This window comes from Rattus rattus, chromosome 1 (assembly GCF_011064425.1).
Source record: "Rattus rattus isolate New Zealand chromosome 1, Rrattus_CSIRO_v1, whole genome shotgun sequence".
Classification (NCBI taxonomy): Eukaryota; Metazoa; Chordata; class Mammalia; order Rodentia; family Muridae; genus Rattus; species Rattus rattus.
In genome coordinates, this window is record NC_046154.1 from 255,358,514 (window position 1) to 255,858,115 (window position 499,602).

Genomic DNA, 499,602 nt, shown 5'->3' on the forward strand with positions numbered 1-499,602 from the left:
AGCTTTCGAATTAACGAGATCTCTGTGAGTTTCTAAACATAAACCACTATTCTACTCATCACTCTCCCCAAGAAAGCATCGCTGACAACTGTGGGCTCTGGGTGGCTCTGACAGACATCCAATACGGTGCCTCCGAGCATGCCCTGAACACTGAGACCATTCCCTTCTCCTCCCTGTCTTTGTTCCCTCCATTTTTCAGAGCCACTCCTTCAAACCCATCCTTGGACTACATTCAGCCTCATCCTTGGATCTTGGAACCATAACTGATACCACCGAGTGTCCCACCTACCGAGCCCCCGGGTCTCTCCTTTGGTGCCCTTTCCTAGCACCTCCAGGCATCTGTCACACCTCCCTAGCCATCTGCTGCTAATACCATCTCTGAAGAAGGACACTTCTAGAACATCCCACGTTAACTTCTGAAACAGTTTCAGGGCTCTGTTCCTCCAGAGAAGCGCAGTAGCTGAGACAAGCAGAAATGAGTTGCTGAAGGTCTCCAGGGAAGGTTAACTGTTGACAGACAAGAGGCTGCAGGATCAGCCCCAATGTACCTGGAAGCATTTTTTTTTTTTCCATTCTCTTAAGAACAATGGTGAGATACACTGTGACTAAGAGCTTAAAGGGAGCCGGCCGCAGAGGACACTGGGAAAGAGTCCCAGCCAAGCTTCCTTCATTGTCTGCTTAAGTTCATGGAGGCCACTACACTGCCCAGAAGGCCACGGTCACAAGCTCCCTGTCTGTGTGCAAAATCTGTCCTCTGGGAAGGCAAATGGAACCCCTAACACAGGAGCCCCACCCGACCCTGAGTAGTAGTGGGTTCTGGCCTCTCATTGGTTGCTGGGGTGTGCATGGTGTCCTTCACACATGGTATCCACCAGCTGCAAAGAGAGGCCATACGATTCACCACAGTTGTCCTAGGCATTCATGAGGCCCATAAAGTGACAGCCTGGTGTAGGCACGTGCAGGGTCTATGACCAGGTTCCAGCCTGGGTGCAGAATGCTCAGTTGTGTGAATCTAGAAATGTCTGTCTGGAAATGAGTCCGTCCAACGGTTTGTACGCAGCAGCATACCCACGGAAACTCAGCCACACCCCCGCAGGTGGTATAGTCTGATACGATGGCACGCCTATCTATCTGAAGATGGCAAGAGAACTGATCAATAAAAGGTGGACGAGCAGGCTGCTAGCTGTGTGAGACCTAGCAGTTCCCTCCGTCCCAGCCAGAGACTAACATGAATGGTGGCCTCTGCATTTTCAGGAGGCTCAAGAATAGGAGGGGTGCTCTCTACCAGGTCTAGAGTTTCTATAGTTCTGGCCGGGGTAGAAGCCTTCAGCAGCCCTGATGTATAAGATGCAAATGGCCTCTATCCTATTGCATACCTCTTGCCCCAGCTCTGGTCAAGCAACAGCATCCCAAAGCCCTGGTATAGGGGAAGGCCTGGGTAGACAAAGATACCCCACTGTCCTCCCTGGTCAAGTTCCAAATGGGAGTCCAAGCTGGCCACGGGGTAAGAATACAGACCTGCAGTGGGGCCTCCGATTGACTCTGTATGTCCACAGTACCTGCAAAGTGACCCTTTATCACATCCACATTCCTCTGCGGATGAAGACGTAACAGACGTTTCAAAGTACACAGTCAGGCGGAGCTGGACCAAACCAGTCTCCCTCTGCCCAGGAACTTCAAGTTACAACACAGCCTGGTGGCACCAACTGTGGAGGGCGATTCCCAGCCTCAACCCAACCCATTGACCAGACCTTCAATGGTCTCGGGACCCCCTGGAGGTTCCAGGGGCTCTACCAGGCATGAAGGCGTGAGCAGGCTCTATTTCAGATTGCCAGCTCAGCTCTGTGGTGACATCTCAATGAGAGGTGGGGAAGACGTGGGCCTTTGGGAACATAGGGAGATATTTTGGGTTGTAGTGGCCAAAGAGCAGGTGCTATCTACTATACAAAGGTCAAGGGAGGGACACTGTTCGGCATTCTGCAGTGCCCATGACACTTGCCCCAGAGAACAAGCTAGCATCAGAGTGCTGAGGAAGACATCCGCTATAGGATCAGACAGAGGAGTGGATAGGGGTATGAGGACCCCGTGAGCACTTGGGGAACTGCCCTCAGGGAACCTGGAAGAGAGGCCTGAGCAGAGAGTGCTGTGTGACAAGTCCCACCAGACAGAAATTAGACCAGTGACCTGTATGCAGTCAGTAGGCCATTTATTGAACACATCATGACTCATTTAGTAAGGGGCCAAGGATGCTCCTCCCGTTAGCCTAATAATCACTTGGGTACACAGATTATGAGTGTTCACACCTCCCAGAGCAGAACTACCTTCCCGTCTGGCAGCCGGTGCTGCTCTAATGGCCGTGGCAAATACTAAGGAGGAGAGAGCCTAAGGTGGGACATATCCTTTGCCATGGAAGGTGGGGACAGAAGATGACAGCCGTGCCCCGAAGGCTGGCTCTGTCCTTTGGACCTGGTGGATGAGGACCTGCAGGTAGCACCCTAGAGTCTTATTACAAACGCTAATGTCTTGAGGTCATGATTTGTGGAAGACCAGGGATCGAGAAGCTCGAACATTCCAAAACACCCACCAGGCTCATTCCAGAAAGGCAGAACACCCCTTTCTCCCGGCTGTCCCTTGGAGGTAATTAAAGTGAGCTTGATATACAAACGGCCCTTCAGGGCTCCACTGTTTCTGGACAAAGGACCAGCTCCTCAATGTGAGTCCCCCTGCCCCCCCATGTCGCCTGTGGGCTCAGAGAGGCCCATCACCATAGCAACCCCTGTTGCTGCCAGGGCCTGGAGGAGGCTGAGTTCCAGAGCAATTGCCAATGTTATATACACCCTTGGTCACCACCTGTGATGGTTTGCATTTGCTTGGCCCAGGGAGTGGCACTATTAGAAGGTGTGGCCTTGTTGGAGGAAGTGTGTCACTGTGGGGTGGGCTTGGAGACCCTCCTCCTAGCTGCCTGGGGATGCTCAGTCTGTTCCTGGCTTCCTTCGGGTGAAGATGTAGAACTCAGCTCCTCCTGCACCATGCCTTCCTGGATGCTGCCATGCTCCTGCCTTGATGATAATGGACTGAACCTCTGAAACTGTAAGCCAGCCCACAATTAAATGTTGTCCTTTATAGAACTTGCATTGGTCATGGTGTCTGTTCACAGCAATAAGACCCTGACTAAGACACCACCTACCCTAGAACTCGAAGCCAGGAAGGCCTCCTTTGTCCTGTGGGCACCCTACAAAGTTGGGACAGCTGATGCTTAAAACAAATCAACAGCCACAGGGCCAACTCTGGGCCTGGAGTCTGGTTAGGGAACTTTCTGTTTTCTGCTTTCGAGCACTGGTGGAGTTTTTGTAACGTGAGCAAGCTTATCTTTAAAACAGAGCAGACCAGAACTATTTTTATCACGAAGAGCAACTTTCGGGGTCATAATAAATCCCTAAAAAGTGACAAACAGGAAGTGCTAGGCCTCTCCACCTCATGCCTGCCTCCCTGCCACACCCCGCATCCCTGGTCAGGTTTCCACCTGGGGAGTGTGCAGGGCAGGAGAGGGCAATGGGCATCAGGAAAGGCCCAGCTGGAGGACGGGACAAAGCAGGGGCCAATGAACCTGTGCCCTGCAGCCCGCCCAGCAGAGTGGCACAGAGAGCATTTAGCCAACTTCCCAGCAGCCCACGATACCTGCCACGCCCCACTGACTCACCCCAAAGGCCTTTTTTTAAAAATAGATTTATTTATTATATATAAGTACACTGTAGCTGTCTTCATGTACACCAGAAGAGGGCACCAGATCCCATTACAGATGGTTGTGAGCCACCATGTGGTTGCTGGGAATTGAACTCAGGACCTCTGGAAGAGCAGTTAGTGCTCTTAACCACTGAGCCATCTCTCCAGCCCCCAGAAATGAGATTCTTGAGGGGAATAACAGCTATCCCTCTGCATAGCAGACACCCAAGGGGAGAAGCATCTGTGAGTCTACGTGGAGACTTAAAACCCAGGTTCAAATCCATCCTCACCTAGGGTCCTGAGTCTTATAGGTCCTTGTCCACACTAAGGTGCCCGATGAAACAGAAATCATGTCCAGCAAAGTCGGGTGAGCCAGCACCCCTCAAGCTACAACTGGAGAATGAGAACAGTGTCCTCCACCACAGAATCCCAGAGGCAAGGGCAACCTGAGACTGCCCATGGGCGGTTGTCTGCCCTGCTGAGGGGCCAGACCCACCGTACGCACGCCGCCCTGTGGGCATCCAAACTTCACCAGCACAAAAAGCTTCCCAATAAACCAAAGTTCACTGACGCCTGCTTGGAACAACAATGGCCGTGTAAGCTGTGAACTAAGATTATAGCTTGTAATTTGCTGACTCCTTCCCTCATTTGTTGACAGTCCTCCCACAGTGCTCCAGGTCCCTATGGGGAAAATGTCAAGACTGGGATCACCCCACAACCGAGACCATAGGTCTCTCTTTACCCAGTGGGCCCTGACCAGCTTGGCTTGGGGAGTGAATGGCTGCAGTGCCCACCCTCAGACCCAAAAGCTAGACAGATGGAGGTGTAGGCCGGCATCTGGTAGGAGTCCCCCAAGGGCTTAGGATAAGGGCACAGAAGGTTCCTGAGGCCAGGGCTCTTGAGTGCTCTTAGTGAACCCCACCTCTATCATTACCACTGCCACCAACATTGACGTAGTGATGCCCAAGGTCCACCCTCTGGGGAGGCCAAGGCTGTGCCTCTCTGGCTGCCAGGCAGTCTGATCTAGAGTGGTGGAGGTGGGAAGCGGTGATAAAGGACATGGCGTAATGTCACCGCAACAGTATCTGTATGTCATCATGCAGCACCTGCCCAAAGACAGAAACAATGGAGTTCCCAGTTCCTCCTCAGGGCAGACTGACTCCACGGTCCATCCTCCCTAGGTTAGAGGTCAGCCTAACCTCTGCCAGAGTCTCTACTCCAGACCAGCTGAATCCCAGGCCTCGGCCTTGCAACAAGAAGTGTTTCTGAATGAACTTCCCGCCTCACCCACCTCTTTGAGTCATTCCCACACATGTTACAGCAGGAAAGCCCTGAGGCTCCCCCTCACCCAGGGAGTGTTGCCTGCGTCCTATCAATCCCGCCCTCAGACTTGGGGGTGGGGGTTGGGGGTGGACACCCTAGACCTACTCTGAGCCTCTTGGCATCTACTCTAAACCCCACATCTGCCCAGGCCGCTGGCTCTGTCCTAAGCCCCGCTCTCCCCGGCTTTGGTAGCCCTTTGAGAGAGCACCCGCTTGGCTGTAGCTCTGGTTGATACTAGGAGGGCAGGTCCAAGAATGCGTTCCTGACACACAAGATGGACAGAGAATTGTTTCATTTGCCAGTCAATCCTCTAGCCAGACAGTGAAACCCCCCAGGCCTCTGCCCACCCACTGTCAGCCTTCACCTGACCCTGAGGAAGACGATGGGCAGCTAGGACCACACACTGCTGGTCCCCGAGTTTATATTGGCAGATAGTCCCAACTCTCATTGCCGTGGGTGAATTGTTGAGATAAGAAACAGGTTCATCTCAAGCACAAACTGCATTGTGTCTTTAGATGGAGCACAAGAAAGCTAGGCAGGTTGTGGTGCTAACAACTTGTCTGGAAGGACTAAACCCTGGGCCCAGGATGGTAGCTGAGGGGTGTACACCACCCAGAGCTGGAAGCCTAGTGGAGAAGACAATGAAGACAAGGGCTCCAACGACAGTGAGGACTCAAGGCAAAGGTGCTGGCCACGCCTTGTACATCGCGCCGGGGAGGCCTCTTCCACAAGGCAAACATTATCTAAGTAATTACTAGGCTCCCGGCAGCCAGTGTGGGCTGGCCAGCCCTTGCGACAGGACTGACTAGCACAGTCAGCCCACTCTAGAGGTCCCGGCATCAACTACCTTCTTCCACAGCATAGTCAATGGGTTAAGAAAGCAGGAATGGAGGGCTGGGTGTGTGGCTCGGTTGGCAGATAGTTTGCCTAGCATGCACAGGGCCCTGGGTTCAATCCCTGGCACCGCATGAAGCAGACATGATGGCACAGGCCTGCAACCCCAGCACTGCAGAGCTGGAGGCCGGAAGATCAGAAGGTCAAAGCCATCCTAGGCCACACGAGACCCCGTCTCGAAACGGGAGAGGGAAAGAAGGGAAAAGAAAACCAGAATGGAAAAACCATCAATATGCCAAGGACCTCCGTCCACTCCTGGGAAGCTACCTGAAGGGGAAAGACAGAAACCCCAGACCATTACGGAGGACATGGATCCTAGGCACAGTTAAAACACTAGCCCAGGGAGATGCCGTTCCATCATCTGAAATGGAACGGCAAAGACTTAGTCACTAGAACCTCACGGTAGACTTGTAGTGAAAGGAGACAGTCACAAAACAGTTTACATAGGGTGACTGTGTAAACACACACACCCTCGTATGAATACCTACCTAGAAAAAACTCTGTCAAGACTCAGTAGGTCCTTAATTATCATTCCTGGGTGGTAAGGAGCTCGTCCTTCCTAAGTCACTGTGTTATCTGCAGAGAAGTTGGTGTGTGATAACACGGTAATAACTGGTGCCAGCCTGGCCCGGGTGCTAGGCCTCTCTGTAGACCAGTAGCCTAAAAGTCTGTAAGCTGCCAGGCTGTAGACTTGAAGGCCTCACTGGGATGCTGCTACCCCTTAACAAAAAGGAAGCCATTTTGCTGTGGCTGCAGCTATAGTTCAGTGACTAGAACAGATTCCCGGGGTCTGTGGAGAGGTAGGTGGGGAGTCCACAGGCCTCCTGCAGGGCAGCTGCCCAGGGGTGAGGAAGGTCCTACGTGGGCCCTGGAGTGAAGGAGAGGCTCCCTTTTGTGCCTCTAGTTCCAGTTCCCTTCAGTGAACTCCTAACATCTTTAAATAAGGCCCCTGCAGTGGCTTGTTTCACATCCCTGGACCTTGGCTCATTCATCCGGTTTATAAAATCAGTTTTTCAAAAATAGGGGAGTACAGGAGACTCTGCAGAGAAGGGTTTTCTTCAGTCCAGCATTCAGCCCGAGGCTCTCTGAAAGCACACTGTTCACCTGTCTGGCCTGATCCCAGAACATCCCGAGAGCAAAGACAGAGTGAGAAACCGGCAGCCATGAGTGCCCAACTCCAGGGAGGGGATGGTCACCAAGAGGCCCAGACATGACACGCCCTTAGATGGATGGCTGAGGAAGGTTGGGTGGGTGGAAGAGGTGATGCCCACAAAACACACAGGGATATTATGTTGGTCCAGAAATCCACTCTATAACTTGGGAACCATGTATCCCAGAGACAAGTGAGGCCCGGAAGACATAGACGCCCTGAGTTCAGGGATCTACGACAAGAGAATGCAGTGCCCGGGTTGGGCCAGGCCTCCACATCAGTGTTCTACTGGAGCTGGGGCCATACAACTCGTGACTGTACTGAACACCACCCACTGTCCACTTTTGATGGCCCTGCAAGCTGTGAGCTGAGCCACCATTAAAAACAGAGAGGTGGGGAGGGCCAGAGAGATGGCTCAGCAGTTAAGTTATTGTTCTTTCAGAGGACCAGGGTTCGGTTCCCACCACCCATCTGATGGTTCATAACCATCTCTAACCCCAGTTCCAGGAGATCTGATACCCTCTTCTGACCTCCAGTGGAACACAGGCAGGCAAAACATCCATAGACAATAATAATAATAATAATAATAATAATAATAATAATAATAATAAATTTTAATTAAAATGATTACAGGTAGATTGCAATGCCTCAGAAATCAAAGATGTAAGGGGCATGCAAAGATGTAGAGAGACGACTCAGCAGTTAAGACTACTTGCTGCTCTTCCAGGGACCCAGGTTCCATTCCCAGCACCCACGTCAGGCTGTTTACAACTGCCTATAACTCTAGGTCTTGGGGGGCTCTGATGCCCTCTTCTGGACTCTGTAGGTACTGCATGCACATGGTGTACATATAAATGTGTACGTGAGCATACATACACATAAATAAGAATAAGTAAGTCGAGAGAGAGAGAGAAAGAGAGAGAGAGAGAGAGAGAGAGAGAGAGAGAGAGAGAGAGAGAGAAGAAAGCAGAGGTTGAGACAGTGACTGCAGTTGGTCCTTTAGTAACTGCTGGTGTCAACATCAGTCATTCCCCACCCCCGCCCCAGACCATGCTAACTCAAACAACAGACTTCTGGGCAAAAACACACAGCTCGACTCTTACCTCCTGGGCACTCCAGGCATTTGTTACTTTGCCCTCAGCAGGCCTACCATAGACCCCAAGTGGCCCAGTAGCTAGCCAAGGCAGTTCCTACCCAGACATCACTGCACAGATCACTGTGCGGAAGAACAAAGACACCCCTCCCAGCCCAAGTGCCTCAGTTCCCCGGCCACAGAGAACAGGAAAAGCTCTGTCTGATACAATCCTGACCATGGAAAAGTTCAACATGATTTTCACACTATCCTATGTTGTTCTGGTTGAAAAGATACCAAGCCCACAAGCTAATTAAAAAAAAAAAAAAACAGGAAGGGAAAAAGAATTCCTGCTACAAACACATAGATCTCCCAGACCAAACCCGGGACCGGGATGGTTATGTCAACCCCAAAGCCACCAGCTTCCTGTCTAAGAGGCCACTTTGGCTTGCTGTCCCCCAGAGCTCCATCCAACAGTCATTTCCCGTTTAGCATAAAGGTCGATTCCAGAAGGCAAAATCGGTCCCTGCCTGCCCTGCCCTGGCTCCTGGTTTCACCTGCTCATGCACATGTGTGTTCACGCTGGAGAGCTCATGCATGCATAACGTAAGCCCCCCCAGACTTCCTGCCCTGTACACATGCGTGCACCCCTGACCTCTCATGACCCCATGCCAGAGAGACAGGAAATTTCTCACAACAATAAACCTTCATAGTTTCCATTCTCCCACCTTTGAAGGTCCGAGGGACTTTCACTTGCACAGTAGAATTTTCCATGCCTAGGAGAGAGGGCTGACTTCTGCCATGTCACTTGGCTTCAGGACTCAGAGGGAGGGCACACTATTGTCCTAACTGCCCCAGAACCACTTCCATGCTCTCTGCCATGTGACCAGCATCGTCCCCTCCCTAAAGGACCCCTGGGAGCACACTCCCTCAGAACCCAGCCTACCATCCTTTCCTGAATTATTTAGGGAGTGGGGAGTCTGTGGGGATACTATCAATAGGGAACCCACACTGTGTGACACTCATCCTAATTAGGGGAGGATAAAGGAGACATCGAGCTTACAGGTCCCTCTGCCCACATTCCAAGAAGCCTCCTTGGTCTTCATGTACCAGGAGCACTGAGCCAAACTGATAAACGTTTTAAATGCCAATCAGAATGCGTTCCCAGGGGTTTGGAACTCAGGACTTGGTCTTAAGGTGGGCGATTGCTGACAACAGCAAACGTTTGCACAGCGGAGTCTTTGACCACTGGTACCCTTAGAGAAATGTCTATTACAACTTTCACCTACTTTCTTTTTTTTTTTTTGAAGATTTATTCATTTATTACATATAAGTACACTGTAGCTGTCTTCAGATTCAGAAGAGGACATTGGATCTCTTTACAGATGGTTGTGAGCCACCATGTGGTTGCTGGGAATTGAACTCAGGACCTCTGGAAGAGCAGTCAGTGCTCTTAACTGCTGAGCCATCTCTCCAGCCCCTCACCTACTTTCAAAATCACATTGCTTTCTTCTTGAGTTGGTGCTCCCTACGCACTCTAAACACGACTAGCCGTGCCAGCTACCAGCTTGCAAGTGTTATGCAGCAGTTCCTGAGATTTATTTTTGTCATTTGTAATTATAAATATGTGTGTCTACCGGGGAGTATTTGCACGCGAGCACAGGTGTCCTTGGGAGTCAGAGGCCTGGGATCCCCTGGTGCTGGAGTCACAGGCACTGTGAACTCCCAGTGGGGATGATTGGAATTGAACTGGGCCCCTCTAGAAGAGCTGGAAATACTCCTAACCACTGAGCCATCTCTCCAGCCCCTTTAATGGTTTTCAAGTGTGATATGTTCTGCACACTTATACACATGGCTAAGAAGACGGCCTCCCAAGCCACGGTTGGCCACCTGCAGGACTTCTGTTTGGGTAATTCTTACCCTAGAGAAAGGCAGGACGGGAAAGGGTGACTTGTCAACCCTCTAGAAGACCCAGGGGTATCGGCAGGGGGCCAGAGAGAAGAGTTCAGCCCAGGTGTCACCTCCACTTATGTCTCCTCCCAACAGGAGACACTGCCTCAAGGAGCCTGGAGGTTCTGGCTTCTGACTTCACACAGGGCATCACAGAGGAATACCCAGAGCATGACTGGTGCAGCCGTGTCCCTCGGAGGAACTGTGGGGCTGCCACCAGATCACTGCTCTCAATCACTGCTCTGTGAGAGCATTCTTATCTCCTAATGCTAACACCGTTTATGGTTTATTTGAATTAGCTGCTGTTAGTTTACCTTAACCAAGCATCATTTAGATTAGATATGAACCACATCCTCAAACCGTTTTTAAATAAAGACACAGAACTGGTAGAGGAAAGACTATTGGGGGGGTGGGGGAGCTGGTTATAATGGTTCTAGGTATAAACTATTTGGGCCGCTGAGGCAGGAGGATGGTTTGGAATTCGAGGTTGGCCTGGCTTATATAGTCAGTTCTTGATCAGCCAGGGCAAAGCAAAGAAAAAAAAGAGATGGAGGGAGGAAAGGAGAGAGAGGTTGGGGGAGTGGGGAGAAAGGTGAATACGTGGACAGAGGAAACTGAGAATGGGGTGGGCCAGTAAGGAAAGTCACTTGCAACCAAATCAGATGGTCTGACCCGCGTTTAGTTCCTGGGACCCACTGACTCCCACAGGTTATCCTCTGACTAACCTGCACATGCCATGGCACACGCATGCACCCCGCCCCAAGTAAACACCCCCCCCCCCGCTTCACGGTCCAGGGGGAGACAGCCTCAGAAGGTGGTTGCATAGCTCAGCATGAGATCCTTAGGAATGTTCCCTCAAACCTCGAAAGGAACTCCACGGGCCTAAACACCAACCCACACAGAGAAATCCACACCCTGCACGGGATGCCCGAAGTCGGCAGCTTCCGACTGCTCCTCTCAGTAAGAGCACACAGAGACCCTAACCCCGCCCCTACTGTTAGCCCCTCCCCCTCTCCATTGTTAGCCCCTCCCCCGTCTCCACCGTTATCCCTTCAGCTCTGTCACTTACACCACCACTACCGGGCTACTTCTGTGCATGCTACCCAGTCCTGCAGCCTCCCCGACTGTGATCCTTTCAAGATCACCCCCTCTACAAAAGAGGTGCATTGACCACATGACCACAACACCTCAGAGAAGGGAAGGAGAGTAAAGAGAGCAGGGAGCGGTCCCATAAGTGGGGGGGGAGGAGGGGGTGTGGGGGAGGAAAGTGGCACTGTGCCAAGGGCAAGTCTAACCCAAAGAAGTGCAGATCGGAGAAGGAGAGGCAGCCCCACTGGGCATCTGGGCAGAAGACGGCATCACCCAGTACCTGGGCCATACCTAAGAGTAAACGGAGATGTGATGTATCACAGTACCAATAGGATATCATCAGACAGACAGACAGACAGACAGACAGACACACACACACACACACACACACACACACACACACTCACACACTGTGTCGGCCTAGTGCAGGGCGAAGCTGGGGACTGAGACACAGATGTGACTCCATGCATTTTGGACCGCTGATAGCAGACAGCTCTGCAAAGCCACCCCAAGGCCACCCTCAGCTGGACTACACTCTTTGGTTCAATCGGCACGGGTGCACAAGGTTCCAGAACCAACCTTCCTTCAGAACTGTGCCAACCAATCAGATTTCCCCTAGCCCTGTGGCCCTCTGTTCACGTGACATCCTAGCGGCCCAGTTTCTCCACCGGCTGCCCGTGAGGCCTCTTATAAGTGGACAGACATCCCTGATAGCCTGCCATGCTGGAAGCAGAAAGAAGGACAGACAGACAGAAAGACCCAAGAGGGGGGCAGCAAGGGAGAACAGTCCCCACAGACTGCTCACCAGCCGGCAGAGGAAGGGGATATTTAGTCCCTCCCACGCAGGCTAGCCAGCGTGGCACCCACAGTCACGTTTGCCGTTGTGTCTCAGGCAGCACCGCTAGCGGGCCTCACCATACTCCTGCAGATGGTGCCTGCTGGTCCTGCTCCACGGAGGAAACTGAGAACAGACATCTAGCCACCTCAGGAAGATAGACCCTGTCTTCTCCATGCCACATGACCCAGGGGGCAAAGTGAATCCAAAGGCCCAAAGCTGAGGCCATACACCAATCTCAGTACCACCTCCTAGCCCCATGTCTGCCCACTTCCCCCAGGCTAACTGCTTCCTGTGCCCAGTTCTGGAAAATGCTACCCACCTCCCTCCATCGGCAGCATCCTCCCATCTCCAGAATGACGGGGGCTGCCCTCACCTCAGACCTCAGCAACCACTTACCCCTAAGCAGCATCCCCACCTGTCCTTTGGTGGGAACCAGCAACACCCAAACATCCTAAGAGAGAACGCCATGGCTCATAGGAAGCCAGGAAAACCCAATGCGGGGACAGAGGACAGAGGACAGGGGCTGGTATGGCCTAGGAGAGCCATACTTCATCTCCCCTCTGATGTTTGCTAGCTGCATCGTGACTAGGGGGACACAAGGCTGTCTCTGTGTCTGGAAAATAGGGAGTCGCCACTTTGAGGAAAAGGCCCCAGGCACTCAGAGCTCACCTGCTCACCGAAAGTTCACTTTCATGAGCAGCACCCCAGGAAAATACAAGCACAAAGCCCCCTAAGAAAACACACCTGTTCCAACAGCCCTGGGATGTGACACAACACACACTGTGTACATTTGACACCTGATCTCAGCTGAGCAGTCCAAGGAGTTAAGAGCCAGCATGGCTCCTCTCTCTCACACAGGGATCCTGAGGTACTGGGGAAACGTTCAAGGCCCGTCTCTCAGAAACCCTCTGTGCCCTGCAAGATGCCCCGGAAGGAGTTAAAATTGTGTTGGAAAGACTGACTGAAAAATGGACCCTGGTGTGTGTGTGTGTGTGTGTGTGTGTGTGTGCGTGCGTGCGTGCATGCGTGCCTGCCTGCCTGCCTGCCTGTCTGTCTGTCTGTCTGTCTGTCTGGGGGCATGCACAATGCGCATTTGAGCAGGGACACTTATGCACAAGGACCCCTGGCCTTTCTCTGGGTCTTCAAGAGATCAGTTCCTACTGCAGCTACAGAGACAAGGTGCTGATATGGGCTTCCTCACTTTTAGAACCCAAAGGTAAACACAGCCCCAAAGGTAAACGGATCTCCAAGGTGTCCCCAAGTTCTTACCAGAAGCACATGTGTGAGAGCTCAACCACAGTTCCCCAAAGGAAAAACAACTAACCCTGTCCTTTCCAGCCAAGTCCCCAGGCTCACAAAGAGGGACTGAAGATGATTTTGGGATATCCTTACCTTCAATCCCTCGTGTGGGGCTGCAGATCCTTGACCTGGCAAGAGCTCTGCCCTTGAACCCCTTCAGATTTACCACTAGCTCATTCCGGAAACAATCCACATAAGTTGCCTGAGTGGCTGGCCTCTCAGACACTTCCAGCGAAGGCCTGGGCCCTTCATGTCTCCTCAGGTGGCCTCTTCTTACCCTTCCAAGCACAGGTCACCATGTTGGGAGGCAGCAGGAAGCCAAGATCTTTCACTACAGCCTCTCCCCACACCACACCAAGAATTTAATTCTGGTCATTCATGCAAACCTGTATTCAGGTTACAGGACAAGAAAAAAAAAAAAAAAACTTAGTAAACTATTTCTCCCCCCAAGGCTACAAGCTGAAAGAGTGATGCCAAACTTATGAGTATTTTCCACACACACTGCCTCACAAGATAAGATCTACCTCTGTTCGAATCCTAGCGCTGGCAGGGACAGAGGCTGGTGGCACAGGGCCACACACCACACCCCAGGCACACACATTGCTGCCAGGGGCCCCCACCTTCCACCCATCTACTTCTCCAACAGGTTTCTAATGGCAGTGTGTCAGCCCAAACCCAAGTGGTCGTTTCAATGGTGACAGCAGATCCTGGATGAGTTCAGGTGTCACCAGGAACATAGGCCAGTTTTGAGCTACGTCCTCCATGTTGCTCTCTGACTGTAGTCAAAGGCCTTCAGTTACTCCCCTGAGTTACACCTGCCTGCCACTCTATGTGGGGCTGAGGTAGGTATCTAACTGTATCCTGGTACCCTGTGGCTGGTGTTGGGCCATGTCCCTGGCCCCTCCTCCTCAGGTAATGACCCACAGAGACACAGCACTAATGCCCAGCAATGATAGTCACCCCAACAACCAGCACCCCAAAGGTGCCAAGGCCCACACCAGGTGAACATCTGCACAGCTGATTGTATACAATGTCATCTTTTCTTGACCTCGCCTTGACATTTCGCACTCAAGTGCATGCACACACACACACACACACACACACACACACACACACACACACAGCTGAGCCTTAACCCTTTCTATACCTTACTTCCAACAATGGTGTCCCCTACTCAGGAGAGGGACCCCTGGACTCCAGCTCTTTTTTTTTTTTTTTTTTTTTTTGTTTTTTTTGGAGCTGGGGACCTAACCCAGGGCCTTGCGCTTCCTAGGCAAGCGCCTACCACTGAGCTAAATCCCCAACCCCTGGACTCCAGCTCTTATGGAGGCACAGGGACCTGTGCTGGGCTCACTTTAGTCATACCACTAACCTCAGATCCCTGACTCAAAGTGCCATCAGTCACCCCTCCATTCTTCTCTGTGTGTCCCTCCCTCCTCCAACTCACATAGCCCTTTCCAGCTACCGATCCACTCAGGCTGTGGTCCCCAAAGTGAGGCCTGGGCCCTGTCCTGATCATACACATCTTGTGTACCGTGCCCCGCTGCTGCCACAGGCTAAGCGCCCCATGCGTCTTGCCCTTGCTTATCACGGGGATGGGACGATGACAGTGTTGTCTGCATCCTGAAGCAGCACCGCAAGAATTGAATGTGCCCTGACAGGCCCAGGGAGAGTTCCTGACATAGAGTGCGCTAACAGCCACTGACGCTCTTGTCTTCTGGCATCTGATGTCCTAGCCTGGCACGTCTCTGCCCTGCCAGTCACACTCCACAGGCACACCCTCAAGGGGCCAAGACCGGCCTCCCGTGCGTCCTCTCTTTTCCTTCACCCATCCAGCAGCAGCAGGTGGGGCGCAGCCATTGCTCTAAACGCCCTTGACAAAGCTGACCCTGCGGCCCTCTCCGCATGCAAGGAAGCCTGTCGCTCCAGGTCTCCTACCAGGTACCAGCTTCCCAGTGTACACTTCACAGTCCCTCTCCTCCACATCCCTCAGATCCTCCCTACCCTCCTTGAACTTATCTCTGTGCCTGCCTATCTATCTATCTATCTATCTATCTATCTATCTATCTATCTATCTATCTATCTATCTATCTCCAGCCGTCACCAGAAGGCCTGGGGCTACACTGACTCATCAAGATTTTGTACACAGTAGGTATTCAATAATAAATATTAGCCCGGCATGGTGTTGCACACCTTTAATCCCAGCACTCAGGAGGCAGAGTCAGGAGGATCCCTGAGTTCCAGGTCTGCCTGGTCTGCAGAATGAGTTCCAGGGAAGTTCCGGTACATAGGCAGTTCCAGGGTTACGTAGAAAGACCCAGTGTCAAAATAAACAAATAATAAATAAATATTAAACTCCAAAATTAAACACCAGGCGTGGTGGCACATGCCTTTAACCCCAGCACTCAGGAGGCAGAGGCAGGGGGATCTCTAGGTTTGAGGCCAGCCTGGTCTACAAGAGTTCCAGGATAGCCAGGGCTATTGCACAGAGAAACCCTGTCCCAAAAAATCAAAATAGATAGATGATAGATAGATAGATAGATAGATAGATAGATAGATAAAATTTAAACATTCCAAGTTATCAAAGCTCTCAAACACTTAGCTAGTTGCCCAAAGTACCCTTGTGGGTGGTTTGTGTCACTGGGTAAGGCCAACTCTGCCAATGGGGTGGTTTAAGCACCTCTGAGTCTTTGCTAACTGTTGGGTTTTACGGGAAATACGGCACGGCATGCCCAGACCATGCCTGGTACGGCCATCTGCTCATTTCCTTGTTTGAAGAGTCACCGCGATATCCTGTATTTAACTGGGCAAACACATTCTAAAGTTGATCAAGCCGAGACGGTTCTGCGCCGTGCACTCCCGGCTGGGGCAAACAGCTTCACTATTTGGCTGAGTTCTGATATTTTCTGACATGTCCGAATGAGTCATCAGCCAGTCTTTCTGACCCTACAAATGACTCTTTTCCCACATCCACAAGTCTGTGACACATATTAACAATGGTGGCAGGAGCTGTGCCTTCCCGCCAACGGCCATGTTCTCTAAGGCGAGGAGACTGAGGCCCTAAACTACACCTACCTACATGTTCCAGGCGTGTTAAAAATGTCGATGCTGGGGGATTGTGGGAGGGATCAGCAGGGAAAGGCGCTTGCCACGCAGCCTGACAACTGGAGTTCAATTCCTGGGACCGACCTAGTGGATGGGAAGAACCAACTGCCTGGAGCTGTCCTCTGACCTCCATCCACATGAGCGCCATGGCATACCGCGTCTGTGCACGTTCACACACTAACTAACCAAATGATTAGATAACTCAATAAATAATGGAGTGTCAGTGTCGCTATAAACCACCATTGTGGGTGGGTGGGGGGGAGCCTTCGGCACTTGAGTTTCTCAGATGGTTGTTAGAGAAAGGCCAACACAACTAGCTTTTCCTGCGTCCGTGAGAAAAAGTCCCCAGCACAGAGTACAAAACGGCATCCAAGCACCCCACATAGAAAAAGAGCACCTAGAAAGACCAGCAGGCAAAAATGGCGGCTATTTGAATTATCACCTGCAGACTCACACGTGTTTTAAAAACAGTTTTGTCTCTGAGGAGTACAGAATCATCAACTATCTTTTTACAGTGAAAAGGACCATGCCCCTCTCCTGTCCCCAGCTACCCAGCTCCACCCCCATCCCCGCCTCCCAGTCCTTCGGCCCCTCCCCCCCACCAGCCCTGCCAGTACATCCCTCACATCCGCTGGTTCCCCATTCAGGTACACCTCCCCAATCCATCAGGCTCCTCTCGGGGCTGAGGGCTCACAGCCCTTCCAGGAAGCGCTCCAGCAAGACCCAATCACTGCCAGGCCGCACGGCTAGCACTTGAGGGCAGTAATAGCTTCAAAGGCTTTAGGGCATGGCTGTAAACATTGAAAAGCCAATTACTCGGCACTGAAAGTGATGCTGAGTGAGTCTGAATCAACAGCTTTCCCACACTGTTCCTTCATAAAATCTAAGAGTCGCCTCCGGCAGAACCCAGGCCTGGTCTGGTCTCTTGGCTGGCCTGCTGTTGAGACCTGCAGGCCTTGCAGTCACAGTGAGTCTCTTCTTTGAAGGATGAAGCAGCCAGAGGTCTAAGGGCCGCAGCATGGCGGCTGCATGCCCATCCCAACGATTACTTCACACCTCTGAGCCGTCCGTATCTTTATGTGGAAACCTCTAGTTGCCAGAGGAATCGTAAGAATGTGAGAGTTTAGAAAGCCGCTGGAAGCCGGAGTCGGAGGGAATGATCTCGGAGGGAATGATCATCACACTGACAAGTGCAGAAGCACATGAGGCCCCAGCTTCCCAGGAGAACGCCATCTCAGACAAGAGTTGCTGATGATTACCAAGCAATCAGAGCCCTGAACCACCATGGCTGTGATCGGACTGTGTGCCTACACAAGTACTACAAACCGGGGTTGGGGATTTAGCTCAGCGGTAGAGCGCTTGCCTAGCGAGCGCACGGCCCTAGGTTCAGTCCCCAGCTCCGGGGGGGGGGGAACAAGTACTACAAACCACCCTCCTGGGAATCGATTCATCACAGACACACAAATGCCCAGCATGGACCTGCTCCCCTTTAAACGCTATATTCTTCCCAGATCTAAGCCCAACCATTTTGTCATATTTTCTACTCTGTTTTGTCTAGAAGACATAGAGGCAAAGGAAACAGAACCTACTGGAAGCAGCCACAACCCTGGTTAATAACTTATGACTGCGTTCCAAGGTGGTCTCTCCACTTTCTCCCCAACAGATCATGACCAAAGCCATGTTGAGTCCACACTGCTTCAAAACACAGCCCTGAAGTCCCATATGATATTAAAAGACCGTTAGAAGGGAACCAAGTCACCCCCAGTCCCTTCTGCTTAAGAATCTCAGCCAATGAGACACGTGGAAACTGGACCTTCAGTTCTATCATATCCCATAACCCCTTGCCCACATGAAACATGGACTCAGGACCCCACACACCTGAGCCCTCCTCCCTGGTATATTGGCCAGTGGCCTGTTCCCAGCTGATGGAATCCACACTTATGAACCCCAAAAAGCCAGGGCCCCTCCTTGAGCCACGAGGGCCCTTTCATTGTCCCTTAGCCTCTGCTCAACACTCTCTCCTCTGGGTCTCCCAGCACCCAGGCCTTGTTACACAGCAGATTTGCTGCCAAGCCTGTGATGATTAAGATAGCACTTCCTCTCCTTTCTGCCCATCCTCCTGCCCCTCCCCAGCAGCCCTGAAGCAGGCTGCTGGTTCTCACACTGAGGCGGACAGCCTATGAACAAACTCCCAAATTATAAGCCCGAGTCCAGGGACAGGAGCCGAGATCAAACAGGGTTGTGCTTTTCAAAGAGTCACCCAGAGGCAGCACACATGAGCCCATTGTTATTATCTAGAGGAGACAGAAAAGCTAGACCAAGGGAACCCCAGCCATATTACAGGGTGACTCAGGGACCATCCAGCAATTTCCAACGGTCCCACCCGGGAACTAATTGGTACATGGAGCAGGGAGTGACCTTTGATCCTTCCAGACAGCCATGCACGCAGCAGGCATACTAAAGAACATCACTAGACGAACTGGAAAACTCAGGTAACCCCAAGGCCAGGTTTTTAACAGCATGATTTGGGAGAAGCATAGAAAAACCCTCCAGTGGAGCTCGAAGCAGCCCAGACTTGCTCCCCACAAACTTGCTGAAGGAAGCAGTGAGGGGCCTCCTCCTCCATGGAGCTAGGTTAAGGAGCACGCCCCCACCATGCAACCAATCACAGCAGCAAATGCCAAGATGGTGGCCCAGGCCCTGCCCAAATGTGTCTAAGCCTGCCCAGGCGGCTACTGGCGGGTCCCCGAGGCTCTCCGAGAGTCCCAAGGGAGCAGCAGCTCTTACCCACAGGCCACTCACCTGACACAGACACCTCCATGAGCGCCTCCAGTGGCCGGTTGTTGTCCAGGTCCCGACTGAGCTGCAGCTCTCCTGTGGCGGGATCCAGCAGCAGCAGGCTCAACTCATTGCCTTGCAGAAAGGTGTAATTGAGGCTGTCGGATAGGTCAGGGTCATGGGCTGGGATGCGGCCGATCACACCACTAGGGAAGCTATTGGATTTATTGGTGACATAGTTGTTGAAGAGGATCTGGAAGTCGGGCAGCTCCGGCGGGTTGTCATTCTGGTCCAGTAGACGGATGTGCACGGTGGCCCGGCTTACCAGAGGAGCGGATGTGGCCTGCACCACCAACATATAGTCCCTCCGGACCTCAAAATCCAGCTCGACCAGGGCACGGAGGTCCCCACTCAGTAGATCCAGCTGGAAGACCTCGGGCACATTGCCCTCCACGATCTGATACATGATCTGGGCGTTTGGACCCTCATCCGGGTCATTCGCTCTTATTCTTGCCACCACTGAACCCACAGGGCTGTTCTCCTCCACAAACAGCTCCAGCTCGTCCTTCTCAAACACTGGGGGGTTGTCGTTAATGTCCAAGACAGTCACCTGAACCTCCACTGACGCACTAAGGGGATTTGGGTTGCCCCGATCTACAGCCAGAGCCCAAAGGTTATACACGGCCACATTCTCCCTGTCCAGCCGGCGCTGGGTACGGATCACACCAGATGTGGGCTCAATGTAGAAATCTCCATCTCCGTCGTCCCCACCCTGAAAAGTATACAGGAGGCGGCCATTAGGGCCCGAGTCCCGGTCTGTAGCAGACACCTGGAGGACGCTGGTAGATGGGGGGGCATCCTCGAAAACAGAACCCTGGTAGAAGTCTCGCAGGAACCTGGGCGCATTGTCGTTGGCGTCGAGGATAAGAATCTCCAGAGAGGTTGTGTCTGACTTCTGAGGAATGCCATTGTCCTGAGCCGTGATGGCCAGCGTGTAGGCAGCCTGGTCCTCATAGTCAAGTTCCGTCATGGTATAGATGGTGCCAGTGTCCGGGTCAATGCGGAACTGTGGTACTGGGTCCTCTAGCACATAGGTGATGCGGGCGTTCTCACCCGTATCCTCATCTGTGGCACTGATGGTGGCAATGGAGGTGCCCACGGGCCGGTCTTCGCTAACACTGACCGTGTAGTGGGAGCTCTGGAAGACAGGCCTGTGGGTATTGGCATCGGTGACATTGATGAAGACCTGCGCTGTGTGTGAACGCGTGCCGTCGGACGCAGTCACGGCCAGCACATACTGCCGTTCCTGCTTGTAGTCCAGGGGCAGGGCCAAGGTGATGAGGCCACCGCCGCTCTGGCTGCTGAGGGCAAAGCGGTTGCGGGTGTTTCCGCCCGTCAGCTGGTAGGTGATCACACTGTTGGCATCTCGGTCTCGGGCCCGGAGGGTCAGCACGCTGCTCCCCACAGCTGCATCCTCGTTCAGACGCAGCTCGTACACGGGCTGCGTGAACACGGGGTCGTTATCGTTTACATCCAGCACCGTGATAGACACGCTGGCCGAGGAGCTCATGGGCGGCGAGCCGTGGTCCACCGCTTCTACTCCAAAGCTGTAGTGTTCTAGTAACTCTCGGTCCAGCTCTGCACACACAGTGATCCAACCGGAGCTGTTGTGGATCTGGAAGGGGAAGTCTGGAGCAGAGACGGGGTTCTCAGAGTCGACGCTGCTGCCCCCCAAAATAGTGGAGGCTGTGTCCACTAGACGATACTGCAGCCTGGCGTTCTCCCCTGCGTCCGCATCCACTGCCTGGATGTGCAGCACCGAGTGCCCGAGGGGCACATTCTCCAGCACGGCAGCCTGGAAGGGACTACTCACAAAGATGGGTGCATTGTCGTTCACATCTAACACCTGCACCGAGACCAGCCCTGAGGAATTAATGAGAGGAGGTCGCCCCCCGTCCTGTGCCTTGATGCGCAGGGTGTACTCCCGGATGGCCTCGAAGTCCAGCGGGTTGATAACATCCAGGCTCCCACTAAGTGAATGCAGGTAGAACTGACCCTTCAGGTTGCCGCTGACGATGCTGTAGTGTATGGCTGCATTCTGTCCCTGGTCCCGGTCAGTGGCCTGGACTCGAAGCACAGGAGTGTTGACAGCTACATCTTCTGGGACTTGAACCACATAGCGCTTCTCACTGAACTGGGGGTAGTTGTCATTCTCGTCTTCTACCACTATGTGGACGGTGGCTGAGGCACTGAGTGGGCCTGGATTGCGACCCTGGTCATTGGCCTCCACCAGCAGCTGGTACTCAGCCGCCTCCTCACGGTCCACCACAGCCCTTGTGCGCACGACCCCCGATCGTGCGTCTATCTCAAAGACACCACCTGCGCCCTCCAGCAGACGATAGCGCATGTTGGCGTTGGAAGGTGCATCCCCGTCGGTGGCACGGATGGTCAGAACCTCATAGCCCACCTCGAGGTTCTCTCGAATTCGCTCTCGATACTCAGACTGCTCAAAGACCGGGCTGTGGTCGTTAGTGTCACTGACAGTTACGGTGAGGTAAGTGGCAGCTGAGCGCCTCGGGGAGCCGTGGTCCACAGCACTAACTTTGAGTACATGAGTGTCCTTGGTCTCGCGGTCCAGGGCACGGGCCGTGGTCACTGCACCCGTGGTGGCATCGATGAGGAAGTAGCCATTAGAGCGCTCATCGAACAGCGCCTCCATCTGGTAACTAAGGCGTCCTGCTTCGCCTTCGTCTGGGTCGTGCGCGCGCAGTTCGATGACCGCAGTGCCCGCAGGCTCATTCTCAGGCACTGACACCTGGTAGCTGGGCAGCGGGAACTGCGGGCTCGTGCTGCTGCCCGCGCCCCGCCTAGATCGTCGCACCACCCCCGCCCGAGGTTGAGACTGGTTAAGCGACGATGGCGACACCGAGGGCGACTCTGAGGGCGTACCGGAGGTCGCCTCTACTACCAGCTCTACCCAAACGGCGCCTGCCGCGCGTCCCAGGGCGCACACCAGGCGCAGCCCAGCTGAACCTCCTGGCCGCAGGCAAATGGGTCCGCGCCTACAGCGGGTCCCAGCGACCGGCGGGCAGCTGCAGGCGGGGAAGTTGGTGATGGCCTCAAGCACCGAAGTCAGTGAGGCTGCGCCGCCGCCAGAAGCCGGGAAACAGAGCGCATCTCCGAGCCCAGGCACGGAGCGGACGGCCCGAGAGCGCAGCTCCGTACCGCGGGCCGAGCGGCTGAGCACCCGGACCCCACAGAGGGCACCATAGGCGCGTGCCCTCAGTACCAGGCTCGGGGCGGTCGGGGCGCCGCGGGCGACCAGCCGGACCTGCAGCGGCAGCAGCCTCCCGGCCAACCGTGCACAACCCCGAGTCCCCACGCCTAGCCCAAGCAGCTGATCGGCTGCTGGCCCCTCACGGCTCACGTCCAGCAGCTCCCGAGGCGTGCGCGTGGTGTCCAACCTGTAGATCCAGCCCGGTCCGAGGGCGAAGGCACGGGCCCCGCCGGGCACCCGCAGCTCCCAGGCGGCTGCTCCCAGCCCCAGAGCTGGCAGGGCGGCGGCGGCCAGCAACACCAGCGCGGACAGCACGCGCGGCGATGACGGCGCCATGGCCCGGAGCCGCAGCCCGAGCCGGGCGCCGGAGCACAATCCATGCACCCGGCGCACCTCCGCATCCACCCGGCGCGGCCGGGGGCGGCCCCGCGCCCAGCGCCGGGCCCTCGGGGCGGCCCGCGCTCTGCCTCCCCGGGGGCCCTGGCGAGGACACTGGGGGCCGCGCGCCCGGCCTCCCGCTCAGCTTCCACTTCGAGAGCACTTTGCGAAAGTTTGCCAAGTTGGTTTCAAGATGGCTCCTCCGCGCGTCCCGGGAGGGCGCCGCGCATCAACCTGCAGCAGCGCCGGCTCCAGGCGGCTCCAGGTGGCCCCAGCACCGACTCCGCTGGGCGGGCGTGGGAAGCTGGGCGGGCCCGGGGCGGGGCGGGGGCTGCGAACACCACAGTGCCCGCAAACCCCGGCGACCGATTGCTGGGTGAGCGGTTTGCTTTACCAGCGCCCCCGCCACTGGCTCTCTCCCCGCCCCCGCCCCCGGCCCCGCCCCGCCCCCTCCCAGTCGCTCATTGTTCAGCCCTAGGCGGGGTTGGGGGGGAAGATGAGGGGGAGGGAGCCAGCCGGGAGGTGCGCGCCCCGATGATCTCCATGGAGACGTGGGGGCGCGGCCCTGGCGGGGGCTGGGCTCCAACCCCCTCCCTTGCGGCCTGAGCACCCAGCCTCCGCGGGGGGCGGGGCCCTGGGGGCATGGCGCTCAACTACTGTTCTAGGGTCCCGGGCCGCTGCTGCCAAAGAATGGCTCAAAAAGTTCTTCCCTGGGCCGGGTGCAGTTCAAGCCTCACATTGCACCTGGTAGGGCTGATCTATGAGTTAGCCGCCCCTTGCATCGCGAGGGTTAGATCTAGGGTTCCAAGTCACAGAGGTGCTAGAAAACTTCGGTAGAGTTGTGGCGGTGGCAGAGAACTGGGGACTGTTAGATTCCAACCTCGAGATGGCTAAACTGCTTGACTCCAACAAGTTCCTTAGGCTTTGAAACCTAATCGGCAGCTGACTGGATTCGGGTCCCACTTTGTTTAAAGTGCAACATTTAAATGGAAAGAAAAATTATCTAGTTTGGAGGTGACAGTGGGAGGGACCTTGTTCCCCAGCGCTTGCTGTGGACCCTGAACATTGGTGGAGGAGGCCACCTGTAACCAAACTACTAGTTACTCCCCATCTGGGCACAAGCAAACACTGAAGGGGCAGGCAGGGGAGAACCAGGAGAAGGGAGCTGGAGAATCTGTGAAGTCGAGACGTTAGCTCACGCCCTGCGTGAAAGGTTGGGGCGTGGCTGAAGATCTGCGAGACGACGCCAAGACTGCTAAGGAGCACACCTTGAAGGCGGTGCTTCAGAAATAGAGAGGGGAGAGGAGGAGCTTTGCAACCTTTCCCCACCTCCTTGAATGGGGTCCAAGCCCACTGCAGCCCCAGTCACGCATGAACACACTGGGGCAGGCCTCTTGCCTTTGAAAGATTTCTCCTGGGATCAGTTGAAGGAGTGGGGCCCTGAAGGCAGCTTGGTCACCATCAGATTTGGGATTTCTAAGCAGTCAGGGCCCTGCAGGATGACAACAGGACAGGGTAGCTTTAAAAAACAGTCAAGGGATCTCCCTCAGCATTTAAAGCATATATAAGTACTAATATACATACATATAATGTTACAGCATATATATCATCATACATATAGCATATAATTTATGTCATAGATGAATCTCTGGTTTATCTCAGTAGCTGAAAATAATTTTCTCTTCTCACTGGGAACAAAGACATTACACTGACCGGGAAGTAGAGCTGGTTTTGGACCCTTGTAAATCTTGGGAGCCCTGCTTTAGAGCTATATGTGAGGAGAGGAGGGAAGGAGACAAAAATCGAACCCTTAAATGAGGCAAGACCAGGACCGCTTTATCCCAGGCTGCTCTTGGGTGGGGGTGCACTTACAGGAAATTCAAGGTTCTGGAGCCTCAGGAAAAAGAGCTCTGGACCCGAGAGGGAGAAAGCTGGAGAACCCCACCCCCCCCCCACAGTGCATGTTGCATTAGAACTTTAAATAGGGTGGGTTGGGTTTAAATAAACAGAATTCAAATGCAACGAGTAAGCTGGGTGTGGGTTCTTTCCTGGAATCAGACACCTGCAAGTTCCCAGTTAATATTTCCTGGTCCCAGCGATCAGGCCAGCCCACAAGGGCAAATCTGGCTGACAGGCTGTGAGCAGAGACCAACAAACGAGAGTTTTCTGTTCATAGGCAGGTCGGGAGCAAGCCCCAGTCCACCGGGCGGGGTCCAAGGGTGCCCCTCTCCAAACCTGGCCGAGTTTGTTTCTCAGTACTACTAAGTGCGTAAGCTACACCCTCTTTCCCAGTGCACATTCAGACTACGGTTTTAAAGGGAACGGATAAAAAGACAAGCTGCAGCTTGCGATGGGGCTTCGGGGTGGCCCAGTAGCATCCAAGGGACAGAGATGGGACGTGTAGCTCAGTGGTAGAGATAGAGTGCCTGTTGGGCATGCTCCAGACCCTGGCTTCCAGCCCTAGCCCTACAAAAAAATAATAATTAAAAAATATGCTTGGGGGAGGGATTTGAATGCACTGAGAGGAGAGAAGGGAGTGGAGCTGTGAGGGGGATGTAAAAATGAATAAATAAAAAGTATCGGAAAAGGTATTCAGGCTTCTTGTGAGAACAAATGTCATCTATTGGGGCCTGGTGTGTGTGTGTGTGTGTGTGTGTGTGTGTGTGTGTGTGTGTGTGTGTGTGTGTGTAATTCCATGTTAGAATACATGCTATGGTTTTTTTTTTTTTTTGGTTCTTTTTTTCGGAGCAGGGGACCGAACCCAGGGCCTTGCGCTTCCTAGGCAAGCGCTCTACCACTGAGCTAAATCCCCAACCCCCCATGCTATGTTTTTTTAAAGAACTGTTTATTTTATGGACACCATAGCTGTCTTCAGACACACCAGAAGAGGGCATCAGGTCTCACTACAGATGGTTGTGAGCCACCGTGTGGTTGCTGGGATTTGAACTCAGGACCTCTGGAAGAGCAGTCAGTGCTCTTAACCGCCAAGCATCTCTCAGCCCGAATACATACTTTGTTATGTGTTCATAGCCAAGGAGATTGAGGGATGTGGCATTTAGCTTTCATCCCATTTCCCGCCGAGTCTGTGGTCCAGTCCTTCAGGTACTTACGGAAAGGAAGACACACACCTGGGTCTTGGAGAGGGATGTGGAATGGGATGGGACGGAGGTAGCCTCATCCGGCACTGCCTGAAGAATGCGCTCTAGCCTGGGTTTCTAGCTGGTCTCCATCCGGCTCAAAGAAACAGTCCAAGTTGTTCTTGTGCTGATCCCTTGAGATTACTACCTGGGGCCATCCTGTTCAGGATGATTTAATGCGTATGGGATTGCTGCCACCACTCCCAGGGGCGCAGGGGGTTGTGACTGATATATCTGTTTTGTAAGCATTCCAAGGTATTTCACATCAACTTTAAAAATAGATAAAAAAATTTAAAAAAAAAAAAAAGCAAGCGGGAGCTACGAATTTCTAGAGTTGGGTTTGAGTTTAAAGTGCTTTTTGCCGGGGGCTCAAGTTGAGATCCACGTGAATTCTGGACTCTGTTCCTTACGTTGTGCGTTCCCGAGCTAGCTCTTCAACAGGCAGCTCCCCCACCCCGAAGAAGCCATCCCACAGAGGGAGTCCAGGTGCAGCGTGATCCGCTCCTCTGCTTTTAAAACTCACAGGAAAAGACTTCTGAAGAGCAGCACTGAAGCCCATCCACCCACTGGACCTGGCAACCTTGTGTTTGGGAGGGAGTTGATTCATGGAAAAATCATGAAATTTGAAACATGAAACAAAAACCGAGTCTTTGCATTAATGAGGATGCTAATAGAGGCAAGAGAACAGAACTAAGGGATTTAGATCGTAATCACCCATGTCTTCTAGCCTGGCTTTGCGGGAGACACCAGGCGTCTAACTTATGACAAAAAAGGAAAAATATTTTCCTGCCAGTGAGGTGCCAGAACCAACCCAAACACTGGCAGCGCCATTTCTACCTCAGCACAGGGTGTGGTTTCCCTGGGCCCATGCACAGGCACCTTCTGGGACTGGATCCCTCCGGTGTCCTCTGACATGCCAGTCCCTGATCCACCTGTGTAACTTTTAGGAAAGTCCAGGCTCCAAAAAAGATCTGGAAGGATCCAGGGTATCACAACTAGGTACCTAGGAGGAAATGGAAGTGACTGGAAATGAGGTGAAGACTGGACGACTAATCTCATGTTCAGAACCTCCTTGTAGTCCCTCTGGGTGGGGAGGGAAGGTTATGTGTTCTCACCCCTACAGCACCCTCCTTCCCCTACAGCTTGCCTCCTTGGGTCCCCAGTACTTACCGTAGTACACCCTGGATAGGTCCCATCTCCAGGCTGCACTGCCCCCTAGTGACTAAACTATGTCTCTACACTTCAGAACATCCCCAGTAGTCACCTCCCGCTCCATACAAGCTCCCTCCCATCTACTCAGTATGTGGAGATGTCTAGGACAGTAGCCTCTGGGCTCCAGGCTGCAGCACTGGGAGCCACACTCCAGATGGAGTGTGCACCCCAAGGGGCTCAGACCTGTACCTCAAGTATTCCCTGAACACGCGGCCACATACCTCTGGGATCCCTGAACCCCTCCTCAAGTTCTACAGCCCAAGGGTTCCCAGTTCCACTGTAGACGGTGGCAAACTAAGGTTCCGGGTGTACTCTCAGAGCTGGTTGCTAGACCCAGGGATGGAAGGGTCAAACCCTGTGCCGATGCACTGGAAGGGGTCAGCTGCTACAGCAGGGGGAAACCACAAAGAGAAGAGCCAGCCGGGATGGACTGGAAGCCGCAGAAAGAAGACAGCCATGAGCAATTGGAGCAGCACCCGCCCTCCTTATGTCACAGAACCAAATGTCCCTGTCCTTGTTACTAGTGTTACTGACCCCACCCCACCCCCAGCCCTCAACAAATGCACACTCTTGAGGTTGACATGGAGAAATAGCATTATCTTGCCTGACAACATTCCTTACGCACCTCCCGTTTGCGTGGAGAGAGATTTGTGTGAGACTTGCTATAGTGTGGTAGTGGTGATTGGTGAGGTGACCGTCTCTGGCTACCAGCTACACTGTGATCCTAACGGTTGTGCTTTCTGCACAAGAAGCTTTGTAAGCAAAATCTTAACATTATGAAAAGAAAACATAGACCTTCCTGTGATCATACATTTTCCTTTTCTGAAGTGTATGACTGGGTCAGTGGGCATATTCACCATCAATTCCACACTTTCACCACCCAGGGAAACCTCAGATCAAGTGCAATCTTCCACACCCTAACCCCCTCCACCCCCAGACCTGCTGGTAAACCTCTTGTCTGGAACTGTCTCTTCCAGAAGTTTCCTCGTAGTCTCTCCATGCTTGCCTGTGGCTGGCCTCTGTCCCTCAGCGCAGCCTCAGTTCTTATGCCCTTCCCTGAAGGTTTAGGGTCAGTGGTGTGGGTGTTTCACAGTCCAATTAGCCAGTTATCAGTGGACTGGGGCATGGACTCTACTTGTTAAAAGTAATTAATTATGATCATTACTAATTAATAAGTGTTGTTAATTATTAATTAATTAATGTTGATTGTTTGGAGTAATTTCCTCCCCCTTTCTTTTTGCTTCCTTGTTCCTTCCCCCTTTTCCTCCTTCCTTCCTTTCCTTTCCTTCCCTCCTTCCTTCCTTCCCCCCCTTTCCTCTCTCCTTCCTTCTCCTTTTTCTCTTTCCCTTCCTTCCTTCCTGCCTCCCTTCCTTTTTTTTTTTTTCCCCGGAGCTGGGGACCGAACCCAGGGCCTTGCGCTTGCTAGGCAAGCGCTCTCCCGCTGAGCTAAATCCCCAAACCCCCTGCCTCCCTTCCCAATTCTTCTCTTCTTTCTTCTTTTTTCCTTCCATGCTAGCTTCAAATTCACAATCCCCCTGCCGCAGGCTTTGAGTGCTAGGATTATACCACATCTGACTCTCTTATGGCAGAGAGAGAGAGAGAGAGAGAGAGAGAGAGAGAGAGAGAGAACAAGACGTTGTTCTCTGTGAAAAATTGCACATAAAAAAAACCTTTGAATTTATTCTTTATTTTCCCACTGTTTACTTTATGGCTATGACTCTATCGTCAATGTCTCACAGGGGACTTTCCTTGGGGACTTTCCTTTGTCCCTGGGCAGCACAGGGAGAGATGCTAAAGCTGACCCGAGGTATCTGGTGGGGTCTGAGGGAAGCCAGTTGCCTCTGCTTCATTTTCTTTCTGCCTGGTGTAGCTGGACTTAGGAGACCACGGAGAACATAAATGTGGTGACATTTGGGCTGGAGTTTGTGGGTAACTCAGTGGGTCTGACTTATGGGGAGAAGTGAGGATGTGAGAGAGACAAGGCAATCAGTGTCTAAGTAACTGACGCCCCTTGAGAGCCCTTCTCACTCTCCCTCCACCCCCACACTGGGCACAGACAGATGCTTCTTCAGTCAGGAAGCCTTCTCTGCCGAAACCCTGAGGGTGCCCAGTGACCTTCAGCCAGGAAGCTGGTTTGAGGGATTCAAACACCCGACCCAGGGATGCAGAAGATGCTCTGACCACCTACCTGCTTCCAGAGGGAAGACATGGCTGGGCACATGCACAGCTGTGGGGGCCCAACTTGTTGATTTCTTTGGCTCAATGGGTAAAACTTCTGGAAGACAGGTGATGTGGGCAAGAATAGTTTGCTCAGTGGTTCTACAGAGGAAAAGAAAAGTATGAAGAAGGTAGAAGATAGAGCTCTAGAGCTCGTGGCCAAACATGAGTTATAGTCCTCTGTGTGTGTGTGTGTGTGTGTGTGTGTGTGTGTGTGTGTGTGTGTGTGAAGGTCTCGTGCAGCTCAAGCTTGCTGCAACCCTTTACAGCTGAGGGTGACCTTGAACTTTTGATCCTCCTGCTCTGAAAGAATCCTGGGATTGCACCCATTTGCCACCCCACTTGGCTTATACTAGAGATATAAGCCAGGGCCTCACGCCTGCTAGGCAAGCATTCCACTGACTGAGTTATAGCATTAAAAAATAAAATGAGGGGCTGAAGAGATGGCTCAGTGGTTAAGAATGCTGACTGCTCTTCCAGAGGTCCTGAGTTCAAATCCCAGGATCCACATGGTGGCTCACAAAAAAATAATATGAGGGCTGCAGAGATAGCTTAGCAGTTAACAGAGATGGGTGCCTTTGTGAGAAGAGCCAGGTTCAGTTTCCTGCATCCAGGTCCAGTGGCTCACACCTGCCTGTCACACCTGCCTGTCACACCTGTCTGTCACACCTGCCTGTCACACCTGCCTGTCACACCTGCCTGTCACACCTGCCTGTCATATCCATCTATCACACCTGCCTGTCACACCTGCGTGTCACACCTGCCTGTCACACCTGCCTGTCACACCTGCCTGTCATATCCGTCTATCACACCTGCCTGTCACACCTGCCTGTCACACCTGCCTGTCACACCTGCCTGTCACACCTGCCTGTCACACCTGCCTGTCACACCTGCCTGTCATATCCCTCTATCACTGCCTGTCACACCTGCCTGTCACACCTGTCTGTCACACCTGCCTGTCACACCTGCCTGTCACACCTGTCTGTCACACCTGCCTGTCACTCCAGCTCCGTGGAATCCCAGGCTCTCTTCTAGACTCCTCAGACACTGCTCTGACACACATGCACTCACGAGTGGCCATGCATCTGGTCTTTGATCCTTGCTACCTAAGAGGCTGAGGCGGGAAATCACAGCGGAATGGCAGCTTACGCTGTAGTGAGACCCTGTCTCAAAAACAACAGCAAAAGTTAAGAGGACTGAGGCATGTAGCTCAGTAGTGTGGCACTTGCCTAGCGGGAGAGAGGCCTTCATGCTAAATAAAAGTTTGTGTGTGCGTATACACATATACACATACATAAATGTGTGTATGCCTCTGTGTGTGTGTGTGTGTACGTGTGTGTGTGTGTGTGTGTGTGTGTGTGTGTACGTGTGTAGATAGATGGATGGATGGGTGATGGATGGATGGATAGATAGATAGATAGATAGATAGATAGATAGATAGATAGATAGCCAGCCAGCCAGCCATAGTACTCTGGCCCCTAAGCTAGAAACCATTCCAGTTGATGCTGCCTCTGTGAGTTCCCTTCCTGGGACACTAATGGCCTTGTCCATGGAGGAGAGGACAAGCACTTGTGACAGGTTGTGTTTAGTGATCAGTGACTGGCAAGCCTCCCTGTTTGTGTCTCTGTTACAATGGAATGCCCTCCCCCTGCTCCCTGCTGCTATTTTCACAGCTCTTCGTGCCTGAGTCCAGCCACCTGACAGAGATGTGTCAGAGACAGAGTACAGGCCTCCTGGCTTTGGTCATAGGAAGACGGTAAAGCACACTTGCCAAGTACCGGGAAGGGCAAACCTCTCTAAGAGGCCGGGAGAGAATATGTGATGAAGCCCAACAGGCTGCCGGGCTCTTGGTATGAACAGAATACCTTGAAAAACAGAGTTCCAGTTTGAAAAGAACTGAGTGTGGGGTGGGCCATGGATGGCTTCCCAGCAAGAAATACCAGCCCCGAGGAGCCACCAGTGCTTAGGGGCTCCATGATGCAGGTCCCCACAGGTAAAAGAGGCAAGCTAGGAAGGCCCTCTTCCCAATGAAGGAAGACTCAGCCTCGCAGAGTCTGCAGAGCTCGCTGAAATTTGGGCAGGGGAGGATCCCAAGGGCCCCACCAGCATTGCTGGCAGAGGCCATGGTCCCACGGGGCACAAACAATGAGTCAGGCTGAGACGGAATGCCATTGAGCATGCTGAGATCTGCAGCTTGGAAGAGGAGCTCAGACCCTGCCCTGATCAAAAGTGAAGAAGATGGATGAGGGCAGTGCAAATAGCCTAGAGCCCCAGCCAGCCTCTGGGGGGCCAGGAGGTACATGTTTTCAGTGCTCACAAAGCCAGAACTGCACATCCAAGATGACGGACGGACAAGGCTGGCTACCACCTGCATGGTGAGGAAGAGGGGGACCCAGGAAGATAGTGGCAGAGCGATTGGTTCCTTCAAATTCTGACTGCTGTTGCAGTTGCCTGCTTGGCTTTTTTAAGTGACCGAGGGCCCATTGGCTTCTCCATCCACAGAATCCACTCAAAGTCCTCTGCTCTCCCAGAACCAGCAGCGAACATGTTTGCTGGGCCTATGTTGCTATCCCCTGGGAAGAATAGTGCTGGTAGCCATCAAAAGGCCTGGAGGTAGAGCCGTAGGGGGCTGGGCAGTTCAGAGCACCCATGGTAGAGGTCCTGGGTTTAGTTCCTGGCACCCACATTGGAGAGCTCACAACCATCTGTGACTCTGGTTCTAGGAGAGCTAACCCTGTCTTCTGGCCTCCTTGGCCACCTGCTTTCATGTAATGCACAGACAGATCTATGAGCACATACACATAAACATGCAAATAAAAAATACGTTTTTAAAGCAGTTCTCATGGTGGGTTCAGGCAAGTCTCTCTTCTCTCTGGGCCTCCGTCTCTGTCTCTTGTGTCCCATGTAACAAAATCTCACACTCCTAAGGGTTTAACACAGCCGATGTGATTTATTTTGTAGTCCTGGGATTGGGCAGTCCGCACTGGGTCTCAGCCAGTGCAGAAGTCAGATGATGGGAGTGTCACATGCCTTTCTGGAGCCTGAGAGAGGACACCTTTTCTTGTTTAATTTAATTTTTTTTTTTGAAGCCACTTGCATTCCTTGGCTCCCTGGCCCTTCCTCCATTTTCAAAGCCAGCAGTGGCCAGTTGAATCTTCCTTACACTTTTGTCTTCCTGAAGTTGCTGTCCGCCTCCCTCCTTTACCCGACAAGACTTTTCTGGACACTGGGCCCCGCTACAGCAGAAGGCACTGTCCTAGCTCAGTCAGCTAAACTCCCTCTGTGTGAGGGACTCTTGGCTGTATTCCAGGTCAGGTTTGGGACACCACCTAGAGGCGCTGAAGAGAAGGCTGTCTGTGCTCCCTAGAGTGAAGTCAGGGCCTGAAGCAGGGTATAGGGGAAGGAGGTGGGCCCCTGGCTGCATACGGGTCTGTCCCTGGGGTTGGAGCTCTTACAGTCTTTGTGAAACAAAACTCAGGCCAGGTCTGGAAGACAGAAAAGCTATCCTCCTGGCGGTGAAGCAACAACTATAAGATAGACAGGGCTGTGTCCCTTTGGAATCTTCTGGAAGCATGCCATCCGAACAGGGAGAATCAGGTAATCTGGTCAGTTAGCTGTAGGAGGCACGGGGACAAGATGTAGACAAGAAGTTCGGAGCACCACAGCTCGTGTGGCCTTCTTTGCTGCCATGGCTCAACCTGGAACCCAGAGCCTCCAGGCAGTGTGGGGAGTGGGTACATTTCTGAGACGCTGGGGCAAATGAGCGAGGAGAGCGTGTGCCTGAGATGGAAGGGCCGTAAGGGTGGATCTAGAGTGCTCTGGAGAAGCAGGGCCCCAAGGGGGGGGTGGCATTGCAACTGGCTCTGTCATAGGCACTTCTTCCAAGGAGCCCCATTTGGTCACAGGCAACATCCACTAAAATAGAGAAGGAATCTATTGGTTTTCAGGTACTCTCCAATCCAGAGGGAATGAATCTACAGCCCTTTCCCTTAGCATGACTTGTCTACTGATCCTTCTCCTGTGATTCCAGCTGTCCCTTGTCCCGGACATCCTCAGGAATGTCTACAAGGTGACCAGAAAGGGTACACATGCAGGTCAAAGCCTGGAGCAGAAGACACAGCAGGCACAGAGCAGCCCTATTCATAAGCTACCCACAAAACCTTGCATTCCCAGTTCCCTTTAGATACCTGCCCCAGGGCTGGCAAGTAAAGGCTTCCGTCACCCAGCCTGACAACCCGAGTTCAACTTCCAGCACACGCATGGCGAAGGAGAGAACTGACTCCAGCAAGTTGGCCTGTGACTTCAACACATGCACCATTGCGTGTGTGCACACACCCGTAGACAAACAAACAAATCGATGTAATTTTAAAAATCTGCTCCAAGGGGTTGGGGATTTAGCTCAGTGGTAGAGCGCTTGCCTAGCAAGCACAAGGCCCTGGGTTCAGTCCCCAGCTCTGAAAAATAGAAAAGAAAAAAAAAATCTGCTCCAAGCAAGGCGAGAGCTGCTTCGACAGCTGAGAACATCGAGACACGGCGCCCAGAGCGAGCCTTGAATTGATTGGCTCTTGACAGCATGGTGAGGAGAATCACCCATACTCCCTCTCCTGACACGGGCAAAATGTCTGCACAGGTAGCACTGTCAGACAAAAGCCTTCTGGAAAGGCACAGCTGTAGAAACAGCTGGAGACAGAGATAAGTGGCAAACAGCTCGTTTGGCAAAGCAGAGCGGTGAGCACTGGACGACTAGGGAGAGGACTTAAGATCCCAATGCTCCAGATTGTAAGCCCCAAAGCGAGGTCATATCTTAGGAAGCTAGTGGTTCCCAAACCAGCCTGTCAATAGAGAGAGCCGTCTGGGAAATGTGGGCCGCTGCCTCTAAACTCTGGGTAAAGATACTTCAAAATGGCAATGATTTCCCTCAGGAATGCGTAACCATAGGCTGGCTTTCTGCTCTCCCAGTACCGAGGTTAAACTCACACTCTGTTCAGAGACAGGGAAATCCCAGCTCAAGAAATTAAAGTTGGCCCGGATTAAAAGCTCCCTCTTTAAAACCGGCAGAAATACTTCCTGAGGGAGAAATGCCAGTGAGGCCTCAGGATTCCTCCTGAGGAAGCACTGCTAACAGGAATTCAAATACAAGGAAACCAGCTGGAAAGATGGCGTGGCCGGTAAGGGTGTCTGATGCTCTTACAGAGGACCTGGCTTGGTTTCCAGCCCCCACAGAGCAACACATAAACATCTGTAATTCCAGTTTCAGGAGATCCAATGTCTTCATCTGGCCTCTATAGGTACCTATGGTATATATACATACACACTCGAGCACATACATACAAATAAAATAAAATACAACACAATAAAATAAACCAGCTGTGGTTGATCTCAGAGCTGGATATGGTCTCAGCACAGTGAGACCCTGATACAAAAACAAATAAAGAAGTATGTGGATAGATACATAAATAATTTCATTTCAGTTGGAGCCAGTGTGAGTTGCCAAATCTATAAATTCTTTCTTTTTAAAAATTAATTTTATGGGGCTGGGGATTTAGCTCAGTGGTAGAGCGCTTACCTAGGAAGCGCAAGGCCCTGGGTTCGGTCCCCAGCTCCGAAAAAAAGAACAAAAAAAAAATTAATTTTATGTGTATGAGTGTGTTCGCCTGTAGGTATGTCCATATACCATGTGTGTGCCAGGTGCACATGGAGTCCAGAAAAGGATGTTGGATCTCCTCTGGCTGGAGTGGCAGATAATTGTGAGCCATGATGTGCATGCTAGGAAGTGAGTCCAGGTTCTCTGGAAGAACCATTGAGTGCTCTTTTATTAAAGGATTCATTTATTTTATGTGCCTTGGTGTTTTGCCTGCATGTGTGTCGGATCTTGGAGCTACGGACAGTTGTGAGCTACCACATAGGACTGGGAATGGAACCGGTGTCCTCTGGAAGAGCAGCCAGTGCTCTCAACTGCTGGGCGATCTCTTCAGCTCCCCCACTCCCCCCAGTCAGTGATCTTAACCACTGAGCCAACTCTCCAACCCCAACTCTACTTTCTTAATCCATCACAAGGACTAGAAAGTGCCAAGACCAGGGTTGGGGGGTAGGTGTCCCAGGAGGATCTAGGCTTCCCAGGGAAGGGAACAGAATGACTGCTCCTGCCCAATGTCAAGTGAGCTGGAGGTGGGGTATAGTTGGCAATCCCTTGCAGGTCCCAGATGTCTTCCAGAGAAGACACGACTCCAGGTCTAGTCTCTGCCTGGGCAGGTCGGAGGCTCCTAGCTCAGCTCTCAGCAGCAATTAGTTTCAGGGGGGCCTCAGGTCGTGTGGCAGGAGGTAGAGGCCAGAACAGAGTAACTCTAGCTACCAGGCAATCTGATGCTCTCCGTCTTCTGACCTCCATCTCACACACACACACACACACACACACACACACACACACACACACACAGAGCAAACACTCACACACACACATACATACACACACAGAGCAAACACACACACATACAGAGCAAACACTCACACACACACACACACACAGAGCAAACACACACACACACACAGAGCAAAAACACACACACACACATACATAGACACACACACACACACACACACACTCACACACACACTCACACACACGCACTCTCACACACGCACTCACACACACACAGAGCAAACACTCACACACACACACAGAGAGAAAACACTCACACACATACACACACAGAGCAAACTCACACACACAGAGCAAACACTCACACACACAGAGAGAAAACACACACACACACAGAGAAAACACTCACACACACATACACACACAGAGCAAACACACACACAGAGAAAACACTCACACACACACATACACAGAGAAAATACTCACACACACAGAGAAAACACACTCACACACATACACACACAGAGCAAACACTCACACACACACAGAGACAAACACACACACACACACACACAGAGAAACACTCACACACACACAGAGCAAATACTCACACACACACATACACAGAGAAAACACTCACACACACATACACACAGAGAGCAAACACTCACATCACACACACACACAGAGCAAACACTCACACACACATACACAGAGAAAACACTCACACACACACACAGAGCAAACACTCACACACACATACATACACACACAGAGCAAACACACACACACACACACACAGAGGTAGAAATAAGAAATCATCTAAAAGAATAAAAACAAATGTTTTAAAAACATAGGGAAATTTCATTCTTTATATATGTGTATATATAATATATAGTGCGTGCGTGCGTGCGTGCGTGCGTGCCTGCGTGTGTGTGTGTGTGTGTGTGTGTGTGTGTGTGTGTTAGAAAGCTTATACAGTAGGTTTCTATATATATTTTTGAAAGGTCTTTGCTGTCATTTATCCCTCCCCATACTCCCTCCTCTAACCTCCCCTCCACCTCTCTACCAGGTATAACACTTCCTGTTCCATTATTCTGATTTAACCCTTTATTCCAGTATATTCTTTTTTTTTAAGATTTTATTTATTTATTTTATTTATATGAGTACACTGTAGCTGCCTTCAGACACAACAGAAGAGGGCATTGGATCCCATTACAGATGGTTGTGAGCCACCATGAGGTTGCTGGGAATTGAACTCAGGACCTCTGCAACAGCAGTCAGTGCTCTTTTTTTTTTTTAAAGATTTATTCATTTATTATATATAAGTACACTGTAGCTGTCTTCAGACACACCAGAAGAAGGCATCGGATCTCTTTACAGATGGTTGTGAGCCACCATGTGGTTACTGGGAATTGAACTCAGGACCTCTGGAAGAGCAGTCGGTGCTCTTAACCACTGAGCCATCTCTCCAGCCCTAATTATGCCTTCTCTCTCTCTCTCTTTTTTTTTTCTTTTCTTTTTTTTCGGAGCTGGGGACCGAACCCAGGGCCTTGCGCTTGCTAGGCAAGCGCTGCAGTCAGTGCTCTTAACCACTGAGTCATCTCTCCCAGCCCTATTCTAGTATATTCTATTGCCCCTCCCTTACACATCTCTCGGCGTGGCTCCTTAGTGAGCCTCTGGCCTGGACAGATACTCTAAATGAGACACACAGGTCCATCTGAGGATTCAAAGCTAACATTCCTAGGTGAGAGAAAACATATGGTGTTTGTCTTTCTGGGCCTGGCTTACCTCACTCAGTGATTGCTTCCAACTCCATTAACCTGCAAATTACATCATTTTGTTTTTCTTCGTAGCTGAATAATATTCCATTGTGTAAATATACCACATTTTCAATATCCGTTTGTCATGACAGGCATCTAGGCTGTTGCTTTCCCTGGCTATTGTGAGTAGAGCAGCAATGACTGTGGATGAGCCAATATCTCTGAAGTAGGATGTGGGGTCCTTTGGATAGTGGAATCACCTAGGAGATCTGTTTTTAGGTTTTGGGGGGGCTCCACCCTGATTTCCATGGCAGCTACATTATTTTGCTTACTGATTAACCAGTTATCACTAGTTAATGAGGGTTCTCCTTTCCCCGCATCCCTGCTGGCATGGTCAGTCCCCCTTCCCCTCATCTATGCTAGTATTGTCATCATTGTCTTTAATCTCAGTATTTCAGACCTGGATCAGGCGAAACCTCGAAGAAGTTTTATGTGGATTTCCCTGATGGCTAAGGATGACGGACATTTTAAAAAGTAGCTCTTACCAATTCATAACTCACCTTTTGAGAACTGGGGTTTATTTTGTTTTCGTTTACTTCTTCAGACAGGGTCTCTCTATGTAGCCCTGGCTGTCCTGGAACTCACTACGTAGACCAGGCTACCCTCGAACTCACAGAGATTCACCTGCCTTTGCCTCCTGAGTGCCGGGATTAAAGGTATGTGCCACCACTGCCCATCAAGAGCTCTGTTTAACTCTATGCCCCATTTAAAATTATTTGTTTTCTTTTTTGAGATTTTGATCTTGTCTTTCTTTTTTTCCTGTTAATTTATTTATTCACTTTCCACCCTGTTCGCTGCCCTCTACCCTGATCTTTTCATATATTCTAGGTACTAACTCTCTATCAGACATCTAGCTGATAAAGTTTTCAGTTGGCTTGTTTCCAATCTGTCGTCTGCCACTTTCCTGGAGTGACAGTGTTCTTTTCTGTGCAGAATTCTTTTAGTTTTATGAGGTCCTGTTTGTTAATTGTTGGTCTCAATGACTGAAATACTGGGATCGTGTTCAGAAAGTCTTTTTACTCAGCCAGGGAGTTCAAACATATTCTCTACTTTCTCCTCTCTCAGAATTGGTTGTTTGAATATGTTTGGCCCAGGGAGTGGCACTATTAGGAGGTATAGCCTTGTTGGAGGAAGCGTGTCACTATGGGGGTGGGCAATGAGAACTTCCTTCTAACCCCATGGGAGCCAGTCTTCTAGAGGCCTTCAGATGAAGACGTAGAAGTCTCAGCTCTTCCTGTACCATGCTTCTCTGGAAACTGTGATGCCCCCACCTTGATGATAATGGACTGAACCTCTGAACCTGTAAGCCAGCCCCTTGTCTTTATAAGAGTTTGCATTGGCCACGGTGTCTGTTCACAACAGTAAAACCCAAACTGAGATGCAGAGGCAAAGTATCAGGTCTATGTTTAGTCCGGAGTGGTTTGAGTGCTTGCCCCAGGGAGTGGTACTATTGGGAGGTGTGGCCTTCTTGGAGGAGGTGTGTTGCCATGGAGGTGGGCCTTTGAGGTAATTAATATATATGCTCCAGCTCTGCCTTGTGTGAGACAGTCTTCTTCTGGTTGCCTTGGGATCAAGATTAGAACTCTCAGCTCCTTCTCCAGCACCATGTCTGCCTGGACACTGCCATGCTTCCTGCCACAATATGTGATGGACTGAACCTCTGAACCTGTAAGCCAGCCTCAATTAAATGTCATCCTTTATAAGAGTTGCCTTAACCATGATGTCTGTTCACAGCAATGGGAACCCTAACTAAGACAAGGTCCTTGATCCATTTCGAGTAGAGTTTTGTGCAGGGTGAGAGGTAAGGACCCAAGTTTCAGTCTTTTCCGTGAAGCTGGGAGTTTGACCAGCACCAGGGTTTCTCCTTGGAGAAGAAACAAGCTAGATGTAAGACCAACTACAGCACCAGGAAACTCGAGCTGATGGAAGAACTTCATACTTTATTCTAGACTCCCTATAAATAGAACCCCCAATTAGCATTTGCAGTGTCAGCTGGTAACTGAGAGAATAAGGATTTATGGAAAGCATTATATACACAGTGGCTTACGACTGTGAAAACAAGTGCAGTCCAGTTAGGAAAAAAAACCGACTGGACTCTAAATTACACAGAGTAGCAAGCGAAAGGGAGAGACAGGACTCCCCACCGCTTGCGAATGTAAAACATTTCACTTAAAATGTTGCCATTATGGTAGACAAAGTGGCTGGTATAAGTGCACAGGATACATTCTAGAGCTTCCAAGCTTGCGCTTTTGTGGTCAGGTTTAACAGGCCCAACCCTTACACATCAGAATTGAGCCATAACCAATTTTTAGTAAATGAGCCAGTGCGTATTGTATTGGTTGATCAATTCCGGTCCTTACTGGCTCCCCTACAGATCCCACAGAAACAGGCATCACCAGAAGCAAGAAACACTGCTGTCCCCTCTGTACAATGGTCATGCCACTCATCCAAAGTGACAAAGTGACTTAAGCACAAGACAGCCTATTATAAGCAGTTTCTTATAGAAAAAGACACAAATTAAAGAGCTTTACAGGAAGGGCAAATTACAAAACGCCATTAAAAACTACCTTCATGTCCACCCTCCATGTATCTAGCAAGGTAACTGGCTGCCTCTGGGCATCCTGGTGACTCCTGCCTAGTGTGATGGTATGTGGACACTACTTCAGGTGTACTTCGCCAGCTTCTCAAAACCCAACAATAGCCATGCTTTCCAGTCCCAGGCTGGTTCTGAAATCCTAGGTGAGTTCTCTACCCAACTTCTTTTTTTTTTTCTTTTATTTTTTTCGGAGCTGGGGATCGAACCCAGGGCCTTGCGCTTGCTAGGCAAGCGCTCTACCGCTGAGCTAAATCCCCAACCCCTCTAGCCAACTTTTGAAAAGCATTTTAGGGGGCAGGAACTGGGACAAAAACTATGGAGAGTGTGGGAGACCTGGAGTGAAGGCTCAGTGGGTAAAAGCACTTGTTTTTTGTTTGTTTGTTGTTTTTTAACTTTTTATTCTTTGTGAGTTTCACATCCTGCAACCCTAGTCCTGTTCATTTCCCTATCCCCTTATATCTGCCCTTCACCCTTGCAACCTCCTCTCCTAAAATAAAAAACACAACCAACCACCAACAACAAAACAAAGCATAGAAAACATTTCATCCCCAATGGAGGAGTTAGCGAAAGGACTGAAGGAGCTGAAGGGGTTTGCAACCCATAGGAAGAACAACAATATCAACAACCAGACCTCCCACAGCTCCCAGGGACTAAACCACCAACCAAAGAGTACACGTGGAGGGACCCATGGCTCCAGCCGCATATGTAGCAGAGGATGGCCTTGTTGAGCATCAATGGGAGGAGAGGCCCTTGGTCCTGTGAAGGCTCAATGCCCCAGTGGTGGGGAGGCAGGAGGGAGTGGGTAGGTAGGTGGGAAGCACTGGCATAGAAGCAGAGGGAGGGGGATGGGATAAAGGGTTTCCAGAGGGAAAACCGGGAAAGGGGATAACATTTGAAATATAAATAAAAAAATATCCAATTAAAAAAAAAAAAAGGGGGGCTGGGATTTAGCTCAGCGGTGGAGCGCCACCTAGGAAGCGCAAGGCCCTGGGTTGGTCCCCAGCTCCGAAAAAAAAAAAAAAAAAAAAAAAAAAAAAGGAAAACATCTCCTCGTGGAAGCTATGGGTCACAGTGTGCCCCACAGTAGATCCCTCGGTCCACACATCTTCCCTTGCAGATGTTCACACAAAGAGTCATTGGTCTGGTTTGAGATCTCCAGTCTCTGTGACACCAACTTTACTGGATCCTTACCAGGACTCCTCCCAGTTATCCTGTTGTTGCCTGTCTCAGGGAGACCCTGCAGCTTTGGATCAGCAAGACTGGCCCTTTCACGTGCCCCAAACATTCACAGATGATATAGATTTGGGGGTGGGCCAACTTGGTGCCCTGGATCTGGGCCTGGATGGTAGTCGAGCTGGTCAGTATGCTGGGTCTTCCTTATCCACACCACCACGTTGAGTTCTTGAGCACTACTCTGGCTAGGCCAGCCAGTGCTGCCATCAGGAGGCAGGCTCAGGGCTCAGCTCTTCTGGCTCTCTTGCCCCTGGGACATGCTCGCCACACTCACACCTCCAGAGCCAAATCCACTGTGCTACCCAGTCAAGGGCCCACTCTCCTAAGTGCTATAGCCAGGGAGAGGGCAGGGCTAGCACTCTCCCTAAGAGCACTCGTGGCTCTTGCAGAGGATCTGGGTTCAGTTCCCAGTACCCACATGGTGGCTCACAACCATTCATACCTCCAGGTTCAAGAGATCAGACGCCCTCTTCTGCCCTGTGTGAGCAATGCACATACACAAGAAGGGAAACACTCATATGCATAAGATTTAAACAAATCAAAAGACAATTTTTTTTTTTAAGATTTATTTTATGTACAGCATTCTGCCTGCATATGTGACTGCAGGCCAGAAGAGGGCACCAGATCTCATTACAGATGGTTGTGAGCCACCATGTGGTTGCTGGGAATTGAACTCATGACCTCTGGAAGAGCAGTCAGTGCTCTTAACCACTGAGCCATCTCTCCAGCCCCAAAAAGACAAAATTTTAAAAGCCTACAAATCCTGGGCCTGGAGGGATAGCACAGCTGTTAAGAGCACTTGTTGCTCTTACAAAGGATTCAAGTTTCGCTCCTAACACCCAAGTCAGTGCTTCACAGTTGCCTGAGGCTCCTGGTTCTGGCTTCCTCAGGTACTGCACTCGTGTGCACATACCCCCACACAGACATACACATAATTAAAAATAAAATCTCTTTAAAAAAAAAAAGTTCCCCTCTTTGGCTTTGTCCATCTCAAAATATGATGTGATGTGTTTATTCATCAGAACTGTTTTGATTGTATCCACTCTAAAATTATGTTCCCCTTTCTTTCGAATTATTTCCGGGCTCTCCCAATGTGCAGCCTTTCTCTAACAGGCTCATCTGTGTTCTAGCTCTAGTGAATCATGCTGTCCTTCCTTCACGAGCCCGTCATTTTCGTGGTTTCCCTGGCTCCAGTTCCACGGCGGGATGGCCCGCGTTTCCGCGCTAGACTCCAGTCAGCTTGCTGCCTCACTCTCCAGGCAGGCTGTTTGCAATCTGTTATGCCAAAACACAATTGTTAAGTTCCCTTTCCTGGAAGTAGCTACGTTTCAGTTGCTCAGGGGCCACGTGTGGTTTCATGGGGACACCGGATAGAACAGAGTAGCTGTAGAAAATGTCTAATTCTAGACAGTATACAGTGTTGGTCTACAGACTTCTAAAGGTTCCCCTACAAGAACTTTAGATGGGGCCTGGCTATCACTCTGTCTATAGTTCATTTTTACATAGAAAGCATCTTCTGCTCTCAGGGATCACGGGACCATGAAAGCTGTGCTGGCTGTGACTACCTGTCATGGGTGTCGTTGTCTTGGGCTGCACCCCCCCCAACTGTTCTTTGTCCTTTCCTTTACAGTTCTCCCACAGATCCTGGAGACCTGTCTTGTCTGCCGACCTCCACCTGCTTCTGGAGGGTCCCATTCCTTTGCCTGTTCTTCTTCAAGGAGACTGTTCTGGAGGATTGAACAAGGTTGTATCCCCAGGAAAGAACTCATGTCTGGGCTCCCCCATGCCTAGACTCTCCATATTGTCGGCTCTTCTTGCACCCTGCTCCCGAAACCACCAAGAACCACAGGCTCGAAGTCCCCTCCTCAACCAGGTCCAGGCCCCATGAAGGCTGCTTCTAACACCTGGCTTTCTGAGGTCCCTGCCATCTTACTATCTCATCTTCTCCCTGCACACCTTCTCCAGCATTCTCTGTACAAATTCTTACTTCTCCCACAGCTCACTGCCCCAGTTACCGAAGGCCCCTGCACTGGCTCACTGCCCCCAGCCCCTCACACCCCTGCACTGGCTCGATGATTCCCTCCCCCGTCCCCGCCTCTGCACTGGATCACTGCGCCCAGCCCTTCACTTCCTCCATCAGCTCCTCACCACCTGTTGGCATAGTTTCTGGGCTATTTTATTGGGTTCTCATGTCTACCACCATTCCAACCCTCATTTCACCCTAACACTAGGTAGGAGGGAAAGAAGGTTAGAGGGGAAAGGGGGCATAGACCTCTTTAGGCTACTTCCTGATGATTAGGGGCGTTGAGTTCCATGAGGCAAGTCCAACCTTCACTGTCAGCATATCTCCAACCAGCAATCCAGCAAACCAATCCAGCAATCCAGCAAACCAATCCAGCAAACCGATCCAGCCATAGCAGACACAGCAGCAGGGACCAGCAGGCTTTCTCAAGAGTCCCTAGAATTCCAAACAGACTAACTTCAGGTGGCAAAATCACACCCCTCCTAGAGCATGAGACAATCATAGTGGCTGTGGACAATCCCATATCCCACACCCACCTGGGATTAAAACAAAACATATTCACATAACTGGGTTTTTTAAAGAAACCAAAATGCTCACTCTATCACCTCACTTGTTCACTGTCTGCAACCCTTCAGCCCTGCATTTACTCATTGCCCCCACCCCCTCAGCCCTGCATTTACTCATTGCCCCCACCCCCTCAGCCCTGCATTTACTCATTGCCCCCACTCCCTCAGCCCTGCATTTACTCATTGCCCCCACCCCTCACCCCTGCATTTACTATTGCCCCCACCCCTTACCCCTGCATTTACTCATTGCCCCCACCCCCTTACCCCCCTGCATTTACTCATTGCCCCCACCCACTTACCCCTGCATTTACTCATTGCCCCCCCCCTCAGCCCTGCATTTACTCATTGCCCCCACCCCTTACCCCTGCATTTACTCATTGCCCCCACCCCTCAGCCCTGCATTTACTCATTGCCCCCACCCCCTCATCTCTCCAGCTGCTCATACCGTCTTATATATGCCCTGGCTTCCTGAACCCAGTGTTGACTTGCATTGGCCTCAGAACCTAAAGATCCTGAAGATTGTCACCCCTCCATGGTCTAACCTCCTTAGATGCCTTCCTAGGTTTTAAATTTTCCTCTCCTGGTAACTGAAAGGTCAGGACAGGCCTCCCCTCCAATCCCCTGGCACTAGTGAGCATGTCATAAATGGTTCACACATGGGTCTTTCATCCCCAGCAGGTCTTCATGGGCCAGATCTGCAGGTCATGGGCCTCTGAGAACGTCTGTGGAGAGAGCAAGGGGTAGGGAAAAAGTAAACCTTTGAAGTAAAGGCTTTGAGACCTTATAGGGACTGGCCAAGGTCACCAAGCAGGTGAAAATCAGAGCCAAACTAGATCAGGGCCAGCAGTCTCTCCCAAAGTGGACACAGACGGAGGTACAAAAAAAGAAATACTCTGCCTTGTGGTCCCAAGTGGTGTCTGAGCTTGGCAGGCTGCTGGAGAGGGGTGAGGGATGGTAGGACCCCAACAGGCCATCCAGGAGTGTGACTTCTGTTCTCTGTGCTGTGATACCACTCGCAGCCACAAGGTGGCGCACATGTCAGCGCTAAAGAAAAAACAAAAACAAAAAAAACCCTCAACTTGTTAAGAGAGGTTTGCAGTTTACCATCTCCAGTGCACTGGCTCACTACCCACAGCTCCCATGCCAGGCTGTCTCAGAGCCTGATTTCTACCACCCCACAAGGCCTGGCAAGGCTGTAGAGAAGACCCATATTCCAGGAGCAGACCCTCCAAGGGTCACAGCCACAGTTGGAGATCCTACAGCAGAACCTTCCCACGTGTCAAGTCTTATCACATCCAAGTTCCTTCCAAGATGCCCGTACCTTGCCCAGGCTGTCATGGGAACACCTAGAACAGAGTATAAGGTACCTTACACACCACGGTTGGGGGTTTTCCCTGAAAAACAGCTGCTATGTTGGTGGGGCCTCTCACTTCAGAGGGCATTAAGGCAAGAAAATATGTGATTTGGATTTCAGGAAATCGGGCCTCTACTCATGGAGCGCTTATAATGGGCAGAGGAACAGGCACTGTGCACAGACACACATCCGTCTGCCTGGCACCATGAGACTACACAGCCCTAGATGCTCAGGCTTCCCAACTCTTTCTTGGAGGCTCTGAGCCCTGATCTCCCACAGGCTGCTGCTGCTTACCTCCTTGGTGGGAAGAGAATAGGGGCTGAGACCCAGTCCCTTAATAGTGAGTTATTCTCCTGCTTCACATTCTGCTGTGGAAAGCAGAAGACGTTCGTTGGACATTCTTGTTCCTCAATGTTCCTCAGGGCTGTGGCAGGAGGCTTTGGGGAACAAGGGGGTGCAGCTGGCCTCAGAGTGTAAACAGGTTCTAACCACCTTCCTATAGATTCCAGGGAGGCTCAGGAGCTCGGAAGCACCTACCGGCGTGGCCCCCGCCTTTGCTGTCCCTCCATATCTAGCTCACTTTGGGCAGAGGAGGTGGGGTCAGTGGTGACATTATTGGATCTCAGTGTGAGTGTGGCTGTTCATATCAGGTGGCTTTTAGGACAGCGGGTGCAACAGAGATTCCTTACTGTCCAAGGTCAAGATGCAGCAGGGCCAGTTCCTTTGCACCAGGGTGTGGTGTCGACACCTTCTCTGTCTCCATATGGTCATCCCTTTGTGTGTGTCTTTGTCCTGCTTGTGAATCAGGCAGATAACTGGGCAGTGGTGACTGTTACATGCCTTTGATCCCAGCACTTGGGAGGCTGAGGCAGGTAGGTCTCTGAGTTTGATGTTGGTCTGGTCTACAGATTGAGTTCCAGGACAGACCGGGCTACACAGAGAAACCCTCCAAGAACCATGCAAACTAGACTGGAGCTAGCTCCTATGACCCCGCTGGCTTTTCTGGCCTCTGTAAAGACCCTGTCTTCCCGTGTAGTCCTGTTCCGAGGTTTGGTGGATTAGGACTTCAATGTTCAGACCTGTGAGACACAGTCCAGACCTCAATAACCTTTATCTGTTGTCGAGGGGCCATTGTTGTGAGGAGTCTCTGAGTAGACGGTGGGCATGGTAACCCCAAGTTCTCCCGGGGGTAGTGTCTGTCCAAATCCGTCTTCTAGAATGTACTTTATTAACCAGTTCCATTTCTCACCAGGCAGTGCCTGGAAGTGGCACCCAGTGGATGTTTGTGAGCAGAAGGGGAGGGTTGGGGGAAGGCCTTGGAAGTCTGGCTCCGTTGTTGGGCTCCTGCTGTCTATCTCCTCATCCTGGACACTCATGCAAAGAACGTTCCCTGGGAACCCTGGGTTATGCAAGAATCGGGCTGTTTCGTGCATCTGCTGGCTCCCTTCCTGATTGGGTAATGCTCTGGTCTCAGGTGGTTCGGCTTGACCAGAAGCTGCAACATCTCCCAGGCTCCCTTCCCCTTCCCATCACCCCCAATGCATGCAGGCTGAACCAGAAACAGCAGAGAGGAAAATGTGCTACAGGAATAGGGCTAGGAAGGATTCCCTGAGGGCAGGGCTTGTCTACAGAGGAACAGGAAGTCAGAGAGAGTGACTGGAAGTAAGGGGCGGGGCTTCCTGTAACACCCGGCATAGCGTGCGCTTCTGCAGTTGTACTGACTGGCTTCAGGATGGATGTCCTGTTTGGTAGTGAGGACCTGCCTGCCGTGCCATCCTCATGAGAGCTGTGTAGGAGAGCGTGTCAGGGACTTACTTTGCTCTCATCTATTGCTTTAATGAGACATCGTGACCAAGGCAACTTATAGACCAGTGTCTAATTTGGGGCATGGGTTAGTCCATAACTGCTATGGCAGACAGTACATGGTGCTGGAGCAGTCGCTGGGAGCTTACACCTTGAGACACAGCCACAAGGCAGAGAGAAAGTTAACTTTTGTGAAACCTCAAACCCAGAGAAATACTTCCTCTAGCAAGGCCACACCTTCTAATCCTTCCCAAACAGTGTCACCATCCGGGGACCAAGCATCCAAATGTATGAGCCTATGGGGGCCGTTCTTATCCAAACCAACACATCTTCCTTCAACAGCCTACTCTACAAAACCAGCTCCAATCATAAAGCCATCCTGAGGGCTGCGCCACATGAGTGTACTGGGGATTAAGCTTGCAATGAAGGGACTTTGGGGACCTATTTTAACTCCAGCAGGGAGGGACACCTACATGAAATGCACTGAGCCTTTCCTCGTAGAAGCTGCCCAGCTGAGTTCATGGAAGAGGGGTGCGGAGTGACTCCTGAGGACTCTGGCTTCATGGGAAGCTAGATCCATTTTCTAACCCAGCTGGTCAAGGCAGGCTTTGTGGAGCTGAAATCTTGGAGTTAGCTTGGAAGGTTGGACAGGGTCAGAGTGGAGAGGCTCCCCCTGGGAATCCTGGAGGCAGGAAAGTAGAACTTGTGTTTGTGGGGAAACCAGAGGCCTGTTTTGCTGGAGGGCAAAGAGGAAGCTGGAAAGGCCAGAGGTAGGAGGAACCAGCGAGATTGGCATGGCATTGGGCTGAGATGCCGCACAAAGGTGACTCAGACGAGGTTCTGGCCCAAAGTAGCTCTCATCTTGCCAAGACCAAGCCCTGCAGGCAGCTTAGTTTGACATCTCACACTGCCCGCCAAGAGCCATGGAACAGACCACATGCTGTGCTGCACGCCAGCATTGAGACCATTGCTTATTCTGCAGAGAGCTCACCCACTGGAGCCCCTCTGGATGTATCAGCCCTGACCCTGGTACAGAGGCCTGTCTGGAAGGTAGGCAATGCTGGAGGACAAAGGGGGCCCGAATCCTGTCCCCCAGAAAGCTCCAGAGTCCTTCAGCACCCCTCAAACCACCTTATGCTTGAGACATAAGGTGGAGACAGTTCTGGATTGAGAGAGTTGGAGGTGAGGTAGTCAAAGCCCGCGGAGCAAGCGTAGAGTCATGTGGGCACAAGTCTAATGTGCTGTCTCCTCTTGCTGATGCTTAGCTTGCTACAGTCACCTCCTACCCTATAGCTGGCCTCCTAGGTCAGACCAAGTATGGGGCTGCTGGTTGTTTCCTCCAACCAGATTAGGGCCTGGGGTTCTGGAGGGTGCGGTCTTTACCCGGGTCATTAGTTACCTTTCTGGGACCTTGTCAACCCTTGTTTTTGAAAGGTGAGTCAAAACGGGGAGGTGTCTACTAGAGGATCTCTTTTCCTTAAGGTAGTGCCAGGGCTGAAATAGACTTCCTATCGCTAAGGTGACATTTAAAGGTGTGTGGAGCCATTTCTGGCTAGGTACTGAGTGGGGGAGAAGGGAGGGGTTGCCCACTGCTCTCCAGGTGCAGATTCCATGTCCTTTTCCCAGTGTGCAGCTATGCTGAGTCCAGCTTGGCGACGCCAGGTCAAGTATTTCTACTCCAAGCACGGGTCCCCATTCGCAGAAACCGTCAAGCCAGTTCGCCGGAGAGAGGTGACAGTGGAGTGTATGCTGGTGCTTGGTTGTGCCCGTGGCTGCGACTGGCAGGCGGCCACGCGTGCGCGTGGGCACGCGCGGCGAGGACCCACGTGGGTCACCCAAACAAAGGCGGCGCCGCGTGATCGGGCTCGCGCGCGCGCGAACCCGGCAGAGAGGGCGGGAGGCGAGGGGCGGAGCAGGGCGGCGGCTGCGCAGGTCCGGCCGGGGCGCGCAGACTCCGCGCAGCAGGACGTGAGCGCGCGACGCGGCGCCGCCTCCGCGCTCGTGGCCGGCACCCGCGGGGCCGCGTAGTCCCCGCTCCCCGGCGCCGCTGGGCTCCCGGGAGGGCGGCAGGTGCAGCGCGGCCGGGTGGCCGGCCAAGGGGGCGCCGCGGCGGCGGGTGGATGAGAGTTGGCCCCGATCATCCCGCAGGGTAAGCGGCGCGCACGCGGACTCCCACACGGACCTGGGCGACGCTCGCCACGCTCTGTCCCGGCCGCCGGGCCGCGACCCCGTGCGCTGTGCCTCTCTCGGTGGCCAACAGCGGCGACCCTCCCTTCGGGGAGCAGCGCGGGAGCGTCTCGCACACACGCTCTCAGGGCGCGCGTCACGGCCGTCCCTCGTGCGTACCACGGGCGCTGTGTGGGTCAGGGTCCTGGTGAGCGAGAGGCAGACGTCGATGGGACGCAGGGCCCAAAGTATGATGTGGGGGAGTCATTAGATGGGTCACCATGCCTAGGCCGCTAGTGGGGGGGTCAGGGTGAGGGCGCAGTAAATGTCGTCCTACTGACCCACTCTTGGGGGTGGGGGAGGACTGAAAAGGAGGACTGTCCAAGCCGTTGTGGTCCAAGAGATGACCCTGGGAAAAGTTGTGGTCGCTTGCTTCCTTTCCACACCCTGCTTTCTGTGTGTCTTTTCCTTGCATTTGAACATTAGCCTATGGGATTCTGGGGACAGTTGTCACCTGGCTGGAGCTTAGGCCTATGTGTTTATACAACCGTTAAGGTGGGGTGCTGTGTGGCAGTCCCTAGCCTAAGACCTCATCTGTCCAGAGCGGGACGAGCACCTCTGAAGGGTGGAGAGGGGCAGGTCTGGATGTTGGTTCCCCTGTCCCTACCTGTGGCCAGGGTAAGGAGCAGGCTTCCGGGGCCAGAGGCAGAACCTTGTACTCCTTGAAACATCCCCATTTCCAGAGGTAAGAGAGATTCAGTTTCGGGGAGACCTTGTTCAGAGTGGGTTCCCTTCCTGCCTTGCCTTGTGTAGATTAGGGACAAAATTAAAGGTGCTGAGTCCTAGCCACCCCCACACCCCAATCTCACTGAAGCCCAGCCAGGCAAAGGGGCTTGCTTTAAGGCCAGGCCCAGGAGGAGGGTCAGGGTCCAGGCTCTGTAGGGTTTGAAATAAAGGACAGTTGGAAGTTAGTTTTTCTCGGGTACCTACCTGTTCTGTGACATTGGGCAAGGCAGTGGCCATCCCTGCCTCATTTTCCTTCTCAGTGAGTGAGAAAAGACAAGATAAGTGTTAAAGAGACAGGACGGGCTCCCTGCTGGCCAGACGCACCCTAGGTGAGGAGTCAGGCGAGGCTATCCTACCCTTTGCCTCTTAGGTGGCCTTGGTGGACCTGCAGAGACCTGAAGAATCTTCTCTCATTCTGTCCAACCTGGTCCCACGCCCATTTGGGGACATACAACCTGGTCCAGTGGGGGTGTTTTATCTATTATCCCTGCTCCATGCTGGATGAAGCCACAATCCACAGATGCTCTCTGGGACACCCCAACTGGAGGACTCGGTCAGTATGCCTTCTCCTCCCTCCTCCCCAAGCTGCTTCTGGACACTGGAGGCCCCTGGCTTTGCTGAACTCCCAGGGAGCATGGGCTAGGAGGTGGCTAGGAAGTTGGATGCCCAGGATCAGATTCCTTGTGGACTCTCATTTTCCTGCTCTGTTTGTTTTTTCCTTGGCCATTCTGGCTGATGGTGGGGAGCATGGCTGTCCCTGTTGGACCCAGAGATGTCTGTCTGAGTACATGGCTGGGACTTATTTCTTATAAACTCTGGGGACAGTCTCAGAGTTGAGGTGTGTTTCTACGCAGCCTGGCCACCTGTTTATCCTGTGCCTCCTACCCAGGCAGGCAGAGGGGGGTTTTTTGCAGAGGTGTCTTCCTTAAGGAAGAACCAGTGGTCTCTCTCCAAACCTCCTGGCGCCCTCTGTGATCCTGGCTCACCCGGAGTGGCGCCAGCAGACAGCACAGTTGCCAGTGCCAGCAGTCATGGCCTCTGCTGTCCTCATTGTCGCCGGGCTTCACCTTCACCACCTAGAAAGAGGAGAGTCAGACCTGTTTCCTGAATCAACATTTCTGCCTCACAATAGAGAGTGCTCTGCACAATGAGACAGTGTCACGGAGGCTCTGAGATACTCTTGGCTGTGCTCGTGTGGCCCCAGCATAGGAAGTCACAGCTGTTTAGAAATAGCAGCTCCAGCTGGGACAGAATTCATGTCTAGAGAACCAAAGGATCAGTATTCTGCTGTGGGATCCTTGTTGGCTAATGTGCTACGTGGTGTCCCCTCCTTCTCTGGGGACACACGGGCACCCTATCTAGTTCCCCATGCTCTGTTAGGGTTTCTCTCTAGAAGCCCGGTCTACTGAGCCTTTACAGGATTGGGGTGCTCATGGGGTGAGGATCATGTTTGGGGGCCATCTTCTTTGGAGAGCTGGACAGGTTCTCCTCCTGAGCACCCCCCTGGCCTCTCTACTCTGGTGTTTGGCTTTCCCGGTACAACATGATGGCAACATTTCGTGTGCAGTGGCAGGTACCTTTCAGTGGGAGATGCTGCGACTGGCTTGTGTGGTTGGGCCACCTTTGGAGGCTCTGCATTCTTCCCTGTGAGGTAGATTGAAAGGGCTCTGCTGGCCCTCTAGCAGTGCGGGGGCAAGGCTAAGGCCCACTTGCGAAGGTGGCTGTTGGGACAACCGCTGACCACTCTGCTGTGTGTCAAGAGTGGAGAGACAGCAATCCTGAATCTACAGAGATAGGATGGCAGCCGTGCAGAGTGAGTCACAGGTGAATGGAGACTTGCTGCGAAGCAGATCCTCTTTCCCTGGCCTCAGGTGGCCATTTCCAGAGAGGCGTCCACCCCAGGGCAGTTTAAGTATAAATAGGGGATCTGGAAGGTTTGGTATGTGAGCTCTTTAAGCGGGGCTGGGGACTTTTCAGTGCCATTCGTAGTGGCTTTGGGGCTGCTTTCTCCTCGGCTTTCCCCTGGTGGCTTCCTGCTTTTCTTCATTCTGTGTAGAACTAGAAAATGGTGCGTAGAAAGAGGGTGGAAGTCCTTAGCCAGGTGTGGGCAAGCTTCAGGGAGGAGGCCTAGCCTAGCCCAAGTGGGTGGGCCCAGGGCAGTTGTACCAGGTCAGAGCTGGGACTGATGGAGAAACATCTTATCAAGCCAAAAAAAAAAAAAAACCTGGTTGTGACAGATCGGGGATTTCCTAATTGTAGAAAACGTCAGTCTTGTCTCCTGGGGTGTCTGCGTGTGGCCAGTACAGAAGGCATGGGAGGGGACTATAAGTCACCACTAATAACGTTTGACATCTAAAGGCCATTGTTAAGACCGTTTGGTGTTTGAATTATAACCGAGGTTGCGATTATACTTAAGCCTGTGATTAAAGTCCCCTGTGGTTAGGCAGGAAGACAGGAAGTATTGGCCTATCTAAAAAAAAAAACCCCAAATAGTAGTAAGAGAAAGCAGTCTACACACTACATATTGTGCCGAGTGCCTCTCAGGAATCCTCTCACCCCACGCACTTTAGCTATGATCACCAGGTAAGGAAACCGAGGCACAGAGAGGGCCATAGCTTGTTCAAGTGCTTGTTAGTTCTGCACCAAAGCCAGGGTTTGAACTTGTGGCCACAGCAGCTCCAGGGCCCCATGGTAACCCTTCTGTAAAGCTGAGTTAAAGGGAGCCTGTAGTTTTTAAAGGCACGGCAGTATCTCTCACAGGGCCTGGTGACCGTCTTCTGAGATGTCCTTCTTCATGGTTTATTTTTGTGATTATTGAAGGTGGATTCTGTGGTGGGCTCCGTCCCACAGGAAGGCTACCTCTAACAAAGAGAAGTTTGGGTTTTGTTTTTTTCCAAGATAGAAGACTTTGTCTCCTTTTCTGTTTGTCTCTCCTCCCATGTAGAGGGTGCGTACTTCCCAAAGCCTGGGTCTCTCCCACTCCCAGTTAGCACCATGTCCCTTGGGTCTGGCAGCCTCTGGTGAGCCTCAGTGTCACCGAGTGGGCATCCTGCTCTGTCTTCTCTGGGCCATTTGGCAGTTCATACTGCACAGACCCTAGCTTTAGGGTTCATCTGTAGTCAGGCTGTGTGACCAGGAGGGGCCAGGCTCTCTGACAGCTGCTGCAGGGAGGGGATGAGCCTAGGAGAGAATTTGTTCTTTCTAAGCATCTTTGTTGAGGAATAATTCACATGCCACACTACCCACCCTTTGCAGAGATAATTTCCCGCTTTCAAACCCATTCATAATCTTGTCAACCATCACCGTAAGTATTAGATAGAGGAGGTTTCCAGAACAAGGCAAGGACCGGGTAGCTGGCCTGCCACTGCCTCTTTCCCCAGCTGAGGCCATCACCGTGATCGTTTATCTATGGATTTGCCTTTTCTGGACACTTAATGCTACCTGTAATCACACGGTGGGTGGCCTTTGCGTTAGCTGTCCTTGTTCATTGTGGTTGTGTCCTGGTGACAGTTGTGCCCGGTGTCCATCTGTCCCCCTTCCTGCCCTGCTCCACCCCACCCCCTATGTCAATGCTCTGTCGTACCGTTAACATTTGAAGCTGGCGTGGTTTGCTTCTTACCGTTTGTAGACCAGTGGTGCTCATGCGTTTAAAGAGTTGTAGATTACATTTACTTAATGTCTTTATTTCTGGGTGCGAAATGCCACATCCTTCATGTGGAGGCCGGAGGACGACTTTTGGGAGTCAGTTCTCTCCTACCGTGGGGTTCTCTGTCCTTAGGGATGAAACTCAGGCCATCGGGTTAGGATTCCATCCATGGTTATTAATGAAGTCCCCTGCCTCACAGGTTGCCTTCGTTTTTTGCCTCATGTCCTTGTTTCTGTCCCAGGACCCCATCCATGTCCACATATGTCTAGTTGCGTATTTCCTTAGGCTCCCCTTGGCTGTGACCCTGTCTCAGACTCTGGTTGACTCCTCGAGGAGTGTGGTGGTCCGTGGGGCCCTGTGTTGGAGCCTGTGTATCACTCCGGAATCCTCCCTTGAAATGTAGATGATCTTGTCGTGATGCGTCGGGGGTAATGGGTTTGGGAAGGGCTGGAGTATTCTTGATGTCTGGATTCTGTCTTTCCGTGTGACTCCAATGCTCCCTGTCGGTCAAGGAGCCTCTCTGTCAAGGCCCTCCCTGTGCCGCTATTCAGAGGGAACTCACGGTGTATCTTACAACTGAGACAAGGGAAGGGGCTCCGTGCTACCCCGAGAACCAGAATTATTCGGAATTCTGTGTGGATAGGGGAACTGTCTCTTCTTAGCCACTTATTAATCATTAGTGTCTATTATGTTGATTCACATTTTACACTATATTGTGCGATTCCACTTGGCTTCTTTCCTTACGTTGTTCTTTTGTTGTTACCCCTGGGTCCCCTAGACACCTCACCCCTGCAAGAACCTAAGCTCTTTTCACTGCTCTTTGCCCCATAGGACATTCCAGGTTCAGCCCCAGAGTCTCTGTCCATTCTATAGACAGCATCAGAAACCCAGATCTAGTGCTGGTTGCTACTGGGGTGTGGTTGCTTCTAGACACCCTCCTCCCCCCCAATGGAAGAAAAGAAAGTGCATGTGTGAACTCTGACCCCTACATGCTTGCATCTGTTCATGAACACATCCACGCGTGGAGATCTGTGTCTATAACAAGGGGACTGTGTTCACAGATGGCAGCTCTTGTCTGCTCACCCACGGATGGTTCTGGTCTCTTCTCCTTGTAGATCAATACCGCCTCACCTTAGCAGCACAGAGCTTAGGGTCTTTCTCCCTTAGCTACTGGTGCATTTAATCTTTCCGTGTCAGTGCTCACAAAGTGAGATCGGAACGGTTATCTTGCAGTGCACAGGGAGAGTTTGCCAACCCAAGGCCGTACCATGCAGCGGGTATGCACTTTGGGGCTGCAGAGTGTAGGGAGGGCCAGCCACCTCCCCAGAGATGCTTCTGGGACTGGTTCTGTGATGGAGAGAGAAACAAGGGGAAATTGTGGATGGAGGGGTTGTCTGCTATGCTCAACAGCTGACTTTTGAAGGAATCTTCATAGTCTGACCTCAAGAAGGGAGGAGAAAGGCTGTGGTCGGCTGGCAGCTTTGGAGTTCAGAGATCTTTGGCTTTGATCCTGCCCGGGTCTGTCTCCTCTCTCCTCTCTCCGCCACTGAACTTGCCACCTCAGCAGGGAGGAGTCTTTGAATGGGTCTCTGAGCATAGAAGGCACACGCCTACTTGCCTTTCTGGGCTGTGCCACAGTTGCCGCCCATGGTGGGAAAAGGGGACAAAGTGGACACTCCTTTGCTGACTTGGGTTTGGCCTGGTTCCCCTTCTCTATCGTGGGCTCGGTGGTAGCCATTGCCCTATCCCAGCTGTTCAGGTCATCGGCAGCTGGTGTCTGTGGCACGGTAGGGGGGCCTGCATGCACAGCGTTTATTTTAACAGGAATTGTGTAGGCTGGAGGTGTGATGCGTGTGGGCTGAATGGGTGACTAGATAAGGCCTGATAAGGACCTGAGAACAGGCAGGGGGACACTGATGTTTCGGAAGAATGTAGCCACCTGACCAGGCTCAGGAGACACCTAGACAGCTCTTCTATTTCCTGTTGCTCTCTGCTTGAGCCGAAGTGAGATAGGACACCAGGCGACTCTTGGGCTCAATGAGGCTGTTTCGTGGTTGGGATTCTATTTTCTGCGTGATGTAGGCTGAGCTCTGTGTGCCCTGGGATAGATGCCACCCCAATCCCTGATGGGCTTGGAAGTGAATAGAGGGGATGGGGGTGTGATCTGTGCTGTCTACACTCGCAGGGAGGGGCAAGCAGACTGCTGGCTGTGCATGGTGACTGCCGTCTCCTCTATAGATTTCTTTCTTTTTTTTTTTTTAGAACTTAGAAGCATTTTTTTCCCTCCCACTGTTGAATACTAATATGGGGGAGAGCTTCTGGTTGTAGTTTAAGAAGCCTCGGCTCGAAAGAGCTCAGCTGTACACCCGGCCTTGTTTCTGTTCTTGTTTATCAAAGATCTGCTCCATGCTTGACACTAGACAGTGTTGAGTGTCGTCACTGTCCTCTGGGGGCCTGTGGTGGAAGGGAGGCTAGAACGCCTGCCTATTGCCTGAGAAAGCAGCCTTGGGAAGCAGGTCTGTCGCCCTTCATGGTCACCTAGTTGTCCTACCCTGTAACCCAGACAGGTTGTTAAGGCCTGTAGCTTGGAGGAGACCTGTGATGTCAGGAAGGCATACCCCGGATGGTCCATCGAGTGAGCAGTTTGTCATTTAAAACTCAGGGGGGAGAGATGGCTCAGGACACTAGTTACTATTCTGGCAGGCCCAGGGTTCAGTTCCCAGCTCCCGTGTGTCTAGCTCCAGACCAAGTGGTTCTGATGTCCTCTTTTAGCACCCGTGGGTACCAGGCATGCACGCAGTGCACACACATGCTTGCGGGCAAAAACAGTCATACACTGAAAATAAAAATAAATAAATCTTTAAAAAAAAGGAAGGAAGGAAGGAAGGAAGAGAGAGAGAGAGAAAGAAAGAAAGAAAGAAAGGAAGGAAGAAAGAAAGAAAGAAACCAAGTTCTTAAAAAGGGGGGCTGGGAGTGCAGAGCAGGTGATGTGACTGAGCATGTGTCCTCAGGAGATAGGAAGACTGAGTTCAGGGTCAGCCTGGGCTACATAGGGAGACCCCCATCGAAAAACAAAAGAGCCACAAATGTACCTCAGTGCTATGGCAGTCACCTAGCATACATGAGGCTCTGGGGTTCAATAGTCAGTACAGACAGCAAACAAAAAACAAACAAACATCTATAACTTCCGTGTCATAGAACCCATTCTGTCTTTAGAAGAAGCCCGCTACAGCTAGCTAGCTGCCCAAGGAATGGGAAGGATTGGGAAGCCTGCTACAGCTGCCCAAGGAATGGGAAGGCCGCGTGTTGGTGGTGGTTTTATGATTAGCTCTGACCCCTCCATAGATTTCTAACGGGATGGGCAGCTCTCTCGGTCAGAGGAGTTTTCAGTCAAGCACAAGACCCTTCTGGTTCTGACGAGCCAGCAACCTGGGAGGGGACCCTGAGCTAGAGGAGATGATTTTTTTCTTCTTCTTCTGTCCCTAGCCACTGCTAGGTATCAAAGGAGGCGTATGAGTCATTTCACAAGTCTGAGAACTGGAACCTGAGGTTCGAGTGTGTGTGGGCAGGGCTGGAAGGCTGGCTGGTAGCCCAGCTGTCCAGAATGATACCCCGGGCCCAGCATAGGAGAAAGCTGTGCAGTCTGTACCCTAGAGAACCTCAGAATCTGCCTATCTGGGGTCCCATGCTAGCTTCGGAGGCCTACCCCTTCCCTACCCATTTTACCCATAGGGAATGGTCAGGGGTCTTACAAGAGGAGTGTGGGGGTGGGAGGGCCATGCATCATCTCCCAAGGCAGTGCCAGAGAGGTGGCTAGGGATGAGGAGGGGGTAGGGATGTGGCGTGGGGGATGGGACAAGGGTTGTGATGCAGGTCAGAGGTGGTGGGGCCTCGAAGAAAGTGGAACAGGCGTGCGCTTACTAGATCCCGGATCAAGAAGGAAGGTGACATTTTGTTCAACAGCTTGCTGAAGAGTGCAGGGGTGTGTGAATCACTTCGGAAGGCATTTCCGTCAGAAGGTTTAAAAACAGTGAAAATGAGGGGGGAGGGTGTGGAAGGAGAGAGGGAGAGGGAGGAGTGGAAGGGTGGGACTCAGGTGCTGGAGGTAGAGTTCAGAGAAGTGACTTCTGTGAGCACCCGGTAGTCGGTCTTCAGGGCCACTGCCCAACGGTGGGAGTGGCCCACGTGCGACTTTACCACACATTCAGTTGTCTTTGTAGAGAGGAAATGAGGCATGAGTCAGCCTCCTGCAGCACCAGGGCGGAGCCCCAGGAGGATGGCCTGGATGGCCTCCTACCCTCACACCCCCTCCGCCCTGCTGAGAGCCCCACTCCCCTCACTGGAGGCAAATGGCAAAAGGACAGGGCGCGGTCAGGAGGGGCACCAAGGGCAGAGAAGGGGCTGATGAGGGTGGTATCTAGTCCATTGGGGTTAGGGATGTCGGGCCATGTTGGGCTTGATCTGAGCTATCTGAGCATTGTTCTCTGAGCTGAACACCAGAAATTGACCCTGGGGGTTCCCTGGGAGGGACAGACCCTGCGATCCAGGTGATACTAGTTCTAAACCTACAGAGATCAACGAGTGCCACCAGATGCCAGGTTGCTCGTGCAGCTGTTACATATCCTCAGGGTTGAGGAGGCCCACAGGCCAGCTCCCTGAGAGGAAGGCAAGCATTCCAGCTCCTTGAGACTAGCAATACTGCATGGGTGAGGGGCAGGCTGGGCTGGCTCCCAAGACAGCAATGGGTGGATTCTCTGTTTGCATTGATGTATGTAGGGTGGGGCAGGGTGGGCTGCTTATAGGAAGGAAAAGGGGAGCTGGGCCCTGGCCAACTACTTTCTGGGCTTTTAAAAGCTCCATCTGACCTCCTACAGCAACATCAGGATTGCCCATCTATAGATGGGCCTGGGGGTTGGGGTCCTTAAAGCTGCAAGTTGCCTGTCATTACTTTGGCCTCCTGCCTAGGCCTGCTCTAGGCACTCCAGCCCTTGAACTCTCCCTTCTCCCACCCCAGAGTACCACAGGGATACTTCTAGCCCTACATCCCTGTCACTGGGCTAGGCCTTGGTGGTCCCACAAGGTGTGGGGAAAAGTATTGGATTGGATGAGTCTGGGTGATGACTGTCTCCCTGACTGACCTGTGCCAAAGCCCTCTGCCTTTGGTCATGCCATAATGGTGGGACCTGGGGCAAGCGGTTGAGCGAGTCTCTCTGAGTGTCTCTCATTTATCCTCCAGGGTGAGGTCCGTGCTACAGAACACTTCGTAGGTCCTGAGATGTCATGTGTGGAAAGTGCCCACCTAAGCAGCGTCAGCTGTCACTGAGTAAAGTCTGGGTCTGCAGTTGGTCGTCCGTAGCCATCCGGGGCAACTACTCGGTAGTGCATGATGTCTGCTACAGCGCTCTAGAGGGGACCTTTTCCAAAGTAAGGGACCTTCTTTGAGTGTTCTGGTTTCTTTAACTCCCAAAGCCATGGAATTTCCTCAAAGGAAGAGAGTCCTGGAAGCTATGGGAACCCTGGATGCTGGAGAGAACCCAGGACATTGGGGGAGGTTGGAGAGCAGTAAAATCTCTGTTCCAGGTAGCCCAAGGGCAGATGGCAGTTGGGGGCTGGGTTGATTGGACCCAGGGAGGGATGCCTGAGGCTGCCTAAGGCAGAGCGTGAGTGGGCGGGCCAGAGGGTACAGGAAGGAGGCTGCCATCCCTCTACAGTAGCCCCATGTGATCTCCACAGTGCAGATGAGGAAGTAGGCATTCGAGAGGTCCCACCTTGTTTTTTGGTGGGGTCCAGGCTCTTGACATCCTGCTACCCTCTATGGTCTATGTACTTCCAAAGGTCAGTGCTGGGTCTTCACTCGTATTCTTGGGCATGGGCCTTGAGGGGTAACCCTCAAGTCTTTTGTTGACCTCGGGCTTCTGGGTGACCCCCCTTCCCTCCAATCATGTGTACTCCTGAAAGTCCTCTTGTGTCTGTCTGAAGCTCTTTCCTCTTCCCTCCCTTGGGGAGCCTCCTGGCAGACAGTGTCTGAGGGGAGTCAGACTCTCACATAACCCCCAGTCCTGCCTAGGACCCTCCCAACATTTGCCTGCACGTGGCATGGTGTGTTCACTGATATGAGGCCCCGCCATCTAATGCATTCAGTGCTACAGGTTGGGTTCAGAGAGGTTAGGTGCCTGTCTGGTTAGATAGCCAGAAAACTGTGAGGCTGGTGGCTCCAAGGCCACAGTGTGTCCCCACTGCTGAACTAAGTGATTGAGGCAGAGGCTGGTGTAGACCCAAGGCTGTCACAGACCTCACTTTGGTGGAAAAGAGGGATTCTGAGAGAGAGATGTTCAGCCACCAGTTCTAGATGCCACCGCTGACATGACCTGGGGTTGAAAGTCTTTATTGATTTAAACCTAGATTCACCAGAACTTCCCAACAAATGTGGACTGTTGTGTCCGGTGGAAAGGCCATTCCCACCTCATCACAATGAGCTAGGCACAGTCAGGTGTCAGGTGACACTGATGGGCTTTCAGGGCTAGCACTGAACCCGAGGGCTGGCCAGTCAGCCATCCCTTTTCCTGTTGCAGCAGACTCTACAAAGGTAGGTGCCTCCTCCCCTCTATCCCCAACAATTGGCTGCGGGCCTGGGGACAGGCTTTGAGAACACTATAATGTCTGAGGAGAGCCCATTTGCCTGAGTACAAATCCTGTCCCCACGGCCTGGCTCAGTAGGCCACCAGGGCTTGTCTTGGCTGTGCAACAGGTACGGTTCAGTCTCTGCAGGATCCTGTTGCCAGGAGAGGGAGGCCAGCTTCCCCTGTCAACCCCCCTCTCCCCGACCACTAACTTAATTGACAAATAAGTATTGTTCCTTTAAGGTAGGCGAGGGTGTACTTTTTTTTTTTTTTTTTTTTTTTTTTTTTTTTTTTTTTTGTAATTGAGTATTTAATGGTAGGATTGAAAATAGTCCAGGGTGTTGCCGCAGTGATTCAGAAAGCTCAGCGGCTGTGTTGGAGCCTTGCTCATTCATTGCGGGATTGGCTAACTGCATAGGCCTGGGGGGTGGGGGTGGGAAGATGGGGGAGGGCTGTGGGAGGGAGATGTTGCTGGTGTGGGGGGGATGGCACAACTCCCTACACTTGTCAAAGCAGGCCTCCCACCACAAGGGACTTAGGGTCCAGTAGTTTACACGAATGGGAGTTAGCCCTGTAATCGGTTTTCACTTCCAGGATATGGCAGCCTGAAGGAGGGGCCGTGGCTTCCTGCCGGCCGCCCGGTCTTGCCACTTCTTCCTGATAGGGGAATTAGCCCTGCTGTTTTGAGTGTGAAGGATTTTAGCAGCAAATTGAACTCCGTTATGGCCTATTTATCAAGTATCTCAGAATCGCAATGATATTTTGTCCTAAATTCCGTATAATTAGAAGATAGAAACTCCTCTCGGCCATTATTTTGGTTCAGCAACATAACCTAAATTCGAGTCATCGCTGCACATGTTTTCAAAAAAGAAAGCTTTTGAGTAACGACACGAAGGGAATTGATTTTTATCTGCTGGGCTCCCAGATGCGGGAGAACGATGCAGTGGCTTAAGTAACACAGAAGCCGGTCGTCTCCCTTCGACTTGTTTTCTCCTTTACCAGTAACAGAAAGGAGAGCTAACTCTGTCATGTTATGAGCCCCGACTTCAGGGACCCCAGGTTTCTCCCTGGGTCCTCACTGGGGTGGTTTTTGTCCCCAGGCCTTGGGTGAGAACATCTCCCTGCCTGGAACGCTCCCACCGCAGGTAGTCTCCCATCTCCACGGGGCGTTGAGAGTGAGGTAATACAGTGGGGGATGCGGGATGCGTGGCTTTTTCTGCTGTTTTTCGGTTGCCTCATACCTGTGGGTCTGTGCCCATGTGAGAGCAGGTGACCCCCTCCCTGCCTTCTGAGGAGTGCGCATAGGACAGATGGAGGTGGATCCTGTTGCTTAGAGAGGTTGGGCAGGTCCTTAAGAAAGAGATTTGGGTTGGGTATGATGGCGCATGCCTTTAATCCCAGCGCTTAGGAGGCAGAAGCAGGTGGATATCTGTGAGTTTAGCCAGTCTGGTTTACAGAGTGAGTTCCAGAACAGCCAAGGCTGTAGCACAGAGAAACCCTGTCTCAGAAACAAACAAATAAAAGAGAACGATTTGGATCTAGGGAGATGCCCAGTGAGTAGGGTAAGGTACTTGCCGTCCAAGTGAGGATGGAGTTTGGACCTCAGCACCCACGTGAATGTGAGAGGGGACAGAGCTCACCTGTAATTCCAGTGTGCAGGAGACAGGACCTCAAGCAAGCTGGATGACCAGCCTAGCCAAATTGGTGAGCTCTGGGTTCAGTTGAGAGATCCTCCCTACCCATATAAGGCAGAGGGCGACCAAAGAAGACACCTAGAGTCAAACTCTGGCCTCCATATGCACAAGCCTACCACGGCTTGTCTGGAGAACCCGGTGCCTTCCTGGCCTGCTTTTCTCCCTCCTGGCTGTCTCCACTCTCTGGTCCTTTCTGCTGGAGGGAGGAAAGGGCGGCCTCATCAGACAGGGCTGGCTGGGTTAGGGGAGAGAGAAGCAGGTGCAGAAGCCTGCAGGTAGAGGAGTCAGACATGTGCAGATGTGCATGGAGTGAATAGCTTGGGGCATAAGGAGGCAGGCAAGAGTTCAGAAAGAAGCTTCCAGGTCTCTCGGAGCTCCAGACAGAGGATGAGACAGTCTCTGCGTCAGGAGAGACCTTGCAGGTAGCTCTAAGCAGAACAGGTTTCTCAGGAGGCAAAACAGAGTTAGGGACGGGACAGGAGGCAGTGGCTTTTCCGATGATAGAATCCCCTGGGGACTTTTTTCCCTTAGGGGAAAGTTGAGACCCCCAAAATGGAACGGTTTAAGGGAGCCAGCCTGGAGGGCGGGCTCCCAGGCTCTCCACTTTTGCCATCTTGTGGACTTCTGCTGACGTGTGCACACACCAGGGAGTAGGATCTTTTGGTGTGGCCCCAGCTCTCAGCTCCATTTTCCTGTGCCTACCTGCTACAGGTAACAGAGCCGTGTGGAGCTGAGAAGTAAGCGAACACAGCTGTCTGTATCCCCCAGCATCAGGCCCAGAAAAATGTTCCTTTCCCTGTGTTGAAGTGACCCAGGCTCATGGAAGAACCTCTCTGTATCTCCACCCGGAGCAGTCGAGGAGATTTGAGAGAGAGAGAGAGAGAGAGAGAGAGAGAGAGATGAGAGAGAATGAATATGAATGTGTGTATATATCCATTAACAGGGCAGGTTTTTGACCTAGCTGCTTTCCAAAGCAAACGTCGTCTTCCCACTCTGGCTTTCTGCTTACAGATTCTCCCTTTGAAGCCACATGAGACAGGAACACCCCCTGCAAACGTGCACACCTGCATGGGCCCCTCATGTGGATCGCCGTTCTCTGAGTGTAACGCCACCTTCTGCAGACAGTAGCTGGGACCACATGCAAGAAACCCCTGAGGCAGGCAAGCCCCATTGACCGTTGGCATTCTCGTATAGAAGAGTGGAAGGAGAACCACAGGGCTATGTGTGAGATTTCAGTCACTCTCTCCTATGCTCCCCAGTCAGCTCTGAGGATGATTTTGCCCTACCTGCATGTGGCCTTGGACTCCGAGAGGGAGCTATAGGTATAGAGACTTGGAGGTTAACTGTAGGGGGTCCACCTATGTAGCTGTGGAGAAGTCATTATCCATGCTGACTGATATTTAGGGATCTCCCACACTCTGTAAGTGAGTCCAGTAAACATGTTGGGACATCAAGTTGAACTCCGGTGGCGTGGTACTTTGGTCTGTCACTGGGACTCTATCTGAGGAGCAGACGTTTGTTTGGGTCTTCCCTAGAAAAGTTCATTCAAACCCGGTTTTTATCACCCATGGCTGTCTGTGAACCTGATATTCTGGGCCAGTGGCCCTCAGGGACACTGTGGTCTCAAGAGAAAAGGATTATGGATCCTGAGAGGAGTCCTGGGGAGACTTCTGATTGAGGCAGCTCAACCTCTGCCAGCCATGGGGGACCCCTCTTCCTGCCCCATACCCCTGGCTTCTCCCAGAGCCCCTTCCTAGCTGTGAGGGGAATGGCTGGGTCTTCTCAGGGCCAAGACAGAAGAATCACAAAGCCCACACCACATGGCACGTGGCTACCCTGTCTGCAAGGTAAAGGGTTGATGGACACGTGACTTGTTAGGGACCCGTGGCTAGTGCATTCTGGGTTCTTTAGGTTCCTGGCCTGAAATCCATGACTACTCCACTACCTTGACCACCTCACTGCTCATCCAGGGCTTGAAGAAGGTGCACGTTAGGAGCGGGCACGAGCTGACTGTGGTGTGCACAGGGGGGGTTCATTATGTCACCATCCTGATGATAGCTCTGGCAGCCTGCGAGTTGCTTTCACGGACACTCTCTAGACTTATTGTCATGGTCCCAGGCTGGTACCTCAAGGGGAAGTCAGAGGCCACTACACTGAAGTTTCTCTCTGTTGTCTCCGCCTAGATTGATGATGAGGAAGGATATGGCAGCCAGGCCCACCTCCATGGCTTCTGTGTGGAGGGGCTCCAGCTGTGTTTTGGAAGGTCCAGGAGTGGTTAGCTGGTTAGGTGGCATCTCTGAGTCAGGCGTCAGTTTCTGCAGGTGTGCATGTGGCACGGCGACAGCTGTCACTGGGTCCAGCCTGAAGTAGGACCAAGGACATAGGACCCTATGAAGCCTGACATAGCTTTGCACCCGTGCCCTCTGTGGGTGGAGGCCGGCGCGTCTCTGACTTCAGGGTATGTGTGCCCAGCCCAGCTTCTGGTCTTCCGTTTCAACTGACTGGCAGGCAGGGGTTTTTAGCCTTTGGAATTCGGAGGTGAGGTTCTACAAAGCCTGTTCTCTTTCATCCTGGGACCTTTCCCTCACAGTACCCAGCCACCCTTTTGTAAAGTTCCCTTGCTTCACAGTTGACTCAGCTTCTGTCTGTCTGTCTGTCTGGTAGAAAAAACCAGGAGCCTCCCTACTCCACATTTCTTGTGAACCTGTTCTTCCGGCCCAGCCAGGTCTTCACGCCTGCCTTCTTGAGTCCTGCCCACCCCTGGGACTTAGGGCCAGACCTTTGAGCTCTGGGTCGTTGGCCCTGAGGGCTGTGAAGTAGCTGTGCTGTGGAAGCTGTCGCCGTCCCATGAAGAGGGAAAGCCTCCACCAGGCGCCAGGTGTGGCCTTGGAGCGGTGGCGTGATTGTGGAAGGAGACATGCCAGGCGGCAAGGCTGTGTATCAGTTGGACTTCACGCTTCAGAGCTTGGATTCGCCCAGCGAGAAATCAGTCTTAGCCCCGAGGCCTGTGGGTGAGTTTGGGTGTTTGCTGAGATCTCCGCCTTTCTCCCGTTTTTTGAAAATCCTCTCAGGTGATTTTCTTCTTCTCATTAGGATAAAACAAGTACACTTTAAAAAATAAAATAAAGTCTGAAGTTACTGTTTGTAGCAACTGTACTTGTTCGTTGTCATCTTCAAAGCAGAGAGCGGTCTGTTTCGGTCAGATGCATTTACTGATTTTCAGTTTAGTTTACTAGGGTTTCCCTGTGGTGGCCTTTGTCTGGTGGGATTTGGTTGACTCCTGAGATGTTTGGGGTTCTCTTGCTGCCGTGATAGTGGAGCCGGGGCATAAGGTTGTTGGAGGGAGGGGACAGTGGGGCGAGTGGAGAGAAAGAAGAGTGTGGGGGAGTCGGTAAGGGAGGGAGACGTCAGCTCGCGTCTTGGTTTTTGCTGTCGTGCTCTAATTGTTAAAAGGTTCAGGACATGACCCATGATCTTCATCTTTCCTTTGGAGCTCTGCAACACTATATGACGTAGGATCTGTCAGCTGTCAGGGCCTGGCTCATGGATGTTCTGGGTGTGGGTTGAACTGTGTGGGGTCAGTTCTGGGCAAGGACCCGTTGCAAAAGCAGCGGTAGCCCTCGACTGTAGAACAGGGGACCTTGTGGTAACATGGCTTTGGTGCAGTTCTGAGCTCCTGGAGAGCAGGGACACCTGATACGGATACAGGAGCTGAAAGTCAAGTCCACAGCTGTGTAGACTCAGGAGATCTTGAGGAGATGCCCTTGCCAGCGCTGAGGCCTATTTCAGGCTGGGACTGGGGGAGGGGTGAATCAGCGAGGGGAGGCGTGCATGGAAAATGCTGGGGACAGACACGGGAAGGTCGGGATGTGGACTTGGCGTACACTGAGATGTTGTGATGTCAGGTCAGCGTGGTTCAAGACCTTACGAGAATCCAGAACATTCAAGCAGGAGACCCTTGGAGAACTGCACCCGTAGGGGGCCCAGGGCAGGTACTTCTGTGAAGCTGCATGGGTGTGGGCCTGGGTATATTGGGAGCTGTGCATTCTGGGATACTGATGCAGAGCTAGCTGTGGGCTTTCCCTTCTGGGTATCCTCGTTGTTAAAGAATTAACATCACCTGGAGTAGGACAACCTAAATTAGCCAATGAACTTTGTTCTTTTAAACAAGACTGTGCGCTTCGGGGAAGATGGGAATGTTCCACCCAACAGTCCCTTGCAGTGAAGCAGCCCTGCCCACTCTGGGTTATGCCATCTTGGCTTTGGCTGGAGAAAGGCATGGGTGGGCGTCTTCCTAGGCCTTGCTGGGTAAGGACTCTCCATTGCGGGCGGGGTGTGTCCTCTCGCCAGCAAGTTAGTGAGACTCCCAGCTGTGTCTGGCCACCAGCGACCTTTCTCTCCCTCCGTAGCCTGGACCACCTGGGAAGCTTGCTGCTTATGAATCAAGTGTCACTGATGCCCTGACAGGAGAGGAGAGACCATCCCATGGCCACCCTTCACCTTTGTTCATGTCTGTATGTGACAGGCATGTGGGAATGGGAGCTGAAGCTGATCTATGCAGAAGATGAAAAAGAAAGGAGAGGCCAAGGGACAAAGAACCAGGCTCTGGGCAGGTTGAGACCTTACACGCCATAATCCGCAATTTTGTAAAGCTGGGGCATCTTTTTTTTTAAAGATTTATTTATTTTATTTATATGAGTACATTGTAGCTGTCTTCAGACACCAGAAGAGGGCATCAGATCCCATTACAGATGGTTGTGAGCCACCATGTGGTTGCTGGGAATTGAACTCAGGACCTCTGGAAGAGCAGTCAGTGCTCTTAACCACTGAGCCATCTCTCCAGCCCCTAAAACTGGGGAATCTTTAATGCCCTCTTTCGTTTCATTTGGACACGAGTTAACAACCCAGAGTGCAGGCGCTTTTTCCCACAAGTCAGGGCCATTAACCTGTCTCTGCCAAGTATACATACATTCTGGCCTTCACCTCAAAAATGTCTATAAATGGGAAGTTAACACATAGGTGGATTAGACTTCTTTGTCCTGCTTGTTAAATAACTCCAAACAAACCCATTCCTCTTTACAGATTTCCATTTTTCTAACTTTATTGGGATATAGGGAAACTGAGGCAGGGGACTTATGGACCAAAGCACCCTGTAACAGGCAATGGGTGAGATGGGAGTCCTGTGGACGTGTCCTGCCCTTTAGTCATAAAATATTCTCCTCAAACTGTTTTGGAGATTGACTATTTCATGCCCAGTCACCTAAGGCTGACCATAACCAGGCCCTCCACCACTATGCCACTGGCATAGAAACGGCTGCCCAGAGCTCTCACCTGGGGGCTGCATCCTGAACCTGTCTAGCACATTCCTGACGGAAAGCCTTGGTCTTCACCAAAAGGGAGGGGTGCAGATGTACACCTGAGCAAGCCCTCGTGGCTAAGTGAGCTCGCACAGGTAACCCGTGTAGGTGCGCAGACCCACAAAGCTGTGCAGGTACCTCAGGACTGCTGTGTGGACTGTGGGAGTCAGGGAGGACTTCCTGGAAGAGGGCCAGGAAGAGGCAGCTGTGCACAGCAGGGGTTCCAGGAAGTACGTGCGTTGGGAAACAGGGCTTGTACGGGGCTGGCTGTCAGTGTAACATCAATCTGCTGTTGTGTGGGGGAAGTGTGACTGGAAGAAATCTGGAGGGGCCTCCTGCCTTACTGGGCCTCCACCCTTGATCTTAAGCCATGCTGCGGTTAAGAGGGCAGAGGCTCTCAAGTACTGGCATAAGGCCCACATGGCGGTGAGGCCTGGAATCCTGACTAGGAGCAGGGCACTGTCCCGCCCTGCTGAGGCTCTCTGTGCTCTGTAATGGGGTGGTGACTTCTATCCTTGATTTTAGCCAAAAGGCAGAGAATCGACGAGGTAGACCTCTGTCAGATACACAGCGATAAAGTTGGGTCACGGAGGACCCCGATGTCCCGGCGAGACTCTCCCTTCCCAGCAGCCCTTATGCACAGTGACCTCTGGTCAGGGCTGGGAGGAGCCCTGGCCCTGAGGTTCTCCACCCCCTCAGTTTCTGTGCCGGCATCATCTGGTTTTGCCCAAGCCACCTGCTGGCCTCTAGGCCAACAGACACCCACCTTTTCCTTGCCACACCCCTGGGTACCAGCTTCTCCCAGGTTCTGCCTAGTGGGTGTTGTGGACAGTGGCCACTTGCCGAGCCATCCTGGGCTGTGTCCTTCTTCACGGTGACATTTATACAAGGAGCCACCCAACAGCCTTGACTCTGACCTTCGGGTCCTCTGATAGGTTACTGAGGCAGACTAGAGATCTTGATGTCCTACTAACTTAGAGATGAATCAGGGCTGTTTCTGGCTGTGACCAGAAAGCAGATGGGGTGCCCTAGCTGGCCCTGTGACAAGAGTGGCATTCTGGCTCTCCTCAGGCCTTCTCTTTAAAGTGAGACTCTCTCAACCTGGCTCGCTTACATATTATGGCTCCCTAGAGGACCCGCCTCAGTCCTCCAGGACCCAGTGGCAGGTCAGAGGTCACAGGCGGTCTGTCCACTGCTTGCCCGGTGTCTATCTGTGAGGCCTCCGAGTCTGCTTTACGCCCCTCCCACCTCCCACTCCTTCCTGTTGGTCTCTACCTACACCTCGTTCCCTCACAGCCTTCAGGGGCTAAGGACATTCCAGGCTGTGTTTATGTGAGTTGTGTCTATGGCGACCTCTTGTACCAGAAGTTAAAGTAAAAAGACTTTAAAGATACTTATTAACTTACTGAAGAATGTCCGTGACAACCCCATAACATGTCAGCGTACACAGCACAAGCTTACTTACAAAAATTACAAGGAGGAGGACAGGGGAGAGGAACACCGGCACCACTGTAGCTCTCCATAGGGGCCGCTGGGGCAGGACAGCCCGAGGATGGCCGGGTTTGCTTCGGTAGGTGCTTTGAGCAGAGGCTTGTGAACACCTCAGCCCCGGCTGCTGAATCCATTCTCTTGTATGTGGATTCAGAGAACAGCTTGCTGGGTCACAGGGTCTTTTCGATTTTAGAGGAACTACCTCCCTATGGTCCCCTGTGGTTGTGACTGTGCACAGGCGTGCACACACACACACACACACACACACACACACACACACACACACACACAGCACCACTAAGAACAACAACAGCAGCAAAACCATCCCGACCGTTGGTTCTACAAGCCAGCCCAGCACAACTGTCTGGGAGCAGGCTCCTTAGTTTCTCCACTCACCCGGCTTCATTCTCCGGCTCGCATCTTGGGTTAGCATCTTGGCGGGGCACCCGAAGACGACTAGAGCAGCAAAGCCGGATTCCATCGTCTACCTCGTGATGGCCATATCTTTTCTCCCTGCTTCCTGTTTCTTCATCTCATAAGAAAGGCCTCTGTAATCACCATAGAAAGTTCCAGGGTTTTCTTAGTGAGTGTCATGCCTAGGGACAGAGGTGAGGAGCCAGGAACACAGCTCCTGTCAGCAGTCTTCACTGAGGTGAGGCCTGGGAAGCGCCAAGCAGGTCGCTTGTCCTCAGCGGAGCGTGGCTGGCGTTGAATTGTTGAAGGCTGGGTGGGCTGATTACCTGTGGCCAATTTCCACTACCTCTGCTGCCCTGTACACGCTGACCGAGCCTCCCAGATGAACCCTGAGCTGCCTGCTGGTTTCCACATCCCATAGCCTGTGCTCTTTTCCTGAGTCTTAACCACTGCCTTCTCCCCTCTGTGAGTCACAGGTCACTTGGAGCCCCATCCTGTGCTGGGGATGAGATGATCCTAATAAGACTGCCCTGCTGTTTCCTCTCTGGTTGGTTTTGGTAAGAGGACACTGGCCACACTGCCTTCCCTGCATATCCACCAGCTGGTTCTTTACCTCAGTGAATGGCCTTCCTGGGCTGTCACTGTCTGCCCCTCAGGCCAGGGACATTCTTCTCCCTCCTGACACCAGCACTCACAGCTCCAGTAATATCACCCTCACCTTGACTGCACCCCAGCACCCAAATCAGGTGTGCCTAAAACTCACGTCTATAGTCCTGGTGCTCTGGAAGCTGCTGCAGGAGGATTGCTGCTAGTTTGAAGCTAATCTGGGTACATAGTGAATTACAGGCCAGCCTTGGCTCCAGCATGAGATCTTGTCTCAAACAAGGACGATTTAAAAAAAAAAGAAAGAAAGAAAGAAAGAAAAGAAAAGCAGCAGCAGCATGCCTGGCACATAGTAGGTGCACCCAGAACACCTAATAGGTGTTTGTCTTCAATGTTCCTGAGCAGTGACACATTCACACACTTTGTCCTTACTGGATGGCTGGGAGCCTCCCATGAAATCCTCTCAGACTGCAGCACTCCCAGGAACACGGGCTTCCTACCACCTTGCCCTTGGGCTACCTGAAAACTGCCTCAAGACCATTTCTGATTGCAGCACTCAGCTTTCAGGTTACCTGGGTGGTAGGCTTCAGCTGTACCCAGAGGGCTCTGCAACTCGCTTTTTTCGATTTTTCTCCTATCCATGGGACTTGAGAGTTTTTTGTTTGTTTGTCTGTTTTTCTATTATTGTTTTGAGACAGGGTTTCTTTGTGTAACCCTTACTGTCCTGGAAGTCACTCTGTAGAGGAGGCTGGCCTTGAACTCAGAGATTCACCTGCCTCTGCCTCCTGAGTGTTGGGATTAAAAGTGTGAACCACCACCACCACCTGGCTGAGATTTGCTTTAAAGCAGTGGCTACAAGTCAGCGGTGCTGGGGGGTCCAGGGCTGCCAGCCAGCCAGGAACTGTCTCCCTGGTTTAGAAATAAAATGTTTGATAGTTGTGCTGGCAGTGTGGTCAGTACATATTCAGGGCTTGCCTGATCTGTGTGAGAATCTCAGGCATGGCCTCTGATAACAGCCGAGCCAAGCTAAGAAAACTAGAAGTGACTGGTTTAAGAAAACTAGAAGGAACGGTTTGGTGGCTCACAAGCTCTTAGCTGGGAAGCTATCTAAGGCCAGAGTAAGGGTCAATTAGGGACTCAGTGGACATTTTCTGAGCTCCCAGCAGGCCCATCACTCACCTGGTGCTAGCCCTGTGTCCAGTTGTATATGAAGAGTCATGAACAAACTTCTATCCACCCTGGATAGGCATGGACAGTAAACCAAAGAAATGATCGCACAAAGTCTAGGGTAGTGAACCAGTGAATTTATTGGGGTTACTTACAGAAACAGGGGTTACTCAAAGGCAATTCCATCATTAAATAGCCCACCCCAACATGGTAATGACTCAGAAAAAAAAAAGCTACCATGCCAGGAGTTCTCTGGGCAGCACAGATTGGCCAGGAGGGAAATCTCCACTCCTCAGAGAGTGTTGCTTTTCTAGGCCTTGTGAAGTCTTTTACCGTTTTGAACTGTGTGGGTTTGATTAGCTTCGGATCTCATGGACTTCCCTCCACCCTTCAGGAGGGGACGCTTCAAATCCTCAACGTAACACCCAGGGAGTCACATGCTGTGAAGGTGGCCAGGCCCACAAGTCACTGGGTTCAGTCTTCCAGTTAGTGTACCCTGGGGACATGGAAAAGCCTGTGTAGGGGTCTGGGAACATGGCCTGGAGTCCCCACGTGGTGGCATTTGATCCAGTATTCTTACAGGCCTCATTGATGATCAGGTGCCCAACATATGCTTGCCACTATGAGTAGAAGAGCCAGCTGGATCTCTGAGAAGGTGCTGATAATCCTGGGTAGTCCGGCCTCTGACTGAACCCTCAAGTGACTGTCCTGTTTTGGGCTGATCTGGATCTTATGACATCCTCTGTACTATGTGCTTGGTTGGGACAATAAGGGACAGCTCTGGCCACCGCCGGGCACTGTGACTGTTCACAGCTGGCTTTCCTGCCTGTTCCTATGGCTGGCGAGGGTCTTATAGCCTCTCTTCCGCTCAGTGCACAGCACAGGTGGGATGTGAGGGTGAGTGGCAGCGTGTATGCTCTTAACTGGATTCCTCTGTCTCCATGTGGCCTGGATTTATGTAGTTCACACCTGACCCTGCCCCTTTCCTCCAGGGTGTGTGTTCCTCAGGCCTCCGAAAGTGGAACCCTAGTGCCGGTCATGGGTCTGAGGTTCTTGCTGGCCCGTGCAACCTGCTAGTGGCCAGGACTCTTGTGGGAGTTCTTTCTCTTCATAGATGCATCGATCTGAGATGGAAGGTGTATATAGCTACCTGTTTCTGCCCGGTTTTGTAAACGCTGACTGGCGCACAACCATGCCTGTTGGCATTGTGACAGACTGTTGGGCAGGGACTAGATGGCCCCCATCCCACCTGGCCAACGGGCTTCCCGCAGCACCATCTGCGGAGCCCTGTTCCCGCAGCAGGTTCCATGCTTTTAGATCAAGGGGGGTGCCGCGTTCTGCTTTCTGGAGTGTGGGCCGGGGCCATGGCAGGGAGACAGGTTTGTATCCAGGAACTGCAGAGGGTGTCTCCTTGCAGATGTCTCATTGATTCCATCCTTCCTGGTTGCTCTGAGGACGGCTGGAGTTGGGGAAAGAAAGCTCTGCTAGTGAGGAATTCTCGCTCGGGTTTCCTGTCGCTGAGCATCATGACTTATATAATAAGAGATTTTTGCTCAATTACCTGCTGAAATGCAGGTTCCCCACCACAAGTTTTGTTTTCTTAAATGAAGTTGTGTGGCTACTCTGCTAGATTTCCACCCAGTCTCAAAGGCAGAGGGACCTGCAGGCTCCATTATACTGGGGAGGATGTCCGGGCTTGGAATTCTGGAGTGTGTTGGGATCAACGTATATTGCTGCTGTCTTACCTCGTACCCTGCTGCCTTTCCAAGCCTCATTTTCCCCAACCGTCAGTTGGATCAGCAAACCTCAATGTGGTGAAAGGAGATCTGGTGTATGTTGAGGGGTGGGGCAGCGATGGATAGTTGGGGAGCTTGTTCCATTTCTTGTCAATTAAGGAAGGGGCCAACAAGAGAGATGCTGGCCTTCAGGCTTGAGGATAGAGGTCCCAGAGTGACTGTGCTTGTCGACGACAACATTCCAACCATGACTGCTTTGCTTTGCCGGTGAGGGTTGTGTTCCCTGCAGGTTGGAGGAAGGAGGATCTCCGGGAGGTGCCGGGGTCTCTAAGTGTGCTGTAGTACCAGCTACCTGGAGCATCTGTCTGGGGTTCTGTGCAGGGAGCCTGGACAGAGCCCAGGCCACCTGGAGATGGGTCTTCATGTGGGTGGGGTTTGTATATAGTCCAGGCGGCCAGGACTGGTTGGCTCTAGGAACTCACTTCCCTCTTAGCCCTGCAGAGCTACCAAGGGACCTGGTCACAGAGGGCAGAGGGTTTTGTGAAGGCAGGGACAAAGAGCTTGGTGGCTAATGGCTGGCTGGAGAAGCTTTGCTTCATTAAAGTGACCCTGCCCCTGCCCCAAACACATTTGTATTTTGGCCGTCAGAGTCCTTCTGTCCTGATACCTGGTCCATGTGGTCCCCCGTCCCCCCAAGGCTGCTCAGAAGCTCCTGGAGACAGTCTTAGGGTCATCTCAGAACCATCTACTCTCTTCTATCCCCTGCTAGATGGGAGGGCCACCATAGTGCCCGGTGGCTATGTGACAGATTTACGGGGTTGCCTAACAATATTTGCTGGTCTGCTTCTGGAGAGTAGATCTTTGTCTTTGCTACTGTGCCAGACCTGGTGCTGGGTCCTTCTGGTGCCATTTCAGGTCATCCTCTATGGCCATGCAAGTTAGGGGCTCTCTATATCTGATAATAGAGGAACCCAGGACATGGAGAACTCGCGTGACTGAAATCACACAGCCAAGGTTGCAGGCTTCAGGCCGTCCCTGGCACCGCACCACATGGCCAAGGGCCAATCTAATGGCAGGTGATCGAACCTAGCTTCTGTTTCCCCACCGCTAGGGTATTTGCAGATGTGGCCCTGCCCCCAAATTGGTACTGGAAGCACAGGACGGTAAGATTCACCCCAAATCCTCAAGAGGCAGCATCACCTGTCTTAGCTACTTTTCAGTCTGTGACAAACACCATGATCAACGCAAGTTACAGGGGAAAACACTGAATTTGGGGCTCCTGGTTTTAGAGGGATCTATGACCATCATAGCCTCGGAATCCACTGTTGCTCCGCCCCCTCGCTTCCAGCTGCTGCATGGCATTTTCTCGGAGAGTCATAGACAAATATCTGCTCACCCCAGATAGGGCACCAACGACACATCGAAATGAAAATTCCACCAAAGTCCAATCTGGTGAAGCAATGAGTCTGTTGGCCTTACATGGAGAGCGTGGGGGAGGGGCACTGCCTGCAATGGGGTGTGGGTGACCAAAAAGTGTCTGTGAGCTGGAAGCTTAAACGCAAGCAGAGGTGTTATGTGCTTGGTCTCATCATTGCTTTCTTATTTTTATTTTTAAATTTTATGTGTATGAGTGTCAACCAGCGTTATGTCCAAGCACCCTGTCCATGCAGTGCCTCTAAAAGCCAGAAGAGGGTGTTGGATCCTCCCAGGCCTGGAGTTACAGATAGCTATGAGCCGCCATGTGGGTGTTAGGAATTGAACCCAGCATAGATGGATGACAGTTTCTCCATGGCTGTGTAAAAGGAGTCTTCCTTTCAGCCAAGCGTCCTTGCTTTGTATACGCTGTCACCTCCCTTGGGCGGAATTACTTACAGCTAGAGACGTAGAGGGAGGGAGTTGCTAGAATCCGAGAGGAGGCTCTAGTGACCCTCTCCACCCTCTTCTGTGAGGGAAGGTCAGCAAGGGGTCTCTTGCAAGTAGTCTCAGCCACCCTGCTGAGGATGGTAATGGCGGCTCGCCCAGAGGACAGCGTTTCACATCTTCTAATGTGGTTGTCTGACCATGGGAAGTCTAACCCCCTTCTTGCCCTCAAGGATTAGGGGCCACCTTCCCAAGAAGACAGATTTGGCCAAGGGCCAGGCGGCTCAGTTTTGCTTGGCAGCTGGGGACCCCTGGGATTGTTATGCAGGAGCAAGGGTTAGCGTCCAATGGGAAAGAGGATGTGGCTTATCTGGGGATCTGTGGGAGAGCTCCCCGATAAGGAGGGCTGAAGAGTGCAGCTGTGCTTGAGGTTGTGGGCTGCAGACTGGTGTCTCCTAAGTCCGACTTTGAATTCGGAGAGGAGTTTTCGGCTGCAGGAAGGTGAGCCAGTGCTGTTCCCGGGCCAAGTGCTAAGCTTGGCAGCCGCTTTTATTATTATTTTTTTTTTAAGTCTCGGGCTTGGAAAGGGAAATAAAGCCCTTTGTGGTTCCCAAGTCCAGGGTTCCCAGACACTGCCTCCTTTGTGTGTCTGGAAGCCATTCAGCGGCTTTCCAGCACGGTGTGCGACGGCACTCCAGGGCACATTTGCACAGAGGGGCTGGGAGACTGGCAGCTTGCCACTGGAGCCGGAGGAGCCTAGAGAGCAGAGAGCACCCACTGTTCTGCCCTGCCAGGGTCTGCAGATCCCGGATCATCAAAACCTGGGCAGCAGGCACCATCCACTCGGAGCCTTTGCTGCCATACCAGCTCTGAGGCTGGCAGTCACCGTGTCCTTGAACTATGCCCCTGACCAGTTGTAGCTGGGGGTGTGTTTAAGCTTGCCTCCTTCCAGACAGAGATACAGTGATGGTCCAGCCGACCGCACGGCTGACGGTTTGCTGGGGAAGTCAGAGGGGATCTATTTCTGGAAGCTTAGGTTTCGTCTCTGACGCTCAAAGAGTTCACCTTTTGAGGGTCCTAGGGGTGCCAAAGGAGAGCAGTAGGACCAGGAGGAGGCCCTCTGGTTCTCCTTGCTTGGGGGGAGTCTACACATCCTGGTCTTGCCTTCAGTGTCAGTACGAACAGCTCAGCAGGACCCCTGTGTGCGGAGCTCATCAGGAGGCGGGGAGCCTGAACTCCCGTGGCAGCCTCCAGTGCCTTCCATTCAGGTGGTGGCAGGCTGGATGCTGGGCTGCCTTTGTTCCGTCTTCTCGTTTGCTTGCTGAGGCTTAATGGAGAAGCTGGCCCTAGTTCCAGGAACTGCAGAATCTTAGACAGGGGAACCCTCTTAAGGGAACCCTCAGAGAGCCAAGAGCTCCCTCCATGTAAAAGCATACTTCCTTAGCCTGTGCCCACCCGGATGCTTGTGCTCCTGCCTCCGGGTGCCCATTGCCTCTGCGTCTTGACAGCCCCCCTCCCCTTTTTTTCTGCAGCCTCTAACAGCAAGAACAGGGCTGGCCATTCCTAGAACAAAAAGGAGGTCAGTGTCCGGTTGGGAGGGACCTTCTACCTGCTTTTTGTTATTTGTTTGTGTGTTTGTTTCCTTCCTTCCTTTCATCTTCTTTGTCTATTTCTGTGTGTGTGTGTGCGCGTGCGTGCGCGCGCACGCACACACACACGTGCACGCATGTGCTTGCTTGCATGTATACTCGTGTGTGCACCTGTCCAAATGCAGAAGCCAGCGGAGTATATCAGATGTCTTCCTCTGTCACACCAGCTATTCCCTCAAGACAGGTCTGTCACTAAAACCAGAGCTAGACTAGCAGTCAGCAAAGCCCCAGTGTTCCTCCTGTCTGCAGCCCCCACAGCATCATGGCTACAGGTGTGTGTGTGTGTGTGTGTGTGTGTGTGTGTGTGTGTGTGTGTGTGTGTGTGTGTGTGTCTGAGCTCATCTTTTTACACGGGTGCTAGGGATTTGAACTCAGGTCCTTGTGCTTGTAGCAAGCCCCCTTACCCACTGGGTCCTCTCCCCTGCCCCCTGGTCTTACTTTTCTACATTAAAGCCATAGGCACCGAAGTTCCCAGAGGCAGGATGAAGAGGGAAAGGGGCTGGTGTTCAGCAAGGGAAGGTGGTCGCAGTTTTACGAGACAGCATCCCAGGATGGACGAATATAGTTAACACCACCGAATGTACCCTGAAAAGTACTTCACTTAGTACACTCTATGGTGTGCGTGCGTCTTACCATAGTAAATAAATCGCTGGAACAAAGCCGTGGAAAGGCACCGACTGTGGAACATTTGGAGAGAGACCGGCTGGAGCTGCTCTAAGCCAGATAGGGTTGTATCTCCACTCATACCTTTTTGCACAGTGACCACAGGGCTGCGGTGGTTTGCAGCTGGTGTCCTGTATGAGGCCACCATAGACATACCGTTGCCCCCACCCTGCATGTGGCTGGTAGTGGGTAGGGGTGACACACAGTGAGGATTTCCCCATACAGAGTGTGCTCTCCCCCGTGTGTATTCGATGGTGGGGTCGGATCCCACAACGTGGACCACAGCCTCTACAGACATCCGTGTTCTAGCAGTGGTTTCCTGCTTGGCATCCTGGCCAGTTTTTGTGTGATCAGGAAGTGGTCTCCTCACTGCCCCCTGCCTTCCCCCACGCACCACCTCCCACTCTTGTTTATTTATGCCGCCTTGAGAAATGTGAACCAACCGTCAATGGCATTTTCGATTTCATCGTGCATGCTTTAGCTTTTCAACACTCCTGAGCTTTTTTATTATTATTATTGTTTACATTTGTCCAGTAGTTTCTACCCTTTTTTACTTTGTGAATTTATTTTTCGGTCTCTTTAAACATTTTTTTTTATATTTGTCTGTTTTATATTATCGTGCGTGCTTTTGTGTGTGCTTTGCCCACATAGATGTATGTGCACCACATGCATGCCTGATGCCCGCAGAGGTCAGAAGAGGGCACCCGATCCCTGAACCTGGAGTTTGGATGGTGGCGAGCCCCAGTGTGCACGCTGGGAACCGGTCCCCTCGAGGAGTAGCTGGTGCTCTCAACTACGCTGAGCTGCTGGCTGAGCCGTCTCTCCAGCCGATACTTTCTCAATTATCTCCCCGCTGGTGTTTACTGTGTATGCTTTTAAGTTTAATGTCCCTTTAGTTCTCCTGAAATTCATAGTTCCTGCATGTGGTAAGTCTCCTGGTGGCTGGCATTTGCTCCCCACCCTGAGTGACTGCTTGCCCCACCCACCACACTGCCCATGGCTGGGCATAGGTCAGGCTCCATTTCCCTTGGTGGTGTGCTCGCCCTTTGGCCCTTCCAATAGGCTGCATGCCTCCGTTGCTCTGCGGTTAGAACGAGCAAATTCTTTTTCTTTCCTTCCTTTTTTTTTTTTTTTTTTTTTAAATCCCCCCCCCCCCCCCCCCTACTTCTTTCCTTTTGCTTTCCTCCTTTTTTTCCTGACAGGATCTCACGTAGCCCAGGCTAGCTCAGAACTTGCTGTGTAGTGGAGGTTGACTTTGAACTTCTGACCCTTCCGCCTCCATCTTCCAAGTGCTAGGATGACGGTGCTGGGAATGGAACCCAAGCTTTTGTCCATGCTGGGCAAACATTCTAACAGCTGATCTATTCCCTCTTGATCCCCAGAACAATTTCGACAGAGGGCTTACGGGTTTCATTATTAGTTAGTCTTGCCGAGAGCCTTGATGCCAAGGAGGGCAGGAAGGAGCCTTGGGGGCAGGCAGGCTTGTCTGTTGCGAGACTCTGTCCAGGCTATGATTTATCTGTCCACTGAGGGCTTCCGTGCTCCTGCGCCATACAGGAAACTCTTCCCACCCTGCTGCACTGAGTCCAATCCAGTTCACTCCCCTGGTTTTCCTTGCGTGAAAACAATCCTGTGGCTGACTGGGCCTAAGCCCAGGCCTGGGGTCAGGCCCTCAGTATGTGTCATCTTGAATTCCCAGAATACTTCGGCCTGGTCGAGAATCATTTCTGTTTCAGAGACGAAAGTCTCGTCTCGGAGAGGCGGTGAGCGGCAGAGCAGGCTGGAACCCAGGCGTGTCATTGTGCTGTACCCTGGTGCTCCGGGGCTCTTAAGGATGTCAGGATCAGTGGAAGGGCAGCCTGTGGATGCTGATCTGTAGACCCAGGGCTGTAGGATAGGAGCTGGGGCCTTCCCTGCTTAGCCAGCCCAGCTATGGGCCTGGGAATAAGGCCAGCTGGACAGAGTGGGAAAACAGCCCTTCCCCCTGCAGGGGGTGGGGAGGTATTTTAAGGGTTGCCATGGCTCTCTCCTGGTCCAGTTAGGATAGCAGGGTGGAGAACAGGCCTCCAGGGGGTGCCCATGGTCTGGTACCTATTGTGTGTTAATTTACACGAGCCTTGCGTGCAGCACACGGCGTGTAGTGGGACATGGTACGAGGCCTTTTTCCCAACCTCTGAGTCCATTTCTGGCAGGACTCTGTTTTAGGAGCTGGGCCTCCAAGGCCAAGCCAGTGTTTGAAGGTGAAGGAGGAAAGTTGAGCAGACAAAAGAATGATGGAGTCAGTCCCTGGTCGGTTCCCCACAGATCGTAGTGGGCCTGCAGGGAATCTATGGAGGCAGAAGTGACGCTGAGATCCAGCCTTGGTGCTGTTGCAGGCAGTGTGCAGTACTGCAGTAAGACTGGTCTCCAGCCTTAACTCGGCGCATCCTAGAGAACGGTCAACCTTTTCTTTCCCAGCTCTAGTTATCCCAGACCCTTACATCTGTTACAGTGTGGTGACCTGGGCTAGACCATCTGTATGGCCAGGATCTCCCGCCCTTGAGAACTTGGGGCTTCCTTCTGCCCTTAGGACTTTGCACAGGAGGAACCTCAGGAGCTGGCCAGGTCGTCCATGATTGGGTGTTGTCTGGTCCGATCAGATCTGGTCGGTGCTAGGTGCTCACTGTCGGCCTCATTATAGAGCTGGAACCAAACATGGCAGGCGGTGGGCAGCAGCCAGCGGGCAGCCAGTGATGTGCTCCATTCTCTTACAGGGAACCCCCCTGTCATGTGCAGGTGAGGCCAAGGAGTGCCGTGCTGAACATGCTCAGAAGACTGGATAGGATCAGGTTCAGAGGCCACAAGAGAGAGGACTTCCTTGATCTCGCCGAGTCCCCAAATGCCTCGGACACCGAGTGTGGAGACGAGATCCCCCTGAAGACGTCACGGCCCTCGCCCCGGGACAGTGAGGAACTCAGGGACCCTGTGAGTATGCCAGTCCCTGAGTCCTTTACATCTTTCGATGTGGACAGTGGGGGCAAGGGGAGGGGTATTATGCCCAGTTTGTAAGCGGCCAAGCTGAGTATAGACGTGGGAAGATTCATGCCCGACTAGGCTGTTTTGACACACATGCTCAGAAGCCCAGCTCTCTGCCTCCTGTTGCCTTTCCACAACAACCCACAGAGCGAGCCCACCGGGACTGACCCTCGTCTAGGTGGTACTTCTGCATTGAGCTTTGTCTAGAAGCTGTAGTTCTTCTGGGCGTTTGGGAACCTTGTCATATAAATACAATGTTGTAGCCTGGCTGTCCCCTCCCAGCCCCCCTGCCTCCGGTGTTAGTGTAGTGACAGGGCAGGGCCTGGCCGGTCTAAAAGCTACCGGCACCCAGCTTGTCTGTCCACACCAGGATGTATGTATGTCACTAACCCAGCCAGTGACTGAGTCCTCATTAACCCTCACAGTGGCCAGTGGCATCAAATGTCACTGGAGAACCCTAGCCGGGCAAGGCTTTGGTGTGAACAAACCAAGGGCCCTGGCCTTCCAGAGCTTGTGTTTCATGGGCATGTCAGGCAGGGGGGTGCAGAATAGAGCCGGGTAAGTGAGTGCCTTACAGTCTTCCCTCTGGACAGGCCCTTGAGTCTCCGGCTGGCTGTGATGTGCACATCTGCTCCATCTCTGTCCCTAGCACCCCAGCATCCTTGAGTGCACTTGATGGCCATGGGTTTTGCTCTCTCGGCCCCTGAGCCTGGTAATCTTTCCAGATGTGACTGCGATCACTGGCCTTCTCTTAGCTCTTGTATTATTAATGCTTCATAATAGGATGGTGACTTTGTACTGCTCCTGGCAGATTAATAATTCACTAGCACCGCCTCCTAAGAGCCTGGCTGTGTGCCCTGTGCTGCCTAGCCTGGGGCCACTTGCCTTCCTAGCCAGCCTCCTGGTGTGTTTGACTGCTGCTGTTCCCACAGTTCAAAGTCAATGGGTAGTCCTTTAGCTTTTGGTCTAGGGGTGGGTCCTGTTTTACAGGGGACTGTACAGAGTACTACAGACTTGACAGAAAAACAGTATCTTGTCGAGTGCTGGGGTGGAGGTGTGCAAGCCATGGGTCTGAGTAAGATGAGAACTTTTGGATTGAGCACCTCAGGGGCAAGAGTTGCCCTTCACACACACACACACACACACACACACACACACACACACACACACACACACACACACAAACATGCATACATACATACATATATGCATATACATGCATCCATGCATGAACACACAAATATACACACATGCACATATACATATACACACATAGATACTCACACATGCATGCATACATATACACATATACATGAACATGTGTGTGCCTACCACACACACCCATAAGCATACATACATACATATATGCATATACATGCATCCATGCACGAACATACAAATATATATACATATACATATACACACATAGACACACATGCAGGCATACATATACACATATGCATGAACATGTGTGTGCCTACACACAGACACACACACACACATACACACACACACAGTATGAGATTCTGGGTTCAGGTTCAGTGGCCAAAAGGACCTACTCAGAGGTTGAAACATGGTTGTCCTGGCTGTCACTCTGTCTGCCCATCTCTGTGTCTAGCCAGGATTATGTGGTAGAATTGGACCAGACCTGGGCCTACCTACCTGTGTGCATGTCTGAGGTAACATGAGGCAGTGTATGCAGAAGAGGGTGGTATATGGGTGTGAAGTGACTTTCTATTCTCCTGTAGTAAAATTGTCTCTAAGGTTTACGGCCTCTGTCTGCTAACCTAGGCCTAGCCGTGGAAGCTTCTAGCTTCCGTAGAGTCTAATCTAGGCCTGGAATGTTTTCAGCCTCTGAGACTTACTGTTGAATAAGGTCACCCTTTCTAGCTCTTGATGAACTCAAGCAAGTTCAACTCAGCTGTTCTGGCTCAAAACTCCTCTCCACACTGACTGATTCAATATGGCTCCTCTCGGCCACTGACTGAATTGCTCTGCTTGGCCTCATGCTAACTCTGACCATCTGTTCTAATCTTCTGGCTCCTCCTCATTCTCTGGCTTGTTCTGTCTTCACCTCTGCCTACCTTGCTCTCTTTGCAGCCTGTCTCTGCACAACTTTCCTGGTAAAACTGCCCTCTCTCCGTTTGCCTCTCAGCGCTGCCCTCTTAGGTAGCCTCTCTTTTCTCTCCTTGTCAAGTCTTTCTCTGATTCATTCATTACTTTCTCTGTCACTCAGTTAAGCATCACTTTGGACATGGGTGTTTCCTTCTTTATACTAACTTTACCTTCATTGTTTGGGGTTCAAAGTGTGTACTGAGGGTGTATCTGCATTCCAGCCAGAGAGATTAAAGGTGTGTGTTAAGGTCCGAACCACACCACAACCAGAAATAGGGTTTTTCAGCAAATAGCACAATCTTGGGGTTCGCAGTGGGATCAACTATCCTACAGCATATGGCTCTCCAGGGATAGCCACCCCAAGCCATAGCCTCACTTGGTCGCTTAGTAGCTGCAGGGTCTAGCTATCTTGCTTGTCTTGATGTCACAGGGAGAAGGCCTGTCCCTGGTGTGTGTTGTCGTCACCAGGGTGCCATAGTGAGTGAGTTGGTCTTAGGCAGTAGGGAGTCAGCCCAGAGGGTGTGTGCAAGTGCTGGGCCAACGGAGAAATAGGAGAGGAGACCGCAGGGCGTGGAGCTCTTAGCTGGAGGCAGAACATCTGGATTTAGGGAATTCTAGGAGCCCTGGTGAGGGAGGGTCAGAACTGAAACTGGGTTGTTTTAGGGTGACTAGCTTGGAGGTATAGTTTGGAGAATGTAGAGCAAGAAGGGACATTCCAGGGCATGGCGCTAGTTGGATGGGCCATGTAAGAAACTCCCTGTGAGGCAGGAAGGTCCTGGGGGATGTGTTGATTTGAGATGTAGGCTTCACTTCCTGGGCTGCAGCTGAGAGCAGCTGAGAGCAGCTGCCGCAGAGGTCTCGGCAAGGTCAGACCTGGAATCCCAGCTCTCATACCTTCAGGCATTAGGTTCCTCATAGGGAAACTGCACCAGGGGAACCTGGGTACCAGGAGTCATGGGGAATCTCTGTCATGGGTTCAGCCTGGAAGAGAAAACAGGTCCTGGATCACCTCAGGTCACTGTGGTTGCACAGGGACTAGGCGATGCTGTTTGCCCTTAACCCACCCCCTCAGTACCCACAGTTTAAAAAAGGGACATGTTGGTGTTTGTCCTGGTTTGAGACTTCAGTGAGGTAATACTAGCTGGCCCACTGTTACCATGCAGGTCGGTCTCAGCACCCTAAACTAGTGACTCAGAGACTTCCTCCCAGGTCCTTTGCAGAGGCTTGGTTGTGTTTCGTGTAGACTCTGCTCTGGGGTCTCTCTCTGGGGACTCCAGGTCAGGCTGCACATTGGTAAATAATTTCCTCTTCCACACCTGGTCCTCCTTGGGGGTGAGGTGGCCTTTTCCCTTGTGCAGCCTCGTGGAGAGATTGGTTGCCCAGGCACCAGCATGGAAGCCTCAGTGGTTGGCTGATTTGATGCTAGGCTAATAGCAGCACCCTCACGGCATTACGGGGGCCATCGTGCCAGTCAGATTCAGTGGTCTCCAGGGTGTTTTATATTGTGCAGCCCGAGAAGGACTGTGCATACTATAGTGGTCATTGGTGAGTCCCCAGCTTCTGCCCTGCCCACTGCTGGCCTGCTGTGTCTCCGTGACATTGCATATTCTTTTTTTTTTTAACTTTTTTTAAGATTTATTTATTTATTTTATGTGTGTAAACACTGCAGCTTTTTTCAGACACACCAGGCATCAGATCCCATTACAGATGGTTGTGATGTGGTTGCTGGGAATTGAACTCAGGACCTCTGGGAGAGCAGTCAGTGCTCCTAACCTCTGAACCATCTCTCCAACCAGCATTGCATATTCTTAAAAACTTTTTCCAGGCGTGGTATTGCGTGCCTGTAATCTCAGCACAGGGGAGGCAGAGGCAGGTATCTCTCTGAGTTCAAGAACAGCCTCTATCTGTCTGTCTGTCTGTCTGTCTATCTATCTATCTATCTATCTATCTAGCAATCATCCATCCTCCTGTAATCATCATGACATGACAATAGAGGTCTGAGAACAACTTGTGGGAGTTGATTCTCTCCTTCCACCACCATACAGGTCCTAGAGTTCAAACTCAGGCTGTCTGGCTTGGCTGCAAGTGCCTTTACCTGACTTAACTGGCCTGGCATTGCCCATCCTGTACATTTTCCTGTAAAACAACTGGCACAGGGTATGGCCTCTGGTGTCTGGCGTTTTTCCTTTTCGTGACTTAATAGTGACCTGCGGTTTGGGCTGAGGGTATGGTTCAGCAAAGGAGAAGTTACCTAGCACGTGCAAGGCCCTGCAGCCTCCCAAGTGTGTATCTATGTGCCTGATTTTCTGAAGTGTCGGGATATGTCTAATCCCAGCACTCAGGAGTCTAAAAGCAAGATTACGACAAGGACGGCTTAGGCTATATAGCAAGTATTGGGCTAGCCATGGCTGTACAACAAGCCTGTCTCAAAATCAAAACAGCAGCAACCCCAAAATAAATAAAACAAACCCCATGGTTTGGATGGACCACGTCTGTTTATCCACGCACAAAACAGTAGACACTAGGTCTGTTTCTGCTTTGGGGCTCTGACAAACAACAGAACAACCAGGAATATCGTTTCTCACAAACATCTGTTTGCACCTGGAGTCACTGGGTCACGTGGAGGCCCTGTGCTTCCGAGGGAATTGCTGTGCTGTTTTTCCCAGGCGATGAGGCCTCCCACATGTGGAGCCTGTCGATTCCTGTGGTCTGGGTGGCACAGATGCCCTATCCACCAGTGCTCTGTGGAGCTCTCTGAGGGCCATTGAGCTGCTTCTCTCAGCTCCCACTGTGGAATACGTTTCTGTTTTCAGTGACCTCCCCCCGCTGAGGGACACTGGAGCCCTCCAGCTTGAGGCATTGCTGGGTCTCTGAGTCACAGGAGAGTGTTGGAGCCTCCGGAGGCTGCTGAGAGCTGCCCTCCTCCAGGCAATGTACTTCTTCCCCATGACTGGCCTAGAGGCCCATGCTCCTGTGCCTCTGCCTAGGGCTCCTTCCAACTCCTGTGTCAGCTAATTCAGGCAAAAATGGCATATGGAAATTTACAGTAGTTTTGTCCCGGCCCCAGTCTATGTCTAGGCCCCTGGCTCCCAAGTCACAGTTACTCATCCTGAGTCTGGAGAGGGCCAGCCAGGGAACTTGCAGAAGGATTTGGACCAGAACTTCAGCACAGTACCCTGGGGCCTTGTCACCCTCGTTAGAGACCTTGATCACTTGGCCAAGTCCCTCAGGCTGACCCTTCAGTGCTGCCTGGAGCCAGGGGCTCCCCAGAGCTTTGACCTCTTCTCCTCTGAGGTCTCTAGAATTGCCTTGCTGATTGCAAACCCCGAGGCCAGGTGTTAGGATACCCATTCAGGGATGTGAGTGAGTGCATTCAAGTGTCGCTGGCCCTCCAGGGATGAACTGGCTGCTTTTGGTAGGAGCTTGCTAAACCCAGCCTTTCTCCGGCCTTCTCTGCCTTTCTTGCCAGTCTCACCCTCCACTTGCCTGTTATGTGGCCACCCTGCTTCTCTTCAGGGAAGGTTGGCTTACAGACTGGGAGGTACTGGTTCCTCTCCAAGCTTCCTTGCCCCATCACTTGGGGTTCACCCTTCCTGGCCCAACTGGCCCAGAAGAGTGTCGTCATCATTGAATCTGGTTGGCCTCCCGGGCTGCTTTGAAAACTGGCATCACCTGTAGGCTCTGGGCTCCCATGGTCCCATTATAACCCCAGCCAGGGATCTGGAGCTTGACCTTGCTGCTAGAGGGACCAGCACATATACCCAGACGTAAGGAGTGTCGCGGTGACTGTACCGTGCCTGGCACTTGACAGGTGGCTATCTTTTGATTTGAAAAAAATAAAAATAAAAACCTTGGGTTCTCCCCCGCACCCCCATGGGAATGAATTCTTGTCTAGAGCAGTTTGTCTTAGAACCCTATTCCAAGGCATCCCCCAGTGGTCAAAGCAGGCGCTTAGGATGAAGGGACATGGGTACACATCCTCTATTCGTTCCCAATGACAACTGATGGTCCCTCACTTTCTTCTTCAACCTCCACAGCAGGGCTCTGTGGGGACTCTTTGGAGCCAAATGACAGCTCCAGCAGAGGAAGGTCACGCTCACCCCAGAGCTGGCTGCTTGGGGCTTTCAGCCCTCTACTGTCTTTTCCCAGGGTTAGTGTCCTTGCTCCTATCAGATCTCCCAGGCCAAGTCCACTGCCTTCTTAAGACTCCCAGGCTCCCTCTTCCCTCCATCATCCCATGAGGAAATCCTGGGAGGAACCGGTTGTAGGGAGGGCAAAACCTGAGTGGAATAGAGGAGGAGAGCCAGCAGCTCCGATACCGTGCAGGGTAGAGCTTGCCCTTAACACGGTACCGTGCAGGGTAGAGCTTGCCCTTAACATGGTACAGTGCAGGGTAGAGCTTGCTTCTTGCTGATGGGGTTTTCTTTGCTATGTAACTGACAGTTACCTCCAGGGTAACTCCTCCTCCTGTCATCTCCAGGGCAGGGCCTCAGTTTTCCTAGATGGACTGTACCCATTCCTATGGCCTGTCTCACCTAGGATTCCTGCTGTAGGATCAGTCCCTTGACAAAGGGGGCCTCGAACAGGCCTGCTAAGCCCAACATTATACTCCTGTAAGCCTGTGAGCAGAGCTAGTGAAATATTTAACACATCTCCTTGTTGGGTAGCCCAGACTGCAGTCAGAGTGTGGGGCATTTCTTGGAGATGAAACAGGGACAAGGCTGCAGAGCTCCTGGGCTTGCTGGATCCCATTTCAATTCAACATTGATGACCCCGTTCTTAAGATAGGCCTTGCCCTGGTATGCCGGGGGCAGGGAGGCTAGGTGTGACTCAGGCACACGGGGAATGAGTAGAACTTCTAGAAGGTGCTTAGACAAAAGGGCCAGAGAAGAGGAGTTGGAGACAAAGAAATCGGGGTGCACATGCTAGAACCTGTCTGATCAGAGCTGCCAAGGGAGGGTGTAGTATGCTTGCCTCTTTGGGTAGTGAAGCAATAGGAGGCCAAGACAGGGTAAAGTTAGGACTTAGGTGCTGACCAGGATGGTCGACATGCGGCCCAGAGCTGGCTTAGAGATGAGCCGGTCACATGTATCCTGAAGTTTGCATCTGAGATTGTGTGAGTCCCGTGGTCCCCTCACAAACAACCACTCCCTGCATCTGATGACCCAGCTACCTTCAACATTTCAGGGGTTAGTCGAAATGAGAAGGGATGGCTACAGGCAGCCATGTTGGAGTTTGCCTGCAGGTTCCATAGCCTTTATATGGAGTCCTGCACATGGGCCACTACAGACTCAGTGACTCTCTCCTGGCTTGATATGTTTAGTTTCGGGGCTGGCTGGATCTGAGCCACCGATGTATGGATGACTGCCTGGTGTTTCTGGGCTGGAGGTCATCTAGCTTCCCATCTGATGGTGAGCGGTAGCTATGTGACCTGGAACACAGGTGGGGATGCATATCCTCTTGGGGGGTTTTCTTGTCTGAGACAGGGTTTTTGGAGTGGTGGGATACTCGTGAGCCCCTAATTCTTTTAGAACAGGTGCCTCTTAGCTGGATTTCATCGTCAGCCTTGAGCTGGGGAGTGACACCCTAGGACCCCTTAGCCTTCAGCCAACCCAAGCTTTCACATGCCACTGTCTGTACCGGGGGACCTGGTCCATGTCCCTGTAAACCTGTGCCCTGGTAAACAGAACCGGAGGTGCAGACCAGGGGCACAGGCAGGGTACCCGTGGACTGGAGGACTCTGTGCAGAGCCTGTGGTCTTCCAGCCCCTTCATCCCAGACTGTGGCCCCTGAAAGGTACACATATCGTCGGGGCTAACTCAGTTAGCTTGTCTACACGCATGTCCTATTACCTAGGAGAGGTTGGGGACCCAGGCCAGGTGGCCAGGTCCCCTCTGTTGCTTGTAAGGCATCCGTGTGCCTTTTTTGCCACTTCAATGGCAGGGTGCAGCTGTAGGGATGACCCCGTGTGTTCCCGCTGGCCCGGGAGGCTATGCAGTGCTGGGTGGGGTTGGGTGGTCAGCAAGCTGCATAGCTGTATCCAGCACCTATATGGCCGTGGTTGTGGAGGCTGTGACTACAGCTAGTCCTTGGCCTCCGGGACAGGACAATTTACTCACTGGAGAACCAACAGGAAGGATCTGGTGTGGCATGTGCTCCTCATAGACCTCACTTAGAAGCTGTTTTTCCCTCTGATCTTCTCAGTATGAGGTAGACACCCTTGGGCTTCCATTAGGAGGGTAACTGCTCTGGTTGGGTCACTTGCTGGCTGGACAGCCCCGCAGTTTCTTCCATCTGTAGTGGGATAGTCAGTGTTGCTATCATCAAGAGGCTTAATGCCAGCTGGGCGTGACAATACACACGGTTTTTCCAGCACTGGAGAGGTTGAGGCAGGAGGATCATAAACTTGAGGCTGGTCTGGACTATATCATGAGATTGTCTCAAAAAAAAAAAAAAATAGAAACCAAGTTTAACACTTACTTAGTGTTTTAACCTCCTTTCAGTTCTTAAGTGGGTAAGTGTGGTGTGCGTGTGCATGTTTGCACGTGTGGGTGTATACGTGTGTGCACGTCCACATGTATGCGTATGGGAATCGTCCTCCACTAGTCTTCTGCTTTGTTCACTGAGGCAGGGTCTCTCAATCAAGCCCAGAGCTCAGTGAGTCCCGATAGCCCATCTGCTCTAGTGGCTCCCTGTCTCGGCTCTCTGAGGCTGGAATTGCAGGTATAGGCTACCATGCCCACTTTGGCGTTGGCAAAAGCTCTGGGGATCCGAAGTCTGGTCTTCATACTTGTGCGGCAAGGGCCTTAACCACCGAGCAGTCTCCCCGGCCCTCACACAGGGTTCTGATTTCTGTTATTTCTTAAGACCTCATGCCAGGTCTGAGAAGACCCACACTGTGTAGCATTCCGAGGTGAGTGGGTAGGCTGGTACACAATTGTAGAGCCCTTGTCTCGTATGTTCAGGAAAATGCCTGCAGGGATCCTCTGGCTGTTATTTTGGCCACAATATATACCTTCCCTTGCGATCTGGGGTTCTGGGGCCTCTAAAACCACCTGAGATCAGGCAAGGCTGTTCTGTATGGTCCTCTGAACTCTTGGTCTTCTCCTTCCAGGCTGGTCCAGGGACCCTCATCATGGCGGCAGGCGTGCAGGACTTCAGCAGGACCGAGTTCGATCGACTGAATGAGATCAAGGGTCACCTGGAAATCGCCTTACTGGAAAAGCACTTTCTTCGTGAGTGTGAGGAAGTACTTATCGGGGGATGGGTCACAGCTGAGTCAGGGTGAGCTGGAGACGCTATGGTATGGACATGGGACAGGCATTCGTGGGGGCAGGCACGTGTGAACATACGCATGCGTGGGGGTAGGTGCAAGGAAAGGCTTGGACCAAGGTGTGAACTTGGACTTTAGACTTTTGATGTTCCCTCTGAATGTGTAACCTGTCTGTCTGTTGCCTGTTGCTTCACAAAACCCAGCCCTGGCCTGTGCCTTGCAGATGGGGTGCGGAAGCAGTTGAAGTCTCGGAAAGGAGTGACCTATTCTGTAAAGATTGGGAAGACAGTCATGAGTCAAGCACAGTGAACTCAGAATTTTCAGAGCTCCTCAGAGGCATCTGAAAACCATTTGTACTGTTACACACAGAGGGCTAGTGGGAGGAGGACCCTGGGACCCCGCTGTTTGCTGGCCATCCCCTCCTGGCTCCCACTGGCCAGATCTTGACCTTTGGAGTAAGGAGGCGGTGTTATTTTTTTTTTTTTTTTTTTTTTTTTTTTGTCAAAAAAGGAGCTTTTGCAGTTTTAGCCTGATCCCACCTCATGTTTGGTCTTTCTCGTGACTCCCACATCCTCTTGGTCTTGCAGATGAGTAAACTGAGGCATGGGTGACCGAGTTATCCTACCATGTGGTCAGAGTAGTAATAAGGCCTTAAGCCAACCTGGCTAGCTCCGAAGCCCGTGCTTGTGGCCCCTGACGCATGTCGTTGGAGCTGAGGCTCCACAGGAGCCCAGGACACTGGGAAGCAACTAAGGGGAGAGAGCTTTAGTCCCGCTTGCCCAGAGCTGGTCACTGTGAATCCACGGAGCAAACCCTGGCCAGGGTCAGGGTATAGGAGGGCTGCGGGAGCACTGTCCCCACTGTGGAGCAGTTTGAAGGTGCACAGCATGGAGCCAGCCAGAGCTCATGGGGGCGACGGGGTGGGGGACTCTTAAGGCTGCTAGAACATGAAGGAAAATGTCTGAAGTGCATACTTGGCTATTCCGCTGTAGGACACACTGCCGGCATCCTAGGATCATGCCCACAGTTCTTTTCTCAGTGTTGTCCAAAGAGGTATCTCATCCTGCTCCTTGGTAACTCTCTTTTTTGGGGAAGTGGGTGGGGCTTCCCGAAACAGGGTTTCTCTATATAGTCCTGGTTGTCCTGGAGCTCATTTTATAGACCAGGCTAGCCTCCAACTTAGAGATCCGATCGCCTCTGCTCCCCGAGGGCTGGGATTAAAGGTGTGCGTTACCACCACCCTCCTTGGTGACTCCTAAAGTAGGTGTGGCACTTACCCTGACAGTGTGTGGGCTTTTCCATTAATTATGGAAGATTTTGAATATACATGGAAACAAAGCAGAAATCGCCAGAGGCTCTGGTCTCTCCAGGAGCGGATTCCAGGCCAGGCTGGCTTTCGCTCCTCCCCCTCTGGGTTGGGCGATGCTCAGCCCGCGCTCTACCACCTCATCTGTAAATATTTTAGTAGATCGTTCAATATGTTTTAATGACAAAAGCTGAGAGACCAAGATGGGAAGCAGAGCAGCACCACAGCTCCCCCCCCCCCCCCATTGCATCAGAGACTGGAGCTGGGATCTCCCCGATAGGTTTCTGACAACTCTGAATTGATTCTCGACAGGGTCCGTGGGCGGGAACGGCTGGCGTATCTCCTCTGTCTTTTGGCGTCTTCTCTCTCTCTATTACTGCCATAATCTTCGGTGGCTGGCTCGCCAAGGCGGGGCTCCCCCGATGGATATATGGATAGTGTCCTGTAGAGTCGCCATGTCTGCCATCCCGCCTCCCCAGTGATGGTTGTGTTTGGGCCAGCCCTTTCATGACGTCGATGTGCGTCGCCCCAGGCGACGTCACAAGGAGCAGGCCCCTCAGCAGAGTTTTCAGACCGGTCGATTTTGTTCTTGCTCCCCTGATTAGCCAACGAGTTTCTGAAAACGAGTTTCTCTTGGCTCTTTCTGCCTTGAGGTACAGTGATCACGGGAAAGGTGGGATACACAAACTTCCTCCCTTTGTGACATTTAAATATTCCACCCGAGACCAGAGAGGGTTCCTGCTCCGCTGTGTGGTTTAGGATCAGGGGAAGCTTCAGTAACAAGGAGCGATCATGGAGTTATGACCTGTGTGTGTGCTCATGTTTCTGCCTCTGGGATGTGCATGCGTCCCTTGGCTTCTTGACTTGTTCACAGTGGGACAAGGTAATCAACACCCCGCCCCCCCCATTAACACATCCTGTGCCAGTACTGGAGTTAGCCATTTTTCAAGGCAGCCCCGGTTCTCTTCCGTGGAAAGTGATCTATGGAGACCAACTGAGGATTACAGGACTGTCACTGTAGCCCAGAGTCATTGTGTCTTGAGCATTACAATGACCAGGGCTTGGGCAGTATGGGTTCAGACAGGTGACCGTAGGAAGAGACAGCCAGGACTCCTGAGTGTCTTTTGGTCCTCACTGGGGCTTTACCATGACCATGTTTTCAACTCATAGTGAATTTGGTTTCCACGAGCAGGAACAGCCTTACTTAATTGTCTTATCTCACAATCATATATTCGAGACTCAGGACCAGCTGGGCATGGTGGTAAACACCTATGATGCCAGCGCTGAGGAGGCCAGCCTGGGATACAGAAGGAAAGAAACGTTGTCAAAACCAAAACAAAACCCCACAAACACCATGGTGTGGCAGTGCACCCCTTTAATCCCAGCTCTTAGGAGGCAGAGGCAGGAGGCTGTGAGTCAGAGGCTAGCCAGAGCTGCACAGTGAGACCCTGTCTCAAAAATAGAACAAACAAACACACCAGGGCCACCACCAGCCTGGGGACCACTGAGCCCAGTCTGTGTGGGGTTCTGCCACTTCTGTCCCAAGGGATCATCTCACTACGGAAGGGTCAGTTTCTTCATTGGAATGCTACCTGCACAGTTGGTTCCTGTCACTGCCTCCTGGCCCTGCCGTTGAGGAGTGCAGGGCGGGCTTCAATGTTTCTCCCACTTCTGATGTTTATAGAGATTGCCTTTGTTTGGCTGAGTTTCTTCAGACTCAGAAGAAAGTTACAAAAATAGCACCGAGAATGTGTTCTCATGGACTTACTCCTCAAAGCGTAACAATGTTGCCACACTCACATGTCCGTGGGTTTTATCCACCCAGCCCCCTTCCCACCATATAAGCGGTCTATACGTTTACATATACATATATGCATCCATCCATTTATCTATCTCCCATCCACCTCTCATCGATCAAGCCGTCCACCCACACATCCACCCATCTTCCATCCATCCGTTTACACATCCATCCACATCCTGCTTACCCATTAATCCTCCCCCTGTGCATCTATGCATCTCTCACCCACTCACGCATCCATCTACCACATCCATCTCTTGCCTACCAGCCCACCCCTCCACCCACCCCTCCATCTCTCATCCACCTACCCATCCATCCATTCGTCCATCTGCCCATCTATTTATATATTTCTTCTGAGCCGCCTGATGGTCTGTTTCAGACATGGTGCTTCTGAGTTCCAAATACTCTTGCCATGTGTCTTAAAAGCAAGGCTATTCTCTAATCAAGCTGTGGTATGCAGTGTGTAGCTATCAAAACCAGGAAATAATGTTGCCGTGCCATTACCTGGTACAAAACCTTATTGCGGCCTCACTGTTGCCTCACATCCTTTTTGGCAAAAAGTAAGTTCTGGTCACACATTGTCTCTTTAAGCTCCTTTCCTTGGCTTGTTTCCTGAAGCAGGTGTGTTTCGAGGCCTGCGGTAGGTTGCTTATAGAATGGGCTCGGGTTTAGATGTTTTCTGTTGCTTTACGGAGACTCAGGTCATGTGGGTTTTGCCCTGCAAGTCAGAGCCATGATGGTGTGTCCTCAGTGCCGGTCACAAGGTATAGGATATCGCCTCATCTCATTCTGCATGATGCCAAGAGTTCCTTGTCAAATTCTTGTAGCTATCTAAAATTATTGCAACTGGGGGTGTAGCTCAGTGGCAGAAGCCCTGCCAAGCACGCTCAAGCGAGGGCCTGGGTCCCTTCCACAGTACTGGGGGGGAGAAAAAAGCACCCAGTCAAGAAAAACTGTTTGCAGTAGCAGAAGCACAGGGAGGCTAAGCCAGGACGTCACCCGAACCCTGGCATTCAACACCAGCCTGGGCAACACAGCGAGACCCCTTCTAAAAGCAGATTTTAAAAAGATAATACCGAATGGTCTATCTGGCCGCACTATCAAGTGATAGCCAGGGAACTTGAGTGTCCTCTAGAGTCTCAATTTTCTTGTAACTTAATAATCCTCGTTCTTGATTGCTCGATTTGGTTGTACCTTCCCCTCTAGATAAGTGTCAGCACACTCACACTCTGTGCACACTCGCGTTCTGGCACTCACACTAGGATGGTACCGGAGATACTCCGTGCTCTGTATGCTGTCTGTGTCCCCAGTCTGGGTGTGGCCCAATCTGCTGGTTGCCTGTTGGTGACTGATTGTACCATCTCCAGCCTTCTGCACTGGCTATTGGTTATAGGCAGCCCTTCCCGGGCCCTCTGCACCTTGAGGGTGGGGGAACCTATTTTTGTACCCGAGACTTGATGTCTCCGGTGTAGTGGGTGCTGAGTGACTGGAAGAAACTGCAGAAAAGCCTGACAGAGGTGGAGTGGCACAGAGGAGCCTGTGCCTCCTCCCAACATGGCATCCACCACAATCTCCTGGGTAATACAGTGTTAGAGCCTTGAGGCACATAGACATGCTCTGGCTGTCACTGAGTCTATGCAACATGTGCTGGCCTGGTGGTCCCTGTCCCTCCTGGTCAGCAGGGGAAATACCATGTGTAGGGTAGGGAGTGCCGTAGGCTGGTCTCGAGCTCTTGCTCCCTTCTATCACTAACAGCTCAGCATGAGCCCTTTTGGACCTTGGCTCCATCCACACTCACCTAAGTGATTAATTTTCAGATTCCATTCAACTGTCTCAGCTGTCCTTTCTCTGACAACAGCCTGTCATTCTTCACGGAGGAAGGAAATAGCCCCAAGTGCACAGTATTTTTCTTCAGTGATTAAATATTGGAGGGTACAGATGTTCCTGGGAGAAAACGGCACGGGATGAAGACGGTACAGTTGAAATGTGCCTTAATTCCAGCCAAAGGCAGGGGTCTAAGCTTGTTAAAGACCAATAACGAGTGAAAGGTGTTCGCGTCCAGCAAGTATGAGGCGCCTTTCACTGGATTATCGCTCGCAGGACCCAAACGCATTCAATTCCAAGGCGTCTATTACCAAGCGTGCATTTATTGATTGCTTGCTGCATACAGGCTCCGAAAAGTGAGGCCACCAGCACTGCAAAGCCTGCACACAGCCTCTACCCCGAAGCAGCTTGGTGAGCTTGGATTTTGGAGGGGAAAGTGTTTCAGGCCTCTCAGGAGCCTCCTGGTTGTTGGTTGCTGGGCTGTGTGTGGATTGAGGGCCCTTCTGAGGTGATACCTCCCCAAGGTAACTTCTGCCGCCACCTCCCTGGTCAGTGTAGAGGAGACTTCCCTAGGGATTGAGCCTTGTCTCCAGCAGCGGGGTAAGTGGATTCCCAGTAGGGGCAGCCAGCGGACAGCAGTGACTCCCAAAGCATGTGACTCACAGGGAGGAGGCCTGTGCCCCAGACCCCTGGCACTCCTAAAGGTCCCCTTCATGTTCTACAGGTGTGATGGGGAGGGAAGCTACAACGGCTGACCCTTGCTCTGTGGGAAGACTCCTGGAAGAAGGCAGGAATGGGCTTACTTCTGGATGTACAGATTCAGAAAAACACAGGACGTTGTAGCACAGGTTAGCCCCGGGGTGATTGACCTAAGTGATCAGAGCAAGACCGCCTCACTATCAGTCTATGGACAGCAGAAGGCTGGAGCCACCAACCGTGCCTCCAGGGTTCTGAACAGTTGAGGCCATCTAGAGACAGAGCTACCTGTCTGGGTTGACAATGTGCCTGGGCCCACTCCTCCAGGCCTAGTGCTGCAGAGTCTTGCTGAGCAGCCCGGCCCTCCTGACTCTGCCTCCTCCTATAAGCTGAGCACAGCAGAGCTCAAAGGTAAGCCCCAGGGACCGAGCCTGGGAAGGTCTGCTTCTGTCCCTAGTGTGAAGCCGGTGGGCGGAAGGGGTCAGTGACCAAATTAGGACTGAAAACTGAGATAAACCAGACATAGGTCCTATGGGAAATTTTCCAGGAAAAAGATGAAATTGGCCCCTAAAATGATTAAAGCTCTGGCCCTTAGGCCCAAGGTTTCATATTTCTGTGCCTGGGTGGTGTGGATTAGCGGTAGACTTCTTTTCTAGCATGTTTGAGACCCTAGGATCTGTGCCCTAAACCTTTTCTAAATCATTTCTGTTGCCCAGTAAAGTATACCCTTGAAGACGTCATCGAAGGTGAGATATTCGTCTCAAAGACTTGTCATTACCCGGGATATAAGTTCTTTGAGCACAAAGGCTGACCCCACTCACCAGACCCCTGGCCTGTCTGTAGCTCATAATTCAGAGGAGAAGCTCAGATACCCTGGTGCTGGCTCTGGTGCTGCTCCCAGGGCCAGGCCTTCTGCAGTTCTGGGGTGAGACGGTGAAGTCATAGGTTGACAAGCTCATCTGCTGCGTCATGCTGATGGCTCCACATTCCCCGCCTGGCAGGATGCCTTGGGCAATGATAATTGCTTGTCATGGGAGTCTTCCAATCAGGAGCCACCATCCATCTCTGTGACCTCTGTGGGGACTTATAACCAGCCCCATGGGCACAGTTTCAGCTCCCAGTTTCATCCCATTCCTGCTTCTGGGAGGCATGTTGGAGGTCCTGTGTTTGTAGCGGGGAGAGAAGACACCTAGGCCAGTGGGCAGCTGTCCCCCGCTGCTCCCAGTGGTCCCCCGTGGGAAGCCTCATGTAGCAGAGACATGTCCAGTGGCATGTGGGGTGTGTTGTATATCCCAGCACACTCGCCTGTCTACATTGGCACCCACCAGCTGGGTTTTATGGGAGGGAGAGAAGCCAGCTGCTGCCTCACCTGTCCAGTCCCAGAGCCTGGCAGCTGCAGGGCATTCAGCGTACATCTGGGTGGATGAATGACTTAGCAGATGGCTACCCCAGCCAGAGGTGAGCACACAGATAATGGGATGAGTGGATAGACGGTCAGAGCGCTGCCTCGCACCCAGGCAGGCCTTTCTGTACATCCTCTGGGGCCTTACTAGGCACCGCCCAAAGCCACTCTCCAGCCGTATCCTCCCTTGTTTTACATCAGGTATTCGGTCCCCGGGCACAGTGTCTCCTTACCGAGCTCCACTCCCTAGCATGTGTACTGAGAACAAACCTCTGGAGCTCACCTCACCTTCCCGGCGGTAGGTGCCTGCCCTCCTGCTCATATTAAGCAGGTACTGGGCATCTAGCAGTAAGCTTGATGCTTTGAGAAAGTTTGGCTGCTGGTGCATGATTGGAGAGACGTGGCTAGAAGATATGGAGTGGATAGAGCAGACCCCTAAGAAAGAATGTGTGCATGGCTTTTTGCCTACATGTGCAAGATATTTGTGCATGACAGGCGTGCCTGGTACACATGGAGGCCTGAAGAGGGCCCTGGGTCCCTGAAACTGGAGATACAGGCAGCCGTGAGCCACCACGTGCTTGTTGGGACTTGAACCTAGGTCCTCTGGAAGAACAGCCCAATGGTTTTAGCCATGGGGTCATCTCTCCAGCCCTTGACCTTCTTCTTCCAGACCCAAGGGTAGAGACTTTGGAATAACCGTATCTCTCAGCCCAGGGCTAGCCAGGGCCTCGGAGTCCAGCCTTGAACATCAGAGGCAGGGGCATGCCACCCCCCACTCTCATCTCATACTGAAGGACCATGTTGGGTCTGGAAAGCCAGCCTTTCTGGGCAGTAGTTCTGACTGGAACCTCATTTTTTTTTCTTTCTTGTTTGCTTGCTTACTTCCTTTCCTTTCTTCTTCCCTTCTTTCCTGTCTGTCTGTCTGTCTGTCTATCTATCTATCTATCTATCTATCTATCTATCTATCTATCTATCTATCTGCACACAAACCTCAGGACACCACCCTAGTCCCACAACTGACTTCCTAAACCCTGGATGCCGACCCAGGCAGCAGCCTGTCACGTTAGAATGCTAAACGTCCAGAACTTGGCCGCACACTACCTGATTTTGAAGGAACATTCAGCTCGGTGTTGACAGTTCGTCATGCCGTAAATTCCACTTCTGTGCAGAGCAATGAATAACACGGCGATAAGTGAGCTCCAGGAGAGCGCACAGGCTGTGGGGGGCATGCAGGGCGAGACACCCTCCAGAGCAAGCAAGCAAGCGGGAGTGGCCAGAGAAAAGGAGCATCACACAATGCCACTTCTCTAGGGCTGAAGGTGAAGGGGTACCCTGAACCCAGGAGGTGACTCGGACCTAGTCCATTGGGAGGGCAAGGCATTGTCTTTTAGAAAGGTCCTTAAGGATAACAGGAAGGGAAACTGGGCTGGGAAAACCCATTCAGGTACCCAGTTGGGCAGCCCAGCCTGGCTGGAGACAGCTTTCTTTTCCCCTCCGGGAGGGAGGTTTCCCGTGTATGTGCTCCAGCTGGGTGGGGAGAAATTTTATTTAAAGCTTATCATTTGATTCCCCCCACCCCACCCCCCTCTGACTAGGCCTGTTGCATCTTGTGCCGAAGGGATTCCTGCCTGAGAGATCTGCTCTTGCAAATTTAAAAATAGCTTTGAAGTTGTTTTCCTCCCCCTGTGGGCCGGGAGCCATGGAGGCTGCGCAGCCTGGGCAGGCCATGACTGTGGGCTGAGTTATCTCCTCTGTGTCCCCTTGAATCAGCACACTGAGAAGGGCGGAAGGGGTTTCTCGGGGGTCCGGGGTCCACCTGCCCTCCACCTTCCAGAGCCTGGAGAGGCTAAAGCCTGGAGCAGGTGTGGGGACAGGTAGCCCAGCTGTACTAGTCTCTCATAATTTCTGTCATGCGTGTTCTGTGAGGAATCCTTTGCTGTACCAGGTCCCTGTGGCTTCAGGGACTCCCGCTCTTGAGTTCGTTCTGCCTCTTTGCCTTGGAGATATCCGGCAGTCCCCGAATGGGGCTGGCTATGAGGATCAGAATCTCTTCCTCCTTAGGGTCCCCGGAGGTCACTATCATAGGTGAGCTGGCACTTTTAGACCTATGTAGATGTATACCTTGACACAGAAATAGCCCCCTGGCTTTCTCTCTCCTCCACATTCATTTTGCCGCCTCAACAGCTCCTATGCGGGTGGGGATGGGGTAGACCTTGCCGCTCAGCGTCTGTCTCAGTTCCCTCTGGTGCTGTACACCTAAGTCATCTTGTGTGTCTTCCTAGTAGTTGGTTTGCTGGTCTGCTTAAATGAATAACACGGTGACAGCATGGGTGTTGTGTGAGCAAAAGCCTAGAACGGAGCTTCCAAACTTCGATGTCGAACTCTTCTTTTGAAATACACCCCGAGGACTTAGAGGTTTCAGGGACCGACTCATCTTCAGCGGGCATTCCCACTCCCCTGGCCCATGCAGGCTCCATGGTCGTCATCCCTGCTTTGTAACCAGGCCAGCTGAGTGCCTGGAGTTGGCTACAGTCAGCACTGGGCCATAAAAAAGGCTAAACCCTGGTCTAGGGGCTGTGCCACACCGTTAGTGGCATGTGATACATAGTCTCATTGACTCTGTGGTCTAATGTGCTAGGCTATGGCTTTTGCCTAAATCCTCCCTTGTGACCTAGGCGCTGGCTCCGGATGTCTTCCTCACTTGACTGAGCCCGTGTGGAAACAGGACTCTGAGCTTGTATCTGTCTCTGTCCTCAGACAGAGGGCACAGGAGAGCAGGTGTCTTTCTTCTGTGCAGCTCAGGGTTATGTGAGCATATTATAGGATGGCACACCAATTGCCTCTGGCAATGTGCTGCTCATTGGTTCCTTTCTCAAGACTACTGGGTTATGAGAACGTCTATGTAAGCATTCACGCCTGGGTTGCCTCGGTGGGTTGCTGGGGAGTCCTGCTTCTGTGTAGGGGGATATAATCGGAGACGACAAGAGAGTGAGGTGGGAGGGGGGACCTTCTAGCTGGGGTGGGGGGGGGTGGGATCCCTAGACCCAGGAAGGCCACTGTGCCCATCAGAGGAAGGCTTCTTGTTTTGTGATGCTCAGGGGGCCATGGGGCTGGAAAGTCCTCTGTGGACCTCTATCTATTGGGGTCTCCTTTGCTCTGTCTGTCTGTTATTGTTTTAGCGGAGAACATGGTAGGTAGGATCTCGATTTCCCCAAGAGTGTTTACCTATGCACGTGATCATTCCTTAGCAGATGTGACAGAATTGTCAGCTTGAGGTGAGAAAGATCCATGATTATCTATGGGTGCAAAGCAATCTCAAGGAGGAGGCTGTTGAGAAGGATGGAGGTGGGTCAGCATGAAGTCATTGGTCTTTGGGAGTCACCAGCCAAGCAGAGCATGCTCCTCTGGATGCTGGAAAGGATGCGGTATGCCCAATTTTCCCACCAGCCTCCGAATAAAACCAGCCCATCCTATTCTATCAAAGCCCAGAACACCTGACCTTTAAAACCGTAAGGTAGTGACTAGTGTACTAAGTCAGAATATAATATTAGCAGCCATAAGAAGCTAATATGTAGATATCCAAGGGGCTCCGTCATCCTACCCTTCACCCCATGGGAAACTTTTGCCCCATGACTGAGGGGCCAGGGGGTACATATCCCAATGGTCTGTCCTGGGTAGGTCCAGCATCATCAGTGTCTGTGAACAGTGGACGTTAGAGACTGGGGTGACCCCATCCCCAAGTCATATTAGTGGCAGACAGTATGGGGGACCCAAAGTTCTGGGGCAGAAAGCCGGGGGCTGTTAACCAGCCACAATCAGATCTCAAGACAGAGACACTGGGGATAGAACGGGGCTGCCATGGACCTCATGACTCCACGCCATGAGGAGACTGGGTGAGGATGGCCTTACGGGTGGCCAACTCAGCGCTTTCTGCTTGGCAGGCAGTCAGCCTTTCCCTCCCTGAGAGGGAGGAGCAGGAGAAACCGATGACTGGGGCTTGTATTGCTTTTGTTCTGTGGACCGGCAGGACCCGGCACTGCACTGCATCTGACCTAAATGTGTCACCGTGGGATGGAAGCTGGCCCACATTACCGAGAGAAACCGGGGCTCATCATTTCAGTTGCAGAGAGAGGGCCTTGCAGGGAGCCATTAGCTGAGGGAGAAAGAGTTCAGGGAAAAGAAAGGCTCAGAAATCCCACTTGGTTTTTACACGCTTAGCTCTCCCCGCCACCAGAAAAAGGTGCAAAGCCTCGGGGGCTCTGCTGGGAACAGACAGGCTGACTCACTAAATTGGCAAGGGCTGCCATGGAGCTGCCCCTGCAGCTGAGCCCCTAATGGCTGGGGAGGGCAGGAAATAGAAGATGCAGTTGTACTATTGCTGGGCCGAGCTTCCCGACCTTGGGGGTCCTGCGAGGGGCTAGAGGTATTTGTCACGGAGACATACACTCCTCCTTCAAGGGGGCTGCACACACGCCCTACTGCCCCGTAGAGAACTTATGTACCCTGCTCACCTTGGGAAGGGATCTCTGTGCCCATCAGTAGTGCGACTACCCCCGCTCCCCCCCACCCCCCATGTTGGCTAATCATCGCTGTGAATGGAACGTGGTGATGAGCTTTCTGATACAGTGACACCAGGAAGACTCAGACATTCAAGGGAGGCCAATTAAAGAAAGTCTAACTTCCTGTTCCTGGCTGAGCAGCGTGTGCTGTAAAGATAGAGAAGAATTGCTTTGATCTTCAAGTGGGCTGGGATCCAAGAGGCCAAGGGGTGGTGGGGGTGGGAGTGGTCAGGTGATCAGGCAGGAAAGCATCCGGACCCCCCAGCCTCAGCCCTCCTCCTTCAGTCTCCCTCCAGCCATACCAACAATGTAACGTTTCTTAGCTCTGTTTATCCGTGGTATAAGCTTTGCCAGTAGAGAGACAGACGATGGAAAGTAGAGACCCTCCAGGCTGAGTCTGCTTATACACCTGGTTCTTTTATTTTTAAACTTTTAAAGATCGATGTATTTTTTTTTTATATGTACTTGTGCTGGATAGTTTTATGTCACCTTGATGCAAGCTAAAGTCATCTGAAGGAGGGAACCTTAATTGAGAAGATGCCTCTGTAAGATCCAGCTGTAGGGCATTTTCATAATTAGTTTGATGTGGGCAGGACCAGCTCATTGTGGGTGGGGCCATCCCCGGGCTGGTGGTCCTGGGTTCTATAAGAAAACAGGCTGAGCAAGCCTTGGGGTGCACGTCAGTAAGTGGCACCCCACCATGGCCTCTGCATCAGCTCCTGCCTCCGGGTTCCTGCCGTGCTTCAGTTTCTGTCCTGACTCCTTCAGTGATGGACTCTGATGTGGAAGCATAAGCCAAGTAAACCGTTTCCTCCCCAACTTGCTTTTGGTCATAGCGATTCATCTCAGCACCAGAAACTCTAACGATGACAGTACTTGTGTGCCCATGTGAGTTTCTTTTCTTTTCTTTTTTTTTTTTTTCGGAGCTGGGGACTGAACCCAGGGCCTCGAGCTTCCTAGGCAAGCGCTCTACCACTGAGCTAAATCCCCAACCCCCCCATGTGAGTTTCTGTGCACCACATGAGTGCAGGTGCCCACAGAGGCAGAGGAAAGGGTGTCATAGAACTAGAGTTAGTATGGGTGGCTGTGAGGTATCGGAGGTAGATGCTGAGAATAGAACCTAGGTCCTGTACAAGAGGACTCTTAACTGCTGAGTATCCCCATTCCCTTAAAAAAAAAAAAAATGTATTCCTAAACCTGGTCCTCGAGCTGGCCATGTGCAACTTACTGCCTTACACGCATACCTGAGTACGTGGCTGAGCCAGGTAGATGGGTCCCCTTGGCAGAAATCTCGCTGGTCATCTTAGTGGAGGATGTCAGGTGGTCAGTCTATCTACCTGCTCATTCACTGGACCCCGATACCCCGATAGCTCTTCTGCTATACCTACCCCAGGGGGCTGAGAGCCGGGTTCTGGGGAGGGAGGCTTCTGGCCTGTCTATCTCAAGTGATCATGTAGTCTCCATGTTGTTCAGAGGCCCGGGCTTTCTTAGCCATCCCATGACCCTCTCAGGGAAAGGCCTAGGGCAACACAGTATCCCCTAGCATTGTAGGACAGGCTGCAGCTCTGTGAGGTGAAATAGCTACTACCTGTGACCTAGGTGGTAGGACCCCGAGGAGGTTCTCTGCAGAGCTGACTTGGTCATTGCCCTTGGGTCTCAGAGGGATAGCCCAGCCAGAGGTGGAATGTAAGCCTGGCAGCACTGTGAGAGACCATCCATGGGGGCTCTCCCAGACCGCAGCCCACCATTGTGCTAGTTAGCAGCCAGGCCTGGATCCTGGGCGGCAGCTACAAGCAAGCCTTATTGCTCGAGCTGACTACCTGGGCTCACATCCCAGATGGTCTTGCTGGCATCATCTCCTACTTCCATCCTCATCTGTTCATACCCATTTCCAGTGGGCGAGCCCTCCCAGGCTCTTGTAGCCTGGATCACTTCTCTTCCGACCCTCAGCCCAAACCATCTGCCACCCTGTCCCCCTCTGCTGAGCCCTTACCCTCCTTCCCCCTAGAGGGCTGTTTCTGTTGCTGTCTACCTTCCTGTTGGGTTCACAACTCGCCAGGGCAGGGATGAGGGTTGTCATTTAGCTGTCTGTGGGGAAATTGAGCACAAAAAAAGCAGGGTGTTGAGGGTGGTGGCCCTTCCCCACCCGGATCCTGGCTGCGTTACGCTGCGTGATGTTGAGTGTGATGATGGAAGAAGGGAGAGAAAGGGGCACTAACTAGGACCCCTCTTCTCATATCAGTGTGGAGAAGGTGGAAGGGGACAAACCTCATGCTGTTGTGAGGCGTGACATGTGCGAACGAAGGACAATCTGCAGTGACTCTGACCTCACACTTTGGCATCTGCAGTTTTAGGTCAGCTCCTGGCCGCTTCGACCCTCCAAGCTGCCAGGTTTTCTACCTGACGCCCCTCCCCCGGCCATCTGCAGTCATCCTGGTCTCAATTCTGATCTGACTTTCATGAGGGTCTTTCCAGAGGTACCCCACCCGGTTCCCAGACTTCTTACTACCTCCAGGCTGCCCTGTATTGAGGTGACCTGAGGGCTGGCTTGCCTCTGTCCTGCTGCTGGCACCTCCTGGTGCCTTTGGCCTTTCTGGCCCAGTCCTGTTGACTGAATCACATGGTGGTGTGTGCCTCACGGTGTCCTGTGTGGTGGTGACTTGGCTAAAGGATTTTTGCACTGTTGTTGAAACCCATGGTTTGCCCCAGTCTTGTCTCCACTGTGTAAGAGTAGCCCCAGTGAAGAGCCTCCCTCCCCCAGTGTATACCTCAGAGGGCTCAGAGGAACTGCTCGCCCTCACCAATAGCAGACAGGAACCAGAATGCACTGTCAACCGAGCGCTCAGCAAACTGGAGAAAGTTCATGTGCTCTGATCCCTTACTTATCGGGAGCCTATCTGCTGTGCTCTCAAGTTGGCCAGTGTTGTCAGAGGGGGCAGTGGGTGTAAATGCTGATCACCTGATCTCCTCTCCACAGAGGAGGAGCTCCGGAAGCTTCGAGAAGAGACCAACTCAGAGATGCTGCGGCAGGAGCTGGATCGGGAGCGGCAACGTCGGATCGAACTGGAACAGAAAATGCAGGAGGTGCTAAAGGCCAGGTGACCCCACATTCCTCTTTTTTTACTACCGTAACGCCATCCCCGAAGCTGGTACTTACAAAGAAAAGAGGTTTATTTAGCTCACAGTTCTGGAGCTTGAAGAACTCGGAGCTGGCATTGATTCAGCCCTGGTCGGGGACTCATGGCTTATATAGCATTGTGGTAAGAGAATGTATAGGAGAGAGGTTACAGTCTGCCGGAGGCAAGGCAGGGTCAAACACATTTAATGACCCTTTGGTGAGAACTAATCGAGGCTCCCAGAGCTCCCTTCCCAAAGCTGCTCCCAGGACCTGAGACCCTTCTACCCGGCCCAGTCCTTTAAAGGTCCCCCAACCCCTCCACCGAGAACCGATCACCATGAGCCCTTAAAAAACAAGCCACCTTTAACCCACAGCATTTACTTCCTCCTCAATGGACAGGGTTTCCTAAGAGTGGTGCGAACTAGGCCATCAGAGAAGTCTTGCTTAGTCCCTCAAGGGGTACACAGTGAATCATATTGCCGGCCAGCTTGGACTCCTAGGTTCAAGTCTTGCCTGAGCCTGTCCAAGCCACAGCATGGAAAAGTATCTTTCTTTCCGGAGGTGAGGAGCCTCGTCTGGGTGAGCTGTCACCAGCCGGACCTACGTAGAGAGCCGTTGACTCAAGATGGCCTCAAGACAGCAGAACACTTTATACCCTTCAGTCTTGACTAGAAGTTGCTCCCTGACCCGTGGGCCCTGTCCTAAATCTGTTATTTATTTAGCCCCAGAGAGTTGGCTGGGTCTCTTGGGACCCTCTGGGGACACTGACCTCTCCCTACCCCGTCCCTTGCTTTGTATTTTCCTAAACTTGCCCTCTCCCAGTGGCTACTTCACTCCTGCTCAGGCCCTGTGGCCTATACAGAGGCTTGGCTGCTTCTGCCGCTTCAAGGCAGGGTCCTGAGCACCCCCACCCAGCACACACACTGTATACTACCTCCTAGAGTTACTCACCAAGATCATACCCTCACCATCACAGGCTTTCTCTGTGGGTGATGTTGCCACCCCAGCTTCTGCAGGGGATGTTCACAGGTGAGAGATTTTCCTTGGAGATGCATTCTAAACTCTCAGTCCCCAGGCACCGGCAGCCCCCTTATTCATCCATCCCCCTGACCACCCTCGGGAGCATGGCTTCCGCTTCTGCTGTCTCTGGTAGGAGGCACATCAGTAAAGAGCATCATACAAGCTCTAAGACCGAACTGTAGGTCGCTCTGCACAGCTGTCATGGTGCCACCTGGAAGAACAGGCTGGGAGCCCAGGATCCCAGCTTCCTCACCTCATCATCCACCACCCTCACCCCGCCATACTCTCAGCCTCTGTCCCTGGCGAATGACTCCCGGCAGTTTTTGGGACACCTACTTCTACCTCCGAGATGCCCCAACTGGACCTCGCTTGTGGGGACCAAGTCTCTTCCTTGTTAGGATCTTGCCCCTCAAGTGTGAGTCACACTGGTGGCCGTGCTCATGGTTCAGTCTTGAGTGACAGGTTCCTGTGCGGTCTCGTGCACTTCCTCCTGGGCCTTAGCGTATAGTGGCAGCTCTGAGAAGTTCCGATCTTGGGAAGAGAAGCTGCCTATTCCCTGTCCCGACATTCCTCGTGACAATTCATGTGGTCTATGGCACCTGTTAGTCTGATTACCCTACTTCCCTCCCCACGCCACTGTGACCGGTCTAGTCTTCTGGGGTAGGGGTCACCATGGAGCCTCTTTGGGGAGGAGGGACCCTGCCTTGCCTTTTTAGCCCTGGCTGCAGGCTTAGTGCTCTCCACACCAGGGTCCTCAGCTAGAATTCTCCTGGGCTGAAGTGGGAACTCAGAGACTCAGGAGTAAAATGTGTTCATTATGCATAAGATGCCTTCTTCCATGCTGCCCCCCCAGCTTCCCACCAAGGCCAGGCTCCCCCTGGTGGTCGTAGCAGGAGCATTCAGCCACAGGCTGATCCTGTCCCAGCAGCCTCCGCTTCTCTTGTCCATTATCTATCCCCTAGCCCCAGCCCCACGCTGAGACTCTAGCCCTCCTCCCTCTCCTGTCTTCCTTGGCGGGTGAGCTTGCTGGGCCCCGAGTCAGTTCTGAGGACATAGAGGGTCCAACTAGGATGTGGAAGGGAAGGAACATCCGGGTCGTGCCCCAGGAAGTAGAAAATGAAGTTCCCAGGAGAAGCAAGGGGCCTCTTGCTTTTATTCTGAGGATGGGGACGAGTTCAGGAGCCTTCTAGAAGCCTGAAAGTGGAGGGGGTTGGAGTGAATGACACTTTGAGGATCAGGGGGGAAGACTTCCTAGTTCCTGATCATGTTAGTGAACTGTGGGGAGAGAAGGGCCGTGTAGGGACACTTCAAACACTCGCAGTTGTTGTAAAATATAAAAAATAAAATGCTGTCTTTTATCCCCGACTAGGTCCGGCACTGCAGTGCCCTAAGATATCTGCTAGATATCTTAAGTGTCACTCAGCAAAGCCTCTCACCTGCTCTGCTCCATCCCATCTCACACTGCCAAAGGCCTCTCTCTGAGCCTGGCATCAGTCTCTCTACTATCTAGTTCCCAAGACAGGTTTCCATGCCAGAAACACACATCCCAACTCCATGGTGCCCCAGACCAGCCACCGCACACTCTCCCAACTCAATTCTCCACAAGAAAGAACACACAGCACAATAACCTTTGATCCAACTGATAAGATATAATTGCCCACCTAAACATACAAAGCCCTGTACACATCCATCCCTTAAGAACATTCATAACAACCTGTAAAGGTACAGCGTGGAATCTTAACGTCAGCTTCCATGTTGTCCCGCCACGGCTTCTCTCTCTCCTCCTCTTCCGTCCCTGTCTCCTCCTCTTCCTTCAAACTTTTCTCCCGCCCATCCTTCCTTCTCGTCCAATGACAGGCCTCCTATCTCGTTTCTGCCTCACCTGTGACATCATCCCACACGCAGTGCACACTTATACCACACAACACAGCACATGTATCAGGGTTTCCATTGCTGCAACAAAACACCATGACCAAGAAGCAAGTTGGAGAGGAAAGGGTTTATTCAGCTTACACTTCCACATTGCTGTTCATCACTGAAGGAAGTCAGGACAGGAACTCACACAGGGCAGGAACCTGGAGGCAGGAGCTGATGCAGAGGCCATGGAGGGGTGCTGCTTACTGGCTTGCCCACATGACTTTTCAACCTGCTTTCTTATAGAACGCAGGACCACCAGCCCAGGGATGGCCCCACCCACAATGGGCTGCGCCCTGTCCAAGTGATCGATCACTGATTTTTCTCTATGCCTCACAGCGGGGTCACACGGAGGCGTTTCCTCAACTGAGGCCTCCTTCCTCTCTGATGACTTTAGCTTGCGTCAAGTTAACACACAAAACCTACAGTGTATGTAGCCCACGTACCCCACAGGTACACCTCTGCCTGAAGCTGCAGGGACAGCTACTGTGTGCCCATGGCCCAAGGCAATGTGGGGTGAGATGGCTGGTGTCCCAACCCTCCAGAGGACGGCAGAGCTGGCCAGAGAGACAGAATAGGGTCGCCACCCAAGGGATGCAACCCAGGCTGCTGCTGGGGTATGTAGCTCCCGCAGGGTGTGCAGTTCAGGGTGTAATGGCGAGAGTCTGACAGGTATAGAGACAAGACTGCAGCTGAAGGCAGAGCCTGAGGGGCTGTTAGGCCCAGTGAAGACTGTGATGATCGTGAGCTGAGCTGGAGGCGGGAAGCCAGGGAGATGACTGGCATGGCCTAGCTGGAACCCAGCATAACCATTTTGGGGTATCATTCAGCTTTGGCCTAGTGTGGTGTTGGATAAAGAGGTGCGTGGTATTCTCGTTAGTAAGCTATTATTTTTCTTCTGAGCTTAAGGATGAAATAAGCAACTGTGTTAAAGTTAACAGGAATGGTGAGCCTCTTGCTTATGAGGCCTACTTGGCCACAGGGAAAGCACCTTAGCGAATGCTGGGCTCCGTCCTCTCTAGCCCTCCAGCCTTCAGGGCTTCAGGAGCTGGCAGAGCCCACCTGTCCCCAAAGCCCACTTCCGTGTGGGGCTGTGGCCTCTGCACTCACGCTCTTTGCCTTTGTCCTGTCTAAGGTCGGAGGAGCAGCCAGCTCAGCCTCAGCAGCCGGCAAAGGGACAGAGCCAGGCCAGCAACGGCACAGGCACAGGTGAGCTCCTGGGCAGAGATGGTTCTCTCCCTAACCAGGCCTCTCCCATGTGGAAATCTCCTGCCATCAAAACTGGGTCAGTGTCCCTCACCGTGGCTCAAGTCACCCCAAAGGTGATCTCGTTTCCGTGCACAGATATGACATGTTGTCTAGTTTGGCCAGGCCTCCCGAGAGGCACCAAAAGGCACACACCGGTTACGCTACGTTGGCTCGCTGACCTGTTCCCCGTGACTGGTCATCCATGTGGGTATTGAGTAGACTGTGGCAGGCCACAGCAGGGAATGCCCTAACCTCCCAGGTAAGGAGCAAGCCTTTTCTAGTCTTGCTAGGATGTTTCCTGCCCTAGCACCCACATCCATCTTGCCACATACTTTAGCTTCTGAAGTTGCCCTTCAGAGAAGGGAACTCCGTCCTCTGTACACTTCTTGCGGGCCCTGGCTGCACCCTCACAGACAGTGTCCGTTCAACATACTGGCCATTCACAAGTCTCTCCCTCCCCTATGCCAGTAAGCCTGGGACAAGCTCTGGCTTAGGTCATTGGCTCCAGGCTGCCAGCATCAGGAAGAGACCCAGAAGAGGAGGCCTCTCCTAAGGTTCTCCCAGGTCTAGCCTCACTCCACCCGCTGGCAGCCAGCCCCAGTGCAGGTCTGGCAGCTGCATCCCCTTGGGAGGCGGCCTCCTTGGGCCATCCGGAGGATCCCTGGCCCGTTCCCAGGCTTCAGAGAGCCCTTAGCTTGTGAATCTTGATTACCAGGCCAGGAGCAGCACAGAAGACTCCAAGACCCTTAGTGCTTGGTGATAGTGAGGGTTGAGAAGTGTGGGGTCACCCAGCTCCTTAATCCTTCACAGCCTGGGGACCCTTTGTCCTCTCATCAAAGTCAGGTCTAATTTTTTTTCTTTTTTTTTTTAAAAAAAGATTTACTTTTATTTTATGCGTACAAGTGTTTTGCCTTCTCGTATGTCTATACCATATGAGTATCTGGTGCCCACGAAGGCTAGAGGAAGGGGCGTAGAATCTCTTGGAACTGGAGTTACAGGTGATTGTAAGCTGCTATGTGGGTGCTGGGAATTGAACAAGTGTCTTCTGGAAGGTTAGCTGGTACTTTTAGCCACTGAGCCCCACAAACCTACTCTTGATTGCATGGTCTCCAGGTGTGGTGGGGCTGTGTGGGACTCCGTGCCTTCTCCACACTGTGGCCCTCGGGCACCCTCCAAGACAGAAAGGATGTGGTAGGGAAAGGGACCACACCCTGGCTCTGCCACATCCTAGATAAATGAAGGAAGCTAGCCATCAGGCTGTCCCTGGACCTCAGGTGTACACCTCGGAGCATGAAGCACTGCTTCAGGCCTTTCCCCTCCTAGAAGCTAGCTCTGAGTGTGGCAGAAAACACGCCCCCAACCCTGGAAGTCACGCAGGGCCTCAGGACTTCAGGACCAGCTGAAGACTGCCTCCTACAGGCAGATGACAGTGTTCCCTGGATCTGGGATCCAGAACGCACAGACCCTGTCTGGTTTTCTTTTTTTACATTTTTGATTTTATAAGGCAAGATTTCTTTATGTAGCCCAGGCTGACCCTCCTATATCAGGCTCCCTGCTCAGCCTGGCTTTACATTTTTAAATAGCTTTTTGTACATTTAAATGATTAGGGGGAAAAAAAAAAAGGAAGATTATTTCTCAGTAAGTGAACTTCTGTTTGTCCAGTGTCCATAAGTCATCCAAGGAAGCACAGGCTGGCCGTCTTTTGCCTGGCCTTTAAGCTGCCTTTGACTCCCATACAAGCTTCCGTGCCTACCTGGATCCACCTGCCAACCTTGGTGGATGGTAATAGAGCTGGGTAAGCCTGCAGGCCGTCTGGGTAGCCCCAAGAGACACACATCTCAGCCTACCCACCTTCCCTTCTACCCCTCATCGTCCACCCCCGTGACCTGCGTCCTTCAACTTTATTTGTGTTGACTGTTGTCCACTCTCCTTGGCTCCACCGTACACCTGGTGTGTTTTCTCTACGTTTCAATTGGCGCATGATATCTGTGTCTGGTGGCCACCTGGTGCCTGCCAGTCCCAGGCTTTTAAATTATGGTGGAACAGCGCCCCCTGTAGGCAACTCCGTATCTCATCTTCTCTAGGGTGCAGTCTGGGGCACTGCTGGGCAAACTCAGCCCTGGCGTCCTCTTGGGTGAGACACAGCCTATCACTGTGAGCACCTTGGCCAGTAGCTTAGTCTCTGGGCCCTGTACCCCAGTATGCCCTGCACACAATATGCTGGCTGGACTGCGGGACCTGGCATGGTGAACCCACTCAGCCTCTTCCCGTGGTCAGACATGGCCTGTACATAAGCCCGAGGCTGCCAGGAAGATTGAGGTCTGGAGATTGATGAGAGACGTCATGCTTTGGAGGGTCTCTGTGGCTAGGGTGGCTCTGGCCTGTGTTGGTTTGAACCTAGAATCTTCAGGGAACGAAGGCCTTCAAAGACTCCTCTGACTGGGCCCTTCACGTCATGCTCCACAGTGAAGCCTTCATTCCTCTAATCCTTTCCCATATCCCCACCCAGATTGACGTTTTCTGTGAGGCCCCATGCCTGCCCTACATCTCATCCCAACCTCAGGGGGGCGCTGTGTGGACCTGCAGTGGCCTTCTCTGATGTCTGCTCCTTCCCACAGAGCGCCGCAGCCAGGGGCTGTCCTCCCGTGTACAGAAGTGGTTCTACGAGAGGTTTGGGGAGTACGTGGAGGACTTCCGCTTCCAGCCAGAGGAGAACACAGTAGAGACGGAGGAGCCCCTCAGTGCCCGCAGGTAGGGGTGCCTCACCAAGACCAAGGAGCTCTGTGCTAGGACCACGGCCCTGCACCCTGCACTAAGCTTTGGTGGGCTGGTCAGTTTTGATATCCCATTCAAGTGGGTGACTCAAGCTCTTGGAGACCCCTTGTGCCCATGTTTCTGGGCCATCTCCTTGGGCTTGTGGAAAATCAGAATCATGCCACATCCACGTTGACTCACTTGTGGTTTGTGACAGAAGTCATGTGAGGGTTGTGTGTGCCCTGTGTCCATCATGGGGGTTGGGTAGCTTGATGGTTCGTGGACCTGGTCCATCCATAAACAGAGGCTCCCCTTATCAGACGTCCCCGTAGACCCCAGGGTCTTTAGAGAGTCAGGCCGTCAAGGTACCTCCTGAGCAGCAAGGGGCACTGAGCACTGTGTCTGTGTCACCGCGCACGGTCTCCAGGCTCCTGAGTGTCCTAGGCACTTGGAGGTCCTCCTTGCTGCCCTTGAACCAGTTAGTAGTGGTGTCTTCTCAGAGTGGCATGCTGGGCTGCTGGTGACTTCACACTGAGCCTGATCTCTCTCCCTCTCTCAGGTTAACTGAAAACATGAGAAGATTGAGTAAGTACTGTGGGGCTTGGTGTGGGGGAGGGGAGGAGGGGAATGGGAGGCAGGGAAGAGGGAGAGGGGGAGAGGGGAAGAGGAGGAGCCTGAGGGGGAGGGGGAGAGGAGAGGGGAAGAGGAAGAAGGAGGAGAGAGGAGGGGGAGAAAGAGGGGAGTAGAGGTGGAAGAGGAGGAGACTGAGGAGGAGGGGGGAAGAGGGGGGAGGGAAGGGAGGAGACTGAGGGGGATGGGGGAGGAGGGAGGGAGAGGCGGGGGAGGGAGCAGGGGGAGGGGAAGGGAGAAGGGAAAAGAAGGGGGAAGGAAGGAGAGGAAAGAGGGCAGCCTCTGTGATTGTGAGCTGAATAAAACTCCCCAGAAAAGCATTTAAGGGCAACTCCTCCCCCGTCCTCCTTGAGACAAAAGCTTGTGGTGGAAGTGTGTCTGGGACATACCGTAACCTTCAAGGCCAGTGGAGTGTTGAGCCTGCTCTGCTCAACTCAAAATTTAGAGCAACGATTCTCTTGTTTCCTGCTGCTGCGACCCTTTAATACAGTTCTCCTGTCGTGGCGACCCCCAACCATAAGATTATTTTTGTTGTTACCTCATAACTATAACTTTTGCTACTTTTATGAATCCTAATGTAACTGTCTGTGTTTTTGGATGGTCACAGGCGACCCCTATGAAAGGGTCATTTGACCCCATCCCTAAAGGGGTTTGGAGCACGGGTTGAGAACCACTGATTCAGGATGAAGTATGGCTCAGTCCTCCGATATCCCTTAAGCCCCACAGAGTGGAAATGGCGGCTGCCCTCACTGTTTCTTCCCTTTCCCCATCTCCTGCTACTTATGGGCTGTGCTGGGGCAGGTGGCATCTCCCTGTGGGGACCATGGTCAGTGGTCAGGAGGGACACTGGCAGCAGGGCCCTCAGTGGGTTCGGTCTTGCACTGCTGAGCTTGTTTTGCTTCTGCCTCGGGGCCCACGTGACCCTGTCCGTGTGCTACAGGGCAGGCTGGCGCTGTGCTGACTGCTGCAGTCTGTTCTGTCCCCAGAGCGCGGTGCCAAGCCTGTCACTAACTTCGTGAAGAACTTGTCTGCCTTATCTGACTGGTACTCTGTCTACACCTCTGCCATCGCCTTCACAGTGAGTGTTCTCCCAGGCTGGGCAGGGCCAGCAGGACGCCTAGACCAGTCTTCCCCGTGAGGCCCCTAGAGGGAGCCCCCAGGCAATTCTTCTTTGGACTGTGCTCAGCTTCAGTCCCTCTGTCAGATGGGTGTGTGCAGTGGTGAGCCCCCCCCCGACCCCCCATCGGCTGTCAGAATCCAGCATGGGAATCACACTGGGGACAAGCAGAACTTCTTCATGGGGCGCCCCCACCCTTTTCTGATCCCTGCTCACACAGAGCAGCCTCCCGGTCCACCACCTGCCGCCTTCCCGACTGCCCCAACCCACATGTCCCTGGATGTTTATTGAGCTGGGACTGGTCTCCCTTACTACTGGGAGGAAGCAGGCAGGACACAGCGCATACCAGAGCGCTCTGTTTGTATGTCCCTCACCTTCTGATATGTTCCTAACCACATCCCTCATATTTCACCCTCAGGTATACATGAATGCTGTATGGCATGGCTGGGCCATTCCCATGTTCCTGTTCCTAGCAATTTTGAGGTTGTCCCTCAATTACCTCATCGCCAGGTAGGTGACCTGGGCTCTTGTGTGGCTGCATTGCACATGGCTATGCTGGGTAGCCTGCTGCCCCGTACTGCTGTAACACAAGCTACAGAGTCACGTTCGTGGGTGGTCCTCCAAGAGGCTCTGGAGACTTTAGGGGACAGGCAATGGCTTCTGTATCACCCCAACAGCCTCCCTGGGGTGCTGAGTGTTTGGCGGGAAGTTCTCCCCAACCCTGGGGTGGGTGGGCAAAACTGCAGAATGCTGCACCCCCATGAACATCCTGATGGTTGTTGGTTATAAGGAAGCACTGAGCAGACAAGGTTAGAGTTCACAGTGTGAGCGTCACGCACACGCACACCTACATGGAGCCGCTTCACTCCACCAGGGCTGAGGCCATTCCCTCTGTCACTGTGTCCTCACTGAACATCCATGTCTGGACTTCTCCTGGGTTGGGGGCTTCACCTGTGTGTGGTTGCCCCTAGGAGTAAACATTAGCCTGTTGCTTTGACCCGTGACAGAGCCGTTGACTCCAGATTTCCTCTCAGCCCCTCAAAAGACTACAAGTCCACATTACCAGTCTTTGCCCTTCTCTTCTGTGCCTGTCATGGGAATTCACTTGAAAATGATTTTTGTAGGAAACACTAAAATGCCTCTGAGGGAGTCTTAAGTCCCCATTCGTCCACAACCCCTAGTCACAAAACCTAGTCACTAAGAGGCATTTCGATGTCAATAAAACTTTATTAACAGACCTGTCAGTGGGCATGATGAAATAAAACAGGCAGTGTGAGTTTCTCCACACCCACAATGGCTGCTGTCGAATATGCACCAGCAGAGGAGAACTAGCATGGGTGACCAGCGAGGTCTCAGCAGGGATCTCTCCTTTGTGGCAATCCCTGGAGGAGCAGACGGCCCATACTCTAGCTGTTCTCCTGAAGGTGACTCAGATGACGTTTTCATGGTTGTGGTGGCTTCTGTTTTTCAGGGGCTGGAGGATACAGTGGAGCATTGTGCCAGAAGTGTCTGAAGCTGTGGTGAGTCCTGGGGGGCAGTCTGTCCCGCTGTCTTAACCGGAACCCGTAACCATCAGGACTCATAACCTAGGGCCTCATCATGGGGAGTCCAGATGAGAATCCTGCCCTGACCAGGGGCCAGGCATGCTAGCCCTGAGCTCCAGGAGGCTACCCACTCAGACTCTCAACTGGATCAAGCTTCAGTGCCTAGAAGCAGATTGCTCTGTCCTTCTGTCCTGGTTGACTTTTTCTATCTGGGATTGATGTAGGGGCAAGAAGGGAATTATTACAGCCTCCATATAGCTTGTGGGTAGGGAGAACAGGATTCCAGACAAGTGGTCACGACCCTGTCCCGGACACCACAACCTCTGTCCAGCCAGCCACTACCTGGCTTGAACATAACCCCTGCAAAAGGAGGTCTTTCAACTCCCAAAGGGACCATGATGCACAGGCTGAGAACCTCTGCTCTAGAGTCTCAAGGGACTGTTGGGCCTGTTGGACAGAGGGAGGCCGAGACGCCTGTAGGTATACTTGATATTCTGTGGAGTACATAGGGTTGGGGCAGTCTCCAGTAAGGCAAGCCAGTATCTTACCCCGCCCTAGGACTCGGGGAGCCCTTAGGAGATTCTTACTGAAGCAGTAATCATGTGAACCTAAATGGGCCTGGCCTCGGTTACCCTGACTGTCAAGGAGTGAATGGGGGCAATTTTGACAAGATATACCATCGCAGTGAGCTGGGTGGGTGAGTCACTGTGTATGCTCACCCTGTGGGGCCCCGCAGCCTGCCTACCCACTCCTGCAGGGCAGCAAGCAGCAGGAGAGACTCCACCCTTAGTGCAGCAGATGCGTTTACAGCCCGTCCTCTGGCTCTATTGGACAGCAGTGACCCGCAGATCCCTAGGGCCGGGAGTCTTCAAGCTGTGTTGTCAGTAATTCATCTGAACTGTTAAATTCCAGTGGAAAATTCTCTCTTCCCTTTGACTGAAGGAACCTGCGAAGGAAGATCTGACCGTGTCCGAGAAGTTCCAGCTGGTGCTGGATGTTGCCCAGAAAGCACAGGTGCCACCTCTGAGCTTGCCCATTACCCTGGGAGGGAGGACCCCTGCTACAGAGGCTTTGCACGTCTGCTGTGGGTTGACCTGCCTCTTCTAGTCGATCTCTCTCACTCTGGTGAGGTGACAGGAGATACATGGCTTCCTGATGAATCTCTGACCTTATGTGGACAGAGCCCTTCACCACCAGGGCTGAGCACCCCAAGAATTCAGGGCTGAGCATCCCCAGAAAGTCAGAGCCCGACATCATCTGCCTTCTTCATTACATCCAGTGAGCTTAGTCCTAGCCCCGACAACCTCAGACTTGGGAGTGGCGGAGTAGGACCACAGGCCCTGGTGATAGTAGGCTGTGTATTTCCCCAGTGCCTTCTGGGGGTGTCTGCGTAATAGACAGGCCCTCGAGCTCGTGGTTACTTGAGTTTCTTCTCCACGCAGAATCTCTTCGGCAAGATGGCCGACATTCTGGAAAAGATCAAGAAGTAAGTGGCTGTCCCTGCAGCGAGGGTGGTGTGCACCACCCCACCTGACCTCCATCTTCCTTCCAGCTTGTTCATGTGGGTGCAACCTGAGATCACGCAGAAGCTGTATGTCGCCCTGTGGGCCGCCTTCCTGGCTTCTTGCTTCTTCCCCTACCGCCTGGTGGGGCTTGCTGTTGGTAAGGGGGGGAAAAAAAGGCCACCATCCTGGGAAACTGTTAGAGGAAGTGTCACACAAGGTGGGGGGATGGGCCAGAACTCCCGCCCTCTGTCTGCATGGATGTATCCCTGCTCTCTCCTCAGGCCTCTATGCTGGCATCAAGTTTTTCTTAATTGACTTCATCTTCAAGCGCTGCCCAAGACTTCGAGCCAAGTACGACACACCCTATATCATCTGGAGGAGCCTGCCCACTGACCCCCAGCTCAAGGAGCGTGCTGGTGCCACCGTGTCACGCAGGGTGAGTCCCCCAGTCCCCACCACCCTGAGGAGGGTGCAAGCAGAGACATGAAGCTGATGGACCCTGACCTCTGGCTCTACATCTGCTCACTTGGAGCCTGGTGTTTTCCAGGTCTTAGCCTTTGAGACAGACAGTGGAAAGCACCATAAGGATTTCCCCTGTGACCACCACTTAATATATCAGGGCCAGCCAGCCCTGGGAGGAGTGGGCCAGTATGTTCTCCTCACGGTCTTAGGCAGGTGGCGTGCTCAGGCCTAGCAGTGTTCTCAGGGATGTGTAAGAAGTTACATTAGCGTCTCCACGTGAACATTCTCTCAGGAGTGGCCAGTGACCTGCTGCTTTTTGTAAGAATGAAACGCTGAGTTGGTTTGGAATGGTCACACTCTGGGGTCCAGGACACGAGAATCTGTAGGGAAGCTGAGGTCAGCCATAGGTCAGAGCAGCCAGGCCTGGAGAAGCACCACTGACTCTTTTCCAACAAGTGGAGGGTCACCCAGGACACAGCTTGGCCTTTGGGGACAAACCGAGGGCCCATTTTAGCCCTGGACTGGCTGAGGACAGGGACTTCCTAGGGCTCAAGATCACATACCCCAAACTTCGGGCATGGCTGGTACATCCTGGTGGAGGCTAGCCCACTTTGTCCCCTGTGGCCCACAAGCCCCATGTGTGTGTTCTGAGTTATGTTCAATACTCTGTGCTCACGAGTTCTCACCACATGCACCCCCCTTTTTCTTTTGCAACGGTCACGTGTGTGCCTGTTGTTACCTTTCTGGCCAGCTGTCAGGGCATGACAAGGTACCGTGTCCGTGTGGAAACCCCCTTGGGCCTGCCGTGAGCTGATGCTATGACACTGCTGTGCTGTGATTGATTTCCTAGCCTCGTGTGGCCAGTTGACTTCTGAAATGTCAGCTTTAACTAACCCCAGCGCAGAACCCGAGCTAGGCAGCCATGTCCTGTGCTTGCTAAAGCCCAGGCTTGGTCTCAGCACTGTGTGCATCCCCGGGGGAAAGGGTCTCCTCTAGCCCAGGTAGCAGGCGGAACCTGTCCAGTGTAGGACCAGCACCGAAAGGGGCCTGCGGGCGCCCCACTCTACCTCTTCCAGAGGGCATAGAGTCTATCTGTCAGTTTGCAGCTGGTATCGGCAGGCAGGCCAGTGTGTCCCCGTACCAGCAGCGGGTCCAGCCGCCTCTCGCCACAGCCTGACCAGCACTGTGTACTGTTGGCAGCTGCAGACAGCATCCTCACGGAGCTACGTCTCCAGCGCTCCAGCCGGGCTGAGTAAGGATGAAGACGCCGGTCGATTTCACAGCACCAAGAAGGGAAACTTCCACGAAATCTTTAACTTGACCGAAAACGAGCGCCCACTAGCAGGTAAGCAAGGCGACGAGTCCATGACCCAGCCAGTCCTGGAGTAGAGGGAAGACTAGGGCAGGGTCTCAGCCCAGGCAGGAGGCATGGCCCCACCTCCAGGACAGGCTGAAGGAACCTGTGAGGAAAATGCCCAGACTTACTTCCCAGAGAGGTGACATAGGAGTCTTGGGTTTTCCCAGGAATCAGGAGGACCCGTGACATCCTAGTCCCTGAGCTATGTTTTCAGCATAGATTCAGGTGGGCCTTGTCGAAGCAGGAATCCCCAGAGAGTGAGGCTCAGCCCGACCCACTTGCTGGGGATCCTCATATCATAGCATCAGGGTACAAACCTGATGCTAGCCCAGGCGTGCCCTGGCACTTTGGCTTGAGTGTGCAACCCATCACAGATACCTCAAGACTGGGTTGTCCAGTCAGCCTTCTGGAAAGGTGTTCAGTAAGTGCCTGAGATGCAGAATCTTAAGGCTTGGCCTGTGCTGCAGGCTTGGTGTGTGGAAAGCCGCCCAAGTCAGTAAGGATTGGTTACTGACAGATGGCGGAAGCCCCAGACACTAGGTGACCTCACTCCTGACACATCTCCCTCCCCCGACTCTGTGTGAATTCACAGCGCTGGGATGGAACCCAGGGCTAGCTTGCTGGGTGAGCACTGTGCCCCCATCAGCCCACACTTGGACCTAATTCTGCCGGCCCCTCGTGGATGTGATTACATCTTTAACAAGTTGGTGCTGACAGGCAGCAACATAGGTCAAGGCCCAGGCATTTCCAGAGGAAGGAAATTCCAGGTCTGTTTTCTCCATCAGTGTGTGAGAATGGTTGGCGTTGCTGCCTCATTAACCGAGACCGGAAGATGCCCACGGACTACATCAGGAACGGGGTTCTGTATGTGACAGAGAAGTGAGTGATGCCAGAGGCCCAAGCGTGACTGTTGGGGAGGAAGTGGGAGGTCCCTAGGTCCCAGACACACGCCCAGGTCCAGCAGGCATGTGTTGCAGTGTTCCAGCCCAACCTCAGTTCCATACTTTGTCCATCTCTCTGGACTACCTGACTCCATCCCTGGGCCAGCCCTGCCCTCCCTTGGGCTGATGGATTCTCTCATTTGGGATGCTTGTGTGGGGTTCATGGCTGATAGGTAACGGGTGGAACCTCTCAGGAAGTAGACTATAGTGACCTTTGAGGGTCCACTCCATGACGCTCGCCGTCTGAGGCTAGGCTAAAGGTAGCTTTGTCCTTTCTCCACTATGTGGAGCTACAAAGCACCTTATCCATGCTATGCCTCAGTACCCCATGGGATTTGAGGGCTACAACAGTGGTAGGCTGTACAGACGGCCATCCTCATGGGCTGTCTCCCATACCTGCAGCAATAGCCATAGCCCCAGGTCCCTTCCTGCTCATCCTGTCAAAGGACTCTGCCCAGGACAGCCTGGTGGGGCCCCAGGACACCTCCCTGCCACTCCCGCTAGTAATCCTCTGGGAGAGAAAGGCCTAGATGTAGCACAGAGAAGCTCAGTTTCTTCCACATGCTGAGTGTGGTGGGTCCCTGACCATCCACGGGGCTGTGGAGGCAGTCGGAGGACCCTACTTAGCGGGAGCCCCCCCCTCCACCCCAGCCTCTTTGGCCTGGTGGCGGCTATCTCAGGCCTCTGCACCTCCTCCCCTTCTAGTTACCTGTGCTTCGAAAGCTCCAAGTCCGGGTCGTCAAAGAGGAACAAGGTGATCAAGCTGATGGACATCACCGATATCCAGAAGGTGGGCACCAACTCATCCCGCCACACTTATAACCTGGGCAGTCGGTAGGCCACAAAGATGGAGAAGTTTGTGGATATGAGCCCAGGGTTGGGGGTTGGGGGTTGGGGGTTGTGATCTAGAGACTTCTCCGGGTATCTGGAGGGGTTGGGGGAGTGGATCAGAGGAAGAATGAATCTGTTGAGCATTGGGGCCAACCAAGTAGCCTGGGTCCAAGCTGGCAGTAGTCATGAATAGTTCTAGTACAAGACAGGGCCTTCTCGCTCTGTTGCCTTGGTTCAGCCCATGGCTATCTAGTTACTCCCCCAGGTTCACAAGTCACCAGAAGGCACACAGCCAGGGCCAGGGCCAGGCCATGGTCGTCCTAGCCTTTCCCTAGGGACCAGCCATGTTAACAGGTGGCCTTACACAGACTATCTGCCACCCGGGAGTCATTTGGGGGAGGTGCCACAAAAATCAGAAGATACAGCCCTTTACCTCCTGTAGCTGGGATGTCCTAGTCCTCTACAGGTCTTGGTGTCTGTGTGTCTGACAGAAGGACAGTGTCCTAGACACGTGGGGGACTGGCTTCACCCCTGTCCTCGGGAGAAGCCTGTGGTAATGGCCGAACTCTTTCCTTTCAGTACAAAGTCTTGTCTGTCCTCCCCGGCTCGGGCATGGGAATTGCTGTATCTACACCATCAACTCAGAAAGTAAGTACCTGGCAAATGACACCCTACCCCTGGCCTGGGACCTAAGTGAGCCTCTCGGGGATAGGGATGTGGTTTCAGCTTGAGGGGAAGCTCCCTTCTCCCTCAGCACAGGAACCTACTCCATGGAGTCAAGGTCCAGAAAGCTTAGCTTGGTTGGGCACCATACACTTACAGGACAGACATGTTTATGAAGCCTAGAGGGAACGGATCCTGCTTGTATTCAAGGAGAACAGGCTGGGTCTGACCGGGGCCGTTGTAACCCTAGCCTGGCCATGAAGCTCTCATTCCCCAGCAATCCATTTCTTCTCCGCCAGCCCCTGGTATTCGGCGCCATGGTGCACAGAGACGAAGCCTTTGAGACCATTTTCAGCCAGTATGTGAAAATCACGTCTGCAGCAGCCTCTGGCGGTGACAGCTAGTATTGACACTGAGATGTTGCTGGAATCTTTTCCAACCATTGGCTAGAGGAGCAGGCGTCCTCACCATCCTCGGCAATAATTCTCCCGGACCTATTGGCCTCGATTCTGCAGACCAAAAGGGCTGGAACTCACACGGAGCGGTGCCGGGCTGGCCCGTGCTGAGCGCGTGAAGTACCTTCGTGACCACCTGTGGACACAGGTGGGCTGAGGCTCTTCGTCACCTGTTTGAAGGATGGCACACAAGACACTGGACCTCAGGCCCTGCTAAGCACAGCTCCTCACTCTCCTTTCCGGCCTGGGTACAGACCCAGCCGCTGCTGTCCCGAGAGGCCCCTTGGTCTTATAACCCCTGTTCTCCAGAGGCTTTTTCCACCAAAGCCATAGCTGGGAATGGTTGTGGCCTCTTCCTGCAGGGGTGGTAAGACAGAAACGGTGGGGAGGGCCCTCTCCAGTGACGAAATGGCTAGTCATCTCACCCAGCCCGCAGACCCTCCTTCCACATTGGACCTACTGTGGGCACTTCGAGGCTTTGGGTAGGGCCTCTCAGGGCTTGGTGTTTTTGGGGTACCTCCCCCTCCATTTTTCCAGTGTCACTCATCATGGCTTGACACTCCAGCCAAGAGGCCAGGCCAGTGGTTGGTGTCCGGTGAGGGTCCAGAATGGCGCGTCGGCAAAAGCACACCTTTTTAACACTTTGCTCTTTGGAAGATTTGGGGGGGGGCATTCTCCACTCTGCTATTAAGTGGTCATCTGGCTGGCGTTTGGCCTCCAGACTGCAACCACTCTGGGTAACAGGGTGGGTTCAAGGAACTGTCCTGAGGGACTGTCAGGGAGATTTGGCAAGGGCCCTGTGCCACAGGAGAAGGCTGTGGGCAGAGCCTAGAGGTTGGGGGCCCGAGTTGCCCTGCACCTCTAACATCTAACAGTGTTCTCTCTTACTGCACTCCCAGCAAGGGCAAGGCAGATCCCACCCTACCCATGCTTCCTGCCCAGACAAAGGTGGAAACTTCATGGGCGGGCGATCTTGCAGGCCTCGGCCGCTGAAGGGGACAACCACTATCCCCACCTGTGGATTTTCCAGGTGGACCACTCTGGCTCCTTCAGCTTGTCCCGAGTCCTTCAAATGTCACTGAGATTGCTTTTTTGAAGAAACAGAAGATTATATTTTTTACAGAGAGCAAGCTGTCTTTCTTATTTTTGTATCATTTTTCAAATGTAATTTTTACCTTTGCTCCAACGCTCATTTGCCCACGTGGGTGTGAGGCCCGGTGGCTTGGGCTCATGACACCTCATTCCCAGGGACTTCAGGCCACGCACTGGGGGTGGGAAGGGCTCGCCAGGCAACCAGATCAAGCACACACGCCACGCCAGACGTGCAGCAAAGGCCACACAGCTCCAGGTACATAGACGGAGGATTCTGAACAGGGAGGCGGGACCCTCCTCCACCCAGGGGCGTGGCTTGAGCCCCTGGATTATGCTCATGCTATGAAGAGCATGGAGCGAGACAAGGAACACCCCAACATGCCAGAGGGGAGGCGACATGGCCTCTGACCCGTCTGTGGGGATGGCTTCGCAGGTGATAGCCACACACGGTGGTTAACGCTTTATGGACCCCGGCAGTGCCTGGGTTAGTGAGCACTGCCACCTATCGTGCCACAGAGAGGCCTTAGGCTGTGGAGGCGTTCGGGGTGGAGTAAGTGGTTTAGTTTGAGTCTCTTTCTCTGGGAAAGAGAGATGAAGACTGACCATGGGCCAGGGCAGTGGGTCAGGGAGGTGACGGCGGCAGCCCCAAGTCCCACCGTTAGTTCCACCGTTGGCCACCGGCAGGTCTTTGGGTGGAGCTCAGGGGGACGGGGCTGGGCCAGGAGCCTAGGCAGCCTCTAGGCATAGTTACAGAGACACTGGGGTTTGTACTGAACTGTGTGATCTGGGCAGGTGTTTAATTGCTGACTAATCACTGACCTAGAATGTTCAACTCTGTGTGTGTAAAGCTTGAGTCTGTTTGGGATCTGTAAATAATTGTCACTGGTGTAACTTTTGTTCTACAAAAGGATCATATTCTATAAAGAACCGAAGATAGGAAAAAATTCCTCTGTCACTTTTTTTTAAAAAAAGAAACCCTTGTTTAGATACAAAGTCTTGTATAAATTATAATTTTTATTTAATAAACCTAAAATGCTCTGTGCTGAGTCTGGGGGATCCTCTCTCTTCTTAGCAGAGTGTGTAGATGTTGGTTGGTAGAGCAGCTGGGTAGGTCCCAGGCCTACACCACACCAGTGTCCTTGTGGTCACTAGTGCCATTTGGGTTCAGCACAAAATAGCAAGAATGAAGGCTTGGGTTATGAAGTGGGACGGGGAGTGGGTGCTGATTGCTCTACTGCGCCCCCTGGTGTGAGGGAGGCTGGGAGTAGGAGATGGTCCCTGGGCCCCAGAAGACTGAGGGGAGAAGCGGCTGGCCCTGTGTGGTGTGGGGGAAGGGGGAGTCTGGAGCAGGCAGTGCCTTGGGGTTGCAGTGTAGGCCTTGGCTCCACTGAGCTGTGGTCACTGCCAGCCCTGGGTCCTGAACAGAAGAGTCTGGCAAAGCTGTAACTTTGATTCAGATGCCGACATTGGATGCAGAAGGGTAGAAGAAAACCTGGGAGTCAACACCAGTATGGGCACGCTGTTAGTGCCTGGTCTCACCTCTGCCCCCAATGAACACCCAGTAAGCTGCCCAAACCTCTTTGGAAAGGGGTTACAGCCAGTGGGTACCCAGGAGTGTGGCCATAGGATGGACATTGCATGTTCTGTGCACTCACCTATACATTATCAATCTACTGACCCATCCATCATGTATGTGTATATCCATTCTTCATATATGTGTAACTTATCCACTTACCATCTTTTCTCCCTCTATCCATCCATAACAAGCACACACCATCCATCCATCCATCTACTCATCCATCCATCCATCCATCCATCCATCCATCCATCCATCCATCACACACTGGCTTTGGTGCTGTAACATAGTATAGTGAGAGTTCCCTAGGAACTTGGAAAGTAGATACTCTCAGCTCTCCCGAGAGCACACCCCACCATGACAACCTAATCACTCCTCACTCACCCTCTCTGTGCCTCTGCCGCCATGCTTCCTGAGCCCTTGGCTCGACCTCTCAGCTATTAATGCCACCATACCTAGTCCTGTTTGAGGCTCTCATCTGGTTCCCTTAGGCCAAGTGGAGTGTCTGAGGGCACAAGGCATGTAGACCCTGACATGTGCCACATGCAAGCACAGCTGTATCAGTAAGACAGGTCCTTCAGGCCAACGGTAGAGCCTACTAGCTAAATAATAATGCTATGTGAGATGCATCCCGAGTGACACAGGGAGGGACTACTCAATAGTTAAAATGGCAGCAGAGCTCGACCCCTGAGAGGAAGGTGGAGGAGGGGTAGGTTTGTCAGGGAGAGCACAATGAATATTTAGGGTGTCATTCAGTTTCTTAGCAAAGACTCATTAAACCATGTTTTCATCTTTTTTTTCTTTCTTTTCTTTTCTTTTTTTCAGAGCTGGGGACCAAACCCAGGGCCTTGTGCTTGCTAGGCAAGCACTCTACCACTGAGCTAAATCCCCAACCCCCTTTGTTTCTTTTTTTAAATCTGCTTTGAAAAGAACTTGTAAAAGAGGGAGAGGGGAAGCCATATTCTGCCCAAAGTAACTTTATTTTTTGTTTTCTCAAACATATCAGATTAAATATGCCACTTCCTAATCTTGAAGCCAGCAAGACCGGGAGGCATATTGGGCCATTCTCGTGTCAGTGCTCCCAGTCAGTGCTCCCGGCTCCAGGAGATTGCATGGAGGACTGAAACATCCTCTGGGAAACCACCTGCTCCTTGTTCTGCTGCTTAGTTTCCATAAACAAGAATAAGTTACCTCGTAGGACTGCTGCCTAACTGTTGTGCACCGGTGGGCTACAGAGGGAGTTAAAACATGGACCACACCCCCTACAGGATCCTATGTGGCCACTGTCTAAACTCCTGTTTTTTTGTTTTTTTGTTTTATCTCCTAAAATACCTAAGACCCGGGGAGGTTGGGGTATTGCATCTAAGAAGCATCATGGAGACTGTCTACTGCTTGGGAATGTCAGGGGCCCCCGCCCATCCTGCACACCCGTGTCAAAGGTCCTGAGTGTCGGACACTCATGATGCCCCGTGATAGCGCCAAGGTTTGAGATCCCGGATGCAGTGCAAAGCACCATCAAAGCACCCTCTGTCTGCCTCTCTCCTCCAGAACTGGCAGTGGCAGGGGGTGGACAGGGCATGGGTATCAGGTAGCAAGGCCAATGAAGATCTGAATCCTTGGAGGAGAGTGCAGTTCCTGAGATCCAGGGGCACCCACAGCTGCCTCGGGCCCTGAGCCCCCTCTCCAATGCCAGGGGTGAGTGGGCATGTCGAGGTGACCAACCGAGCAGCTTTTCTCACGATGCTTCAGAGCTGCCTACCTACTCACAGAGCTGCTAGTCTGACACATTTGGGTTCTGTCCATCCAGGGACAGATCTAGATAGAAATTGCTAGGTGCATTTATTCTTTCTAGCCAGCTTTCCACTCGACAAGCAATCATTGAATAGCACCGCCTTTAAAGGTTGCCTTTAAAGTGGTCCCTTAACATGGCCGCCTTTGCAGCTGCTCTTCTGTCTGGATGGGACTGAATACTAAGCAGAAGGATTTCCTGTATGCCTCAAAATATAAGTCAGTCCAAGAGCACCTAGAAAGAGGTGCAGCCTGCAGAACTCTGTGGAAGAATAACAGGACCCGCTGGGACGCACGCTTTCCCCAATGCAGAACCTAAAACCTACTCTTGTAACAGTCAGTGCCCTTCCCCCATTTGCAAGTCAAGATTAAGCTGCGTAGTCTTGAATTTCACATAAAACCCTTTTACACTCATTTCAGATTGCGTCCGTCTCGAGACACAGCAGAGGCCATAGCGTGTGGCTGAGAAGCCCCTGGGTCAGGAATGCCTTCAGAGGAAAACTGGTCATGAGCCCAGGGCTTCAGCCAGAGCAGCTCGCGCCCCCTTGTGGAGAGAGAGAGCAAATTGCCAAGTAGTGGATTGTGTTGGACATAGTTCTTGATGGACAGGGAGAAAGCGGTGAAATAAGTACATGGAGCAGAATCCACGGTGTGGGAAGAATGGACGTAGACCCAGGAATAGACATAAAGTTTGCACCAAAGTACTTGGGGGGAGGGGTGACCTGAGATCACCTACCATCCCGCTGGTGACAGTCGGGTTGAGGGTGGTATTGAACTCACAAAGTACTCTCTGTGTGTGCCAGTTGCACTGCCTTCCCCACAAACCCAGCTATGAAAGTGTTTTGATTCCAAATAGAGCCTCCTCTTAGCCAGTGCTTCGCGGACTGCCCTGGCCAGGGCGTGCAGGCTACTAAGGCTGACGGAATAAAGCTTCCAAGTGGGTGCTTTGCTGGATTGTCTCACAGGACGCAGCTATGAACGCAGCAGATGTGGGGATCCTGAGGATGAGACATCGCCCTGGGCGTCTCCTCGAAGTGACGTGGCCCTGTTCTGCAGGTGTGGCTGGGCAGACGACCTCGCTGAGTTACGGTTTGCGGTGCACGGCAAGGGCTGCATAGCGACTCATCCCGATCATAAATGAGGGTGGGCGTAAAGTGAAGGCAAAGACAGCCGTCTGCCTTCCCAAACCTGGTCATGGATGACTCCAGAGAAAGTCTCACCAGAGGGGTCAGAGTGACCGGGTCATTACCCGTGTGTCCAGATGGTGTAACCTGATTCCTGGGACGGAGTCATGTCATGATGTCCCTAAAATTATTGCAGTGTAACCACTAAAGGGCCGTCTTGAAATTCGCCTGGTCGGCATGGCTGAAATCTAGGAAGCCAGTGCCCCAAACCAGCGAGTGCGTTTGCAGAGAACGAGTGAAAAACGACGTGGATGCGCGCAGAGCCGAGGATGCCGGGTATGTATACAGAACTGTTGACAAAGCTGTCTTTTCTAAAAACCAAGATTTACCTATCAAAAATAAATTTCTAAATTCAAGTGGATATGTCAACATAATTGGTCAGTCGAAATTTTCTTAAGTAATATTCACACTTCCCAAAGCTCCTGGGCTTTGGGATTCTTCCTTAGGACTCTTCTTCGATCCCCCGAGCAAAGAGGCGCACCAGCTGGCAGTGGACCCTGCAGAGACAAATGGCGGCGTTTAAACTCCGTGTGTTCCACCACCCACAGCTGACCTGAGCCCCGCACCTCCCAGGATCTTAACAGTTCTCCCCCGGTCTCCAAATGTACACAACCACACTGACGGTCTGTTCTCAAAAGACAACTTGCTCTATTCTTCTTGTGGGGAAGGACTTTTCCTTCTTCTGTTCTGTTGGATTCTATTCCAATACCACGTGTTGGGGAGCAAATGCCCTCCAGCAGCAAGAGTGGGCCTTCCTCTGGCATACTTACTGCTTGGAGGCTGGGCACTTGGAGGCCTAGTTAGCAAGTCCCAGGGGTGACTCACTAAGGCTTAGTACCAACCCTGTAAGCTTGGTTAAGAGTGACTCTCTCTGAGCTGCCTTTGAGTACCTCGGTGACTGAGTGGGTGAAGTCGCCCAGAGCCAGCCACCTGGCCCCTGGTTCTTGCACATGTCCTTATGGGCCACCTGAAGCTTCTGGGGCCCCTCAGGCTGTGTGGCGTGGCCTCTTTGGGTTCCTCTGAGGCTCGTATGTCTTTCCTCTTCGCCTGACAGAATAAGTATGCCCTTCCCAGTCCCTCTGACTCCTGCCTGGGGTTCCACATCCCAACCCTGAGCACCTATCATTGACCTTAAACGCTTGACGCAGGGGAAGCGGGGAGTCCAGGACTTAGAAACCACCTAGGAAGCCGTCGCTTTTGCTTATTTTGACTAGAGGGGGGGCGGGGTGTGTGACTATGACCTACAGAAACCAAGGGCAGAATGGCAAAAATGGCAAAGAAAGAGAACAGAGCAGAGGAGCGTCAAAACCCCAGGAACCTGTCTGCAACAGACAGCGTCCCAAAGTCAGCACCTGCCCCATGCAAACTTCAGACCACACAGCTACCACAGCTGGTATAAGGATACGGTGAAACGATGCCTCTTGCTTTCTGCCACAAACCCCAGTGAGCTCTCCTGATGTCTGTGAAGCACCCTTTGGCGGGGACAGCTTTCCTGGACAGACATTTGAGGGGAGGTGGCAGGGGTCCCGTCCACTCACCTGACCTCAATGGCGGGGCTGTGCAGGACTTCCCCATCACAGTTCCAGGAGCTTCTGGAGGTTGGGTAGGTGCAAGGGGGGTTGTCCTTGCAGATCTGCCCAAACTTCTGCTTCTCTAGTTCCTTCAAGTCATTGTCATCATCTTCCACGTGCTTTGATATGAACTGGAATTTCTTGACTCGATAAACTTCAACAAAAGTGAAGTCAAACTGTCAAGGCAAACATCCCGGGAAGAGAGTGAGTGTATGAGACAAGACTTCCACCTCCGCTGCTTCAGCCAGGTCATACAACAGTGTCTCCAGGCCACCAGCCCTCCTCATCTGACAACTGAGAGACGAGATGTGCACTGCCCTCCCAGGAGCGTCACACAACTGCTGATACCTTTGAAATCTCAGGTCTGAGGCTAGAGGGATGGCTCAGTGGTTAAGAGCACTGACTGCTCTTCCAGTGGTTCTGAGTTCAAATCCGAGCAACCACATGGTGGCTCACAACCATCTGTAATGGGATCTGATGCCCTCTTCTGGTGTGTCTGAAGACAGCTACTGTGTACTTATATATAATAAATAAATAACTCTTTAAAAAAAAGAAAAGCGCTCATACCGCTTTTGCAAAGGACTCAAGTCTGGTTCCCAGAACCCACATCAGGCAGTCAACAACTACTTATAATTTCAGTTCCAGGGGAAAAATCCAACACACACACACACACACACACACACACACACACACACACACATCATTTTTAAAAAATCCTCTGCAGATATAAATACTTTAAAGATTCCTATGTTTCATTAAGGGTGATTTGTAGAATTCTCTATTTCTAAGAATTAATTATTTTTAAGTGTGTGTTGGGGGCTGAGGTTTGCCTGCATGTGTATCTGTACACCATATGCATGCCTGGTGCCCACGGTGCCCTGGATCCCCAGGAACTGGAGCTGTAGACAGTTGAGAGCCATTATGTGGGTGCTGGGAATTGAATGTTGTTCCTCTGCAAAGACAACCAATGCTCTTACTTGCTGAGCCATCTCTCTGGCACCTGGATTCATATGAAACTTTACGTGCAGGATTTTCCAAGGAGTTTAAGGAGTATGAAATAGACACATCCAGAGATTTCTCCTCCTCGGAGTTAACAACAGAACCTACAAACCGGTGTGGCGGGGACTGCCCAAGTGTAAATGACCTCGGGGCAAGAGTGCGCCTCACCTGATCCTCCTGGTTGGTGTGCCGGATGAGGAATCTCAGGAAGTTGAACCTGGAGCATTTCCGGATAAGGATGAGGTCAGAAGACCCATCTCCCAGATGGGCAAATGGGGACAGGCCTCCAGGGCTCCGGGGACAAGCACAGGACATGTTGGTGGAGTTGATAGCCAGGAACTTCCCACATACCACTTGCCACTCTTCCACTTCCTCTGCGGAGGACAGAAGGTGGGTGTTAGGGTCAGTGTAGCACAGTGGCTGCCGAGTAGCATGCAAAGGGTGCTGGCTGCTTCCCCTCCTGCTGCATGCTCTTGGCTTTCTTTTATTCTGGCCTGAACCACCCGCCCACCTCGGGACCCCAGCAGGTCTTACGGGGAGCAGGTTATTTCTCTTTTGGACAGCAGTTTGACAAGGACGAGCAGCCCCTCTGCAGGGGTCAAACTGACCTACCATTTCTCTTCCTATGGCTTATAGGCTAAAGAATGGTTGCCACAGATTTTGGGCAGTCTAAAAAGGTTTAAGAGAGGGGTTGGGGATTTGGCTCAGTGGTAGAGCGCTTGCCTAGGAAGCGCAAGGCCCTGGGTTCGGTCCCCAGCTCTGAAAAAAAGAATTAAAAAAAAAAAAAAAAGGTTTAAGAGAACAATAGCTTGTAAAAGAACACTACACAAAATTCCAATCTCAGGAGTCCGTAGACAGTGCTATAGGCACGTGACACGCCCACTTATCCACACACTATAGCTGTCATTCTTGCAGGGAAGGGGGTGTGACAAAGACCTTGTGGTGAGTGTGGCGGAAAGCATGCGTTCAGTTAAGCCCAAGAAGGGCATTTGCCAATCCGTATTTCATAGCAGCTGGAACAGCAGCCGTGGCTCTGGCCAGCCTTGTGACAGTGATGGAAGGCCTTCCTACAAATATCAAGGCTCCCTAGTGTCTGCTAAGCTGAAATGACTCCATGCTGCCTGGAGCTAGACAGAAACATTGACACAGTACAACCAGGAAAAGAGGGAGGTGGGGCGGACAGCCAGGAGAGGTCACGCGCTGCGGGGCGTGTGCAAGAGCACGCTCGCTCGAGGTGATTACCAGCGTTCTCCAGGCCATACAGGGCTTTCTTCTGTTCCTCTTCCAGCTGCCGCTTGCTCTGCCTGCACACGGAGCACCTGGAAGACAGTGGTGCTCTCCTGGCCTCTACTGCATGCGCTGAGTGCCTTTAAACAACCAAGCCCCTGGTCTCCACACACGGAGAAGCATTTAGACTCCTTTCAGGCAGTAAGAGGCTCACGTTTCAAAGGCTCCACCAGAAATCGTTCTCTAGGGTACTACTTTCCGACTCTCAAGATTAGACCTAAATTCATGCCTATTAGCCAGCAGCTTCCTTCTCCAGGGCTTGCAAACACCTCGAGGATAGGCTTGGCTGCCTAGTTCTGGATGCATCGGTGGTGGGTGAGAGTGCCTTTATCTCAAGGAACAGACGTGATGAGCCTATGCTCCGGCCAGTAACTCAGAGCTGAGCCACTGACTTGGCGCAGATTTCTCATCTGGGTGTGGGTGAGACTAGCCTAGTGTTGGACCCCCTGCCCCTTGGGTCTGCACCTTGGGGAGAACGTAGCTGCTGGGCACATCGCCAGGATGGAGTCGTCAGGCCAGCTCTCCTGGAAGCATCTACGAACTGGGAAGGTCTACACAAACCTATGAAGCTCGGGGTCTCCCTCTCCACGTTCGGAAAGTCCTTCTGCATCCATTGTCCCAACGGGAACAGGCTCCTAACCAGCCCTGCACACGCCAAGTAATTTACGATGAAAGCCCAAGCAGACATGCACCTGCTTACCCAGCCCGGCAGGGTTTCTGGTCTCGTGGAGATCCCACTGTGTGCTGGGCTGGGAGGAAAGACACTGTCCCTTCATAGTACTGATGGGAGAGAAAGGCCTTCAACCCTGGGAAAAGAGCAGATGAGAAAGAGCACCCATTTATTATTACCTGGTTATTAGTGCCCTTAGATGCACACCACTACCACCACCACCACCACCACCACCACCACCACCACCACCACCACCACCACCACCACCACCATTACCCAGAGAGCAGTGCTCTGGAGAGGTGGCTCAGCACTTATGAGCGCTGGCTGTCCTTCCATTGGACCCTGGTTCAATTCCCAACACCCACATAATGACTCGCAACCATAGGTAACTTCAGTTCCAGGGGATCTGATGCCCTCTTCTGCCCTTTCCAGACACTGGGCATGCATGTAGTCCTCGGACACACAAAATGATAAAAAATAATTTTTTTTTTCAGAAAAGAAAACTGGGAGCTAACCAGTCTGCAGGGGACAGGAAGGCCCTTGCAAGTGACATTGCTACTATACCAGAAAGAGGAGCAGATTCTGTCCTCCTCCCAATGGTCCGAGTACCACACCACCAAAAAAAACCCACAGTGAGAGGTGTGGTCAGGGCTTTGGCCACATATTCAGGCGGCCACATATTTGGCAGCAGTGACCTCGTGTGAACTCGACGGCGGGCGTGTCCTCTGTCCTGAAGGCTCAGGGTTTCCACCACCCCTCTTCGACATGGTCAGCAATGCCCCTGCCTCCTGCGTGCTTAATCCCCACCAGGGTCATTATCATCCACAACATTAGTGTCCCCTGGGTGAACTTAGGGCAAAGGTCAAGGTGACACTGCCTCCCAAAGCGTGTACTGAGACACAGTATCCATGTTGCCAGCTGCATGGTGCAGGCCAGCATAGCAAGGCCAGCAGACTCGGCTGCTGGGCCTCTGATAACACATGGGGAAAGCTGTGTGTAGGAGAGCAGGGGGTAGGCAGGAGGCACGGGACAGTCCAGGTGTGCCCTGCAAGTCTTAGGGTGACCACCTGCTCTGGGACTAGCTGGGCTTGCCCTGGTCCTGCGTGACCTCTTCGTCTAGTTTATGTACACTGTGGAGAAATGCTGGCCTTGAGAAGTCCGCCCCATCTGACCCCTAGTACACTGCCATGCCATTCCATCCAGGAGCCAGACCCCGCTTTATCATATCCTCATCTACAAAGCCACAGGCACCTGGCCCCCGGGGAGAGTCCCGGCTCCTCCCACCCTAGTCTGAGTGCCCCTCCAGGTGCTAATCCTCTATGCTGGGTGCTAGGTGTAGAAAGGATGCCAGGGGGAGCTTTGTGGAGAATGGCTGTGGATCATGGGGCTTCGGCCGCCTCTGCTGCATGTTGGCATTATAGTCTCTTTCCAGCTCCTAGGTTCTCACCTCTGGCTGCAGTTGGCTGGCCCTAGAATGTCCAAGAGTCCAGGACAGAAGGCTTCATCTCACACCTCGTTCTCCTTCATAAAACCCTCAGCTTACATAAATTACATAAAATTACAGTGGACACTTCCCATCCCACTGCAGCCAAACACCATCAACCAGTGTGTGCTAACACCCTTGAGTGGTTATATAAGGATTGTCATGCAGTGGGGACAAAGACTAGGAGAGCGGCTCTGCCTGAGAGGAAGGATGGGGCTTCTCAGATGTGTTCTGAGGGGACTGGGAAGGTTAGGAAGGAAGGCACTGGCCAGAGGCATGTACAGTGGGGGTTTCTCAGGCCTGCCCAGGTGGCTTCCTGGCAGATGGGGCAGGCATGGTACCTCAATATGGAAATGATCACGGTTTGCCCAGCACCCAGAGCCCCCTTTTTTTTTCCAGAATGGCTGGGTATGTGTTGTACCTCTGCCACACCACATAGTCGAAGCTGCCTAACACACTCTGGGTGGCCTTCCCCCATCTCACGAGGAAAAGGGTAGGTTCTTATGCTCGGAGTCATGAAACTTTACACAGTTGTGCCAATGGTGAACTACAGAGAACAGGGCTCAGACAAAGGGATACAGTAAACACAGGAAAGGGTTCATCTGGACCATAAGAACGCAGTACACCACATTTCAAATACTTCTCTAAGCTCCTCTCCTTGGCATTTCAAACCTGATGGGGGAGGGAGGGGCACCCACACGAGACCTGAAGCCAGCAGGTGGTAACTTTGTGTAGCCCAAAGCTGACCTGCCTTTCGTTCCTTCCAGCTTGGTGACTAGGTAAGGGGACATGGCTATCATTGAAGGCTCCTTCTGCATCCATAGAGCACTGGTGGACACACTGTTTGCAGGTCCCACTGTTTGCAGGTCCGAGGTAGGTCAGCAGCACTTTGGGAAGGTCCCAAGGTCTGGGTTCTAACAAGCCTCCCAGGGACACTGATATCCAGCCCCTCTGAGAGCCACTGACCCGCAGGAAGGGTGACACCAGGCCTTGGCAAGTCATCTGAGACTGCTTATTGTCTCAACTGTGAAATAGGGACTGAGCACAGTAGGAGGGCAGGGAGGAAGGAGAACACTTGTCTAGTCCTCCCCACTTTGCTGGAGTCCCATTCAAGCAGATGCAGACCTCAGAACGCACCTGTTCAGTAACGCATGCTCAGTTACGCAAGCTCAGTAACGCAAGCTCAGTAACGCAAGCTCGGTAACGCATGCTCGGTTACGCATGCTCAGTTACTCATGCTCGCAGACGTAGCCGAATGGATGATGGCCGCTAAGCGTAGAAGCTCAGATAGTGTGTTTGTGGAAGGGGAAGAAATGAACCTGAGCCCGAAGCGCAGATACCCAGGGCTGAGCTTCTTCACAGGGAAGGGTGCTTCTACTTCAGGTGCTGTAGGCTCAGGGTGATCACAAAAAGAATCTTTTTCTATGAATTCTGGCACCTTGGGTTAATACCGCTTACACGACGGATGATAAAACAAACCGTCCAATCCATAGACCCTCCCTCAGTGTGGTTCTGACACATGTTATGACTTTCGGGGAACAGGATCTGGGTCACACTAGCCAGATTCAAGGTCCCATCCCCATTCTGGAAAGCAAGACCTGATTGCCCTGTCAGCATCTGGGGATGTCTTTGTGTATGTCTGGGAACTCGGCGTACCTGAGAAATCATACCGGACGAGGCCCATCCACCGTTTCTTTTCACTGTCCTTGATTAAGTCCCCGTAGAAACCGTAGCCCAGCAGAGAGACCGAGTACCGCAGTAGCGTGCTATTGTGGTGCACGGAGGACACATCTATAGCCAGTGAGTCCCCTGTGGGAGAGGAGAGCTATAAGGGATCCCGTCCCCTCCTGTGCCCTGCCCCAGACAGCACTCTGAAGACACCAGAAACAGAGTGCACTCAACGTGGCCATCTGAGCGACAGAAGTAGGATATGATAGCTAGTTGGCTGCGACACCTGTTACGCCATTGCGCGTATCAGGTTAGGTGGGTGTCCCCTTGCTCCTTCATTTCTTAATCCCTCCCAAAGCTGTTCACTCTGTCAGAGAACAATATTCCTGGAGGAGGATCATTCTCGGGCCCAGGGTATGTATGTGGTGGAACCCCCCCCCCCAAAAAAAAAGAAAAAAGCTCTCCAGTGACAAAATGTGGCTCATATTTCTAAGCAAGGCTTGAGAATCATTCTGAACGAACAGAACAGTATGTGCCCTGGGGTTGGGGTTGGGGCATCCATGTTACTGAATGGAAGAAAAGTAGGCTCGAGGCTGAAAACAGGTACACACCACTTAAAACACAAACTCTGCCAGGTGTGGAGACACTCGCACCTGCACCCAGGAGACTCAGGCTAAAAGGATTGTCTCAAAAAAATAAAAATAAAAATTACACTTGGGAAACAGGTGTAGACAGACCCCTGTGAGTTCGAGACCAGCTTCGTCTACCTTAGTAAGTTCTAGGCCAGCTGGGGCTACATGAGAACCTGTCTCAAAAAACAAAACAAAAACAAAATATTTCCATGACTGCCAAGTAAGACAGGACACTGTAAAGAGAGATGGGGTGGGCAGGGACATCAGCCATTTCTCTTAAGCCTCAGGCTGCATCTCCCGTGGCTTTTCTCACTAGGTCTGGAAGAGGGGCGGGGCGTGTATGTCACTCAAAGGGTAACTCACCCTGGAGCAGGTGTTCCACAATGGGGATTAGCTCTGGTAGCCGGGTAAGGAGGAGGGCGGGGAGAAACAGGGCTACACAGGAGCTGGCAGGGGCCTGGGGCTCCTTGGGGGCATTCACGTGTATAAGACAGGACTCGGCCTGCAGATCCACAGCTGAGGAGTCTCCAAGACACGGGGCAACAATGGGATATCTGGGGAGGATCCAGTATGGATGGAGTAGCAGAAGCCTGAGGCCTCGAGCCAGACCAATGACTCAACTGTAATGAACGTTTGCAAGTGAAGCTGTGTGGGTGAAAAGGTGAACTGTGTGACACATGCAGCCTCCACAGCGAGATGGTTTTTTCCATTTTTGTTTTTCGCTTGTTTGTTTTGTTGTTGTTCTTGTTACTGTTGTTGGGGGGGGGTGTTTTGTTTTGTTTTCCTTTGCAGGAGACTTTGCAAAGGACAGATGAGTAGGACTGGGGTGCATGAGGTGAAATTCATAAAGAACCAATAAGAAGTTAAAAAAGAAAAAGACAAGACTAGGGGCTGGAGAGCTGGCTCAGTAGTTAAGGGCACTTGTTGCTGTTGAGAAAGAAGGACCTGCGTTCAATTCCCAGGCTCACCACCTCCTTGGGCACCCTGCATACAGGTGGTAGACAGACGTACACACAGGCAAAACACCCTTACACATAGAGCTAGAAACAGTGAAAGCTCGGGGGGAAGAAAAGGAGAGGACTCACCAATAATGATGTGTAAAGCTGACGTCTCTGCGTCGTTTGTGCCCACCGTTGAGTAGCACACACAATCTGTGGACCCTGCAAAGAGGACAAAAAAGCCCTTAGCGCTGACGTGACTGTCCCGAACTGTCTGTCAGGTGAGTGGCACCTTATCCTGTCCTTCTGTGACCTTGAAACGGCTGGAGAATAAGAGGAGTTTACCCACCAGATGAATGTTAAAGATGCTTAAAAATGCCCCATGACTGGCCAGGTGGCAGTGGCGCATGCCTTTAATACCAGCACTTGGGAGGCAGAGGCAGGTGGATCTCTGTGGGTCTGAGGCTAGCCTGGTCTACAGAGCGAGCTCCCGGATAGCCAAGGCTACACAAAGAAACCCTGTCATGAAAAAGGCCTTATGGTACTGTTACAGAGCTCCAGAAAGTGGCCTGCAGCAGACCCGGACACGGAGGCCACCCTGAACCCTCTTGGGGGCTTCTAAGAGATGTTGGTAATGCCAGTAGCCACTTCGCTCCCTTCTAAGGCTCTGGAAGGTATGTGGGCCCTGCTCACCTTTATATAGCTGGCACTACTGCCTCACAGCCCAGCCTAGACCTTAAGAAGAAAATGAACCTGCACAGAGCATCATGGGAAAGCAGACAAAACAAAGTTAACTATGAAGGTGTCTTTGGTATTTTTGTTAAGTATTTAGTCATTCATTCATTCATTTATTTATAGTGCACTGTAGCTGTCTTCAGACACACCAGAAGAGGGCATCGGATCCCATTACAGAGGGTTGTGAGCCACCATGTGGTTGCCAGGACTTGAACTAGGGACCTCTGGAAGAGCAGCCAGTGCTCTTAACTGCCGAGCCAGCTCTCCTCTCTAGCCCCTGGTGTCTTCGTTTTTTTGTTTTTTGTTTTTTGTTTTTTTTTTATTGCCAACTTGTCACAATCTAGACTCACCTGGGAAGAAGAAACCTCAATTGAAGAACTGTCTGGATCAGATTGACCTATGGCCATGTCTGTGAGAGGTTACCTTGATCGATGTGGGAGGACCCAGCCCACTGTGGGTGGCACTATGCCTAGGCAAAAACCAACTAAGCATGGGCCAGTGGGCAAGCTAGTTAGCAGCCTTCCTCTATGGTTTCTGCTTTGGTTCCTGCTGGAGTTCCTGCCATGACTTTCCTTAATGATGGATTATGACCTGGAGGTGTAAGCTGAAATAAACCCTTTCCTCCCTAAGTTGCTTTTCATCAGAATGCTTTGCTGTAGTAACACAGAAGTGGAAGCAGAGACTGAGAATGACCTTAAGCGTGACCTTAGCATGACTGAGCATGACCTTAGCATTCGAGGGTCAAGTTTGAAAGAGTGACCTGTGCCCGTGGTGACACTTGGCAGTTTCTACACACAGGACGTTGGGGGTGCTCGGCCTGCCTAACCCACAGGCCAGCAGCCAACTGGAGTACACAGTCCTGGTGACACAGAAGTTGGTCACCTACTGAGCAGAGGTCAGTTCCCCGAGGCTCTAAGAATAATAGGAACTGCTTGGTAAAGTTTAGAGAAGCCGGTGCGCTAAAGCACCACAAGTTATTCATGTAGCGACTTCCATAGAGTTGGGAGGCTCGGCAGTGGCCCCATTGGTCACTCTAATGGCCAAGGGATGACTCGAAAGGGACCTGCTAAGAGTAAAGCTCTACACCTTTAACTGGGAAACCATCTTGTCTTTCCTGGGGTCTCTCAGCCAGCCTGCTTTCACCAAGAAGGACTGGGTCCCTGGTGAGCATGCTCACTAAGCCTGCAGATGAAGCTCCTCCCTCAGACACAGCAAATGTCCCACCAAACCTTTCCCCCCAAACACCCTCACAGACACACTCAGGAGTGCTCTTTCCCAATCCGATTGGCTTTTCAACCCAGTGGTGGTAAAAATCAAGATCATCGCATGGGATTTTCTAAGAACTAGGAGCTTTCTCTCCTACCACCCCCTTCATTTTGCTTGGTTTGGTTTTTACAGACAGGGGTTCTCTGTGTAGCCCTGGTGTCCTGGAACTCACTCTGTAGACCAGGATGGCCTTGAACTCAGAGATCTGCCTGCCTCTGCCTCCTGCATGCCGGGATTAAAGGATTGTGCTACCACCACTTGTTGGCTCCTGGTTATCTAGCTTCTAAATACAGCCCAGACCCATCAGCATAGGGATGGTACCACCCACAGTGGGCTGGGTCCTCTCACATCAATCAAGGTAACCACTCAAAGACATGGCCGAAGGTCGGTCTACTTAAGACAAGTTCTTTATCTGCAGTGCCTTCTTCCCAGGTGAGTCTAGGTTGCGCCAAGTTGACAATAAAAATGAAGGCAGCTGTAAAGGTGCCTTAGGAACTTTCTATAAAGGCATTAGACACATCGAGCCAGGCAGACGGACACCCTCAGAACACAGCCTGGCCACCACACCTTCCTCCAAAAGTGGGTGAAGTCCTGCCCTGGGTTCTGCTGTAGCTTCTTCATCTGTGTCCCCTCCTATAGTCCCAGGACTCCTGGGCAGGTTCCTTCAGCTCACATCAGCCCAGATCCCAGCTCTCTCAGGTCAGTTAGCAGTCACTTCTTCTGGATAATCATCCCCAAGGGCCAGATACCTCCTGACTCCAGGACAGCAGCCCCACTGGTCCCCAGATGTCTGTTCTCAAAGAGCAGGGGCTGTCCCGTCTACTGCTCGGCTCTAAGGCACTGGGATAGGCAACTTCCCAGACACACAGTCATGTTCTTTCTGCTACCCATGCATCATCTCATAGAAAGGAGTGTAGTTGTGGAAATTACAAAGATCGCTTTTTACAAAAGATTTATCTATGTATGTGAGTACACTGTAACTGTCTTCAGACACACCAGAAGAGGGCATTGGATCGATCCTATAACAGATGGTTGTGAGCCACCATGTTGCTGAGAATTGAACTTAGGACCTCTGGGAGAATAGTCAGTGCTCTTAACTACTGAGCCATCTCTCCAGCCCCGCCCCATCACTTTTTAAAATTATTTATTTTTTTATTTCATATGCGTTGATGTTTTGCCTGCATGTACGTTTGTCTTGTGAGGGTGCCAGATCCTGGAATTACAGATAGTTGAGAGTTGCCATGGGGGTGCTGGGCTGGGAATTGAACCCAGGTTCCCTGGAAGAGCAGGCAGTGCTTTAACTGTGAGGCACCTCTCTAGTCCCCTGAGAAATCACTCTTTAAAAAAAAAAAAAAAAAAAAAAAAACAGAACAGAACAATAACAACAAGGTTTGATGTAGCCTAGGTTGAACTCACTATGTAGTTGAGGATGATCTAATACCCCCCCATGGGAGAGTCACAATTTACATAAAGTATGAACCAGGACCGATTACTCCCCCCACTTGAAACCCAAATCCCAGTTGGAAGCATTACTAATGAGGGTGGGGGTGGTGGGGGGCGTGACCATACGACTGAGCATGCCCTGTGGCTGTGAGTGCCCACCTCCTAACTTCAGCAGTGGAGAGAAAGCCTTAGGTGTACCCTACCTGCCGGGATGATGCCGATCCTTAGGGTACTGGGCACCAGCACGGCTCGGGGGTGATTGGGGTCAACACCAGCTCTCTGCTGCGTCTTCCCAATTACCCCGTGCAGCACCTCGCTGAACATGCCGTCCCCACCAACACACACGATGCTGCAGGAAGAGCATAGGTTTGGTGAGTCTGTTCGTACTCTACTTGCAGTAGCTGGGGGGTTGGGGGGGTAACTGGAGAGGGGTCGGGAGGGGACTGCTGGAAGCAGCTTGCAAGGTCGGCCTGCCAGACATCTGGAAACAGCTTCTGGACCCCACCCCTGTGTGATGAGGCCCCGCCAGCCTGTCTAATTTACTTTTCCAAATAGGATTCTTCACAAACCCTGGCTTTTCCTGCCCGGGATGTGGAATTTTGGTGGTTTCTAAGCAAAGGGTATGCAGTGCCAGGACCTGGGTCAGCCATCATCAAAAACCTATGGTTTGAGGACTGGACAGATGGCTCAGTGGTCAAGAGCACACACTGCTCCTCCAGAGCTCTATTCCTAGTACCCACATGGCAGCTCACAACTGCCTAGGTCTTCAATTCCAGGGAACCTGATGTCTCCTTCTGCCCGCTAGGCTTGCATATGGTACATACTTATATACATGCAAACAAACCAGCACATATGTAATATAAAAAAACAAACAAACCAACTATAGCTTGGGCTGGGGTAACTAACTTAGTGGCAAAGCGCCCGCCTAGCACACAAACACCCTGGGTTTCGTCCCCAACACTGCACAAATAGATATTAAAGGTAAAAGACGTTGCATATTAGCATTCAAGCTTGCCAGGCAGGAATAGCACCCCAGTGTGGTAGCTGCTGAGAGGCCCTCATGGGGCATCGGATCCCATTACAGATGGTTGTGAGCCACCATGTGGTTGCTGGGAATTGAACTCAGGACCTCTGGAAGAGCAGCCAGTTGTCTTAACTGCTGAGCCATCTGTCCTCTCTAGCTCCTTATGTCTTCATTTTTATTGTCAACTTGTCACAACCTAGACTCACCTGGGGAGAAGGAACCTCAATGAAAAACTGTCTGGATCAGACTAACCTATGGCCATCTGGGTCCTCGAGAGGGTTACCTTGATCGATGTGGGAGGAACCAGCTAGTTGGGTGGCCTTGCTGTACCCAGATAAGAGAGGAAGTCTGTTCCTGTTGTCAACCCCTCAGCCCCAGGGACAGTCTTGGGAACACAGGAAACAGGAGTAGAGGGGACCGGGTGAGAGCGAGGTCAAATAAGTGGGTAAGGAAAGCTAAGGGGAGATACTGGGTGGTTGGGACAGGGTTTACAGTGCGCTGTCCCGTGCTGGGGATGGTTGGAGAGAGGCATGGAGACGTGTGTACACGGATGTGGAGGACAAACGTGTCCTCCGACAAGGAGGGAATACCGAGGATAATGCCCACAGTCCAGGGTAATCCAAGAGCTCCCGCAGGGTACGTCTCGGACAGCGTTCACTGTCTGTGACCGAGAGGAAAGCAAGAGTAACTCACCCGTCATAGCTGTCTGTGTTGATCTCGTATAAAGTGTCCTTGGCTTGATTGGCATGCTCAGTAACTGTGGGGGAAATGTTGCAATGGGACCGTTTATCTCCACATCTTGGAGCCCATGTGTAACTAACTGCCAACCAATGCTATTTTATAAGAGGACCCAGGGAGCTTCCAGAAAGATTTCCTGCAAGTCCCACCCTGGACTTGCCTCACTGCCTTTTTACAAAAGAGTAAGGCGGCCTCTGTGAGAAACAGCCAGATCTCAGCATCCATTCTACCAGGACCTGACATTCTTGGTGTTGGCGTTCCTTCTAGGCTCTGCCCAGCAGTTACCTGGCAACAGCCAGGTAGGCCTGGCTCATTATAAAAGGGGCTGTTTGCCCCCTCCTCACTCTCTTACTCTCTCTGCCTTCCCTCTCTGACCCCTTTCTCTCTTTCTCCCCTTCCCCCTCCCTCCCTATCTATCTCTCCACTTGTTCCTGGCTCTCTCTCTCTCTCTCTCTCTCTCTCTCTCTCTCTCTCTCTCTCTCTCTCTCTCTCTCTCTCTCTCTCTCTCACATTGGAATGTAAGGAGATAAAGGCTAGCACGTGGTCTTTGGGGCCCCGATGTGAAAAGGCAGTGAAGTTTACTGCTCACACGAGTGTCTCTGTGCCTGCAGTTCCCCACATCCATCTCTCTCTCACGCTGGAGAATCCTTGGGAAAGGCCCCTTTAATGAAGCTGCTGTCTACTGTTCCTTTGGAGCCCCCCACGATTTCATGTTCACATCTCCTGTTGGGGACATCTGCAGTGTTACCAGTATGGTATTTTCCTGAAGCGAGACAGGGATTCCTGAGTGCCCAGTCTTGGTGTACCTGACTATGCTCAGATTTGGGAAGCAGAGGATATTGGGATGACCTCTTCATCTTTCTATTTTTGACTTGTATTGCTATTATTATTATTATTATTATTATTATTATTATTATTTTGGGTACAGGGTCTTTCTGGGTAACCAGGCTGGCTTTTAACCCCTGTCTTCCTGCTTCAGCCTCCTGAAAGCTAGGGTTACAGCCATGCCCAGCTGAACTAAGTGTCTTCTACCAGGGTTATATTAAACCCCTGAAACCAGCATCTCACTGATGACAGACTGCTGTGATGTAGGGTTACAAAAATGACCCATGCTGTGACATTCTGAGACATCCACTGCTTGTATCTTTTCCTGCAAGGACTTCCTGTTTAAGAGGGAACTGTTTCATGTTTTTGTTTTGTTTTTTAATTTTATCCCTGTGAGTACTTTATAAGCAAAGTACAATGAGTACATAGGTTTTTTTCCCCCATTATTTTATTTATTCACTTTACATCCTGATCTCAGCCCTCCTCCTGGGACCACCCTTACAAGCCCCTCCCCCTAGTGCATCATTTCTTTTGCCTTCTTCCAACCGAGTGTATAAAGACCCCAACCGAGCTCAAAATGACCAACTAGGGCATTGGTTCTCAACCTGGGGGTCATGACCCCCATTGGTGTCACATACCAGAGATTTTACATTACGGTTCATAGCAGTAACAAAATTACAGTTGAGAAGTAGCAACCAAGACTCTTTTTATGGTTTGGGGGGGGCAGGGTCACCACAGTTCCTCACCACAGTATGGAACTGTATTAAAGTGTCCTGTCATTAGGAAGGCTGAGAACCACTGCGCTAGGATAAAGCCTCTTCCAGGGGTGGCATGTGGGTCCCTCTCGAGCTGGCCCCTGCATACTTGCCCCGAAACACTTACTGATGATCTCAGTGGTGATGGAAGCCAAGGTGAACAAAGGTGCCACTTTTTTTTCATAGATGTGCTTGCCCTGGCCTTTCCCTCCGAAAGGGTTGATAAATACCAGCAAATGCTTCGGTCTTGAAGCTGCAAAACAGCATCCGCAGCGGTCAGTCACACACGATGGGTGCAATAAATTCCACCTCAGCCCGCCGCTGCCGGTGCAAAGAGCTGATCAGTCTTGACAAAGAGTTCTGGGTTATCAAAGGAGAAAAGGGACCATCTGTTGAGGTGAGGACAGGGCTTTGCACACGGGTGGGGGGCATCAGGAAGGTCCCCATCCTGGCTGGGTCTCGTGAGCCATGAGAGCATGGGTGGCTGTAGCTCCTTCTGCCCATGGGAAGGATGAGGCTTTTGTGAACAAGAACGAGATGGGAATACAGAAGGAGCACGAGGAGAGGAAGACAGGCACACGCAGAGACAGAATGAGTCGACTGGATGCACAGTGGGAAGAGAGGCTCCCACAGCACCACAGGCCTGGCTTCAGGCCTTCCCTCAGTTCCCACCAGTGGCTGAGTTTCCTGAGGCACGCCCCCTACCCCTTTGCTATGAAATTCCCTTACATCTATTTTGGCTGATGGAAGTACATAGCCTCTTAAGTCTATCAAATCACAGTAGCCTGAAAGAAGATGCCCAGGGAAACCCAAGATGAAAGTCTACACCCAAACTTGGACACGGTGTTCATCACTGAGCTGGTTAGGTTAGCCAGCAAGGGGCTGCCCCATACCAGTGGGGGTGGGTGGGAGGCTAACAGCTAAGCATGAAGCACTCACCCAATGGAGAGATGAGTGGCTAACCTCTAGTAGCAAGACACCTACCCAGAGGGTGGACCAGTGGCTAATTGTGGGGCACCACCAAGTAGACAGGTGTCAAAAGCACCATGGATGTATACCAGGGGTGACAAGACAGCTCACCCACGTGATTCCATTTGCACTACACTCAAGTGGTGAAAGAAGCAAGGCCATCTGGGAAGGCGCTCTTCTAACCAGAGAAAACAGTTGGGAGTGGAGCATGAAGCAGGCCTTTCAAAAAAGGTAAAAAACCGAGAGAGAGGGGTTGGGGATTTAGCTCAGTGGTAGAGCGCTTGCCTAGCAAGAGCAAGGCCCGGTTCGGTCCTCAGCTCGGAAAAAAAAAAAAAAAAAAAAAAAAAAAGAAAAAAAAAAAAAAAAAAGAAGGTCAAGAGTTCAAGGCCAGCCTTGGCTACATGGAAAATCTGGGGCCAGCCTGGGGTATATTAGAACTACTCTCAAAATAAACAAGTAAAAACAAACAAATACAAAATGAAGAGACTTACAACCTGTCTGGGTCATAATTTATCATTTCTAGTTGTATCAGAAAACCCAGGTGCAGGGTCAAGGAGATGGCGCGGTAAAGCGTTCGCTGTGCACACAGGAGGATCTGAGTTCAGATCCTCTGTTCCTACAGAGGAGCCAGGTAGATGCCGGGTAATAATGTGGCCCGCACCCTTAATCCCAGAACTTGGGAGGCAGAGGCAGGCAGAGTTCCAAGCTAGACTGGTCTTTGTAGTGAGTTCCAGGACAGCCAGGGCTACACAGAGAAACCCTGTCTCGAAACCTCGAAACAACAACAAAAAGAAAGAAAAAAAATGACAAAAAAGAAAGAAAGAAAGAAAGAAAGAAAGAAAGAAAGAAAGAAAGAAAGGAAAAGAAAAGAAAGAAGGACAGGATAAAAAGCATTTCTGAGGATTCATAAGAAGCCACTGTGACGTCCAACGTAAAAACCAGACCGGAATGTCATGGAAAGGAAGTCACAGGCCTACTTCTCCCTGAACCTGGGTGAGAAACTCCTACATGAGGTTTCAGGAAGTCAGATGCAGTGATAGAGAAAGGGGCGAAGGGCACAACGGGATGGCTGCTCTAGGAAGAGCATTAACAACCAGACCCGAGTAGGAACGACACCTGTGGCCACCCTGCCCCCCTGAAACCCCCTTCTGAGGTGATTATAATTTCTCAGAAGGGAATTACAGTATTGTGAGGAAGCTCTCCCTTGCCTTCTCTGTGGAGCATCCCCCAAGTCAGGACTGAGACACCAGTGTTGCTGTCACAACCTCACTGGAGGCCCAGTCTGGTCACAAAAAAAGGAGGTGACCCATGCAAGCCTTAGGAGCAATAAGCAGATCTAACAAGGAGAATCATGGACTTCAAGCAAGCAATCAAGCAAGCAAGGAAAACGTGGGTCAGGTGTGACGTTTCTTTCCTATAATCCTAGCACTTCAGAGGCCGAGGCAGGAGGATCATGAGTTTGAAGCCTTGAACTTGAAGTAGACAGTGAGACCTCTCACCAGAGAACACACGGCTGGCCTTTGAAAACACGTGAATTATGTCTCAAGCATCGGGGAAATCTAGATTAATAGTATGATATAAGGCCTGACCCTGACACCCAGGCTGCAGAGCCAGTGGAGGGGACTCAACGATGGGTGTGTGCACAGGGACCCTTGGAGTTCATCTGGTGGTGTCCACAGTCCAGTCCTCAGCACAGGCCCACGTGCACATGGAAGCCGTGGAGATGAGCCTCGGCGGGAGGGACTACTATGAGGCTAAGGATGCCGAGCGGCCGCAGGAACAACCACAGCCATACAGGAGATAACGAGACGACGTTCTTCTCAAGGCCAGGTATGAAAGAGCTGATGCTGATCCCTTTCAATCTACGAAGCATAAAAAATGGGTCTAGTTCTTTAGACCTTTCCAGGATCATGGTGACATCTGGGAAGGAGTCGGGGCCTAGGGGGCTCACTGAGTGACCTGCCAGGCTGTTACAGAATGCTCAGTGTGAAAACCCACTTCTCTGTTTCAGTGAGACTTTAAAACACTAAAGCAGGGCTGGGGAGGTGGATCACGGTTACGAGCTCTTGCTGTTCTTGCAGAGGACTCCCGTTCAGTTCCCAGCACCCATACAGGGGCTCACAGCCTTCTGCTGCGCCCTCTTCTGGCCACTGTGCATACTGCACACAAATGATGTGCACTCATATATGGGGTCAAAACACTCATACACATAAAATAAAATTAAAAAAAAGACTTTTTAAAAACCTCTGGGTTGGGGATTTAGCTCAGTGGTAGAGCGCTTGCCTAGGAAGCACAAGGCCCTGAGGTTCGGGTCCCCAGCTCTGAAAAAAAAAAAAAAGAAAAAAAAAAAAAAACAAACAAAAAAAACATTTTAAAAACCTCTCTAGGGTTAGAGATGGCTCAGTAGTTTAGAGCACTTTCTGTTTGCGCAGAGGACCTGGGCTTAATCCCCATATCCCATATGGTGGCTCACAAGCACCCTTAACTCCAATTCCAGGGCAGGGCTGATGCTTTCTCCTGACCTCCATGTATGTATGTATGTATGTGTACATGCATACCAGCAGAGGGGACATTCAGACACACAGAATAAAGTGAATACATGTAAAAAAAAAAAAGAATTTAAAACATGTTAAACGGGGCTGCGGAGACAGTGCATTCGATAACGTGCTGGACCAGTCCAGTCACCTGGATCTATGCTCATAATTTTCCAGGAGCTAGGTGTTGGTACACACACTTGTGTTCCCAGTGCTGATTCGGTAGAGATAAGTGGATCCCCTGAGGCCAGCCAGTCTAGGCTGTTTGGTGACTATCTGGCCAGTGAGAGACACTGTCTCGAGGGCTGGAGCGATGGCTCAGCGGTTAAGAGCACTGACTGCTCTTCCAGAGGTCCTGAGTTTAAATCCCAGCAACCACATGGTGGCTCACAGCCATCTGTAATGAGATCTGATGCCCTCTTCTGGTGTGTCTGAAGACAGTGTATATAATAATAAGTAAATCTTTAAAAAAAGAGAGACTGGAGAGACACTGGCATGTGCACATGCATACAGATAGAATGACAGACAGACAGACAGGCAGGCAGGCATACACACAGAGAAATAGAACTAGAAGCTAAAAGTAGAGCAGCTGGGAGTAGGCTCATGTGACGTTTTATGCCTGTGGGAGTTTTCTGTGAGCTACGGAGAAAGAATTAAACTTCCAGTGGGCCAGGTGGTGGTGGTACATGCCTTTAATCCCAGCACTTGGGAGGCAGAGGCAGGCGGGATCTCTTAAGAGTCTGAGGCCAGCATGATCTGCAGAGCAAGTTCCAGTACAGACAGGGATACACAGAGAAATCCTGTCTCGAAAACAAACAAAAACGCAAAACCAACCAGAACTCCAGTATTCCAGGGGAGTCAGAGTCTATAGGCTCGAACCTGACTGAGATTCATGGAAACAAGGCTGGAGGTGGGGGTGGGGGGCAAGCAGTGAGCGGGAGTGGGGAGGTAGAGAAAGAAGAGTCTGGTGACCAGAAAGCAGGAGAGACTGGGGCACCACAGAGAGTAGTAGCCAAGGGACCAAGCTAGCACCAGAAGGTCTAGAAACTCAGGGTGATCTTAGAAGGGGGCAGCGGGGAAGCCAGTCCCAGGGCAAAACGGAATTTAGAAAACCAGTTCTAACTACCCTAGAGTGATCAAGAGAAGTGTTTTATGAGGAGATCTGGTTCAGCGGTTTCAAATACCTTATAATCCTCTCTCTCTCTCTCTCTCTCTCTCTCTCTCTCTCTCTCTCTCTCTCCCTCCCCCTGTTCCCTCTGTCTCCCCTGCCCCTCCCATAGTATAGTATATAGTATAGTATAGTATAGTATAGTATAGTATATCATATCATATTGTGTGTGTGTAGGTGAGAAGACAGCTTGTCTCTTTTTTGGCATATGGGTTCTGGAGATGGAAGTGAACTTGTCAGTGACTGCCCCCCTTTTCTCTTGCTCTCTAGTTTAACTCCCCCAAAAGGAAAAAAAGCTAGTCCACAGGGCTGTTGCTATTGTCCAAATCTATAAGAATAGCTGTTGCCTTTGTACATAAAATTATAACATGACCCAGTGTTACGGGTGCAAAAAGAACAGGCTGCCATGTTTAAGGAGACAAGAAAAGAACTGGTCCCTTGGCACACATGAAAGGAGGCGCTGGGCTCTGCGGCACTCCTAGAAAGTAAGAGGCCGTTCTCCCACATTCTGTCCAGCCCTCATTTACACCTGGAAAATATTGGCACCCACCCCGCTTACAGAGAAAGATAACGAGGCTTTGGGGCCTGAGGGATTTGCTCCAGTCTCACTGCTCCTAAGCAGGGGCTGGGCCAGCACTGCAGCTGCAGAGTCCACACACTTCTGCTACTCCACTGTGACCCTCTAAGTAGGAAACACGGAAACAAAGCAAAGGGATCCATCACGTCCACCTGGGTCAGGCCACTGAGTCCCGCGTGCCACCACAGCTGTGCTGCCTGGCAACAAATCCGAAAGCTCGCCCACGTACTCAGGTTCTCCAGCAGCTCGCGGAGGGTCTGCAGCCACAGTTGACACAGCTGCTCGTCGGCGCTCCAGAAGGTCACCCGTGCCCACTTCCAGCGGTGGTGTCGAGCTCGCTTCACACAGTGGACTGCACAGAAAACCAACACTGGTTAGCAGCACCTACAGCTTCGGAAGGGAGCCCTCAGGGCTGTGCTAGCACGATAGGAGTCTCTTGTCTCCACCCCTTATCTCACGGCAGGAATTCCCGGATAGCCAAACCACCATCTTAAGGAGTTCAGCTGTGCTCCCTAGCAAAAGATCACCCCGGCGGGGCTGTTTGACAGTGTACACCCCCTTTGTAGAGGCTTAAATGAGGGCAAGAGATTATCACTTGAATATCCAGTTGCCCTCTACCACCTGGCAGTGCAGCGCGTAGTCAGGGAGCAGGGCCAGGGGGCGGGGCCAGGGTATATAGTGCTAAATTTGGTGCTAAATTGCCTGGGTTTGTCCTTGGGAGTAGGGAGAATTTTAGCAACACATGAAGGCATGGAGGGCACTTTACACTCACGTTTACCCAGCCCAAAGAGTAATTAATTGCGATCAGAGTTTAAGAAGATGAGCCAGTCACTGGCTTTGATAAGTACCCCATCTTCATGGAGGTTACTGGGGTGGGGTGTGGAGGGAAGGAGGAGGAGGGTTTGTGGGGTTGGCAAACACTGAGGCTCCCTCACCTGTGAATGCAAACGGATTTTCCATTCTATGCCATCGGCCATTGGAGGACTGTTTCTGGTGGACTTCTTTTTCCTCAACGGCGATGATCTCTGACACTGGTACCGAGTAGGCATCTGCAAGGACACCACACTGAGATCCAAGGATCCATCGGAGCTACACAGACAGAGGGCCGCAACGACTAAGACTGCGGATACTCATTCCTACCCTCGTCAGATACCCCAAACAGAAAGGAAGACTAGGGTTGACAAGATGGTTCCGCGGGTAAAAGGGCCTGCCACCAAGCTTGATAGCCTGCATGGAATCCTGGGATCTGCAGCGTGGAAGGAGAAAAACCAGCTTCTACCGGTTGTTCTCTAACTTCCCAAAGCACATCAAGGCGTGCAGCCTCTCCCAATAAATGAACTATGGTGTTTTCTTTTGTTTTTTGTTGTTTGTTTGTTTTTTGTTGTTTTGGAAGGAAGGAAGGAAAGAAGGAAGGAAGGAAGGAAGGAAGGAAGGAAGGAAGGAAGGAAGGAAGGAAGGAAGGAAGGAAGGCAGGCAGGCAGGCAGGCAGACCGGCCCGCCGGCCTGGAATGTTAGAGGTAACACCACTCAGAACAAGAGGAGCTTAGTGTCATTGGAGGGTAGACTCAAGTTATGAGCTTTTACATGGTCTATTCAACTGTTTAAGCCCCGAGTGCTGATTACCGACTGAGCTATTCTACTGTGTGAGACGTGCTCTGGACATGCTGTGTTCTGAGGCTGAAAGTGGCTCAGAAATCCAAGAGGGAGGTAAGACACAAAGTTCAGGATGCCAGGGCCACAGAGTGTGTGAGAATCAGGGTCCAGTCTGTGGAGAAGTGTTCCGGAGAGACTGGGCTCTGATTGGACGCAGGAAGATGGGAAGACTTAGGCCCAGAGTAGCCTGGGGATCAAGACTCCTTTGGGTTGCATCTCAGATATTGGATATTTACATCATGATTCCTAACAGTGGCAACATTACAGTTCTGAAGTTAGTAACGGAAGAATTTTATGGTTAGGGGGTCACCACAACATGAGCTGTATTGAAGGGCCATAGCATTAGGAAGGCTGAGAACCACTGGCCTAGAGGATTACAGCCCCGGGCAATCTTTTGGTTTGATTCTGTTGCTTTGAGTTAAGTAAGGTCTTTCTAGGTATCCCAGGTTAGCCATGGACTCTCAATCCTCCTGCCCCAGCCTCCCCGATTGCTAGGATTACGGGTGTGCTCCCTCCATCGTGCCTGGTGCCTAACAATCTCTAACCCGGTAGCCCAGAGAGAAGCCGACTGATCTAAACTTGTTTGAGGCAGGCTGCAATTACTTGACTTGGATCAAAAGGAAGTTCTAGGCTGGGCACACAGCCTTGGGAAATAACAGGTTCTGAGAGACACTGTGGGCTGAGGCTATGCGGTCGGGGTTGGGGGGGGGAGAGAAGATTACAGACAGCAGCATCCTCTTTGAACACAGGCTGGACTCCGAATGCTTCTTTATGAATCACTTTGTATTATTGTACAGATGAGCATTGCTACCTGCTGGCCTCCTAGGTTGGCTCTCAACCCTGCAGTCTAGCTAAAAAGTCTTGTGTCTCTGCCAGCAGCCAAATGAGTAGACCATGCTGTGGTGGCGCCTGTGGTCCCTTTGTGGTAGTTTTTCCCAGTTGTGGCTGTTGAAATTGGGTCATCAGAACCTGGGAAGGTTCAATATGAGCCGTGAAAGGAGTGTAGCCGTGCCCCCAGAATCCCCAGAGGCACACGCACTTGGGAGGGGCTGAACTAAGCAGAATCAAGCCCATTGCCGTGTGGACCCCGTGCCCACCCTGGGTCTGGGGCCACCCTCGGTATTCCTCAGGTGGTTGCCTCTTGAGATTCACATTTTTAGACCATTGTGCCTCCAAAATTCAGTCTTTAGCTGCTTCTAATTCTCCCCTTCCCGATCCTTCCCCTTGTCCCCCACTGTTCCTCATTGCTTCTACACTGATGCTACCTAGGACAGCCCCTGTGGCAGACATTTGGACACCTACCCAGCAAGTAGCTTTGCCACCAGCTGCCAGTTCTCTGACATGGCCTCTCCCCTTATTCTGCAGCTTACCCCTCTTCCCCATTTCTGGGGGGCGTTGACCTGGCCCTCACAGAACTCCCCCCAAATGCTGCACCATTTATGACCCTGCACTCAACTCCCTGGTACCCACCTGACCTCTGACGGCCTCCTTCCTGCAACATCGGGAGGTGACAGAGGCACATGTATCTATTGTTATGAGTCACCTGCCGGGCTGGCTCGCAACAGGTACCAAGTGGTGGGGGCAGGACAGACCTAAGGCAGCGACCCTTTGATAAAGTGACCCGTGAGTCTAGGACCCTTGAGAGCGGACTTCCAGCAACTCCCGGTGCCTCTATTCATAACTGTGACTGTCCCTAAGAATCAGGTGACAGAAGTCACAGCTGCTGAGCACAGTAGTGGAGTGAGATAAGTTGATATTCAGAGGACTAGGAGGCAACAACAGTCGTGTGCTATATCACAAAATAACTAAGGCGTATCAGTGACTGTTGGACAACTCTCTTAAAAGCATGCCCATGGGGTTGGGGATTTAGCTCAGTGGTAGAGCGCTTGCCTAGCAAGCACAAGGCCCTGGGTTCAGTCCCCAGCTCCGAAAAAAAGAAAAGAAAAAAAAAAAAAAGCGTGCCCACGACCCATGCTTCGTCTTACATACTCAGAGGGAGACTCGGCCCAAGGAAGAAGAGAACAGTGTCCTAGTGTGTCACATGCTCTGCTGGCCAGACCCCAAAGGCCATGCTGCACCAAGGACCCCACAAAGCCACGCAGCCCACGTACATTCCACAGCTGCTGCGGCACACAAGCCACGCCATAGCTCATGTGATGCTGGCACTGTCCCTTGGTAAGAACAAAGCTCTAAAACCAGCATTGCTCAGATCCCCACAAACATAACCCGAGCGTGGGCTGGGAGGCGGAAAACAGAGAACTAGAGTAAGTCACATGAGCTGTCAGGCGGGACTGGGGCCTGGCAGGGAGGGGCTGGGGAGATCTTGTGATCAGGGTAGTGATTCGGTAGGAAGAGGGCCAAGAAGCATCGAGGGACAAGGGGTCAGGGATGCAGGGAGGGAGGAACTCAAGAATGGGAATGTCATGTAGAGTGTGGGAGATAACAGCATCACTCTGAACCTGCTGGGGACTGGGCTGGGTGGAGCTAAGGGAGGGTAAGGAGTGAGGCTCTGCAGACACAGAAGGATGGTTTGATAAAAGTGACCTATCAGAAACCTGAGCTATCATTGGTGGGGCTGTGCTTCCTACAGGCCAGCAGCCCTGCACAGCAGACAAGGCTACCTCTGCATCCAATGCCATGTCCCGGGAAACAGACTGTCAATCACAGAGGTCAGTGGGGACAACTGCATGACACAGAGACACTGGAGGAGCCAGCGGCTGGTCCTCTTGGGGTGCAATGCCCCTCCAACAAGTTCTCTGCTGTGTAGTTTAGATCACACGGTGAGACATCCGCACACCGGGATGGCCGCGTGGACACTTGATGACATCCACCACAGCAACTGAAAACAGGTGGGGGACCCTGGCCAACAGCTGGCCAAGAGGCAGGAATTCTGGGCCCTTTCTGTTCCTGTGGAATGCTAATATTTCTCGGGTATACGTCCTCATACACTGCCAGCAAGGTTAGAAGGTTCACAGGGACCCGGGATGAGAAGTGCAGTTTTCCCAGGCCAGGTGGGCCCCAGGCCTGTGTGAGGGTGACTCTGGGAAAGGGCTGCCCTGCAGGGATCTTTCCGCTTTGAAGGGAAAGGAATGAGAAAGGGAGTGTTAAGCATAACTCATCTGGTCCAAGAATGGTGTCCTGTCTTGCTGTGTCCTGTGCAGTCTAGGGATGTGCCCAGAGCAGCCAATTTTCTCATGCCCCCCTGGACCACACTCAGAGCTTGCTAGGTAGCCTCTGCTGTGAGTGGTGGGTGCTACTCCAGGGTCTTGGGGATCTTGTTCCTGATCACAGAAAAGCAGGCTGGCAGTCATTAGTCGAGCCCCCTTTCTTTTAATAAAATAATGTCTGGCTATGACTCTGAGGCAAATGTCCTAGATCATTACAAAGGATATCAACCCCCTTTCCAGGACCCCACAGTCAGACTTTGAGCCAGCCAGAGCGGGAGCAGTGAGTGTCCAAGACACAAATTGGATGACAGATGCTGTGGCCCACAGCCCTCAGGGCCAAACCTACACCCCTCATTGTGCAGTTTCTACCTGTCCCCTCCCAGGGACCACAGTGCCCTGCCACTCAGTGTGCCAGTCACACACCTGACGTGGGGACACAGAGTGCTGCTCCTGGTGTCCCTGCCATTCTGAGAAGTGGTCCTGTTTATGGTGCTGCAGTCCTGAGTACATGAAAGTGGGGCCCAACCTGTTGTGGCTACAGGGCTGGCCATTTCACTCTAGCCCGGTGCCTAAGCACTGTAAAGGTGAGGTGAGAACTCACAAGTGTCCTTGCCTACTCCACTTGGAATTCTGGATGCATCCCCAACAGCCTGTCCCATGAGGAACTAGCCAATTGTGGGTCCAGCCTTGGACTCCTTATAACCAGCCATGGTTTTTAAACCATTCTACATACTTGACCAGAGGGCCTAGTCGGAGCAGTGAGGTCCACCTCACAGTGTCACCTCCTTGCCGGTGACATGAGCACTGAGAACTCACTATCTCCATCGAGCCAGAGCGAGTTTCTGCTCCCCAGAGAAATCTACCCTTTCCCTTCAGAATCCAGAGGTTAGTGCAACCCCCGCCCCTCCTACCTTCACTGCACAGGTCAAGTGAGCTTTCGCAGTGCCTCCCAGGGGCCCCTTCCAGACACCGTTGCCTCAAGAGTCCGCCCTGGCCCCCCTTACCCCACTCCCCGCCATTCCAGCTTCTTGACAGCCTACCATGGTAATGGTATGAATTCTTAATTAAATCACAAGCAGAGTGAAGACGACAATCTTCACCGGAGATGGGTTCAGTAGGTGAAACGCTTGTTGTACAAGCATAAGGACCCAAGTTCGATTCCCAGCACCTACTCAGAAAGCCAGTTAGTGTGTCGAACATTTGTGATCTCAGGGAGGCTTAGGGGTGGGTGAGTAGAGACTGGAAGACAGACCCTGGGGGTTCACTGGCCAGACAGTCTAATCCCAGGTCCCAGGAAGAGCGCCTTTCTCAAAAAACAAATGGGGGGCAGGGTGCAGAGATGGCTCAGTGGTTAAGAGCTCTGACGGCTCTTGCAGAGGACATGAGTCTAATTTCCAGCAACTGCATGGCAGCTCACAGCTATCTGTAACTCCAGTTCCAGGAGATCCGACGCCCTTTTCTGGTCTCTGTAGGCACCGGGAACACATGGTGTACACACATACACGCAGTCATAACACTCATGAACACAAAATAAAATAAACATAATTTTTTTTTTAAGGAAAGACATTCTTGTAAAGATTTATTTATTTTGTATATGAGTACACTGTAGCTGTCTTCTGACACACCAGAAGAGGGCATCGGATTCCATTACAGATGGTTGTGAGCCACCATGTGGTTGCTGGGATTTGAACTCAGGACCTCTGGAAGAGCAGTCGGTGCTCTTAACCTCTGAGCCATCTCTCCAGCCCCCAAAATTTTTAATTAAAGTAAAGGTGGCGCGTGAACCAGGAAGATGCTTGATGTTAACCTCTGACCTCTACACATACCCATGTGCCTTCATGCACACGCATTGCTCACATGCACACGGACACACACACACGCACCTGCACGCCCATGCACACGTGCTCAGGGCCTTTGTTTCCAAAAGCACTACTCCAGTTAGAACAGCCAATGGCTACGAGATCTGGTCTCCGTCGGCTTCTGCCTATGAGGGGACTCTTAGATAACACATCAGGGCAGGCTCAGCTTACCTGCTCTGGCACCTCTTACAAGACTGCATTTTAAATGGTTTTTACATTTTTGGAGTTCAGCTGAGAGAGATGTTAGAAGTGTCTGCCCCGGGGTTGGGGATTTAGCTCAGTGGTAGAGCGCTGCCCCCAATGGTTCAGTCCCCAGAAAAGGAAAAAAAAAAAAAAAAAAAAAAAAAAACAAAAGAAGTCTGCCCCAATCTCAATCTTCTGTCTCTTTCCTGCCGTGTCCTCACCGTGATGGAGCCGCTGCCTGTGACACGAGCTGGGGCCCTTACTCACTTCCAGCCAGCAGAGCTAAACCTGAACGTACGAGTCCATTCACTACTCATCTCCTGACATTAGAACAGTCCTCGCCAGCCAGCTTTGATCCAGCACTCAGGGTTAGGAGGGCAGAGGCAGACAGATCTGGGTTCGAGGCCAGCCTGATCTGCATAGCCAGTTCCAGGACAGCCAGGGCTATCCAGAGAAACCCAGTCTCGGAACAACAACGACAGCAACAAAAACAACAAAACCAATCCATGTTAATAAAAAGAAAAGAAAAAAAAAAGACCATTACTGATTCAAACAGGACAATGTCATACATTCAACACCGTTCCTGTTCCTTTCTAACCTTGGACGGAAAACCTGTAAGTGAATCTTGGCTAAAACTCTGAGCACTTTTGCTGACAACAGAAAAATTCTCCTGCCCTTCTGTTTACGACAAGGCAACTCATGTGAGTCCGCAGCTCGCCCTGCGACAAAAGGCCATCGCGTTCCAGAAAAGTCAGCTGCCCTTGGCAGGTGAGGCTGGCCTGCTGGTCCCTGTCATCAGGCTGAGTTTGCCAGCACCTTCTCTACAGCCTGCTGTGGTATTTGCAGTCATCCCATAGCCTCGTGGAGTAGACGGACATCAGCTTCTAGCACTTGCTGGTTCTGTTCTGTTTGTGTGTGTGAGCTGTGACCACAGCTCGCTGACAGGAAGCCAGTGTCTGCCTCTGCTCAACTGTGATGTCAGAGACTCCGGGATGCAATCAGTTTCCCACATGCCTCTAGGGCAGAAAGGCTCACCAGTGACCCAGGTGCATACACACATAAGCCCACACATGTCGGACAAGGGTCAAGATAGTGAGGATATGCCACTCAGTCGGGCCTCCTAAGATCAAGACGACAAACTGGGCACCATGGCCCACACTTAGAATCCCAGCCTGGAGGAACGGAGGCAATAGGGTGAGAAGTTTCTTATCAAGGTCACGACTGTTGCACATGGCTCTCCAAGACCTTGAGGTCTGATGTGACAGGAGAAGAGGGGTTAGGACAGGACAGCCACTCCCCCAGTGCCCACTATCGAGGTTCACAGGTCATGCAAAGGCGGAGGCAACACACCCATGGAAAATAGGTGTGAATTGGCTCTAAGCACCTTGGCTTGTGTGCACCCAGCGTGTACAGGAACCTGAGCAACAGAGGCACCCAGGAGAACCGGATGAGGAACACGTCTCGCTGCCCTGCAATTAAAAAGGAGTCAGACACACTTCCCTGGCATGGGGCCACTCGGCAGCATGTGCCAAGCGAACGCCTGGCCTTCGTTAAAGCTCTGTACGTGGACCCCTGGGAGTGCAGAAACACCACACATAAGTCGTGACTCTCTAGGCAATGATTCTTTCTTGAGAATGGTTAGTCGTTCTGTTCCCTTCTTTCTGGGCTCTTCTATGTGGATGCCAATTCCGCCTGGTGCATCGTCAAGGGCGCAGACAACAAAGCGAGTCAGACACAGGAGTCACGAAATGGGAGCTCTGAGGTGGCTGTGGGCTCCACACCTGCTGAGGCTCGCCTGAAGCCTTTGAGTAGGGACAAAGAGGGAGGGAGGCTCCCAGGAGAGAGTCAGGAACGGAGCTGAGAAGCTTTGTATCATGTTTAAAACTACAAGCTGTTCTCAGTGCTCAGTGACAGAAAGTATAGAATATAGGGCGATGAGGAGAGGCGGTGCCTAGTAGGAACAGTCTAGTCTGAAAACACAGACACCTTCGAGCCCTGGGATGGACTGGATGTGCCTTTGCTCGCTCTTCCTTCTTTAACTTCAGATATGAAACCCAACTATGGAGGCTGAGAGGCGGAGGCACAAGACAGGTACCTGAGTTTGAGGGCAGGCAAGGGACCCATGGGTTTCCTTTTACACCACAGAGCTCCGATCTGGGACAGAAGAAACCGCTATGGGAAACACCAGTGCGCACAGACAAGAGTGTCAACACAAGCCAGCTCCCTGCAGCCCTAGGCCAGGGCAGGGCCAGCCCCTCAGGACAGAGAGCCTTGAACAAGAACCACCACACCCCACTGAAAAGGCCAGCCCCACCCCCTTTCCAAGGGGCACCTGTACTGAGGAACTCACTGTGGTCTTCAAGATGTAAGCAGTTTATGGGCGAGGCTAGAAGATCGGGAATCATAACCACTTATGAGAAGAAAGCAGGGGTGGCCACGCTAATGCCCAAAACAAAAGGAAGTCTCCAGAGATGGAGGGCCCTTTGTATAAAGACAAAAGTGGGGGGGTGCGGCAAGCCTCCAAACAGCTGTAAGGTGGAGGCCGACAGAACTGAAGGGAGAAATAGGTGAATCACAACTGTGCCTGAACACCTCAAGAACAGACGGAACACAAGTCTGGAAAGCAGACAGCACGCAGAACTCAGCGCTGCCTTCGGGGGTGGATGTATCCTTCCTAGGAGCCCTCAAAACTGACACAGACTAGGGGCATTTATCAGGTTCATTTTCTCTGCTACGTAGAGAATTAAAAGGCGGGGGGGGGGCATCTGAAGCACGAGGGGCAGCAGCAGAGACATCCAGCTACCTGTATACAATGTTGCCTTAATGGCAACTGATGAGGTGGGGGTGTGGTCCTGAGGAGGGGCTAGAGTGTAGATAGGTTGGGGAAGGCAAGGGGAAGGAGGAGGGGGCTATCATCCACGCTGGGTGCAGGACTTCCAGGATGGCTTCTTTGGCGGGGGGTCGGGTGGTGGTGGGGAGTGTCACCCACACTCCTGCCTGTAACCTCTCACCTGTGCTTCCCAAGTAAGCCTACTATTTGTTCTCTGGTAGTGCGGACTTTGGTTTGTCATTAGGACCTTATGAAGGAGGTGTGTGTGTGTGGGGGTGGGGTGGGGTTTGATATCGCTTAGTGCCCCTTCGGGATGAAAATTCTTGCAACACTCCGGCACACCAGGGCAGACTCTTGGCTCTGGGTACGCTTATGCCATGATCGCCAACTTCAGTTGATCTACACACAGAACTGGTCAGAGAGGTGAGAATCCAAGTCACAGGGGCCCTGAGGCTCTGCAGCTGCAGATGCTGTTCCTCAGAGGGGCTGAATCAACCCTGAACCTATGGGTTTCTGCCTGGCAGATACCTGCTGCCTCCGCCAAGTGAGCACCTTCTTCAAACAGAAGCAGCAATTTTCCTTCAGGTGTTGGGCTTTTTAAGTTGTTTTGAGCCACCTGGATTCACTACCTTTACAAGACAACACCCTGTTAGTCCCTCTTTGCTAGAGAGAGAGGGGAGGGAGGGGGGGAAAGGGGAGGGGAGGGGAGGGAGGGAGGAAGGGAGGGAGGAGAGTAGAGGAGAGGAGAGACTTAGAGCAGGGAATTTCCCCAATTCAGGCTGCTGTCTTTCTTTGTAAATAAAGCTTTATTGGCACACAGCCATGACCCTTTGTTGACAGAGTGTCTGTGGTGGTTTATACCCCCAAGAAGCAGGCAGGGCTGAGTAACTAGATGGCCCATAGAGCCAAAAGGCCTGTCAGTCTCTTTTAGACAATGCCTGCCTTAAGGGACACACTATTTTTATTGGAGACAAGGTCTCACGGCTGGCCTAGGTTGCCTGCCACTTTGGAACCTCTTAGTCTCAGGGCTGGGATCACAGGCAGGGACAGCCACACCCACGTGCGGACCTGTTTTCGACTACCAAAAGTTAACCAGGAAGTCCAGTCAGAACGATTACGAGTTTATGACTATTGCAAGGACCTCTGAGACCTGTCACCTCTCGAGGGCCACTGAAACGCCAGCGGAGGCTGCTACCTGAACGAAGTCTTCCAGCCTCTGTCTTGGGAGGCTGCGAAGCGTCGTGACCACTGTACTGATCTGGAAGGACACGTCTGTGTCCGATGTAGGCTGACCTGACGGCCGTTTATTTCTTTCACAGACACTAGGAGGAAATGTGCACGTCGTCGGCTTTCTGTTGCTTCTGGCCTCATAAAGGCGCATGAGTGACACCTGCATGGCTGTTAGGTTGAGACCTCCCGGACAGCACTTTACACCAGCACCTTTTATACCAGGGCGACACAAGGGTTGTGCACAAACTCTTCACCTTCCTCACACCCTGATGGCTTCCAACTCACACTCCTTCAGAGGCAAGGAGAGGGGAGTGACGTCACCCAGCAAGAATTTACCAGGAAGCCCCTTCCTCCCTCCTGTGTCTCACACTCCGTGACCTCAGGAGACCCACCAACCAACCGCAACTTCTGATCCTGATGGGGGAGTAAAAGGGGGTCCTGAGCCAGGGACCCAAGTCCTCCTGATAGAGGGCCTGAAGTCTGACCCCACTGCTGAGCAAGGACAGTAAGCTGTCCTTGTCCTTGTCACGCCCTGTCCTGTAAGCATCTACTCGGGGGATGGGGGAGTCCTTGAAGAATCAGGAGGCTCACAGAAGAGGATTCTGGCAAGGATCCTGCCCCAGAGAAGGAGGCAGATAAGAAGAACACATGACAAGGGACAAAAAGAAATGGCCGGCAGAGGAAAAGCCCCGTGAAGGGCAAACCGCATTTTGAACCCTGAAGGATAGGCGTGAGACCAAGGCTTACGTGGGAAAGTAGAAGAAAAGCACCTTGGTTAGAGAGGCCCACGGTGAGAAGTGCCAGGGATGCTGGGCACCGCCAGTGGCTCAGCTCCTGATGGGGGGACGTGAGCAGGGTCAGGGTTGTGTCATGGGGGAAGGTGCAGGACACTCACCCTTGGAAGATGGGCAGCTGTGTTTGCACAGAGGCCCGTCAGACACCCACAGCGCTGACAAGTCAGTAGCACTGAACTGGGTGATTTAGTTTTTATTTTATTTTTTAATGTCGCATCCTGATGCCCGGGGTCCGTCCTCCACAAGATTGTTCCAAAGGTAGGAAACGGTGATCATAAAGGATCCAAGGCCAGGGTCAGAGGTAGGAGGACCATGAATGTGTAGGCGGTAGTTGTCTGAACGGGTCTGCGACCAAAAGAACAGAACTGGGTTCAGTCGAGAGCAGAGAGGGAGAATTAGGCTAGAGAAGAGAAAGCCGACAGGCAAAAGAGCAGCCGGCTCGTGGTCCTCTGTTGTGTGAGATGTTGGCTGTCTCCGGGCGGACAGTTAGAACCAACCCCTGAGAAAAAGCAGAGACAGCCCTTTCCCCTGGCGGGCAGCGTAGAGGCCACACAAAGGCTGGAGTCTCTGTAAGTTGAACCAACAGCTATGTGGGGTTCTGGCAGCCTTCCTCCGGTCCCCAGAGGGGCAGACACAGTCAAGTTGTGCAGACATAACGGGCTTTCTCCCTATGAGAGAGCTCCACACACAAGGCGCTTCCCCACCTCAAAACCTGTACCAGTAGGGCTGGAGTTGGCTCCATGGTCAAGACCTATGGGGGCCCACAGAGAGATAGTGGCAAGCCCACATCCTTCAAGCCATACGGGGGTTGAAAGTGGGGGGAAAGGGCCTGAAGCTAACACCTCGGGGGCAGATCTGGACAGGTGGCAGCTACCAGTGAAGAGCATCAAGACAAGGCAGAGGAATCTGTGTTAATAAACTGGCAGAGAGAAAGGGGAGGGCCGACAAACCTGACCACAGGTTGGAGAAGAAGTAAATACACTGGGCAAGCATATTGGCAAGGTCTTAACAAACACAGACATTAGATCTTCACAGTAAGAAGTGCCCCACATTCTACCTCCTGTGTCCCTCGAATTCAGGGTGTGAGCCGACACTTAGCATGTGTGAGGCCCTTGTTCCCCCTTCAGCACCAAGAAAGGAAAAAAAATTAAATGCTAAGACAAAGAAAACTACTTTCAAATTTCAAGATACTCAGATCATTTCCCTAGAGTAGTTACAGCTCTGACTGTTCCACTATGCCTCCCCCTGAGAGGAGTGGGGGGCGGTTCCCAAGGTACCTGAAGCATCTCCATCAGGGATGCTCTTTGGCTTAACCTCCCAGTCACAGGCTGAGGACAGCACATCTCTGTGGCCTCCACCTCAGGATCTATTTCTGTGAATGGCGTCTCTTGTCAATTATCCATCTATCTATGTATCTGCTACTTATCATCTACCGACCTATCAGTATTCTATCTTTTCCTGTCTAGCAATAATGTATCAACCATACAAGAATGTATCAACAATAATGTATCAGTCATCTTTTTAGAGATACGTCTATCAATCATCTACAATCCCATCTTTCTACCATCTACTTCTCTATCAATAATTTATCTATTGATCATCAAGCTATCTATTATTATCTACTCTTCTATTTCCTGTCACTGCTCTGATGGAGTGTCTATTTGGAGACAAGGTCTTACTAGGTAACCCAGGATGTCTTTGAACTCATGTCCTCCTGAGTCCATCTCTCTCAAGTGCTGGGGTTGTAGGTGTGCACTTCCGTGCCTGGTTCCACTTTCCTACCAATATTGTTTTGTTTGGAAACAGGGACTCACTGTAGAGTCCAAGATGGCCCTGGTGCTGATCCCCCTACCTTCCAAATCCTGGGATTATAGATATGTGCTATGAGACCTGTCTTTAATTTTCACAGATGCTTAAAAGTTATTGTTTTTTGTTTTTTGTTTTTTTTTTTCCAGAGCTAGGGACCGAACCCAGGGCCTTGTGCTTGCTAGGCAAGCGCTCTACCACTGAGCTAAATCCCCAACCCCTGTTTTTTTTGTTTATTTTTATTTTTATTTTTAAGCTTTGTTATCATGTCTGCCGCACACACACCCACCATCTTTTTTTTTTTTTCTTTTGGTTTTTAGAGACAGGGTTTCCTCTGTGTAGCCCTGGCTGTCCTAAAATTCACTCTGTAGACCAGGTTGGTCCTTGAACCACCTGTCTCCGCCTCCTGAGTGCTTGGAACTAAAGGACTAAGGGCATGTGCCACCACTGCGGGGCATCTTATGAAGGTTTTACAATTTTTGTATAGACATATAGTTTAGCCTTTCCTGTTTCCTCATAGGCTAAGAAGGCCTGTCCCCCATCCACAGCTTCTCGGGGTTTCTTGAACGAATTTGCTTTCGTATAAACATCTATAATCCCCCTGGCTCTGACTTTAAGAAACTTCCTCTCACTAATCATTCACAAAGGTATCCAAGAAAAGGTACGGTCCATGCCTCTAACTCTAGCATTTGGGAGGCTCAAGTAGGTGGACCTCTTCAAGTGTGAGGTTAACCCAGGCTACGTAGACCAGGCTGGGTTGTAGAGCAAGACTCAATCTCAAAACCTCAACAACAAAAGGGCAGTGGTGATTTTTCATGCAATAAATTGCAACAATAAGAAGCTTATCTTGAAATAATCCTTTTCCTTAATCTAACATGGTCTAGCTTTCTTCTTTAAAGTTGCACCCAAGGGACAGGAAAGTGGGTGTCCCCAAAAGGATTCCACAATTCTTACTCAAAGGTGGAAACAAGTCAATAAGCGCAACAATGTGTAAACTGTGTGTGTGAACAATGTGTGTGTATACACACACACACACACACACACACACACACACACACACACACACACACACACACTACTTAAGCCAAAAGAATTAACCACAGATCCACGGTTTTTAAAACCAGTAAGGAGGAGTTTTGGCTGTATTTCTGTGTGGCTGTGTTTCTGAGAACCACTGGTAGAGTAAACCCATCCTTTGGAGCTGGGCTTGGCAGAGCTTCCCCAGAACTGCAGGTGGGGGAAGGTTCTGGGCCGTGGCTCCTAGGCCCTATCTTGGCAATGCTTACACAGGTGCAGTTATCAAAACACATCGAACTGTGCCCTTAAAACATGAGCATTTTATTGCAGTTGAATCAGATCTCGGTGAAGCCGCTCTTCAGAAAGCAAAGTTTCACAGCAGCAAACTATAAGATGGGAAATCACTGTTTACTTCCTAATCTTTCCCCTCCCCCACCCCATGCATTTTACACACACGGAAACACAAACATCAAACCCTCTGTGTGTATGATAGTAAAGTATTTTTTTTCTGCTTCCTGGATTTTTTTTTTAAGATTTATTTTTATTTTTAAAGTGATGTCTATGTCAGTGAGAGTACGTGCAGGTACACTGAAGCTAGAGTTACACGTGTCTGTGAGCAGTCCGATGTGGGTGCTGTCAATCAAGCTCGGGTCCTCTGCAAGAGCGGTGTGCTCTTAACCAGTGAGACATGTCTCCAGCCCCTGCTTTCAGGATTTTATTAATTAATTAATTAATTAATTAATTTTTGCTGGGGACCCATCCTACGACCTGGGTGTGTGTGTGTGTGTGTGTGTGTGTGTGTGTGTGTGTGTGTGTGTGTGTGTGTGTGTGTGTGTCTGTCGATATACCCTCTGACGGCTGAGCTATACCCTCAGCCTCATGATTTATTTTCGTAAGCTTGCTTATTCATAGCCCACGGTGGGGAATGATGAGGGTGTAGGCAAAAGACAGCGGTGACTTGCCCATGAGCTCACTGCCAGCTTTGGGGCACCCACGTGGGGGCTGGTAGAAGACAAAGGAGGTTCTCCCCACAGAGGTGGAGCCTAGGCAGTGGCCCCAATGCCATCCTTGAGCCCTCAGCACACTCGGAAACACAGCCTGTACTCTGAAGACCAACAGACGCAGAATTGATACTGTGCCCTGCTGTAGCTGGGGGCGCGGGGGAAGGAGAAGCCAAACGCCACTCCAGACTGTCTCAAGTTCAACCAGTGATCCACTTAGAGAAGCCCCCCCCATTTCCTGTTTTTAGTCTGCCCCACTTCCGCCCAGGCTGTGGCCTGGAGAGAAGCACTTGCTGGCTCAGCTTCCTCCTGGGCCGATCTCCCCCTCCCAAGATTGAGTCCTTATCTCTGTTGCTGGGTACTTGGCAGCGAGCGTGGCAACCACCCCAGAAAGAATATGTGTCCTGGTTCAGAGCCTCCTTCTGCTGTGCACTAGGCACAGTGGCCCTAAGGGCTGTCTGGGAGTTCCAGGGCTGCCTGCCTCTCGAATGTCTTACAATCTCTTTCTGCACAATCTTCTGCCCATGGTTGCCAGCCCAGGCATTTCAGGTGTGTCCGGACACACCTGGGGAGCGGCAGATTGGAAGTACCACTGGCTAACTGAATTAAATGTGCCACGAACTGCTCAGAGCATGCTCTCTGACTTCACAGACTCGAATCTCACCTTATCCTCAAGTAGGCCTGCTTCTCTGGGGGTTGAAAACACGGGGCTAGCAGGAACCAAGATGGTTTGCCAACTTGTTTTTGCATTCACTCCAGGAGGTGGAGAGCGTTGGGAAAGGGGAAGTGAGCAGGGTGCTCTCTGAGGCAGCCTACCAACTGGTCCCTCACAGCCAGTCCTAGAGAAGATGCGTCTATTGGGGCTGCTACCCAAGTGGCTGTGGATAAGCCTACACAAAAGTGGCAGCACACTTCACAGAGGTGACGCAATACTCGCGCAGCCTGCCCAGCTGTGGAAGCCACCTGCCAGCAAAAACAAGCCGACGGAAAGCAGACGCTGCCAGCAAACCAAGCCCTAGAGTGTGGGCACCGGAAACCACGAGAGCAGCTGACCAACTGTGCCAACGACGACAATGGGCAACGGGCGATTTCCCATACCACATCTCACAAAGGAGGATGGGTCTTCGTGGCCTCCCTGACCAGAAGAGGCAGTGCTCTCCCGTGAAATTGGGTTTGCTCAGCTTCAGCTGAGTCTGTTGAGCGCCCCATCTCGGAGCCCCTGTCTGTATGACCCAGAGCAAAGGGCTGCCGCTCACACATACTGAGCACCCCTAAGCAACAGCATTCTTCGTCTAAGCCTAGATGCTAGGCCCTAGAGGCTTACCTGAAATTCAACCCACTCAGGCCTGGGCAGAACAGTGGTAATAAAGTCAGAGGACAAGAGAGACATGGCCCAGAGAGGGTGTGCCAGGGGCTTATGGGAAGAACTTCAGGGCAATCAAGTCCCAGGCACTGAGCCACAATGCTGCTTTGATCCCAAGGCCAGAAACGAGTCTGAGGCTACCTTAGCCCTACCTACCTTCAGCTCAGTCTGCAGAGCCCTACAGCACAATGCAGAAGCACCAAAAAGCCATTCTGGGTTGAATGACTGACTGACTGACTGACTGACTGACAACCGAAATGCAGAGTGTCCTACAGGGAGTCCCGACTCCCACGATGCCCACTCTCAAGTTTTAATAGGAAACCCCATGCTTCTTTCACAGGTGCCTTCTCAAGGTGACAGCCCCGCTTCACCCACCCTTGTCTGCCTCCATTGTCCCCACGTAGACTGAGTCAACTGCCTTTCTTCTACTCTGCTCTGTCTCTACACACCCATGTCTTGAGGTTTTTATCAGTTTGCCATTAGCACTCAGCCCCTCAAGGTTTCTCTGGGCAAGTGCCACCAAGGAAGTGAGGCCTGCTTAGCCCATCCTGTATTGGTCAGTGACGACCCCTTTGTGACTCAGGCTTGATGCCTACCCGTGGAGGTTCTTCTCAGGATCCAAGTCCATTAGATGCACTTATCCCCACGTATCCCTCTGTGCCTCCTTAAGTGGAAAAACCCCCATTCCATCAGCGGCTGAGCTAGACTCCCAAGGCTCTCAGGGGGAACTTGCGGGGGATGTTTGGTGTTTGGTGGTAAAGCCTGTGTTTAGCAAGCCACAAGCCCTGGATTCTATCATTCCCAGCAAAGAAAGAGGGAAAGAGGAAATAAAACGTTGGGCTTGGTGGCACACATCTGTAATCCAAGTTTGAGGCCTGAGCCACAAAGGAAAACTGTCTAAAAAAAAAATAAAAAAGAAAGAAAGAAAAGAGCAAGGAATGAATGAAACTGAATACATTTACAAGGCCAGCCCTGGGTGCCCCCACCCTGGGTGTCCACACACAATCCTCTGGTAATCCTTTTAAGAAGGACTGAATGACATCTTTCAAATCTCAGCCAATCCCTCAGCTACCAGACAACCTTCAGCAAAGCCCGGGAGAGTGGCTCCAGTGTCCTTGCACCATCTCAGTCACTGCGGGTGAGATGTGCCCATCTAAGCTACTCCTCTTTCAACCCTGAGCTCCACACACCCCATCGGAAAGTCAAAGCCCCTTGCTCAACCGCCTAATCGCAGGAAGTCCCTGCCAGGGCGCCTCTGGGCTTCTCCCCTAGAGAAGCATGTGTCTGTACTTTAGGTTCACTGTTTCGGAGGAAGGGGATGACCAGAAACCAGTCCTGTTCAGGTGTGCCAGCGCCAAGCCGACTGTAGCATCAGCAACAAACCTCCCCTGGGGTCCCGCGGATGCTGGGGGTGTAGGGGGCGGGGGGAGGGCAGTGGACGCCCGCTCTTCCCCTCCGCCTCCAGCACCTCCAGAGGCTTTGTCATGCCAGTTCCAGGAGTATCTGGGCTCTCAGAGCTCAGACGGTTCCCCGCCAGAGGCCGCGTAGTACTTAGACCGCCCGGCACCCGGGCTCCGAGTCTCGGATTCCCCGCGCCTCGGTGCCCCGGCCGCTTCTCCCCGTGCCCCGGGTCTCCTCCCTCCGAGTTCCGCCCCATCCCAGTCTGCCCCGAGCGTTTGGGCTACGCAGGCCGGGGATGGATGCAGCACCGGCCCCACCAACCCGGGATGGCCACACTTACCGGGATCGGGCGCCGAGGGCCCGGGCTCCGGGCTCCGCCACCAGCGTAGCAGAGCCCGCGCGGGCTCCAAGCTGACGGCACAGCGTTGCTGCTTCACCCACAGCACCGATTGCAGCGGCTCCGCCGCCCCCATTGCGCCCATCGCCGCCGGCGCGGCCTCGTCCGCCGGGCGCGGGGCGCGCGGACGCCGGGGGGCGCGGGACCGTTAGCGGCCCCTGCAGTCTGCCCGGCGGTGGCGCGGGGAGGCGGGAGCGGGAGGCGGTGCTGCGTCACCCGGTACGCAGAGAGGTGGCGGGATCCGGGAGGAGGCGACCAGGGTGACTGGAGAGGCTGGACTTGGGGACAGAGAAGAATCAGAAACAGGATCGAGTGCTGTAGCCCTAGGTTGAGGAGCAGAAGAGGCCTAGGAAGGAACGGGAGGGGTCAGAGGAGGGGACTGAGGGACCTAGCCGTGGGGAGGGCGGTCGGAGCGCCGGGTGCGCTGAACGACGCTAGTCTGTGGCCTCGCTACCCCTGGGCACTGCAGGGTCTGCATGCGGGACGGGGTGGGGAGGGCTGAAAAGACAGGCGGAGTCCCAGCAGCGTGGAAATGTTGCCCGGGCAGTCCTGTGCAGGCGATGGGAGGCCCTGGAACTGCCGGTGTGCGCCCACGAGCGATGTGACCTTGGGTATCCGTCTCTTTTTAGGTCTTAGTCTCCTGGCGGCTAGTAAGAGTCCTGCAGGTTGGCCCCAGTAGGCGAAGGAAGGCTAGGAGGGAGAGGACAGGGGTCACCTTCCAGGGGAATGAAAGCTGGATGTGTGGATAGCTGTGGGTCTACAGCCACCAACCAGAGAGACTGATGTCTTCGCATCAGTCACCGGACTGTTCCCTCCCAAACAGGCTCACGAAACGGGAGTTTCTGTTCCTGATGCAGCTTAATATGGGACAAGCTCAACATGTTCACTTCAGGGAGGTCTTCCTGGACTCCGTCTCTCACAGCTAAAGCATCCCAAGGCACAGCAAGGCAGAATTCAGTACTGCACTCAAAGCATATCTACCCATTTCTGTGAAAATTCCATGGGCATATGGGCTTGTCCCTGATTGGGTCTCCAGTGTCTAAAATGGTCCCTGTACATAAACATTGTTACTCAAATATTGGTTGCACTGATGGTATTTGTTTACATCTGACCAAGGAAGAGTCTCCTCAGAGATGCTAACTGGTCCAAGAGTGTAGAGTTGTGGTGTGTCAGAGCTAAGCCTCACAGCAGGGTGAGCTTTCAAGAAGACTGGAGAGCCTCCTGCCCTCCCCCTCAGCTCTCCTGCTGTTGCAGACCGAGGTGGAGCTGGCCAAGTCTACCTTGCCTGTGCCTGGTACCAGAGGGCTAAGGTACAGGTCTGATCCTGTCCGTCTCTGTGTCCATCTGCAGGGCAGGGACAGCCATGAATCACTTGCTTCCTGGAAGCCCAGCCCAGTTGTAGGCTCCCTGACAGCCCTGGAGTGTTGCTTAGGCCCAGGCAGAATCCTAGCCCCACCCTGAAGCAAGCTGGACCTGATCTAGCTCAATGGTTAGTTGAAGCAAGGGTTGCCCCAGCTCTTTCCTTCCATGGCTCTCGGGATGAGGCTTGGGGAATGTGAACATGAAACTTCTTCAGAAACATGGTGTCATGGTTGGCGATGCAGCCTCTGTTACAAGTGAGGGGTTGTGCCAGGCAAGGGCAGCAGAGCCTAGGGACTTTAGAACACCACCCTCTCTGATGGGGTCTCTTCTGGCCTTCCTGCCCCTTCACATTTAAACATGCATGGCTTGTTACGATGATGATGATGATGATGATGATGATGATGATGATGATGAGTTTTGTTTTGTTTTTTTGAGACCGTGTTTCTCCGGGTAGTCCTGGAGTGTCGCGCCCACCTCAACCGGCAAGGAAGACGCAACACCGTTGGATCCTTCTCAATCAGCCTTTATTGCAGGACACCTCATTGATAGTAAGGGGACCCCAGAGAACAAAGGCAGTTGCCTTAAGTACAAAACAGACAGCATGGCTGGACTTGTCCTCTAGGGATTAGATAAGGCATCCTATTAACATGCTTATCAACTATGGCCTAGTAAAGATGTCAGAAGAAAGCTAAAGGTGGTAAATAATACAAGCGACCACTAGATGTCAGTGCTATAGATAATTGCTCCCAACATCTCCCTCTTTTTGTTTTATTAAAAAATGAACCCATTAGGTGGGGGTAGTGGTCTGAGAGAGATCAGACATGCCTCACAGAGTGCCCAGCTCAGCCATGGCGAGCCACTCTTGCAGTTTGGACTGCACCCCAATGGCTAGAGATGACTGAGATGTACAACACACCGTTCTGGGCTACTGGTGTGCAAATAATAGGGGAGAGACAGAGCAGAGGGGCATGGGACCAGTCAAATGTTCAACAGGGCAGGCCACCTCTGTCCATGACTGGTCTAGATCTGGGTGTCACGTCAATACACGTCATTGTTCCTGTCTTAGGTCGTTCCTCTCAAAACTCCTTACCCGTCACTGAAATTAACCCTATCACCACGGGCTCCTGTCTTAGGTTGGTCCGAGCCTGAGAAAGTTGCCCCTCTGGATACAATGACTTCACATGACAGTGACAAAACATGATCTATTCTCAATCTCTCAGAGAAGCCATACACTGGGAGAAGCACCGCTTTCAATGGCCGCCATAGCCTGGTAAACAACAGCTTTATCTAGCATGTTCTCGTTGCAAGCAAAAAAAAGCCACAGGCATACCCACATCCCAAGAGGACAATGGCCACCCAGGCAAACATGCCAGCCCATTCTTTTGAAAATGAAAAGCATTGGTGATCCACGAGGTGAAATCCCCAATCGAGATACCATTTGGTGTTGTTAAGGACAGCAATCTGCATCAGCAATTGTCTTGATAATTGTTCCGCTTCCATGGACCAGTTTCCTTTCAAATAATTTGAGATTTCTTTGCTCTGTTGAGAATACTGAGAAAAATTAGCTTTCAATGGAGTAACACATAAGCCTCTAAAGGAGGAAACGCAGGACAGCTGTGTCATATGATATAATGCCTCAATTTGTTCTTGAAGCAGATCTATTCGTTGGTTAGCTAATAGAAAGCCAGATGCCAAGTGGGCATTAAATTCTTCTTGTATCTCCAATGCCACTGTGGTTCTTTCTACAATCTGATTGATAGTCTCAGCTGTCTGTACCTGATTAATCATAGGTTTTAGTAAAAGCGGCATGGCGATCCGCAGAGCGTTATCAAAATTAAGAAATTTAGAGTAAAAAGAGCTAAAGACAACTGTACTCTTGGTGTTTTGCCATAGGCAATTCCCCCTTTTTGTTTTTGTAAGAGCTCCTTTAAAGTACGATGTGTTCTTTTTACAATTTCTTGACCTTGGGGATTGTATGGCAATCCTGTAGCCCAAATCATCGAGGCCTTTTCTAGCCCATCTTACCCCAATACGTCCCTGTTTTATGGCTCCAGGAGATAGGGGACGCCAAAAGGTTTTATGGCCCCTGGTTCTTGGAACAGAGCTACTAAATCAGGAGAAGGATCGGATCTTCAGGTCTTCTTTATTTTTATCTCGTCCTGTCGGAGTAAAAGTTTGTCAGAGTTGATGAAGCATCTGTATTTGAAACACATCTGGTTGGCTTTGAGGCTGACCCAGGGCTTCTCTGTCCCCCAACCTGGGGCATTTTGACCATGGGGGCAGGAATTGGTTGCTGTGGGGATAGGACAAAAGGCACTCTCCATGTTAATGATGACTAACGAGAAAAATAACTTAATGTTGGAGATTGACTCCTCTCTTGGAATAAAGCCAACAGATAAGGTAGGCTCCCTTAAAGAGCTTCTCTTAATGAGCACTCTCTTTCTGTGAGCAAAAGTTGAAGGTCAGGCCTTCAACTGGCAGAAATTTTTTTTTCTTGTTCTTGTTTTCTTTAGAGTCCTCCCCCACCTCACTCTCAGCCTTTTCAGATCATTCCTCCTGTAGCATTTCTAATGTAGCCTGTCCCTTTAAGGTTCCTTGTTCCCAAGCAAAATGTAAATCTCTCCCAGCTTATCTCAGCTGTCTACCTGAGATTCCCAGAGACTGTGAACCAAGGTGCAATAGCATCGCATTCACTAAGAAATCTCTCTATAGTGTTTCTTTTTATCCTAAGCCTTTTTCTTTCAAACAGCTCCTGAAGAGCCAGAAAAATTGGATGAGACTGAGAAGTCTCCATGTTCGCTGTAGCAGCTCTGTAGCTAGTTTCGCTCTCCCTACTGTGTGGGCTGGGAGCACAAGCACAGATAAAACACTATGTTTCAAAAATTAACGTTGGCTATCAACCAACACACCGCCACTAGAGCGGGGTCTATAAAATTAAATTTCTTATTCACTACACCTGTTCCATAGCCAGAGAGAGGCAGGCTCTGGTTAAACTCCCCCAGTCTCCAGGGGTGAGACAATATCTGCCAAGAGCCTCAATTTGAGCGATAACAAAAGCTGAGTTGACTCCAAAGGTTTTGACTGACTCTGTTAATTGTTTTATTGTCTTAAAGTCAACAGGTTCATGATGTCGCTGTCCGTTTGCATCTAGAAAAACTGGAAAACTCAATCCTAACTCTTTCCATACTTCTGGGCAAAAAGAAGTACTTCCTGCAGACTTCACCATTGTTTTCCTTTGAAAGTTATACGGTGGTGCAGGAGGTGCTGTTGGGATAATTGCCTTCTTATCTAAGTCCTTGGCTTGTTTCTGCACAGCATAAGTGTTTGGCCTGTCAGAGTGATAAACCTCTTTCTCATAATGAGCTACCTCCTCCTCAAGGTCAGCTAAGTCACTATCACTAAACTCTGAATCACTAGACATCTCCAAGGTCAATTCCTTTAATGAGGGATAAATTTTCTTTGTTCCTTGATCCTGATTACTTTTCCGCCTTTGTCTGTCCTCTCTTTGATCTTTTTGCCTTTTCTTTTACCTCCTTTTCTCCTTTTCCTTTCTTTCCTTTCTTCAAAACTTTCTCTCCTTCTGACATACTCTCCTGTTGCTCTGTAAGGATTCTCTGACCTGCCCTAACAGCTTCTTCACATCGTTTATCTTCCAAGCAGGCACGGATCATACGCCAAAGTGGCCTTGTCCCTGGTTTAAGCTTGCCCACTGTAGTCTCCTTATCCAGATCTTTTCCTAGCTTCTCCCACGCTCTCAAAGTGAGCGACCCTGACACTATAAACCACGGGGCACAACGGTTACACTCATCAAGAAAACACAACAGGATTTTCTTTTCAATTTTAAGCTTACGCTGACCAAGAAGCTCCTGAAGAGCTGACAGGAGCGGGGTGGAGTGTGAGCTTCCCATGCTTTTACGACCTTATTTACGATCGATTTACGAGCAGGGGCGAGTTGGCGAGCTGGCGTGTTTGTTACACACGATCTTGTGGCAAATCATCAGTGGACTCTTCCCAACAAATGCATTCGTGCCCTGGACGATGGCAATTCAGACAAACAACACCACAACACAAAAAGAGTATAAGGCAAAAGTGCTAGTCCAACCACAAAGGATCAAATGGAAAAGACAACATTACCTTGCTCCCACAAACCCTTTTCAAACCAAGGCTATCATTGCCTCTGCTTTCAGAGAACTTTATTGTCCTACCAGGGAAGTTTTACAATCCCTTATCCCAGAGCTTTATCGTCCCAATTTCAGGAACTTTACGTTCCACTTCTAGAACTCTATTGTCCCAATTCGGCAATTAACTGCCACCCCTTGGGAACTTACCGACGCCGACCGTCCTGGCTGAAAAAGTTCTGGATCCAGACGAGAAAAGATTTTCTCAGGTCCCCATCAACCACCAGTTGTCGCGCCCACCTCGACCGGCAAGGAAGGCGCAACACCGTTGGATCCTTCTCAATCAGCCTTTATTGCAGGACACCTCATTGATGATACGGGGACCCCGAGGAACAAAGGCAGTTGCCTTATATACAAAACAGACTGCATGGCTAAGGACTTGTCCTCTAGGGATTGGTGGAGTAAAGGCATCCTATTAACATGCTTATCAACTATGGCCTAGTAAAGATGTCAGAAGAAAGCTAAAGGTGGTAAATAATACAAGCGACCACTAGATGTCAGTGCTATAGATAATTGCTCCCAACACTGGAGCTCACTCCATAGACTCTCGAACTTAAAGATCCACCTCCCTCTGCCTCCCAAGTGCTGAGATTAAAGGTATGAGCCACCATGCCTGGGAAATCGTGCAGTGTGTGTGTGTGTGTGTGTGTGTGTGTGTGTGTGTGTGTGTGTGTGTGTCAGACAGGTCCCCAAGAGGACTTGACGCCATTCCTAGTCCTAGAGAAGCTCCATCCAGGAAGACACAGCCACACGGACCACAGAATACTAAAGAACCCTGTGTGAATTATAGCCCACTAGTGGGAACCAGGATCCCCCAGTAGCTACTGCGGACTGAAGTGTATCCTTTCCCCTCCTCCATTCGAATTCTGAAGCTTCAAGTTCGAGTGCCGTAGATAGTGGCTTATTTGGAGACAGGGCCTTTAAAGAGGTGATTCAATGAGGGCTTTAGGGGGTTTGGGGAATAGCTTAGTTCAAGGACAGAAGTAGCCCCTTCTCCTCCAAACACACTCATCCACATATGGGTGCCCGCACACATAGGAACACATGTGTACAAACAAATTAGACCATGAAGGTAGTCTGAATTCACATCAACTGGTGTACTTAGTATAGGGGAGATTTGAACACAGATCCAGGGATGTGTACCTAGAACACAAACTGTGAGAAGCACCCGAGGAATGGCCATCAGGAGACAGCGGCCTGGTTGGACCCTTGGTCTTGGGCTTCCTGGGTGTTAAAAGTTCTGTGGTGACCCTGGCCAACTAGTGTATTAGCTTGCCAATCTGGATAGCTGGGTAGCTGCAGTGCCAGGACTCGCTGGGGAGCCTCTTGCCAAGGGGAGGGCAACCTAATGAGGGCTGTGTTCTGGGAAGCTGAGGTAGACAGCAGGGAAAGGCTGGGCTCCTCCAGGCGGGGAAACATAATGAGCACAGGGCTGGAGGTGGAAGGAAAGGAGGCTGCTCTTTCCAGAGCAGCTGCCAGGCCCTTGCTGCCTCTGAGTCCCCCCGGGGCTCATCAATTGTTGGCTGTGAAAGCATATGGCAGAGCAGCTGACAGGGCCTTGGAAACACCCACGCAGCCTGGATCAGTCCTGGGATGTGGGCCTCTACACTGGGACCACACCTAGTTCCCCCTGATGGCTTCCCAAGCTACCTGGTTCACCTCTTACCCTGCCCTTGCTGGGCCCTGATCCAAACACCCTCTTACATGTCTATTGGCAAAGTTGCTACCCACTCTCCTTACCCACAGTCACCTGCCGAGGCCCCTGGCTGTCACAGCACTTCAACCTGTGCCTGACTTCCTTACAGCCAATGATGTCCCAGCCTATCGCTGGCCTGGCATAAGCACAGCTAGCCCCAGGTTTAGAAGGGTCATATGAACGGGAAGACTAGGGCATAGGTTCAGCCCCAGCAGCCTGGAGCCCTCATGAGCTACACACTGTCTTGTCCGTGCCCCACTCCCCAGCATATGCCAAGCTGAGCCATTCAGTTTCTGACCTGATGCTCTGGGTCATCTACATCTAGGATTCTGACCAACTATGGCCAGCACACTCTCTCCTGGGAGCCCGGTTCTCTCACACACGGACTGCCTGACTCCTGAGGTCCTGTCTAGTCCCACACACTGCCATTAAATATGAGTGTCCCACCCCTTGGGTCACCCACCGGAGAGGTAGCACCTTCCAACTTAGTTCTTTCTGAGCTCCTCTCCTTCCAGGAGGTTTATGCTCTTGTTTACTCTTGGCCTGCCTGCTTATCTTCCCACGCTTCCTCCCTGATGAAGTCAGCAGGACTAATTGACATCAGAAACTGGAACACTGCTGGGCGGGGCCGGGGGATCTGGCAGGCCATACCCACAGGCTGCCAGGAATGCTGCCCTCTGCCCTCCACCCTTGAGGAAGAACCTTCCAAACACTAGCTATCAGAGCTGCCTGCCTGGAAGAAACGTCCTGGGCTCCAGAGCCTGGTTGGTGTTTGATAGACTCATGATTCACAAAATGCACACTACTCTACCCTGCCCTCAGGACCCTGACAGTGGCTGGAAACACTCATTATCTATTCCATTAAACAGATGGCAGACGGAGACTCAAGAAACCAAACTGATCTCCTCAAGTGACAGAGGAAGCAGTTAGATGGGAGGGTAGTCATGCTCTCCTGTCCTCCAACACCTCAGAGTTGAAACGAGAAGTTAGAAAGTAGCAAAAGCCGAGTTCAATGCTGTCAGTGGCCATGCTGGCTTCTCAGGCACCTCACTGGGACAGCCAGTCCACCTTCAAGAGGGCAGGTAGGAAAAGAATATAGTAGCAGAACTATCCTCTCTCATCCAAGAAATTTAGGCTTGGGCTGAAGAGCGGTTGGCCCTTAGTGTGGCGGAGCCTGGAAAGGCTTTAAGGTAGGTCTGGCCAGAATAATTCTGTATGGAAGCCAAAGACTGGGGTGCTTACTCCTCTGGAGAGCTGGGGGAGTGCCCTGTCTAGGATGGGGGAGGGCAGAGACCAGACTTTGGTTTGCTTTGAGTCTGCAAGTTCATCAGACCTGCAGGGGTGACCTATCCTGAGCAGGGACTGGGTACTCTGCTTCGCTGAAGCTTATGTTGTGCCCACAAGGCAAGGCAATAGCTTTGTGAGCGTAGGGGTTGAGCCCAGGGTTATGAAGCAAAACCTGTAGGAATACAACTACAAGATTCAGGACCTGGCCTCCCCTGCCCGTTAGCCTGGTGGCCACTGTCTGCATTCCTTCCCAGATGGGGAGTATCCCGTGAGTTGCCCAGAATATCAACCCGCAAGGAAGGAAGTTTGCTTTGTGGCAGCCTCTCGGAAAAAACACTACCTCTTAGGAAGTGAATGTGAACTGGACAGTGGTGGCAGAGGCCTTTAATCCCAGCACTCTGGAGGCAGAGCCAGGTGGGTCTCTGTGAGTCTGAGACCAGCTTTGTCTACAGAGTGAGTTACAGGACAGCCAGGGCTACAGAGAAACCCCTCCCTGGTTTCCCCTGCAGTTGGAGGAAAGATGGACAGCCTTGTGGACCCACAGCTCTTGACCATGTCAGGGGGAGGTAACTGACAATGGTGCTGGTGGGGAGGACTCACAGACGGAACAGAATGTGTGCCCAGCTCTCCCAGGCTTCAGTAAATGATACAATGTAACCTTGACTCGTTCTGGTGAGTAGAAGCTGCCACAATGTTTAACTTTAGGAATTGGATGAAACTCACCACCAAAAGTGCACTCTAGTGGTACCTGTGATCCTTCAAGACTCAACTGAGTGGCCTTTGCGCATTGATAGTTGCTTGGGTGGCCTTGAACCATTGGCGACCCTGATCTGGAGAAAGAGATGGGAGAATGTAGAAGCCATTACTGTCCCTTCATGGGTACTTGGAGGAGCAGGAGGCTTTCTTCAGTGTGTGCAGGTTCTACTTGTCTTTTTGTGTTCGAGTGAAGGAACAAAGAGAAAGCCACTTTCAGACAAACCCAGGGTCTTGGAAGCAACACCCTCTGGAGAAGACCATTTCAGAGAGAGAACATGAGCCCCACAGGCAACAGACTTTGTAACACTGGGGTTTGGGGTGGGGGTGGGGAGTTATTGGATCCAACCCAAAATCAAAACCAGAAGAGATTTAAAAAGTGTAAAAAGAAAAGAAAAAGATGAGTAGAAACGGAATACCACTAAACTCAGTGTTCATGGGTGGCAAGGAAGATACTGTAACCCCTAAAAAAGGCCACGCCAAAGGTACCGCTGGGCAGTGCTGGCAGAGAAGGGTGGGTGGCCACAAGGCTACCCAGGAAGAGGAGGGGCCAACTCTACCAGCCTCGACAGTCTGCCCGAAGCCTGGCATGGGAAGTGGGGAGCGGGGAAACCTGAATTGAAAGGGGGTGCTGCGCCTTGAGAATAATGCTGACCACGTGAGATCAGGAAGCCTCATGGCTGCTCACATCACCATTATCTACAGACTGGGGAACTGACGCTGTAATGCCTACGTGTGTGTGTGTGTGTGTGTGTGTGTGTGTGTGTGTGTGTGTGTGTGTGTGTGTAAGAGGTCAGAGGACGGGCTGGAGAGATGGCTCAGTGGTTAAGAGCACTGACTGCTCTTCCAGAGGTCCTGAGTTCAATTCCCAGCAACCACATGGTGGCTCACGACCATCTTCTGGTATGTCTGAAGACAGCTCCAGTGTACTCATATATAATAAATAAATAAACCTTAAAAAAAAAAAAAAAAGAGGTGAGAGGACAACTTGCAGGAGTCAATTTTCTTCTATCACGCGTATCATGGGGATCAAACACAGGTCATTAGGTTTGGCAGTTTTGCCTGCTGAACCGTTTTGCTGGCCCAGTAACTCCACACACACACCCCACTTCCCTATAACATCCTCCTCCCAGGGCTGTCACTTCTGACATTCTCTACCAGCCCTTGACACTCAGTTCTATGTAGGCCAGCCATTGACTTCTGCAGAGAGCAGGGCCATACTCTTCCCCTGCAGAGATCTGCCTGTCAAAAGGTTGTTGCCAGTTAGAGACAAGGACCCTTGTGGTTAGCTTGGCGGAGTTTTCAAGAGAAGACGGGAAATGACGCTTTTATAAGTGACCCTAAAATAGTAATGGATTTGGTTTTAAAGTGGGAAATGTTTTGCTGCATGATAGAGTCCGAGCACAGGCTGGGGCATCCAAGGGCCAGTCTGTGATGGCTGGAATAGCAGCACAGGGTGAAACTAGACTTAAAAGGTCACTATCGGACGGCAGAGACGGATGAACACATGATAGCATTGTATGTAAATGCTCAGACAGGAAGGATACAGACACCCGAGAGATGTTTCTGCTGGAAGCATGTGGAAGACGTGCTGGGTGCAGACACTCTGGATGAGAGTGGACTGAACAGGTTGCACTGGGGTCCTCCCATCCCTGGGAGGCAGCAGGGAAAACCTCTTATGGCAGGCCCCAAATCCAGCTTACCCTGGAGACCCAGGCCCCACAGGGGAGCTGCAACCCGGTGCTAATGGGGGAAGGGGTGTGGATAGTCATGGATTAGGAAAGTACCAGGGTCAGAAGGACAAACAGAAGAGCCCCATCCTGCAGCCCACTTCTGTTCCAGTTGCTGATTTGATGAGCTATGTGACTCATGTTCCTGGTAGTTCACTCAATTAAGGCTCACAATTATCAATACCTTCACCATGGAAGGAAAAGCTTCATTTCCTATAAAGGATCCCTGGAACCCCGAGACACCACTCTGTACCCTGCCCTGACCCTGCCCTGGGAACCACTAACCTCGTATCTGACTGGCTTCACCCGTTCTAGATTTCTCATGAAGTGGAACTACATGCTACCCCTCCCCCAGCTCTCTGAGGGGAAAAGAACAAGCCTTGCACATACTAGAGAAATGCCTTACCATGCAGTTCCACTTCCAGTCCCACTAAGTGGCCTTTCTGCCTGACTTCCACTTAGTGCCTTGTTTCTCAATCCATTGGGGTCAAATGACCCTTTCACATGGGTGGCCCAAAGCCATAGGAAAACACAGATATTTACATTATGATTCATAACAGTAGCAAAATTACAGTTGTGAAGTGGCAGTAATATCTTTATGGTCCAGCCACCCCATGAGGTACTGCATTAAAGGATGGCGGCACCAGGAAGGTTGAGAACTGCTGATTTGGTGTCTCAGTGCACTTCTGCTGCCACAAAACTGGAGACAGAATCATTCCACTCATTCACTCAGTCTCCCTTTATAACCCAGACTGACCTGAAATTCACCTATTCTAACAAGGCCACACCTCCTAAGAGTGCCACTTCCAATGGGCCAAGCATATTCAAACCAACACAAGGTCTATCTACGTTTTCTGTCTGTCTCCACTCTTCTTGTGGCTGACTAGTATTCCGTCATGGTGTGCCACATTCATTTTTATGGGCTGATGGGTGTTTGGTTGCTTGCGCTCTTTGGCTGTAGGAATAATGTGGCTCTGGACATTCAGGATCGAGTTCTTGTGGATACACAGAGGAGTGGTAATGTCGTTTCTTCTGCCCCTCTCCGTTTAACTGTTTGAGGAACCCTCAGACTGTTTCCCATTCAGCCTCACTGCCTGACAAGCCCAGGAGGGCACAGAAGTGTCCAGCCTTTTGCGTGTTTGCTCTGTTGCTTATGGTTCCCCGTTGGCTGTAGCCATCTGTAAACAAAAGTTCACATAAAGAAGCTGACCCTTCCATTGCACCTTCTGGAAAGCCAATTAACTGATCAGAACTTCAGCGACTGTGGCTAGCTTGGGATGTTACAGATTCAGGGACTAATTACAATTATCTCAGACTATCTTCAGGCCCCTAATAACCATTCCTTGCTCACCTGTGGGTCCGACCCAATGCTCTAAGACAAACAGATAAAACCCTGTTGGAATGTGTTGACTTGGCAGACTGCTAGCTTCCGCCAACCTCACAGTGAAGAGCTATCTGACAACATCTGAGGCCCATGGCTGAGATTTTTTTGCTGCCACCATCTCTCTGATGCCCCCACCAATGTACTTGAAAAGCACCCTGGTCATTTTTGACTATAAAAAAAGTTCATGAAACTACTTCATGTTTAAACACGGAGTTTGGAATAACTTAAATCTGTGTTCCTGAGCTACGGTCACTTAAAGTTAGATTTGGAATAATTTATCTCCTGTCCCCACTGAGGCGAGAGCTGCTTTGGCGTTGAAGTATCCTAGTTGGTGTAAATTGCTTCACTGGGTTTGGCCTAGCTTATCTGTGAGAAAACAGATCTGATGTGTACTGCAGACACACCTTTCCTCTCACTTGACTTTTCACTGTCAGGGCTTCTGTTTGTTTATCCTCCTCTCCAGTTCCAACTCTGTCTGCCTCTCTGTTGTCCTCAGTTTCATTCCCAGCACTGGAAATAAATCAGAAAAAACATGGGTAGTTTCTGTGCCAGATTGGGTTATTCAGTCAGAGCAGGTTGGATCAGGGTGATCCCAAAGCAGAACTGATGTCTATAGTGATTGACAGGGTGTGGGCAATAAGGGTCTGGGTCTCACATTTGCCTAGCTGGGTGGGTGGGTTCTTGTCATTATGTGACAAGTGTTCCAAGAAGCCAATGGGGTTGTGTGTTTGGGCCGGAGGTCACATCTGAGACTGTTGTTCATTGAGCATGTGACTGTTGATCTGCCCAGGGAGCCCCATGCCTCTGTTCACTGGGACAGTCCTGAGGTGTACCTACTGTGCCAACATCATTACAGCTGCTCCTCCAGGCTCTCTTCTCCATAGCAGCTCTGTAGGTGACTAGTGGCCTTGCTACCCACAACTTGTAAGGACAGTTGGCAGAAGGGAGGATCCCAAAAGGGCACTATGGCCCCGGCAAGACAGCAAGGAGGATGCCAGGGGTCTGGAGAGGGAGGGGTGGCTTTGGGGACCCAGCTTTGTGCCCTTATCCCTTGAAGCCTCAGTTTTTCTCCATGAGAGCTGAGAGTCAGATCATAGATCCAAGTAGGCAAAAACTAGAGTTCAAACCCAGGCTCACTCTGTCTACCAGTAGCCGAGTGCCCTCACTAGGGTCTCTCAGGAAAATATTACCTTCTTTGTGGCAGGGCTGTCCCCAGCACTGTGGGATGCTTCTACTCACTAGATGCTCACAATGACTCTCAGTATGCTAAGAATAAACCACCTCCAGACATTGCCAAATGCATCCTGAAGAAACACTGTCTCCATACATCGCTTCCATACTCTGTAAACAAAGAACCATGGGCTGGAGATATGGCTCAGTGGTTAAGAGCACTGACTGCTCTCCCAAAGGTTCTGAGTTCAATTCCCAGCAACCACATGGTGGCTCACAACTACCTGTAATGGAATTTGGCTCTCTCTTCTGGTGTTTCTGAAGATGGCTATAGTGTACTTGTATATATAAATAAATAATTCTTTAAAAAAAAAACCAAAAAACCATATGGGATGCCATGCTGGTGCCCAGTGTAGCCGGTGTACACACAGCATTTGATATAGCATAGACCTCCCTAAATGAATCCACAAAATGGGAGCCCGCAGTTTGGGGCACAGTGAAGACATCTGGGAGTCATGAAATCATGATTCCCTATGAACCTGGTGTTGGGGGTAGCAGAAAGGCCTCTGGAGTGACTGCCAGGTTGAGATGTCAGCTATGGACACCTGCAGATTCCGGTCCCACCTGGAAGAGGGCAGAACTTGCTAAAGCAGAGAGGAAGAGCAATCTAAGGACCCAGATGCTGGTCTTTTCGTGGGGGAGGGGCGTGAAAGATGAGTTCCTAAGACATGGTGGTGTGGTGTCGAATGCATTTGATCCCAGCACTCAGGAGGCAGAGGCAGGCGGATCTCTGAATCTGAGGCAAACCTGGTCTACACAGTGAGTTCCAGGACAGCCAAGGCTACACACCATGTCTTCAAAAACAAAGAAAGAAACAAAAAAACAAAGAAACAAACCAAGCAAGAAACAAAGAACGAAAAGAACAAAGAAAGAAAGAAAGAAACAAACAAACAACAAACCAGGGATAGCTACATGAAGACAATTTAGGGTGGCTGGAGTGACTACTCCTCTTATCCTGCTGGGACAACCCTGGCTTCATCACTTCAAATCCTACATCCAATATTCAGTCCTGAATCCAAAATTCCAGGTCCCACAGTCCTCCTCGGAGATGAAGCCTGCCTTCTGGCCCAGCTACCCTTAGTTTCCTCACCAGGCTCCTCACAGGCACACCAGGCTGGTGACCTCATTTAGGTATTGAGCAGAAATAGACCAGCAGCTCTAATTAGCTCATCAGCAAGGCTTGCAAATGGGCCACAGCCTCTGACAGTCTGGGATGTGGAAATTTCCATCCACTCTTCCTCCGGTGATGGGCAGGAGTGTGAGGTCCCTTCCCCCAGGGACACATCCAACTGTGCAGCTTGCACATGAGATGGGGGAGGCACAGCCCCCCCTCCTTTCTCCCCCCCCACACTGATGCTGATTCCATAGGTTTGGGGGCTGGATCAGGAGAGAACCTGCATATTTCACACAATCCCCAGTGACATGATCATCCCCAGCTGGTCCTTGCACTGGGCAGTACGGCATAGTCGGGGCCTTATTCTGTCCCGCCCAAAGACAGCGACCCAATGCACTTGTTTACAGCCCTTACCTCAAAAGACAGCCGAGAGAGTCAGTGTCTGAGTGGGGCTTGACCTAGAGCTGGCTACAGGGTTACCACTGCAGCCAGGCCCTGCTACTGTCTACTCAAAACAGTGGTCCCTGGCTGGAAGCCATTGAACCTTTGTGATCCAGCCAGGTGATGCTGGCCTATCCTTTTTCATGTTTGACTCTTTTTCTCCTGAAAGCAGACAAGGGGATAAAGGAATTCAGGGGGTCTTTCTGGGACCTATGTGCTGACTGTGGGGCCTGGACTGTGCTCTCAATTTTCAAACAGAAGCTTGGCTCTCAGGGAACAGAGCCCAGGCTGTTAGGCCGCCCTGTAGCTAGCAGCCAGTTACAGCCTCAGAAACCATTCGTGGGTTGAGAGGGGAGTCTCAGAAAGCAACTAGCCTGCCTGTACCTTCATATTTTCTCCTCCACCACTCTCTCTGCTGTTTGCCCATGGTCCTCTCTCTTTTGTTCTGCCTCCCTTGGAGAGAGGAGGGTGCTCACTCTGGCCAGAGTGGAGAGGAAGAGATAGGGTGTGGCTCAGCATTAATGCACTCACCAAGCTTTGGGCTTCATGTCCACCACTGTGAAAATAAATGAACGAATGAATGATTAACTCTTTGTTTAAAATAAAAACAAAGCTTAGTGCTGGGGAGTTGGCTCGAGCTGGTAACGTGCCAGCCACAGAAGCATGAGGGTTCAAGTTCAACTCCCAGAACCCACTCAAAAAAGGTTGGGTGAGGTGGCAGGCTCTTGTAATTCCAGAGCTGGGGAGGTGGAGACAGGGACATCGCTGGTGTTTGCTCAGGTTCAGGCACCAGGTTCAGTGAAAGACCAGAGCTTTCAGGTGGAAAGAAACTGAGGTAGGTACCTGACATCAACCTGTACCCTCTCCCCGTACCCTCTGCCACATGTGTACACACGTGTAAATGCACACGCACACATACACAGAATAGAGGGGCTCCAACTATAGCCTCGGCTAGCAATGGAGGGCTATTTCATGACTTTCTTGAATGATTCACTGGTCTTTAGGCCCTGGCTTGCCCACTTGCAAAGGGGGACAGTTCAAGATGGAACAATGGAATTCCCTACTGTCTGTGACTCTTTAAGGCTTTCTGGTCATATCCTTGGTCTCCAGTCACTTGACCAAGCACTTTTTGTTGTGTATGTTCTGTGACAGTCCTGGGAGCAACAAGTCCGAGTTTGAGAGGCAGGTTTTATGTGCACAGAGTTTGTTTTGCTTCCTGCCTAAACTGGTACAGAAAGAAATCTACCCTCTTCCTCTCTAGAAAAGGAAATAGCCTGAAGGAAGCATGACAGTGTGTCACTGTGACCATAGCCATAGGGAGACATGGGAAAGAGACCCCCTGCAGGTCCTGCAGATCCTGAAGATCCAAAGCTGCAGGCTCTCCATGACACAAGGCAGCAACAGGATATCCGAGAGGAGTCCTGGTGAGGATCCAGTGCAGATAGCGTAGCAGAAGCCAAACCAATGACTCATTGTAATGAACATTTGCAAGTGAAGTTGTGTGGACAAAAAAGGAATGCGCTGTGTGACACGCTGTGACACACTACAGCTTCCATGATGAGACTTTTGTTTGTGTGTGTGTGTGTGTGGGTTCTTTTCGCTTTGTTTTTGTTTTCTATTTTTATTTATTTTCTTTTGAGGGGAGGTTGCAAGGGTGGAGGGTGGATACAAAGGGATGGGGAGATGAGCGGGATTGGAACATATGATAAGGTAGTGGGGCTGAGCCTGGCACGGTGCCATCTGATCACTCACGGACTTGAGGAGGATCTGTTGGGTACTGGGGCTCTCACTCTTACCAATTCTTGGAAGAGCTGTCAGCTGAGTTGCCTTTGTGCTAACAAAATCCCAGTCCCAGGAGCTGGCAGGAGACTGCATCTCACCAGGGCAATCCCCCAGTTGTCGCTTCTTTGATCTTTACTTATGAGGTATGCGAGATGGAGCCGGCTCCCTCTTTTACAGATGGGCGTGGTTAGGCTCAGAGTGAGGCTGGCTAGGATATACTTGAGTCTCATGAACCTTGGGCCCCCTAAGAGACAGCTCTGGGATCTTGCAGATACTCCAGAAAGACATCGTCAAGTCAAGTGGTACTTGGGGCAGGAAAGCCTCTGGTGGAAGGCACAGATTAGAAAGGCAAGCCCTGGAAATGGAGATTGGCCACCTTGGGGCTGGAGGGCTCCAGGGGTCTCAGTAACAGGTTGAAAGGGTCCTAGAGTCAATACAGAGAGGACTGGGGAAAGGGACAAGAAGAGGAACCCTCTGAGAAGTCTGAACCCAGCACAGAGTTGTCCCATAGACACTGGAAGCCCCTGATGGTTCCTGGGCTAACCATTGTGTGATGGGCCACACTCCTCCGGAGGAGAATGGGTAGCCATTGTGGGGAGAGATTGCTGGGGAAGCTGGTGGGAGTCAGGTCTTCCTTGGCTTGCATAGTCCCCGCTGTGCCATGGGCAGGGCACTTGGCCATTGGAAAACCAGCTGAGGCTAGGACAGGCAATAACGGCATCTGGGGCCAGTGACTGACAGGAGTGAGAGAAATAAGGAAGTGGGCAGGGCATGCTCTTAAGCCCGACTTGTGTTCTGTCTGCCATGCCCTCCCTGGCATCTGCCTGGTGCTGGAAAGCCACATTCCAGCTCTGACCGCCCTTAGGAATGAGCCCTGAGCTGAGATTCTCACAGGGGGTAGCCTAGGGTTAAGGATCTTTCCAGTTGCTCAATTTAGGCTTTACACAAGAGGAGGCTCTGACTAAGCTTTCTGTCCCCTTTATCTTCTCCCCTCCTTTCTCCAGTTCTTCCCCCACTCCTCTGCCTCCCCTAGATCTTGACAGAAGGTCTGTGGGTTGGGCGGGGCAGAAATCATAATCCCTACTTTATGGGCAGGAAAGGTGAAGCCCCAGGCCACTCCCAACACTATCAAGTCTGAGGCCAGGAAGGACTAAGGTGGAAGCAGGTGACCCAGCCCTGAAGCTAAGCCCATTCTTCTCAAAGCTTACATCACTACAGAAGAATCTGAAGACTTGCTCCCCCCACCCCCCATCCCCCACAGCGGCTCCCCCAACCGTAAACTGGGTGGTAGGATCAGAAAGGACCAAGAGTGTCCTGCGATTTAGGACAAGGCTTCTGTGGCCCTATAGCCTTCTGGGGCAAGGGTCTAAATTCTAGTTTATTTGATGAGCGTGTTCTGAACATCCTGCCTGCCGATGACCAGAGGCAGTGTGAGGAAGGTTGTCACTTGCTGGGCTCTCTGCATAGCCAGAACCATGAGGGTAGAGCGAGGAGCTGGATCTCAGGCAGCTTGTCTGAGGACTTGCTAGATGCAGAGAGGATAACAGACAGTATGGCGGTGTCTAGTAAGGGGTCCAGCCTCCTGCTGGAGATGACTCTTTTGCCTGCCATAGTGGGCTATCTGCTGGTCAGTCCCTTCCTTTCAGGACTTGGCATCCAAAGTGGATATGCTTAGCAGTAAGTTCCCTAGCCCCCTTGCTGCCTTGTGAGGGTCGGGAGAGGGTATTGAAGCTGGCTAGGAACCCTTGTGGTGGTGGCACACACCTTTAATCCCAGCATTCAGGAGGCAGAGGCAGGCAGATCTCCGTGAGTTTGGGGCCAGCCTGGTCTACAATAAAACACTATTTCAAAAACCCAGAAAACTGGTTAGGGGGAGGACCTTGAGTTCCATGCAGCCCTAAGAAGTCTGCTTCCATGGGGTTCCTTGACACTGCCCAGGTCGTCCTCTCTAACACCATGTTTTCTTAATGAGCAGCTCCACCGCAAGCAGCCTGAGACATTTATTCTTTCTGAATAGGGCTCTTCTCCTGTGGTAGGCTGCCCTTAGCCCAATCCTTTCTCTCACAGCAAGAGAGGGGCTAGTTGTAGGGCTGACCCTGGCCTACCTTCACAATCCTGGGGTTACAGATGTGGTGGAGGCTGGGCGTTTCTCTCCTAGAAGCCTGTTCTCGTCTTTTTTTTTTTGTTTGTTTATTCTTTTGTTCGGAGCTGGGGACCGAACCCAGGGCCTTGCGCTTGCTAGGCAAGTGCTCTACCACTGAGCTAAATCCCCAACCCCTGTTCTCTTCTTTAGTACCTGGAGAAGTGAAGACCGCACGGTAGCTCAAAGGATGAAAGGGGGCAGGAAGTAGGAACCTGGAGAGCTGAGCATGGAGCCTGTTCAGGATTGGCCTCCAGTGCCTCCTCCCAGCTGCACTGTCATCAAGGTCACTGTAAAACTTTCCTGTAATTAAGAGCAAGGCGAGAGGGGCTTGGGAAGAGGTGAATCCAGGTTGCAAAACCTCCACTACTGTTTTCTTTTTTTCACCTGCTGCATGTGTAGGTTGGTTCTCCCTCTGTGTAGACATCCTCCTGCGCAAAGCAAGGAACCGCCCCCTGAACCTCCTCGTCCTGCCCCTGAGCCTCCCATTTGATAGTTACTGCCTTTGGGGACAACTCAGGGTGTCAGACACTCACTGCTTCTCCTGGCATCACTCCCCGGAAGCCTGGACCAGTGAGAATGAGAGGACACTAAGGAACACGGGGTTGGAGGGGCTGCTCACCAGAGCCGGGGTGTGTAGCTCCTGGGCATGCGCTCTCACCGGGCTTCTTTGCTGCCGGGAAGCTCTTTCTGATTTACCTGTCCATCCCGAAAGTCCCCTGGTAGTCCCAGCTTGTTCAATGTACCAGATACAGCCCTCCAGAATCCCTGCCCTGAACCCTCTTTGTTTCACAATTTAAATATCTTATGAATAGAACACAGACAAACTATCAGGCATCTCAAAGGATGGAACTCTTCAAACCCCACTTGCAGAAAACGCGGTGAATAAACCTCACCGGGAACAGGAGATGCTGAAGAAATTATAATGGGCTGGTGTGGTGGTTTGGATAGGTTTGGGCCCCATAGACTCATGTGTTTGAATGCTTGGCCCACTGGGAGCTGCACTAGTAGGAGGTGTGGCCTTGTGAGAGTAGGCGTGGCCTTGTTGGAGGAAGTACGTCACGTGGGGGTGGGCTTTGAGGTATCTATGCTCAGGTTTCGTTCCGTGTGGGAGATAGTCTCCTTCTGACCACCCGCAGAAGAGTGTCCTCCTGGCTGCCTTCAGATCAAGCTATAGAAATGGGTTTCACCAGCACCATGTCTGTCTGCACGCTGCCATGCTTCCTGCCATGATGATGATGGACTGAACCTCTGAAACTGTGAGTCAGCCCCAATTAAATATTGTCCCTTGTAAGAGTTGCCTTGGTCATGGTGTCTTTTCACAGTAATAAAGCCCTAATTAAGACAACTGAAGAGACTGCCTAGCAGTCAAGAGCACTGGCTGTTCTCGAAGTTGGTACTCCTGCATCCTCACAGCGGCTTACATGGTCTGTAACTCCACTTCCAGGGAATCCAATGCCCTCTTCTGGCCTCTGTGGGTACTGCAGGCACATGGTGCACAGACATGCATGTAGGCAAAACACCCATACACAAAATAAAAAATCTTAAAAAAAAAAAAGGGGGGGTTGATTTAGCTAAATCAAAGCCCTGGGTTCGGTCCCCAAAAAAAAAAAAAAAAAAAAAAAAAAAAAAAAGACACGGCTAGCCTCTGCTATGGGAAAGCTTCACCGTAATAAGATTGATGAATGATCTTGCAAGGCAAGCTTTGTAAGAGGTTTCTGAAACTGGCAATATATTACATGTATCCTGATAGATAACTTGCACCTAGCTTCAACCCAGGCAGGACTATCAACATTATGGTGCTTTGCTGAAGTGGATTCGAATGGCCACCCATCTGTCACAAAGTTCTGCATTTTAGTGGACTTGAAGGATAGAGAAGGGCTGCCCTTACTTCATGTCCAGGGGTGAGTGGTATAAGCCAGTCAGAGTATGGCCCTGCATTTTTGCAGGGTAAATGCTTTAGGGATGGCAAATTCAGCAAACCTTCAGCATCCTTGGAAAGTACACCCTCCCTCCCCAAATAATTATCAGATGTGTCAGTTCGTCCATTGTAGAAGAGTGCATGGTTAGGAAAATGGCTTACTCAGCAAAGTGTTTTGCCGCACATGTAAAAGCTGGGCATGGTGGCCGGCTTCTGTAACTCCGGGTCTGGGGAGGCAGTGATAGAGGGGTTCCTGGTGTTTGCTGGCTACTCTAGCCAAATCAGTGTGTCCCAAGTTCAGGAGAGATTCTGTCTCAAAAAGTGAGGTGAGAGGGAATGAACAAGATATTTGACTTGGGCTCTACATGTATGTGGACACATGTGGCATGAGCGCTCACACATACATGTGTGCATGCATACCCACATGTACACAGAGTACAGTATTTGCACAGAGCCTATGCATACCTTCCCATGGACTTTAGCCATAGATTACATAACCCCCAGTACAATGCAAGTCTATGAGGTAGTTGTTATACTGCTCTACTTAGGGAAAGGCAATAACAAGTCAAATATGGAACTTGTAGATACAGAGTGACAACTGGTATCTAAGCTGAAGTCAGGAATCCAACTAGGGCACCATGCCTGGTTTAGGACTGGATTTATCGCTACAAGGCGAACTCTTAGTGGCTCTAAACTAGAATGTCTTCAGCTCCGCTGGGTACTGGCAGCCATCCTATGATAATGAGGGAAGCCGGTTTGCAGCTTTTATTACCACAAGAAGGAGGGCAGAGGCAAGAGCCTCGTTCTAAGTGGACCTGCAGCCTGGGCTGGTTGTATCCAAAGTGTGACTTTGTCCTACTTTTTTTTTCCCTCATTGCTCAACCAGTAACTTCCTGCAATTGTTTAAGTCAGTGTATGTTTTGTTCATCTGGAAACATTTTAACTCATACAATGGACTTCTAGAATTTTCTCAGTCTACATGTATAACTTCTAACAAAAGATGGAAATGCCATCATGAATAGTAGCCTAAAAATGATTTCTAGTCTCCTAGTGCTAGGGCTTGAACCTAGGTCCTCATGAATACTGAACTCCTGCTCAGCCGCTGAACTATATCCCAGCCTTCTTTTTACTTTTTATTTTGAGACAGTGTCAAATTAGTTTTCTGAGACTGACCTTGAAGTCATTCTGCAGCTCCGGCAAGCCTTGTATTTAGGATCCTCCGGCCTCACCTTCCTAAATGTGAAGAACGTCTGAACTCCCAGGTCTGGCTTAAACATTTTCCTTTGTAAATAAATAAGTAAACAAAACCAGATATTGGGGCCATCATTTGACCATGGTTTCTCAGCCCCGCACTGGCAGCTGTGTCAAAGTTCATTTAACCCACTGCTTTTACAGTTGGACAGATGACTGTGATTTTTCAGTTTTCAGTAGACATAGAGGTGGCACTTAAGATGTGTGTCTCTTTGTCCAGTTCTTTAGGGTAAATTCCTAGATGCTGAAGTGCAAAAAGTTTGCACGTTTATGGAGTTCTGAACTCATCTATTTTGTCAAATGTCACTGAAGAAATATGGTCCTGGTTTACATTCTCAGTGACTGTGCTGCTTCTCAGCTATCATAATAGCCTTAATCTAGCGTGTGTGTGTGTGTGTGTGTGTGTGTGTGTGTGTGTGTGTGCGTGCATGCATTTTACTAAGGATTATTTGTTTGGAGAAAGGGTCTTGTTAGGTAGCCCTGGCTGTCCTGGAACTCTCTATGTAGAGTGAGCTGGCCTTGAACTCACAGATATCCATCTGCTTCCTCAAGTGCTATGATTAAAGGCAAGCGCCCCATACCTACTCTGTTTCTGGGGGCATTGAACCTAGGCTCTCAAGCCTGGTAGGTAATCATCGTATCTAGAGTCATATCCACTGTCCTATCCACAGTCCTTTTGTCCTTTTAATGTTTAAACTGTAAAATTTTGAGACAGGGTCTTGCTAAGTTTTACAGGCTGGCCCTTGAACCTGCAATTCTTTTGCCTCAGCCTGGGTACCTGGCTCTACATCATTCTTTTTCATCTTTGTCAATCTAGAGATGAATGAATGCTATTTCTATTTTCTAGTAAACGTGTTAAGTCTCATTTTCTTTTCGAGGGATGGTATCACTGTGTAGCCTAGGCACACCTTGAACTCTGGATCCTCCTGTCTCTGCTTCTTGGGTGCTGACATTTACAGGTTTGGGCCATGTGTCCTGTTTTTATATCTTTTCCATTTCAATTGTTAATTTTTTGACAAACATTGTAATACACTGAACTAGTCTTCATCACATACTTCCTGCTTTGTTGTTGTAGTGAGAAGAATATTTAAGTGAGGAAGGACTTATCTTGATTCGTGGTTTGAGAGGATACAGTCGGAGTGGTCCCAGTCTGACTGCATTGTATAGGCAGCTAGGAATCGGAAAGCTAGGGCCAGGCTACTTCCATAAAGTATACCCCTCAATGACAAGCTTCCCCTACTGAGGCCTCACTTCCAAAGGATTTGGGGTTTCCCTAAATCCACAAGCAGATGGGGACTAAGGATTTCCATACGGGAGCCTGTGGGGGACATCTCACTTCCAAACCATAACACCCTTCTTACTGGGCCGCTGCCACAGAAGGTTGCCAGCTCCTGTGGAACAAAGGCAGGTGGGTAGGTCTCCGAGGGGCTTTGGGTGCACCAGAGATTTTCATCTTGCTTGCAATTCTTGGGCAGAATGTGCAGAGAATACAACAGCCAGAGTTGAGGAGGACTTGCCCTGAACGTTCCAGGCTTTGCCACAGGTGGACCCTGAATGCTATGGTACCCGATCTGCCAGGCAAGTTTTGCAAGAGTGGTGTGACTGTCACGGTCTAATCAGCCACTTTTAAAACTAAACTTGAGGCGTGTTACACAGGAGGGAATTCATGGCGGGTACTGCACAAAATTCATGCCTGGTCAAGAGTCCATGCCTGGGGAAGTCATAGGCCCTAGGGAAAAACCAACTACGGCTGTTTTGCTGAATGGACATGTTCTCAAACTGCCTTTTAAATATTTCTGTTTCTCTCTTGGTTCGAAGAAGCGTCTCTTTGCAGTTGCAGCAGTCAATTCAGAGACTCAGAACAACTCAAAGAGAATATTGAGTACTTAGGCCTAAAGGAAACCTCTGTGTTGATCCATTGTCTTCAGGGCTCAAGGACCATCACAGGAAAGAGGGAAGAGCGTCAGAGCTGGGGAGTGGGAAGGAGGGCCAGCTGAGGCACGGCCATTCCAGTCAGACTCCCTGGCATTTGTGTTACCCACTGTTCATATTCTTCCCTTAAGCAATGACGTTCCTTGTATTTTGTCCTGTCTCACCTACCCAGCCTCAAGCAATGGTCACAAGAGACATTCTCCCGACCCCTCAAGCTTCCTGGTGAACTCTGCCTATGCTCTGTTGCATTATTTGAATTGGCCTCGCCCCTAAGTTCACAGCAGCTCAGTGCGTAGCAGAGTAGGAGCTCAAACACATGCTGATGTACAGTCAAAGATCATAGATGTGGGAAAAATCACAGACTGTCACAAGCACCTCGAAGTAGTTTGCTTTAAGATACAAGCACAACAGCGCAAGCAAACCTATGAATTTTCTGATTATCGTTCCAACACCCAGAGGCGAACACTCTTCTGAATTTGGCTTTCAGCATTCTTGTGCTTTTAAAAAAAATGGCATTAATAAAACAGAACACTACTAAATGGTGTTGTGCCATATGCGTCCATTAAAGCCTTCTCTCTCAACCGTGTGAAATTAATGTCGATGTCTGTAAAAGTGAATTTATTTTTTATTACCAGAGTATTTTAGCGGGAAACTCATTTGTCAGTTCCCCTGCAGATGACATTTTGATTGCTTTTCTTCCAACCCCCACCTCCACTAGGAGAGAAGATGAAATGAACACTCTTTTCCTTGCACAGCTGGGTGCTCTGCTCCAGGGTACATAACCTGAGGGAAATTGCTGAGTTGCACAATATCTTTATCTACTAGAAATTTCTAAATGGCCCAAGTTATTGAATGCGTTTGAACCCCCTCCTGCAGGCCATAAGAGCTTGTCTTTGTTTACAAACCCACGTTTTCATGCGTCTTGGCGTTCAGTTTTCTTCAGTCTGCTCCTTGTCAAACAGTACCCTGTTGCTTTTCATTTGCTTCTCTAAACCTCAGTGAATGGAGGCCTCTTGTGCTTGCTGCTCGACAACTGTTGGCTTCACCTACAGTCCTACAAGACACTTGAGAGGTGGAGTGGGAGGGTCAGACCAGCCTGAGTAACAGCCAGGGTCTGCCTTCCTCCCCAAACTGTTCCACTAGACATTTCTTACTTCAGGCATTTGGGACTCTGTCCTGTCCGGTTCTTGCACAGGTCCCAATCCCAACTCCATATTGCTGTAACTTTTAAACCTATCCTCCTATACTTTCCTTTTGAATCCATGCCTGCCCTTCCCACAGCCATTTTTATACATTCCCCACCTTGGCTTTGTCTTGGTGACGTCAGTCATGACAGTGCTGTCCCCAATCACTAGGGGTTTGTTTCCCCCTGGCCTCCCCACCAGCTTGTCTCATCATGAATCTGTGTTATCTAATATAGTGTCAGAGTGAGACATAACCTTATGCTGCAGCTCTTGGCTTCACTTCTTGACCCAAGATAGCACATAGGAAAGCCTACATGCTCTGGAGGGCTGAATTTAGGGCACCATTGTCACACCTAACCTGTCAGGGCAGCTGCTGATTCCCCTGTGCTCTTACACAGCATTTTCTTTCTTTCTGCTCCAGAGTTCCTCCTAGTCCTGCTGGCTCCTTGCCTTTTCAGTCTTTTCATAAAAACCAGACTGAGCTTGAGAGGACCGCCTTTGGTGTTGCCTGAAGGAGATTCCTGAGGCTACTGGGACCCTATCTCTGGTGAGCTCTCATAGCTGAGATTAGGAAGAGATCCCTGGAGCCTATTCTTTTTCTTTTTCTTTTTTTGAGTCAGGGTCTATATAGACCAGGATGGCTTTGAACTCACTGAGACCCTCCTGTCTCTGCCTCCCAAGTGCTGAGATTAAAGGCTCATGCCACCAGGCCTGGCCCCTGTGGCCTTCTTGAACTCTACTAGGGGAGGATTCTAAGTCCTCCCCCTAGGCATTACACATGCTAGGAAAGCACTGTTACCACTATGTCCTCAGCTTCTAATATATCTATATCTATATATATCTTAATTCTTTTCAGAGAGGGTATTTCTATATACCCTCTGACCTTAGACTTGAGGCATCTTTTATCTGCAGCCTTGGATGGCTGGAATTATACACCTATGCCACAATGCTCAGGGTTTATTTTAAAAACATGACATACTGGGGTGGTCAGATGGCTCATAGGAAGTGTCTGTGGCATAAACATATGGACCTAGTTTGGATCCTTAGCATTATGTAAAATCTTGGTGTGTCCTAGAACTTTAATGCTGGATGGGCAGAGAAAGGGAGGTTCCCTAGAACAGTCTAGGCAGTTGATGTGAGAAGGTACAGTAAAGGCTAAATTGTTGAGCAACAGTGGAAGACATCTGAGGTTGACTGCTGGCTTCTGCCCAACACACACGCATGCATGCATGCATGCATGCATGCACATGCGCGCAGACACACACACACACACACACACACACACGCACGCACAAACACATTTACCAGTTTATCATCCTTTTGTAATGACTGTATTATTCCAACTTTAGTATGTGTACCACTAAAGTGAGCACACACAATTTTTAATTTCCATTCTCCTGCCCCAGCCTTTTGAGAAGCAGGGTTACAGCTAGGCACCACAACTAAAATTTTCTTCCAAGAGCTCTCTAGGCAATAGTAAGAAATGGTTATTAATCTTAGTTCGGTCAGACCTCTCAGATTCCAAGGACTATTAGAAATGGGATTCCAGGGAGAAGCTGAAGCTATGCTCTCTAGGTTGTGTCTGAAGGGAATCACACGGGGCCGCTGACATCGTCCCTTGTATTTCCTTTTCTATGCTTGTGTCAAAAGGGATTCCTGGAGAGCCCTGGGGTTGTCATCCAGGCAGCAAATGTTTACAGTCTACTATTTCAGTTCCCCAGGCCACAGCTGTGCAGGGAATGAAGGGGAACAGGTGCCACCCTTTTCTGCAGAGTTAAAGTAGAGTTGGGTAACCACTGAAGTCTATAAGGAGCTGTGGAAGGCTTTATTCTTAAAGGATGGGAACAAAGTTGAGATAGAGCACTGGACCGTTCACCCTGCTCTGGGTACCGAGAAGTCTGGCATACAACTGGGCAGAGCCATTGAAGGTCCTTTAGTGTTCTTTTTCTTGCATCCAGCCTAAACCAACACCACTTGTCAATATGTCTAGAAGCTTGGGTTTTGAGAATATAATCAGGGTCTGGGTTAAACAGGGATACCATATCAAAAGCAGAAGAAGTGCAAGAGACAGCCGTGGTGAATGTTTCTCAGTAATAAAGGCAACTGGCAGTTGGCACTACTAGTGTTACACTAAAGCTCCCGGCTGATTTGTCAGCCTCTCAACCTTGAGTCCAAGACTATAGAAATTTTGCGCCAATCGCGTAATTAATTTCAAGTAGCTACGCCACACAGCAAAAAGTGAAAGTAAACTTAATATATTCTACAGAACCCAATATACATATAAAATATCATTTAATGTGAAATTATAATTAACATCTCCATATTAAGCTTTTGGATCTTGCCTGTATCTTACAATTAAAGCACACTTTACTGCGGACTTAGAAGCACGCGAGCGCCGGCAAGATGAATTCTTCATGCCTCTGTACCTATTCGTTCTTCAGGTGAAGTCCGGCCGGATCCGCACCATCGCCCCACATATGCTCCGGCGGTAGTTGCTTCCTTCACTTTACTGTGCTGTGTTTACTGGTCCGTGGTCAATGCCCTGGCGATGAGGCTTGGACCACATTACAGCGAGAGAGGTTTTCCACCTTCCCGTCCGCTTGCTCGCAGCTGGGTCCGAATCTGTATTTTGCTCCTTGTGGTTCTCCGCACTTGCTAGTGGGCTGCGAGCAAACTAAGGCCGACTTGGTCTTCAGAGGCACGCGGCTCCGGAATTCATAGCGGTCAACTCGCCCCGAGGGGCTCAGAGGCCGGGATCCAGCGGCCTCAGACGGTGCCTGTCGACCTGAGCGCTCCCAGTCCCGCCCGAACACACGCAACGCGAAGACTGCATTCTTTCCTGCGCAACAGCCACGCACACATCCCAGCGTCGCCTTTTCATGGCGTCAAGCACAGCCTGAAACGGAGGCGGGACTTCCGGGATCGCCGAGTCACAACTTCCGGACGGAGGCGGAAGCGCCTCTCGGGTCTACGCTCCGGAGTCCTGGTATCTCTGAGGGGCCAACCGGGCACGGGAGAGGGCCGCTGGAGGTTGGCTGGCCGCTCTCGGGTGTCAGGGTTGCGGATCTGAGGGATGAGGAGCGGCCATGGCCAGCGACGGGGCCAGGAAGCAGTTCTGGAAGCGCAGCAACAGCAAGGTCCCGGGCAGGTGGGTGTGACGGGAGGGCCAGGTCGGGGTCAGGGGTCAGAGGTCAGGTGGCCGTGCTGTCCTGTTGGAGTGTGGGTGGAGTAGGGAGTCTGGGGAAGGGAACCTGGGCTCCAAGGAGACTGCTGGGCGATGCGAGGGGCTAGGGGAGTGGGGGTCGGCAGTAGGAGTGTGGGGTCTGGAAGGTGACAGTGGCCGTACCTAAGAGTAAGGAGGATGAGGAGCTGCCCCAAGTGCCTCCAGAGCCTGTCATGTTTCTCCTGCGAAACTCCTTGGCTCCCTGGGGAAGCTGGAAGGAACTGACCCGGGTCATGCCCTGGAGAGTTTGGTGGAGTCAGGAAACTGGCCAGGGAGAGGCAGCGCCTTCAGGGGAGGTCGGTCTCAGCAGGGTGTGTGGTGGTTTGACCACTTGGATCTTCTCTAGTCCCTCCTGTGGACTGATGCTTTTGCTTTGAGCTTGGAAGCGCTTTGTGAATTTCTGTGGTTCCCACCTTCTGGCCTCTAGGCACCAGTCTTCTGACAGCAACAGGAAACAAAGAATAATAATAAGAACACTTGGGTGCTGTTGGAAGCTATGGAGCTCCAAAGTCCTTCTGTGATTGGTTATGGCCTGATGCCTCTCGAGGCCTTAGGGAATGAAGAGACAGCACCCGGAAAATACCTAAGAACAAGTCAGTTACTGACTAGGCTGTATTTCAGAAAAGTTCATCTCAAGGTTTCAAACATAGTTTATTCTGTTCCCAAACTAAAGTCTGAGATATGAAATTTAAGATTCTAACGTTAGCCACTTCTCTAGCTCTGAAGATTTTGACATTGAGGTAACTTAAAATAGAACCATTCATGAGCACAGAAAATGGTCCGTCTTCTTCGCTTTATAAGAGACACCATTGTGTGGGTGTGTGAGTGTTAAAGTTGTAAACTTTGACATCCACTGTACACAACCACAAAATGTGCTTTTCAGATTGGTTGGGGGTCAGCAGGTGTCACTGACTGCTGGACCACAGTGACTTGGAAGATGGAGGAAGTCCTCAGAGATGCCCAGACACTGTTTTGTTTTTTGTTTTTTTTTGTACAGTACCAGGACTAGGCTTGATTGAACAGTTAAGAACTTTTTTTTTTAAAAGATTTATTTATTTATGTATGAGTACACTGTTACTGTCTTTAGACACACCAGAAGAGGGCATCAGATCCCATTACAGATGGTTATGAGCCACCATGTGGTTGCTGGAATTGAACTCAGGACCTCTGGAAGAGCAGCCAGTGCTCTTAACCACTGAACCATCTCTCCAGCCCAGTTAAGTAAGACGAGTGGAAGATACTGGTCTAAGAGTGAGTTGCAGGTCCTACTATGACAGGAACAAACATGTAGAACTTAGTACCAGATAAACAGAAGCAGGTGACAGTGTGACTTCTGCTGTTGCCTTTACATCTTGAGACTCAGTTCCCCTTAAGTATGAACTGTAATTTATTGTTAAGAGTCAACTGAGATATAAAAATAATGGAGTTGCTGTATGGAGTTGTAGAATTCAATGACCCTGGTGGGGAAAGGATTGTGGGAAAGGATGCTGGGAGGGGGCAGTGAGCAGTATATAAAGGGAATAGTAAAATAAATAATAAATATATATAAAAGAAGAATTCAATGACCCTTTCCATCAAATACTGTCTCTTCATAGTGCTTTTTTTTTTTTTTTTTTGAGATAGGGTCTCATTTATAGTGCAGGCTGGCCTTGAGCTTCTGATCCTCTCACCTCATTCTCCCAAGTATACAAGTGGGTCACTACACCTGGTGTGGTAGTTTGTACTGGGCTAAACGGTGACATCCCCAACACTTGTACAGTGACTGTGACTGTGACCTTGCTTGAAAGCAGGGTCTTTGTAGATGTTATTGAGCAATGGGGAGGCCCTCATTCAGTCTCTGGTTCCCATAAGAACATGGAACCTTATATACAGAGGGAGGCAGAGGTAGGGGAGATGACCATGCATTGATGGAAGCAGAGATCAGAATGATGTGTTTACAAGTCAAAACTGGGATTGCCGGCAACCACCAGAAGCTAATCATGGCGGGAAATGGCCCTCACTGACAGCACAATCTGCTGACATCTTGGTTTCACGACCCAAGAGCGGAAACATTTCCACAGGAAAGTGACACAGTCCCAGACTTTTTGGTGTGACCCCACACTACCGAAGACAGACTTCTTTCTTCTCAGCCTTGTTGCCGTGTTATGTATCAGGTGCTTTTGAGAACAGCTCCCAAGTTACAGAGCTGATGAGGAGTCTTGTGACTTGCTGGAGGGTGCTGCTGAGGACTGGACAAGGGAGAGGCTGGACCCTGAAGAGAGCCTGTGCAGCCTCTGCTCTGCCCTTTTGCCCTGTAGCTCTCCCCTGTGGTAGTGTTTCTGATTTTGGTGACAGTCTGGAATTCTTCCAAAAGGAGAGTGTGCAAAGGTATGCCCCATTCCTTCCTGAGTTGTCCAGTGCCCACATTCTGGGTTTCCATCTGTACAGGAAAGTGCTAGCAGAGAACTAGGCCAGGCTCCCAGGGTCTTGTCCACTCTTCAAGTGGGCCTCATGATTGTTGTCTTTGACCAGGGAGTGTCAGGGCATGGGTGTCAGGGAGACCACAGAGTCTTACCTCTGAGTTCCAGACAGTGAGGGGAGTTTTGTATAGCAGAACCCTTCTCAGTTCCTTGATAGTGAAGGTGATAGACGGAGTTCCATCAAGGACCTAGTGTTTTCCATATTCTGTTCTTGGTGCTCCCATTGATATGTTGTCTACTAGGAGTTTGCTATTTACAAAACATGGCTTTGTCCCATAGACAACACTCAGCAAGGCAGGGTGGGTTGAAAGCCCTTGACCATTTCTCTAGAGATGCTTGTTACACACAGATGTTCCTTTGTGCTGTCTCACACCTTTGTAACCTGGCCACTGCTCAGCTTCTTAGCCCCTTCTCCTCGTTCTTTTGAACGAGTCCTTTGCAGTGCTGATGGCCTTCGCTTCTAGGGTCTTGCAAATCCCATGCTGTACTTTCCATTTATACAGAAAGCTGCATTTTCATGCTCTGTTTAGCGGAATGAATGTCCCTTCCCTCCTCGCTTACGTTTTCACTCTTCACACTTCATCTGCACCCTGCTTCCTTAATGCTCTGCCGGTTCAACCACAGCTCAAGTACTCTTTCACGGACCGGCTTCTTCAATTAGGACGCAAGCTCTGCCTGTTTAGGAAGCACCCTGCTCTCATCTTCCTGGTGAAGGTCGGAGAAATGGTGGCTGATCCCAGCCATCTCTCACATTAGCCTGGAGTGAGAAAAAGATCTGGTTTAGAGAGTGGTGCTAGAGATGGCCTTAAGACCCCTCTCTTATGTGCACTTCCTGATCTTTGTATGAGTATTTAATGGAGTCTTTTTTAGAATTTTCCTTTTCTGGATGAGCTAACATATAGAAAGACTATACCTTCTACCAGTAGGCTAGGAATGTGAGTGGGTTTTAGCTATCTCTTCCTGTGATCTGTGTGATACTTCCGATTTACGCCATTCCCGAAGCCATTGGTTGCTCTCTCTGTAATGGGATGGGACCAGTAGATCTGTGTGGCAGCCAAGAGAAGATTTGCTTGACCTATGTCTTAGTGAGGGTTTCTATTGCTGTGACACAATTCCATAACCAAAAATAAGTTGGGGAGGAAGGGTTTATTTGGCTTACACTTCATATCACTGTTCATTATCAAAGGAAGTCAGGACAGGAACTCAAACAGGGCAGGAACCTGGAGGCATAAGTTGATGCAGAAACCATGGAGGACTGCTTCCTACTGGCTTGTTCTCCATGGCTTGTTCCGCCTATTTTCTTGTAGACCCAGGACCACCAGCTCGGGGATGACACTGCCCACAATGGGCTGAGCTCTTCCCCAACCACTTAATCACTAATTAAGAAAATTCCCTACAGCCAGATCTTATGGAAACATTTTCTTGGCTGAGGTTCCTTCCTTTCAGATAAACTAGCTCGTGTTAAGTTGACACAGAACTATTTAACACAGCCTAGCTCCATTCTTCCAGACAGACAGACAGACAGACAGACAGGTAGAGATAGATAGATAGAGATAGATACCTCTTGGACTCCCTGAGAGCTTGATAAGTTATTTATTTTTATTTAACTCATGTTGTTTGCCAGGAACATAACTGACTTAAGATTTGTGCTCTGTCCTTGGAGTGCTGATTGTTGGAAGAAGGTGGTAACCACTATTAAGTCTTTGCAAGGAAGGAGGGTGGGTAGTGTAGAGTCAGATAGATGTAGCTGGAGGGTCTCATGGTGATACAGTGACCGGGCACCTCTCACTGAGAAAGTGCTTTCTGAGTACAGATCTGTAGGCAGTACCTATGGGTAGCCAGAGGAAGGGGGCTGTAGGCAAAGGGAGAGCAAGTACCAGAGGCTTTGCTCCTTAAACAGGGCTGGCATGTGAGGATAGGAATAAGGGACAAGGCTGCTGTAGCTGAGGTAGTGAACAGGTTATGTGGTCAAAGCAAGATATGGACTGTTACTCTTTGATTCTGAGTGGGTTAGAGCCTTCCGAGGACTTGAGTAGCTGTGTGGCAGCAGCAACCATCTGTGTAACAGGGTTGCTCTGGTTGCTTTAATGAAGAGAGAAAGGCAGAGAGGAGAAGGGCAGAAGCAGGGAGAGCATGCAGGAAGCTCTGGGAACACTTTCAGGTAGAGGACAGGAGTGGCGGTTATTGAAGTGGGGAAGGCAGTATGCAAGTAATAAAAATCAGAAGGCCTGATGGGTCTTATGGGCCCGTTCTTTCTGGAGCCATTGACTCTGTCAACTCCTGAGGAGGTGTTGCTTTCTGCCATCACCACGGCTGGAATTCCTGCCACACTTAACTTTAAATGCCAAGACAAACTCCCACACATTGGGTTTGTGAACACAGGCAGCCTTTCAGTGTGGAGCTGATGCTTAATATTTCAGCATGGCTCTGCTTGACTCTGCGTCCTGCTGACAGGAAGGAGTGCCTGCTGTCGGGGTAGGCGCCGGACGGTATTTGGAAGTGCAATGTTGGCAAGAAAGGCCAAGCTCAATTATGGTGAGGTCCTGCATTCTTGGGGTAAGGCTGGGGCAGAGGGGCAGCCTTAGTGCTGTGCCCTGGAGAGCTTTCAGCCCCTACTGTTGGAGCCATGAAGACTATGAGCAAATGAGACTGCTCAATAGGTCCGATTCAGTCTCAACTGAAGGGGGAGGAGTGCTGGGGATAATGGAGCCATTCACATGTGTATAAGCACCTTTGATGTGCCAGAGACTGAATGCTGGACAAGCAGATGAAGCCCACGGAGGCCAGCAGGGGTTAGGGTCAGTGCACATGTGAATATGCATGCTGATTGAAGGTCTGTGAAGGCCATAATTTGGCATGTTGGCTTAATACCAGGATCCTACAAGGGGAAATGATCACTTCCTTTCCAAGGACGTTCTGTTTAAGCTGGGACCTGGAAGTGCAGAAGGAGCCAGACTGGCCTCAGACATGTAGGGTGGGCTGCAGGGGACACTTGTGGCTGAGGAGGGATGAGAGCAGCCACAGCGTACCATGCTGCAAAGGGCTTTGGAGGCCTTTGAAGGCTGTGGAGAAGATCTGGGTCTGAATTCCAAGTCTTGAGAGTATTGAAGGTCTTTAAGCAGGGTATGGCGCTCAGCCTTGCAGAGTGGGAAAGAGGAAGCTGGCAGGCTAAGGGCAGAGGCTGTTGGAGAAGAGTAGACAGGGTCAAAGATCTGCCAAAAGAACTTGCACATTCATTGACAGCCTGGATGTCAGGGGAGGGCATGATTACCAGCCTGTGGCCTGGTTAGCAGAATCATGGTCCCAAAGGTCTGTGTCCCCATCCCTCAAAACGGAGTAAGACACGTTACATGACAGAGGGAAGTCAATGTGATTAACCAGTTGGCCTTGACTGAGGGTTAGCCCTGGCCTGTAGCAGGTCCAAGTGTAACCATGTGAACTTGCAAAATGGTTGGAGAAAATCAGTGTGACTGGAACTTGGTCCACAGCTATTGGCCTTGCATAGGGACGATGGAGCCGGATACCAAGGAATGTGCTGTCTTGAGAAGCTTGGAGCAGTGTTGTACTGAGAGCGGGAATGCTGTTCCTCTAACTGCAAGAATCTGTCTGCCCATAGCTAGAATGTGCAGAAATTATTTCACCTTTGAGCTCCCAGCATAGAATGGCCCGCGTCTAGACTCGTCTGCTGACACCCAGGTCCACCTTCTACCTTCTGTTCTCTGTATGGAGTGTGCTGAGGATATCTAGTGGGGAGGAACTGCATGCGGCCCCCGCACCTTCCTCAGCAGAGCCATGCTCCTGACCATGGGCTGGTTATTCAGGTTAGCAGCTTTCAAAGTTGCTGGGTAGTTGCTGCAAAGTGCCTTTATTCTGGGTGCTGGAAGTGAGCAGGACTCTTTTATCCTGTGTCCTGTGTCCCTGGAATCAAACAGGTCTGTCTGTCTTGTCCTTGTTGCCCCATGTTCTTAGAGATCTGTCTCCTGACTTGTGGCTTTGAAGTACTGTTTACCTGTGTGGTACCCACACTTCCATTTCTCAGCATCTTAGAAGCCCTGAAGTTTGCCTCCTTATAAAGACTGTGTTCAGAGGAGCAGGATTCTCTCACTGTGGAGGGACCCCGTGTGACTGGGGGTGTGTGGAGGCACTAGCAGGTGTTTCTGCTGTGTACGTAGTTCTCTTTCCTACCCCTCAGTGAGAACTTCTCGTTGCCACGTCAGATGTCTCATTTCATCAGCAACATTTGAAAATAAATGTGAGTCATATTTTCCCTTGCATATATAATATAGCAAATCGATACTGGAATTAATTTTAAATGAAGACAAAACTAAGAGAAAAGAAACCCATGTGCTTGGGTGTAGCTCACAGGGGGAGCATTTGCTTGGCTTGGCATATGTGAGGCTGGGCACCTCTCAGTGCCAGACCCAGCAACCAAAACCTCAGTGTTTTGATTTGGAGTTATTTCTTATGTAGTTGATACCTGAGGGCAGCAAGTGGACTCTCAGCTCCCTGCTGTGTCCAGGGAAAAAGAGGAGTGTGACAAAGGGAAGACAATGAGACCTGTTCTGCTCTCTTCCCTAGATCTCCAGGCTCCATCAGGACAAGGGCCATGGTAACATGCCAAGGTTCTGGGCAGGAGAATGACCTTTCTCTTCCTGCAGCTTAGCATGCCCCCTCCCCCCAGATCTGTTACTTCCCAGTACCTGCCATGTGGAGTCTTGCAGGCCATTCTGTGACAGGAGTCTAGCACCAGGAACCAAGCTTTCTGCCAGCAAGGGGACTGGCTGTAAGGACTTCACCCAGAAGTGGGTTGTGGGTAGCATCACTTGACCTCTGGAGCAGCCGTGGCTGACCATGTTCTCCTAGTATGGAATCTAGCATACTAGACTAGAATTCATTTCCAGCGCAGGGCATCTGTGCTGTGCCTGTGCTATGGAAGTGGGAGTCCCAGAGCTCCCAGTCCCAGGGGTGACAGGGCTGTGGGATTGTTTACTGAGTGGCCAGTCTTCATAGTGGTTGGTTGGGCATGGGACTGTGCTTTCCCCTTCACACACGAAGCTTGCTCAGAGCCCTGTGGCTTGTCAGCAGAGACTGGGTTTGAACTGGAGGAGTCTCTATCTACTGTGTGTCTGACTGTCATAGCACACAGCTTCTCATCTCTGTCCAGTCCTCTAGCTGTACATCTCTAAAAAGCTGACTCACACCAGCCCACTGGAACTGGGCCCTTCAGGGGTAGTTTAGACTCCCACCAGCTTCTCAGGGTGCTCAGGGTGTGCTGGGCTCCTCCCCACGGGGAGAACACTGAGCGCCAGAGCTGCCAGGCTGCATTTAGGCATGTCGTTAGGTCTGCTGAGGAGGCAAGCGTCTTCCAGGCTCGTGCTGGTGTTCAGATAGAGGCAGGGGTGTCCCAGGCTCCGAGAGAGTGTGACCACTGTTCTTCCCATTCCTGTGGCTTGTCTTAGGGACTGCTGCTGTGAGGACGCTGGCCTTTGTGTTCTCCTTTTCTGAAATGCTGTTTCCTCTTTTCTTGGAATAGTATGGGAGGTTCCACTTTCCCCTTTCCCTCCCAGGAAGCTGCCCTGACTGGAGAGACAGTGCGGGTGGAGCCTGGCCTTGCATTGAGTCCCTATGTGTGCTGTTTACTCTCCCTTCATGGGCTGCAGTGAGGAAGCTGCTGTTCCTCTGTGAGCTGACTGGACCGGTGTAGGCATGCGCACTCAACCTAGAGCCTTTCTCTACCTCATGTGAAGCATGGTCTGTCCCACATTTCATCCTGGGTGTACTTTCTCATGCTAGGATTTGCCCTCTGAGAATGCACCCGAGTCCTGATGTGTGCACAAGGCTTGTCCAGCATGCTGCTCTGCTCTCTTCCTCTCTATCAACAACCTTCCTGATGCTGCACCCCTTTACTACAGTTCCATATCTTGTGGTGACCCCTAACCATAATATTATTTCATCGCCACTTCCTAACTGTAAATTTACTACTATTATGAATCATAATATAAATATCCACTATGTGACCCTCATGGGGGTTGTGACCCACAGGTTGAGAACTGCTTCTCTATATGCACACTGTGCCTGCCTGAGCCAAGCCTCACACTAGCCAGATCTGAATGACAGAGGTCCAGAGCTGCTGTCTGCTTGTTCCCTTACAAATGTTTCTGTGCTGGTGTGAAAAAAGCATCTTCTCTGAACATTTCTACTCCAAGTCCAGATGGACGATGCTAATCCCTGTCATCTGAATAGAAATGAGCTCTTACTGGGTGACGAGGGATGCTGGCTGGGGACATATATGCAAGTAGAGAGGTAGGGCAAAGACCAGATACCGAAGAGGGGCAAGTCCATCCGTGTCACTATGGACCTTAGTGCCAGGGACAGCTGCCCTTCCCAGCCTGGGAGCCACCTTGTTGGAACCTGTGATCTTGTGACTGAGTTCTGGCCATTCTTCCTTGACTGTTCTTTGTGCCGTGTCCTAATGAATTGTCCACCTCATGAAGCAACCCAGCGGCACTTGTTTTTCCGGCCCCCTTTGGTGCTAGCATTGGCTGCTGCTGGTGTGTGGTATTTGATGAGACTTTATTGAGCCGTGTCCTGCAGAGCAGACAGTATTTTATGGTGCCCCTTAAGCAAAGACCAAGCTGGAGAACTTGATGTACTCTCCTGACTGGTAAAGACTGTTCTGGTCAAAGTCCTAATGTGGCACATACCTCAGAGCTTCTCTTTCTTTTTTGGGCAATTCCTCAGTGTCTTTAGCCTGTCCTGTCCATACCAGCTCTCTAGAGGTACCTCTGATTCCTGGGCTACGTCATCACTTCCTTACCCTTTCATTTCCCCTTCTTGAGCTGTCATTTTGGGGAGGGGCGGTTTCAAGACAGGGTCTTCCTGTGTATTCCTGGCTTTCATGGAACTCACTATGTAGACCAGGTTGGCCTTGAACTCAAGACATCCATTTGCTTCTGCCTCCTAAATTCTGGGATTAAAGGTGTGAGCCACTGATGCCTACCTGCCTGCCTGGCTGGCTTTCCTCCCTCCCTCCCTCCCTCCCTCTCTCCCCCCTCCCTCCCTCCCTTTCTTTTCTTCTTCCAAGCTGTCATTTTAATGGGGCTTCCTTGTCCTGAAAAAGGTAACTTTTTCTAGCCCCCTAGGGGCTGTGAGGTGTCTGCTCCCTGGTCGGCTCTCTGCTGCCCTTCCCCTGGCTCACTGAGTCCTGTGCTGCCCTCTGTGGAGATTGCCTTGCACTTGTGAGTGAGAGCCTGTGCTGTGTCCAGGGCTGCCACCTGTGGCCTCAATGCTGTACTTGGCTTGCTTTCCGTGGGTGAGCCCTTCCTACCTGCATTCTTCTGGGATCATCAAGCTCTGTGCAGGGTAGACAGTGGAACATAACTAACAGCCCCTCTCTGTACAATACACTCTGGTGACCAAGGAGTCCTTGTAAAGTTTTCTTTTTCTGCTTTGAGGGTATGTAAAGTTCCTGTTCTTTTCATGTGAAGCACCCTGATTTGTTTATTTGTTTATTTTTGGCCTGTCGCCACTCATTCTTCCTTCCTTCTGTATAGTGATATCACGTGCATACCATACAATTCACCCACTTAAAATGTTCACAAGTTAAACAGTGTGTGCATGTGTGTGTGTGTGTGTGTGTGTGTGTGTGTGTGTGTGTGTATGTGTGTGTGCACGCATGTAGGTAAAACCACAACCTATCTATGAAGAATAGAGGGCAATGTTTGGGAGTCTGATCTCCTTCCAAATTGTGGACTCTGGGACTCAAACTCAGGTCTGCTTGTGTCTGACTCAAGGAACCATCTTGCCAGCCAGACTTTTGGGATTTTAAAATGCACATTTAGAATTATGTAATTAGGACCACAGTTGACTTCAGAATACTTTCATTCCCAGAAAGAAAGAAAAACCATAGCTTACTAAGCCTTACTTTCTACCCTTTCCCTGGAAACCGGACTCTGTGGGTGAATCCTTAGACATTTCATATACTATAATCATACAGCATATCTTGGTAACTTTTTGTTTGAGATAGGACCTCATTGTGTATCCCAGGCTGGTTTTGACCTAGTACCCTCTTTTCTCAACCTCTTGAGTCCTGTTTGACCTCCCTTTTGCTTAGTGCACATATATTTGTAGACAAGAGTTTTTCTGTGTAGCCCTGGCTGTCCTACAACTTACTCTGTAGACCAGGCTGGCCTCAGACTCAGAGATCCGCCTGCCTCTGAATGCTGAGATTGAAGGTATGGCCACCACTGCCTAGCCTGTTTGGCATATTTTTAAGGCTTGTCTGTGCTACAGCTTGAGACATGAGGTGTTCCTTGGTTCCAGGAGGATTCCATCCTGGTGCCCTGTTGTAAGCTGCAAGTGCACATAGCTCTGTAGCCTGCCAGACCTCCCAGCCTTGTAGTGGTGTCCTGTGCTGTGCAGCACTGTGAGCTCTGCTCTTGCTGTAGGGCTGGCCAGTAGCTGGGGCTCACTGCTGCTGCCCAGTATTAAGAAAAGGTATTATATCACATGTTGCAAGCCTGAGAAAGATCACAGTTCAAATTGTTATGTGTGTTTTCTGCTTAGTATATATTGCTTTCACACCATTGTGAAATTTGGAAATTGTGCTGAGCCGTCATATGTTGGGGACCATTTGTAATTTCCTCACTCCCTGCTTGAGACAGGGTCTGGCTATGTAGCAAAGGATGACCTTGAACTCAGTTCCCCTGCCTTCACCTCGTGAGTGCTGGGGTTACAGGTAGGCAGCACATACCTGGCTTCATTCATTTTGTGAGTTAATATTCCAGTGTGGACACATCATCCTCATTCCTCTGTTCAACTGACAGACTTTAGGCCCTTTCTACTTGTTGACTGCTTGTCATGTTATTCTGTGGGGCTTTCTATTTGTCAGATCTGTATGGCCTGCCTCTCAGAACTGCCGTGCCTCGACTCTTCTGGCTAGTGAAGCAGTGCCTTACGAGAGTCTGTCTCTTAGGACCCTAGAGCAGTGGTTCTCAGCCTGTGGGTTGCACCCCTTTTGGGGGTCAAATGACTCTTTCATTTGTCTAAGACTATTGGAAAATACACATTTACATTATAATTCATAGCAATAGCAAAGTAACAGTTACGAAGTAGCAACAAAAATAATTTTATGTTTGGGGTCACCACAGCATGAGAACAGTCTGTGTTAAAGTGTCACAGCATTGGGAAGGTTGAGAACCTCTGTCCTAGAGCCTCGTTCCTTAGAATAGTTAGAGATAGAAACCAACTGTCGGGACTACTGTAGCACCTAGAGCGTGTGTGCACGTGTCTCCTTCAGCTCAGGAAGAAGTGTCTCACACAGTGGAGGTTACTGAGTCTTCTCCTTGATCTCAGGTCCTTTCCCTGCTTCTAAATAGTCACTGTTCTGACTCCACCTCCATTCTCATGCATGCTGTACGGAGCTCCTTCAAAAGCTCCAGTCTCCAGGTTCCTCCCCGGCTTAATATCCTGCCCTGACGTCCCTCAGTGATGAACAGGACCTGGAAGTGTAAGATGAGTCCCCCCCCCCCAACACCGACCCAGGTTGCTTTTGGTCGTGGTGCTTATCATAGCAATAGAAAGATACACGTGATAGGAATTATTTTTGCATTCAGGTACACGTGCAAAAAGGAAAAAGTTTTGCACCAACACTTACTAGTGACATGCATTGTACATTAAATATACATGGTTATTTTTAACTTGCTTTCAGTGTTCTGTTGGTCAGTTAATCTCATTTCTGCTCATCATGGTTAGTACCTGGTCTGTCTGGTGTGGCTGGTACCTGGTCTGTGTTTACCCTTACTTCTCTGCTTCTTTTGTGCTCATTCCTCAGTTTATAGGAGCATCTAGGAGAGAGAACCTTCTGCATGCTGGCCACGGCCTTATCACTCAGTGTCTTGGTCCTGTGTGTGCTGGGGGTGTGGCTCAGTGGTAGAGTTGGCACAGCACACGGGAGGCCCCAGCACTTATGCTCAGACTCTGAATCCCTGCGTGGTGCCACAGACTTTGCCGAGCCTCTTTCCTTATGTACTTACCCAAGAGTTTTTGTGTCTCTGTGTCAGGATGTGGCGGTATGTCACATGTCCTTGCTTTTCACAGAGTATCCCTAGGGTCCTATAGAACTGTAGAGTTTTAAAAGGTGTATAATTTATTCAAAAGCGTATTTATGGACTTATCGGGGGAGTGGGTCAGAGATCCTGCGCACATACTTCTGCAGCACGCCCCCAGCCATGAATATTCTTACTGAAATGCTTCCTTATCTGAGGTAAGTATGCGTGGCACTTGCCAGTGCTTTTCAGTGGCTCCACTGAACCCTGTTTTCCTTTTTTCCGCAATGCTAGACCAAATAAATGCAGTTTTAATAAGATAAAAGCGAGGCTCCCTTAAGTCTGAGCCTGAACTTTGTTGGAACATTTTCTACTCAATAAACACAAGTGGTTTGCCTATGAAGAATTAATGAGTTTCCCGCTCTGCTGGGAGGGAAAGGCCTGAAATCTTTGATAATGCTGCAGAGACTTTTATGAAAATGACATGCAAATAGTGCCCTGCAGGCCAAGCCGCCTACTGTTTTGAATATAAATATATTGGGAATAAGAAGCAGCACGTGAATGTTAGCGGCAAGAGAGATCGGCACTTGTGACAGGTGCTCTGTGTGGATCACTTTCTGTATCCACAGTGCTACCACTGTGGCTGTCTTGGCCACGTGTGTACTGGTTTCTGTTTGGATGCTAGGCTTCACACAGGCCAGCCCACTCTGCCACCCATCCACAAGTGCACCCTGTGCAAACCCTCATTTCCACTCCCAGGGTGAGGAGCTGAAGACCAGAGAGCTGACTTGCTTTGAGATTTCCCAGCCAGTGAGTGTCGGCACTGGAATTGGAGCCCAGGCCTTTCGACTCTTCATCCCGAGAGCTCTGTACCAGGGCCGGACACCTCTGTAAGATTTGGAGAAAGGACACTCTAGGTTGTGTACGAACTGAGTAACTAAATATCTTTTCTCTCCCTTGACAAATAGCACATACCTGATTCTCCTGGGTTCTGTAAAATTCAGCTAATGCACAGGGCCCTGGGGGCTCGTTTCTTGCCCTGGGATGTTCTGGAAGTTACTGGGAGGACTGGAAGGCTGGGGCTGAAGTGAGGCTCTTCACTTTTTTGTCTTACTGTGGCCAGTGGCTGCTACAGGATGTTAGTTATGATGCCTCAGTTGAGATGGGTACTCATGGGCACTTCATGGGACTAGTTAGGGTTTCCTCATGGAATATCAACTAGGTTGAGGAGAGAAAACCCAGACAGGTGTTAGTTAGGGTTCAGCAAGCATATTAGTTCTCCCATTTTATATCCCATGTCACTGCATCCACCCCTTATATCCCCTGTAACTGCACCCACCCTTCATGCCCCATATAACTGCACCCACCCCTCATATCCCCTGTAATTGCACCCACTCCTCATACCCCATGTAACTGCACCCACCCCTCATATTCCATGTAATTGCACCCACTCCTCATACCCCATGTAACTACACCCACCCATTTCCCCTGTAACTGCACCCACCCCTCATATCCCGTGTAACTGCACCCACCCACTTCACATCTATGTAGCTGTTCTTACCACCTTAAAGTGTGAGACTTCCTCCAATGCTCTTCACCTTTTCACTGAGGCAAGGTCTGCCAATCAACCCAGAACTGGCTGGTGTGGTACCATTGGTCCTGCTAACCAGCCTGCTCCAGGTTTCCTGTCTCCACCTCCCCGGGTTGGAATTCCAGATGAGCTACCATGCTCACTTACACATCTGGTATTTGCACGGGTCCTGGGATTCCAGACTCCTGTCCTTTTAACTACTGAGCCATCTCCTCAGCCCCATCTGTCTAGAATTTTCTGCCTGGCACTCTTTTCTTAGGTTCGGGTATAGTACTTTTTTGAGGGAAAACCAACACTGGATGTAATGTGAGCTCATGCTGCGTTCCCTTAGGAATGACAACAGCGTGTTTTAGCACTGGGCTACTGTTCTCTTTGGTAGGTGCACTGTTCTGATGTCAGTGCAGGAAAGGGTAGCACACTCACAGGTTCTGGATGTGGACATTTTTGGTGGACTGCTATTCGCCGGCTGTATAGCATGGATGACACGAAGGAATTCTCACTTTGCAAATTAGTAAGAAGCTGAATCCTTGTTAGCAGGTGGACACAGGGTACGAATAGTTTACACAAGAAGAGGCACCAGTGAGAAATATCGGAGGCACAGAGCCAGCGTGGAGATTGCTTCTGTCCAGTTAGTGGTGTCTGGCCGTCTGCCAGCCCTTGTTGCGGGAGAGGGAGCTACTTGACTGTCCTTTGGCAGCATGGCCCAACCTCCTTAAGTGTGTGCCTTATGCCCAGAGCATTCCCATCGCAGGAGTTTGTCCTTAGGAGGTTATCGAGTGCTGTGTAGCCATTCCTCTCCAGAGGTGTTATTGCTATCCTTGTAACCACAAACAATTTTAAATCAGTTCTGTGTTTCACAGTCAACCTTGGGTAAACTCATTATGTTGTAGCCATATGGCGGCACAGTGTGAAATTAGAAGTGATGCCGTCCAGGGAGGTGGCACAGGCCAGAGATGAGGCAACCAGAGCTCATTCTATTCCTGTGGGGTTTAAAGCGTTTAATGCTGAAATAATTGAGACTTACAAGGAGCTGCAGAGGTAGGTGTGCATAGGGAAGTCCCACCACTCTCCGCCTCAGAGTAGGCTTTACCTTTCCATGTGCTACTTGTAGGCTCCTTACCCGTCAGCCAACACATCTGAAGGTAAACGAATGACTTAGGTAAACTGAAGAAGAGGGAAGTAATGATACGGGGAAATACTTCACATCACAGAGTCAGCAAGGCAGGAAGTAATGATACGGGGAAATACTGCACATCACAGCGTCAGCAAGGCAGGAAGTAATGATACGGGGAAATACTGCACATCACAGCGTCAGCAAGGCAGGAAGTAATGATACGGGGAAATACTTCACATCACAGCGTCAGCAAGGCAGGGAGTAATGATACGGGGAAATACTTCACATCACAGCGTCAGCAAGGCAGAGTTTCATTTAAAAAATTTATTATTTAAAAATCTTATATTTTATATATATATTTGTGTGTGTATATGTGCCACACACAGCATGTAGGTGGAGGTCAGAGGTCAACTTGTAGGAGTTGTTTTCTCCTTCCACTGTATGGGTCAGTCCTGGAGATTGAATAAACTCAGTTTGTCAGGATTAGGGGAAACAGTTTTACCGACTGAGTTGTCATAGTGATCCTAAATTTTCTTTCTTCTTTTACTTTTTTTTTTTTTTTTTTTTTTTTATTAACTTGAGTATTTCTTATGTACATTTCGAGTGTTATTCCCTTTCCCGGTTTCCGGGCAAACATCCCCTTCCCTCCCCCTTCCTTATGGGTGTTCCCTCCCCACCCTCCCCTTCTTTTACTTTTAATTATGTGTATGTGTGTGGTGGTGGAGGGTTGTGTGTATGAATGCAAGTCCCCATGGAAGCCAGAAGAGGACATTTGATTATTTGAAGATGGAGTTATAGGTCGCTTTAAGGTGCCTGATGTGAGTGCTTGGAATTGAACTTGTGTCCTCTGCAAGAGCTGTATGTCCCTTAACTGGTGATCCCGCTCTCCAACCCCAGGGTTTAAGTAAACATGTCTTCTAAGCTTTTCCTTGCTGTGGATGGGAATCAGCCCAGAAACCAGAGACAGTGTGCAGAGAGTGGGAGTGGAGCAGCAGAGACAGTGTGCAGAGAGTGGGAGTGCAGCAGCCCTCAGTGGGACAGTGTGCAGAGAGTGGGAGTGCAGCAGCAGCCCTCAGTGGGACAGTGTGCAGAGAGTGGGAGTGCAGCAGCCCTCAGTGGGACAGCGTGCAGAGAGTGGGAGTGCAGCAGCCCTCAGTGGGACAGTGTGCAGAGAGTGGGAGTGCAGCAGCCCTCAGTGGGACAGTGTGCGTGCAGAGAGTGGGAGTGCAGCAGCAGCCCTCAGTGGGACAGTGTGCAGAGAGTGGGAGTGCAGCAGCAGCCCTCAGTGGGACAGTGTGCAGAGAGTGGGAGTGCAGCAGCCCTCAGTGGGACAGGGGGCAGAGAGCGGGAGTGCAGCAGCCCTCAGGGGGACAGGGTGCAGAGAGTGGGAGTGCAGCAGCCCTCAGTGGGACAGTGTGCAGAGAGTGGGAGTGCAGCAGCCCCTCAGTGGGACAGCGTGCAGAGAGTGGGAGTGCAGCAGCCCTCAGTGGGACAGTGCAGCAGCAGCCCTCAGTGGGACAGCGTGCAGAGAGTGGGAGTGCAGCAGCCCTCAGTGGGACAGTGTGCAGAGAGTGGGAGTGCAGCAGCCCCTCAGTGGGACAGTGTGCAGAGAGTGGGAGTGCAGCAGCCCTCAGTGGGACAGTGTGCAGAGAGTGGGAGTGCAGCAGCCCTCAGTGGGACAGTGTGCAGAGAGTGGGAGTGCAGCAGCAGCTCTCAGTGGGACAGTGTGCAGAGAGTGGGGGTGCAGCAGCAGCCCTCAGTGGGACAGGGTGCAGAGAGTGGGAGTGCAGCAGCCCTCAGTGGGACAGTGTGCAGAGAGTGGGAGTGCAGCAGCCCTCAGTGGACAGTGTGCAGAGAGTGGGAGTGCAGCAGCCCTCAGTGGACAGTGTGCAGAGAGTGGGAGTGCAGCAGCCCTCAGTGGACAGTGTGCAGAGAGTGGGAGTGCAGCAGCCCTCAGTGGGACAGCGTGCAGAGAGTGGGAGTGCAGCAGCAGCCCTCAGTGGGACAGCGTGCAGAGAGTGGGAGTGCAGCAGCCCTCAGTGGGACAGCGTGCAGAGAGGGGAGTGCAGAGAGTGGGAGTGCAGCAGCCCTCAGTGGACAGTGTGCAGAGAGTGGGAGTGCAGCAGCCCTCAGTGGGACAGCGTGCAGAGAGGGGAGTGCAGCAGCCCTCAGTGGGACAGTGTGCAGAGAGTGGGAGGCGTGCAGCAGCCCTCAGTGGGACAGTGTGCAGAGAGTGGGAGAGCGTGCAGCAGCCCTCAGTGGGACAGTGTGCAGAGAGTGGGAGTGCAGCAGCCCTCAGTGGGACAGCGTGCAGAGGGTGGGAGTGCAGCAGCCCTCAGTGGGACAGCGTGCAGAGAGTGGGAGGCAGCAGCCCCTCAGTGGGACAGCGTGCAGAGAGGGGAGGCAGCAGCAGCCCTCAGTGGGACAGCGTGCAGAGAGGGGAGTGCAGCAGCCCTCAGTGGACAGTGTGCAGAGAGTGGGGAGTGCAGCAGCCCTCAGTGGACAGTGTGCAGAGAGGGGAGTGCAGCAGCCCTCAGTGGGACAGCGTGCAGAGGTGGGGAGTGCAGCAGCCCTCAGTGGGACAGCCAGAGAGTGGGAGTGCAGCAGCCCTCAGTGGACAGCGTGCAGAGAGGGGAGTGCAGCAGCCCTCAGTGGGACAGTGTGCAGAGAGTGGGAGTGCAGCAGCCCTCAGTGGGACAGCGTGCAGAGAGGGGAGTGCAGCAGCCCTCAGTGGGACAGGGTGCAGAGAGTGGGAGTGCAGCAGCAGCCCTCAGTGGGACAGCGTGCAGAGAGTGGGAGTGCAGCAGCCCTCAGTGGGACAGCGTGCAGAGAGTGGGAGTGCAGCAGCCCTCAGTGGGACAGTGTGCAGAGAGTGGGAGTGCAGCAGCAGCCCTCAGTGGGACAGCGTGCAGAGAGTGGGAGTGCAGCAGCAGCCTCAGTGGGACAGTGTGCAGAGAGTGGGAGAGCGTGCAGCAGCCCTCAGTGGGACAGCGTGCAGAGAGTGGGAGTGCAGCAGCAGCCCAGTGGGACAGCGTGCAGAGAGAGTGCAGCAGCCCTCAGTGGGACAGCGTGCAGAGAGTGGGAGTGCAGCAGCCCTCAGTGGGACAGCGTGCAGAGAGTGGGGAGTGCAGCAGCCCTCAGTGGGACAGTGTGCAGAGAGTGGGAGTGCAGCAGCAGCCCTCAGTGGGACAGCGTGCAGAGAGAGGGAGTGCAGCAGCAGCCCCAGTGGGACAGTGTGCAGAGAGTGGGGAGTGCAGCAGCCCTCAGTGGGACAGCGTGCAGAGAGTGGGGAGTGCAGCAGCCCTCAGTGGACAGTGTGCAGAGAGTGGGAGTGCAGCAGCCCTCAGTGGGACAGTGTGCAGAGAGTGGGAGAGCGTGCAGCAGCAGCCCTCAGTGGGACAGTGTGCAGAGAGTGAGAGTGCAGCAGCCCTCAGTGGGACAGTGTGCAGAGAGTGGGAGAGCGTGCAGCTAGCCCTCAGTGGGAAGTCTTTATCAGACCTCTCTGTCCAAGGCTCAGGGATCTGTGCAGAAAAGGAGGCAAAAAGATTCTGAGCCAGAGGTGCTGGATGAGTCCAGGGAAACCCAACAGGATGATCCACATATTAGTTCACAGAGGCTGACAGCAGGCACAAAGGCTGCACAAGTTCAAGCCAGATCAAATCCTAGCACTGAGGAGGGGAAGTGGACACACAAAGTCCCACCCTTAATCAAGAGACTGGAAGATGATCTGTTTTCTCCTGTGCAGTCTGACTGGGTATATCAACCAGTATATCAACTCCAGAGTAGTTGGCCAACACGCACTCTGGGTTGCTTTGTGCACTTTTTGTTTTGTTTTATTTTTTTATCCTTCTGTTTTTGTCTTTTTTTTTTTGTTTTGTTTTGTTTTGATCTTTCTTTTTTTTTTCTTTCTGGGGAGAGGGATCAAAGTATAGTCTATGAAAAAAATTAAAAGTAAAAACATCTTTTAGTTCACTTAAAAATACTGCATATATTTGTGTGTGTGTGCATGTGCATATGCACACATCACAGTGCTTGGATGGAGATCAGAGAACAACTTTAGGGATCAGTTTTCTCCTTTTACCATGTAGATGATTGAACCCAGGGATTGAACTCAGGTTGTCAGGCTTGGCAGACAGCGCCCATACCGGCTGAGCTACCCGTGGTCCCAGGACTACTTCTTCTTCTTCTTTTTTTTTAAAAGCATGCATATGTTTACCTAAATTGCTCTTTATGTCTCTCTCTGCACACCTCTTTCTCTGTCAGAGTCTTGTGTCGGAACCCCAGAGTGGTATGCCAGTTAGGGTGTCTGATGGCAGTGGCTCTGAGGAGTAGGCATTCTGTTGTCTCCTGTGCCTGGAGAGGAAAGGAGGCCGTCGCCTGGACCCCTCCTCACGGAAGCCATCACAGGGCCACTCTTTATCTTCTGCTGTACCAGCCTCCAGAAGTGGTTTCTTTCTTGAGACTTCTCATGACGAGAGGTGACAGAGATATCCAGGCCTCACCTCACCTCTGTTCTAGGACATGCCTGACTCAGGAGCTGAGGTCCTGTTGGCTGAGCCTGTCTGTTTTTGGTGGAAGAGTTACACCCTCGTATATCTCTAAATTGATTAAATCTTTACAGAATTCTTTATATTTGGATAATCAGGGGGAGTGTCTGGTGGAAATTCCTAGTGAAGTTCCCTTGTGCGCTTGTGCTCTGCTAATGAAACACATTTGTGAGCAGTGCCTCAGGAATCCTAGTGTTCCCAGTGGTCTGAGAGGGCTCCTGAGGCTCCTTGAAGGAGAGAGCCAAGCTTCCTGCTCTCAGGGTGGGCCTGAAGGTCCAGACTGTTGTGGGGTATGTGAGCCTGTGTCGCCATTCCTTCATGGGATGGTTCTTAGCCCCGGGTGGCTGGGCATGTAACTGCTGGTAGGGTTGGCTCTTCCTGGGCATGTGGCCGAGGAGCTGGTGCTTTTCTTGACTCACTGTTGGGCTTTCAGCAGAGCTAAAAAAAAAAGCTAATCTTTTGTTTCCCTGTTTTCCTAGCATCCAGCATGTGTATGGAGCTCAGCACCCACCTTTTGATCCGCTGTTACACGGCACGTAAGTGGCAGTCAGTGACCTGCTTCTGCCAGCTCATTGGAGGTTCGGAGGGAGGGGAGATGTTCTCTCAGTCAGCAGATGGCTTAGCCACTTGCTTAGTGAGACACTGCTGCCTGTACATAGTCCCCCTGTAGCTGGGCGGTGGGATGTGGGGGCTGCTGGTCATAGTACCCTGTAGAGGGCAGAGAACTGGCACTCTTGGCTTGAGGGCAGTGTGGCTCCAAACTGTCCTTACGCCTCACTCGAGCCCTTCCTTGGTTGTGCACTCTCCCTGTCCTGGTGTTGGCTTTCCTAAGTACTAGGCCTAGCGCAGTGCTGGTGTGGCCCTCTGGGCTTTCCCCTTCTGTCCTATTTGCAGACTTATACTGGGGCCTATGGTGTGTGGTGAGGCTCCGCGGGATCTCCTATAGTCTGTTCTGTGTGTGTGCAAAGGCCCCGTTCCCTGCAAGGTCCTCTTGCTCTGTACCCCTTAGCTGCCGCCTTAGGAGCGTGGCTGAGGTGGAGGAGCTTGAGAACGTGCTTCCTAGCCTCAGCACCATCTCCGTGTAGGTTTGTGCTGCTCCGCGGCTCTTCACTGAAACGCTTCTCTATCACAGAGAGTGCGCAGTGCCAAGTCCTGTTTTGATGCCCACACTTTGCGTGTTCCTTGGCACCCTCATCTAGATGAAGTGTCCTCTCCCTTGGGATTCTTCTTTTGGCTGAGTGTGCACAGTAAAGACACCTTTGCTTTGTAGCTTGCTCAAGTCCACGCCCAAGGTGCCCACCACCCCAGTGAAGGCCAAGCGGGTCAGCACCTTCCAGGAGTTTGAGAGCAATACCAGTGACGCTTGGGATGCGGGAGAAGATGACGATGAGCTCTTGGCAATGGCGACAGAGAGCCTGAACTCTGAGGTGGTCATGGAGACAGCACATCGTGTCCTGCGCAATCACAGCCAGAGGCAGAACCAGCCCTCACAGAAGAAGCCAGAGCCAGAGCCTCAGCCCATAGCAGAGCCTCCTGTAGCTCCCAGTGGCGACCTTCGCCTGGTGAAGTCTGTCAGTGAGAGCCACACTCCTTGTCCTTCAGGTAGGAATGAAGGGACAGTAGAGCCCTGAAGGATTGGCCTGGAGCAGAGAGGGCCATGTGCCCATTTGCAGCAGGACTCTGGGCTATGAGAGCCTTCCCAGGCCCAGGAAACAGCTGCCTGTGGGCGTCAGGTGGTCTTTTATTTGTCAAGTTGAGGTCATCAAGGCTTATGACTTGTGTGGGGGCCCAAGAAGAGGGCCACTGGGGAGCACAGGAGATGGGAGCTCCCAGGCTTCTTCAGGAAGGAGTCGGGAGTGCCCAAGCATGCCTCCCCTGGTTCTCATCTCATTTCCAGATGAGAACAGATCCATAGTAGCCTACGGCCACCCTGCTAGATTCAGAAAGGGGTTTTTACCTAGCCCGCTTTTCAAAACTGCCTTCTGGGAATTGATGCACTAAAATGTTACAGTATCCTCAGGTGAGAAGCTGGCTTTATTTCATTTGGAACAAATTTGGACAGGGGAACTGTGGTGGCTTTTGAGTTCTCTGAATTCTGATGGGGATTGCACCCTTACTCCTCCTGTCCCTTTAGCCTAGGTAGGGAGCCCTCTAGTGGTGGCATCCAAGAGCAGCAGGAACCTTGGGTTCTGCTGCTCACCCCTGTGCTCATGGAGCAGTGGACACAGCTTCTTAAGCCCCCACAGCTGGCTGGACCATCGAGGGCATTGCTATTGCTGGTGATGGCCCTCAGCACACCAGATGGAGGGGCTGAGAACAGTGAATCACGTGCTGTCTGACTGGGGTCCTGACCAGAAGCACACTCATATCCAGGCAGAGGATGGAACTTGGCGATGTCACATTGTAGCAGCCTCACCAGTACAAGTAAAGTTAGCACTTAGGAAGTCTTGTTACTGGGGAAGTGGTTATGAGCTCTTTGCTGTGTCCTGCAAATCTTGAGCTGAGCATCCTGTATTTGCTCTCAGGGAGAGATTTTTTTTAACACTTAATAATAATAGTGTGTTGTTGTTGTTCATCGTATGACCAGTACCACAGCCAGCCCACAGGATGGTAAATTCTTCCAATTCCTCAGCTTCTAGGAGGGGGTTGTGTTGTTCTTCCTTTATAGATGTAGTACTAGAAAGAACCTGAGCTGCTTACGAGAGGTGGCCTGGGGCTGGGGGTGGGGTGGTTTGAGTGTAGGGTTTGTGGCTCCAGAGCTCCTCCTGTTAGTGCTGCTGCTGCAGAGACCAGGAGTGCTCATCTAGAGATCCCGCCCCACGGGTCAGATGGCAGTATGTTGGATAGTGTGTTAGAGCAGGGTCAGTGTGTGTGTGGTCGTGTGGCAGTATGTTGGATAGTGTGTGTTAGGGCTGGGTCAGGGTATGTGTGGTCGTGTGGCAGTATGTTGGATAGTGTGTTAGAGCTGGGTCAGGGTATGTGTGTGTTACATGGCAGTATGTTGTATAGTGTGTGTTAGAGCTGGATCAGTGTGTGTGTGGTCGTGTGGCAGTATGTTGGATAGTGTGTGTTAGAGCTGGGTCAGGGTATGTGTGGTGTGTGGCAGTATGTTGGATGGTGTGTGTGTGTGTTAGGGCTGGGTCCCAGGGGTATGTGTGGTGTGTGGCAGTGTCTGTTGGATGGTGTGTTAGAGCTGGGTCAGGGTATGTGTGGTCATGTGGCAGTATGTTAGAGTGTGTGTTAGAGCTGGGTTATTGTGTGTGTGGTCACGTGTCAGTATGTTGGATAGTGTGTGTTAGAGCTGGGTCAGTGTGTGTGTGGTCACGTGGCAGTATGTTGGATAGTGTGTGTTAGAGCTGGGTCAGGGTATGTGTGGTCGTGTGGCAGTATGTTGGATAGTGTGTGTTAGAGCTGGGTCAGGGTATGTGTGGTCACGTGACAGTATGTTGGATAGTGTGTGTTAGAGCTGGGTCAGTGTGTGTGTGGTCACGTGGCAGTATGTTGGATAGTGTGTGTTAGAGCTGGGTCAGTGTGTGTGTGGTCACGTGGCAGTATGTTGGATAGTGTGTGTTAGAGCTGGGTCAGGGTATGTGTGGTCGTGTGGCAGTATGTTGGATAGTGTGTGTTAGAGCTGGGTCAGGGTATGTGTGGTTGTGTGGCAGTATGTTGGATAGTGTGTGTTAGAGCTGGGTCAGGGTATGTGTGTCACTGAACATGGTGTGTGGGGCAGAGGTGCTGCTTAGATTTTGCAGTGCCCTAGCAGAGCATTACCCACACCCCCATTGGTGAGGACAGGGAGTCCTGCACTGGAGTTAGTGAGACTTCTGCCAGAATTAGTTACATTGGGAGCTGTGGGAATGTGTGGAGATGTTCTCTTTCTCTACTCAGGGCATGGTCCCTCTTGTCATAGAGTGCAATGTAACAGCTCACCTCTTCATCAGAACAGCTGGGACTGCTTGTAAGGGACTCCCAAGACTAGACCGTGGCTGTTGATTTTTCCTCATATTAGGAAGAAATGTGAGGGACACTGGATCCTTAGCCCAGATTCTAGTCACTCCCTCCTGTGCCTCCCAGATAGCTGTGCTCGACTCTGCCTCCATGGCATGTTTTCTTCTGGCCTCTGTCTTAGTCAGTGTTCTATTGCTGTGAGAGGCACCATGACCAGCAGTGTGTATACGAGAAAGCATTTAACTGGCGCTTGCTGCCATTCAGAGGTCTCCTCTGTTATTGCCATGGTGGGAAGCATGGTGGCATGCAGGCAGGTGTGGTGCTGGAGAGGTAGCTGAGAATTCTACATCTGGATCTGAGGCATCAGGAAGAGAGAGAGATAGGTCTGCCTTGTGCAGTTGAAACCCCAAAGCCCATCCCCAGTGACAAGGCCACACCTACTCCAACAAGGACACACCTCCTAATCCCTGTCAAGTAGCTCCACTCCCTAATGACAACCATTCAACTGTATGAGCTTGAGGGAGCCATTCTTATTCAAGCCACCGCAGCCGTGCATGCTCGAGTGTATGGATAACAGAGGATCTCTGGGGCTTGCTGGCCAGTCAGTCTAGCTAAATCAGTGCGCTTCATGTCCAGAGAAGGAACCTGCCTCCAAACACAGAGTATCGAGGGCTGGGGAAGACACCTGCTGTTGAACTCCAGATTCTACATGCAAGTGCACCTATGTGCATCACAGACACATGTGTACCGACTCCCCATACCATTCTGCTCTTGAACTCCAGGGCTGCTGTGTGGGCTACTCTGAGCGCTTGTCTGTAGGGCCTTAGGTAGACACCAGCATGTTGAATTCGATGTTTCCTGGAGCTCACTTTTGACTACAAACTGGTTTGTGGCTTCTGAGAGTAGAGGCTGCTGGGTGGAGTTAGACCTAGCAGTCAGGGACCATAGAGCCTCATGTCTTCGATTCCTGTGGCTCTGTGTTGAGTTCCTGGTTCCTCTCTGTGCTCTTCCTAGCCAGGTTCCAGAACGGATTGTGTCATCTCACTTCCCCCCTCAAGACTCCTTGAATCCGCAGGGTTTTGGAGGCAGCAGCTAAGGAGACCCTGAGAGAGGGAGGGGGTGCCTGTCTTGTCTGTGAAGGCTCCTGCCTGCTTTTCTTTGTCCCTGTATGCTAGGACTTGGGGTGGGTGGAGGGGCACTGAGTGAGATGTGCTCTGGTCATGGCCAGGTCCTCTTGAGCCTCCTGGTCACTTACCTGTTATCCTCAGTGCTTTTGTGGCATCGTCCTTTCCTTTCCTGGTAGAATAGTGGCTTGCCTGCTGAGTACACCTGGTGACCCATTAAACCGACTCCTGTGCTGGCCTGTTCTACCTTCCAGGCCTGTGGATATCTGGAGGCCACAGAGAAGTGCTTTAGACCTTGCTGGCTGTCACAGTGTGATCATGTGCAGGTGTATCTGTCTTTCTGGTGAATAGTACTTCCTCAGTGACTTAGTGTTGGTGCTGAATGATGATGAGGAGGGGCAAACTGACCAGATGGGCCAGGGAGTAACATAGTGAGCACATGGCACATGGGTAAAGGGAGAAAGGTGTGGTCAGGAGGCCAAGGGCCTATGCTAACCTTGCCTTCTGTTCTTCTATAATTTCTAGAGAGCACCAGTGATACAGTCCCTCTGCAACGGTCCCAGTCTCTTCCCCACTCGGCCACTGTGACACTGAGCGGGACATCTGACACTCATGCCCTTGGTGGCTCAGCCCTGAGTAAGAGAGAGACTTCTCGACTGGACAAGTTCAAACAGCTGCTTGCTGGCCCCAACACAGACCTTGGTGAGTCCCTGAGAGTGGCTTGTCTGTTTCTTACAAGACCAAAGGTGTCATAACTGGTTACACACATGCCACATTGTGTTTTCATGACATTGAGTCCCTAAGATGCTGTAGTTGGGCTGCTTAATTCCTTTAGACATGCTTGCTAACATATTCCGAACACAGTTTCCTGATATGTATGTGTGTGTGTGCAGATATATATTTTCCTTTTTTCTTAATGCTACAGTATGCTTTTCCTACTGGGTCCTCAGGGGAAGCCCTTAGAGGCCTGGCAAGTGGCTATCCTTGTTCTTCATAGACTGTGGGTGATTGTGACTGTGACATCTGGGGGATGAGGTGGGGGTGACTACTATCCTTAACCACTGAGTTTGTCCTTTGCAGACTTGAGACTAGGGATAGTGTGAGTGTGACAGGTAAGGCCCAGGTGGGCAGTGAGGAGAGAGAATGGTCATGGGGTGAATTCCTGTAAGTTGCTTGGTCGACTGCCGTACCTGTGTGGACACTGGCCAGTCTCCAGGACACTTGCTTTCATGATCGTGTGGTAGAATTGCCATCTGATAACTTGTTCTTTCATTTTCACAGCCTGCATTTCTGAATGAACTCAAGGATAGGTGTTTATTAGGGACTGAGTTTTCTGAGGGCCAGGAGTGGTCCTGGCCACGGGATCACTCATAGGAGAGAAACATTTTTTTGAACATAAAAGATATAGGCAGTGCCAGAGTAGCACGCTACGAGCTGAGGAGGTGCAATGCCCATGTTTGTCAGGAGGTGGCGAGTGGGGCCTGTGGATGGGCCGCAGGAAGCTGAGCTGTGAATTTGGGAAGCTTTAGGGAGGATGGCCAGGTTTTCTGTTCAAGGCTGGAGCAGGACATCTTAGGTCTTAGTCTGTTCAATGGAATTTTTCTCTTAGCTTAGTAACTTATTTTTCCTTCTTGAGTCAGGGTCTCCCTATGTAGTCCTGGCTGTCCTGGAACTCACTATGTAGATTGTGCTGACCTTGAACTCAGAGATCTGCTTGGCTCTTCTGAGTGCTGGGATTCACCATCATGCCTGACTTTTAATTATGTTTAAAAAAAATCAGTAGCACATGCCTGTGTCAGAATGTTACGAAGCACAAGAGGATCAAGAGTGAAAACCAGCCTCTGCTCTCCTGTTTCAGGAGCCTTGTGTCAGGGGTGGTCTGTGTGCATTGCTCCAAACATTATGTATGTAACTTTGTACTTAGGAACAGCCTCCAGGATAGAGCGAGCAGCTTCTACAGACACGTCAGTTTGCATTTTACCCATTCACCACTCTCGTCTGTGCTTGTGTGTGAACCGCTTGAGAGTATGGCGGAGACATCCTTCCACTTCCTCCCAAGAGCTTTGCTGTACACTTCCTAAGAGCACAGGAGTCAGTTTATTCAATGTAAAGAAATGTAGCCTTGACACAGTGCCGTTTACCTTGGGAGGATGCATGGTGCTCGTTCACCTTTTCTAGCTGTACCCCAGAGTGTTCATTATATCTCCTGGTTCCTTGTCCACAACCTGGAGCTCATCGGCACCCTCCCCACAGTCCTCTCTGCCCTGATATCTCTGTGAGCCTGGGATGTTAGTTTCCCCCGCGTGTGCACTTCGATCCTGACACAGTCAAGGTGGCAGGCAGTTGTTTGTCAGGGTCCCTCTGCTTGTGTGTGTCTGAGGCTTCCTTGTGATTAGGTCCAGGGGAATGGCTCTCTCTTAGCAGGAGCACCATGCTGGGATGTGTGTTCTCACCCTTTCCTCATGTCTCAGAACCTAAGCAGCAGTCTGTAGAGTGGTTCTTGGAGACTGTGCACTTATGCAGTGCTTTTTCTTCATCCACCCAGATGGACATCCCGGTCCACGCCTTACTTTTTGAATTTAGATGTATTTACACAGTAGGCATAGGGAGCCACATGCCACTCTATGGGTGCCCCACAGTTTATTTCATAATACTGTACTGAGGGGGATGGAGGCTAGCACTGACCTTTTGTTTCTATAGCCCAGGACCTTGTACAGATAAGGCAGGAGTTCCTGAACATCTGCCATGTTGATGATGGTGTCTGTGGAGCAGTTCTCACCTGGGGTGGGGAGGAGACTACAGACGGTGGCGTTTTTAGGCTTGGCATAGAGCTAGGTGGGTGGAAGTTAGTTCCCTTCACCAAGATAGGAAATTAGGGTTTTTCATACAAAAGGAGCAGAATCTCCTAGTTGAAATTGGAATCCTGTTTCTGCCTTTCTAGCACACCGCGCACCTGTGCTTGCTGGACAGGGGCTGTCAGCAGCAGGGTCCTAAGTGGATCTCATGGAATATGTAGGGAGGAGGCTGATCCCAATATGCTTGTGACAAGAGGCTCTGGAGTCGGCCATCTGGGTGGAGACCTTGAGCAGGCGTGGGAACTTGTGATCCTGGTTGTTCAGTGTCCTTGTCACCTGTAAGGTGTGCCTGGAGCTGGACTGAGACAGTGCATAGACCACTAGAGTGCTGGCCATAGTAAATGCCCATGGACACTGATTATCACAGTATGGGCCCTTGGTGTTCTGTGATGCGTGTGAGTTGTTTCCAGACATTTTCCTGGTTATGCCCTTTGTTTTATGCCATAGGCATATGGCCAGGTGGCCAGGAGATAAGTTGATGAAAATGGGTTTGCTGGATGGCAGGATCTGATTCAGCTCTGGGCAGTGGCTAGACTCTTCTTGTTGTCTTGCCACTATGGCAGCATTAGAAGTCAAATTGTACTTGCAATAAAGCTTCCAGGGCTTATGGGTCAGCATGTGTATGTAAGGGTGAAAGGTCAGATGTAAAAATCAGGCCCTTTGTCAGGTTGCTGTGATTATGGTTTTATTTTTTCTTTAAGAATTCTGTTTGAATGTTTAAAGCCAAAAAGTTAAAACCATTTGCTTTCAAAGATAAACAATTACTGGATTTGTATTTAGTGGCAAGAGAAACATAGCCTGTAAATTGCCTGTTTTCCTAAGGCCTTTAAGGTAGCTCTGAGGACAGTGGAATACATTATCCTCCCATTACATAAAAACCAAAGTGGTAAATATTTGCCGAAGCTGGAGAAGCAAATCGCTGATGTGCGAAGGACCAGCAGAAATGGCTCTACCTGCTGAAGGCCTGTGCCAGCATTCGCTGCTCTTTGTGTAGCTTATGCTCTGTGATGAGCCCAGGGATGAAAGTGGCAAACAGAACTTAACAGCTCACTCCCCTCTTAGCATCAACTCAATATTTACTCACACAAAGCCTGCCTGCTTTGAAGCCTGGGAAAATGACACTTGGAGGCATTCATGTTCATCACGTGTGTCTGCTGATCGGGAGTAGCATTTGGAATATGCAAAATGTGATGTTTCCTGAGGGCTGCTGAGGGACTGCTACACTGCACTGCGCCCCCTGTGGGCAGGCTCTGCAAAGCTCAACACTAGAGAGCTGTCTGCCAGCAGAACAGAAGATGTCCCCTTTGCTCTGAGGCCTGAGGCAGGCACAGAGCTATGGTCTTGGGTACCCAGGTTATCCACTCTGGGCTTGAGGATGGAAATGTGTGTAGAGAGGGAGGAAGGCATGAATGAAGTATGGAGTCATGTTTCCTGGAAGCATGGCTTTGAGTAGATGCCCCTGAACTCCTTTGACTTGAGGGCTACTTTGCAGGGTCTGTGACAATAGAGACCACCCCAGCATGGGTGCTGGCTGTGTCCTTACCTCTCTTTGTGACAAACTCACTGAGTATCTCACCTCAGAGGAGAGAGGGAGATCCAACCTCCCTTACAGAGTTCTTGTGAAGGCAGGAGGTAATTTACGCTTCCAGCCAGAGGGGAGAAATAGGGATCCAGACCAGCATAAGCCTTGCCCTCAAGGATCTGTCAGTCTAGTCTGGGGAAGATGGACAGACGCAAGCCCACACTGATACCCCAGGGATGCTGAGAAGGCGGTGAGCACTCCTGGAGAGGAAGCAGTGCTGAGGATAACTGAGGTGCTGCTGGCCAGCAGGTGGTCACCAGAGACCCTTTGAGATGAGCATGTTTCTGCTGGACCTTATGTGGAGAGAGGCTAAGTATGGAGGAAGACATGCCAGGGAGAGGAGCCAGGGTGCAAAGGTCCTGTGCCTCAGCTGTTTGAGGAGTAGGGAGGAGGTGCTGAGGTTGAGAGGGGTGGGGAGAGGGGCAAGTAGAGTAGGAAGGCACTCAGGGCTCATGGGTTCAGGAGGAGGCACACAGCTTTTGTTGAACTCAGTGTGAAGCTGCAGGATGCTCGGAACCCTGTAGAGTAAAGCTTGGAAGGAAGCACCTGAGGGCTTCCCGCAAGAGGTGGCAAGTAGTCTTGGCCTAGGTGAATTTCTGGGCTAATTGGCAAGGTGTGGAGGGGGAGGAGAGCAAAGATGGTTACTGGGGGGAGGAAGCCAAGCCAAGGGTCTTGGCCTTGGATGTGGTGGGTGATTTAAGTACTGCCTGGTGAACCTGATCGGCTGCACATGAAGCAGGGACCGGAAGGAGAGGGCCACACCGTAATAGCTTAGAGGCCAGAGGCAGCAAGAATGTGAGACCTGGTGGCCCAGACACAGCACTTCTCAAAAGATCATTTCACCAGAGGGAGCAAATATTGATCCTTTGATACACTGAGGAACTGCAGACCAGTGCCATGGCATCTCAGGATTCATATGTCTCTGTCCAAGCCCATAGCAGCCCGTGTCTGTCCCTTATTAGTGCTGACTGCTCAGGAGACAACCTTTCAGTGAGCAGAGCAGGGCAGGATAGGATGAGGTTGGCTTTGGGCTCTGTTCCCCGCCTCCAGCATTCTTAGTGCTCTTTGCAGGACAAAAGTTGTGTCCTCTCCTGTGGTCTTGCTGAAATAGTTAGCATCTGGTCTAGAAGAGGTTGGCCATGGCCGTCCTGGGATGGCTTGGAAAAGCCATTCCATATCACAGGCAGCTGGCCAGCCAGTGTCCAGTGTTCCCCTCTAGTAGCCAGAGACAGATAATAGCAAGATGCCCTTAGTTGGGTTTTGTTGGGTGTTAGAGAAGGATGTGTGTGTGTGTGTGTGTGTGTGTGTGTGTGTGTGTGTGTGTGTGTGTGTGAGAGAGAGAGAGAGAGAGAGAGAGAGAGAGAGAGAGAGAGAGAGAGAGAGAGACTGTCTGTGTTCAGCATGATGATGCTGTGAGAGGGACAAAGCAAGAAGTAGCAAATTCTTGCCCCAGATGTCATCAGGGAAAGTTGTTTTGAGCTACTAACACGCAGGGATCCGACGCATAGGAAGCACATTCTCCTGTCCTACCATGGCTCCTTGTCCACTGCACCTTCATATATCAAGGGCCCAAGCAGCACTCAGTTGCAGTAAATGGTTGTTGTGAACATATCAGTTCAGCTCAACCACAGTACAGTGATGCGTCCGTTAGGCAGGGGCAGGGCTCACTAGCCATAGGCTCCTGGCCACCTCTGCTGGCTGTCTTTGTTCCCCAGCCCCGTTGGCTTGTGTGCTCCCACCTGGGTCAGAAGCTCCGCCTCTTCTCTGCATGTCTTACCGTAGCGATTCTGTCACATCGCTAATGACAATGTGACTGAAAGCCGGGAGCACTGAAAAGATGGGAGATGCAGCAAAACCAAATGGCCACTGCGTGCTCCTGTTGTTCTGAGGCGGCATGCTCTTTCTTTCTTTTTTTTTCGGAGCTGGGGACCGAACCCAGGGCCTTGCGCTTGCTAGGCAAGCGCTCTACCACTGAGCTAAATCCCCAACCCCTCGGCATGCTCTTTCTTACCCTCTCGTTAATTCCCAGTCACTTCCTGCCTAGCCTTCGAATGCCAAGAAGGCCTCCCCCATCTACAGCTTCACCTACAGCCCCGGGAGGTGTCTGAGACCTAGATAATCATACCGGTTCCTGACTCAGCTGCAGTTCCACCTTTGTTTCCCTGTTAGTGACATTTCCATGGCTGGATGTGACATTTGACTGACATGCGATGTCACTATATTTAAAACCATCAAACTTAACAAATATGGCCTTGCACGAGGTAGTCGTTTCATTACTAACTACGGCTGGGTGTATCTTCTGTGCAGTAGGGTATTGTTCAAAGCTCTTTGAGGTAACTTGTTTCTGGGGATGGTGAGCTTTGGTATGTAATCTTCAGAGAAATATTAAACAGTGTTCACAGGCCACTGAGTAGTTTTAAACAGGCAGGCAGCCTTAATGTTTGGCCTTTTTTCTCAGTGTTTCTTTTGAAGCTTAGGATGCTAAATAATCATGCAATTAAGAGACTACAGGATCACGGAATCAATGTGAAATTGTCCTCTACTTGAGGACAGAAGAATGGAGGGGTGCTTAGGAACCGCAGGAGTCCCTTGTCCCCTGTTCTCGGCAGTGTGTGTGTGTACCTATCACTTGTGTGCCTTTAACAGTATTAGAGTTTGTGTCTCTGTGCACTCTACACACTGGGCCTCCTGCAGGCTGTGGCTGAGGCACATGTCCTTATATTCTAGGGACTGTACAGGCATGTGCAGAGAACAGTCTCGGGCAGTGCCAGTGAAGTTACTGGAGTCATGACACGTCAGCTTATCCCCTGCCCAGTGTTTTTAATGGTTACCAGTATGCCTGACTCACCAGTTGACATAGGCTGCTTTGCGTTAGGGGGTACCAAAGGAGAGGCTTTTCTGAAGATAACAGAAAACCAGACCCAGAGGCTTTATGTATATAGTGCTGTGTTTTTCTCTGGACTGTGTCTGGACGGGAGTTAATGAATCTAGTTCAGTCATGCCAAGGATCTTCCCTCCAAGTCACTTGTCCTCTCATTCATGGCCACAAGGTGGCGATCATTATCTTGTGTCTGTATCCTTGAGTCAGAAAGGCAGACTTGAATTGTTTAATGTATTTTGTTGACATAGATTCATGGTACAGTGGTGATGGTTTCATAAAGACGTTGTCACCGAAGTACCACTGCCCTTTCCCCCTATGGCATTCCTTTCCCAAACACTGCCACTTCTACTGTCACAACGCCATAGGTGTGTAAGGATGATGTCAGTATCTGTGTGAAATCTAGGGCCTGCTAATGAGAGCAGATGTGCGGCATTGGTTTTGCCCCTGAGTTGACTTATTTTACTTAACACAACCCTCAGTTGTACCTGTTTTACTGCAAGTGACATCACCTCACTCTCCCTTATGGCTAAGTAAAACTCCATGTATGTCTGACTGTGTATGACTCTGTGTGTGTTTGTGTGTGTGTGTGTGTGTGTGTGTGTGTGTGTGTGTGTGTGTGTGTGTGTCCCACTGTCTGGTCCACTCTCTTGTAGAAGGATTTCTGTTCAGATTCGGTAGTCTGACTGTCTTTAGCACTGCCATAGTAAATATAGATCTCCAGTTAGTTCTGTGCTGACTTAGAGCCCTGTAGGTATTCATACCAGAGTGATTGATTAGTGGGTCACAGTGTGGTTCCAGTTTCAGTTTTCTTTGAAGAATCTCCATATTGATTTCCATAGCGACTGAACTTGTTTACACTCCAGTGGCACCTGTGTGGATTCCCTTTTCCCTACATCATCTCCAGCATTTGTGGCCACCCGCATTGCCACTCTCTTAGTGACGGCCATTCTGACCAGGGAGAGAAAGAATGTCACTGTTGTTTAGTTTGTATTTCCCTGATGGCCAAGGCTTTTGGACTTTGGTTTTCATTGGCCAGAACTTAATCTTTTTGAGGTCTGTTTTGTTAGTCCATGGCTTGGCATTTTGGTATCTAATCTGTTGATGTTTTTAGACATTGTAGATATTCTCTCTCTGCCACGTGTGCAGCTGCAAAGATTTCACTCAGTCACTGCCTCTGCAGTGCAAGCTTCACAGTTGCCCGCACGCTGACTGTCGTGCCCTATTCTCTGAGCTGTTAAGAGTCCTGCTCAGAAAGTCCCTGATCACTGCCAATGTCTGTGTGTGTGTGTGTGTGTGTGTGTGTGTGTGTGTGTGTGTCCTTCATCTGGTTTTGGTAGCAGGGTAATGCTTGAGTTTGAGGCATTCCTCTTTTCTAGTTTGCAGAATAGTTTGAGAAAGATCGCTGTTATTTCTCTAAAGGCCCGATAGGATTCTACAGTGAGTCCGTCAGGGCCTGGACTTACTTTATTGTTGAATGGGAGGTTTTAAATGACTGCATCCCGTTTGTGGCTTGCTGCAGATCTGTTTCTATTCTTTATCCTACCTCACTGTGACTTTGGCAGGTGACAGTCCTTTACAAAGTTACCCTTTGCTTTAGATTTTCCTAGTTCAGTATTCTGTTTCTTATTTTTAAAAATCTGTTTCTTTTTTAAAGTACTTGATGTGTGTTTGTGTGTGCATGTGCGTGCTGCAAGATGCCAGGAGTTGGTACTCTTCCTCCTCTTTACCTCATCACCACTTCGTCTTCTTCCTCGACTTCCTCCTCTTCCTCCTCCCCTTCCTGTTCTCTCTTCTCTTCTACATGGATTCGGGACCCAACTCAGGTTGTTGGGCTTGGCTGCAGGCGCCTTTATCTTGTGAACCATCTCTTCGGCCTGGAATATGTGTTGAAGGTATGTTTTTTCTGAATTTTTGTGGGTATCATGTTTTCTTTTCATCTGTAATTTTATTAATTTGGGTCATTCTTTTGGTTTGCTTAGCTCTAAGGTTTGTCAACTTTGCTTATTTTTTTCAAAGAACCAATTCTTCATCCCGTTGATTTTTTTTAAAATTTCCATTTCATTAATTTTTGCCCTCATCTTAATTATTTCCTTACAGCTTCTGCTTTTGCATTTGGCCGCTTACTGGTGATCGGGTGGCTGTATATAGCTTTTATTTGTTGAGGCATGCTTCTTCTACTTCTGCTTCTCTGGGCTTGTATCATGGAGGCATGATGAATATTAATATTGTTGAAGGCCTTTTCTGCATCAGTTAGATGATTATGTGATTTCTGTCCTTGGGTCTACGTATGCGTTATTTTGCATGTATTGATTTGCTTATGTTGACCTGTCTTTACATCCCTGCAATGAGGTCAACTTGATCATGGCGAATGATCTTCTACGTGCATTGTCGAATTGTATTTGCTGTGTTTTATCCTCGTCAGTGTTCTTTATGTTATCTCAGTTAACACTGGTAGGTAATGTGCCTTAGAAAGTTACCCATCTCTTTTAAAAATGTCCAGTTTAGCATTTTTATTTTGTACTTTCGAAAATCTCTTTTAATGTTTTAATATGTGTGTTTGCTAAACAAGGAGAAATTCTGATTCCATGTTCATTCATGAAAGTAGGCTGTAAATTTTCTGTGCATGTGTTTCTGGTTTTGTGATCAGGGTGACACTGGTGACATTGGCATCACCGAGAAGTTTGGTACATTCCTTTCTTCCTGCTTTACTGAGTAGCTTGAGAAGCACGCACGATGGCTCTGTGGAGTCTGGTGGAGTTCAGTGTGAATCCGCCCGCATCCGGGCCTTATTGTTAGTTGGGAGACTTTACTCCTGCTTCAGTCTCACTGATGATTGTAGATTCATTTAAGCTGTTTATATCTGTGCTTTTGAGAGGTCACATCTGTCCATAGCTACAATTTCCAATTTATTGGAATAGAGGTTTTCAAAGTATGCCCTGGTGACCTAATGAAGTTCATTCGTGTCTAGTTTAATGTCTTCTTTGTCATCTCTCATTTTACTAATTTGTGCCTTCTTACTCTCTTGATTAGTTTATCTAATGGATCGTCAATCTTGTTTATCTTTTCCAAAAGCCAACCGTCACCGCTAGTAATACATTTGCTTCTCTTTCATTGCTTCTGGCCCTCATCTTTATTATTTCTTCCTGCCTACTGTGTTTGGATTTGGCTTGTTCTTGCTTTCCTAAGTTCTTTATTTTTATTTCATTTTATATCTGTGAGTTTTTTACCTGCATACATATCTGTGTGCCATGTTCATGCCTGGTGCCCATGGAGGCCAGAAGAAGGCATCAGATTTCTTGGACTGGAGTTACAGACATTTGGGAGCCACCATGTAGGTGCTGGGATTCAAACCTGGGTGCTCTTAACTGCGGAGCCATGTCTCCAGCCCTTTTTTCTGAGTTTTTAACAGGTGTCATTAAGTTATTTATTTGAAATCCATGCAATTATTTTTTTTTAAAAATCAGCTGTATTAAACTTTCCCCTTAGAACTTCTTTCACTGCACCCATAGTGCACCTATGAGTTTTTACAGCTTTACATTTTAGGAATGTAAATTTCCCTCCCTTAATTTACTGATTGTAGGATGTGTCAGTCTCATGGATGCCCCTGTCTGTTTGCAGTTTCTCTTGCTGTTGGTTTCTGCTCTGTAGTCTGTGGTGGTCAGATGGACTGCAAGGAATTATTTCAGTTTTCTTGTTCCAGCGTCTCCACACCCTGATAGTCTGTCTTCCACTTGATCTGTTTTATTGGTGAGGTCTCCCCTGATTTATTTTTGACTTACTTCAATTTGAGTTTTCCAGTATTTATATCTACTGAACTCATCTTTCATTTGCTCTATTGACATCTTTATTTCATCCAGCGGTTTGTATTGTCTTTGAATTCATTCAGGAGTTCGTGTCTCTTTGATTTTTGCCAACATTCTTCAAACCATTCCTTTGAATTCCCTGGCATTCGTCTGATTCATTCTCACTGAAGTCGGTTGTGTAGTTGGAGGATTCCCATCGCCCTGACTTTGTGATTCTGCACTGGACTTGTCCATCTGGGGTTTGGTTGTTGGTTGGGTCATTATTTGTTTGTTTTTTGTTTAATTTTTTTGTGGTGCTGGAGAGCAACCAAGGCCTCCCTGCTGAGCTATGTGCCCAACCCCAGGCCTTCTTCCTGTCACCTGCATGCTTTGGTTGAGGCTTGCCTGTCTAGGTGGAACGAACTTATAGTCCTCTGCATGCTGTCCAAGACTGTTACTAGACTGGTAGGCTTGTAGCGCCTCAGTGACAAACATGAGGTTGCCCATGGTGTTGGTTTCTGCCTTGAACAGCAGGGGTCAGCCTTCCCTTAGTCGTTGTTGTCCAGCCCTTAGCCAGGGATCACTTCTGAGTGTTCTTCCCAGCTTCTTTTTCCCTCAGGTTGCTGTGTGGTCCAGCTGTCCCAAGGCTCTGCTGTGGCTTTGCCTACACATGTAGTTACCTTATGCCGGGTATGTTCTTGTTATCAGTGCTGTCTCAGCTTGAGCAGGATTGCAGGTGCTCCATGGCGCTGTGCTTCTCTGGGTCTCACTTTCTAAGTGGGTGGAAGGGATCCCCACCGAGTTTCAGACAGGAAGCTCTTGTGAGGTGCTGTTTGACTGTTCTGGGGTGCATCTCCCAGTGGGTGCAGTGTGATTAGTTCTCAGATTCTTTCAGGATCTGCTGCCTTGACCCAGTGATGATGTAGCTTACAGTGTGTTTTCTGCTTCACTGGCTTGTTGGTCTCTCTGAGAAAACTTGGTTTTCAGTATTTTTGCTTACAGGGTTTTTGTTCCTTTTGTCTACTGGCCCTGGGCAGGAGCAGGGGGCTCTCCCCTTCCTGCTTCAGTCCACCATTCTAGATCATAGTCTGTTATATCTGTGTTCATCTAATCTCCGCAGTCCACTTCGTACTGTGTTGCTCTTCCTTACCTGACTATGAAGGCTCAGATTCCTAGGGACATCAGAGTGCTGCCTGTCCCTACTCTGCCACCCTCTGCCCTTGCCTAATAGAGGAAAGCAGACTTTTGAGCTAAGTATGGACGTCCCAGCTATCAGGAGTGACGTTGGTGATGGTCATACTGGTGAGGATGTGGTAATCAAGTGTCAATGGGGATGACAGAGAAGATGATGGCAGTGCTGTGGTGACGGTGCTGATGGTGACAGTGCTGATGCTGACAGTGCTGATGGTGACAGAGCTGCTGCTGACAGTGCTGATGGTGACAGTGCTGATGTGACAGTGCTGATGGTGACAGTGCTGATGGTGACAGTGCTGATGTGACAGTGCTGATGACAGTGCTGATGGTGACAGTGCTGATGTGACAGTGCTGATGGTGACAGTGCTGTGGTGACAGTGCTGATGGTGACAGTGCTGATGACAGGCTGATGATGACGGTGATGATGGACGGTGCTGATGTGACGGTGCTGATGGTGACGGTGCTGTGGTGACGGTGCTGATGGTGACGGTGCTGATGACAGAGCGGTGCTGATGACGGTGATGATGGACGGTGCTATGCTGACGGTGCTGATGGTGACGGTGCTGTGGTGACGGTGCTGATGTGACGGTGCTGATGCTGACGGTGCTGATGGTGACGGTGCTGATGGTGACAGTGCTGATGACAGAGTTGATGATGACAATGATGATGGACAGTGCTATGCTGACAGTGCTGATGGTGACGGTGCTGATGTGACAGTGCTGATGGTGACAGTGTGGATGGTGAGTGTGTGTCTGTGTGTCTGTATGCCTGTGTTGTATATTGTGTCTGCTGATTCTGTTGTGTGGGTGTGATGTCCGGGACAGGCTTTCTGATGCAGCCTCAGATGCTGTTGAAATGGTCTCGGAGGGAAACGTTCACAGTGCCCAGTGCTTGACAGCAGAATAACACTTTCTCCAGATGAGGAATTCCAAACAGGTGGCGAGTGTGAGGCTGCTGTCACAGAACACTGCCCTGGACGTGTGTGGGGGGCTCATAGGACCCACATGGCTGTCCAAGATCAGGGGTGGGCTAGGGGATTTTCTGGTGATGCCTGTCCTCTTCGTTGAAGATGGCACTTAAAATTTGTCCCCACATGGCTCTGCTTTTGTGTATGTACAAACAGATAGAGAAAGAGACCAAGGATGGAGAGAGGACAGTGCTAGAGTTAGAGAAAGAGAGAGGGAAGAGGGAAAGAGGGGGGAAAGGAAAGAGGGAGAGGAAGAGGAGGAAGAGAAGTGAGAGTGCCAGAGTTAGTGATAGAGACAGGTAGGACGGAGGGAGAAAGCTCGAGTTAGAGAAGGAGGAGAGAGAGGGAGAGTGGAAAGAGCTAGAATTAGAGAGAGAGAGAGAGAGAGAGAGAGAGAGAGAGAGAGGCAGAGAGAGAGGCAGAGAGAGACAGAGAGCGAGAGAGACAGAGAGACAGAGACAGAGAGAGAGAGAGGCCGAGACAGAGAGCCAGAGAGACAGAGACAGACAGAGAGACAGAGACAGAGAGACAGAGAGACAGAGACAGAGAGACAGAGAGAGAGACAGAGAGCGAGAGAGACAGAGACAGAGAGACAGAGACAGAGAGAGAGACATGGGGGGGAGGGGAGGGGGGAGGGGAAGGGAGGGGAGAGCAGGGGAGGAGAGGAGAAGAGAGAAGGAATCCAGTTAGTGAGAGATAGCTGGTACGAGTGAGTTATACTTGGAGGTGCCAGCACTGTCCCCTAGAGGCCCACCCTCATGACCTTGTTTGGCCCTAGCCCTGTGTCACAGTGGGAGTTGGGCTTTACTATGTGCCTTTTGAAGGACACACTTCAATCTACAACAACTAAGACCTTTTTTAACCCATGATGTTACCCACATATTTGTTTTAGTTTCTCAAGTTGGTATAAACGGCACAGGTCCTGCTGTACTATGCCTGATACCAACAGGGTTGCCTGGTCATTGTCCTGCTTCTTAGAGCCTCCTTAGAGCTCCCGTTCCATCCCCTGTAGAACAGGTGATGGTACGTAGTGCAAGCTCCTGGAGGTGCAATGAGACCCCTCAGGGAGTGGTTAGTGAGGAGCCACCCGACCTGTTTCCTATGCACCCCCTCCCCGTCCTGCTTTCCCGTGGAGGCTGTCGGGGAGGAATGCTGTGATTTGCGTTTCCCTTTTTAAACCTTCTTCTCTGCTTAATGCCATCATAAGCTTTTCCATGTTACCACTTCCTCTTCAACTACCACTTAGAACTTTAAAAACTTTATTTAATGTGTATGTTGTGTGAGTTCATATACACTGTGCGAATACAGAGGCCCAAAGAGACCAGAAGAGGGTGGGAGGTTTCCAGGAAAGTGGACCAGGTCTAGCACTGGACCCAGGACCCAGCCAGTGCTTTTAACTGCTGAGCATCTCTCCAGCCCCTCTCGCCGTCCTTTTTTAAATGGCTACACAATGTTTTGAAAACGATCTTTATGTAAAATCGGTATTAAAATTGCATATCCATCTGAAGCAGCATTTTATTTTTATGCTTGATCAAGACCTTGACATGTTTTGTGGTCTTCAGAATCATGACTTAAACTGCAATAACAGGAATGCTACTCACTGACATTCTGGACGAGGAGGGGGAGGCGAGGCCTGCCAGAGTCTAGGGAATGGGGATGCCTCCTTTTACTTTTGATTCACTAATTATTTTAATTGAAAAGCTGCATTGCAATACAGCGTTAGAGAATTGGAATGTTCCCGAAGGGCCCACACAGTGACTGCTCTCCCTCTGCCATGCAGCAGCCACCTTGGGTCTTGTCTCTTCTTAGGAGGAGGCGTGGCTAACACCCTGTCTCCCTCCTACTTGTTTAGAGATACAAATGGCAGCATGTAGGTGTTCTGTACTCACTCCTTACTTAGACGGTCCAGGAGCCTGGGGACAGGAGGCACCCAGCATGCAGCTCACTCAGCCTCCTGTCTGCTCACCAGTTTCAAAATGCCACAGGAGCCGATCAGTGCTTGAGAAAATACTTTTTTTTTTTTTCTTTTCTTTTTTTCAGAGCTGGGGACTGAACCCAGGGCCTTGCACTTGCTATGCAAGCGCTCTACCACTGAGCTAAATCCCCAACCCCGAGAAAATACTTTTTTATCAAAGTCCATGTAACATTAAAATAACACACAACAGGCTATCTGAGGGCAGACAGGTATACACCCCCACCTCCCAGTGGCCACCTCCTTGAATGGCTGTCCTGCAGAAGATTGACAACTGGTCCCTCATCTGAAAAGGTTTCTGTAATAGTTATGAACCTAAGCACTTCTCATTTTTACTATTGAATGAAGAGAGGGCCCTTCCTGTGTCTCTGGGGTAGCCTCTTCAGGTGCTCCCCATGATCACAGAGCTCTTTTTGTCAGGATCCAGGTACCCACTTGAAAGTGGTTTGTCAACTCTTTTCTTTGTCTTGTGGGGACTGTGGGATCATGAGGGCTACTCACTCACACTACTGACATCTAGGATGACAGGCTCAGGGTAGCCCATGAATATAGCACTGAGACTGAAGTGGTTACCAGGCACAGTCCACCCGCTCTTCCCTCTGGTCGGCAGATAATGTCTCCCTGGTGCTCGGTCTGGTACCCCTCTGCCTGCATTAGTTACTGTTCCTCCTGCTGGAATAGAACACTGGGGAAGCAAGGTCTGAAGGAAGGGTTTCTTGTGGCTCAGTCCGACAGCTCAGTCCATTATGGCCAGGGCACAGGGTGGCAGGAAGGTGAGGCAGCTGGTCCTTTTGCTTCTATTAGGAAACAAAGACCAGTGTTGGTGCTTAAACTGGCTTCTCCTTTCTTCCATTTCTATTCAGTCTGGGACCCCAGCCTGTGGGATGGGTCTTGATTAATCTTCTCTGGAACCACCCTCACAGACACACCCAGAGAAGTATCTCCTATATGATTCCACATCCAGCAGCACTGAAAATCAGTGAAAGCCACTGAAAACCATTGCACCATCAGGTTCTTGGGTAGAAATGGGCATTGAAGCCACAACTCTCTGACACACAGTCCCTGTGTGCTCTGCTCTGCTCTGTCAGGCCACCTCTTGCAGAGGACTTGGGGCTTAGTGGGAAGACGAAGCATCCTGGGTAAGTGTAGAATGTAGCTGTTCACTTGTTTTGTGTCGTTCGTGGGCACTGTAGCACTGCCTAGTATTCCCAAGTCCATTGTAACACCACCTAGTAATTCCACCTTTCAGCTATTAAGAAGCCGTAGTTGGGGGCAGGAGAGAGAGTTCAGAATTTAAGAACACTTGCGGGGTTCCCAGAGGAACCATGTTTGAATCCCAGCACTCACATGGTGACTCACTACCATCTGTATAACTCCAGTTCCAGGGAGTTTGACTTCCTCAGGCATTTTATATGTGGTACACAGACATACATGCAGACAAAATACCCATACACATTGTGGTAATTTGAATAAAAATGGCCTCTATAGACCCAAATGGGGCGTCACAGTTAGGAGGTGTGGATTTGTGGGAGTAGGTGTGGTCTTGCTGGAAGACGTGCGTTGTCTCAGTCTCTTCCTGCTGCTTGTAGAATTTTCAGCTACCTTTTCAGCACCACGTCTGCCTGCATGCAACCATGGTTGACGATAATGAACTAAGTCTCTAAACTGTAAGTCAGCCTCAATTGAATGTTTTTCTTTATAAGTGTTCATGGTGTTTCTTCACAGTAATAGAACCCTAACTAAGACACACTTAAACTAAAAATAAATAAATCTTAGGAAAAAAGCCATAGTTGAGAATGGTCTCACACACTTAGTGTGAGAGCAAGTTCAGGGCTTCCTGAGCATGCCTCATAGCAGGTATGTGCTAGGCATAGGGGTGTCTGGATACACAAATGAATGTGCTTTGCCAGATGCTAACACTGAGTGATAGCAGGCTTCTGTGACAAGGCTTTGGTATCTGGTTGTATGCTGCAAGGGTAGCTGGTTGGAGTGGGAGGAAGTGGCAGGCAGGGGTTGGGTGGTGCTACTGTTGGACGTGCCAAGAAGAGGGCACAGGCTCACTTTGCTCTGACTGCTCTTCACACGTAAGTAGCTGCTTGCCCAGGTCTGATCTATGCTGGGAGGTGATGCATGCACTTGAGTGTGTTACCCAAGACTGGTGTTCATGGGTGAGTTCATGGGTAAAACATCACACTCGTCTTACAAGTGTGATAGCAGTGACTGGAAGACAGGGCAAGGGTACCCCTAAGGTAAAGCTTAGGAAAAGGGGACAGGGAAGGTAGATATCCCAGGGAATGGGGGAGGAAGTAACCTGGTGATTCAGAGCCATGTGCAAGCACGGTGTGCATGGTACCAGTCATTCCCAGTCTCAGGGTCACCCACTGGTAGAGCAGCCCTTAAGCCAGGTGGCCCTGAGAGCTGGTCTCAGTTGGCCAGCCTGCACGAGTGTTGGTTCTGTGGCAGAGGCCATGGGCAATGCTTACAGTGCAGTGGCTGCTGGCCAAGCACTTGGTTCTGAGAGAGCTGGTGTGCCAAGAAGAGACCACTGGAGGTGGAGAGAAGATGGTGACATCTCCAGGTTTGCCTCAGCAGCCTCAGACCTTCTTGTGACTGACACCATGCTTTGCCTCAGTTTCTCTGACAGTAAATGAAGGAGCTGGTGAAGGTGGCTGTATAGGTCTGAAAGTCTTCCAGATTTGGACTTTGTTCTGGGATTAGCTGGGAGCCATGGGATATTTGTGGAGGGAAGGAGGTGATTGGAACTGTGCTTGGGGGAGGTTAATCAGCCTTCTGTTCCTTTGTGACAATCCCAATGGAAGGCAGGAGGTAGCAACATGTGGGTAACACTTTGAAATTCAGCAGCAAGTGAATTAGTTGGGCTCTGAACTGCAGCTGTTTGGAACTCCCTCTGTGCCATTTTTGGGTCTGGCAGAAGCTTCTGTCCCCTGCCGCTGCCTCCTCCTGCCTGCTCTCTCCCTGGCACCAGCCCTTTCTTCCCTGCACACCCTATGGTCACAGCAGGCTCAAGTATAATGAGGCTGTTTGGAGCTGGCTGGTGGCAGAGAGAGAACTTGGGGTTGTTCATGAATCAGGATCACAGGCCACAGACAGGACACTGGCACTCAAACTACATAGGCCCCGGGATCACACACGCTGTCTACTTAGCCCTGGGGTCTCCTTAGCTGCGGTTCCCAGCTGACTCAAGGGGCCCTGGTTGGAACAAGCTCCTGGCTGCCATTTTGGTGGCTGCCAGGCCTTTGTCTGGTTCTTTAGAATCATTTAGAAATGGGTTTCAGGGGCTGAGGAGGTGGGAATTTGTGGCAGGCTCACTGTATCTGAGGTGGATTTCAATTGGAGATGTGGGCAGGCTCAAACTATAGGTGACTTTCCTGAACTTAGTACCTTGTCAAGTTTTGGGACGGCTACTCCATTTCCTTAGAAAGCTCTCTGACCCCTCCAAAGCTTGTCCATTTGGAGGTAATCTTGTACCTGCTTTTACATTTTTTTCCTTTAGTTCCCTGCCAGTCATTTTCTGGTCACATAGTCTTGCACGTTACAGATTACATTACATGACAGATCTACTTACATTCAGGCTGTTTTGGTACTCAGGAGGTCTCCCCTGCCTCTTGTCCATCCCCTGCAGTCTTAGTGCAGGGGATTAGGCTGTCACTGCTTATGCCCTTGGTCTAAGCCCTTCCAGCACAGACCATTAACTGTACAGCAGAGCCCTGTCCTTCCTTTCTCCCGTTTGTTCATGGTTATTTTCTGAACAAATGTCTATGAATTAGTAAGATGCACACTTCATTCCTGTGCTAGTTCTCTCAGAAGCCATTAAAACTCTTCTGTCTTCTATGCTTGAAAATCATCTCCATTACCTAAAGCACGCAGTGAAGTATAGCACCTACTTAGCAAAGCCACTCTGATTCTCACTGTGTGTGTGGCATTTAATTTATGGTTACGTCATATGAGATTTTAAAGTTTCTTTGGCTAGTATGGCTGACTTTCTCTTTTTCTCTGAGAGAGAAATCTTATTTTTTTCTTAAAAGTTTCTTCTTCTTCTTGGGGTAGAAGGAAAATGCTTTTATTAAGAGTGGAAATTTACTTCATTCAGTTGCAGTATGCAGTGGGCTCCCGTGAGGCCTTAGGATGTAGAGCGTTTCCTGAGACAGGAGGACAGGGCTGTTGTGAGTGGCTGCTGCAGGGGCAGGAAGGAAAGGCACAGGCTACATGTGTCCAGTCCTGGGAAGGCAGTGAGTAGTGATGTGTTTGCTGGGTCCTGGTTGGGGTGCGTGTAGTGCCGGGATGGCTGCGTACGTGATGTCTTGCTGCTGGCTACTGTTGCCAGGTGAGCTTCTACCCTGACCTGAGTTGAATGAACTTTACCTCCAGCCAAGTTGAGGCCCATCATGACTCGGGTTGAGTTCCACCTTGATCAGGGACTGGAGCAGGTCAGGGCAGTGTAAGGAGGGGATACCTTCTGGGCCAGAATGAGATCTGACCATGTATGGAGTCCTGGGAAGGTGCTGGGTGTCTATGATTTAGAAGCAGGATGTGGCTTGAGGCCCGGGTGTCCCTTTAGAAGAGCCATGATGGGTTTTACGTCTGAGCAGCTTTTGCACACATTCTCTCCTCTTTCACCAGCTGCCGGTGCAGGAGTAGCTGTGTCTTCGGGAATATTTCTTTGTTACTCCTCCCACCTTGGCCTGCACCCTTGGTTCTCCTTTGCCTTGCACTCCCTCCCTTATCTTCGACAGCACTGAGGATGGAGCCCGGCAGGCACCCGCTGTTGAATTGCCTCTCCAGCCCCCCTTTTAATATTTTATCTGAGACAGCATCTCTTTTATTTCTTAGGTCAGCCTTAAACTTGAAATCCTTGGACTTCGACCTCCCAAATGGTTGGTTTATCTCAGATAACACACAACTAATCATGATTTAAAATGACCTAGCTTTGTCTTTAGAATTTAGCCAACATTGGGCACACTAAGAAAAACAATATTTAAAACTGATATTTTTAAATTCTTACTGTACCCCTGGGGTGGTGCGAAGTATTTGATATGTGTTTCTCCATTCTTCTTTCAGCACTCTATTTTAAGACGGTAGACTGAGCCAGATGGGCCAAGGTCACACTGTGAGAACTGGCGGACTTAGATGTAGCTGAGGCTTCTGGGTGTGATCTTACTTCAGGGATGTAACCTCCAGTTAGGAGGAAAGATACTCTGTAGCTTACTCTGCAGTGGCCTCTGGAGGCTCTGTTAGGTCCTGTGTGATTGACTGTGCCTTTGTAGCCTGTCTTCCCCCTGTGACCGTGTTTTTTTTTTTTTTTTTTCTTTTTTTTTTTTTTCCTTTTTTTTTTTTTCGGGGCTGGGGACCGAACCCAAGCCTTGTGCTTGCTAGGCAAGTGCTCTACCACTGAGCTAAATCCCCAACCCCTTTTTCCTTCTCTTAATAGTGCTTCCTGTGGCACTGATTTTTCTTGAAAATATGATTGTGGGTGCTTTTGCAACATGCTTTAAAATGGTCCTTTCTCTGTTCACAATAGACAGGACATTTCTTAAGCCAGTTTGCTTAGGTGGATACAAGTTGTTTCCAGTGTTGCTTCTGTTTTCTGTGGATTTTAGTTACTGCCCTGTCAGTCACAGAGCTGACACAGAGTCTGAGACCTTCTGTGCTTCCAAGTTTGAGTCCTCAAGAGGACTTGGTGTTAAATGGAGGCTTGTTGCTGGTAACTTGCTTTCTTTGTGGTGGTGCTTGACCCTGCGGCTCCCTGGCCTTCCTGGGTGTTGATAGCAGCTGACTCCTTGCCCTCTGCCTTTCCCCCTCGTCTGTATCGGGTGCTCTGAATTGACGGAGCACAGCAGTCTATCTGGACTCTGCTGCTGTCTCCCTCAGAGATCGTGAGCCTGCTTTTCCAGTGTGCCATTTGCCAAGGGTTTTCTGCACAGCATTTCTTGGACTCCTCAAAGGTCAGTAAGCAGTTTTAACAAGATTGCAGCCAATTCTCATTTGAATTAATTTATTCCCTCCTCACTAATTAATTCATCTGTTTGCATTGAGTTGTCCCCTCATTTATCTGTCAACATTTCTTAAGCTCCCTCTGGTTCAGGATGCTGAGGACACAAAGGTGTGCCTGATAGTTGTGAGCCTCCCTGGAGGAGCTGCTGTGCTGGGAACCACCGGGTAGTCACGGCAGTGTCCCGGTGGTGTGGATGGCAGCACAGGAAGGCTCAGCCTTCTGAGGCTTCAGGAGCCAAGGCTCGTGTAGGCAGGCGGATGAGAGAGAAAGTGCAGGGCCACAGGGATCGGTGCAGCCTGCAGAGTGCACACACCCCCGTGAGTTCTGGTGATAGATCTTGGGGAGGCCTTCGTGGATGGGAGACGAGCTTGGAATATCCTGTTTACAGTTCTTTAACACTGCCTTTCTTACCCGGGTGTCATTCCTTACCGTAGGCTTGGCATCTTAGCACTTAAAGCCCAGACAGAAGGGTCACAAGTTCTGGGCCAGCCTGGGCTATAATAGTGGAATCCTGTTTCAGAAAAAAACCAGAATACATTAAAAACAAAAGACCATCACTGCAGCCAGTCTCACTCAGCCCTGCAACAGGCCAGTCACTTGGCACTTAGAGTTGGGGTCCTTGTCTTGTTCTTTGGCCCTCATGTTCTGGCGGCACAGAAGCCATTGTCTTGCAGCCTGTCCTTCTTATCCTGCTTCCTTGCCCAGTGCTTTTCTTGGCAGCTGCTCCTACTTGTTTAGTCTTCTCTCCCTTAGAGTTGCCTCCTGTGCCCACCCTGCCTAGCTCTTTCTGGCTCCCCCTGTCCTCTCCCTGCTGTGTAGTCTGGGGGGATTGGGGTCAGGGCACCAGCTGGCCCCATTTTCCAAGTACTTGGTGACCTGGCAGATAAGCTCTGCTCTAGGTGGGACTTGGTCTCCCTTCATCTCAGTATAGATTGTGGTGTGAGAAATTCACAGCCTCCCTGACTGCGGAGGGAGGCCATTGCTTTCTATTGGGACCAGGAAGCCTCTAAGGAGGAACTGAAGGAGACAAGATGTTTGAGGACTGTGCCAAGTCAACAGTGCCAGGTTTTTGTGGGCCCAATGGTACATCAGGGCTTGCTGTGAACAGCACACCGAGGTGGGAGCAGTTGTGCCTGGGGAGTCAGAGAGCTCCTAGTGTCTCCAGAATGGCAGGCCAGCCCTGCCCATGGATGAGCTGAGGAAGAAGATGAGTTGGTTAGAGTGGGCTTGGCAGGAATGGGACCCTGGAGGGCGAGTGGAGCTCAAGTCAGCTGGTGAAGGGATGCTGGGCACATGTGAAAAGTGTCTCCTTTCACCTCAGAATCATGGGTGGAATCAGCATTCTACAGTGGTCAGCACCAGGGTCAGCGCCCCAGGGGACAGCCTAGTGGAGGGCCTGAGATGTACTACTCAGCATATAGACCACCTACGGCAGTGCAGGCTGATGTCCCGTGCCTCCAGGCTTGCTGCAGACTTGTGCTCAGGGCCTGATGGCCCAGGGAATAGTGCTTTGTGAGTGCTGACTTTGCCACCAAGTTTCTTCTAGTGGTCTCTTCTCTCCTGAGCTCAGCTAGCTCACTGGGTTCCTTTGCTGCCGAAGGTCCTGGTGCTGACGGTTAGGTGCACTTGGGGAGTTGGCAGAGGCCCTCCTCGACCTGATGGTAAAGCTGTCCGTGCTCAGGGAGGGTTGTACTAGGATGGGATGGCAGTGGAGCAGTCCTGCCCCGGGTAAGATGCTGCCTCCTGCATGTGTGCCATGTGGCATCGTCTATGTTAGGAAGAGCCAAGCAGCTAGGGGATTTATTTTTATTTTATTAATTATCCCAGTAAATAAAAATATTATCACAACATAATTTCATGTGCAACTGGTATAAGAACCATTCCATCTGACTGCGGTGACTCGTATGTGTTTCACACATAGGGGACATCTTATATGGGAATGTTTTAGGTGTCTGTAGACACTGTGACATCTGTAATGGAAAGCACAGGACTGGAGTTAGGCGGGCCAAGCATCTGCTTACCCAGGTGATTAGGTTGGGCTTCCTCCTCAAGTAATAGACGTACATATTATATGTAATATATATACAATATGCACACATATATATATATATTTAAAAAAGATTTATTTATTATGTATACAATGTTTTGTCTGCATATATGCCTGCACATCAGAAGAGGGCAACTGATCTCATTACAGATGGTTGTGAGCCACTATGTGATTGATGGAATTGAACTCAGGACCTCTGGAAGAGCAGTCTGTGCTCTTAACCTCTGAGCCATCTCTCCAGCCCCTGAAGACATATTTAAGCTTTGATCTGAGTCCTGGGTAGTTGGGCAGAGAGGACATGAGAAGAGCTCACTGTGCTGATGGGCTTTGTTAAGAAGGCTACTATGGCTTTGGTGCAGCGAGGGAAGTGGCATGGGGAAGCCGTGGAACAGTCAGAACTGAGCTGCTGGTGGGGGAGGCAGTGGGGAGGTTTGATACCAGGCTGACAGTGGCGGAGGACGGGGAGGTTTTAATCACTATCAGGAAGAGATTTAAGTTTCCTGAAAGTGCTGGTGGCTTGTCCACGAAGGTAGGAAGATGGCTTAGGAGGGTTGTGTGAGGCCAAGGGGAATGTGGGTAAGGAGTATGCCGTGGAAGGCATTGGGAAGCACGGTGGCCTGTGGGAGTCTCTCAGAGCTCTAGAGAAGGGACGTACCATGGGCTGAGTACGGGGAACTGGAGGGGCCCTTGAGAATGAGTGTCAGCCGTGGCTGAATGTCTGTAGCCATCTACCTACTGAGGCGCTCACTGAGGAGCAGGCTTTGGGAGAAAAGAACATTTGGTGGGGGCATATAAAGTTGGGATACAAGTGTGCCATCTGAGGAACAATGGGGTAGGGAGGGGCCGTGGTGGCATGTCTGCAGGCCAAGTGTCCCTGGAGTCACGTGGCCTTCTATACAATACACTTCTCACCCTCGTGCTGACCTCCTTGGCCATTACATATTTCTGTGCTATAAGAATGGGTGGTACTTATGTCTTCCTTTAAAATAAGGTTTCTGTGTGTTTTGGGGCTTCCTGAAGTCTGGGGTGTCTGGGATAGCTCCTTACAGAGGTCGAATAGCTTTGTGGTTCTCAGCCGTCCCTGATCCTCTGCTGTTGGATGGAGAGAGTGCCGGTCCCTCCATTGATGTGAATTATGTGAATCCTCTCCACAAAGATCACAGTGAATGGTTTTCAATAGAACGGGCCTCACATACATATTAAATACATAATATGAGAAAATATTTTTCAAGCAGAAGTTCATCTAGGCTGCGAGGCTGTCGCTGTTCTTTGTACAATTAATAATAACCCTCCACTCTCCGTATGATTAGACGTCCTTCTGCAAGCAAATATTTAATAACCACACAGAACCGTCATTTGGAGCTGCTGCAGTTTATAGAGACACCCCCTATTGTTATGCATTTGTTTTGTCCCCAAGTTTCCCTGCCAGACACTGCTCTCAGCATCCTGGAGCTGGCATCTTTGCTCTGTCTCTGGTTGCTCTCTTGGGATAATTATTATACAGAAACTCATCGATTTAAAGGCCACACGTATTTAAGACGTGAGCACATTGTCTTTTTGCTTACCTATCATGGACCTATCTATCTGTCATCAGTTTTCCTGATTGATTACTACTGTTCATCATTACTATTGTCATTATTGTTTTTGCAGTCAGGTTTCCAAGTAGCCCAGGCTGACCCCAACATACACTTTTCCTTTGTCTTAGGTTCTTTTCCAGTTGCTGCAGTAAAAGGCCCTGACAAAGAGGAGTTTCAGGGGAAGGCGTTTATTTCAGTGCACATTTTAAGCTGTAGTCTGTCAGGGAGGGGAAGTCAAGGCAATAGGAGCTTGAAGCATCTGGTCACATTGCATCCCAAATAGAAAACAGAAGGGTGAATGCAAGCTGGCACTCAGCTTGCTGTGTACATTTTATTTTATTTTTTTATTTATTTTTTTTTTCTTTTTTTTGGAGCTGGGTACCGAACCCAGGGCCTTGCGCTTGCTAGGCAAGCGCTCTACCACTGAGCTAAATCCCCAACCCTGCTGTGTACATTTTAGACAGTCTCGGATCCCCTGCCCAGGGAATGGTCTCACCTTCAGGTAGGGCTTTCCACATCAATTACTACAATGAAGATAATCTCCCTCAGGTGCCACTTAAGTCAACTTGATAGTTAACACCATCACATTCTGCTGCAGTCTCTTGGGTACTGAAATCCTAGTGCCTCGCTTGGGCTGACCACTGAGCAATACTGTCTCATCTCTTGTCTTGTAAGGGCATTTCCTAAGGAGCCCAGCCCACATTGTGCTGGAAAGTGGATGAATGCCTGTGCTCAGCTTACTATCAGTGCTTGGACCGCTGTGAGTGCTCTCTAGGACAAGTCCCTGGTGTGTGAGCGTGAATGTGTGTGTGTGTGTGTGTGTTTCTTAGAGCAGGCCTGTACTGGTGGGGTTCAAGGACACACTTGACATTTAGCTCTCACAGTGATCCCTGGGATGCTGTTATACCCATTTTACCTGAGAGAGCAGCAGGCCAGCTCAAGGGTCCTCCATCTTGGTCACCATACACATTTAAGGGAAGGGTGTCACATCTGTTTCACTAACTTCAGGCTCCTGTCTCTCTTCCTCCTGTTCCTCTGTGTTCCACCTCATATTAAGGTGAATATGACTGGAGTGTGGCTTCAGGAACCCCAAAGATTTGCTTGTCCTTAGCTTGGTCCATTTTAAAAAGAGGCAGCTTCCGACCACACATTTGCATAAGTACTTGGGTCGATTCCTGCTGCCTCTCAGCCACTCTTTCTGGAAAGCAAGGCTTGGCTCAAGTCCGACTCTGCCCTTTAGGAGCCGTGGCCTGTTGTAGGTGCTGTTTTCTGCAGGGAGGTTAATGAGCACCCTTCCACCTGGCAGAGTTGCTGGGAAGCTTAAGTGAGATCAATGCTGCTAGAACACAGAGTGCTGGCCTGGTAAATCTGCTCATTGATTGTGCAGTCTGTACATTTTGATTTTTGAAAAATTAAAATGGTAATCAATGCCATCTGAGCACCGAAGCCGCGTGGTAATAAAGCACCGATGCTTGTGGAGCTCCAGGAAGGCCCAGCCAGCCGAAGCCCCGCTGACTGCTTTCTCTAGCAGGCTGACTGCTCTGCTCTCTGCGTCGCCTCAGAACTCCAGAATAAGTGCAGTCGTTTCCGAGTGGAGCTCCCTCAAGTTAGAGGCGTGGTTCTGCCTTCCTGCGGTTTCTCTTGCATGGAAGTTAACACTTTGCATATGTCGCACAGGCTTCCCCGGGGCTTCTGCCATGTATGTGCAAGAGATGGCGTTATCTCAGTTGCCCTTGCCAGCTCTCCACGGTTGGCCTTCCCTGGAGGCTGGCTCTTCTGATGTCTCTGGGAGCAGCTGTAGCAAGAAACTGAAGCTTCTGGCTCTCACCCAATGTAGCTGGGCTGCTGGGAGCCCTGTCCCAGAGTTGTCACATGCTGCCATTGCCACCTGTCGGAGTGATGACCTGCTCCCATGGACAGGAGGCTGTGCAAACCAACTGTGGGAGCCCTGCAGCTGTGGAGATGGGGACCTGAGTGTCCCCCGTGTTCATCTGATTTCAGAGTGTAACTTAAGGCTACTGTGTTCAGGATGGCTCCTGGCTCCTGGTTAGCATCCAGTTGTCGAATGAATAAGTGAAAACATACATTCAGTTTCAGCCTTCATTTTTTATTTTTATTTTAAAGACAGATTAGCTCACTGTAAAATCTGTTTTTCTTCATTTGCCAGAAAGCCACCAGCAGAGACTCTTGCCTCTGTTGGGGTACTGAGTTGACTGACATGGTTCTTTGTGCCTGGAAAGCAAATTATGTTAAAATGTTCTTCACCGTCTATTAATAAGTCTCACAGTTTAGCAGCAGCGCTTGGTTATAATCCGTGTCCTGCAGTGTTCCTGGTGCATGGGTGGAGTGTGGCATGGGCGTGGTGAGCACAGTCTAGGGACAGAGGACTGGAGCTCACTTCCTCTGCAGAGCATGGCCTTTTCACTGTGAGTGAATGTTGTAAGTGTGGCTGCTTCACCCACCTTGCTCATCCTCAAAATGCTATGAATTCTCATTTCCATTCTCATGGGAAGACATTTCTTACTCCCCTGTGTGGAGGTCGGAGGTCAACCTCAGGTTTGTTTCTCAGGACACAGAGTCTCTGATCAATAGAGCTTTCCAAGTAGCTTAGACTGGCTGTGCAGAGCGTGTCAGGGATCAGTCTATCTCCAGCTTCCCAGGGCTGGAGGGACAAGTCAATGCCACTGCCCTGCTCTTTACATGGGCTTTGGGGGTCGAATTTGCAAGGTAAACTCTTTACTGATGAAGCTATTGCCACAGCTTTTTTTTTTTTTTTTTTTTTTGGACAGGATCTTACTATGTAGCCCAGGCTGTCCTGAAAGACACTTGGTAAGCCTATAACTTACCAGCCTTTTCCTCCTGGATATGAGATTCTAGGTATATGCCATAATGCCTAGTTTTAGACCTATTATTTCAGTATACACCTGATGATACTTGGTGAGTGATGGCCTTTGAGGCGTAGAGGCCTGGCTGCCAGCTAGCACACCTGCTCATTACGGGTGATGGCCTGCCCAGGTGGTGTGGGTGATCCTTCTACCTGGACGCACTCCTTGGCTTGGTCAGCGGGTGCCTCCTCTTCCCCCGTCAGTGAGTGGGTTTTTTTGCTCTCACAGGGCGGTCCCTAGAATGGCTGGTACTGTGCTGTCTGCCTTTCCACTTAAGGCAGCTGGAAGCCCTGAGGCTTTTGGTGGCTTTTTGTGTCTTGTAGCAGCAGAGGCTTTGTTTGCAGCCAGTTCTCTATTTGTTCAGCATGGGCTCTCCCTCAGACTCATAGCATCTGTTGGTGTGGCTGGAGAAAGGCAAGGAGTGGAAGCGAGGAAGGATGACGTTTCTTACTGTGTTGGTTGTATTCTCAGGTGATTTCGCTCTGACTGATGGCTCTGTGCTTTAAGTGCAGTGAAGACCCCAGCGGCTCCTGCGTTTTACTCTCTGCTCCATGGCTGTCCTTGAGTCCATAGTCCTTTGGCTCTGGGCCACTGTGGATGGTGGCCCACTCTTCCTGTCTCTTTCGCCCAGGGATTGTACCACATAAGTCTGCTGTCTTAGCTTTCGCCTTAGGAGCCTTTGATAGGCCCTGTCTCGGGTCAAAGTGAAGTTCAACTCCTTAGGCCAGGGCAGGTGGCCAAACCTCTCTTCCTTCTGGCCTTCACCTATCCTCTGGCTCCTTGTGGCTACTCTGCACCTCTTAGCTCCTCTCTAGCCATGGAGGTGGGGGCTTTTCTCTTTTAATGGGGCTACACACACACACACACACACACACACACACACACACACACACCCTCCCTCACTTTGTATGTGTTTGTGTGTAGTTTGTACGTGTCTAGGCTTATTCTGAGTGCCTCGTGTGTCTTTTTTTGAGACATTGACATTATAAGCAGACTCTCAGGTCACACGACCAGGGTTAGCACCTTATCTGGCTGTTGTAATCCCCAACTCCAAGCCTCCTTGTTTCTGCCTGTGCTTCCATTCCCTTCTACTGTGCTGGTTAGAAGCTGTCAGTCTGACCGATTGAGTATCATGAGGAGGAGACAAGCTTCCACACGCACCTGTGAGGGTCTATTTGGATTAGGACATATCTGTGGTAAATTTAAAAAAAAAATGTTTTATTAATGTTTTCAACATACAGTATAGCTTGATCACATCTTCCCCCTTTCCCAACCGCTCTTTAGGTAGTTGGGGTAGGAAGACTCTTCCTAAATGTGGGTGGCACCATTCCCTGGGCCACAGCCCTGGATTATGTAAGTGTAGACAGTGAGTTGAGCACAAACATTCATTGCTGTCTGCTTCCTGATTGTGGGTGCAGTGTGAGCAGCAGACTTAAGCTTCTGTCACCAAGCCTGCTACCATGCTGGGCTCTAACCTCAAACTGAGAGCCAACTAAACCCCCACCTCAAGTTCCTTTGTCCCAGTGTTTTCTCCCAAGAAGCGTAACTGAGATGTTGACATTGTTGCTCTCATGCCTCTTCTTGCTGGCATCTAATAATCAACTAATTAATTCACCTTGGCTTCCTCCTGTTCCTGCAAGTCACTTGTGCGGGCATATGGAGCACTCTCAATGGCTCGTGAGCTCCCAAGGGTAAGGCTGTCTCTCCTTTCACATCCCACTGTCCCTGGTGCAGGTTGCTGTGTGCAATCTCACCTTCCTGGTGTCTGAAGCTGGGGAGAACTTCTGCTGTAGCTCCAGAGGAAGGACTGCCCTACTGAGAACTGCTCTGCTGTAGCTCCAGAGGAAGGACTGCCCTGCTGTAGCTCCAGAGGAAGGACTGCCCTGCTGTAGCTCCAGAGGGAGGGACTGCCCTGCTGTGCAAGGAAGGACTCCCCTGTACCTTGCCTCCAGAGGGAGGACTCCCTGCTGTAAGCTTTGGGGCTCCAGAACTGCTCCAGAGGAAGGACTGCTGAGGAAGGACTGTAGCTCCAGGGAGGAGGACTGCCCTACTGTAAGAGGAAGGACTGCCCTGCTGTAGCTCCAGAGGAAGGACTGCCCTGCTGTAGCTCCAGAGGAAGGACTGCCCTGCTGTAGCTCCAGAGGAAGGACTGCCCTGCTGTAGCTCTGCTGTAGCTCCAGAGGAAGGACTGCCCTGCTGTAGCTCCAGAGGAAGGACTGCCCTGCTGTAGCTCCAGAGGAAGGACTGCCCTGCTGTAGCTCCAGAGGAAGGACTGCCCCTACTGAGGAAGGACTGCTCTGCTGTAGCTCCAGAGGAAGGACTGCCCTGCTGTAGCTCCAGAGGGAGGACTGCCCTGCTGTAGCTCTGCTGTTCTCTGTGTGCTGTGAAGTCAGTTCTGGTTTTGCTGTGGAGACCCAAACGTCCTAACAGACTTACCAGCATGGAGTGGATCCGTCTACTTAACATTGCTGCCAAATTAATACTGCATCTGGAAGGCCAGAGGAAGGCCACTTGAGAGAATCTCCCTGCATAATTTATGAAACTCTAGTCATAAAATAAGCATTTACAATGGCCTGTTTGCCCAAGGTAGAGAATGCTAATTTGGCCATTATTCATCGACCTGGGACAGGGGCATTTCTTTGTCTTCCAGTGGTCTCTTGGCTTGTAGTCTCCTCAGTAGGTTTCTGAGGTCACTTCTAGCCTCTCTTTCCAAAATGATCTCTTTTCTTGTTTGAAGGCCAGATCTTTGGAGTAGGGTTATGAAAAAAGGTTTTAGGAGAACTGAGTATGTCAGTATTTTTGAACAGTGGGAGTGTTATGGAAAAAGCAAACCAACAAAACAAACCCTAGAGCAGGCAGACTCAGACCACTGTTCTGTGAACAGAGCAGGAGGCACGGAGGAAAGTCAGGCAGACAGACTCTTGTCCCAGGTGCTGCCAGTTGGTTGGAGAGGCAGTCGGTTCACCTGCCAGTGAGAAAGCAGGCCTGGGGAGGGCCAGCAGGAAACAGGGCTGGGCATGGATTTCATATATCACGAGTGTTTGTGTTTGTCTATGCTGGGGAGGCACTTAGGGCTAGCCAGAGTCGTGGATGGCTTCTTTATGAGACCCTTGCCTGCCAGCTCCAAGAGTCAACCCCCAAGAGTCAACCCTAGCCACTCATTTCTAGTCACTTCCTGTTTGCACCCAGCTCCTTCCAATTGGCCATAGTCTTCCGAGGGCAAGGCCTTGTTATCCTTGGTTGACAGCAGTAGTTATATCTGGGAAGAGTAGGGCTCCTTGTAGTCTCTGAAGGGCTATGGACAGCTCCACTGTTCTCCCACTCTGGGCTCAACTTTGAAGCTACAAGTCCTGTCTCAGACTGTGTTCTCATGGCCGAGGGTAGAGGCAAGGAGCTGGTGGAGGCTCCCGGTGCCTCTTAAAGCCTTGCCAGGATTCCATGCTTGTCATTACCACTTTCTCTCTAGTACCTGGTGGCCCCCAGCCAAGACTGACAGCAGATGAGAATGCATAATCCTTTTATAGTGAGGCCCGACCTTTGCAACAGGGATGCAGGCTACCCGAGCTGTCTAAAAGACTAATCTCTAAGTGATAATTTCCAGAAAGTTCATTTTGGTGTCGTGGAAAATGTGAACCAGGCAGTCCATGTGGAGAGCCAAACAGTGGTGTGTGGTGTCAGAGGAAACTGAGTGGTCTCTGGTGAGAGTCAGTAGGATTTGGAAGCTGCCGCATGGGGAACTGCATGGTCAGCCCAGAGGCCAAAGTAGACGGCATGGAAAAGGCCGTGAGAGGTGGGACAGATTGGGCAGGCCCAAGGCATTTAGTGCTGGATACTTGGTCATAGTCCACGAGACCTGGGATGGCAATGGAAGAAGACAGCCCTTCCAACACTGACCTGCCTGGCACTGGCAGGACCCTGACCTGGAGGGACACTACTGGACATTGCTCTGGGATCTCATTCGATGGACAGTAACTCTCTAGAAGGGATTCTCCTTACCACTACTCTGTTTAATAGCTGTGAGAATTGAAGCTCACAGAAGTCAAGAACCTTGCCCAAGGTCATCCAGGAGTTGTATCTACAGTTAACTCCCGGTCTTGGAGTGTGCGCCCTCCACTAGGTGGCACCTCTTCTGGAGTAGGACCACTCAAGAACGCTCTTCAGGTCAGGATTCTGAGTGCTAGATAATGAAATTTTGTTTGGTGCAGTGTTTTTGTGTAGTATTTAAAAAGGGGAGTTCACACCTAAGGTCTGATTGAAAAAGTAATTAGTATTCAGATTAGGGCTTTCCAAACAATTCCCTGACATTTGAACATCAACATGGAACAAAGCACACTGTCTCTGGTCTCTGATTTACAGCTGCGTGCCCAACGCTCTGGGCAGAAGGCTATAAATAAAATTAAAATAAATGGAAACAATGCACCTATAAATTGTGTTGCAGGAACCTCCAATTGCCTTTTAGAGGAAATCCCCAATAAAATGCTGTTTGGCAATCCATTTGAGGGAGAAGGGGCTGTCCATCATCCTGGCAAAGTCAGTGAAGTGAAGGACAGGCTAACTTGCTGGAATATTTTAAGTATGAAAATTAGCTGATTCCGTGGAAATCTACTCTTTGGTGTTATAGCTGTACTGGAAGGTCCTCTTTTTCTCTTTTCTCTTGTTGTCAGTGCTATTTTTTCCCAGGTGGAATAAAGCTGTCAGTTGAAACTGCAGATTTCTTTTTTATTTCTGAGTCAAACCCAAGCTTTTGATTATAGAAAGTGGTGGTGGCCTAGAGGGGCTGGGTTTGGGCAGGAAGTACAGTCTAATGCAGCGTATGTAAAGGAGGGGCAGGCTGTGTCTCACAGTGGCCCTGGAGACCAGGACTAGAGGTGGGTGAAATGTAAGAGGACAGGGCAAGGTATGCTGGTAGAGGAGTCACCTTGTTAGCCTTGGTCTTGTGTACTTGAGGTTGGAGTGGTGGCTCGGTGGTTAAGAGCACTTGCTATTTCTTGCAGAGACCTGAGTTTGGTTCCCAACACCTTTACTGGGAGCCTCATAAGTGCCTATAACTACAGGCCAGGGGATCTGACTCCTTCTTTTGGTCTCTGTGGGCACTGCACGGACTCACATTTCACATACATGTACACATGACTTAAAAAATAACAATAAAGAAAGCTTGTGTCTTAATTCTTTCCTTCCTTTAGTTCCCAGTGAATTCTGTAATCTGTGATGCAGGAATGGATGGGGCAGGGTAAATGGTACGGACTGGTGGTTCAGTTGCCTGGAGAATGGCTGCGTGTGGCCTGGGGACCACAAAGCAAACATGCACTTTGAGATCTTGTCATACCAGGAGTGGGCCCTGCTGCTTGCTGGCCTGTGCTGGTTGGGAAGCCTAGCTTCCATGCAATTTGGAGCTGTCTGGTTAATGGAGGATAATCTGTTTTACAGACTGATTTATATGGGTGACGAGCAGGCTCTGGTCCCCATATTCTCCCGTTAAAGCATGATTGTGACCCTTGATTTGGCCATGCTCACGGGAAGTGTTGTTCCTGCTGATGGCCTCAGGGCAGGTTCCGTCTGTTGTAGTAGCCTCTCAGGAAGACCAGTCCTAGGACCACCTGAAGTTGAGTTAAGACAAATGCTCACTGGCTGTACAAGGCTGGAAATGAGACCGGCAGCTCCTTGCCTGCAGTGTCTTCCCACTGTGTCCCATGCTGAGCTGTGTTGTGTTACCTGTCCAGGCCCTCAAAGGCTATAGAGGTGAAGGGATGCATATTAGTGAGTGAGAAAGGCTTATGTTGAAAGGAGGAAAGAGCTAATCTAGCCAGACTGATGGAGGGAAGGTGACTCTTAGGCAAAAAATCTGGGCTTCAGTGGGTCCAAAGATTGGGGAGGAGTGTTGAAGTAGGGTGGAGGTGTCTGTTAAAGGAGCAGCTGCTTCTAGCCGATTGGCTCCTGACCTTTGCACTTCATAGTACTGAGGTGCAAGGATTTCCAGCAGGGGGCGTTTCATCCCTATACAGCCCAGGCCTCTGTCTGAGTAGGTTCAACCCCAGCAGAGGAGAGCAGGCACAAAGCTCATCTCTAGATTAAGGAGCACATTCACAGACGGCTGGGTTGGATAAAGCATCAGAGAGCCAGAGGGTATGAGGGACTGTCAGAGTAAGTAACACATGGATGTGACAGTGCAGGGTGGGGCTCAGGACTCATCCCACAGAAGAGAGCTTTATGCCAGTGTGGGAGTCTAGTGAGAGGTCTCAGTTCTTGAAGCAAAAACTTAAGAATGCACATAGAAGAAAGCAAGAACTTATGACACCGACCCCAAAGACAACACTGCCCAGTGCCAAAAGATTACTTAGTGTGCACATGCATGCATGTGGGTGTGCTCCATGATGTGTGTGTGTGTGTGTCTGTGTGCGTGTGTGCGTGCGTGCGTGCGTGCGTGTGTGTGTGTGTGTGTGTGTGTGTGTGTGTGTGTGTGTGTGTGTGTGTGTGTGTAGGTCAGAGTAGGTTCTTTCTTTCCACCATTTGGTTCTGGGGATGGAACTCAGGTTGTTGGACTCCTTTGCCCGCTGAGCCATCCAGCCAGTGTCAGCCTCTGATTTCTGCCGTCAGTGAACGTTGAGAAGCCAACATGGGCTGCTGACTCACAGCACTAAAGGGATCATGTGGCTGATCGAGGCAGGGAAGAGAGGCTTTAAGGCAATAAAAGGACAATACTAGGGGAAAGGAGCAGGGCTCCCTAGTGATTGGAATGCAGAGGACTGTGTTTGTAGTAATTGCCTTGCTGAGTTCACCAAGAGACCTGTCCTCGAGCCTTAGACTGTTACAGATACCCTCACCTAGACCATGTGACCTTCCAGCAGCCGCCCAAAGCAATTGCCCTTTGAGGTCATCTTTCTTTTCCCTGTATACAGTACGTGGCCTTCACAGATTGAGCATACAGACAGCCAACTCTGACTTCACTGGCTTGGGAGACAGAACCTGACTTTGAACACTTGCAAGCACTGCCTTAGGGGAATAAACAGGCACCTCTTGGACCTTTGCTGTGCATGCATTGGCGAGATCTTCTCTCAGATTGACTGGCGGAGGGGCTACAAGTGGAATGTTTTACTGTTCCTCTTGTACTACTTAGTCCTTGTCAACTACAGCCTCCATCAGTTTGTCCTGTGGCTAGTCTGTGGGACATCTCCTTGGTTTATGAGTGCTGTAGGAGGGCACAGGTCCTGGGTGGCATGAGAGAGGAGCCAAGCAAGCCTTGGGAGCAGCAGCGTTCCTTTGGGATTCTTGTCTCTGCTCCTACTGGGGTTCCTGTCCTGACGTCCTTGGTAGTGTGCTGTGACTGGGACATGTACACCAAATAAACCCTTTCCCCCAAGTTGTTTTTGATTATAGTGGTTTGTCACAGTAACAGAAGGCCAACTAGGAAACCCCGAGAAGAGCTTCTCTGAAGCTACTCAGCGAAAGTGTGTAAAAATAGCTACCTAAGACTGCAAAGAAAACAAAGAGACAATATTGAGGAGACATAGTATGAAGCACACAGAAGTTCCAGTCACATACCCCACAGACATGGAGGCCTACATGAAGGATTCAGTCATTGCTTTATGGAAGCTGAGGGAACAATGAATGAGACTTACAGTTGTCAGAAGACAGGATGAACAAAGCGAGCCATTTAACAGAAGCCACGGCCAAACTCAAGAGCTGAGGCTCAGCAGTGTGACTGAACTGGGAAGCGCACAGGAGCTTCCGCAGCCGAGCCTTCCAAGCAGAGGTAGAGCCAGAGAACTCAGAGACAGCTGCCTACAGTTACAGGAAATAGGAAGAGTGAAGCCCGCATGGGGGCTCCCCGGCCCAACAATGAACCAATAGGAGAAAAGCCACAGAGGCAGAGAGAGGAGTCAAGAAATGCTCACTGAAAACGCCCCAGCTGAGGGGAGACAGCAAGACTTAGGCCCCGCTGGGCCTCACCTCATTAAAATCCAGAGATTTTGAAAGCAGAAGCAAAAAGCAACTTGTCCTCTACAAGAGAACTTTATTAGACTTACCAGAAGGTTCTCAACAGAAACTGTGACCTGAGACAGTGGGATTATACATTCGAAATACCCCATGAAAAACAAACCTGCTAGCCCAGGATATCCCACGCTGGCCAAGCTGTCTTTCAGAGAGGAGGAGAGACTAGGGTTTCCCCGGAGACTGGACAGTGGAGGACACCCATTACTAGGCCTGCTTTTAAAGCAGGAGCTCAGGGAGTTCACCTTGAGTCCGTAATGTGTGTGAGCATAGAAGAAGGCTAGCTCACCATGAGGTTCTCCTTCAGATCCAGATGAACTCCCTTGTGGTGTAGGTTACCTTTATCCCTAGAGGGACTGGAGGGCCTAAAGGAGCCAGAAGGAACTATCGGACCCAGCCACTCCCTCTCTACCTTTGGATCTCTGGCCGTGAGGTGAATGGTTTAGTTCCATTTGTGCTGCTGCCATAACGTGCTGTTTGTCATAGGTCCTAAAGGAATGGCACTGATGGCTGGTAGATCGAGTCTCCAAACTGTGAGTCAAAAAGATTCTTCTTTTTCATTCCTGAGGTTGACCCAGGGCCACACATGCAGGCAAATGTTCTGCCACTGAGCTACATCCCTGCTTTTAAAACAACTGAGGCAAGTTCTCACTGAGCTGAAGCCCAGGCTGCTCTTGAACTTGCTCTGAAGCCCAGGCAGGCCTTGAGTGTGTGATGCTCTTGACTCTGCCTCCCCAGGCCTGGGCCTTTTCCTCAGAATGAATGTTTGTTACAGCAATGTCAGATGGATTATTGGGCTGTCATCAGCTTCAAAAGGCTGTTGTTCTTTCTGATATTCTTTAAGCCGTGTGATATTCTATGTAATCACAAAGAAAAACCTTTAGTTTACATAAAAAAAAAGAAAGAATCAAAGCTTACTAGTACTACCAGTCAATGACACCATTGTCTGACCCAACACCAAACAAAACAAAACAAGAAACCTACTGAAATGTCTCAGTAGGTAAACAGTCCAGAAGATACTTGCAGGGTAGAGCAGACACTAAGCCACAACAAATCTAACAAACTGAGTGGAATGAACTCTCTCTTCTGGCCATCGTGCTGTAAAACCGGGAGTCAGTAACAGGAGGAAAAGTCACAAATAACATGGTAATTAAACAGCACACTCTCAACCAGCCAGTCAGCTAAAGAAGAAATCGAAACAGAAGTTAGATCAAAATGGAAATACAACACACCAATGGTGTATACCAATGCAGCCAAGCCGACCTAAGAGTCCAATTTATAGTGGTAAATGCCAACAGGAACATGATCTCAAGTAAACAGATGAACTTTGTATTTTAAGGAAAGAGATAAAATAAACTAAGTTCAAAGAACAGGAAGAATAAGTAGCCAAACAGGGCGTGTTAGTATGTGTGTGCGTGCATGTGTGCATGCATGTGTGCGTGTCTGTGTGTGTAAAAGAAAACACATTTTTAGCTACTAATCAGGTTGAGGAGGGGAATGCAAATAAAATTAAAAGCAGGAGGCATCATTATAGACTGTAGCACACATACCAGGGGTGATGTGAGGCCACTGTATGCACTTAGATAATAAAAGGAGGGGTTGATTCCTAGAGTACACAGCTTCCATGCACCACGGGAGATTGATGCATACACAAACCAGCAACGAGATGAAGATTAAACCAGTGGTCACAGACTCCCAGCGAAGAGCCCAAAGCTAGGCAACTGCACAGCAACTTCCCCTCAGTTTTAAGGAGGAATTAAGTCCTTCCTCTAGTCTTCTAAAGTTTCAAGTGAGGGGAACAGTTCTACACTTGTGTTAGAAGATGCAACTTGATGAAAATTCAGAGAACACCGTGAGACAGGAGAGCTGCTGGCGGCATTCCCAGTGACCACCGAAGTGCGCATTCTCAACAGAGCCCTGAGAACCAGATTCAGCAGTTCAGCAGCAGGACCTAACACCCTGGTCCTTCAGCATACACAGACCATCAAATGTGATAAGGTTCAGTAGCAGGGTGAGGGAAAATTAGCACAGGACTCTCTTAGTAGGTGCTGAAAAAGCCCTCGATGGAAGTCAGTGTCTTTGCATAATAAAGTAATTCAATAAAATTAGGTATAAAGTACACATTAACACCCCCTCCCCCCCCAGGCAGTGGGCAAAGACACCTTGTTGGTGGAATTGTTCTTATATCAGTCGGGTGGAACAGATAGCAGTCCTTTATTCATCCTACCTAGCTTGATGCCTGGCTTGGTGGCCAATGCTGTTTTATGTCTAGGACACGTAAGAGACCTGTCCTCCTCCCCCACAGCTGGGGTGGGCCATAGACACAGAGAGCCCTGCCTGACACCACACAGTGCAGCACAGGAGGAGGAATACAGACTGTGGACCACCCTGGCACTCACAGGCCTGCCCCCTAGCCAGCCGTAAACACTCATTTACCAGAGGATGTTGCCCAGGGCCCTGCCAGCAGCAAGGCCAGCCTGCAGCAGGAGCCACCTCAGTGTGGGAGTATGTGGTAGAGAAAGATAAATAGAGCAGCCTGAGCATTATGAAGAGAGATGGAACTGGAGACTCCAGAGTGGAGTGGCCAGCCCTATCACTTGGGACCATGGCAAAGTCCCAGGCTGAGCTGCCACTGAGTGCCATGACTGAGTCCGTGGCTACACAGTGCATGGGTCATTGTCAATGATGTGGCTCATATTTCTATTAGAGAGCAAGGAGACTTTCCTGGTCAGAGCAGCGGCCAGGGACCAAGTGGATGTCCAGAGGCTGTGCACAACTAGCTCTGCTCCTCACTGGCTGCTGCATCTGGAGAACGGTGGAGCTAGCCCTGGGGTGGTGGGGTGGTGGGTGGGTGAGCTGCCCCTTAGACTGAGAGCACAGGAGAGCTGGCCCTACCACTCATCTGCCTTGAAGTGTGGGTATAGAGGTGATGCCCTCCTACCTCACCACCTGTGGCAGATGGGAGAGCTGGTCCTACCCACTTACTGCCTGTGTACTTGGGAGCGCTCACCTGAGCAACACAATGGAACTAGCTCTGATGGCCAAGGCATGGGTGAGCCAGTCCTGAGAGTGTGAGAGCAGGAGAGGTGGTCCAGCCTCTCACAGGCTGTGGCACGTGGGAGAGTGGCCCCTGTGTTGACTGGGCAGCATAGCAGAGCTGGCCCAGTGACATGGGTATGGGTGAGTGGGCCCTGAAGTCATGAGAGCAGGAGAGTTGACATTACCTCCTGTCAGTGGTGGCACTGGGTGGCCTAGCCAGAGCTGTGCTAGAGCTTTGGCTATGAGGATAAGAGAGAACCAGTGCACTGACCATCTCAGTTATTACCCAGGCCCAGATCCAGGGCTCTGTTAGCCCACCCCAAAATCTGTGAATGGCTTGGATGTGTGAAAAGCCCAGTCCTGTTTATCCAAAGCTGTAGGATCTCCATGACACAGGGCAACAACAGGATAACCAGGAGGGGTCCTGGTAAGGGTCCAGTATTGATGGTGTCACAGAAGCCAGAGTTCTCTAACCAGATCAGTGACTCATTGCAGTGAGCATTTGCAAGTGAAGATGTGTGGACAGGGGCATATGTTGTGGGGTACATTGTGACATACTGAGGCGCCCATTATGAGAGATGTTCTATGCGTTGTGTGTGTGTGTGTGTGTGTGTGTGTGTGTGTGTGTGTGTGTGTGTGTGGTTTATTTTGGGGGGTTGGTTGTAAGAGTGAAAGGAGATGAACAGGACTGGAGTGCATGATGTGAAACTCAAAAAGAACCAGTAAAAAGTTAAAAAGAAGAGAAAATGTACATTAATTTAGCAAGGGCTGTGCAGGACCAGACCATTGTTAGCCCATGCCTGATGGTGAGAAATTGAAAGCCTTTCCTCTAAGATCAAGAAGAGTACAAGGATTCACCACCACTGTTAGCATAGCAGTGGAAGCACTGGCCAGAACAGAGGGTAAAGGAGAAAAACAGTACCCCAGCCAACCCAGGGCCTCTAAGCAGAAAGGAAGAAGTAAAATCAAATGGTACACGTCTGTCCCATCTGCCCGTCTCTAGCTAGCCATCCCTCATTTTGGAGATGCATTTCAAAGTGAGATGCATATGTTAATTTACCCCTGATGGCAGTGTCCACGCTGTTGGTTAGATATGGATTTTCTGGAGAAAGTAAACATTACATATGAAATGCTCAAATCTCCAGCACAGTTCTCACTTGATGAGTTTGCATCACAAACGTGTTGCCCCTAGCCAGTATCCCTTCAGGAAGTGCTAGAGAACTCTTTTGCAGTGCACAGACCATACAAACAGAACCCAATAAGTATGTTTGATAGATTGGCATGGGAAGGAGGGGCGAGTGTCCTGACAGGCATGGCTGTGGGGAAGTGCACAGGGACTGTGCAGCATGGCTGAAGTCTGTGTGCTAACAGGAAGGCAGAGGAAAGAGTGGTGGGACTTGGATCCTGATTTGACTGGACCGTGACATGACTGTGGTTCCTAGGACATTCTGTGAACCAAGGCACTTGGCTGGGATGTACTTTGTCCTACACACTCGGGATTGATTATTTCCACACACTTCTCTCCACCCAGTTCTTCACCTCTGAGCCAGTTCTTAGGCTCTCTTCCTCGTTTAAGACATCTCTACTGTGGTGTGGTGACCATGGGGTCCAGCATGTTCTGTTACTTTTCACCAGGCTAAGCTAAAAACACTGGCTTCTCTGTGCCTCACCGTCCTCTCCTGTTAGATGGTAGCAGAGCTGGTTGGATAAGTTAGGAGTAGGGAGTGTGTTAGAGAGTGGCAATGCCTTTGGTTAGTCATGCTCTGAACAGTCAGTGTATGACATGCTGGCAAGGTACCTGACTGGTTGGGACACTAGCAGCCCTGGACTCCAGAAAATCCTCAGGGTCGTGCTTACACAGTGCTATGCTCAGTGTATGCAGTGGCTTAGCTCCTTTTATGGTTGTAGGCGTCATTATTTAAAATTTTAGTAGCAAGAATGGAGCCAGGCATGGTAGTGCCCACCTTTACACCTAACACATGGAAGGTAGTTAGAGGCTAGCCTGGTCTACAGAGTTGAGTAGGCACAATGCGACTGCCCCACTGGGTGTTGAGTGATGGGGACACTGTTGGTCTTCTTCCCCTCTTTCTGAAGCCTGGGGCTATAAGACATGGACTACGTACATATTAGGCAAATGTTCTGCCCGTGCACTATGCCACCAGCCGTGTTTTACGGCATCACTGAAGCTGCTTTATGAGCTCACCCTCTGCAGTTACTAAGCCTTTGTTTGTTATCTCCACACTGGAGTCCATTGTAGACCCAGGATGCCTTCGGTGAAACAAGCTGCTGTGGGAATCCCTTGCTCTGTGCTTAGCTCCTACGGATGTTTGGATGCTCTCAGAGGAGGGCTGTTGGATCCATTATCTGTTTTGAGGGTATCAGGCAAACAGAGCTGTGTCACCTCCTGCTTCTCTGGGATGACAAAGGTCAAGTTTCTTTCCTGTTAATGAAAGTGAGTTGCATCTGTGAAGCTGATTCACCTGCGAACAGACACTGACAGGCAGCAGCGAACAACACCCTGTGTTCTCACATGATCTGTAAGGGCAGCGCTTTCAGTTCATCACAGCTGACGGTTCCCTCCTGTGGTGGACTAGAAAGCCTTCGGGAGGGTGGTAAGAAAGCTCAGGCTGGGTGCAGGTGGTGTCAGCAAGACTTGATTCCACAGTCTCTCTTTGACCTGTCACTTGCAAAAGAGGACAGTCTTGGGCTAGGTGGACTGACCTCACTTGGGTGCAGATTTAAGAGCAGGGTATGGTGGGTGTGGGCACTGGGCTCTTATTCAGTCCTTCTGGGTCCGCTGGGGAAAGTCCACTGAGAATCATTTCCTTTCTTCCTCTCCCTGCTGTACTTACTGGGTACACGTAACTGCCTGCAAACCATGAGCAGTTTCTCACGTGCTCCTGCCTTCCCCCGTCTTCCTGATTTGGAGGTTACATGCACAGCCCTAGGTAACTGCTGAGAGTCTGCGTGGCCCCTTTAACTTTGTGTATTCACCGCAGGGCTTCATAAACAGCTCCTCTGTACCACATAACAGCCATGTGACTAAGGCTTGAGGTGGACAAATTTCAAATGTGGTTGGGTACGAGAACGGGGAGAGCTGATGGGTGGAATGGACAGCCCAGGAGTACAGCTCAGTTGGGATGCACAAGCCAAGGCCGCTAGATAATTCCTAAACAGGGCTGGCCTGAGTCAGATCATCCATTGGGCCCCTATAGGATCTGTTGCTGGACCCATGAGTATGACAGTGTCAGCATCCCTTTGGGCACTACAGCAGTTGATGGGCAGAATGCATGTTGAACTGTGGGCTGGAAAGCACTGTGAGCTTGTGGCCCTAAACTGACCCTTGAATGGACAGCAGCAGGAACATGTTGGGTCGGACATGGGCACAGCCTTGCCCAGGTGTTTGTTAACAGTGGCCAGGTCTTACGTTTTTGTTGTTTCTGCTCTAGAACTCTGGAGAAGAAAGCTCTGTCGAGCTGGCAGCCCAGGGGCCCTGGGGTCTAGGATTCTACAGTCTTTGGTTTCTGCGCGGTCTGCAGGCAGTGGTTACCTGTACAGGAGAGAGATACTGCTGAGAGGAGGACCGCCCTTAATTTTCTGATTAGTGAAGAAAAGCCCCAAACAGTGGGATATTGAGGTTTTTAATCAATTGTTTCCGGATAAATACCCAACTTTCTCTTATCTCAGCTGATTAGATCCCATCTTTGTGCTGCCGACTGACGGATGTCTGCGTTCAGGCGCAGGCTTGTGTCTGACTCAGGCTCAGTCGTGTACATGTATTCTGAATAAGCCTTTTGTTCCATTGAGAAGATTAAGGGCAGTATTTGGTTGGGAAAATTTTAATGAAGCACCTAACAGGGCTATTATTCATTTTTGAAACAAGTTGCTCTGGTTGCCATAGTGACATTAAACCTTTTATTAAATGTTTTCCTTTCAGCCTTGAGTAAGTTTTTGGGAAATGCTGGTGGGGGAGCTGCAGATCCGCGGACCTGGCATCTGGAAGGAATTTTCTAGCTCTGCCGAGTTAAATCATTCAGGGAATTTATGTTATAGGAACATAAAGCTTATAAATCTAGTTTATCATATCTATCATTTAATTGTTCATGCAAGCCAGCTCTTCATGTAGCGATTTACAGTAATCTCAGTGAAATAACAGTTTTGTGTCACAAATGAATAATGCATGCAAAGAAATTGTTGAGCTCCTTAAAATCATTATGCTCAAAATATTAGGCTCTTATTTGAAAGTGATAGAATGATGATCGCATAGAGGCTACAGGCTGGGGACCTCGGAGTGGGTCGCCATCATCATGTTGGGGCTCCAGCTCTCAGAAAGGAAGTGGTGCAAGGCGGCTCCGGAATGACCTGGTGTCTTGCCGCAGTTCCTGCTTGCAGCAGTCAGCGGGAACTGGCAATGCTGGACCTGTGGGTGGGCTGGGGTGTTGGCTCAGGGAACGCTCTGTGTTTAAAGGATGAGAGGCTTCTTAGACGTCCATCTGCCTGGGACAAGACACGAGTTATGTTGCCATTAGTGCTGTTGCCAGGCCAACCCTGGGAGTTTGCCACTGAGGTCTGCGGCCGAGCGCCTTGCTCCTCCCTTCCCCTTATGTGTTCCCAGCAGCACACACGTGCCACAGGTAAGCAGTGCTGTCAGAAGCTGAGGTGAGCAGCAGGCAGTCACTACTCTGACGTTCAGTGGGGAGGATGCATTGAATGTGGCTCCTTATTAGCAGCGTCCGTCTGTCCGTCCATCCATCCATCCGTTCCCACGTCTGCATGTCACCAGGCTGGCGACAGCTTCCTTGCCAGGACGTTGGCTCTTTGGATGGCCACAGTAAGAAATGTAGGTGATACTGGGTGCCTGGGTGTGAGAGGGAGGCAGCTCCTCACCACAAGGGGGAGGCCCTGCTTCTCGGGAAGCAGGAGTTTTCCAGAACGAGAGTGTCATCAGTCACTGTCAGAAGGCCTGTGCTTCCTTTACCTTCTCTCATGCCTTTAAAAAAGACCTGCGTTATGAAAAATTTCAACCACACACAAAGGTCAAGAGAACATGCAGTGAAGCCAGGACGCCAGTCCCCGACACTCAGCGACACTCAGCGACACTCAGCGACTGTCAGTTGCCGCCACGGTCGGCTCATCTGTCCCTCTTTTCCTTTCTCTTTGCTGGAGTATTTCAAAGAAAATCCCAGACATCATGTCATCCCACCTCCCTGTGCTTCAGTATGCATGAAAAAAAAATCTCTCCGTCTCCATCTATTTTCAGAACACGGTGCTGCCAGAGCCCCTCAGACAGGCCTCCCTGAGTGGAGACTTGGGGGATGCAGCAGGTCAGGCCTGGGCCTCCCAGGCTACCTGCCTTCCTCACTCATAGTCAGAAAGTCCCGTGGTCTTTTGCTGACTGGGACTTGGGCTGAGGTCTCAGGTTGACAAAAACCATTCAGAAGGAAGAATCTAATCAGTGGCTTGAGTGGCCTGATGGCCTAGGGACATGTGGTGTGTTCTGAAGATTTAGTTTTAGAAGAGATGTTGCTTAGGAGCCCAGGAGGCAGGGTGACTTGCACTGAGATGTCCTGTTCCATAGTCCCAGTGTCCCACAGCCCCGCTCCAGGTTCCCATGCTCATGATCGTCATGGGTCTTGGGTGTGGGACCAACTAGGTCCATCTTGTGTCTCGTTCCCTCAGGTTATCCTTGCCAGGTTTGCTGGTGAGGTCTGGGGTTCAGTGTCTCCTGAGTCAGGACTTGGGAGTTTCTTATGATAAGGTGCACACATTCACCTTGTCTTAGAGCCTACAAGGCACTGCGGTGCACTGGAGATAAGTATCCCCCTCATTCCCGAGAGAGAAAATAGGATTTTGAGTTTCAATTCCAAGTTGACATTTGTAAACAAAACATCTAAAAAGCATGTTAAAGGCCAGTCCTGAGTTACTTTGGGAAACAGTTTCCAGACAGAGCAAATGATGAGACGAGAAAGAGAGAGCGAGCATGTGTGCTCACAAGTATGGGTGTCTGTATAGAAAATACCGGATGAGAACGTCCCTGGGCACCTCCTCAGTGGCAGGCCTTCTTCCTGGGTGGCAGTCCTGTTTCAGAGTGGGGTGAGAGCTTATTTGTTGTTTGAAGGATGGCATTGTCATCGAGGGCTTTGCTCATTATGAGTGGCTTGATACATTTCCTCTGTCTGCAGGGCCTCTGGTATTTTCATTCCCTCAGACAGTGTGGAGGAGGGCTTGACAGGAGCTCTTGAAGATCCTCATGGAGATTAGGGTCTGCCTCAGCTCCTGCAAGTATAAATCTCAGGCTGGCATCAGGGACCCTGAGGACCGCAAGGGGTGCTGCTGTGGAGAGGCCCTTCTCGTGTAGCTAGCTGGGGTTGATTCTAGGCCCATAAATTGGCCCTTGATGAACTGCAGTGGTTTTAAAAGCAGGCTGCATGGGGATTTTAAGTAATGCCTCACTGAGACAGCTACTTCAGAGCAGGCCACGGGGTTCTCAGAGCCGAGGGTGACCGGGGCCGGGGTAGCTAACCACTGCTTTGCAGACTCTCTGCCAGCGCTGCAGACAGCAGTGCCAAGTTGGGCTCTTTGCTAGATATTTATCACCTCTTTCTCCATGACAGGGCCTTTTGGTTGCTGTAGCTAGAGCTGTAAGATGATGTTTATGCTGTTTCTCTATATCACTTTTTTATTGTGTACTATTTCTGTTGCAAATAGTCATAAATATGCTTACCGTTTTGACTGCATTATGACATGTTGCTGTAAGTAGGCACGTACACTTTGGGTTACAAGGCTGAGCAATTTTGTGTTCTTACAGCATTTCTCCAGTGTGTGTTAGTCTCTGGTAACAGTGTCTGGTCCCTTCCTTTCTGAACATGTCGGGGTCTGTGGCCTCTGATCCCATTACCTTCTGGAGTACCTCCCATACACTCTTGGCCTTCACCAATCTGGTGTTGACTAAGGTGCAGTTACTGACATCTTTATTAGGGAACAGCTAAGTCAACTCACATGTCCACCTTGCCCTTCTCACAGCCTGAAATGGCTGTTGAGAGCAGCTGGGCAGTGGGCATGAGCAGAGAAAACAGAAAAGCATCGCACATCTGATCCAGCTCACCTAACCTGTGCTCCTCCAGGACCACTGCGTTCTTAGACACATAGCAACTTTGATTATCTGCTTAAGACCCCTACACACATAGTGGCTGAATTGTCCATTTAAATTTTTGTGAATTATGTGGCAATAAAAATTTAAATTGATGTGTATTTTGGCACTTGTCATGGGCCATGTCTGAGGGATAGGGCAGAGGCCATCTCTTAGGGAGGTTTAGGTCTCTCGCATAGGAGGGATGGTATTAGATGGTGCACCCTGGGTAGGAAGACTGATGATACTTTCAGTGTGTTGCCACCTGATGTTACCTTACTGGTTCACACCTGGACTGGGTATCTCTTATGGTCTCTCCTTTGTCCCTGCGCTTGTCCTGAGTCCCTTCTCTTACCCCAGCTGTTTGCAGAGACCCCATCCAATGTGAAGGTAGCGACTTGGACTGAGTACCGAGCCAGCATGGGCTCTTCTGCTTTCGAGGGCTAAACTTAGCCTGGCCTCTTTGCTCACAAGGCAAAACAAGAGTCTGATGAGCTTTCCTCTGTGACCCCAGATATTGAATTAGAGCAGTGACCAGAAAGTCCACAGTTCGCCTCAGAGGGGACAAGATAGCCACTGGGGAGGAGTAGAAATGTAGATTCAGATGTCTGAGTTTGTTGCTATTGACTGGGGGGGAAGGGAAGCCAGGCAGGAGGAGGCCATTGCTCAGCACAGAGTAGCTGCTGGTTTCTGGTCTTTCTGATGAGCATACTTTTCCTGCCTGGATGTCAACTTATGGAAATGGGTATTTAAAAGAGAACAGTGTTAGCCAGCCGGCAGGGACTTCCCAGAGCCCTTCCTTTTGCGTATTCAGTGTTGGAAGTGCATGATTGGATGGGCTTCTTCCTAAAGGATGCCTTGTCTCACTGTGTGGGGCTCCAGGGATGCTGAAGTGCCCTCCCCACAAGCCAAGGGCAAAGTCAGGATCAGATGTGCTTCCTGTCCACTGTGTGCTTGGCTCTTTGCAGAGATGCTGTGGGTGTGTGTGGTCTGGCATCTCTTGCTGCCCAAGGAGAGGAGGGTGGTAGAGAGACAAGGGTGCAGAGGCTCTTTGGAGGCTCCATTTACTTGCAGGGCCCTCTAGGGAAGGAGGCATGGCTTCCCCTGGCCCAGGGCCCAGGGCTCAGGGCAGCTACTTCTGCATGTCTTTGGCTTGGCCCTTGCAAAGTGATGCTGAGCTCTTGCTACTCATTTTCTTGAGGCCTGCTGAGGCCACATGATGTCGGTGTTTGACCCCTGTGTACAGTTGGGATCTGCTCATGTTTGAGTTTCAGTCGTCCATGGCCCCCATTTCCTCGGATGCTGAGAAGCTGCTGCTGGAGATATCTTGTGTGGCTATGGGCTGAGAGGTACTCACTGCCCTCTCCTGACTCCTGTTGGCCTCTGGTCTCACTTGGCTCTAGCACCAGTGTTGGTCATCTTTTCTGAGCACAGCCTCCCGTCAGGCATCTGCACACTCCTGCTTGTGCCTTTGCTTACAGTGTTTCCTCCAGCGTCTGCCTGGCTCCCCACACTGCCCAACTGATTGAGGGAGAACTGGACTCATCTCCCACCCTCCAGCCTGCCTGTCCTGGAATGCTTGCTATGTCTGCCAACCAGGAGCCATTCTTGGTGCTGGGAGATGGCCTGATTTCCTGGTGCTGGAGCCTGTTGGAAATGGTTTGCAGCCCTTCCTCACTGAGGTGACTGTGAAGGGCTGTTTGAGACTCAGAAGGTAGTGGGTGACTGGCCAAGGCAGGGGAGTATTGACTGCCGAGCATGCTCCTGTCTCTCTTGTCCCTTCTTCAGCCTTGTCTTTGACTCTGACCCTGCCTTCTCAGACTTTCCTTCTGTTCCTGTCCTGTCCTTCTTCACGTGCTGGCAGGGTTGAGGAAGACATCTTCAGGGGCCCGTTAGAATTGTGCAGTCCTGAAAAGTCAGGGCTGGTGGCACACAGATCCCTGCCTCTAGAGAAATCGTGAGCACTCAGAGTACTCAGTGACATGGGATGGGAGTCTGTGAGCCCGTACTTGCTTGCGGCTTGCTCCACCTCCATGAGGCTTTCTAGATTAGAGCAGAACATCCATCTTTCCCCAACCTGAGTTCCTAGGGTTGGAGCTGTCTTGAGTGATACACCATGCCACATGCCGGGAATCTGACTTTTATTCTCACTTTGCAGAAACAGAAAATTTAAAGGTATTTCCTCTGCCCAGATGTTCTTGAGAGATGAGCTGGAGCCAAAAAGTCAGTTCAGTTTTCTGATTCAGAGAAAAAGAAACGACTCCTAAACAGGGTCGTGGATTCCAGTAAACATCAGTGAGTTCTCACTGAGAACTGGACACCCACTGTCTGCTCACTGGGTACCCAGTCTCTTTGTCTGCCTCTCTCTGGGTACTGGTGCTCACTGGGTACTGGTTCTCAGTCTCTTTGTCTGCCTCTGAGGCTCTCTCCGCTGGGTACTGGTTCTCAGTCTCTTTGTCTGCCTCTGAGGCTCTCTCCTCTGGGTACTGGTTCTCAGTCTCTTTGTCTGCCTCTCTCCGCTGGGTACTGGTGCTCAGTCTTTTTGGAAAAGCTTTCCTCTCTAGATGTCTGTGACGCATCTCTAGGTGCTCCACTCTTCTGCCCTCACACCTCATTTACTAAACTGAGTTTCATGACTTTTCTTTAAAATCCTCTCTTGTTTCTGAGTGGACATTTTTCAGCTCTTGAGCTTCGTGCATCGGTACCCTTCTGGAGAGGACCTCTGCCTCGCTGCTGACTTGTTCTGTCAGAAACAAGGCCAGTGCAGTATAGAGGGCTCAGGCTTAGGCTGAGAGTCAGCCTTGAGTCCTCTCCTCATCTGTCAAGTAGGGATGGGAACTGCCTTGCAGGGTGGCATGTCCTCACTGGGAAGTGACATGGCGTGGTCATCAGGTTAGACCCCCTACCACCTCTAGAAAACGACTTGAGGGAGATACTTATTTGTGTTCATTGTTGGCAGGCTCTGTTGCATTGAGTCTGAGAACAACATGGCAGTCGAAGCCAGAGGCAGAGGCTGCCGAACTTACAGCTGCTGGGAAGCAGAGTGGAGAGCCAGCCAGAGCAAGGCGTGCGTTTATGTTCTCCCGTGTGCATGTGATGGTATATCTTGTTGTGTTAGCAGGTGGCCCCAGGCCTTCCTTCTCTCCATCCTCCCTCTTTCTCCTCTCATTTAGGTTAGCTACCTTTCCTTCCTTCCTTCCTTCCTTCCTTCCTTCCTTCCTTCCTTCCTTCCTTCCTTTTCTTAGGTTCTTGCTATGTAGTAACCTAGGTTAAAAATCCTCCTGCCTCAGCCTCACAGATGCTGGGATTAAAGGTACGTGCCATCACACCCAGCACTAGCTGCCATCTTGACCTACTCTTTAGATGGTGGGTCTCACTGGTCTTTTAGGGAAATGCCTGATGGCCTTTGTTAACTCTCAAGATGCCTGATAAAGTGACAGCCAACCTGTCCCTATTCTTTCACATGTTGGCCTGGCCTTCTCTGTGCATGTGGGCCTGCCCTTGGTCAGAGTCTTCCCCCTGCCAGCTGAGGACCCGAACCAGGGCCTTCCACTTGCTGGCAAGTGCTCTACCACTGAGCTTCCCCAACTCCCTTTTTTTTTTTTTTTTTTTTAAAGATTTATTTATTGTACACTGTAGCTATCTTCAGATACACCAAAAGAGGGCATCAGATCCCATTACAGATGGTTGTGAACCAACATGTAGTTGCTGGGATTTGAACTTAGGACCTCTGGAAGAGCAGTCAGTGTTCTTAACCACTGAGCCATCTCTCTAGCCTCGGAGTTCATTTCTGTTGACCCAGGGTGACCTCCAATCAATTTCCTCACTTCTTCCTCCCCTTTGATTCATTCCCTGTCCTCTAAGGAGGGAAGTCACATGGAAACAGGACCTTCCCCTGCAACTCTCACAGTCTTCATTTGCTTCCAGAACAGAGCCTAACTTCCTGCTACTTAGTGCCCTCTGGAATTGGAGTCTTGTTTATACTTTTGTTCTCTACCACAGCAACCTGCTGGTCTGACTGGATTGTACCTGTTGCTCTCTTCAGACACTTGTGAATAGTAGCTGTTAAAGTTGTGTTAAGATAATAGAAGACATAAGGCAAAGGACACTGTTGATAGGACAAAACGACAACCAACATATTGGGAAAAGATCTTTACCAATCCTACAACTGATAGAGGGCTTATATCCAAAATATACAAAGAACTCAAGAAGTTAGACCACAGGGAGACAAATAACCCTATTAAAAGATGGGGTTCAGAACTAAACAAAGAATTCACAGCTGAGGAATGCTGAATGGCTGAGAAACACCTAAAGAAATGTTCAACATCTTTAGTCATAAGGGAAATGCAAATCAAAACAACCCTGAGATTTCACCTCACACCAGTGAGAATGGCTAAGATAAAAAACTCAGCTGACAGCAAATGCTGGCAAGGATGTGGAGAAAAGAGGAACATTCCTCTATTGTTGGTGGGATTGCAGACTGGTACAACCATTCTGGAAATCAGTCTGGAGGTTCCTCAGAAAATTGGACATTACACTACCTGAGGACCCAGCTATACCTCTCTTAGGCATATACCCAAAAGATGCCCCAACATATAACAAAGACACATGCTCCACTATGTTCATAGCAGCCTTATTTATAATAGCCAGAAGCTGGAAAGAACCCAGATGCCCTTCAACAGAGGAATGGATACAGAAAATGTGGTACATCTACACAATGGAATATTACTCATTATCAAAAACAATGACTTTATGAAATTCATAGGCAAATGGAGGGAACTGGAAAATATCATCCTGAGTGAGGTAACCCAATCACAGAAAAACACACATGGTATGCACTCATTGATAAGTGGCTATTAGCCCAAATGTTTGAATTACCCTAGATGCACAGAATACATGAAACTCAAGAAGGATGACCAAAATGAGAACACTTCACTCCTTCTTTAAAAGGGGAACAAGAATACCCTTGGGAGGGAATAGGGAGGCAAAGTTTAGAACAGAGACAGAAGGAACACCCATTCAGAGCCTGCCCCACATGTGGCCCATGCATATACAGCCACCCAATTAGACAAGATGGATGAAGCAAAGAAGTGCAGACCGACAGGAGCCGGATGTAGATCGATCCTGAGAGACACAGCCAGAATACAGCAAATACAGAGGTGAATGCCAGCAGCAAACCACTGAACTGAGAACGGGACCCCCGTTGAAGGAATCTTAGAAAGGACTGAAAGAGCTTGAAGGGGCTTCAGACTCCATATGAACAACAATGCCAATCAACCAGAGCTTCCAGGACTAAGCCACTACCCAAAGACTATACATGGACTGACCCTGGGCTCCAACTGCATAGGTAGCAATGAATAGCCTAGTGCTTAAGAGCACCAGTGGAAGGGGAAGCCCTTGGTCCTGCCAAGACTGAACCCCCAGTGAACGTGATTGTTAGGGGGGAGGGTGGTAATGGGGGGAGAATGGAGAGGGGAATACCCATAGAGAAGGGGAGGGGGAGAGATTAGGGGGATGATGGCTAGGAAACCGGGAAGGGTAATAACAATCGAAATGTAAATAAGAAATACCCAAGTTAATAAAGATGGGAAAAAAAAAAGATAATAGAAGACTCTGAGGATATAGCCACAAGGAGGACACAAGGGTGGGGCTTAGAACCCTGTGATGCTGTGAATGATGGCCCTCATAGGGCCATAGGGAGTGGCACTATTAGGAAGTGTGACCTTCTTGGAGGAAGTGTGTCTTTCTTGGAGGAAGTGTGTCACTGGATGTGGGCTATCAGGTTTCCAATGCTCAAACCAGACTCACTGTCACTTTCTTTTCCTGTTGCCTGCTGATCTGGATGTGGAAATCTTGGCTTCTTCCTCAGTACCATGTCTGCCTGCATGCCTCATGCCGTGACCATAATGGACTAAATCTCTGAACTGTAAGCAGCCCCAGTTGAATGTTTTATAAGAGTTGCTTTGGTCATGCTGTCTTTTCACGGCAATAGAAACATCAACTAAGACAAGCCCTTATTTCTTATTTGTCTCGTCAGCCCACATCCTCATGAAGCTTGGACCAGGGTACACACTAGCCTGGAAGCAGGTCAGACAATAGTTGTACAGTGGGGCAAAGGAGGCTCAAGGACTCTGAGAAGAGGGGGTGCTCACTTCAGCACTGCTTCCACCAGGAACATTGCGGTGCCCACAGGGTCACTCTTCTGGGGTCAGTGATGGACTTTGGTAAGAACCTGGGACAGACAGTGTTCTAAACAAAAGTAGTCTGGTTCCGCCCTAAGCCTGAGTCTGCTCAATGAGTTCTGGGCAGATGGATGGTGGCTCTGGCCAGGTCCTGGCAGCCCCAGCTTTCTCCTTGCCACCTAAGCTATCTCTCAGAGCATCACAGGTGGCATCATTTGTAGGGACTGGAGGAATATGTTTGCTTTGTCTTTATAATAGCATTGGGTACTTACCTGAAGTTAATTGGCTTATCATAGACATGATTGTCTCTGGCCTTCTAGCACATATATCTTCCTGCCAGCAGACCCTACGGTCACATGTGGCATCCTCTGGATAGCCACTTTTCCTTCTGGGTAGCAGAAGGAAAGCAGTCCGAGGGAGTCCCTCCGGAGTGCCTGGGTACACCACTGTCCTCCCATAGCTGTCCAGGGCTTTGGTCTGAGAGCTTCTGTGGATGGTGTCAGGACGGCACAGCAGCATGAGAGCTGGGGTGAGTATGCGTGGCTGGGCTGGTTTCCTAAACCTGTGCACAGATAGGACAGAAGCTGTCTTTAGGAGCCTGCACTCCTGCCTTTCAGTGTCGTGGGTAGTAGCATCAGTACAGGGAGTACCCAGCTGCTGGTGCTGTCGTCACAGTCTCACCGCTGTGGGGCAGGGCTAAGTGCAGCCTTCTCAGTTCTTCTCCCCCTTCCCGGTCTCGCCTACACATGTACAAATATTATAAATACACGGTATTGTATGCTGAAATTCTTAGGAGGCCCAGGGTCTGTCTTCAATGGCTCTTACCGGAAAGCACAAATGGGAGTCTCAAGCTTCTAATTTGTTTGCAAGGATTTAGATTTTTAACATGGAATAGCAGTAGCCTTTCCTTTAATTAAATGCCACGCAGCATTGGCTGTGAGATCAATGTATTGAAGGGAAAGCCAGTGTACTCAGTCCTTGTGAAGTGACTAACAGGTGATTAGGGCTCGTGCAGGCTGGGAAGAGGGGGCTGGTTCACGGGGCTCCGTCCTCCCGCTAGGTGTACTTTGCTTTCCCTGCCCCTTCCCCTGTCTTTGGAAGGCCAGAGTTTCTCCTTAACCATCTTGGGTGTGTTCTCAGCTATACCTTGGGTAGCGGACCTTTAGGTAAAGAACACCTCCAAACAAAAAGGTTTCACACTCATTTAGGACCTTTGAGGGGAGGGTGGGGGAAAGAACAACCCCTCCAAACAAAAGGTTTCATGATTTATAGGTCCAGGGGGGTGGGGAATATTTTTAGATGTGGTATGGGCCACATTCCACTGAGCTCAGGATCCACCTACCTCACAGGTATTTGTGTGGTGTGTAGGGATCCTGATTCAACCAAAATAAATTGCTTTACAAAGGGCCTTGTACCTGCTGTGTTTCTGGATCCCCTGTGGATATGGTGGAAACACTGTGAAAACATCTAAAGAAGTGTAGTTCAGAGGTCTTGTGTATGCACTTGCGTGGAATTGTGCAGCAGAAACCCTGATTGTATGTCCCACCTTTTGATCTAGGCAGCCACTGTTCTACTCTGCTGTGTGCTTTGAGCATTTTTTATGAGCAAAGATCCCTGTGTTTCACAGTGTTTCCACCTATCCACACTGCCACATGCAACCTTTGTTAATTTATTTTGGTTGAATAATTATTCCATTGTATGATGGTTTGAATGTGTCTGCCAAAGATCCCTGTGTTAATGTCTGGTCCTCTCAGCCTGTGGTACTTTTGAGGGAGGGTACACTGAACCTTAAAGACATGGTGCCTACCAGATCTCATGGTCCATGGAGTTTATGCCCTCCAAGAGAATGTGAAGATCCCAGCCTGTTCCTTGGGCACGGCTGTGAACAGTTCTGTCACAACCTGCAGCCAGGCCAACAAACAAACCATGGCCTGAAACCGTTAGCTGTGAGCCGCAGTGACCATTTTCTCTTAGGAGCTGGTTGTCTTAAGGGTTGCCACAGTGGAAAGCTGACAAGCATGGTGCGCAGGCTGCAGTCTGTGTGTCCGCTCATCCTCTCATGGATGTGGATGTTTCTGCTTCGAGTCCAGTGGACAGCACAGTGGAGACCGTAAGTCTTGTTTCCAGTGCTCTCGGATAGGTATTGAGGGTGTCTAATGTGCTGAGGACTGGCAGACCGTCTTCTGTTGGGCCATTTTTCACACTTAGAGTAGTGTGGGAGGGTTCCGGTTTACCTGAATTTTAAAACTTTAGCTTTTGCATGTGAAGTGGCTCCTCCTATCAGTGTGACTTTGAGTGTCTTTTCCATGTGCTTATTGGCTGTCTGTGTATTTCCATGGATAAATGCCTCTTCATGGTCTTTTCATTTTCCATTGGCTGCATGTATGCTTGTTATCACACCCATGGTATTTGCTTTATTTTTTTTTTCTCCCTTTTCCTTCTCAGTACTGGGGCGGGGTGGGGGAGGTCACACCCTAAGCTTTATGCATGCTGGGCACACATTCCATCTCTGAGCTCTTAGCCAGCCAGCTCTTATGAAAGCCTACTCCTGACATTTAGTAATACTCTTGTGTTCAGGTTGGCTGCTGTGAATGGGTCCTACAGGTTGGGGGCAGCAAGAAAGCTTCAGGTTGCAGGTCACGTTGTACCTGCTTCCTGGTCTGACCTCTGAGACCTATGTGTAGCTTGAGTAGTAACAAGCTGGGTCCAGTGTCACAGGCAGTCCCAAGCAGGTATGTCTGTGGTGTTCTTGTCTGGACACCTTCTAGAGGCTTCCTCCACTGATACAGAGAGCAGACAAAGAGGAGGCTCTTAACAGTGACAGTAGAGGGATGATTCTAGGTCTTAGAAAAGAAGGCTTTAGCGTCCTTGATGGTAGACTGAGGAGAGGCTGAGCACCTAGCAGAAGTGACACAGGAACTGTTCCTATGTGCCCTAAAGCAGCTTTATTTCAGGAGGATTTGTTCCCTACTGATTAAAGCATGCTCTCTGTGTGTACATTATTAAAAACAAAGTTCATGGTGCTGTTCAAAGTAGAAAAGCATCAATTAGAGAAATAGCATATGACAGGAAAGCTTCTGGAGCACCTGCCTGGTGGGTACCAGTAAGCAGGACAGGCTGGCATGCTGCTAGGGATTTGCATCTGAGTCACCGTCATTTGTGTCAGAAAGCAGTGTCCCTGTGATGTCTGCCCTCTTCAGAAGAGAAGCCTCTTTGTGGGCAGCCAGCACAGGGCACATGTGTTATTATTCTTCCATGAAGTTCTTGGGCACAGCCCTTACGTGGTCTTGCAAGTGATGTTAGAGGCTTCCTCAGGTAAAGCGGCTGTTCAAGTCGAAATTACCCCAGTCCATGCTCACAGCAGACTGCCTGAGAGCAGTTGTGTGCTCACCCTTTGGGTGTTACAGTTCATTTACAATTTAACCCAACCTTATTTTGGAGGATTTTGTATTTTAACGTGTAGTTCTTGATCACATCAAGAATTTTGGGCCTTGCTTTTGTGTAGCCTCTGCTGTTCTGGGAATCTTCATTTTTCCCCTCTGGGCTCTTTCGTCTTTTAACTTCTGTATGTGCCCTCTGTGTATAAGTACTGTGAACCTTCATATGCTACATGAAATTGTCAAACCTGCCACTTGCTGTTTTGATAATCTAGGTTCTTTCACTGTAAAGTTGCCTCCTAACTTGTATATTTAGTTTATTAATCTTTTTGTCGTTTTTGAGATTCATGTTATATTTTGGAAGACCTTTTCAAGACATAGCAGAAGATTCTGTCCCCTCTAGTCTTTAGCCTTCCCTTTACACACAGAGACAGCCGGGCTGCCCTCATGTAGGCTTGGTGTCATTCAGACCTCGCTTCTATGGTAAGATCCAGACTCTCTGTAGAAATAGGTGCCGTGTCGTGTGAATGCTGCATTATCACATCTCAGTGCTCATGTGTGCGCGCGTTTGATTTTGAACCATTATTCCCGTCTCCTGGGGCTCGTCCCTTAGGCTCTCACAGAGGGCTCCTGTCTTCATGCCCATAACTCTGCCATGGGTTTCTTAACTCTCCACTGAAAATCTGTTCGCTCTGTCCATCTGTCTGTCCATCTGTCCATCTGTCTGTCCATCTGTCTGTCTGTCTCTCTACCTGTCTACATATATAAGTATCTATCTATCTATCTATCTATCTATCTATCTATCTATCTATCTATCTATCTATCATCTGTCTGTCTGTCTACATATATGAGAGGGTGTGTGTGTGTGTGTCTGTCTGTCTATCTATCTATCTATCTATCTATCTATCTATCTATCTATCTATCTATCTATCTATCTATCTATCTACAAAGTTTCTTTCTAGTCTTGACTGTCTAGACCTCTTGACCTGAACTCACAGAGATCCATCTGCCTTTGCCTTCCAAGTGCTAGGGTTAAAGGTTTTGTGACCATGCCTTTATTTTTTGAAAACATTTTTAAAGACTTATTTTTATTATTTTAAGTAATGTAGGCATTTGTCTGCATGTGAATACGTGCCTGTGAGTGCTTGTGTCCGCAGGGGCCAGAGGGACCCAGTTCTCTGGAGCCGGAGTTCCAGATGCTTGTGAGCTATTGATGTGGGTGCTGGGAACTGAACTTGGGTCCGCTGGAAGAACAACAGTAATCACCGGACCATCTCTCCAGCTCCACCTTCTTTTATCTTAGTTACTGTGTGGTGTATTGTGTGCATGTCTGTTCATGTGTGTGCACATGAGTATAGAGGCCAGAGGTCAATGTCATACTTCTTCCTCAAAATTTTCCATTTATGTTTTGAGAAAGTTCCTTACCGAATTTGGAGTTCATGAATTTTTCTGGATTAGCTGGCCAGCAAGGCTCGGGCTCAACTCTGCCTGGCACGCTGGAATCCCAACATGTGCTGCTGTGTAGGTACATGGGCATCTAGGATTAGAATTCAGGCCCTGAGGCTTAGGTGGCAGTCACTCCCTAGGGAGATGGCCATCTCCTTAGGCCCGCCCCCCATTATTCATTTATTTATTTATTTAAAAATGCTTTGAAAAATTTATGTTAAGGTTTCTCCTCTCCCCTCCCCTCCCACATTATTCTTATTAAGAATTTTATTGGCTCTCTTAGGACCTTGCTTTCCAGATGAACTTGCCAAATTTTAGCGTACACCCAGAAGCCCATTGCAATTTTATTTCTCTTTATATTAAAATTACATTTTCTTCTGAGTGACAATTGACATAAATTTCCAGTCTGAAACCCACTATCTGTCTAACCTGGTTTGACTTGTCTTGTTTTTATTCAGCATCTGTCTGTCTGTCCATCTGCCCGTCTGCTTTCTCCCAGGTCTTTGTGTTTCTTTCTTGCTGCCCTCCCCTGCAGGCTAAGCTTTCTCAGTCTCCGTGAGTCCACCTTTGGTCGTCCAGTCTGCTGTCCACACCATGGACTTCATGAGCTGCTCCTGGGCTTCGATCACCCATTTCTTGACTTAGTTTTTCTGTCGTCATGTTCTCTAAGGAACCAGCCTGACCTTCGGAAGCAACATTCCCCACTCAGCTTCCCTAGTTCTTCTGACCCTTTCTCTTGAGTGGTTGATTTAGTTATGGCTTTGGTTTAGTTATTTTTGCTTTGGCTGGGAGGTGAGCCCTCCCTAGTGCTAGACATAGAGGCCGTATTTGTTGTTGCTCATGGACATGGCTTTCTTTACTTCTAGCTGTCAGCCCACCCCAGAGGAACTATACTTTAAACTTGTCGAGCCTGGTACCTGCCTGTCTCCATGCTCTTCCAAGGGAAACCTGTAAGTTAGTTTCCTCACATGGCCTGTACACTTTTTTGTTCGTTCTGTCTTTGTGACAGGGTTTCTCAGTGTAGCCCTGGCTGTCTTGGAATTCATATTATACAGCAGGTTGGACACGGACTCAGAGATCTGCCTGCCTCTGTCTCCCAAGTGCTGGGATTCAAAGCGTGTGCTACCATGCCTGGCTGGCCTGCACAGTTTTTAGGTTCATGCTTTTCATAATTTTCTCTTCTCAGTCACACAGGGAAAAGCTGTTGGTTTTGGCAAGTTTGTGCACTGCCTGCCCATCCTGCTTAGTGTGGAACTACATTTCCTGCCTCGTTCTTGCTTCTTCCTCTCTTCAGTAGGTTGTAGTTGATGGTTTTAACGTGTTTAGTCTCAGTCTAACTGGGACCCTGTCAGAGGGAGAGAGATGGTGGCTTCCAAGGGATTCCTTAGGAGTGAGGCCTTCCTTGGAGTCCTTAGCAGTTGTGCTATTCTCCCAATATCTATGATGGAACCCATCGACCATGCACATTGACCATGGGGAGGGGCTTAGCGGTGCACCAGCACCTCACAGGCCCTCGCTGGAGTGGAGTGGGATGTGCTTTGCCAACGCCTCATCACATCTCAGCTTTTCAACATTGGCCTCAGGACTTGTGGGCACTTTGCACAAGCAACATTCTTCTAGAGAGGGAACGCCTGTTTGGGCCATCTGTCGATGCTGAGAGTGGCTTTTCTCCAACAGTGGATTCAACACACCCATGCCTGCACCCTTGGAGTGAATCATGTGATGTGAGCTATCCTTCAGATAGACTACTGTGTTCGGATCTGTTAAGACTTTCTTTGCGATCTCTGTCTGTATTGATAAGTGGTATTTGACTGTGCTACAAAGTCTTTAAGAATAGGAGTTAATACAGTGAAGACAGCTTGGTATTAAAGGCCAAGTTACTTAACCTCTCTGAGACCAGTTCTCATTCATGGACAGGGCTCACAGCCCTGATTAATCCAAGCTGCTTTGAGATAATGTATGCAAAGCTCTTTTTAAACACTGCACCTCGGCAAGACGAGAACTTTATCTCATGCTGTACATTCAACATTCTTGACTCTGTGTGTGTGTGTGTGTGTGTGTGTGTGTGTGTGTGTGTGTGTGTGTGTGTGATGTGGACATGGGTTCAGGGAACATTATCCAGTGTGTGTTCTCAGTGCTTTCTTTAGAAACCACAGCCAGAAAACAGCGCTGTGCGGAGGGAGAGGCACAGCGAGGAGGAAGGCAGAGGTGCTGTCAGTAAACACTGCTAGCAGCATTTGGATATTAGGTCCCCATTCTCCATGGTGTCCTTGGGGAGCTGGGGGAGATCTGATGTTTTCTGAGGGTTCTGTGACTGCAGGTTATGGCTGGTGCTGTCGTCCAATTACTCTCTACTCATTTTACTTAGACTTTAGTAATTGGAAAAAGATTAGATGTCAGGACTTTGCATTTTGTTGATTATATTACCAAAGTCTTCTCTGTAATCACTTCTCTTATTCCCAGTATTAATCATGAGCTCTGAGCTGCTGGAAGAGTCTAATAGTAGATTTCTAGTGGAGGCAAAGGAAGCAGTTGCCTTTGTCTTGCTGGGGCTGGAGTGTGTGGACACCCTTGCACACCCACATGTGTGCCCCAGCCACCCAGGGAGATCAGAGTCAAGAAGAAACGGCCTACTGTCCTTCCCCATGTCACCATGTCATACAGTGACTTTCTTTACCCTCTAAGGCACTCACTGTTATGGCTGTAAGTCCCAGCCCTTCTTTCTCTGGCCAATCCTTGTCTGGTTCTCCTCATTAGTGGTATTTGTTAAGATATCCAGGCCTGTGTTCGTCCACTTTGAAGTTCTCTTATCCTATCTGTATATCATGTAGCACACCTTTGTCAGGTGTATGAAGACAAGCTCGCCTCCCAGAGACCAGTGCTGAGGGGACAACTCAGACAGGCATTAAGAGGTGGAGGATGAGAGCTGGAGAGACAGCTCAGTGGTTAAGAGCACCGGCTCCTCTTCTAAAGGACCTGGTTCAATTCCCAGCACCCACATGGCAGCTCACAACTGTCTGTAATTCTAGTTCCAGGGGGATCTGATAGCCTTATACACACATACAAACAGGAAGAGTGTCAATATACATAAAAACAAAAATAAATAAATCATTACGAAGCAGCAAGTGGTCCAGAGTGGGAGAGAGGAGAGCCAACTGGGCTGTCCAAACAGGCAGTGCTCTGGTTTGCTTTAATAAGGTGCTGTGACTCGTTATCTTTTGTGTATTGAGGTCATTCACTCTGAAATGTTTATCAATTAGGCTTACACTGGTTCCATTTGTGGGGCTTCCTGCCTACTGAGGAGTCTGATAGGATATGGTAAGGTGCTGTAGAACCTTTTGTAACCCTGCTTTTCTTTGTTCTTCCAACAGAGGAATTACGGAAGCTGAGCTGGTCCGGAATCCCAAAGCCAGTTCGTCCAATGACATGGAAACTTCTCTCAGTAAGTTTGCACACCAGTGCTCAGTCTAGTTACTTTATTCCTGTGAGTCCAGTGGCCTGACACCTGGGTGGAGGAGTATGGCTTGCTGGCCGTGGCCACACACTTGTCTATCTTGGTTGCATAATGACACAAGCCTTTGCTGTGTCCAAGAAGGCATTGTCTAGTTTTAGCTTAATTTCAAGGTTGGTTTGGCAAGTCTGGAAGAAAGCGAAGATGAGCACCAGCTTGTGACAGCTGTGTTCATTCCCACCGACTTCCACCATTAAAGAATGCTGTATGCAGGCTCGCGACTCAGGAGCTTACAGCACAGAAGCCCTCAGAGCCCAGAGGAAATGGGTACGGATCAGCCAAGAAGGGTCAGCAGTGCTGGTGGTGAACAAGAACAAGAAGAAGAGGAGGAGGAGGAAGAACAAGAGGAAGAGGGAGAAGAGGAGGAAGTAGAAGAGGGAGAAGAGGAGGAAGTAGAAGAGGGAGAAGAGGAGGAAGTAGAAGAGGAGAAAGAGGAGGAGGAGGAGGAAGAGGAGGAGGAGGAAGAAGAGGACAAGGAGGCGGGATAGGAGGCGTTGGACATAGCTTGTTAGTGTAGTGGAGAGTAGGGGCCAGTGCCCTGAACCCCAGCACTAAGCTGCCACCCCAGAAGCCCCCAGGGAATGTTCAGTGGTTGGTGGCTGTCTGTGTGCCCTCACTTACAGACCTGGCTTCAGGTTGGAAGTGAGAACAGTTCACTGGCAGTTTGCTTCTCTTTTCTCTTTGTTTTATTTTTGGAGCTCAGTCACAGGGAACTTCAGGTACCTACTCTAAATTGAGTCTGACTTTCAGTGTTTAAAAGACTTTTGTGCTAATGAGTCGTAATAAATTTTCAGTTCAGTACCTCGTAATCCTAAATGCAGATGCAGCTCTGAACAGCAAATATTTATTGATTAAATATCTCATGCAATTAAGGCTAGACCTGCTGTGATCACTAGCACTCTGTTTTGTGTTTTTTAAGTGTTTTCAGCCACATTTTCAAATGCCCTCTAAAAGAGATTACGACTTTCGATTGGCTTGTAGGAAGTTATGATGTAAATGTCTGGAAGCCCCTATGTCACAGTGTTGTGCTCATCAAGAACCAGCTGGTTTATGAGGAAAGGCTTATGAGAGGCGCTTGCTCTTTCCATCATTTCTGTGCCTGTGCATGTCATAGCTGCAGTGTCCTGAGCTGCTTAGCTGCACAGTGGTTACATCAGAGGAACAGCAGGGGTTGAGGTGGGGTGAGTAGTGGGTAACCCCACTGTGTTGGTATGGACCTGGGAGTCTATATACAGGAGTGCTGGCAGTGTAGACCAAAGAAAAACTATAGGGGGCTTCCCAGAAACACTGAAGGCTATCGACACCCAGCTGCTTCTAGGAAGAGGTTATAGGCTCAGGCATGCAGCAGGGTAAGTCCAGCCCAGTTTGGTACAGTGTACTTGTGAGGTGTTCAGGGCTTAAGTGTCAGCCAAGGAGAGGGGTTGGGATGGTACTATGGGGTGGCCAGTTCCTAGGGTCAGTTTTGCGAAGAGGAGGCTTTACACTGGTGTCTCCAAGGCCATTGCAAGTGCACAAGGAGATCAGGAAGGCTAGGGCAGTTCTCAATCTGAATAGACAGGTGAGAAGGTAAGTTTCAGGCTAGAGAGAAGATCTGCTCTTTGCCAAGGATGTAGTACAGACAAGTGAGGATGCTGGGCAAGGCTCCTTGGCACGGGTGCAAACTCAGGGCAGAGGGCCAGGGATCAGGAGGAGACCATGTGTATGTATGGTTGATCCCAGATACATGGCCCTCATTCTGAAGGACTTGAGCCAGGGGTGTGTAGCTGTTTCTGGAAGGAGAACAACTTGTAGAACCGTTGGTTAGTACTTTTAGTTATTTGCTGGGGACTACTTGAACTCTGCATGTTTCAGGCATTATGTTTGGTGCTGGAAAAGGACAGGGTATGCCTGAGACTACATTCCAGCCCTATTGGGTCATACACAACACAGAGAAAATGCCTACCCTTCCGTTACTACACAGTGCAGGTCAGGGCTTACTGCACAGAAAAGGAGCTGTTTCCCCAGGACCCTTTCTGTGCCCCAGGCACACTTTATGTCCCATTTGTTCCTTTATTGTATGTGTCCAAGACAAGGCATACTCAAACTTACTCAAAACTGAGTTGTGTCCTCCAGAGAAGGTGCAAGTGACTGTCACCAAGTTAACTATTTATGTTCAATGTCTAGCAGTGATGGGGTGCCTCCCCCAACCCCCAGGGGGATCAGGAAAACCAGAAGGGGTTTGAGTTGGGTCAGGGTCAGTTGGGATGGCTGGGAAGGAGTCAGTGACCACTAGAGCAGGCAGAGACTGGCTCCCCTGCAGGGCACAGGCACGGGCACAGGCCATTGAGCACTTAGCACTTGACTCTGTGATGCTTTTCCTGTAGTCTGCTGCCTGGAGGCTCAGGACCTACATAGGAGAGGAAGCCATTTAGCTGGGATGCTAGTCAGACATGGAGTGGTCATGTAGGAGTTGGTCAGAATTGGTGAGGTTCTTTCTCAGCTGGGACTAGCTGGACCCTGGAGCTTGCAGATGCTGCCAGCTTCAGCGTGTGTCTTAGTTGGAGTTACTGTTGCTATGATGAAACATCATGCCCAAAAGCAAGATGGGGAGGAAGAAGTTTACTTGGCTTATATTTCTATACCTGTAGTCTGTCACTGAAGGAAGTCAGGGTAGGAACTCAAACAGGGAAGACCCTGGAGCAGGAGCTGATGCAGAGGCCATGCAGAGGCCGTGGAGGGTGCTGCTTATCTGCTTGCCTCCTGTGTCTTGTTCAGCCTGCTTTCTTATAGGATCTAGGACCACCAGACGAGGGATGGACCCACCCACAGTGACCTCCTCTGGACTACTCCATGTCTGACTAGTGACATTTTAACTGTCACTCGGGAGTTTGGGCAATCTTGATACCTGGGCTTGCTAGTGGACCCAGGTTGAACCCTAGTGTTCTAGGGTTCCAGGCAGCATGGAAAACAGGACCAGGATGCGCGTGAAGCAGACAGGAAGCTAGTCTCTGAACAATGCATGACCCCACTGAAGGCAGTTGCTCACTGGGCCTGACACACCCAGACCAATAGGTTGGACTGGGTGGCTGTGGGTGAGTAGGGACTAGATTGTGAGCCTAGTTCAAGGTCTGGCCCACTAGTGGCTTTCCTCCAGCATGCCCACGGTTTCTCATTAGCATAGTTCTAGTGTTTGTGGACAAGTGTTACTTTTAATTAAAGAGAGGAAATTCTTCTGTAGAGGAGAAATCTAGCTGTGTGGCTCTTATTCTGAAGAGCTCTGTAGCCAGGGCACCCCCATTAAATACTAGCGCTAATATTTAACTTTTAAATTACATGCAAGCAGCATAGGACCTTTTTTCAAAATTAGTCCCAAAGAGAATCATACTTTTGATTCTTTTTTTTTAACTAACTGTTTCAGAAGGAGTGAACAAAAACTAATTAAACATTTAACATTTGTGCTAGTGAGGATATTGGCTAAACTGATAGCGAGGCTCCAGTATCAGTGTAGCGTCTTTCTGTGTGTTACAGTCGGTTTGCATATGAACGCAGTGGGAGGGAACACATTGATTTTTGTGTCACCAGGACAGTTTGGATTTAAGTATCTGCATGCATTGTTTTACATTTATGATTAGTGTTTTTATAGCATGCTAATACAGCAATTAAGTCTTCTGTAGTTCTGTCATTTAAAATTCATTGCATACTTGAATGTATTTCATTTGCATAATTTCTAGTCTTGCTTAATTATCAAGAGGCCTGCACTTGCACATGTGTTTTTTTCTTCTAGGAAGGGGATGGCAAGAGAATGGGTGGGCCTTTTGGATGGCATACTTGCCTTTTAGAATTTGCATTTCATTAAGTTCACATTCTGGGAGCAGGAAACCTGAGAGAGTTCTCATTCTGTCCCCTAAGGATGCTGGTCGCTGCGGCTATCTACACTGTCCCTGCTGACCACACGTGATCCTGCTGCCCTGAAGTGCAGACTGGGCCCGGGCCCTTCGCTCTGGCTGTTGAGTGAAGCAGCCAGCCTTTCATCTGCCAGGCTCTGTTTTGGTCTTTGCTCAGCCTGGCCCCACTTCCTGCATACTCCTAGGCTCTATGTAGTTTTGCCTTCTCTCTACTGTCTCAACCAAACCAAGCCAGGAAACTGCTGACTTGGTCTGTCCCTGAGACCCTAGTTCTATGTCATCTCTTTTCATGCTGACATCATCCATTCATCCCACAAGCCTTTGCCGAGTATCTCTTATGGGGGAACAGTGTTCTAAGCTCTCAGGTACAGTTCTGAGATGAAAGGGAGAGCTTCCATTGTGACCGGAAGAGATAAAAGTACATTGGGTAGGGGAAGTTGGCAGAGGTGACATGGGTGCTGGTCAGGATGTGAGCAAGATCAGAGAGCTTTGAGGGAGGGCTGTGCGGATATTTGGATATACAGTCTGGTCCTTACTAATTCAGTGCCACATTGAGTGCCATGCAGATCAGACCGTCCCTTTGATCCCCAGAAGAGATCGGCATGGATGGTGAACAGGAATGACCAATGAGTTGCAGAAGCAATGGCCCTGGGATCTGAGACAGCAGAGGGAGAGTCGAGACTGTAGAGGGTGTGGGATTGTGAAAGGGTTGCCACTGGACTAACAGGACTCATCAGACTTGATCCTAAGGTGCCAGCCCAGTCAGTGCTGTGGGCTTGCTTCAGCTGCGCAGCCCAGTTATTCTGCACCGAAGTAGCCAAGGAATTGGTGTGGGCTGCATACTGCCGTGTTCCCTGCACACTTTATTCACAGAAACTGGTTAGAGTTGCCTGGCCTGCGACTGGAGTCAGTGGGTCCCAGTGGAGGAAATAGTGAGTTCAGAGGGAGACCGTGAGGGGGAGGTGTAGTGTTTGAGGCATGTTTAGCCGATTAGAAGGTAGAGAATCTGCCACATAGAGAAGAAGGAGTGTGTGTGGTCCAGCCAGGTGGGAAAAGAGGTCAGCCAGGGCCCTGACAGCCTGGGATCACATCCTGAGTGTGACGAGAGGCCATTGAGAGTTTAAGGGGTGCTATGGCAAAGTGGTCTCCATTTTACCATATACTATGGCAAAATGTGGATCTCCAAAGCCATAATGCAGAGTTAAGTCTCACCAGGACAGAGAGTGGAGGGGGCGGGGCATATATATTTCACATGGACAGCTCTCTGCAATCTGGCTTCTCCCTAGAGCCACTTTGCTCCACACATTGAGCAGAGGACACAGATGTTGCTGTGTGTGACAAGGACTCAGTGTGAACTGTGCCTAAGCTCTCTGTGAGCTGGGAGTCGGCCGGCATCCCTGACATGTGTGGCATTATAGGTTAAGGGAAGGGACGACGATGTGGGGAGGCCTTGGCTTGAGTCTGACCTCACATATTTGTGGCTCTGATCATGTCACCATGGTTTGCCAAGTCTCTCCCTGTCTGAAAGTGGGAATGTTGACTACGTCTGAAAGGCTAGGACTAAGCCAGCCTGTGCCTGGTTGGGACTGCACCTTCCTTGGAGGCCCGTGGATGGGTGGTACCAGACAAAGAACAAGATGTATCTTAGGAAATTGTTATTCTTTAAGTTCATATGAACTGAAGCTGAGATAGCTCCAGGGAGAAAGGAGGTGAGGTGTGCACAAAGCCTCCTGCCTGGATGGGTTCTCCCTGGGGCAGCTTTGAACTGGATGGAGACTTACCTGTTGTTACGTCTGTCTGTACCCTACCCTTGTAATTTTGTGCTTCATCTTAGGGGCAGGGTTCCGTCCCTAGTGTCCCTAGCAGTAAGAGCTCTGTTGGGATGTTCCCAGGTGTGTTGCAGGTGGCTCTGATTACCAGGTGGGTGACATTTGGGCTGGTTCTGATCCTATTGGTGCTGTACCTGCTGTGTGCGGCAGAATGTGAAGTGGAGTCTTAGCAATCTCCTTTCTGCGGAGAAGAGAAGCATCTGAGGGTTGTGCTTTCCTGTAGATTACGCTGTGTCCTGAGCCTTTCTTTCCGCTGACAGCTATCGGGCGAGCATTTTGCAGTGTGTTGCTGTGAGTTGTATTTGACTCATTAGTTACAGGGCTGTGGGGGTGTGTCACTGGTCACCTCCTGTGTGCTCCTTGGGGGTAAGTAGCAGGATCTGTGGCGCTCACAGCTCACATGTAGGAGGAATTCATATCTGGAAATAATCAGATGTTGTTGGCCATTGTGGGATGGGGCAGTTTCTGTAAATATTTGTAGAACGTATGGTGTGGCTGTGCTGCCTTCAGGGAGCTATCTCTGCAGGGGCTGCCAGGTGTTCTTGTAAGGACTCCATAGTAAGCAAGCCCTTGCATCACATGCAACCATGCAGCTCTCAGCCTATGGATCACATGCAGCCATGCAGTACTCAGTCCATGGATCACATGCAGCCATGCAGCTCTCAGCTCATGAATCACATGCAACCATGCAGCTCTCAGCTCATGGATCACATGCAGCCATGCAGTGCTCAGCCCATGGATCACATGCAACCATGCAGCTCTCAGCCCATGGATCACATGTAGCCATGCAGTGCTCAGCCCATGGATCACATGTAGCCATGCAGTGCTCAGCTCATAGATCACATGTAGCCATGCAGTGCTCAGCCCATGGATCACATGCACCCGTGCTGTACTCAGCTCATGGATCACATGCAGCCATGCAGCTCTCAGCCCATGAATCACATGCAGCCATGTAGTGCTGTGGACACTGTGCAGGAGCAGTCACACTCTATTTAAGCAGGCCCAGCAAGATTTCATTTACAGAAGTAGGCATAGGTTCAGTTAGTGTCTCCTGGTGTCCAATGGCAGTTAATCACAGTAGGGGTATGGCTGTGATTTTATTTTTTTATCTTTTAGTTTTGAGTTTTGGGTGTTTAGAGACAGGATCTCATTGTAAAGCTCTGGAACTCTCTCTGTAGACCACATTGGCCTCAAACTCACAGAGATCCACTTGCCTCTGCCTCCTAAGTGCTTTAAGTCATAGGCCACTATGACTGGCTATGATTTTTTTTTTGGGGTGCAGCAAACTTTATTGATGGTATTCAAGAGAGAAGGGAGTGCTCCCTAGGCCCCTCCTGTTGTTATGTGAGGATGGAATTGTGAGGGAGATGCTCAGTGTTGGGGGCTGAGTTGGGATGGGGACTCCTCAGCAACTGAGGGTCTCTCTCTTGCTCTCAGTGTCCTTGCTGGGCTGGGGTGGGTGGTCCAGGGTTTCTTACTCCTTGGAGGCCATGGAGGCCATGAGGTCCACCACCCTGTTGCTGTAGCCATATTCATTGTCATACCAGGAAATGAGCTATACAAAGTTGTTATTGAGAGCAATGCCAGCCCGAGCATCAAAGGTGGAGGAGTGGGAGTTAGCTGTTGAAGTCGCAGGAGACAACCTGGTCCTCAGTGTAGCCCAGGATGCCCTTTAGTGGGCCCTCGGACACCTGCTTCACCACCTTCTTGATGTCATCATATTTGGCAGTTTCTCCAGGTGGCATGTCAGATCCACAGTGGATACATTGGGGGTAGGAACACAGAAGGCCATGCCAGTGAGCTTCCCGTTCAGCTCTGGGATGACCTTGCCCACAACCTTGGCAGCACCAGTGGATGCAGGGACGATGTTCTGGGCTGCCCCATGGCCATCACGCCACAGCTTTCCAGAGGGACCATCCACAGTCTTCTGAGTGGCAGTGATGGCATGGACTGTGGTCATGAGCCCTTCCATGATGCCAAAGTTGTCATGGATGACCTTGGCCAGGGGGTCTAAGAAGTTGGTGGTGCAGGATGCATTGCTCACTTGAGGGAGTTGTCATATTTCTCATGGTTCACACCCATCACAAACATGGGGGCATTGGTAGAAGGGGCAGAGATGATGACCCTTTTGGCCCCACCCTTCAAGTGAGCCCCAGCCTTCTCCATGGTGAAGACGCCAGTAGACTCCACGACACACTCAGCACCAGCGTCGCCCCATTTGATGTTAGCGGGATCTCGCTCCTGGAAGATGGTGATGGGCTTCCCGTTAATGACAAGCTTCCCATTCTCAGCCTTGACTGTGCCGTTGAACTTGCCATGGGTAGAGTCATACTGGAACATGTAGACCATGTAGCTGAGGTCAATGAAGGGGTCGTTGATGGCAACATTGTCCACTTTGCCAGACTCAGAGCAGAAGGCACCCCTGGTAACCAGTCGCCCAATATGGCCAAATCCATTCACACCGACCTTCACCATCTTGTCTATGAGACGAGACTGGCACTGCACGAGAAGATGTGGCTGTCTCTGGAACAGGGAGGAGCAGAGAGGCGACTGGCTATGATTTTAAAGTGCAGCGTATGAACCTGAATGTTGGGTAATGGGTGTTTTCCTCAAAAGACCAATTGTGCATCAGCTTTAGCCTCACCCTGTGCTCATGGTGGCTGCCACTGCTCAGACTGCCTGTATTCACCTGGATTCACGGAAAGAGCAAAGCAAAGCTCTCGGCTTTGGGTTGCTGAATGGTGTGCCCATCTAGTGTGTCCCAGTCAGTGCTGGCTGGAATGTGAAAGGGTGTCACCTCCTTGGAAAAGATCTGGCAGTTCCTTAAAAACTTCTGTCTACATTCTGATGCAGCCCCTCTACCCCTTGCTATTCATCCCTGAGAAGTCAGAGATGCAGACCTCCAAGGTCTGCAAGAATCCCCTTCAAGCTTCGTTCATTCAGAAGTGGCTTGCCAGAGTGGCCTGACACATGCCATGCAGACTCATATCCAAAGGTGGCCAAAGCTCAGAAGACAGAGTGCACAGAATCCTGGGTTCCGAGTTTGTGTTTGGAGAGTCCCGGACAGACACAGTCAGCTCTAGTGAGAAACTAGCACTTCCGGGGTCCAGGCGGGATGGTGGGAGTGGGCTGCAGAGAGCACCGTCACTTTGGGCAGTGCCAAGTACCTTCTGTCTTTCTGGGAACAGTAGTTACTGCCTGAAGCTTTCCTCATGGCCGTAGGCCTGCACTTAAACGTAACAAAGTTTAAAGTTATACCTGTATGTATCATATTAAACGATGAACTTAAAACGCAGACAAAGGAAACAAATGTGAAGCCACGTGGGGTGTCCATTTTATGTGTGGCACAGTGCCGGGCCCCTCAGAGGCTTTGGAGAATACAGGCCCACTTGCCCACAGGACAGCTCTGTGCACATAAAATCAATGTGTGTATATGTGTGCATGGTTTGAGTGTGAGACCAGACATTCTCCCCATTCCTTGTGGATGTAAGCTGTGTGGAGAAGGGCTTTAGTATCTCTATACCATGTGTTAAGAAAGCATTGGGTCTGGGTGTCATGAGCCGACTTTTGTTGGATGCGAGTGACTTAGAACTGGTTAGTGACACTGGTTGAGGTAGTGCTGGTGCTGTGTGCTGTCCCGCTGCTATGTTCTGTGTGGGCTGCTCTTTTGGTGTCCTTCCTCCTGTGTTAGGTGGGCCCCAGCACCCCTGAGCCATACTGGATGGGCGCTTGTTCTTCACTCTCGTGCACAGTAACCACAGACGCCTGCGTTTCTTTTGTTCCTCCAGGGTTACCTTCCTGCCAATGTTGACCGAAGACCAGCCACGCTGCAGAGGAAACAGAAGGAATACTTTGCTTTCATTGAGCACTATTACAACTCTAGGAATGACGAAGTTCACCAGGACACCTATCGCCAGGTGTGTGTGTGTTCGGGGGGGGGTGGTGGTGGTGGTGGGTCTCTCTCTTTCCCACTCATCACTCAATACTGGGATTTGGAGGTGGTTTGCAGGGCATGCGTTTCATCTGTCAGGAACCGGATAGGCTCGCAGATTTATGGTTCTAACAATAACCACGTGGAAGCAACTGATGTCGATCGGCTGCCTGCAGCTACCTGCGGCGGTTTGTGTTCCTTCTCAGGGGAAAGCATGAGACTTGAGTCAGGTTACAGAACACATGCTGAGATCTGGTAGTGACGACCGACTCTGCCTCGGGTGATGTTGGCATGTGGTGCCTTGGCCTGTGCCCAGCATTCTATATCCTGCTTCTGTAGGCAGTGCCTTGGCCTGGGCCCTGATCTCATGCCTTCCTGCACTGTATTATCATGTATGTACTGTCTCACTGAAGATTATGTCTTAGTCACATGGAGCTAGTTAGTGGCAATATTTGTCTGGCTTGGCTTCCTCTCTGTAGGTTAATCCTGCTGATTTTTGGCCTTTTCCCTATTTTCTCAGGCCTGTTATTGATGCCAGGCCAGGGTCAGGATCTGGGGTAGGATGCATATGCTGTTCTGGCTGCATAAGAAGCACATTGCTTGTGGATCCTTGCTGGTATTGGGTGTAGAGGCAGGTCAGGCTTGTTTTTCATCTTGTAGGAGGCCAGCACACCGTGCATCTGTTCACAGGACTGACCCTGAAGGGAGCAGTGCACTGGTGGTGGCTCCCAGGATGCCTTGCTAGTGGACCTGGGCAGCCTTGTTCCTTACCCATACCTGGACTCCTACACTTGGCTCTTCTGAGTCTGTGTAGGTGTCCCTTAGCAAGGGTGCCTGTGGAGTTACTTTCTGTGTGCCCTGTGTGCAGGTTTATCTCATCTTGTTCCCTTGTGCTGAGGACTCAGACACTGACTGTCACCAGCAGTCCTTTGAAAGGACACAGAGAGCAGGCTTTGTGTAGATAGAGAGGCTGAGCCTAAGTGACTTACTCTTGGCCACAGGCTATAGTGTCAGAGTGAAATGGTGACCCTGTTTATTAGATGTTAGCTGCCTCTCTACACATGGGCAAGGATGGAACTAAACTGTTGAGTCCCCTTTGGGTTAACATATGCTGTCTCCCTCAGTTTGTACAGGCTGTTTCCCTGGAGTCCCAGAGTGATGCTAGTGTTATTGGTGTGGGGTGTGCTCCTGGGGTTTGGAGCCAGCCTGTGGTGCCCACTGTGTTCTGAGCACTCCTGTTGGGTCACCCCTTAGACCCCACCCTCAGGCAGTCTGCACTCTAATGCTGGCAAACATTGTCCAAACTCCCATGTCAGATGGTGCTCACACAGGAATCTGCTGACACCAGCAGAGACTTTCAAATGCTTCCTTTAATGTGTCCTAGATTCCTCATGGACATTGTGAAATAGAGGAGAATGTGGCCTATGTTGCAGACAGCCCTGTCACTGCTGAAACAGGGCATTGTCAGTGTCTTGAATCCTACCCAGTGTCAGGCTGAAAATGAATGTGCACTGACCACATTGGCTCATGCTACTGAGGAGCCGAGGGCCCACTCTGTTCCTAACCGCGCAGTAAGCACTCCTGGACGGAGAAGGGTCAGGCATGCCTGTCACCTGAGGACAGTCGAGCCTCGCTCAGGTGGAGTGTGTTTCTGGGCACCTCCTATGGAGGAGCCTGGTGACAGTCCTCTCAGAGCAGCTTAAGGGCAAGTCACAGGTATCGTCAAGGACAGCTCTCATGCTATGAGATAAGCATATATCTCGGTTGCATTCACAGATCCATATTGACATCCCTCGGATGAGCCCAGAAGCACTGATTCTTCAGCCCAAGGTGACAGAGGTAAGAGGAGCGCTGGCCGGGGAGTCTCTGCTGATGCCTGTCTCTGCGTGTGACCATTGCTCACTGCACCCGAGGGGCCTGATCCAGGAGATTCCACAGTCCATAATTAGCGGACATGGAATCACTGATTGTTCTCAAATATTTTCTTTTGAGGTACATCAAAAAATACAGCAAAAAGAATATATGCAATATGTGTGAGAGCATTTATAGTAGAAACTTATGTCCTTGAATTTAGGAGTTAGAACTTCTCCAAGTGCTTACCTCTAGGTGTTTGAAACTGGTAGCATAGAAACTATTTCTCTGTGCTCATGATTCTGCTACTGCAGCTCCATTTCTGTCCCTCCCAAGTCCCCCAAAGAGGTGTACTGTTTGCTCCAAATTATATTTGCCATCCTTTGTGACTTCAGCACTAAGGAAGCAGTGTGGTAGAATTGTTGTGTCTTGAGCTGTGTGTTGCTTTCTTTGTGCAATTCAGCCTCTGCAGCTTATTCTTTCTTCTGCTTGTGTAGCAGTCAGGGGGAATGTTTGGGCTCGTCCTAGCCATATGCAGTTGGGACAGTGTGCTAGAACCGTCACATCTATTTATGCAGGTATACCCTGTGAGCGTTTCTCCACGGCTCTCAGGATAACATCAGTGTGCTTTCTGGAGGGTCTGCAGCCGGGGCTCACCTGAAGCGCTGGAAACCTGGATTTCCACTCCTTGGTAGTTCTTGGAACATGGCCGGGCTCCTGAGCTCTGTGTGTCTGGTGGATATTCCCATCATGCTCCTGGCTTCACTTCCCGTGGCTGTACCACTTCCTGTGGTACAGAGTCTCTCTGTATATACCCTGTTCTGGTAAACTCTTGTTACTGGCTGTCCCATCCCCTTCCTTGTTTTTACCCATTAAAAAAAATAAGTTTGTGATGTTTATACATCTGGGATTCTAATTCTTTGTCGGTCATTTGATGGGACAGGCTTAGCTTTGCTGAGTTGAATGTGGTGCCCTCTTAGGTTATCATGGGATGCTTTCTTTAAGAACTGTTTTCCCACAACATCTGCTTCGTAAATGTTCTCCCATCTCCTCATCTGAGATTTTTCTTTTCCCACCCTGTGTTTAATTTGTAGCCAATAGCAGCACCCAGGGGCAGCCAGCCACAGTGGGGGCTGTGCACCGACTTGTGCTTATCACTTCAGTTTTGGGTCTCTCTATCTGCCCCATGTTCCTAGGCATCCCCAGGGTCGTCAGTGCCGCCTCCTTCCTCTTAGAAGTTGCCTGGGTCCTCTTAGTCTTACTCATTCATGCCATTTTCCAAATCATGTTGCCGGGGTTTTTAAGTCTGTTTGATTTGTGAATGGGATTGCTTGAACTCCTTAGATCTGCTCAGCAGGTCCTCATCCACTGAGCTCTGTCTCCAGTCCTATTTTTACATGTTATTTTGAGATCAGGTCTGTCTGAGTTGCTCAGGGTAGCCTTGAACTCACTCTGTAGCTTGCACATACCCTGAACTTCCTGCTTCCTCCTACCCAGTAGCTGAGACCACTGACCTGGGCCACCAGACCAAGCCTTTATGAAAGGCCTATGTATGTTTTGTTAGATTTATTCCTACCCTTGATATTTCTGTCACTAAAGTAAGTAGTATCCCTTTAAAGTATACTTACTATCTGAAATACTTTGTTTTTCATCTTTATTTTCCCCCAGTAAATGCATTTTGAAACGTGGACATCTCTTGCCTGCGCAGTAGAGCTGCTAAAAAATTCCGACATTGCTGAAGTAAAAGTGCTCGTAGATTGTGGAGCACAAAAGGGGAGAATGAGTTTCCATAGGAGCGGCCGCTCTGAGGCACTTCTCTTTGATTGCCCTTCTCAGTGGTGTGCTTACAGTGGCTGGAAACAAGGGTAATGCATTACGACCTCTTCTTTACTTAAGTTTTTCTTTAAAAATGGAAAACAGACCTTGGCGTGTGTGTGTGTGTGTGTGTGTGTGTGTGTGTGTGTGTGTGTGTGTGTGTGTGTGCTTCTCTACAGCTTGGTACACTGCTCACAGAGCTGGCCTTGTGGCCTCTGGCCATAGTTACGGTGTTCAGGCCTTAGCCCTTTTACTCAGGAGCATCTCCCCGGCAGCAGGTTTTACTCAGCCCTGAGACTCCTCCAGAGCTAAGAGGTGTATGCAGTTAGCAGTTGGCAGGGCTGAGCAGGGGCTGTGCAGCCTTCAGGACAGGCAGGCGTCTGGGGGAGGGGGGCAGACTACCCAGGCTGGCCAAGGGTGACTATGGATCACTTGAGCGTGACTGTGGATTCGGGGATATGAAATGAGGAGCAGGTCCTTGAGGAAAAGCATTGGAAGGTGGGTCTTGTGGCGGCCAGTGTGCAGGAGCCAGTTAGACTTCTGACCCCTTAGAAGTTGGGGTGTATCATGGTGACAACAAATCTACTGCCGCGGCAGCTTCATGAGATAGGAGTTGATGACTGTGCCCGGGGCTAGCTGTTTGTCAGTCGGTCGGCCCTGTGTGCTTGGCTTCAACCTCAGAGTCCAGTCATCTGCTTGGCTTTCATTCCCATTTGCATCCCACCAGCAGGGAGTTACAGTAAGACACAGATAGGAACGAGCAGGCACTTCTCCATGGGGTCATGTGAGTTGGCCGTGTGGTACTACTTGTTCCCTGGTCACAGCCTGGTGACATGGAGTTGCTTCGCTGGATGGGAGCTGGGAAGGTGAAGCTGGGTCCTGAGTGTAGAACCTCGTGTGGCAGCTTGTGGGGCTCTGCGGTGTTTCCTGAAATCAACCTTTTTCTTTTCTCCAGTACTGTAATGTGAAAGAAAGATCACTTTTTAGCAACCTTTCACTTTCTAGTCCCTGCCCCTTTCGTTGATGAACTCCATCTTAACATGACTTGTGACACCAAGCTGTTTGTGGCTTGTCCTGTGTCTGTTGAAGACCATATTCAAGAGCAGATGTTGCCAAGTTCAGTATCTGCCCAGTGGCCTTTCCTCCACAGCTGCCCTGTTGTCTGCCCTCTGCTTTAGAGCAGTCTCGGGTTCAGAAGTCAGGTTGCTACCAGGATGCGATGTCTTGTTACACGTGAACAGACTCGGGAGAGTGAGCCACACAGGCTGTGAAACTGAACTTTTGACCTGCAACTTCGAGTGGATATAGGAGCCACCTGTGACTGGGAGAGAAGGGACGCATGGAGCATTAGCCTCTTCTGTCAGGCTTTAAGGTTTTACAGGTAGAGGTGGGGCCTCCCCAGATCCAGATCTGGTCCCCATGTGCCTAGGTATGGTTGGGGAGGGGGTGGGGCAGGGGTCATATGCTGGTCCCTGCTTCTGGAGTACTGTTCTGCTGCCCTGTTGACAGGCCTCCTGAGCTGCTGCTGCACCGGTGCTGACCAGGTGGCTGAAGGTACTTTGGGGCCCCGGCAGCAGCCACCTGGTCCCCCCTTGCTGTGGCTGTGCTGCAGTCTCCCCACCCTAAACTCTGTAAGGCAAGAACCTCATTTGACGTGTCCTAGCCTCATCATGGTCTGCAGGCCCTGCCAGGGAGAAGCTGGTCCCTGACTCTTCTCATTGGTTTTTCTCCCCCATGTGGGCATGCTGTGGTTAGAGCAATGAACTGCATCTCCACAGCCTGGCAATACTGGGGCCGGTATCTCCCACGTCTGTGTGACCCTTGTCACTTTACTTGCTGTCTTAGTTATAGTTCTGTTGCTGTGAGGAGACACCATGACCAAGGCAGCTTATTGGAGAGAGCATTAATCAGGCTGCCTTACAGTTTCAGAGGGTGAGTCCGTGATCATCACGACAGGGCTCATGGCACTGGCAGGCAGGCAGGCACTGGAGCAGCAGCGTAGAGCTCACATCAGATATGAAAGCTGCAAGCAGAGAGAGGGTGTGTGACTGGGCCAGGTGTGGGCTTTTGAAACTTCTAATCCTACTCCTAGTAACACACCTCCTTCAGCAAAGCCCAACACACACCATGTGTGATACTCGTTTGAGTATGTCACTTAACATGATGCACTCCTGTTCTACCCATTTTCCTGTAGATGGCACAATTTTATCCTTTGTAGCTGAGTAAAATGTCCTTGTCTACATATACCGTATTTTCTTTATCCATTCATATGCTAATGGATATCTGGGGTGGTTCTGTTACTTGGTTGTTGTGCATAGTGTTGTAAACGTGCTTTCCAGCTAAATATCCAGAAGTGGTGTCACAGGATCATATGACAGTTCTGTTTTGGGTGCTTTGAGGACTGTAGGCTGATTTTCACAGTGGCCACGCCAGGTTACATCTCCAGCTGAGGGATGACACACTCCTTTCTCACCAGCGTTAGTTGTTGCTTCAAAGGTAGCCATTTCAACTAGGGTGAGACAGACTTTAAACACAGTTTGGATTTGTTATTACCCACATGACCAAGGATGCTGGACCCTTGTCGATGTATTTGTTGGCCCGATCTCTTTCCTTTTTAGGGACCTGCGTGCTCAGTTCATTTGTCCATTTATGGATGTTTTTGGTGTTCAGCTCTTTGAAGTTTTTGTAGAGGCTAGATTCCCACTCGTGAGAAGGCAAAGCCCTCCTCCCGTCTGTCCTGCAGGCTGTCTCTGCACTCACCCGAGGTGTTTCCTTGGGTGCCTTGTATAGTCCCGTTTATCAGTTCTTGCTGAGGTGTCCTGACCACTGAAAGCCCTAGTCCTGTGTTTTCCTCTGGAAGTTCAAAGTGTGATGTCTTGTTAAAGCCTGCGATCCATTTTGTTTTTTTTTTTTTTTTTATCACTTGGGCGACAGACAGGATCTAAGTCATTCTTCTCCAGTGGTTTAGAAGAAGGCCGTCTTTCCCTCTCTGTGGGCTTCGGCACCTTTATGGAAAGTCAGGTGGGCACAGCTGTGTGGGTTCGTTTCTGAGCCTCTGTCCCTTGGCCTGTGTGTCTGCCATTGTGGTTGTTAGTTAGCACAGTGCTGGTGTTGTTCCTGTGTCTTTGTAGTGTAGTTTGAGGCTGGGTATTGTGATCCCTCCATCATGGCTCCTTTTCTTGTGGCTTGCTCTTCTGTACTTCCATTTTCTGGAATGGCTCCCATGTGGAAAGCCAGTTGTGGCTCTGGCCACCAGTAGCCATACCTGTCTGCTGTCTCTCAGGATATCCAGTGTGCCAGGGCTCCTTTGGCTGGCCTTGGCTCCCTTGGTTCATCTATCTTTTTTTTTGTCCTGACTTGGCCTTGGTTGTTATAGTCTTGAGTCTTGGGCCAGGCCCAGGCTCCTGTTCCTGTTATATTTCATGGTCTCTCCTTATATGCTGATGTCAGCTTGTTGGGTGTCCTGGACTCCCCCATTTTGAGTTGCACTTATTAATCAGTTTGGAGGGAATTCATGTTTTGATTTTGTGTTTATTTTTTATTTTATGTAAATGAGTGTTTGCCTGTACCACATGCATGCAGTAGCCTGCCAAGGCTAGAAGAGGAGGTCAGATCCCCTGGAACTAGAGTTCTAGATAATTGTGAGCTCCCTACCTCCCTTCTCTCCCTCCCCAACCCCAGTGCTGTAATTCTTGTCATTCTCCAAGGAGTTTGACTTCTTTTTGGTGGGTGCTGGGATTCTGAACTCAGGGCCTCATGCCTGCACAGCAGGCACATAACCCACTGAGCCCCAGCCTGGCCTCTTGATTTCTTCAGACCTGGGGGAACATGTGGTAGCAAATATTTTCTTTACGGGGGTTCAGAAATGAGCCTTTGGGAAGAGTTCAAAGTTTGTGCTACTTTTAATGTAGCTCCCTCCAACAGACATGGATATCAAGAATGTCGAACAGAATTCCAAGGGCTAATAATGTCTGTGAGTGTTCATGGTCAGGGCCTCTCAGACCAGTCTGTTTCCAGTAGGCACATCCATGGTTCAAGGCCTCTTTCGTCATGCCCTTTGGTGGATCATGTGTGCTTCCCCACAGCACTTCAGCTTGAGTTAACATTCTGCACCCGATGTGAACTTCTCCTTACATCTGTTCTTTGCTGAGCTGACCCTGCTACCACAGACAGTCCTATTTGAGAGAGCGTGTTGTTTCCACCCTTCTGCTCAAATTGGTAGAAAAATCCAAGGGTTTTTCATGAAGTTGCGGGCTATGGCCTCATGAAGAATGACTCCCACCTCCAAGAATGTTTTCAGATGATAGGACAAAGAAGGTTCAACGGATATTAAGTGACCAAGGGATCAGGACTGCTTTTGCAGTTCCAGCCACTGCCCATTGACTGGAAGTCAGTCTTAGCTTATTCTCCTGAAGCCTACGCCTGTGTGGTTATAGAAACAAAGCCGTAAGGTAGACATTTCAGGTCATTGAGAGAGATCTAGTGGAATTAAGTTGTGAACAGCTGAGCTGACTGTGAGCTTTCCTTTGCTCACAAGAAACTGGAATATTTCTGGATTTTTCTGCCTTTTCAGCTACAGTATAATGACAGGGTGTGCTGTGTTACCAGCACCTGGGAGAGCCCTGCTTTGAGGCTCCTTCAGCGAGGGCTGTTGCATCTCTGCAGAGGTGCAGGAAAGCATTGGCCTCTTTTTTGCAAATTGGGCTCCTCTGTGCTCAGCACAAACTCTGTGCTTGCTACTGGTTTGCCTTCTTCCTCCCAGGAAGGTGCTGGTACTATTGGGTGGTCCTGAGTCTACCTGGAGACCCACTGATAGAAGCTTGTGCTTAGAGCCAAAGTCTTAGGAGCCCAGGCCAGCTCAAGCCGCCTTCTTCAGCCTTCTCAGGCCTTTCATGTGTGTGCAAGGCCAAGGCACAGCATATGTCTTGTTTGCCTGTGTGGGTGTGAGCAGATGGGGCTCTGCTCCTGGGTAGCTGTGACAGTCTCCTGTGTACTGAGGCCTCTGAGGAGGGTCAGATTTCTAAGAGTGTGAGTGTGTGTGTGTGCGTGCGTGCGTGTGATGTATTTGTTAGTGTGGACTGGTGTGTGCATGGGTCCCAGGTCATCATCGAGTGTCTTTCCTTGATTGCCCCTACTTTTGTTTCTGGAGCCAGCTTGTCTCACTAACCTTGAAACTCTTAGATTCGCCTGGGCAGGCTGGACACTGAGCTGCAGGGATTTACCTGTCCCTGCCCTGCTTGCCAGGATTATATGATTACATGATAGGGCTTATAGCCGCCCTGACTTTCACATGTGTTCTTGGGATCCTAACTGAGGCCCTTGTGCTTGCAGGGTGGCACTTTGCAACTGAGCTATGTCCCCAGCTTCTGAACTTGTTTTTATTTTATTTTAATTTTTCTGTGGTGCTAGTGATTGTTTGCAGGGCCCTCACACTTGCTAGGCAAGTGCTCTGTTAGTAAGCTGTACCCCAGCCTCTGAACTTTGCTTAAATATTCATTTCTCTCTAGGAAACTATTGACTGATGAAAAATGTATATGAATCTGTATGCATGAGCGTGCCACTCACTCAGCAAATATTGAGCTGGCGCCTGCTGTGCTACAGGTGGTGACGGCTTGTTATTCTCATGAACAGCGGGTGATGCTGTACTGCTGTGGGAGTGGGGTCTGAGTTTGCCAATGGTAGACCCCAGGCCTTGGGATCAGAGGCTTTGCTTGTCAGGGCTCCTTTGTAAATCCCGGGGTTCATGTGCTCTAAGCAGGAGCCACCAGTGAATGACAGTGGAAAGGAGGGAGAGCAGAGAGTCACAAGGTAGGATGTGACTGGCTCTTCCATAAAGAAGGGGGGCAGAGAGCAGACAGCACAGAAAGGAGTGCTTGGAACTGGTCTCAAATACCAGCAGTTAAGCCAGAGGCAAGAAGAGGTCCTTAGGGCTGGGGGAACTGAGATGGCAACCTGCTGGCCTCTGAGGAGGGTTAGAAGAGGCCCCTGGGGCAGGGCCAGAGTTGGGAGACCTGGGCGATAAGCTTACGGATGAGAGGAAGATCTTTAAGCCATCAGTGTAGGTGTGCATAGATATGTGTAGGGTGGCATGTAGGGTGGTGTTGGAGTACTGTACCTTGAAAGATTATCTCAAGAGGGAAGATGGAGCAGAGTGAGTGGGATGGTGAAGAGGAAGGATCAGCTGAGTGTGAGTGTCCTGAGGAGGAAGGAAGTCAGGGTACTCAACATAGTCAGGCTCAGGTTTTCTACGTGTGTCTTCTTGGATGGAGATAACTTTCTTGCGGAACGCGGATGCAGACACATGTGCTGCATCCCTCCTTCCTTCCGGCCCTCCTTCCCCTTCTCCCTCTTCCACGACCACCCATCTATCACGAAGGAAAGAGCCCTTGTCTACCAAGCTCTGGTCTGCTCTGTGTCCCTATGATCTACTTGTCTCCAAGGAGCAGAGATGCTGGCGCTGGGGAAGAACTGAGCCCAGGGTTTGGTAGAACACTGTGGTGCTTGTGAGTCAATAAAAAGCGAAGATTGTTGGACTTCTGCAGAGAAACTAGGATTGATGTCTGTCTATGCTTTGTGCCTTAGTGTTGGAGACAGTGAGAAATATTGATGGCATATATTTTAATTAAAAACGTGAGTGCGTTTTAAATTTTTACCATGTTATTTCTTGCTTTACTGCCACTTCCATTTTCTTTCAGATTTTCGAAAGGATCTTGTTTATCTGGGCCATCCGACACCCTGCCAGTGGATATGTTCAGGGAATAAATGACCTGGTCACTCCATTCTTCGTGGTCTTCATTTGCGAGTACACAGGTAGGTGCACACCACAACACTGTGCCTCCTGGATACCCAGTGTGAACATCAGTGGATTTGCTGTCCTCCCTGCATACTTACACCAGTGCCGAAAGTTGCCTCTCACAGTCTTAACGAGTGGCAGGGTGCTAGTCAGGGTTCTCTAGAGAGAATCTGTGTCTGTCCATCAGTCCATCTCTCCATCTATCTAGAAAGGGCATTTATTAGAATTGTTTACAGGCTGTGGTCTAGCTAATCCAACAATGACTGTCTGCCAGGTCCAAGAATCCAGTAGTTGTTGAGTCCATGAGGCCAGCTGTCTCAGCTGGTTTTCAGTATATGCTGGAATTCCGAGGAAGCAGTTCAGGGGAGGATGGACTTGCTAGCCAGACTTAGAGCAAGTGGGAACAACAGCAAACTGCCCTCTTCCACGCACTTTACATATGCTGCCCGCAGAAGGTGTGACGCAGATTAAAGGTAGGTCTTCCCACCTCAAGATCCAGGGTAGAAGTGGATCTTCCCCAACAGGGTCAACTAATCTGGACCCTGGGGTGTTTCAGAGACTGAACCACCAACCAAAGAGGATATATGGGGTGAACCTAGGCCTCCCCACATACATGTAGCAGATGTGAAGCTTGGTTTTCATGTGGGTTCCAAACAACTGGAGCGGGGCTGTCCTAAAGCTGCTACCTGTCTGTGGGGTATGTTCTTCTAGCTGGGCTGCCTTGTCTGGCCTCAGTGGGAGAGGATGTGCCTAGTCCTGCAGAGTCTTGATGTGCAAGGGTGGAGGGATGTCTGGGGGAGGGGCCTCTATCTCAGAGGTGAAGGGGAGTGGGGGAAGGATTCTAGGAGGGGGTGGCAGGAGGAGGGGCAGTGAGCAGGATGTAAAGTGGATAAATTAAAAAAAGTGGATCTTCACATTTCAAATGGTTTCATTAAGGAAAAAAATTCCTCACAGGTGTGTCCAGCTATTTGGGTTTTAGTTAATTCCAGATGTAGTCAAGTTCGACAACTAAGAATAGCCATCACTAATCCTGGACAGGGACAGTCTTATCCTGGAGGCCAGCTTGAAAAACCTCCCCTAAATCCAATCAGTCACTGCAGATATACTCGCAGTGGACAGCATCCCATTCTAAAATAATATGTGGGAGAACTGAGTCTGTTTGGAAGTTTGGTTTCTCCTGTGGCTTCAGTGCCCTGGCTTTCAGGGCCGGGTTAGTGTCTGATACTAGTAGAGTGTGACTAGTAGAGTGTGACTAGTAGAGTGTGACTAGTTCAGTGTTTTGTGTATAACTGTGAACCAGGTGGGCTCAGGTTGGTTTTCAGATCAGTTAGCTGTGTGAGAGGTAGACTGTGTCGTGACTCAGAGTTCTGTATGTTTATATATATTTTTGACCTTTAGTGTGTGCGTGCAGCTGTGCATGTGTGTATAGGCAGGTTGGTTGGTAGATAGGGTAGGTGCAAGCCTCAACATGCCTGTGGAGGTCAGAGGGCCATCTGTGGAAGCCATTTCTCTCCTTCCAGTATATGGATGTTGGGGATCGAACTCAGTTTGTCAGGCTTGGCAACAAGCCTCTTTACCCACTCACTGTGTCCTCTTACCTGCTCATGCATCCCTTTCTTTCATTTACCTTAGGGTAGCAAACCATAGCATGACATTACCTGCTTTGAGCAGTTTAGCATTTACTACATGTCTGATTAGTAACATGTGCACTTTCTGATTCATGTGTGAAAACATTAAGCACACAGGATGGGTCACTCTCCAGTTTGAATGCTGATTTAAAGTTGACACTGTCTGTTCTCATGAGCCTACCTCTTGTATGGCACTGCCTTGTTTTTGTGTGGTTATAGGCTAGAGCATTTCAGCCCTCAGTCAGCTGCAGATCCTTCCTTTTGTGGTCATCTGGAGAGATGGGATCAATCAAGGACTGGTCACCCTGACGATGGCAATGCATCCAGTCAGTGAGCTGCTTCTATCATAGGTCATTGCTAAGCAATGACGGAGAGCCACTGTCAGGACCATCCGAGAGGTAACAAGGGTCCTGGAGCTGTAGGACCCCTGTCTGTGATCCTCAGTCAATGGCGAAGTTCAGCCATTAGAGAATTGATGGTTCAGGCTAAATGGGCCATTTGATTAATGTGGTAAATAAGTTGTTTTAACTGCTTTACCATCGTCTTACGTTGTAAGACCCAAGTGATTCTTAATGCATTTCCTGATCATTAGCAGACAGGGTGAGTGGCCATGACTGTGGTGTTAATTGTCTAGGAGAAACAATGATGAGAGGAGATAGGAACTGTGCTCTGAAAGTCAATCTGGACCTGGGCTCAGAGCTGCTCTTGCAAGGCCTCCTCTCCCCCACTTGAACATAATATACATACACGTATATGTATACATATATTTACACACATGAATATATACAGGTAAAGGTAAGATGAATATGCACGCACACTAAATAAAAGTTAAAATTTTTTTTTTTTCAAGCTACAGACTCAGAGAAATAGCCCCATGTGGAGGAGAGACTCTGGGCCCAGGAAGGATGAATTGGTGACCATGATAGTGTATTGGAGAGCTTTAGAGAGATGGACACATCTCATAGAGATGTCTGGAGCTGTTGTTGGTTGGAGGGCATGGGTGACCTAGGCTTGCAAACCTCCCTACAGTCGATTTTTCTGCAGGCTCTGAGGAAAGGTCTGTGCATGGGCTGCAAGTCTCAGAAGTTTTGAGAGGAGTGGGCAGTCACTGCTGTGGATTAGCTGTGAGGAAGGCAGGTCTGTCTGAGAGGGCCCACATGATCTTCAAGATCACATAGCAAAGGGAAGAGGCCACAGGCCTGGAGAGATGGCTCAACAGGAGGCAAGCAAGCAGCTGAACCCATTGGCTGAGTCGGTTTGCATGCACCTTCCTGGGCGTCTGCCTTTTCCTTGCACTTGGGACTGGGCAAGTTGGTGTCATGCTATGCACAGTAGGAGTTTGGCAACTCCATTTGGATTGAATCCCTAAGCTGTCTCTCTGTTGTGCAGTTAAAGCCAGGGCTTGTAAACTCATGTAAGAGAAAGAGGGTTACTATTTTTGCAAAGTACAGCTAAGAGGGAAAGAAAAAGTGGGCTGGCCACTCTTTCGGACTTCTCTCCTCTAGCTAGCTCAGGGCTCGCTCAGGTTCCTGGGACACAGTAAACATTATCGGATGGGAGGAGGTTTGCTCTACAGGCAGCCAGCAGTCGCCTGTGGGTGACAGCGATTTTGGCGCTCCCTCTGAATCCTTTTCTGCACACCTGTATTACTGCAATTGGCAGCACACCGTGTGCTCAGCGCTTTGCTTGCACTGATACGCTTTCTCTATTGTATTGAGACGTCTTCCTGCCTCAATCTACTCCTGCCTCCTGCATGTGGCATTCTGTGAGATAAGGTCCTATAATTCATGAACTCATTCTGCCGGTATTGGATTTTTTTAAGCATCCCCTCCCCCCCATGGTATAATTTTTAAGTAAATCCTGTACTTTTAAAACAGTCACTATCATATTCTGTCCAAGAATGTTAAATTTGGTTTAAAATTAAGAAGCATTATTCCATCACCTTGGCTCACACATTTCCGGCAGAGGATGTATTTTAGTTTAAATAAATATTTTGAGTATAGGAGAAAAAAAAAAAAAAACCAAAGCCACAAAAAACAAAGATGCATTCCCCCCACGCGTCTTTGCTATTTCAATTTAGAAACAATTTTGACCAGGCACTTCGGGCTGATACCTTAGGGTAATTGAATGTTCGTCGGCTGCTCGGGAGGAATGGTGATGACGGCGCTGCACGGGAAGACGGCCTCACAGTGGATCCTCGCTCAGGAGGCTTAATCTCAGGTTGATTTGATTCTGTATGTCATCCTCTCATAAATTACTCTTGAAAGCAAACATGGCAGGGGACTGGAACAAACAATGCATTTCCCCCTGGGCATTAAGAATATTTATTTCTTTGTTTCCCGGGTATATCAGAACTTCAAGTACAGCTTGCTCTTAGCACTGCTTTCTGGAGCCAATGTTTCTGAATATGGCTGAAGTATGTGGTGCTGCCAGGCTGTAACCACACTGGTTACACAGGAAGCACATCGATGCCAGAGGACTGGACATGGCTGGGTTACGCTCATGGTCGCCCCTCCAGCATGCATTTCCACAGAAGTAGGACTTTGAGGGACAGCCAAGAGGGGATGATGCTGAAGCCTCTCCTTCAGCATCAGTTTCAGAAGTGTGTGCTCTCACGCTGGCCTTCAGGCTTACCTCAGTGTACACGTCTTTCCCATGTGTGATGTAAGCCCGTACCGCAGCTAAATTCATCTGCCAGGCTTCCTGAAGTGCTGCTCAGTGGGGAGGTGCTGCTGCTGTCTGTTTGTCCGTCTGTCCATCCACAGTTTGTTCCCAAGCCTGCAGAGGCACAAAAGGAACATCTGTGCACAGTGCAGCCTCTGTGGCCGTTGTCACCCAGGAGGAAGTGCAGACAGGGCGTGAGTGGATAGAGTGTTACCGACACAGGTGTGGACCCCAGTGCCTGTGAGTTTACAAACATTTACAAAATGCCAGAGCAGTGGGCTCCCGCTGACAGATTGGAAAACAAATTTGGTCACACTGTGGCCCACATGGGCCAGAAGCTGTCACTGGGAGATTTGGAGTTTTCTTAGGCCTTGTCAGTGCACCGCTGTACATGGCAGCCACAATGTACGTACTGTGTGCATGTGTGCATATTTCAGGATTACCTGTCTCTTTGCTATTCAAGTACTTATGGAGTCATTCGACATTTGAAAAGAAATGTTTAAACAGTGGTAGCATAGTGCTTATCATAATGGGTGGGAAAACACAGCAGAAGACCAGCGAGGGTCTGGAAGATGGAGGGCCAGCAAGAACCATGCACTTCTCAGCAGCACAGAGGACGTGCTCCTTTCCAGAGCACAGGACACTTGCTTCGTGTGGGACAAATACTGGCACTAAGAGAGCCCATGCAAATCAGGCATCTGTGTTCTTCTAGATAGTAGCATCAGAGCAGAAATCAGTGACCATCTGAAAAAAATGGGAATTTTAGAACTCAGGACACAAGAAGTCCCTGTGAGATGAAGAAAGTAAAAATAGACACAGAACCTGAGGGTGCAGCCCGGCTCTATCCCAGCAGAGACCCACAGTGGGCGAACTGCACTCAGATGCGGTTACAATTGCTGACAGTGGAAGAACAAACAGCGGGGGATGGGTATGCTAGCTCAGAACGGAAATAACTGACATGGACCAGAGAAGGAAGGTCCCCACAGCTTTCGGTGACCTGAGCAGGCTTGAAAAAGAGAGGAAGGGAGAGAGGGAGGCACTGGAGAAGGTGACTGATAATTTCAGAGCTGCAGAGCACCAAGGGGGTTTCATGAGTAACCCCGCAAAGTAAGTTCAGAGCTGAGGAATTCCGTGGAGGACATGGTTAGCCAGGGCACACTGTGTTGATGATTCAGTGTGCCAGGCTGATGGTTAGCCACAGTGCGTGTGGCTGCAGTTGTGAATTCCATGAGTGACATTTAAATCAGTTGCCTCTGAGTAGAGCAGATAACCCCCAATGTAGAGGTGGGCTTCCGCCTTTTGGGCACTTGAAGGCTGTGGCCAGAAAGAGTGCTGTGCCAAGGAAGCAGGGTGTGTGCCTTAAGTTATCTGCCCCACAAACCTTTAGATTTCACATTTGCCCTGCTCTACAGTCCCATGAGGCGCTTCCTGGAAATTGGTTTCTTTTCCTCCCCCTACCCTCTCTCTCATACTTGTTTGTAGATATAACACATATCTAAATATTACATATATATGAGATTGCACTAGTAATCTTTAAAATAGTCCCATAATGCCAAAACATACGTAGGTATGATAAAGAATTAACATGCTTGTGTCACAGAGTTTCTTAAACAGAAGAGGAAGGGATGGTTTACACTAACCACTGGGGGCCATTGTTGCTCTGTGAGCAGAACCAGGAGGGAGACTCCGCCAGCGGAACACTATACACTGAGATTCCTTAGCAAACGCTAGCAAGCCCAGTGTAGCAAAGTGGAGAAAGGATTCCGTATTATGAGAAGTGGAGTTTATTCCATGACGACAAGAATGCTTCAGTGTATGAAAATCAATGTATTACCCTTTATCTACAGACCAGAGACTAAAACAAGTGCTTATGTCATTCAGTATAGCAAAAAATATTGACAGAACCCAATATAAATGACCCTTTTGGCAATAAAAATATTTTACAAAGAAGTACTAGAAGGGATGGTCCTAGAACAGCTAGATATCATCTCTCGAAGGAATAAACCTTTAACCCTGCCTCTCAGGGGACAGCAGCAGGCGGGCCACAGTCCTCAGTCTAAGGGATCATGAGAGGCCAGGCACGAACAGTGGTGCACTCAGGAGCCAAAGGCAGGTAGAGCTCAGAATTGAAGTCCAGCCTGGTCTTGTTCAAGGTGAGTTCAAGGCCAGCCACAGCTATGTAGTGAGACTCTGGCTCAGTAAACAAACAAACAAACAAACAAACAAACAAACAAATAGAAACAAGGGGGTTTATGAGATGATGAAGAGGAGTCAGCCATCAGGACCTGGGTCAGACCATAATTTCTCAGATGTCTTGCCAGAAGCAAAGACACAAAAGAAAAAAAGGGGCTTCCTCAAATGAAAAGCTTTGTGTTGTGAACAATACCATCAAGAATGAAGTGACAAGCCAAATAGGGGGAGTGTGTGCCAATTATAAGTGTGCCAGAAGTCTTTGTCTGGTGTGTGTGCACAGAGACCTCGTAACTCAGGAAAGACGGCCTAGTTTAAAGAAAGGGAAAACTGTTCTTGTGGACATTTCTCCAGAGATGATTTGCAAATGGCCAATGAAAATGTGTGAAAATCGTCACTGTCATTAATCATTAGAGAAGGCAAATTGGACCCATCGAGCCAGCTCTTCGTGTCTACCTTAGAAAGGCTGGCCATGACAAGGGCTGTGGTTTCAATGTGAACTGTTCCACAGGCCCATGTGTTTGAACACTTGTTCTCAGTTGCTGCCACTGTTCTGGACAGTTGTTGAACATTTATGAGGTAGCGCCTTTCTAAGGGAGGTGGGCCCTGGTGGCAGGCCTTAAGATTTTTCTAGTCTCAACCCACCCCTTGTCTGTCTTCTGCTTTCTAACTGCTGATACAGTGGGACCAGAAGGCTTGTTCTCCTGCCACCATGTCTTCTGTGCTGTGCTGGTCTGCACACTGGGACTGAGCCATGGTAAACTTCGTAATTACTTCCTGCCAGGCCTTTGGTTACAGCAACAGAAATGCCGAGAGGGAGAGAGAGAGAGAGAGAGAGAGAGAGAGAGAGAGAGAGAGAGAGAGAGAGAGAGAGAGACACACACACACACACACACACACACACACACACACACACACACACACACACACACACACCCAGGATGTGGGGTGGGTGGTCTGGGAATGAGTGCAAGATCCCCTTTGGAGGTGTAAAATGCTATATTAGATGGTGATTGTGACTGCTTAATTCGGTCCTTACACTAAGAATACCTTTAAACGACCTCATTGAGTGATATGTGAATTGCATATCAAAAAGAAAATGGAGCTCCTTATTTGTGAGGAGAAATCACAGTTTGGTAGTTTTTCTGGTGACAAACTCATGCATAGCTTCTTTTTCTGTTATGGATAATACACACAGTATTTGAATAAATACATTCTAGGCTGCACTTGTATTATTTTTCATTGTAGTATCAGAGGCACCAAGAATGACTGACTCATTCTTGGAAGAGGTGCCACTGAATCAGCGTCTGCAGCCACTTTTACATCTTGACAGCATTTACTGGGCAGTTTACCATAAAGATGACTGACTACACACTTTCATCAGCCGTTTGCGGGATTTCCATTTCCCCTTGTCTTTGGTATGATCTAACATGATTGACTGGAGAAAGCTCATCTGTGTGCACTTACAGACATGGTGGTATCCTTCAAGGCTGCATGGCCCAGAGCTCAGATGCTCAGTGGCTCGGAGGGGTTGGTGAACAGCAGCAGTTAGTTTTCTCCCCAGTATTCACGTTTGAGTGTTTGCCTCAGGTAAGTAAAGGGCCCCTTTGCCAGCCCTAGAAGGAAATGCAAAAAGACGTGTGTGTGTGTGTGTGTGTGTGTGTGTGTGTGTGTGTGTGTGTGTGTGTGTGTGTGCATGTGTATGTGTGTGTATGTGCATGCATGCGTGCGCACACAGAACAGCCAGCAGTGGGTTGGAACCTGGCGACTGCAGTTGTGGCGTGTAGCAGAAGTCAGCATGGCAGTCTCTTGGACTTGGTACATGAGTGACTGTGCCCACAGGAGTGCTCTAGTTCTGGGTTAACAGGAAGTGGACAGGGTTGGTTCAGCCAGCTTTGTAGCAGTGTAGCCTCCACGTTGGTTGCATTGTGCTAGCCTCTGATGGATGTTTCTGGAAAGGAAGCATGTGAAGCATGGTCCTTCTTAGGAAGATGCCTGGCTTTGGAGTTGACTTGACCTGTGCTCCAGAGTTTCCTGGCCTATCTGACTTGTAGTCTGTGACTACCCAGGAGCTGCCAACAGCTTCTCCTGAGGTGTGGCCTTGCCTTCTGCTTCCCTTGTGTGCTTTGTTTGTGTTGGGGCATAGGCATTCCCCTGAGTTATGAGGTCCTTTCACTGTGTTCTGATTTGTCACTTTGTGTTTCAGCTGACAACCTGAGAAGACAGATGTCTGCTGGCACACTGATGGATTGTTACAGAATTCTTACTCTGGTGTTATGATACTTCCTTTCTGGCTCCTGTGTGAAGCCATTTGTGAGATTATTGAAGGTGTAAGTGCTTTGCGGATCAGGCTTAACTGCTGTTATTAACGAGCTCACTTTGTCGGATGCTGTGCTAAGTGCTTAATTACTCTGCAGCCTGCATCCTTAAAAGCCCTGGGCCATCGCACCTTCTTCCTCATTGAGCACATGGGGCACCATGAGCTCTTGCAACTTCCTGAGGCTGCTGGGGTGCACTGAGCTCCTGGTATGGCCTGAGGACCTCAGAACTCAAGCTTCATCCACCCCAGTGGGCCACAATCAGGGGGAGCACATGGAGAGGGCCCGGCATTCCTGTTGTTTGTTCTGTCGGACTCTTAGGTCGAACTTGTGACTCTGTCTGTGGGTTTTGTGCCGTATTCTTGTCTCAGGTCTAGGATCCATGCTGCACCAGGAGCATTTTCATGCCTAGTTCAGAGGGAGCCCTTCCTTCCTCTTGGAAGCATTATCCTCTGTGGAACTTTGAGGTGGTTGGGCCTGGGAGGGAGTCTGAGAGAAGGGCTGCCTGCTGGGCTTTCTGTTCTTCCGAATCCTGCTTCCTCTGCCTCCAGGTGGTACTGAGCATGTAGATCTTGCCTTGTGTCATCCCCTTGATCTGCTATTAGGAGGATGATGTTGGTAAGCAGTGTTTGGTGGCAGCCATTGTCTTTCTCTACCTGTGTTATTTCTGTTTTCTCTTTCAACAAAGTGGAAATAAAATCACTAACCCAAAAGCAAACTAGCAAAATCTCCTTGTGTGAACCATTTTTGAAGTCTATAAAAGTGGGGCATTTTCTTTTAAAATTTTATTTTTTCACAACTTTGTATACACATATAAAATGTTCTTTGATCCAAGTTCCCCCAATTATCTTCTTTTACCCTCTTCTCCTTCCACCAAATCTCTTCTTTCTATTCCCTTTTCTGCTTTTCTGTGTGCACATGTATGAATGTGTATGTGTGTGTGTATCTTCATGTACGTGTGGTCGTGTGGTCACATGCTACTGCTTTTAATTAGGGTTGCCTTGGATTGGGGGGTTATCTACTTGAGCAAGGGCAGTGCAGCAGTGGTTGTACGCTCAAGAAATGACTTTCCCTCTCAGCAACAACAGTTGCCTGTAGTTCTTCAGGGATGCATAGGGCCTTATGAGAGTCTCCTCCAAACAGGATGGCAAGTGTGTGGGCCTCATGAAAATTTTCTTTCACCTATGACATAAAGTTGCAATCCACGCCCAAGCAGGCACCGCCGCTGTGAATTTGTGGGTGCAATAGCCACGCTATGTGCAGAAGCTCCACTCCAGTCTTCCTAGTCTTCCAGGTTTTTAGGTTCCCTCTCTGTGATGATGTTTGACATTGACCAGTTATGGTTCTGTGAATTGAATACTTCCCACTGCAAACAGAAGCTTCCCTGGCCAAGGCTAGGGCAACATGGATCTATGGATATAACTGTAACTATTTAGAAGGCAGTTTGACCACCCATCCATTTAGCAACACAGTAATAGTAGGTTCTCCCTGAGCCCTATGATGTCCCCAGCTCTGGGCTTTTGATCAGGAATACATTTCCAGGGACTGATTCTTCCTATGGAGTGGGTCTCAAATCTAATCAGAAAGCAATTGGTTACCCCTGTAGCAGTCATGCCTCTATTGTACTAGTGGACACACCTTAGCTGGCAGACTATAGATTGCACACTGATTGTTGGGGCAGATTCTTACTCTGCATCCTCAGGTGATGGTGACTTTAGTGAGTAGACAAAAATCTCAGGGATGTGTAGGGAGGGCATCTCCTCACCAGCTACCCCTCAGGCAGGGCTCTGTGTTCCTTAGCTTTCCTTTACTCTTACCAAACACTGGGCTCATTAACTTACAATAAGAAGAGGTCTGTTTAGGTTTATAGTTTTGTAGGCTGAAGGTCAAGATTACTGGGCTGTGTTGCTGTGCGCTTGTGGTGGGGCAGCACATGATTGAGGCACGTGCCTATGTGGTGTGGCAGGTCCATGACTTTGTAAGTGATGGGCTAGGGTTCTGTGACACCATCGGAAGCATTCCCCCAATGACCTAGGGTCCTCCCATGGTGCCTTACCTCTGTAAGTTTCCACTACTTACGAGTAGCCCCTCCCTTAACTCATGGATGATTTGGGGGCAGTCAGTATCCACCCTCTAGCAGGCAATGTCACACTGCTTTTTAGAACAACACTGCAGAGTATCCCTTCTTCTGTGGTGTTTTCAGGTCAGACGTAATAGATGCCATTCATAGATGGCTGGCTGCTGAAAGGGGAGGAGAGGTGCAGAAACACAGACATCCAGTGTTCACATCTGTTCCTAAACCTAGAGGTGAGAATCTTGTGCATTATAGAGAGAAGGAGGTAGGCATCGTCAGAAAGGTAGTAAGGCCTTTAAATATTGAAAAAGCAGTGTGCCTAGGTAATGGACACAGAAGAAACAGAACCCTATTCATTTGGAGTCATGACTCCATCTCAGCAGCCCAGTATGTGAGGAGCCCTATGCAGGTGGGGTCTGTCCACAGTGAATATGGAATGTGCCATCAGGATTTGCAATTCTGAGATGTTTCAGGTTTAGTCAGGATGGTTGCTGAGCAATTGCAATCCCTGTGCATCTATCGAGATTGGCTCCTGGGCCCCTGTGGACAGTGCAGTCTGCAGATGCTCACATCCATATATGCATGCGCAGTATTTGCATGCAGCCTTCACCTCCTCCCGTAGACTTTAACCAGTCTCTAGATGACTCATCATACCGTGCATGTTAATGTGCTGTAAACAGTTGTTTTTCTGCATTGATCGGGGAATAATGACAAGAAAATGGCTGTGCCTGTTCTGTACAGAGATCTTGAGCTGTGATTTTTTTTTTTTTAGAACCCATAAATGTGGGTCTCATGAATATGGAGGGCCATGGACAGTGAGTGGCAAGGGCTTGGTTCACCGTCCTCAGCTCTGGGGAGATGATCGCTCAGGCTGTCTTACACTGGAGTGCTAGCTCAGGTGATGGCCCAGGGGCAGTCTTCCCAAATGGGCTTCTAACATTTTAGGTCTGGAACATGTACAGGCTATGCAGATTGCCAGCTGATTTTCAGATTTGAAAATGGGCTCTTGGGGTTAGAGAGATGGCTCAGTGGTTAGGAGCACTGACTGCCCTTTCTGAGGTCCTGAGTTCAATTCCCAGCAACCACATGGTGGCTCACAACCATCTGTAATGGGATCTAATGCCTTCCTCTGGTGCCTGAAGACAGCTATAGTGTACTCATATACATAAAATAAATAAGTCTTTAAAAAACAAGAAAATAGGTTCAGTGGTAAGAAGTGCGCTGGTTAGTTTTTGCCAACTTGACCTAAGGGTAGACATAGCTGGAAACAGGGAAGCTCAGTTGAGGAATTGTGTCCATCAGATTGGTCTGTGGGCATTTTCCTTCCATACATGATGGACTGTAAAGCTGTAAGCCTTCCTGCTGTGGCCTGCACACACAGCGCCCCACATCATACATATATTCTCTCTAGTCCTTAAAGTCAATCCCATATCACAGAGAAATTGATGCTGGTGAAGTTTAGGAACATGGTTGTGGGTGGACTCTAAACTTTATCCAGTTGAGAACACACAGCTCGCACAGTTCTTTCATTCTTTGCTTGGGTTAGGATGTCAGAATGATGTCCTTCTATGCTGGTCACCTTCAGGCACACGTAGTGGAGCTGTCTTGTGTTTTCATTTTGAGGACTTTCTCATTCTGAGTGATGGATGGGGAGAGTATGTCTGTGTGTGGCTGAAGAGCTTGGCTTTATGAAAGTGTCTTCTGCACTCCCAAAGGCCCAACCTTAGCCGTGGCCATCTGTTTCTTCAGGGAAGTGTCGGTGAGTCTCTTGTGGGTAATTAGAAGTGGCTAGTTTGGCCACACTTTCACGGCTGCTTAGCGATGCCAGTGATGTCAGATGTCTGAGATTTTGCTTCAGTAATAAGCATTGAACAGTATTCAAGAAGGATTCAAACTGCATTAATATTTGAGAGCCTTTCTAGAGCCAGAGAGTGCCTGTGAACCCCTCCTGAATGTAATGTATACAGCACATGTCAATTAGGAAGAGAGATGATGTGCGCTTGGCTCCCCGTCCGCTGAGGCTCCTTCCACTGCATCCCAGACGTGCTTCTTGCTGGAACATGAAGATTGCCAGCCTCCCAAAGGGATTCTCATGGAAAAACAGGCTTTCCATTACTTTACTGTTCCTAATAGATCTGTGTCCCAAATAGGAAGGAAAATCAATTTAATTACTTATGAAACTTTTCCTTTAGGGTGAATGAATTATGAGGAAAAAATGAAGTGTCTGTCTGTCAGCAGTGACTTTATTTCAGGCTGAGGATGAGAGATATTAATTTGCTCTGAAGACTAGGTGTTGGGTCACTGGTGAATCTAGAGAAGGCATGCCAAGGTGTCCACACCCAGGGGTGCAAGACAGAAGCTCTTCACTTCTGGGACTCCATGTAAATGAGCTCAAGGACCACTGGAAGCTAGAATGGTGCTGAACTCAAGCCAATGGCCTGGGCAGGTGTCAGAGTGGGAGAATTGTGAGGGAGGAGAGAGCTAATTGCAATTAATGTAATTAGGAGGGGAGAGATGTTCTCTGGAGGGGACCACATGCTTTGCTTCTGGCTGCTGCTCCCAGCCTCTCTGTGGCATCCATCTCCCTGTAATTAGTGAGCCCCATCTCCCATCGGAAGTCGTGAGGTGCTGTGCTGGTTGGAGTGTGCTTAGCCCGGTCAGAAGGCGGCTCTCAGTGTCCTCTTCACATGGTCCAGTGTTGCAATGTGGCTATGTCTGTAGGAGCAGAATTTAGAACTGAGGCAGTGAGAGAGCCAATCTTTTAGCTAAAGCTTTACATGTTCATCTGTGAAGGGCAGAGTGTTGCTAGATGGCCAGGCCAGAATGCCAGGGATGGTGACTGAAAAGTCTTTCAGGGACTTGTCCCATCAGCCTTCAGCCATCGTCACTGGCCTGCTTTACCTCCCAGAGGGACACCATGCTCTGACTGTGCACCCTTCCCAGACTCTGGCCACCAGTTATCTCTCATCACTTCTGTGTGTGCATTTGCCCGCCTTACGTGTTTAGTTGTCCACTGTGTGACCTTTCCTGATTGGCTGCTCTTGTGCATCTTAGGCTTCTGGACCCATCCCTGGGCAGCACACACCAGCATCCTTCTGTAACAGGAGTTCTGTGACAAGGACTTGCCAGCCATTCCTCAGTGGGTGGGCATTGGGACGGTTTCACCCATGCTGTTTTACACTGATGTGATTTCATGTCTTGAGTGGAACGGCTGGCCATGTGGGGATTCCATGCTAGCCAAACCCTGTGCCTATTTACAGCCTTGCTGGTAGCACGGTACTCATTTAGTCACGTTCTCGTCAGCTCTGCTTACTAGGTTTGTTTTCCCTTCTTCCAGTTTAGTCATGCTAGTGGATCCAAAGTGCTATTTAATTGTACTTTTAATTTGTATTGTTTGGTGACTAATAATGTTGATTATGTTTTATGTGCTTCTTTTTTTTATATAGCAGTTTTATTTCATAATGATTGGATTCATTGAAGAACCTTTTAACTTTAAATGCACCCTTTTTTCCTTTTTTTGAGACAAGGTCTCATAAGGTGGCTTGGGCTGACCTAGAATTTGCTACTCAGTTAAAGCTGGCCTTAGGCTCTTGGTCCTTCTCCCACCCCAGCTTTCCCGTGCCGAGCCTCTGCCACTAGGAGCATACTGTTATTTTAAAAGTAAACTTTTCCACTTGGGCTTTTCCATCTATTATAAGTGGTTTTGAATTGTCCTCAGATTTTATGCAAGGAAGGGACTTGGGTCCCTGCAGATAGGACAGAGAGGTGCAGGCCTGCATATGCACAGTGTGTGAATGCCATTGTCTGCCTGTCACTATTTGCTGTCCATTTGTCTGTCTGTCTGTTGCACATTTCTGGTTTTCTTTGAATGGGAGCTCTGGCCCTGGCTGGCGTGATTGTTCCCTTCCTTGGTCTGAGTGGCGTGCAGGAAATGAGGTCACCTACCCTCTCTGTGTCTATCTGCTTACAGCTTGACTGTCCTTTTGGGAGAGTCTGCTGCCCCTTCCATTGTGTTGCTCACTTGGGGGACCTGTGTGTTGAGCTTTTTCTTCTCCAGAGAGAGGCAGAAAAACTGCCAGGGCTTTTAGACTCCTGCTCTCACCTGATAAACGTGCCTTTAATGCCAGCTGTGCCTGAGAGAAGGATGCTCTTTGTACCCTTGCATAAATGAGGTGTTCGGAGCTGTGCCGTGTTGTCTAGGAAACATGCCTTTGGAGGTCCGCAAGGACAGAGGGTCGGAGCATTAGAGATGAACAAGAGAGATTGACGGGGCACACTGAGGACTAAACAACCTGCATGCCATCAAATGGAACCATTTAGGTGAACAAGAGACAAGAAGTCACTGCCGCTCAACCCGTCCAGGCTTTCCCTTCAGCTGTTAAACTGACAGGAGGTGGTCCTCACTCATTCCTCCTCTTGCCAGTTCTTCCCCAGTCTTTGCTAGCGAACAGCATCAGTTGCTTCATGCATTCCTGGGTACACCCCAGTAGAGACTCACTTGGGTGTGAGACCCCACTGCCTTTGGTCGTCCCATGGACTGGGCCTCCATGGGACAGGGCCCCCTCCTCAGCGGAGCATGGTGCCTCTGGCTCCTCATGGGAGCTAGTGTCCTTTGTTCTGTAGTGGTGGCTTCAGCTCTCATAGCTTGGGACACCGCTGATGCAGGCACAGTGGTCTTTGGCCTAGAAAGAGGAAGTCACAACCTTTCAGGAAGAAAGAAGTGCATAGTTCAGAGCCTGAGACACATGTGAGCAGTGTTCTGCTCCATTGTGTGTCACTTGCCTCCTGTGGCCATGCTACACCGACACATGAAAGTCTGTGTTAGCACACTCAAATCTATCTGAGGGTTGGCCCAGGCCCTGTGCAAATTCAGCCATATGTGTTGGACAGAGAACACATAGAGGGAACAGACACAGCACAGGAGGCGTCCCCGCCCCTTCCACTACTGTGAGATGTGCGGCTCCTCTGATGCTCTGACTTTTGAGCACTGTCCTTGGAACTGACCCTCAGACAGGTGTAGCTTCAAGGTCCCTTCAGATACCGGCATAGCCCTGAACAGCATGGCAGGATACATTTGTCACTGTGGAGGCAGAGTCTGAGTGACAGAAGGAGGTTTGTGAACCTGTGGGTCATTGTCCCATTTCACAAGAGGAAACCAAACCTTGAGGAGGACTGTTTTTTCTAGACCCATTTGAGGAGCAGAGGTGGAGAAGCCACATGTGCCTTCCTTGTGCTGTACCTGCTGTGCTGTGGTGTGACAGGGACAGGGTGGACCGCTACAGGTGTTTCAAGTGGCTGGGGCAGTTCCTGACAGTTGTCACTTACTTTGCAATAGGGCATAGAATTGTTTCTTGGGAGTATCTGATCTGATTTCTGCTTAGCAGATTTGTGCCTTGTCCCTCTCAGACCATGCATGCTTCCTGCCTCTTTCTTCACTCAAGAACTATATTATACAATAGAGAAAAGGCAGCATTCAGCAGAGTGAGTGAGAAGAAGGGATTACTGGGGCGAGGAAGGTGGTGATCCGTGGTCCGGTTGATTTGGAGCTAGTCTGTGCTCCCCACAATGAATTCCGGAGTGTAAGCTAGCCCCAGGCTTCGCCATAGAGAAGCCCACACAGAGTTAGAGGAGGCCCAGACCTCACAGTGGTGAGGAGGAGCTCTGCCCCTGTGGCTGGAGCAAGCCCAGCAGGGGAGGCTGTACTCCATGCTTGGGCAGGGCACCCTGATCCATAGGCAGACAAGGCAATAGTAGGACTTTGGTCATTGTAACCTCATTTGTGAAGGGGCACTTTGGAAATGTGCTGAGAATAGATTCGAGGAAAAGGTAGCCAGACTTAAGGAGACTTAAGGTCATTGTGCTAGTCTAAGTGGGCAGCCTGTGATGGTGGTTTGGAGTTAGGGGTTGCTGAAGAAGGTGGTGATGTCTGCTTAGGATTTGTTGATGGACTGGGCAGTGGGTGGAAGAGCAGGAGGGAAAGAAGACAATGAGAAAGGCCATAGGGAAGAGAAGGAGGCTTCAGAGATAGTTCCACAGACATGCCCTGCGGGAGAGAGGGTGGGCGATCCTGAGAGAGGTGTGGCTTTTGGAAGGCTAAGCTTAGGCTTAGCTGTGCTCTGTGTCATGACCCTGTAGCATTGCTTTCCTATCAGAGGAAGCATGGGAGTTGTTGATCTGGCCATCGTCTCCAGGTCCTTGAATGTACTGTGAAGTGTGGCGCTCTCCTCCAGGCAGCCAGCTGGAGGCTTGTGGCTTCCCAACTCTTCTTTTCCTGCCCAAGGTCAGAGCTAGTTGCCAGCAGTCTCAAAGCTGGCTGGTCATCATTTCTAGTTTGGTTATGGTGACATCTGAGGATCCACAGAGAAGGGCAATGGCAACATGTGGATCAATGAGGTTGCCACAGACCTTCCTGAGAAGAGAGGAGTGGAAAGTGGGGGACCATGCTGCCGAAAGGGAGGAGAAGGAAGGCAAGGGGTGGACCTTTACTGTCCCCGGGCCTTTCGTGTGCTTGTGTATGTAAAGCCTAGGGAACGAGAACTCCAGGAGCGATGGAGCCCATCCCTGCCTGCTCTACCTTTGCTCCAGTATGCAAACAGACTTTGCGTTGTTCCTCATTAGAGAAACTTTGCAAGTGTTTCTGCCTTGGGTTCCCTGTAAGATACAGGCATATATTCCTCTTAGAGGCATGGGGTGGGGGCTACATCTGCACCCGTGTGTGTATGCACCTGTGTGTGTGTGGGAAAAGCCACCAGCAGCTCCCCAGCCCTCCCTTGTCTGTCTACTTGCCTTCGTCTCTGCTGCAGACTCAGCATCTGCAGAACACAGTACAGGAACGTCTCTGCTCAGGGGAGGTTAATGACTGAGATGTGAGTGCTGGGGAGTCTTTGAAATAAAGTTACATGCATTATGGTTATAGCTCTGATGGTATTTATATTTAAATCATTATTACAACAATAATGTACCAGTTTGCCAATAAAATACAGAATCACTTTGGAACAACAGTGCCTTTCTGAGGCTGGGCTACACCATCTAACTTTGGGCCTTTGCAACTGAATGCATGATTCATGTATTATGTATTTCCAAAGAGTAATGAAGGTTGTGCAGTTTTGCCTAGGGCACTAAGTATTGAAAATATATGGCCAGTCCAGTGGTGCTGAAGGACAGATCGGAAGTCTACATTGACAAGGTTGTCTTTCATTCCAGGTTGGGTGCCACTGCCTTCCATGCCTTGGAGTTTGATTTGGTGATAATGCGTCATTAGGGACAAGTCCTTGTGCCTGCTGTCCAGCTACAGTGAGGCAGGAAGTGGACAAGCATCTCAGCAGTGACGGATGGCTTTTTTCCTTCGGATCCATACAAAATTCATAAGCCTGATTTATAACCAATGAAGTTTGAGCTATTTCAGCAGAAGGCTCAAATGCACAGCTTTACTGTGCAGCCAGTGGCTGTTGTTTTGTCCCCAGTCCTGGTTATGTGGTGAAAGCACACTCTCTCTGTGCACAGGCGCAGGACCGACAGGTCTTCTCACTCCTCTTGCCTCTTGGAATCACATCTTGGAGCAGTTGTGGTAGGGTAGGAGTCACCAGAGGAGGCCGTTGATCATTGCTGAGAACAGGATGAGCCACAGGGCCAAGTCAGGAGCATCTGTACAGGACGGGTGTAACCCTTGGTGTTCGCGGACTAAGCTCTTTCCGAGGCCACTGTGACCATTAGCCCAGCAGTCACTGTGCTCCTCTGTGGCCTGTCCACTTGTCTTTGAAAGCTTTCCCTTCTGGCTCCAGGCCAGTGAGCCCTCCTGGCCACATCTATGGTCCCTTCCTTGCAGTCATTTCTGCTCCTTGTTCTGTTGCTTGTGTGTCTTCTACCGCCTGGCGTTTGTTCTCTCTGGTTTCCTTCTCTCCTTCTCTGTTCTCTGCTCCGGCATGCTCATGGCTTCACTGTGCCGAGTGTAGATGTCCATAAGCTCTTTGTAGCTGGTCTGTGGACTGCAGAAGTCAAGCCACACGCCACACTTGTGTTTTTCTGGACATAAGGGTCTTCTCCCCACACTTGCACAGGGGTGCTGATGGTGTGCACAGGGGAGACCTGGTGCTTGTTACTTTTATATCCGACCTGCCACCCGAGTCCCCCTCCCTACGTCATTTGGCTCCTGGCCAGCACCTAAAGACATAGGTCACACACACTCATGTCAGGCGCTAGGCCTCTGCTTTCTTCTCCGATGCTGCATCCACCTAATACGTGCAGACAGCAAAGACCTTGCCTTACACCTCGGGCTCAGGTCTATGCCTCACTGTCTCTCCTGTCTTCCACCTTTGGATCAGCTCCATATCTCTGGCTATGTCTTCTCGGGTACCATGTCATTGGGCCTCGATGACGCTGGTTCTGGTTTGACCACACTCTGCCTTTGCTTTCTGGGCTGGGCACAGTATCCTTTTTCTCCCAGAGACATCTTGTGACCACAAAGGGATTTCCACTTGCATTAAGAGGTCTTTCTTTTCAGCCTGTGCCCAGGTCCTGTCCCCATGTAGTAAACTATGCTGTTTGCTAGACCTTTCCCATCATTCTGACCTTGGTTTTCTGTAGTGTCTTTCTTATAGGTAGACTGGGATAATGGGCTTCTGGGAGGAGCATAGAGAAATGAGTTTATCGTATGGGGTCAAGGCTGCATACTGTCAACATGGCCTCAGTACTGTTGATGGTCATCGCGATCCCAGGCTTGCAATAATTGCTTTTCAGTTGTCTCCAGAGTGCACCTCTGCTCCCGCTTACATCCTGTCCTTTGGACGGAAGTCATTGTCCAGCCTTCACTTAAGGGATTGGTGCTGTTCCCTACTTCTCGCAGGGTCTGTGTTAGTGTTTGCATTTCCTCATGGGAGGTCTGCCATCTCTCACCTGCGTGTCCGATCCCTAGTCATTTGTCTCAATAGGGATTGCAGAGTGTTTTAGGACTTGGGTTATTATAGTCCACTATTACATTCTTTGATTTACTGGTGATTTTTTTTTTTCAGTGCGGTCTTTGAGAGCCCTTTTAGTTGGCTCTCAGGCCCTGCTGACCTCGGTCATACTGTCTGTCTGTCTGTCTACTTCAGGAACTCACTCTGGATGCAGTGGCACATGCTTTAATCCCAGAACTTTAGAGGCGGAGTCTGACAGAGCTCTGAGTTTGAGGCTAGCATGGTGTACATAGTGTGTTCCAGGCTAGCCTAGTCTGCATGGCGATTTCTAGGCTAACCAATGCTCCCCATTGTATCATATTGTATCATAGTGCATGTTTGAAAAAAATGGCTATACTTAAAACACATTTTCACTAGGCGTAGGATTCTGTTGCCAGTTTCTTCTCTCAGTGTTTAATGATGTTCTTCCTCGTTTGCAGCTCGAGGCTTCCCATTGGAAGTCTGCTGTCAGAATTACTTTTACTCACTTAGATTGGGATTCAGTGGGAGTCCTCAGAAACCAGTTGATGCAGTTCTTTACCTTTGCCAGATGTTGATTTTTGTCAGGCTTTAGTAAGTGGACCATTTCCTGTGTGTCTCCTTCAGAACCCCGAAGAGGAACAGGGGCTGCCTTACAGTTCCTAGGAAGCTGGGTAGAGAAGGCTACTGAGCTGGGCTGTGGAAGCTCCTGCATTGAGTTTGAACGCTGTATTGGGAGGTCGGCAAGCTCATTCCAGCTGAGTCCAGTGGACCAGGGGTAGAGGGGCGCAGGCGTTCTTGTTGGACTCCTCAGCTGTGTCTCACTCTGTTCCTCACAAGCTAGTGCCTTGCTGAATGCCTTGGTTGTTGCTCCAGTCTTGGCTGTTGCATTAATTAATTAATTAAATTAATTAAAGGCTATGAGGTCAGAGGGCACAGGTTCCCAGCTCTATACCAAGAGCCATGGCCACAGTAGGGGGCTACTGCCCTGTCCCCTTTCCCCTCCTCTGTGGGCTCCTGAGCTTCCTTGGCTGCAGAACCACTGCCTCAGCCTGACTGCCTGATCCCACCCCACTTCCTTTTTCTGGCTGAAGCCTGAGGACTTTGGCTGTGGACCCTGTTCAACTTGTCTCCCTTCCTTAGCCTCATCCATAGCACCAAGAATACTTTGTCATAGTCAGAAGTAGAGCCCCACCCGCTTTGTTCCAGTGCTTGCTTTGTCTTCTGTCCCTCCAATGTAAGGTCCTTGGAAAGGACCGCTCCTGGTTGCCCATGTTCGATGCAGCTCCATCTGTGGGTGGCAAAGCTAGAACTAAGGACCCTACTGACTGACAGTCACCAGCTCTGAACACTTTAAGCACTAATGTCTTCATTCAGCCTCACGAGAGCTACAGTGAACTGGGTTGTCTGCATGCTAGGACCTAATGGGAGATAATGCTGTGTAATTTATACAGTCATGTCATAACAGATTTTGTATAAATTAGCAAAAATGTTTCAAAATGGTAAAAGCAGGTAAAATGGAAATGACTGAATTCAAGATAAAATCATCCCTGAATATCCAAGAAGAAAATGTGATCAGCTTTGGGAGTGAAGGGGTTACCCCTGGTGGTATTTTATTGAACCACAAACTGTTATTTATAACCCATGTCAGGAGCAATTAAACTGATTGATGATTAAGAAAGTTTAATAGTTGAATAATAAGATGTGGTTCTTGACAGCTATTTTTTCTCATTCTGGAAGCATATTTTATGAGTCTAATAACAGTGTTGAGGATGGGCTGTATAGCATGTTGTGGTGTAATTATGTGGTGGTAATATAATATTCAGTCTAGTGTTACGTGGTCTATTATGTATAAAAAAATTAAAATACTAATTACGATTTTTGATTTATCATTGAAGTGGTTTATTAATTTTGGCTTACCCCAAATTTACATCTAAAAGCCTTGTTGCTGGTTCTCATTGCCCTGGCTTTCCTACCAGTGTGATTGTCTTTACGAATAACTTCTTAGGTCGGTGGGGAAAATACGTGTCTCAAAAATTGCTTGAGATATAAGTGTTGATGTTGCAAAGTAGGAGATATGAATGCTTACACCTAAAAGCACGTCTAGCTCCTCGACAGCATGTGTCTTTGTAGAGGAAGGAGGTTTGATTCCCAGACTGACAGGGACTATGGTGTAAGCTGTTGAAGCGTTTGGCTGTACTTCAGCCGCAAACAGCTGCAGTGCTGTGTAGCTGCTCAAAGGTGTTCCTCGTGTGTTTTGAATGGCGGGTGCTGGTGTAGTGGTAGTCTGTCCAGCTGCTTTACTGACAGTCCTTTGCTCAAAGCAGCCAAGGAACCAGGAAGCAGTCTGGTATCCTTTTCCCAGCAGTCTGGCGCAACCAGTTCTTTTTTGGTAGCAGAATTTTTTTTTTCTTTGACATAGTTTGTATTCATTCTCTCTTTGAGTGTCAGCCTGGACTGCTTTTCTAGAAGGTACTGATCCTGTTAGCTTATGTATCTGTTTCCTTTAATGCTGTCTGGCTGCTCAGCCCTTTGAGCTGACCCGTTTCATTTGGCCTTTGTAGCATTCCCTCCCTAGGTATCCCTGAAAGCTGCCTCTGTTTTCATCAGCAGGCTCCTGTTGCCTTCTGACCAAAATATGGTTCTGATTTCTTGGTAGTGGGGCACTGTGTCAAAGGCTCAGGCTTGTGTTTGCTCAGGCCCTTGGAAGATGGAGACTCTCACAGAGGGACTGCCCACTAATGATGAATCAAGGCAAGGCCACAAGTCCACGCTGTCCCTCCAATTTACCGAATTTCTTTTCCAGCTTCCAACGGAGGAGCCTCTGAGTCTGTTTGAAACCTGGCACCAACATGATGTGTACTGCTGTCAAACCTTAGTGTGAGTCACGGTGTCAGACCCAATTTAGAAATCGCGTTATCCTTTGCATCCTTTTGATGCTTGACTCAGACCCTCAAATTGACATACGCTGGACGGTCTAGGCCATCTAGCTTGTCAACACCACCTGAACACAGCGCAGAACAAGATTCCCAGTCAACTTTAAAAGAATGAATTTTCTTAAAGATGAGAAACAAAAGCCTTGGGCGAGACTTCCTGTCACAAAGAACCTTTCATTAAAACCCTCCTAGAAAATATGGGTAGAAGCCGAACGTTCCCTATCTGAAATGCAGGGCCAGAGATCTAGATGTCAGTACTTAGGGTTTGCAGTTTTAGGTAGAACACCCCATTTGTGAAACCCCAAAGACCAAGGAGCTCTGGAGTTAGATTTTGATTGCTGTCATGGTACTCTGAAGTCTAAGGACCAGGAGCCCTTAGATTTGGAGTTGGGGTCAAGGGTGTTCAGGCCTTTGCCCTAGGTTTTTAGATAACTTGCATTCATCCTTATAGTTAACCTTTTTATCTCACATAGAATTAGTGTTGATCCTAATTTCTTAGCTGCTTTTGAATAAACATAGATATTCATTATACTAATTTATGACAATCTAGGTTTTGACAATCCACTGAAAATGTCATGGAACATGACAAATGAATGTCAAGGCTGTTTCTAAACTCCTTTAAAATTCCGCCCTATATTCATTGTGAGTTCCGGCTGTGGATTGACACTGAGGTTCCTTTTCATGCTCACCCACTAAAACCCCAGCAGCTTAGATGATGAGGTATGTCTGTCTGTCTGTCTGTCTGTCTCTATACTCAGGTTTCTGCATCTCTCACATCACATGGATAATTAACCCATCCTTAGAGTTCATACACATTTTTAACAAGCACAGAAGCCTTAGGAGCCAGGCTCCTGTCTCAGTAACGTACCCTAATTTCTGTGTGGCTCGAGACTTTCCGTGCCCATACCCTAAATTCTGCATTTTGTACATTTAACACAATCATAGAGAGAAGAAAATGTCTCTGTAATTTGATTGATAGAGACCACATTTTTCATAGCTCTTTTTTTAGTGGCCTTGTGCTCACCCCAGAAAATTGAGGCACCAGGTTTTGACATGTGTCAATAGGCCTCCCAAGGACTCAGTGTGAGTCCTTAGATTTGGGAGGTAGGATAAATGCCATTAATTCTTCCCTATCTCCATCTCCTCCCTCATCACCCCCTTTAAAAAAAAAAAAACCAACAAAAAACTAATGCCTCTCCATATAGCCTAAGCCAGACTAGAATTCACTCTGTAGGCCAGGAAGGTCCCAAGGTCTTGATCTACCTGCCTCAGCTTCAAGTACTGGGATTTCCGGTGTCCACCATGCGTGACTACCAGTGTCCTAACTGACAGGTGATGTGTGGAGGTTACATGTTAGGTAGTATTGTGACTGTGGACTGTGATGGGTTACTTTGCAGAGAAAGATAATGGGACAGCTTCTCACTTGTGTGTTGATGCAGCGTTCCTGAGACCTTTGAGTACTTGCTGTGAAAGGAGAGGCAGATGCAGCTGTCTCTGGGAACTAGGAACCTCCTCTAGCAGGGGAAAATACAAGCATGGAGACCCTGACTTATTGATGCTGTTATTTCCCCTACCCAATGTAAAGGGACAAAGGGAGAGGGCCAGGTTGAGGAGCAGTTTTCAGGGTAAGCAGTCTCACTCCCTGCTGGCAGCCTGTAAATCTGAGCCTGCCCCTACCGACCTGTGTCAGGAGCCCCAGCCTGGCCTGCTTGTCCACCTGCAGCCTGCAGTTGAGGTGGCTGCCTTGATTGCTCTAGGTGACCCTGGCGTCTGTGTGAGGAAGAGCCGCCTCGTGTGACACTCATGACAGTAGGTGTGGTTCCGTGGTTCAGAGCGCTCCTTGTTACTACAGAGAACTGAGTGTGAGGAAGAGCCGCCTCGTGTGACACTCATGACAGTGGGTGTGGTTCCGTGGTTCAGAGCGCACCTCGTTACTGCAGAGAACTGAGTGTGCAGAAGAGCCACCTCGTGTGACACTCATGACAGTAGGTGTGGTTCCGTGGTTCAGAGCACTCCTTGTTACTGCAGAGAACTGTGTGGTTGCCAGCACCCACATGGCAGCTCACACTATTCGTAGCTCCAGTCCAGGGGGTCTAACATCCTCTCTGGCTTTTGAGGGTACCAAGTACTCAGTCAGAGTATATATGCATGCAGGCACTCCTACATATGCAGAAAATAAAATAAAACTTAAAAAATGAGGAAGACATGTGATTTGATGTCTGCCTCCAAAAGGAGGGGTGTGGCGGAGCAACTGGGATCAGCTTCCTGGAAGATGGTGCAGCAGCTTCTGCAGTGGTCATATTTTTGGTGACATTCTGTGACTAATTTTCCCTTGTAGGTAGTATTTTGAGTGACTCAGATTCCGTCTGGACTGATTTTGAAAGTGCCTGGGCATTTTATTCCAGTGGAGGACTTGGACCTGCCCTGCAGACTCCTGCGTGTTAGTGTTTGTCATGGTCAGTGTTGTCAGTTCAGCAGACTCTAGAGTCACCGGGAGTGCTCTAGGGCACTTGATTATGTTAACTGAGGCAGGAAGGCCCGCCCACTGAGGTGACACCACTCTCTGGGGGGGAAGCCTGAGCACCAACCAGCATTCACTGCTCTCTTCTGACGTTGCCCTGTGGCCAGGTGCTTCAGGCTTCTGCTGCACTGATTTCTCTACCATGGGGGACGGTCCTTTGACTCTTCCTGCCAGCCTGTGCTCTCAGGGAGATCTCAGTGGATTTTGATAGCCCCTCCCCACAAGGTCTTCTTGATCCTCTTAGGGCTGAGTACTGTGTTTGGAGCTGGCCTCATGGGTTATAAAAGTCTGCCTCTTATTCCTTGGACTGGGTAGGCACCATTTTAACTGAAATGAACCTCCCAGTGTGTGAGCAGTGTCTTATGGATCAGTTGGTTTCTCTTCATGGCTTTAGCTGGCTTCTTTCCTACAAAGCTGTTGGAGGGTGTTTTCTTTATTCTCTTGTGGCCTACTGCCATGTATTTCTTACCAAGAAATAACTCTTTGTAGATTATTGTTATGAGCCGTTGGCCTGTGATAAATGTGTTGGACTTTCCCTCTTACGAGCACTTAAGAGTTTACGTGATACAGTAGCCCTGTTTTTCCGCTGCCTTCCTGACCTGCCCCCAGGGCGTGCGTTTAAGCCACACAGCTTTCCCAGAGCCTGCTCTGCATTCTTGTTTGTAACAAGAGCGGTCCCCAAACAATCTACTGAGGTGAATTTTGTCCCAGTGGAAGACCCCGGTGTGGGGTGATTGAAACTGTTTTTTTGGGTGCTGACTGACCATGCGTTCAGGGTGAGCAGCCTGGGTCGCTGGTCTTCTGTTGGTCTTTATTTTCTCTGCTGCTTTATTCACAATGTGACCAGGTCTATTTTACTGATTGATGCGAAGACCAGCGGTTACTTTTGACTTAATTAGGTAGAGATAAATCAGTTTAGTGGACTGATTTATGATCAGTTTGTGTCCTCAGAAAGTTCATTTTCCATAGGTTCCCACTGCTGGAGGTGGGTGTCTGCACAGTCTCCTAATTGGAATACAGCTTCAGAAAGAAGATCTTAGCTGAAAGTCTGAGACGCCTTTCCTCATTAAGGAATAACCAGGGACCCAAATCTCCTAATACTACATTCAGGCCAGCATCCTGGGAGGTGCCAGAGTGCCGAGCCTGTTCTCAGCTGCACATCTTGTGGCTTCTGCTGTCCTGTGTCAGGAAGAACAGGGTTGGGGTTGAAACCCTCCTCTCTGAGACTAACCCCAGGGACATATAAGCACCCGGCTTTCCTGAGAAACTGTGCCTATAATTTTCAAAGGCAAACTCGGCCTCTTAACAACTGTAGCTTTTTGAGGCTTTTAAAATAGCCAAATTGTTCTCCATCATCTGAGAGAACTGAGTCTTCTTGAGGACAGGTGATGAGGGCGAGTTAAGGGGGCATGCTGGGAAGAATGGGGCATGCTGGGAAGAATGTTTGCTCCCTCCAACTAAAGTGAATCCCTTTTTACTGCAGTGTTGTTCGCGCTGTCATTGGCATACTCAAATGAGCGTTCTGACGCATGCCGTCAGTAGTAGTAGCCTGAGTGTTTTCTGTAGCTGAGAAACTGGGCTGGCGCCTAGTTCTCATTCCTCAAGGAGTAGTTTTTCTCATTATGTTTGTAATTAGTCATTCCTCCTAGACCACAAGCTCTTTGAAGGAAGTCTGTTTATTCCCTCGCCATGCATTTAATGAGCATCTGCTCTGTGCTGTGTGCCGCTGTAGGTGCTAGGGACACAGGTTGTGAGGTGCTCTTCTGTGTTGAGGGTAAGTGTCAGGAAGGCAGAGGTGGGAGGTAGAGCTTGTGGCATGTGCTGTGTGGGGCCTCTGCAGGCTATATTCTGTCCTTTGTGGTGGGGATTGTGACTATGGAATTGACCTGTCCCTGTGCAGTTGCCGACTGCAGTGGACCATATTCATTTGTGCTGCTGGGGGCATTGCCCAATGGCCCTTGCCTACCTCAGCGTTTCTGCAGCTTTCTCTGTCCTGTCCTATGGCCACCTCAGGCTGGCTTGGCCCTCAACTTTCAGTGTCTCTGTGATGGTAGGGATTTACATGGGACAGCCCAGAGCCAGTGCCCAGGCTCTGTGAGTCCGTCCCTCCCTCCGTCCCTCCCTCCGTCCCTCCCTCCGTCCCTCCCTCCCTCCCTTCCTTCCTTCCTTCCTTCCTTCCTTCCTTCCACCATGAACTTAGTATGGGCAGGCATCTACACTAGACAGACACCCCTACACTTCCATCTCTGTCTCATTTATTTTCTCCTGGGTCGGACGGTCGGTCGGTCTGTCTGTCTGTCTGTCTGTCTGTCTTTGTCTTTCTTTCTTTTTTTTTTTTTTTTCTTTTTTTTGGAGCTGGGGACCGAACCAGGGCCTTGCGCTTCCTAGGGTAAGCGCTCACCGCTGAGCTAAATCCCCAGCCCTCTTTCTTTCTTTCTGCCTGCCTGCCTGTCTGCCTTCCTTCCTTCCTTCCTTCCTTCCTTCCTTCCTTCCTTCCTTCCTTCCTTCCTTCCTTCCTTCCTTCCCTCCTTCCTTCCTTCTAAACTGGCAGACATCTGTACAATGAGCAGCCAATAAACACTGAATCCAGAGGGCAGTGAAGGAGCAGTTTCCTTTTTAGACATTAAAGATGCTCTTGTTTCACCCTCTCCCTTCCTATCCCGGTTTCTTGTTAGTACTTGAAGCTTTCGATAGAACCAGTTACTACTTCAGTGAGTAGTTTTTCTATGAACAAAAATGCTTACTCATAGTGGTGTTGTGAACCCAAGAGTCCAGGCACAGTAAGAAGGAAGAAAAGTGACATCACAGGCCCAGGAAGTGCCTTTCTTTCTGTGCTTGCATCCCCACCAGCATCCTTCATCACAGGCCCACCTTCTTCCTGAGTCTTGGTTTCCTGCTTGTGTGTTGATCAGGGTTCAGTAGGGCATAGAGGTGGATAGGGAGCGAACTGTGTTGCTGTGAGAAGGAAGTGCCCAGGACTCTCTCCCAGGCCACTGGACTGCTCGCTGGTCTTGGGTATGTGCCAGCTCACCCATCTCTCTCTGATCTTGTGGTTCTGGTCTGTTCACACCCCTCCCTCCAATTGTAGGTTTGTGCTGTGGCCCCACAGATGGTGGCTGAAGTTTTCAGCTTTGGAGTAGAGAGGAACGGTGGCTGTGTTTTTTTTCTATAACCTTGAATTGAACATTATTTATATTAGAATTAAATATTCCCACCGCAAAACCAATTTGATCACTGTGTTAGTTGTTTTTGCTGAACCAGAATTTTGTGAATTTATAGTCTGGAGTTGTGGCGCTACCCTCACCAAAGCAAGACCCTTTCTCCACAACAGAAACCAAATCTGCGTAATTAAGTGGTACAATCTCCATCACCGAAGTGTCAGGGTTTCAAATTTAAAGCTCCCAAGTTGGGAAATGTGAAGATTAGATCTATAGAGCAATTCCAGCTTGCTTATAAAGAACAGAATATTTTTGATTACCAGTTAAGCTCCTAATTATGTGAAGAGGTTTATTGCAGGGTTTGTGCAGCATAGGTGATTAGTGTCGTCATGACAACAGCCTCTCCCTCCTTCCTACCACCAGGAACTTGCTCTCTGCCAGGTGCTGGCTCTTTACTCTACAGCCTGGCATGCTAGACATCTGTACCAGTGTCGAAGGATCCTTTGGCAAGAGGGAAGACATATAAACTGGAGTCATTTTCCTCCTTTCCAGTCACCACTCTCTGTTACATGAATCGATATGAAAGAGATCCTAGCTCCACTCACTGCCTTAATATTACAAGGTAAAAGTCCAGTGCTCAGGTACCTCAGCCATTTCAAATCCTGACGTCGTCCCTGGAGGCCTCCTCATCCAGGAGCCCTTAACTTGGGATAATGTCATGGCACCAGTTCAGTCCTTTGCTTGAGTGACAGCCCATGTGCTGAACGTTTTACTGACAGTTTCTGCTCATTGAGTCCTACTTTCTAAAGTCGTAATTGTATAAGCTGGTTCAGTTATCTCTTTCAGGAGCTCCTCCACTGTTTCCTGGGCCAGAGGCTACAGTGCATCTGAGAGGCAGGTGACATGTAGAGGGAATGCCCAGGATTCATACCAGGCTAAAATTCCCTAGACCTTGTCCTGAGCGCATCACTTCCCCATAGGCTGCCACAGTGCCCTAATAGGCACCCTTGCACTAGGTGGGTTGAGTGTATGCAAACAGGCTTCTAGCACAAATCAGAGTAGAGACTCAGTGGTTAGCAAGTGGCAGGCAGCCCTCATCACTGCCTTGGTCTCCATTTTGAGCCTGTCTCACCTCCTACTCCTCTTTGTTTCTGGGTGTGGGAAGATTGGCAGAAATTTTCTTTCTTTGCTTCCCTAACATAGCCTTTTTATATTACAAAACAACAATTAAATACCTGTGCCTGCCTCCTGTCTAAGTCACTTAGATTGTTTCTTCTATCTGTCCACCCACCTCTCACCACCTATTTCCAGTCCCCTGTAGCTTTCTGTCTACACTCATATCTGCGCAGACTTTTGGAATGATTAGGACTTTCCCTCAGTGCTGTCCCCTCCCTATAGCACTGGACCTGTCTGTTGGACGCACTAGCATTCTTCACCTGGTTCTGCCCACAGGTCTGCAGGTGTCACGGTCATGCTGTCCTTAGCATCCCTGAGATGACCTGAGAGATGAGCTGTTGAGACGGCCCTAGCAGCAGTTCTCCTGTTCTCTGTGAAACTCTTCCGTTCTACCCCGGATCCTTCTGCCCAGCTCCCTGTATCCCCGTGAGCCAGGGGCCTCCTGGCGATGCCTGCAGTGTAAATGGGATTGTTGACCACATGATATTATTTTCAGATTGACTTTGTGCCTAGGAACATAGCAAACATTTTCAAAGCAGCTCATTTAACTCATCTCCCAAACCTTTACATGGTCTAAGAAATCAGCTCGCCTTGAATCTTATATCTGTGCTTCATTCTGTGACTTAGTGTTCCCTTGGGATCCTCTAGGGACTGCAGAGCTTGTGCCCTGGCTGCAGGAGACTCTTCTGCTTCCTCCAGATTCCCTGAGGTAACTTGTGCACCCCACTTAACATTCCGGCTGCTCTGAGGGTCCTTTGTTTCCAAGGTACAGGGCTCAGGATTCAGGTCCTGAGTGGAGAGAGAAGGTGTTGAGATTGTGGAAAAGAGAAGGCTGATACACTACAGAGCAGTGACCACACGCTTGTTTCCGGTCTAGTTTATACTTGAGGGGAAGAGCAGGAGCTAGACTCCTGCCATGTTTCAGATGAAAAAGACTTAATAATTTGTTCAAAAGTTGCCTGGAGAGTCCCTGAAGTACTCAGGCCTATCATGGGTGCCTGGGTAGATTCCTGAGCTAAGGTTGGCTATAAATGCCCTCTCTGAGTCCAGGGGCACACTGTGTGTCACCCACCTTCCACCACAGTTGCCACTTCTCCTACTCAGCGCATAGAGAAAACAGTGGTCACTGAACCCTTAAGGACAGCCTCGGCCCTGGCTGGCCCTGAGTTGGCTGGAACATTTTCACTTAGGCCCTGCTCCGCAGTTGGCTACTGCCCAGGTCAGCCTTCCCATCCCATCTTCACCTCACCGATGGTAGCTTTTCCTTCTGAAATGTGTTTCTTCCTCAGAACCCTAGGCTTGCTTGGGATTCCTCAATGCTGGTATTGTCTTTCTTATCTATCGTTTTAGCAGAAGCATTTTTCCCCCACTGACATGATGGCGACTCCTCCTCATGGTCATGGTAGGATGGCGGCAGCTGGGATGTGGGCTGGTTGTGGAGCTAGACTCTTCCGTATCAGTGCAAGCTCCCTAGCTCCCTGTCCCATTCCCTCCAGCTTGCCCTTTTGCCCCCTTCCCTAGGCAGACATACCCTTCTGATACATGCACACTCTGGAGGATGTATGGTTTGGAGTTAGATGATCTTGCCTGAGAGCACTCCCCAACCCTTTCCTTGTCTTCTGACTCGTAGAGTCACTAGGTCACCATATCCATTCCAGTAGACAGAAGGGGGTCATGTCAACTGCTCTTGCCTATGGTGTAGTCTAGGCCATGTCTCCCGGGATGGTCAGTGTCCTGTTCTTTTTGGGGGTGACCTGTCTGAGTGGTCTTGGCAGTCTGCACTGGATTCCAAATCTGTACCCAGGGTCTGGACCTTCCAAAGTGCCCCAGGTCTCCATCCTTGCCTGTCCACAGTGTATATGGCTACTGTAAGGGCGAGCCTATTTATTCCATTCTAACAGTGAGGGCAAGCATGATCCTCTTGGCGTTTAGAAGACAAATTGGCAGAGGGCTTCTTGGAGTTAAATGCCATTACTTCGTTACACTGAAGAGTAACAAATGACCTGCTGTGAGAAATGACACCCAGAATAGGCTGCTGACATTTCCTTGGATAAAATAATAGGCTGGCTAAACAGACTAAGAAATATTGAAGCTTCTGCTTGCCCCACACAGTGCCTGTTTTCTGCAGGTCCAGGCTGTGCTAGCCCGGCTGCTTCTGTGAACTGGAGGTCTGAGAGGGCCCTTCTTGGTGTTTACCTTTGATTATGCCTGAGGAAATGTTTCTGTGCTTGGAAGGCCCTTGAAAAGGGGTATGTCAATGGAAAACATCTCAGAAGATGTCCTCTGAACGTGGTTGTTGATTCAATGCCCTGAGACTGGAAAATAAAATCAGACTTGCTCCGAGGCTCACAGGATGGGAATCAATTCTGCTAAAGAGTTTTTCCCAGGGAGCAGGAAGAGACAATTCACACCCATGTGTGCATTCTTGATCTTCCCATTTCATTCAGTGGAAAGGGGGCACTGGGCTGGACTGGATGTGAGGCAGGCTGTGGTGCTCTCCCTGTAGTATCTATCACCTGAGAGAGGTGATAACTTCTGCTACTGCAACCCAAGGGACCAGGGAGAGAGCACCTTTCTCACAGAATCAGGGAACGGTGTATTCACTAAAGGGTGTGTTGAGATCAAATGCTGGCATTCCGAGATCAGACACTTTCCAGGAGTGGGTCTCCGAGGACTGACTATGAGGAAGGATTCTTCCATCCATGCAGGACTATATGAGTGTCACAAGACAACAAAGGAGGGTCAGATAGGTACCACAGCCATGTCTGTCAGTCTGACCTGTATCCAACGGAAGCGGGAGAGTTGGTGACCAGTTGTGGGTTGTGAATTCTTTGGGTCCAGTGTGACATGAGTGATGGTATCCTTCACACAGGGTCTTAGTGGCCACTGACCCTGGTTCTGGCTTTCTGCTACCTGGCTGTTCTGGCCCTTGAACATATGTTTTCCTTCAATTGGGGGGATCTTTGCCCATCCTGCCTATCTCTCTGCCCAGGCCTGGCCTGTAGTGATAGGTCCTATAAAGGTATCAGTCCAGCACCTGCTGTGACTTTCACCCCATAATCTAGACAATCTACTGTTTGCCAGCTGATAGGAAACAAGTCCTGCTCAGGCTCCAGCACACATGCACCCTGAAGGCCACAAGGAGGTTGCTCCTCCCCACAAGGCATCCAGAATAGGCATGGATGCAGACAGGAGTTGGTAGGTACTGCCAGGAACTGGGAAGAGGGTAGGAAGGGGTGACTCCCAAAGGGGACAGGGATTCTTACTGCGGTAAGGAAAATACCTTGGAGCTCATGGTGGAGATCTCACAAGCTCTTTCCCCAGACTTGCACATGTGTTTGCAGTATGTAGGTTTGGTGAAGGTCCTGCTTTTATGCATTCAAAGAGTAGATTTCATGGTATGAATTATTTCACATTTTAAAAAGAAAACCAAAGAAAACCCCCAACTTAAGCAGTGCCACAGAGAGAACCGGGGCACCAGCACCATTTCTTACAGACCAGTATCACTGGGGGTGAGGTGTGAGCTGGTGCCAAAGAGCTGGGTCCTGCTGGTTGTGTGTAGGATTGTCACCATTTCTAGGCTCTATAGGTCAGCACAAAGAGCCTGCCTGTCAGCCTGTACGCAGGGACTTTGATGTGACAACTCTTTCTCATTACCTTCCTGGTCTCTGTTATACAGAAAGAACCAGGAAGGCAGTGTGTTCATCCTTACGTGTGCCAGGAGCCGTGCAAGTGCTGGAGAGGAAGTCATCACTGAGGATGGTTAGAAAGCGGGTGGGCGTTGGCCCCAGGTCCTTTGTGGGGGACAGTTAGGAAGGTGTGATGGCTAAGGATGGTTGGGTGGCTGGAGGTCTGACCCAGGTCCCAGGTCCCTTGTGGGCTTCCTGAATCCCAGGCTGTTTGCTAACCTCTGCTGTGCTGTTGTTTCTCTGCATGCCATAGGCTGTCAGAGAACCTGACAATGGGAGCAGAGTTGTGGCAGGTCACCTGAGTGGGCATGTCTGAGATGCAGGGGGGTGATGGGAAAATGATAAGCTCTTGATAATTGTTAGCAGTGGTGTTAGCATTGCTGGGTTTGGTCTAGACTTTCAAAATGGATGTGGGCTAAAATGTTTTCTTCTTAAAGAACATTTTTAAAATAAAGATGCACATGTGTTTGCAAATAAAATGAAAATAAGAAAATGATAAAATGGGTGGTCAATCTCTAAACTGTTTATGAGCATTTTCCTGGTTAATAGTCCTTCTCGGGGTCCAAGATGAATTTGCTCAAATATCTGATGAACCATTTCAATTAGGCATCTGTTTTCTGTACTTTCAGAAGGAAATTATTTTGAACACCACTGTCTTCTCTGAAGCTCATCTGTGCCTCTGCCTTCTGGGGCATTAGATAGTAGCACAGAAATATTTACCCAGAGCAGTTTGGGAATCTCTACCTCAGAAACCGTATTCCAGAAGAATTATTACTGAATGAATTTGTAAACTTATTAGAAGCAGAGTTTTAAAAACTGATGGAGAAACTTTCAGTTCTGTTAGGGCTTAGCAATGTATGGTAGGTTTTCTCTTTCTAGAATATGAGCTATCTGAGAAGTAATAATTTATAATATATTAATTATGCTAATTAATCGGAATGGATTCAGAATATTAATTATCTGCAACTAATTAGGTATTAAAGTTGAGAACCATTAAGTGATGAGGTGTGGGTCTCATGAGCCATTTACTCAGCATGATCAAAATGTGGTAGAGGGAGGCTGGCATGCATGCGCATGGCCGGGTTCCCGGTTTGTTTATTTCATGTGGTTGATTGCTTCTTGTATCTTCCATACTTGGTTCTGCACAGACCAGGAGGATGTGGACAAGGTCGATGTCTCCAGCGTGCCTGCAGAGGTGCTTCGCAACATTGAGGCTGATACCTACTGGTGCATGAGCAAGCTGCTGGATGGCATTCAGGTGAGCTGGCAGCTTGGGAGGCTCGGGGGGCTCCGGACAACATGTCATAGCCTACTGGGAAGGCCACTGGGATACACTCTACTAGCTGGCTTCTGAGTTGAAGCTATCTACCTGAAAAAGCGGACAGCCTTTCCCTGTCTGGAGCAGCACATACTTGCCTCAGGGTCACAAGGCATGTGATAGGTCATACATGCTCCTGGTCTGGGAACAGTTATTGTGTCCTGCCAAGTATTACAATACTTGGTGTGTGGAGTTTGATCCCCATTCTCTGATCTCCCCATTGCTTCTGCCTGTATCCTCTAGCCTTTAGCAATACTGTGGGCACTGGTAAACTGGTAAAAAATCCTTGGCAAACTACTGGGTGCCTATTCCTTAAAGGGCATCATATCTAGGCAGTATCCCTTGACTGTACCTTCCTTCTAGGACTGTAAAGCAGTCCATAGTCCTCTTCTAGCTTTGATGGCATGACTCTGTATGCATGTGTCACTCCCACTGTGCCTGACCCATGGGGAGACTGTAGCTTTTATAGTCCTGAGTACCTGGGCATGATGGGGACATCATTGATCTCCGTAAGGAAGTTAGGGTTAGTGACTATGATGTTCACAGAAGAGCCCCATGACAGCTTGGTTTTATGTAAACAGTATTTGTGTGTGTTGAAACCTGCACAGAATGGGGACAGCGGCTGGATAACTTGTATAGCAGTGGCTGAAGTAGGCAAACCAACCCTCAGCTGCCCTGTGGAATGTTTGGCCCAGAATACCCTTCCTAAACACCTGCTTTATACCTGGCATTGTGTTCTGCTCTTGAGAAGGAGCATTGAGTAAGGCATGAGGCATACCTAGAGGACCACACTGTGGATTGTGGCCCAGATGTTTCTTTACTGTGTATGGAGGTGGCAAGTACAGGCTCCCAGGATTAATTATGTCTAAAAGAGATGCTGTAGGAGGACAAGGAGTTTTGTTGACAGAGGAGGGGAAGGGACTGAATTCCCAAGATTTTCTCTGGGAACCACTTGCAGAAGCCATGCAAAGAAAACCATGACCTGTGCTATGCCAGCCAGGGGAAAGTCTTGGTCTCCAGGGCATCAGGAAGCTAGCTGGGACACAGTTGTCCTCGTCTTTCTGAGTAGGTGTCTCAGCTCATCTATTGGACCTGAAGGTCAAATAATGCTTCATAAGGTGTTTGGCTTAGACCCTGAGGCTTAGTCTGAGTGGATCAGCCAAGTGGTATGTCAAGGAGACTTGGGTTTGCATTGCATACTGAGGCTGACGGGGAGAAATTGGCATCCCCTGTGTAACTGAGGAGCGGAAACCTCTTCGCTCTTGATGCAGATGGCCCTTGACTTATTTTGTTTCTTGTAAAGACAAATGTGCCCACTAGAGACTTGTTTGGGCCCAAGCATCAATTCATCACTTCCTGCCTTTTTAATGTTTTCATATTTACTCCCTCTTCAGGAACTTCAGGCCTTTCCCTGTTAGAGAAGGGATTGAACTGTAATGTAAAAGTTTATAAATTATCACTGTCGCTTTTCTGATTGTGAGTGATGGGGCTTGTGCCATTTAAATACAAGATTATGTGGCTTCTGTTTGTAAATAAGATGGCCGTACAACAGAATCAATGCTGGCCTTTCATTTTTCACCTGAGCTTTGTTGTCTGGCAAAGTGGTTTATTGACAGGGCTGAGAAGCAGAAGGCACCACAGTCCTCTGGTGCCTATGTTTATAGCACGTTCACAGCTCAGTGGGAGCTATCTGTCTTTCCCTCACATGGCTAGGATTGATTTCACAGGGGCCTCCTATGAGCCGACGTTGAACGTCCTCATTTCACCATTTGGAATTTGGGAGCTTGACTGGATTCCTGTGGCTCAGGCAATCCCGATAGCCTGGAGACTGCAAGGCTCTTCCATGCAAGAGCCAGTTTTGTTTTAGGTTAGCCCGTGAGGGTATGAGCTTGGTTACAATACAGACTTGAGTGGACCAGCAGCCTATTCCTAAAGGGCTTGCGTGGCCCTGTTCTTTACCAGTGTTGACTTTCCACTCCCATTCACACCTCTCTTTCCTCCATTATTTTTGTTCTGTTAGAGTGTTCTTCTCTGAATATCCATCTCCTTATGCCATGGTCTAGGTGGAAAGCCCTCAGAAAGCAGTCTTGTTTTGCTGAATGCAGATTCTCCTATCTGACCTTGACCTGTGTCTTTATTTCTTCAGGAAGGCTAGGTTGACTTATCCAATGTGTTAGGCATCCATACCACTTCCTGGGGGGCTTCCATGGAGTCATGGTTCCAAATTATGGACCAAACTAGGGTCACTGGCTTTGTGGTTAGTAGGCAGTGCCCTCAGGGATGAAAATGGGAGTTGGGTTTATCTCCTGCATGTGGGCATTGTGCCTTGTGTCAGATCCAAGGTCCTACCTGTACACCAGGTGGATGCTCAGAGAGAAAGGCCACTGCCCCAGGTTACACAGCCTGTGAAGGGACCCACATTTGGACCCCCATGGCTTCTGTGGCTTTTGCTTTGCTGAAGTAGATAAACTTGTCTTGCAGACAGGTTCTAAAGCAGTGGTGTGACCCTTCCTAATACTGTGACCCTTTAATACACTTCCTCATGTTGTGTTGATCCCCAACCACAAAATTATTTTCCTTGCTACTTTGTAAGTGTAATTTTGCTATAAATGGTAATATAAATAGTTTTGGAGATAGAGGTTTACCAAAGGAGTTTTGACCCACACTTCCTGCCTTGGAAGTGTGAAGAGAAGAACTGGCCTTGCCCTGGGAGATCTGGGTGGCAGGGTGTGCAGAGCAGAGCTGCCTATGCCCATGTGTTTCAGTGCACAGATTCACCATGTTGATTAGACAGTCACCAGTCACATCCCTTAGCATCATTTCTTCCTCAGAGTAGTGAACCATAATCTTCCAAAACTCAAATTCTTTCTTGGAAGTTCAAACGTTATTATTGGTAACAACCACTATCTGTTATCTGAAGTTGTAGAGGAACTGTTCATTTTGGGGAAAATAACTGGTAAGGTCCCACATTGCATAGCCAGCTTATCTGTGGAAGTGGAGAGGGCATCCTGTGTAGTTCACAGCTGCAGGAGCTGTGTGGCGCTTTCCTGGAGGGTAGCTTAGCTGTCTCCATATACAGGGCTTAGCTTGCCCTCCATCCTGCCTCAAAACGTTGGAAGAGGTGCTTCTTCCAGACAGAGCTTGAGTACTCCCAGTAGTAAAATTAGACTTAATTAAAAATCTTTTTTGAGACAAGGTCTGCCTGTGTAGCCTTGGCTGTTCTGGAACTCTTGTAGACCAAGACAGCCTTGAACTGATAGTAGTCCGCCTCTGCATCCTGTGTGCTCGGATTAAAAGTGCGAGCAACCACCACCCAGGTAGATTTAAGTTTACTGTAGCAGTTAGATTCCTACTTCATGAGGGCGCTCTTCAGTGGGGCTGCCTTTGGATTGAAGTCCCAGAGCTTTGGGACTGCACTGACCACCAGCAAGGCTTGGTGCTGCTGCCCAGATTGTTGCTCACCTGCTGGTGTCTACTCACTCATGCTGTGTGTTTCAGTACAAATGTCAGCACAGTGGATTTGTGTCCCCGTATTGTTTTAAAACCAGCTTTGTTCTAACAGACAACTTGAAAGGGTCTCAGGAACCCCAACAGTTGACTGGCTGGTCATCGAAGACTCTGAATGAGACTCATGCTTTCTTAATCTAGGCACATGGCAGTCTCGTGAGCCCAGAGAAAGTACAGAGTGATCTGGATCAGAGTCCTGGCAGAGAGGACCAGGGGATGAGAAAATAAAGAAGATAGGAACGTTTGGGATCAGGTGATCTTGCACAAACTGAGGGCTTATTCCAAGCCTACTTATTAGGAAGCACATCATCTTATATACTGTGTGCAGGGGGAAAATGGGACTGAATCAGTAGAAAGCTATCATACAATGGCATGGAAGCTAATCAAGCAGTGTTGCACAAGGAGAACACAGGATATCTCAAGTTCCTCATAGACGGAGCTCACAGCAGCCTTGGGACTGACAGCCACAGTCCTTAAGGGGATAAGAGTTGAGTTTCGGTATCTGAAGTTGCAGGTCCTCCAAGACCCTAGCCCCAAGCTATTACTGACTGGCCTTGCCAAGCATGCTCCTGGTGTTAGAGTAAGAACTATATATTTTTCTCTATACACCAGGGCCTTAGGAAATACTCCCAACAACAGAGCAGACAGGGAGCCTGTGTGGTAGGAAGATCCAGTATCACTGTTGACAGGAATGGGAGCCCTAGTACATTGACTGGAGGGAGTATGATATGCCTAGGTTTAACTAAAATGTTAAATTAAAACGTGAAGGGAGGAGGCACAGTCTGCAACCAGAATACAACTCTGAAGACTTTGAGCAAACTAACTGGAACTTTTGGCAGCTAGAATTCCAGTCATTATATCCTGCAACCCAGTAGACACAGCCGAGGAGAGGGTTAGTGGACTTAAGGGGTCTGAGGAGAAGGGGTGGAGCGAACCCAGAGGAGAGAATGGCTGGAGGGAAGATAGCAGTAGGAAGATGACGACTGAGAAGTTTGGACTTGTGCTTTGTTTGTTTTATTTGTGAAGTTACAGTGTGGGTACCACACTCACCTTAGCCTTGGAATCTTGACCCTTGTTGCTTAGAGTCCATAAATAAAGATGAATCGGGGGTGGGGGGGGGACGACAAAGTGCAAACCATATAGATGTGAGGTGGGAGGTGCGGAACGCAGCTATGAGGGACACGCAGAGGGAGGGTAGGTGGTGACTACAGACTAGAGATGGAGATGGAGGTAGGTAAGAAACAGCCCCAGAAACAGCAGAGGCTGGAGAAAGCGGGAAGATATGCTTGACATTTTGAAAAAAAGACACTGCTGAAGTAGACTGGATTGAAAACCCGAGAGCCAGCTGTGCCCTGTCTAAGATAGTCACGCCAAACACAATGGAACAGAAGGGAAGAAAGGGTGGGGGGAGTGCAACCATTAACGCCATTGTCCTAGCCGTCCCAGATGCCTCCGGCTAGATTGCAGCAGATTGAAATTTTAGACCCTTATGGTCCGGCTGCTGCTCAGCCACCCCTCAGGAGTCAGGGCAAAAGGATAAGAATTCATTCTGTCGGGGGAGAGATATGGCTCCCTGATTAAAGGCTTTCCAGGGAACCACTCAGGTAGGTCACAGCACCTGCAACTCTAGCTCTAGGGGACCCCATATCCTTTTTGGTCTATGTGGTTATCCCCCATATTAAAACACAGAAGCAAAACGTGAAAGTTGGACATGGTGACATATACGTTTAATCTCTGCTCTTGGGAAGCAGAGTTCTGGGCCAGCCTGATCTACATAGTAAGTTCCAGGCCAGTCAGGCTATACAGTGAGAGTCTGTCTCAAAAAACCCAATCAAACCCAAACCATGAACGTATAAGGAGCGTAGCTGGGAGGAGGCAGGGCGTGAGGTGATGAAAATAGAACCAAACCATTGCTGTGCGTAATTAATACTTGCGAGTGAAAATCTTGAAGGGTTCCTAAGACGGGGAGCATTTGTACTGCAGCCTTAGGCTCAGCCAGTGGACACCTTGAGTCCTGAGGTAGCCAGAGAGCAAACTTACTCTTATAGCTCACATGGGATGCATGTGACAATGGCTGCCCTAGGAGCTGCTCAGGGACTGTATGGCTCACAGCCTGGGAGCGTTCCACAGGCTTAGAGGAGTGTTTGAACTGTGCTCAGGCCCTCTGTGTGGACCCACCATATTGTTCAGGTTGACATGGCCCATGCTGGTAGGAAATGCTGAAGAGGCCAAGGCCTGAGGGTCATGGGTTTGAGACCAGCTTGGGCTGCACCTTTGTGTGGAGGCAATAGATGCTAGTAGTGCCTGGTGGGATCTTATCGCCATCCCTGGAAGGAACACTGTCAGTCAGCAGACACTTGCACCCAGGAGGAGACCCTGTCTGTGACTCTGGTGGGATGAGGCTGAAAGGAAAGTGCTTGGTGGTGAGGCACTTGCTAGCTCTGGCATCCAGACCCAGTGGCTGCCATAGAGCCTGTGCCTCCTCTGACGCAGATTTTAAAGCTTTGATGCAGTCATCAATGATGGGGGCAGAGTTCCTGGGTTTCTTCCCCTAGTGGTGGGTTGTGCAGATGGCAGGTCCTCTGTGAAATCTTGTGTTGTTCCCTTCCTTCCCCTGGTCTGCAGGCATCTCTGAGTATTTTCTGGGTGCCTTGATCTCTTGGTCACACAGGCCCAGTTTGCAACTCCACTGCACATGAGTTTCTCTGGCTTGGCTCCCTGTGGCCATCGAGGATATGAGGTGAGACCTGCAGTATATTGGTATTTGAAGCCTATGCAGGGACCGTTGTTTCTGCCCCTCAGTACACTTCCAGGCCAGCAAGAGGTGTAGAGTTTAAAAAGAACTGACTTGGCCTAGTTTTTTCCATTTATTCTACAGTTTTCTATTTCTCTTTTAAAACAGGTCTTTCTGTATAGCCCATGCTAACCTGGGTCTTGTGATCCTCCTGCCTCAGCTGTTTCTGACACACAGGTTATCTGTCAATGCTGCTCTTGGTGTCTAATGCTTCCTCTGTGGGATGGCTTCTGGCGTAGACTGTGGGAATGTATATCAACAGATTCTGCTGGCTGGATAGTTCTTAACAAAGGATTGCACGAAGGCAGGTAGCTGGCCTCAGGCCTGATGAAGCTGGTTTGAATGTCAGTGCTCCTAGGGTGCAGGTTGGTGATGGACCCCTATGGAGTCTGAGCCCTTTGCTGTCATGGAGTCCAAGGTCTGGGTAGTTAGGAGTTCTGGGCTGCCAGTGCCTCTCCGGCTCCTGGGGGATTATTCTTGTGCTCCAGCCAGTCTGTTCATTTCCCTAACAGCACTCAGGCCGGGGTTTGTCGGCTGGCCATTACTGCTGAATTACGGCTCCGTGCCTGCCTACCCTGAAGTCATACTATTACTCTTGGACTCATTACTTAGCAGGACAGCTTCTTTGAGGAGAAAAGAACCGTTGCCTTTTATAATTAGTCATTTACATTTCCTTTTCCTTGGGGAAGAATTATTCAATCTGAGAACTGGTTGGTGGCCCTGGCAGAATAGGAATGGGAGGGAAAGTAGCTCCGTTATCCTGGAACTTGGCTGGCGAGAAGGCCACCAGAGAAGGCTGGTGCCTGAATGGGCATTGACCTAGCATGGGAGGTGACCTTCAAGTGGGCTGTGGTGACCCTCAGGAATGAGCTCCAACAGCTTGGACTTCAGACTGTCTGTCCCAGAGACTAACTCCTGCTTACTCAGTTCAAAGGAAGGGGAGCAAGGGAGGACCACTGTGCTTGGACAGGAGGCTCTGCCCTGGCCTCTGCAGACAGTGAGGAGAGGAGCCTGGAGGAAACCTTACTGACTTGGGAGTGAGTGGGTGGGGCACATGTCCGCTTACAGAAGGGAACCATGGGCCTCGTGTGGATACTTGCTGAGGCTGGCTTGTGTCTTCAAGAGTCCAATGTGATTTTAGAGTCTTGGTCAGTAAAATGGAGGTGTATTAGACAGACAAAATCATCCCATAACTGGGCTACTAAGATTCTTTAAGAATGAACTGTAAGCAAGTTACAAACAAAATAAAAAATATTAATTTAAAATCTTTAAAAAAAGATAAAAATTTACATTTTTGCCTGAACAAAAGGGGTATTCCTTTAAGTCACCAAACTCCCCATTGCCTGAGTATGTCAGTCAGCTGACCTGCTGAGAAAAGCCAGTGTATCTCCATGCTGGCTGCTCTGGAGTTTCTGTGAATACCCAGCCCATGCCATCTCACTGACAAACCCACTTCTCTTGATTCCTTACCAGGAGTGGCTGGGTCTCGGTGTGGAAGGAGGGTCAGGTGGTTTTGCTGTTGTTAATCCTTCCCATCTAACTTGGAATGCTACTATTTCTTCCACACTGTACTTCCTCCTTGCCCCCACTTGTGTGTCATAGCGATCCTTTGTCAGCACGTGTATCCGGAGAGCACTCTCCCCTCACCATGGCATATCAGCGTATCTCCAGACAGTGCCTTCTAATGAACGGAAATCTCTTACTTTTGATAGAACCATTTCAGGGTGTGTTATTATTTTCTGTCATGACTAAAAATCCTTTGCCAACTCACAGAATGCCTTATGCTTCTTTTTTAAAGGCCATAGATGTAGTACTTTCTTTTTCCATTGCTGTAATAAAATGTCCCAGCAAAAGCAACATGAAGGAGGCAGGGCTTATTCTGGTTCATAGTTGATCATGGTGGGGACATCCCAGCTGCAGGAGCATGAGCTGGCCGGTCACGTCACAGTCACAGTTAGAAAGCAGAGGATGATGAACGCATTGTCTATGTTATACAGATAAGATCCCTGCCCGGGGTGTGGGCTTGCCCACAGTTGAGGTGTGCCCTCACATATCAACATCATTAATACCTCACAGACATGGTCAGAGGCCAACCTCCACTTAGATAGTCCCTCACAGGTGCCCAGAGGATCGTCTCGAAGACGATCCTAGATTCTATCATGTTAGCCAACCCTAACCATCACATCTCATTTTTTCCTTGTGGGTCTGCAGCCTGAATGTTGCATATGCTATGGGGGAGGTGTGTGTGTGTGTGTGTGTGTGTGTGTGTGTGTGTGTGTGTATGTGTGTGTGTTCACGCGTGTTGGTGTTTCTCTGTGGACTGTGTAGTGACTACGATGCTGTTTGTTGAGAACAGTTTTGTTCTTCTGCATTAGATTGCTTCAGTGTGTCTTCTGAATCTTAACTGTCTAAGGGTCTGTTTCTGGATTTGGTTCTTGTCTATTGTAGGACTGCTGGGCCTTCATTATGTAGCTCTTCCTTTTGTAAATACTGAAGCATTTCTTCAACTTTGCTCTTTAAAGAACTTGTCTTGAAGATGTTTGGTTTTTTGCATATAGTTTATTGTTAATCTGCTATTTTCTTAAAAACAGAACAAGTCTGATGGGATTTTCAGTGGGACAGTTGTGAAGCTATTAGTTGTGTTTTCTTAGAGTTGATATTTGCAGCATAGAGTTCATGAACATGGTTTAGTTTTTAAGTTTAAACTTTATCAATATTTTGTAGTTTTCATTGTGTGGGTTTTTGTTCATATGTTGTTTATTTCTGATTGGAGGCTTGCCTTTTCTTTTCTTTTCTTCCCTTCCCCCATGGGGTTTCTCTGTGTAACAGCACTAACTGTCCTGGAAATCACTTTGTAGATCTGCCTGCCTGTTCCTCCCAAACTCCTGGGATTAAAGGCATGCACACCACCACCCAGCTTAATTGGGGGTTTTCAACACTACCTTACATAGTATATCGCTGTTGGTATTTTTCTCTACTGTATATATGATAACATCTAGATAGCAATATATGTTTTATAGCTGACAAAGATTATCGTCCATTCTTTTCTACACATCACATTGCTCTCTTTTGCTGTTTGTGTTCACAGAACTTTGGGTCAAGGGTTCTTTCAGTCAGGGTAGACTGTGGACTGTTCATCTGTTTATCCAGGCTGAGAGAACGTAATGCTTGGTCACCAGTGAGTGCCAAAGCCTTATTCACCCCAAGTTTGACTGTCAGGAATTCTCTACTCCATGCTTCTAGTTTGTGGAGCTGCTTCACAGAGAGCAGCAGTAGCTGGGAGGAGAGAGAGCTAGAGCAGCAGGCACAGCAGACTCTGTGATGTCTGCTCATGTCTGCCTGCGTCTCTTCCAAATTGGCTCCAAGGACCTTTGAAAATGAGCCAGCCAATTGACTGATTGATTTCCGGAGCCATGTGTGTATGTGAATGCGTGTATAGCTGTAAATATATGTAATATATATATATATATTTATATATATGTAGGTGTATGTGTATATATATATGTATATATGTATATGTATGCATCTCTCTGTCAACATTATTTTACTCTCTCCTCTCCCTTAGGGCCCCCCACATGTTTCCCCATCAGTCCTTTTCAAATTTATGACCTCTTGTTCATTATTTATCATTATTATTATTATTATTATTATTACTACTACTACTACTACTACTACTGTATATGTGTATGAGTCCATTTAGTTTTGCTTACATGCATATGTTTTTAGAGCTGACTGCTTGGGATTGGTTAGCCAGTCAGGATGCTGATCTTTGGGGAAGCCATGATGTTAGGCTTTCAGGAGGGTAGCTTCACTGTCATGTGGAAGACACGATCTTGTAGAAGTCTTTCCTGGTCCACTGGCTCTTGCAATCTTTGAACATCTGCTTCAGCAGTGTTCCCTGAGCCTTGGGGGCAGAGTTGTGTTGTAGATGTATGGGTGGGACCGGGCTCACCACAGTCAGTTGTTTTGGACACTTTAGCTGGTTGTATCCTTTTGTATTGTTTCTGTCTGCTGAGAAAAGAAGCTGCTTTGATGAGGGGTGAGAGCTGCCTTTCTCTGAAGTTCTGGAAGTCCAGGTTCACACTCCAAGCAGAGAGAATGTGTGTTCCTCTTTGTGGGCGAGATTTGTGTCATTGCCAGGTCACACTGCCTGATGTGCTAACCCAGTCTGCCGTCCTCCGGTGCTGTCGGCCTTCTTTGGGTTGCTGAGGCCTTTGAGACTTCCAGCTGTAGTTGGTGTGCCTTGTTCTTTGGTTATGCTAGACTTTACCACATAACCCAGATCTTAGTGCTAGCTGTGCATCCGAGGACCACTGTGCTGTTTTGGCAGATTGGTATGTCACAGGGGTCTCCTGTTGTGATGCGGCTTGCTTCTTGTCAAGGTCCCATCATGAGTCCCTTCTTGTCTGATGGCACCAAACACTTGCATCTGCTTTATTGGGGCCTCTTCTCTCCTCTCTCTCTGTACTGTGTATGTGTTGTTGAAAGTGCTCGTCCTCTTGCCTTTTTTCTTTCTTTCCTTTACTCTCCCTCCCTCCCTCCTTCCCTCCCTCCCTCTGTCCTTCCCTCCCCCCCCTCTCTCTCTTTCTTTCTTTCTTTCCGGCAGGGTCTCACTATATAGCTCTGGTTGCCTTGAACCATATATCTACCTGATTCTGCCTTCCAAGTGCCAGGAATAAAGGTGTGTACCACCACTGCCTGGCATCTAGTGATAAAATCTTATTTTTTGCTTCCTTTTCAAACTTCCTTTTAATGGCTGTTTTAGAGCAGCTTCAGATAAATCATAACCCTGACCGTTCCTATGTAATCTCCCTCCCCTCAGCCACACTTGCCCTGTTCTGAAGAACGCCTGCATTAACGTAACACACTTGTGACTGACAGGGCACTGTCAGTGAGTCATGACAACTGAAACTCATAGTTTAATTAATGTTGTAGACTATGGGTCTGGCAGATGCCTAACAACATGTGCTGTCCATTAGTCCTTAGTAGACACACGGGTGCCACCTGTTCATCCACCTCGCCTTCTACCAGAACCTGGTCTCCCATGGTTTTGTCTTTTCCAGAATGTCACATGGTTGGCAGGGTGTGCTCTCCACACTGGCTTTGCTCATCTTGTTACTTTGTCCTCTATCCAGCAGCGGCTCTGTTCTGACCTCTCTGCACTGTCTGACTGGATCCTGCCCTCAGTGTTGTTGCTGTGCTGCTGCTTGACCCTTGTCTGAAAATGAGCCTGGGGCATGTTTCTTCCGTGGCTGATTGAAGAGAGCTGCGGCCCTGCGGTGTCTCTCAGAACCCCTTCCTCAGTGTTAGACACTGTCCTGTGATCAGCAAGCTGGGGACAGTGAGGTTGGGAATGTACTTGGGGTCGGGACTGTGGTAGGTCCCACTGGATACAATTGCTCACCCTACGCCCTTGTGAGGGGTCATACTGCCTGTCTTTGATAGGTGAGAAGCAGGAGGAAGTTGAGCTAGCAGATGGGAAACAAGGAGTTAGGCAAGGCACCATGTGTTTTCAGTGGCTGGTCTGTGCTGACTGTACTCTGAGAGGCTTGCCACAACCCCGTCCTTGTCCTCGTCCTTCCCGCCTCTTCTCAGAGGCTGTAATGGAGACATTCAGGGGTATCGCTTTAACCAGTGCGTCTAAGCTTGGAGGGACAGCTAATGTGATGGATGACATAATCACGATTCAGAATGAGTTCAGCTGCTTGGAATACCAACCCAGAACCAATCAAGTGAGCACGCTAATGGGAATAAATGTAAAATCCTGCATTCAACTTCAAAAACCCAGTCAGACCAGGTCAGTGGGAAGCAGTTGGGACAGTTTGGGTTGACTGCGTCCTCGGTGGGAAGCTCTGTCATCATTTTGTCTCCATTATGGCTCTTGTCTTGTAGCTGATAGCCCTCACCCTCTGTGGTCCCACTCTGTTATTTCTACATAGCACAGTCAGGGATCTTACCACAATTCAAATCTTGTAGCCATGACAGTAGACAGCTGCCCTTTCCCCTGGCTGACGTCATTGGGTAGCTGTGCTTTCTCACCTTCTGCTTGTAACTCCTTCAGAATGGCCTCCTCCCATCTCTTGCCTTGCTCCACACTTCTCCTTTCCTGAATATGCCATGCTCCCCTAAGGACCTTGGGGACCCTCTGTGCCCTGCTCACCACCTATAGCTCTACTTAGAACCTTATCTCATGCAGCCTAGGTCTCACATCCTCACAGTGGTGTTCCCAGCCAGGCCCTATACTATACCCCAGGGCCAGCACTCACTGTGGTCTTCCCCTCTGTGCTGTGCTGTGTGGCATCTACATGTTTTGTCCCTAGATTGGCACAGCAGGTAATTTCTAAGTGTGGCATGTCCCATACCAGATCTTTGAGACAGAGAGAGAGAGACAGACAGAGAGAGAGAGAGAGAGAGAGAGAGAGAGAGAGAGAGAGAGAGAGAGAGAGAAAGCGAGAGCTCGCGCAGGCTGTTGAGTGATAATTAATTCAACAGGGTGGCCCTAAAGACAAGTCCTGGCCTGGTGTGTCTGTCTTTGTTAGTGTAGGCTGGTGGTCAGCAGGACACACAACAGGCTGTCCCTTCTCTGAGGCAGCTCTGCAGCCCAGCTCTGCAGCCCTCAGCTTTACGGCTGCCATCTTGGAGCACTCTGTATAGACTTTAGAGCTGCTACTAGAGCTCTGTGGAATCTGGACTTGACAGATTTCAAGCCATAGAGTCAACCTAGACATAGACATGGGGCCATCCCCAGCTGGACCGCCCTGACCTCCATTAAGGTGGGCTTTTCTCTCCTGTCCAGTGTTGGACCAGTCAGAATGCTGCTGCTTTTCTCTCCTGTCTCTGGAATGCCAAGGCCTTCTCATTAGCCTTGAAGGCCTTTGCAAAATAGAACCCCTCCCTCTTTCTCCTATTTCCTCTTATAGAATGGTATCGTTCTTGCCTCAGTGTTTGGATTCTGAAAAATCAGTTTCCCTTTCTGAGCTTTGAACAAACTGAGAAATAAAACAAGGCAGCGGCAGATGGAAGCAAAGGAGGGTGTCAATCCTGCTGCACAGTGGCTGCCACTCCTGCTGCACAGTGGCTGCCACTCCTGCTGCACAGTGGCTTTCTAATGTGGAAGCCACGTGGCTGGCTAAATACACTCCGTCTCCAGGCAGTGTTGATAAGCCAGGGCCGGGCAAGCCGTAGAGCCCACAGGCCTCTGTCTCCCATAGAGCAGCGGTTAGTCTCCTGGGTGGGGGTGGAGCTCTCACCATGTGAAGCATACCCGAGGTGAGGGTGGAAGTTAGGGGATATGCCACCCCTAGTTCCTTCAGCTGTAATTGGGGTAGCCCTAGTCAGCTGTGCAGGGAGGATTGTCAGCTTCAGTGAGGTTTGTCAGATTAGAACATAGTAATTGGTCAGTAAGGCTTCCTGACCCAGAGGCTGAAAAACCACCCTTAGGTCATCTCTCATCTGTCTGTTGGGACTGTTCATAAATTCCTCCACAAAGGGGCTGGAGAGATGGCTCAGTGGTTAAGAGCACCCGACTGCTCTTCCAGAGGTCATGAGTTCAATTCCCAGCAACCACATGGTGGCTCACAACCATCTGTAAAGAGATCCGATGCCCTCTTCTGGTGTATCTGAAGACAGCTACAGTGTACTTATATATAATAAATGAATAAATCTTTAAAAAAAAAATTCCTCCATGCAAACATGTACCCACAGACTGGAGCAGTAACCTTCTGCTAGCCTCCTAGGACACATCAAGTCTCTCAAATCATACTTGGCAAGCTCAGGTCCAAAGACAATGACTCTGAAGAGCTGTAGGCTAGAACCAAATTTTCTTTTTTCTTTTCGTTTCTTTTGGATATTTTTATTTACATTTCAAATGTTAACCCCCCCCCCAATCACCCACCCCTTCCTGCCTCCCTGCCCTGACATTCCCCTATACTGGGGGGTCCAGCCTCGGCAGAACCTAGGGTTTCTCCTCCCATTGATGCCCAACAAGGCCATCCTCTGCTACATATGCAGCTGAAGCCATGGGTCTGTCCATGTGTAGTCTTTGGATGGTGGTTTAGTCCCTGGGAGCTCTGGTTGGTTGGTATTGTTGTTTTTTTTTTTTTTTTTGGTTCTTTTTTCGGAGCTGGGGACCGAACCCAGGGCCTTGCGCTTCCTAGGTAAGCGCTCTACCACTGAGCTAAATCCCCAGCCCCATGGTATTGTTGTTCTTATGGGGTTGCAAGCTCCTTCAGCTCCTTCAGTCCTTTCTCTAACTCCTCCAATGGGGACTCCATTCTCAGTTCGATGGTTGGCTGGTAGCTTTCACCTCTGTATTTGTCATGCTCTGGCTGAGCCTCTTAGGAGACAGCTATATCAGGCTCCTGTCAGCATGCACTTTTTTTGGCATCAGCGATAGTGTCTGGGTTTGGTGGCTCTGTGTGTGTGTGTGTGTGTGTGTGTGTGTGTGTGTGTGTGTGTGTGTGTGTGTGTGTGTGTGCTGGATCCCCAGGTGGGCAGGCTCCGAATGGCCATTCCTTTAGTTTCTGTTCCTTACTTTGTCTCTATGCCTCCTCCTATGAATATTTTTCTTCCCCCTTTTAAGAAGGACTGAAGCATCTGTACTTTGGTTGTCCTTCTTCTTGAGCTTCATGTGGTTTGTGGATTGTATTTTGGGTAATTCTAGCCTTTAGGCTAATATCCACTTATCAGTGAGTGCATGCCATGTGTATTTTTTTATGTGATTGGGTATACCTCACTCAGGATGATATTTTTCTAGTTCCATCCATTTGCCTATGAATTTCATGAAGTCATTGTTTTTGATAGCTGAGTAGTACTCCATTGTGTTGATGTACCACATTTTCTGTATCCATTCCTCTGTTGAAGGGCATCTGGGTTCTTTCCAGCTTCTGGCTATTATAAATAAGGTTGCTATGAACATAGTAGAGCATGTGTCTTTGTTGTATGTTGGAGCACTATCAGGGTATATGCCCAGGGGTGGTATATCTGGGTCGACAGGTAGTACTATGTTCGGTTTTCTGAGGAACCAACAGACTGATATCCAGAGTGGTTGTACCAGCTTGCAATCCCACTAACAATGCAGGAGTGTTCCTCTTTCTCCACATCCTCACTAGCATCTGCTGTCATTGGAGTTTTTGATCTTAGCCATTGTGACTGGTGTGAGGTGGAATCTCAGGGTTGTTTTGATTTGCATTTCTCTGATGACTAAGGATGTTGAACCTTTCTTTAGGTGCTTCTCCACCATTCTATATTCCTCAGTTAAGAATTCTTTGTTTAGCTCTGTACCCTATTTTTAATAGGGTTATTTGATTCTCTGGAGTCTAGGTCAGGTATGTTAGAACCCAGTTAGTTCTGACTGTGGTTTCTGCTCCATCTCAGCTATCAGGATGCTTGGCTCTCTGGGATGGATACAGCTCCTTGGGGCCTGAAGTTCTAAACATGAGACTGAGCCCAATAGCTGCTCCTTCTGAGAGCTCATTTCTATGAGCATGCACAAGCCTGTCAGAGATCTGGCCTTCCAAATCTTAGGAATCCATCCTAAGGCCCTTGGCAGTTCCCACCATGTTCCCAGTTTCTGTTTTTGCTGCTGCCTTAAGTCTGTGGAATGGCAGGCCTAGCCTTGCCTGGCCCTCTTGAGGTTGGTAGGCACCGCTCTTCTTGGTCTAACCCTCGCATAAAAGTAAGCTGCAAATATAGAGGCCCTCACTGCAGTTTGTCTCGGAGAGATGTCCCAGCATGCCTTGCTCTTCCTGCTGCAGATAGACACCTATATAACTTGTAGCCTTTGTTAATACTAAGCTCCAGTGGTAGCTTGGCCTTGAGGACTTCTGCTAGCCAGCATTTGTCCTTAATCTTTTCTATCTTCCTGGACATTCATCTATCAGGCGCTGAGGTTCCCTGAGTGCTATTGGCATGCTCTGAAGGGCATCAAGGGCTGATGCTTCTCACTCTGCTCTGTTGCCTGCTGACTGCAGACACTTGCTGCTCTTGGGTGCAGGCAGACTGGGTGCCCCACCATCTGTGAAGCTGCAGAACCTGCTCCCTGTTGGCTGAGAGGGAGTGGGCATTCTTCCCTGTCCTCTCCCCAGTGCTCCATGCTACTTCTGAGTGCTCTCTTAGGTTTGAGGGCTGCATTTGCCTTGCCCACATTGCATCTGAAAGCCTTACCTTCTGCTGCTGGCTTCTGTCCTGTCTGAGTCTCAGAATAGTCTTAGAAGGTGGGATGCTAATTCTTATCTCACAGATGATGAGACCCATAACCAGAGAGACCACACACTGTAGACGTCATGTAGCTCCTAAGTATTAGCTATGCTTCTATTCCAGGTCCCTGTCACAAAAGCTCCCTCACCAAATCTGCCCCTCCTCTCCTGCCTCCAATCTGCATGAGCCCCACCCACATCACTGAGAGCAGTCACATGTCACTTCTCACACGGTGACTGCATTCTTAGCACTTCAGTGCTGCACTGTCAGCACATTTGCCGTTTCTCATTGGCTCCCTGGTGGGCCGGGTGCTGGCTGTCCAGGTGCCCAGCGAGGTGGTCATTCCAGCCGCTGGTTCTGCTCAATGAGCCGGACACATGGGTGCTGGTTTGTTCAATTTAAATGTAAATATCCAACATTAACAAATAGAAATGTTCCATGAAGCGTTCCTGGGAGCTGTGTGCATCCTCTGACATCAGATGGGAGTGAGGCCTGGCGGTGCTGTGCTCTGTTGGTGTTATGCAGAGTGTGGCCCTGTACCTGTTTCTCGTGAGGCAACCTAGCAGTGTGTAATTGGTTTGTTTTTAAAATGGTTTTGCATTATAAACTGTTTTCACTGCTTTTTCCTCTTTGGAGTATCTGGGTTATTGGAGGGGGTGGCGCTCATGTGTGCATGTCTTTATGTATGGCCACCCGTGTGTGAGGATGTGTACAGTGGTATTTGTGTGGGCCTGGAGTTGATGTCACTTGCCTCCCTCAGTCACACTCCACTTTACTTGGAGGTACAGTCTCTTGGTTGAACCCAGAGCTCACCTGTTGTGGCTAGTCTAGCTAGCATGATCTGGGGATGCCCTGCCTGCTCCTCCCAAGTGCTGGCATCACAGGTGGCCCCCACAGCGGCTTGGCTTTTATGTGGGTTCTGGGCACTTGAATTTAAAGTCTCAAAGTTGCTTTATTTTATGTGTGTTTAATATATGTTGTTATTTTTTCCCCTTAGGACAACTACACCTTTGCCCAACCAGGGATTCAGATGAAAGTAAAGATGCTGGAAGAGCTTGTGAGCCGGATTGACGGTAAGCCAGCGTCCAGCACAGCCAGCCCTCCCCGCGGCACTGAGAGTGCTAGAGGGAGCTTAGCGAGGTGGCCTTGCTCCCCAGCCCAGCCAGACACCACCATCCTTCCCTCATCTGTCCAGGGTACCTGGGTCAGCTAGCTCTTAGCTAAGTGCATCCTTAGCAGAGAAGGTGCTGTCCTGCCCTCCCATTCTGTGCTCTAGTCAGGCCTCCGAGGGGAAGGAGCCGCAGTGCTCTTGGCAGCCAGCCTCCCTCCTGGGTCAGCTGCAGCTTCTCCTCTGGGCGGCAGGGTGGTTGCTGATGACTGTCCTTTGCCTCGCCTCCCCTGCCTGGTGTATCATTTGCTATCAAGGAGGATAGAATAATTTCTCCATGGAATCCAATTAATTACCAAGTCCAGAAAGAACATCTTCAATATTATAGAAAAATTATAGTGTGTGCTCGGGCAATTTTAGATTATGCTTTCATGTTTAAGTGAGGCCTTTGAAATACTTTTTACCTTCGTCCTTAAAATAATTCCCCCTACGATGTGCTGAATGTCATACTGCAGCAGCACAGTTTAATTAAATGAACCTGAGAGATAATGCTTGCCCATTCCAGGCAGGGCCTCCTGATAGTTTGTTAAATTAATGAGCAGAGCATTAACAAAGTGACGCCAAGCAGAACCAGACCTGTGTATGTATGTGACAGCAGCCTGTCAGCCATGAGCTGTAGAAGGCTCTCTCCGCTTCCCAGAGTCCCAGCTGAGTCGGACAAGTCACCTGACCGAGGGTGCAGAGAACTCTACTGAGATGGAGTCCTCACTGCACACCTTCTCTGCGCGCGCTTCTTCCCAGCCTTCCCCTGGCCACTCCCATGGCAGGAGAAAACTGTCATAGCCCTCTTCATAGGAAGACACTTGGTTTGGGAAATGACTGAGTGACATTATAAACCAGAGCCAAAAACTTTGAAACTGCACTGCGTTCCTTGATTGAGTCTGGGAGTCGGCGCTATGTCTGATGGTTATTGCCTCATTTCCATATTATGAAGTCTCACGCACTTCTAGGGATGCTGTATTGGATTCAGTGTGTTTAGCTGCTTTTCAAGCTCTCTCCAAAGTGCCGCTCTTTCTCCGTCAGTGCACCCTGTGCATTTATTCCACGCTCACGTTGCGCTCTTGCTTGGCTCTGGTTGTAGGTTTTTCCTACTAGCGATTTCACAAGTGTCCCCGGCCTCATTTAGTTCTTTGAAATACTATTTGCTGGAGCTACGAGTTACACTGTTCTGACGGGTTCTTCTTTCCCTCCTGTGCCCCTTAGAAGGTCTGTTTTATATTTTCCATGAGCCTTAAGTTGTGGCCAGGGCTGGCTTGCTCCAGCGCTGCAGTTGGGGAAATGCTTGAGTTGATTTTTTCCTTGTGCTGTGGTTCAGAAGGAGGCACAGTGCAGATTCACACTGTGATTGTGCAGAAGAGCGGCAGCGACTACTGCAGAGCTGCCCATGTCTCCACGTGAGGGTCAGCTCTCGACAGCCCAGGATGGAGTCCAGTGTCCCAGGGCAGGCTGCAACCTGCTTGCTTGTCTTCTCTTGACAAAAGCTCTGGAAATCTGTGTAGCTGCCTCATTGTAAGGACGCTGTACTGTGCAAGCAGGAAATGCCTAGTCCTCAGGGCCTTCATCTCTGCCTGGCAGCCTCCTTATCCTGCCCCCACCAGTATTTGGAGAAGCTTCAGTGCAGCAGCTCCATCAGCTTCACCTCCAGTGGACTCACAAAGCCTTCATCAATGGCAGGATATACTGTGTAGAAAAAAGCCCCTAACCTCTTGCCTGATTTCTGCAGTGCTAGGGAGTAGAAGGACCGCGTTTGTTTGAGAAAGGATTAACATGGAGAGGGGAACGTGGTTGTGGACCTGCTGACGACGAGGGGGTGTATGTGCTGTTCCAAGGGGGTGGTGTCAAAAAGGGCAACTGCCGAGCAGAGACAGGGAGCTTGGAATGGGCACAGAGGTCGGAAGAGAGGCAGAGTCTGAGAAGGAAGAGGCCCTGAAGGGTGGCGACTGTTGCAGGTGGGTGCCATCCCCTTTTTTCTTGTTGTAAGGAGTAAAGAATTTTCCAGAGACACTTTTAAGTAATTTCCCATGTTGAGTAATGCTTCTGGAGCATGGCTGAACCTCGTAAGGAAGGTGCTGGGTGGACATGAGGGTGCATAGGTGAAGGAGGGTCATGTCTACCTTGGATACAGAGGAGGAAGCAGGCAGCAGCCTTTGAAATGGCACCAGGGGAAGCAAAGACTCTCTCTGGAGCAGGCGGATGGCCGATGAGACATCGTGGAAGCCTGTTGGAATGTCAGCTTGAGCCATTGGAGGTGGGACTTCAGAGAAGGTGGAGTTCGAGGACTTTCACCATAGCGGGTTCCCCACTGAAGACAGCTCTCCAGGCACATAGGATGCTCCAAAGCCCGGGGCGGGGGGGGGGGAAGGGGGGGGGGGGGAACAAAAGAAAGAAAAGGAAACCAGTGTCTTTTGAGAGAAGGGATACTGTGTTGCCAGAGATCTAAGGGTTACGGGACCTTCATGTCAGGCCCTGGTGAGATCAGCCAGCATCAAAGCCACTGCCCTCTGGTGGGTGTGCCCACTTCCGGAACAAGTAGTCTCAGGGAGTTGTTAATCTGGCAGCCTTCTGGGGTGTCAGGTGGTCTCTGGCCTACTCAGGATAGGGGTCCTGGGACATGCTGCCTGCTTCCTGAGAGCCAGAAGAGTAACACACCAGGGTGTGTATGTTTGTGTGTCACAGGGCCCTCACATCACCCAGCACAGCTTCTGGTATTGTTGGCACCTGTGTTTTTGGAGATTCTGTTCTGGTGTTCTCTCTTCACAAGGCTTATGACATGGAAAACAATATCTTTTGTAGAGGAAACCTTCAAAACATCAATTCTCACCATATTCTGTTTTCAGTTGAAGTGTCCTGTGCACAGCCAGAGAGGATCCATGCACAAGGCTTCTGTAGCAGGAGTAAGGAGATAGAGAGCCAGGGCCACTACGTGGGAGCTTTGCTGATCTGTATGCACACACAGCAAAACCACTATTCTTACTGTGAAAGAAAGAAAAGGAATCATGGCTGTATCTTCAGAGAGTAGAAGACTGCTTAGTTTTGCGTTAGAAATTTGAAAAATGATCAGCCATGCAAGTGTGGTGACTTGGGTTGATCCCTGGAACCCACATAAGTGGAAGGAGAGAACTAGGTCCATGGAGGAGCTCTTCACCCCATAGACATGACATGGTCTCTCTCTCTCTCTCACACACACACACACACACACACACACACACACACACACACACACACACACACACACAGATAATAAAATATGATTCTTAAAAAGCAAAAGTTAATGAAGAGCTGGGAGAGCTTAGCACATCGGATGACGGTAGCAGAGCAGCCAGGGCCCCAGACGGTGGGTCAGAGGGAAGCCCAGCGAAGCAGAGTTCTGAACATGAGATGCAGAATGGCAGAGACCATGAACATGAACTTGAATCCCCACAGGAAAGGAGGACGGAGGTTAGTAATCTGAAGAAACAGTGGTGCCAAACTCTCTGATTCAAGAGGCCAGTGGATCCTGAATGGAACCAACAGAGAAACTGTACAAATACATCAATGGATATAATTAAAGCAACCAAGGGGGGAAATTTTGCCTTCTTAGGAATCTCTCACTATGTTGAGTTAGGTATTTTCAATCTCTGATCCTCCTGCCTCAGGCTCCTGAGTGTGGGAATGAGTCACCAGCACCCACCCAGGGACTGTTTCAGTCATTGCCATCAGTGATGGCTGTTCCTTGGGAATGGTCTCAATAAATACAGCAGATGATGTTATCAGTCTGCTAAAGAGCGCCATTCTGGGGTCTGCATTTTCAGCAAATGCATCCTATAAATTAAAGTGGAAAGTGAATAAACTCACCTAGGAACTACCAGGTATAACCAGGAGAATGGTCTCTGGAAGCTTTAGACCTAATGCAGGACACAGCTTAGCACCATATCCATCCTGTGGAGAGAGAAAGGCTGTTCCTCAAGAAGTCTGCAGCAGACCAGGCAGCATTACTTCCAGAGAAGTACAGTCTCTTTCTGGCTGCATCTGAAATGTAGAGGCCCAGTCAAATCACTGGTTTCCAGGACATTGGTAAGGATTCAATATTCTCACATGAGCGCAGCTATGTTCACAGGAGGAGCTGGTTTGTAATCCTTACTTTCCCCATGGGGGCTACATGCTTGGAGCCAACCCAAGTGCTGTGGTTCCTGGTAAGGGCCCCATTCCCTCCTAATTATGCTGCTTTGCCCTAGTGTTGAAGGAGCAGCTAGGAAAGGAGCCAGGCTGCTTTGCAAGGCTACCTCCCCACCTCAGGAGAAGTGAGTTTCACTTGGGATATTTGGATTGCTGGTACATGGGTATTAGGAGACACTGTCACATAGTGCCAGGTGCTCTGGGGCACTGTAAACTAAGGCCAAGGCACGGCACTTGTGATGGGCTCAAAATAGCACCCAGTGCTTTTCCCCTTTTATAGACACTTGATTTTTTTGATCTGCTGTGAGACACTGCTTGTTTCTCTGTTGGGAGAAGCAGGTGGCATCTGCAGCTGAACTGTGATACAGACCTCTGGCCCCCTCTGCAGAGCCATCACCACCAGATTGTAATAGTGTGGCGTAAAGGTCTTTACCGTCTGCCAGAAGTGCTACCACCAGCACTAATGGTCTTGGGACGTTGTTGTGCAGGACCCATGTGCAGGACTGTGTATGACAAGGACCAAGCCCCTCAGACCAGCCTCGACAGCCCAGTGGGTTTTGAATACTCTGGTGCTTGCTTGGGATGTGGTGCCAATTTGTGGTGCTTGTCCTCCAGGCCTGCCTCCCCTCACTGTGTGGCTCTCCTCTTGTGCCCACATGTACCTGCTGCCACCTCCTTCTTCCTGACTTTGTATCAGCATTGGCTTTTCTTCTTCTAGTGGCCTCTGTTGATTCCTGCCTGTCTGCTTCTCCAAGATTAGCTGTGACCCTCTGTGTAGTTTCTGAGTGCATGACCATGAACTCAGATTACACTGGATAAGGTGTTGACCAAATTCCAAGGGACTGAGTGTCAAAGTCCACAACATGAATAGAAGCTGGAGCATGGCTTTTGCCTTGGAAATCAGAGTGGCTGCACTTTGGTAGCTTAGACAGGCTTTGTCTTCATACAGCCTTTCTTGTGGTAGGCCGGGGGCTCTGTCCTGCTGCTCTTCCTTTACTTTGTGATCCAGGCTGGTAGTAGCAGCTGACAGAAGTGTCCTTGGCTAGTACCTGAGGTAGGAGGAGAAAGAAATGGCTTGAGAAGCATGTATGAGTTCCTTGTGTGCCCACTAGAGACTGGAACAAAAGCCCATTTTATTGGGCAGCCCAGCGTTTGGCTACAGTGATGCCAGGTGACAGCCTAAGTTGAGAGGGAAATTCTGAGCACAGCTAATGGACACGACAGTCACCAGCTCAGAAAGGATATCAGAGAGTCCTGTAAGTTTTAGTCCTATTGAATTCATTTTACAAACATCTGAAGTCAGGATAGGGCTTGGCATTTTTATTCAGGAAGAATAAGGCTCATGGCCAAGGGGCTTAAATGACTAAAAGCTACGCGTGTCTCATAGTTGGTTCTGTCCATATTCAAGTAGGTGTGTGTCACAGAGCACCTCAGAAAGCAGGAATAGAGTGCTGCCTGTGCTGCCTGTGCTGCCTGTGCTGCCCTCTCCTGCCTCTCTCATTACTTAACTTCATTCAGGAGTTTGTGAGCTAAAGAAGATGACACGTGTGTTCACTGTCCACCTCGTCTGGGTTATTAAAGCTCTTTACAGGCAGTAGCCACCTGCTCCCACAAGTTAGTAATTTCCTATTGTGCTGATAGGTGTTCGATAGTCTCCTGCCTCCTAGTGGAATCTCAATCCAAAGAATGTGGTGTGTGATCTTGCCCCTGTTGCATCTGGAATGCTTGTGTATATTTGAAAGTGAGAATTTACATTTTCCCGATGAATGTAATGATCCCCTGCACATTTTGTTGTTATTAGCATCCACTATATCACATGGCCTAGATTACTGTCAAAATACAATTGCCAGATGTGAGCAAGCTTCTAGCCTTTGCCTCCCAAAGGCTGTAACCAAAGCACCTTCTCCTCGTGTCATGTCTGTGGTGGCACAGGTGCTTCTGTATAATGAAACGTCTGATGTGTCTTGTGACATATGTGACATATGGGCTTGCTTGATGTTAGACCACTTGAGCATATACAGCTTCAGCAGTGCCCAAAGAAGTGCTGGCCCTGCCCCGTGAGAAGATGAGATTATAGATAACTAGTTCATGGACAGGAGAGTGTTAGCCTTTCACTGTTTCTGGAGGCACGGGGCAGTGTAGGGTGCCTGCAGGGAGTAGAGAAGAGGCAAGAACTCTTTGACTTTCTCTGGAGCCCTGGGTCTACTGGGCTTTGTCTCAGGTTCTTGGTGATAGCCTAAAGCAGGGGACGCTGCTGGGCCTGGTGGGCTGGGAAGTTCCGTGGTGAGCAGGCTGAGCAAAGGTTGTTGAGGAAGGTCAGCCAGAGACACTGCTGCAATAGCATCCTTAGGCTGTTGCCGAGCTACAGAAATGCGCCTTCCTGGGTTCCTCACTCATGGTGCTTTCTCTCCCCTTCAGTAAAACAGCGCTAACTCTGTCTCCCACCTAATTCTCTACCCCACATGGCTGCTATGGGTCTAGGGTGCCAGATTCAGTAAGTAAAATACAGCCCAGTGGCCTTTGACCTTCAGGTGAACACTGACAGGTTTTAATGAGATATGCCTGGGCAGTACTCAGCACTCACTGAAGCTCAGACTTCACTGGGCTTCCTGTACCTTATCTGGAACCCTTCCAAGGATGAGCGCAGAGGGGCAAAGTGTAATTTAAGCCCAATCTAAGCTATAGGCTCACTTTTCTCTCCAGACACTTCATAGAATGGGGAGAATATGGCCTTAAATGTATTAGATTATTTGAAATTATACACACATAGCCTTAGTACACTTGCATACATTGATGTATACAAACCATGTACATGTACATAGAGCACACACATAAGGGCCTGTGTGCACAAAATACACACATGCACATATCTGAGTACACATGCATACATGCCTATATATACATATTTTTATAAATATACACTAGCTGTATACACTTATACATAATCTAGTATATACATGTGTATACTCCTATGAATATATGTACCTGTATATTTATACACCTATGTCTATATACATATATACCACACCTGCACATACCTGTTAGACATCTGTATACACAAAAACACTTTATATACATACATTATCCTGTGTATACATTCATCCATATCTGTATATATATTATACACACTTGTATACACATAAGTACACATACACACTCATATATATGTATGCTTCTATATACATACACACACCTGTACATATGGTATACATGTACATGAGTCTAAGTATACACAACTGCATACAAATATTATATACCTGTATACACACATGTATCTGTACACACACATATATACATATATACGCATATCTTTTTATATGTTTATATACACAATATACATAAAGATACCTGCATGACAGCACCAGTGTTCAATGCACACATCTACATACATGTATATCCACAGCTGTGTACATATGATACACACATACACACATGCACGCATGTATCCTTTAGATGTGTTGATTGGCCATTCATTATTGTTCTTGTCATTGTCCTGCAGATGTCTTGGTACTGGACAATACCTGTGTCCTGGTCTGATGGGAGCAGCTTCTCATCTTCTCCAAGGGATTCTCATCTGTGGCCAAGTCTGACTGTGCTCTATAAGCACTAGGTCCTTTGGCTTTCCACTGTGAGATGCCGTGCTGAGGCTGGCATCCACTGTTCTCAGTGGAGCTCGTCCTCTTCCATCTCACTAGTGATTCTTCGCAAGGTTCCCGTGCTGCCTTGGTAGATACGTTTGCCATCATTCAGAGCCTCAGGAAGATGGGATTGCTTTTGCAGTGGCCCAGGATGTTGGCCTCTGTGCTGAGTCACTATGTCACTGACATCTGCTGCTTTGGCCCTCACGACCTTATCTAGCTCTCAAAGGGCTCCATCTCCAAGTGTAAATACCCTATTAGGTCAGTCTGCATGCTGGATTGAGGTCTTGTGCTCCGGCTATAGCTACTGACCAGGAGATGGCACAGCTGGCTCCCAGGATGGGGCAGGTTCAACTGGACAGTCAGCCTTCAACCCGGGAACTTGGGAGAGTGCTAATACTGTGTCCACAGTGGCTCAGAGCGTGTTGGTTAGTGTGCTTACATTTGAGGAGCTGTCGTCATGATTTCACCGTTAGGAGGAGGTAGGGTTAGGGTTAGGGTTAGGGTTAGGGTTAGGGTTAGGGTTAGGGTTAGGGTTAGGGTTAGGGTTAGGGTTAGGGTCTTAGGCAAGTGACATGGAAGAACTTGCCGAGTATCAGATCCTCCAAGACAGGGCCATGATATGACAGGAAGAGAGGAGGGTCCTCCACCCTTTCTTTTGGAACAAAACCTAGAAGTTTGCTCAGTCTTAGACACCAAAAGTGCTGAAGAATTTAGATTGTGCTGGCTAAAACTGCACTCGAAGCTATGTGTTCCAGAAAGTTCTGATAGAACAACTGTTAAGGAAATAAAATCCCTTAGAGGTTTGGAAGTTTGTGATGTGCTGAGCCCTGCCTCAGTGTGTGGACCACATGCTGAGATGCTGAAGTATGAGAGCTATTTTCTTTGCCCTTCTCACTCACATCAAGAAGGGGCCAGATACAGACAGACGAGTATAGTTTTGTGGAAGGTACTCGGTGTGCCCCAAGGAGTGGGACCCCCTTATAAAGTTGCATCTACATCTAGGGCCAGGCTGTGTGCTGCTGATACTTGAGGCAGACTCTAGTTTACCGGCTACCTGAGAAACAGCCCACACGTGGAGTCAGCAGCGTCAGGGGACCGGGGCAGCTTCACAGTTTTGTGACTAACTGGCAGCCTGTCTCACAGAAAGTGCTTCTTGTGACTGCGTGTAGCAGCAGGAACCAGTGTGGTCTGGTGCTGGATGCAGATGGGATGGAGAGACTGGCCGTGAAGAATAAGTAGGCTAGCACCCCATCAACTGGCAGAATAAGAATAAGAATAAGAATAAGAATAAGAATAAGAATAAGAATAAGAATAAGAATAAGAATAAGAATAAGTAGGCTAGCACCCCATCAACTGGCAGAAGTGCAACGGATGGGTTGACTTCTAGCTCCAGGTAGACGGACTGTAGATCCCTCGAGTTTAGAGGCTGGGTGTCAGGAAAGATGTGGGTATTGAGTTAAAGTAGGGACTTGGGCTCTGGAGACTAGTTTGAGTGCTCCGGAAGAAAAGCCTACAGACCTGCCCAGGAACCAACCTTGAGCATTTTGGGTCTCATTCCCTGTCCAGTGGTAGGTAGTTTCAGCCTCAGATCTGGAGGTTAGCTCACCTGCTATCACCTGCTAGTAGCATAGATTAGTGACCTCTCCTTTGTCCTGTGTGTGAGGTCAAGAGAGTTAAAAGGCGCTTATAGTGGCTGACGCAGTGTAGCTCCTGGATAACCAGTTACAGAAAAGGCTACTGCTGGGAGCTGGGGAGGGGCCTGTGGTCAATATTTTTTTTACCGATATTGCTTCCATTTCCTTAAGGAAGAAAACACTAGAACTTATTACTGAACAGCAGCCCTACCTCTGCCTGTTAAATGGCTTTATCTCCTTGTACATTTTCCCTTTCTTGGGTTTTTAATTCCAGTTAAATGTGATTTTAATGAAATTTCTCTGAAAGCTGTCATGACTACATTGTAAGGTTAAAATTGACTTATTCTTTCAAGGTAGGATTCAGTTACAGCTAGTAAACTAGATTCAGTTTTATTACCAGCTGAGTGAAAATATTTTTATTACCCTGACAAGGTAAGCAGTCGGAGAGCAGAGAATCAATCAGTGGTGTGGCTCAGGCCTGGGCAGTCCTCACTGTGACCGCCTCTTGCCACACAGCAGCCTGTCTCCAGTGTGCAGCCTCATTAGGCCTCAGAATGGCTGATTCCAAACTGGAAATGATGATGGTATTCCATTTGAGACATGCAGATAAGCTGATTGGAAAGCACATGTGTAAATGAGGTCCTATAGGGCCATGTCACAGCCTAGAGAAGGTCCCTCGGGCAGAGGAAGCCATGTGTGAGCCCTAGGCCATGGCTTTCTCAGGAGCATGCGCAGTGGAGGGCTAGGCAAGAGCCAGGCCGCAGTGCTTGCTCATATTCCCCTGAGGATGATGTCCCTGTGTCCTAGTCGTTGTGTCTTCGCATGCCTGTCTACCTGCAGGTCCCTTGGGCTCCCTGGCTCTCCTCCTAAATGGGCATCACTCTGGGCAGAGTGCCATGCTCTCCTGCTTATACCGTCAGGATCTGTGAAGACAGTGATGGCGTCTGTCCTTCCGTTCCTTTCGGACATCCCTGCTCTCAGGACCTGATTTGGAGGCTCTGTGAACCAGCACAGGGCTCTCTGGCCTCCCTCATTCTGAGAGCCTGGAGCCAGTCCCCATGCTTGAATGTTTTTGGTTTTTCTTTGGCTTGCTCTTCTACCAGCTTTTGCTACAAGTCTTTGATTGCTTCAGTCCACATGGTTGTCTTGGGATCATGGTTTCAGGCCAACAGCCCATTTTCTCCATCTCCACTTTTAAAGCGGTACCCTGGAGAGCAGCCTGACCTGGGGCCCTCCTTCACTCACTGCTTTCTGGAGGCCCTGCTACCTCTCCCTTTTCCTTCCCAGCACAAGCTCATCTTCAGTACTCTCCCAGAACGAGTTGAGGGCTCTATTAACATCACGGGTCAGTCTGTCATCCCACTTGTAGAATGAGGGTGCCCCAAGGATCCTGGGACATGTGGCCTTCTGGTCTGCCATACATAAATCTCCTGCAGGACAGGATTGCTCCCCCCATCTCCCTCATTTTAAGGCCTTATGCTGATGGGCAGTTGGCTTGTGACTGCAGAGGACGTTCTGTCCTACATCAGAATGTTAATAGTTGCTCTGAGAGCCCTTTCCCCAGGCCATACTTAGCACAGCTGCAAAGGAGTACGGTTAGAAAGAAAGGCCCTCAGGTATCTCACTCCCTCACCCAGCCCATTTCATGGCTGTGGGAAAGCCAAATTGCTTCAGTTACTGCAAGGTGGGAGGGCAAGACCAGGACCACACAGAGACCCAGGCCGCTGTTCCTTGGCATTGATTCTTCGCTGCCCCCGCATCTTTCTTCCAACCACTGAGATGTTCTGGGACAAGGAGGCAGAACTGTGATGGGCACCAAGTGTGCAGTGTTTACCACCTGGAAGCGGCCGTGTCCACCATGGGCCATAAAGTGCAAGGGAATGAAGCCCGGCCAGCTCTGGACCAGATGATGGTGTCTCTGTGGCCCCCATGCTGAGATTGATCTTCAGGGTTTATTGCTGAGCTGAGACCAGTTAATTACGTTGTAGAAAGAAACATCCAAATACAAAGATTCGCCCTGACCTCAAGAAGAAAAGTCTTGGCCTGAATGTAGGCCATCAGATCTGCTTTTGAAATGTCCCCAGCATCCTTCCTATTCATGGCTGCTGGAGAGGGTCTGTGTGGTTTGTCTTTCTCATGGTCAAAGGGTGGACTTTCTCACCCGCGAGTTAAGTAGCCGCATTGGCAGGGGTCTGTGGCAGGGCCTGTGGGATCAAGGACAAATGAATATTTTGAAGGTCCTGTTCCCTCCCAGCCCATGAGCCATCCGTCCCCTATTCAGAGTGGAGTTTTTCAGCCCTAGATCTTTCTTTCCTCTTAGAATTATGTACTGTGCCTCTGAGGCCTTTGGCTGTGATGATGACCATGACAGATGCTGCCCTTGGACTGACATTTATAGCAAACTCTCAAATATACTTTTATTTTTATAAAACCAGGCCTTAGGAGTTCAGTGTTTAGAGGGTCTTTGGTTTGCTGACCACCAGGCCTTAGGAGTTCAATGTTTGGAGGGTCTTTGGTTTGCTGACCACCAGGCCTTAGGAGTTCAATGTTTGGAGGGTCTTTGGTTTGCTGACCACCAGACCGTAGGAGTTCAGTGTTTGGAGGGTCTTTGGAGGGTCTTTGGTTTGCTGACCACCAGACTGTAGGAATTAAGTGTTTGGAGGGTCTTTGGCTTGCTGACCACCAGACCGCAGGAGTTCAGTGTTTGGAGGGTCTTTGGCTTGCTGACCACCAGACCGTAGGAGTTCAGTGTTTGGAGGGTCTTTGGCTTGCTGACCAACAGCTGCAGGGTGATTAGCTTTCTGATGATGTCTCGACTAGTTGGTGGTTTTGGGGGTGATGACAAACACCGAGACTGCTCAAGAATGACTATGATGTGAGGTTATGCTCCTGGATGCTGGCAGTTTGGGGATGGCATATGTGTCCCATCATCTCTGGTGACCCTGAGTTCCATGTGACTGGATCTGGGTCTGCCATTCTGGGTCTTCACAGAAGGGCCTAACCCTCAGGGCTCCTAGTTTCACTGTAGAAAGTGAATGATGAACTTCAGGTACTGCTAGGGGCTTCCATGTGGGTATTTATCACGTAGTGCATTGAAGATGCTCCTTCCCACCCACCTGTCTACCCTCTTCATAAGCCTTGGTCTCTTCCTCTCTGTCTCGAATCATCCACCCTGCAGTTGCTGGTCTGTCTGCACAACTGACCCTCTTGCTAACATGGAAATCTTTTCCTATGTTGTGTTTTTTCGGTCCTAAATCTGGAAAAGTGCCCAGTCTTACAGTGAGGTACCATGATTACCAAGGCCAGCATAGTAGTTACAGATAGATGCTCCTGTCCATTCTCCATCCTCCATCCTCCAGGTATTTGGCTCTGTGGGATGCAGGGAAGTCAGGAGTGGGCAGGGCTGTGATGTGCTGAGTCTGAAAGCTGGCACAGGGAGGTCTTGGGTCTAGGTTGCAGCTTAGAATGTTTTGTGGTGGTTGTGCTCCCAGCATTAGGCTGGTTCAGCAGAGGTGGTATGTGTCCTGAGAACATGGTTGCTTCAGCCTCACTTTGTCCATGTTAGGGTTGACTCTGAGGAGCTGATCTGTCATATGTCTAGGCTTTTATGCTCTTTTGGCTGGGAATTTTTGTGTCTTCCTCAGTTTAGTTAGGCCTTAGCCTGTTGTTCGGAGTTGCCAGTCTGGCAGAGTGGCCCTGATTCTCTTTCATTCACAGTCTTGGGTGTTCTATGAGCTGGACTCTGGTGAGTCAAGCTCTCTCCTTTGTGCCATGATGCAGAGGGGAGCAGGCATGAAGAGAATGTGATGGGCAGACCCTAGGGTGGTACGTTTGTAGAGTTATGTCCTATGTGGTGGTATTCCTGTCTCTTGTGTATCTGTTCTGTAGTTCTGGTGATACCTAGGTCTTGATGGCAATGCTGGTGGGAGGCCTTTCTCATCATGTCATCTGAGGATTCTGCCTTGCAGAATGGTGTTGGGTATGCTCTTCGCTCTTGAGGCGAGCAGCTGGTTGGAGAAGCCCATGTGGTCAGGTCAGGACCTGCAGGTGGCCTCAGCCAGTAGTCAGCACAGCTTAGGTCTTTAGTCATACAGCTGTAAGCAAGTGGATTTCATCAAACAGGGTCTCTTCCGGCCAGCCTCTGGATGAAAACCCACCTCTATTTGCAGCTTTGTGAAGCCCTACTTCAAAATTGGACCACAGAGCTGCCCTGTCATCAGTCTGCGGCAATTGTCTCTCTGGGCACAACAAGGAGGGACCCACGAAGACCCCAGTGATCTCTGTGCAGGCAGTAGAGTCTGAGGAAGGGCTGAGCTGAGAGGAAAGGCATCATAGATGACCAGATGTGCTGTATGGGCCCTGCCAGGATAGACACAGAGGAAAGGCCAGAAGCCTCCGTGTGGAGATGGAGTCCGTTCCTGAAGGTCCGAGCTAAGAATGAGCATCACACTTGTGGTCACTGAGCAGAGCTCAGAACCATTTTCTGTTACTTTAGTTTTTTTAAACCTGATTTTTAATGATGGTTCTTAAATGCTTTAACCTCCCTTGGAACCCACTACCCACTAGAGGTAATGTAAAAGAAAGCATACAGGGAACTGGGCCTGTTTAGAAAGGTTCTTTAGAGCAAATCCCATCTGTGTTGTCTGGAAATCAACAGTTTAGTTCACAGGTTAGTGGTTGCTCAGTTTACTTACAAACATGTCAATGATACCAGCACCAGCAGATCAGTTTGGTGACCTAGCAGAGACAGCCAGGTTAGGAGGGACAATAGAAGGACCAGTGGCATGACCTCCAGGACAGTGAGGGTCTCATCCTCAGTGAGAGTCAGCAGGAGGGACCAGGAGGGGCCAGGAGGGACCAGGAGGGGCCAGGAGGGACCAGGAGGGACCAGGAGGGAAGGAGGAACCCAGGAGGGGCCAGGAGGAACGCCAGGGGAAGTTCTTAGCTGTGCCCCTCTCAGGGAAGCACAGATCAGCAAAGACTCACAAGCATTGCACAGCTACCTGCACCAGCAAGCCAAGCTTTGTCTGTCACTCTGTGGAGTCCTATTTATACCCTCCAAACATCATGTCCTCTACATGTCTTGCCTTAGCACTTATCTTGCCTCAGCACATGCATGGATTCCTGACAAATAGAGCTCAACTACACAATGTAAGGCAGACATGCATGTTGTTAGCAGAGAATCCTTCTGCACGAGTCCTTTCACGTGCTTGCTTTAGCAGATCATCCTTTCTCCTGTCTGCTTCAGCTAAATGTTCCTTCATGAGTCTGCCTTAGTTTCTCACCTGTGTCCACTTCAGGAAAACACTCTTTGATGTTTGCCCCAGCAAAGTGCCACCCAACACAACTGACTCCAAAGAACCCTTGCATTTCCACTTCAGTTTTCCTTAGCACCGAGGGGACAGACCCAGGCACCCCTCTACCCAAAGCCACGAAGAAAGAATCAAAGTGCTGTGGGTGAAAACTTAAAAGCAAGAGGTCACCTGGTCAGTACCAAACAAGCCCAGAGACCCAGCACCACCTCCCAAGGGCATTGGCGGTGGGGAGGTTGGGGCTGCGGCTGTGGTGGCATTGGTGTTGGCAGCAGAGGCTGTGTGCAGGGAACTGCAGTGAGCCAGATGTGAGTGAGAGCTGAACCCTACCCTACTCAGGGGCTGGACCGCTTAGACAGGGACACGGAGAGTGTGATTTTGACCTTCTAACTGGAGAAATAGAGATCAAGTCAAGGAGAGACAGAGTGGTCCCCACTGAGTTTGTGGAAGACTTCAGTGAAACACATGGAAGCCACACTGTGTGGGTTACGGGAGGTTCGACTCTGGAGAAGCTCCTGATCACAGCAGCAGGGGCTGTGCGGAATGAAAGAACTAGGAAGAAGATGATGGGGTGACATGTGGTCTCAAGGAAGGTACAGACTGTGTACCCGTGATTGGTGTCTACTCTAGAGCAACAGGGAGAACACCCTAGGAGAAATGTACTGGCCTTCCAGAGAACATGGATGAAGCTAATAAGTTCTGAGAACTTGGGAGGCAAGCACAAAGTGAGCATTAGAGGCGAGCAAGTCAGACTGAGTCACCTCATGGTCAGAGTGCTCAGCCCCACTGGTAAAGGAAACTCTAAAGCAAACTGGACAAGGTCACAGCCCAGGCAGATGGCTTAGGAGCATCTCAGACCGAATGCAGTAGAGCCACATGCTCTGCCCCCTGGAAGGAAAACCCCAACGTTGCTAGGCAGAAAAAAGCATCCCAGAAACGGAGGCAGAGGGAACACTTTTAGACCAAAAAGTAAAAGAATCCCAAAGACAGCAGGAAGAACTCGAAAGTTAAAACTGAAACAGTGACAATGACAACCTCTGTGTGGGGAGAGACGGAGGAGAATCAGGAAAGCACAGCCCCATGCTGGCTGAGGAGGGACAGATTGGTGTCACAGGTCCTCATACTGTACGAGAGGCTGTGCAAAACACACAAAGGTGAACTGACAGGCACCTAGGCTGTGAACTGTATGGCCACAAGAAAGCTGAGCGTGGCCCAAGAGCTGTACTGGAGGCAAAGTGGAATCCTACGGCTGACGTGCTTACTACAGAAAGACAGGAAGACTGTGAAAGGTGAGCAGAGAATGATGGGACAAATGGAGCACCAGGGGCCATGCTCTGGGCTCCAGCTCAGCATGCAGAGAAGCACATGTCAATGGCCTTGCATGCCAGTCATCAGGCAGATCTGTCAGACTGGACTAAAAAGTAGGATTCATCTATGCGATTGATGAAAGAAGTTCATCTTAAATACAAAGACACGTGATTTAAAAATAATATGATCTCACGACACTCTAAACAAAGTGAAAGCCACTGTTCAAAGTTAGAGTTCAGAGTGAAGAACATAAGCTTTTATGCAGTATAATCATATACGTATTTACATATATGCTATAGAAACCTTCATAGTCAGTACATTAAACATTTTACAAAGTGGTCATTTTATAAGAGCAAAAGTCAGTCACCTGCTCCCACTACCAGGTATTAACGTGTGAACTGACAGTTTCAGAATACTCAGCACTGAATTCCAAACTTTTAAGAGGTGGATGTCTTTGTGGCATAGCTGCAGGGTTTGATCACTTCTCCTTAAGCAGCAGGACAGTAGACAGAGAACCAGTGAGGGCACACAGCACCCAGACAGCGCTGTCAGTAAGCTGCACCTGCCTGACCTACAGAGAATTCTCAGGGTGTGTATCTTACCACACACATCTGGACAGTGGACATCTCAGGGAGGCCGAGAGGATTTAAGAAATATGCAATATGCCTCTAAGAACAATGGAGCTAGTGTAGAATCTGTAGGCTATCTGAGAGATGCCCAATGAGTTCTAAATCAATCTATATTCCTTTAAGTAACCCAGTGAGAGTAGCCCATAGGCTAAATCACAAGGGGCATTAGGTGTTTTGATGTGAGTGAGCAGAAAAATGCAGAAATACAGCAGCACAGAAGTCATCAAACACAGACAATGTAGTGGGTAGAGGGAAACACATAGTACTAACACCCATTCCTGAAGGAGACCTGAGTTATCAAACCAGGGATCTCAACTCCTGATTTAAAGAGCTGGGGTGGGTCGTTAGGCAGAATATCTTAGAGTTTTACTGCTGTGAAGAGACCTCATGACCAAGGCAACTCTTAAAAGGACAGCATTTAGTTGGGGCTGGCTTATAGGTTCAGAGGTTCAGTCTTCAAGGCGGGAACATGGCAGTATCCAGGCAGGCATCATACAGGAGGAGCTGAGAGTTCTACATCTTCATCTGAAGACTGCTAGCAGAATATGGGATTCCAGGCAGCTAGGACAAAGGTCTTAAAGCCCAAGCCCACAGTGACACACCTACTCCAACAAGGCAACACCTATTTCAACAACACCTCCAAATAGTGCCACCCCCTGGGCTAAGCATATACAAACCATCACATGGAGTGGATCCAAAAGCTTATTTAGAAAAAGTCAATAAACAGGTGCTTATAGTTAACTGTTCAGGGAAAACAAACAAACAGACAAACAAACAAACAAACAAACTGCAGTATGAGGCTGGGACAGTCACCACTGTGCAGGTTCCCTAAGCATGAAGGAAATGCGGACTGTCGCCTACACATTTGACCATGTTATAAGACATGTGTAGTTTTCTACAAACAGAATGACACATCCAGCTAGTCCTAGAAGAAAGGGGGGGGTGTTCTGAACTTCCCCAGATTTTGAAAGCAAATGAGCCAGAGCTTAATTTAAATCTTCCTTCAAAGAAGACTCTAGGCCTCCACTGAAAAGCATTCAGCAAAGAATAATGGATTCTACATGGGCTACAGGGAAAATAAAATAAACAGGGGCACGTGTTTCCCAGTTTATTCCATAAGGTTGGTGTTTCTCTTATTCTCAAACTTTAAACGGTGCTTCTAAAGGAAGAACTACAGACCAGTATCCTCCATGAACATAACTGAGCAAAACTTTTAGCAAATCAAATCAAACACAGCATTAAAAGAATAATATATCATTGTGACATGTGCTGTATCCTCCAATGCATGGCTGATTTAACTGTTGGAAAAGCCTCTGATATAGTCCATTATGTTAAAATATCAAAAAAGGACAGACCCATAAAATTATCTCAGTGTGTGCAGGAGAAGCATTTGACAAAGCCCAGTGTTCGTTCTTAATGAAAGCCAGCAGTAATCCGGGAGTGGAGGGGAACTTCCTAACTCTGCCAGAGGGTTTCTGCAAAAGCCTGCAGCCGAACTCAGACAGGCGGTGTGAGTCTGAATGCTTCTCTAGGTCTGTTCATTCTCCCCACTGCTATTCAGCATGCATACAGGTAGTCCAGCCAGTGCACAGAGGCAAAACCGGCAAATGGAAGCACACACGGTGCATGAATGCCCCCAGGCTGCAAAAGGAGAAAGGAAATCCCTTCATCTTTTGAGAGCTAGTGGAAGCAACAAAAGAACTGACTAGAACCCGGAGGAGAGTTTCGTAAAACTTCAGGACACCAGGCCAGCACACAGAAATAATGTTTCTGTGTAATAGCATGAAGAAATCGGCAATTGAGTAGGCTGGGCAGATCGCTCAGATGGTGCATCTGAGTTTGATACTCAGAACGCACAGGAAAAGGATAGGCATGGCAGTGTGTGCTTGTAATCCCAGTGTTGGGGAGGGAGGGACAGGGGTTACCTGCAGCTTACTAGCCAACCAGCCTGCTTACTTGGTGAGTTAGTTCCAGGCCAGCAAGAGACCTTGGATGGTACATTCCAGGTTGAGTGCCTGTGTACACACATGTATACACATAGACAGTAGCAGATGAGTGTGAATAAACACCACTGGTTACTATAGCATAGAAATGTGAAGCTTATCAGGAAAACACAATATGGCTACAAAACTACAACTGAGAAAATTCAGAATGCCCCAGTCTTGCCCGTAGACTTGGAAAGTCAGGGTATTAAATAACGTTTTCCCTTACTGACTGCATATTCAGCTCAATCCTGGTTAAGATCCCAGCCTGCTTTCTGCAGAAAGGGGCACACTGATCTTGTAGTTCTCAGGCAGATCCGGAGCCTCTGGCATACCTGGGCGTACCCAGCAAGATGAACAACACGCTAGGTCCAGGTTTGTCTGAATTCAAGAGTGGTGGGTGATCAAGGTCATGCATTAGTGACACTGAGCCAAAGAGCACTGGGATGGAAAAGCATTTGGAGGGAGCTGCATGTAAGGACAATTGATTTCCACAAAGGCAGGAAGGAAATTCATTGGCAGAATACACACACTATGTTAAGGAACTTGCATCATGCCCTTTCCACCTTAAAAAGTGAACTTGAATGGCGGAGGCCCTTTAAACCTCAGGGTCTATAGCTTACAGGGACAGAGGCTTTGTGCGTGATGTTAGGTATTGGAGTCGATTCTTAGCAAAGAAAGCCATCCACACCAGGAAGCATAAGGAGATTTGGATAGATATCAAAATTAAACAGTGTTCGTCAGATGCTTCCATCCAAAGTGAGGAGAGCTGCCTTCCAGATGCTCCAGTCAGTTTTCGGATCTTTAGAGTGTCATCTCTTGAGGGTTGTATGAGATGAGGCCTAGGCAGATTGTTCAGCTGGCAGAGTGCCTGTCACATTAGCATGAAAGCCTGAGTTCAGACTCCCACCCTCCTATATAAAGCCGTGTATCACGGCTAGGTGTGGCTGTGCATGACTTCAATCCCAGATACGGGGAAGTGGAGACAGAAGGTAGAGAGGGATTGAGGAAGCCACCTCCACGCACACACGCACGCGTGTACACACACACACACACACACACACACACACACACACACACACACACACACACACACACACACGCACGCACGCTGAATGGAAAGGAGTCAGGAACTAAGTCTCATGGAGCTTCCTTCTAGCTACCCTGTCATCTGCCCTGCTTCTCTTCTGCAGGCGTTGCTGATCTGTCATGGAGAGTGCAGTTAGACCTACTGAGTGCCGGGCATTCAGGAAACTCAGCGCCACCTTTTCCACCCAAACCTGTTTGGTTGTTAGCCCTGACCTGGAGGGGCTTACCGAGATGCTTATGAGCACATCTGTGAAGCAAGAGTGATCTAATGCCTAGTTGCTTAGCTCCGTGTAGCTTTAGAAGAACCTGTGTTTTAGATTATGTTACTGTCAAAACATAGACCTTAATGCCTCTGAGCTGAGAAGACTGTGTGCTGGGGTGTCAGGTCCATGCTGATGCTATGCAGCCTGCCAGGAGGCTTGATTATATTCTGGGCTCATGGTCACTGGGGTCCCAAGAATGAGAGGTATTGTCTCCTTCCTGCAAGGCCTAGGCCTGAGTATGTTGTGCCTCCTTCCTGGGGCAGAAATGGCCATGTTACGTTTGCCTGCCTTGCAACATTGTGCTTTCCGGGTCTGACTGCCTCACCGACTCACTGTGTCGAGCACCTTAAGAAGACAGCAGTCCTGTGCCTTGACGACCTTGTTAAAATAACCCTCGGAGGAATTGTTTTGAAGGAATGCATTTGGCTTCTACCCTAAGGTCTGCTGGGGATATGCCCATTGGGGCATTTGATGGAGTATATTTACTCTCTGAATGCCTAGCTTGGTGGCCACCATACTTCTGATGCTATCCATCTAGAATTAGAGTCAGTTTACAAGTGATAGGATGAGGCCACCATGGCCACTTTCCTCCCACATGCCAGCCATATTCTGACTGGTTCAGAATTCAACAATGTCCTCAACCCTTAAAGCTAGCTAGCTTTTTGGAGTGGCTCATTAGATCTAGGAAGTACCCCAGTTTAATGTGGGGCATGGGCCAGGAGGATCAACCCAATGAAGAGATGCATACGGTAGAGTCTATTGTAGGGAGCTCTATGCCTGCCCCTGTGGCATCAGGACCAACACTTCTCCACTGAATCGTAGTGCTGACCTCCTAAGAATCTCCACAAAGCCAGCTCCGGAGAACTCCCATGGCATACAGTTTGGATATGTAGTGGTACTCACAGTCCAGCTTCCCTCTCCTTCCCAGGGTCTAGCAAGGCTCCTGGTTTAGGTGACCAGTCCCCATCCCCCAGAACCGTCTGAACCTACCAGGAACTCGATTAGTATGACAGAGACAGGCTAGGTTTTCAAGGCCTGTCAGGACCTGGTACAGGGACTGGTGAGCTGCTCATTACACAGTAGGGCAGCCTCTGTGTGAGGCTATAATTTACCAGGCTCTCATCTGCCTCCTGACCTCCTGGGATGACTTTGAGGGGCAGGAAACCCTTCCAGCCTCTCTGGTCTGAGCCCTGGGCTCAGGAGCAGCAGTGAGAATCTTGGGATTTCTCCCTTGCCTGATCAGCACATTTCCGAAATGGTGTTAAGATTTTCTAAATAAATCTCATTTCCTATTGATTTCCATTACGATTTCTGAGGAAAATGTTTTTTTCTTTTTCCTGAGGAAGTTATCTGGCCATTCCTAGAGTGTAGTGACGTGTTTGTCGGAAGTGTTGCAGCTCATTAGGTGGCAGTACAGGTCACTTGTGTTCCTGGGCATTCAGACTTTCCTAAACCAGATAATCTCCAGGAGCAGAACTGAGCCTGACCTGAGCTTCAGGGCTGGCCCAGAGGCTCTTCCAACCCAGCCTTCCACCCCCGGGAGCCTTGCTTCGCTCTTCTGTCCCCTTAGGCCAAGAAGGAGCAAGAGCCACCCTCCTTGACTAGAGCCCTGAGCTCGTAAGGTCTACTCCTGTTTGTTGATTGAAGCAGCCTGCTTTTCTCAGGCCTAGTCCTCAGAGCCCTGGTCCTCAAATCCCCGATCCCCACAGCCCTGGTCTCCATGGTCCTGCCTGCACAGCCCTGACCTGTGTGACTCCATAGCCCTTGCTTGCTGTAAGCCATCTGTTTGAATCTTCTCCCACTTCCAGCCTTTTTGTCATTTTTCTGAGCACACTCTACTGAGTACACTTGGTTTGCTGGCCTTGCTGAGAGGAAGCCTGGCTGTTTTCTCAGGGAGGGTGTTTGCTGCTATTGTCACCTCCAGTGATTGGTCACTTTCTGAAATTGGGCACCAGGATTTCTTCTCCAGTCCTTGGTTTGGCCTCTCCTCCTGTCACTGTGATGCAGGGCATGTCCCCAGGTCCTCCAGCTGGCTGGTGTGTTGGGTGCAGCACCCATTTAGGACCCGACTCTTCTTGTGGCAGAGAAGCAGCTTTGTCGTGCAGAGGCCCTGCCTCGACTGCGTTGGTTGCTCTTGTTTCTGTGCTTTTTTTATCCTCCTAACTGACGAGCTGATCAGAATCTTTCCCTTTAATCAAAGCTCCTTCCAGCCAGGCCCAGCAAATGCAGGCGGTGTTCAGTCTGCCCTCAGCTAAGCACAGGGATTGAAAGATTTCTTTGTCGGATATCTAAATGTGGGCCATTGTGTCTGCTCTTTCCACAAATAAATCTTTGTTGCCTGGTCCCGTGTCAATACTGCTAACCTGTAGCGGGAGCTCCAGGGTGCTGTGTGTTTACATAATTTACCTGCACTTGCAGTCCAGGAGACTAGATGCTTTCTGCAGGATTTCAGCTTATGGACCCACTGTTGAAAGCACCGAGGTGAGCGGTCTGCAGGCTGTGGCTGCTGTCCCTTCTGATGACTTTACAGCAGTGCCCCTTGCCCTGCCACACAGGACATTTTGGCTTGAAAGATGATAGTAATTATGTCTGCTCACTCATTCATTATGCTTGAATCCTGATTGCCAGTGAAATAGAAATTCTGGTTTTGGAATTATTGCTGACCAGATTCCTTTATCAGTGAGAGAGCATGAGCTCACAGTCACTTATAAAACAAGAGAGAAAAGTCATTTCAGCACACATGTTTGCAGTTCTGATGTATAGAAGTCGGAAGTTATGCCTAGTATTTAGCAGTCTATCTTACACTATGTTTAGAATAGGCGGCAGCCCTGTCAGAGACTCATTATGCACATTAGAAGCTGGCTGGAGAGCTGGTGGCTGGTCCACTTTCTCATTCATTACCTGTTTCCCAAGTAGCATGCAGTCAGTGAAGAATGGCGGCTTCCCTGTGATCAAGGATACTGTCCAGGTAGCTTATAAGCTGAGCATTCCATCTGTCAGTGCTTAGCCCACACATTAGCACACTGGACACAGTACTCACAGGAGTCCCCATGATTTCATGTTGTTTGCTCACCACCTAATGAGTGTAGCCTTTGCCCTTTTGCAAACTCCTAGGAGTTCAAGGTTCCACATTGAGCAGAAGAGAAGGCCAGGTGCTCAGAAGCTTGGTCACATAGATAGCCGAGAGGCTCCAACCCTGTCCTGCTTGGCTCTTGGAGGAGAGGAGCAGCTTGCCATCCAGTGGCTTGGTTTCGCAGACAGCCCTGGTGTAGAGGGCTCCTGATGTATTCTCTCTGGGGAATGATGCTCTGCAAGCCTTCCTCTGCAAGGGTAGACCAGTGCCCTTACGTAGGCACATAAGCAGTAACTATTGCTGTCAGTGTTGTGGTCATTCTGCAGGACTGGTGCTCTGCAAAGGCAGATGCCCACGCCTGGGCCTATCATGCACCCCTGGTAGAACTTGTCCTTACCAAGTCAGCCATCCCTGGGGGTTGCAGCTTTCTGGTTCCTGTGCCTGCTTTTTATAGGGCAGAAAGGGTTGCTTTTCTGCTAGGTTACTCTGATGATAGATCGTCCAGAAATGTATTTAATTTTTCAGAGTAGTTTCTGGCTAGTTTGTCTTAGAAAAGTGCTGCCTGCCTGCGGGGTGCATGTCAGAACTATTTGTTTTCCAGGTCCTAAGATTCCTACCTTCCCCATGGTGGGTGGGCTGCTGGGGTAGAGGCAGCATAGGAGGCTGTGGCTCCTGGATACAAGTCCCTGTGGTGACTCATTTTCTCCTCTTTACCCTCTCTTAATCTTCTGTGGAGATTTCCAGGGTCAGCTGTTTCCTTGACACAGAAAGTCTCCAAGGAGACCATCTCTGTGTCTCCAAGGAAACTATTCCCTTGAATAGTTGAGTCTAACCATGAAGACCTGGCAGTCACTTAGTATGTCCATCTCAGGAAGGGATGATGGCATGGCTGCTGACCCCTTGTCTTAGTTAGGGTTTTATTGCTGTGAACAGACACCATGATCAATGCAATTTTATAAAGGACAACATTTAATTGAGGCTTACAGGTTCAGAGGTTCAGTCCATTATCATCAAGGTGGGAACATGGCAGCATCCAGGCAGGCATGGTGCAGGAGGAGCTGAGTTCCACATCTTCACCTGAAGGAAGCCAGGAACAGACTGACATCCTCAGGCAGCTAGGAGGAGGGTCTCCAAGCCCACCCCACAGTGACACACTTCCTCCAACAAGGCTACACCTTCTAATAGTGCCACTACCTGGCCAAGCATATGCAGACCATCACAGCCCTTCACTGACGTCCCCATGGCAGCTGAAGGTAGAAGCGAGGCCAGCTGTAGCCTGATAGTAGTGGATCATGGTGGCTGGGAGTGAGCAGTGGAACCAGGGCGCCTGCCTGGGACCTCTGCTCTGGCCTCAGCTACACTGCCCGCAGACTGCCCTCATTGCCTACCATTTCCAGATGCCAGGGTTTCCTCCCCAGTGCTGCCACCACCCTTGGACTATGGGTCCCGTAACAGCCACCTGCATATTCATGAAAGCTCATTCCTCATGCTCCCGTGTAGAAAGAACCTTGTTCAGTAAATTCAGTCATTTTCTAAACTGCTGGTTTGCAAGTGTTCATCAGATTTGAATTTCACATCAACTGCAGCGCCCTGCTTCAGTGCGCTGGGCCACAGCCGAGGCTGCTGCTGTCCCAACAGATGTGCCCTTGGGAGCTGCAAAGGTTGCTGGGATGAAGAGCCACTTGAGCCCTTGGGTCTTTCTGTCAGTTCAGTTTTGTAGCTACAGCTAATTTCAGGCTGGAAAGAATTTTTGTCTTGTTTAAGAAAAAATGTACCTATATAGAATTAGGAAGTTGATTAATCCTGTTTGCGCAGGTCTGTACCAGACTTGGTTAATAAACAGACTCCAGAGTCTGCAGTAATGGATACAGCTGGAAGAGCTAGCATGCAGGCAGCTCCATTGCCCAGCAGCATGATGGGGTCAGGCCTCCTCCTGCTGGGCCTGGAGGCCTGGCCCTTAGTCTTTTCCTGCAGAAGCAGCATATGGCAAACACACAGAGACCTCTGTGTCCCTCTGCTTCTTAGATCAGGAACATTTCCCTGGGAGTTTCAGGACCATCACTCCACCCAGTGTTCTTTCCTGAGGGTCTTAGGGATATCACTTCCTGGGTCCCTTTCCTCAAAGTCTTAGGGCCCTTTTCTTTCTTAGTACATTACCCCAGCCTCTGTGACGACCGGAGGGAACATGGCTGCTTTCATCAGCTCTGTTCTGTAGCTATGCACTGTGTTTTAACTGATCTTGAATTGCTTTCTATTTCTCATCATTAATAAGGGCCTAGTCTCTAAGCTTTCTCGCTAGACCCAGCCTGTTTGCTGATACTATAGCGAAATACCTACAACTGCTTACTGATAAGAGGCTAAGTTAGCTCTCGGGTCCAGAGATTCACACATAGGACACTGGCGTCAGTTCATCTCTGATGAGGACATGTGTCATCATGGTGGCGCTAAAGTTGTGAGAGGAACAGCTCACGCTGTGGAACAGGAGCCAAAGAGGAGGTCAGAAAATGGCCAGGCTCCTCTTCTGTGACAGGCCCCTTGTTGAGAACCAACCAGGGTTCTGTGAGAGCTGCATTTGAGTCCCTCCTGAGGGCAAGCCTTCCTTAACATAAGGACCTCCTGTAAAACCTTTTTCTTTTTCTTTTCTTTTTTTTTCCGGAGCTGAGGACTGAACCCAGGGCCTTGCTCTTGCTAGGCAGGCACGCTACCACTGAGCTAAATCCCCAACCCCTTAAAGGTTTCATTATCTCTTTCCATTGCATAGCAAGGACCCAGCCTCCAGCACATGGACCCTGAGGGGACAAAGCACCGCCAAACTGGCTCAGTGCCGGGAGCTTCCTGCCCCAGAAGAGGACAGCAGTGGGCAGAGAGTGCAGGGACTGCCTGCCTGCTGAGGCCTTGCTTTTCTAGGACCAGCCCATCGCTCCCTCCTGTGGGCCTGACATGTCCTCACCAAGCAGTGCAGTTCAGTGTGTACATTCTTACACGGAAACGAGTCATCTGTAAGATGCACAGCAAGCACAGGGCAGGCTTCTCCCCTCAGTCGTTGGGAAAGCCTTATTTTTGAGATGTAGCTAAAAGTTAGCTGGTAGGGGTCTGTGCTGACTAATTTTATATCAACTTAATACAAGCTAGAATTATCTGGAAAGGAGGGAACCTGAGTTGAGAAAAATACCTCTATAAGATCTGGCTGTAGGGCATTTTCTTAATTAGTGTTTGTTGGGGGAAGGCCTAGCCCATTGTGGGTGGTGCTGTCCTGGGCTGGTGGTCCTAGGTTCTTTAGGAAAACATAAGTCATGATGAACAAGCCAGCAAGCATCACTCCTCCGTGATCTCTGCATCAGCTCCTGCCTCTAGGCTCCTGCCCTGCTCAAGTTCCTGCCCTCACTACCTTTGATAATGAACTGTTGTATGAAACTGAGTGAGGTAAACCCTTCCCTCCCCTAGTTGCTTTTGTTTGTGGCATTTCATCTCAGCAATAATAACCCTAAATAAGTCAGGATCCATACTTTGGGGACAATGTTTAGAAGCCTGGCTCTCTGTGAAGCCCAGTTGTTTTTAGTCCTTAGTCCTGCATCTAGACGCTGCCTGGTCTGGACAGAAGCAGGTTTCTGGGTCTGTGTACAGGAGGGATGGTGCCTGGGTTAGGATGGGATCTCTAGAAGCTTGATGGCTCAGTTCCTTGTCTCTCCTTTAGCCCCTTTACTGGAGTTACAAATGGTGGTGAACTGTCATCTGGGTGCTAGACATTGAATCCAGGTCCTCTGCAAGAGCACTGAGTGCCCCAATCACAGAGCCATCTCTCCAGCCCTTAATTGTTCTCTTGAAGAGTGGGCTCTGGGGCCCTTCCTTGATGGAATTAGTCCTTTGACCCAGGCTCCCCTGACAGCCTGTGCTTGTGTTGTATAGAGCGAGTCCACCGGCATCTGGACGGGCACGAGGTGAGGTACCTGCAGTTTGCCTTCCGCTGGATGAACAACCTGCTGATGCGGGAACTGCCCCTGCGCTGCACCATCCGCCTGTGGGACACCTACCAGGTGAGCACCGGCCATGGCCCCAGCCCCGCCCTGCCTCCTCCTACGCTGCATTTCCTGCCGAATATCTTCTCCATTGCAACAAAGCCTTAACAGAATACTCTAGCTCTGGCGTTCCTGTCATCTGGCTATATGTAGAACAAGGACAAGGACCTTCTAAGATTCTCCTTGTCACCTGATTGCACTCCAGCTGGTGGTGACAGTCCCCTCCATTCTCACTGGCAATTTACATTTTAAGCAGAGTTAAACTGTAAGTATGGCCTAGTAATCATGTACCTTTGCTGTACACCGAGCAGCTCTTCCAGGAACTTCACACTCGGGACTCACGTGTTGTCTATGTTTTGAGTTACTTACAATAAAGATTTAAAGAAATCCTCAGACAGATGCAGCACAATATGAAATTTTCCACTCTTCACCAATTTTGATGAAATTCATGTCTTGAGGAGATTGAGTTTTCTGGAAGCATCCGCCTTGGCTCCCCTGAGTGTCCATTGCTTATTCTAGTCTCTTTTCGTTTTGTGTGTGAGGCCTGCTGAAGCTGCCCTGTGTGCGTGGGGTGCGGGCACTGGCTCACAAAATCCAGCAATGCCGCCTGGGGAGAGGCATCAGATCTCCACAGAGTTAGGAAGGAAGCACCAAGTGAGTTTCCCTTTTACAGTAAAAGATCAAGTTCTCCCTGCTGTGAGAGCCCTGGATGGGCTCTGTGCCAGGGATTTGCAAAGGGGGCACTGCACTGGTGCTGGGCGCAGGTCTAGAAGATAGGGCTCCGGGTAGCATGTGTAGAATAAGGTGGCATGTGTCCAGGCTTTGCATAGTACTCAGTGTTAGAACCGTGCACATGGGCATACAGGACCCTTGCACAACAAAACTAAACCCTTAGGAAGGGGGTCTTTGGTTTAGAAGTGGCAGCATATTGGTCTGGGTGCTGTTGGGCCAGTGTGTCTACCATCTCTGCCTTAGTTTGGAACTCCCTTGAATGGAGCATCACCCTTCATTCTGAATGCTGGTGGTGCATCGGTGTGTCCGTTTGTGTACAGTTTTGTTTTGTTTTGTTTTTCCTAATACCTATAATGAGAGTTAATGCTGTCAACTTGATGGGATCTAGAGTTACCTAAGGGTCAGCCTCTGGGCCTCCCTGTGAGAGAGTATTTACATTAGGCCAGCCTCTGGACAAGTCTCTGAGAGCTCATGTAGGTTAGGTTGAGGTGGGAAGGCTCCTCCCAGCCGAGAGACTGAATGAAAAGGAGGCGGGATCTGAACCTCAGCACCCCTAGCTCACTGCTTCCTGATGCAGATGTCATGTGACTAGTTGCCAACACGATGGCCTGTACCCTTGATCTGTGAGCCAAGCAAAGCCATTCTCCCTCAAGCTGCTTTGCTGGGTGTGTTTTGAAGCAATGGGACAAGTGGCTAAAACTGCCTTCGGTCTGCTCTGCCTCCTGTGTTCTGTGGTCCATCATGGAGGCCTGTGTGGTAATGTTCTATGAGCTGTGTGGTTGTCTGTGTTTTCATGGCAGAGCATGTTCCTGATTTGTAGGTTTTCTACCCAGGACTTGGCACTACAGAGTTCCCATTCAGAGAGACTAGCTGGGAATTAAAGCCTTACCTGCAGCTGTTTGGCTGAAGTAGCTGTCAGTCCAGTGCATCGATTAGCTTTCTGTCGGATGGCAGGAAACAAAACCTAATATCCTGTAAATTGCAAATGCTCTCATTCCTGTGATTGCTTAGGCTATTCATGACCCAGGCCTGCTCATTAAGCTCAGAGTTCCTTGCAATTCTGTCCCATTATGAATAAAGCTGGTATCAAGTCAATCACACTTCGAGCAGACAGAAGACAGATCAGTTCAGCCATGTCCTGCACTGTTTCCCTGAAGTGCTCAGTTGGCATTCAGACTTTGAGAATACTCATGACCTCTTCTTCATTGAGTTAATTTTCCTGCAATTTAATTTTGTCATGAATCATCTCCTTTGTATCAGAGCTCCTTTTTGAACAGATAGGACCCTGGTCATAAGCCTTTCTCATCTTAAAGTCAGTGGGTTTCTATTTTCCAGGGCTGAGCTGCCTTTTCTGGCACCGGAAGCACATGGCCATCCTCAGACAACGGATGAGCAGTCACTCTGTATAGCTGGATGTTTATTGGCTATGCCATCCCTACAGTGTGGCTTAAGATCCTTTTGGACACATGCCATGGGAAGATGGTTGATGAGTACCTTGCCCCAAGCCCCTGGATGAGACTGTGGGCAGGAAATGGATGAAATGAATTGTCTTAGGATGGGACAGGCATGGGTCATGCAGATATGTGTCCCCTCAGGGTTTTCTGCCATCTTATCACAATAGCTGGCACCAGATGTGACAGCCATGGATTGACCAGTGGTCCCCACACCTAAAAGATTTTCAGTCTGTGCGAGCTACTTTTGAAGTGTTCTCTAGGGTAAGGATCTAGCCTTGCCAGAAGCACCCCCTCTAGACTAAGCTCCACACATGACAGCAGCTCTGGAATTTGTCCTTTGGGTGCTGGACTGCAGCAGAGGGGCTCAGTTAACTCAGTCCCAGGCCAATGTCCTCACTGGCCCGGCCAGCCATCTTGTTTTACTCTTCCTATGTGGCAGGGACACATAGCTTTCTGCCCACACAAAGGTGTTGTGCTCCAATGGTCTTGTGAATGAAGAATGGCTTGTTGTGCTGCTCCTGACCTCTCACCTGACCCATTCACATCTTAGGTGGAACACCTCATTTTATTAACTGTCCTACTGCCATTTCACACACACCAGGGACACACACACACACACACACACACACCCACACCCACACACACCCACACACACACACACACACACACACCAGTGGGTTGGAAAGGAGCTGGAGTCAGGGCCTCCTTGCACTTGGCACATGCCCTGTCATCAGAGAGTCTTAGGGATCCCCGAGCCACTCAGTTCACACATATGAGTACTTTCCTGAGCCCCTGGGCTTTAGGAGTATTGCAGAGAGGATCGTGATCTCAAAGGACCATGTTCCAGGACACAGACCAGATGCTATTGTCAGTTCCTCTGTCTCAGGTGTTAGGGGCAATGCTGTAGAAGACCTCCAGAGCTGGGCAATTCTTGCAGGATGGGTGGCAAGTGACAAGTGGCTTTGAGTTGTGGTCAATGTGCTTAGATCTCTACAGGATATCCGTGAAGAAGAACGTTTTATGTTGGAGGAGCCTAGTGAGGATGGAGCAGATGAAGCATTATAGGGGGAGGGTAAGATCAGAACCTGCTCAGAATTGCTAGAAAGGCTTTAGGGCAGGGGTCACTCACATTTGGACATAGTTGTGTGGCTGTAGTAAGAAACAGTGGGCTATGCAGAGTGGATGCTGCCAGGGCCAGAACCTTCTCCACTCACGCATGCTTCTGTGCTCCAGCATCTCTGTGCAAAGGCCATGCTCAGGGATTGAAGATGAGTCTAGGTGTGTGGGAAGCTTCTGGAATGGTTTCTCCTTTGGTGTGGACTAGGACTAGGCCCGAGGATTTCTTCCAGCAGATAGAGAACACATGTCCCAGTAGAGACTTCCTGTTTGCACTTATACTGGCTTATGAGAAGCTACTCTTTAGAGCCTCCCACAGGGTGAAGAATTGTGTTCCCAGCCACCTGGAGCCGAGGCCACCATCAGCTGTCAGTGGGCTAGAAGACAGAGCCTTCCCCAGTCTATCCTCAAGAGACCCCAGCCCTTAAAGGACACTTCTGTTAAAGCTATGGAAGCCCCAGAAGCTGCATGGCAGATTTCTGTCGCTGGGAACTGTGGCATCACCATTGCATATACTGCAAGCTTGTGTGATCCTCAGAGCAATGCTCTGAGTTACATGCTAGTTACATGCTAGATTTTTGTTGCCATGGGTATTTCAACTCACATTTGCATGAAGACTAGACAAGATAAACTGGAGCATGGGATAAAGAGCTATCAGCTCTTATGCATGTGAGCAGCCTGTTAGCTTTTAGTGGTGTGACTCAGGACACCTAGATCTAGCTGGATCATCTTCGGGCACATTTGAGAGAAGTAAGGAGGGTCAGGCTATAAAGGCACGGAAGGATGAAGGGTCTGCCCCAGACACCAGTTTGTAGTAAGCATGGAGTAGGCTCCTTTCCTGCTTTTAAAGGAAAGTGGTTTTGGCAGAGGTTGGGCTGACATACTGGAGGTGGAAAATGCCCAGAAGTCACTCTAAAGTAGGTCCAGCCTGTGAGCATCAGACCATGAAGCTGGATTAAGTTGTGGTTTCCAAGGTTTTCTGAGCTCCCAGGAGGTTTGTCTGCTATTGACATCCATCCATCCTCCTGTCTTTCCACTGTCACCTATAACGTGTCACCTGCTCCTTGGAGAGGCCTGCATGAGGACATGGGGCAGCATCATGGTATCCGAGGAAGGACTCCAGGAGCTCACAGCTGGCCTGGGATGGGAATATGTGACAGAATCATAGCCGTGCTTATGTTGACAATGAAACCAGGCACTGGCACCTTGGGCAAGGACCTTCCTGTCTAGGGAGTTAAGGAGGACAGGGTAGGATTCTAAAGGCAGGGACTTCATGCTTAGTCTGCCACACAGAGTGTGGTGACTGTGGTAGGTTGTAGTGGGCCAGTTGTGCATTACATGGAGTTCAGAGGCAGGTAGTCACAGCTGGCTTGGCCTGAGGCAGGACCAACTATGGCTGTGCAGGGCGCCTGGAGTCCAGGGTTGAAGACAGGCTCCTAGCACTTGCTACACCCTTTGCTACACCCAGCTGACAGCAGTTATGGCTTCTGGACCTCCTGGGTGCCACAGCACAGATTCTGTGGCTCAGGTGGCATTGGAACTGATAGATTGGGTTAATCTAATAAGCCTGAGGAAGCAGGTCTCCATACAACACACTTTTTCATAAGCCCATTAAGATTTGAGAGTGTAAGCTCTTCATGCCTACCCGCCTACAGGAAGCAAGCATACATCACTGTCAGTCTAGTAAGGCTTTAGAAACAGAACACTCAGCAAGACTTGACTCACTGCAGTTATGTTTGCAGGGAGGAACCGGAAGACGAAAGGTTGAGCCTGCCCCTTGAGAGCAGCAGTAGCAGCACTGTGTCCTGGGATTGGAGAGGCAGCTTAGGGTGTGTCTGGAGTAGCCTTCTGGGCTTTGCCATTCTTCTTCCCGTTTTGATCATCAGAGTTGTTGCCTTTGGAGCTTAGGGAATGTGAAGGAGACAGCTCCTTCCTCTGCAGTTCAGGACTACTCAGTCTCCTTGGTTAGGTGTGTGAGGGAGGGAGGGCTCAGTAGTGTGGACCACGTACATACCAGAGGAGTGGTGTCCAGGCTCCATCACCTCCCCACAGTTCTGACGCTGGGCATCTCTCAAGCCCACCGTGGAGCTGATATCTCTAGTTCTCTTCCAGTCAAAAAAGTGTGAGGCATGTTTAGATCAGTGTCCCGCTGCTGTCACAGGTGCCTGAGGTAGTGATCTTAGGTGTGTTCTAGCGGAAATTTCTGCCTATGATCTTTGAACCTGTGGTGAGAGAGCGTGCATGCCTGGGTGAAAATGCCAAGGCTGGGATATGAGAGAGAAGGGCCTGGAGTACCCCTCTCACTTTCAAGAGCTTATGCCCCAGCTTGAAGGTTCCCATCAAACTTTGCATCTTAAAGGTCCTCCCTCCTCCCAGTGGTTATCAGGTTGTGGACAGAGCCTTGGGCACATGGGCCTTTGGAGGACATCCATCTACAGACGTTAGTGGAGCTGAAAAGCTTGTTGATGAATGAGTGTTGTTTTCAGCTTCTAGCCACAGCTAGGCAGGCAGCTCATCGCCTTAGCCATTCAGATGCTGTGGGAATGTACGTACAGTTACAGGCCACGAACTGCCCTGTGTTTCTGAGTGATCTACAGAGTCTCGTTAAGAACAGCCAGTTGACCAGAGGAAGCTCTTTGTCCTTCCCCTCCCAGCATCTGGTCTCCCTGTAGCATTACTAACAGGTACTACATGGCAACCCATTGTGACCACTCTGAATAATTTTCTTTGTATTTGCTTTAAGCTAGGCAACAATAGTAGCTAATTCTGGAGGTGAATCGATTGGCTGGCTATACCATTTTGTAATTGGAGAGTGAAAAGTATCTACTCATTGAGTCCCCACTTTAACAACTTAGCTTTATGGTGCATGTCCACTAGGCTCAGGACCAAGGCAATCAACCAGGAAGCAATACCAGAATAGTTAGGTCCCTAACTTTGACCTCTGTGGTCTCCTCTTATCACAGCCTCTTGTGGATGGGTCAGTGCTTGGTGCCCATCTGGGAAATAGAAGATGTGGAGAACCAGGCAGGACCCTAGGCTTATCTAGCATCTTGACCATCCTCACACTTTACTACCAGCTCCCCTCCCTCTTCCCCCCACCAAATCTGATTCTCAGAAGTGGATGACAGAAGTTAGTATGAAACAGCACTGGGCTTGGAGATCTCAAGGCTCTGCAGCAAGGGATTCCAAAGAAAATGGCAGAAGGATGCTTGTTGCTGTGGTGATAGCAAGGGGGCTGCAGGAGGGCCCCTCCGGAGGACAGAGTGACATTTCCTGGGTGGATGACATGAAGTGCTGTCCATGTGGTATTGTTTGTGTATGCACAGACTTTATCCACAGGAGGGAGATTTTAATACAAGTCTTTTTAAGATGACAGTAGGGTCCAGGAATGGGGACAACAGGCTGTAATGTTGAGGTCCAGCTTTCTGGAGCTGAGTAGAAGGTCCTTGAATTCCCTGTGCCTCATGCAAGGTAGTTTAGGAAAGCCTTCATTTGCAAGTCTGAGAAGAGCTTAGGTCTTCATGTGGAAGTCACTAGGTGATGTCCCCATGGAGCCCTCCAGCAGCCCAGATTGTGATATGTTAGAGGCCAGCAGTGTGCAGCTTTGCCCTCACAGGAGCATCTGCAGGTGGGGGTGGGATCACCGCTCCATGGGGATACCCTGGCCATATGGGTAGGCCACTGGACCTCTGGGAAAAGCCTCTCAGTCCTTGATTATCCCTTAAAGGCAGTGTGGGAACTGTACAAGGAGTCAGATGCCAGAGTCACTGATGAGGGCGAAGCAGAGTCCAGTGAGAGGGCTGCTCCTCCCTATGTGCAGTAGGTGGTAGAGGACGTGCAGCCAAGAGGGAATCCCAGAGCACACATGACATCTGAAGGCTGGGTTTCCCTGAAGGTACGAGTCTCTCTGTGTGGCTGGAATTTGAGGTCTGAAACTGAAGTCGCTGTATGCTAGGGCAGCTGATGTCAGAAGGCATGGGCCCCTCTAAGCATGCACACTCACCGTGTGGTTCAGTGAAGGGGTTTCATGCCAATTGATGAATGAATTGATGATCTTCTAGGACCTGAGTCCTGGATTCCCCACCCAGGGCAAGGAGTGGCCGACTGTTCTGTGTGTTCTGTGTCCTTGTCCAACAGGAGTGGGAGATGCTAGAGGTGGTAGCCTCTCCTAGTGTCACAAAGACTTTGTTCTTGTCCTGCTTCTGCAAATCTCTGAAATGATGTATTCATGCATATTTTATCTGAAGAGGGACCTTCAGCAACTTGTCTAAGTTCTATAGGCCTCTAGGTTCAAGAAAATCAGGGCCGTTGAGGGAGCCCTGGTTCCTGGCATGTGTGAGATGGCTTCTCCTGAGCAGAGGCCCCCAGCAGGTCACTCCCCCAGGGAGCTAGCCATTTCACAATATCAGTATCCCATTTCTCTGCTAAAAAGGCTCAGCCTGGGAGAGTCCCAGTTGATTACAAGGGTGGACATACAATGGATGATGACTAAGGCTGTGTGTCCTAGATAAGAACCATATGCTTTAAGGGAATCGTTGAATGCCTTGTGGCCAGAGAATCCAGTCATCCTCTCAGGGGTTATGCTGGGACGCTGAGCGGGAGGGTACAAATATGCCTGCTTTCAACCAACGACTACTCTGTACTTACAGTGACAGGAACGGATGGCCAGACAGTCTGATGAGAGCAGGAAGGGACAGAACAAGAATCTGCTGTGGCCTGGGGCCAGAGAGGAGCCAGCAGCTTTCAAAGGGCCTGTAGAACTCCTCTTTGAGGACTCTCCTGCTCCTGGGTGATGTGTGTCCTCATCCTCTGGGGCTATGCTACCCTCCAGGGTCCTACAAACCTCCTGCTTCTGTAAGGATGTTCAACTTCTCCCTGGGACTTGCTCTGAGCTTTGTTCAGCTGCCCCGATGAGGCACAGCTGGGGCACGGAGCAGACTAGGCTTTGCATTTCTATCCTTACTGCTTCCCGAGGCCATTAGGCTTGACTTCCTCATGGGAAGCTGATTAGAAGCAATGGCCTACCTGCTTTCTGTATGTGCAAGGATCGCCTGCTCCCAGTCCATAGGACACTGTAATCAAAAGAAAAAGCTAAAAAGGGGCTCACTTGAGGTGTGGGTACCTCCTGGCTGTCCCAAGAGCCCTAGATCTGCTGTTGTCCCTAAAACATAGCTCCTCTGGGATCCAGGTTCTGTGAATATAGGAAAGGGAGCCCAGGCTGGCCCTCTATGGTGAGCATGCATCTATATGGACCTGACTCATCGTAGCTCAGGAGATGCTCATTATTGTTAATCTGGGCCAGCATCCCCTGGTGTTAGCTCTCTGTTAGCCTCAGCTACTGCATAGATGCGGGCTGCTCCTCTGTACTGTGTGGGTTTTGTTGTTCTCAGAGGTTAGGAGCACTTACCCTGAGTAGTTAACCTAGTAATCTGGTGACCCTGTGTCATGTAGAATCAGTACCCAGCATATTAGACAAAGGATAAGGACCAAAGGCAGGGTCATCTTTACTTTGAGATTTTTCAGAGTGCTTCTGCCAGTCCTGAAGAGGAGAGGGCAACTGGTAACTAGGAACTAAGTATTCCCTGGGGATCAGGGCCACCCATATCTCCCCCCTGTATCAGCCTATATACTCCCTTCTATCCCCCAGCTTCTCACTCCTGGTCCTGACTTGAGATTCCACATCCCTGCCTGTTGCTCATATCACCCCAGGGCCAGGGGAGAGAACTGTAGAACTGTAGAGCGCCCCAGGCCAGGGTTTGAGGAAAACTGCTGTTTCCAGGCAGCGGTGCTGGTCCCAAAGCCCTGCGTGGAGGCAGGAAAGCCTCCCTGGCCCCAGCAGGCATCATGCTCCTGAGTGCTTTCTGTCCACATGGCCTTGATTTAGAGACTTCCTGTAAGCACTCATCTAGCTTGAAAATGACCTCCATCTTTATGTGCTGTGGAAGAACTTAAAAAATAAGTTAACCAGGACCTGCTTCCGGGAGCTCAACCTGGCATACCCCAGTGTGGGGAGTCCCAGCTTTCCAGTACTCTTTTCTGTAACATTTTGTTATGGTCAGAAGGACCGTAAACAGCTCCACCTGTGTGCCTGATGCAGTGCTCACAGCTTTGCCTCTTGGGCAGGTGGTTGGCTCTTCTTCCTAGGCAGGTTGGAACCGGGCTTTAAGACATTAGGGCAGCTTCCTGGGCCAGCTGCTGCCGCCCTATCACTGAGCATTGGAATTAACCTCCCGAATGTAGTGCAGGAGGAGGTAGTCCTGACAGGAGCATCTCATTCAGTGCCTGGACCTCCCAGCAGGTGCCCTTCTCCACTTCTAAACCACATGCTGTCACAAACCATAGAGTGGACTCTACTAGAGCCCAACACAGGTGAGCACTGCTTGGAAAACACAAAAGTGTTAGCAGGACATGTTAGCCTCATCCCACATGTTGGAGATGGCAGTTAGCACTGTAGCACGCTCACCAAGCTAACTGCAACCACAAGCAACCACCATGTGTTTGTATGTGGATATCACTGTGACTGCAGAGGGTACAGTTGTCCACGGTCCGTGCTACACCCAGCGTCACTCTACTCTGGGCTGTGTTTCTCTGGCTGTATCCTTTCTGCTCCTGAGTTCCCTCTCAGCCTCTGCTTTTGGCCCTCCTCTGCACTTCCCCTCTGGCACAGCCAAGAGCTTTCCAGCAGCAGCTCATTCCCATTCGTACAGTGTGGTTCCCTTCCTGCACAGGCCTGCTGGAGCCTGGGTATTCATTTCCCCCTCTTGGATGTGATAACAGGAGACAGGCACTTTGCTGCTGATTGAGTCAAGTAGCAGGGCCAGCAGCAGGGTCTGGGAGATCACTGATGAGAACTGTGGTCGGGGACAAATAGCTCCGATACACAGGAGCAGTACTAAGAGAGTGGTGGCCTCTCAGTGGCCTTGGAGCCTCCTCTTCTTTTCCTTCATCACCCTATATTGGAGCACTGGTGTTGGGCATAGGCTTAGGGGTACATGAGTCCTTTGTAGGGCTTTGTGGGTAGGGCCACTTCTCTCTGGAACTAGTGTCTTCTTACTCTTAAAGCACCACTGTGGCTCACAGGAGTCTAAGGTAGATGTGCTGTAGGACGGCGTGGCTACGGGTGGAGGAGCTGATCCGGCACACTGCTCACCCTTCTTGAACTCTGCCCATCCAGCTCCCTTCACCCTTGGGACTTGGTCTGTGTATGACTTCCTAGGCAGAAGGGACCATGGGAGTTTCCAGGTCACCAGCCTAGAGTGGCTGCTTGGAGCCAGGGAGTGCCCTAGCAAACAGGTCAGAGGATGGTTGGTGGGGAAAGGAGCCCTGATACTAACTGGGGCAATTCATGCAGCCTTCTTTCTTACAAAGACAGAATTCAGAACCTTGGAGTTGGCTGGGTATATAGCTCAGTGCCTAGCAGGGTTCAGTCCTTTGCACTGTGGGGTGGGCAGTACTTTGAAGATACACACCAATGGGATATTTATCTTCTCAACATGCCACCCATACTACAGAAGGGCTACCAGATAGGAAGGTGGTTGGAACAGCCTCAGGAGGATGGGAAGAGTGGTCCTAGACAGGTGGACCTGTGTGAGGTCACGTAGAAGACTTGTCATGGGTTAAGTGGTCTTGGGGAGTCATGTGGCAGCCCTCAGTGTAGGCGTCAGCCAGCCCACAGAGTGCACACTCACCCGAAGTGAGTCAGGGCTCTTAGGCAGTAAGGGGTGTCCTCTCGGTGCTTTATTGCTGAGCTACATGGGAGAGTTAAGAGACCTTTCCATGTCAGAGTGAGCAGGAGTGCCTGCCTCTGGCTTGAGTGAACAAGGATCCATGACTAGATCAAGCCGGCCTCCCTTTGTTGGCGATCTGAGAATCTGCAGAGGCCCCACTGGGACAAGACTGAGGTAATTTGAGTCATGGCTCTTGGTGCTCTGTTTCTGTGTTTCCTCGTCAGCTCTGCTTGTCATTAAAGCCGAGCTGTTCAAAGTCAGTCTTACCCTGTCTCCGCCAAGTGGAGCAGGCCCTTCTGAACTTGAGTGGCAGCTGCTAAGGGCTTCTTTCTCTTTAGGAGAAAGTCACTGATAGTTCACCAGGCAAATAATTGCCAAATGGCATAGCGGGGAAGCGCTGTCAGAAAGGGCAAGTGGGTGAGTTGGAGCCGGTTCATCACCTCAGCCCTCAGAAGCTGTCTACTGTGCAGGTGCCGCTCATGCCTGGCACCTCCTGTCATTGTCTGGTCTCTCAGGTCCCTGTGTCAGCAGATGTGAGGACTGTCATTTACACTTAATCACCAGAGGGTTTGTCTACCCACTCCAAATGTCCCCAAAGGACATTCAAGTCACTTAAAATAAGCACTGGGATCTTGTGCATGTGAGATGGAGGAGGGGCCACCCCCATGCCATGTCCTGCATGAAGATGCTCTGAAGCTGTTTCTGTGGGAACAGAAAGATGGAGGCCCCCTCCCAGATGTATGTTCTTCAGCCCTCAGCCCTGCTTCCACTTCTTCAGCTCTCCTGCCTTGCTTATAGTCTGTCCTTGTTCTGTGTTCTTGGGGCCTCTAGGGCGTCTGTCCTTCTTACGCTCAATGCCAGACCCTCAGCAGTGTGCCATCGGTCCCTGGGCTCTCCTCAGATACTGCACAGACATCAGGGTGGTGCCAGACCCCTCATTCAGCCTTTCAACAAAGGTCAATGTCCGTCAGTGGCTTTGTTTTCCATGTCTTCTAGAACTTGGTTAAGCATGGGCGTGTGGTCTGCCCCCTTTTGGTCTGGATTTCTCTCATGCTCTTGAGTTTGCCAGTCCTTCTGTGTGGTCAGGAGTGTCCACCTTCATTGCTTGATTATGAGGCTTCTCAGCATTGCTGGGCCTTCACACCGTATGCAACACCACTGTAGCAGGGTCACTGGTTGTCCTCAGAGGGAACTGGTGGTGCCCATCCTGGTCCACCTGGGAACACACTTGCTCGTCCTCAGATCCGTGGCGTCCTGTGCTCTGTTTCAACAAGTACCGGAGACTGAGCCGCCTTCTCAAGCCTGAGGACTGCTGATCTTGGTGTGTCTTGCCACTCACACAGGGCTGGCCGTGTGGTGGGATGGCGCTTTCTTTGTCCTGAGTGAATTTCATGTTCTTGTTTTATTTCCAAGTGGTCCACGGTAGCTCCCAGCACACATCACCATGCTTCTGTTGGTGGAGGGAGGTTGCTGTGGTGATAGATGAGGGTCATGCTTGATGGAGAGGAGGAAGAAGGCTGGCAGTGCTCTGTAGTCCTCATGAGGTGGAGACAGGAAGCTACCGAGAGGTCCCCTGTATAACACAGGTTCCTGCTCTCAACAAAGACCTTTTCCTTCCCATCCCACCACCTCACTGGGCAGCTTTTCATGATAACCGCCCTCAGATGCCAGCCTCACTCTATCATAGATGCTGTTCTCACCTGTGGGTGCATTCTGAATCCCAAGTGCTCTCTTAGGCCAGCACCAGTAGCTTATGACCCCTGCTACCTGTCACCCAACACCCAGCCTATTTCTTCTTCCATTTTCATACCCAAGCCTTGCTTCTGTGCCTGAATGACCACCCACTTCCCTATCAGTTCCCCTGAGGTGGGCATCACCACTTGGCACTAAGGTACCAAGCATTAATACTCAGGAACAGTACAGCAGTGGTGTAGGTATAGAGCCACAGCCAGTGAGCCGTACTCATAGAGACTGGCCAGAAAGTCAAGTACGTCAACACGTTGTTAGTTAGTAATTGTGTATGCCCAGCTTTGTCACTGAGGACATCTGAGCCACCATGGTGGATCACGTTAAACATATCTGTGAGATGGCTCACACCATCACATGTGCCATCACCAAAGCACCAAGATCTCAAGAAATTCTCTGTTCATCCACTGAGGATGCTGTTGCAGTGTCTGTTTTGTGCATAATGCATGGAGTCAACATTGTGACAGCACACTGTGACTTTCCTTCACTGTCATGTGCTTTAAACAGTCCTCTTCAAAGGAGAAGGACTGGGGCTGCTCTTACCGAGGACTTAGGTTCAGTTCCCAGATGTACAATGGTGCGTTACAACCATCTCTAACTCTAGTTCCAGGGACTTTGAGTTCTTCATCTGGCCACCGTGGGCTCTTACGCTCAAATGCGTATATACACGTGAAAGTAATGAACGATATTTTAAAAGGAAAGTTTATCTTGGCTTAGCTTTGGAAGTTGCATGGGTGGGGTACAAGCAGGAGTCCATTGCTGTCCTGGGAGGCTAGGTTTGCAGGTAGGGTCTTGGTTGCCTGTGAGTGCGTGGGTAAAGAACACATACGTGGACAACAACAGCTTTAGAGAACTGGTTCTGTTTACTAGAGGGGGAAGGGCATTTATGCTCCTGGGGAGGGGTCTCTGGGGCAAGGCTTGTGTGGCCATTGGCTAGGGCATGGGTGTTGGGAGGTCCTTCATCTGTATACTCAGGGCCTGTGGGTCCAGAGGCAGTGGGTTGGCTGGCTTATAAAGTCAAACCAGAGCCAAGCCTGACAACTATCAGGGTGGGGGCTCCTTACTAGGCTTAATGGTGGGAGAGCCAGCTTTCTGGTGCCAGGTTGGGAGGAGGGGAGATAGGCAATTCTTGTCTTTGAGGTTTCTGGGGTTGAAGCTGTCTCTACCCTTCTTCCTTCATGACCCTGGGCCATTAAGTCTCACAGTCCATTGCATTTGGGCCTGTGACAGGGCAGCATGTCACAGGAAGAGTACAGGGAACAGAGAGTGCTCACCTCGTGGCAGCCAGGAAGGCATGAAATGATACAGCTTTGAAATGAGACAGACACAAAACAGATAGCACAGTGAACTGCAGGAGTACCTCCAGCAGCTTAGCTGGGGAGCAAGCAGTTGTAGAGCACAGGAAAGAGCGAGGGTCTTTCATAGACTTGGTTCTGGTCAGCTGCATGGAAGCAGTCTGCAAGCCTGACTGGCTTTCACAATCTTGTATCCCCGTGAATAGCTGCCTTTTCTCATCAGAAACCTCTCCTATGAAAGTGCACTTATATTCATTTTTGTACATGACACTGCTCTTTTGAACTTCTTGTGAGACTCAGTTTATATTCACGTGGACATAGCTCATTGAGTTTCTCATCTTTTATGCCTTGTGTCCTGCTCTCTTGCACCTATAGAAGTCTGCTTGGCGTGCACTCATGTAGCACAAGTGTGGCGGGGTCAGCAGTGTAGCCAGTAGCAGAGCAGCACTGTCATTTCTTCCAGCTTGGAAGGTGAGTGCTTCTCAGCCATCCAGAAACTTCCTAGTCTTGTTGAGGCAGAAGCAAGCTCTTGGATTCATTTCTGTTCCTGGGGTTTCAGCATCCTGATGGATGGGATGACACTGTAGACCTGTGGCACATTTCCAAGCTGAGGTGTGTGTGGTGGCCACATTCATGACCATTCCCTTCTCCAGAGTCCAGAAGCCTCCCCTCTTCTCTTACCCATGTACAGCATCCCACAGGCCCTCCCCAGGGGATCACAGTGTTCAGGATCTAACCATTGGGCCTTTCATCTCTCAGTGCTGTGATTTTTCAGGCATTTAGACCTTAGGGATTTTAGCTTAGGGGAAAGGAGAAAGTATGTGTGTTTTTGTGTATGTGTGTGTGTGTGTGTGTGTGTGTGTGTGTGTGTGTGTGTGTGTGTGTGTGTGTGTGTGTGTGTGTGTATGTGTGTGTTTTAGAGTCTGCTTAGCACAGAGACCAGATTGACATATGGTGCTTGGTGGCTGTGCAAGTTCCCAGAGCCAGGCCTCACCTCTGCTCAGATGGCCTCTTAGCCCCTACCTGGCTCACAGAGTGCCAGCTCCGGCTGTCCTATGTCTCACCTGGAGCAGGCTCTGTTCTGTGAAACAGATCGTCCCACACTCCTGCTAAGTGGCTTCAGACCTCAGCTGTTACTCAGTCACATTTGTTCGGTTTCTTCAGGCTCAGCGGGGACAGCATGGTAGGGTGGCCGGCATGATGCCGAGATCCCTCCCTGAACGTGGCTTGCCCGGCTGGCAGACTCTGCGTGCTGAACTAGCTCAGCATGGGCCCTGGAGGGCTGAGGCTGGAGCTCGTTTCTTCCTACTGGGTGTCTGGTTGTTCAAGTGTCCTCACGGCATGGTAGCTGAATTCTGAGAAAGTTCGCCCAACTGCCTGTCTTAATGGCCTCATCTTGGCAGTTACCAGGAATGATTTCTAGTGTACTTTGTAGAAGTCCATGTCCAAGGGGATCCAAACTCCAGCTCCTGATGGGGTTGGGTCAGGTTCTGAAAAAGCATGGGGAGGGGGAGGTTTTCTGTGGCAGTTTCTGTGCTCACAATGGTTGATGGCCATTCTCCCCACTCTGTCCACAGCTGTACCAACTCTGTGCAGGGGGCATGTGGCATGCCATCGAGGCTCCTCAGGGCTCACAAGCACCAGAACTCTGGGAGGATGGATGGCCCCTCTATGCTATGCTTGCACCCCACCCATTGCCATCCGCATGGTGCATGACAGCCACACGCTGTTGCTTCTCAGAAGTTTTCCAGCAGGTGGTGGTGGCCCTCACCTCTTGGTGGAGTGAGATGTCAGATCCTCAGGAGACACCTGGCCTTGACAGTCTTAAAGGCAGATAAGAGAGCAGACTGTAGTTACTGGGGCCTCCAGCCTGAGCTAAACTCCTCAATCTCCTCTTGTCCTAGTGTTCTATTATTATGAAGAGACACCATGGCCACGGCAACTCTTATAAAAGATAGTTTAATTGGACTGGCTTAAGTTTCAGAGGTTTAGTCCATTTCTAGGTTGGGGAGCATGGTGGCACGGAAGCAGGTGTGGTGCTGGAGACTCGCACAGAGTTCTTCACCTGGATCCACAGGCAGCAGGAAGAGAGAGACACTGAGCCTGCTGGGCTGCTGAAACCTTGAAGCCCATCCCCAGAGACACACTTCTTCCAACTAGAAAAGCCCTCTTCCTTCTGAGGTAGTGCTGCTCCCTGACGACTTAGCATTAAAATATATGAGCATTTTATTCAAATGACTACATCTCTTAAGCCCCTGTGAGATCTGAAATGTGGAACACCAGCCAAGTTGTCCAAGACTCAGATGCTGATCTCAAGTCTGCGTTTCTGGAGAGAGGACTTATAAGAGACCTCTGCAGTGGTCTGCGGGCTGCTTGGTGGACTGTGCCTAGCGAGTGCTGCCTTCCAGTGATCTGTCAGTGGAGTGGGCTGTTCCTTCTGCAGAACCTCCCTGGGGATTTGAGGGTGTCTCTAAGACTTTCTAGGCTGGCAGCCAGTGTTCATCTATGCTGTCTGGAGCTGAGCCCCATAGCTACATGGTCTCCATGCATTCCGGGGTTCTGCTTCAGGTGTCTGGTCGCTGGCACTCTGTGTGGGACCATGGCTGTTGTATGTGGATAGAATAGCTGCTCCAGCACTGAGCGGTCTTCTCACTGAGGGTGCAGGATCTGACCATCTGGGCTATCCCTTCAGCTCACTGAGGAAGTTGGAGCTGATGAGGTAGCATGGGTCTTCCCTGAGCTGTCAGATTGAGCTAAGCCAACCTGAGTTCCTCTCTTAAGTCTGTGCCTGGTGTAGGGCCATAAGCCTATTTGGACACGCCTTTTTTTTTTTTTTTTGGCCAGGCATAAGCAGCCTGTGGTGACCCCCAGTGAACAGAATTGTATCATTCCTTTCACATCAGACATGATTGTGTAATTCTCTTCACACCAGGCCGCAAGCATACTATGAGTCTGGACTACTCCGTGCTCTAGGAGTACAGACCATCAGTGGGGCCCGTTGGCCCAGCCCCCAGCAGGCCTGGAGAGGTCTGAACAATAAGCAGATACCCACCTGCCACGGCCCTGTCTGCTCTCTCACCACCAACAAAGCCAGCAGCTGCACACAAAGGCAGATCTAAATATGAATTAAGTCCAAGTTATTAAAAAGTATTGCAAGTTTTTTTATGCCTTGAATATTGAAAATGGGAATACATATGCAAATGCAATTTAATCAGCTCCACTCTAACCTTTGAGCATTCATCTGAGAAGTACTTTGTGATCAGGGAGTCCTCCCTCTTGGGAGAAGGGTGCCAGCCAGGGCAGAGTCAAAGCCCCTCCCCCACCATCCTGCCAGTGACCTCCAGCTAGCTTTGTCCTTGGCTCAGTGACTCTGGCCACTCTTCAGTGTTTCTGCCTTGCTTCCACTGACTCTAACTCTGTTGGGTGCTTGTTAGAGACAGGTGATAGACAGGCTGAGACCCTGACATGTTCAGTGTGCTGACACAGTGGCCTGGTCCCATGCAGAGTCCCCTTTATATTATGTGGCTGTGGTGCTATCTCAGCAGAGTCAGCTCCTTTTTAGAGTGGCATGGATAGGGCCATTGGAGCCACACACGTCTCGGGTCCGTAGTGCTGGTTGTCAGCTGCCTTCTCTCATCCCGTTTTTACCAGGCTGCTTGGCACAGTACTTCCTGGTACACAGCCCCACACTGAGATCTGCCTTTTCTCCCTGGCACACCAACTACCTAGGCTTGGCAAATCATGTTCATACAGCACACTCACATCCTTGTAAACCTTGGGGTATTATAAGAGAGGTCACTGTATCCGGAAGCATGGGCATGGAAGGGAAATGCCTTCTCAGAAGGCAGTCTGCAGAAGGCAGTAGGGGTGAAGTGGCTGGCTGTGGTCCAGGGCCGGGAGCCGGCTACATACCTCATTCCTCAGGAGCTGGGGCTCTCTGTGATCAGTCTTAGGTGGAGTGTGGTACCCTCCTTGCCACACCCCCAGAACTGGGGATTCACATACCAGTGAATCAGGCTCCTGGGGTTGCATAGCAAGTATAATAGACAGAGCTATGAATACAGACACTGGTTCCCTCGAAGCTGCAAAGCCAGAGTTTGCTAGGTGTGGCAGGGCCATTCCTTCTAGAGGCTCACTGAGTTCTGGAAACCATGTAGTGGGTAAGAGCACTTGCTGTGCGAGTCTAGGACCCAAGTTTAGATCTCAGCCCCTACTGAAAAGCCATATATGGCTGCACCTATGCCTGTAATCTTGGTGCTGTTTGGAGACAGGAGGATTGCTGAAGCTTGCTGGCCCAGAAAAAAAGAAAAGAAAAGAAAAGAAAAGGAAAGGAAAGAAAAAGCCAGATCCATGTTCACAGAAGATCGTGCCTCCAAGAAACACAGAGTAATAGAGTGGAGCACGTGATGCTCTCCTCAAGCCTCTGCGTGGCATTCACAGGCATGTGCTCCACACACGGGCAGAATACATACATCCACACACACTCACACATTCTCCACACTCCCTCAACACACACGGTAAATAAAGATAAACAGGGTTTTAGCAGGAGGATGCTCCCCCAGGCTCTCCATCGACTGGTAGGATCCCTCCCCTTTGTCCCAAGTGTCACATAGCCTCTTCTGTGTGTAGGTCCATATTGCTTCGTCTTCTGAGGGCAGCCATTGGAATGTAGCACCGCCACACACCACAACCCCAGTGAAGTGTACCCCTCTCTTAGAACTGCACAGACCCTGTTTTCTAACACACACACTCTCACAGTATTCCTTTGTGTCACTTTCTGGGGACAAGGTAGAGACACACAAACACTTCTGGCTCAGGGCCTGCTGTGGACTCTGCTGTGTCCACCGTCTGCTGCAGGTGATGCCACCAGCTGAGCACCTGTCCCTTCCTCCCACCGCTCCTGCTGGGCACCTCCCTCCTTTTGTGTTAGTAACACAGTTTGGAAGTCCCATGCCCATGGAGGTCAGTCCAGTCTGGAGCTCTGCCCCTAAACGTGGCTGATGTCAGGAAGGAGCCAGTGGCACCCTCTGACCATTCCACCAGATGATGCTTCAGTTAAGTGCAGGGTGCTAGCTTGGCCTCAGGAAAACAGCACTCCTCCCCCTTGTAGCCGCCAGTAAACCTGTGCCACCCAAGGGGCCTGCCAGCCCCCTGATTGTAGAGCAGGGCTGTGTATGACTCCCGTGTATGACTTCAGTGCCTGGCAATCACTGTCACCACAAAGCAGGACCAGTTATCTAAACCAGACAGGGGCAAACCATGTTCTTAAACTCAGGGCGACCCTGTAGTCATCTTTTGTCCTTCCTCCTCAGGATCACTGCCATGGAGGCATCAAGAATGACTTTCTGTTAATTAAATTTCACATTCTGTAGGTGTTAGCTCTAGAATGCCATAACTTCTTCCCTGAGGTTGACGGTGTCTCTCTGAGAAATGTACTACACACTCGTTTGCCTGTAGTATATGGGGCCAGTTGCTGAAGAATTTATCAACCCTGCAAATGAGAGCAGTGGTGCTGGCGATCTAAGGCTGGGCTTGAGTCTATCTGGGCTCCCTGCTAAGGTCAGTGGAGGTCAGGTCCCCCGGCAGCTGCCCAGAGCAGTGCCAGCTCCTCCCCAGGGCCTGAGTCCCTTTCCCTGCATGCCCCTGTCCTCTCCTGGAGTGGGAGTCTCAGAATGAGCACTGTGAATGCACTGCTGTAGGCAAGAGTCAGAGGGTCCAACGCTTGGGAATCAGAACTGCACAGCCGCTGGGGCCTGTGAGAAGCCGTGAGCTTAAAAGATTACCAGTTCCTTCCTATCTCCCGACTGGCAGGGAAGGGCACCACCAGACTTTGCTTCTGGAGCCTGGGCCTCCTGTGTGGAATCAGCTGCCCCGTTCTGCGGCGCTGAGAGACAGCAGTTGCAAGTGCTCTGAGCTAATGTGCTCCAGTCCTCAGGTGAAAAAAGGTGGAGGGAGGGCTCCTTGGCAGCTTTCCAAATTCTCCTGTCCATTCCTCAAGCAGCTCTCATGCCTGGCTCTGCATGGCACAGGTACAAAGGCCTACCTGGGAGGAACGTGAGTGCCATACACGGGCTTGTTGAGTTTGAAGACCTCAGGCGCATCTAGGGACATGCCCTGTGAAGGTTGGACTTGTGGCTCCAGGAGAAAAACCCTGATCCTTGAGCCCTAGTTTGCAATGAGCAGGCTCACAGAAAGAAATGCACCCATGGAGGGCAGTTAGAGAAGGTGACAGACCATTAGAATAATCTGGCTGCGTTGATCCAGTGTTAGAAGGAAGCCACTGACATTCAGTAAATCAAAGCACACACAAAAGTTGGTTTGCTACATAGGACCCCTAGACTCAGGAAATGGCAAAACCAGCTGACATTGTTTGGAGAGGTACAGTACTGCCCTGTTCCCTATCTGGGTAGCAGCAGGCAAGGAAGTGGCCCCTGGAGTTATATAGAATATGACTAGCTTGCTGGGGGCACAGAGGTCCTAAGCAAGGTGCAGGTAACCTGAATGAGACAGTCAATAGGTGGGGAGGGCAGATGTCTGGCTGCCCACGACTCCTGTAGGTGGCCCAGCCCTGAGTGTTTTGCCCAGATGTGGCAGAGACTGAGAAGTGTGTCCAGCATGTGTCCTGCTCAAGGCCTTACTGTGGAAGCAAGGCCCAGCACTGAGAGCCTGTCACTCAGACCCTGTAAATGAGCACCCAGAACCTCGGGAGGTCAGAACTCCTGGAGCAGCCAGCTTCTTTGGAACTTGTCCACCCGCACATCACAGAGCAGACACACTTCGCGGTTCCTTTTTCCAGCTGTGCGCCTTCTCCGAGGACACCAGAGTCTTGGCTCTCACCCCCTGGCTCCCATCACCCTTGTCTTTCCCAAAGACCCAGCTCTAGTGCCATCTGGACAGCCAATTGCAAATCCTCCGAGTCTGCTGGCGCTGTTAAATGAGAGCTGTGATTCTCCAGGACCTTCCACTGGGGGCTGCCCGTGTTCCTGGCTTGTTTTCCCTGACCCTGACTTCTTTATAAAGCCATCCGAACTACTTTGGTCTCTTTCTCTCAAGACAAAATACTATAGTATGAACTCTCGTTCTAGCTCTCCAGGGGTTAGATTAATAAATTGCATGGCCTCCTCTATTCATTCTCTCAGGAGAGACCCAGAAGCTGGCGAAGGATATAGTGACTGACAGAAGGGTGGTCTTAGTCTTTCCACCCTCAGCAGCCCTTCCCATGTGCGCCTACTTGAACACCACATGACGTTAGCACACAGCCTGGAAAGGCACCCATTGCAAAGGCAGAGAGTGCTGAGAACCTGCCAGAGGTGGCCATCACACCCTGTCTCACTCTGTCAGGTGGAGCGAGTTCTTATGAGTTATCAGTGTCACATAGGAATGTATGAGGGCAGATAGATGCTGAAGCCCAAGAAGGGACATGTCTTTTATGTGGTAACTCGAGAGAAACACATAAAGCATTGTGAGCGTGTGGACACATGTACTGGACCTTGCAGCATTTGACCAAGTATTACTCCATCAAGGCTTTTCATCTTCCTGCTCCGCCTAGGACCACAGACAGACATTGCTTGCCTGGCTCACACTCATCTACCTGTCCATCCTCCTGTCCATGTGCTTTGTAAGGCTCTTCCTAGTGCTATATGTGGACCATGGGGACACCACCGAGGTGATGGAGGTGGCCCTCAGCCTTGGAGGAGTCTTCTGGGGACTGGGGGCTGTCAAGCAGACTCTCCCTCACCAAGTTCTGTGCCAGTGTGAGGCCAGCGCCTTTGAGCAGGACTGACTGCCACAGTCGAAGAGCAGCTGTCTGTTCTGTGGCATCTGGGCGGCAGCCTCCTCCGCATGCCCTCTGATTAGGGAGAGGCACCACTTCCCACTGTTCTTCTCTTATCTCTACCCTCATGGCTGGGCACAGAACAAGCACCCACTGTTACCAGCCATCCAGAGAGCAGGCTTCACCATAGGAAGTCGGGTTTCCCCCCCTTCCCTTCCTTCCCTTCCCTTCCCTTCCTTCCCTTCCCTCCCTTCCCCCCCTCCCCTCCCCTTCCCCCTTTCCCCTCCCCCCCCCCCTCTCCCCCCCCCCCCCTCCCCCCCCCTTCCCCCCTCCCCCCCCCCCCCCCCCCTTCCCCCCCCCCCTCCCTTCCCTCCCTTTCCTTTCCCTTCCCTTTTCCATTTTTCCTTTTCCTTTTCCTTTTTCCTTTCCTTTTTCCTTATCCAGAGCCTTTTTGTATAGTCCAGGCTGCCTGTAACTTTGAACTTCTCCTGCCTTACTCAGCTTCCCAAGTGTTGGGATAATAGGTATGTGCCACCACTCCCAGCAAGCAGTGTCTTTTTCTGCAATTTCTGTGGCAGTGGTTACACAGGAAGTGAAGTCTCTGTGCCCACCTCTTGTGACATAATCCTCAGTCATCCTGTCAAGTGGCCTGTTCCTTGCCGCATCCACGTGCCTGCGGTGTCTCTGCTGCTCGGGGTCCAGGAGCTCTGGTGGGCACTCTATTCATGGATTCATGTTGCAGTAAGAGGCGATAATTGATGAGTATCTGTGGGGATGGATATGATTGTGTCCTCTTTAATGAGCTAACAATTTCAGGCTGAAATCTCAGCAGTGCTATTGTTTGGAATAAGAGGAGACATGCAAATGAGTCCGGGTGCAGACTGTGGTAGAACAATGCTGCAGCCTCTTTATTGGGCCCATTAATTAATTCCCCATCAGCCAGTTTCCCTGGGAATGAACTGGAAAAATAATTAAAATGATACATGAGGTAAGGAGTTTAGAAATTCAAAAGGTGAAGGCAAGAATTAGTTTAATACATAATTAGACATATTATTTGTGACTATACATTTTTTTAAACTTGGTTCACTGAGGCAGTTGGCCCTATTTTTAGTCTTGGATACTTAATAAATACTATTTGGGGCTGTTTTTCAACTCATAAAGGCTCATAAATTCTCTTAATAACATTAAGTGGCTAATTATATTGTGCATTGTTAAAATAACTCCTATTGCAAAATCTAATAATACAACAAAAGTTACAAAAACAAGTTTTTGGAAGAGTTAATTTGACTAACTTACCAAGCTTCATTGTCCCAAGTCTGATCTAGATGCTGAACCTTGAAAGCCAGCTTCCTTGTGACCAGAGTGGTTGGGTGGAAAGTTGCCCCAGGACAAGATTGTGCCACCTGCGTGGTGCTCTCTGGGAAGTGGTGTGATCCTCAGGAGGCCCTGACATCCATTGTGGCCTCTCAGTTCTGTACTAGACCATCTTGGGGCCCACACCAGGATGCTCTAGGAGCTACAATGCTGAGGGACTAAATGTGTACACATTTGTTGGTGGGAGGGCATCACCATTAAAGTGACAAGCCCTTTTGTAAATATTTGAGCTTCATACTTAAGCATTTAATCTTTTTTACACAGAAGTTTTTTTGTTTTTTAGTCAAGTACTAGCCTTGAACTTTCAGTCTTCCTGCCTTAGCCTTCCGAGTGTATGGATGACAGATGTGAGCTACCACACCTGGCCCACTTTAAAAGTTTTTAGTGGACAACCTAAAAGTCACTAGAGGACAGAGTAAAAGTGTTGTACTTATTACAAGCCCAGAGTTCTGTCAGTGCCGTAAGCACGTTGTGCCTAAGAACCCCACAAGGGATGCAGCCTGGAGCCCTTTTCCCGTTGGTGCGGCTGAAGCTTAGGAAGGAGGCGTCACAGCTGCGAGATAGAGGAGGGCCAGAAGCACACGGTGTAGCCTTTGCTCTTACACTGGTCTGTCTACCGTGGGTGGCCGGTACCCACTTTTATAGGCTGTCTGCTTTTGCCTTAGCTCAACTGGAAGGAAAGGACCTGGCCTCGCTGTTTGCGCCCTCTTTCTTTCAAATGAAACACCGCCTGTTAATCATCCCACGATTTGATCTGTCAATCCAGAAACACTTGCTAATGCTTTATGGCTGTGGTTTGTTGAGGTTCTGGGAAAGAGCAACAGGAACGAGCCAGTCCTAATAAATAAAAGTTATTTCCTCATTTGAATTTCGGAGTCCAGAGAGTCAATATGAGGCGGGCATCAATCATCTCTTTCTTGAAGCAGAACGAAGATTTCTGGTTGTGCGTCATCCTGGTGGTGATGATAAAGTGCACACGGGGTCTGGCCAGGCTCAGGCATGGCGTCTCGGGAGGCATTCTGCCTGTTTGTATTGCAAATTACATGCTTGGCTTAATGCTGGAAGCAGACCTATATCCCCATGGTCTCTGAGAGAATTACAGAAAATGTCGCATTTTTAAGGAGGGCCTGTATTCCATGGATAGTGTGCCTATGGAGGGCCAGCCAGGGCAGAGGCAATGGTCAGGAGCTTGCTCAGGTTCTCTTGGGATTAGGAAGGAAAACGAGAGATGGGCAGACCCTTTGTGGGGACTTTGTGGGGTCCAGAATTGTATTGGTTGGGGTGAGACTGCCCAGATACCTGGAGGTTGATTCAAGCCATACTGGTCATGCCTCCTCCTTGGGGCTACTCTACCTGACTCTCTGTATCTCCCTGTCCAGCAGCATAAGGCCTGCTTGGTCCTATGTGGCCGAGAGTGGCGGACCAGGTCAGTTTAGCCAGGAGTCTGGCCTGCAGTGCACACACAATGGATTTGAGACCTTGGTATTCCTATTTCTAACATTACCACTCTGTCTTCTCTAGAACTCAGTCAGTTTCTGCCACTCCTACAACCCATATCCTATATGACAGGTGTTGTGCCTGGCTGGACCTTACCCAGCACAGGACCCAGTATGCTGGCATCTCTGAGGGTTGGGCAGAGCATGATGGGAACCTACCATTACCTGGTGTCTGATGGAGTTTGCTTGTGAACAGCCGGCAGCTGTTTGGATGGGTGCAAGAGGACTTGTACTCTGCCTTCCCTTTCATGGTTGCCCGACGGGAGGCCTGCCTGAGCCATCTCGGGGCCACAGACAATTGGGTAATTGGCCCCGTGCTCCTGTGTGAAGGGCAGACTATGCTAGGCAGGAGTTTGGCTCTGAGGTCCAGCCTGAATGTAAAACTGAAAAGTTCTGAATTTATTAAGGGCTTTCTTTGGGGCTGGAATATGCAGTAGATTTTCTATCCCTCTCAATTCTCTCTTAAAATTTAGCGCTGACATAAAAATGATGGATAACAAATTATTCCAGGGAAAATGATACTGAAAGACTCTTCTAACGGTGGAGACAGAAGTGTAGGCCGGGTGAAGAGATACATATGACCCAGATGACTCAGAGGAAACAGGAGAGGGTGCACTCATAGAAACTACATCTGCATGATGTTAGGGCTGAGGCAAACAAGTATTGTTATTCGCACTCTTGAAGTATGGAATTTGTTCTGAGCTGCTGGCATTTTTATGAACTCAATAACATCATGTCTTTTGGGTATTCATCACCCAGCCTTCTCTGATGGGAGACTGCAGCATCCCAGCCAAGGAGCAGGAAAGACCCAAACCTACAAATGATACAGGCAAAGTGCCATCACTCACACAGGAGCACCCAGACCCCCTCACAGGTCTCCCCAGGGCTCTGCCAGCCTGTCTGTGCTGGATGGAGGCTGTGGGTTAGAACCATGAAGTCACAAGGGACCTGTCACCCAGATTCAGTTAATGGTGGCAGGGAGGGGCCTGACAAGCACATGTTAAAGCAGGACATAGGGAAGGAAGGAAGGACATAGGGAGGGAAGGAAGGACACAGGGAAGGAAGGGGTTTTGAGACTGAGTCCAGCCGTGTTTGTGCCTGCAATCTTATGTGGATGGACCTCACACCCTCCCAGATCCTGCCTGGCACTTCTAGTCCATAGTCATGTGGTGATGGTGGGACAGTGCTTGTGTCCCATCCTCCAGCCCTCCTCTGACAACTGGCCACACCGGCCCTGTTTTAGAAGGAAACAGATTGTGGCCAGCTAGCTGGGATGGCTCAGAAGAGCTCTGTAGACTTCTCCCTGGCATGTGCCACCACATCCAACAGGACAACTTATGAGAAACCGCTGGCTAGTGTCAATATCTTGGTTACCATGGCAACTCCATCGCTGCTGAAAGCTGGCACTGTGTTAGTGCCGAGTCTTAACCTTCTCTGGGCAGCTCCTGCTTCTTTTCTCTGAAGAGAAAGAGGCTTGTTGGTGAACTCTGTCTGCGATGGCTCCTAAGCTACAGCCACTCAAGTGACTAATTTGTTCTTCTGTGTAGGTTTTAAGACACAGACCCACAGCTGTTACAGTGTCTGCCTGTGCTCTGACCTCTGGCTCCCGTGGAGCTGATGGTGTCCTTGGTCTGTTGTCCATTGGTTGCTGAGGGCCAGGGCTCCATGCCATGTGGAAGCCATTCTACCACGTTCCTGACGCTGTGCTCACCAGGTGAAGCTCAGATGCTTAGCTGAGAGGGGTTCTTCCACTCCAGCCTGTCAGTGCTGCCGTGAACATTGAATAAATCAAAGCCATTCTGAAGCCTCCATGGCTGACACAGGAAGTGTGGCAGCCACACACACTGCAACCCTTACTTGGCACACTGCTTCCAAACCATCCCCTTCCGTATACAGCTGTGGGCGGGCCACCTTCTGCACCTAACTGCTCGAGAGCTGCTCTTCTGTCCTCTCAGCCATGCCTGGTGTAGAGACAGGAATGTGGACCATTTTTCACTTTTTGCAAATGAGCATGGGACTTGGTCATTGTGTCGAAGGAAGCCTTCTACGAGTAGCACGCTTTCTGCTGTGTCCTTCTGGATGAGCGTCTAACGTCTGCTGTCACCTGTGGTGACAGAAGCGTTGTCCTCACCATGGTGCCTCCTTAATTAATTCCGACTCACACAATCTGGAAAATGTCTTGTTGTGTTTACCCCCAACCCCCTTCATACACCAGAGCTCTGCCTTGGAGCTCAGTTTCCCCATCTGGAGCTACTGGCATGGTTGCTCAAGATCCTCAGGGCTGCCCAGGACTAGTTAGAGTGAGTGTGAGAGTGTTTAGTCACTGTGAGCTTGACTGCCCAACCCTGACACATGCACACGGGAGCAGGACTAAACTTGGTTTAAGTGGGGCTATTCTTGCAAAGGAAGGCGAGGCGTGGGCAGCCATCGCTGCAGGGAAAGGTTGAAGCTCCATTCCTAGAACGTTGTGGCATGGGCAGCTTTTCACTGAAGACAAATATAAGCCCTCAAAACATTCATGGACAGCTTTACAAGGGGAAAGAAGCAAGTAAGTAAAGGGACCCCACTACGGTGCAGCTTCATTATGACCAATGGGTGAGCTCAGATGGTCCAAGGCCACGTGGTTCAAAACCCCACAGCAACTGCTAACTAATCAAAATGGTTTCAAATAGCAGCAGACAAGATGGAAACACACCAGAATTTAAAACATATATGTTTCTCTGTGTCTCTGTGTGCTTCTGGGTATGGGTGTGTATGTGTGAGCATGAGTACCTGTGGTGGCCAGAAACGTTGAAGCCTCTGGAGCTGGAGATGGCCAATGTGCATGCCGAACTCAACTGTGGCTCTCTTGTAGGAGCAGTGTACACTCTTAAACAGAATGCGATTTCTCTAGCGCCAAGACACTTTGTTTATTTAAAATCCACAGTGGGCAGGAAGCATAGGCAGCACAGGAATAGAAGAGGCAGTGCATTACTACCGCGATGCTGAACGTAAGTGGGTTAGGACCAGTCATGGGCTGCACTTTCATGCCATGATGTGGGAAGAGAGACAAGTCCTGCAATGCTTGTCAAAGGAGTGCGGGCTGTGTCGCTCTCAGGCGAAGGAGACCCCGGGCTGCCCAAGTGAAACAAGGACCGTTTCTAATGTTGACAGGTTCTGCTAACCAGGAAACCATAGCCCTAAAGACATGTTTACAAAACACCTGAACGAGCAGAAAAACGAACCAAAACCAGAGATCCACTGAATGATGGGGTGAATGGGCCAAGTTCAGTAAAAATGTCCGGACTCAAGGGAAATGGTCAGGGGCCCTGCAGGTCTCACTAGCAGCTCACAAGGGCATGCTGGGTGCCAACAGCCTCTGTCCAAGCGTTCATTGCCTGCCACTTAAGCTGGCATCAAAGTCTGTATGTAGTTTGAAGGGTTGAAATCATACAAAGTATATCTGGCTATGAGGGAATTAAATTAAAAACTAACCAAAGATCTATCTAGATATTCCTAACTTCTGCACTTTCATCAGCACCACACTTCCGGCCTAGTTCATGAGTCAAGCAAGTGAAAGGGAAATGAGAACACACCTCGGCTGAGAGGATGATTACCACAGGGTGCCGTTACGTCTGTGGGCTGCAGCACGCAGCACTGACAGCTCATGTGTGCCTTTAGGTGCGCACACTCAAAAGTTCAAATTGATCGTTTTAACCTTACCTTTAGCAGCTGGGGAGAGAAGAGGAAATTAAACTCAGAGGAATTGGAAGGAAGGAAATAATAGAGAGGGCAAAACTCAGTGAAACAGCACCAGTCAGTCAATGAGGACAACCAAAATCTAAAGATAATTAACTTCTAAATAAAACCTCCCCAGCTAGGCTAATCAGGGCTGGAGAGGGTTAACAGCTCCAGGAATGGAAGAGGGAACATGGCCAGAAATTCTACAAAATGAGAAAGGTAGTGAGGGGTTGGTTCTAACACCTGCACAGCAGTAAACGGAGCCTGCTCAGGCTACCTGAAGGCCATTAAATAGATTTGTCATTAAGTGCTCTTCCAAGAGACCATGGCACACTCAGGTGACTTTGCTGGGGACTTCTGAGAGTCTTTCAGAGAACAGAGGAAGATTGGGCACTTTCCACTTCCTACCAGTCAGTATAACTCAGACACCAAAAAGAGACAAGGACATTACAAGAAAATTAGAAACCAACATTTCTCATTAACACTGATGCCAAAATCCCTAAGAAAGCATTAGCAAATTGGCTCTCCTAATGTCTAAAAGTGGCACTACATCATGACTATGTGGGATTTACCCCAGACATGCCAGGTTCACTCTACAGTCAAAAATTTATCAATGTAATTGACCACATTAACGGAATATAGGAAGAAACCTTACAATTATGTCAATAGATCCAGAAAAAGCAGGTGACAAAATTCTGGGACCACTCATCTAAAAACCATGACTTAGCTAGACAAAGAGGAAGCTTTTGTATACAAAGACAATAAGGGATTTGCAGGGTTGGTCCTGGTGAGGTCAAAGCTTTTCCCCATGCTGAGAACAGGTCAAGAATGCTTGTCCTTGCTATTTACCTTCAGTGTTGTCTTGGAGGCCAGGCTGCCAGACAACCAGAGAGCTGGACATAGCAGACAGTTAGAGAGCCAGACAGCCAGACAGCCAGATAAGCAGACAGCCAGACAGAGAGCTAAGATATAGATAACTAGAGCCAGAGAGCCAGACAGCCAGACAGCCAGACAGCCAGAGAGCTGGGCAGCCAGGCAGTCACATAGCCATGTAATCAGAGAGCTAGGTAGACAGAGAGCCAGACAGGCACAAAAGCAAATTGAAAAGAGTTTACTGGCAGAGCCTGAGTTCAACTTTATGTATATCATATTTAGAAAATTGTAAAGAATTTGCCAAAAGAGACATGGGATACAAGGTCAGTATGTTAGCTGTGGTTAGATTTCTGAATATTAGAAGTTAACAACTGGAAAAAAAACATTTTGGAACCAAATACCATACGTTACATGGATGGCCATAAAAATATATAGGCGAAATCCAAACAAAGCTACTCGAAGCCTTCACACCGGACCCCACCTCACACTGTAGTCATTGAAACGGGCCTGAGTACATGGTGCCTCACTGATGAGTGAAGACAGTACAGTGTGCTAGTCCTGTCAGACTGCTCTGTAGAGCCGGTGGCATTTCAAATCTGTATCAAGATTTTGTGTAGAAATTAGCAGGAGTATGGTAAAATTCCTACAGAGGTGCAGAGGATCTGAGAGAAAGTCATTTCTGAGGGAAGAACTGAGGAAGAGGATCATCCTCTTGGTTTCAAGGCTGGGCCAGAGCTGCAGTGGTGAGAGTGTGTGTGGGCACGAGGTGGTGATGGAGTGGAGAGGGAAAACCCAGTCAGGAGTAATCAGGAGGGAGCCTGGGAGGAAGTATTTACAATGCGGATGTGACAGAAGGTCCCTCATGCCCCATGTTTACAAGGTAAGAACCCAACTTAACAACAATCAGAGTACTCAGATACTTCTGAAAAGATGGACGGCCAGCCAGGAACACCTGAAAACCACTGAGCCTCATTAGTCACCTGGGAAATCACACTGAAGCCTCAGTGACATGTGGCTGTGCACACTCAGTACAGCAGCCAGGGGAAGGACAACCAGTAATCAGCGAGGACAATAGCAGAAGTCTCCAGCATGCCTGCCGTGATAGCAAATGGAGTTTCTCAGAAAATTAACCCTCCTCTCCATGATGACTCAACAGCTCTATCTCCCAGGGGTTTTGTCTTTTTGGTTTTGGTTTTGTTTTTTTTTTTTTATAAGAAACACATGTTTATATTCATAAAACAAGGCTCGTGTTTGAAGAGCTCACACATGCTAAGTCTCAGGTGCACAAGTAGGACCTTCTGGAACTGACAGAATGACCAGGTGATAGGAATCCGAGTGTGTTCCCTGGATGGGGCTCCTGGTGACAGGACACATTCTTCACCTTGACAGGGATGCAGACCCCACAGGTGAATTCTGTCTGCAAAACTCATCAAAAAGCATGCATAGGTCTCTGTGTTATAAATTATACATTTAAAAAGCCAAGAAACTCTTTTTAAAGTTCTGGCTAGAAAAAAAAAAAGTTAAGACCCAAACCCAGTGAGTGAAACCTTGGAGATACGCTTTTCAAACTAGGAACTTGAGGTTTGTGCTGGGAAACCTGCCCAGGCTTTGGGGCAGAAGAGTGTACATTGTTCCCCTCAGCTGAGGGGACTCCCTGAACAAAGCCATTGGTCTGGAGTGCTCTAACCGCAGAGTCGTCTAAGTGGGGAGGAAGCACTGCCCTTGCTGTGTCCCCAGACTTTAGGGAGCACTCTGGACCCTCCAGTGAGAGGGGTGTGTGTGTGTGTGTGTGTGTGTGTGCATGCCTGTGTGTTTGTGTTTCTTGCATGCAAGTGAGGATTCAGGACTCTGCTTTGGAGTGAAGGTAAGACAGCAAAATAAAGGAACATCAAGTAGTGAGGACTGTCGTCCATATTGGGGACTTTAAACTATCAAAATCAGCTGCAGAAAGCGGGCAGACCTTGCCAGGGTCCTAGTTCTAGCTCCTCAGAACCTCCCTGCCCAGTGGCAGCTGCTAGCCACACATGGCTGTTTCCGTGAGTCACAATTAGGATGAAGAAGACTTCAGCTGCTCGTTCCTAGCTGTGCTGCGAGTACTAAAGCCACACCCTCAGGTTCTCGCCGCTCTACTTCAGCAGAGGCAGAAGGCATGTCCATGCTTTCAGTTCTGTCAGCAGTGCAGCTTCAGAACAGTTAGCAAAGTGTGCCCTGTGGCCAGCAACACACACAGAACTGGGGGAACTGAAGGAGAAGTCCTGGGTGTGGGCCTCAGAGACTCAGAGCCTCTGCTCCGGAGAGAGCGAGCCTGAAAACAGCTGTGATTTTTAAATAAACTTTAAGCAAAGTTAGAGAACTTAAACATCCATCAACAGCCGGTGGAAGGGGTAAGCGAGCTGGAGAGCTGGCTACACGGAGCTCTCGAGTGACTGTTCCAGGACCGTCGGGGGAATGGAAAGAAAGGTGTCCTTAGCGCATATCTGACACTGCCTTTCTCTAAAAGTATAGCCAAAGCAAACGACAGTGGCACAGACAGGGATGCCGAGCAAGTGATAAGCACGTTTTACGTTAGGGGACAGTTGACCTGCAGTGTCTCAGCTCTCGAGGATAGAGCTGGCTGTCCTGCCAGTACATTGCTTCTCAGACAGTGGGAGGATGCTAACGCCCAAGGCTCTTGGACTGACTCATGACACACTTTCATAAATATATATGTGTGTATTATATATGCACACACAGAGAGAACGATGTATTATGTCTGTCTGTCTGTAGTCACTTCTCATGTGTGTAGTGTGCATTTGTGTGCTCGTGCACACAGAGGCCTGAGGCTGATGGCAGGCAGCATCCTCTACTGCTCTTGCTCCTTATTCACTGAGGCAGGGTCTCTCAGTCAAACACAGACTCATCGTTTGGCTAGTCTTGCTAACCAGCTTTCTCTGGGTCCCCCTTGTCGCTGCCTTCCAAGGTTGAATTGCAGATGGAATACCATTTTACATAGCATTTCTCATGTGTCCTGGGACAACAGTTCCAATTTTTACACTGTCATGGCCAAAGCTTTAACCACTGAACCATCTCCCCTACTCAGATGCTAGCCCCCCCAACACTGATTTTTATGTATTACCTAATGTTTAATTAAATAATCTTTAAAACCCTTAAAATTGTAGTTTTTGAGGATTATGTGTAGCTAACTTTTCCAAAAAAGTAAATAAAATACCAAAAATACTGTCTTTGACCCTCCGATTAGGCAAACCTTTCATTCCTGTAATCGTTGGTTGTCACTTCTGCTCTAACTGCAGCTTAGCACTTACTCTGCCTTTAAAGGATGGAGAAGGGCTGGGAACACAATGCTGGGCAGAGCTTTCCAAATCGGACTTGAGCAGGATCAAGACTGGGTGCTAACACTCAGTTGTCAGCGCCTGCTTCAGGAAGCTGGTATTAGGTTAGAGAAAACCTCTTTAGCCTTTTCTTTTCCTTCTTTTCTCTTTCTTTATTCTGTAGCAAACCCCTGTTGAATGCGTCTGTTGTAAGCCTGAAGATAAGCCGTGCAGCGGGGATCTAAGCCGTCAGCACGGCAGACGGAGAGCTCAGGCACTTTCCCTTCAGTGTGCGAACTGTGAGGTCACACAAGGGCCCTCGCCCTGCAGTACTTATGGCTGAGCTATTGTCCCTCACCAGCAGTATAGAGAGAGAACAGCTAGCTAGACCCTGTCTAGAAGGAGTCACACCGATGCCCACATGCACGAGTATAGGTACGTGGGTTATCTGCGTGTGCGTCCTGCTCACTGTTGACTGCAATGCAAACTAAACTCAGCCCTATGAGATCATGTGCCCAGATTAAGATTCTCATGTGCATTAGCGCCTACTGGAATGAACAGCTTAGTTAGTGGACTGTGTCTCATCCCTAACTGACTGCCATGTCTGGCTGAATCCACCAAAGGTGACATCTATCATCTTCAGTAAGTTACCCAAGGGGCCGATGGTGAGGGCAGAGGATAGGCCACCGTTTCCTTTACTGTGAATTTAGAATGTAGCCAGTCTCTGGGCAGAGGCCATGGGATCACTGTGTTGTTCATCATACAGCAGAGTCTGTGGTTATCTCAGGTAGGTTTTATTTTAAACAGTGGTCCGTCTCCTCTGAGATACCGTGTGTGGGAGACAGTGCATGTCCAGCAGAGGAGAGCACACAGTCTGCAGTGAGCTTTGTAAGTCACAAGGAGTGTGGGTAGACCACCATCACTGTAGGCCAGACACACGATCAGTCCCCGGTCAGAGAAAATGCAGGCCACTCTAGAAAGTAACACACATTTTGTTCTCTTGTTGGCCAGAGTCAGCCCCTAAGATAAACTGAGGAAGACATGAAATGTGGCATCTCTAGGCCTGTTCATGTTTCCAGTAGGAGTGAGGAGGAACGAACGGCACAGAGACTGACGATATAGACCTGGACTCCAGTCCACCCAGGCCTCCATGCGGAGTGTTCTGTGTGGTGGCAGGACCGAGGGTGCATCTGCCCACCGAGCTCTGTAGTGCTGTTTACTAGGGGAAGCAGAGCGTGCACAAGAGACCCCATAGTCCATCTGTTCATTGCCTGGCAGAATGTGAGCATGCTCACACCTGCTGCATCCCTGTATCTTACACAAGATGGAGTACAACGGAGGAGTGAGCCAGGAGCCACCGACAAAGAGGCCCTCTGAAGAGGGAGTCACGTGGAAGGGGCAGGAGCGAGGCCCAGCCTCTCAGAACTCTCTGCTTCTCACTTTAGAAGCATGGATTGCTTTATTTAATTATTAAACCAAAGTACACCAAGTTAAGAAACCTGTCCTCGAAAACCAGAGTAAAACTGATTTTTTTTTAAAATCCTAAGCTCCATCAAGTTTGTGCTTTAGTTATCCAAAGGGAACTGCATCAGAGAGACTTTCCAGCTGTTGTAGTGTGCAGTCCGTGAAGAAGACCGCTCAGGCTGTGTGTGTGCGTGTGTGTGTGTGTGTGTGTGTGTGTGTGTGTGTGTAATAAAAAATAAAAAATAATAATAAAAAATAAATTAAGAGCAGTACTCGACAAACATTCACAGTAGTAATATTAGTGTTGTTTTGAAACTGTTTACACTGACTGAAATGCGTATTTACATATGTATATTAGGGAAAAACAAATAGGTAATTATGATAATGCCATAGGAACTAAGATTTTTTATTACCAGAGAGAAGAGAATCAAGCATGAATTCAAAGACTTAAAGTATATGTAATCTTAAATATGAATTAAGACTTGGCTTAAAATTATGATGCCTTTCTTTAAAAAAAAAAAGAAATTATAATACCTAGTTCTTCATGCAAAATCACTATATCCGAAAGGAATGTGGGGAGGGGAACAGCCCTGCCTCAGCCCTCCACTATGTCCTATGAGAAGGGACCAGGGCTTCATAGGAAAGGCCTGGTTTAGGATGCCCCAGATGAGCTAAAGGGGCATCAGGAGGCCTTCCTCAGGGCCATTTACTGGGGTAAGCTATATGTCTATGGATTCATTGTAATTTCTAAAGAAAACCCTAGTTTTCCTTTAGAGACAGCTATCACCAGCTGGTAAACAAGTGGAAAGATTCAGGCGTGCATGTATCCTCCTGGTGACCAGGCAGTCTTGGAATGAGCACACTTTCTTCAGGGAGAAATGCAGGTGTAAGTGCAGAGGGGGCAGGAGACCGTAGTGTGACTGTACAGAAACAGTGAGCCAAGGCAGTACTCACCAGCCCCTGGGAAGCCAGCCAGGGGAACTTGGCAGTGGATGACCCTGCCTGGCTGCACTTGGACCCAGAGCTTGCAGGGAGCTGTTTGACGGATGGTTATGTATGGCAGCACCTGGGCCTCTCGCTCCATCATTATATCGTAAGAAGGAGACCATGGGCATTCTGTGTCTCCTGATAGTATAACTATGCCAAATACCTCAGAGTACAAACCTAGCCTTTCAATTTGAGTCCAGTTTCCAGGAAGTACCAGGGAAGAAGTACAGGTAGGACCCCCACTGTAGGAATGGCCCTGTCAAGACTAGGGTGGACTCCCCTTTTAACAAAAGACTGGTTCTCAAAGAAAACAAGACACAGGCGTGGGACTGGGAGGGTCTGAGACAGGCTGGAAGGCAGGACACCGACTGTTCCACGCATCGAGAGCTTGCATTTGAAGCCCATCAGGGCAGAGCAGCACTGAGTGGGCGTGGGATTTGGAGGCTCGTTGAGTTACACTGAGGAAATGGAACAGTTTCAGGTGGGAATGTCTCTGCTTTTAGAAAAGAGCTTTTGGCTCTAGAAGAAGCAGTTTGTGGTGTAGCACAGTGCCCAGGGTGGCTTTTGAATGATCCAGTGGTGTGAGGTTGGGGTGGGGTTGGCAAGGAGACTCCTTGATGGAGCTGCGATCCTCATACATCCCAGTAATGAACAGGTAATCTCCTCACATGGTGCTTTTGAAGGGGCTTGTTTGAAAATGCTTTTAAAACGCTACCCCATTCAGGGCTAGGTTGTGGGTTTCTATAACTACCATTTGCTCCCTAAACAGCTTCCCTATGAGCTGTGAGCGCACTAGTCTATGGGTATACACACAGGTATGTAGAAGGTAGCTTGAGACTCTGTCCCTTTAGCCAAACAAAAACAACAACAACAAAAATCCCAGAACCAAAAAAACAAAACAAAACAAAAAAAACCAAAAAAACCCCAAACACCCATAATTGGGCCTATGACCTCCTCAACTGGCTTTAGACTTGGTTCACAGTAAGGTATAAGTTCCAGTCTGTGCATCTGGGCCTTAAGTCCAGAACAGAAAGCTGTTAGGGTTATTTTTTAAAAGACGATGATGACATAAGATTGTGAGGGAAATGGGGAGGTCTGGAAAGTTAGGCGGAAGTGGATATGATCCAGATGTGCTCTATTCATTAACCAAGTCATGCACACGCACACCCCATGCACTGGCAGGCATGTATGCACACACATATACACATAGGCATGCACATGCCCACACACCACATACTTCCCTCCCTCACCCCACCCCAACTTCTCTCCCCCTTCCCCCTACTCACACACTTAATAGGTCTGGCCTGAGCAAATGAGTGCAGGAAGCCTGCAGGTGGTGAGAGGCCACAGCAGCCACAGGCTGGAACCTGGGGGTGAGGTCAGCTCGCCTGACTGGGAGCCCCACTCATCTGGCTCTCACTCTCTCTCATTGGGCTGCAGGTCCCCTGTCTCCTCTCATCAGGAACTCTTCTCTTGGTCTACTTCCTGCTAAATCTGCAGTTCCCTGGGGGAAGGTCTGTTAGGTGATCCCTTTTGTTGAAATTGGTTTCAAAGCAATAAAAGACACATTCACAGCCCAATTTGCAGGGGGACAGGTGCCAGTGTTTGTTCAAGGCTGGTGGTCCTGGGCCCTTTAAGTGCTCAGCCATCAGCTATGGTCAGGGGTCAGGGGTCAGAGTGGCTCAGCAGGAAGCTACCAATTAGCAAATGATGTGGAAGTTTGCACAGCATCCCTTCACTCTCTCATTATCTTTTTCATTTGTGAATCCCCACTGAGAGCAGAAGTACGGGGTGCAGAGGGGACCCACACAAGGGGAAGGAAAGGCCTCTCTTCTAGAAGCTTGTATCCCAGCAAGTGGTTCTTCATCTCTGCTATGGGTGGGAGTCATCTCTCTGGAGCTTGTTACAATGAAGGTTCCTCGGCCACCACCAGGAGCTCCATTTCTGTCTACCCTAGGACAGAGTGTCTGTGTGCCCACCAGTGCACCTTCCATGCTGGGAGCTGAGTGTGAAGGCCGTAGGTCACATGAGGTCCAGCCACTGTCCTCAGGAATCCCCAGCTCAAGGTCATCTCAGGGACACCGGTTGTTCCCGTCTCAGTATCAGGCACAGCTCCTCTTGTTTATTTCTACATTGCCAGCTCCTCCTACAGGTTCCAGTTCCAACTGGAATCCCCACCAGCACCACAGAAGCCTAACTTGCCAGCCCGCACTCAGGTCTTCATTGCCTTCTAAGACGTGGTTGGCTCTGTCCCCTCTCCAGGTGGATGTGGCTCCCGAAGGCCACCTGGTGCCCATGGTGGACGGCCAGGCAGTGTAGCCTTAGCTTCAGGTGAGACTCCCATGTGGCCCAGTTGGGGCTCATGTCAAGGGGTATCTCTTGGGGGAGTAGACTTGTTGTGGTTCTTTTCTGATGGTCCAGAGCCTTGGAATGCAGGCCTTGTGGTCTGGCCCCCATGCTTCCTAAGACCTCAGGGTTTATCACGTTATGTCTGCCTCTCTTCAACTGAGAAATGCATGCTGACTTTTCACATTGCTGCTCTCCCTGAGGTTTATGTGGCCGCCATTGGCTCCACCATGCACAGCCAACAGTTTGGAGTGCAAAGCTGGTTTTGCATTTGGTTTTTTGAAACAGTCCTGTTGTATATCCCTGACTGGCCTAGAACTCCCTATGTAGCCTACACTGGCTTCAAACTCATTGTAGGTCTCCTGTTCCAACCTTCAAATTCTGGGATTCCAGCATCAGACACGATGACAGCTGAGCATGGGCCTTTGTGCTGTATGTTTAGCCAGCCTTATGTTTAAGGACTGGAGAACCAGAGATTCTGTGTGGTTGTGTAGGTGAGGATGGCACTGAGACAGGACAGTGACTTGTCTGTTGTCCTGTGGATGGGAGCTGTTACAGGGGCCTGTCTGGCTGCAGTGGCCCTATGTTCCCACAGAATAGAAGGTGTTGGGGGTTAGGGGGTGGGTTCCTACATCTAGGGACCACTGGAGGTGGGTACATTCCCTCAGGAATCCCCTGGGGAAGGCCAGTGAATAATGCAATGTCCACAAGTGTCCTTGAGTGGTGGGGGGATTAAGCTCCCAGAGCACAGGATAAGAGTAGCAATCAATGGAAGGAGCCCAAAGGTCTCAGCCAACAAAGACCTTAAAGGAGGGCAGGAGAAGGGCTTTACCAGCTCTGAGAATAGGGGCCAGTCCTTGGAGAAAGTGGATGGGAACCCCAGGCAGAGGACTGGAGTGATGGCGCAGGCTTGGCAAGCACACAGTGGCAGTGGTGCCCAGGGGTGCAGGCTGTTCAGTCTCTGCTGGGGATGCTGCTGCCCAGGAGAGCAGCCCAACCCCTGACAGGGCCTGACTGCAGCACTGCAGCTCCCTTGCTCATTTTCTGCCCGCTTGCCCTTTGGGCTAAGTTGGCTTTGCACAGAGGCTTTGAGTTACTAACTGGCATGATGTCATTTCTTTCTTCAAAGTAAAATTAATCAGGGCCCACAGCAGTATCTTTTCCTTTGAGTTTCCTTTGAGTTTGCCAGGAATGTCCTTGACACAAATTTAAAAGTGTTGGAGTGTTTCAGGTTGCTGAGGGTGTCATGGGTTCCTGCACGACAGCACTGATAGACCAGACAGTGGCACAGCATCTTCTAAAACTGCTGAGTTGAGTAGACTTGGGATGGTAAGGTCTGAGACGTGGGAGGGGGGCATGGTAGGTCAATTTTTCTTTCCTTAGGCCCCCCTACAGTCCTTCAGTGCTTGTATAATTCATGGAGTTTTGACCCAACAGCATTAAAAGGGTGCCTTTGATTTCCTCTATCAAGGAGAAAGCATTTGCAGGCAGTGTGCTCCCTGTGATGTGAGACATGGTGGTAACAGACAGCCCTGTGATCCCACACTGTCCCACGTATGTGCCCTGAGTGTCTGTGCTGGGGGACCCTTGCTCAAATATGTAAGTCAGGCTCACCCTTTATGTGTGCTTCTTGGCTGCCTTTTGCTGGGGTTCATTTGTGTGCTGGAGGTTGTTCTTTCCTCACAGGCCCAAACCAAGATCCTGGATCTGGTTCAGAGGGGCTTAAGGGTGCTCTCTGCTTCCCATGATCTCTAGATTCTTCCAGACAATCTGCTAGAATAACTGGTTGACCCCTTCAGAGACACCAGCCACACAGAAGTGGAGCTCCTTACGGAATATTGATTTCTTGTTAGTTAATGGAATATTAAAGGGACCTAGAGACATAGTACCAGAAAACACCTTCAGATTCGCAGGCAGACCTTGACCTGCATGGCTACTGACTGTGATGATGAATTTATACTTCAGTTTGCTGATCCATCATGCTCAGGCAGTTAGACAAGCAGTGTTCTATAAGTTTCTGTGAGTATTTTTAGAGTGCGATTAACAATTAAACTTAGGGGACTTTGTATAAAACTGATGTCTCTCTGTCACATAGAGGGGACTTATCTAATCTCTGAAGGCCATAATAGATCAAAGACTGACTTTATAAGCAAGAAGGAAGTCTGTTGGTATATGGCCTTTGACCTTGAACTGCTTTTTCTGGGTCTCTGGCTGCATGTGTCATATCAGCTCCTAGCATGAACATATATGCGTGGATGGAGACACACACAGATGGTCCCCCACCCCACCCCTCTTTCTCTCTGGCTTTGTTTCTCTGGATGTCCCTTATGAATACATTAACCAGAAATTCCTGACAGTATTATTTCCTGTGTTATGATACCTGCTGGCTTTTGAAGAATAGCTTCAGTTCAGGAGTCCTGATGTATTGAGGGCACCAACCAAAATCCCAGGAGCTGGCATAGACCATGAGGGTCATCTTATTCCCAAAGGCTTCCTTTCTAAGATTGCAACAATGAGAATCTGCCTCGTGATACACAGATGTGCTAGCCAGTGACCTTTGTCATTTAAGCAGCTGGAATGCTCTCAGACATGGACAGACACCTGCCAATAAGTATCTGGCCAAAGCTAATGCAGGTTGGCGTAGAGTTGATAGATCGGTCACTTTGAAGCCGGCTCATTTGTGCTCCACGATTTGGCCGCATAATGAAGTGTGATTTACAGTTCTCATTACTGGCCTATGCACCAAACACAGGGATGTTGGTGTGAATTTTAAAAGGGCCGTGCTCTGCATTACCGGCAGGTAATTGTGTCATGCAGTGGCCTGCTGATGAATATTTCAAAGGAAATCATGGCCCAGCATTTGCCTGCACAGCTGAAGTTGGTATATTTGAATCTGAGCAGAGACTGGGAAATAGTCTCCTTCATTTGAATGGCCTCAGAATACATCTATGTAAATACGTGTACATCGGGGATCTCCTGGTGCCAGAAGGCCAGTCAGTTTTTCCAGTGCCAAAACTTATAAGTATAATTTAATGATGCAATTAAAGGTGAAAAATTGTTCCTTTTACCACTTTACTATACACACACACACACACACACACACACACACACACACACACACACACACCCTCAACAAACTGAAAGCGATTATAGATGAGTTTTGGTTTTTTTCCTGCCTTATTTATTACATTTTAAAAACTGCACATCATATGTAATTTGCATTTAGTTAATCTGTAGTCACCTTTGAACTTCATTTTATTTTGAAAGTCACATGGAAACTACTGGAAACTGGTATTCAGGGTTGGGAAACCTGATGTCATGGTATCAAGGTTTACTTTTTCCCTTCCTCTGGTAACTGATGGAGGGGAGTTGCTGATGGACAAGAGTAGCTGACAGACAGGAGAGGCCAATGGTCAGAGGTAGCTGATGGACAGGTGTGACTTCTCCCCTTGGGTGCCTCTATGCTCCAGGATGCTGGTGCTTAGACCAGGGGCAGGCAGTTTCTAACAGAACAAGTGGTCAGAAGTCCCACAGCTCAGGGCCAGGGGAAGAGGTGTGGCCAGGAGAGGAGGAACAGCTGAGAACATTGCCAGAAAGAAGGCACTGGGCAGGACTGCCCAAGGTCATGATAACCAGACTGCCAGGAGATGAGGCCATTGAATCTGCCTAGCAGGGCAGAAGGCTGAGCAGACTACTCTTGTCTTTACATCCTGTGGTTCCCAGGCCTGGGATACCCAGATGGAGGGACCCTACAAATAGGTAAGACTGTTAATAGCTATGGAAGACCATGCAAAATTGGTCTCTGGTGTTTTTCTTAATTAGGAAAATGTGTAATATACAGAAAAGTCCGGTAATAATTCAACAAATACCCATGTACTCAATACCCAGGATATTAAATCTAAGAGTTTTTTTTTTTTAATATCCTGCCTTGGGTCTTTCTTTATTTATTTAGAAATTAAGTTTTATATGTACCTGAAAGTCTTTTCCCTTCCTTTCTATAGCTAAGTGCCTTGAAATTGGCTTTTATCATCCCCTTTGTAAACTGTTAGTCTATTAATCAAATGTATATATCCATAAACAATTTAGTAGTACACTGGATACACAGTCTGTTAATAGCATCACGCTTAAACTTCATTTACAGCATGATTAATGCAGCTCTGTGTTGCTAGCATTGGTCTGTCGTGATGGATTTGGGTCTGTTGCTCTTGTACTTCAGTTCCTCGATGGCTGGAAAGGCTGGGCTCTATTCGTTCCTCAGTCACACAGCTCAACAGTGACTGAGTGTGTTGCAACTACAAATAACTCTAAGCCTGACCTCTGACCTTGTTACCTGTCTCCACCACTGACTTTGTACTAATCTTCACCTTTGACCTTGTACCCATCTCCACATGCCCTTGCCCTAGAGAACTTGAAGAATAGCATTTCCTTTTTTACAGGGTTGGTGGGATTTTAAATTGGCATAGTCATTATAGAAACCAGTTTGCCATCTCCTGAAAGTTAGAGATATGCCATATGGTCTGTGATCCTGCTGTGGAGTTAAGTCAGTCCTGAGGGACATCTGCACCCAGGGTCCTTGCAACATTATTCCTGATAACCAAGGCAGGAAAGGTCCTTGATGTCCATTCTCAACAAGACATGGTGGGCAAACTTGCATGTCATTCTAGCTATATGTGGCATGCAGCCATATGCATATTCTGTGTATCAGTATATAACATATAATATATATTAAATATGTGAGCATTATCCGGGGAGGAGGGCTTGCCTTTCATGTTCCTTGGAGGACATTGCACTAAGCTAGGCACAGAAAGACAAGTACTGCATGACCTCACTAGCATGTGAATCTAAACCGGTTGAGCTCACAGATGTAATGATGGTGGTTGCTGGGGCCTGGGGTGGGGAATGGGGCTATCTGAAAGGGTGTAGAGTTTTAGTTATCTAGGACCAGTGAGCTCTGACATGGAGAACACAGGCTACTGACTACCTTAAACAATTCTGAATAGAGAGTTGACGTTTGCTGAGAAGGGAGTCTGATGAGTTTTCGTCACATACAGAGGTAATTGCAGGGTGACAGATGTGCTGATGAGCTTGATTGTGGGGACTCGGCTCACACAGAGCCATGCCCACTGTGCTGGTTCTATATCCTCAGTTTCTTCTTGACAGCTCCATCTTGGTAAAGCTTAGAGACACAGTACCTCACACTAAGAGGGCACTTGGGAGACTCCAGAGTCTGATGTAGCCGTGTGGGCTGAGGCTTTCTTAGTGGTCTTTTCTCAGCATACCAGACTCTGCCAAGACTTGTCTGTCTCTTAACCGGGGTATGGGGGACTGAGGACTGCTAAGAGGAGCTCCGAATGACTAAGGAAGACCATGTCAAAGGAGGGGTGCTGCCATTCCAGGGTGAACAAGGTAGGAGGGCCCTCTCCCAGCAGATCTGTCTTCAGGGTACAGTGGGAGCAGCAAGGTGCATTCAGGCACAGCCATGACTCATCTCGTCATCTTTTCACCCTGATGCCATTGTCACTGGGTCACAGTGTCACCTTCATCTCTGTCTTATACAGAGCTGCCCTACTCCTCCATCCCACAGCTCTATGATGGATCAGGTGGCAGTCATTACTGCCTGTCATCATAACCAGCAGCTCTTCCCCGTGAGTGACGTGTAGACTCCAGGGACATCTGCACATGGGGCTTTTTGCCCCTGGTATCTGGCTATTCTTCGTAGGTGTGGGCCAGGTGTCTGTGGGAAGCCTGCAGTTGTTGGGAGCGTAGTTGCTGCTCTTGACTTTCTGAGTCCACACGGTATAGAAAAGTCACAACTGGATATGAACTGTGGATGAGTGCCTTCCTCACAGACATTCCCAGTATGGGAGAATGTTCTAGAGGAAATGTTCTTAGCTGCCCATTCTATGCTTTCATTGCTAGGATCACTGCAGAGGTGGAAATCTGGCCCTTATAAAGCAGAGACTCCTGATTCTTATCATGGATCATAAAGGGTGGAGAGTGTTAGATGTAAAGAGAAAGAAGGACCTAGACTCTGCTCTCACTTCTAGAAACATGTAGGAAGCAAGGGGTTGAGGGGGTGGCGTAGAAGGGTTGGAGGGTGGGTGGAGGCCTGTGGGGAAGGAGCTGGGAAGAGCTGTAGGTCAGTGTTCAGCTCCACCCTTGGTATATCAAAACAAATTTTAGAAAAGGATAGGGTAGGTATTGTCACATCCCTATAGACATCAGGGTTGCTCCTCATACTGGGACTTTTGTATCCTTGAACTACAGTGGGGATGCAATCACACAGCCCTGGGTGGGATCGTGGTTGAGCCACCCAAGCTAATCCTAAGGACCTGCCCAGTTTGGGGGTTGGGTGTGTGTTCTCGTGAGGACAGTGAGCCTCAGTCCTGGGTTAGAGAGGCCTGTGCTGGGGGACAGGGACATAAACTATAGAGTCGATGATGGACAGGCAGGCAATGACAAATGGGAGCCATTGCAGGGAAGTGATTGGGGCTATATAGTAGAGAGACTAAAGCCCACCTAGTGGCTTCTCAAGCCTGTGCTTGGCCCATCTCTGTTGGCACAGGCTAGTCCTGGCTTATCCTCAGTGCATTGCTAGCCCTGTCAGGGAGGAGATCCTTTCTACAAATGGTGGATGGGAGCATGATACCCAGTCTCTGGGTAGATGGAAAGAGCTTTAACTAAATTAGCTCTGGTCGTCTGAGGGGCAGCACTTGAGCCTGGCAGGATCTGTTTCAAACATCACATTCCTTCTCAAAGCTCAGGAGCACTTCCCGACTTGCTCACAGGGGTGGTGAGACTGAGTCTGGCCCTGGCAGACTTACTGCTAAGTCGTCAGTTACTGTGTCCTTACCTAGCGATTAAGACAGTAATGCCAAAATGATTGGAAACAAAACCTGCTCTTCTGTTGTTATCATGGATGGTGGTTCCAGCAAGACGACCTCACATTCTTGGTGTTTGAGCACTTGACCCGTAGTTGGTGGAACTTTGGGGGAAGGTTTAGGAGGTGGAGCCTTAGCTGGAGAAATAGGTCACTGGGGTTCTACTTCTGGGTTGCTCTCTCTGTTTCCTTCATGCTTATAGTTAGGGTGTGAGCTCTCAGCCTCCTGCTCAGACCACAGTGCCTGTCCCCTTGCTGCCATGCTTCCCACCATGAACTCAACTTTCTGGGACCATAAGCCCCAATAAATTCTTCCCTCCATAGTCACTTTGGGTCTTTGTGTTTGATCATAGCAACAGGGAGTTATTAACACACCACAGGATCAGACCCTTGAACCCTGAGTTCTCCTTCAGTGCTCCTGTGGTGTTTCCTCTGTAGACAGGAGGTAGAAGGACAATGGGGCTGTGCCACTCCTACAGGGAGGAACTCTGGGACAGAATGAAGACACTGGTAAGACTGGTAGCCAGTGGCCTCCAGCACATCTCGGGGTGGCTCTAGCTGTACTCCCTCTTCCCGTACCTCTGAACTGTGTCTGGGTGGGAGCCTCCTGCATGAGATCCAGATGTTCCTTCGAAGACAGCAATGGCAGTGCCATGGTGCTCCACGCTGGACACACCTTGGTTATAAGCCATCAGATTTCAAGATTTGACTGTGCTCTTCAGGTCTCTCAGGCTGTAGTTACAGAGGAGCAGAAGCAGGGCAGGTCCAGCATTGGGGACAATGGGTCCCTTCCCATTGTCGAGGGATCTCTGTAGCTAGGGTCTCTTTATCTAACCAGGTGCAGGAATTACATATTAACCCCTAGCTGATAAGATGGCCAGTAAGTGCCTCATACCCTCCCTGACACCCTCCCCTCCCCAATCTAGAACCATTCCTACAGGTGACAGTGTTTTGTGACTTCTGGATTCCTGCTGGGAAAAGCAGGGCATTCCCAGCATCCCTACAGTTCTGTTGGTACTTGGGCTGAGGGAAGGAGCTTTTCACGCTCCTGCCCCACCCATGAAATTCCCAGACAAGACAGGACCACAGTTGTCCAGGAGCTCTTTCCCCCAAGACAACTCTTCCTGTCCTCTTTTCTGCTCCCCTCCCTCATGGAGCCTAGAGCCTGGGAAACTGAGGCAGTCCTAGTGGCCATGGGCAGGGAGGCAGCGAGGACAGGGAACTGGGGCTGGAAGGAAGGACTGGACCAGGGCTCAGTCCCTTTCAAAAAGCCCGTGGTCCAGATTTGCAGCATGAGCACACTGAAACAGCCAACACTGTAATTCTCTGTGGTTTGAAATGTCACTGACAAGGGAATTCTAGAAGCCATGGCCCTTTCTTCTGGCGTAAGGCTCCTTACAAGGCTTACCAGTGGCCTATTGGCTTGACTGTTGTCCCGAGTGGTGACAAACTATGTGGTGAAAGAGATTGAGCAGGTCCAGCCTGTGGTCTTTAGCTGCTGCCCTCCCCCTGCCCACTGTTCATGTGCCCTTCCTGGGATGCTGGTATGAATCATCTGGGTTAAGCTTCATTACAGCAGAGGCCCATTTTCCATTTATGATGAGAATTTTCTATTTATCAAATTGTTACTCTAATATAATTTACCAAGTCACTGAAGACAAATAATCCACTTAGACCAAGTTGTAAAACTCCGTTTGTCCATAACTCCTGTTCTCTGGAGTTTGGCTCACGCCGTGTTCCTCTCTCAGCTGGAGACAGTTCAGGCTGCAGGATTCACAGCCCAGCTCTTGAGTTCCTGTGGGGTTGGCCTGAGGGTGTCCTGCAGCCCACCTGAGCCTTCTCTGCTTAATAAAATGAGCAGAGTTAGGAGCGTGTCCAAGACTTCACAGAGAAGGCATCAATCTGGAGCACCCTGGTCCTCTCAGCTTACAGTGCTGGGCTCTGCCCTTCCTTTCTTAGGGAATTTCCCTCCAGCCCTTAAGTGTCAGCTCACCTTTAGTATTTATGAGAAAGGAAAACAAATGCCTGGGTCTGTAGATACCGCTCAGTGTCTTGTCCACTAATGCTGCCTGCCAGCCACACCAGACTCTCAGAGGAGCCAGGAGAGTGGGAAATGGGGTTTCATTCTGTCTCTAATTCTACTGTTGGATTTGGGGACATGAATTGCAAAGAAAAGAGACCCCAGAGTAGTTGGAACAGAGGATTAGAAGACAGAATGTGTGCCCATCAATGACTCAGTGTGGGAAATGGCAGCAGCCTTGGTGAGGGCCCAGGAGGAGAGGTGGGGCTCGGCTGACTGAAAAGAGGATGGGTTTCTCTGGCCGATCAAGGGTATATGGTGTGCCAACAGTCCAGGCAGGCCTCAGGTCTGGAGCACTGGAGGAAGCAGGAGAAGGTCAGAGGTCAGGGGTATCAGACAAGAGGCTAACAGCAACTGTGGTCCTCCGTGGCTAGCGACATGATATGATAGTACATGACAGTACCTCTTAGAGGAGGCATCCTAGTCACACTGTGACAGAGTGCTAAGGTCACTGGGTGAAGGTCTTACGATAGCTTACCACACTTCTCAGCTGCTGCTTGTTTCTACAGAGAGATTTTGTGTGTTGTTGGTGATGTGGCAGCTACCACAGCAGACATGCTACAAGGTTAGTAGGATCGAATGCATGTTTTTGAAGAAGTTGAGACTGTTTAAAGGAAGTAAGATGGCAGAGGCGAAATCCACAAGGTCCCCCTCCTCCAGGATGCACCACAGGGCTGGTGTGGTTTTGACAAGTATGAGTATCACTTCAGAGACCAGACATCTGGGGGAACTCTAAGTTGAGAAATTTGAAGGAATAGCCCCAAAGATGTATTGCCCAGTCGTCTGCCTTGCGATCTCTGGGGTCTGCCGATTACTTTTAATGAGCCAACTGCTACTACCTGGGCCCTGTTCAGGGCTGCCAGGTGCGAGGCTTTCCTTTTCTCTCTTTGGCCATTGAGGTAATGAAAAAGGAAGGACCCAGCCCCACACACTTTCCAACCATTGTCCTACATTCCGGTGGGCTTGGAGCTCCAGGTCATTTGACAATTGCCTGGAAAAGTTGCCCATTGAAAATCGACCTTAAGTAGCTCAAAGTCCTGTGAGGCACCAAGCAGAGGACAGGCATGTCTGAAAGCTTCAGGGGATCCCGACAGGCTTGTGTTCCAATGAAGGAGTCACAGACAGAGGAGTCAGCAGAAAAGACAGCTTCAGAGAGGGAGGTGTGAGGAGGTGCTGAGATGCAGCCCAGAGTATGCTTGGACTGTTGGAGATGGAACAAGGAAAGTACTAAATGAAGGAGAAGGAAAGGGAGCCGACACAGTGTGCAAGCCTGAAAAATCCTCAGAGTCAAATGTGATAAATGAATAAACAGTAAGCATAACATGGAGGGTATGCAGGATCCCTCAGCAGGTAAGGATGCCTGCCACCAAGCCTAATGATCTGAGTCTGAGCATCAGAACTTACATGGTGGAAGGAGAGGAAAGACCCCCAGGTGGCCGTCTGAGCTCTACTTGACTGTCATGCTATGCTATGCATTTGCGTATGGTGCACAAGTGTATACGTACACACAGAGGCAAATAAATGTAGTAAAAATTTTTAAAAGGAAATTGTGACACAGAGGGAGAGAAGATTAGTTAGCTAAAGATTTAAAGAAAATGAATTGCCCACAGACATATAAAATATAACAGAAATGGGGGCTAGAATGACAAGAGCCTAAATCAGCCTCACCAGAATTCTGAGAAAAATGCAGAGACCATCAGAGAGATGGGCGAACTCTTGGTGTGAAGTTAACAGATCTGATCATGGTTTCCTCTCATAAGAACTGCTCCCCTACATGCCAAAAGATAAGACATCTCTGACAAAATAACTATCCTAGGGAAACTGCACAAGGAAGGTTCTAGAGAGCAGCCAAAGAGAGTTCCAGGGCTGAGTAACAAATAGACCGAGAGCATTAAATAGCAGAAACTAGGATACGGTGCACCGAACTGTTTGACATCGGGCAGCTTAGGACGGCCCCGGGACTGCAATGGATAAGTGAGAATGCAGTCTGCGGGGACCAGTCAAGAGAGCCTCGCTAGAGGGAAGTTGGGTTCCTGGATTTCACAAAAAGTGGTGACCCCAAAAGACAGGACATCTCTCTGAGCAAATCCAAGCGAGCGTTAATACAGAAAGCAACACAGAAGACATCCCAGGTTCTAAGGAAGGTAGCCAGGATGATGCAGACCCCTCGAGTGATGCTGGGGAAGGAGGAAGCAATGTGTGTCTTGGCTGTGACCTCAGGGAAGGTATTCCTAACTTCTGTGCTGATTGGGGTTAAGATAAGGATAATGGCCAATTTTCTTTCATTGTACATTTAGTGCGTGCGTGTGTGTGTGTCTGTGTGTGTGTGTGTGTGTGTGTGTGTGTCTGTCTGTCTGTCTGTCTGTCACAGTGCACATGAGGTCAGAGGACAACGTATAGATCGGGTTATTGGGCAGGTGACAGTCACCTTTACTCCATACATCACCTTGTAGGCCCCATGCTCACCATGGAGTTAAGCTTGTCTGCTAACATAAGGCTACTGCTAAGCCAAGAGCAGAGACTTGCTAATTTCTGGGTCAATTAGACATAGACCTTGGAATAATGAGTAAAGACAAGTCAGTTCACTACAAGGGAGAAAGGAAGTGAGGACAGGGAGCCACCAGCAGGTTGCCAGTTTTAGGATGCAGAATAACAGAACATGTCAGTCATGGTTGGCAGGGACCAAGTTGCTGAATTAGGGACCCTGACTTCATTTGAAAAGATCTGTCACTATAGAGACAAAGGGAAATTAAGGATTTAAAAAGAAAAGCATGTTCCAGAAATTAGCCAACAATTACCATAAGGAACCAGATTTGGAAGATGTTAGGAAAATGTTTTCAGTATCATTAGAACAAATGACATTTTTAGGGACATTCTGGCAAACATTGCAATTTACCTAAATCCCGAAAACTGTAAAGTGCAGCTGAAGATAAAGAGACCTAGGTGAGTGAAGGGTCAGGAAACTCAGGGTTTCTAAGATGGGCATGTGTGCAATTACAGGTGCACACAGGCACACAGATAAACATACAGCGACACACATAGACACACACATCAGCACACATACATAGACGTGTGCATACACACACATACATAGACACACATAGACACACACATCAGCACACATACATAGACATGTGTGCACATACACAGATACACACACAGACACACATAGACATACATATACACACATGCATACACACACAGAAACACGTGTACACACACACACACACACACACACACACACACACACACGCACACACGCACACACAGAGGATCCGTAGATTTACAAGTTCTTCTGTAGTAATTGACAAACTGACAGTGCAATCAATACAAAGTGGAAGAGGTGCGAGGCAGCCAAGCTCTGGAGAAGGGTACACATGAAAGCCAGGGTGACCGCAACCCTAACTCAGTGGGGTGGGCACCAGCTTCTGAGCAAACTGTTGGAGCAGTGTCCACGTACATAAGCGCCCTCAGCTTCTTTACACTTGCGAAAACACGATTGGCACTGTACCAGAGGCCTAAACAGAAAACGTAAACTCTAATAGAAGCAAACCTTGTGTGCCCTTGAGTTGGGGGAAGGTTTCTTAGATGTAACAAATTAAAATGGAACCTCCAGCAGAATTTAAGACACCTTTCCCCAAAGTCACTCTTTCGAGTGTGGAAAGACAAGGTCTAGTCCAGTGACATTTTCCCTACAGGGGGTTATGAGAGGCTTACCATGATGAAGATAAGAAAACAACCTGTACAACTCAAGAATAGCAAACAGCCAGAAAAAGCCTCAAGTACCAAAAGATGTTGGGTGACATGAGGGACGCTTAGCCAGTGGTCATTTGGGAAGTGTAGCTAGGAGCCTGGAAGCCACAGTGAATCACTACTGCAGGCTGTCAGAGTTGTTTGGCTCTGTGGAGTGCTGGCCAGGATGCGATGCAGCACGCACTTCCTTCACCACTCCTGGGAGCATAACTTGGTAGAGCCACTGTGGAAACTCGTTTGACAGCACGTTTCCATGGGGAGACTAATGCACAAACGTGCACACAGCTGTGCACCATAGTCCTGAGCTGCAAGCAGCTCCGTGTGTTTAGATAGACGAATGGATAGACTGTGAAATGCCCATCCAGGACTACATGCCTCAGCCTCTGCAGGGAATAGGTACAGGGAACCACCTCAGTGTTTGTGGGGAATAAATTGTGGTATGCCCATTCAGGGGAAGCTTAGCATTTACAGGGAATGGAAAGACAAACTGTGGTGTGCTGTTCAGGGAAGGTTCTGTGGAATTTGCAGTGAGTGAACTCCGGGTGCATGGAACATGGCAGACAAATTTCAAAATAGTAGCTCTGGGTGAAGGACATTAGGAAAAACAAGCATGAATCATAAACTGCTGTGTGTCGAAGGACAGCTCAGTAGTCACCTGAGAAGTCAGTGGGAGGACTTCTGAATGGCTGCAAGGACATATGTGACATATGATAGGGGTGATAGATGTGTGCACTGGCCTAACTGTGATGATGTTTTCACAGGGCACACATACAGGATGTAATTAATTTTAAAGTAGATTATGAGCAAAACTGATAGATGATCATCATTGTGTCTTGCTAGCCCACTGCTGCTCAAAACCAGAGACTTTCGCAGCGGATAACTTGAGATGAAGGGGGTGATGCTAACCGGCAGTGACATAGAAGACATTTTGAATTCGTATGTACCCAATAACATACCTTCTAGTACAGAAAACAAATTTGGTAGAACCATAGGAAGAGAATAAATCTACTGTTGCCATAGGTATTTTTAAATACATCCTTATTTCCTGGTAGACTGAAGATTTTTTAACACAATGAGTTAATTTTCTTCAATAGACATACATGAATTGCTGCCTCCAGGAATTCCAGCCATGCATTTAAGAACAGCGGGCATTTTATGGCATGACTTACTCTATGGATATCTAAAGAAACATCTACTCACTCTGACACTAGCAAAGCAAAGGAAAGATCTTGTTCAGGTCCAGGTTGGTGAGTCTGTTATGGCTACTTACAGAGTGTGAGCTGGTCAACATGGGCCACTCACTGGCAGCGTAGTCCTGGCTGTGTCAGAACCAGGACAGTGGCCTCACTGTTCACACTCTGTCCTCCAAGGATGCTGCCTCAGGAAACGTTTGTGGGAGCTGTGTTCTATTCCAGCCTAAATCCAAATTACCTTCAAAGAACTGGAGTCCTGACGTCCCGTCCTATAAGAACTCGATTAACAGCAGTCAGTACTCAGAAGCTAAAGGGATAAAAAGGAGCCATGCATTTTCAGATTGGAAAATGTACTGATAAATCAGGTATGATCCAAAAAAGCCATCTAAAAGCCAGTGGCATGTTCTTAGACATTGATGATGCAGATTCATTGAGAGTGGAGTGCCGCTCAAGTGTGGCTTCCGAAGGCAGCTGACAGATGTATCGGTTGCTTGTATCAGAAATGAAAAAACCAGACACTAATGAGCTCGCAGCCAGCTCCCGAAAGTTAGAAAGGAGCTGGAAAAAGAAAGCACTCTACTTCTGCATTTAGAGAGAGCCACATTTAGAGGGAGGGAACAATCAAGGTGACAGGGAAGTTGACAAAACACTCAGTGTCTTAGGGGTTTTACTGCTGTGAGGACACACCATGGCCCAAGGGCAAGTTGGGGAGAAAATGGTTTATTTGGCTTACACTTCCACATCACCTGCTGTTCACTGTTTAAGGAAGTCAGGACAGGAGGACAGACAGAGCAGACAGGGCAGGATTCTGGAGGCCATGGAGGGGTGTTACTTACTGGCTTGCTTCCCAGGTTTGCTCAGCCTGCTTTCTTATAGAACCCAGAACCACCAATCTAGGGATAGCATATAGAGAACCATATAGAAAATAATTCAGGGGTACAGTTTGTCTCATAGAGAAGTCATCAGACCCTGCCTACCACATCGGGCCTGGCTATCAGGAATCAGAGGGAAGCACATCCCAAACTCGTGCGTGCCTTTCTGAGAAAGGAAAAGGAAAAGAGACAAACAGCCGGATGCTTGACCCTACAAAGAAGTTAGAGAAGAGACATCTAGAGTCTCATCTTGCAGAGTGAGTGCAGTCAGGACCTAGACATCATTAACAGCTGGGGTATATTGTGACCAGATGCAGTTCATGTTGAGAATGCAAGGTTGGTTCAGTCAAGGGAACACTCAGGGCCTCTTCTCCATCACCAGATGACTGAGCATCTTGGTGAATACAGACATCACGTGTGACTGTGGTCAGAACTCTCTTCAGCCTGGAGCACAAGAGACTTTCCTTAGCTGCTGTGATGTCAGGCCTCAGTAGACATCATTCTTTGCAATGAAATGATGGCAGTCGATCCCTCACAGTCAGGAATGGAGGCACAGTGTCTTGGCTGTTCAAGTTGCTACCACAGCGACTTGGGCAGGGAGCGCAGGAAGATGAAGAAACAGTGCCCAGCCCTAGGGCTGAGGGTGCTCAGCCGGCCCTGCCCAGTGCCCTTCATGTCACTAAGATCAATGACTACATTCCCACTCTCCTTGCATGGGGCCTCGTAGGCTCTCTGACCACTGCTTGCCTGCTCAAGACCACTTCTTAACTCTTGCACATCCCATGCGAAAGTTTAGGGTCACAGCTGTCTGGCCAAATGTGTTCTGCTACAGTTGCAAAGCCTCTCATCTTGCAAATCCGCCTGAGTTAAGGTCCTTCCCCCATCTTTCCCTTAGACCCCAAAGTCTCACATGTAGCAGCACACTATGGGCTCACCATTTACTGTGGACCTACAATGTGCATGATAGGTACAGGCTCTTGTCTACTTTTTGGCACACATCACTAACACCTTTCAGGCTTGTTTTGTTGGTTTGGTTGGTTTTATTTTTCTGAAGCAGGGTTTCTCTGTATAGTACTGGCTGACCTAAAACTCACTCTGTAGACCAGGCTGGTCTTGAACTCAGAGATCTGCCTGCCCCTGCATCCTGAGTGCTGGGTTAAAGGCATGTGCCAAGGAGCTCACACCTGTCAGTTTTATGCCTCAAGCTCATCCTGAGCTCTTCCTCTCCACCTTGCCCTGTCCCTGTTCTCAGTAGGAAAGCCAGTGGAGCCTTTGAATTGCCTGCTAAGAGCTTTCCAGGCTCATGGGAACACCTGGTGACATGGGCCCTGCATATCTGTCCCCCACAAGCTTTCCTGCCCTGCCAGCCTCTGTCTGTCTGTCTTAGCACTGCTGACTTAGTGTTTCTGGGTAGCCCCTGGCACTCTCTGACCTTGGGGCCTTTGTGTTTCTGTTGTCTGCCTGGCACTCCCTCTTGGTTCTTTGCTTCAGTGTTTCTATAGCTGACTGATCACTGTCTAGAGATTAGAGCAGGTCCCTGAGTGTGCATAAACACCCCTCTTGTTATCCTTCCCCTCCCTTGCTGCTGTATTTTTTCCCAAAGCTTGTCACCTTCTGATGCACTGCATACTTACGTTACTTAATTAATATGCCAGTGACAGTAGCTGCATAGGTGTGCGTGGACATAGTACAACCATGAAGGTAACAAACTGGGCCCTGAGCTTGGTAACCCTAGTCTGAATAGTTGGTGGTATGGTCTTGGACTTAAGTGGGAGTTGCAGGGAGTGAAGGAATGAGAGCCTTCTAGAACGGAGCTGTGCAGGCCCAGTGGGGTGGCCTGGGCAGGTCCAGCAGGTCTTCAGGGGTGACAGCAGTGTGAGGAGGTAAGAACAGAGGGACGGATGCAGCTGACTGCATTGGAGAGAGACATAGGAGTGGGAATTCCAGTAGAAGCCACTAGACTTCCTGTCCTGCCAGCTGCATTCCTTATTGGTGTCCACACAGCAGGCAGCTCTTCTCCACTGCTTGTTTGGTGTCCCACAGGGGCTGCTTCCTCAACTTTCAGGCTTGCTTTCTATTCTGGGAAGTAGAAGCTGCTCTCCAACGCTCAGGTTTGGTGCCTGGCATAGGATGGACATCACCAAATCTACCAGCACTATCCCGGCTGTCATCATCCATACTAAAGAAAGTTACTGTCCTTGACATTGTAGAAAGCTTGGGACCCTGTTTACCAAACCGTGGATATTTAAAATGGCGTTTATTGTAGTGAGATGGGCATGTTTCAGTGCAGTTTCTGAGTGAGAATGAACTTTCACTATGCCCCTGACTGGAGAGCCCACCCGGATGGCTTTGCCCATTGGCTGATGGCTCCGTACACTAAACAACTCTCCTTGTTTTTTCTCTTTCAGTCTGAACCCGAGGGCTTTTCTCATTTCCACTTATATGTTTGTGCTGCTTTCCTCGTGAGATGGAGGAGAGAAATTCTAGAAGAAAGAGATTTTCAAGTAAGTAACCGCTGTTCAGAAGAGCCTGAGTTAGGATTTCTGTTGGGAGAAAGGTTTATTAAATTCTAGTTCACACCTGATTTGTGGAGGAGCTGTGAGGAGCAGTGCTTGTGGCCCACCGCTGACCTCCTGCTGCTGGGAAGCTCCTCCTGCTGGGACACAGAGCTGATGGCACTTGGCCTCCATAGTGTGAACTGGGCTGGCATCATGAGCTATTATATGTCAAGCCCCAGGCTCCCTGAGCTGTGTGTCCTCACCACTGTGAACCTGGAGGGCCTGGCAAAACCTCCAGTTCCCAGGGCCCTCATCACCGGGCCTGTGATATGTTGGGGCCTGAGTTGGAAAAGAAACCACACAGCCTGAGTTCCTATCTAAGCAGTCACTTGGTAGCTGCGTGAATTGGGAGGCACTGTTTAGCCTCTCTGTGCAAGTTCCCTTACCAACTTAACTGTAGAGCTGTTAGGATCCCACTTGTCATTAGCCTGTTGACCATATGTCCTGCCAGCTTTGTGTTCCAGGAAACCCTGTGGTCCAGGTCCCCAGATCCTGGATTACCTGAATCCCCTTGAGGTAGCCCAGGTACTGTGAGGACTGTTGACTCTTCCCAGGTGCTTTCTGCTATTACTGAGTGTCAGAGAGTCCTTGAGTCCGGCTCATAAGGCCTAGTGGCCAAAGTCATTGCTGGGCAGGGTGGGCAGTCTAGGGTAGAGCCAAGAAGATACCAGCATTGTAGGGACAGAACTCTGCGCTGACTATCTGTGGTCACGCCCTTGCCTCCAGTTCTCGATAGGCTAGGTGGCCTGTGGTCCTTGGGGCCCTGTGGTAACTTGTGGCAGCTCAGTGATCTTATTCCTCAGCTCTGTGCTTCTCAGATGGCGCTGAGCTCCCTGCTTCCCACCTGATGACTGTCAGAGGAATCAGGAAAGTCCCACAAAGCCTGCTAAGACCTCAGAAGTTACAGTTGCCGCAAATTAGAATGCCCTGTGTAGGGACCTCACCTGAAGAGTTGCCCCGGTTGCCTCAAGAGGTGTGTAAAAACCCACTCCTAGTGAGGGTGGCAGCCTGGATAAGGGCATGGTAGAAGGAAGGCCTGATGACAGGTGAGGGTATTGGCCCAGGGACGGAGCTGCCGGTGCTGCCCTTGGCTTGGCAGAGAGAGAACCAGCCTGCCCACCAGTCCACAGTATTTTAAGTATATGGGGCATGAGGTTGTCCTTTTCCTCAGTTGATGACCATGTCATTACAGAACTCAGTTGTCCTGTGGGCCCCTCAGTGTGCTGGCTGTGGTCTTAGGCGGGCCAGGACTCCAGGTTCCTTCCTCTAGCCTCATATAAATGGTTTATGAGTGGTTGAGATGTACTGGCTGCCTGCCTCACTAGGTGTATGTGAAGTTGCTGGAGCTGAAGCCATCTGGCCTACCTGGCCCTTCTTGCTGCATCCTGAGAACATGGGGGCCCTAGGGAGCATGACTTGTTCTGTCACCAGGTGACTAAGAATAAAATGGCCTAAACGCTCAGCCTGTCTCCCACAGTATGCTTGTTTGTCATCAGCAGGGCTGGCTCTGCAGGTACCTGCCTGACCTGTTACCCCAACCGCCTGCTTAGAGAGAGAGAAGGGCCCCGCTTTCCTGATGTACAGTGGCTACTCAATATACCGGCCAGTGTGTGGGTTCCCACTGGACAGTGTGCACTCCTAGCCTGGCTGGTTCCCAGGAGCCTCCAGGAGAACTTGTGCCAGGCTCACATTGCTGCCCACCTTCCTGAGGGTCAGAGGTCTCAGCTGAGGAAGGCTTTCAGGTTACTGCCATCTTGAATCTGGCCTCACTCTCTGGGCACAGTGTCCTCAGAGGCTGTAGGTAGGCTTTGCTGCCTTCCAGGATAGGCCAGCCTAGGGCTAGAGGTGGGGTAGCAGAGAACTCATGCTGGGCACAGCCATGTGCTTAGGGAGGAATCCCCCATTCCTACAGCAGTACCTTGGCTGTTCTCTGCAAAGACCCTAAACCACATGTGCTCAACAGCCACCTTTAGCAAGGGGCTGCCTGTACCTCTCCCCACACACTGGCTCAGACCAGACCAAGAACATGGATCATGGGCTCCTAGGTACAGCCTTTCTTTATCTTGTAAGGATATGGAGTGATGTGTCACAGCAGGGCCTAAGCTCCTTGGGAGGTGATCAAAAGGTATGTGCAATTACCAGATGCTGGAGTGGCTGGGGACACTGTGGCCATGTGTGTGATAGACAGGACCCATGGCATCCTGACAGGCTGCATGATGGCACCCCTGCTCTTGCTCAGGCTGCATTTATTTCAGCACACGGTTGTTTAAGTACTTGCTGTTTGGCTGCAGTTGTGCTATTGTGACTATGGATTCACACTGAGAGGCTGAATCCAGGGTGCTGCTGGCCTCTTGTGTGTGTCATCGCCGTCCTCCTGTCCTCCTCACACAACTTGGGGTTAGGAGGATGGGGTAGGACAGTACAGTGTGTGGTGCTGCCTGGACGCCATCCTTGCAGCCTTGCAGCTCAGGTGTGCATGAGGAGGACAGGGAGCCCCAGGGTAGATTGTAGACTGTACCACAGTAAGGTAGTGGTTTAATGGCCTGGAGGCTGGAAAGTGTATGTTGTGAACCAAATGTGTGTTGTAGAAAACAGAATTAAATCAAATGAAGAACCCTGGGGTCCTGGTGAGTGCCAGAGGTTATGCTTGCCAATGTGACATTTTAGGGATTGATTCTGCCTTGTAGAAGTGGGGTGGGGTGAGCCTCTGGCTGTGGGGTGTTCCTGGCAAATGGCTGCCACAGCCACTGCTCTGTTCACTGGGATTGGCTGTGTAGACTGTCCTGTGTTGCTGCCTGTCATTTCCATAGGCTCGGGATTGTGCTTGAGGAGGAGGCACACCCAGGGCAAGCAGGTACTGCCCTGCAGGCCAGAGATGGGAGGTGGCAGCTGGGGTGCTGCCTGTGGGCTGATTCTGTGTGGTTCTGTAGATGTTGGGGGCCAGCTGGGGAGAGTGGGACAGGCATGGATTCTGGCTGTGCACTGGGTCTTTGGATTGTGGGTGGAGGCACCCCCTGAGGGAACATTAATGGCTCGGTATGTAAGGATCTGTGTACCACATGTCAGGGTCCTCCTATAGGCACCTTCCTGCTGTCTATGTGTGGGGTGCACCCAGGACATTACCCATGATGCCCATAGCCTCTGCACAGCATGTGTCTAGCTGGGGTCTCTCCACAAGCCAGTGAGTCTTAAGGAGTTTGGGGTAAAAGGAACTCAAAGATGTAGAATGTCTTGTATCTCGGGTGGGGAGAGGGACTTGTCACTCTTTGCCTTCCTTATTTTCTGTGGGTTTTTTTTTCTTTTCAGTAAGTAATTTTGGGAATGAGGGGAAGGAAGCCTGTACCTTCCCTCAGTACCTGCTGTTCCCTCCAGGACACATGACCCCACAGTGCTGACTGCAGTGTGATTTGGTGACAGGTGTGTAGCACTCTAAGTGGCTACATAGCTGAGACGTGGACCATGCAGGGCCCCACATAAGACTGCTGATACCTCCCCAGGAGGCATTGTGTTCATAGGCTGACCCACAGGGCTGGTTCTCCTGGCGTCCTTTCGCTTAGCCCAGACAGGGTTGGCCCTGTCCTGCCAATCTCCAGAAACAGCTGGAGCAGAGGAGTAGTAAGCCAATATAGTGAGCTTCTACCTGTGGGAGGAGTGGGACTTTTATTCTCAGTCCTAAAGATAGAAGCTCTGTGAAAACAGGAGGTGGCAGCCACCTGCAGCATTGTTTAAATGATGTCTCCTAGACAATCGTGGGTCTTCCTGTGGACCCCAGCTGCTGAGGCGCCTGCAGGTTTGGTGGTCTGTGAACACTCTTGTATATCAGTGTACTGCTGTGTCTTGTTCCTGCACAGCTGCCACCCTCATCATGAGAAGTCGCGTCTGTGTGCATGTGGCCAGTGCTGCCTGGAGGCCTGTGAGGCAGCACACACAGGACGAGAGGCAGTTCCTGCTCTGAAAGCCACACTGTGTGTCAAATCTGTTCTGGCAGGATTTGGATAGGCCTCGTTCCTAGTGCCACTAGAAGGATGTGCAGGTCCTAGCCCACCTTTAGGGAATGACCTGGTACCCCCTCTTGCTCCCCTTTGGGATGAGTAAAGACCTGAAGTATCTGAGGCTACTGAGTGAGACTCTAGAGAGGACAGAACAGGACAGTTCTGAATGTGAGCCCCAGGCTGTGTGGTCCCTCATCCTCTCAACCTCCATCCACAATTTCTACATTTGCTCAGTAATCATCCCAGAGTCCTGCTTGGCTCAGGTCTTGTTTCCACCCTGGAAGGCAGCTCGTGCTGGAAAGTGGCTTGGGAGTGAGGGGGGATCCTCCACTGGGGAAAACATGAGACTCTCTGTTATGGGCACCTGCAGAGGGACAGGGAAGAGAAATCAGAAGAGACATGAGAAGAGTGTCGCTGTCATAATTGAGCCTGGTGACCACTACCTGCAAAAGGAGAGGAGCAATACAGGCAGGGACAGCCCCCTTTTTTTCCTGAAAGGATTTTATAGCCAGGGCAAGGAATATTGAGGTTCAGCAGGTTTGGGGGTGGTGACCAGACAGGCACATTGGAAAGAGGACCTAGTATATCTCACAGCAAAGGAGTGTGGGAGGCAACAAGAGTGAGTCTGAGAGAAAAGCCTGTTTGGATGGGATGGGGAAACAGAAGGAGCTGTAGGGCAGAGAGAAGCAGTATTTCCAGAGAGAGCCAGTGAGTAGAAGAGAGAGCCTGACAGTCACAGTGAAAGGACAGGGGCTTCACCGTGCAAAGAGGCTGCGCAGTTGCCATTCAGGTTGAGGAGGAGGAAACATGTCTGCACAGTAGAACAGTCTGTGGGGAGTCAGTGTGGATCCTGTGTGGTCCATGCACAGACTCTGCATTGGGGTTGCCACCTCAGCTCAGAGCCAGAAGCATGTCAGATGGGTGGTAGACGGACAGCCTTGGTGGTACAGGCCCTCATGTCTCCTATGGTACTGAGTGGTGGCTGCACATGTATCATCATGAAAGCCATGAGCCTTGCACTTCTCCAGCTGTGTGAACATACAGAGGAACTGAGCAGAGCACCTACAGAAGGAAACCAAGTCCAATTTCATCTGGATAAAATGACGTCACTCTGAGTCTGATAATGAGAGGGGTTGACAAGCTCTGGATAGAAACTAAGTTTTAACAGAGAATCCGTCTTTTAAGGTGCTGTAACATAGAAAAAAGTCATCCAACCTTAGCCAGAAAGTTTTCAGAATCAGAGTAGCCATCCATGTAGGCTGCCTTCACCCGACGCAGTTCTTCAAAACGACACCTAGTGACTGCTCCAACTTGAGACCCACACCACAAGAGGGAGCCCACGCCTGACACTGCCTGGATGGCCAGGAACTAGAGGTTGGATAGTCCAGAGACCTAGGATAGAAGCAAACATGACTGGAGAATAAAAACATCAATGACATGATTCATAATGATAATACTGTGTACTCTCAGACTGGAGCCCAGCATAACTGTCATCAGAGAGGCTTCGTCCATCAACTCATAGGAGCAGATGCAAAGACCCACAGCCAAACCTCAGGCAGAGCTTGAGGAATCCTGCAGAAGAGGGGAGGAAGGATTGTAGGATCCAGATGGGTCAAGGCCACCAGGAGAACATGGACTACAAAATCAACTAACCAGAGCTCATAGAGGCTCACAAAGACTGAAGGATGGCAGTCAGAGAGCTTGTATGGGTTTGACCAAGGTCCTCTACCTCTGTGTTAGGGCTTATAGCTTGTATTCAAGTTGGACTTGAATAACAGTGGGAGCAGGGGCTGTCTCTAACTCTTCCTTTCCTCCTCCTGGGTCACCCCATCCAGTCTTAAATGAGGGCACGAGCCTAGTCTTACTAAAATTTGCTATACCATGTTTGTTGATATCCCTGGGAGGCCTGCTTTTTTTCTGAAGGGAAAGGGGGGGGCAGTGGATCTGAGAGAAAGGGGAGATGGAGGAATGGGAGGAGAGGAAGGAGAAACCGTGGTCAGGATGTAAGGAAAAAAGAGTAAATAAAATTAATTAAAAAAAAAAAAAAAACCAAACCAGACACTAACAGTCTGGGAAACAGATGACCAAGCTTTAGCATTAACACGGGTCAAGGTGAAAATGATCGTGGAGTTACAGAAAGGGTTTTAGGCTTGTAAGTAGATGTCAAACTCAAGTGATTTTATTTAAAATTATCCAAAATAAACAAAGTTCACCTTTAGCTCAAAAAGAGGAGAAATTAGTCCATTTATAACAATAAAGAAAGCAGTAATTAAAAACAAGGAGGTTAGAAGCCGGAGTTGAGGGAGATAACTTAGTGGGTAAAACACTTGTCATGACTGCCAGAGCCCATGTGGAGTCCTGTACTCCCTACTCTGCTGGGAGATGGGAGGTGGAGACAGACGAATCCCGGAGAGACGGCTAGTCTGGAGGACATCAAGACCTGACTCCAGAGGACGGAGGGCAGGTTGTCCTTTGGCCTCCATCTGTATCTTTGACACACATGTTCTTTTACACATGAACACACACACACACACACACACACACACACACACACACACACACACACACACACATCGAGCACACAATTTAAAAGAAAGAAATCGGAGCTGATAAGTAAGTTGCTAGATGTATTCTGGAGGATTTAAAACTGCCGGTGACAGGCAGGCCAAGAAGCAGGTGTGTGAAAAAAGAGGAATTTAGATACTTGGGGAGAACATGCAATGCTAAAATTGCATCGGGTTTATTTTTTTAAGCCCTGCAGCCTGGTAGATCCATACTTTGTGCATGAGTAAGATAAGGTTGGAGCGTGCCTGTCCCCTCTGGCATGTGTCCTTCTGGGAGTTTATTCCCATAGTTCCCACAGAAAGAGAGAAATTCATGATCCATTTAACAGAGCTCGGGCATGTCAGTTTGTCCTGGCCTTGGACACTGGAGTGCTGTGCAGTATGCCTCTGTCAGCCAGTCATCTCTCTCCATGTCTGTATCCATCTCTGGTCTCCATAGGTCTCTGAGATGAGATCATTTATAAATAATAGACATATTTTCCATGCTTCTGGAGGCAGGGATGTCCAAGAGCTCCTTGTCAGCTTTGGGGTCTGCTTCCAAGATGGTGCCTTGGTGCTGTGTCTTCTTGTAGTTAAGGCTGAGAATGAAAAGGACTAAGGCTCAATGCTTTGGTAAGGGTGTTGCTCTGCTTGTGAAGGGGACTACATTCCTGGATGTACTAACTCCTCTTAGTACTAGCACCTTGAGGACTAAGTGCCCCCATATGAATGCTGGAGGCATCAAAACTGAGGTGCAGAGTTACATGTGGGATACATGAGGTCCACAGGTCAGGCATGTCTCACAGATTTACCAGATACCATGTAGGAACACAAGCATGACCGAATAGAGGAAACTAATAGGAAAGATAACAGTCTAATTCCACTCAAGTCTAAATACAGATACTCTTGAGTTTATCAATGTACTGATCTCCTATTTCACCATCCTTGTTTACCTAGGTGTGTTAAGCTAGTTTACTGTTTGCACATCTGCTTGTATTGGAGTCCCCCTGTCACCAGACATCTGGGCTCCATTAGAAGGGCTAATAATGACTAAGCCCTGGTCATAACTCACACTGAGTGGGAATGCCTCTGAGACCTGACCTGATCAGTAAGAAGGAAAGGCATGCACGGCAGGGTCCCCATATACTCCTGACAAGAGATGCATGGAACACACTCTCCCAACAGAAAATGAGGGGCCATGCCCATTAGGGGTCCAGGAACTAGGCTTTTATTGTGGGCTGGTCAGGGGCATTGTCTGCCCTCTGAAATCAGGTGAGAAACTCTTGTGTTTTAGCACAGGTATGTGAATAGTTCTGGTAAGCTGGCCTGGTATTTTCCTTTAGCACATACAGAGTATGTCAAAAGCTACGTTCCCAGATGCCATTTCCCACACACTCTTGTTATGACATCCTGGATGATGTACTAAAGGCAGATTCACGTGACCGCCTACAACACACGGTAGCATTCCCCAAATGTGAGAGAAAGAACAGCTCCATTGTTGAGTAGAAACAGTGATGTCGTCTTAGAGTGCTGAGATATTTGGAACTGGCAGCCTCCACTCCACTCCAAGGGATGGAAACAGGAGTGTACGCTGCATCTGTAGTGTGAGGAGGGCAGCATGGGAAGGCTTGCTTTCCCCCTGCATGCACACATGTGCACATACACACCCACCATGAACATTTCAGACATATGAGCTCTTCAGAGTAGGCCAGCATCAGCTTATGCCCTGAGGGCACACACTTCTTTCTGCTGTGGGCCCAGCCCCTACATAAATAGCTGTCACAGGACCAGGGGAAGCAGGCCTAGCAAAGGAGTGTCAGACCCTTCCCCTGAAGTAAGACTAGAGCCCTGACCTGGAACAGAACATACAGGGAGGACCAAGCTCCTGGGTTCTTGTTGTCTGTGGCCTCGCTAAATGGAACAAGAGTCAGAGCCTCTTAGAAGCACCTGCTGCAGCCCACCAGCACACATTTGGGGTAGCATTTACATCACTTTTATGACACTTGATACTAAAATGTTGGTTTTTAACTGACAAGAGCCTCAGGGGAAGGTATTGCTCTAGATTATTCTGAGCATGTACTGACAACCTAAATGTTTGTTTGAAGCACCACAAATTAAAGGGCAGGTGAGAATCAGAAATAGCTTTTTTTTGGAGGGGGGTCTCAGCTGGAACTAAATCACACCCCATGTCCTTAATATACAGGGAATCCACACAGAAAAAATAAAAAGGAAATGTCCTCATGGAAAATGAATGAAGACACCCAGAGCGGTCAGACGTGTCACTGAAAAATTATGCAACCATTTAGAAAAAAATTCCGGTCATTAATATAGAACTGGAAGTGAACACAGGCGATGCTGTCAGCAGGCAGAGCTTTGTAAAGTGTACTTTGAGATCAGCGGTGTAGAGCAGAGCAGGCTGTGCACTGCCCCTTCTGGAGGCCAAGGTATAGAGCCTTTCTGGTGACCTCAAGTCCAGGGCTGACTTCTGACCCAGCACCAGCCTGTGATCCATGGAGTCTAGGATACTTTCAGTCTGTATCCAAGCCATGTGAATGGCTGTTTGGAATACTTTATAACTACCCTAACTGGTCTTAGATAACCTTGATGGCTTTGGAAATGCTGCACACATTTCTGTGGAGAGACCTGGCCCAGGATTACATTCCTATACACAGGAGCAGCGGTGCAGAGATGACCCCAGATTGGCTCGTGTTTGAAGCTTAGAGAAGTCTGAACAAAAGGGCCACCGTGTGATCATTATTCAGATTAGGTTAGTAGTGTCTAGATAATTTTATTCTCTCGTCTGGCCCTTTCCCTTCAGGTCCCCTGCTCCCAGCCATTATGCACAGTTGCGATTCTCCAACCAGGGCAGTGCCCACTTTCAGGGCAGCCCCTGCTCTGTGAGTTCATGGCTCAGGATTGGAACTGAGGGATGCCGGGGTCTGAGCCCACAGACTTCATGGGATGCAGTGTAGGAGTCAGGCTTGTGGGCAGATGCACACATGCATGGAGTTACTGCTGGGTGTAAGGTACGGTATGTGCCCCACTCTTCCGGGGACCTTGTTGCTTGCTCACATGTGCCTGCGTACAGTGATGGATAATGTGTGTCTCTCTGAATCACAGGGGAGAGCCTCGGAGGCAGGGTGAGAGTGGGGCGGGGGCAGGAGATCACACAGCATGGGAAGCAGATGTTGTAGTTCCCCCACAGATCCCAAGCTGTATGATGTACTGGGGTGGCTAGTGCTTTTGTCCTCTGGTAGCCACTGTGAGGAAACCTCTGGAACTGTTGCCCATCCATGGATGACTGTCAAGGCTGCTCCCTGGGACAGACTTCTTCCTGGTGTCATTGGTGTCCTATCTGCAAGACTATCCCTGCCCCATCCCCAGTAGCCTGACTGTACCAAAGAGCAGGATCCTGGCAGAAACCCAGCAGCTTCATCGTGCAGATGGGCCCTGCTTCTGGGCCTAAGACACCATCCCTGAGGAATGCACAGCCTCCTGGGACACAGACCTTGAACTTCCCTTTGTCGCCTTCTGAGCAGCCTCAAAGCAGTGGGCTCCATGGCGAAGGCCTTGGCTGTTGGCATGTATGGCGTCTCAGTAATTGAAGTTATCTTCAGTTGGTGACAGCTTTGAAATTCTGCCTGAAGGTGTTGGGGAGACCACTTACTCCAGACTCCAACCTACTTATTAGAAGAACCATTCATGGGTCCTTGTGGACACTTGTCTGCTGGAAATGGGGTGACGAGGGAGCATCCCCTGCCACCTGTCCTGTAGGCCTAAATCCAGACAACTTCTAGGCGTCTGTCTTGAAGGCAACTTCTGCGTCACAGAGATGCAGGCAGTCCAGTATCCATTAACACACCGTTTATTGTTCACACATAAAGAGGAGAGACGACTCTTGGCCAGTGAACCTGACAACTGTAAGTGATGCCATTGGGGTCCCAAGGCAGGTCACTCAGAGACAGCAGACAGTGGGAGAGGTGGCACAGTTGGCAAGTCCCACTTCCCAACTGGTGGGACAGAGACAGCAGGCGCACCTTGAGAATGGCTTCCCTTGAGAGTGGCGAAGGCTCGGCTTTTGTGTTTGTGGGGCCAGTTCAGCCAGGATGCTAGAGACTCCAGAATCATCAAGGTCAGAGCCAGGCCAGAGGCAAGAGATCCTGGTAGGAACTGTGGTAGCTGGAAAGGTCTCTTGCTGCTGGAGTAGGTGGCTTGAGAGTATCGAGGTGTATCAGAGACCAGCGTCTGCTGAGCTGACTGGGTTTGTATTGCTCTTGGAGGCTTATCCTGCTGAAGACTCTTGTGCCCCTGCTTCTGATTGCTGTTCCCAGAGTGCTGCTGGCCACACACACACACACACACACACACACACACACACACACACACACACACACACACACACACACACACACACGGTGTTTACTTCCGATATCAGTCCTTCTGACCACTGCTGTACTGGTCCTTGTGCCCCTGCTTCTGATTGCTGTTCCCAGAGTGCTGCTGGCCACACACACACACACACACACACACACACACACACACACACACACACACACACACACACACACACACACACACACGGTGTTTACTTCCGATATCAGTCCTTCTGACCACTGCTGTACTGGTCCTCAGGTCTAGCCCAGCTCATTATTCAGAGGCCATGTCCTGGCTCCTGGGCCATGTAGCAGACTTGAGGCAGCATGCACTTTCCTGTCCAGTGCCTAACTGAATGTATGAATAGCCGCTGTAGGCTAATGGCTTTATATGGGTTGATGTCTCTCTCACCCAGTGTACCCTTAAAGCAGCAAATGTCACAAAATGCCAAACTAAAGATCATCTTCTTCATCGTTTCCAGAAATTTTTAAAGACAAAATTGGTCAATAGAAACGGGATCTTTGAAATGAATGTTTATTTCTTCTTTGCTCTGGCAGGTTGCTGCAAAGCGGGGTGAAGGGGTAGGTAGAGCTGCTTGTGGTGTGGAGTAGGTAGTACCCCGTGCTGTAGTGTGAGTGTGCTGCTGCTCATGGCTAGTGAACTATGGTGTGGTGAGTGATGCTGTGTGGGCAGCATTTGTGTGCTCTAGTTTGGGTGTGTGGTTGTGTGGGGTTGTTACTCTGTAATGTGGTGGATGTGCTGCTGTTTGTGTTCTGTGGTGTGGGGGTGTTGTGTGTGGGTCCTGTGCTGTAGTGTGGGTGTGTCGTGTGAGGCTTGTGTGCTGTAGTGGGGATGTGTTGCTGTGGGGATTCTGAGTTGCCTGGCGATTTTTAGCTACTCTAAGTTCTTGAACAGGACCTTGGGGCCCAGGGCCTGGCCTGCCATGCCCTGATGAGATATAGGGACACTACCTATACTGTATGGCCTTGTGCCAGATCAGTTGCGTGTACTTTCTGGCCTCAGACATCCTTGCAAAGAGAGGACAGAGTCCTAGACCACTTACATGGAGAGGGCAGGACTGACTGGAATGACTGACCCTACTGGCAGGTGGGTCCTGCCTGGCCTGTAGTAGGGCCTTTGAACTAACAGTGAGATGGGCCCACTATGCTGTTGATGTTAGGAGGTAAGAGACAGCAGGCCTTCCCTGAGTTGGGTAGCATACAGGCACACATCTGAGTATGTGGGGTGGGCAGGTTACACACGGCAAACCGTGTCTGAGTGTGTGGGACGCACATACGGCAGACCTTGCTCACCCCCAGGCTGGCTCCATGTAACCTTCTCTAGTTCTCTGTCTACGCTTGCCCACTGAGGGCTCGTCATCAGGGTCTGGGGCCATGCAAGACAACGACACAGCAGCAAAGCTGGGAGTGAGGTGCTGCTGTGTGTCCCGGAATGAGAGGGCCAGAGTGCTGAGGAGACAGCATGCCCAGGAGAGGCCTTGGGCATAGCCTGCAGTAGAGCAAGGAACAGTTGGTAGAGGTGGGAGCTCTGAGCAGAGGCCATGCAGACCTGAAGTGTGGCTGGTGGCTGGTAAGCCTGCTGGGTAGGAGCTGTGTTGAAGGAGGCAGAGGAATGTCCAGAATAACTGGGCCCAGAAGTGGGGGAGCAGTGGCCACAGGCTGAGGGCACAGGCTTTGTCCCATGGGATGGCAGAGAGATGGGATGGCAGGAGTCGGTGTGTAGACACGGGCTGGCGATTCTAGGCCATCGGGCAATTGGGAGGACAGGTAAGTTCACACACACAGAGCAGGGCAGAGCCTGCAACTGCAGGATTTCCAACTGGGCAGCTGCAGGACTGTGGGGACAGGAAAAGAGTGGCCACAGGGCCTGCTGGAAAGAAGGAGCAGGCCCAGCCTTAGATGTAGTAAAGGGCTGGAAAAGTTTATATTCAGGGAGAGAGTGGGGAGACTTAGGTATGGGGGGACAGAATTTGTGCCTGAGTTGTCTAGCTGCCCCAGGGGGACTCATCCTCAGGTAGTCGTCCCAGCTCTAAGCAAGGCCTGCTTCCTTGTTCTTTGAGGACAGCTGTTGCACAGAGCCTGCCACCCCAAACTCATGTTATGGGACACGGTTTTCATGGAGAATGAGCAGGCTGAGGGTCTTGTGTCATATCCATCTTTGTCTGTGTTCCCCCCACCCCACCCCTGTGCCCTGTGCCACGGTAGAGTGTTTGTTTCCTGGCCTGCACATTCAAATATGGACAGTAATTTTCTTCTCCGACCTCAGAAGATGTGCCCTCCTTATTAAGCCCCACTGCTCATTATGGTAATAGCGGCAGGCATGAAGATCTGAGCCATTTCTGAGCGAAGTATCCTGTGGGCTACAAAGTTGAATAGCAACTTTCTTATCAGGAGAAGTGATTAAAGGCTGAAGATGAGGCATGAGGGAAGATGAAAGGAGCGGGTTGTGGGAGAGGCTCCCGGAGCCTTACAGTCCTTAAGTCCAAGAGAAGTAATGAGCACTGCTTTCCTGTGGCTCAGCTGAACAAGGAAAGCACAAGGCACACCCCGAGAACACCCTCCTTGCTGCTGCCTGATGGGACTTGCAAGGACAGCCTGATGCCCTACAGAGGTCTGTACCGGGCTTCACAGTCCTAGCTAGAGTGAACTTTGTGGAATACCAGCTTTAGGAATGTATGCCATCAAAGAGCAGTGCCAAGCACAGCTCTGGAGCAGCACTAGGAAGCCATACCTTGGGGCTTGCTACCCAGGAGAGTGGCAGTGCTGACGCAGGGGGTTGCCTCTTCCCAGCCTAGATGGAAGTCTGTAGAAAGAGAGGCAGCACCGTGGGGGTGTTCTGCACACACAAGCATATAAGCGGGAACACACATGAAGACATGTATCCACAAACATGCATACATGCCCGTAGTATTTCTTAGGAAATAAGGAATGAAGAAGAATGTGGCTACTCTTTTCCTTCTTAATGTGGAAAACAAAACAAAACAAACCCTTTCTCTTTGCAAATGGGAAGTTCTTGCTGAGATAGTCATAAAGAAAAATGATTTCTTTTGGTACAATGACCCCTGTGCTTTTGCTCCTTCAGTTATTATGTCTCTGAGGGACATCTGACTATCACATGAGGCCAGCTCACTTTTGTGTTCATAAAGGAAGACGCATGCTTCTGTATGGGAAGGAGGAGCCTCTGTTTCATGGGTCTTCAGCCAAATTCCATGAGAGGCTGTCTGTACGTTCTCTGGAGCCATGGGAGGTACTTGGAGTGTACTTGCAGAGCATGGGCTACCCTAGGGCAGGGATGGCTGAGTCATTTGCCTTCTTGGGAGTACCTGGTGGCCCTTCCTTTTGGGACATCCAGTCTTCACCTTTGCCCTGAGTTACCTCCCAACCTTCCTAACATCCCACTGCCCTCAGTTTCTCACTCTTTACAAGAGGATAGTGGCTGGTGGAGAGAGGAGTTGCCTGTCCCCCTCCCAGTCCCTGAGTTTCTGCTCCTGCCCCCTCACCCCCAACCCTCATGGTGGAGGGTCCATGTGCCCTCTCCGTATCACTACCTTGGAGAGGTATGAGGGCTGCGGTAGTTCAGACTTGCTGTCGTCGCTTCCCCTTTAAGAAATGAGCCCACAGGCAGTTCTCAGAGAAAGAGATGGAGGTCTAGAGGCTGTAGAAAATCAATTTGAGTCCTGTGACCATGCTCAGACACACCTACATATTTTATTACGTTATCTTTCTGTGTTGGAGTTTACCTTCTTTGGGGGGATGAGCAGCTACAACCTCACGTCTATGGCCTGGCCGTGGCTGGGATAATGGTTAACAGACACCTTAGACCTGTGAGGTGGTTGTTCACGGTGGTCCAATGTCTGCACACCTCCAAAGCACACGGGAAAGCCCAGTGCTTCCAGAGTCAGGTACAGTAGGTGAAGAAGTGTGTACATATGCAGATAGCCCTAAAGATCATCCGTGTATGCTGTACGCCTGTGTCTGAAGTGACCGGCTCTCATCTCCCTTTCCTTCTCACCAGGTCTATCCTGCACCCTTTTAGACACGTGGCTGAATCTGTCACTGGGTGTTTCAGTGTGCAGTGTGTTACAGCTTCATGTAAATAGCAGAAAAAGTTTGAAGACTTTCAGCCATTTAACCTCGTTGGGCTTAATGAAAAAGATCCCAGGATCTTTGGGGTGCACCTCTTCCCCAGAAGGAAGCCAGAACAGACCACTATAGGGTGACATTTCCTTAGTTTATAAGCAGGGCTCAGCAGAGGATCCTGGGCACTGGGGGATGGGGTAGGGTAATGGCCCAGGTTTCCAAGTCTGAAGTTATTCTTCCTTGCATCAAACTCATCCTGTTTTCTCCCTGCCCTGCTGCTTCCACATGCCACCCTAACGTGATGTCACCTTCCTCCATTCTACCAGGAGCTGACTCCTCTCTTCCTGCTCTGTCTCCTGGCTGACAGAATGCACTGGGTAGTTTCCTGGAGCATCTACTGACCACACCACTCCTCTGTGTCAGACTTCTTTGTCACATACATGAAAAAGTGAGCTAAAAATATGTAGTGGCTAAAGAGAGTAGTGTTATTATAATAACAATTAGCAAAACAAGAAGCCATGACTTTGAAGAGTTAGGAAGAGTATATGGGAGAGTTTGGAGGTAAGGAAAGGGAATGGAGAAATGTAATTTAATTACTATCTTGATAAGGAATTTAATTCATTAAAAAACAAAAACAAAAAAGAACCAAGTACTTTTTACCAGTACAGTGGGAAAGATGTCTTCCGAGCATCAGTGGCAGCCCTGTGGCTCTAACCTCCCCACTAAGCCCACTCTGTTCTGGCCAGCCTTTCCAGCACAGTGGCTCCACTGCATGCTGCCTGCTCATGCAGGGAGTGAGCTGCCCCCACCTGTGTCTTAACATTACATTCTCTTCTTTTACAGACAAGTTTCCCTCAGCTGCTATAGTTGTTTGCACATAAAGAGTCCCCCCAAATCCTATGATTTAAAGACTTGATCCCAGCTGGTGGAGCCAGTCAGTGAGAAGTGATTACTAGGTTCTTTCTAGGGCTCTAGGCTAATTAAGGGGTTATCCATTGATGGGTTGGGGTATTGCTAGGAGGTGATGGAGACCAGGAGGTAGAGCCTAGTTGGAGGGATGTGGGTCTTTGGGACTATGACTTTGAAGAGTGTGTTGGTCCCTGGCTTTTTTCTCTCACCTGCTTCCTGGCCACCATGATTTAGACAGTTCTGCCCCATCATGATTTTCCTGCCTTGCCTCAGTCCTAAGAGCCATGGAGTCAGCTCACCAGGTCGCATACGCCTTTGTATCTGCCATGGACAATTGTCACAAGTGGTCACTGCTATAATTGCCTGACCATGTAATTGGTTTACGGGAGGGCATCGAGAAGTCTGGAGAGGTAGGCTCTAAGCCTTAACTTATGGGTCATGGCCTCTCAGAGGGCCATATAACCCTTTCATGGGGGCTCCTAAGACTATTTTAAAACACAGATGTTTAAGTTATAATTCATAACAGTAGCAAAATTACAGTTATGATGTAGCAATGAAAAACATTTATGGTTGGGGGTCACCACAACATGAGGTTTAAAGGTGTAGCATTAGGAAGGGTGAGAACCACTGTTTTAAGCAGAGCTTAGTGGGTGGTTCTCAAGGGAGTTCAGGACCCAGAATGTGACTAGGAATGTGGAGAGTAAAGACTGATATAGGCTTCCAATGGGAAGTGAACCAGAAGCCATTTGTGTTATACTGTAGAGGGAAACTTGTCTACATTTTACCCACACCTGGAGACTTTACATAAAGCTGAACTTGGAAAATTCAAGCTTTGCTGGCTGCTTCCAGGTTTGCATTGAAGATGGTTAAAACAGAGAAGGGTGAGTAAACCTTGTAACTTGTCTGTAAGAGAAGTGACTGTAAAGTTAAGACTGAGAAACCTGCTGCCTAAAGGGATTAGTAACAGCAGAGAGTAACCATGGACTTGCACCAGGACAGTAGAAAAGCTGCCTCCACGGCATCTCAGGAATGGCAGGATCCTTCCTATGACACTAATGATTATAAAAGTATTAGCACATTAAAAAGACTTTCCTTTGAGAAGGACGTCCCACCTAGGCCTGCTGTACACAAGGGGTCACCTATGGAGATTCCCGTCATCGTTCTGGGAAGCCCAGATGTGCAGGCTCATGCAGCTATGGTCTTAGGAGCCCTGGCTGCTGCTTGAAATCACTGCCCCTTGTGCTGCTGGTGAATGCAGGTGGAAGCCTCCATCCAAGTTGAAGTATTGGGAGTCCAGGTAAGATGTAGCAAGTAGCATCTCCCACACCAAAGGGCAGCACACGAGGCTGTGATCCTGAAGCTGTTAGATGCAGTGAAGACCTAAGGAAACTGGAGATGCCAGGGGTATGGAGTATTTGCCATAGAAAGCTCCAGACAGTGAAGAGAGCCATCTGTGATGGTTTGTATATGCTCAGCCCAGGGAGTGGCACTATTAGAAGGTGTGGCCCTGTTGGAGTAGGTGTGTCATTGTGGATGTGGGCTTAAGATCCTTGTCCTAGCTGCCTGGAAGTGAATATTCTGCTAGCAGCCTCCAGATGAAGATGTAGAACTCTCAGTTCTGCCTGTACCATGTCTGCCTGGATGCTGCCATGTTCCCGCCTTGATGATACTGGACTGAACCTCTGAACCTGTAAACCAACCCCAATTAAATGTTGTTCTTTATAAGACTTGCCTTGGTCATGGTGTCTGCTCACAGCAGTAAAACCCTAACTAACACACCATCCAAAGAGAAAAACTGTGCTCTATGGCTGTCAGAGCTGGCGTGGTGCTTCCAGGCTCTTCGGAGCTTCTAGCATGCCACCTTGACCCTGATGTGCATTTGTTTGTGTATACTGCTAGCTTTCAGTCCTCTTCTTTTTCTTCCTTCTCGGCCCTGCCCCTTGCTTTTGGAATGGAAATGTTTCCTCTGGATCATTGTATGTTAGAGTTACACAACTAAGAATTTACCTTGAGTCTCAGAGAAAACTTCACCTGGGTCCTTGAGCGGAGCTTGAACCATTGAGAATTCCTGGCTATAGACTCAATGCACCTTTTAGTTTGAAATGTATGTGAACCTTTTAGGGGCCAGGGTGGAGTATTACAGCTTAGACATGAATTACCCCCACCTTTCCCTATGGACAGAAGATGGGATATGTGTATCCCCACTTCATCATTACATTGCTATTTAAATGGGTGGAAAGTACCCAGAATGTAGAGATGCTCATCCTCAATATAGCACATCACCAGAAGATCCAGCTTCTGGTTGCATTTCACTTTGAGCCAAGGCCTTGATGTCTGCGTGGTAGATGTCAGGTTCAACCCAAGCAGCATATAAGTTTAGGTGGCTAGTACAGCGTTAGGACATTGAGACTTGAAAATAATAAGTATCAGAAATAGAATTAGCATGCTTAGGTGATAGTTATAAAAAGCAATACCCTGTGTATTCTAGTGTACAATCATAAAATGGATGGCACCTGAACATAAATTGTAGGTTTGAACTGGTTACTTCAAATCAGCTGTACATGTGCACAAGATCTTAGCACTGTAGCCAGTTTTAAACTATTCACTGCTAAATTAGAAAACCATTACTGCCAAGGACCATCTTCAGCTTAGAGATGGGGTTCTGAGGAAGGAGTGTTTGGGAGTAGTGAAAGAAATGACTTGAAGTCAAATGATGGAGTGCAAGATAACAGCTCTGTAGTCTGTTCAAGATGGCTCCCTGGACAGTTTTCTGTAGATAACTCTTGGCTGTATAGTCTGCTTGAGTTAGCTTTCTGCTGGAAATAGCTTTCTACTTGAGACAGCTCTCCTGCTAGAGAATAATTCTAAAAGATTTCTGGATAGCTCATGGGTTTTCTGACCAAAGTCAGAAAAGCTGCTAGAAAAAAAATTGTTGGATTTTCCAACCAAAGTCAGAATAGCTGCTAGAAAAATTCTGAAAGGGCTGTGTTCACTCTCCAAACAGTTCTCTCTGGGTAGCTCTCTCTTGTTTACCAAAGTTCCCTTTTGATTATCCCATGAATTAGCATTTTTATGACCTTAGCCCCCTGACTCTTAGAAAACAGCAAGTACATTCAAAACAAAACAAACAAAACAAAACAAAATATGGCAAATGATTTCAGAGATCTGCCTGCCTTTATAAGCATAGACGGTGGAATCCTGTCCTGAGATTACCATTTCCACCATGCCTGGACCTAAATTTGCTCTGTCTGAGGCTAACCTTGAACTCAGGAATCTGCTTGCCTTTGTAAGCACAAACAATAAACTTAGTTGGGTGAGATATTGACCTGTGATCACACTCCTCAATTTTCTTTATCTCCTTCTTTAGTATCTTTCTGACAAGCTGGCTCATAGTGCAGCCGCCTCTGTTCTTTTAGCCCCTCATATAATTCCTATTTTATCCATATATTTTGCATAGTTGAGAAATTATACATTTTTAAACTCATGTTTTCAGAGTTCTTTCCCACAGCCTTAAGATCACAACATTTACAATTTTGCCAAGAACATTAGACACACCCTTGCCTTCCAGGCTCATGCTGCTTCTAATTATCATGAAGTCATTAATCTTGGCAGAGAGAACATCTCCTGAAGAAGCAACATAAAATAAATTATACAGGCAAGCCTTGTGTCCAGTAACCATCAACACTGGTAGAGGCCTATGTCCTGTTAGCTCTGCTACAGGGGCAAGAACTGTGTCATGCCATCTTTTTTGCATGGTCAGGCAGGACTAGGCACATTACTTTGTTCTTAAAAGAGAAAACATCTTCACCATGGAGTTTTGACTGTCCTTAGGGTAGGACTCTGGTACAGTGAGGTTGTGCTTTGAACATAGGCTCATATATTTGAATACCTTGTCACCAGAGAGTGGAACACTTTTATAGGAGTAGGTGTGGCTTTGTTGGAAGAAGCCCATGCTCGGCCCAGGTTCTCTCCCTGCCTGTGGACCAGGATGTAAAGTTACTCAGCTACTACCTGTCTGAATGCTGCCATGCTCCCCCCCATCATGATAATGGACCAACCTCTGAAACTGTAAGCAAACCCCCAATTAAATGTTTCTTTATATAAGAGTTGTCTTAGTCATGGTGTCTCTTCAGAGCAACAGAAAAGTGATGAAGACAAAAGCTGGTTGCTTTGGCAGGCCGGACTAGGCTGTTTGTTGGAGGAATATAGAAGACTTTGCGAGTTCGGACTGGAAGAGTGGCTGGATACTGTAAGCAGGACTTAATGGGCCATCCTAATATGAACATGGAAAGCAGTGCTGAGGGCAGAACTGTGTCAGCTCAGTAAAGACATTTCAGAGGGGAAGAATAGTAAGTGGCTAGACACCATTCTTTTGATATTTTGGCAAAGAAAGTGCATGTTTTCATCCCTGTCCTAAAAAATATACCTGAAGTATTTTGGATTAATGGCATTGGCAGAGGAGACTTCAAAACAACTTACTGACTTTGTCATGGGGTTATTAGTAGCCACTGTTACACAGTTCCACAGTGTAAAGGTGTGAGAGGAGCAGGGAGAAATACAAAATGTGCAGAGTGAGGAGAAAAGTAGCATCAGGAAAGGTGATGTTGGAGCCAGGTCCTATGCTCAAGGAGAGTAAAAAAACTCAAAGAAAATCCTGGTGCCAAATGAAGAAGCAGTGATGACCTCAGGGCAAGACCCAGCCCAGCTAAGCTTCCAATTTGTGAGAAGGGATTAAAGCTTTAGCAGGGAAGCGAACCATCGGCAACTGAAAGTGGGAACACATTTACTGAAAGAGGGGGCCGAGTACCAGCCCCAGCAAGCAGCAGAACTTGGCAGCTTCTGCCTTGTCTCAGCTTCATGGTTCTGGCTTTAGAGTCAGAGATACAAGAAAAGGTTGTAGAATCTTCCTCCACAGCTAAGGACAGCCCCTGAGGCCAGATGTATGTCAGAGATGTCCCTACCTGGATGCCCAGAGAGGCCATTACCCGAAGCTGTGAAGGTGAAGCCTGGATTGTGTCGGAGGCGCCAAGATGTTGGAGATGCTAGAGCTGTAGGATACCTGCCGAGGAAGCTGCTGACAGGATGAGGTACCAGCCCAAGGGAGAGAACGTGTTTCAGTCAACAGAACTGAAAGAGTTGGTGATCTGAAGAGCACTTTGGCATCAGACATGGAGATGCAGAATGTTTGTCCTGCTAGTTTTCAGTCTTGCTTTGGTCCAGTGTTCCTTCACTGTGCTTTATATCCTCCCTTTTGGAATGGCAATATGTATTCTATGTGATTGAATGTTGGAAGTATGCAGTCTACATTCTGATTTTGATTTTACAGGGTTACAGTTAAGAGAATGCTTTGAGTCTTGGCAGAGGTCAAAGCAGTCTTGATACTGAAAGTCTATGGGGACTTTTGAAGTTAGACTGAATGCATTTTTGCATAATTATGAGACTACAAGTTTATAGGGACTGTGGAGTAGAATATGGTAGTTTGAATAAGAATGGCCCCCAAGGGGTAAGAGCTATACGAGCTGTTACCTGGCCATGCAGAGGTCCCAGAACCTGTGCTTGCTGTCTGGTTGAAATTTCAGCTCCACAATAGAACTGAAAAACTTAGTGAGTGACTGTGGCTGTGTAGGGAGTCATAGGACAGTCCTCATTGGGAAGTGACTGTGACTATGTGGAGTAGCTTATGTCCCTTGGGAAGGGACTGTGGCTATGTGTTGCTTGAGTCCTCAGTCCTGCCTGGCACCCCCTTGGGGGCAGTGGGTGAGAAGGGATGGAACAGTGGCTCAGACTTGGGAGCAGGTGAGAATGCAGCAGAAAGCTCGTTTATTAATCCTTGAGGAGCGCCCTTCATACCCCCCCACCCGAGTCCCATTGGTCCCAAGCAAGCCTATCTTCTGAGTGGCAGTTCCCGATTGGCTGTTATTGTCTGTGTCACCAATCTCTTGGCTCTCAGACAGGATTCAGTTTGGCCCTCATGTGGGGGAAGCTGGCTCTGCAGCTGCATAGCCCGACTCCCTATTTACCAAAGTTTATGTGGAAGCAGCCACCTTCCTGGCAGAGGGGCCTTTCTGCTCCTCCAGCAGTTATGTACTGGGACAGTTACATAGATGGAAGTCAGCCCTCATTGGGAAGTGACTGTGCCTATGTAGAATAGCTGAGGGTCAGCCTTCCTTGGAAAGGGACTGTGGCTGTGTGGAGTAGCTTAGGGGACAGCTCTCCTAGAGCATGGCAGGCCCCTATGTACACTGCCTTACTGTGGTCCATCACTTCCATCTGGGGCTGGGCCTGGGGCTGGCAGGTGGCAGGGGCAGCAGAGCTTCAGCTGTGCCACTTGGAACGTGGCCTCTGCCTGTGTGCACTTGTGGGCTTTGTAGATGAGTCACGTCTCATACAGCAGCAGCCTTGGCCAGCTGCAGCTACTCTGGTCCTGTGTGTCTTTGCAGGTCTGCATGGCCTTACCTGGGCAGTTTCCTCTGACAGGTACATTTTCCTCCCCACTTCCTTTATAAGAGAAGTCCTCCCATGTGGGGTGAAGGGACCCCAGGGCCCTTTTCCCTAGGCAGCTGCAGGCGATTCAGAAGAGCTGTGCCCATTGGTGAGCTGGAGGACAGCTGAGTGTTCACAACTTTGCCGGCATCTCTCACTCATTTGCCTGTGAATTAATCCTGCCATTAAGGAAAAAATTAGACTCACCACTCAAATCATTAATTGAGAGGCCTTATTATCTCATTAATGGTGTTTGATATCTAAGGCAGATGAACTAAAGGAAGCTTGCCTGCTTGGTCCTCAAAGAAATGTAATTACAGCTTGGGCATTCTTAAAATGTCCCCTCTCTGAGTCACATGTCCCCTTTTGCTTCCTTTTGTGGACACTGAGACAAGTCTTCCTTGGGAATAAGAATGACACTGCCATAGAGAAGCACTGCTGGAGGCTGGTGGGCCTGCAGCCTGCACTTTGCTCAGACCCAAGGATCCCTGCTGTCCTTGTGGGCACCTGCGGAAGCAGGCCTCGTGCACAGAGCTCACGTGTGCCAGCATTTGGAGGATTCAGCCAACTTTGGTAGACACTGACCTGTAAAGGCTGAGAAGGAGAGGACCTGACACTTTGAGGTAACCCGAGTGAAAAGCAGCTGGGAGAAACTGGCTGGACGGGTGTGACCAGCACCCTAAACCCTACAACAGTTACTTGACTAGCAAACCCCTGGGCTTCTTGGTGGAGAACTGCTGGTTTGGTGTGCCCTATCTCCTTTGTTTATTTAGCCAATGGAGAGAAGGGGCTCAGGCTGGGACACAGCCTCTTGGACTCTGCTGGGGCAGGGCAGCTCGCACCACAGGCCTGGCGATGCAGTGGAAGTCCCCAGTCAGCAGCTGAGACTGACTTCTAGAGAGGCTTAGGTAAGTGGTAAGAGAAACCAGGGTGCCAGGCTGAAGACTTAGTCACTTCCGTGTGGACCCTGAGCAGCCCTTTGCCTGCTGTCCCCATTAGACCCAGGTAGTGAGTGCTAAGAAGGACGCGCAGCCGTCAGGGAGGATGCTGCCGATGCCCAGGTTAGTGCTGTGGGCTGTGGTTAGTATTTAATATCAATGGGGGGGGGTCTGCCCCACCGTTGATTATTTCCAGATAAAGACACAAAGCTTTTATATTTGTAATAGGCCTTAAACAGCACTGGAGCCGGGTAGGTACCAGCCCTCTATATTATTTTGTCTACTTTCCTATCAGTAACCCTGAGATATGACTTGCCATGTTCCTCCTGGACCTCTCTTACTCTGACTGACCAGCCCTCATGGCCAGTTCTTGGGATCCCTTACCCATGGTATCTTCTCCTTTCTCCATTTCACTTTCCTCTCCGTATGGTCCCTGCCTCAGACCCCCAACTCTGGGAACCGAAGCCCCACCCACCTCTCTTCTGCCCAGCTGTAGGCTATAGGCGTCTTTATTCAACCAATAGTTTTAAATTAAGGAGCAAGGCTACTTAGCATCATTTGGTGTCTGTGAGGATTTCCTCGTTCCTGAGGCAACCAGAGCTTGGGGCCAGTGATTCACATTACAGTGCATAGCAGCAGACCAAACCTCAACAGTGGGTGGCATGCGTTCCTCTGACTGAATCCCTGCAGACCTGTCCCAGACAATGCATAGTGCCTCAGCCACCAGCCCCAGAGCAGGGGCAGGGCAGGAAGGGGACACTTGTCACAGGGACCTTGTTAAGTCTTCACTCCCATCTAGCACAAATAAAAGAATAAGATAAAATGAGATAAGAGGTAGGTGCTAAGGGAACGTTTGTGCTGTCTTACCATCCTCCTCCCTACCAAGAAGCCCTTGATTTGTGTGATATGCTCATTTTGTTACCCTAATTGGTTTGAGGATTTTTAGGGCAAATACGACAGGATTTCTCAATTCAACTTTGGGGTGTTTGTTTTTTGAGATAAAACACAAGGAAGAAGTTGCATTGATTTTTTTTTTTAATTCCTCATGCAAAGAAAAATATTTGTTCTTGTTGTGTTTAGTGTGTATGATTCTCAGAGAGGTTGGCACAGTGGGGGGGGCTCTAGTCATACCTGACAGTTAGCCTCAGGACTACCTGACATTTAGCCTCAGGACTACCACAGTAAGGAGCACTCACTGTCCCTCAGCAAGGAGCCAACTTCCCTTCACATTCCTGTCTTCCGTCCTCTACTGAGACAGCCTTACAGAGCCCTAACTTTGGGGTGCTGTGATACCTGCCCTCATATCCTGGAGCTTGGCCCTGCCTCCTCCATGGCTTCTTCACTGTAGCTACCTTCAGAGCCAGTGAGTAGTCATCTTAGCCAGTCAGTGAGGTATACTTAGAGGTGTCAGGAATGTCTTGGAGCATAACTGCCCATGGCCTGTCACCACCATGGGTACTTGTCTATCACCCAGTGGGCCTCCTAGTCTCCCTATAGTCCAGAGGCTAAGTGGGAGGTCACCAAGCAGAAAAAGTACAGCAGTCACCTCAGGGTCTGGGGTCTGACAGGCAAGGTCTTCTTCCTTTGGCCTTGGTAGAAGAGACAAAGTGTTTCTTGAGTCTTTTATGAGGTCACTAGCCCATGAAGGATTCTTCTGTGACCTCCCTATAGTCCAGAGGCTAAGGGGGGTCACCAAGCAGAAAAAGTACAGCAGTCACCTCAGGGTCTGGGGTCTGACAGGCAAGGCCTTCTTCCTTTGGCCTTGGTAGAAGAGACAAAGTGTTTCTTGAGTCTTTTATTAGGTCACTAGCCCGTGAAGGATTCTTCTGTGACCTCAGGTCTTTCCCTGTCAGCATATTCAGATCATAGTGACACAGTAGAAAAGGCCTGACACTATCAAGGGTGTTTTCAGGACGGTCAGAAGCCCCCTTCTCCATGACCTAGCTGACAGTCACCACCACTCTCCCACTTTCCATCCCCCAGGCATGGCCCTGTAGCCATGCAATGCCTCAAGATAGGGTAGAGTTTGAGAGCAGTCAGGATTATGCTGCCTGCAAGGCTGTACACCGTCCCCAGCCTCCAGCACTGCTCTGACTGGGGCAACAACTGCCACTGCTGCTATCACCACCACTTCCACAGTTGCTGCTGTGACCACAGCTGTCACTTCTGCTGCCACAGACCTAATGGTGGTGGTGACAGTCAAGGTTTGCCAAAGAACATGAGTGCATGTATTGCAACCCACCATGCACATGCAGATCAAAATGGCATGTGCCAGTGTGGAGGTGCTGCAAGCCTGGTGCCAAGGGCAGAGGACTGTCATTGAGCATAGTGTCTCTGAGCATGTGCCAACCAGCCCGGCTCAGCCTATGTATGCTTCACTCCTCCGTCCTCAGGGAGCCTGTCTGAGCTCCATCCCCTTGCGCTATGGTATAAACCTCAGGATGGTACTGTGTAGCCTCATCATGACTTCTAGCTCACCTGAGTTGGTAGCACTGAAAGCTAATAGCTGGTGACACAGCAGAGAGTGGCCTTTTTGTAAGTTCTGACTGAATTGAGAAAGTTTCTCTCTGGGGTGACACCAGCACCTTTGTTCATAAACTCAGTCATTCCTTCCAGCTTTTTGAAGCATGGCTGGCTCACCTGGACTGTGGCCACCCCCATGCTGACCCACCTGGATTGGGGCCCTTTGGCTTGTTTGCTGGGTGGTTTTCTTTACTCATCCAACCCCGGTTTGCTTGGGTACAGTGATCCAAAGCCTCTAGAGATGGTTACTATAAACACATGTTTGAGACAGAGTTCACCGAGGCCAGTACCTCAGAGAATGCCTCTGGGATGAGCCACAGGTACCCCGGTAGTCACAGCTCCCATTGCCTCGGGAGTCAGAAACCTGTATTGATTTCTGGAGGGCCTCCTGGCTGGGGCGGCCCTGGATCCTCACTGCTCAGGATGACCAGGAGTGTCCCTGTGGGGTCAGCCAGCCCTGTTGGGCTCTACCCAGCTCCTTCACACAGGATGTCTCCCCAGCTCTTCCATGTAGAGTACAGGATACAAGGGCCTCCCACTGTTTGGATGTGGGGAAGCACCTCTCCTGGGGCATGCCACAAGTCTACACTGACATCCTCTGAGGACAGGAGGTGGGGAGGGAGGGTAAACTGCTCCCGTCACCCATCCTCCCTTACTAACAGCCCCATTCTTGGTACGGCTTGTGTCTCCAGATAATCCTTTGTAGTAAACCTAATCCTGCCGTCCATGAGACACAGCCTGTGAGCTTGTCACCAAGTCAAATGATTTGACATTCCCTCTTCCATTATCACGCAGAACTGGAATCTCCTCACTCTAAGTACCTATCTGCGATCCTGCCTACATTCCCCGCCATATTAGCATCTTTTATAATCATTATCTGACGACTTTGTCACCGTGGAGACTAGTCTCTAGGAACAGCAGTGACACCCCAAATGAAGCTCGGCAATTTTTTTGGGGCCGTTTCTCCTCACTGGGCACAGTGGACATCACTCGAAACGGAAATTGAGATGTATGCATTTAGAAATCAATTGAAGAGATCCCATCCCTCAGCTCTGAATGGGAGTGCCAAATCCATCTGTTCTGGCCAGGGCAGCTCTGCCTGCTCCACGTATTTGCAGACGGATCTCATCAGTTGTGAAAAATGCTTCATGGCAGAGCCTAGTTCAGAAAACACATCTTGTTTATCCACAAACTGCCCTGAAAGTCTGGGTGAGGCGGTGGCCCAGGGATAGGTGGTTCTGGGGCTCTCAGTTACTGTGGCCTTGAAGACCCTGTGATGGGTGACACGTGATGGAGTGGTTGTTCCATGCAGTGACACACACACACACACACACACACACACACACACACACACACACACACACACACACACCTCCTACCTGTACAAACAGCCTAGAACAGGTAGGCAGACCAGCAGGACCTGAGCCTTAGGCTCCAGAGCTAGGGCCCTCAGCTCTGCTCCTCCTTGGCACAGTGCAGTGGGCTGGCTTTGCCTTTCTCCCTCCTCAAGGCAGCTGTCACTAGTATGTGTAAGATCTGAGCACCCGGGGTTGGGGATTTAGCTCAGTGGTAGAGAGGCCCTGGGTTCGGTCCCCAGCTCTGGAAAAAAAAAAAAAAAAAAAAAAAAAAAAAAATCTGAGCACTGTCTTGCATGGTGTACTGTGTGTATACTGGTGTGTTTCAATCCTTTTAGGAAAGTAGGGTGGCCTCCATTTGAAGGTTCAAAGCTTTGGCCAGGGTCACACAGCTGGCACCTGACTGGGTGAGCTGAGCCTAGGTTCCCCGGAAAGTCCCAGGCAATATGCAGTCAGGTACCATGGTTCTGTGAGGAACACAATGTGTACCAATCATCTGTTTCAGAGCTCTTGGTTTTCGTAGGAAGGGAGGGCAGGGCAGGAGGAAGGAAAGAAGGGCCAATATTTTGGTTTAAAAACACAGTTTTATCTATCGGATTCTACTAGTTCTAAAGCATAGCTTAGCCCAATAGTTTTAAGCCTTAACTGAAATTCTCACTTTTCCAAACTGTGCTGTGATGGAATGCGCTGGCTCCCTGTGTATTGTTTTGCCATTGATGGTGCTGACAGAACATGAGTGACATCAGCCCCTGCGTGCACAACCTTCTGCCAGACCAGTAATGTGTGCCTGCCCCTGCCACTGCTGGGCCTGGTGCCTTCATGCAGAGGTTGGCTCCTCCTAGAACTGGCCAGCTTTTACATTCCCAGTGGGGAAGTTAGGGCTGTAGAGCTTGAATTGTTTATTTTCTCTCTTCCCCCACATATCCAGCTATCTACCCCCACCCCCTTCACTCTCTCTTCACCCCACCACACTTCCGCCCACTCACCCCCTCACACAGCCCCAGCCTGTTCGCACGGCCATCCTTCCACTTAGTTGCACGCCCACCCTGCGCTCCACGTTCATTTGGACAGCACCCTGTTGGGGGCCTTAGTGAGACGGGCAGCTTTAGAGGCAGTCTTCTATGTTAATGGACCTTCAAATGACATTTACTTTATTTTCAGCTAAAATGTTTTTATGAAAGCTGAGAATTCCTGGAGGCACTCTTGTCCACCATTTTAACTTTTACACCTGTGTACCATGACCTTGAGCTAAGCATGTCCCCAAATGTGTCCACTCTCTTTCCTTCTTATTTATGACACATTGAGCATGCTCAGAAGTGAACTGCTTAACAGCCTTGCTCGGGAATGGACAGCCCCTATATGAATATGCATAGGTTACTAAATGAGGTGTCCATGCTTACTTTGTGGAGGAGGCCTTGCTTGAGAAACAGGTCGCCTCATCTGCTACAGCTCATAAATCCCCTCTCTCACCTCTCGTTCCTGCACGGCGGCCTGAACTCCCCAAGGTGGGAACCCATTTTGTTTGGTTACTACCTTTCCTCTCTCAGTCCTGTGCTGGGCCATGCTAACTAAGCCTTTGCATCAGAGCACATGGAGACACGCTGTGAAAAACACTGTGTCACGTAGCTTCCTAGAGGGAACCCCTGGGAGGAGTGTGCTCCTACCCAACCCTGACTTTGAGGGGATCCACCCAGGTGTCAGGACCCCAGAGCCTGCAGGCCCCCACCCTTGTAAGCTCAAGGCCTGCCTCTGAGGAGCAGACATGCAGGTCTACAAATTGATGGAGCCCTAAAAGCAGCGCTTGCCCTCATGAGTCTATAAATCTCAGGCCAGAGTACTTGGCCGTGACCCTTTACCATTCCTGAAAACAAAAGGAAAGTGTCCTAACAGCAGAGGATTTACAGCCTGGGTTTTACTGGAACCAGAAAGTGAGAAGCTGGGTCCAGGCTAGTTAATTAGTTTTGAATGGCTTCCAGGAATAAGTTTGCATTTTAAGTATCACCATCAGTGCCGTTGCACACCTTCAATGTGGTGACAACCTGGGTGGCTTATAGCACTGGGCCCTGGGAAGTACAGAGGCCTTCTCCCAGCAGGTAGCCTTGCCTAGAATCCTGTGGGAAACTGTGCATATATATGGACAGTGGTTCAGTCCTTCTGAAGAGACAGGGAAAGGTGGAAAACTCCCTTTTCCTTGAACCTCTAGTGTGTAGGATGCTAGCCACTCCATCCTCCACTCGTGGTGCCTGGGACACTGCATGTTAACTCTTAAGTTGGTAACCTTCACTACCTGCCCAAACTCACACTTCTAGATAACTGGTTTCCTGAACTATAGGAGATTTAAAGGCCAGACAGTCCCCACACACCAGGCTGAGGGCTTTTCCAGGATCTCATACCTGTGATTTTTTTAGGAAAAAACCTGACTTCCTTCACCCCCACTTCCTGAGCCAGGCCTTCATTCTCCATTGACTAAACCCCATGGAGTGCCTGGGTCTTTCCAGTGACTGAGTCTTGGGCTCCACCTTCCCAGTCCTTTGAGCTCAGAGGCTGTGTCTGGGTGGGCCCAGCGAAATCAGTTCCAGTGGGGAAGGAAGAACTCTGTTGGCATAAGCTGAGCGACTAGAGGAGGTTGTGGGCTGCTTCTGCCAAACCTCTGACAGGCTGCCAGCCCTGCTTCTGGCTTCTTAGCCTCAGCATCTCCTGGACCCTGAGAGGTAGGCGGCACTGAGGTTGTGGGAGTGAGCGGTGGGTCAGGTGTTTGCCTGGGGTCTTCCAACAAAGAGCTACAGCCAGGCAGACCAAGGCGCCCGTGAGAGCTGTGGAAGATCAGGGAACTCCTGAGGCTTGTGACGTGGTAGAAGCAGGCTGGTGCTGAGGCGGAGGTCAGAGTGGAACCTGAGTCTCCCTAGGTTCCAGATGACACATCGCTCACCTGCCAGTACCCGTGTCCCATGCTACAGTGTAGACTGGCTTTCCATTATCTCCCAAGCTGTCCTGGACACAGGCCGACTGTCACGGTCCTCTGTACCTCCTTCCCTGACTCCACTGGCTTTGCATCAGTGTACCTCCTCTTCCCCACACTCATGAACCTCCTGTGACCGTGAGCCCTGTCTATCTGTCTCCTCCTTTCCTGTCCAGCTTACATGCAGCCTAGACTGTCAGCAGGGCCACTTTCCCACCTGCCCCGTCCTGCATTCCCACAACCCTGCTCCAGTGCAGCCCAGGTCTGGTCAAGCTGAGTCACCCTTAGGCTCATGGCCCCGTAAGTGTTTTCTGAATGAGGAAGGGGAGGTATGATCTCCATAAGGCCGTGGGCTCCATTGCAGATGGCAGATATTCCACAGTGCACGGCTGAGGCCAGAGCCCCACTGCAGCTAGCTACACACAGTGCCAGAACAGTGACTACAGGAAGATACCAGTCCTGGCCCAAGTCCCTGCTTCTCTGAGAAGACCCCCTGCTTCCCAGCATGCATAGCCCTCCTCCGGCCAAATCTAGAATTGGCCACTGAGTCACAGACCATGTATCAGAAGAAACATCTGGCTGCCTGCTCCACTGCCAGCCAAAATCAATTCCTGTCTGAGAGGTAATCCGATTTGATTATCTCTGAACTATTACAGGAAGGCGGAGGTGCTGGACACCCTGGCTGGAGATTAAGAGGCCCTGCTGGTGGGGACGACGTGGAAGATAACAGCTGTGTCTGCCTGGCCCAAGAGGCTGTGGGCCAGCCCTTCCCATCTGCAGAATGAAGCTCACAGAGTTTTCTTTAAATCTCTTCATTAGTTCTACCTAGCAACTGTGGTCACAGGGCTCCGGCCTCACAGAGGTGGATGTGGGAAGGTCCACTGCCTCGCTTGCCTTTCCGCCTCTTAGACAGGCCAGGCTGCCTGCCCTCAGGCCACACAGGCAGGGAGGCACATAGGGTCCACATGGCTCCTCCTGGAAGCTCCTCCCCTCAGACACCTGCTTGTGGAAGGGGTGCTCACATGACTGTTAAGTGAGTGTAGGGGCATGGGCATGGCCCTGAAAGCTACAGGATTTGGAAGACATCTCAGTAGGAAAGTGTAAGCCATAAACACAAAGCTGGGGGTCCATGTCAGTTGAGCTTAGGAAAAGAACTCAGAACCAGATTACAGACTTAAAAAGTCAGCAAATACTACACCAAAACAATAGGAAGCAGGAAACTTCATATCTACACTTCTCTTCCTAGGAAATGGCTTCATGTCTGTACACCTGACCTACTAGAATTTTTGTTGTTCTTTTTCATTAATGCATGTTACCTGGATGAAGTGGAAGGTTTCATTTTGATATTTGCATAAGTGCATATAAAGTACTTTGTCTTCATCTCTCCGTTACTTTATGTACGTCCCTTCCTTTCCCCCCTCCACCCCAATATCCCCCTTTTGCTGTCATGCCCTTTTCTCCCCCTAGATCCACAAAGGGTAGAAGACACTTACTCTGATGTTTGACACTGGGTGTTACCATAAGAGGATCCAGAGTTCTGTAGGAGACATTCCTCCAGGAGAAACTGTAACAGAGTAGCTGAATTAGGTTAGTTAGCCTCTGGGCATACCTGTGAGGGATTTTCTGGATTAGGTTACTTGAGGTGCAGACTCTCGTTTTTCTAGACTGGGATCCTGGGCTGTAAAAACAGAGACAGTGAGCTGAGGGCCAACATTCTTTTCTCAACGTGGTGACCAGCTGTCTCAAGCTCTGGCTGTCATGACTGGATTATAAACCAAGATAAACTCTTCCTTCCTTAAATTGCTTTTGCTAGGGTATTTATACTACAGCAGTAGAAAGAATAATCCGTTTGCCTGTCTGAGTCTGGTTTACTTCACTTAACACGATGATCTCCAGCTCCATCTATTTTCCTGCAAATAACATAACAGCATTCCGCCGGGCTGGGTAAAACTCCACTGTGAGCGCACACAGCATGTTTCTCTGTGTGCATTCATCCATCTACAGGAACCCAGGCTGGTTCTTCTGGGTGGTTACTGTGTATTGCTGTGGGAAGTGGACATAGGTTACTCCCACTGTGCCCAGGGAGTGTAGCCGAGTCACACTGTAGGTCTCCTTTCAGTTTCTTGGAGGACTTCCGTCCTGGTTCCCATGGCAGCTGTACTAACTCCATCCCGGCAGCAGTGTATGAGGGTGCTTCTCCTGCTTCCCCAGACCCTGCCAGCATCTGTTGTTTGTTTTGTGAGGAGAAGCTCTTCTTACTGTGATGAGATGGAATCTCAGTGTGGTTGATTTGCATTTGCCTGGTGGCTAAAGAGGAGCTCTTTTCCATAATTTTTTTGGGGTGGTGTGGGTAGGAGCTCTGGCTCAAACTGAGGTCTTGAGCATACTCAGTCAGTACTGTACATTAAGATGCAGCCCTAGCTTTACTGACCATGGCCAGGTCTTCATTTGAAATGTTTTCCATTCAGTCGCCCAGTTACTGATCATTTTCCCTAGTGCAGTTCTGTGTTGATTATTAATCCTCTGTTGGCTGGCGGTCTGCAGGGCTTCCTCCTGCTCTATGGTGTCTTTCCATACCCGTTGGCTGTCTCCTTTGTAGTGCAGAATTACGTTAATTTAATGCTGCCCGTTTGTCATGGCTGCTGTCATTTTCTGAGCCAGTGGAGTCCGTCTCGGAAAGCCCTTGCACGCGTCCAGATTTACATGCACTCCCTGCTTCCCATTAGTGACTCAGGCTTCCAGGTCTTCCCTTAAAGTCTTTGATCCACTTTGAGCTGATTTTTGTTAACTGGTGCCTCCTTAGAAAGAGGTTACAGAGCATGGCCCCTGTGTTCTGCCTTCCTGTCTGTAACACTGTTACCCTCTTCCTGTCCATCAAGTCCTATGTATTTCCACGGTACACATGCCTGCCTATCACTGCTGCCAACCTTTGTGGGCTGTCCACCCAAGGAAACATTGGTGGACTGGGGCACTGTTCCCTTCATACAACAACACTGTTTTGTGTCCTTGAGTCTTAAGGAAAAGCTGGTAAAGGGTAGACATTCATAGTGGCTTCATTGACTGGTGTGTATCCTCAAGTCTTAAGGAAAATCTAGTAAAGTGGTAATCTCTCATGCTAGCACCTCTGATCAGCAGATGCTATTTCGGGCATCTGGAGACTGCAGGGCAGCAGCTAAAACTCTGACTGAGGATTCCCTCCTATAGGGACCTCCATTCAGAGTCACCTTCTTGTCCCCCTGGAGCACCAGGTGGGCTGTGCTACTTCTTGAGAAAACAGTGGGATAGTTACATTGCAGCTCAAATGTGGTTTCTGGCTCCAAATTGCTCAGCAGGGAATAGCACCTTTGGGGCCAGGAAAGAAGAGGACCAGAGCTGCACTTAGGGTCTGGCCCTCATTAACAAGCACTTGGCTCAAAGCTTGAGGACCAGGGTGAATTGATAAGCCCATTCCGAAGGTAGAGAAACAAGTCCATGAGGGGCAGTATGAGTCTGGAACCTCCTCTGATGTGGAGAGCTGGGCGGGGGGAGGCTCCCCACTGGGCTAATGCTGCAGCCAGCATGCGGGGCCATGCCAGAGGAAGGTTGCCGAACTCCTAAGGGAGCCCTGGGACACTCACATGAAAGGTGGGAAGTACTTAACCCAGCACAACAGGGAGAGACCCTTTCTGTCCTGTCAGGCAGCAAGGAGGATTTCCCTGAGGACCCCCCAGTGTGAGATCCCACCACAGGGCCATGATCTACTGAAGACCCTGCCGGGAGGAGGCTGCTCCCAGTCCACACATCTCTTTGCAAACACTTGAAAGAAGATTTGAAACAAATACAGGCAGAAAGGGACAGCAGATGGCATGAGAGAAAAAGAACAGTTGGACTTAACAGAAATCTTTTTTTTTAAATGTCTCTAAGCAGTTTGTAGATCCTGCATGAGACCCTACACAAGGGGTGAGTCCCAACTTCCCTTTTTCCTGGTTAGTGCCACAGCCTGGCTTTGACTGAGTACCACCCAGAGGAAGTGGGGGGAGGCAAGGAACAGAGCTCTCTGGAGCCTTTCCCATAGTGTCTCTTCCCTCTGACTTAAGGTACCTTATCCAGGCCCACAATCCCAGGCTGACTTTCTCTGCCAGGCTCATTCTGTCAGCTTCCGCCCTCCCAGGCTCTCTGTCTCTGTCTCTCTCGGGCTCACTCTCCCAGGCACAGTGTAGAAAGGTGCAGGTCAAAGTTGTCCCTTCCAACGCATGATCAGGCAGTATCTACTTCTCCAGTCACCCCAAGGCTTGGGTCATGTGACACTAGAGGGTCCTTCTCCTGAGAGATGCATGCAGGACCTATGATGACAGGCATGCCAAGTGCCCTATTCATGATCTGCTAAGGACGTAGTTGGTCTCTACGATGGCACAGTCTCAGAGCTTGCTGGGGTGCTTGTGCCCCAGGCCTCATTAGCACAGAACCTGTGTGGCACACACAGCTGCTGGATGGCATGTAGTTTCCATTTATCTCCCTCACATGATTTCCCCAAAGTTCTAAAAATAGGAATTTAATTAGATATTTAGTAAAATATCGCCCAGTATTTATCCCTAGAGTTGGCTGCATTGTTCATTTTGCAGAAGTGAATACCCCCGCACGTGCAGACATGGTGAGGAGCACTCAGAACACACAGTACCGTAGCACCTTCATGGCATGGCTGCCGCTGCTCAGGTGAAAGGTCTGAGGTGGTCTGTGTCCTGCAGATGGGCTGGGAGAGGAAGTGGCTGAATGAGGCCGGTGTAAGCTGCAGGTGTCCATTATGGAGACTCAAGAAGGAAACTTCTGGAAGAAAGGAGTACTACTGGAGCAAGGGCACCTAAGAAGATCTGTGGCTCTGCAGCATTTGGTCCTTTGAGGGTTTAATGACTTCCTGAAAGTGTCCCAACAGTATGACTTGCCTGTGACCACTTGTGGTGCAGTCTCCAACTGAGAGTGTGTGACACACCCCTCTGCTGCAGTCTCCAGACTCAGTCAGGTGCCTCAAGGGGGTATACAGCAGAAAGTCCAGGGCCCTCCCTCGGGGCATGGAGAACTGTGTCTGTATCCTGAAGGACAGTCAGAGCCTTGAGCGAGGCTCAGCCTCTCTGTGTAGTTTTCTCCACCTGCACTTTCTCTAAGCCCATTCGTAGAGTGAAAAAAGGACCTCACAACGGGCTCTGCACACCCCTGAGACCAACAACCCTGGGCTCGTGGTGCCATCAGTGCCCCCCATTCAGAGTGGATGTCATGCAGTCAGGCGGTCAGACTCCACTGCCAGTACTGGGAAATCGTAATACTCATCTAGTGACACCACGCGGCCGGAGCACTCAGAGCTGTCAGAAGTCAGTCTCCCACTTACAAGTTCCTCTTTTCACATCCTTAGAGGGTGAAAGCTTTCAGGTCATGACTCTGCCTGCATGCCAGCCTGTTCTAGGATTGCCCCTTCCATCCAAAATACTTACTGCCCCAGCACCTTTTCTGGCGTAGTCTGGTTCACCAAGTATGCCGATGCCCTGCACTTTGGTCAGCCCTTGTTCAGCCCTCCTGTGCCTGCTTGCCCGGGCCTTTCCTGCCAACTTGAGTGTGCTTCTTAGCTGGCTCTCCTGCAGGTCCATCCATTTGCTCTACACACTCATAGGCCAGCTCAGGTTGACCTCTCGGACACAGTAGGTGGGTAGCAGTGCTGACCTCCAGGACTCTGTGTGGCTGCCTACCTGCTGCCTGTCCTAATTTTGGACCCTTACATGCAAACCTTGCCTCCTCTACACCCACAGAGTTCCCATGGGTAACCTTCTCTTGAGGAGACCAGACCTGCCGCACCCATGTCTCCTTCGGCAGTCCATAGATGTGACCAACAGTGATTGACGGCCATGTGCCCAAGTGGGTACAAGATGGCTGTAGCCCTTTCTCCCACTATCTGCAGAGAAATCAAGGCTCAAGGAAGATGCACTGATGCAGAACATGTCATTATGTAGAAGTGCTGCAGAGTGCTCTGCCCTGCCCGGGGCTTGTGCCCACACCAGGGCCTGTTCCCTTAACTCAGCCTGTGATCTGCAGATTCTAGTTCTGCAGTGTCTGAGGAGAGGAGGAACCTGCACCACTGTCGTCCTCCCCATGTACACAGCAAGGCAGGGGTGGGCTGCCATTCTCAGTGCAGCGTCGATCACTCTGAGGGGCTTTCTGATGCCTGGTGCCCTCTTGTGCTCTGGTCAGTATGAGATTTTGTGTCCACTCCTCACATTCTCAGCTGAGACAGGTCATGGCTCCCTGGATGCACTAGCGTAGAAACTGACCTTTCCAGATCCCCCCTCTCCCCTCCGTGTCTTTCCACCTGACTTCTCCAACAGCAGAAAATCAATGTGAGAACTCAGAGTTGGACAACTCTAAAAATTGAAGAACTTTTACAAAGTATATTACAAGGAAAATGCCATCTTCCTAGTGAACCTGTGAACTCAGCTCTGTGACAGTCAGTAATCTGTACCTTGAAATGCATTCTTGAATGCTGGTTCATTTCTGGGAGGGGACCTTGAAGCCCAGCTCTCTCATGACCCACTCTGAAGGGCAGGAACTCCATCCCTTGGCTGGAATCATGGGTGACTGAGGAGCACTGGGCTGTGTTGACTGCTGAATTTTGATGGGCGCAGAGTTGTGCTAGCTTTCTGGGTTGTGGTGAATGCTAGGCCTGACTTCGCCTTGTCACTGGGGACATTCTGGGATATCATTCCCCTGAATGTGACTTCAATGGTCACAAATTCCTTACCAGGAAGGTCCTCCCATCTTGCCCTAGGAATAAGGAGGACCCTTGATGAGTGAGGAATGGAAGGCTGAGCCTTAGGTACTTACAAAAGGAGTGAGAGACCCTGTCTTGAGTGTAGGCGTCATAGCACATGTCACACACAGCCCGGGTGCCGTGGCCCAGCAACTCTGTCCCGCTCATTTGCAGGCTGTTTGGACTCGGGTCTGTGGGATACACCTTCCTCACAGCCCTGTGATGCAGGGACAGGGCTGTGCTGGCTGCAGCTCTGGCTTTCCTGCTCACTGGGTAGCAGTTGTATGTTGGGCAGTGATGGGGCCACATTCACCAGCTGCCCCCCCCCACCCCCAGTATATCTAAAAGCTGAGTCTGTACCTTACTTTCATTCTGGTAAGAGGCTTGGTACTTTGTGTGGCCTTTACCTGACACTGCATGCACTGTGCAATCAAAGGCCTCTCATGACCAAGCTGAGTTTCCTCCGTTATTTCTAAAGCAGAGCTGCAAGGATAAGCCGGGCCTGATGGATGGTGGGGTCTGCTGCTGAACTATAGATAGACAAGGGCAGAGATGGGTAAACATGGGACCTGTGGCTTGCATGGCTGGTCACATCTAGGCCTGCTGAAGCCCAGGACCTGTGCCTCTCACTCCTTGCTGCGGAAGACAGGACTATGCAGTGCCCTCCTACATTCTTGCTGTACTACCTTTGGGTGTGATGACCGGACCGGATGACCAGGTCCCACCCATGCACTGTCTGAGGCTCCCTGTGTGCAGTCCAGCAGAGTCAGGACTGGCTACCTGGAGCTTTTAGGAGGCAAGGGGACCCTCCCCTTTGTGCCTCTCAGTCAACTTGCCTATACCTGGGCACTGCCACTGCCTTTGGGCCTGGAATCAGATTGTGGAGTTGGCAGCTGCTCTGAGAAAGGCCCAGGATGCCAGGCCCACAGCTACAGTACTGCGGCCCCTCCTGTCCATCCTGCATCTGCCTCCTAGTGACAGCTCTGAGATTAGGAGCTGGCAGAGGCCTCACAGAGGCCCTCTCCACAGGCCCTCTCTAGGGATCCCGGTGTGAGGGCCCTGAGTCTGCTGTCTTGTAGATAAGAGTGGAGGTGTGGGCTCCTTCCCTGTGATCATATCCTGCCTTAAGCCCCACCACCTTCCCAGTGATGCCTCAGGACCACATGGCCTCACATCCTGGCCTTAGGTGCCACAAAGCAAGAATTCTGCTTGGGGATGAAACAGACTCTAATCGCAGCTTGGATGTGAGCTTTCTCTGAATGTTGATCAGAAGTCTCTCAGCTGTGCTGGGCGATGAAAGGGGAGCCGGCTCGGCTGGAGCCTTTGTGCCAGCCCACTTTCAGCACCAAATGCTGGCTTTTCTTTTTGGGGAAAAAAATGAAATTAATTACAAGGACTGTCTGTGTCCCCACTGCTGTTGTAGGCTCTTCAGACGGTGGCCCTTTTGAGGCATCCCTTCTTTCCACTATGAGTGGGAGGTCAGCCCGAGAGATGGTCAGCCAGTAGCTCAGTCCCAGCCCGCTGTCACGCACCTAATTTTAGTCCTGATCTGGACCAAACTTGACAAGATTCTCAAACTAGTAAGTGTATTGTCAAAGAAGGCAACTGTCAAGGCTGAGCTTGAGCCTACATGGGCAGAAGTGAGGCAGAAGGACTTCAGGGCCCCTGTGGGGCAAGTAGAGGGATCGTGGGGCCCTACAGCTCCTCCTGCAGGTGTGGGGCCAGCTAGGACCCAGGACACCCCAGGGGCCTCACAATGTAAGTCTGCAAAGTTTGCTGTGGTCTCTCCTTAGGCACTGAGGTCACCCCAACATTGACTTTGTTGGGAGGCAGAGATCCTTAGTTGAATGGATTTAGACCAACAGAGTGTATCACCGAGGCAGTGTGTGGGCCCAGCACAGTCTGCCCTGCTGTGGTCCCTTGCCTGCCACGACCTCTTAGATTCAGTTCTGTGTGCTTTTGACTTACTGGATGATAACCCCTGAGTGACCTGTGATGTCAGAGACAGAACCTTTGCTGCCTTCCTATTTCTTGCAATAGGTAAGAGACGGGCTTACTGGGTGTGGCCTCCCTCCCTCTGGTCAGAGATGGGCTTTGGCCCTTCCAGCCTGACTTGTCATTGTTCCTGTACCACAGACAAGGCCTGTTCTGCATACTCCTGAGCTGAGGGCATACAGGAAGTCTCAGACAGCTTTGACTGAGGCTCCTGGCTTCCAGGTTCATCAGATGGTGGTAAACACCCAGGAGGCCCTCCTTGGTGGTCAAGCTCAGGGCTAGGATGGTGGCTTAGCAGTCATGCTGTAGCATACACCATTGAAGCCAGAGCCTACAGTCTTTATAGAATTGCAGCTTTGTCCTATTAGTAGGTTTGGATAACCATGGGGCTTCAGCTGATGTCACCTGCAATTCTGAGCTGCAGTTCCCCAGGAGCTCCTGACCTAGACTGGTGCCTGATCTCCTGGGCAGAAATCCCCCAAGTCAGAGATGTAGTCATTTGCATATACCAGACTCTTCAGAGTCAATCTATATCCCACACCTGACACCACTGAGCCTCTAGAAATAGGCTTCAGAAGGCTGGAGCCTGCCCGTGGACAAATCCGGTGGGCAAAAGAACCGTCCCTGGCTCCCCACTTCCTCCCCTCAGCATCCTCTGTACCATGGGGCCCAGCATAGCCCTGAAAGCAGGCTGGCCTGTGGGTAAGGATGGACATGGAGTCTTGGCTCCACACTACTCTCTGGATCAATTATCAGTTCAAGAAGCCGTGTGGTTGCCAGAACGTTGAGAAGTGAGAAGGCAGCCCTCCTTCGGGGCATGTGGCACAGTGTGAGTCCCTCCACTGTGCCGTGGGGAGTTCGCTTAGTCCTGCTGGAGAGGAGACACTGCCAGGCCAGCTACAGCGGCGGCGGAGGAAGTGCCTCACTTGCCTTTGAAAATGGAAACCATGGTTTTGAATGCTCTCCCCTGCAAAAATACAACCCTTAGAAAAGAGCATTTTTAAAAGAAAGTCACAGGGAAGCCGTTCCCACCTGAAGCCCAGCTCTTCGAGAGAGGGACCATTTCCTGCTGCTCTGCCTCTGTTGGCATAAAAAGGGCCCTGAGTGCCTGCGTAGCCCCCTCGTCACCTCTCTCGTTGTCACACACTGGGGTATCTTCATGTCTCTTGAGAACACATTTTTAAACTGCTAAACAAAAACACCCATTGTATGGCTGTGCCAAGGCTCTTTGTACACTAGCAGGGGCGGTCTTTTTCTCTGACATTTGATTACTAAAGAAACTTAACTATGGGAAAACGGAAGGCGTGGTTGAGAGAATAGCACCTTGATTTGGCAAGCAGACAGATTTGTTCAGCTACTGATTGCTAGTCAGGGGTTGAGCATGGGGTGAGCCAACTGGGGGCCCACCATTAAGACCAGCACCTTCACGAGGGCAATGGGCAGCCCTCACTGCTAGCACGACTGGGCTTAGAATCACCTAGGTGATTGGCGAGGTGTACCTCTGAGTGGCACTGTGAGGGTGTTCAAAAATAGTTAACCGAGAGGAGACCCACTCTGGCTGTGGGCCGCAGCACCCCACAGACTGATAGAGAAAAGAAGAAATACAGTCAACACAGCCCCCACTCTGCTTCCTGGCTATCAAAGCGAGGGCTGCCTTGCTCTGCTGTGCCAAGCCCAAGCCCTCTGAAGCCACGAGTGAAAGAGTGAAAGAAATCCTCCCTTTATTGAGTTGTTTGTCTCAGTTGTTCACAACAATAAGAGAAACGCCTGAGGTGATCTGTGTGTGCGTGTGTGCGTGTGCGTGTGCGTGTGTGTGTGTGTGTGTGTGTGTGTGTGTGTGTGTGTGCGCGCGCGCGCGCGCGCGCACGGCGCGCACAGGCCTGGGACCTCGGTCGCACCAGCAGAGTTCACCCAGGTTCCCTGTTCTCAGCCAGTCCTCAGGTGCCCTCTCTCCATTTCTCCCCGGGTCTGGGGTGTGTGCACTCGTTATGTGTAATGTGCATGGTACCTCATGGGCATGGAGCTTGCAGAGGGAGGTTAGCTGGCCACAAGCTCCACGAACTTTGCCTCCCCCCCCCAGCACTGGGATTTTAAGCACACACCACCATGTCCTGTGTTCTTGTTGCTTTTAATGACAGTGCTAGGGATCCAGCTCAGGTTCTCGTGCTTGGGCAATAGTCACCTCACCCACTGAGCCATCTCCTAGCTCCAGATCTGTTTTTGACAACTGGTCTTGACAGCCGAGTGGGCTTATACCTTATGGATTTGTGCCGGGCTTGCTGGTGGCCAGTGATGTCTCCAGGCTTCACCTTCTGTCCATTTTGGAGCATACCTCTTTGCTGGTCTTCTGTTTCTGTAACCCTTCTCTTCCTGTCTTTTGCCAGTTTGTTTCAGAGTGTCACTAATCCCCACACTCTGCCCCCCACACTCCCATTTTGCCCATGTGCCTAACACAAAGTGTTCATGTTGGCTGTGGTACAATCCCGGCAATTCAGTGCAGATGAGTACAAATGTCCTGTCCCCCTGCCTTCTGCTTGAGGTCTGGGCTTTAGCAGAGCTGTGACCTGTGGCTTCCCATTCAAGGTTTGCAGATACTTGAGAGTCTGCAGCCAGAGGGCGGAGCTTTGAGCCAGAGATGGCTACTGAGGCACAAGATCAGCCTCGGGACAGCAGAGGGCATGGAAGTCCAGGTTCCAGAGCCAGGCGCAGGGAGGCCTCTCTTCTGCCCTTTGACTCCTCTAGGATCCCAGATTTCATACCTGCTCTGTAAAGGGTTGTGTGAAGGTTCACATAGCCAGGACTGTAGTAGTGAGGACACAGAGCAGGCCATCCCTTAACAAAACCTGTGTATTGTGCTTCAGCTGTGTGGCCTGTTTGTTCCCCACTCTGCCCTGAGGGAGGGAGCATGGTTGACTGTCATTGTGAAGGTGACACGGAAACTGAGTTGGTTCCTGGGACCCTTCCTCTGCGTGGTTGGTTCAGGATCACCTCCCTCCTGCTTGGAGGGGTCCTTTCTTTTCACTTATATATCAGGGTGGCCCTCAAAGGGACAGTGTGTAGGGCTCTGGTTGTTCCCCTGCTGCCTCCTGAGCTGTATCATTCTTTAGCAGGTGTGTAGAGAGCCTCACGATCCCCAACCATCTCCCAGCCTCTCCGTGCCTCAGTTTCCTCATCTTAAAAGACTAACAAGTTGGGAGAAAGGAGTCAAGAACCCATCGCCCAAGAAATTCTGTGCTCTGTCCTGCATGTCTCCTCCGGTGGCCGAGATGGCACCTGGCCTTCTTTCCAGGCAGAGGAGGGGGCTCTTTGCAGCACCTCCAGTTCTTGGGGTTTCTGGCCAACACACAGAGCTGAGCTGAGGAGGATGGGAGGTGGATTAAACAATTAACCTCGCTCTCTGCCTCATGTGTCAGGATGGAGGCCCCTCCTTCATCGTTCCCAGTTAGGGAAGAAAGCAATGAGAAGAGACAAGCAGGCCCTTTTAGCCGTGTCCTGATTAATTTATTCATCTTTGCGTGTTGGCAATTTGTAAACCTCAGGCTTGAGTAGCTTTAAGCAGACCTGTGTGTTCTCTGCTGGGCGGGAGCTGCTGATGAACTTGGCCTCCACGCCCATGGTCTTTCTGCACACAGGACCCAGGGGTGCCAGGAGGCAGCGTGGCTCAGGACACAGCCACTTAGGCTGCTCATCCATTCACGAGTTTATCTTTGTTCTCCCAGATCGGGATTCTGTATATGGCCCTGACTGGACTTGAACTTGGATTGCATCCACCTCAGCCCTCAACTGCCAGAGCTATAAACATGTAATAACACATCTGGTGCCATTTAAGGAATGGAAAGGGGAAGAGGGACGAGAGAAGGTGTGTGGTGGCCATTCTTGGCTGTCAACCTGACTACATCTGGGATTAACTAAGGCCCAGGCAGCCGGGTATACCCATGAGGGAATGTTTTTTCTTAATTTAATCATCTGAAGTGGGAAGACCCACCTTTAATCTAGGTCTTTTGGGGTGGGAAGACCCACCTTTAATCTGGTCACACCTTCTGCTGGCAGCCTATATAAAGGACGTGGGAGAAGGAAGCTTGCATTCTGCCTGCTCTTGCGGACAAGCCTGTTCCTTCCCTGGCACGAGAGCCCACCAAATCCCGTGTGCATATATATTCCGTGAGTTCTGCTCCTCTAGAGAGCCCGGACTAATGCAGGCTGGTAGCCAGGGTTCTTCTGTACAGTTACCCTGGGTCCAACCATCTGCACATGATATGAAAGCAGAAACAGGAGAACGAGGGTGACTGACAGTCATTTGTATGTCTGAAATGACATAATGAAACCCGTCTTGTAATGCTAACTAAAATTTTATTATAATGAAGTCTAACAAACCTCTTTATTTAGTTCAGCAAAGCCAAAAGGCTATCATTTTAATCTGCACGCCATATAGAATCATTAAAGAAAATCTGCCTTCTTTTGGTCTGTATCTACATCCAGAATTACTCGGGTTCTGACAGCAGTACACATCAGCTAGTCGCCTGTTTCAGATGTCCTGTGGCCTTTAGCAGCCAGGCAGGCAGCTCAGTTAGACCCATTGGCTTCTCTAAGCACCATCTCTATTTGTTACTGACTTCCCATCACTGCAAGGCTAGCCCAGGGTAAAGTATAGTCCTCAGTCCAACTACATTCCCAGTGAATGAATAATTTGGCCTTCCCTCTCTGTTTGCCAGAGGACAGTATGATGTCCCACACTGCCCAGGCTTTCTCCCTGTCACTTTAAATAGAGAGCCTCTGTAACCAGGCAGGGATACTGTCAGAGGACCTGTACAAGAAGGGTCTAGACCAGGCCACTCTAGCTGACAGGCCACCCCTTGACTCAAAGTGGGCCTTCCATCTAGTATTTGCTAATGCCTGTAAGTCTGAAAAGGTGAGAAAGTGCAGACAGGTGGGTTTTTTTTTTTTAAGCCTACCTTATTCCCTATCTCTACCAGTCACATCAGGTCCAATCATGCACGCCTGTGAATCCGTGTGGCCACACAGAAAGGCAGCCTGCAGGCATATCCACAGTCTGCCCAACAGCCACAGAAAGAATGCTGTCCCAGAAAATGGAGGCCAAGGTGTGTCCAGGAGTTCACATAACACCAGGCTTGTTGTGAAACTGGCAGCTACTCTGTGACCAGCATGGCTGACCACAGCTCTGTCCCACTGTAATATCTCTTTGCATTTACAGGGTCTTTATAGCTGTGGGAGTCCTGAGCTGTAGGTTCTGGGGGTACCTTTCTCTTTAACCCTCATATGTGGAGCATCCAGTTAGGAGGTGCAGTGGTAATCCCTACATCCTAACCTTCCCTGGTCACTGACTGAGCCCTCCGCTTTCTCTTCCCCTCAATCCTGAAGTAGAGGCTGGGTCTAGCCTGCCTCCCCTCTAGCCTCTCTTTCTCCTGTTCGTACTTGGACTCTCCAGTGGATCCTGGTTATGCATGAGGGGCAGAGCCACACTGATGGTTCCTTTCAGGGCTGTGCACAGTTTTGCTTTTTATGTAAGAAACCTTGTGTCTTGGGGCTTGGTGTCCACACCACTAGAACAGACAGGCAGTGGCCCTCTTTGGCCAACTCAGATATATCATCCACATAGAAGAATCGTATGAACTGTCACCACACCAAGGCAGGTTTTGTACAAGAACATGTTACAGGGCATGAGTGCACCTGCCCTGAAGGTCTGCCAGGCTTTTCCAAGACAGAGGTGTGGTGTGGTGGGGGAGCTTTTCCCATTTTATCCACTTAGCAGTTCCTGCCCCCACCAGCCCTTGGCAAATGTTTCTAATTAAATACAGTTCATTTTGCATCTGGGTTGGAGTTTGGAGAGCAGGTTTAATGAGGTTGAAGGACACCTCCTTCTGCTTCTCGGTGGCCTCAGGAGCACCAGGTGTGGTGCAAGCAGGCAGGGTAGCTGTCTTGTAAGAGTCAGCTGGGCCAGCTCGGTGGCTCCCTGGGGCAGTGGATTCCTCCCCACAGCAGCATCACAGCTTCGATGGCAGTTCTTCCCACGGAGCCTGCCTCATCCCTGCCGATGCAGCCCCCTAGCAGGAAGGCAAGGTGCTGCCATCCTCCATCTTTGAGCATTATGCCCAACAGATTTAATTGTTCTCTTAAACCTCTCTGCTGATTAAGGAGATGACTCGCTCAGTAAAGTGCTGGTGAGGACCCAAGCTGGACCCCACAACCCTTGTGGAAAAGCTAAGTGCAGTGGTGCAGGCTTGTCATTCCAACACTGGGGAGGCAGACACAGATGCACCCTAGGGCTTGCTGGCTGGCCAGCCTACCCTAATCCTATGGTGAACCCAGGTCTCACTGAGGTGGACAGCTCCTGAGAGCAACACCCAAGATTGTCTTCTGGCCTCTACCTGCATGAGCACGTACATGCCATCTGTCTGTCTGTCTGTCTGCCTCCCCCTCCCCCCACAGCCTACCTGCTAAATGACTTATTCTTTCCCATAGATAGGGAATTTGTTCAGCAGTAGGTTTCTTCTTCCAAGCTGTACTGCTGAGAAGCTCCTACTGTCCTTGGGGTGCTGGCCACCTCAGTAGTGACAGTAATACTATTAATCAGTGACAGCAGCAGGCTGCAAGCATTCTGGGACAGTGTACCCACACTCAGCAGCCAACAGGGGCGATCTCAGCACTGTCTCTATTTTATAGATGAGAAACAGAAGCTATAGAGGTATGAGATTTGCCCAGGGTCACACAGCAACAAAGGCAGGAGTGGGATTTGGCCCTGGTTGCCTAGCACTTGTAAGCATTGATTCCATATCCTGCCTGCTCTCTACACTCACTGACCACGAAGGGCCATGTGCCAAGTTTGAGGAACCAACAGACACATGTGACTGTGGAATTCAGTGAGGTTGGTAAGGTCAGAGCCAGAGCCTGGATGAAAATCTACTGACCTCTGACCCCAAGATCCTTCACATATCTCCCCCCTCCCCCATCACTGCTGCCTCAGCCTTCAGAGTCCCAGCAGTGGGTCCTAAGAGGAACCAAGAATGTAAGCAGGCCACCACATTGTCCTTTATGGAAGGACTTGTGTGCAGAAGACACTGCAAAGCACTGACTCTCTGGACAACAACTCCTCATCAAGGAGCAGACAGAGCCAGTTTCTTTGGGACCTCCCCAAGGATTGGGTTTGGCAGCAAGGCTGTGGAAGAGGCGTCATTTAGGACTTCACATAGAGCAGGCAGAAGCAGCTCGGCTTTGAGTGCTTCACTCAGCATCTTCGAAAGTGCCCACGCCTGAGGGGAGGCACTGTGCACCCTGACCGGGTTGCTTACTGCCACAAAAACTGTCTGGATCCATAGTGTCCCATCGGGGAGCCATGTTGTCCAGAATATGGCCCAGTCACCCTTGGCCATAGGCTACTGCTGGGGTCTAAGCCCATTCATTCATCTGAGATGTCTCCCTGGATTATGTCATGTTGCGGATTTGGTCTAATGCTTGTATTATGTTAATTGAGTTCTCAGAATTGTAGGAGAATCCCCCAAAAAGGTTTTGATTAGTAAATAAAGTTGCAGGCGGCCAATGGTAGGTGAGGAGACAGAAGCAGGACTTTAGGGTTCCCAGACAAGGGACTTGGGGAGGAGGGGGAGGAGACAGAGCCTTCCTCTGGGAAAGGAATAGCCGCCACACCAGAGAAGCAAAGGACAGACAGACAGCCGACACATAAGAGCGGGGGGAGAGCAGCCCCAGGCCCTCCACCCCCTTCACTGGGACTAGAGAAACAAAGATGGAATATAGATTTTAGTAAGTACTAACTCAGGAATATTGGAGGGGAGGTGTTAGTCATGTGAAGGTTTTGGAGTGGCCCAGCCACTGAGCTGTTTAAGACATTAAAATGTAAGGCCCCATGTATGTGTCTTTCATTCAGGAACCCAGAACATCGGGGTGGATAGCATGGGGTGAGTAGCGAGGAATGCACCACCATCAGGTTGATGTGAGTAGAGGTTGACAACGGCAACAGTTCCGTGGGCATTAGAATGGCTCTAGCGTTCCTCAGGTGACCACAGTGACAATACGTGCTTATGGCTGAGAGGCACTAACCCACGGGACATGCAGTGAGTTCTACCACTTTTGTTCCTCACTGACCACAGACCCCACAGGGCCCTCCTGTGTTTGGTGAAAGACAAGGCTCACCAAGAAAGGCAGATGTGTGTAACACTCCACTGCACTCTCACAGTGGCTTCGACAGCGCCAGTGTCAGGAGAGAAGCCTCCCTCTACTTTACAGTCACCAGTGTGGTCACAACACTGGTTTGGTTCTGGAGTTAAGACAGAAGGCTCAAGAGCTCCCTGCAGAGTTCTCACATGGGCTCCCTGAAGGGACATGCCCAGTCACTCTAGTTGTGCAATACAGAGCTGTCCCCGGACAGCCACGGCCTCCGTACCCCGCCAGCAGTGGCTTCCTGAGTTACCGCTAGCCATGTGTACTGTGTTCATGACGGACAACAGTCTCTAATAAATGCGTCATGTTCTCAGATAGGAGATGCCCCTGCCTGCTGCAGCGGGAAGACAAGCCTTTTTAAAAAAGAAATCTGTATTTAAGGCCGTGTTTGTCTGTGTTCTTTGCCTGCCTTAAAGGTCACCTGGATAGATTTTTCCTTCTTTAGCATTGCAGGCCGTGAAGAGCCGGGCATTTCCATTCTCCCTCCATCCAGTGAACCTGGGGGACTAAATTAGATTCTGAAATTGAGTGTGCAGTGGAGTCGGTAAGTTACCGTAATGGGAGGGTATTGCTTCTCACCTTGCAAGTAGTGAGGTCATGATAATATGAAGCGAAGTGGATTAAAAATAAAACCAAAGGTATTTATTTATGACCTGCTCAGAATTGGATTGGCATCCGTGTAAGTTGCATCTAATGGTGGAAGACAGTAGATTGATGTTGATGTGTCCCCGAGGACATGCTGCCAGGGAGATCTGCTCCATGAATTCAATTTAAAGGCCCACAGAAAGTATCCAAAATGCAAAGGAAATAGGGGTGGGGAGCAACAGTAAATGGCGATTAAAGAACGTCCTGGCACATGGCTCTGTGATTGGGGTGTGCAGCCCTGGGCTGGAGGTTCCCTCCTCACTGGGTTGGAGACGATGGGGCAGAGCCAAGTCTGGGCTACCGTCCTGAGTATCACTGTGGCCTCTCCTGGTTCTACCCATGCCAACCATGCTGTCCTGTACTACCTTAAGGGGCAGCTCCAGCCATCATGCTATTTAAGTAGGATTCTGGAAGCTTGGTGGGCCAGTCCAGTAGCTGCCATAGATTGGAACCAGGCCCACTGGGCTGTACTTTTCTGAGGCCAGCTGCTCTCTGTCTCTTTAGCTGTCTGGATCCAGGGTAAGATGGCTTCAGGGCCCAAGTCTTGAGCTAGGGTGCAGAACCATTGGAGGGGAGTATGCTGCTCCCTGGAGGGGGGCCTAACTCACACCCATTCCTCTTCGGAGACTCTTCTGCGGGAAGCAGTGATAACCACACAGACCTCTAAGACCCATGTCTGCTTATTTCCTCCTACTATTTCAGTCTCCGAGGACCCTCCCAGCACTTGATGAAGTCCCCCAAGTTTCTTTATGTGGACCATTATCTGACAGGAGAGGCCAAGCTGTCACTGCCATGATGTGAGGTGTCACCTGCATTGTACCATGATACCCCAAGACCATGACAGTGTTCTCCCTTCTGACACTGGCCTCAACTGTTGTCAGTACAACACATCCCTGAGCCTGTAGGGGTGCCCCACACCCCTACTCTGAGACATGGCCCAGTGCATACCTGGGGTGCTGGGTGAAGCAGGGGAGCTATAGCATGGAGGTTCCAAAGCAGAGCTTCTTGTCCTTGGTGCCATACTTAGTGATAGTGGTGGGAACTATTCAGTGTGTACTCAGCCTGCATTCCGTGTGTGTCCAATGTGTGCAGTGCACATCCAGTGTATGCAGTGTGTATATACTGTGCACATACTGTGTGGAAGGTATGTCAGATGTATGCCCACTGTGTGCAATGCATGTTTATTGTATTCAGTACATGCCTAGTGTATACAGTTTGAATCTGCTGTCTGCCCACTGTGTACAAGTATATCTATGTGTTTGTTGTGTGTCTGTCTGGTGCTGGACATGCCCCTGTGGTCCCTTGGTTGGCAAACCAGTCATGGTGTATTTACAAAGGAGGTCTTTGAACTTGTAGGTGACAAGAATGATTGTCCCTGGGTACTCAGTAGGGTATCTTATTGCCCAGTCCCCCAATATCAGAACCTGTTACCTTAGCTTTGGGAAGAATATGGGAGAAAGGTGACTCTGTTGGGGGACCTCTGTGCTGGCTCTGCCCTCTAGTATAAGCACAGTGCTGAGATCTGAGGTGGTCACCTATACACAAGGAAGTATGTGTCTCTGGCAGCTAGAAGTCGTGAGTCACTCTCTGGTTTCAGAGAGGCTTTTGGTTCTCAGAATTCTCCTGCAGCCTGACTGGCCAAGGGGATGACTGATACTTTCTCCCTGGAGTGTCTAGATAAAGGGGTCCTAACTGAAATATGGGGAAGATCTACTGTATGGCTTCTCAGATGCTGAGCTCGGTAGCAGATAAGACTCTGTAAAAGCCAGAGTCTGGCTGGGTGGGGTTGAAGGCGGAGTGAGTAGGAGGGGCCACAATGGCTGAGGACACTGCCCCAAGATGTCTCCCTACTGATGGGGAGGCCTCCCAGGTATGTGTGTTTGGGACCTGACCTGCAGCCTGGACTCTGAACTGTCTGTCTCTCCCCACAGGAGTTGCTGCTCTTCCTCCAGAACCTGCCTACTGCCCGCTGGGATGACCAGGATGTCAGCCTGCTGCTGGCTGAGGCCTATCGCCTCAAGTTTGCCTTCGCAGACGCCCCCAATCACTACAAGAAGTGAGCCTGGGGCCCATGGCAGTGGCCTTACCCTGGGGATAGTACCCCTCCCTGCCTGGGCAGCTGCTGGCCTCCGGACTGGCCCTTTCCTGGTTTGACCTAGAGAATGGGCCCCAGCATGGTCCAGGGCTGGCAGGATAGGCAGCCTCGTTTGATGAGATACCAAAGAGAGCCCAGGAGAGAATCCTAGCTTCAGAAGCTCAGTGTGGCCAGGAGTTCCCTCACTCTGGCCCTACCTTGCCAAATGCCCTCCCTACAGCCCCCAGTCCAGTCAGCCAAGAGGAAGTTTCCCTCAGAGAGCCCTGCTATATGGGTGCCAGGCAGAGGTGGGCTGCCATCTCAAGCCTGCTCTCGATTGCACAAATCTGTTCTGTCAAGTGAAAGAATAAAGTCCAGGAAAAAGTGCTGAGCATGAGTTAGGCTAAGCTAGGATTTCTGCACACTGAGCCTTTGATGGCCGCCATGCTTAGGCTTGACTTGGTTTAAATACAGCTAGATCAGGAGTTGGATCCTGGGAGGCTGTGGAACAATAAAAGGCCAGGGCAGGCTGAGGCTTCTCATGGTCACCTTACTTTCTGTCTTTAATTACCCCACTCCCTGCCCTTGTGAGGAGAAGGGCCAAAGAACCCCCAGGTAGGCAGGGGTTTTTGTCAGTCAGGGCCCCAGAGATTATCCCAAACTTGGCCATGACAGGGCAGGAGTTAGTGGTTCTAGAGCCCCAGCCTTGTGTAGGGAGGTTCTTCCCACCACCATCTGGACGGCAATAGCCAGGAGCTGCTGGGCTGGAACCCCTTCATGCCCTACGGCCCCTTTCCAGAGCCGCTGGGTTGGAGCCTTTGCCCCCCATTACTGGGCTTCTCCAGGGCCCTCAGACTGGCTTCCCACACGTATTTCCCACATATGCCCCCAGGCAGTCTGGCCTCTGTGATGTGGGATCCCCAAGGACCACCAGGCCACCTGGGGCAAGAGCCGCAAACCCCTGTCCTCAGTTACCCACTACAGCCCACTCTCTGGCCCGTCCCTTCTTCAGGAGCAGCACACCACTGCCCAGGCACTAGGACTGTCCAGAGGCTGTGGGGAAGACATAGGGAAGATGTGTGCCTGCTTCTGTTCAGATCATCCTGGGTCACATGGGGCGTGACATCAACAGAGTGCTGTGCAGGCAGTCCAATGTCCTCGATCAGCAGAGGGACATGCTTCCTCAGACCAGTGCCTGTCCTGGGTAAGGAGCACCCAGTTATAAGGAATGCTGCCTCGGTGGCTCTGTGGAGAAGCGCCATCCTTCCTGATCCTTCCATGGTGCAGATCACCCCTCAGCCAGAAGGGTAGACCCAGAAAGATCTGCCCCATGGTGGTTTTTTTTTATGAGATGACAAGGACCCATGAGGTTAACTTAAGCCCTGAATGTATTTTTATGTGTGCAAATGCTTGACTGGATGTACGAGACGCTGGCGACAGTCCTGTGTTTGAGCCATGAGCTGAGCCGGGCAGGATGTGTGCTTTGACTGTGATGTGTTGGAAACACGAAATAAAGATGCTTCATATGGCCTGTGGTCTTTTTATTGCATTTCTCTGGTGGGGACTCGGGGCAGGGTGTGCACCTGTGCCATGGTCCAACTGTGGCATTCAGAGCACAACTTACTGGAGCCGATTCTCTTCTATCATGTGGACATCAGGGATCAAACCCAAGGTGTCAGGCTCCTATACACCGAGCCAGGGTTCTGCTTGCCCAGGAGTGTTTGTGGGAACAGAAAGCCTGATTGCCCCTCCTGGAGCCTCCCTACCCTTCCTTCTGTGCACTGGCCCACTCCTCTCTCGCCCCAGGCATTCTCCCCTCCAGTATATGCAGCTAGCAGGACCGGGCCACATACATCTGCCCCATGTAACTTGGAGGCCTTCCATACCCACTCCGCAGCCCCTGGCTTGGGAGCTGCTTAACAGGTAGCTTTGGAGGCACACACAGATGATTTAAGCCTTTGAGTCCATTTCATTGATAGACTGAGACTGGTTAACATCTCCCATCAGAGAAAAGTGTGGGACCGGGTAGTTTATTGCTGGAGTCTGCCATGTATTTCAAGAGCTAACACCAGTCTTCCTCACATTCAAAGACCCAAAGAGGAGAGACCATTTCCAAATTCCATTTACAAAGCCAGTGTTCAGTCTCCTTGGTACCAAAACCAGACAAGGACCTCATAAAACAATTAAACTACAGGCCTGGGCCCTAGAAGAAAAGTCAAAGGAAGGACAAGGGGAAGACAAATGAAAATCCTTAATAATTCCATGAATTTATGACTCATGGAAATACAGTCTATGAGGACTGAGTAGCATTTGTTTCCAGCGTGCAAAGAGAGTTTCAACCTAAGCATAACAGTAAATATGGTAAGTCAGGCTATTAAGAGAGTGAAAAAGCCATGTGATCATGTTTTACATGTAGGAAGAGCAACTGAAGCTTTCAGTAGTCTTTCATAATTAACAACATTATCTACACTAGATGATTTGCACACCTTTAATCCCAGCACTGGGGAAGCAGAGACAGGTGGGATCTCTGTGATTTGAGGCCAACCTGGTCTACAACATGAGTTCCAGGACAGCTAGGGCTATACAGAGCCCTGTCTTGAAAACAAAAAAGTATCCAAATGAGGAATTATTTACAGTATAGAGGACCATACCTTTGCAGAGTGAAGACCTTGTGTGAGAAGTCCATTGCCAACAATTTGCAGTAGAAAGCTGAAGCCTGTATTAAGGCCTGGAATGAGACAAGGAAGGTTGCTTGCTCTCACCAGTGGAGGAAGTCAGTACAACACTGGAGGTACTCAGCCTAATACTAGAAGTCCTTCCTGGACAAGGTGATAAGGAGGAGAATTTAAAAAGGAGTCAGAAAGAAGATATTAACCCATTCTTATTTGCTGTTGGCATGACAGGTTCTACCAAAAGAGAGAAATTACAACTGGTAAACGAATTAAAGTCATAGCATTTGCTGTGAGAGCAGCAAACTCAGAGGGAGGAATCTACCCTATTCACAGTGGTTGCAATAAAGCAAAATGCAGCATAAGACAAGAGTAGAGTTAACAAAGTAGGAAATCTACTATCCTAAAGGCTAAAGCATTGAAGGTATGGCTACATCAAAAGATGCCTTTGTCTGTGGACCGAAGAGCCAAGATTGTAGCATTTTCCAGACTGTGCAGTAAGATCCCTGCCACAGTCCCAACCCACAGAAAGAAAACACCATAAGATACATTTGGAATGTAAAACTCAGCCCACCCAATGAGCTAAAGCAAAGCTGAGAGCACCATACTGGTCAATGGCAACTATACTGCAAAGATACGAGCCTTAAAACAGTATGTGTGTTAGAGTTCTCTAGAGAAACAGAACTGGTAGAAAGATCCCGTCTGTCTGTCTGTCTATCCATCTCTATCATTGCCTATCATCTATCTATCCATCCATACATTCATACATATATATATGGATGGGGGGCAGGAATTTATTACAGTGGCCTACAGAGTATAGTCTGTCTAGTCCAACAATAGCCATCTACCAGAAGAAATTCCAAGAATCCAGTAGTTTTAGTTCACGAGGCCGGATGTCTCAGCTGGTCTTCAATATATGCAGATGTTCTGAAGAAGTAGGCGCTAATGCCAGTGAAGGAATAGATGTGTACGTGAGGAGAGTTCCAGCAGGCAAAGCAAGAGAGCTTTCTTCTTCCCTGTCCTTTAGATAAGCTTCCAGCAAAAGGCGTGGCTAAGACTAAAGGTGTGTCCTCCCACCTCAAAAGCTCTGGATTAGAGGCCTTCCCACTTTGGGTTATGAAAGAAAAACCCCTCATAGGTGTACCTAACTGCTTGGCTTTCAGTTGATTCTAGATGTAGACAAGTTGACAACCAAGGATGGCATTGGCAGTTATAACACACTGCCTGGCCAAACAGAACACAGAGCTTGAAGTGGAGCTGTGCACAGAGGATGCTTAGTCTTTGGAGAAAAGAGTGTGTGTGCAAATGAACTCTCAGTGAACAGATTGGTCCACGAGGCTGCCAGCCCTTCCAAGTGCCGAGATTAAGAGTTGATGGCTGTTTTTATAGTTGGAGGTGACAAAGGGTTGAACCCCATGCCAATGACAAAACTGGTGTTAAGACAGACCCAGACCAGAATAGGAGGACAAATTCCTGGGCCACAGGGCCTGCCTGAATTCGAAAGGCTCACAGAACGAGGGTAATAGCCAAGCTGGGTTAGCACACTCTCAACAGAGGGGTCATTGAAATTCCTTAGTATAATTTTTTAGCATTTATGTAATGTGTGTTGCACGCCTGATGTGGAGAGTGGAGATGAGAAGACAACTTGCAAGAGCCAGTTCTTTCTTTCTCCATGGTTTTCAGGGATGGAACTCAGGCTGTCAGGCCCCTCAACTGCCCACAATTCCTTAGCACACATGGTTATTGGCAATCTGTAAAAGTGAGCCCAGCACAGTGCCTTGCCCTTCCGGAAGAGAAACAGCACGAGCGCCTGCAACACATTCACAGCTCTACTCATTAAGACGTAGGGGAATCCATGCTGAGACCTGTGTCTCTTAGTGCCTGGCTTCTGACCTGAGATGCTGGACCCATCAGTCAGTACCCACTGCCTGACCGGGGAAATCTGTGCCCATTGGTACTCGGCCGCTGACCCTGGGCTCCGGGTGGACTCACTTGTTACACAGCAGTAGAGAACTGACACACCCTTCGTCTCCGGTCTTCATGAAGCTTCTGCTAAGATAAAGCTTGGTCTCTGCTTTAACACTGTCAAGTTTGCCACAGCTGAAGGGGGGCGTGACCTGACTCTAGCACCCAGAAAATGATCACGAAGGGCAGAGCAAGGAATCACAGCTGAGGTGGACATACAGAGCAGGTCCAGCCCTGAAGGGTCTCCTTAAACACGTACACAACTCACCCTAGCCATCATTCATGCTTTGGTTTGCCTGGGCCTCCACTGTATACATGGAGAGTATAATATATGCTTTATAAAAACATTTATCTGTTTATTTATTTGTGTGTGTGTGTGTGTGTGTGTGTGTGTGTGTGTATTGCAAATGCCCCTACAAAAAAACAAGGACAACTTGTAGGAGTTGATTGTCCCCTTTTGTTATGTGGGTCCCAGGGATGGTACTTAGGTCAGCAGGCTTGGCCGCAGGCCCCTCTACCCTCTGAGCCATCCCACTGCCCCTCGGTGTACACCGATATGACGTTTCTCTGGCTTGTCTTCAGACTTGTCTATCATCTCCCAGGCTTCCCCATTGCTGGGTGGTTTGACACTAGGTGAAGAGAGCACCATGTGATGATTCGTGACTCTGGTGGGCGTCTGGGATGTTTCTGGCTGGAGCTGTTATAAACAGAGCTGCTCACAACATCTGTGTGCGCATCTCCTGGAGGGCCAGCGCCCACTGTTGGGCTGAGCATTTGTCTAGAAATGGGAATGCAGGGCCAGATGGTGGCTATCTGTCACAGTAATAGGTACTGACAAATTACCTTCCCGCACTGCAAGGTGTGAGGCTCTCGCTCCCCACCTCCCCTGGAGACAGGTGGTGAGCATGGCTGCTGCAGGGTGGGTGGTGTGGCCACTTTGCCTATTCATGACTCGGTCTACCTCTCTGGCCTTCTGTAGCTCAGACAGACAGCTCCTGGGATGTCTGGATGTGCTGATGCCAGAGACGCCACCCTCAATCATTAAAACTCTTTAAAACATGACTCTAATGGCTGCCCACAGCCATTGCTTGAATTAACATAATCTATTTTCTCCCTTATTTTAAAGAAAGTTGCTTCCTTTTCCTTCTACATCACTGATGTGGCTGTGAGGGGCGTTGTGGGTTCCCAGTACTCTTCCACAGGGCAGTAGCAATGGGGCTTTTCAGCCATTGCTGCTAGGTGCCTGACTGGTTCACTTAGCTAAACCCTAACTCCACTCAACCCATCCTACCCCACCCCACCCTTGTCTCTACCTCTACCTCATCTTCACCTACACCCCATCCTAACCATCCCATTCCTACCTCTGCACCCACGTACCCTCACCCATACTCACTTCTACCCAACTGCCAACTCCCCCCCCATCCTACATGCACCTCCATTCCTGTCTGACCCCTCTCCCCCTTCCCCTCCCCCACTTCCATATATTATTAGAGAACTACAGATTTAAATAGTGAGGTGCCCCTGTACTGTTAGAGGGTCAATGCTCAGATCACTTTGATTGTTCCAGGACAGCCAGGACTACAGTGAGAAACCCTGTCTCGAAGAAAACAAAACAAAGCCAAACAATTGATCCAAATTGGGTATGGGTGAGGGTGAGGAGCCTCCGGAACCTCATCCCCATTGCTACTGCCCTGTGGAACAGTACTGGGAACACACGACGACCCTCACAGCCACATCGGCAATGTAGACGGAAAAGGAAACAACTTTCTTTATACTAAGGGAGTAAATGGATTATGTAAACTCACGCAATGGCTATAGGCAGCCATTAAAGTCATGTTTTAAAGAGTTTTAAGGATTGAGGGGGGCGCCTCTGGCATTCACCACAATGACCATGTGGTGCAGCCACATTGGCTACAGTTTGGTGGTGTCTCCCACCCCCAACACAGTCTTAGCACCCAGGACTCCTCCACAGTGTGCTCTATGAGCAGTCAGTTGACTTGGGAGCTTAATGGTCAGTCCACCCCAAGGCAGCTCTTCAAGTGTAATTATCAAAGGTGAAGGCATGAAGAGCTTCTCAATGAGTGAACTACCAGGATGCTACATCTGCACAGTGGCGTCGTTTGGGGTTGGGGGGTTGGGGTGTTGTCATTGGAAATGAGCTTCAAAATCATACTGGGCTCCAACCTCATAGGTAGCAATGAATAGCCTAGTAAGATCACCAGTGGAAGGGGAAGCTCTTGGTCCTGCCAAGACTGAACACCTAGTGAATGTGATTGTTGATGGGAGGGTGGTAATGGGTGGAGGATGGGGAGGGGAAGCCCATATAGACCGGGAGAGGGGTTAGGGGGATGTCGGCCCAAAAACCAGGAAGCAGAATAACAATCGAAATGTAAATAAGAAATACTCAAGTTAATAAAGATAAAAAAAATCATATAGCAAAACTTATGCATTCAATGAAGAAAGCCAGTTCTGGAAAAGACCAAACTGTAGACACCTAGGAAGATCAGAAGTCAGAGCAGAGGGATGAACAGGTAGAAAGGGTCTTCAGCAGGGAGGCCATTCTGCACCTGTAATGGGGGAGGGGGGTCACACATTTTCCCCAAGCCGTCGGCCATCAAGAGTCAGTACAAGGTGCACAGTGGACTTTGAGCTGAGGGAACGACTTGATCTGTGTCACTGTACTGAGTCATCTTTGTGGCTGTATGGGACGTCAATGCAGGGAAGTCCTGTGGGGCATGAAGAGGGTGTTTCAAAAGGTTTTGCTGAATTTTGTTACAATTCCAACCTTGCTCTAAAATGGCAGTCTATTTGCTGGAGAAAGCACAGGTGTGGCCAAGCGACTTTGAGTTAGATCCCAGCTGTGGCCCAGGCCGCTGTCTGGGGTCACTGAAGAGAATGTGGGTTTTGCAAAAGTGACTGATAGAAAGTATCTGAATGCAGTGTCAGAGGCAAAATGAATCCGGGTGTTTTTGCAGCGCTGGACCACAGCTGTTGGCCCTGCTGCAGCCTCAGTTCTGAATGCCCAGCACCAGCTCCTTGCACTGTACGTATCCATATGCCAGCCAGAGCCAGCCAAAGCTGCCCGGGCTCCGAGTTGAGACTATCGCACGCTGTGGACTGCTGCGCCCTTACTGCACTAAGCTTTCCACTCGTACAGACACACCATGGTTCAACGAAAGAAAAAGAGACCTCACATTTTCCTATTGCCACTCCTCAGAGCATCTCAAAAATCAGCACAACGCTGGATTGTATTGTGTCCTAATGGCGGATCCTTAATATTGCTGCTTTGGTTGTTGACGAGAGTCATTAAAAAAAAATCATTAAATGAATTTTGGCTTGGAATTAAGATGGAATTTCCAGCAATTTCTGAAATGGCCCTAAACATACTTCTTGTACGATGTCCTCTTGTACTATGTCAGCGTGAAGTGGTGCTCTTGGCATTGACGATTGTAAGATCAAAATATCGATCAGCTCTGCAAAACCTTAAAGGCGCTCTGTTTCCTGCAGCATAAAATATTCTGCCGAGACTTAATCTTTATGTAAAGGTAAACAAGTCTTCTCATTAACATGCAGATCTGCTTCGGTCTTCAATAACTGGTAAAATTATATGTCTATTAAAGAGTTGTCTCAAAATAAAATCCCTGTGATTTATTATTGGCAAATGTTTGATTTGTGTACCTATCTTTTAAAATAACAGTTGTCTTAGTTTCTCTTCCATTGCTGTGGTAAAAAACTGTGTCAAAAGCAACTCAGGAGAGTGCGGGTTTCTTTTGGCTCATGGTTCCAGAGAGAGCTGCCTATTATGTGAGGGACCATGGCAGCAGGAGCAGGAGCCTGCCTGCTTATACTGAGGGAAGCAGAGAGAGAGAGACCAGGAAGTGGGGTTCAGATATAAAGCCTGAAGGTCTGGCCCCAGTGATTCACCGCCTTTCTCAGAGGGCTCCACCTCCTAAAAGTTCCACTACCTTTGCTAACAATCCCACAGCCGGTGCATGAGCCTGTCTGTTGCTATACTCTGAGTCATGTACAAATCTCTCTGGCACGAACGCTAGGAGGGGGAGGAGGAGGGGGAAGGGGAGGAGGGGGAAGAGGAGAAGAGGAGGAGGAGGAAGAGGAGGAGGAGGAGGAAGAAGAAGAAGAAGTAGAAGAAGAAGTAGAAGTAGAAGAAGAAGAAGTAAAGAAGAAGAAGAAGAAGAAGAAGAAGAAGAAGAAGAAGAAGAAGAAGAAGAAGAAGAAGAAGAAGAAGAAGAAGAAGAAGAAGAAGAGGAAGAAGAAGAAGAAGAAGCCGCCTAGAATTAGAAAACTTGTTAAGGTAGAAAGATACAAATTCCAAAAACTGACTCAAGAAGAAATTGAGAACTGAACAATAATCAATGACTGGTTTGGAGTGTGATCTGCGGCCCTCTCGGTCAGACACAGTTCACACTGCTTCATGGAACTCTGTACCGATGCTGTGATCAGAATCCAGGAGTTCAGTGGCCTGTGAACCAGGGGCTCCAGAGCAGCAGCTGAGCACAGAGCCTGGCTAACTCCAACCTCCTAAGGCTGGGCTAGGTCCTGCCTGACTACATGTGGGTCCTGTGTGGCCATGGAGTCGGGCTCTACAGCCCTGTGGTTAGCTTTTGACTTCTGGGCCTGAGGAACCCTGGCAAGTGGGGCTTTAACTGCTCAGCGAACTCCCTACCTTATTTACTTTAGGTGTTCAGCTCCTGACCCCTGCAGGGCTAATGGAGTTTCTGTGTCAGCAGCCAGGGAGCCTGACACGCAGACGGAGGCTGCGTACATTGTCTCGTTGTGGTTTTGGTCTGGATTCTAATCTGGAGGAAGAAAACCTCTCTTCCCCCATTGGCTTAGTTCATCAAAAGGCTGTGAGCATGGCCTGCCAGTTTAGTGACCCCAACTCAGAACAGATTGTATACTAAACACATTTTTAAAAATGGGGTGGCAGGCTTACTGAATTTGGATGCAGGTAGAAGGAGCTGACTGAGTGTTGCCGAGCAGAACGCAGGGAGGTCAGGGAAGAGGAGCAGCAGGGTGGAGAATATAGACAGAGGGACAGGTTGAGGGGGTCAGGGATACGTTTGAAGGGCATCCCAGACTGAGGTGGAATGGCCAGTGGGAGGCAGGTATAGAAATGTTGACCAGGAGGGTGGCCCGGGTTGAAGGTGAAGTGATGGCCTCTGCCCAACAGCTACCAAGTGGCATAGGTGAGTGGTGGAATGCTAGAATGTTCTTCATGGGAGAAGAGAGGGACAGGCACCCTCAGAGACAGCTAGGATCCCACTAGGCAGACAGTGGAGCAGGCCTGGGCATAGGCTGCCCCTCCTTTCTCCCCCTCACTCCTTACCTTCCCCTCTGCTCTATGTTGTCTGAGCTTCAACATCAACTGGACTGGATCTGGGCACACCTATGAGGGATTAACTGAAGTGGGGAGCCCCACCCTGGATGTAGGCAGCACCTTAGCAGCTGTCCAAACGTAGGAGGAATTCAGACCGACGGGAATCTCTTTTCTGCCTTTTGCCTGCTTGCCTTCCTGTTGGGCTGGTAGGCTCATCTACTCTGTTGCTGCCTCCGCCCCAGTGTTGTCCTTGGCTGCCTCGATAAGAACCCAGCTCCTCTGGCTTTCCAAAAGTTGAATGAAGACCAGTGGCTTTCCCCGAATCTCCCAGGCCTTCAGGCAGGAGTGGGACTCCTGATACAGCCAGCCTTATGGACTGAGAAGCTACTGGGTTCTCAGCCTCTCCAGCATGCAGGCAGCCATTGCAGAATGAACCAGGTGGTAGAGTATAAGCCCACCTAGTAAACTCATTTTGATAGATTTTTGCCCTGTCAGCTCTGCTCTTGTAGAACACCCGGACGAACACCTCCCCTTTCGCATTGCTAGACAATGCTCATCTCCCTTCCAGGCTGCCTACTCTAAGAGCAGGCTGTGCCCCAACCCATGCTTATTCCCAGCAAACATGGAGTCAGACACATGGCCAGTCCTACTGATTATTGAGTGATCGGGAAATGAAGTTGAGAGGGGCTAATGAGCAGGCTTACGGCCATATCCAGGGAAGGGCTAATAGGCATGCTCAGACCATGTCAGGCCAGGGCTGCCCGATTCCTTCACACAGCTTTCTTTCAACTGCAGAGTGTTTCTGGTGTACCTCAGTTGGTCTCCCTTCCACACTGCCAAGGCTAAAGGCCATGACTGCTAGACCTTGCCTCAGGGATCTGCTGTGGAGGCTAGATTTTGCCTAGCAAGTGGGTGAGGCTGGCCTGGGGGTGTGGAGAGCGATGGATGATGGACTGGCTCAGTGTGTTTTGAACATTTAGTGTCTTCTAGGCTTTTTACAGTGGCCAATGACTGTGGAAGGAGGGAACCAGAATCTCACATACATTACAATAGAGTGGACACGGGACAGTTTGGCCATAGCGCTCCTGGAAGGCCATGTAGCCAGAGTACATACTTCTGGTCCCCTCTCTGGGGCAATCTAAGTGACCTCTTAGAGGCCAGCATCCTCATGTGGTCATCCCCTGGGAATACTAATGAAGATTGGGGATCTGGGGACAGCTGGTGCTGACCTGGCTATTAAAAATAATTGGCCACCCATAACACGGAGGAAAATATGTGTTCGCTCTCGGTTTGGCTGGGAAATGTGAGTTATTCTCATGTTGCTATGGAAACCAAGATGAGTTGGGACCATCGCTCAGCTATTTAAATCTTTGAGTCCAGTGAAGACTGCAGGGTTACTCTCCAGAGAGAGGTGGGAAGGATGGGTAGGCAGAAGAGGGACAGGGAAAAGAGACACCCCCACACAGCGAGCAGACATGGCCCCCACAGCTGTCCTGAACCCACACCACCCTCATTCTCCCCTCAGGTCCATTGGTGACATCCTGGACAGGGAATGGAACCCTCAGTGAGCTGAGGACCCTATGTGCCCTGGTCTTTCTGGGGACTCTTGACTCTTCCTTTGAGGTCCAACGATGTCCTCAGCCCTGTGTGGCCTGCACTGTGTCGGCCTGCCAGCATCTTGAGAACTTTAGGACCAGATCTGAGGTCTCCGTGCTCAGACTTTTCCTCGCTACATCCTTCCAGTAGAGGTGCCATCTCAAAGGAGCTACATGTCCCCACTCAGGTCATTTTGGTCCTCCTTTCTCCGGTGACGTTGGAGCCGTCAGGGATGGTACTAGTGCTTGTGTTGTGCTTACGGCTTTGGCCAGGTACTTTGCAAAGCTGGGATAGAAGTGGGAGAGGACCCGGCAGTAGGTGACTCTTGTGGAGGGACACCGAGAGCCAGCAGCATGACTGTGGGTCAGTGGCAGCAAGACACCTGTCCCTGGAGACAGCACAGCAAGGAGTCAGCACCTCCTGAAGTCCTTTGATGGAAACATGGAAGGCAGAAGTCTAAGGTCTAGGTCACACACGAGTGGACAGCTTCAAGGGGCCTGGGTCTAATGTGGACATCCAAGAGAGCCAAGGCAGCGGATATGGCATCCAGGTAGGGGACAGGACCTGCTGCCTAGCTCCCTGGCAGCCCTCCACCCACCCACTGACATCATCTCTCCTCAGGGCCCTCTGGAGACCATTTATTCCTAGTTTCAAATAATTTGCTTAGAAATGTCTCTGGTGTTTCTGCTAATGGTGACAGAAAGAAGGAAAAATGATCAACCTTAAAATCACAACTTTAAATCGAGCTGTTTTCAAGAGCGCTGTCTCCAATTAGAGGCAGTTTAGAAGACACCAAACACATCTGTCACTGGATTTGGTGGAGGGCGGTGGTGGCGGTTCCTGGGGGAGAGGCCATGTTGCAGCTGAGCCTGTGGGGGCTGAGACAAAGGTGGTGGTGACATTCTGTGTTTGTCATCTGTTTCCTCCAGGTTGGGGACAGCTGATTTAGGAAAGCTCTAGAAATGGAGAACTGGGCGGGAGGTCAGATAAGGTCCCCAGTCATCCCCAGATTCTAATTCTATGAGTGGGTTGCCCCCCATGGCATTGTCACTAAGCCTTGGACATCTAGTGGAATCCTTGCACCACATCCTCTGGCCCCTGGAACCACACTTCCTGTGCAGGCCATCCATCTGAATGGCAGTCGTGACAAGCTGTGTTTATGCTTCCTCCCTCCCTGCCCTTCTATTAGCTGGCATGGCCACAGGGCTAACTCCTGGGTGCCAGCTCCAGTCCTGTACATACCCTGTCTTCCGGCCACTGAGGCAAAGCTCAGAGCTCAGGCCTGTCCCTAGTCCCATGGAGCTGGTGAAGCAGAGGGGAAATTTGAATCCAGAGTTGATTTCCTCCCTGATCCTCACAGCCTCTCTGCAGCTGCCTGCCACTCACCTTTCCCTTTTAAAAATGGAGGGACTGGAGAGAGTGCCGGACTACAGTCAAGGTCACATGACCAGCTTGACGGTCGATCAAGGCTGGTAGGGTGGATGGGAGCACCTCAGGGTGGGTTGGGTGAGCCCTTCTATGTGTCCTCACGGAGGGCCCACCCTTGGAGGCTTGCCCCAGCCTTTGAGCTGGTGCTGGCCTAGAGCGGTCACCATGGCTCCACAGCTGAGCTCAGAGAGCACGGATCCCGAAAGATTTCCATCGATTTTCCAAATTAATGTTTTAGTTCTCCGTGTCTCGGGAGCAGTAATGAAGTGTCACTGGGAACGAGAGGACGAAGCAGATGAATAAAACGTCTTTTATAGTGTCATTACACTCGGATAATAAGATTTACTCGTCAACTTCAACTGTAATAATGTAATAATTTATTTGGTGACCTAATGAAGACATGTGGCCGAGGTTCGGAGTATAATAACCACTCCAGGGAGGTTAGCACCTGCCTGCCAAACCAACCTACCATCTTCGGCGCTGGAGTACAGCACAGGCTCCTTCTGGTGATTTGGGCGCAGCAGGCAGGTCCAGCCTGGGGCAGAACCTACCTCTTGGTTAACGGGTCAAAGCTTTGTGGGTCTTTGTGTCATAGCAATTCATCTGACTGCTTGTGTGTGGGCCCTGTGGCCAGCATTGTTCTATGGGAGACATGGGTGTTTTCATCCTGACGTCTGGACCTCTGGACAGAGCTCAAGTACACATTGGCCTTTTGGGGTAGGTGGTTGTGGTTTGAGACTCCAGCTAGCCTTTCTTTCTCCTGCTTATGGCTGTAATCAACCCATCTTTGGTATTCCTCTCTCTCTCTCTCTCTCTCTCTCTCTCTCTCTCTCTCTCTCTCTCTCTGTCTCTCTCTGTGTGTGTGTGTGTGTGTGTTGTGGGGGTTCTGTAAATCAAGAGGCCAGTCATCTGCATATTGCCTCTCCAGCTCTCCTATATTTCACATCCTTCTGTCCAACCAAGAGGTAGGAGCCTTCCTATAACTTGCCCACTGTGCCATCACTAAACCATGCTTCTCAGTTCTGTCCTGGAGCTTCCTGGAGATCGTGATCTCCTTCCCAGAGGTGACTGATGTCAAGGCTTGGGAAAGACCCAGCGAGGGATGAGTTCCTCGTATCCCTACCTCTTTAAACTGATCGGGCTCCCCGTTGCAAGTTGGTCCACTTGCCAGTGGGTAGGAACGTTGCCAGCCTGGGCTACTGACCTGCGGTTGCATGAAGCTCCCTCCCATCCCCTGGGCACCTTACTTTGTGTGGGTTGGGGAGGACGAAGAGTAAAAACGCAGGCAGATCCTGGATGAGGACGACCACCCTTGGTCAAAGCTACACAAGCCACTACATGGCTGCTACAGCAATTTCTCCTATGGGTAGTCTCCTGGGGTCTTTCTCTGTGCAAGGCTGGGGTGTCTCTGGGTCCTGAGGCCAATATGGGCACTAAATAGAGTTATCACGGCTGTCCTGTGTACACCCTGTTTACTTTACTTGAGACCTGAGGGTAATAAGTTGATGACTCTTAAAGGGTCGTCACCTTCCCCCAGCCCCCGAGGAGATGCTGCTTTATATGGGAAGCTTACTCTTAGGCTGTAGAAAGTTAAGAATCATGCACCTTTGGCTCATATTTCTTTGAAATATAAACCTACAAAGGGAAGGACTGTGACATCACTCAATGGTAGAGCATTTGCCTAGCATGTATGAGACCTCAAGTCAATCCACCGTACCCCCAAAATGTACAGGTGTAGGATAGATGGCCAAACAGGCAGACAGACCAACCGTCTTTAAATTGGCCCTTATATGTGGAAAGCAGCCCAGAGAGTGTGTAGCATTGTCAGCTGCTCAGGGATGTGGTCCCCACTAACCTTCATGTGCTTCTTTATGGTGGACACTCTACTTCCTTCTCTGGCTCTGGCTCCTTGTAGTCACGTAGAGAGGGGAGGGATTGTCAGCACTGTCGGCTACTCCTCACCTCATGGGGGTCTGTCTGGTGGCATTGCCCACATTGTGCAGTGGGAACAGAACCTGGCCCTGCCCCTCCCCCACAGCTGGCAGCAGCGTGCCTGAGTGGCAAGGCATCCGACAAGCCTAGCCTGCCCCGTTTGCTGTGGCGTGATTGTGGCTGTTTCTCAGGTCCCCCTGCAGAGTAGGCAGCTAGAGATAAGGTCAATGTTCCCAGGGCAGAGGTGACAGGGCATAGCAGAGATGTGCTTGGGGTGACTCTCATCCATCTCGGCTATGGGCATCCTGATGCTGGAGCTGATGGGTCTAGGAGTCTGTCACTCTTGAGTGGCTCCTGTCCTTATTCTGTTAGCTCCCTCAATGAGTGTTCTGGAGGACGACTCATCTCTAGAGAGGCAGTCCCCAGCCCCTGTGTCCTTGAGAAATGAGCCCACCTCCTGGCCAAGAATGTCCCTCCCCTCTGTCCTGATAGGACAGTAAAAGTGGCTGGGAA

The 499,602-nt window shown here is 50.0% G+C and overlaps 4 protein-coding genes and 1 non-coding gene across 6 annotated transcripts in view; 2 read left to right on the forward strand and 3 right to left on the reverse strand.

Moving 5' to 3' along the window:
* LOC116890119 (cadherin EGF LAG seven-pass G-type receptor 1-like) overlaps positions 1-22,834 on the reverse strand; it is a 47,131-nt gene extending 24,297 nt beyond the window's left edge. Inside the window, exons 1-3 of the mRNA XM_032890861.1 lie at positions 20,978-22,834; positions 19,246-20,929; positions 11,408-11,492 (exon numbers count right to left, since the gene is read on the reverse strand). Of these exons, the coding sequence (XP_032746752.1) occupies positions 11,408-11,492; positions 19,246-20,929; positions 20,978-22,834 (3,626 nt within the window). The remainder of the gene's footprint in view (positions 1-11,407; positions 11,493-19,245; positions 20,930-20,977) is intronic.
* Positions 22,835-79,811: 56,977 nt separating this feature from the next.
* Gramd4 (GRAM domain containing 4) lies at positions 79,812-122,756 on the forward strand. The gene is made up of 18 exons (XM_032919201.1): positions 79,812-80,035; positions 89,316-89,436; positions 104,037-104,157; positions 108,247-108,320; positions 110,978-111,110; positions 111,673-111,698; positions 112,730-112,821; positions 113,279-113,370; positions 114,332-114,380; positions 115,347-115,418; positions 115,847-115,890; positions 115,957-116,066; positions 116,191-116,345; positions 117,572-117,716; positions 118,514-118,607; positions 119,375-119,459; positions 120,080-120,148; positions 120,463-122,756. Exons 1-18 carry the CDS (start codon positions 79,874-79,876, stop codon positions 120,565-120,567), a joined length of 1,749 nt encoding a protein of 582 aa, XP_032775092.1. The 5' UTR covers positions 79,812-79,873; the 3' UTR covers positions 120,568-122,756.
* A 1,491-nt stretch (positions 122,757-124,247) lies between these two features.
* Positions 124,248-166,934, reverse strand: Cerk (ceramide kinase). Its single transcript, XM_032919212.1, has 13 exons — positions 166,185-166,934; positions 148,476-148,589; positions 147,770-147,892; positions 142,420-142,545; positions 140,668-140,731; positions 139,154-139,299; positions 135,654-135,728; positions 133,925-134,077; positions 130,816-130,921; positions 130,071-130,147; positions 128,997-129,202; positions 127,797-128,005; positions 124,248-126,755 (listed from the first exon to the last, which is right to left on the reverse strand). The coding sequence occupies exons 1-13, from the start codon at positions 166,324-166,326 to the stop codon at positions 126,701-126,703; spliced, it is 1,596 nt and encodes a 531-aa protein (XP_032775103.1). The 5' UTR covers positions 166,327-166,934; the 3' UTR covers positions 124,248-126,700.
* A 27,611-nt stretch (positions 166,935-194,545) lies between these two features.
* On the forward strand, positions 194,546-485,691 carry Tbc1d22a (TBC1 domain family member 22A). Of its 2 annotated transcripts, XM_032919220.1 has the most exons (14): positions 194,546-194,774; positions 215,086-215,142; positions 215,877-216,208; positions 220,204-220,380; positions 279,967-280,037; positions 289,608-289,736; positions 291,527-291,589; positions 300,112-300,226; positions 334,624-334,733; positions 352,289-352,364; positions 379,452-379,579; positions 434,160-434,255; positions 484,019-484,143; positions 485,174-485,691. In XM_032919220.1, exons 1-14 carry the CDS (start codon positions 194,713-194,715, stop codon positions 485,199-485,201), a joined length of 1,569 nt encoding a protein of 522 aa, XP_032775111.1. In that variant the 5' UTR covers positions 194,546-194,712; the 3' UTR covers positions 485,202-485,691. The 2 variants fall into 2 exon arrangements, with proteins under 2 accessions (XP_032775111.1, XP_032775118.1); XM_032919227.1 differs by having other exon boundaries at positions 194,713-194,774; positions 484,019-485,691.
* LOC116890428 lies at positions 453,160-453,222 on the reverse strand. Its single transcript, XR_004386626.1, has one exon. It is a non-coding gene; the product is annotated as a U7 small nuclear RNA (small nuclear RNA).
* Positions 485,692-499,602: the final 13,911 nt, after the last annotated feature.

Excerpts from the sequence above, each read along its gene's own strand:
- Gramd4 (XM_032919201.1), top strand. The coding sequence starts at position 79,874 with ATGCTCAGAAGACTGGATAGGATCAGGTTCAGAGGCCACAAGAGAGAG. Across the intron at positions 104,158-108,246 it reads CAGGAGGTGCTAAAGGCCAG|GTCGGAGGAGCAGCCAGCTC; the intron begins GTGACCCCACAT and ends GTCCTGTCTAAG. Across the intron at positions 116,346-117,571 it reads GTGCCACCGTGTCACGCAGG|CTGCAGACAGCATCCTCACG; the intron begins GTGAGTCCCCCA and ends TACTGTTGGCAG.
- Tbc1d22a (XM_032919220.1), top strand. The coding sequence starts at position 194,713 with ATGGCCAGCGACGGGGCCAGGAAGCAGTTCTGGAAGCGCAGCAACAGC. Across the intron at positions 334,734-352,288 it reads AGCTGCTGGATGGCATTCAG|GACAACTACACCTTTGCCCA; the intron begins GTGAGCTGGCAG and ends TTTTCCCCTTAG. Across the intron at positions 379,580-434,159 it reads GCCTGTGGGACACCTACCAG|TCTGAACCCGAGGGCTTTTC; the intron begins GTGAGCACCGGC and ends TTTCTCTTTCAG.
- Cerk (XM_032919212.1), bottom strand. The coding sequence starts at position 166,326 with ATGGGCGCAATGGGGGCGGCGGAGCCGCTGCAATCGGTGCTGTGGGTG. Across the intron at positions 148,590-166,184 it reads GCCCTCGGCGCCCGATCCCG|ATGCCTACTCGGTACCAGTG; the intron begins GTAAGTGTGGCC and ends GTGTCCTTGCAG. Across the intron at positions 135,729-139,153 it reads GATCGGCATCATCCCGGCAG|GGTCCACAGATTGTGTGTGC; the intron begins GTAGGGTACACC and ends TCCTCTTTGCAG.